General features: G+C 39.0%; 2 protein-coding genes across 12 annotated transcripts; both read left to right on the top strand.

The window, feature by feature from the left end:
* The first annotated feature begins 472 nt into the window (after nucleotides 1-472).
* LOC126236663 (myoneurin-like) lies at nucleotides 473-63,561 on the top strand. 3 transcript variants are annotated; one of them, XM_049946140.1, is made up of 4 exons: nucleotides 473-753; nucleotides 30,167-30,812; nucleotides 43,381-44,073; nucleotides 60,447-63,561. In XM_049946140.1, exons 2-4 carry the CDS (start codon nucleotides 30,186-30,188, stop codon nucleotides 60,693-60,695), a joined length of 1,569 nt encoding a protein of 522 aa, XP_049802097.1. In that variant the 5' UTR covers nucleotides 473-753; nucleotides 30,167-30,185; the 3' UTR covers nucleotides 60,696-63,561. The 3 variants fall into 3 exon arrangements, with proteins under 3 accessions (XP_049802097.1, XP_049802099.1, XP_049802098.1); XM_049946141.1 differs by lacking the exon at nucleotides 473-753 and adding an exon at nucleotides 20,625-20,758; XM_049946142.1 differs by lacking the exon at nucleotides 43,381-44,073.
* Nucleotides 63,562-73,643: 10,082 nt separating this feature from the next.
* Nucleotides 73,644-369,623, top strand: LOC126236662 (uncharacterized). 9 transcript variants are annotated; one of them, XM_049946136.1, is made up of 12 exons: nucleotides 73,707-73,727; nucleotides 90,798-90,887; nucleotides 107,523-107,619; nucleotides 150,500-150,598; nucleotides 165,693-165,832; nucleotides 201,158-201,209; nucleotides 204,132-204,272; nucleotides 218,186-218,425; nucleotides 241,545-241,898; nucleotides 311,114-311,209; nucleotides 331,016-331,173; nucleotides 365,333-369,623. In XM_049946136.1, the coding sequence occupies exons 5-12, from the start codon at nucleotides 165,710-165,712 to the stop codon at nucleotides 366,122-366,124; spliced, it is 1,956 nt and encodes a 651-aa protein (XP_049802093.1). In that variant the 5' UTR covers nucleotides 73,707-73,727; nucleotides 90,798-90,887; nucleotides 107,523-107,619; nucleotides 150,500-150,598; nucleotides 165,693-165,709; the 3' UTR covers nucleotides 366,125-369,623. The 9 variants fall into 9 exon arrangements, with proteins under 9 accessions (XP_049802088.1, XP_049802092.1, XP_049802093.1 ...); XM_049946135.1 differs by lacking the exon at nucleotides 90,798-90,887 and having other exon boundaries at nucleotides 73,655-73,727; XM_049946133.1 differs by lacking the exons at nucleotides 73,707-73,727; nucleotides 90,798-90,887; nucleotides 107,523-107,619 and adding exons at nucleotides 137,810-137,830; nucleotides 140,110-140,311.
* The last annotated feature ends 48,543 nt before the right edge of the window (nucleotides 369,624-418,166 follow it).

The following is a 418,166-nucleotide window of genomic DNA, read 5'->3' as shown; positions in this document are numbered from 1 at the left end:
TCTTTACATCCGTAGCGATGACAATACTGCAACATAGCTGTTACTAAAACTCAAACATGAAGAAACAGTATATAAAACAGGGCGAGTAGTATAATATTCAAGTTTCGCTATTACCACAAGTTGTAGACAAGCAGCGTCGTCCAAAAACCTCGAGATGAACCCGCTTTGATATTGAGAAGATGCGCAGTAGATTTTGCGTACTCCATAGCTATACATACTCTATTAACGTCACGGGCGTAGATGTCTGTGATTTACGTGGCTCATTTGTTGCACAAACACAGACGTGAAGTAGATACACCATAGATAACAGAGCATTTCCAACTCACAGACATGCATGTCTATGGTCAATTATGTCTTGTATGAAGCCCTCTATGACATCATTAATGTTAGCCAATCAGCAACTGCGATGCCTGCCTGCCCCAAAATCCATCTAATGAGATCACTGGATTTTTTACATCGTTGGCTCGTTAGAAAAAAATTGTTTCTGATCAATAATCTCGTCGTAAACAGTTAAGAAACACAAGTCGTGTATGTGTTGTTATAGATGTTTGAAGAATTGTGTGTGACGAAAATAAAACATACGTCCAATGAAACGTTCATTTTTTTCGTTTAGTAATTGAAGTAGTAAATATTAAACAACTCGCATCCATAAAATGTATTATTAGACCAACATGTGGAATATGTTGGCCAACACTCGAAATTAAAGTAGCGGAGACAGTGTGCAGCACGATGTAGTTCTTTTCTAGCTGAAAGGTACCAAAATATTGATCACTAACGCATTGTTTTGTATTGCCTAGGCCCGAGAATTCCGCAAAGCGAGGGGACTGCGAGTAATTCTGCTGATGCTAAGCTGTTTTTGTGGGGAAATTCTAGTGTCCGATTCCAGTTTGTATATACTTGTTACGCATTTTTTTTAAATATATAATATGAACTCGTGTAGAGTTTTTACGCTTCGTATAGTGATCAAATCAATGCAGTTTGGGAACTTGCTGTAGTGTGGTTTTGTAAATACACAACTATCAGTAACGTAGCATTTCAGCGGAAACCATTACCAATGCTGCGACGTTGAAGTTACTAATGAAAACACATTTTAGCCTATGTTTCCCTTTTGATATTCAAATGCAACATGCAGCTTTTGAACGTGATACGAGAAAAAGGTGTTTGAGAAAACTGCACAGACGCTTACTGTGGCTGGGAAACAAAACCCCTGACTGTGTTTTCTCATCACTAACATTTTCAGGTGCAGCACATGGCAGAATACCTACTTTACCCCAGTTCATAAATTTATTATATAGATTTTATTTTTCATAGATAATCCCAGCAATTTTTTGTGAATCTGTGGTACCTGGCGGCACAGTTTATATGTATGCTTCTTTTTGTATATTTATTAATCTATTCCTCTTGTTGCCAATCATGTATTTTGTAGCGTGGAGGAAAATATCCAGGACTAAACTATGTAATATTTTAGCTGACCGCCCATGCTATTAAATTCGCTGAACATTGTTTTCCATACTCTGCACTTTGTGTGGCCCATTGCTTCATGCAAGTCTTCCAAGTGAGTGCCATTCCAGTTCTTTTCATACCAAGTATGTTTGGTGTGCAACTGGTGATGCTAGAGAAGAGAGAAGGTTGTATCCAGTACTAGTATTTAGCCCCTCTCCAGTCAAACACCGTCTGGTGGGCTACAAATGTCCATTTCATGGCCATGATCTCAGATGGATGGCCAGTGACAGTGAGTGTCACATGCCTGCTCTCTTATAATATACAACATAAAGAGGTGTTATTGAATCCAGGACATTGTTGTGATGTTTCATGATCATGAATTTATTGCAGCTACTTCTTGTCTCCTTGCCAGGCAAATACTGGTAATTCCAATTCCTTCCTTCACTAAGAACCAAACCTCTGAGTCGAAGAGCACTACTGATTTGTGCATCAGTTAGTTATACGATGGAGGTTTGTCATTATGTCAACTACTACCATTACTGATATTCTTCTTATGTGATATCAGTCAGTGGTGGTCATTTTACTCAGTTTATGCTTCTAATCTGTGGAAATGAAAGTGTCTGCATAATTAATTGTATGCTTTGGTACTTAGTCTAACAAAAACAAGTTTTTATGTTTCAAGGAATAGACTTTTAGGATGTGCTCTTTTAATTTGGTTGCTGATTATCCTTGTAACATACTTTTTTGAACTGTCTCAACCTCTTGGGGCAGTCTGACCAAATAAGAATCCTAAAATGAGGTAGCCTACTGTAATAGTACTGGGGGATAAGTCACTTTAGGATTTTGTAAGTTTTCTCCATTGATAAATGCATGTTATATCCTAGTGGAATCCCATCACTGAATTGCCACTACTAAGTAGTTTCACTTGTGAAAATCAGTTTTGGTGTACACTGACATCATGTTGGGGAGTTGCACCTACTTGCCTGCATTCATTTTCATTTGACTGTTACATTTAAAGAGAGCTGCCAATTTAAATGATAGTCATTGTCTGCAAATTATTGTACATGGCCAATGAATGTGACAAGAAATAAGTGGCAGCCTTGCCACCAGATAAGAAGCTGCTGCATCCAGCAATGCCATTTTATATGGTAGTGGCAATTACTAGTAACATCCACTTCGTTATTTTCACATCAGAAGTGTAACTCGGTCCAGGACACCAAGATGTCAATTTTGTTATTGTTTCAACCAGATTTTGGGAAGTATGTACACTATATTGCTCAACAGACATTGTTCGAATATATACAGGAAGAAGCTACTACAGTTTGATAAACACTGGTCACATATGGTATAACTCCAACTTAATAATTATTTTTTCATCTTGAATGATAAATTTTTTGCAGAAAATATACATCCACATTACCAGTATATGTAAACCGGCAGTTATTGTTATTGTTAGCGGTAGCTACTGACATTAGTTCAATTTCAGAAAGTCATTATGGCATGAGAGATGCTGTAGTGAGGTATATTTTCAATTGTTAGTACGCATGCTCATCAGAGTAAGGAGTCTTCTGGCAGTGTGCACATAATTTTCATGCATGAATATAGAACTGTAATGATGTAACTGCAATCACTCTTCTGTGTATCGAAGCCAAGTCATGAATATATTCAGAAATCTTTGTAGGAATTCCAAAGTTCTTTGAAGGGCTCTTGGTATAATATTCAATAGGTGCTTGGTATTTTCAGAGTGCAAAACTGTAGAGTTAGTTTTAGCCAAGTCATCTTGATAGGCTAGTATGAAATTATCAAGAATATGTTAACATTTTTCTTTTTAATTTGTCATTCATGTATTTACAAACAGTTAATTAGCAATTGCTACTTAATTCATTTAGTTGTGCAGCAGGGTGTTGCTGTGCATTCTTTTCAGTTTCAAGCAGCATGGAACTTTGTAAATGTTCTGCTTACTAACGACTTGCAGACTTTTTAAAATTTGACCCAATCTACCATACTAGTTTTTGTAATGCAAAGGATAAGTAAAATTGAATATGTACAAACTCAGATTTCCATAGCAGTTGTTGGGTCATTCCAGTGTAATGGAATGGGACATTTGCATAACATTTTGACAAGTTTCATATTTCAAAATTAAATTTCTGTTGAAAGAACTCTCTCTCTCTCTCTCTCTCTCTCTCTCTCTCTCTCTCTCTGTGGCCATAAAGGGGCATCGACCTTAATTCCTGTCTCTTGACAGAATTACAATGTCACTGGCAAAACTCAAGTTTTTTATTGCTTCTCCTAGGACTTTAATTCCTACTCCAAGTTTTTCCTTTGTTTCCTTTGCTGTGTGCTCAAAATACAGATTGAATAACATCGGGGATAGGCTACAATCCTGTCTCACTCCCTTCTCAACCACTTAACTTATCTTCTAAGATAAGTCATAGAGTCAGTACTGCATTGCATGTGCCTACATTTCTACGGAATCCAAATTGATCTCCTCCGAGGTCAGCTTCTACCAGATTTTCGTGTTAGTATTTTGCATCCATGACTTATGACAGTGACAGTTCAGTAATTTTTGCACCTTTTAGCACCTGCTTTCTTTGGAATACGAATTATTATATTCTCCTTAAAGTATGAGGGTATTTTGCCTGTCTCATTCATCTTGCTCACCATATGGAAGAGTCTTGTCATGGCTGGCCCTCTCAACGCTATCAGTAGTAGTAATGGAATGTTGTCTACCCCCGGGGCGTTGTTTTGACTTGTCAAATTTTACACATAGTATCATATCTCCCATCTCATCTTCATGTGTGTCGTCTTTCATTTCCATAATAGTGCCCTCAATTACATTGCCCTGCTTTCACTTCTTTGCTTAGGACTGGTTTTCCATCTGAGCTCTTGATAATCATACAGGTGCTTCTCTTTTCTCCAAAAGTCTCTTTAATTTTCCTGTAGGCAGCATCACTCTTACCCCTAGTGATATATACTTCTATTTCTCCTCTAGCCATTCCTGCGTAGTCATTTTACATTTCCTGCTGATCTCATTTTTGAGATGTCTGTATTCCTTTTCGCCTGCTTCATTTACTACATTTTTATATTTTCTCCTATTCATCAGTTAAATTCAATATTTCTTGTGTTACCAAAGGATTTCTACTAGCCCTCGACTTTATCCTCTGCTGCCTTTACTATTTCATCTCTCCAAGCTACCCATTCTTCTTCTACTGCGTTCCTTTCCCATGTTCTTGTCAATCGTTCCCTAATGCTGCCTCTGAAACACTCTGCATCCTGTGGTTTTCCAATTTATCCAGGTCCCATCTCCTTAAATACTTACCTTTTTGGAGTTTCTTCAGTTTTAATCTACAGTTCATAACCAGTAAATTGTGGTCAGCGTCCACACCTGCCCCTGGAAATGTCTTACAATTTAAAATTTGGTTCCAAAATCTCTGTCTGACCATTATATAATCTAGCTGAAACCTTCTGATTTCTTCAGGCATTTTCCACATATATAGCCTTCTTTCATGATTCTCAAACCAAGTGTCAGCTGTGATCAAGTTATGCTCTGTGCAAAATTTTACCAGGTGGCTTCCTCTTTCATTCCTTACTCCCAGTCCATATTCACCTGCTACTTTCCCTTCTCTTACTTTTCCTATTGTCAGATTCCAGTCCTTAATGACTAAAGACTTTCATCCCCCTTAACTGTCTGAATAATTTCTTTTACCATATCATACATTTCTTCGATCTCTTCATCATCTGCGGAACTAATTGGCAAATAAACTTTTACTACTGTGGTAGACATGGGCTTTGTGTCTGTCTTGGCTACAATAATGCATTCGCTATGCTGATTTTAGCAGCTTATCTGCATTCCTATTTTTTTTTTATTCATTATAAAACCTACTCCTGCATTACCCATATTAGATTTTGTATTTATAAGCCTGTATTCGCCTGACCAGAAGCCTTGTTCCTCCTACCATCATGCTTCACTAATTCCCACTATATCTAACTTTAAACTATCCATTTCCATTTTTGAGTTTTATAGCCTACCTGCCCAAGGGATCTGACATTCCACACTCTGATCTGTGGAGTTTTGTTTCTCATGATAACAATATCCTCCCGAGTAGTCCTCGCCCAGAGATCCACATGGGGGACTATTTTACCTGTGGAATATTTTACTCAAGAGGGTGCCATACCATTTAATCATACTGTAAAGCTGCATGCCCTCGGGAAAAATTACACCTCTGGTTTCCCCTTGCTTTCAGCCATTGGCAATATCAGCACAGCAGTACTGTTTTGGTTGATGTTGCAAGGCCAGTTCAATCCATCATTCACATTGTTGCCCCTGCAACTACTGAAAAGGCTGCTGCCCCTCTTCAGGAGCCACACATTTGTGTGGCCTCTCAAATAGATACCCTTCTGTTGTTGTTGCACCTACGGTATGACTAACTGTGTCACTGAGGCACGCAAGCCTCCCCACCAGCGGCAAGGTACATCATTCACATGGCAGGAAGGGGAGGGGGCGATTACTGGCATACAGTATGACTTTGATTAGTATTTGTTTCTTATAAAACATAATTGCATTGAAAATAACATTACTGTTTTGTAAATAATATGAACTTCTAGATTTCGCTGTGATGGAATATGACAGTTAAGCATACATTTTTTCTCTGCATTAAATGGCATGTTTCGATTACAGCACAAGTAAATTTTATGAATTACTAATAGAAATCCTATAGAATTTATAAAAACACAAATACAGAAAATTAATCATACTATACCTAAGAAAACTTGCCTTCTGAAATTATTTCATTCTTATTAGCGGATATCCAGGTTTGCAGTCACTGTTTCAAGGTAGTTACTGTGTTCCCATGTATAGTTTTTATAATATAGGCTACCATGAACTCTGCTGCAACATGTTTACATACAATAATCAAGTAATTAAAAAAATACTTTTTATGTGGTTAGTTTCACTTTTTGTTGGATGGTACTGTTTCATGAATTATTTGTTTTGAATACTAAATTGAAACACCAATGGCAGAAGTAACCCTTTTCTTTTGAAGTTCATTGTCTACATGTGTACTCTGTAAACCACTATGAAGTAGATGACAGAAGGTACTTTCCATTGTACTGGTACCAGTTATTAGGACTTCTTCGTGTTGCTGTCATGTATGGAGTGTGGGAGGAATGATTACTTAAATGCTTGTGTGTGTACTGTAATTAGTCTAATCATATTTTTATGATCCCTGTGGAAGCAATATGAAGGGGAATGTAGTATATTCCTAGATTCCTTAGTTGTTGTAGCTAGCTGTTAGGATAGTTTACTACTGTATTCAGTACTCTGGTAGTTGAGGAGTACACATTGTTTGGCATTTCCATGATGCTCTGCCATGGATGACTTTATATCTGCCATTGACTACTATTTATTACAATTTATTACAATATCCATCATCATTTTCAAGTGGTGGAGCTTAAAACACAATAGTAGTCATTAGTAAAAAGACTACAGCTGTCTTTCAGCACCTGTAACCACTTAAAATGATTTAATGTTAAAATTGGAATAGAGGATATTGTAATAAATAGTACAGTCAATGGCTAATATGAAGTCATTTAAAAAATTATGCGAGACACAGAAAATACAGTCATGTAAACATGTGAGTATTAATGTAGCCCGTGTGTGTGTTCAATATTCTCTGTTACTCTTTTGCAATGAATCTCATTTGTAGCCTCATTGCATTTACCCTGTATCCTATTAGTACCATTTTATATTCCTACATATTTTTTGCACTCTGTAATAAGCAGTAAAGGTAACAGCAGACTGAGTATTAGACGCATTGGGTTGTAGAAAGCCTCATAAATAAGACTGAAAAATTTGCTAGCTGTTTGGCGTGTAAGGCTATGGTTCATTATATAATAGTGGCTCTTCTCTACAGCTCGAGCAGTAGAACTTATGTGTGAAGCTAGAGTTTACTGTTTTACACAATGAAAGTATTCTGTACCAATGCTTTTCTACCGTATTGACCATATTATGAGACACACCAGATATATATGTTTATTAATTTATTTTTCACTTCTGGTCAGCTTATTATCATTTTTTTAAGCTTCTGTTTCTACCTTTTATTCAGTAAAGGAAACACAGCGATGAGAAGCAGTATATTACCCATTGATTGAATTGAAATTCTCTGTTATATATCTCTGCAGCTTCAGTATAGTTTTTTTGCCCTTTCTCAAAGTAATCCACTTTTTTCACCCTCATTGAAAGAGAGAGACTTTTTCCCTCTTTCCCACTACCCCACAGTTTTTCTTATTTGAAGTCTGATGTGCAGTGCAACAGTTTAAATGTTTGCTTTGTCTGTATATATCGACCTAATAATGTCATATAGTTTCTGTAGCAACAGGTATTTAATATATGACTTGATGATGGTAAGTGGCTCACACACAAAAAGGTAATGCCTTTTCATATTACAAAACACTAATACAAGTTTTACCGAAACAACTGTACGAGGGATTAGGTGTCAGAGCTGCATGCTGTACCTAACTAATTAACTAGCCAGTAAGAATTCTGATGTAGCTGAATGTGAGTGTAGTTTACTGGCCCGTTCACTTGGAAGGTATAGGTTTGATTTCTGTATTTTCTGTAATGTTCTGGTACTTAATAGTTTTACATTGATAGAAACATCCACACACAGTTTTTGGTCAGACTTGAGTTGCTTTAATGATATAACTTCAAGAACTGGCTTCAGTTGTGCTGGGCTTAATTGTGTTTGTATCAGAAAGTGAAAAGGTATGACATACTTTTGCGTTCACCGTCTCTTTCTGAAAGAAGTTTCCCTGGCCCTAATGATTTTACCAGTACTTACATCCCGTTTTAGTCGACATTCTAATTGTAAACCTTATTGGATGTTATCTGTTAATAAGGAAAATAATATGGAAAATGTTGTGACTCGCCGATCTTTCAAAGTGCCGCCGCGCAGTTACGCGCGTCCTCTACATGCGGTGCTGTCTGCCAGCCATGCAGCAGCAGCGCCACCTAAGTGGCCAGCCAGCCAGCCAGCGGCCTCTAGCCTCGGACTCAGTTATGATTTGACTGTTAAGTGACACACGTCTTCCTCTGTTTACTTGATCTGTGACTTTCATGTATTGCGTCGTCCTTGAAATATATTTGTGCTACTTGAAGTTACAACAATTGGATCCCATCCTCGTTGCCAATTGTTGTAACTTCAAGTTGCAAATATATTTCAAGGACGACGCAATACATGAAAGTCACAGATCAAGTAAACAGAGTAAGACGTGTGTCACTTAACAGCCAAATCGTAACTGAGTCCGAGTCTAGCGGCCCCTGGCTGGCTGGCTGGCTGCTTAGGTGGTGCTGCTGCTGCATGGCTGGCAGACAGTGCCGCATGTAGAGGACGCGTGTAACTGCGCGGCGGCACTTTGAAAGATTGGCGAGTCACAACAGAAAACAGCTAAAATAATTTTTGAATTTTTCAGCTGGTTTGACAGAATTGTTTCCCAGAGGACTAAGTGGGTCTATGAAAGGGGCTGCATACACTATGCTTGATGTATAGATCACTACTGCCTTGTGGGCAGCTTTGCGTGTCTCTACACACATCTACTCTATACTCCGCAAACCATTGTCAAATGCGTGACAGAGGAAATGTCCCATTGTACCAGTTATTAGGTCTTTTTCCCATTCCACTCATTTACGGAGCACAGGAAGAACGATTGCCTAAATGTTTCTGTGTGCTCTGTTTTAAGTTTGTTTGAAACACTTTCAAAGTTTGTTTTCAAGGGATACTTTGCATCTATCTTTCAAGTGTCCTACACTTCATGTCTTTCAGTATCTTCATGGTTCTCTCTGATGGGTTAAACAAACCTGTGACCAATTGTGCTGCACATCTTTATATCCACACAATATCCCCTGTTCTGTTTCGTATGGGACCTACACAGTTGAGCATTTAAAAGTGGATACTGGGTTTGATGAATCAAGAGCTGCTATGTGAACAAAGAACATGACTTGATGTCATGAATCAGAAGGGTTTGGTGGAAAACATATGAGAGAAGCTCCACCCCTGTGATGTGGTGCACTCTTAGGGGATGCGGGAGCGTAAAGACAAAACAGTCATTACTGAGCAAGCCCTGAGTCACCTGCCACACTTGAGTTGAATTAGGCTTTTTCTGTGTGAATTTCAGTGGGGCTATATATACCATTCACTGATTTACATCTACATGACTAATCTGCAATTTACACTATTTACCTGGCAGTTTGTTCATCAAACCACATTCAGACTTGTTTCTGTACTGTTCCACTCTCGAACATTGCATGGGAAAAATGAACACTTTAATCTTTCTGTACAAGTTCTGATTTATTTTATTATAATCATTTCTCCCTCTGGAGGTTGGTATCAATTAAATATTTTTGCAGAGGAGAAAGTTGGTGATTGAAATTTAATGAAAATATTTCGCTAGAACAAAGAACGCCTTTGTTTTAATGATTGTCATCCCAACTCGCTTATCGTATCCATGACACTCTCTCCCTTATTTTGTGATAACAAAATGAGATGCCCTTCTTTGGACTTTTTCAATGATGTCTGTCATTCCTTTCAGGTAAGCATCCCATATTACACAACACATGATCAGAGGGCAGACAAGTGTAGTGTAGGCAGTCTCTTCATTACACCTGTTGCATCTTCTAAGTGGTCTATCAACAAAACGCAGTCTTTGTTGTGCCTATCCCACAACATTATCTATGTGATCGTACCAATTTTAATTGTTTGCAATTGTAATTACAGAGTATTAGTTTAATTGACAGCCTTTAGATTTGTGTGATTTATTATGTAACTGAAATTTAATGGATTCCTTGTAGTTCTCATGTGAGTGGCCTCATACTTTTGCTTATTTAGAGTCAATTGCCATTTTTACACCATGCAGATGTGCCTTTACTAAGTGCCTGTCATTTTACAGTTGGCTCTGATCTTTTAATGACTTTACTAGGTGGTAATGACAGCTCATCTGCAAACAATCTAATAGGGTTGCTCAGATTGTCTAATTTGTTTATATAGTCTAGGAGCAATGAAGCGGCTATAGCACTTCCTTGGGGAACACCAGATGACACTTCTGTTTTACTTGATGACTTTTCATTTATTACTGTGAACTGTGTCCTTTCTGACACTAAGTTGTGAATCCAGTTGCACAACTGAGACTGCCCTCTATAGGCTTGCAATTTGATTAGAAGTCTCTTGTGAGGAATGGTGTCTGAGAATGGTGTCATAAGCCGTCTGGAAATCTAGATTATGGAATCAGTTCGAGATCTCCTGTTGACAGCACACATTACTTCGTGTAAATACAGAGCTAGTTGTTTTTAACAAGAATGATATTTTCTGAATATGTGCTGACTGTGTCAATAGACCATTTTCTTCGACTTAATTCATTATGTTGGAACACAGTATATGTTCCAAAATTCTACTGCATGTAATGTCTGTTATATGTTTCTGCAATTCATTGGATTACTCCTATTTCCTTTTTTTAGAATTGGCGTGACCTGTGCAACTTTACAGTTTTTTTATGTATAAATCTTATTTGTGATTTGTATATGATTGGTCAGTATGGAATGATTGCATCAGCATACTCTGAAAGAGACCTAATTGGCATGCAATCTGGACTAGAAGACTTGCCTTTATTAAGTGATTTAAGCTGCTTTACTACACCAAAGGTATCTACTTAAAAGTTACTCATTTCATCACACAGATTCTAGTGATTGAGTTTAACTGCCAAGGAGCAGCTGCATTAAAACAGTAATAAAGGCTGAGTATTATGTCTTCATGGTTAAAATTTATTGATACTAAGAGAAAGTAATAATAACATAATACACATTGTGTATGTTACACATCTGCTCTGGTACTCCGTAAACCTCTGTATGGCATCTGATAGGAAGTACACATGTACCAGTATCCTTTTTTTTTCCATTTCCTGTACCTGTTATGGAATATGTGGTAGCAGAGTGTTTCTTAGTGAGCTATATGCCTGTATGGAAGTATAGTAATATGTTCCTTGACAGTGGGAATGTTAAGAGTAAATCTTTCTCTAATGCAAATCATCTTTCTACTTTTTGTAATCACCTTCCTTTTGAAATTCAAAACTATTTCAGCAAACAGCAGGCACCTCACACTCCACATAAATTGTTATGTAGTAGTAATCTCAGAAGAGTGTGTTTAAGGTAAATGTCTAATGTATGTGACATGTTGTTGATTGACATTAATGATCTCGTAGGGCAATAGAAAGTAAAGAAGTGATGGAAAAACCATGTTGAGAAAAGTGATAGTGGAACTGTAAAGTACAGCATTGTTCATATGCACAATTAATTCCCAATGCTACCAGAATACATCAAGAAGAGATGGAAAAACAATGTTGAGAAAAGTGATTGTGGAACTATGAAGTACAGCATAATTCAGGCACACAATTAGTTCCCAATGCTACCAGATTACATCACATAAGGATTTCTTAATCTTAAAGTACAATCCTACATTCCTAACTTCTTGCACAACTAGAAATACAAGTGTTGTTGCCATGTCACTTGGGTATGTAAAAGTATCTCAATTTGCTGCAAGTATGGTGAATCGTAAAATGAAGATGGGTTGGAATACTTATAACCTCTGCCTTTTCTTGACTATTTAGATAAATGTATAGTGTGTAGAAGAGACTTATAGTTCAATGCTGTAGAATGCAGAATACAAGAACTAAGAATTTCAAATTGACTGCAATATATATAGATGGAGAAGCACCAACAGTTGCTAATTTTCTCGTCTGCTGCTTCTGTTATCACAAAGTCAGCGTGCAAAATTGATCAGTACAGACAGATTCTACCAAAACCATTTCTCACCATGCTGACGCTGCTCAGTGAAAAGCTGGTGCAGAGCTAAGCAACCATTTGGCATTGAGGTTCTGTTATTAGAAAGAGCAGTCACCTGAAGGAAGCCACAAAAATTAATTGGTAGCAGGACTAGTTGGATACTATGCAATCAACAACTCAAGCTTGAACTTGTAGATAATGTAGGGCTTGGTAGGTCATGTGAAGTGATGCTAATGTATTCAAATCAAAATCTCTTAGCTAACTTACAACATTATCAGTATTGTTGCAGTGAAAGTTATTGCTCTATCATGAGGGATAGGAGGTTACAATGTTCAAGTGAAGACGAAGTCAGAGAGAACATCCCGGCAGGAATTTATATGTGTGAGGAGCTCACTAATACCTATTTTTTTAGGGCATGGGAGCCTCATAATGACAACAGTGACATTATATAGGCTGAAGCAATATATTACATTCGTCTTATCAACAGAACTAAATTGCACAAAATGTTTTGCACCTACCTCACGATTTACACAGTTTTTTTGTGTGTACTTTTTCAGTACCATTTTTGACTACTTCTGGTCACTATATACAGACTCCTGTGTAGTGATGGTAAAAGAAAACCCTTCATTGTCAATGTAATTCAGTAAAACATACTGTACCTCCAATTATGAATGGGACAATTTGGCTTGCATATACTGCTCAGTCTGACAACATGTCTCATAGGCTTAGTTCAAGTTTATACTGTGTGTACGTTGTCACTTGATGGTAAGAAGGATGTATTGATATGTGAAGCTGTTTACTGATTTGGTATATGTCACAGCAACATAATTTGAACATTCAGCTGCTTTCATCAGATGCAAAACATCGAAAATATGCCTTGTAGTGGTTGCCCACTGTCTAAGCCACCAGCCGATAATTGCTACCTACAGATTACGGCTGAGAGGTGCCTCAAGTAGCGTACAAAAGAACTGTGCACTCCAGTTCTGAAAGCCAGTGGGAGGGTTCTGTAGACGCATATGGTATGCAAGTCTTAAAACGATCAGTATGTCCTTAGGCATCCACTGTGAATAGCGGTACAAGCCCTCCAGCAGTATGGTGCATGAAAAAAGGATGAACAAAGGAACATTTGGAATGGATCCTGTATAGTGGCTTCAGGTTGTATTCGTTGACAAGTGTAGGATTTGTGTCACACTTGATCATTGTAGAAGTATGTGTGGATGGCCAGTGCAAGGGTTCATTTATATTTTAAGTTACTTCATTGTTATCTTCAGCTCAGAGTAGTCTGCAAACCCTCGATTGTTAAATATTCTTCTTATCTGTAGAACAACTTAATTTTTTCTAAAAACCAGAACTTGGCAATTATTATCTTTTGAGGCTTTAAATACAACGCATATAAGATGATGAATATCTTGTTATAGGAGACCTTCTGGGTAACAAATAAGAAGTGTTTTTTCAAAACACACACACACACACACACACACACACACACACACACACACACACACACACACACAGACTGGTGCAGAAGACTCTTTGCTGGCTTTGATTGATTTGCCTGTCAGGGCTCCAAAATCACCTTCAGTTCTCTTGGAACAGCATGGAGACCATGCGAAATACCTGATGCAAATAATAAAATACGTAAAATAGTACTTATCCCCTAATAAGTTTTCTTACATAAAATTAAAACTTTATGTTCTGAATGATTATTCCGGGTAACAAAAATACATAAATTCTACTGATAAAGCTTGTTCATTTATATTCAAAGGTAATATGAGATTTCACTTCCACTCAATGAAATTATTTATTTCTGAACTTTGGCTACAAAATATCTATCAGGAAAATCTTGTATGCTCATACCAGGTACCTGTAGTCTCATAGGTTCAAGAGAAATATGGACTTTGGTATTTTTGGCTGGTCTCCTATACAGTTGTGGAGAGTGTCTCATCGCTGTTGAGGGTAATTTGCGAGCAGTACAGTATAGAGACAGACAGGGCTGGTGGTCTGGTTACAAAGTGTGTGCATGGAAAACTGAAGCTTGTGAGGTCAAATCATGTTCAGACTGTGGAAAATTTCAGTCCACCTTTAACCTAGCCTTCATATGTCAGTGATTTGCCAGAAATGAGACATGGTTTGAATTTCACATTAAACTGTAGGTGCTGTTAACTCCATAGGAATACTGGGGCAAATTAGACGAGTATCAGGTGGCATTTAATTTAAAGACTTACAGCAAGCAATTGAGCCACTGTGATTATCATCATCATCGTCATTTTCTTCTTCTTCATGATCAAAATATCTTCCATCCAATTGTCTAGCCCTACAGTTAATGTTTTGATGTTGAGTTCATCTTTCAAGATGGCAATGGATGAGCATACTGTGCCCACCTCATGAACAACTTCCCCCAGGAGGGAGCAGTCAACTTAATGAAAACACCTGCATACGCAATTGACATGAAACTACGAGGGTAATCCCAAAAGTAAGGTCTCTTATTTTTTTATAATTACTTAGACCTGTTTATTTCTACAATGGTTTACATCAGTTTACAGCTTGAACATTCAGCTATTTTTCGACATAATCACCATTTCTGTCGATGCATTTTTTTAGACTCTGTTGCAGTTTTTATATGCCCATGTCATACCAGCTCGCTGCCATGCTGTTCTTCTTCCACCTCGTCATTGGAGCTGAATCGCGGGGACCACAATTAACGCTGACAGGTACTGTGAGACTCTGAAAAAACTCAAACGGGCAATTCAGAACCGGAGAAGAGGAATGTTGAGCAAAGGCGTACACATTCTCCATGACAACGCTCGCCCACACTTGGCTAGGAAAACCATTGCTCTCTTGGAACAGTTTCAGTGGAACATAATCACCCACCCACCCTATAGTCCTGACTTAGTACCCAGTGACTATCATCTGTTCCCTAGATTAAAAGAACATTTGGCAAGAAAGCGATTCAGCCCCGACAACTAGGTGAAAGAAGAGGTTCATAACTTTCTGAACAGCATGGTGGTGAGCTGGTGTGACATGGGCATACAAAAACGCCACAGTATCTACAAAAATGCATTGACAGAAATGATGATTATGACGCAAAATAGCTAGATGTTCAAGCTGTAAACTGATGTAAACCATTGAAGAAATAAACAGGTCTATGTACTTATAAAAAAATAGGAGACTTTACTTTTGGGATTACCCTTGTAATTGTGCATGCTTGGGACCAGCTGAAACATGCAGTGTGCTGTTGCATGTACCCTCCTCATCGACAGAATGACCTCAGTAGTGCAGCATCGAAGAATGGGCCATGTTTCAACAACAATGTGTTGATAATATTGTGAGCAGCATGCCAGGGGCAATCGAAACATGTTACGTGCATGTGGTGGAGCAATACTAGCCAACAGCACTTTTTATTTCACAGTTGTGCATTTTTGTAGAGACTGCATTAAGTTTGGTTATTGTTTTATTTTTATTTCACAGTAAAGTTATTTTTTTGGTTTCATAGGTAGGCTTATTCTTTCATTCGTTACTGTCCTTGAAGGTTTGCAAGTACACAGAGGCTACTTTTTTTAGCTGCTTAGTTAGCATTCAGTCTTCCATTGCAACAAAGGGACAATGAAACAAAGTTAGGATTTCATTTCCAACAGTGAAGAGGGGAATAACTGATATTTCTTCATGGCAGAGCTGGTGTCCCCTCTGTTTGACACTGTAAACAATGTACTTTCAAATTCATTACACTGTTTGAGACAAGGGTAACCTGCCTTGCTCTTTTAATATTTCGTGGATTAAAAAAAAAATTGGCTTCTCAAACCAGGTAAGAACCATAAATCACCAGCTAACCATTACAGTATTACTATTAGTTGCTGCTCAGAGGAGAACTAATGAATAATGTGCTTTCCAGTTTGAAAAGTCTCTTAGTTTCTTCCAGTATGGTTTCTGGAGAAATGTGAATCCTGATAAATAGCCCTACTGGAGGCAATTATGTAACAGGATTTGCTATGCAGACAGTACCTTTTAATTGTTTTATTCAGCATAAAGTTTATGATATTACAAAGAAGCCTAGAATCTTCAAACGTCTCAAAAAATATGTTCCCAGATGACCCTCTTCATACAGCTCTTTCTGTCTAAGCATTTTTTCCGGTTTTACAATGGGCATGTGCTGCCCACCAAATTCTGAGTGCTGTAGGTAGCTAAGTCTTATTGGCTGATTTTGTATTTGGCAATCCCAGGTTTTTTTAGCAGAACACTGGTACGTGCTACTCATCACCTGTAAACCATTAACTCTTTTGTGTGCTTGAATATTCACCATGTGTCATGGCGGTGGAACAGTGTGTGTCACAATGAATAGGAGCATGATTTAACCATCAAATTATATTGGCCTACCTCTTTTTTTATTTTTTCAAGTTGTATTACATGCTGATGGTAGTAGAATGCTGTTGTGGTACAGTTGTTAGCTGGCAGCCTTTGGGGCACCTGCTGCAGACCAGGTATAGAAGGCATATTCAAGTTCTGTCTAGTTTGATTATTACTATACATCCCTAGTTAATCGTGGGATTACTGTGGCATGTAATTCTACATATAATAAAAAAATCCAACAGGATCAGATCAAGGAGCAATAAACCCACTCAACAAAAAGGGCTTCCAATTACTCAAGGCAAGCTTCACCTCAGAAAAGAATGCTGATGAGTAGCTGGACGCATAACATGACTCAACTGTATTCTTAATTGTTAAGAAAAAGGAAGGTGGTTATGAAAATGTGTCACCTTGCTATAGCAAGGGCTGCAGTGTTCAACAAGTACATTAAAATATGTCAAGCTCTTGAGAAATGGCACACTGCTAGTAGAAACAGCCATTTCTAGCTGAACATGTAGAGAAAGGAAAAGTGTTTTGTGAGTACATGATTGTGACCAAATTGTACAACACCTTCAATTCTAGCAAGGGTGTCTTGTCATGGGAAGATTTAATGCATATATATTTTAAGGGAAATGTTGACATGAAGAGAAATAAAGCACATTGTGAAGTTAGTAAATGAATGGTGAGCTTGAAAAGATAACAATGTTTGTTCTGACGATAGTTCTCCAGGCAAGGTTCATTTGCCCTAAAGTGAGACCAGTTTTTCCTAATGGAATGCACTGGTCTCAAGTGTCGGTATTATGGACACAGTTTGCCATGGGCGTGCAATGTAGTAAAAAGTGACCAAGCTGCTCGTGAAGATAGTAATCCTTGTTCTGTTCCTCTGTTCTGTGTGAAGTACAAAGGTACCTGTACTTTTTCAACCCTTATTTGAGTGAAAACAAAATTCTGGAAATGAAAGTAACGAGGAGAATATCGTTTCCATAAACTACAGTAAAAAGTTTGACTCATGAACCATCAACCTTTGTAATGCCATTTGCTTCAGTGGCCAAAACAACAGTTTAGAAAAAGGTTTTTCAACACATCTACTACTAACTGAAGCTGCCACAAGCACCTGCACATGCAAGTACACTTGCAATGATGGAGTTGCCATGGATACAGATGATTGTGATGATGATGATTTGTGGCTGAGGGCACTAAAGAGCAAGGTCATCAGTGCCCTGCCATGGATACAGTTATTTTCCTCACATGACAAGCAAAGCTCACAGAAAAAGCTGCAAAGTCATCTATTGAGACAGAACTATCAAAATTGAGCAGTTTGTCCACAGTGATAGAAGTCATCTCCAGTGATGGGAGAAAGGCATAGTGAAGAGGTTGAGAACAAAAAGAAATAACTCAAAACCATCCGTCCATCCATCCATGCTGTTTGTGTAGTGAAGAACCCGATGAAGAGGAAACTACAAACAATATAGAAATTCAGAGCTGCTGAAGAGAACTAACAAGTCTCACCATAAGACACCAAACATTTCCACCCCTTCAAGATAAGGGGAAAGATTGAGCGAGACGATGTTGTGGATAGCACACTTAACTCACATTTGGAAGCATGGTTATTGTAATAGCCAGTCTGTACACTCCTGTAAAATTTTCTCTGCTTTAAAAACTCGGGCAAATGCAGGGATAATTCCTTCAAGAACACCAATTTTATTCTGCGCCCTTCTCCCAAGTGAAGCTGGTGCTGTGTGGTGTTAATACCTAATTTGTCATCCTCTTTAGGGGCAAAGGAAATAAAAACCTCACTGATAAGATGTCTGCTATGTTAAAGTGGAATTTAAAATGGTTCAGGATACATGTGGAAGAAGTCACCCTGATAGGATATGTCAGATCTTTGTGCTTGCATTTACGAGCAACAAATTTTACATTATCTGTAGCCCTGTGCTAAGGGGTTGTATACACTATAGGAAGGACAGCTGCAATGGAGAGAGAGCTGAAAGAGGAGGAGCCATCTTTGTATGTAATGTATACAGCTTGTCAACTCTAACCTACAAGTAGTTACTATCACAGCGTTTGTGCGTGCAGCATATAGTAATTGTTTGTTTCCTCTACCTGCCTCAGTATATCATATGACCAAGAGTCTCTCTAATATTTTTACAGAACTCTGCAGCCATTCCTCATTTCTCCACATGACATACTCTGTGGCTTTTCCACTATATGCATCTGGGGTTGAGTTGTTGAGCATCGCTTGGCTGGAGAAGAACAGTTCAGCTCTGCAGGGTTCCAGTGATTGATCTTTTGTTATGCTTTCCATGTTTTGTACAGTTTGCTCTGCGGTAAGTGGTCAGTGATCTACTCTCCAGCTACCATTTACTATCGGGACACCTCTACTAGACAGAGCAGTTCTTGAAAGACTGTCACCAGTGTGGCTGCTCAGCAATACAAACTGAATGCTGTATAGCCAGCTGGTGTATTTCAATGTAGAGATCATTCAGAAATGTGATATTGTCACCAGCATGGCAAAGTTTTCAAGACAACTATGATGACATCCTGTACCCTGCTGGAGTGAAAAGTGCTTCTCCACAATCAGGGACAGGCACTTGGCATTGTGGAGGCTCAAGTGCAGGCCATCATTTGAGAATCTCACAGTCTTCCTGGAAGTGAGAGCAAAATGCCTTCGTATTATAAAATGAAGCAAGAGGAGAATGTGCAGGAATTCCTGAATTCCATATCACATTCTAATAAGCCAACGATTGTATCAGAGACCATCAATTTCTGTTTATCTTTTATCGATTTCTGTTTATCTTATTGATATTGCTTAAGTTCTTTATGTATTCTGTAGTTACATTGATAACTGTCTCTTCTGTTAATTGGTTTGTGTATCACTCTCCATGTTTCATACCTCTTGATGTAGCCTTGTCTAGTACTAATTTTATTTTATTTTATTAATTTTGTTTATTAATAGAAACTGTTATGTAGGCATGCTATTCCTATTTTGTGTTAGAGGTTTTCCTGTCTACTCCATTGTTATTTATGTACTGTTCAATTTTTACTTTTTCATTGCATTACAACGACACTGTCAAAGATGTTACTTACTGTATGTTTCTACTTCAGTCTAGACGTGTTACTTCTCCTGCAGTGTTGTTTGCAAACATTGTAACTTCTTTGGTGATAATACTCAGTAAATGCCTGAAGATGGCCTTGTAAGCCGAAAACCGGTTAACAATAAAAGTAATATTGTAGAACAAAAGCAAACTGGTGCTTTTCATTTATTATAATGTTGTTCTACCAAGAACTGACAGAAGATTCTGTTAACCATCAAGAAGATTTTAGACGAAGGTACCTGGTGGAGAAATGAAAAGTTTCTTACTTTTAAATGTTAACTGGCAGTACTTGGAATTGAGTCTCCTGTAAATGAATTGTAGTCAGATAATTTTTATTTTGATACAAAGAATTCCGTATGAAACAATAGAAAGTCCAGAATGGAATAACAACAATACAAAAGTATACATTGATAATCACCACATAGAGCAGGCATTGAGTTTCAGACTGGCACAATGAAGAAGATTACCAAACATATAAGATTTCAGACAAAAAAGTCCTTATTGCAAAATAGAAAAAGAACATACACACAAGCACAACTTGCGCACGTGTGGCCATGTCTCCAGTTGTGTGGCCCAGAAAATTTTTCATTGTGCTTGTCTGCGACTCAGTGCCTCCTCCATGTGGTAAGTAGCAATCTATCCTTTTCATATTATTGTTAAAAAAATTCAGTACGATTTTTTTTCTAGCCCGATCCATTCCATGCCTTATCTTAATTTAGTCTTATCATATTCTGAAGAAGATGAGCAGTCACCAGAAGTGGTAACAGTTTTATTTTTTGTATCATTCTCAGTCAAAATTCATACTTATTTAATGACATAGCTACTCATTTCATTTGTTTTCATGAGTATAGTAATGTTTTTATATTCTGTTCTTGATTTTCCAGACAGGTAAGCTTGTCGAAATGTTGCAACTTTTTGATGAGCTTACCTGAATCGAAACTTAAGAAGTCAATATCAGACATGTATTTCTTTAGCTGAAAATGAGTATCACTTGATAAAATGAAAGGAAATTGGACAATATACTTTGCAGTCACATGGGCTGAGCTAAGTGGTGAGTAACGGAAAACAGATGCAGTGCTTCAATAGCCATGATAGAATGCTATGAAATCAGAGTGAGACATTCATGACGTATTTAAGTGAAGCCAAAGACCTGTTGATATACAACACTGGAAGTGTAAACAGAGCAGGATGAGGAGCATTCAGTGAATTCAAGAGTAAAAATCTTATCTACTGCTCTGATAAAAATTCCAAGGTATATTTAGTTTTACATAATTAGTAAAATGACAAAAATCATTTTTCCAATTGGTGTGAAAACAGAGGACAACAAAGAATGTAGAAGTACTTAAATCTGTCATCCCCATTTTTTTCGCTAAGAATGATCATACTATGGTTCCTCCTCCTGATTGTTAAATATATGCCAAAATCGAAATGACAGTTATTGAGTTCAATACTCTCAGCAGAGATGCTGAGTCACAGATAGGAACAACAAAAAGATTTTCACACTTAAAGCTTTCGGACAATGGCCTTTGTCAACAACACACACACACACACACACACACACACACAGCAGCACCAGTGCATGATGGGGGTGGTGACTGGCTGGGGGAAGGAGGAAGCTGGGGTGGGGAGGGGGAGGGATAGTATGGTGGGGATGATGGACAGTGAAGTGCTGCAGGTTCAGTGGTGGGCATTGGAGATGGGAGGGGGGGGGGGAGTAGCAGATAAGGAGAGAAATAAATAAAAATATTGTTTTATTTTATTTTTTTATTTATTTCTCTCCTCTTCCTCTACTTTCTACCCCGTCCCCACCTCTCCTCTGCCTGTCGCCCAACCTACAGCACTTCACTGTCTGCGATCCCCGCCATACTATCCCTCTCTCTCCCCACCCCAGCCTCCTCCTTTCCTCCACCCAATCGCCACTCCCCTCCCATCATGCACTGGTGCTGCTGCTCGCAGTGTGGTTTCAGTTGCCTGAGACTGTAGTCATGTGTGTGAGTTGCATTTGCGTGAGTGTGTGTGTGTGTGTGTGTGTGTGTGTGTGTGTATGTGTGTGTGCCTATTGTTGACAAAGGCCATTGGCTGAAAGCTTTAAGTGTGAAAATCTTTTTGTTGTGCCTATCTGCAACTCAGCATCTCCACTACATGGGGAGTAGCAACTTTCCTTCTCAGAATATTGTTACATTACATCCTGGATTTTCCATTGTTTGTTAGGTATTGAGTTCAGTGATTATGAAATGGTAACAACTAAAATTACCCAAGAGAGGAAAAGCCACTGTATCTAATAGGATACCTGTTTGGTTCAACATAGATTATTTGCAATAACTGGCTCTTTTTCTGGTATGTGTTTGTCATAGGTTACTGGAGGCACTCAAAGTTGTTAAAAAAAGTCACTGTCTGACTCTGTTATAGGATTCTGGAACACGTTTAATTCTAGCTTATTATGCCTTTTTGATGACCAAACATCTCCTCTGCAGTAAGCACCATTGTGGTAAAATTTATATTGCTTTGTTCATACATGAAAGTGGAGAGGCAAAATGTACTTAGCTCGGGTTGATGGCCTGTTACTTGGCGTGTGAAAGTGTGTAGTACTGTTCCACACTCTTGAGTAATAAACAAAATATTATCTTGTGGAACTTTTCTGAGATTTTTGTCTGGATTAAAAACCTCTTAGCAAATATAAATCAATGGATATGAAAGGAAGTTCATCAGTACTTGTGGTGGTGGTGGTGGTGGTGGTGGTGGGGGGGGGGGCTATTACTGGATAATTTTTGCATATACATTAAAATGGTAATGTGGGTAGCATCAAAAGTTCATAAAGGCTTCTTATAGATGATGCTGTTGTATATAGGAAAGCCACAACACCAATAATTTGAAGGGAAATGCAGGAAGACCTGCTAGAGTATTGTTGGCTGGTATGGGGTCGGAAAGTTGAATCTCAACATCAACAACTGAATTTATTGTTTGATTGTATGGATGTGTAATTCAGCCACAAAGAAGGCTTGTCATATCATCCTCATTCAGCCAATTTGGCAACTGCTTTACATTCTGGAACCCTAACCAGGTAATTCAGCAATATACTTCATCAAGGAATAATTTAGTAACAGCAAAAATATTAAATATTTCTGGCAGATTAAAACTGTGGCTGGACTGAAACTCAAACTCTGGACCTTTGTATTTTGTGGGCAAGTGCTGTGCTGACAGCTACCCGAGTGCGACTCATGACTGGTCCTCACTGTTTTAGTTCCGCATGTACCTTATCTCCTACGTTCCAGGCTTACAGGAGTTCTCTTGTTAATCTTGCAAGACTGGCACTCCTGGAACACAGGATACTGAGGAGACGTGGCTTAGCCAAAGTCTGGGAATGTTTCCACTATGATATATCAGTGCACATAATGCTGCAGAGTGAAAATCACATTCTGGAAACATGTCCAGCCTGTGGCTAAGCTATGTCTCCGCAATATCCTGTGTTCCAGAAGTGCCAGCCTTGCAAGTTTTCCAGGAGAGCTTCTGTGAAGTTTGGAAGGTAGGAGATGAGATACTGATGTAAGTAAAGGTGTGAGGATGGATCATGAGTTGTGTATGGGTAACTCAGTCAGTGAAGCACTTACCCCTGAAAGACAAAGGTCCAAAGTTTGAGTCTCAGTCTGGCACACAGTGCTAGGAAATTTCACACCAGCGCACACTCTGCTGCAGAGTGGAAATATGATTCTGTGAAAGTTTTGTGGATAGCCTCATCCAACTGCAGTGGTAAAAGCTATAGGAGAGGCATTATGTAACAGGGAGGGACATACCATTATAATTCAGAGAGCGTATGTCCCAAGAAGACAAGAAGAGACAAACAGCTAATTCCTTTCTTCCACATATATCTCTTGAAATGATGGTAAAATCAGGAGGCATAGAGGTCACATGGAGGTATAGACAATTGTTCCTCTTAGGCACAATTATCTAATGGAATAGGAAACAGACTGGTATATACCGAACAAGGTGGCACAGTGGTTAGCACACTGGACTCGCATCCGGGAGGACGATGGTTCAATCCCGCATCCGGCAATCCTGATTTAGGTTTTCCGTAATTTCCCTAAGTCGTTCCAGGCAAACGCCGGGATGGTTCCTTTGAAAGGGCATGGCCGACTTCCTTCCCCCGTCCTTCCCTAATCTGATGAGACCAATGACCTCGCAGTTTGGTTTCTTCCCCCAAACAACCCAACCCCCCAGACAGGTATGCAGAAAGTTATGGAAACTGCTATAAAGCTTAATTACATTCAGTGCTATCTGTTTAATTGTATGGAAGTTTCTTCTATACCAAATAATTTACCATTTGTACAACTGTGGGGATTACTGAGTGTGAACCCACTGAAATAAAAATGAACATTCCAAGAGACAGGTGTTGTTAAGTCTGATCTAAAAATGTTGCATGGCATTACAGAGGTCTTAAGATAGAGATGTGTACTGTAATTACTGAAATTAAACAATGATATTAGAAGAATTTTGTTTGGAAGAGCATAAGGGGTAGTCATATTTTTTAATCATCAACTAAAAAAGTAATTAAGTTTTTGTTTATTGGCAAGTATATGTCTGCAGCCCTGGTACACACTGAAATCTCTGTCCCACAGTATCATAACATGATATGCTGCCAGAACAGAGAGATGCAGCGTGCTAATAAAGTGAAGATGGGCTGTCTCATTTTAATATGGCTCCTCTAGTGTTGTGCTGTGGTACTGTGGTGCAGGGATTTCAGTGTGTACCAGGACTTCTGATATATACCTACACACACATGTGAAATTAATTACATAAATATTATTTTTTGTAGTGGTAATTAATCCTTTATGACTAGTCTTCTTACGAATGTGTCACTCATCGATCAAAGGTATGTGTCAGCTAGGAATGACTGTCAGCAGAAAGATAGTGCAAAAAGTATCAAATTTTTGCCATTTTCAGGGTGAGAGTGAATCTGTACCTGTGGAGTGATAATAACTGATCAAAAATACAGTTCCATTATTTGATAAAATAGGTTTTGATATTTCAGCAGACCACTGTTAAGTGACAAGAGTTGAAGACAGTAAGTTGGAACTGATCAGATATATGATGGATATGGCAATAACCTTCTACAAGTTTGCAGTTAGAAATGACCTACAGCTATGAGATGATAGATATACTCACAGTATAATGTGAAAAATACACTAATGTAATTGTTCATATTAAAACTGAAAATACATAAATGGGAACACCATTTCTAACCTGTACATAAGCCAAAGACAGATACTGAAATAGAGTGTGTACAAGGGCATGTTGAAAAGTAACGCTTAGAAATTTTTTATTCTGTTCTCAATATCAGTTGAGGTATTACATGTCGTGTATATTAATTTATTGACTTTCCCACTATGCTGACACAAGTTGCAATCCTCTGCTGTTAGAGAACTCCAAAGTGTAGGGTGTAACATGGTGATGTGTAACATAACTATGTCAGTGTATGAGAAACAGTTGGCTGTGATTGAGTTTCTGAAAGCATGAAATCGAAGAGTTCATCCACACATGGAGCACCCTCTCTTTTAGCATGACAGTGCCAGACCATCCACGAGTGCTGTTATTTCTGCAACAGTCTGACATCTTGGGTTCACTGTCATCAGTCATCGTCCGTACACTAGCAACTTGCCCCATTCAATTTTCATCTGTTTGTAAAACTTAAAGGGTGCCTTCGAGGACTTCACTTTGATACTGATGAATTGGTGCAATCAGAGGTAAGATTGTGGCTCCATCAATGAAGTCAAATGTTCTACCGTGATGGTATCAACAAGCTGTTCTCTTGTTGGGAGAAATGTGTTCGTTGCCAAGGTGACTATGTTGAGAAATAAACATGTATACATGAAGAATAAAGATGTAGAGCGTCAAGGAAGTTTGTTTTATTTAAAAAGCTTTAAGAGTTTTCACATAACAAATTCGGAGGCATTGCTTTTCAGCACACCCTTGTATTTAAAGCAACTGAGCATTAATCAGCTTCATAAATGGTGATTAAAAACGAATGTGAGAGGGGCCGGAATAGGACAATAAGTACTGAAATGTACTGCACATAAAGTGAGAAACTAATCCCAGGCTTAATAGAATTTTCATATTTTAGAATAAGTAAATACCCCAAAATTTTTTTCATAACATCTTCATTGGGGACTTTTAACCAGGCTGGAGCAAACATCTATTCTAAAGAAAAAAAGCACTTTGCAACAGATTCATTAAATACAGCTGATGTAGAAGAGTTTCAAATTGCAAGCTGCATTGTTCACTCCTTGTGGGCTTTAAATTATCTTGAATCTGTAAAACTTCATTCAGTTGACAAAAAACTGCTTTTACATTCACAGATATTTTTATGCTTATGTACAAGAGGTTACATCAGTTTCCTTGCTATTTGTCAAGCATACTTTATGGCTTTTTTCAACAACACACATCACCCATCATCATTTACAGGTGAGTGAATGAATAGCTTCAGAATATGTTTTGAGACCTCAAAAACCTGTAACCATCACACATAGAGGCATATATTACTTAGTTGTTGTGTGTCATCAAAAATTTATATTCTTATTTATTTATTTATGTATCATCTGATGACAACAACAAATATTAAGAAATACTTGTAGTTTGCAATTATACATTTATGAATTTAGGCACAAAGCTAATATGTTTAAATTGTGAAAATTAATAATTCAGTAATACTAAAAAAGTGGGGCTGTTAATTAAAACAGTCAATCAGAGTTCCACATCTATTGAGTGAATCCAATTGATAGCATTGGGAGCAGCATTAATAAAGACAGTAAACAGTCTGGGTTCTTTCTCAGAGAGCAGCCTCTGACAGTATGCCAGATGGTTTGTTGTTGGGTCCCACAATCGCAGGCTGGGGTCTCCATTTGCACATCATAGCATTGCACCTGGTGTGACTGGTTCTTATCCTGTTCAGTGTTGTCACTTCTCTTCTGATCAAACCCAGTAGACTGGCAGATCATGGATCTTGAACACCTTGATGTTGTTGTGTTGCCGCATTTCATATCTTGTATCACTCTTCTTTAAGGTCAAACTTCCTGTTGTTTCTTTCATAATGCCACAGTTTAGTGTGTGATATCAAGCAGCCTGGAGGAGGGTCATTTAAGACTGTATGAATCTGAAAGTCTTCCATTCTTCATTGGTTGCTTCTTGGTGTCACAATTCAGGTGGCGGAATGTTACTGATGGTCTGCAGCCAAGGGATTGGTGTGGATTTTAATATACCCATACTAATTTTCATTGATTCATTCACATGGATGTCTAGTTTCCTTGCATGAGAATTGTGTTGCTGTATTCAGCTACTGGGTATGCTAGTGACAAGGCTGCAGTCAAGACATTGGATATTTCAGCACCACAAGTTGTGTACCAGCTAGTTTCTTTATAATCTTATTTTGTGTCTTACAATGGGACCCTCCATGCTGTAAATCATGGATTTTGATGCGCTTCAAATATGTTGTAGGGGCACTGAGTACCTGGCTATCCGGTTTTTTAGCGATGGACCTTGGTTTTTGAGGAAGTCGATTTTGAAGTTCATTGCGTGCGTTGTATACCTGTAATATTACATATATTTTGAGTAAGTCAGCGTAGCGCAGAAGTAAGGGTTCGTGGCCACCGCTGTGGAGGTACCATGTTTGAATCCTGCTCGTGTACTTTTTTTTTACAAAATTGACCAAAATTTTTCAATTTTATTTCAAAGAATATCAACAAACAGTGGAAGGTGTGCAAAATTATAAAGATATGTTCAGTTATCAATTTTTTCAAATATTCATTCCGTTTGTGGTTTGCAGTTGGAGTTCCAAATGTTCGTACAACGGTCACTTCTTGTATTACCTGAAATCGATCTCCACCCATTATCGTCCCTCTCCCGTGAATACCGTTAGCCATAATGATAACCTCAGCTCCTAGGGTAATGAGGATGCGAGTTGCATTCCTTCAGGTTTGCCAGCATCAGCTGCTCGCAAAGCGTATCTAGTGCCGTGTGTTAGAAAAATTTTGTTAAATGGAAGAACCAAATGTTCCTGCAGTAGTGCAGCCAGCAGAAGATCTGCAAGTAGAGAAGTTGAACGAAGAATCAAAAGGCAAAATCACAAATGCATTAAATACACCAAAAATCTACTCCGCGATTTGAATCTCGTAACGAATACACTGCCTAGCGTGATCTCTGCCAATTCCGTTGCAATTGGCGATGAGATATGTATCGCAATACAGGATCTCTTGGCTGAAAGACAGATCATTATTGATTATGAATTGATAGATTTCAATGAAGAAGATGAATTGGGAGAATATGATGCGAACCACAAATGGAATGAATATTTGAAAAAATTAATAACTGAACATATCGTTATAATTTCGCAAACCTTACACTGTTTGTTGATATTCTTTGAAATAAAACTGAAAAATTTGGTTGATTTTTTGGGGCCGGGGGGGGGGGGGGGGGGGATGGGTACACAAGCAGGATTCGAACTCCATGCCTCCACAGCGGTAGCAACGAACCATTACCACTGTGCTACACTGACTTACTCGAAATGTAAGTAATCTTACAAATATACAACACGTGCAATGAACTTCAAAATCAATTTTCTCAAAAACTAAGGCCCGTTGCTAATAAACCGGATAGCCAGGGTAAGTGCCTCTACAACATATTTGAAGCACATCAAAATCCGTGGTTTACAGTATGGAGGGTCCCCTTGTTAGCTTCATCTTAAAGACAATAGTTCAATTTATTTATATTATGATTCTTCCTTTGATAAATGGATGAATTGTGTAATCCATCTTCTACCTTTACCATGCCATGTAATATTTTAGAAATGAAGAACTCAGTTCATATGTCACAATTTCAGTATAGAAACTTTTATTGTTCAAAGATGGTTGGTTTCAACAGTCTTATGCTGCCATCATCTGATATTATAGAACTTGTTTTAAAAGTTCCATGTTACATTACATGAAATCAAAGCACAGAAGGCACTCTGCAAATATACATATATTGATTAAAAAGAAAGACACGTTGGCAAAATGCACATAGTTGATAGTATCTGCTGTGTCATCCAAACAAGACACAGCCAGGGCAAAAGATGAAGCTGGCACTAATGACATAGAGACTCGCCACTTGCACGAGTTCTGCCAGCACCATGTGTGACACTGAGGATGAAGATATCAACTTCGCCTTGGCCAATTGCTGGCCGCATACAATCCACCAATGACAACAACAATGGACAGAAGCCTACTTGGAAGATAGAAGAGCAGCTCTTGTCCACTTGGCTGTAGATCATTGTCCAGAGCTGACCTAGACAGGGAATGTCGTTTAGTGGACTCTTAGAAGTGAACAGACAGTTGTAAATTGGATTTGCTGTGTACTGTGAGGTTTTCCTATGATTATTTGCACTTAGCCATTAACAGCCTTTTTGTGTTATATTACACACAGTGTTGTAGATTTCATTATTCGACAAGTCACAAAGACAAGTGAACCTTTTTTAACTCATTTGTGTGACTTTGTTAGTAATTTGTTGGAGTGTTGTAGAACATCCATTCTCCTATCCTGTTACCTGACCCTGGGGCATAGCTGTGTAATAGTGGGAGGGAGGAACTGCCTCAGCGGTGTACTGTACTAGAAGCCGTTTCATGATCTCACAAACTCGGCGTGCCGTAACAACAGTGGCAACTCGATCTCCACAGCAGTAGTGATGAGACTTTACAAAACTGGTGACGATGGTTTGCAAAAACATCCTCATACCATCCATGCATATTGGTATTGGACATGACTCTCCTAAGCTTTCCACACAGCACTTTGCTAAAATCATCCATCAGTGAGATAGTTAACTTTATAGTGGATCTGCCACCTCTGTGTTAACACTCCAGTTGTGCGACAAGCTTGAGAGAGTCATGTCCAACATGAATATAGTAGGATGGTATGAGAATGTTATCAACTATGTGTATTTTATCAAGTGTGTGTTTTTTATCAAGATATGTGTACATGTGGAGCACCTTTTGTGCTTCCATAAGATCAGATGATGGCACTATAAGACTGTTGAAATTAGTCATCTTGGAACAGTGAGAGTTTCTATACTGCAGTCAAAGCATACAAATTGTGCCCTTCATTTACAGCTGTACAGATTACCCCACAGCACAACATGAGGACTTAACATAATATTTTAGAAGTTACAGTCTGCCAACAAAAATTCTTGTTACAGTTTCCTTTTTAGTTCTTATTGTTGCAGTTTGGTGGTGATAGGTAAGATTTAAGACTTCATTGGAGTTGCTTATAATGCTATGAAGCATAGCAAAAACTTCCGGTTTTGATGGGAATAAGTTTAATCCAGGATTATCTACTTATACTTTTTATATGCGAGTGTCTTAAAATAAAAAAATTGCAATGTTTGTCACTTACATGCTTTTGGATTTCAGTGTAAATATAAAGCAGTTTCATTGTGTTACAGGTTTTGTTTCATATAAAGCATGGGCAGCAGTCACTTGCATGTAGTTTGGGACAATCATATCTCCAATTTGCAAACAGTTCTCTACGAATTCTACAATCGTCATAGCTTAGCTGACGTCACAATATCATGCAAGGATGGTTCTTTAAAAGCACACAAAATAATTTTATCTGCCTGCAGCCCGTACTTTGAGACTGTCTTTCAGGAAAATCCGTGTGAACATCCTGTTGTGATACTAAAAGAAATTTCATGTTATGAGATGCAAATATTACTTCAGCTTATGTACCGTGGGTCCACTGATGTTCTGGAAGAAGATATTTCTGATATCATACAAACAGCAAATGAACTTAAGGTAAAGGGATTTGTTCAAGCTGCAGTGAAGAATGTTACAGAAGACACAGACAGACTAGAAAACGATTCTGGAATGGACCAGCATAATTCATCTACCATGTTGCCCACTAATGATGATCATGAGTATCAGGATGAATCTGACTTACATGTTCTGAAAGACACAAGACAGAATGGAGAAAATTATGGTTTAGAGGATGATGTGGAAGGTATCAATGGGCTTGTGGACACAAATGACCAGGTTGACAACTCTACAAGTGAGGTGGATCAGGAAATAATGGTATCTTCACCATATTCAGTGGTAAGCTATTCTTATTTCTATTCTAGCTGAAAACATTTTGCTATATATGGTTTTTGATGCATACAGCAATGTCACCTGCAGAAAGTACACAGATGATTTGCAGAATTATTTTATTTGGCCAGCAGTTTAGTCAATAATTAACATCCAAGCTTTCTGTTTATAGGAATGAGAGAGAGAGAGAGAGAGAGAGCGGGGGGTGGGGGGCGGGGGGGGGGGTTGGGAGGGGAGGGGGGGGAGAGAGAGAGAGAGAGAGAGAGAGAGAGAGAGAGAGAGAGAGAGAGAGGAGGGGGGGTTAACTCTGGAATACCATCAACAATTTTAACTACACACAGTGTACATAGACCACTCATTTGAGTTAATATCAGGAAAAAATTCATTTATAATCTTCTTAGTGAAAAGGGTGAGGGGGAGTGGGATTAAAATAATAGAAAACAATCAGTGTTAGTGCCGAGTCAACATTTTTGCATTTCCTAGGCTGATTGGTGACAGTCCCAATGATATTTCTTCTAGAAGAATTTGGGTTATGATGGGAACAGAATGACATATAAAAAAAGAAGCATTTTTTTTAAAATTCTGTAGATTGAACTAGAGATCAACATGTTCTGCTACAGTTAACTTATGTTTCTTGCTAAAGGTTTAATTCATCCAAGAATTTATTTATTCTTGCTCCTGGATGGAAACTTAAAATGATCTTCACAACAGAGTTTTGTGCTGAGTTAATCTACATCTACAATGATAAACTACAAGTCACCGAACGGTTCATGGCGGAGGGTACCCTGTACCACCACTAGTCATTTCCTTTCCTGTTCCACTTGCAAACAGAGTGAAGGAAAAACGATTGTCTATATGCCTCTGTATGGGCCCTAATTTCTTGTATCTTATCTTTGTAGTCCTTATGCACAATGTATGTTGGCGGTAATAGAATCATTCAGTAGTCAATTTCAAATGCCAGTTCTATAAATTTTTTCCACAGTTTTTGTTGAAAAGAACATTGCCTTCCCTCTAGGGATTCCCATTTGAGTTCCTGAAGCATCTCCATAACACTTATGTGTTGTTCAAACCTATCGGCAACAAATCTAGCTGCCTGCTTTTGAATTGCTTCAATGTCTTCCTTCAAATCAACTTGGTATGGATCCCAAACACTTTAGCAGTACTCAAGAATAGGTTGCACTAGTGTCCCATATGTAGTCTCCTTTACAGGTGAACCACTCTTTCCTAAAACTCTCCCAATAAACCGAAATTGGCCATTCGCCTTCCCTACCACAGTTCTCACATGCTCATCCCATCTTATACTGATTTGCAATGTTATGCCCAGACATTTAAATGACTTTACTGTGTCAAGAAGGACACTAGTAATACTGTATCCAAACATGACAGGTTTGTTCTCCCTACTCATCTGTGTTAACTTACACCACATTTAGGGCTAGCTGCCATTCATCACACTAACTGGATATTTTATCTAAGACATCTTGTATATTACTACAGTCACTCAACTTTGACATCTTACCATACACATACAGCATCATCATAAAAAAAAAAAAAAACAGCAGATTGCTGCCCACCCTTTCCACCAAATCATTTATGTATATAGAGAACAACAATGATCCTATCACACTTCTCTTGGGCACTCCTGATGATACCCTTGTCTCTGATAAATACTTGCCACCGAGGACAACATACTGGGTTCTATTACTTAAGTCTTCGAGCTTCTCACATATCTGTGTATCTATTCCATATGCTTATACCTTTGTTAATAGCCTAATGGGGCACTGTGTCAAATGCTTTCTGGAAATCTAGAAATATGGAATCTGCCTGTTGCCCTTCATCCATAGTTCTCAATATATCATGTGAGAAAAGGGCAAGCTGAATTTTGCTTGAGTGATGCCTTCTAAAACCATGCTGATTTGTGTACATGAGCTTCTCAGTCTCAAGAAAGTTTATTATATTCAAACTGCGAATATGTTCAAGGATCCTGCAGCAAACAGAAGTCAGGGATATTCTGGTGAGTTGTAAGGGATTCTTATCCTAACAATGTTGTTTCCAGATATGAAGTCATTTGTGTAATAAATTTGTTTGAAATTGCTGCACTCATTCTAGTGTTGCTAAGGAACAAACATTCATTCTAATTTACATATACCATTTGGTTTCTTGGCACTGCCTTGTTACTTACTCATCACAGTCTTCAGTTAAATAGGAAAAGCAATAAAACCTCTCTACAACACAAAGTCAAACCAACTTTATTTACATGTTTCTAAAAACCACAAGACCAATACACAAATTATAGATTTAAATCTTACGCAAATGAACTACATTGCATATTGTTTGCCCAGAATGGTGCTGCTGTCTGTCAAGAAGTGGTCAGACTATAAGTCTAATATGCACTGACATTGTTGCCTGTGAATTTGGCAAAGGAAGCTTGTTCAGTTACTTTTTGGTGAAAATTTTTCTGATATTCAATTGTCAGATGTAAGATAAATTATTTATATTACTCTTGTTACCTCACTCATACATAAATTAATACTTTACTATCATATCAATGTTTAAACAATATGTTTTGGCTTGCAAATGTAGATTCTTGTCTCTTTTGGTTTGATAGTTTAGTCTATGAGTCACTTATGCTGATATGGTGTCTGACAGGGAAAATTGACACGGTGATTACACAATAAGAATTAGTTACTTCCACGTATCACACATAATACCACGTGTCAGATTGACTTCTAAACCCTTCCATATCAAAACTACCAACAGTAATTCTGTCCCTTTGTGATAATTTTGAATTGATTAATTTATATTATTTAAAACCATCTCTGTTGTTATATCTGGTCTAATATAAAAACTGACCGAAACCAGTTTGCTTCAGCCTTTGGTGGCACACCTAGAAAATATACAAAAATCAGAACAACAAATGGGGTATACTATTGTGATGGCATTGGCCACATTACTGCTCTAGGTAGGGAAAAGTGAGCACTATGTAAGCATTCAGAAAAAATGCATATAAGTTCCTATATCTTATTTTCTTTTTTGCTTAAAAATATTTGGTGTGATACCGCATAATAGGTAGATTCAAAATGTGTAAGTGGCAAGTTTCTATCAATAACCTTGATTCAGTGATAATGTCCCTTAGAGTGGCCACTTTACTTCACCTTCACCTGCAGAGTGTAAAGTAATATAAAAGTAATTCCCATAATTATCAGTATTGGTGGAATACTGCTAGTCATAATTTGATGTTATTACACTTTACAGAAGTGCCCACAGGGGCTGCTTTTTCCTTGTACTATATAATTTGACAAGTTGCAAATCCCTGAAGCTTCTCTGTTGCAATTGTATTTATGGAATATGTTATGTGAATAAATAAATGAATGATTATTAGAGTTGAATCTATAGTTTCTGAGACTACTTTGCTGATTGGCAGTGTTCTTCATAACATTCAAGTGCAAGTTTATTCAAACAGAAGGTGGTGCAGGTACTAAAGTCACAGATATTGTACCATATCAAGATTCTGGAGATGTTCCTTTGTGGTGCAACCTGAAACTATAATGTCATGTAGGTAGGTTACACAACAAGAAACACACTGTGTGAGCTGCTCCAAAAAAAGTTTGGAACAGGGCTGAAGCTCTCGAAGCCTCAGAAACCAACTGGTTGTACCAGTAGACACCAGTAGAGCATGTTAACTACAACTAACTCTCATGACTTTTCATTGAATGGAAGTTTTGACTATACCTCAGACAAATCCAGTTTAGACAAGTGCTATCCCCTAGCCATTTTGTCATCAGTTCTTCTGGATGCGGGATGTGGTATGTGTTGACCATAGATTGTGCATTAATAGTTACCTTGAAATTGCCACGTAGATGGAGCTTGCCAGTCAGTTTCTTGTAATCTCTAACAGTGTAGCTTGTTGGCTGGGCTATATAGGTTCAGTGAAATCCAAAGCAGTCAGCCTGTTGAGTTCTTCCTTGACTTGATCATGAAGTGCAAGTGGTACTGGCCTAGTCCTGAAGAAATGAGGTTGTGCTTTGGATTTGACAGTAATATACACTGTAACATCTGTGGACTTACTTAACCCAGGTAAAAAAAGTCCAGATATTCCTTGCACAGTTCATCCAATTCCTAATATGGCACAAGGTCAGTAACCAGGTTAATCGAACCAGCAACTGTGAGTCCCAATGTTGTAAAAACATCCAAGCCAAACAAAGTTTCTGTAAAAATACTTTTCACAAAAGGATGGACAGTTACTGGACCACCATCTTGTATACCATCTTCATTGTATACTGTCCAATAATAAAGATTTTTTTGTCTGTTATAATTGAAAGATGGAGCAAGGTAGGAGACAATGAAGGAGAGCAGAGGCACAGGTATATGTTACAATTAATAAGTGATCCTCCGTGCCCGTATCTACTTTTATTTATTTATTTATTCCTTCAAATCCTATATGTATAGAATATATACAAGGATATTGGACATGGTTAGGTATTTACAAGATAAAATACAGTTTGTATTGCAATCCTAAGGACTAGATATTGAAGTAATTTAGCACAGATTCATAAGTACAATGAACATTACAGGCAACATACAAAGTAGAATACTAATAATGCATCTTTATTTTTGTTGTTTGGCTTTTATATATTCTGTCAGACTGTAAAAGCAATGATCAATTAAATATGCCTTTACTTCAGCCTTAAAACTACAGAGTTTACCTATTGATTTAATATGTTTAGGTAGATTATTGAAAATATTTATCCCAGTATGTAGTGTGCCTTTTTGGCACAATGATGTTCTCACCTGTTTCATATGGAGTTCAGATTTTTGCCTTGTATTGTGCGCATGTATATCTTCATTTTTTAATAAGATATCTGGGTGTCTATTGATATATTGTTTGATGAAAACTGATGTTTCATATATAAAAATGCAAGGAAGAGGAAGAACTGACAGTTTTTTGAATATGGGTCTGCATGATTTCATATTGTTTACCTCTTCAATAATTCTTAGTATTCTCTTTTGCATCCTGAAAAGTTTAATATTTGTTGTTGTATTGCCCCAGAAGATTATGCCATATTTAATTACAGAATGCACATAGGAGTAGTATACATTTAACAGGGTGGCTTTCCTGCAACAAGTTTTTAAGATCCGTGTCATGTAACAGGTTTTGCTTAGTTTTCTTTGCAGATATTCAATGTGTACCTCCCATTTTATGTTGTTCTGGAGCCAGAGTCCCAGAAATTTAGTGCTGTCAACACTTTCAAGAACTCTGTCCCTAAGTTCTATTTCTATGTTCGGGTGGTGTCTTCCTTTTACATTATAGAAGTTCAGTGCTACTGTCTTTTCTTTGTTTATAATTAGCTTGCTGTAGCTGAACCACTGTTCTACACTGTTCATTGTTTGGATAGCGGAGTCTTTTTAGTTTTTCTTGTAACCATATGGGTGATTCATTAATATGCACATTGATGAACAGCTTTTAGAAACAGTAACAAGACTGTCACATGCAGGGATAATGATGTTCATGTCCTTAGATTGAGAGATTGAAACTGCAATCAGTCCTGACTGTGCTTGGCATACTGCCACATTGTGTCCTTCCTACAGTGGTGGCAAGAATACTGATACTTTGCGGAGCTGTTTGTCTGGAATGTGGAGTTTTGACATGCTGTACCACCATGATTTCCACTTCCAGAGCTGTACTGGAACATGAGTGCCTACCATTGTCTAAGTTGACAGCAGCCATGTCCATCCAGGAATCTGTCAGCCTGCTGGAAGGGTAATGTCATACAATTGCACAATAGAGAGGACTTCTTATAAATTGGTGTCTTCAAATTTCAGTGTCCATTGGTGGACCTCTTTATTGAGAGCTTATTGAATGATTGCATCCAGAATCATAGTATCAGCATAAGACTCCTTAGACTGGGCAGTAATGAAATGACTTGCAACTCTGCATCCCAAGTTTGATGTAATTGACAGGATTCCTTCCTGCATTGGTAAAATTCCCATGTCATGGAAATAACTTGGCTATGTTGGTGGTAATATGACATGAACAACTGACGCATTTCATTAAATGAAAAGTATGCAGGACACTGAAAAGTGGCTAACTTTCCTAGTAAGAGGTACATATGGGAAAAGATCCACAACAGGTAGAGTGCTTTAATGAAATCATCATCCATTACCTTGAAGGCCATGAAGTGTTGTAGTGGACATTTCTCGTGTGCCTCCCAACCCTCAATGGCCTCGTCATAGGTGGGGAAAGGTGGTGTGTAAGCTAGCAAGTGTTGAGGTCATGCTAACAGGCTGATCAAAACACTGTCTAACATGGCCACGTGCTCTTGATGCTGCATTTCCAGCTGTTGCTGCAGTAAGTTTTGAAGTGCTACCTACAAGGATGTGCATGTCAAGGTCATCACTTTGGCAAAAACCTTGTGACCATTCAACTGTACTCATTGCCATTTGTGTGGTAACTAAACCCACAAATAAGTACTCACAAGAATGAAAATCATGCTAACAAAAATTGTTTAAAGGTTCCATGCATATTCTGAGTGCAATGCCAGGTCGAATCTGATATTATATACTGAGAGTCCTGAGAGCAGGGTCAAGTGAACACACCTTAATAGAATGATCCCTGTGCCTGCGGTGTGTGCCGCCAAGGTGCCGGTATGGTCCGACTGTTACCACATTAATGAACTTCTCAAAAACATAAAAACAAATACTTAGGCCAAAATCTGTACAAACTCTTTAAAGTTATATTTACGACAACACTGCTCTTACTCCATTGAACAATATTTAACTGAAATGTAGTGTATATATGAGAATGACATGCAGTTTAAAGATGTAAGCTTAGAAAAGTAACTTTTGTAATGTATTGACTTTTCCATAGTCTTGTACATTAACTGCTTTTGTAAACAAATGAACAATAAAAATACAATACAGTACAATGCTGGCATGTTTCCAAAATCATAGATAAGGTTTCAAACAATACTGTGTCCATACGGTTTTTTTTCAAAAACAAATCATTGTTATGTGCAGATGTTTCACCTTAAAATATCTCACTGATACATTTTGTTTCACATGTTGCTGCCACAGTATTTTCTGTCATGTCCAGTCTCCCTTAGTGTGGATTTCATGATATGGCTTCTTGTTCTTATTTCTTCAAATAATTGTCAGTGTGTCATCTTCTTTTCTTTCTGATGTCTTTTCTTCCCTATTACAAGCAAATATCTTGTGAGTAAGTTAGCATTTTATGTTTGTAGTCTTGCTAGTCAGTCTTGTGCACCAACTGGATCAAATGTCATGTCTTGTCACTCACTGCTTCCTATGTCGTTGATATGTGTTCCATGATTTCTGTACTATTTGTCCTGTCTTTCTGTCTGGTTTTTGGTGTCTTGTTGTTTCCAAAATTAATTATCTTGCAAAAGCTGATTTCAATTCTAGGTAGCTTGTTATATCCTTGATAGTATGTTCATCTCAGCTAGTCCTTCTAAATAACTGGGTTATGCACTGGATTGTTTGGCTTTTTAGTCACATTTCTGGCAAAATGCCTTTAAAAGTAGGTAAACTGTTTTCTAAATGTAGATTCCTCGTGGAATAAATTTGTAAAATCAGCACTTGGTTAAATTATATTAGTTAGATATTTAGATTTATGCTTACAGTCCCATCACATGAGTGGCTGTAAACATTTTACATGATTCCTCAATCATATTTCATTCTTTATTAACCCCCTTCCTAATGACTGCCATTACTTCTATTTGTTTCTTAAATATGCTTTAAGTGTGGATTTTTTATTCTCACAGTGGTTCATTATATTTGGCATTATTCTATGTTGTCTTATGCCTAGATTTCTCTTTCTCTACTATTGTCATTTGCTCTTCCATTCTCACTTTCTGCTCTAGTTTAATCTGTTGTTGCCTCTTTCTATTCTGGTTATATGTTTTGTGATATGCGATTTTGCTTTTCTATTACTGGTTTGAGACCTCGTTTTACGTCTTTTGTCACTCGTGCCTGAATTATGTCATATTTTTCATTCTTTATCCACACCTTTATCAATTTTATGAGCTTTCCATGAATGTGAAATTGGTTTGATAGCATCTTCAATCCTGGTATTCTTGTCCATTACATTAATGCCCAGCAATCCTGATTGCTGCAATTCTAATTCGATTTTGATAGGACAATTTGTTTTTTTCCCCACTCTGTTCTTATTGTTATATCTCAACATTTCCACAACATTAGCTATAATTATCATCATAGATCCAAAAATATGGTTCATACAAACATCAGTAACTGCCCAAAAGGCAAAAAAACTGTTCTATGCCAAAGTGCACATACTTTTCATAATGGTTTGTTCTTTCTGTGTTAACTGCACTGGCTTCTATTTAGTCTACTAATTTTGTGGCATGATGATTTTTCTAATATGCTAATGTCAACTGTAACCTTCCAGTACTAATAATCTTATTTGATATTGTATCTCATATTACAGCATGTAGGCTCAATCACATAGTTTTATAACTCGGATTCTGACTTGTTATTACTAATACAATACAATCCAAATTGTCGTACACTATAACTGACACCTAGCACAGCCTCCATCCGAGAGCTTTTGTTAAAATTTTGCCTCTTTTCCTTTGCATTTTCTCACCATAAAGTAAGTTCATGGCATGTTGCACTTACAGTAGTTTTACTACTTATTTCTATATTCAAAGGAAACCATGCCGGAGACATCTTCCTTCTCTCTTCCTCCTCCCCCTTGTTTTCTATTTTGAATAATGGAAATGTACTCACATAGTCATACTACTAGGAAAGAAGCCTTATCTGTTATGGGCCACACCAGGTTGAAAATTAATGACTAATTGCTCCAAAACTGTGGAGCTGTTCCACAGTACCATTAAGTGCGATGCTTGGCGAAAATCTGGGTCATGGCAGGCAATGTTGAAAGTGCTTTAAACACGTGTGACTCAAACTGTTTTCTCTGTACCTTAGAGCTACACTGAAACAGACAATCCATTTGTGAAAGTGTGTCACGGACACAGATGCTGCTATTGCACCTTCCATTGGATAGGCCTCAGGCCAATGAGAGGAATGTCCAATCTCTGTCAGGCAGTAAAATATCTTTCGATGCTTTTAAAGGTCTATTGATGTCAATATGAACATGCTCAAGTCATTGACTAGGTGGAGTGAAAATACTGAGTGGAGACGGTAACATGTTGAGTTATTTTGTTGTCCTGATAAACTGCTAGAACCAAGAGGCAAGTGTCAGAGCTCCCTGGCTACCACATCTAGCCCATTGTCTCAAATCCTGCCTCTCACAAGTGGCATGAGTTTTGGAGTTGATGTTATGCCTAATCCTGGTGAAAACTAGTCCTATATCTCTGTCTCAACATACGTACAGGCAAGCAGAAGCTGTAACCTTGCCAGTATGTTCATGGAGAGATTTGAGGAGAAGTCATTACAGATGGCTAGATACAAACCATATGCTTTTTCAGGAATGTGGATGATACCTTTGTGATTTGGCCTCATGGTAGGGATAGGCTCACTGATTTTCTGGAACATCTAAACTCACGTCACTCAAATATGGAACTGGAAAAGGATGGCCAGTTGCCATTTCTGGATGTATTTGTCAAGTGGAGCACAGATGTTTCTTTTGGACACAGTGTGTATTGCAAATCGACACACACTGGTTTATACCTGCAAGCCAGCAGCTGTCACCACCCAGCACTGAAGAGTGGAGTTCTGAAGACATTGGTCCACTGGGCACACACCTTGTCAGACCCAGATAGTTTGCGAGTAAAAGTAGAACATGTACAGTCAGTGTTATTCAAAAATGGATGCACAGGCAAACAGATTCAGAAGACTCTTCAACCAGCCATGCTGCCACATGATCTAGAAGAAGAACAAGATGAGGCAAAGACACTGGCATACCTGCCCTATGTGGGATATATTTATGCCAAAATCAGCGGGATTCTCAGGAAGCATAACATCAAGTGTGTGTTCTGTCTACTTGCCAAAATAAGACGACTACTGAGAAATGTGAAAGATGATCTGGGACTATGAAAACCAGGAATTTATAATACCTTGCCAATGTAACATGTTTTACATTGGCCAAACAATAGGAAAGTGGACATTAGATGCAAAGAACATCAGATGCACACCTGATTAAGACAGGCACCTAAATCAGCCATTCCTTAGCACTGGCTGAAACTCAGTCATTCCATGAACTATGATGAAACAATGGTTCTGACATAGACCATCAGATACTGGGATAGTGTTATAAAAGCATCTATAGAGATAAATGTGATTAAGAAGACACTAGGTACTCAATAGAGGTTTGGATCCTGCTCTGGAGTTGCTGAAAACCCAAAGGGGACAGCAACAGAAAACTCAGTCATTCCATGAACTATGATGAAACAATGGTTCTGACATAGACCACCAGATACTGGGATAGTGTTATAAAAGCATCTATAGAGATAAAGGTGATTAAGAAGACACTAGGTACTCAATAGAGGTTTGGATCCTGCTCTGGAGTTGCTGAAAACCCAAAGGGGACAGCAACAGAACTCCACAAACAGAAGAACTGATGGCATGTACAGGAGGAATGAACCCCAGACAGAGCACCAGGTGCACTGCACAGAAGGTGGAATGTCGCAGGACACTTTTAGTGGGAGAGGACCATAAAGAGAACACTTAAAGCTGCACTGGACTATAGATGAAACACCAGCACACAGATGGGGTTGCTGGACCAAAGACATAACAGCAGCACTCGGCACGGTGCACCAGACCGAAGAGGAAATGCTGAAGAACATTTCTAGTGGGAGCAGGTTGCAGAGGGAATGCTTGGAACCACAATGGAACAAAAACTGAATGCCAATGTGCAAACAGGTGTATCGGACTGAAGAGGGAACAACCAAGGATGCTGCTAACAGTAGTAGATGGCAAACAGAATGCCTGGAACTGACCATGGTGGAGGGAGACCTTTGCACTGCTTCACATTTCCTATGCTTACACAAGTTATGTTTAACACATTAAAATTAGCATAGAGGATGCTGCTTTATAAAAAGTCATTATTTTATCACTTGTCTTAAAAAGATAATGTTAATCTTCCATTGATAATGTAATGTATACACAATGACATTGATATATATCTAAGAGTCTCGGTGATTAAAATTTGTAAAATTGTTTACACTGAACACTATTTGTCATGCAGCTTATGATAGTCTTCAGGCCTTGAATGTAGATAATCAGATAAAGGGCAGCTAACAAGGAAAGTTTTTAGTTTTCTTTTGAACGTGTAGTTATTGTCAATATTTTTTATGTTAACACAGTGGTTGTTGAAGAACTTTGCTCCAGAACACAGGAAGCCCCTCTGAATTCTAGATATTTGGGCTAAGTCTAAATGAAAATTATTTTATGTATTGTATCATGATTGTGTAAAACACAGTTCATCTGCAACTGATGGTTAGTATCAGCAACAAATAGCACTAAAGGGGAAATGTGCTAGGAAATGAGTTAAAATGTATTCTAACTATTCGTTTTTACAGAATAAATACTAATTTACTTTTGCTCCATTGCGTTAGAAAATAGTTCCATAAGACAACAGAAAGTGAAAGTTTGTAGAATGACCTAATGTTAATGTCTCCACGATAACACAATGAGAGATACTGTGTTGTAAATTTGTTAGTGGCAATACGCATTGCTGATCCCTTACTCACTGACACCAATCTGACATACGATGTAATGGTCCTCAGAGGTGCATGTAGAAAATACTTGACACACACACACACACATATATATATATATATATATAGAGGGAAACATTCCATGTGGGAAAAATATATCTAAAAACAAAGATGATGTGACTTACCGAACGAAAGCGCTGGCCTAAAAACAAAGATGATGTGACTTACCGAACGAAAGCGCTGGCAGGTCGATAGACACACAAACAAACACAAACACACACACAAAATTTAAGCTTTCGCAACAAACTGTTGCCTCATCGGGAAAGAGGGAAGGAGAGGGAAAGACGAAAGGATGTGGGTTTTAAGGGAGAGGGTAAGGAGTCATGTGACTTACCAAATGAAAGTGCTGGCAGGTCGATAGACACACAAACAAACACAAACATACACACAAAATTCTAGCTTTTGCAACCAACGGTTGCTTCGTCAGGAAAGAGGGGAGGAGAGGGAAAGACGAAAGGATGTGGGTTTTATGGGAGAGGGTAAGGAGTCATTCCAATCCCAGGAGTGGAAAGACTTACACACACATATCCATCCACACATATATGCTTCATTATCAAGTTTGTAGAAAAAGATTTGTGAATAATTAAGTGTCATGGTTGAGTAAACTGCTGAAAATAGGAAATTTGTATACATCAATGTAAAGTTAACCTTATTTCACCCAACAGGCTAACTGGTCCAGCCACAGAAACTTTTCATTAGTATCACATCTGAATTATCAGATACTCTCTCCTTCATATATGTGCTCCTATTGAAGAGTATTTATTTCCTTCCAGGTTTAGTTATACTGTTTGGAAATCTGCTGTTAGTTTTGCTTATTGTAACACATTAGTATCATTAATGGATGTGCATTTCATTCTTGACAGGCAGAACTGAAATGTAAATCCATGAAGCGCCATCGGAGGAAAAATGGTTTGATAACTCGCAGAAAGGCTGTAGAGGTTCAGGATTCTCTGTCACGGAGTTCAGAAGATGAAAAGATGCTTTGTGATAGACAAAGATCGAGACTGCCAAGCAAAAATGATGACTCTACATTAAATGCTTTAAATGATGTTGATACTCCATTGCAACCACAATCAAATTTTACCAATAAATCAGCTATGAAAGAATTGCGCTGTAAATCTGTTGATGACAAATTTATTCATACAATCCCTGAGATCCAAATAAAAGAAGAACAGCTAGGCGCAGTGGATTATAGTGTGGTGTCAACACACAGTGATACAAGGAATTATAAGGATACCTATAAGGTGAAACAGAGTGTTTGTGACAATCCTGTCAGTACCTATCTCTCATGCAGTGATATTTCTGATGTTACAACATTAATAAGGAGAAGTGAGATTGCAGCAAAGCCACATGAATGTGAATACTGTGGTTTATCATTCAGTCGTGCGTCTCACCTTGCCAGACATCGCCGTGTCCATACTGGAGAAAGACCATTTATTTGTGTTTTGTGCCAACGAAAGTTTACTCGTCAAGATAAACTTAGGCTGCATGTGATGAAATACCATGCTTTGGATATGAAAGATAGGAAATATCAGAGTTACATATTAACACAAAAGGTACTGAGCTCTATTTGTATAATTTTTGGACAAAACTATTTTGTGTACCCAAACAAGTGCATGTTTCTGAAGTTGCAAAATTAGAAATATTTAGGTATTTATGAAATTAACATGTAATCTTTTAATTGTCATTTGTTACTTTATTCAGGTTTATTTTGATACAGCAAATACTGTTATTTGTTACATTCATCTGAACACATAACTGTGACCACTCATATTCTAGGCCAAATACAAGATAAAATTTCTAATACACTGAACCAAACACATGCACATAATGTACTAAATGTAATATCCCATCTTGGTAAGCAGCAGTATGATCTGCTGAACAATTTGTTTGTTTTCTTTTAGTGATCCAGAGACACAGGTTAATGATTCAGAATACTTGTCATACCTCCTAAACACTAATATGAATACCAATTTTGGAAGTCTGAGTCAGTACTAAATATTACAAGTAATTTTGTGCTACAAGTTTTGATGTGGAAATAAAAAGTGAAGCTTTATTTTTATTTGGATGTCATCGAAGGCACATTTCTGTCATCCTCCTGCTGGTTGAACCTTACTGATCCAGAATCATGTATTCAACTTTTTATAGGAGGTTGCTGTGGTAGGTGTGCTTTATGGTAACAGCTTTTAGCTGGTGTTATTTGTTCTTTGCCTCTTGAAATATCCTACTTTAAATGATTAATTTACATAATGCAAACTGAAATACAGCAAAGAGAAAGAAAAGAAAATTCAAGCTTTATGTCCTGTCAACTGTGGCGGCATTAGGGGGGGAGCATAAGCTTTGACTGGGAAGGAAATTTGCTGTGTCCTTTTCAAAGGAACCATCATTGCATATGGCTAGGTGATTTAAGGAAATGACAGAAACCCAAATGTTGATGGCCAAACAGATATTTGACCCTCCTTTCTCCCATATGTGAATCTACTGCCATACCATTGCATCACTTAACTCAGTGAAACATAGTAGTCTTCTTTGTGTTGTTTATGAACCAAATTAGCATTAAGTGACTGAAAAATCCACCCCCCCCCCCCCCACACACACACACACAAATTCTGATGCAGTGTTTGTAACAAGATAACCTTTGTGATTTCTTAGCAAAGTATACTGAGTGAAAAAAAGAATTGCAACACCAAGGAGCAATTGGGTAACATAAAAAAGAATTAGTAAGTGTGTTTCTACATCTTGCAACACCAAGGAGCAATTGGGCAACATAAAAAAAATTAGTAAGTGTGTTTCTACATCTGAAAAATGATTTCTATTCCCATTTTGTGCCAGTGGTATAAGAGTGGCTCTGGCAGCACCACAATCAGAATGCCATTCAGGTTTGCTTTAAATACATGCTGTAATGGTCATAACCTTTGAGATTGTATGTGGTGAGCTGATGTTGGTCAACAGTGCCATTAAGGTGACAAAGACACCATTATCAACACCTCACAGGGTTTGAGTGAGGTTGTGTAGTTGGGCTATGAGAAGCTGGATGTTCCTTCTGCGATATTGCAGGAAGAGTTGGCAGGAATGTAGCCACTGTACATGATTTATATCAGTGGTGATCATTAGAATGTACAGTTGCAAGAAGACCATGCTCCAGACGGCCATCTGGTACTACCACGAGGGAATACCATTGTGTTTGGTGTATGGCTTCAGAGCATCGTACTGCATCTGCAGCAGCAATTTGAACAGCAGTTGACGCCACAGTGGTACAACGGTTACTTCAAGGACAACTCATAGCCAGATGCCCTGCAGTGTGCATTCCACTGATCCAAAACTATCGCCATTTGTGACTTCAATAGTGTCAAGCAAGAGCTCACTGGAGAGCACGGTGAAGGTCTGTTGTGTTTTCTGATGAAAGCTGATTCTGCCTTGGTGCCAGTGATGGCTGTGTGTTGGTTAAAAGAAGGGCAGCTGAGGGCCTGCAACCAACCTATCTGCATGCTAGACACACTGGACCTACACCTGGAATTATAGTCTGTGGTGCGATTTCATATGACAACAGGAATGCGTTTGATTATCACATGCACCCTGACTGGATATTTGTATATCAATATGGTGATTCAGCCTGATATGTTGTTGTTCATGAACAGTATTCGATGGATAATTTTTCAACAGGATAATGCTCATCCACATGTTGCTTTTGTAACCCAACATCCACTACAGAGTATCGACATGTTGAATGGGCCTGCTCAATCACCAGGTCTATCTTCAGTTGACCACATACGGGGCATCATCCGACAACAGCTCCAGCATCATCCACAAAACAAAATTAACTATCCTTATATTGACTGGCCAAGTGCAACAGGTATGGAGCTCCATACCACAGACTAACATCCAGCACCTGTACAACATAAAGCATGCACATCTTCATGCTTGAATTCAACATTCTGGCAGTTACACTGGTTATTAATTACATTTGAAATGGCTTATCTTGTGCATTCATTAACCTGTGTTCTTGCAATTTTAGTCACTTAAATATGATACCTAGACAAACATATTCCCAAAATTTCATTACTCTACATTAATTATTTTTTGGTGTTGCGATTTTTTTTCCATCTGTGTATTTCAGATTGATGTAAATAATGAGAGTAGTGAGTGACAGTATTTGTTGTACACCTTAAGATAAAAGGAAACCTTAATTCTGAATTTCTATAACTCTGTTGCAACTAGTTTTCTTTTTCTCGAGTCCTGCCTTATCAATCCAAGGATTACCTCAGAGTCAGTGCAGAGTGTTTCTGTGCCAATATCAAAGTTGATGGTCTTGCACCAGCAGTCTTGGTCCCTCAATTCCGACTGCAGTTCTAGTTAAGGTAATGTTACTACTATTGACAGAGTTAGTTAAATAGTCCTACAGCTGGGTATTTTCCTATGTGTTATCAGTACAGATTACACGTAAGGTACAACTATATGCTTAGTCACACTCGTTACAGAAAAGCTGAACTTGTGGACCCATATTGGTGTAGTGACACTGGCTGAGTCAAGAAGGGCTGAAATCCACATATGCCATCTAGTGGCAAAATGATGAGACACTAGCTCATCCCACCCTAGTCAAAATATCTCTATATATTGGGGAAAAATACACAGATCAGCCAGAACATTATGACCAGCTACTTAATAGCTGGTATGTCCACCTGTGGCATGGATAACAGTGGCAACGCATTGTGACGTGGAAGCAATGAGGCTTGGTAGGTCGCTGGAGGGAGTTCGCACCACATCTGCACACACAAGTCACCTAGTTTGCTTAAATTCCAGGGTGGGGAATAATGAGCTCTTATGTCGTGTTCAGTCACATCCCAGATGTGTTCAATCAGGTTCATATATGGGTAGTTGGGGGGGGGGGGGGCACCTCATTGATTGGAACTTGTCACTTTGTTCCTCAAACCACTCCATCACACTCCTGGCCTCATGACATAGCACATTATCTTATTGAAAAATTCCACTGCCATCGGGAAAAATGATCGTCATGAAGGGGTGTATGTGGTCTGCAACCAGTGTGCGATACTCCTTTGCCATTCTGGTGCCTCACACGAGCTCCACTGGACCTGTGGGTGCCAATGTGAATGTTCCCCAGAGCATAATGCAGCCGCCGCTAGCTTGCCTCCAAGCCACAGTACGGGTGTCGAGGAGCTGTTCTGATAAGTAAAGTTAAATTTGTGCATTGTGACTCTAGACGGGCAATTGAGCCTGACTAGCTGCTGTGTTAGTCTCTGCCAGTGGTATCATTGGATGCAGTGTGGTGGGATATATGGTCATCACAACACTCTAACGAGGTGTTGACAGGTTTCTTGACCTTGGAACTGCTACAACGTGCACGAGTAGCTCCTCAGTTGGGCTCATGAGGCTGAGTGGAACCTGTTACAGTCCTACAACCAAGGAAAAATTCTTGGCAGTATCAGAAATCGAACCTGCATCCCCCCACAGCAGTCCGCCACACTTAGCACTCATCCACAGAGGCAGGTTCCTCAGTTCCAATTGTGGCTACTTAATACCAAAGGGATCTCATAAGGTCTCTGTCACCAAGACAAAAATGCTTTTAATAAAACTTGTGTGATATGTAGGATATTCTCAAAGTGTCACAAACAGAATTTCAGAAGTACTCCAGTTATGAGTGCAACCTGTTACTGTCCTACAACCAAAGAAAAATTCTTGCCAGTATCAAAAATCGAACCTGGACCCCATGGCAGTCAGTCACACCTAGCACTCATATACAGAGGCAGCTTCCTCAGTTCCAACTGTGGCAACTTAATACCAAAGGAATCTCATAACATCTCTGTTACCAAGATAAAAATGGTTTTAATAATGCTTGTGTGATATCTAGGATATTCAGAATATCAAAAACATAATTTTAGAAGGTAACTGCATTTACTTCAGAGAGAGATTAGTTCCAGTTTGTGAGACAGCACTATGTGATGGGGCATCTTCTCTGTGCAAAAACTGTTGAGTATGACCTGCCATTTGGTGCTCCCTTGTTTCTCCTTCTTAACTGCTTAGTGAGGTAGATAAAAGATGCCTGTGGACATCTTAGTGGCGGCAGCTACCTCAATGAGTTCCCCAAGCTAAGATGTGAGAATTGTTTCCATGAAGACTGACCCTTGTAATGTGCCTCTTTAATGTTGCATATTGAATGACTTATCCTTAGACCAGATGTTAGTCATCCAATCTGCATCGAAGGACACATCCACGTATAAAAAGATGAAGTTGCACTTAGCTGATTACCTTCACGTTGGCTTTGTTGTCTTCTTTGAAGGTATGATAATTTCTGCAGGTTTATTTCCAGAAAGAAAATTATCTAATGAAATGATTGTGAAAATCAGGTAATTCTCAAAATACTAAATGAAATGAAGTGTCTGAACATTTAGACGTTTCTGTTCTGCAACATGTCACATTTTATAAAGGCACAGTTTAAAGAAATGAAACAAAAAATATGTCCACTTTCTGCAGCCTCAAAAAACAAGTCACTTTTATAAACATAGGCTTCCACGGCCATTTTCACATTCAATAAAAATTTTCTGGGTTTGTGACCGTATTGTCAATATATATAAAAATACTGACATTTTGGTCCCTGTTGTAAGCGACCTCCTTCAGGTTGCACCCTGAAGAAGGTCACTTGCTACAGGGACCGAAATGTTGGTAGTTTTATATATATTGACAATGCGGTCATGAACCCAGAAAATTTTTTATTGAACTCAATTTTATTTTACAACCACTTCCCACCAAATTTGTACACAAACAAGAAGAATCGAAATACTATGCAAAGCAAAGAGTTTAGACCTTTGTCAGAGACAATGGCTGGTACATACTTAGCAGAATTAATACACCTGAATTTAAAAAAAAAAAGTTATGCTATAACTTCAACATTATTTCAAATACATGTAATGTAAATATTTTGGCATTAAATAATTGATTTTTAAGGACACACTTTCTTAGATGAATTTTTCTGTACGTATACATAGATACAGACACCTGCTGGTATCACAGGTTTTTAATGTATCATTAGCTCGAATCCATTACACAGTGTTGTGCTCCCAGCTTGCTCCTAATCTGCATTGACTTCTACAGCTTCAAAATCCCAGAATTTTCAGTTGGCATCATCATATTTTGGCTATAAAGAAGCCAAATCGATGAGAATAACATAAGAGTCTTATTCTTTTTCTTGCCCCTTTGTCCAACATTGGTGCAGTGTCAGTGTGGTTATGAATGGATTTGGCATGGTTAGTTTAAGAGATGGCTTCATATCCTTCCTGACATCACTCCATTACCCCCCTCCCTCCCCCCTCCCACTCCTGGGATGGAATAAGTGCAACCCAACTGTCTGCATGCAATGTTATCCTTGTGAAAGTGAACAAATGTTTTCTAAATGTTTACAAATCATGTAACTGAAGTGGGGCATAGTTACCAGCCCAGTACTCACCTAGTAAGATGTGAGGAACTGCCTAAAAACCACATCCAGGCTGGCCAAAACACTGATCCTCATTGTTAACCCACCAGGCAGATTCATTCTGGGGCTGGTGCACCTCCGTGTCCCATAAATGGAGCTGCAACATGTACAGCTATGCAAGTGGTTAGATTAATGTAAGAGTGATTTGCTAAAAGCCCTAGGTGACTTTCTACTGAGTATCAAGAAGGATAATGAATGAGATATTGATTTGTAGAGGTATCATGAACTATTTTTCAATAACATGGTCAGCTCTTATAAGTGGCTCTTTGGAGAGGTCATTGTTTTATGTTGAGTCTGTGACTTGCTGCCATGATGCAGCATTTTGATGTTTTTGGGGATAGTTGGATGTGTGAAAAAGCAATGTATGCACTCAAAGGCAGTGACAGTTCAGTGACTGTTATTACATGCACTTCTTAGCAACAGCCATTGGACCAACAGAAGCCAAGAGTTAATCAGCTGTAATTTTAGACTGACAGTCAAGGCTTTGCTTATGTAAGTGAACCAAATCTTGACATCTAGAATACAGCATGTTTGAAATCATAAAATAGTGTCCCATCAGAAAACATTTCAGATGTAGAAATATGTGATATTGCTTCTCTGGCAGAAGCATTTCTTTCTGTCACCCTCTTAAACACTTAGGGAGCTGTTCAAGAACATTCATATACACCACTCAATGCTTTCTTGTTGCCCCAGGCCCAAACACCATGAACTATCGACAGTGTTTACTTTGTTACATACAAGCCATAACATGCACAGTCCAATTACTTTGTAATATGTTTATTTATTTATTTGTTAAGCATCCATTCATCAAATATATGATGTGGGATATAGCTTACTTTGTACGTTAGTACACAATTTTAAATACTGTTACGTAACAGTAAGAATGATTCAGTGACATAAATAATTTAAGCACATGATACAGTACAGTAAATAATTGAAATACAATGCATTAATAGACTAGTACAACCTAATATGTAGTACATTTAAAAACAAAGATGATGTGACTTACCATACAAAAGCGCTGGCAGGTCGATAGAAAAACAAACAAACACATACATACACACAAAATTCTAGCTTTCGCAACCAATGGTTGCTTCCCTCTTTCCTGACGAAGCAACCATTGGTTGCGAAAGCTAGAACTTTGTGTGTATGTATGTGTTTGTTTGTTTTTCTATCGACCTGCCAGCGCTTTCGTATGGTAAGTCACATCATCTTTGTTTTTAAATATATTTTTCCCACATGGAATGTCTCCCTATTATACTAATATGTAGTACAATAGATAACAAAAGCAGTTTGAGATACATAATATGAGAAAGGAAACGATTTAAATTTATGTCAACAGATATTCATTTACCAAAGGAAATTGTTTAAATTTATGTTAACAGGTATTCATTTATCATATAATAGCACCTGTCTTGTAAATATGTTTTCAAGGCCACTTTGAATTTTTATGTTCTTTTATTTTCTTGATGTTGTGAGGAAGTTTATTGTAAAGTTTTTTGCCAGTTTGCAGTGGTTCATTTTGCCTGAGAGTTGTGCTTGCATGTTTACTGTGGAAGTCTGATTTTTGCCTGATGCTGTGTGTGGACTGCTTGATTTGTACATACTAAGTGGTATTTAGTTTCTGAAATTTTCTTTATGTATGGAATTATCTCAAGAACGTGCAGGAATAGTAGTGTTAGTATCTGGAGTGCTTTAAAAAGGTATTTGCAAAAATTTATGGATGTGGCATTTTCAATTGTCCTCATGATCCTCTTCTGAGCTATGAAACAGCTTTTGCTTATTGGCGAATTTCCCATAAAAATCATCCCATATGGCAGTAGTGATACTGCCTGGGCATAATACACATTTTGTAGTGTTTCTTTTATTTACACCTAGCTAGTATTTTTATGCTATAGGATATTGTGCTAAGCTTCTTGCTGATGTATTTGATATATGTGTCCCACTTCATATTGTTCTGAGTCCATAATTCCAGAATTTTTTTGAGTTTACAGTTTCTAAGTTTTTGTGAAATAGATTTATGGTGGGGCTTAATGGATGTTTATAAGATTATTTGTAATGGACCATCTTGTAATGTGTGTGGTGCAATATTGTGCATAATATTGTAGTTCTGCAGCACTTTTGCCTTTTACCAATACATTTGCGTCATCTGCAAATTTTATATATTTTCTGGAATGGCTAGATGATTCTGTGCCATTGATAAATATTAAGAACAGCACTAGGCCCAAGATAGAACCTGGGGCACACCATACTTAATATTTTTCTTTTAGATTGTTAGGTGTACATAATGTTTTCATCCTGATACATGAGTTCAACTATCTGCTCTCTGCTTTTCAGGTATGATGTCACGCACTCATGTGCCAGGCCTCTCATTCCTACATACTCCAATTTTTCAAGTAGTAAGCTGTGGTTTATCGCATTAAAAGCTATTGTGAGGTCCAAAAATATTGCTGATTTGTGTTCTTTCTGTTCTATTGCATCAAGGCTTCGTTAACAAAGTGAAAAATGGCAGTTTCTGTTGATTTGAGTTTTTTTGAAGCCATGTTGAGTATTTGATACAAAATTATTTTTTTCTATGAATGAAATCAGTCTTTTGTAAAAAACTTCTTCCAGTATTTTAGAAAAACCAGACAACCAGAATATTGGTGTGTAGTTTTTTTCATTTGTCTTGTCTCCCTTCTTGAAAAGAGGTCTTACCTGGCCATTTTTAGTTTTTCTGGGAAAATACCACTACACAATAAAGAGTTGCAAAGACGAGTTATGGGCTTAGTCAGCACTGTTGCACATTCTCTTATATTTAAAAGAATGTGCAATGTAATCAGGAACATGGTCTGTACCTGAAGAAAATTTTGATTTTAATTCCGTTTTAATATTCATTATTTCCTTTTCATCTGTTGGATACAAAAAGATTGCTTTTTAATTTAAGTTAACTTTTTACCCATCTCTGTTTCCAGAAGCTGTTTTTTGCTGTTGTTCTATCAATGTGTTTGCTGTTTCTGTGAAATATACATTAAATGCATCAGCTACTCTGTGTGGGTCAGAAATTGTCTCCATTTTCAAGGAGATTAGTGTTACTGTGTCTTTCCTGTGTTTTGCCGTTTCTGTCCTAACAGTGGCCCACATTGCTTTCATTTTATTTGTAGCTTTTTCCATGCAGACATAATTTGTTAGCTTTTTTGACTTTCTGGTAACTTTATTTAGGATCTATTTGTCTCTTTTAAAATACGCATCAAATTTTGGAGTTGTTTTGGTTTGCTTGGCTATAGCAGCAAAATCTTTTTCCTTTTAGTGAAACTTTTTTGCCTGAAGTTGTACAACTACTTTTTGCATGTTTTCCCTGATTTTCTTTTTTCTGTTTGGGAAGCACAGTTCAAAGTAATGCTGGAAGGTGCTTAGGAATTTATCAAATTTTTCATTAGTTTTGCTACAGCTGTATACTTCCTCCATCTCTTTAGTTAAGCAGTTAATAAATGTATTTATGTTTTGTACACTGAAATTCCTAGCAGTGGTTACTAATGGTTGGTTGATTGATTGGGGGAGGGGACCAAACAGCGAGGTCATTGGTCTCATCAGAAGGATGGGGAAGGAAATCTACAATGTCCTGTCAATGGAACCATCCGGGCATTTGCTTGAAGTGAAGTGAATAAGCGAAATCATGGAAAACGTAAATCAGGATGGCTGGACATGGGTTTGAACCACCATCCTCCCAAATGTGAGTCCAGTGTGCTAACCACTGCACCACTTCGCTCGGTGGTTACTAATGTTTTGTTAGGATGTACAGGGTGATCTATTTTCACTTATATTATCTGTGCAATATGATCTCCAAAACCTGTGGTGAAACATTTTGCGTTACATTTTGTAAGAATACCAGTAAATATTTGGTCTATTGTTGTGGCTGAAGTGTTTGTCATACATGTTGCTGTTTCCATTGTAGATTTCAAGTTAAATGTTAAGAGGTGGTTCAATATGTCAGTTTGTTGTTTTGATTCTACAGAAAAATCAGTATTAAAATCACCACTAATAATCAGACTCTGCTCTTTTTTCATAATTTATGAAAGAGGTATTCTAAATTTTGTAGTAAAGTGTTTATGTCACTATTTTCATTTAACAGTTCAATACCTGATATTTCCATATCTCTTTCTCTCGTAATATCTTCCGGGAACTGAATGGGCACAAATTTGATATCACTTATAATGTAGATACAATTGCCACCACAACCTTTTGCTTTCCTGCAGAAACAACTACCTAGTGTGATGTCTGGAAGATATACTATTTTCAGTGTGTCTTTCTGCAGCCAGTGTTCAGTTATACACAGGACTGAAACATCTTTAAGTTCATTCTCTCGTAGTACTTGAAATTCATCAAGTTTATTTGTTAGGGACTGCACATTTTGGTGAAACACTACAAGGTCCTGAAATTTGGGGCCTACTTTCTTCTGCTGCTCCATTTTATGAATCTTGGATGAATGTGGTGCTGAGTTGGCATCCTCCTTCTTCTGATGTGCAGTAAAGTTCTCATACTTCATACCGGCTGTCTTCAATCTTCCACTGGGTTGCCAAGCAATGGGAGGTTCTTGTGTACAAATGATGGCATCTCTTTCTTCTTTTCTGGGAGTGAATGTCTGGAGGATTGTGGTTTCTTCTTCCTTGAGTCTGATTTTCTTAGCTGAGTGTTTTTCCGTAAAAAACACACACATTTTGTTTAGGTGTCCCTGTGTCTTCCTCCAATAGTTGATGCTGACGTTGGGGATATTTTCATTTCTTCTCCAGCAGCTAATTCTAATGTTAGTGGTGGTTTCATATCTTGTTTGGGTTTTATACAGGGTGTTACAAAAAGGTATGGCCAAACTTTCAGGAAACATTCCTCACACACAAAGAAAGAAAATATGTTATGTGGACATGTGTCCGGAAACGCTTACTTTCCATGTTGGAGCTCATTTTATTACTTCTCTTCAAATCACATTGATCATGGAATGGAAACACACAGCAACAGAACGTACCAGCGTGACTTCAAACACTTTGTTACAGGAAATGTTCAAAATGTCCTCCGTTAGCGAGGATACATGCATCCACCCTCCGTCGCATGGAATCCGTGATGCACTGATGCAGCCCTGGAGAATGGCATATTGTATCACAGCCGTCCACAATACGAGCACGAAGAGTCTCTACATTTGGTACCGGGGTTGCGTAGACAGGAGCTTTCAAATGCCCCCATAAATGAAAGTCAAGAGGGTTGAGGTCAGGAGAGTGTGGAGGTCATGGAATTGGTCCGCCTCTACCAATCCATCGGTCACCGAATCTGTTGTTGAGAAGCGTACGAACGCTTCGACAGAAATGTGCAGGAGCTCCAGGCATGAACTACATGTTGTGTCGTACTTGTAAAGGCACATGTTCTAGCAGCACAGGTAGAGTATCCCGTATGAAATCATGATAACGTGCTCCATTGAGCGTAGGTGGAAGAACATGGGGCCCAATCAAGACATCACCAACAATTCCTGCCCAAACGTTCACAGAAAATCTGTGTTGATGAAGTGATTGCACAATTGCGTGCGGATTCTCGTCAGCCCACACATGTTGATTGTGAAAATTTACAATTTGATCATGTTGGAGTACATACTGCCGAAACTAAAATGAACTCAAACATGGAAATTAAGCATTTCTGGACACATGTCCACATAACATCTTTTCTTTATTTGTGTGTGAGGAATGTTTCCTGAAAGTTTGGCCATACCTTTTTGTAACACCCTGTATATGCAGATTTCATTTGATTTATTGCACTTGGTTGTTGAAGTTTATCTTCTTCTGTGACTGGTTTTATCTGTGGTGGCTGGCTATAGTTAGACTTCGTTTCCGATTGTATATGTCTACACAGCTTTTCTCTTCCCTTCATCACCACACACAAACCGTGTTTTACATAATCACTTCATCTCAGGAGTGTGTTCACATTTACAGTGTTGACATGACTGTGCTTTAGAGTCTCATTTAGCAAACAATTGTTGATTTGATATAGTTTGTTGGTACAGTGTAACTCATCAAATTTGTATGGAATTTTACAGAGTATGACTTTAATACGTTCTGTTTTTTGTAACAGATCAGCAACGCTCTCTTTGAAGTCTTGAATCTTGTTTTTGATATCATTTGCTCCACCCATGGTGATCAAATAGTCATCTTTTTTGAAATTTGTGATCTTGCCTTTCACATTGTTCATGACTTCTCTAAATGGTGCATTTGGTTTTTTCAATGAAAACGTATGAGAGTTGGGCTGTATTTTTTTTGTTTAAGAGTCTCTCACAATGCCGCCTATGACTGTCTGCTAACAGAAGAATTTTCTGTTTCATACCTCCATTTGTCTTTTCCAATTTATTTTTTGTACTTGTACTTGTACTGCCCTCACCATCTGAGCTTTGTTGACTTTTCGAATTTTTATCAAATAGTCAACTTCTACAAACTGTAGATTTTCACTGCAGTGTTTACAGTTTTTGATTGCTATTTCATTCCTCGTTTTTTGTGTAACTTTGCACTGTTCATTGTATTCATTTTTGTGAATAACAAGTTCAAGTACACTAACTTTAGATTCCAGCATTTTGAGTTTCTTGAAAAGGCAACAGTTTTCTTGTTTAGGCACCCCTATAATTTCGTTTTTTCTTCAAATCTCATGCTGTAATTCCACAATGTTGTGTGATACACTTCTATTACTGATACAAGCCTGCTTTGTTTCCAATCTTGTAGCAATTTGACTTCTGTTTTTTAGTTCAAGTACACATGCATTGCAAGCACTTGCATCTTTTTGACACAACTTTTTGCACTTTACACACAAGATACTCCCATTTACACAGTCATTTTGAACACAATTTACTGACCATATTTTACTCGTCATTGTTTGCCATATCAGCATACTAGAAGCTGTATATAACAGGTTATAAAAAGAGACTATTTAGATGATGTATTTTAATACCCATTGACTATATATGGTCTAGCTGAATATGATTGGCAATAATGTGCAAAACTGGTTCAGCAATAAAGTTTGAGTAAATAAAAGAAAATAAATACATGCAGCTTAGGTTGACATTAAAATGTTAAAAATAACCTTTATCACATACACGTAAAAGCTGCACTGGATCCGAGCTTCAAAGTTCTTCATCATTCATATATAGTTAGCAATTGATGAAATGATATAAATTTTTAAATGAATATCCACATTTAGTGTATTGTGTGTTGTACACAGGCTTGAGAAATTTGTTGACACTGGTAACACAACTGAACTTTGAGTTTATGTCAACAAAGTAAATTAAGATGAAAGTCTTGGACAAGAATGTGGGACTTATTGTTATAATACTGAGCAAGTGTAATTATGATAATGACCACTATGTCAAAAAAGGCGTTAGTTATGCCCAAGTTTTAGTGACTTTTGAGGTATCTGCACCTCAAAAAATCTGGCCCAAAATCGATTGATAAGTTTAGAATGTTGTGTTAAACTAAAATTTATCATTTCAAACCACAATGAATATGAAGGGAAATAAGATGCCTGAAAAGACAAGTGCCAAAGTTCATGACTATACTGAGAGGTTGATGAGATTGGCATCTCCCTAGGGTAGAGGCACAGAGAGGGTACAAAACTTACTGAAAAAAAAGGTTTAAAAGTTAGACTGGTATGATTTGCTGTTGACTCTGATATATTACTTATGAAAATGAAATAATTAAATTTCAAAAGTAATGCAATACTACCTTAAAAGAAATAGCATTGCGTCATCTGTAGATTAGGGAAGTTATCACGGAAACGTATCCAATCTGGCATTTTGTCCTTGATCTGTACTCTTTTCTCTCTGTGTATAAATGAAATTTTGTCTGTATTGTAAATAATTTAAGAGTAAAGGTAACAACTCACTGAATAGTAGAGGCATTGAGTCTTTGACAGGCATGCAAGGCATCAGAGAAGACTGATAGCTTCACTAACTTTTGGATGATATCTTTTTTGAGCTAGAGTACCATACGCACACATACACATGAGCATGTGTGTGTGCATACACCCATCCAACCATGCACACCCACCCACCCACACCCACACCCACACCTACACCCACACTCACAATCACACACACACACCCATTCTTCTCCCACCCAATCACACTCACCCACCCACACATAGCCCCCCTCCTGCCCCCCCCCCCCTCTTCACACACACACACACACACACACACACACACACACACACACACAGAGAGAGAGAGAGAGAGAGAGAGAGAGGTGCATATACATTATGTCAGCCAAATACACAATGCTAGGATGGCAGTTTGGCAGGTAACCAGGTGTAAGGAGTGAAGAGAGGTACAAAATTGGATGGAAGGTCAGGGAAGTTGAGGAAAGTTGGCTGACAGTTTGGATGGAGGCAGCAGATGTATGTGATAGGAATGCAGGAGGTAGAGGCAGAAATTGCTCGAAATAGAAGTGTGACACAAGGGCACTTTAACCACTAGAAACATGCAGTGCATGATGATGATGATGATGATAATGATGATGGTGCTGTCAGTGAGTGGGTTAGGGTGAGATGACAGAACAGAGGAAGGGGACACTGAAAAGTGAGTGGCTCCACCCATACTTCTGCCCATGTCAAGTCCACTAACCATCATTACTATGTGCATTTTGACAGATGTCATCTGTTTCACACCAAAAAATCGCCCCCCATAAAGCCTTGCCACACCCATAGGCAACACATCTGTGATGATGAGAATTGCCTTGCTCAATATGTTGTAGGTCTCGCTAATTCCTTCACAGACAGGTACTATTCCTCAAATCTAGCCTATAAACTGATTTCTCACACCACATCTTCAAGCAGCCATAATCCTCCCTCCCCTTGGCAGAACCAGGTGCAAAGAAACACCCCTCATCACCCAATAACACCCTAGGATGTAACAGGCAAACCATATACTTTGCTATATTTTTATCTAGCAATGTGCTTGGAAATGAGAGACAGCCTACTCACCATCATTCCCACCCTTTCTAAAGATAGAGAGTGACTGAAGACATTGCTGAAGATGAGGAAGTTGTTGGAGTAGTTGTTGGCAATAAAGTGTTTCATAACAGTATTAACTATGCAAAGAATTATATTGAAGACACATTGCCAGTTCAGTGTTCTCTTGGGATAGTGTCTTATCCCAGAGATATCTCAACATAAATGTTCCCAGCTGGTAAATATCACTGACTCAGAGCCATATGTTTCAGATCCTTCCATGTTATGACTTTGACGAGTTAGTACTTAATTTTTCTTGTTTATTTAATTATTTCTCAAAAGTGAAAGATGGGCCATGTTTTGAATTGTTTCTACCTCACTTCAACAACTGTATAGTGATTCAGACATTCCTGTTCAGTTACTGTTTGGTGTCTGTCAGGAGGCACTTTGTTTTCTGAATCAGTCATGAAAGGAAGTATAATCAGGTTATAGCTCCCACCCAGAATATGCTGCAAAGACAGGAGAATTGTTTTTAGCATCTTTTATATGCTAGTTCTTATAGTGAAGAAACAGGCTTTCATTTCAGGGAAGCATGTTGTTCCAACTGTTCCTTGAACTTTTCAACAAACCATTCCTATCATGTATACAGGTCATTTATAATGACAACAACATACTTTTTAACTGTATCACAAGTACGCACCTTTTGTACTTCTTCATTTTTAACAGAACTCACTACTCACTACATGTTATGGATATTATATGTAGATCACTCAAGTTTCAGTGATACTTAGCCATGAGCAATAGAATTAGTAGTGATAAATTTGAATTTTTACCCTGATTTATAGACTGATGCACTACCTCTATTTCTGACAAATTCCCATTGCCCTATTTTCTAAACATCAGGAATTCTTCATGTCTTCACAGAAACTTAAGAAGTTACTCCAAGTAATGGAACAGGAAAAAGACCCCAATAACTGGTACACTGGGATGTACTCCCTGCCATGTACTTCACAGTGGTTTGCCGAGTATAGATGTAGATGCAGATGAAGTAATCAGGTGACTGTGTGATACTGTGTCGAATATGTTGGAGGAATCTAGGTAGATTAAATGGGAGCTAGATTTGAGGAGACACATTATGAGTGTAGAAAGGCGGTGATGTAACACACATCGATCTTCTTAGCACTTTCTGTGGTTTTTGGGAGCAGGATCTTTTCTTTTTGAAAGAAATCATTATGCTTGTATTTGAGTCCCTATTTACATCTTTTCCCTTTTCTGCCACTTGTTATAGGATTTATTTTCGTCATTTCATATTAATTTTTCCATCAGATTTTGTGACTTAGTGTACTTTTGGTATTACCATTTATCTATGATTTGTTGTTTCTTCTTTTGCTTGTTTGTTACCTTTATTTGTGTTTAGATTGTGAAAATGACTGTAGTAACATGAGTTACAGGTTTATTAGCACTTTCTGTGAAGACTGACACTGACTTATTTTTCAGGTTTCCAGTGGTGCAAATAATGCAGTAACAGAAGATGAACTGCGAGAAATAGGAAGGGGAGAGTCATCGCTTCCATTTGGAGATACCAGCTATTTATCATCACTTTCATTTGGACAGCAGAAACATACTGACTCAACAGTCAGTGCAGCAGAAACTTTAGACTCAAATACAGATGAACTGTTATATTCTGTAAGACAACTTGGGGAGTGTACTATCCAGGCAGTGACTAAACAGGAAGTTAATTCTTAATGCATACTGTACTCTGAACTTTTCATATATTAAATGTGAATGTGACAGTTAATACCAAAGATGATAGTGATAGTGAAAGATGTGATTTTCTTTTCTTTTGGCCATGGTTGATTTATTTTTTTAATTTTATTTGGCCTTTGGCAGTGTAACACTATTTAGGCATGTGGTTATGATTTGTCTTTATTTCCTGTATACTGCTTCATTGTTACTTTTGTGTGTGTGTGTGTGTGTGTGTGTGTGTGTGTGTGTGTGTGTGTGTGTGTGTGTGCCCTCTTTCCTTCTGCATGTGTCTGCTCTGTAATGCTTTTTCTATGAAGTATTGTGACAAGAGAAGGTATCAAAAACTAAAGGAAGTTAATGAAGGTTTTGCAGAAGATGTGTAATCAATACATACAGGAATGTAAACAGTTTGGCAATGTATGAAATATGGTGGTGGCTTTAAAAATGAAAAGTGATTCAGATAAGGAAAACATGGACACTCACAGGTGCCATCAGCCTAGTTGCATTGATGGACTTTTAGAGAGGAAGTCTGCTCACCATTAGAAAGTTAGCAATTTAAACAGTAGCCTAAGTGCTGTGACTGGTGAAACAGATGCCATTATTAGTAGTTTATTTTTATTGTGTGTTTTATAAATGTTGTGTTATGATATGTTTTCACATACTAAGCGTTGTTCTCATGCAGATTCAGTGATTATAAGTCATACAAGGATTACCCCTCCCCCACGCCCTTAAAAAATGAAAAAAAATAGGAACTAGTTTTTACAAGCTATATATTTCCAAATTGCTTACAAAACAACCTTCTCCCCTTCAAAATACTCCTCTCCATTACAACTAATACATTTGTCCCACCGATCCTTCCTCTGTCCGAAACATTTTTTGTAGTCATCTTTAGAAATGGCTGGCAGCTCCTCTCTGGTTTTTTCTTGACTTCTTCAGTGTTATCAAATTGGTGTTCTCCCATCCCCTTTTAATGTGTGGAAATAAGAAAAAGTCGCTCAGGGCCAGGAAAGGTGAGTAAGGTGTATATGGGGTCTTTTTTGGTGAACACTGTTGCACAATCTTCTTGAAACTTCCAAATAAAACATTTGGTGTTGATATGACCTGGGGGAACAAACTCTGAATGAACTATGCCCTTGTCATCAAAAAAGCAAATTGTTTTGATGTTTGATTTGACTTGACGACATTTTTTTGGATGGGGTGTCCATGACATCTTCCATTGGCTTTGACTGTTGCTTTATTTCTTGGTTGTAACCATAGCACCATGACTCATTATCAGTAATGACCTTTGACAGAAAGTCGTAATCAGTTTCAAGCTGTTGTTTCAAAGCATGACATGTTTCAACTCGACGTTTGTTTTGATTGCCAGTCAGAATCTAAGGAATGAACTTGGCAGCAACCTTTTTCATTCCCACATCTTCCATTAAAAAGTGCTGAACCGACCTCCAAAATAGCCCACTAATCTCTGACAGTTGGTCAATTGTCTGTCGATGGTCTGTGAGCACAGGCTCTTGAATTTTTTCCATATTTCTGGTGATTTGGGCAGTTGACAGACATCCAGAATGAGGTTTGTCATCAATCAACATGTTGCCATTTTTAAATTGAGCAACCACTTTTACACTTGAGTTTTCAGTAGCCTCATTATGGTAAGCTGTTTCCTACAATAAAACAGTTTCAGCAGCATTTTTACCAAGTAGAAAAAAAATTTTCACAGATGCAAGTTGTTCACTTAAACTTGCCATTATAAAAAATAAACAAGAATGAAACAGTGCTAGCAAAAACAATCACTGCAGGTGAACAGAACAAGCCAGGTTGACAACGCGGGGGCACTGAACTCGCAATGAGTTGCGCTATACACACGTAGTGGCAGAAGTACATATCACACAAGCTCCACTAGTCTGTGTTTTGGGTACCCCCAAGTATATCAAGAAACCCTTCTGGCCAGCACAGTTGGTTAATTTTTATCTATTACCAACCAGCATGGCCTTATCACTTCCTTCTTATATGGGTAGCCTAACGGGCACAAGTGAAGCAGGCAGTCTGTGTGTTGGATAATACAACTGTAAAACAGTGAGTCTGAACCACCTACCGGGAAATTGTACCTCTACAAATTGGTTTTATATCACTTGCATATTTGCATTTACATCATTTTAGCAGATGATGCTCTCTCAAAATTGTCATCTGTCAGCAGTTTTCAAGTAGGAGTAAAATTTTAGTTCTCCAGTTCATTATTTTATTTTGTCAAGAACCATTCTTCCTTTATTCCCTTCACTGATTTCATGTTACTCAGGTTATAAGAATAGTCTCATGTATTCAGACTGAAAAGTGTCCATGAAATTTCACAGTAACTGTACAAAACGGTCTGCATTGCATTTCTGATATAATCTTTGCTTCATCCAAATACTGTGCCTCTGCATCATAACATTAAAGTGAGACCTTTGCTGCCGGCCGGGGTGGCCGAGCGGTTGTAGGTGTTACAGCCTGGAACCGCGCGACTGCTACTGTCACAGGTTCGAATCCTGCCTTGGGCATGGATGTGTGTGATGTCCTTAGGTTAGTTAGGTTTAAGTAGTTCTAAGTTCTAGTGAACTGATGACCTCAGAGCCATTTGAACCATTTTTAAGACCTTTGCTATGACACAAAACTATTGTGCCTTGGAAAGCTTAGGTATTATGTCTGCTAAGGCATACTCTTTTCTTTCTTACTTGTAAGGAAACTATAATTTGTTAATATGCCATAGTTAAACATAACATAAACTGCAAATTGATATATTGTAACTTTTGAGAAAAATACTACTAATTTAGTATTGTCTATTCATTAGTGTTACTTCTTTATAAAAGATACTCATTTCTTTAAGGTATATAAAGGTTTGTCTCACTGTGTTTTAATGTTGAATTTTGTAAATTGTGGATTCCTTTCCTTGGTTTCTAGATGAATGTTTTACACTAATAAATTAATTGAGAAAGTATTTACAATCTGATTTTAATAGCCTATCAATACTTTCCTTGAGAGACATTGGTTTTGATTGGTACTCAGATTTATAATTTTTAATTACAATCATGTACATGCACATGTAAAATTTTGCACTTCAAAAATGACATAGCATCCTTTGACTATAATATCAGTGAGTCATTGTTGGAATCAGCCAACTCATACAAGTACTTGAGTGTAACACTTTGTAGGAATATTGGATTGTGGATTGTGGTTTATTCGTCTCATAACGTACATAATCTAAATAATTTGATTCAGGTACAGGAGACACTTCAAAATTTTGGTAGAGTTTTACCATATACGTACAACACCTGATTTTAACAAATGGTACCATAACAATAATACAATATAAAAATACATATACAATAAAAAATTAACAATTAATTACAACAACTGATTTTAACAAATGGTATCATAATAATAATACAATGTTGTTACACTTACAATAAAAGACTAACAATTAATTACCCCTTGCTCAAATTATCATGTCATCCTCTATGAATTCTTCTACTGAATAGTAGCATTTCTCCCACAAAATCTACTGTAGCCTTATTTTTAGACTCTCTGGCTTCATATTAAATATACTTCTGCCCATTAGCTTGTTATATATTGTCATCCCCATATACTGTGGAGTTCGTGTGTATAATTTCAAATGGTGTGTGGGTAACATAAAATAATTTTTATTTCTTGTGTTGTATGTGTGGTTAAAATGATTTTCCTCAAATAATTTTTGTCTGCTGTGTACAAAGATTATAATTTCATAAATGTATATGGAGGGAACTCTTAGGATTTGCAGGTTCCGAAATAATGGACGACAAGATTCTGTTTGCTGTGCACTACACATGTATCTTATAATTTTCTTTTGCAGTTTCAGTATTCGAGATACACTACTTGAATTTCCCCAGAAAATGATACCATACCTAATGACAGATTCAAAATAAATATGATATGCTATTTTTCGTGTACTCATGTCAGTAGAGTTTGCTAGTATTTGCATTGCAAATGCAAAGCTGCTTAGTTTATTTGATAGGAACTCACTATGTGTACTCCAGTTGAAGTTGTTGTCCACATTTAGTCCTAGGAATTTGACTGTGTTAACTTCTTTCATAGGATGATTGTGATGATGTATTTTAAGATCCACACATTTCAAATGTTTGGTTTTGAAATGTACCATAAGGTTTTTGAAATGTTCAGTTTTAAGCCATTTAACTGGAACCAGTTTTCTAGAGTACCCATTGTGCTCACAATGGAGCTCAGAATTTTTTCTGCATCATCTTCAATTAAAACAGGAGTGTCATCCACAAACGGAACTGACGGGGAATTTATATTTATGGGCAAGTCGTTTACATAGAATAGGAACAGGATTGGCCCTAAAATGGAGCCTTGAGGCACACCTTGTGATACTGTACTCCATTTAGAATAATAATTCACTGCATTTGATGTGACACTTACCCTTTGCTTTCTGTTGTGCAAGTATGATGTGAGTCATTTCAGAGCTTTGTCCTTAATCCCATATTTGTTTAATTTGTAGATAAGCAAGTCATGGTTCTCCGAGTCAAATGCGTGGAATGATCAAATGGTGAAATGGTATGATGAAATGGAATGATCACATGGGTTCAGTCGTGGGTAAAGCAGGTACTAGACTTCAGTTTATTGGTAGAATAGTGGGGAAGTGCAATCAGTCTACAAAGGAGATTACCTACAAATCACTTGTGCATCTGGTTGTGGAATATTGTTCAACTGTGTGGGATCCATACCAAATAGGACTAACAGGGGATACTAAACATATACAGAGAAGGGCAGCACAAATTGTCACAGGTTTGTTAAATCCATGGGAGAGTGTCACAGAGATACTGTTAAAGGAACTGAGCTGGAAGACTTTTGAAGATAGATGTAGACTATCCTGAGAAAATCTATTAACAAAGTTTCAGGAACTGGCTTTAAATGTTACTCCAGGAATATACTACAACCCCCTACATATTGCTCAGCTAGGGATTGTGAGGATAAAATTAGAATAATTACTGCATGCACAGAGGCATTCAGATAATCATTCATCTTGTGCTCTTTATGTGAATGGAACAACAAGAAACCCTAATATCTGGCACAATGGGGCATACCCTCTCCATGCATCTCATGGTGGTTTGCAGAGTATAGATGTTAGTTAGTTACATATTCCATTGATCAATGTCATGATAACCATTATGGTGTGGAACTGTGGAACATGTCAAGTGCATAAAAAGTGCACACATGAATCAAGTTTTTTTTTAAAAAAAAGCTTAAAATTTTTATTACCTGCCCCAGTCCCTTAAATGGCAGATTTATTTATTCCTATTCAAGAATTTATCTATGGTATAGAAGGAGTTGTCAAGGAGATATGATTTCAATTTGTTTTTGAAACTATTACTGCTGTCTGTGAGACATTTTATTTCATCTGATAATTTATCGAAAAGTTTTACAACAGCATATTTTACCTCTTTATGTGCCAAAGATAGGTTAAGTAGATGATAGTGTAAGTCTTTCTTTCTTCTGGTATTATAATCAGGAATGTCACTGTTGTCTTTAAACTGGTCCATGTTGTTTTGTCTTTAAACTCGTCCATGTTGTTGAGAGAACAAATTTCATTGCTGAGTAAATGTATTGTGAAGCTGTTATAAGAATTCCTAACCTTTTAAACAGCTGCCTACAAGATGTGTGACTATGAGCCCCACACATTATTCTAACCACTTTCTTTTGAGCAGCGAATACTTTTTGGCTAAGTGTTGAGTTACCCCAAAATATTATTCTGTATGACATCAGAGAGTGAAAGTGTGCAAAGAGTGTTAGCTTGCTAATTTCTGTAATCTCAAAATCAGCAATTATTCTGATTGCAAAAGTTGCTGAACCTAGTCGCATTAGAAGATCCAAAATATGAATTTTCCAATTAAGATTCTCGTGTATGCACACCAAAAAACTTAGTATGCTCTACTCGGGCTACTGACTTCTGTTGATGTGTTATATTTATTGAAGGAACTGTACTCCTACCAGTAGAAAACTGGATGTACTGTGTATCTTCAAACTTCAGAACAAGCCTATTCACAGAAAACCAATCAATAACTTTTCCAAAGACATTATTTGTATCATTTTCTATTGGAGTTACTTTTACTGGATTAATAATGATGCTTGTATCATCAGGAAACAGTGTCAGTTAGCTTCTTGTGTCAGATAAAAAAGGAGGTCATTCACATGCATCAAGAACAGAAGGGTACCCATGATCAAACCCTGTGGAACAACTAATGTAATTTCATCCCACTTAATCCATATAGAGAAACTTTTTGCTCCACAGAAAATTCCTATTGGTGACATTTTACTGTTTAAAGACTCTATTATGTGGGCAGTGAAATTGTATATTGCTGTTTCAGTAGAACAGCATTTTTGAAATACAAACTATGATCTACTGAGTGTCCTATTACTGTTGAGATGGTTAACCACTCTTGAGTAGATTACTTTCTCAAAAATTTTTGAAAATACTGTAAGCAAGGACACTGGCTGGTAGTTATTGACATCTGTGGTGTCTCCTTTTTTGTTGAGAGGCTTGGCAGTGACATATTTTAACCTGTCTGGGAAAATACCTTGAACTAGTGATGCACTACAGATGTGACTCAGGACATCAGTATAACTGCTCCACATTGTTTTAATACGTTGTTAGAGATATCATATACTCCAACAAACATTTATATTTCAAAGATTTAATGATTTTTCTTATTTCACCAGAGGTTCTTAGATGAAAATTAATCTGACAAGGATTTCTCAAAACTGACTCTTACATGTACTGGTTGACTTTTTCTTTTGAACTATCATCACCAATTTTTTAACATACACTTAAGAAATGGTTGTTAAATACATTAGCTACTTGTATACCTTGCTTAAGATGGTCTCATTCTCTTTAATATTTATGGTACCTATCCCAGCAGTTACTTTTCCTGTCTCTCTTCTAACGACATTCCATATTGATTTGATTATATTGCCTGAGTTGTTAATTTTGTCTCTGATATACATATATTTTGGTTTTGTTTTGTGCGAATGGCAACTCCTCCTTTATCCATGCTAGATCTGCAAGTGTAAGATGCTAAATTATAACCATATATATTGACACTTGCCATCCCCACAGTTATACGGTGTTCAGACAGACAAAGTATATCAATCTCATTCTTATTTTTGACAATGGAAAATCCAGGATGGAATGTAACAGTATTATGAAAAAGAAAGTTGCTACTCACCATACAGCGGAAAAGGTGAGTCGCAGGTAGGCACAACGAAAAAGACTGTCACAAATAAAGCTTTTGGCCATTGAGGCCTTCATCAACAGTAGACACAGACACACGAAACTGCAGTCTCAGGTAACCAAAACATGCTGTGAACAGCAGCAACTGTTCATGATGGGAGTAACGACTGGGTGGGGGTAAAGGAGGAGGCTGGGTTGGAGAGTGGAGGGGGGGACGGATAGTATAGTTGAGGGTGGTAGGGTGGTGGACAGTGAAGTGCTGCATGTTAGACAGAGGATGGTGGAGAGGTGGGGAGGGGAGGGGGGTGTAGCAGAAAAGGAGAGAAGTAAAAAGACTGATTGTGATGGTGGAATGACAGCTGTATAGTGAAAGGGAAAGGGCTGGATGGATGGTGACAGTGACTAATGAAGGTTGAGGCCAGGATGGTTATGGGAACATAGGATGTATTGCAGGGAAAGTTCCCACCTGCGCAACTCAAAATATCTGGTGTTGGTGGGAAGGATCCATATGGCACAGGCTGTGAAGCAGTCATTGAAATGAAGGCTGTCATGTCTGGCAGCATCTTCAGCAACAGGATGGTCCTCTTGTTTCTTGGCCACAGTTTGTCAGAGGCCATTCATATGAACAGACAGCTTGTTGGTTGTCATGCCCATGTAGAATGTAGCACAGTAGTTGCAACTTAGCCTATAGATCACATGACTGGTTTCACAGGTAGCCCTGCCTTTGATGGGATAGATGATGTTCGTGACCGGAGTGGAGTAGGTGGTGGTTGGGGGATGTATGGGACAGGTTTTGCATCTAGGTCTATTACAGGGGTATAAGCTATGTGGTAAGGGGTTGGGAGCAGGGGTTTTGTAAGGATGGACGAGTATATGGTATAGGTTTGGTGGATGCCAGAATACCACAGTGGGAGGGGTGGGAAGGATAGTTGGCAGGACATTTCTCATTTCAGGACATGGCAAAAGGTAGGTGAAACCATGGCGGAGAATGTAATCTGTTGCTCCAGCCCTGGGTGGTACTGAGTTGTGAGGGGAATGCTTCTCTGCGCCAGACTGTGGGACCTTGGGAGGTGTTGGGAGACTGGAAAGATAAGGCACGAGAGATTTGTTTTTGTACAAGGTTGGGAGGATAATTACGGTCTGCGAAGGCTTCAGTGAGACTTTCGGTATATTTCAAGAGGGGCCGCTCATCATTGCAGATGCAATGACCACAGGTGGCTAGGCTGTACAGAAGGGACTTCTTGGTTTGGAACAGATGTTAGCTGTTGAAGTGGGGGTATTGGTGGTGATTAGTAGGTTTGATATGGAAGGAGGTACTGATGTAGTCATCTTTTAGGTGTAGGTCAACATCTAGGATGGTGGCTTGTTGGGTTGAGTAGGACCAGGTGAAACAAATGGTGGAATGTTGACGGAGTGTCCTCATCTTTGATCTGTCCTCATCTTTGAGTGTCCTCATCTTTAGGATTCTGGGTTTTTAGGAAGGATTCCTGTAGATAGCCCATGAATAAGTTGGCATAGGATGGTGCCATGGGGGTGCGCAAAGCTGTACTCCGGATTTGTTTGTAGGTAATCCCTTCAAAGGAGAAGTAATTGTGGGTGAGGATATAGTTGGTATGGTGACTAGGAAGGAGGTTGTTGGTTTCGAATCTGTTGGGTGATGGGAAAGATAGTGCTCAGTAACAGTAAGTCCATGGGCATTAGGAATGTTAGCGTACAGGAAGGTGGCATCTATGGTAATGAGCAGGGCACCATGTGATGAAGGGACAGGAACTGTGGAGGGTCATTGGAGGAAATGGTTGTATCTATTATGTAGAAGGGTTGGTTCCGGGTAGCAGGTTGAAGGTGGTGTTCTACTAGAGCAGAGAGTCTCTCAGTGGGGGCACAGTAACTGGCCTTAATGGGGTGTCCTGCGTGGTTAGGTTTATGGACTTTTAAGAAGTATGTAGAAGGTAGGGGTGCGGGGAGTGGTAGGAGAGAGTAGAGAGATGGACACTGGGAGAGGTTCTGGGGTGGGCCTAAGGATTTCTGTCCAGAAATCCAGCAGGATATCAGGTCACTACTCAAAACATTCAGGAATTACACCCTATCTTCCTTGATGTTTGACAAGCTTATGGCAACATTGAATGTTCCATGTTATGAAAAATGTTAAGAGGAATTTGTCATCCCATCAAAATACATCCAAGTAATTGCAACTTGCTAATCTCTATCAACTTGGCAAGTTTGGTTCAGCAGCTAACTATCCCCACCACTGAATATTCGAAATGGTTTAAGCAAGGAGATCCATTGGTGCCAATAATATTCAACTTTATCTTTTAAAAAGTAAGCCATGACACTGACTGAATCATAGAAATTGAGCAGATGCAATCCTGGCATCCTGGCATTTGCTGGCAATCTTGTGATTGTAGGTGCCAGCCTTGATAAGTATATGCTGTTACTTCCCGATTTCTCCACAATGCGAAGAAAAATGAGCTGGTTGTGAATGATGATAAAAGTAAATATTTCATTGTATCACTCTGTCAGGTTCTCATTCCTTCCACTGTTGTTGGTGGGCATACCTTTGAACAAGTTTAAAAATTCAACTGCCTGGGATCCATACTGACAATAAAAGTGAAGTCACTAAATAAGTGCATCAACAAATAATGCTAACTGCAAATTCTTTAGCCTGAACAGTTTATTCAAGTCATGACTGATGTCACAGAAGAATAAGATCCAGCTGTAATTCATTAGACAAAAAATTGCAGGCAACTGGTATATTTTGTGATCTGTCAAAGGCATTTGACTGTGTAAATCACAATATCCTTTTAACTAAACTAGAATATTATAGTGTAACGGGAAATGCTGCAAAATGGTTCAAATCTTATATCTCTGGCAGGAAACAAAGGGTGTTATTAGGAAAGAGACATGTATCAAGCTATCAGGCATCATCCAACTGGGAACTAATTACATGTGGGGTCCCACAAGGTTCCATTTTGGGGCCCTTACTTTTTCTTGTGTATATCAATGACCTTTCATCAGTAACATTACCAGATGCCAAGTTTGTTTTGTTTGCCGATGATACAAACATTGCAATAAATAGCAAATCAAGTGTAGTCGTAGAAAGATCAGCCAATAAAATATTTGTGGACATTAATCACTGGTTCCTAGCCAATTCTTTGTCACTAAACTTTGAAAAAACACACTACATGCAGTTCAGAACTTGTAAGGGGTGTCCCAAGAGTATATGTCTAACATATGATGACAAGAAGATAGAAGAAGTGGACAGTGTTAAATTCTTGGGATTACAGCTTGATAATAAATTCAACTGGGAGGGGCACACCACAGAACTGCTGAAGCGTCTTAACAAATCTCTGTTTACAATGCGAATTTTGTCAGACATAGGGGATATAAAAATGAAAAAGCTGGCATACTATGCTTACTTTCATTCCATAATGTCATATGGGATTATTTTTTGGGGTAATTCATCAAGCCAAGCTAAAGTTTTCCGGGCACAAAAACGTGCAGTAAGAGTTATATGTGGTGTGAACTCAAGAACATCCTGCAGAAGCCTGTTTAGGGAACTAGGGATACTAACTACTGCTTCCCAATATATTTATTCCTTAATGAAATTTGTCATTAAAAATATATCACTTTTTCAAACCAACAGCTCAATTCATGGAATCAATACTAGAAATAAGAATAATCTTCACAAGGATTTAAAGTCACTTAGTCTTATAAATAAATAAAAAACTTTTTAATTTTAAATTCAGTGCATTAGTATTTGTAAAATGACTCTTAGTGTTCATTAAAAAATGACGATCATTCCACTTGGGACCTGTGGAATGGTACATTAGCTTACTTGTTTTAGTTGTAAATATTTGTCGTGTATTGTTGTTTTTCTGACATGTTCCACATCCTGGAGGACCTCCTCACTACGGATCAATTGGAATGAAAGTAAATCTAATCTGTACATGACACTAGTACGGCTGGTACTTTTATAAGGTTGTGAAATGTGGCCAACATCAATAACAACTGAAGAAGCAATCTGTGCCATTGAGAGGAAGGTACTTTGAAAGATCTATATACCCTTGTACGAATACATAGAAAGTAATTTGTGAATGAAGAACAAATGAAGACTTGTCCCAGCAGTTAGGAAAGCCACACTAGGGCACAAGAGACTACAGTGGTTTGGCACATCCTTTGAGCTGATAGATCACTCCTATACTGAGTCTTCCATTCTTAACATGCTGGAAAATGCCTGAGGGAACATCCAAGGACATGATGGAGGGATTGAGTATTAACAATCCATAAATAAGTGGAACTGGCAGCAGTGGAAGATGAAGCTAGAGTTCGGCAATTATGGATTACCACCTGCAGTAGGTATCTCCTTTGTTATGACTGACCACCCTTTTTTATTGTGCATTTTGTGATGTGTCCTTTCTGTATTATGTGTAGTGCACTGTTTTTTTTCCTTTTGTCCTGTATTTTTTTTGTTTTGTTTTTCTATGTAGGCCTAAGTGCAATAATTGATGATGATGATGATGATTGTGATTGTGATAATACCAGTGTATTCATAATAAAATTATCAATGCAGGAGAAATACATTGTAGGACTACAGTTGGTACAGAAGATATCATAGGGTCTTAACGTGTTGACAAAATTAAACTTATAGTATATTAGAATTTTATTTTGGCAAACCTCCATAACCTTGACTGAGTGTGTCATAACTTGCACCTACATCAAGACACAGTAGTACATACAAAGACAGCTAAGTGGTGGTCCTCTCAAGCAATTACAAGGTTTTGCTAAAACAACAGCATATCTTGAAAAATCACTGTATTTGAGTGACAATATTGTGGTTATAAAATTATAGCTTGTTATCTGCCCTATGTAGAGGTCTCTCTTTCTGGAAAAATATTCAGTACTTTAATCCCACATGTTATGTGTCCCTAGCCCCCTGCTTTCCTTTAATTTTACCCATACTTATTTCAGACAGTAGTTTTAACTATGAGTACACAAGATATGTGTCTTTCCAATAATAACTACTATCAGGTATTAGAAACTTTTAAAAATGACCCAAGTTTCAGTAATTAAAAGTATGACATGTTGTAATATGTCCATACAGAAGACAGCTCACATGGAAATTTTGCAATGTATTAGACATGAGTGACAAGCATGTACTATAGAAAAACAATTTGAAAGCATGTATTGATGTATTTTGAAATGAAAACGACAGAATAAACTAAAAAATAACACTAAATAAATTAACTAATTAAAATAGAAACAAAAATATTTTTGGAAGCTTGTTCTTTATGAGTGGAGTGCTTATTTGTAATTACAATAATCTATAAAAGTGTTATGCCCTGGCTGATTGTTTTTACTCATCTGATGCTTGATGTATTACATATCCATGATGATTATTTTTTGTCTCACACATGGAGTATATATGCAAAACAAACAGTGTATAACACTGTAGGTATATTAAATAGAAATTTTGTCCATTTTCTTTTGGTACATGGAGTTTTTCAGTTGATAGGCGGACAACTCAGACCTGAAGGACTTGCAATAGGAATGTAATTTCACTTACCTGTTTCTAAGAAATTTCTATTTATAAATCAGTAGAAAGCAGAAAACTTTAGTTTTTTGCTGAGAAAACAAATATTGAGGCAGTGATAAAATGAGATAAGATAACATTTCAGCAGTATTTCTGATAACTGTTATCTGCATATGTTTGTATATTTTGACAGATTATTTTATGCTAACAGTTTCTTAAAGGAGCTGCAGCAGTACTGTAGGATAATCTTATGGTAAGGAGCTCATTCCCCTCTACACTAAAATAAGTGCTACATGTAGATCCTTTGCCCGGCTACTGTTTCATTGTTTGCAGTTTTTGTGAAGTTGTCTCTTTCCAATTTATTTAAGCAAGTTAACTGTGAATTAAAACCAACATTATTCTTATTTTCCCATAATTTAACCACCAAAATGTATATTACTATGCAAAAGATGCGAAATTGACAACTGTTGCAGTTTCTTTTGTCTGCAAATATTTCTTTAAGAATAATATCTCTATCTGCTTCAAATTTTGGTATAACACAGAATTTAAATATATTCCCATTCCTCTTCAACTGTATGTTTGCATTGTGTGTTAATTAACTAATTATTTTAACTATATTTCTAATTATTTAACTGATATTTGAAAATTAGTGTGGATGTTTGCAGCGTGTTTACCTGAACACCTTTCACTTCTTCTCCAAATATTTATTTTTCATATTTCCTCTTTTTGAGTAACAACTGATGCAATCGTCAGGAGATAGTATGGAACTGACTTTGTTGCCCTGCTCCAAAGCACTCTCTGTGCATGAGAAGCACAACTATAGGTGGTCCTTTTTGTATATGATTTTTGCTGTAAGTAGTAAACTTATGTAAGTGTCAAGAAGAGACACAGATGAAAAACACTGCAAAGGAAAAATAAATGCTGGCTTTCAAGTGTAGATTTTTTTGTTTTCCAGTAAGTGTAAGGAAAGACATAACAGGAGCAAAACTGTTTCAACTTAAGAGACAAAACTTTTTGAGACCCAGAGCAAGGCCAGGCAGGCCAGGATGGGAATGGAGTAAAAATTTAGTTGTTTATTACTAGGTACAAAATCCTTATTCACTTGTTGCAAGGAATTATTTGAGTTTACAGTTCAGGATGTGATACCCTTTTTATGTTTATTTTATTTTTTTTAATTTTGTAATGTACAGATGCACTACCAATAGATAAATGTTTGTTTTAACCACAAGTCAAATGAAACGAATAGCCATACTGCATGAAACCATGGAAAATCCAGGATGGAGTAATGACAATATTGTGAAAAGGGTAGGCTGGTATTCACCTTATAGAGTAGATGGTGAGATGCAGATAGGCACAGAAAAAGATTGCTTTCGGCTGAAATCCTTCTTCTAAAGTAGAAAATACACACATTCACACAAACAGAACTCTCACACATATGACTACTGTCATTGGCTGCTGAAGCTGGATTGCACTATGCCAGAGGCCAGAGACAGTGATCATGTGTGTATGAGTTATGCTTCTGTAAATATGTGTGTGTCTTTTACTTTAGGCCTTTTGACTGAAAGCTTAAATGTATAGCAGTCCTTTTGTTGTGCCTGTCTGTGACTCAACATCTTCCTTATATGGTGACAGAATCTATCCTTTTTATAATATTAGGGATAATCTATATTTTTTTCCAAAATTGTTGATATTCCATTCTGGAGTTCCCATTGTTTGATTGCTTCTTTTTGTAATATTGTACTACAAGAAAATAATATAAGACTTGTGGTCTGAAATGTTTTAGGACAATAAAATTATGTCAGTTCTGGACAAACCTCCAGTGCACTGATCTATTGTTTCCATTCTGGCCAGTAGTTTTGTATATGGAGAAATAAAAAAAAAATGTGAAGCAAATGTTTGGGACAATTTTCTGAAAACTTTGAGATTAATAGAACCTTGAATGACAGTGGCACTATGCAGGCTTTCTTCTGTTCCATTCATCCTTCCTCCTGCCATGGTTATTTTGGATTTCTGATACAATCTATTCTTAGTTTATAGTTGTATCAGAAAAACTATTATATGATGTGTTGTGCAGGTTACATCAGTTTTAACCCTAGCTATTCCATTAGTAATTGGTGCACTAAGAAAAACTGTTGGATTACCTCGATAGAAACTGAAACTTCTTTAATTTTACTGCTGTGATCATTATGTGAGAAAGACGTATTTGGGATCAAGTAATATGGGTTCAAATTAATGATATGAATATAACAGAGGGAAAAATTCCACGTGGGAAAAATATATCTAAAAACAAAGATGATGTAACTTACCAAGCGAAAGTGTTGGTATGTTGATAGACACACAAACAAACACAAACACACACACAATTCAAGCTTTCGCAACCCACGGTTGCTTCATTAGGAAAGAGGGAAGGAGAGGGAAAGACGAGAGGATGTGGGTTTTAAGGGAGAGGGTAAGGAGTCATTCCAATCCCGGGAGCGGAAAGACTTACCTTAGGGGAAAAAAAGGACAGGTATACACTCGCACACACACACATATCCATCCGCACATATACAGACACAAGCAGAAATATCAAGTGCAAGTAATATGCATCATCAAATTTTAAGAATAAGCCTTCCTACTATGCACTGTGCTTTTCTTGTCAGATACCTTTCTGCACACAGTCAGACGATTGTATTTATTAAACAGCAAGAAGGCAGATGCTCACAGATAGTGACAAAATAACTCATTTTTGGAACCAGATATTCTTCCATCCAGAAATACAGACAAAAATGTAAGGAGATGTGAGAATAATGAAAAATTAAGTATAAAAGTCATTCAAGGCTATAAACAATGGGAGGAAAACCAATCTATGGTGGGGTGAAATTTTACTTCTCTCATTCTCTGGGTACTTTTAACTTATGCCTTCTCACTCTCATAAAATCATTGTCTACCATTCTATTTAGTTCTTCCCTCTTCCACTCTCTTAAAAATTTTGCAAATTGTCATACTGTTTTTTTCTTGACTGTGCCTTCTCTATCATTTGCTTCTTAGTTCTGATTGCCTTGCATCTGTTTTATTTTTGCAAATGTCATACATTAATTTTTGATCACCCTTCTTCCTGTCAAACTGGGGCTATGTTGTCCAAAAACTGTGGACAAATTACATGATTACTTCCACATCTACATCTGCATCTACTTCTATACTCTACAAACCACCATGAGGTGCATTGTACCAGTTATTAGGGTTTCTTCCTATTAGATTAATGTATGGAGTGTGGGAAGAATGATTGTTTGAATGCCCCTGTGCACGCAGTAATTATTCTAATCTTATCCTCACAATCCTTATGTGAGCAATGCATAGGAGTTGTAGTATATTGTTGTGTAATCGTTTAAAGCTGGCTCTTGAATCTTTGGTAATAGATTTTCTCAGGATAGTTTATGTCTATCTTCAAGAGTCTTCCAGCACAGTTCCTTCAATACCTGTATGATGCTATCCCATGGATTAAACAAACCTGTGACAATTCATGCTGCCCTTCTCTGTATATGTTCAATACACCATGTTAGTCCTATCTGTTTTGAGTCCCACACACTTGAGAAACATTCTACAGCCAGTTGCAAAAGTGATTTGTAAGCAATCTCCTTTGTAGACTGATTACAGTTCCCCAGTATTCTACCAATAAACCAATCAACCACGACTGAACCTATTCCATTTCATATCCCTACATAAAGTGCTACACCCAGGTATTTGTTTGAGTTGCCTGGTTACAACAGTGACTCATTGATATTATATCATAGGATACTACATTTTTCATTTTGTGAAGTTTTAAATTTCTGAACATTTAAAGAAAATTGCCAATCTCTGTACCACTTTAAAATCTTATTAAGATCTGATTGAATATTTATGCACCTTCTTTCAGACAGTACTTCATTATAGATAACTGCATCATCTCAAAAAAGCCTAATTTTACTATTAATATTGTCTGAAAGGTTATTGAATAAAACGTGAACAGCAAGGGTCCCAACACTCTTGCCTGGGGTACACCCAAAGTTACTTCTACATCTGATGATGACTCTCCATCCATGATAACATGTTGCATCTTCCTTACCAAAAAGTTGAAATCCAGTCACAAATTTCACTTGATGCCCCATATGATCATACTTTTGACAATAAGCATAGGTGTGGTATTGAGTCAAATGTTTTTTGGAAATCAAGAAATGCAGAATCTATGTGATTGCCTTGATCCAAAGCTTTCAGTATGTCATTTGAGAAAAGTGCAAGATAAGATTCACATGATCGATGTTTTCAAACTCTGTGCTGGCTGACATTGAGGAGGTCATTCTGTTCAAGATACCTCATTATGTTTGAGCTTAAAATATGTTCTAAGATTCTACAACAAATCGATGCCAAGTACACTCCTGGAAATTGAAATAAGAACACCGTGAATTCATTGTCCCAGGAAGGGGAAACTTTATTGACACATTCCTGGGGTCAGATACATCACATGATCACACTGACAGAACCACAGGCACATAGACACAGGCAACAGAGCATGCACAATGTCGGCACTAGTACAGTGTATATCCACCTTTCGCAGCAATGCAGGCTGCTATTCTCCCATGGAGACGATCGTAGAGATGCTGGATGTAGTCCTGTGGAACGGCTTGCCATGCCATTTCCACCTGGCGCCTCAGTTGGACCAGCGTTCGTGCTGGACGTGCAGACGGCGTGAGACGACGCTTCATCCAGTCCCAAACATGCTCAATGGGGGACAGATCCGGAGATGTTGCTGGCCAGGGTAGTTGACTTACACCTTCTAGAGCACGTTGGGTGGCACGGGATACATGCGGACGTGCATTGTCCTGTTGGAACAGCAAGTTCCCTTACCGGTCTAGGAATGGTAGAACGATGGGTTCGATGATGGTTTGGATGTACCGTGCACTATTCAGTGTCCCCTCGACGATCACCAGTGGTGTACGGCCAGTGTAGGAGATCGCTCCCCACACCATGATGCCGGGTGTTGGCCCTGTGTGCCTCGGTCGTATGCAGTCCTGATTGTGGCGCTCACCTGCACGGTGCCAAACACGCATACGACCATCATTGGCACCAAGGCAGAAGCGACTCTCATCGCTGAAGACGACACGTCTCCATTCGTCCCTCCATTCACGCCTGTCGCGACACCACTGGAGGCGGGCTGCACGATGTTGGGGCGTGAGCGGAAGACGGCCTAACGGTGTGCGGGACCGTAGCCCACCTTCATGGAGACGGTTGCGAATGGTCCTCGCCGATACCCCAGGAGCCACAGTGTCCCTAATTTGCTGGGAAGTGGCGGTGCGGTCCCCTACGGCACTGCGTAGGATCCTACGGTCTTGGCGTGCATCCGTGCGTCGCTGCGGTCCGGTCCCAGGTCGACGGGCACGTGCACCTTCCGCCGACCACTGGCGACAACATCGATGTACTGTGGAGACCTCACGCCCCATGTGTTGAGCAATTCGGCGGTACGTCCACCTGCCTCCCGCATGCCCACTATACGCCCTCGCTCAAAGTCCGTCAACTGCACATACGGTTCACGTCCACGCTGTCGCGGCATGCTACCAGTGTTAAAGACTGCGATGGAGCTCCGTATGCCACGGCAAACTGGCTGACACTGACGGCGGCGGTGCACAAATGCTGCGCAGCTAGCGCCATTCGACGGCCAACACCGCGGTTCCTGGTGTGTCCGCTGTGCCGTGCGTGTGATCATTGCTTGTACAGCCCTCTCGCAGTGTCCAGAGCAAGTATGGTGGGTCTGACACACCGGTGTCAATGTGTTCTTTTTTCCATTTCCAGGAGTGTATATTGGACAGTAGTTTTGCGGGTCACTTCTACTACCCTTCTAATAAATGAGTGCAATCTGTGCATTCTTCCAGAAAATGAGCACAGTTCTTCATTGTAGTTAGAAGAGGGGCTAACTCAGCCACAAATTCAGCGTAGTATCTGACAGGGATTCCATCTGGCTTTGTTCAATTTTAACGATTTCAGTTGTTTCTCAACACCATTGATACTAACACTTATTTCATTCATCTTTACAGTGGTACGAGGGTTTAATTGAGGCAATTCTCCAGTGCTTTTCTTTGTAAAGGAGCATTTAAAATGGAGTTAAAGATTTCAGCTTGTGCTTTGCTCCCTCTATTTCAGTTCCTGCCTCATTCACTAGGGACCATACACTAACTTTGGTGCCACTAAGAACCTTTACATACAACCAGAATTTCTTTGGGTTATGTAAAAGATCACTTGGCAATATTCTATTAAAGTAGTCATAGAAGGTATCATGCATTGCTCTCTTGACAGCCAAATGTGTACCTATCACCCTATGCTATGTTTTACACCTATTATGCCATAATCTCTGTTTCTTTAGAAGTTTCTCTACAGTAACTGCTTACCATGGAGGTTCCTTCCCATTGTGAACTGTTCTACTGGGTACATAGGTATCCAGTGTGTGTTCATTCTTTAAACTTGAGCCAGAGTTCCTCTACATGCTCCTGCCCTTTGCTGGAAGTTTCAAATTCCTAATTGAGAGATGCCACTACCGATTTTTTTATCTAGATTACTGAACATACATATCTTCCTGCTAGTTTTAGCTGTCCTTTGTACTTTGGTAATCATTGTTGCCACAACCCTATCATGACCACTGATACCGGTTTCAATGTGGACATCCTCAAAGAGGTCAGGTCTATTAGTTGTCATTAGATCCAATATATTTCCATCATGAGTGGGTTTCCAAACTATCTGTTCTAGGTAGTTTTCAGAGAAGGCTTTTAGTAAAGTTTCACAGAATGTCGTACGCCCACCACTAAAAAAACTGTAGTTTTCCCAGCTAGTTGTTGGATGTTTAAAGTCTCCACCAATGATTACTGTAAGATTAGGGAACTCACATATGAATGACCTGAGGATTTCTCTAAAGTTTTTGGTTACATCAGGAGATGAGTCCAGTGGACAATAGAAGAGTCAAGTAATCAATTTATGCCCACCCCTCATACTGAGTTTTGTCCAAACAATCTCACATGCAGCTTCAGTTACTGTCTTGGTGGATTGGAGTTTCTTGTATACTGTGACAAATATCCCACTTTCATTTCCCATTTGCCTGTCCTTTAGACATACAATTAAATTTTCCCCAAAACTCTCACTGCTACCAGTTTCAGGTTTCAACCAGCTTTCTGTACGTAGTATTATGTGAGCTTCACTGCTTTTCACGAGTGCTTCAAAGTGTTAGTTGCGTTTTGCATGTCCGAAGTTTTCGAAGTTCCAGCTTGTTCACAAGGAAGAAGTATTTCTGCTTGAAGCACTTTGTCGTGTTAGAGCTCAGAACATGTTCAGTGAATCTAAAACAAATGGATGTCAGCAATATTGCATGGTAGCTTAGTATACAACTTCTACCACCCTTCTTGTAGGTGAGTGTGAGCTGTTCTTTCTTTCAAACAACTGGCCCCAGCTTTTTGTTTGAGGGCTCTGTGGTATATTATAGTTACGACAGGGGCTAACTAAGCTGCAAATTGTGAATAGAATCTGACAGGGCTCTTGTCAGGCCCTGGGGCCAGCTAGTAAGTTAGTTATTTGATCCCTCTTGCCCTCCCCCCAGGGGCGCAGCATTCATTTGCTGCGTACGGGCTTGGCGACCCCGGGGTCCTGAGCTGGGGACTGGTCGGCGCCGCCCGTCTCCTGTCACCGTAACCCCCGGACATGCTTCAGCGACCACCGTATGGCGCGGCGGTGGAATGTTGTGTGCTGCGGGGAATGGTAATCTTGGCTTGACCGCCTGGATTGCGAGGAAGGCCGACCTCTATAAAAACCCCTCAATCTTCCGGTGTGCTCCGCGCCTATGAGATGCATGGCTGTTGAGGTGGAACAGTCGCAAGCGGGCAACCTCTGGGGCACCTGCCGCACCCCAGTTGTATAAGGCTTACTCAGGCACGCGGGGCTCTGTCTGAGCGGACCTTTAGTTCCCTAGCTGCTCGTGGGACGCACATGGCAGCCACGTATTTCCCTTCACCAAGTTCGCAATCAGTCAAGCGCATGAGGGAGGCTAGTCCTCCTGATATGCAGATAGAAAAGAGTAACGGGGCTCATGGAGTCATAAATGAGAATGTTTTCATCGTGATTAAGAGGAAGGAGGGCTCATTTGAAAAAGTGTCTCCTTTCTACATACATAAAGGTTTAGAAGGACTCGCAGGTACGCTGAAATCTATCAAACGCCTGAGGAATGGTACCCTGTTAGTTGAGACTACTAGGGCAAAGCAAGTGGAGCTGCTTCGAAAGTCAACCAAGTTAGGCGAGTATGATATTACTGTCGAGTTGCACAATTCCCTCAACTCCAGTAAAGGCGTTGTCACCTGCCGTGATTTAATGGATATCGATGTCGACGAGTTGAAACAAGAATGGGCAACACAGGGAATTGTAGACGTGGAACAAAGGACACGTAGGAATAATGGAGTTATTGAGAAATCTGCCACCTTCATTGTGACTTTCAATTCGCCTGTCTTAGCTGAATATGTTCTGGCTGGTTTCCTCCGACTTAGGGTTCGGCCTTATATACCTAACCCTATGCGCTGTTTCAAATGTCAGCGATTTGGCCATACGACAATGAGTTGTGGGGGTGAACCAACCTGCGGTATATGTGGCAAGGCAGCTCATGAAGCTGGGACCAACTGCACATCTCCAGCGCTGTGTATCAACTGCTCTGGGAGCCATCCCGTCTGGAGCAGAGACTGCCCCGTCTTTGCGGAAGAACGAAAAATTCAGGAGATCAAGGTGACAAAGAGGCTACCTTATGTGGAAGCCAAGAAAGAGTATAGGGCTACAAAACCCCCTGTCTTTGCCACATCCTATGCCTCCTTGGTGCACAACCGTGCGTCGCAAGTAGACGCTTCGGCGCAGACCATGTCCAGCGTCGCAGTATCCTCCACCAATACCTGTACCTGCGTTTGTACCTGCCAGAGCGCTCCCACTAACGATATAGCTATTCAGGCTGCTCCGCCTGCACCAACCGCTCCAGTGAAGCCTTCGAAGGCCCTCCAGAAACAGAGTGCCTCTCCACTTCCCCCATCCCCGACTTCCACAAAGAAAACGGGACCGGGGAAAGGGGCACGGCGTTTGACGTCACACCTGCCAAAGGCGCCATCGGATGTCGTCCTGGCATCCCTGACTGATGAGGAGGAAATCGTCATGGATTTTGATACCTCTTCCCCAGAACCTGGCAGCCCCTCTGCTGCCACTCGCTCTACAAGTGCCTCACTAGCGCGGCGCAAAGACAGGGGGAAATCTAAACCGAAACGCTGATATGGCTTCCATACTTCAGTGGAATCTGAATGGAGTCAGACCTTGCTTTGCAGAATTGCGGCTGTTAGTACAGGCAAACCCCTTTTGCATCTCCTTGCAAGAGACACATTTTAAAGAGACTGACACGCCTGTCCTTCCAGGATATCGCGTGTACAGGAAAGACGACCTGACTGGTAATAGGGCTCAGGGTCGGGTGGCCGTGTTCATTAAGGACACGTTCCACTCCTCACCCCTGACCTTAACCACAACGTTACAAGCGGTTGCAGCTCGGATCCTGGCCCAGGTTGATATCACAGTGTGCTCCCTGTATCTACCACCCGCTGAGCGCATTGACAGCGAAGCCCTCACACGGCTCATTGATAAGCTGCCCCGACCCTTTCTAATTTTAGGAGACTTTAATGCTCATAATGCATTATGGGGTTCCAACAAAACCTGCCCCAGAGGCCAGATGATTGAGCAGTTGATCAGGACTTCCGACATCATACTGCTGAACACAGGTCAGGCCACGTATTTTAGCACCGCTTCAGGTTCGTCTTCTGCCATAGACCTCTCTATTTGTTCGCCTGTGCTTGCGGACATTGTTCAGTGGGTCGTAGACGACGACCTTCATGGCAGCGACCATTTTCCTATCTGGCTTCATCTGCCAGTTGAAATGGGTCGTGTCGCACAGCCGCCGAAATGGTTGTTCCGGAAGGGAAACTGGACGCTCTACCGGCAGTTGGCTGTTTTTGAACGGTGTGAAGGCGTCCAGGATTGGGTGGATCACATTACGGCGGTGATGCACCATGCCGCTGATGTATCCATACCAAAGTCTAAGGGAACACCTGTGAGGCAGCCTGTCCCTTGGTGGAATAACGACTGTCGTACCGCCATCAGAGATAGACGGGCGGCTTTAAGAAGATTCCGTCGGTGCCCCACTGCTGCGCATCTGACAACTTTCCGGATAGCACGGGCGCGGGCGAGACATATCGTTAGGGAGAGTAAACGGAGGTCTTGGCGTGAGTTCCTGAACTCCATCAATAGGTCCACATCTTCAAGCAAAGTATGGGAAGCCATTAGGAGGATCTCAAGGCGATACTCTCGACCGCCAATAGCAGCTATACGTGAGCGGGGGTGTCTCCTAACATCTCCAAGAGACATCGCCCGGGCGTTGGCAGAATCTTTTCAAACTATTACGGCCGATTCTAGCCAGGACCCAGAATTTCTGCGCTATCGGGGTACACAGGAGAGGGCTGGTTTTGATTTCCGTTCAAAGAACGCTGAGGAATACAACCAGCCTTTCTCTTTGTGGGAGTTGGACTCTGCTCTGTCCGTATCTCGGGATACCACACCTGGTCCAGACCTGATCTCGTATAGCATGCTGCAGCAGTTGGATCTGCGGTCGAAGGAAGTCCTCCTTCAACTTTTTAATGAAATTTGGAAGACAGGCGACTTTCCTAGTTCGTGGAAAGAATCGATTTTAATTCCCCTTTTAAAACCAGGGAAGGATCGGACTGAACCCAGTAGCTACCGTAGCATTAGTCTCACGAGCTGCGTCGGAAAGACATTTGAGCGTATGGTCAATCGGCGCCTGGTGTGGGTTCTCGAATCCAGATCCTTACTTACCCGCTGCCAGTGTGGGTTCAGGAGGTATCATTCCACTCTCGATAACCTGCTCCTACTCGAAACAGCGATACAAGATGCTTTCCTACATAAGCAACACCTTATCGGGGTTTTCTTCGACCTGGAGAAGGCGTACGATACTACCTGGAGGCATACCATTTTGTGGCAGCTTTATGAGTGGGGTTTCCGTGGGCGTTTACCCACACTCATCCGATCCTTTCTGTCGGACAGATATTTTAAGTATAAGGTTGGGAATGTCCTGTCTGACCATTTTAAGCAGGAGAACGGTGTCCCTCAAGGAAGTGTCCTCAGTGTGACAGCTTTCGCAATTGCCATCAATAGTATTGCGTCCACAGTACGACGGCCCGTGCAGTGCTCCTTGTTTGTGGACGATTTCTCCATTTTCTGTGCGTCTTCCTCCCTCACAGCTGCTACACGACAATTACAGCTGACACTCGTGCGATTGGAGGAATGGTCTAAGACCACGGGCTTTAAATTCTCTTTGGAGAAGACCGTTTGTGTAGATTTTAACCGTTCCCGTTCTCTTTTTAATCTCCCTGTTTTAAAACTAGGAGACACTGTTCTCCCCTTTATGGGAAAAGTGAAATATCTCGGGCTTATTTTTGATGAGAAGCTCACATGGTTGCCACACTTAAAGGATCTAAAGGTCCGCTGTTTCAAGGCATTAAACGTCCTTAAATGCGTCAGTCATAGATCCTGGGGTGCTGACAGGGCACGTCTGCTCCAACTTTATAAGGCCTTTGTGCGACCTCGACTGGAATACGGATGTCAAGCTTATGGCTCTGCCAGACCTTCCTACCTCAAAATGTTGGACGTGATTCACCATGAAGGTATTAGGCTTTCAACGGGGGCTTATCGCACGAGTCCGGTTGCTAGTCTGTGTGTCGAGGCGGGAGAGCCTCCGCTGTCCATTCGGCGTCTTCTCCTCGTGGTACGGCACGCATACATGGCCAAGTCCACTCCTCTTTCATTGGCGTCCAACACTTTTTCCCAGCCGGCACTGGAACGTCTCTTCCGCCACCGTCCGAAGGCAACAAAGCCGTTTGGCATCCGTGCGAAGGAGAGTCTCGAGTTAGTACACCTGGAGGGCATTAAGGTACTCCACCAGGGATGGAGTAGGGGATCTCCCTGGCGACTACAAAGGCCAAGATTACTTCTTGATCTGGCTGCTTACAGGAAGTATTGTACCCCAGACCACCTTTTTAAAATTAAACTTACTGAGATTTTAGAACGCCATTCCGATTTTATTACTGTTTACACGGATGGGTCTAAACAGGGTGATTTTATGGGCTGCTCTGCTGTGTTTCCCGATACTGTCCATCGGATAGGGCTCCCAGAGCAGTTCTCAGTTTACTATGCAGAACTGTTTGCCATTCTGCAAGCATTACAGCATATGCGCCGACATCGTGGCACGAAATTCATCATCTGCTCCGATTCCCAAAGTGCTCTACACGCTCTTGAACAGATGTACCCAGCAGATCGGATGGTGCAAGAGGTGCAGGACGCACTCCTGCTCTTGCAACAGCAGGGTAAGGATGTAATTTTCTGCTGGGTTCCAGGGCACGTAGGGATTCCTGGCAATGAACTTGCAGATGCGGCTGCCAAGGAGGCTTGCTCCATCCCACCTCCTGCTCGCTGTTCCGTCCCCCTGCAGGCCATTACGTCTTTCGTGACTCGGAAGGTCATGCGTTGGTGGGAGGCTCAGTGGCTGGACGTGAGGGATAATAAGTTGCGAGCGGTGAAGGTTTCTGTCCGACCGTGGCTCACCTCCTTCCGCCACCGACGCGCTGAGGAAGTAGCCCTTACACGGCTTCGAATAGGAAATTGTCCTTTGACACATGGTTTTCTGTTACGTCGTGAGGAGCCACCAACGTGTCAGACATGTGGGACACAGCTGTCGATACGACATATTTTAACTGAGTGTGTTTTATATGCGGGTTTGAGGGACGATTTCCGTTTCCCACCAGACCTACCCTCTCTTTTAACTAATAATGAGGCGAGTGTTGCTAGAGTTTTACGTTTTTGTGTGATGTCTGGCCTTCTTCCCAAACTATTGGGATTGACGTCTTAATGTGCTGTCCCGTGGTTTGGTCACCCATTATTTGTAAGTGGTCACTCAGCCACCGTTAATTATTTTTCCCTGTTTGTACTGCTATTTTATTTTTAGTTTTATCTCCCTGTTTTGATGTGCTGTGTCCCATCTTGCACTTTGAACAATACCAATTCTCTCACAATTCGGCTCTGAATTGAACTTTTGGGAACGGGTGCTGATAACCTCGCTGTTGTGCGCCCTAAAACGCTAATAATAATCATCATCATCCTCTTGCCCTCCCTGAAAAGTGTGCATATGCACACTCGCGCACATGTGAAAACAACACACACAAACACACACACACTCTCTCTCTCTCTCTCTCTCTCTCTCTCTCTCTCTCTCTCTTCCTACTACACATTCAGAAATACTGTATTCTGTTTTTTGATTGTTGACAACAAACTTGTGTAATAAGAGTGGTTTTAGCAATTTCTCAATGCCATTGTTTTGCCATCTTTAATGTTAGTTCATTTGTCATTCATGGGTGTTTGGGCACTAAATTTGATTCCCCTGACAGCCCTAGTATATGACCAGAGTTTGTTCTGGTTTTGTGAGAAATATTTTGTATGTTGATAAGAGTCTGATAAGGTAGTCAATGAAGGATTCACACATTGTCCTTTTGAAAAACACATTTATTTAACATTTCTTTGTCTATAACTCTAAGCTTTGTTATAAAATTATTGTACAGTAGTCCCTGGTTTGCAGAGACTGGGTTCTTCCCATCACAAAGTGTTCTACAAGGTAATCTTATATATATCTTCAGTGCTTGGTCAGCTACAGTTCTGAACTTGAGCTAGAGTTCCTTTACATTCTCCTGTCTAGAGCTAAATTTTTCAGGCTCCTTCTTGAGATATGACACTACTGCCTCTTTATCTTGTTTACTCACATATAAATCTTCCTACTTGTTTTAGTTGCCCATAGAACTTTCACAGTAATTATTGCTGCAACTCCTTCATGGATACTGATACCAGTTTCCACTTGGACAGCATCAAAGAGGTCATTATGCTTGTTAACATTAGATCCATTATATTTCCATCATCAGTAGGACTTCAAAATATCTACTCTAAGCCATTTTCAGAGAAAGCTCTTAGAAATGTCTCACAGGGGGTCTGTTGTGTCCACCGGCTATAAAACTGTAGTTATATCATTAAATTATTTGATGACTGAAGTCTCATCTAATGATGACTGTATGACTAGGGAAGGTGTATTTTAGTTTGGATAAAGCTTTATCTAAATTTCTCATTTATATTTGGGGGTGAATGTGTGGTCAAAAGAAGGCTCCAGTTATAATAATTATAATTTTATTCTGACACTTGGTACTAAATCGTACCCAAATAATCTCATATGCACTTGCAGTTTCCATGTCAGTGGCTTTGAGTTTCTTGTCTGGTGTCAACCTCTATTTTTCCAGCCAAGCTGTTTCTTTGTCCCCACAGATCTCAGTAGTGACAGGACATTTCATTCTTTTTCCACACTTTGTGATGCTCGCAGCATACCAATTTCCTTAAGGCACATATTAATGTAGTGACATCCAGCTACATTTTAGCTCTTGAAGAACCAAATGTGAAAGATACATATGAAATGGTGTTCAAATTTCAGTCGGTGTGATTGCTTGAAGTAGAAATGTAGAGTTCCAAGGCATGTATGTCACCCTAAAACAGATTAATAACATTTGCAACTTCCATCTCTACATCCATACTCTGCAAATCACTGAGAAGCAAATGGCAGATAATGCTTTCAATAGTATCTGCTTTACTGGCAGCTGAGCCTGTGTGATCATTCCACATCTGATCCCTGCAAAATGTTGCACACAAGTATTACTACAGGACGACTCTGTGATGTTGCAAACTTTCAGTGTGATGTAGTTATCTATAATGAAGTCCTATCTGAAAAGTGATACACTAATATGCAGTCGATCTTGAAAAGATTTTTAACTGGTGTAAAGGTCGGCAACTGATTTCAGAAATGTAAAAATATTTCATCCACAAAACACAGAAATATATTACTGGTGTCCTATGACTACAATATCAGTGAGTCACAATTCAAATTAGTCAACAATGTAGGGTGATTTCATGATGATAGAGAAGGGTAAATGTATCAGTTTAAGGCAAGGGACAGTGGTCTAGTTGAAAGTTATAACCAAAGATCGTTCTCATTCCTCTGACAGCGGAATACATGTACCATTATTGTTGTTGCTAAGACTGTAGGGTAGGCAACTTTCAGAGGTGGTAGTAAAGATAAAAACAAGGAAAAAACATTTAGTAAACATGGGCTCTAAAACGCCTACCTTAACAGCTATGAGCAGTTGTTGATCTTTGTTACCATGAAACACATCTCTTCTACCAACAAAAGTGCCATAGCTCTTAAGGTATGCATTGTAGAGCCAATATTTACTAATTTTTTTTTATTTTGTGGTCCATACTACATCCACCAGAAATATGGAAACCAAAGAGCTCACAGCAGAAGAGATATGTTTCACAGTACTGAAGATGAATGAGTACTCATAGTTGTTAAGATATGTATTTTTGTCTTGTTTTGGTCTATACCACCAACTCTGAAAGTTGCTTACCCTACAAACTTAGCAACAACAGTACCAGTACACATATTATACTGTCAGAGGTATCAGAAAGATTTTCGCTTATACCTTTCAACTCTGTCATTTCACACCATGGTTCCTTGCCTCAAACTGATACATTTACCCTTCTCCTTCCTCATGAAACCACCCTATATGTCGACTAATTTAAATTGTGACTCACTGATATCATACTTGTAGAATACCAGTACTACACTACTGGCCATTAAAATTGCTACACCAAGAAGAAATGTAGATGATAAACGGGTATTCATTGGACAAATATATTATACTAGAACTGACATGTGATTACATTTTCACGCAATTTGGGTGCATAGATCCTGAGAAATCAGTACCCAGAACAACCACCACTGGCCGTAATAACGGCCTTGATACGCCTGGGCATTGAGCCAAACAGAGCTTGGATGGCGTGTACAGGTACAGCTGCTCATGAAGCTTCAACTCGATACCACAGTTCATCAAGAGTAGTGACTGGCATATTGCAACGAGCCAGTTGCTCAGCCACCATTGACCAGACATTTTCAATTGGTGAGAGATCTGGAGAATGTGCTGGCCAGGGCAGCAGTCTAACATTTTCTGTATCCAGAAAGTCCCGTACAGGACCTGCAACATGTGGTGGTGCATTATCCTGCTGTAATGTAGGGTTTTGCAGGGATCGAATGAAGGGTAGAGCCATGGGTCATAACACATCTGAAATGTAATGTCCACTCTTCAAAGTGCCGTCAATGCGAACAAGAGGTGACAGAGACGTGTAACCAATGGCACCCCATACCATCACGCCAGGTGATACGGCAGTATGGCGATGATGAATACATGCTTCCAATGTGCGTTCTCTGCGATGTCGCCAAAGACACATGTGACCATCATGATGCTGTAAACAGAACCTGGATTCATCCGAAAAAATGACGTTTTGCCATTTGTGCAACCAGGTTCGTCGTTGAGTACACCATTGCAGACGCTTCTGTCTGTGATGCAACGTCAAGGGTAACCACAGCCATGGTCTCCAAGCTGATAGTCCATGCTGCTGCAAACATTGTCAAACAGTTTGTGCAGATGGTTGTTGTCTTGCAAATGTTCCCATCTGTTGACTCAGGGATTGAGACGTGGCTGCACGATTCGTTACAGTCATGCGGATAAGACGCCTGTCATCTCGACTGCTAGTGATACGAGGCCATTGGGATCCAGCGTGGCGTTCTGTATTACCCTCCTGAACATACCAGTTCCATATTCTGCTAACTGTCATTGGATCTTGACCAATGCGAGCAGCAATGTCGCGATACGATAAAACGAAATCGCAATAGGCTACAATCCGACCTTTATCAAAGTCGGAAATGTGATGGTACACATTTCACCTCCTTACACGAGGCATCACAACAATGTTTCACCAGGCAATGCCAGTCAACTGCTGTTTGTGTATGAGAAATCGGCTGGAAACTTTCCTAATGTCAGCATGTTGTAGGTGTCGCTACCGGCACCAGTGTTGTGTGAATGCTCTGAAAAGCTGATCATTTGCATATCACAGCATCTTCTTCCTGTCAGTTAAATTTCGCATCTGTAGCACGTCATCTTCATGGTGTAGCAATTTAATGGCCAGTAGTGTACACTCCTGTGTTTTGTGAATTGCACAATTTTACTTACATTTATGAACATTTAAAACCAGTTGCCAATCTGTACACCACTTCGAAATCTTTTCACAATCATCTGAAAGTTAGTGCATCTTTTTTCAGATAGTACTTCATTAGAGATAACTACATCACCTGTCATACACACCTCCCTGGGGGTGCCTGAAGTTAATTACACAACTGTCCATGACCTAGGTAAGGTACCATACTGTATCTGCGCTACCAAGAGGTTCTTAGTCCATACACTAATTCCATTTTATACCCCACATGATCATACTTTCATTAATAAGTGTTGATGTACCACTAAGGCAAATGCTTTTTGGAAATTTAGAAAAAAATGTATCCATGTTGTTTCCCTGGGCCATAGCTTTTAAAATGCCATCTAATAAAAGTAAAAGTTGGGTTGTAGTTAACTGATGTTTCCCATTCAGTCATTCTGTTTAAGATACCCCATTATGCTTGAGCAAGGAATATGTTTTAAGATTCAACATCATTTTTACTCAAATGATAGTTTTGTGGATTGATTCTGCTACCCTTCTTGTAGACAGTTGTGAGCTGTGCTTTCTTCCAACTGCTGTGCTCAGTTTTCTGTTTATGGTATATTATGGTTAAAAGAGGGGCTGACTCGGCCACAAATTCTGTATAGAAACTGACAGGGATTCCACAGGGTTTGGAGCTTCATTAACTTTTCTCAAATCGGTGTGGCACAGGCCCTCACATAAAATAAATATCAATCAAAGTTCTCCGTTAAAACTTCTGGGCTGAGAGGCTATGGTTGATTTATATAAAATTGTTTCCTGATGTTTCATTTCTGACTGCATTTGACTTCCTCAGAGGTAAAGCAGCAAAAAATTGTTTTACAACATCATGTTATGGCAGGAGGGGATGTAGAATCTTTTAAACACTTACCGGTATATGACATAGATAGCACATTGTCATATTTTGGCAAGAGGTATGCGTCCACAGCAGTCAGAAACAAAACATTAGGAAATAGTTTAGTGTATTGACTACAGCCTGTCAGCCCAGAAATTTTAACTGAACTAAACACCAGCTGTGAAAACATACTTTGCATGAATAATCACAGTTATTGTGTACATTATTTCCATCAATACATTTGTAAATTTACATTAGCAAACTAAATGTTCAGATAATTCTTGGCACCCACCAACATGTTTTACATTATTTTCTAGGGTTCTATGATGCAAATTTTAGCCAAATATTTGTACTAAATAATTGAATTGACATTAAAATGAATAAATATACTGAAATGAAATGTGTTTACTCAAAGATTTGATTTCTACATTTTTGTGACTTACTATATGAAATGTTGCAGAGTTGTTAAACTGCTTTAAATGATCTTAAACAAAGATTAGTGTGTGGGCCTGTTAGAAACATAACTGCAAGTGTTGCTCAGCAAAATAAAAATATAGTGTATCAAATACTCAAGCAATCTCAAGTAACGCATAGTTCAACTGAAAAATATATTGCCTACTCCTACTTGAATCCATTAATGGGTATTTTGTTATGTAACTCTCCTATTTTGGCTGTCACATCTCGATACCCCTTCCTGCCTTATAATCTTATGCATATGAAAAATAAGAGAGATGATGCCAGCATCAAGATGTAACAGTTATGAAAGTTAAATGAATTGATCCTCTCATGTTAAAACTGAAAACCTGTGTTTGCGTGCATTATAAAAATTTGTCTTTAAAGAAGCGAAAATATTTTTTTGTATCAAAAGAATAATTTTCTTGAAAATATATATGTGATTTATAGACTAAATGTAATGATATTGAGAAAGTGAGATTCTTTATCTGAAATTTTACAACTTTTGAATCACATACGTCTATGCAAATCTGTATATTGAGCAAATATATTTTTGTAACTGATTTAAACTAATATATAAGTACAAAATTAATGGTCTTCACTAACTCTTTGCAGTACATGTATAAATATACGGTTTCCGCTTCTCTGAAATTTGTGGCTTCCTGGTGTCAGCATAACATTCTATTATTGATTTGTCATCATATCTAATTATGATAGTCTCATTACATTTGTCTTTTGTTCAAGTTATCAGCAGTTCCTATCAAAGTAACAGCCCTAATTAGCTCTGATACTCAGTTCTAGTACCCAATCATCACACATCAGAGGTAAAATAAATGTTCAGCTGGGCATCAGGCATCTTAGGTAAAATAAATGTTCAACTGGGTTAGAAAGCAGCAATAAGGAGAGAGGTGAAAGGACAGTGGGTTAATTGTTGGAACAGAAGGCTGTGTAGTGTTGGAATGGGAGCAGAGAAGGGAATAGGTTGGTGAAGGACAGTGACTAATGAGGGTTGAGGCTAGGGGGGTTAAGGGAACGAAGGATATATTGCAGGGAGAGTTCCCATGTGCACAATTCAGAAAAGCTCAAAAAACAATTCAGAAAGTCTTCAAAGACCAAAAATACCCACCCAATCTTATACAGAAACAGATCTCCCATGCCTTATCTCTCCTTATCTCTCGTGTCATCCACCACCTCCAAAATTCCCACCATCCAGCCACAAAGGAGCATTCCACTTGTGACTCAGTACCACCCAGGATAGAAACAACTGAATCACATTCTAAAAAAAATGGTTCAAATGGCTCTGAGCTCTATGGGACTCAACTGCTGTGGTCATCAGTCCCCTAGAACTTAGAACTACTTAAACCTAACTAACCTAAGGACATCACACACATCCATGCCCGAGGCAGGATTCGAACCTGCGACCGTAGCAGTCGTACGGTTCCGGACTGCACGCCTAGAACCGCGAGACCACCACGGCCGGCGAATCACATTCTACACCAGGGTTTTGGTTACCTCTTGTTGTGCCCTGAAATGAGGAATATCCTACCCACTGTCTTTCCCACACTTCCTGCAGTGGTATTCTGGCACCCACCAAACCTACACAATATCTTGTCCACGCATACTCTACCCCTGCTCCCAACCTCTTGCCTCATCGCTCACATCCCTGTAACAGGCTTATGAGGTGCTATCCAGAATTTTTGGGACTGGTGCTGCCATCTGTTGAAAACCTTACTTTTGAACTAATGGTCACCATCACCCTCGAAGTAGTTCCCATCCGCGTGTACACACCGGTCTCAGCGCTTCTGCTACTGGTCAAATGTTTTCTGGAAATCCCGTTCTTTGAGGGTGTTTATCACCACCAGCAATGCTTCTTGAATCCTCTCTAGAGTGTCAAACCAATGGCCTTTCAACTTGAGTTTCAATTTTGGGAATAGTTTAAAGTTGCAAGGTTCGAAATCTGGCGAGTGCGGTGGGTGAGGTACAACCGCCATGTTGTTTTTAGCCGAAAAGGTCCTGGTGAGTAAGAACATGTGACAGGGCGTGTTGTCGTGCTGCAGCAGCCAGTTCTCTTGACGCAAAAGTTCAGGCCATCGTCGCCGCACATTTTCACAGAGCTGTGACAAAAGTCACTGTAGTGCATGGAATTCACTGTTCGGTTGGGTGGGATGAGTTCTTTGTGCGCAATTCCCTTGGCATCAAAGAAATTGATGATCATGCTCCTCACCTTACTCGTCACCTGTCTTGCTTCTTTGGGTCTTGGAGAGCCCAGGCTCTTCCACTGGGCTGATTGTTGCTTTGTATCTGGGTCATAACCGTAAATCCAGCTCTCGTTGTGGTTGATAACCTGTGACAAGAAGGTTGGATCATAAGATGCGGTCTGATGAAGGTCCGTGCACACTTCAACATGCTGTGCCTTCTGATCAGCAGTCAAGATCCTTGGCACAAATTTTGCGGTGACACGATGCATGCCTAATTCATAAGTCAACATTCGTTGACATGTCCCATAACCAATACCCACTTCATCCGCAAGGTCTTGAATGGTTTGACATCAATCTACATGAACCAATTGTTGAAGTTTGGCAACAATGTCTGGCATTGTGTGACTAATGGGCCTTCCAGTGTGAGCATCATCTTTGACGTCTGTATGGCCAGCCCTGAACCGGGCATGCCACTCAAACACATGTGTATGGCCCATGCTCAGTCCCCCAAACACTTGTTGAATCACTGCAAGGGTCTCCGTAGCACTTTTCTTGAGATTCACACAGAATTTGATACACGCATGCTGTTCTGTTCACGGATCCATTGTAAAATTTCCACAAACCAAACACAGAGTATTATGAAAATCACTGTGGACACACAACATGATCTCCCACCTGAATGCCACTCCGCATACTGACTTATCAAATATGCAGCTCTCGCCACCTAGCGGTGCAAAGATCTACTACTACTACTTTCCAGATAGCAGCACCAGTCCCAAAAATTTTGGATACCACCTCATAGGTGCAAGACCTGTCCCATACTTCCTCCTACCGCCACCTATTCCAGTCCGATCGCAAACATCACCTACTCCATCAAAGGCAGGGCTACCTGTGAAAGTAGTCAAGAGATCAACAAGCTAAGCTGCAACCACAGTGCTGCATTCTATGCGGGCATGACAACCAAGCTGCCTGTCCACATGAATGGCTAACAGCAAACTGGCTAAGAAACAGCTGGCTCACCCAATTGCTGAGCATGCTGCTCAACACAACATTCTTCATTTTAATGACTGCTTCACAGCCTGTGCCATCTGGACTCTTCTTACCAACACCAGCTATTTTGAACTGCGCAAGTGGAAAATGGGAAGTCTCCCTGCAATATATCCTATCTTCCTGTAACCGTCGTGGCCTCAACCTTCATTAGTCACTATCCTTCACTCACCTATCCCCTTTCCTGCTCCCATTCCAGCACTACACATCCGTCTATTCCACCATTGCATAGACTTTCTTTTTACTTCTTTCCTTTCCACTCCCTTTTGAACCTCCACTCTCCCTTCCACCCACCCCCTGTCTAATCTCCTGACTGCAACTAACTGCCCTACCCTATCCATATCACATCGCTGTATGCCCCGATAAGTAGCACTTTACTGTCTTCCAACAAGGTAATACAAGACCACATACTGTGAGTGCTGTACTGACCTGTTTTGATGCTGAAGGTGTTTGTGTGTGTTCACTAACCAGAACGTTCGCAGATCTTTCACCTATTGAAAACATTTGGTTATGGTGTTGCTGATGGATTTGTAGACCAGCAGTTGCCTCCCAATCATTACATTTAATGGACTCTGGCACAGAGTTGAAGCTGGATGGGGTGATGTACCTGCACCTGTCAGCACTTCTCGATGCCCAGTTGGGTTACAGCCATTGTTGCTGCTAATGTGGAGCTCTGTGTTCTAAATTTCACATTCTGTATATATGTGAATCACCTATGAATTTAATAACATACACAATAAGTAAAATTTCAAAGAATGGAAACTCCAGGATGAAGTAATGACAAGATTATGAAAAAGAAAGGATGCTACTCACCAGATGTTGAGGCACAACAGAAGATGTTAAACAAATAAGTTTTTTGCCAAAAGACCTTAAGACCTTCTTCTGAATTAGACACAAGTAGCATTTTACTGTCATCCACCCTACCCTCCTATCCTGCCACCTCACTGCCCCAGCCTCCTTCTTACCCCCACCACCCAGACTGCTTCTTCCATTATACACAGCTTCTCGCAGCCCAGAATTGGCAGTCAGAGACAGTGGTCATGTGTTTATGAATTGTGCTTGTGTGAATGTGTGTAATTTAGAAGACCTTTTGGCCAAATGCTTAATTATCTAATGCCTTTTTGTTGTGCCTGTCTGTGACTTAACATCTCCACTACATGGTGAGTAGCAATCTATCCTTTTTATAATACTGCCACAAGTAAAATTTCATTATTTGTCATCCTTCTTAGTGTTGCAGTTTTAATGACCAGCTGTGTATACACCAGTTACAAGAGTGGACCAATATCGGTCCCTGTGGTACACATAAAGTGAATATTCCATATTATGAAGATACTGTTTATTGCATACACATCCTAGGTTTCTTAATGCAACATTCTGAATCCTTTAGATACATAGTAAGAAAACCAGTTGGAAACAAGATCTCTGATACCATTGTACAAGGGCATGCTGAAAAGTAATGCCCCCACATTTTTTGTGTGAAAACTCTTAAAGATTTTTAAATGAAGCAAATGTTATTAACAGTCTACATCTTTATTTTTTGCACCTACATATTTGTGACCCTCTGCTGTGCAACATGGTAATATGTAACTGTAACTATATCAATGCCTGAGAAACAGTGTGCTGTAATCAAGTTTCGAATTAAAAGAGTTTGTCCGTACATGGAGCACCCTCACCTTCAGCATAACAATGCCAGACCACACTTGAGGACTGCAACGGTCTGACACCCTGGGTTCACTGTCATTGATTCTTCATACAATCCTGACTTGGTCCCATCTGATTTTCATCTGTTTCAAAAACTTAAAGAATATCTTTGAAGACTTCAGTTTGGTAGCGATGAAGTGGTGCAAGCAGTGGTGAGGTTGTGGCTCAATCACTCTAAAGTGACAGTATCAACAAACTGGTCTCTTTTTGGGAAGTATGTTTGTTCTCAGAGTGACTACATTGAGAAATAAATATATAGACATGAAGAATAAAGATGGAGAATGTTATCAACATTTGTTTTATTTAAAAACCTTTGATAGTTTTCATATGATTCATAACTGATCTTCTCTGTGAGAAAACTGTGAGCTGCAGACTAAAGTGATTTTGATAAGTCATGGAATATACCAGTTGACAATATTTTGTCATTTAAATTTTATATAATATGATCTATGAATTCAAAAAAATGGCATTTTTTGGAGAGAGATCTGTTTGAAACTGACCGTTGTTTTGAGCAATGTGAGTTATGGTTCTGCATACACAATCCTGCCAGTACCTTCATGTGGGAGATAAGTTGTGAGATTGATCAGTGTTGTGTATGTGACTGAATACTATGCATATTTGTGAAGAACACAATTTTTAAACAGTGGAAAATCTAGGATGGAATGTAACAACACAATACAATTTTTGTAATTTACTTGGGATATTAACAACTCCATGAGAGTTTTTACTTTGACGGAGAATGGAGTAATTGTGGTTTATGTGTTGTGTGGCATTGCTTCTTGCCTGTAGTCTTTGATCTATTCATTGAACTGTCCACACCAACCTTCTGAGCTATTTTTTGGAAGTGATTATTAAATATGTTGGCTACCAAACTGCATTGTTGTAATATGAAATCAGTCCTGTTTCTCTCTTTGTCTTAATGATTTCATACAATTTCTTTTTCCTTGCAAATGATGTTTTGATTTCTTTTGTAATCTTAGTCTTTTCTGATATCTTAGTGATGCCATGTGCTGTTTTCTTGGGAAAGCAACTGTTAAAGATTGGTAGAAAATCATCTATACATACATGAAATCGGGAACTGATACATGTCACATTATACACATTCCTTTAGTCAGCTTCCCACAAGGGTGTTTTGACATTTTCTCTTGTCTCTTCATTAATTACTATAAACATCAGAAAGATTATTCATTACTGAATAAACATTTGTTATCATTGATTAAATGTAACATTTTAACACTGATGTGGATGTTTTTACATGCCTTCTGATTTCACCATGCAGAAGAGGCAACACTCTTGTCAAACTTTATCTTACCTATGGAGTATGTCTGTGTGTGTGTGTGTGTGTGGGGCAGGGGGGGGGGGAGGAACATTTTCTTCATCTTTTGAAGGCACTATCATGATTGTATATAGCATCTCAGCAGCTTGAGATGAGATGTTGTAATATAGAGCAGGTCTCCTCTTTACTTATCCCTTACTTTGTTCTCACCCTGTCTCAAGCTCAGCTGTATATTCTAAGCTTTAGCACAGGGAGATGTCCAAAGTTCAATCAGTTTGTGTTTGAAGTTTTCAGCAACATTAATCCTCTAAGCTCTGACACTTAACAAGTATACCACAGAATTCTTTCATACTTTCATTTTATTTATCTATTTATTTTTAACTCCATGTCTCCCTAGCATTCAGATTATCAGAGTAAATGGTCATAAGGCTTACAGTCAAAGTTATATGTAAATGTATGAACAGAAATTGAGGTCCAAGTGCTCAGATATTAAAACTGTAGTAATAATAGTAACACAAACAAATTATAGGTGGCAGTCAAGTCAAAACTGAGCACCCATCACAATGGGACAATGGAAAGGTTCCATTCAAAAGTATTTACCACATATGTTGAGATATTGATCCCACTGGGAGACGAGATGATCAATTCCTGTTTCATAGAAAGTGGTCAGCTACAAATATACCAACTCTTGCAATTTCTTGTATGACTGAAGCTGATGTCCACACATGTCTTTCTACATGTTGCCAAAGGTGTGCAAATCATATGGTGAAGGATCTGGGCTGTATGGAGGATGTTCCACTGTTTGCCAACCAGATCACTGAAGCATAGCCTTCAACTATGTTCGACGAACTCAATGAGCAGAGGGCCCCTGCAGTTGGACAAGAAGGCCATAATGACCTCACTAGAACTTGTGCGAGTAGCTCTGTTTTTTTTTTTTTTGTTGGGGTAGATGTGGGATATTTCCACTGATGACGTTGCCATTTGCCCTTGGGCTGTTGGATGGAATAATTCTGTTGCATGATAACATCTGCCCCCACACTGCCAACCAGACAAAGGCTACACATCAACGATTTGGTTGGGAAACAGTGCAATATCCTCCATACAGCCTGGATCTTTTCACCATGTGATTTTCAATTCTGATGTGGCCTGAAGAAAGAAAAGTATGGACATTGGTTTCAGTCAAATGAGAAAGTGCAAGAGTGGATGCGGTTGTGGGTCCATCAGTGACCAACCACATTCTCCTTTAACCAGGAATTGACTGTGATGTCTCCCAGTGGGATAAATGCCTGAACATGATTGGTGATAACTTTTGAATGTAGCCATTTTGTGGTCCTATTGTGGCGGATGTTTTGTTTACATTTGACTGCCCCTCGTATAAGACTTACATTCTAATAATTGTATTAAACTTTCTGTCTGTACGTGAGATATTATGCTACATACTAAGTTCATATAGCAGTGCTTAAAATTAAACACATTTCAAAAACATTCCTATGCAGAATGGAAAGCATGATCCAAGAGACAAAGTTTTAGCTGTTTTTTGAATTCAGCAGTTACTCAGTGATTGATATGAAATGAACTGAAAATTTAATGTGTATCTTTATGCTTGAATAATGTATTTCTTTCTGTACCATGCTCTGATTTTTTAAAATATCTTTGTGAAAGTCATGTTTACTTCTTCTATCATGATAAAGATATAACATGTTTATTTTGTAAATTGTATGATGCTTATTAAGAAATCACATAAGTGGAAAAAATGTACTCGAATGGCACGGTGAGGATACCCTGCTGTTTGAATAAATTTCTGCAAGAACATATTTCTGATGAGCATCTTCTGTGACAGAAAGACATTATTTGCTTCAGAATCAGTATTAGAATGTCATTGTCCCATGACATACATACATAAATCATAGATTTAAAGTACAGGAGACTAGCTAATATAGATAATGTACGGAGAGAGGAATACAAACAATATAGCGAAAGGCAGCTTGCTACTTACCATAAAGAAGACACATCAAGTTGCAGACAGGCACAATTAAAAGAAACTTACATAAAGCTGTCAGCCACAGCCTTCATCAATAAAAGAGGGATGCACACCATTCACATACACAACTAAGCACACCTCATGCACAAAAAGCCGCAAACTCCAGCACTTCTGGCCTGAGATGCTGCAGTTGGCGGTCTTGTGTGCATGAGAAGTGCTTGCTTGTGTGTATGAATGGTGTGTGTCTCTCTTTTACTGATGAAGGCTGTGGCCAAAAGCTTTATGTAGGTGTCTTTTAATTGTGCCTGTCTACAACTTAATGTCATATGGGATTATTTTTTGGGGTAATTCATCAAGCCAAGCTAAAGTTTTCCGGGCACAAAAACGTGCAGTGAGAGTTATATGTGGTGTGAACTCAAGAACATCCTGCAGAAGCCTGTTTAGGGAACTAGGGATACTAACTACTGCTTCCCAATATATTTATTCCTTAATGAAATTTGTCATTAAAAATATATCACTTTTTCAAATGAACAGCTCAATTCATGGAATCAATACTAGAAATAAGAATAATCTTCACAAGGATTTAAAGTCACTTAGTCTTGTACAAAAAGGTGTGCATTATTCAGGAACACACATTTTCAATAACTTGCCAGCAGCCATAAAAAGCTTAACAACCAATGAAATTCAGTTTAAGAGAAGCCTAAAGGATTTATTGGTGGCCAACTCCTTCTACTCCATTGATGAATTTCTTAGTAAAACCAACTGATTTGTATATAAGTACAACATAACTTCTGCACAATTTCAGTGCAGTAATGTGTTCATTGAAAATCTGTGTGTGTGTGTGTGTGTGTGTGTGTGTGTGTGTGTGTGTGTGTGTTAGTATAATCTAACTTCTGCACCATTTCAGTGCAGTAATGTGTTCATTGTAAATAAATATTACAGTAGTTGTATTACCTTATAAATAAATAAAAAACTTTTTTATTTTAAATTCAGTGCATTAGTATTTGTAAAATGACTCTTAGTGTTCATTAAAAAATGACGATCATTCCACTTGGGACCTGTGGAATGGTACATTAGCTTATTTGTTTTAGTTGTAAATATTTGTCATGTATTGTTGTTTTTCTGACATGTTCCACATCCTGGAGGACCTCCTCACTACGGATCAATTGGAATGAAAGTAAATCTAATGTAATCTAATCTAAACTTGTCATGTCTTCTTTATGGTAAGTAGCAATCTGCCTTTCCCTACATTGTTGATGTACGAGAGATACATACAGTGTGTCAAACAAAGAACAAAAACAATCCAATTTACAAAAATCATATAAAATTTGTTTATTATTCAACAAAGATAATTTCATAACCTTTTATAAATTTCATGAATGAATAATAACATTTTTGCACTTGGATGACACGTTATCTAATCTTTAGTAAACCTAGTTCCAGACTATGAAAGTTATTCATTTTTAATTTATTATAAATTTTCATAGCCATGTAATGAGGAGTTTGGGAGTAGACTTTTAGTCTATGTTAGTTAGTTAGTTACTTTTATGTTCCAGGGATCATTTTGCATGATAAGTCATCATGATGTGGAATGAGTCATTTTACATTCATATTGCAAATTAATTTGTACATCTATTTGTACTCTAAACATCACCATATAACTATTATTTTTCCCCCTGAAATAGAAAAAAAGAGATACAGATTGAGTTAGGAATTCCTACCCACCGCCTTTTATACATTACAAACACAGAAATTCTTCTATGGAATAGAAGGAGTTCTCAAGGAGAAACTTTTTCAGTTTATTTTCAAATTTTACCGTGCTGTCTTTTAGACATTTTATATCACTGGGTAAGTGGTCAAAAATTTTTGTTGCAGCATTGTGCACCCCTTTCTGTGCTAAAGACAACCTTAATGCTGAGTAATGAATGCCATTTTTTCTTCTAGTATTCTGATTATGTATCTCATTGTTCCTTTTGAACTATAGTGGATTATTTACAACAAACTTCATGAGGGAATAAATATACAGTGAAGCAGTAGTCAGAATGCCCAGCTCCTTAAACAGATGTCTACAAGATGATCGCAAGTGAGCACCACATATTATCCGTATAACATGTTTTTGATCAATGAAGGCCTTCTTTCTTAAAGATGAGTTACCCCAGGACATTATTCCATATGACATTACTGAATGAAAATAAACAAAATATGTCCACTTACTGATTTCTCTCTCCCCAAAATTTTTTATGATCCTAGTGCAAATGTGGCTGAACTAAGTTGTTGCAGGAGTTCCAAAATTTGTTTTTTCCTATTTAAATTCTCATCAATATGAACACCTAATAATTTTGTAGTTTCCACCCTATGATGTCATGTGACTAGGGCCTCCTGTCAGGTAGACCATTCGCCGGATGCAAGTCTTTTGATTTGACACCACTTCGGCGACTTGTGCATTGATGAGGATGAAATGATGATTAGGACAATACAACACCCAGTCCCTGAGCGGAGAAAATCTCCAACCCAGCCAGGAATCAAACCCGGGCCCTTAGGATTGACATTCTGTTGCGCTGACCACTCAGCAACTGGAGGCATATTATTTCATCACCATGTGTTACACTTATCACTGGTGCAGTACGCCTAGAGGTGCAGAACTGAATGTGATGTGGCTTTGTGAAATTCAGGGTGAGACCATTCTCAGAAAAACAGTCAATGATACTTCTGAGAACTTATTTCACCATTTCTGTATGTATACTGGGAGTGATTACAATACTGGTGTCATCCGCAAAAAGAACTAATTCCATTTGTTGTACATTAGATGTAGATCATTTAAATATATCAGAAACAGTAGTGGTTCTAACTTTGAGCCTTGGGGAACCCAATATGTGATTTCTCCCCAGTCAGAATTGTGTCCCTGCTTGCATTAAAAACAATGTTTTAGCAGCATCTTTAAAGTCAAAGACAGTTGCATGCATTGGAATTACATGGAATGATTTCATAGCCTTAGCTGATGGAATTCCTGAGGGAAGAACTGCTTGGCACAATGACCCGGCATCTTCTAGTGATGAATGTTTGAAACATTTGCTCAATGATTTGACACTTGGAACAAGTCTAAGGTACATTGAGCAGAGTGTCGTGAACACAATGGCACTGCAAAAAATGTGTTACATTTCCACTCTTCATATCCACAAAGACATTTCAAAAGTCATGCAATTGTAGAAAATGATGAGCATATCCAGTGCAGAAAAAGAAATATCTTATAATGACTTGGAAGTTCACACCTTGAGCTATCAATGGAATGAGTCACTTTCCTCTGACATAGTTGAAAGACTGAAATGTACAATAATAGTGCTGATTTGTAAAACTGGAAATAAGCATAAAATTTCCACTTACTGTCCCATTTCACAACTTCCAGATTTTCCTCCAGATTTGAAAAAAATGAGCTATTATGGAATATGTCTACAGTCCCATTTTCCAGACAGTGATTTTAGTTAGCTCTCATTTTTATTTATTTATTTTGCATCCTTAGATCATTTTTGGTAGTGCTATTGGATACATCAGGATATACTTGGATATGTTACAATGTATTTGGTAAGTGCATAAAAGCAATGATATATACAGTATTTTGAGACATTTCTAAAGATTTTAAGAGTTTACAACATACAAATAATATTACACATATCAGACAGAGTTAAAAAGAATACATACAGTTGTGCTTACTTACAGTGACAGAACAATGTCTTTATATTTGTTACATGGAGTCTGCAGAAGACTATTATTTAAGAATTTTGTGCTCTTGCATCTAAGAAACTCCTTTACACTGTTATGCTTCCATCTAAGAACTCATTTACACTGTGACAAGGAACTGAGACCAGATGGCCTTCTGGTTTTTGCTTGAAAACAGATACTGTTTTTTAAGTTTTTGATACTGTTTGGAAGTTTGAACACTTGTGGTAATTATCATTACATCTAGTACTGTGGTTATGTATAATTTTGTTCATCAAAACTGTAGAGTTTATTTCTAGGTATCTAATTGTTTCATATATATACAGAGCAGGCACTGTCAATATTTGCAGTTCTTTTAATTTATTTCTGCAGTACATTCTTGGGGACAGGTTCCCAATGTGCCTAATCACTTTCTTTCAGAGTTTAAGTAATGTGCTTATGTATATATTAGCTATACTACCCCATACAGGTATATAATAGAGATATGTGGATAACTTAGAGCATAATACATTTTTAGCAAAGTGTAATGATCAGTTTGTGACAATTTTCTCATGAGAAATATATTTGTGCTAATTGTTGAGCATCTTTTATCTATATGTGTCTTCTATGTCATGAGACTGTCCATCATCAATACCAGGAATTTGCTGCAATGAACTTTTGAAATGCTGGAATCATCAAGCATACTATCAAGATCATCTACTTTGACAGCCCTATTTGCTTGCATTCTCATGTAAGTTGTTTTATGTCCATTTATGAAAAGGGTGCACCCCCAAAATATTTGTATGCCCTATCTCTCTCAAAATGCTTATTGATAGACAAAGCCATATTTGACCTCAAAAATGATATTATTATGTCAGTTGCAACCAAATTGCACACTCAAACAACAGATAATCTCATTTATGGCTTAAAAATCACTGCAAGCAGTACTTTTACTCAATTTATGGAAAATTTAATTTTTTTCATTTAGAAACTTTAATGAGAATGATGATGTCCTCGAAAGCAGTATTCTTTGTATCATCTTCCTGTCTGTTTTCTACATTGGAGGAAAATATGATGTGCACAACAGCAATAAACAGCTTGTTCCCCCCAAAGGCTGGCAGTGTAGTCAGATCCGGATAAACGCCCATGTGGCATCCCCTGAGACTTTTGACAAGAAATATGGAGCGGCCACACCCATCTGCCATACCCACTTTCCTGTATTACACTAATAAAATGCACGCTAATGACTTGCAGCAAAATTCTCACTGTGTTTGTTATGAATGTGCATGACTGGATCTCATCGTTATTGCAAGGACTTGATGATAGATATTTTCTTACCTGCAGGAAAAAAAGGTGAATTTTTTATAGACATGTAAAAGACAATATGTTTGTGAAACTATCAGATTTCAGGTATAAGAAATAGTATAGAAATGAACATATTGCATATCTCCATAGAACAGAACTGAGTACCTATGCTTATTGTCAAAACTATGCTCATATGAGGCATCAACAGAAATTTGTGATTGGATTGAGGACTTTTTGGTAGAGAGGATGCAGCATGTTATCTTGAATAGAGAGTCATCGTCAGATAGAGAAGTAACTATGGGTGTACCCCAGGTAAGTGTGTTGGGACCCTTGCAGTTCATGTTGTAGACTAATGACCTTGTAGACAATATTAATAGTAACCTCAGACTTTATGCAGATGATGCAGTTATCTATAATGAAGTACTGTCTGAAAGAAGCTGAATAAATATTCAGTCAGCTCTTGATAAGATTTCAAAGTGGTGCAAAGACTGGCAACTTGCTTTAAGTTTTCAGAAATGTAAAATTTTGCTCTTCACAAAATGAAAAAAATGTAGAATCCTATGAGTATAATATCAGTGAGTCACTTTTGGAATTGCCCAACTCATACAAATCCATGGGTGTAACACTTGTAGGGATATGAAATGGGCTGATCGCATAGGCCCAGTCATGGGTAAAGCAGGTGGTAGGTAGACTTTGGTTTATTGGTAGAATACTGGGGAAGTGCAATCAGTCTACAAAGGAGATTGCTTAAAAATCACTCGTGCAATCTGCCCTAGAATGTTGCTCATGTATGTGGGACCTGTACCAAATAGGACTAACAGGAGATGTTGAATGTATACAGAGAATGGCAGCATGAATAGTCACAGTTTGTTTAATTCATGGGAGAGTGTTATGGAGATACTGAGGGAACTGAACTGGAAGACTCTTGAAGACAGATGTAAACTACCTTGACAAAGTCTATTATCAACTTCTTAGAAACCAGCTTTAAATGACAGCTCTCGGAATATACTACAATCCCCTATGTATTGCTCACATAGGAATTACAAGGGTAAGATTAGAGTAATTTCTGCACTCAGAGACATTCAAACAATCATTCGTCCTGCTATCCACACATGAATGGAATGGTAAGAACCCCTAAAAACTGGTACAAAAGGGCATATCTCTGCAATGCACCTCACAGTGGTTTGCAGAGTATAGATTTAGATGTAGAGTAAACTAATTATTCACCTTTAAACATGTTCACATGTAATCGGTGTTGTCATATGCAGTTTATATACATCTATAGTTACAATATGCTCCTTCTATGGCTCCATGTGGAATTAAGTTATAATTATGTTACAAGATGGCATTAACCATAGTTATTACTTTAGAATGTACCTTGTTATACAAGCTGACCATTTTTTTACAAATCTAATGTTCACAAATCTAATATAGGGTGCCATGGTAAATCATCATATCACATTAAAAACTTTGTAAACTATTACTAATTATAATTTCATATTGATACTTCGGATCAAAATTTCAAGTAATTTTTCAAATCTCTCACTGCATAAATTGCTTTACCTTTCATCCATTTGGTTATTATGTTTTTGAATTGGCTTGTCAGTTGCATGTCCATTTTTTGTTTTGTATTGCTGCATTGACATCCTAAGATCAAAGTTATCCAGGTTTTCTGTAGCGTATACTAGGCAACCATAAACATAAATACTTGGCACTGTCATAGAATTCATTTTCTCAAAGTAATATCTACATTATTCTCATGTTGTTAGTCCTACTATGCATCTGATAGTCTCTTTTTGATATTTAAGTACCTTCTTTGATCCAGGCCAGTTTCCCCATAACATAATTCCACATGTTAGATGGAAACTGAAGAAAGCAAAATATGCATACAGAAATTGTTTTACTAACATGGCTTCTTGGCTTTTGCAGCAGATAAATCACATATGAGCATCTGGTGCACAATTCAATTGTGGGGTATTGAAATTAAAAGTAGCCAGTCGAAGTGGCCGTGCGGTTAAAGGCGCTGCAGTCTGGAACCGCAAGACCGCTACGGTCGCAGGTTCGAATCCTGCCTCGGGCATGGATGTTTGTGATGTCCTTAGGTTAGTTAGGTTTAACTAGTTCTAAGTTCTAGGGGACTAATGACCTCAGCAGTTGAGTCCCATAGTGCTCAGAGCCATTTGAACCATTTTTTGAAATTAAAAGTGTTTTTTTTCCTGTTTGCTATTATTTATGTGTATTAGCCTGAAACCATGACATACACCTATCTATTGCTACTGCTACCTTCTGTTTAACTCATTCAGGTGGTATTCTGAGGAAGTAGCGTGATCTTGTACTGTCTGACAGTGATAAACAGAAAGAGTGTAAGAAAGGAGCCTTGTGACACACCTTTTCCAAGAGGTAAAGAATGTGATATTTTATTATTTACTAACACTAACTGTTTCCTATTGCTTAGGTATGACTGCAATAGGAGGACAGTGTTCTCCCCTATTCCATAATACTGTAGCTTTCATATTAGGATATTGTGGGACACTGTATCAAAGGCTTCCTTAGATCCAGCAGTATCAAACCGTTTAGTGACGTATCCACAAAACAGTTATATATATTTGTTATAATGTAGTCAACAACTGCTTTTGCAGTAGATAGGGAAGATCTAAAGCCATATTGCGCAGCACAGATTACATTACAATATTCAAAAGATTGGGTCACCTGCTGGTGCATCAATTATCCTATAAATTAACAGGAGAAGTGAAATGGGTTGATAAACCATTCATTGTGAATGTATGGCCTCATCTCTCTACTGTACATTTAAGCAGAGTTCTTGTAGATAATTAAATGTAAATTGCTTACTGTGGAACACTTTATTTAACCATTACACCCAGTTTCTTCCTTAATCATATAAATTCCATCTGGGGTCATGTGTGACACCAGCAATTTCTACATGTATAATGTTCTTAAAAAATGAATGTATTTTATTTATTTATTTGTTTTTATTTTATTGTTATGTCCTGTGTTTGTTGTAATAAAATAATTAATAAGTTGATAAACAAAATCACTTGATTATTACATGAAGTCCAGATATTTTTAGCTGCATACTTATATGAATCATGAAAAGAACTTTGCAGGAAACACTGTACCACAATGAAAGAAATCATGGAACAATTATAGGATATTACAGGGAACATTCACCACTTTCTCATTCTAGTGTTCATTTCAACTGCTCACAGTCCTAGTTCACAGAATGATCAGTATATTTATTACAAAGTATTTTTTCGATTAAATGATCATTACAAAGTCATCACAGTTATCACATATTTGATTTGTTTTCCTATATTTCTCATGTGGGCATGAGACACATCTAGATCTCTTCTTCCACATTCTCTTCTCTGTGAGAATTCTTGCTTCAGATCCTATCAAATGATGAAATCCACTTATGTTTATTGCATCTGTTATGGCCTTGGTTCTTTCCTGTGGGTTCTGTAACCTTGTTCTTATTTTGGGTTCTGCTATTTCATTAGCAAGATCTATTAGAAATTGTCTCCTTGCTCTGCTCTTTTTTCCATGTGTAGGGATTATGCTCATGTACACAATATGGGCACTGATGCCTGCCATATCTATCATGTGAGTAAAAAAAAACTTCAGGAGGCCATTCACTGTGCTTAGTTGAATACTGCCTTGCGATCATGTCAATGGTGTCTACTCCAGACTTTATGCTGTTGTAGAATAAAATAACCCTTGGCTTTTGCTGATAATTTGAACTGGTGTTGAATTTTTCATGCAGTGTAGACAGTAGAATGATGGCTTTATTTTTCCTTGGAACATATGATACCACCAGTGTATTTCTGGCAATCCAAAAGATACTGGAAAACTCTTCTCTAGCCCTGGATGGTAACATTTCTTCTGGCATTTCTCCATCTTGACCAAGTTCATAGCTAGTGAAAAAATTATCAGTCATGATATTTCTTCCACTGCCTCTCAAGTGATCTATCAAGTTGTTTACAACTCTATTGCCCTGCTGGGTCTCTCCAATGTTGCCTACAAGACCTGTGTACATTTGTGCATTTATTATGTACTGTGCCTCACAGGCTACAGGAGCCTCTATTTTGATAACATGTTCTCCTGGTTTTGATGGTGTATACACTTTGAAGCCACACCTTCCTCTAAACATGCACAAATGCTCATCCAATGTAGTATTAGTCCCTGGTATGTGTGTTGAAATACAAGTTTCAAGAAACATCTCAAATGTGGCTCATATAGACTCTTCTTTATTTTGTGAGGTTTCTTTTCTTGTGCTGCATGTATCTTTATCATCAATTTCAGACATGGTAGTAATCCCCAAATAAAGAGAGTTCATATTCAGGAGACCAAAACTCATGGAAGAGGCCTACCATTGTCTTTCTGTACACGGTACATGATCAGAATCCTGAGAAAAGCTGCCAATTCTGTGTCATCTATCTCTTGCCATATTTCAAGATAAGAATGTTTTGTCTTCAGCTCTTTTTCACAGTTATTGGTATTATCACATTAATTCTTCTCATCTCCACAGCAAAGAAGCATAACAACAAATCTTCTCTGATGTAATTATTTCTCTTATTCTTAGAAGCACTGAAGCACTCTGCTTAGGAATGTTTCTGGAACACGGTTTCTTACTTTTGGATGAATAGTACTGTATATTTCACCATTTTTACTGCAAGTGACATGTCTAAAATTTCAAACCCCTCAGACTTATTTTCAGTATTGGTAACATCATAGACTTCTTCCTGTATTTCAATGTGGTCACCCTATGCAGCACTCTTTGTAAATTCCTCATTTCTATTTCTGAATCTTCTACATATCATTTATTAGTAAAAATTCACCGTATCTAACAACAATTTTAGTTAGGAGAAAATACAGGTACTGAATGTAATCAACAATTTATTCTGCTCCCTGTTAATAAATTTGAATGCAATAGTCATGCCAACAAAAACAGCAGAATTGGTAAAATAAAATACACTAAGAAATAAAAATATTGTAATTCCTGTAAGGGATACTTTATGGCCCTAGTCTCATTAAATCTTGTGAGTGAACATAATTTCAGTATTTAGAATGCATTTATTCATGTACAGCATGTAACATGTTTCCAGAAGGGCATTTCTCTAATGTGAAGATTTTATAAATAGAATTATTTTTTATTTATTGAGAGTTTCCTCTATACAAGGCTTTTTCTCCAACATAACAAATACCTGGAAATTATTAAATGTGGTACATAAGATCTTAATTTATCCCATCAGGATGTCCCTCCAGGTCTTTTGGTCTTACATACCTTCTTCCTCTGTTCCAAGTTTTCTCATTGTTAATTGTACATTTTGGAGCAAGGGGGTCGTAGGGTGTCCTCTTCTCTTCTTTCTCTCCGTTTCCCATTCCAGGATCATTTTCAGAATTGTGGCTTCTTCCATTCTTCTTACATGCGAATACCATTGTAACTTCCTTCTATCCATCTTGTTATGTATTCCTTCTATTACTTCCATTTTCTTTATTATTTCATGATTTCTTACTTTTTCTTTTCTAGAAGTTCTTGCTGATCTTCTCCAGAAGTCCATTTCTACTGCTTGCAGTTTCTTTATGTGTTTCAGATTAGCAGTCCATGTCTCCTCCATTCTCTAGAAAACTATGCTCTCTCTTATCAATTTATATGTGATTTTTTTGGTTCAGTTTATTACAGTTTTGCTCCATAAGATTGAGTTGAGCATCCCAGTGACCTTCCTTCCACTGCTAATTTTCTCATTAATTTCTACCTCTGATTTTCTCCCCATCCCTAAAATGGGTCCTAAATAACAGAAAGTACTGACCTTCTTAATTTTCTTTGCCTCTATATACAAGGTGGTCCACTGATAGTGACCGGGCCAAATATCTCACGAAATAAGCACCAAACGAAAAAACTACAAAGAACAAAACTCATCTAGCTTGAAGGGGGAAACCAGATGGTGCTATGGTTGGCCCACTAGATGGTGCTGCCATAGGTCAAATGGATATTAATGGCGTTTTTTTAAAAACAGGAACCCCCATTTTTTATTACATAATCGTGTAGTATGTAAAGAAATATGAATGTTTTAGTTATACCACTTTTTCCGCTTTGTGATAGATGGTGCTGTAACAGTCACAAACGTATAAATACGTAGTATCATGTAACATTCCGCCAGTGCGGATGGTATTTGCTTCATGATACATTACCCGTGTTAAAATGGACCATTTACCAATTGCGGAGAAGGTTGATATCATGTTGATGTATGGCTGTTGTGATCAAAATGACCAACGGGTGTGTGCTACGTATGCTGCTCAGTATCCTGGATGACATCATCCAAGTATCCGGACGGTTCGCCAAATAGTTACGTTATTTAGGGAAACAGGAAGTGTTCAGCCACATGTGAAATGTCAACCACGACCAGCAACAAATGATGACGCCCAAGTAGGTGTTTTAGCTGCTGTTGCGGCTAATCCGCACATCAGTAGCAGACAAATTGTGCGAGAATCGTGAATCTCAAAAACATCGGTGTTGAGAATGCTACATCAACATCGATGGCACTCGTACCATATTTCTATGCACCAGGAATTGCATGGCGATGACTTTGAACATTGTGTGCAGTTCTGCCACTGGGCACAAGAGAAATTACGGGACGATGACAGATTTTTTGCACATGTTCTATTTAGTGACGAAGCGTCATTCACCAACAGCAGTAACGTAAACCGGCATAACTTGCACTATTGGGCAACGGAAAATCCATGATGGCTGCGACAAGTGGAACATCAGTGGGTGCAATGTATGCTGATGTCCTATGTAATGTTCTACTGGTGTTACTACAAGATGTTTCACAGTATGACAGAATGGCGATGTACTTCCAACATGATGAATGTCCAGCACATAGCTCGCATGCGTTTGAAGCGGTATTGAATAGCATATTTCATGACAGGTGGATTGGTCGTTGAAGCACCATACCATGGCCCACACATTTACTGGATCTGATATCCCCAGATTTCTTTCTGTGGGGAAAGTTGAAGGATATTTGCTATCGTGATCCACCGACAACACCTGACAACATGCATCAGTGCATTGTCATTGCATGTGCAAACATTACTGAAGGCGAACTACCCGCTGTTGAGAGGAATGTCGTTACATGTATTGCCAAATGCATTTAGGTTGATGGACATAATTTTGAGCATTTATTGCAGGTAATCACGCTGTAACAGCATGCGTTGTTGGAAATGATAAGTTCACAAAGATACATGTATCACATTGGAACAACCGAAATAATATGTTCAAACGTACCTACGTTCTGTATTTTAATTTAAAAAACCTACCTGTTACCAACTGTTCGTCTAAAATTATGAGCCATATGTTTGTGACTATTACAGTGCCATCAATCACAAAGCGAAAAAAGTGGTCCAACTAAAACATTCATATTTCTTTACATACTACACGAATATGTAATAAAAAATGGGGGTTCCTATTTTAAAAAAACGCAGCTGATATCCGTTTGACCTATGGCAGTGCCATCTAGCAGGCCAACCATAGCGCCATCTGGTTTCCCCCTTCAAGCTAGACGAGTTTCGTTCTTTGTAGTTTTTCGTTTGACGCTTATTTCAGGAGATATTTGGCCCAGTCACTATCAATGGACCACCCTGTATAAGTCATCTGCACCATTAGTGAGGTATTCTGTTTTCTGGTAATTAATTTTCAATCTCCAGTTTCTGTATTCCATTCCTAATTTGTTACATACATAGTGCGCACTCTCCCCATCTTGTGCTATAACTACTTGCTCATCAGCAAATAGTGGGTGATGTAAATTAACTCCGTCTTTATTTTCTAGTCCCATCCCATTGCATTTACGAGACCATGTCTTAAGATTGATGTCCATATAGATTTTAAGCAATGTTGGTGACATGGGACAGCCTGGTAACAGACCCTCGCTTGTTCTAAATTTCTGTGAAAGTGTACTACCGATTTTCACATGACATATGTTATCTTTATTTATTTCTTGTATTATTGTAACTGAATGACCCCTTATGTTTGCCATATGTAATGCTCTCCAGAGTAGTTTTCTCAGGGCAGTATCATATGCTTTATCTAAATCTATGAATATTAATTGTATGTTATTTGATTTTTCCGTATGTTTCTCTAAGATAGGTCGTAATGTGAAAATATTTAAATATTTAAATATTTAAAATTTATGTCCAGCTTATTTTTAATTATTTTCTCAAAAATTCTCATTAATGTGTTTCTAACACAATTTCCTCAATAGTTGGAGCAGCTTTTGCAATACCCTTTCTTAAATATAGTATTAATATAATCCATGTTCATTTCCTTGGGTACTGAATCTCCATGTATCATTTTATTGGATAACCATGTTATTATTTTCACAGTTTTGTTACCACCAACTTTTAAGAGCTCCAGATTCGTACTGCCTGGTCCAGGTGATTTACCATTTTTTTTCTGTTCTTAATACCTTACTCACCTCATTTTCTAAAACTTGGGTCTCCTCTCCTTCCTGTTCCTTTTCTTGCACTGTTCCGTTCTCCAGATACTCTTCTCTATTCCCATTTAATAATTTCTGGAAATATTCTTTTGGTGTTATCAGTCGAAGACTGATTTTGACTTCCATCTCTTGTCGAAGTCCTTTTAATACTGACTATGCTTCTTTCGCTCTCCCAAATCCTGGTTGTCATTGACATTGGAACATGTCCTTTCCCTTGTTTCATTCTTTTATTTTTTTATCACTTTATTCTTCTTTTTTTGTAGATTGTTCTTGTTACTTTTGATTTATCATTCAACTACTGGTTGAATGTGTTCCCCTTTTCTTTAACTGCCATCTCTATTTCCTCTGACCGCCATTCTGCTGTATGGCTATGGTTGTTTCCCCTTATGCCCAGCACCTCTGTTGCTATACTTATAATACTGGATTTTATGTATTCATATATTTTCTATGTACTTCCTTCAAATGATTCTTCGAATGTTTTTTTTTCCATTATGGCAGCAAAGAATGTTTGTATTCTTTCATTTTGTAGGCTGTCAATATTGAAGTGAGATTTTGGACTTTCTCAGCACAATTTGTTTTAATGCCATTAGAATCATTCTTTGATGGCGTATAACTCTTCTTTTGTACTAAATAATGGTCTGATCCACACTGGTCTCCTCTATAAGATCTAACATCAGCTGCCTTAAAACTGCTGGTCTGTCTAATGATAAAATAATCTATTATTGGACAAAGTTCTCTAGTTTTCTATTGCCAATTATATTTGTGAATATCCTTCTGTTTAAAAATGTGTTGGTGATCTTCAGATCAAACTGTTCACAAATTTCAATCAATCATTCTCCATTGTCATTATATTCTGTCTCTCCATGCTTCCCCACTGTCGGGACATGATTCTCTAATCCCTACTCCTCCACTCAAGCCCCCATGATACTCAGTTTCTTCCTCCTTGGGATGTTTTCTATAGTATCCCTAAGGATTGTCCAGAAAGTATCTTTCTCCTGGTCTCTTGTGTCATTTGTGGGTGCATACACACAAATAATTACAACTTTCCTGGCAAATACAATCATTTCTGCCACAATAACACGTTCATTAATAAATTTCCAATTTGTGATTCTCTTTTTCCATGCTTTATTTATCATAATGGAGACTCCTGCTATGGCTCTTACCACCTCGGACACCTCACTTCAGATATGTTCATAATTACCGTGTTCTTCTTCTTTGCATTTCCTCTTGGTCTCAGAGAGTACAACAACATCCATTTCGAATCTTCCAAATTCTGTCAGTAATATATTCAGTTTTGTGGAGATATCATGCACATCCAGCATCCAAATGTCATTTTCCTTTTTTCTTTGCCAGTTTGTCATCCAAGATTCCAGTTTTTCTGAGGCATATTATTAAGTTTTTTAGCATGTTAATTTTTTCACTGAGTGAGGAGCTGGCCCACTGCACAACTCCCAGCCTGGGGGACCAGATAATTTATTCTCAAGGTTTTCTTCCTTTAGACTTTGATAAGCCATTATCATGCTACAAGGCAACAGCCACAAGTTTTGTTCCACCATGGGTATTTTATTTCCCCGATACCCACCATATCTGGTGAGCATTCCCCTATCTGTCAACTGGGGAGGCACCCAATGGGAGACTAGCAATTCCACACAAGGTAAACAGAATTGAATACATTCATTAACTTTCCTATTAATGTTGGGTCAGAAATGTCTCCAAACAGGGTAGAAGTATTAAATGTAAGAAGGTGTTTGAGAGAGAGCAAGAATAACTTTGCAAAGATAAGCAGAAGTTTCTGAAGATGACTGATGCTGCCTTGCCTAATTACAGAACTGGGTGAGCATTTGTCTACAGCTATGTGGACATCACATGCTTGTCTACAGGCATACAGATAACATGCACTTGCATTCATTGTTGATAGGCTGTGAATTTACAGTGTTCACATGTATGGTGTTCTTCCACTACCACCAGAGTTGGGCAAAATTTATTTGAATGATGGAAAATGGAAATGAGCGTTTGGCGCCATTGGCCGGTAGGACCCTTACAGGGCAGGTCTGGCCACCTTGGTGTAGGTCTTATTACATTCGACGCCACATTGGGTGGCCTGCACACTGGATGGGGATGAAATGATGATGAAGACAACACAACACCCAGTCCCTGAGCAGAGAAAATCTCCGACCCAGCCGGGAATCGAACCCGGGCCCCTTAGGACCGCTGTCCGTCACACTGCCTATTTTTCTTTTTTTTTAATTGTTCTCATTTTGTTCTGGTTTGTTCAGTGCGGATGTCCGATGACACCTGTTCAAGGTCAGTGTTGAGTGGTTGACTCAGTTATTACAGAGGGCAGCTAACCATCTGATCGAACATGCTGAGCTACCGTGCTGGCATGAATCGAGCTGTAGTTTGTAGTTTCAGTGTGAACGCCACATGGGATCGAAGCATGGACCCCATGGGGGTTCCCAGCATGCTCCACATGTCCTAGGCTAGTGCAGAGAAATATGAAAATTCCAGTGCCAGCCAGGGATAGAACCTCGGCCTGGGGGGCCAATAGACCCAGCCGAGGTGCTGAAACACCCAGACCCTCTGACCACTAGATCACCGAGGGCTCCCAAATGCTACTCATTACATTTTTTTCCCCTGCATTGTTCGTTGTTTATGGTTGTAGCGGATGTCATGTGACCTCCCTTGAAGGTCATTGTTGATTGCTTCACTCAGTTCTTTTATTACAGAGACCAACCTGCTCTTTGACCGAACATGCTGAGCTACCGTGCTGGCGCGATTCAGATATTGAGGCAGATATTTGAATGATGAATAATGGATACAGATAAAATTATTATTCATTATTAGCAAATAAAAATATTTTTTCTAAACATTATTCATTTACACAAATAAAAATGTTTATTCATCATCAGCAAACAAAAGGAATTACAAAGGATAGGTACATTTGAAATCCATTTACATTTATTGCTTCAGTTATTCATCATTTATTAAACAAATATACATTTTGTTGTTCTTAAATTAGTTGTCAGAACTGTTATATTCAAACATCTCATCAGAAAGTTTGTTTGCTGTTTGAAGATTAATCATCTTCAAATAGGATACTTGTGTGTTATGTCTCCTAAAATTTTCTTTATTTCAGTATAATGATGTAAGACTTCCAAATCACAATGTTGTTTAGCAAAAACTGAGCAATCAATTCTGCTGTAGATATTGGCAGATAACTTCATTGTGATTCCATGTTAGCTCCACCTCCTGTAGCACATTCAAAATTAATTTACTTCCTACATTTTCTTTGATATATTTTTGGCTATTATATGACTTTAGTTTTTTGTAAGCCTCCTGTGGCCTTGGAGAGCAATACAGGTGAACTATTTGTTTGTAAATGCTGTAGTTATGGTTGGTGTAGAAAGATGAAAAAAGTTTACCAACATCTGCTGACACTTTTTGACAGCAAAGTTGGCAGTGAGCTGCAATATGAACTCTATTTTGTATTTAAAAAAAAATGTTGTCTCTTCCAAAAGTTTTCAGTCCCAAAACTTTGGGTAGACACATATTGGACTGAAGAACTATTGCATCTTCTAATGGAAAGCTTACTCAGAGTTAATCCTAAAATACTTTCAGATGACTTTGAACATCCAAAAGCATTCCACAAACATTTTATAAGACTTTAGATTTAGTCTGTTGATGCTAGCTATTAGCAACCACTGAGTTCTTAACTACAAACATAAATGGTTTGCATAATTATATCAATGAGACACCCATATGCAATAGTGTTAGCAAATTTGGTACAAATGAGAAAGGTTTTACAGATTAAAGAGTTTATGTTCATTGTATCCCCATATTTGGCTACTTAATGTTCTGCATGTTATCAAGAGCAGGGGGAAGTAATTGCAAATGCATAGTCAGTTGAACTGGTCTGCATCGGTAGTGCGCATTCGGGAGGACGACAGTTCAATCCCGCGTCCGGCCATCCTGATTTAGGTTTTCCGTGATTTCCCTAAATCACTTCAGGCAAATGCCGGGATGGTTCCTCTGAAAGGGCACGGCCGAATTCCTTCCTCATCCTTCCCTAATCCGATGAGACCGATGACCTCTCTGTCTGGTCTCCTTCCCCGAAACCAACCAACCAACCATCGGTAGTGTAACTGCTAAAATAGGCCATCCACCAAAGCTGGCAACACACAAATGGACTTCTGTGCCATACCAGAACAGTGGGCCAGTTCTGTGGATATTTTTGACAGATCTGGCCCGCCCATCTCAGGCGTCACCAATGTGTAGGTCTGGCTCATCAGGTCTTGTATCTCAGACCTGCCTGGAGGCTGGGTCTATTAGCTGGCTAGATATGAGGGGTTTTCTGTGATGAGCCAGGACTTTGGGCCAGGTCTGCAGATATTTTTGATGGATCTGTCCTGCTGATCTCAGGCCCATCTTTTCCCACTAACATGCAGTCCCTGTCTGTTGGATCTAGTCCCTTGGGTCTACTAGCAGACCACAGAAGAAGAGATTTCTGCAATTGGGAACAATTGTGGGCCAGGACCATGGACATTTTTGGTGCTTCTGGACTGCCAGTATCAAGCCCATCATTTTCTACTAATGGGCAGGCACCACCTATTGGATCTAGACTCTCAGATCCATCCGGAGGCAGGGTTTGTTCATGTGTGGAATAAATCAGCAGATTTTCATGATTTATCTGTAGACCCAGGACTGGGGGCATTTTCAACAGGCCAGAAGCTACAGGCAATGGATTTCAGAAGTTGTGACTGTGTCTAGCTGAAAGTATGTTGTACAGTGCAATACTCTTAGGGTTTATTATAGTATATTTTTGGAGTTTGAAACTCATTTATAATTTCCACAGGAAGTTGGTATGGCTGATAGTAGGATGAAAACTGTGTCAGTTGCTGGCAATATATATGCTCTCCACTCATATATTTCTTGAAAGAAAAGTTCCATAAATTGGATAAGAAAATCGGTTGCCAAAAGGCAACATTCCAGACATATGGAACTGGTTCAGAATCATGGGCATTCCTCTGAAAATTGTGGGAGTTTGATATGCTAAGATGATGGCACTCTTGATTCTTTGTAAAGTATTGGTGCATTAATTAATAATGCCTGTAAAATAATGAACATAACAAAAAACACAGTTATGGTTAGCACAATAATGAACATACTATAAGTAAATTAACTTTCACTCTCACCAGGAAATGCCATCTGCCTGCATGTTTTTGAGATTTCTCTCATTTGGCACTTTAGGCCTAGTTCTCCATCTAATCCCACAATGCTTTATGTAGCTATACATAATGCAAAGTGTTTCACATAGGCAAAAAACAACTGTGCCAAACAAGGGTCTACCTCAGAAATGTGCAAATAGACTTGATGTGAGTGAGAATTGGACATAAAATGCTGTAAGTAAAATCAACATATTTTGTAACAAACTGTTTTTATATACAGAAAACAGGCCAGATTGCAAATAGTTTCTTTACGTTCCACACATGATGTTTTATTTCAGTAAAACAAAATGCATTTGATGACAAAAATATACACTTTCTTGTAGTTGCAAAGATGGATTTAAAATACTTTCAATGATTATAAAGCAACTACAGACAATATGATCACAAATGAAGAATTTATTATATGACACTTTATTTCAAATTTTGTATATTTGATTTTATTACACTTTGTTCTACTGTTGGAATGCCATTCAGAAACGTTTCAACCATCTTTCTGTATGCCCTATTTTTACATACTTGTTCAAGTATGTTCATGTGCCAGTTTCCACGAATAAGTCTGTCTGCAGTACAGCTGTATAAGTTTTTCGATTTGGACATTGGTCCACCTCTTCATTATACTTGTAGTAACTAAAACTTGCTGTCTTCTAAAAACCACAGGAAAACTTACGGACTTTCTGAACATGGCCCATCACAGAAATCCACATGTGTGTGCCCAGCTAGGGGTGGGGGGGGGGTGGGGGGTGGGGGGTGAGATCATTGGTTCCAATAATTGCAGGCAACAGGCTGCAGTTCATGCCTCCATTTATGCACAGGCATGTCCTACTGATTTTGCAGAAAACATCAGAAACATACGTTGGCCATTGATAAAATCCTCTCATGTGTGACCAGCTTATGAAGTACTTTTATGTTGCATTTCTTACACTGCAATGCAAGTAATGCTGTGCTAAATCTGTAGATTGGTTGGAACAATAATTGCTTTATTAGGTGTGGTCATGTGCCTTTGATTTTTTCCTTCCTCTGAACTGACTTATACACTCAGTTAGAGGAGCACCTAAGACCAACACATACTCTTAAACTTGGTGGAACTTGATTTGATATTTTTCTCATTGTTAGAGGTCAAAAAAGTGACAAGTAACAGAAAAAGTCACAAGACCAACAGGGGCTTGTACCTCTAACCTTTAATGTTGTATTCTTCTTTGTAATCACATTTCTTTTATCAAACACTTTATTTAATGAAATTAACATTACACAAACACATTACAGAAACACTGAGCTACTGATTTCTATTTCTGCACAACACAATGCATTAATAAGTTGTTTATCCGACAGAAAGTGCAATGAGTCAAGGAAACAAATACTAGTAACAGAAAACAAAACTTCCTGGTAGGTTAAAGCTGTGTGCTGGACTGAGACTCAAACTTGGGGTCTTTGCCTTTCACAGGCAAGTGCTCTACTGACTAAGCGACCCAAGTATGACTCATGATGCATCCTCACAGCTTTACTTCCACCAGTACCTCATCTCCCGCTTTGCAAATTTCACAGGATCTGTCGTGTGAAATCTGCAGGGCTAGCACTCCTGGAAGAAGAGATACTGTGGGGATATGGCTTAACTGCAGCCTAGTGGAAGTTTCTAAAACATCCTCCATGCTGAGGCTAAGCCATGTCTCCACAATATCCTTTCTTGCAGGAGTTCTAGTCCTGCAAGTTTCATAACAGTCATTCATTATGAATTGCAGTGACTACCTGGTGGAAGGCTCCCACCAATTGTCTCACTCCTCCATCTAATAAACTCTGCCACAGTGATTTCCTCCCAGAAGTCCAACATAACTGCTAGTCCCTGCTTAAAGCCTTGGTCTCTTCCCAAAAATTCATTCAGTGGGAGCACCAACAACACCCCCAACCTTCTACCTGAAATCTAGACTCCCACATCAAAGATGCCAACCCCTTCCTTCACCAATTCTTTACTGTCCCCAACCCTTTACCTCCAGGATCCCTACTCAGCACTGTTAACATCCCTTCCCTATATGCTAAATTCCCTCATGCCCATGCTATTGCCACTTTTGAATGCTACATCTCCCAATGACCTTCACACTCTAGACCCACAGCCTCATTCCTCATACACCTTACTATCTATAACCCAACACACAACTGTTTCTCCCTTGAAGGGAAATTATTCAAACAAATCAGCAACACAGCTGTGGGGCCACGCAGGATTAGCCAAGCGGTCTAAGGCGCTGCAGTCATGGACTGTGCGGCTGGTCCCGGCAGAGGTTCGAGTCCTCCCTCGGCATGGGTGTATGTGTTTATCCTTAGGATAATTTAGGTTAACTAGTATGTAAGCTTAGGGACTGATGACCTTAGCAGTTAAGTCCCATAAGATTTCACACACATTTGAACAGCTGTGGGCACCCACATGGCAGTCTTTTGTGTCAACCTGTTTATGGGTCATCTACAGGAAACATTCTTGCCTCCTGAAACCCCAAAACACCTGTTCCAACACTGGTTCATTGATGATATTGTAATGATCTGGACTTAGGGCCAGTACACACTATTCGTATTCCATCACAACCTCAAATCCTTTTCTCCCATACATTTTACTTGGTCCTCCTCAACACAGCATATGACATTCCTGGATGTTGACCTCTTTCTCTCTGATGGTTCCATCCACACCTCTGTCCACATTAAACCCACCAACCACCAATCACACCTGCATTTTGACTGCTGCCATCCCTTCCACATCAAAAATTCCCTCCAATACAGACTGGCCACCAAGGTACAGTGTATCTCCAGTGTCAGGGGCTCCATTGCACAATATATTGACGGTCTTACAAAAGCCTTCACAGACAGGCACTATATCACAGGCCTAGTGCACAAACAGATTTCCTGTGCCATATCCCCACACATCTCAAATCCTCCCACCACCCCGAACAACTAGTTACAAAGGAGCGCCCCCTTCATCACCCAGTACCACCCCAGACTGGAACAACTGAACCACATCCTTAGTCAGGGCTTTGATTATCTATTACCATGCCCTGAAATGAGGTATCCAAAATCCCTCCTAAAGTGGTGTCACATCCCCAACTCTTTCTCCACAGCATGCTAGTCCATCCCTATGCTACTGCCAATCCCAACTCCTTGTAGCAGGGATCATATTCCTCTGGAAGACCAGGTGCAAGACCTGCCCAATACACTAACCGATACTTGCTATTACAGTCCTATCAGAGGCTGAACCACTTGCAAAAATTTTCATGTCATACACCAGATATGCTGCAATTATTGCTCACTTTTTATATATTGGTATGACTACCAACCAGCTGTGTGCCAGGATGAATAGCCACTGCCAAGCTATGGCCAAGTGCAAAGTGGTCCACCCTTCGGCACAATATGGAGCTGAACACAATGTGTTTGATTTGAATGGCTGCTTCCCTACCTGGGCCATCTGAACCCTCCATCTACCACCAGCATTTCTGAATTATGCAGGTGGGAGTTGTCCCTACAACATATTCTCCAATCCTAAAAGCATTCTCATCTAAATCTTTGGTAACTTACTGTCCCCACACCTTTGACCTAACTGTTTCCACCCTCTCTGTCCTGTCACCTCCACACAGTTCAGCTTGCCTCACTGTTATGTTCCTCTTCTCCTACCCTACCCTGCTATACCTCCCCTTTCTCTGTCCAACTACATATTGTTTCTCCCATTCCACAGATTTAAGTTGGATTCTGGCTGGAGACAGTGGTCATGCGTGTGTCAGGTGTACTTGGTTATGTGAATGTGTATGTGGTTTTTCCATTCTGAAGAAGGCTTTGGCCAAAAGCTTATACATAATAGTCTTTTCATTGTGCCTGACTGGAACTCAATGTGTCACCTTTACAGTGAGTAGCAATCAATATTCATAATATTGTTGATATTCCAATGTGGACTGTCCATTGCTTGTTACAAATTTAGATGAAGTCACAGAGAGTGGTTTCATTATGTAACACATTAATTTTGCAAAATATGTAAGTACTCAATGGTATGGGCAAATTGTGTATGAACATAGTGAAGCAAAGACATAAATACATTAATTAGTAGATAGATTAGTTGATAGAATAATTCAACAAATTTTAAATTGTGTTCATATTGCAGTATATACAATATGAGTTTTCGTAATCCACATTCAGGAAGTTGAAATAAAACTTTGAATAGTATAGTTTTGTATAAATTTTCAAGGATTAGTTACTGTATTTCTCATTTTACAATACAGTGCAAGAATACCCTCAGCATGGCTTGTTTTCTCATTATTAATAATGGGCTGGTATTCTTGTTTCTATGTGCAATTTATTTTCTTATAATTGTCTCATAGACATCCTGTCTCTTCAGTTAGCCTTGCAACCATGTCCTCCGTTCATGAACAGAAAGTGTCACCATCGAGTGTCCCACTTCTCACAGATTCCGTCAAGAATCTTGTGGATTAAACTATTAGCAATTCCCTGAAATGATGCATGGTCCTCATTAGAAACATGTCTAATCAGAGCACAAATAAAAATCAAAAGAAATATCTGTCTAACAGTCAGTGAGCAGTAGAATATGTGCTGTCACCTATTTGTAAAACTTGTTGAGCAAAGTGTGCTGTTGTTTCCTCTTTCAATAGTTCAACTCTCATATTTTTTGTTAGTCACAGTATTTGTATGTGAGGTCAGAGAGATGTGATTTTTTTAAGCATGCATTGATCTCGTCTGCTGGTGTTGTCTTGGGAATAACTGGAAATGTTTGTCAAAAATCTCCTTAGAGTATGCGTAGAGCTCCTCCCATCACTTCGGAGTGTCCTCGCAAGTCTTGTAATGTTCTGACCAAGGCATCATGTGATTTTTTTATGTGCCATTATGCATTCATCCCAGAAGATAATTTTAACTTGCTGTAGAAGTTCACCCCATCCAGGTACTCTTGAGATTTTACACCCTGGGAACTGTTCTTCTGCTACATTAAACAGTAGTTGTAGTAGTTGTAAGGCAGAATGGGCCTTCCACAAGTGTGGCTGCAGTGCTGGCTGATGCCAGTGCAAGTGTGATGTGTTGTTTAGCATGTATTTCTGCCAGCAATAGAGTTATTAGAAACATTTTCCTGGTTCTGTCTAGTGTGTCAAAGTAAATAATTCACCCATGCTGTTTTTGATCCGGTCCATGATAACATTGTAAATTTCCTTTTTATTGTAACAGGAGTGGTTTGTTGTGAGCAATGTATTGAAGTAGTCTGTTGATGTTGTAGCTTTTTTCCATTGTAATTTCAAGGTTTAGCATACTGATAGCATCTTTTCATGGTGCTTGCATCCCAACTTGTACAAGTTCTGATTGTTTACTTTTAATCATTTATTTTCTAGCTAAATGAGTGTTTAATTGAAGATGTCATAACTATATTTGATTATCAGTTCAGGATGTACTTGTCATATTTGGTACATTATGTCGTCACTCATACTCTCTTTGAAGGAGTCCCGTACTGTTTAGGATTTGATGGGTTACATATTGTTAGAATTACGGTGAATAAGTCTCTCATTTGTTCAACTAAGGCTGTGAGTGATGCTTCCTGTAGTGTTAATTCCCATAGGTAGTCGTTTTCCAGTAGTTCTAAACATTGGCATGCTTCTGTGTACATCTGGTATAGCAACCATCAACAGTGTTGAGATCTGTGAAACTTGATGGGTCCCCTTACTTTGTATAGCAAATTCTGGAGATAGAAACATTCAGCTTTGTTCAGATGTAAAGTGTACAAAATATGTACACTCAGCCTAGTGTGCCAGTTTTTGTGTTTCCTGGATGATCTTCTACTGGAATTCCTTGTTTTCATCCTTGAAAGATTTTTTTTGTGTTGTTCCATGTAAAATAGGCAGGGACGTCGACAAATAGTAATGTTTTCGTGAATGGATCCATTTGGAACAGTTGCTAAAAAGCTCTTAATGAAGTGTTTTGAGTTGGTTCACTTGCAGTCTTTCTGGTGGTATCTTTTGTGAAGTAAACTCTCTGTTCGTTGCCCAAATGTACTGCGCAGTTGGTTCGTGTTTGCTTAAGGGAAAACCAAAAATCCATCATTCAGCATCATTACTGTTAGTGTGTCTTTCCATTTTGACAAGAGAATCTTGTCATTTCTGTTTTGTTGTTCGCTGTCTTTGGCTATTTGAAATACTGCTATGTCACTACCTTTGTTCACATCCTTACAGACATATTTGATGGATTTCACTGAATTGCAGTTTCTAGATTTGTGTGTGCTTGAAATGTTTTGGAAAGTAGTGTGTTAGATGTTACTACCCATTGATTATCTATTTCCAGTTTGTTTCTGACTCATATTCATATTTTTGCTGTGAAGCCACCATGCTTGGATGATTGTATCCTGCGTTTGGGATAGCAATCAACTCTGGTTTGTGTGATGTCCAAGTATGGTTTTGGGTACTTTTTTTTGTACAGTTTCCATCACTCAGACATGCAAATTGGGGCATAGTGGCCCACATGATCTGTCAATAATTTTTTTCACTACTATGTCATACAGTTTTGGGTCTTCTTGTGGATTGGGAAATATCTGTGGGATGAAATCTATCATATGAGATTATGTGAGTGAGCCAGTCCTCATTTTTGCCATTCAGTTGTGTACATCCAGCATCTAACAGTTCCAAATTTGTGGCTTTTTGTGAATGTCATGTCAATGCATGGTGATTTTTTTCCACATCTTAGTTGCTCTTTGGTTTCTGGCCATGACGAATGAGTTGCATTTGAATGTTATGAAGAGGGCAGGCCATCCACATTTTCTTATATAGGTCATGACATCTTGAGTGTATTCATGTGTGTGTCTTGGACTTCCTATGTATGATGAGGGTAAGATTACAAGTGTTCCAATGTCATCAATGTTTCTGTCATTTATGATTGCATCTCGAAGATGGATGTATTCTTCCATGCATAGTTTTCTCTGATTCAGTCTCATGCTTCTACTTTTGCATACATATCTACCAGGAATTGTTGTGTGGCGTCGATAGGTCATATCAATCATGATTAACACCATCTTTGGACTCTTATTGCTCTGCCGAGCCTCCATGTTAGTTTTTAATTCTGTTCTGTATCTCAATCTGTGTACACGTTTATGACTAACTACAGAATATATCTCTATGTGGAATTTAATAGGGATAGTTATTGCATTTGACCTATAATTGTATCCTGTTCCCATACTGGTGACTGCGAAGTTTCTATGTCTTCTACGACTTCTGGGCTGGATGTTGTAAATCAACAGGTTATGCACACGTTGCCATGGCTACCTCACCCAATGCTTTGTTCGAAGATTTGGAGGCCCGACTATGACAACCAGGCCACTCCAATCCGTTGCCAACGGCTGGCTCTCCACTAATCAACAGTGATTCGCAATCTCCAACCAAGTTAACCTCAAACTTTGTTGTTCTACAATGGTCGAGTGCTACACCGTTAACTCAAACAATGGACTCAGGTTTCATGTCACTGGACTGTGCTCACCAACATGTGAAATGTGAAGTGGATAATTTTCAGAACTGTGTAACTACCAATCGATCGTGTAGTGTTCAAAGTGATCTACATTTGCACTCGTAGTTTGACTCTCAATGCGCCGCACTGTTGGTTACAGTCTTGATATGTGCAACGCCGCCATTTGTGCAAAATGCACACACTATCAACCGCTATCAACCTATTCTGGTTTTGCCTCACTCACAAACTAACGATGGACATTTTCATGCACCAAATTCCACTTGCTCACCCACCAGACCTGTTGCTCAGTTTTTCGACCACGTGGGCTCGAGCACACCTTATGGTGCTTTGCCTTCCAGGAATGTTCCGTAACAATGTGATTTTCAGCAAATTTCACCAGTAATTTATAGTCTGACCACACGGGGTGCGTTCCCGATGTGCACAGAAAACACACACTGTTGTCGTATGAAGTACTCACCCCCCCCCCCCCCCCCCCCATGCACAGGGGGCCGCGAGTCTAACCGTTCAGCTGCTCACCTCTCCCACAGTTCCACCTGTGTCTGCTACGCTGGCCTTCCACGTAATTTCCGAGGTGAACAATTTCAAATCTGTACATCTGGGACCACCACACGTGTTGTGCAACTGCTCGTTCCCACAGTACTGACCGTGCCAGCCGCGTTATGTTTTTGTGACACGTCAAGGATAATGCAACCCGCTGTTGCTTTGGATGTGCTCGCCAATAACACACTTATACCTATGGTGCCAGGCTGCAGTACAGCCCCTCCTACCATGGACAAGCAGGCCTTCCAAGATACACTGAAGCCGCCTTCGCCTGCCCCTCCCCCACGGCTGTCAGCCGAAGCTGCCCCCTTTATATGAGGACAACCCCGTATCATGATTTGCACTCATGGAGCATCTGTTCGAGTTACATCATGTGTCTGACGACAACTCTAAATTCCTATGTCTCATCACGCACCTCCATGATCACTCTGACTTAATTTGTGATCTACACCTCTCACCACTGCCTCCACCGAAGTACGAGTTCACAAGGAAAACAATATTGGACTGACTTGCCTGCTCACCACAAGAATTAATCATCAAGGTCTTGTACGAGGAGCACCTGGGGGACCGAACTTCATCACAACTCTGGCACCGCCTTCGATTACTTGTGAGTGAATGTAAGATGCCAGACGTTACTCTGTGGGTGGTATTGTCCACCAGTTTTCCTACTGACCTACAGATTCACCTGCTATTGCACTCCTTCGAGTCAATCACCTCTCATCTTCACATCGCAGAACAGCTGTATGCACTGCTATGACAACACCAACCAACACACCACTCACCCTTGGTTGGCACAACTGCTCCTGTTTACCGGCTGTCTGCGGGCAGAGGAAGAGCTCGCTCCACCTTCGCACCATCTACAGCACCTGGCAGTATCCACTTGCTCTCTCCTCCATCTGAGCGCTCAAGAATCGCCCACACACATACTTCACGGTATACATCCCGGAACAAATCAATGAGGACAAGCCTCCTCCACTGCTGCAGTCGCCACCACCACCACCACCACCACCACCACCACCACCACCACCACCACCACCAGATCTGGATCATCCATATTGTTGGTACCACAAGATTTTTGGCGATGATACCAAGAAGTGTTGATTACCTTTCCAGCACCCAGTTGGTGCACATCAACAGCGCAGAAAGATGCGTATATAGCTTCTTTTCTGTGTTTACTTCGTAGATTCTTACTTACATTGCGTGTGAGTTTCGTATAGGAGGTGTAATTTCGAGTGTTAGTTACTGTAATCGTAAATTCAGGCAGATTGTAGTGCAGCCATAAGGCATTTGTACAGGTTAGTTCATACATTCTTTGCGTGTTTCCCTTGCGTTATCTAGGCACGGACTCGTGTTTCAGTAACTGTTGTTCAACATCGATTAGAATGGATAGGGACTGTGATTGCTGTGTTCGGATGAGGGCTGAGTTGGCATCCCTTCACTCACAGCTGCAGGCGGCGCTGACTTCGGTTGCGCAGCTTGAGGCTGTTGCCAATGGGGACCACTGTGGGGAGCTGGACTTGGGTATCACGGGGATGTCAACCTCGTCCTGTCTGTCCCCAGATCGGTCTGCCGCTGTGGTTGTCCCAGTTGCTGCCCGCAGTGGGGCTGAGCCCTCGCCTGTGGTTGATTGGGAGATCGTTCCAAGGCATGGCAGGCAGCGAAAGACGTCTCCGGAGGCTGATCAGAAAGCCTCCCCAGTGCGTCTGACAAACAGGTTTCAGGTACTGTCTCTGGCTGAGCCAGATGCAGCTGCCTGCCCTGTTTCAGAGGATGATTCTCAGCCTTCAAGGTCCAGGCAATCGCAGAGGGTGGGCTTATTGGTAGTTGGGAGCTCCAATGTTAGGTGTGTGGTGGGGCCCCTTAGGGATATGGCAGCTAAGGAGGGGAAGAAATCCAATGTGCACTCCTTGTGCATTCCGGGTGGAGTCATTCCTGATGTGGAAAGGGTCCTTCCGGATGCCATGAAGAGCACAGGGTGCAGCCAGCTGCAGGTGGTGGCACATGTTGGCACTAATGACGTGTGTCACTTTGGATCTGAGGAAATTCTCTCTGGATTCCAGCAGCTATCTGATTTGGTGAAGGCTGCCGGTCTTCCTTGCTTGAAACTGGGTTTCCATCTGAGCTCTTGATATTCATGCAAGTGGTTCTCTTTTCTCCAAAGGTCTCTTTAATTTTGCTGTAGGCAGTATCTATCTTACCCCTAGTGAGATAAGCCTCTACATGCTTACATTTGTCCTCTAGCCATCCCTGCTTAGCCATTTTGCACTTCCTGTCGATCTCATTTTTGAGACGTTGTATTCCTTTTTGCCTGCTTCATTTACTGCATTTTTATATTTTCTCCTTTTATCACTTAAATTCAACATATCTTCTGTTACCCAAGGATTTCTATTAGCCCTCATCTTTTTACCTACTTGATCCTCTGCTGCCTTCACTACTTCATCTCTCAGAGCTACCCATTCTTCTTCTACTGTATTTCTTTCCTCCATTCTTGTCAATCGTTCCTTAATGCTCTCCCTGAAGTTCTCTACAACCTCTGGTTCTTCCAGTTTATCCAGGTCCCATCTCCTCAAATTCCCACCTTTTTGCAGTTTCTTCAGTTTTAATCTACAGTTCATAACCAATAGATTGTGGTCAGAGTCCACATCTGCCCCTGGAAATGTCTTGCAATTTAAAACCTGGTTCCTAAATCTCTGTCTTACCATTATATAATCTATCTGAAACCTGTCAGTATCTGCAGGCTTCTTCCATGTATACAACTTCTTTTATGATTCCTTAACCAAGTGTTAGCTATGATTAAGTTATGCTCTGTGCAAAATTCTACCAGTTGGCTTCCTCTTTCATTTCTTCTCCCCAAATCCATATTCACCTACTACGTTTCCTGCTCTCACTTTTCCTACTGTCAAATTCCAGTCACCCATGACTATCAAATTTTTGTCTCCCTTCACTATATGAATAATTTCTTTTATCTCATAATAAATTTCATCAACCTCTTTGTCATCTGTGGAGCTAGTTGGCATATAAACTTGTACTAGTGTGGTAGGTGTGGGCTTCATATCTATCTTGGCCACAATAATGCGTTCACTATGCTGTTTGTGGTAGCTTACCCGCATTCCTATTTTCCTATTCATTATTAAACCTACTCCTGCATTATTACCCCTATTTGATTTTGTATTTATAACCCTGTATTCACCTGACCAGAAGTCTTGTTCCTCCTGCCACCAAACTTCACTAAGTCCCGCTATAACTTTAACCTATCCATTTCTCTTTTTAAATTTTCTAACCTACCTGCCCGATTAAGGGATCTTACATTCCACGCTCCGATCCGTAGAACACCAGTTTCCTTTCTCCAGATAACAATATCTGCACAGTAATATACTTACAGGCTATGGCACTGAATAGAAGTTTACTGTTCCTCTCCTCATTTAAGTCACTGGCACATTATTTATTGCAACTGTGAAGCATATGACTTCTGATTTATCCTCCATAAATCAAAGTCTGCTTTGCTTAGAACAGATTGTGAAGTCTGAATACTTTTCTGGTGTCTGCTGTGATAAAACAGCATTTCCAGTAACGCTCTTAACTGTTTGTATTTTGTAGTTATATTTTTGGTATTGTGATATGTGTAAGCTGATGGACCCAGAACACACACCAACACAGCTTTACTTCGCTTTGTTGTGCTACTTAATTCAGTCTAATAAAATATTTTCATGGGATATTAAAGTGTGTTTTCAACTCTAAAATCAAAGCAAATGATTTCCATGCACCAGTATAGATTTTAATACTTTGTTGTAGTAAAAAAAAGCCATAAAATATGCCATATTTTGCTGAGACATGCCACACCTCTTGATGCCAGCTAAATAACTCATTTCCCAGGCAAATGATAGTAAAAAGGAGTGAGTTCACTATAGAAAGCTGAACTGCCAATGCTGGAACTAACCTGGTAACATGATGAGATACAGTCATGTTCCAGTTCAAAGCAGTATGCTTTGTTACCTCTCAGTGTCAGCTCAAAAAGTGGTCAGTGGAAATACCTTCATGGAAAATTGCGACAACTTGTTGTTAATGTCATTAATTTTACTGGTGATGAGAAGAAGAAAGGTGTGATGGTACCAATAGAGAAGGTGATGGAAGATTCAACCAAATGTTAACAAGCAAAAGTACCATCAAGTCAATGGTGTGCAAATTACAGAAAAAGCAACATGATGCTGAGTGGAGCAGAATTCAGATATCTGATTCAAAGGAGAATAAGCAAAATGCACACAATAAACATTTCATTGAAGTTATAGATAAATGTATTATTAGACAGCAATTTCTGTGATATTATGAACAATACAAAGAAGTACAATACTCACAGCTTTAATCACACGGAGCTGGACTTCTAGGCTAGTGAAGAAACTCGGAGGAAAAGTTTTCATTCTATGGGATTTGATTTTAAAGGTGCCAAAATGTAGGACAGTGGAATGTACCAATAATACACCTGCCATGATATGCAGGTATAATGCTTTTATTAGAACATGAAAAATACATTATGTACAACAAGCAACATGCACTAGGGCAAACTGCCTGTCTCTGTCACAGACATTCCACACTTCCATGTGGAACACTAGTCAGTGATCCTATTGTCATGGTGTCTACATACATACATACATACACCCTACACCCCCACCCCCCCTTCCCACACACAGGCACAGACTATGGAACACGGGAAGGTGTGTTGTGAAGTCAACCATGTTGAATGGTGAGCACTGCTGGCACTTGTGGATTGCTTTGCCTGAATATTGAATCCAGAAGATATGCTGTGAGATGTGGTGGGAGGCAATGGAGGTAGTGTGAGGTACTGAGAGCTGAAGGAGACTGCATCTGACATCGGTAGTGGTGAATTGTGTGGGCAGTGGTGGTAGCTTTGGTGAAGCTGTGACAGTGAGAGATGTGGACAGTTAGCCAGCAGGGTGATAGTGAGAGTAAGCTTGCCTGCTGGAGATGGCTGGAAGGACACAGCACCAGAATCTAATTGGTGGCAGGCAGAAGGTATGGGTGTGCTGGCTAGTGATCAGTGTAGACACAAAGTTCAGAACCACATGATTACCTACAAGCAAAAGCTCTGTGTCAGCCAGTTTTAGCACAACTTTGTCTGGTCGAAAGTTGTGGATGTTGACTGTAACAGTTGCTGGCTCACCAGGTCGTGAGCCTGGTGGGGGAGATTCGTTGTCCTGAAGAACATTTGTGTCATCCAAAGTGGAGAGGATCCATACAGGTGTCAGCCTTTTAATACTCGGAATGGCCCAATATATGGCAGCTGTGAGGCTAACTGTATGGCATCATTCCGAAGCATAACGTATGCACAGTTTGCAAGCTTCTTGTGAATGGATAGCTTTGAGGCTGTGTGTGCAGATGGTGGAGACATTAGTGAATTACAGTAGTTTGACATGTTGTACTAATGTGGGGAGATCTGTTGAGTCAGATGTAGAAGTCAGTTGAACAAATTCTGCTGGCAACATTCTCATTACAGAATATTTCTACAAGCAAGGAATGTAAGTCACCTTTAAACACAGTACAGACATCGAGGAGCACCCATGGAAGGGCCATGGCACATATCTGTCCCATGGTATGATGGCTGGAGATGCCACGAAAGTTACAGAGGGCAACGAAGAGTGAAGATTCAAAGTGATGAACCTGAGCAGTTCTGACGGTATCTGGTCAACTGTAATGGGATATCCATGCCACCATAAAACTCGAGCCATGTCATGATGTATGTGGCCGGCACAGCTTCCAATTAGCATGAAACATAATCAGTCAAAGAGAGTAGATACCTATGCCCCATTGACTCTGGCAGGGGTCCAATGAGATCCAAGTTTATGTGATGGAAGTCACTCATAATGACAGGCCAAACAAAGCAGTCGGTGACAAGTGAGATCATCAGTCAAACTTCCAGATGAGTGAGGTTGTGGAGATGATGAAAGACTGGCCATCCTATGTGGGGAGAGGTGGTTGAAACCTGTGCTGCGACACAGTGCAGAGAATGCTGGCATCCGAACCAGTAATTGATCGACGTTTAATATTGAAACTGGAAGAATTCCTGAAGACACAGAAATTGTTGGGTCTCATTCTTGTTCCTCGGACAGTCATCTGTATTTGTGAATGAGAGAGATCATGTGTATGTGTTAGAGCTAATTGGTGACAATGTTGTCCACTCAATGAAGAAGACAAAAGTCAGTGGAATACTGGGCAACAAGATTGAGATCACAAAAATGTGGTGGATTGATGTACCGCAGCTCTCAGTGGTTTGTGGTCAGTGTAGATGATGACATGATGATACACGATGTGCTTTCAGAAGTAGCACACAATGCTGTATATAGCAAGCGACTCTTGGTCAAATGCAGACCATTTTGTTTGAGAGCCTATAAGTTTCTTGGAGAAGAAACGGAGGTTTGTGCATGTTGCATGCTGCCTGTTGCTGGAGGACCACCCCATTGGCTGAATCACTCATGTCCATGGTGATGGTAAGCTAGAAGTAGGAACAGCCATTGTGAGACATTCCTTCAAGTGGTTGAACACTGTTTGCATCCCCACAATCCGGACAAATTTCCATTTCCCTTGTGTGTGTGGCCCTGCAAGGTCATTGGTCAGGGGTGCTCAAACCTGACAGTGTGTGTTAAGTGTTGATTATAGAAAGTGAGGATTCTGAGGAACCAGCAGTTGCAGCTGTTGAATGAGTTCAGTGTGATCTGGTGTTGATTTGATCTCAGTAGCATTGAGGGTGTGTCCAAGAAATGTTGCTTGTCGCTTCTGCAATTCCGTTTTTCCTCACTGATCATCACCCCTGCATCACAGAAGGCTGTGAGAATGAGTTCAAGGTGTTCATGGCTTTGAGAGTCGTTAGAGAAAATTAAGATATGGTAGAGGTACATGTAACAATAATTGCGCTTATGTCAATAAATTGTTGCTGCTTTTGAGCTGTGGTGTTTGGTCCATAGGACATGATAAGGATCTCAAATCAAACAGGCCATCGGATGTGATGATAGCAGTCTTGGTGACATTGTCTGTGTGCATGGGGATTTGATAATAGGCCTTATGTCAATCGATCAAACTAAACATGTTATCCCCCAAAGGGGAGAATGTGTGTGTCTTGGATGATCAGCATGATCTTGGTGAAGCCATCTTGAGTAGTGTGAGTCCTGTAAGCACCACAACTGTTTTTCATAGGGGCCAGCTTTATAGGAGAGGCCCAAGCACTGTCCGAAGGACAAATGATACTCGAGTGCAATAGTTTGTCTACCGCTACCTTAGCTGCATGGAAGAGAGCAGATACAAGATACCATACCTTGTGACAAATAGTGGACCTCAGGTCATATTGATGCAATGTGTCATACTGTTCCTGATACCACACTGACAGAGCCTAACCTGGAATGTTTCATGCGGGAGATTGGAATGCATTTTCTGAACTGGGCGGGATGACGAGCAAAGCATTGTACTAATCTGTGGTGTGTGTCACCACAGCAGGTCATGTGGTATGGTTTCATCTGGCCAGGACAAAGGGGTGTGGGCAAATATTGCGGCCATGGTCACATTGTCCAAGGTAACATGTGAAAGGCATCAGAGCTGCTCACAGACATACAGCAAAAAGCCCTGGGATGGACTGGTGTGTTGCATTGTGAAATAAGTCAGCCTGGTTGGGGTTGGTATAGAGATTAAATCTGTGGAAAACATCAACGATGAAGTAAGTCCAATGGCAGTGTAATTTGCTTGTGAGTCCTATGTTATGTACTAGTGTAGTTAGCTGCATGGTGCTGCAAACCAAGGGCTTCAGAGTGTGGTTTGAACATCTGTGAGGGCTCTGTGCACACATCTGGACCTGTGTTAGTAAGGAAGTACATGTTTGTAAATTGATCATGAATATATAGACATTCATCAGCGGATGTCAACATTATGGAGGAGAGGAAACTTGATGTTGTGCCTTAAGCCATCACGCCTACTGTGACCCACGTTTGTTGTTTGGGAGTGAGCAGGGCTGGCGGAAGGTGGTGGAACCAGCTGACATGGTAGTATCTGCTAACAGTGGGGTGCTGTGTGCATTCTGTGGTACAGCACTCGGTACGGGATCTGTGAGTCTGCTTTGTGTGAAATTGGGTGGTGCCAGGTTTGTTCAGCGTGTGTGCCAGCCAGTAGGGTGGCGGGAGCAGGACCGCTCACACTGATACACTGCCTGTGCTACATAACCATAAACAATCTGTCTGCTAAGGTGAGTTTCTTGTCCAACAATTTTCACCCCTCATGCGTGCTCACTGCTAGCTGTTGGTGAGGTGGTAGTTTGATGGTCTACAGCATCCAGAATGTCAAGTCTGGCATCAAAGCAGGCTTCACCAGGGAATGTAGTCGGTGACACCAGTGAGAAGGAGACTCCCCCTGGAAAATAGTTCATAGATCACTTGGCACATGTGTTGCTCTGGGGAGCGAGCAACCTGTTGTAGCAAGGCTGACTCACAGCATCGTACTTGTTACTACTGCAAGGGATGAGTATGGTGTCACTAATTAGTTCAGAATATTTGGCAGTACGGCAGATCAGCACAACAACCTTCGAATTGTCTTCCATTACGCCCAAAAAAGAAAAGACACACTCTACTGTTGCAAACTATAATGTCACTTGATTGAGACGGAAAAGCAGATGTTTGGGTTAAAGTGTAGATTGGCACTGTGCTGTAGTCTGATGACGTATGCCAAATAATAGGGTGTGACCGGTGCCGCCAACTGCTATGTGGTTGTAGCACCAAACATGGTGTTGACATTGCACAACTGTTGTGCTTATGAAGAGATTGCATCAGATGACAACAATCGTGAAGCGGTAAGTGCAGAAGATGTGGTTGTGCAATATCTGTCTGAACGAATACTGAATGCAGAGTACCACTGAATCTTGCCAGAGTAGATTCGAAGTATAAGTTCATTAATAATGGCTTCGTTGATGCCCACTGCTGTATTATGCTCACCATGTCTTGCGAATCACATATGCACTAGCATCCTAGTCAGTTCTTCACACTGTCTGCTGTTGAAGATAATGAGAACACTGAACGTGGATTATGAAAAAGGATAGGTAAAGCCGAGTGCGCCAGCTAACGAAACAGGTTTAATGTCCAATGGCTGCATTTTTAATATACAATATGGCATCTGTGGACAAAATTTCGCTATGTTCACAGTAGTCAGGGTCACCAATGTATAAAGTTTCCCTCGTATAGGACAAGGGAACGCACCAATACCAGTAATACACTGTATGCGGTACTAGAACATTAAGCAACACACTGTGTACACCTTGTAACACGTTCTAAAGTGAGCTACCTGTTCCAGTCACAGATAATTCCACGCTTAGCTAGTGACCCCTTTTTGTCACAGTGACCCCACAGATTTATTTACGAAAAATGTAGCATAGCAATTAAAGCATCCAGTAATTTATTTAGGTGAACCATGGATTCTTACAAACTACACTGTGAATAAACATTGCGAAGTGACCATGTATGAAGACTATTGACAAACAGGAGTGGCGGGTCAGCATTTCATTGTTGTGAATGCAGAATTTAATTTCGTGTTCTCTTCCTCACTATGCCTGCAACAGGAAAACAACCTGCTACGTACATGGAGATGTGAAGAGAAAAATAAAAACAATACGGAGCGACAAAGAAATTCCAACTCCTGCTTATTCTATACGCAGATCTATGAATGATGGCTGATCACGCAGCTCGAGATATGTACGGGGACTGCACTGTTTGCCGGTTTCAAGCGACGATTGCCGTACGCGCATACACGTGCTCTGACTAGAAAAAAGCGTGTTTACTGCAAATTATGATTCTCACTTGCCAGTGTGGAATTTGTTGCTTATCTCTACCATCGACCATGACAACTCGCAAGAAATGGAATAAAAATTCACTAAATAACTCGCTACGGTGCGTTTAATGCTCACGTTGGCACCAATTTTCTCAGCAGAGCTCTGAGAACAGTACTGAGCGCATATTGCCAACGCCACCTAGAAGGTGGCGTTTATATTGGTTGTCGGAGACTGCGCGACGTAAATGCGAGAACAGGCTTGACCCCAACTATAGTGAAAAAATCTTGCAAGGAAAGGTTCCCTTCCTAGTTCCGCCACGTAGATGCGAGAACAGGCTTGACCCCAACTATAGTGAAAAAATCTTGCAAGGAAAGGTTCCCTTCCTAGTTCCGCCACACATTTTCGACTAAATTCTATAGAACTGGTCTGGAATCTTGGAAAGAATAAGATCTGTAATTGTAATGCATAGAATATCTCGCTCACTAACCCGAAAAAAAAATAAAGGCTGGTGCTTCTGCTGTTAACAAATGTGTCACCCATCCTGAAGCAAGCCTTTCGACGTAAACCGTTACGTCGGCAATTCGCGCGTCAGTTTTGCTCCTTTTATATTCAAGTAGCTTTTCTGTTGGTTTCCCTAGGCAGAAGGAACCCCCTTCCAGATCTTTCCACCAGATAAAAAACTTACGCGGGTACTGGGAATTGAACCCAGGACCTTGACATTACTAGCCAAAAACTACAGTCGTTACACTACGACATCGTCAAGAAAAAGCGAGGTATTGTGATTATACATAAGAAGTACAATATGGATCAAGACCGTCACATACATAAAAATGGTATGTGATAAGTATTGGAGAAGAACTATTTTGACGGGCAAGGGAACTAAAAATATAACAAAATCACTCGGAATAGATTCAAGCAAAGGATCGGAATTATCATTCGCGACGAATCAATATTCACTGCTATGAAATCTACAGAACCAGAGAAGATAGGTTAGCTGTGGTTTTGACGGATACTGCCAGTTCCAGTGAAGACTCGTTAGCAGCTAAATTAAGGTATACTGTTAAGTACTGTTTCTGTTGTCTTAAATGGGCACCTCTTTCTGTGGCGCATACAGACATGTAGCGTGTGGCAATACTCCAACTTCTCAGATCACTGAAGTGTAATCTGTGATTATTAGAGATAAGAAATGCAGCGAATACCAGTCCGATCTCAGGGGTAGCATACGTTAGAAATCAAGTCGGCGCTTTTACATTAAGTGCTGTACTGGCCGTGCAAATGTATATTTAATTTAGTATGACGAGTAATAGTAACGCAGTAGTTGCTTCCTACTCGTCGACAGTGTTAAGGCCGCAGTAAACGATCAAACAATTTGTCAAATTTGGTCATGCTTGCCAAATATTTGACCGAATATGGTGGTGTTTGACTTGTTTGTCAATCATAGATCTTATGACGCGTTTGTGAGGAACTCCGATTGACGAGAAGTTTCACTAGATAGCGGACGTTGTCTGTGTCTTTGTTTCACCGTATATGTTTAGCGGAAATTTAATTTCATTAGAATTTATGTCATTGTATCGTGAGTTTCCGCAACTGTGGAAACTACGATCAAGTATAACTACAAAATGACACTGACAGTTACCAAAATTTATAGAAGTATCGCAGCTTTTCCAGCCATGTATCACGCAAGTAAAGGTTATAGAATAAAATCAGTATTTTACCCAAACAGTAACATACAAGCGGGAGTGGATTGGATAATGTGGGGAGCGGACCAAACAGTAAGGTAATCGGTCATGGGAGTGGAATGAAAATAAATCGAAATTTTACGGTTCTTCCACGGACGATGTGGGCTATATGTTCCCAAGTAGTATTTTAATGAACTCTCATTAGCGACCGAGTTGAAGAGAATAGATTTTCGTATGGTTGTGTCTTCTTTTTTCAATGTGAATGCTCAGTAACGCTAAACAAGTTAATAAGCGGTTCACTGTCCATCTGCAGAAAGTTGATGTAATCATCAGGTTCTGAGTGTAACTTTTCCATTAATAGGTTTTCAGTTGTATATTTCTCTCTTATTTTAAACCATTCGCTGGACCAACGTCGTATTTGCGTCGTCTTTTAAACACTGTGCCAGAGTCAATGTTGTTGTTGCGATCTTCAGTCCGAGGGCTGGATTGATACAGCTCTCTGTGCTACCAGACTGTGGTGCTACTAGAAATGCTTTATCTGCATTTGTAGCCATTCCCCACTAGTGCCCAAACATAGCATACACGAAAATCGTCTGCTTCCAAAGCAAGGTTAAATTGATAAGCATTCTTGCTATATGTACAGGCTTGTTTTGACACATCCGCAGCTAGGTAAGAGCGAACTTGAGAGACAAGTTTGCCCTTCCAGGACGGCCTTAACAAGTTTTAAATGTTGCTTTGTCCATTCAAAGAAAGTTGATGTAATCATTGGGTTCTGAGAGTAATATTTCCTTTGGCAGATTTCCGTGGGTAAATCTCACATTTTAATCAGTCGCTGGACAAGGGTCATGTTTTCTTCTTCAAACACAGTGCCAAAACCAATGCCAGGACTGCTTTGTCTGCATTTGTGACCGTTCTCACTACTGTCAAAATACTCATGAACACTAACAGCGTCTGTTTGAGAAGCTAAGCTGACAAACATTGATAGAACGTGGCTAGATAAGAGCGATTTTGTCAAACACGTTGGATCATTTACGGGGCCTTTAGGCTAATCGTGACGTAGAACGGAAGTTGAGTGCACGATCTTACCGTTTTAAAGTAGCACTGGCGGGACGAAAATGACCTATTGTGGGAATCAGATGGTCTCTAACGAAGCTGTGTTTTGTGAGACTGTGGAAGATGCGAGACGAAAAGTAAGGATGGAGAGTATAGGCCTACAGCTGCAAATCTTATCCAGAGGAGGAAGAGTGGTCTGAAAAGAGAACCATGTTATACTCCTCACTTCAGATGAAAAACATACATGGACCGTCCAATGCAAACAAAATGGGTGTATTGTTTATTCCACTACCACCACGAGAAAATGTATGTGGTCTGTTAAATGAGAAAAGGGCATTAGAGAAACGTTACTGTGAAATCCTTGTGAGCAGAAAGCGAACTTTAATGTGTATTGGTTATATGTATATGTATGGGGTGTAAATAATGTCGCCCAGTCACGAGATTATCAATCAAAACTTGTTTCTGACCATTAGTCAGTTTCACACATTCAATCGTGGACTGCTGAAGGTCTAGTTCCTATTGTTATTTCGATCTAAATATGACTCAAGCTCTGAAAATTACTACAAATTTAAGTAAATACCGCTTGTATCTGTTCATAGCTGTGCTGGAGTTACAGTCCCGAGTCACAGCAAAATAAGGTCGAGAAACAAGCAGCTAAATCACAATTTGAAGTGAGACATCTTGCCTCTTCAAACATGCCCAGGAGACTGACTCCAGTTAGCAGGAGAAGATGGTAGTCCTCTGTTATTGACAGTACGGGCAAGGGCTCCCATAGGATAGTTTGTAGGGGGGCCTAGACCTGTGAGTATGCAGTATTTTTAATATTTTGGAAGATGAATGACCAACTTGTAAGTAGCCATATAAAAAAAGTTTCAGTTCTGACTCTTAAAAACCTGCACAATAATGAATTATAAATCATTTCTTGAAAGAAAAACACCCGATTACACTATATGTTTTCCTTTCACTGGGATCTAGCCGTTTGGAGGGGGTGGGTTGCGGGAGGGACACGGCTTCCCCATGCCCACAGGTATGGCCACCCCTGAATAATGGGGTTTTCCCTTAGTTGCGATGAGCAACTGGTAAGATCATTCACCTGTCTTTTGAACAGCTTTCTATTTTTATGTGCTACTGGTATCATAAAACTTAAGAGATACCACAAGATGTGCACTGATGTTTTATTTAAAATGATATTTTATAATAAATTTTTGGGTGGATAGTTCATCCGCAGTTGTAATTAAAGTCAAAGCAATTTTCACACAGTGAGAGCCTTCGTTAATTGTGCCTTGAAAATGTACAGCTTTCAAAATAACACAAATGGTTTTAACCGTCTACATCTTTATTCTTCATGTCTACATATCTATTTCAATACATAGTCACCCTGATGATGAACATATTTCTCCCAATGAGAGATCAATTTGTTGGTACCGTCACTGGAGAATGTTTGACTTTGTTGGTGGAGCCCAACCTGCCCTCTGCTTGCAGTGCTTCATCATTGTCAAAATGAAGTCCTTGTAGGTGTTCTTTAAATTTTGGAAACAGGTTAAAGTTGGATGAGGCCAAGCATTGAAGGTATGGAGGATGATCGATGACAGTGAAACAAAGGCATTAGATCGTTAAAGATGTCTCATCACTCATGTGTGGTCTGCGATTGCCTTGCAGAAGGAGAGGGTGCTCAAGATGTGCATGAACTCTTCAAATTCGATACTTGATTACAGAGTGCTGTCTGTGACACACTGATGGTTATGTTACACATTCCATGTTACATGCTGCAGTTTGGAGCCCTTTGGTGGCAGATAGCTAGAGCAATGTGGTTGTGGCAGACACACGTCTATCTGATAGGCTACTCAGCATCTGGACATGACACCATGAGTGGCATTAGCAGTTGGCACAAAGGCTAACATTGTGGTACACATTTTTTCAAATGGAGCACAAATTACTAACCATACAAAAGAGCATGGCACACCAAATTAGAGAGTTCAGTGAGACAATTATTTTGATATAAATGGACTATGAAAGTGAAGTGCCAGTTTTTAAGTAGTTAATGAGTGGAAAAGAACCTGTAACAACTTTTTATTGTAACTGTAACAAGATTTATACTATACTAATACCATTACGGGTTTCTTTTATACTCATTAACTAACTAAATACTTCACTTCTTGAGTGACCTATATATCAAAGTAATCATATCATTGAACTCTTTAATTTGGTGTGTCATGTTCTGCTGTATACACGAAGAAAAAAGTTATAGAACATTAATAACTTCTGTTTTATTTGAAAACCTTTCAGAGTTTTCACATATAAAGTTCAGAGACATTATTGTTCAGCATTCCCTCATACAAGTGATACATCATCCTTATAGAAAATGAGCTGATCATTCTGCTGTTGTCATCGAAATTTGTGTAGCTGTGATGGAAATTAAATTACATGCAAAACTATGGAAAAAACCTAATTAGTTAATCAATAAATGTGTTCATATGTATGATGAAACAGAAACAAAATGTGTGTAGGTACACCATATGGTAGATATAAACTGTGTAAAGATGTATGATGTTATTGCATTTAAAAATGATAGACCTTGTTAATTAAGCAGTGTATATGAAGATTAACATTATGAAAAGAATAAATTGTTACTCACCGTATAGTGGAGATATTGAGTTGCAGATAGGCGCAACAAATATACTGTCAGACAAGTAAGCTTTCAGCCAAAAATGCCTTCATATGAATGAGACAACATACACATGCAAACCCTTGCAAACACAACTCAGATACACATGACCACAGTCTCTGGCTGCTGAGGCCAAACTGCCAGCAGCAGCGCATAATGGGAGAAGCAATTTGGGTGGTGGGGCTAAGGAGTATGGGATGAGGAGGGGGAGGGATAGCAGAGTAGGGGTGGGGGTGATAAAGTGCTGCTTGAGAGAGCATGCAGTAATGAGGTGGAGAGAGGGTAGGGCAGCTTGGCGCAGTTGGGAGATTACAAGGATGGTGGGGGATAGGGGGAAGGGCAGCAGAGAAGGAAAGAAGTAAAAAGACTGGCTGTGTTGGTGGAATAGAGGGCTGTGCAGTGATAGAGTGAGAACAGGGAAAGGAATAGGTGAGTGTACGACAATGACTAATGAAGGTTGAGGCCAGGAAGGTTGCTGTAACAAATGATGTATTACAGGGATAGTACTCACCTGCACAATTCAGAAAAGCCGGTGTTGGTAGTGAGGATCCAGATGGCAAAGGCTGTGGAGCAGTGATTAAAATAATGATTGTTGTGTTGGGCAATGTGCTCAGCAATTGGGTGGTCCAAATGTTTCTTGGCCACAGTTTGTCAGTGGCCATTCATGTGGGCAGACAGCCTGTTGGTTGTAGTGCCAATGTAAATCACAGCACAATGGTTGCTGGTTAGCTTGTAAGTCACATGACTGGATTCAAGGTAGCCCTGTTCTTGATGTGATAGGTGATGCTAGTGACCGTACCAGAGTAGTGGTGGTGGGAGGGTGTATGGGACAGGTCTTGCATCTAGGTGTGTTACAGGAACATGAGACATGAGGCATGGGATTGGGAGCAGGGATTGTGTAAGGATGGATGATGATATTGTGTAGGTTTGGTTGGTAGTGGAAAACCACTGTGGGAAGGATAAGGAGTGGGACATTCCTCATTACAGAGCATGACTAGAGGTAGTCAAACCCATGGCAGAGAATGTGACTGAGTTGCTCCAGTCCTGGGTTGTACTGAGTCACAAGAGGAAAGTTTGGGAGGGTAATAATGATCTGTGAAGGCCTCAAAGAGACTCTTGCCATATTTGGAGAGGGATCACTTGTCACTGCAGACATGGTGGCCACGGGTTGCTAATCTGTGTAGAAGGGGTTTCTTGATATGGAATGCATAGCAGCTGTCAAAGTGGAGGTGTTGCTGATGGTTGGTAGCTTTGATATGGATGGAGGTACCTTTGAGGTGAATCTCCACATCAAGGAAGTTGACTCATTGGGTTGAGGAGGAACAGGTGAAATGAATGGGGGAGAAGGTGTTGAGGCTCTGGAGGAATGTCGATAGGGTTTTCTCTCACTCAATCCAGATCATGAACATGTCATCAATGAATCTGACCAGGCGAGGGGTTTGGAATTCTATGTGGTTAGAAAGGATTCTTCTGTATGGCCCATAAATAGTTTGGCAGAGTATGGTGCCATGTGGGTGCCCATTGCCATACCCCAGATTTGTTTGTGGGTGATGCCTTCAAAGGAGAAGTAATATTTCCCCATACTTTATCCATTCTGTTCTGCTCCTGATTTTACCTATTTATTTTGGTGTATTTTCTCGAATTTTTTCGCATGTATTTCTATGTTATTTACGTATTTTTTTGCATTTTTATCCTCCACCGTGGATCCTCGCTCCTTCCATCTGCACCAGTACAGAGATGTTTCCTTATCCCCAGCCAAAACCCAGTCCATGTACTGTTCCTGCATTGTTGCTTGGCTCTTGAAATCCCCTCAAATGGCCTTATCACTAAATTACCCCTTTCCAGCTGTAACTCCTCCTTTCACAATGACCCCCATCTGTTAAGATTCTGCCAGTCCTTAACCCTCAGCAACATAGTCCTGCAAAAGCATGTCAATCAGGCCCAAACCTCATTACAATACCTCCTCTCCATCCATAAAATTCTGCTGCTATGTAATCCGTAATTCCTGGATCCTCTATCACACATGGTAACTCTTGCTCTCCAGAAACTAGAGCACCATGCACAACACCATGTCAAAAAACTCTCTAACCTGTTCACCTTCTACTCCCACATTGGACTATCACTATCCACCATCTCTACAACCTCCAAACCTGCCTACATCCCGCCAAAACCGACAAATCCTGCCTTGCAAACCTACTATAGTTATTCCAACCTCAAAAACTGCCTCCATACAGAATCCAGAGTCTAAGCAGACCAAGAACACAGTCATGAACCTTTCCTTCAAAAGCCTTAGCCCACAGAAGTATCAGTCCATTCCAAAGGCCTCACATTTTGTCCCACTCCCAAATTCAATCAAGCTGAACTTGTTGAAGACCTTCTCTCCTTCTCCCGATCAGTGCAATGGAAACGCCAATGCTACCAAACAGATTCAATCACAGCCCAATGTTGAACCCTGCACAACTCAGCTCACCCCTCTATCCATACAAGATCCACTCCCGCTGCCCCCAAATTACTCCTGTTGACTTTCCAGAGTTTCTTAACCTCGAACCTGGTCTCACCATCATTCCTCAAATCTCTCAACATGCAGGCTAACCTTACATTCACAGAAAGAACCACAATCCACCACCTAAAAAGGCTTATAAACGTACCTGCTGACAGAGGCTCCACAACTGTTGTTTTGAACCACAAGGATTACCTCGCAGAAGGACTCTACCAGCTCTCAGATTCATCCACCTACAAAACCTGTCACAGTAATCCCACTTCAGAAATCCAGCAGGAACTTCAGTCTCTTCTCAAATCCTTAGGCCCATCCTAGAACCTCTCCCTAGAGTCCATCTCTCTCCTCACCCCTACCACTCCCTCCACTCCTAATATCTATATGCTTCCTAAGTCCACAAACGCAACCACCCACGATGCCCCATTGTGGCTGGTTGCTTGCCTTCACCGAGAAAATCTCTGCTTTCATAGAGCAACAGCTTCAGCCTGTCACCTGCAAAAGATACCAATCATTTCATCCACTGACTCTGCACAGTTCCTGTTCCTTTATGACTTGGTGCTCTGCTTGTCACTGTTGATGCCATCTTCCTTTGGACTAACATTCCTAAAGACCATGGCTTTGGCACTATCGAACACTACCTTTCCCAATACCTGATAAATTCCAAACCTACCACCTCTTTCCTGGTTACTATGACCAACTGTATCCTCACCCACAAGTACTTCTCCTTTGAAGGCATCACCTACAAACAAATCCAGGTTACGGCAATGGGCACCCATATGGCATCATCCTGTGGCAGCCTATTCATGGGCCATCTAGAGGGATCGTTCCCAACCATCCAGAATCTGTAACCCCTCACCTGGTTCAGATTCATTGATGACATCTTTGCAATCTGGATCGAGGATGAGGACACTCTATCTGCATTCCTCTACAATCTCAACAACCTTCATAAATATGTATATACATAAACATACGTACATACACAGACACATACATTCTCACATATATACATTCTCCCTCCCTCCCTCCCCCATTTCTCTCTCTTTCTCTCTTCATAATTCAGAAAAACTGGTGTTTGAGGGAAGAATCGAGATGGCAAGCATTGTGAAGCAGCCATTGGATTCAAGCATGTTGTGCCATTGGATGGTCAACTTTGTTCTTGGCCACAATTTGCCTGTGGCCATTTGTTCTGATGGACAGCTGGCTGGTTGTCATGCTGACACAAAAAGCTGTACAGTGACTGCAGCAGGGTTGCTCCTCTCACAGGTGGCTGTGCCTCTGATGGGATAGGAAAAGCCTGCGACCAGACTGGAGTAGAAAGTGTTGGGAGAGTGAACTGTGCACATGTACCTCAGTCTTCCAGAAGGGTATGACCCCTGTGGCACGGGCTTGGGAATGGGAGTGGTATGCGGATCGACCAGAAAATTGTGTAGGTTGGATAGGCAGTGAAATACCACTTTAGGAGGGGTGGGAAAGATCTTGGATAGGATGACCCTGTTTGTGCGCCTGTCTATGACTCAGTTATATGATGATTTTTGCCTTTACTTCTGCCATTATTTGTTTTCGCCTGAGGGTTCCTATAATGTTTTTAATGTTATAATCTTCAGCATGACTATGTTAGTTTTTCAACTAACTTGTATTTGCAAGGAAATTTAACTTTTAATCCAAAATGACATTTACATACTAAATGGAGAGTTATAATATTGCCAGGTAAGTGGAATATGCAACACCCCTTAAGCCTAGAGTGGGCAAACGTATGTATAAAGTACGCCAACTGCAAATAAAATTGCTTTGCACCATTCCATTGTTGTTTCACAATTATGAGCCCATACCTATTCCTTCAACATTGTTTCAGCTAACACAGTGATAAAATGCGTCGTCATACATGGAGGTGGTCAGCAGTAATATAAAGAAAAGTAGGCTAGATGAGAAAAAATTGATGTTGTGTGCAAAAAAATGACCCAGAATACAAGCTAGCGGCACAAGCCCACAATAAGGCAATTATCTATAAGATAATTGGTAATCAAATAAGTGGTTGGCTGGCATCTGATACAACTGTGCTGTTTAATGTTTTGAATAGGCCGTTACTGTGGGGAACATCTGTCCTTGGCAACAAAATGGTATAAATGAAAGTTTGTTTCATTACTGTTTAGTTAAACAGTTCTTTATCGCATATTGTATTAGTTTATTTTATCATTGTGTAGTTAAACTAAGATTAAATGGTAATTTTGCTTATACATGTTTACCTTGGTAACATAAAGACAGCTATTCTTTACATGTGTACAAAATATGCTGTGCACCTACTAATGTTATGAAAAATGGCATGCTTGCTCAATGGCTGAACTTCTCTATAATGTGGCTGATTGGGTAAGAGTTGTGTTATAATGTACTGAATTTAGACAGTGTAGAAAATTTCTAATTTGTCTCTTTGTGTGACCAAATTGTAAATAGAAAAAGGGCAACCTGTCTTCCAAATGACTGATTTCATTGCTTCATTTTTAAAATGCTCCATCTGCTGGTTGTGATATCATGGATAATATGTTACTGTATTGGTCTTTTTATAAAGTAGCATTCACCATCAAAGAGAAAATAGACATGGCTAAGAACATGCCTAAAGAGGTCTGTCGTGAATTGTTTTAATGATTAGCTTTACAGATTCATCTGGTGTGCCAGGCAATCAGGACCATATCAAATGTTGGTGTATCAGTGTCATGGAGGTAAATTGACTAAGCCACAGTAGAAACATGTGTGAGCTATGGATATGGGTTTTGGATTGGGCACAATGCATAATGAGAATGTCCTTCAAGTACTTTGAAAGACCATATGTGGAGCCCCAATGTTGCTGATTATGGTACAAAGGAGTACACATTCTTTATGAGTTTGAGAATGCCTATGTGTTCTTTGAGGTACAAGTCCTTAAAGACATAACTTCCAGGTTGCCTCTTTCAGCAGATCAGGCACCTGAAAAACTGTCAACATTCTCTTAAAGACATTCTTGGTGAGATCTTACTTTGATGTGCCATTGATAGGGTTGGTTATAAAGTTTTTCATCTTTTCCATGTAGAGCTCTTTTGGTAGCAATATGGACTCATAGCACTGGTTTTCTGGAGGAATTATCATACATTGTCTTCCCTCAAATCTCTCAAGGCTGCCTCCTCTGTTTCTTGAGATGCTGCTCTTTGTCAGTTAAGCATACATGTATGAGTTTTTTAGCTGCTTTAGGAGAATGTCTAGCCACAGCTCGTGTGATTTTATTGCTGGGAACTGACAGGGAGTTGGTATGTGGTTCTTTGGTGGCTAAGTTGATGACCATCCCTGCGTGATTCTTTGAGTTGCCTGGTAGCCAGTATTCAAGAGATTTTTAAATTGTGGCTGTATTCTTGATGGACTTAGCTCTAGACCACACAGTGCTGTCCACCCACTCCCATGCACAGGGACTGAGTCTGCTGGCCAGGGTGCTTAATTCTGTCTGCTGTTGGTATTTTAATGTGTGTTACCGATGCAAAGATTGGTACAACTTGTTTACCACAGCACATCAGGAGAAAGGAGAGAGTATTAAGCAGTCATTATTTCTTGTGGTGTAATTCATCAAGTTTTTTCAGGATGTAGCACATGTCCTTTACACAGTTGTAGCAGATGTGAATCTTCAGTTTTTCTCACATTATATCATGAATATTTATAGCAATGAAGTTCTGAATTCTAAGTGGAATTTATATTGCAAACATAGGTTGGACAGTCATGACATTAGTTTCAAAGCTGTCATAAATGGTCAGCATATGCTTCTCGTGGAATTGCTTGAAGCTCCTTGGCCAATTGTTGTTGGATATCTACAATGTCTGCGAGGTGTAAGCCTTTCATGGCTAATTTAAGGTGAAGAAACAAAAATAAGTCTGCTGATGCCAAATCTGGAGAATAAGGAGGTTGTACAAGAACAGTCACATTGAGTGAGAAAGTAGACCACATGGATTGCACTGTGGGAATGAGTGTTTCCGTGGAGGAAATTCCACTGTACACTCCTGCTCAGATCCTGTCAAAACTACCAGATGCATTGCAACAGCCATTTAAAAAATCCCTCATAAGCTTCTGTGTTGATAGTTTGACTCCCAGGTAGAAATTCATGATGGATCAAGCCCTTTTCTCTCAAAAAATGTGATCAACATCATCTTAACCTTGGATTTTATCAGTCGACCTATTTTTTGGGGGGCAGGGAAGATGATGATCACCATGCAATTGACTGCTGCTTGGTCTCCAAATTGTATTGGTTGCATCAGGTCTCATCTCCTATAATGATGATATTCATAAACTGTAGATTACAGTCATGCATGTTGATGAAATCTCCAGATGTTTCCATTTGGGTTTGTTTCAGCTCATCTGTCAGCATGTGTGGTACAAACTGGGCACAAATATTCCACCTTTTTAGATGTTCCTGAACAATAGTGCTTGCACTGTATTTCCTTATCTTCAATTCTTCTGCTATCATTCTCAAAGATTGCTGCCCATCATCGACAAACATCCATCAAGTCTGTTCAATGCTGTCTGAGATTGTGCTTGTTGATTGTTGACCCAAATGTGGCTCATCTTCAACAACTTCTTTTCCATATCTAAAGTGTATAAACCACTCAGACACACACTTCTGCTCAAAGCATCGACACTGTACACTTGCACTAATATTTCATGAGTCTCCATCACCATTTTCCTTAACTTGAACCCAAAATCTGTGTCAATGTGTTGCTCCATTTTGCACTCCATTTTGCAGTGACCTTAGTAATTACAATGACTCCATTAGTGACGAAGCTACTGCTTTGCTTTGGTGATTTGCACACTTGCTGACATATCTCTCAATGGATGCCTCATCTTAACAAGTGCATTTTTTAACATATGGGACTATTCACCAAAGTTTTCAGATACATCTTGTTTAATGCCTAGTGAGGTTAGTATGGAGCTCAAATGTGAAATAATTTTGTTGAAGACAAGTGTTGAAGGTGGATTAAAAATGATAATTGAATGCTTTTATAGATCACCTCTAACATTGCTTCATTTACCTGTTCTAATACCTTTTGGTTATGACCAAATTTTAGCACTAGTCTTCTACCTTAGTGTATCTAAATTTGGACAAAGTGAAGAAGGAGTAGCTGAATTAATTGTACTTTGCTTTACGATGTCAAAGTTTTGACAGTAATCTCCCAGGCTGCTGCTTCTTCTTCATGTGCAAGCTTGTAACATGGGTCTGGTAGCAGGTTTATGTGACATTTGCCTTTAAATAAATAGTCTTGGCCATGATGTCATTTTCCACCAGATGGTTTAATTCCAGATTATGATGCACTTTTGCAATTGATTAGGATATTCACATATATTAGTGATGGCAACAGTTTTTAGTGTGATCATCAACACTTTAGCATCCCTGACAACCAACTGCGTCATCTGCACCATTATGTCAAAGACCTCGTAAAACCTCCTGGTTCAGGCTGGAGTTGTTACTCTGGTTTTAGTTTACACACTTTTGAAGCAGGTTAATACCATTACAAAATCTAGAAAAATGTGAAACACACAGATTGAGAATAATGGTCACAGTAACTATCGATATTTATTTGTGGGAATATGATGCTTATATCATGTTGACAACGGTATACTTAATTTTATTTCAGCATCTTTTTCCATTCCGATTGTCAAACAGGTGTTTTGTAGTTTTGTGCTTTACTGCGAATAGGTTACATCTGTTTTATGTTCTGTATAAGAATTTACAAGTAATAAAAGTAATTCTGTTGTGAACAATTTTGTGAACCACCTATGCTTTCGAATTCAAAATTACGATGCAATTTTCATATTTCAGATCTGGCTATTTTCTGGTTGGGATAGAACTGACCAAAACTAGGAAGCATTTCAGTGTCTCTGTCTCCTAAGTTTTCAGATGAGACATAAAGTTCCAAAGGTAATTTAATCAATAATGTAACATTTTACACAATTTGTAACTTTTATCTTTTGTTTTGTTATTGAAATTAACATGGCTATTTCCATGATTTATTGCTCAGAGGTTTGTTTACATGTAATATGCATTGTGTCTGTTACAGAATTTGTTTCTCAATAATTGTTTAGTTGCAAGTTTGGTTGTAAGCCTTCATTGAAGATAATAATCTGTAAAACCCATGTTATAGTTCTTGTATATAGAATTTATAGGGTGCTTACATATGTTACCTTTCGAAATATTGTGTAAAGGGTACTGTATCCATACTGGTATACAACTCCCTCGGGGAGAATAGTGGCATAACATTTCAGGGAAAACCTGAAGAAGCTTGGGTATAAATTTTCTGGTCATTTTATAGTATTAGGGTAAGATTTTAAACTTACCAGTGTAGACTGGGAGACTTGAGTGATTATGGCAGGTAGTAGTACTCTGTACTTCTACCTCGACTGACATCTCTGCCGAATCTCTTTGCCTTTACAAATGTCTGCTTGTGTCTGTGTATGTGTGGTTGGATATGGGTGAGGCAACTAATTTCAAGTTGCCGCCGCTCATACCTCACCTGTCTTTCAACATCTTTGCCTCTGTACTTCCGCCTCGACTGATATCTCTGCCCGAACTCTCTGCCTTTACAAATGTCTGCTCGTGTCTGTGTATGTGCGGATGGATATGTATGTGTGTGTGCGAGTGTATACCTGTCCTTATTTCCCCCAAGGTTAGTCTTTCCGCTCCCAGGATTTGAATGACTCCTTACCCTTTCCCTTAAAACTCACATCCTTTCATCTTTCCCTCTCCTTCCCTCTTTCCTGACGAAGCAACTGTTGGTTGCGAAAGCTAGAATTTTGTGTGTATGTTTGTGTTTGTTTATGTGTCTGTCGACCTGCCAGCACTTTCATTTGGTAAGTCATGTCATCTTTGTTTTTAGATATATTTTTCCTACGTGGAATGTTTCCCTCTATTATATGAATATATAAGAAGGAAACATTCCACGTGGTATATATATACAGGGTGATTCAAAAAGAATACCACAACTTTAGGAATTTAAAACTCTGCAACGACAAAAGGCAGAGCTAAGCACTATCTGTCAGCGAATCAAGGGAGCTATAAAGTTTCATTTAGTTGTACATTTGTTCACTTGAGGCGCTGTTGACTAGGCGTCAGCGTCACTTGATGCTAAGATGGCGACCGCTCAACAGAAAGCTTTTTGTGTTATTGAGTACGGCAGAAGTGAATCGACGACAGTTGTTCAGCGTGCATTTCGAACGAAGTATGGTGTTAAACCTCCTGATAGGTGGTGTATTAAACGTTGGTATAAACAGTTTACAGAGAATGGGTGTTTGTGCAAAGGGAAAAGTTCTGGACGGCCGAGAACTAGTGATGAAAATGTAGCACGCATCCAGCAAGCATTTGTTCGCAGCCCAGGAAAATCGACTCGCAGAGCTAGCAGAGAGCTGCAAATTCCACAATCAACTGTATGGAGAGTCCTACGAAAAAGGTTAGTTATGAAACCTTATCGTCTGAAATTGGTTCAAGCACTGTCTGCAACTGATAAGATTAAAAGAATCGATTTCTGTGATTTTATCCTTGCTCAAATGGAAACAGATGAATCTTTCGTTTCAAAGATTGTGTTTAGTGATGAAGCAACTTTCCACACTAACGGGAAAGTCAACCGTCACAATGTCTGTATATGGGGCACTGAGAATCCGCGGGAAACAACTCAGTATGAACGTGACTCGCATAAGGTGAACGTTTTCTGTGCCATTTCAGCCAATAAAGTTTTTGGTCCCTTTTTCTTCGAAGGTGCTACTGTAACTGGACTACAGTATCTGGAGATGTTAGAGAATTGGCTGTTCCCTCAGCTCGAACAAGAAGCACAACAATTCATATTTCAGCAGGATGGAGTGCCACCACATTGGCACTTATCTGTCCGTAACTACCTGAACGTCAACTACCCGAGGCGATGGATCGGCCGCCAGGCAGCCCGTGACAGAGCACTTCATCACTGGCCTCCAAGAAGCCCTGATCTTACCCCCTGCGATTTTTTCTTATGGGGGTATGTTAAGGATATGGTGTTTCGGCCACCTCTCCCAGCCACCATTGATGATTTGAAACGAGAAATAACAGCAGCTATCCAAACTGTTACGCCTGATATGCTACAGAGTGTGTGGAACGAGTTGGAGTATCGGGTTGATATTGCTCGAGTGTCTGGAGGGGGCCATATTGAACATCTCTGAACTTGTTTTTGAGTGAAAAAAAACCTTATTAAATACTCTTTGTAATGATGTATAACAGAAGGTTATATTATGTTTCTTTCATTAAATACACATTTTTAAAGTTGTGGTATTCTTTTTGAATCACCATATATATATATATATATATATATATATATATATATATATATATATATATATATATATATATAAAACAAAGATGATGTGACTTACCAAATGAAAGTGCTGGCAGGTCGACAGACACACAAACGAACACAAACATACACACAAAATTCAAGCTTTCGCAACAAACTGTTGCCTCATCAGGAAAGAGGGAAGGAGAGGGAAAGACGAAAGGATGTGGGTTTTAAGGGAGAGGGTAAGGAGTCATTTCAATCCCGGGAGCGGAAAGACTTACCTTAGGGGAAAAAAGGACGGGTATACACTCGCACACACACATATCCATCCACACATATACAGACACAAGCAGACATATTTAAAGACCAATTTTGTGTGCATGCCTGTGCCCGCCCGTGTGTCCGTCGACCCGCCAGCACCCCCATCCGGCAAGTCACATCATCTCCGTTTTTAGATATATAATGTAAATGTTTAGTGTCATTTATTCATCCATAACATGGCACACTTCTCTTTCACAAGCTAATAAAAGATTTTTGTGTAAAAATGTTGGTAACATAGTCTGAAGGTAGACAACATCTCACTGCAGAGGCTTTCATTTGACATTTGCACTGAAATTATATATATATATATATATAGAGGGAAACATTCCACGTAGGAAAAATATATCTAAAAACAAAGATGATGCGACTCACCAAATGAAAGTGCTGGCAGGTCGACAGACACACAAACGAACACAAACACACACACAAAATTCAAGCTTTCACAACAAACTGTTGCCTCATCATGTGTGGATGGATATGTGTGTGTGTGCGAGTGTATACCCGTCCTTTTTTCCCCCTAAGGTAAGTCTTTCCGCTCCCGGGATTGGAATGACTCCTTACCCTCTCCCTTAAACCCACATCCTTTCGTCTTTCCCTCTCCTTCCCTCTTTCCTGATGAGGCAACAGTTTGTTGCGAAAGCTTGAATTTTGTGTGTATGTTTGTGTTTGTTTGTGTGTCTATCGACGTGCCAGCGCTTTCGTTTGGTAAGTCACATCATCTTTGTTTTTAGATATATTTTTCCCACGTGGAATGTTTCCCACACATATATATATATATATATATATATATATATATATATATATATAGTTTCAGTGCAAATGTCAAATGAATTTAAGAATATATATATATACTCCTGGAAATGGAAAAAAGAACACATTGACACCGATGTGTCAGACCCACCATACTTGCTCCGGACACTGCGAGAGGGCTGTACAAGCAATGATCACACGCACAGCACAGCGGACACACCAGGAACCGCGGTGTTGGCCGTCGAATGGCGCTAGCTGCGCAGCATTTGTGCACCGCCGCCGTCAGTGTCAGCCAGTTTGCCGTGGCATACGGAGCTCCATCGCAGTCTTTAACACTGGTAGCATGCCGCGACAGCGTGGACGTGAACTGTATGTGCAGTTGACGGACTTTGAGCGAGGGCGTATAGTGGGCATGCGGGAGGCCGGGTGGACGTACCGCCGAATTGCTCAACACGTGGGGCGTGAGGTCTCCACAGTACATCGATGTTGTCGCCAGTGGTCGGCGGAAGGTGCACGTGCCCGTCGACCTGGGACCGGACCGCAGCGACGCACGGATGCACGCCAAGACCGTAGGATCCTACGCAGTGCCGTAGGGGACCGCACCGCCACTTCCCAGCAAATTAGGGACACTGTTGCTCCTGGGGAATCGGCGAGGACCATTCGCAACCGTCTCCATGAAGCTGGGCTACGGTCCCGCACACCGTTAGGCCGTCTTCCGCTCACACCCCAACATCGTGCAGCCCGCCTCCAGTGGTGTCGCGACAGGCGTGAATGGAGGGACGAATGGAGACGTGTCGTCTTCAGCGATGAGAGTCGCTTCTGCCTTGGTGCCAATGATGGTCGTATGCGTGTTTGGCGCCGTGCAGGTGAGCGCCACAATCAGGACTGCATACGACCGAGGCACACAGGGCCAACACCCGGCATCATGGTGTGGGGAGCGATCTCCTACACTGGCCGTACACCACTGGTGATCGTCGATGGGACACTGAATGGTGCACGGTACATCCAAACCGTCATCGAACCCATCGTTCTACCATTCCTAGACCGGCAAGGGAACGTGCTGTTCCAACAGGACAATGCACGTCCGCATGTATCCCGTGCCACCCAACGTGCTCTAGAAGGTGTAAGTCAACTACCCTGGTCAGCAAGATCTCCGGGTCTGTCCCCCATTGAGCATGTTTGGGACTGGATGAAGTGTCGTCTCACGCGGTCTGCACGTCCAGCACGAACACTGCTCCAACTGAGGCGCCAGGTGGAAATGGCATGGCAAGCCGTTCCACAGGACTACATCCAGCATCTCTACGATCGTCTCCATGGGAGAATAGCAACCTGCATTGCTGCGAAAGGTGGATATACACTGTACTAGTGCCGAAATTGTGCATGCTCTGTTGCCTGTGTCTATGTGCCTGTGGTTCTGTCAGTGTGATCATGTGATGTATCTGACCCCAGGAATGTGTCAATAAAGTTTCCCCTTCCTGGGACAATGAATTCACGGTGTTCTTATTTCAATTTCCAGGAATATATAAGAAACAAAGATGCCAGCACTTTCATTTGGTAAGTCACATCATCTTTGTTTTTGGATATATTTTTCCTACGTGGAATGTTTCCCTCTATTATAATTATATATATAAAATTATTAAATTCTTAAATTCTTACATTATGCTATAGTGAATTTGATTTTTGTTGTAACCATTGCTTGAGAATGCTGTTTTCAGGTGCTCTAGGTTGCCTATTAAGCTTTCAGAATCTAAGAGGGTATGAATACTGTGTAGCATTGTCTCTGTACTGGTCAGTGGTGACTATCACCATATAGAGACAGCTATGTATGAAAGGATTGGTGGTAAACATTTTGTCCCATGGTACTAACTGCTTCCTTCCAAGCCAATACCATGAAAAAATGGTAGCTTCCTTTCCATTATCACTTCTTTCATGAAAACAAAGTTGTGATGAGTTGAATTTATGTGTTGTAGGAAACCTTATAATTTGTCTTTCCCTTCCTTCCTTATGCTTAATATGAGTACTGGTTGCTAGAAGTCTCATTGGCAACAGCACTGATAACAGCAAACTTCATTCCTGTCCTTTTCTTCAGTACTTTGTAGAAATTATAGCTGACACCTTTTGTAATTTGATATATGTATTTCCATCATAGCCTTCTTCTAGTGCCTTCACTTTTTTCCGCACTGACTTACAATTCTATTGTTATTTTCAGGAGTCTCCCCTCCAATTCTTCAGAAGATGGCCAGTGATTTAGATTTTTCATTTTTAATAGTTTTCCATAAACTTCTCTTTTCTACTCTTTTAACACATTCCAGTGACCGTCCATAGAAATTACATGTGCGTTGTGTTTCCCTACCAGTCAGCACTCGAAGAATGTCCAAGTGTGGCTTTCCTTATAGTTACTTCACAATGCATTGCTTCTGAGCAGTTATGGCTTGAAGTTAGTTGCTCAGTCTTGTACTACTTCGGAGAGCCACTAGTGGACGTTGCTGCTTCCACGAGGTGCTACATGACTCGAAAAACATATTAACATGTAAGATCAGTTCCTGCACATTTGTTGTTGCAGTATGCTTCTTTGGTTGTGTTGTTTGCAAAAGTGTGCCATAAAGTGGGGGCAGGTTGAATTACGAAGAAATTCTGTGACTGCTTGAAAATCCAGTTTTGAGATTGGTGATGATGGTTTTAACATTGATGACCATATTTATGAAATTGATTGTAATCTGCTTTTTTCTTTTATCTTATAACCAGGAGTCACACAAAGAAGTTGAAAAGGTTTACAACTTCTGGAGAGATGTAACAGTCACTGTGGGCTGACTGGAATGTGTTGAGAACTCTATCATTCATCATCTTATCAGTTCATGTGATTTTCAGGATGTACTTGTAACATCACTTCTTAAAGGAATTCTGTCTTTTCCTTCCTCAGTCCCCAGATTTCAAGTTTCATGGCCACATGGCTCCACACTCCAAAAATATATTTTCAGAAGCCTTTTCCTCATTTTTGGGGCTGTTAATTTTTGTGCTTAATAGCTTCTTCTTTTTACTGAAGGCACTTTTTGCTTGGGCAGTTCTGCTTCTTACTTCTACTTTGATTCTTACGTCTCTAATGATCTTGCTTACTAAATATGTAAATGGACAGTGGTGTCTATTCTAAATGTACTACTTCATGTTGTACTGCGTTTTGTATCCTCCTAATCTTTATTTTAATATTTACTTCATTCATGTGTGATATTGGGAAGGGTGCAATAGAACTAGGTTATTTCTCCTGCATGAAACAATTTTGATTAAAAATATTTTGTTAAGATGATGAAGTTAGCTTCATTGGAGAAGAAAAACACATTGATTGATTGATGTTATTTGGCTAGGTTTCAAGCAGCAGCATTCACATGACCCTGGACTAATCAAAGGATCATCGATAATGAATGGGTAGATGTTTCTGTGATTGACAACCTGTGGTTGCTTTATGTATATCTTAGCAGTCTCTTCATGGTATTGTGATCTTCCACAGCAGTAATATTCAGAAATATATTTTGTAAGTAAGTGTGGTGAATGTTGAAAGAGTTTCATGTTTTGACATGCTTGCATCACACATCAGATGAACCCATGAAGCTCCTCATTGCAGCCACAGCATTGTTTGTGTTAGATTTTCATGAGGAATATATTTTGAAGCATTAGGTATTTTATTTTATTATTTTTTTTTTAGTTCCTGAGAAGAAAATGGCACTGAAAGAAACCAATAAGTAGGGAAGAACTGTTAAACAGCATAAAGTCATTAAAAAATAAATATTCAGCCAGAGTTGATGATGTGCCAGACTATATTATAAAAGTATCAGCTGAACAGTTACTCGCACCACTGCTAGATATATGCAATTCATCACTATCAAGTGGTATTTTCCCACAACAGTTAAAAACTGCAAAAGTTGTACCCCTTTACAAAAAGGGCGATCGGCAGCAGATGGTCAACTATAGGCCTGTGTCACTCCTATCAGGTTTTTCAAAAATCATTGAAAAACTAGTTCTGCTACAACTAACTGATTTCTTTAACCAAAAAAAAAAAAAAAAAAAAATGATTTCAGGGTGTCAGCATGGCTTCAGGCCTCAGTGCAGTACTGAAACAGCCACTTTTAGCCTCATAAATCGTATTTTAAATTCAGTGGATAATCACAAAAATGTTTCAGTCATTTTCCTGGATTTAACAAAAGCATTTGATCTAATAGACCATGAAATTCTCCTAAGAAAGTGAGAGTGGTATGGTGTAAGAGGCCTGCCACATGAGTGGCTGAAATCCTACCTAGAAAATCACTCTCAGATAATAGAGGTAAAACACATGGGAAAAAACGAACTCCAAGCTTATCAATCGAAACCTTCCACATTAACCCACAGTGTACCACAAGGCTCAATTTTAGGTCCCTTTCTCTTCTTAATTTTCATAAACGACTTCCCCCTACACGTTCAACACTCCGAACCACTGATATTTGCAGATGACTCAAGCATATTAATTGAAGGTGAAAATGAAATGGCTCTAAGTTTAAATGCTAAAGTCACAAGTGAAAATGTCACAGAGTGGTTTATAAGGAATAAATTACTGATAAACCCTCAAAAAACAGTTGCCTTACACTTCCATACACAACAAAATAAAAACCCATTAAAACCAAACATGTCCATTGATAACCAAAGAATTAACAGTGTCACTGAAACAAAATTTCTTGGCATCTACTTACAAGACAATCTTAAATGGAATTCCCACATCACCTCATTAAATTCTAAACTATCCAAAATGACTTATGCGATGAGGATTATTTGGAACAACACAAGTCCTAAAACAGTTAGAGTGGTGTATTATGCTTGCATACACTCCCTATTGAGATATAGCATCATATTCTGGGGAAATTCTCCTCATAGCATAACCACATTCCGGAAACAAAAAAAGATTGTGAGGATAATGAAAAATGCTAACAGCCGAAACTCGTGCAAACCATTCTTTAAAGAACTGGGGATTCTACCCCTACCATGTATCTATATACTAGAAGTTGTAATGTTCCTAAAAAAAGCATTCTAAAACATGGAAATGTATTTATTCAAAATAAATCTGTACGTGAACACAATACAAGGGCAGATAGTGACATACACAGACATCATTATTATACCACACTGTTCAAGAAAGGTGTATATCACTCAGGTTCACATTTGTTTAATAAGCTGCCAAGTAACCTAAAGGCTATAAACAAAATCCATAGCTTTAAAAAATCTGTAACATCATATCTCTTGGAAAACTGTTTTTACTCTGTAACACAGTATCTTGAAAAATAAGTTAATTTCGGTTGTAACAATATGAAAATGTAATGTAACAATATAGCAATATAAAAATGTAACAATTTATAAATGTAATGTATACAATCAATGTAACAGTATATTAATGTAATGTCATTTTGTCCAACATCTAAGGTATGGTATATTTACCTCAAAGATTCAGGACGTAAATAAATAAATAAATAAATAAATAAAATTGAATTGTGTCCTGTTTGTGGATACACAATCAATAATAAACACGTTCTAGAACACACTCTAGAACATATGATTACTATGGGACAGATACTTCGGGATTAGGTAGTGCAACTGTAGAAAAATAGAACATCGCTACCACATACCACATTGTAGGTTCATGTCACTGTAACAACAAGACACCTGTTGTTGCCTCTGGTAGCCAGACTCCTCAAATATGCTGCAGCTGTATGCTACATTTATTTTGTACACGAAAACAGAACGCGAAGTTTAAAGTAAAACGGCGTGGTGTACTTCCTACTAAATATTGTTGATGCATTTGTATGATGTACATACTTTCTTGAGCAAATAAATGTTAATGTTTAAAAGGAGATGCTGATTTGCAGACAGGCAGAACAAAAAGACTGTCAAACAAAGCTTTTGGCCAAATAGGCCTTCACCAGAATAGACAACACGCACACACACACACACACACACACACACACACACACACACACACACACACACACACATATGCAAACAAAACTCACACACAAATGACCACAGTCTCTGGCTGCCAAGGTGAGACTTGTTATTTGTGTGGGAGAGAGAGAGAGAGAGAGAGAGAGAGAGAGAGAGAGAGTGAGTATGTGTGTGTGTGTGTGTGTGTGTGTGTGTGTGTGTGTGTTGACTATGTTGACTATTATTCTTCTACCTCTCAACAGTGTAGAAAATTTACAATAGTACCTAGAATTAGCAGTGGCACCATATATTCCACATATTTGTACAACAGGCATGTTAGACTATAGTTATCTATGGTATAAGATGAATGGTTTCTCATAATATCCCATTCCCCATTCAGTATGGCATAACAGTCACTTTGTAGCATCTACGGTATGTACAAGTACATTATTGTTAAGACTGCTAATGTTGGCAGGGGCCTTACACAAAGTTCTCATGGCCCTAAGTAAATACAGAACAAGCAAACCCTTGTTTGTTGTGAACAAACTATATACTTTCATTTTCAACAAAACACTCTAAAACAATGTAAAAAGTACAAAAATAAAGAAAATACTGCACTTTAAAATTAGGCCTCAGAAACTAAAATGAAAACTGCCAGACATAACAATAGATCTGCAAAAATAAACATTAAATTGACAAAAAATAACAATGAAATTACATATAAATTAACACAATTTTTTGTGTTCTTAACAATGAGTAATTAAAAATTCTTTCTTTTGATCCATGAGGATGTCTTCCTGGGTATTGCTTTATAATGTTTTCCTGTAATGACAAAGTGTTGCCTGCCAGGAAAACGTATAGTAGCGCCTTTGTTCCCTGAAGTAAGCATTGATTTTGTGGAAAGTTCAGGTTTCTTAACTCTTTTGAAGAACTATATATAGGGGGCTGAAAGATATCTCAAATATTTGTTCTTGACCTTTAGTAAGTAGTCTTACAGGGATGACTGGCAATTCAAGATTTGGGTTTTTGTGATGCTCTCCAGTGAATCGAACAAACCAGTGACCATTCATGCCACCCTTCGTTGTATCTTCATACCCTTTCCACGAGCCAGCTAGGGTGTTTATGAACTGTTTGCCTCCATTTTCCTCTGTCTTGATACATTTCTTGTCTTAATATTGTTTCCTATTTTTCACCTCTAGTCTTCAGATCTTCCTTCATCTGATCCAGCCATATTTTTCTGATTTGTCCTATTGATATTTTTCCTGCATATTTCTATTCAAGTATTGCTTTGGTAGGCAGTTATCCTTCATCACCTTCAAATATCCAAACGACTTGAGCTGTGCAGTACTCAGTCCCTCTCCTATTGAAATATCCACTTGTATATTTCCTGTGATGTCTTCATTCCTAATTTCATCTCGTCTAGTCCTTTGCAAGGCTGATCACAGAAATTTCACTTTACATGTTTGCAACTTGCTCAAACCAGTCATGTTAATCACACTGCACTCCAAGCTATATGTTGTAACCAGCAGGAAATGTGCTTAAATGTGGACTGTTTGGTTCTCACCAGAACTCCCCTGCCACACACAAGATGTCTGCACTAGATAAAAGCATTTAGATCCCTTTATTAGTCTGATCTGTACTTCTAGTTTGGCAGCTCCATTCCTTGGTATTGTACTTCCCAGGTAATTGGAAGCTTCCTCACATTCAGTTCTCTCTCCATCTGGGCTGGTATCTTGCTGATAATCATTGCTATACTTTTGCTTTTGCTTATTGTCAGCTGGTACTCTTACTCATTCATCTAATCTCCCCTGTATCTCTAGTTCTATTTCTCCCTGCATAGCTACATCACCATAAATTTAATACATGTTGATGTTTATACATTTTTGTATATCTATACAGTAGTGGATTTCTAGGTTTTGAGTCTTCAACTTGGGAATTGGTAATTTCATATGATCCAAGATTGGCTAGTACATTTATCTCACTATAACCAGTTTTATTACAACATGACCACTGGTACCAGCATCATTGCACAACTGATGCAACAGATCCAACTTGAAACTTCCTTACAGATTAAAACTTTGTACCGGACCGAGACTCGAACTCGGGACTTTGCCTTTCGCGAGCAAGTGCTCTACCTACTGAGCTATCCAAGCACGACTCATGACCCACTTTCACAGCTTCAGTTGTGCCAGTACCTCGTTTCCTACCTTCCAAACCTCACAGAAGAGCTTCTGTGAGGTTTGGAAGGTTGGAGATGAAATACTGGCGGAATTGAAGCTTTGAAGGTGGGTCCTGAGTTGTGCTTGGGTAGCTCAGATGGTAGAGCACTTGCCCACGAAAGCCGAAGGTCCTGAGTTCAAGTCTCGGTCCGGCACACAGTTTTAATCTGTCAGAAAGTTTCATATCAGCACACACTCCGCTGCAGAGTGAAAATCTCATTCTAGATCCAACTTGTTTGACAAATCCCTGAAGGCCACAATTTGATGCCTTTCAAACCTCCTCATTTGGCTGTAGGAAGCATGAATACATCTCTGTGGCATGGTTGCCTGCTTGCTTAACATGTTTGCATCATACTGAGTCTTCTGTCTGTGAGTGTTCAGTATTAAAGGGTACACACAGATGGCACTGTGGTAGCTATGCCACTGTGCCTTCTGTTGGTGGATGCTGTTGAAACCACTGTCAGAACACTACTGTACCCTTGATGGCTTATGCTGTCATCAGTTCAAAATCAGTGTCATCTGTCCAGGTATACTAACATTTTTTCTGGCAAATATAGATGATCAAACAATGGATTGTCACAATGTTTGATCATCTATATTCTGTAGCACACTTGCTTTGAAGTTGAAGTCCTATATTCATGACTTGTAGTTTCTTCACTTGTTGTATATGGCATTTTGGAATTGTTGAAACTCTATATACACATCAAAGTGCTATTTCTTGTCCAGTGTCAGTCATTATTCCTCTCAGATGTGTCGGTATGTATTTCTGTTAAGTCATCATAGTATTTTTGCATGATTTTATCATGTAATATGCTTGCAAATGGTCCATATTTCACTCCTACTATATTTTCATTAACAAGTGTTTTCGTTGACCAGTGTATAAAGTTAATTTACCTTTATTTTGTGGCAACTTAATATTGTTCACTGGATTAATTGACGTCTGCCTATTGAAGTCTGTCATTATTTAATCAAATTCAGTACCAAACACAGCACCAGCCTTGCCTGTGCTGTGTGTTCTGCTGTAATGCATCCAGGCTAGTTCACCGAACTTCAGATGCTGCAAGTAGTTGCATATGTAATCTCAGGTTTCCTTAGCATGGCAGATTAACTGTGTGCTTCCATGTATTTTGACAACTTATTTTTTCCATTCTGTACACAATATTTTTATGACTCACCCAGACATCTTCTTCAAATGCTGCAAGTTCTGCTGTTATGTCTAACTGCTGCCAGAACTCTAGAGAGACTGTGAATTATTGTTGGTCTTGTGCCACTGTTTATAGCCATGTTTGATTTCTCACACTCTCTGTGTGTTTTGATGCTCTTTGTTTTTCAGAGCTCAGACTGATAATATGTGAAACAGTAATTCTCACAGTGTTTTTTGCTGTGGTGGATCTGATAGCTGGTGAAAGTTTAGTAAATTGAGTGCTGGACCCTAAATGTCATTTAAGTAGAAACCTCTGTCCCTGTTTACTAATTCACTGATGTCTTTATTTTGATAGACTCCTAATTATGCTGTCCCAGAAACTTGTCATTTGCATCATGATACTGATCTCATCGTATTTAATTTCATAATTATATTGATAGCAGTGCTCAGTGCCAGATGATTTATCTGACTGTTTTAGTCACATGTATCACTGATGTTTCTTGCATCTCTCCTTGACTGTTCCAAAGGACTGCCCCACATAAAGACATACCACATTCACAGGGAATGCAATAAACAAGCTGATTTTGGAGACCTAGATCATCTTTAAGATTACAAAGAATATTTTTGTCTTAGTCAAAGGGAGCGAAATACACTGGATGCTATGTTTCTGTAGGAGTCTGCCTATCTTCCTGGATGTAGGGCCAGCAGACAGTAGAAAAGTGGATTTTGTAGCTTTTCTTCTTCACTCACAGTCACAACTTCTTTCTCAGGTGTTTTGATTTTGATTTCATTACCCATTTAGTTTGATGATAGGCATGTTCTGACATCAACTTATTTCCTATTCAACAGAAAATATTATTAACAAACTGGTTGTGTGGCAATAGGTGTTCTGTTATCACCTTTTGTGGAGAAACTATACGTGAAACACTTTGAAGCAAAGGTATTAGAACCTGCCAAATGGAAGCCAATGTTTCTATTGCTATATGGACAGCATGGTTGTGGTGTGGCCACAGGGAGTGTTCCTGGAACATTTAAACTCTATCCATCACGAGGGAACTTGAAAAACAGAGCAACTACCTTTCCATAATGTGTTACTTAATAGAGCAGCAGACAGATCCCTGTGTCACAAAATGTATATAGAAAACCTACGCATAAAAATCTCTGTCTCCATGCCTTGAGGCATCACTACCCATCACAAAGAAACTCTAGGCTGTAGAGCTTGAACACTTTCAGACAAGGATAGCCTTGACAAAGAATAACAACACATACAAATAGAGTTCTGAAGGAATGGGTACTCAGATCATCAAACTGAATGGATGATGAAATCAAAATCAAGAATGTCTGGGAGAGAACCTGAGATTGAGACAGAGGAAGAGAAGGCAAAAATTGCTTATCTATCTTCTGCTGTCCCAATATCTGAAAATGCCAGCAGTCTCCTATGGAAATACAGCATCCAATGTATTTCACTCTTTTCAGCTGAGATAAAAAGTATTCTTTGCAATAGTAAAGGTGATCCGTATCTCTGAAAGCTGGGTGTGTATCACATTCATGTAAATGTGGCATGTCTTGTGTTGGGCACTCTATCAGGACAATTTAGGAGAGATGCAAGAAACATCAGTGACACACTTGACTAAAACAACCAAGCAAATAAGTTGTTGGCAAGCACTGTCTCGAATGTGATCATGAAACGAAATATGATGAGACCAGTATCGTGGCGCAAATGCCAATTTTCTGGTATAGCATAGTTAATGAATCAATTGAAATAAAGATGTCAGTAAACGTAGTGAATAGGGACATAGTTTTCAATTTAAATGACTCTTGGGGTCCGGCACAATTTATTAAAATCTCACTGGCCATCACATCCACCAGAGCAGGAAAATACAGAGAGCTTTTGTGTTTCATAGGCTATCAGCACAAGATCAGCAAAACAGAATACCCACACATCATTAAGCTGCATATGTTGTTTTACAGATACAGATAGTCATCAAACCCAGTTTATTACACTGGAACAATGAGAATGATAAAAAGGAAGGTGAGAATGTGGATGAATGATTAAAAATAAAGTATAATTTTTAGTACTTTGTTTGATTTTAGGAGTGTGCAATTCATGATCAGAATGAATTTATCACTCCAGAGCAAGTGTGGACTGTTTTGAAACTTTCAGGCAGATTAAAACTGTGTACTCGACCAGGAATCAAACTTGAACCTAGTCTTTCACAGAAAGCTAGTGTGGAGAACTGGGTTTGACACAGCCTAGGTTGAGATAACTTTTTCTGTTTTTACTGTAACAAGAAAATTTATTACTGTGTTTAACATTCATTGACTTCTCTTATATATATGTTCCAGGTATTCTCATTGGAAAGATGGAATGGAAATTCGTAGGAGCCTGTTTCTTTGTAATATGGATGGGTAAGACGAACAGTCTTGAGAGTAGAAGCAATTTATGTAGACCTCGACGCTCTTATACTTTAGACTGTGCTCATCAGGTACAGTGATATTTATATTTTGATTTGATTATCTGTTTATTATAAATACTGTGGAACTTTATAAAGTAACCTACAAATTACTATGGCAGGCCAAGTAAATTTTACTGAAAGCTGCACTACACTTTAGAATGACACATATGCATGACATTATTTTTCAACATATTCACCAATTGTCTTTAGACAATGGTCACAGTGGCCTACCAGTCATTCAGTTCCTCAAAAATAGAAATCTGCTCCTTGGTCTTGGAGCCATTTAAGAACTGTTGTATGAGTGTCCTCATTGTTGGAAAATCTCTTTCCTCCCTATAAAAATCCTCTCTTAATTTTCAGTATTGCAAATTTCAGTTTTAAATAACATTGTTTTGAAGTGTTAATCACTTTACGTGCAATAAAGGAAGACAATGTTTAAAAAAGAATCTTTACACATACTTTTAATCGTGTGCTGAACTTGCAAATTGTGTCAGCATGTAGGGGTTGTGATGGCTGCATAGTCTTAATAGAAATTATCAGAACCATACTTGTTGAACAGACAAGGCTGAAATTTTGTAACTTGTTTCCACTGGTAAATTATTTCATATTAATGTCACATGCCACAGAGTCAAAAGCACTGTTCATTTTCATAATATACCACAAAACATTTTGCGAACAAATGTACTGCATAGTGATACATGCCAAAGACCCTATCACACTGTTCTTGGTGATAGGCACAAAATGAGAGTGATGCTCATGTCGCCAAAAAACAGATAGTATATGGATTGCATTTTGCTCTAGAAGCTTCCAGACAGTTTGATAAATGAAATTAATAACTGGAATGTTTTGCTTTTTTATTTTTAACGGCCTTTACAAATGTCTGCTTGTGTCTGTGTATGTGCGGATGGATATGTGTGTGTGTGTGCACGAGTGTATACCTGTCCTTTTTTCCCAAAGGTAAGTCTTTCCGCTCCTGGGATTGGAATGACTCCTTACCCTCTCCCTTAAAACCCACATCCTTTCGTCTTTCCCTCTCCTTCCCTCTTTCCCGATGAAGCAACTGTTTGTTGCGAAAGCTTGAATTTCGTGTGTATGTTTGTGTTTGTTTGTGTGTCTATCGACTTGCCAGCACTTTCGTTCGGTAAGTCACATCATCTTTGTTTTTAGATGTAGTTTGAAATTAGGTGGATATAATTCACACATGCAGATTATTTTCAGTAATTGTGAATATGACAAACATTGACAGAGACATCAAAATAAAGTAAGTATCTTTAAAGTAACTGACTTTATTTTACATTCTTAATTTGATTTGATATTGATTGTTAAATCAAAAACATATAAATACATACATTTGTCTTGGACAGCATCAAATGACTTTACAAAGTAAAAATAAATTATGAGCTCATATTTTAAGTGCATTTCATAATATAAAATTGTAGCATGTGTGACTATTGACTTGAAGACGGAAATACACTGGTGTCAAAAATTAAAGCAACAAACCACTATTTCCCCCTTCCTGTGTCTAATTCACAATGTAATTGTACAAGCTGTTAACAGATGTCTGTACAATCATGTCCTGTGTGGAAGATGGCATTCTGGTCAACGGACAAACATGGCAGTGATCTCAGGTAGTTCCACATCCACAGTCACTGTGTCCACAGTCACAGACAGTGCAGTTTGGTACAGAGAAGATGCCTACCAGGCTCTCTGTGGTGGAGGGCCATGGGGAGAATGTAAGCAGGACAGATGCAAACTGATGTGACCCAAAGGCTTAATGTGAATCGTTCTGCTGCTTTTTGGATCTTGTGACAGTTTATAGAGGTTGAAACTGTATTCCAAAGACCAGGGCAGGACTCACCACATGTAACATCAGAAAGAGAGAACTGTTAATTGGCTATAAGGGCATGATGGTACTGTGTTAGTACTGCACGGAAACTGGCATCTGACCTCGTTACATCCACTGGATGCGTTGTAGCAAGGTAAACAGTGTACAGAAGGCTTTGGCAGAGTGGCCTTTATTGTAGGAGACCTGCTGTATGTGTACCTCTGAAGCGTCTTCAGAGAAGGGAATGTCTAGGGTGGAGCCGTCAATATGCCACCTGGACGGTCGAACAATGGGCCAATGTTCCTTTCCGGATTTGGTCTGGACAGTGATTCTCAACTGATTCACATCTGGAGGGAACATGGATCATGATTTTGGGACCCAACCATTGTGAAAAGAGACTTGTATTGAGGATGATGCCTTATGGTGTGGGCAGGGATTATGTTGACCACTCAAACAACTCTTTATAAAATTACACAGTTAAATCAGCAAGGTTTAAGTGCTGTCAGGTATCATGATGAGATCTTGCGACCACATGTACGATTGTTGTGAGATGCTGTGGGACCAGACTTTGTATTGGTGGACGATAATGTTCGACCTCATAGAGCACGCGTGATAGATATGTTCTTGGAAATGGAAGATATTGCACAAATGACCTGGCCTGCTCGCTCTCCTAATTTGAATCCCATAGAGCACGTCTGCATCATGTCAGCACGCACCAACCACTCTCCAATACTTGCGAGTAGTGTCGCAGGTAGAATGGGTGTTATTGCCTGAACATGGGGATTGATGACATCATTCACAGCATGCTCTGTGGTTTGTTGGGTCTGTATTGCTGCCAGAGGTGTCCACACCCCATACTGAGGGCATTATCAGTTGTCGGAATACCGCTACGGTCGCAGGTTCAAATCCTGCCTCAAGCATGGATGTGTGTGATGTCCTTAAGTTAGTTAGGTTTAAGTAGTTCGACGTTCTAGGGGACTGATGGCCTTAGAAGTTAAGTCCCATAGTGCTCAGAGCCATTTTGAACCAGTTGTCGGAATGTGCGTATAAAAGAACATTTTTGTCTACTATTATGCATGTTGCAGTTGTTTACATTCGTTTCTACTTTACTATCACCTGATTATACTGATTTTTGACAACATAAATGCAAACTTGCAAAATTTCAAATGTATATGAATCAAAGTTTCGCCCAAGTACTAACAAACTTCATAAACATGTAAAAACTATGAATTCGTTACTTTATAAATAAAAATAAGTTCAGACATGGCTAATAGTCAAGTTGTTGTTGTGGTCTTCAGTCCTGAGACTGGTTTGGTGCAGCTCTCCATGCTACTCTATCCTGTGCAAGCTTCTTCATCTCCCAGTACTTACTGCAACCTACATCCTTCTGAATTGCTTAGTGTATTCATCTCTTGGTCTCCCTCTACGATTTTTACCCTCCACACTGCCCTCCAATGCTAAATTTGTGATCCAAAAATAGTCAAATAGTATCATAGATTTCCATAATTAAAAGTAAATGCATCAAGTTTTTATTTATCACAAAATCCCCCTCACACAATGTTGCACATAAAATCTGTACAAGAAGTGTGACTTTGTGAATAGGCATGAAAACTAGTTCTTTTTAAAAAACAACTTAACTACACTCCAGGAAATGGAAAAAAGAACACATTGACACCGGTGTATCAGACCCACCATACTTGCTCCGGACACTGCGAGAGGGCTGTACAAGCAATGATCACACGCACGGCACAGCAGACACACCAGGAACCGCGGTGTTGGCCGTCGAATGGCGCTAGCTGCGCAGCATTTGTGCACCGCCGCCGTCAGTGTCAGCCAGTTTGCCGTGGCATACGGAGCTCCATCGCAGTCTTTAACACTGGTAGCATGCCGCGACAGCGTGGACGTGAACCGTATGTGCAGTTGACGGACTTTGAGCGAGGGCGTATAGTGGGCATGCAGGAGGCCGGGTGGACGTACCGCCGAATTGCTCAACACGTGGGGCGTGAGGTCTCCACAGTACATCGATGTTGTCGCCAGTGGTCGGCGGAAGGTGCACGTGCCCGTCGACCTGGGACCGGACCGCAGCGACGCACGGATGCACGCCAAGACCGTAGGATCCTACGCAGTGCCGTAGGGGACCGCACCGCCACTTCCCAGCAAATTAGGGACACTGTTGCTCCTGGGGTATCGGCGAGGACCATTCGCAACCGTCTCCATGAAGCTGGGCTACGGTCCCGCACACCGTTAGGCCGTCTTCCGCTCACGCCCCAACATCGTGCAGCCCGCCTCCAGTGGTGTCGCGACAGGCGTGAATGGAGGGACGAATGGAGACGTGTCGTCTTCAGCGATGAGAGTCTCTTCTGCCTTGGTGCCAATGATGGTCGTATGCGTGTTTGGCGCCGTGCAGGTGAGCGCCACAATCAGGACTGCATACGACCGAGGCACACAGGGCCAACACCCGGCATCATGGTGTGGGGAGCGATCTCCTACACTGGCCGTACACCACCGGTGATCGTCGATGGGACACTGAATGGTGCACGGTACATCCAAACCGTCATCGAACCCATCGTTCTACCATTCCTAGACCGGCAAGGGAACTTGCTGTTCCAACAGGACAATGCACGTCCGCATGTATCCCGTGCCACCCAACGTGCTCTAGAAGGTGTAAGTCAACTACCCTGGCCAGCAAGATCTCCGGATCTGTCCCCCATTGAGCATGTTTGGGACTGGATGAAGCGTCGTCTCACGCGGTCTGCACGTCCAGCACGAACGCTGGTCCAACTGAGGCGCCAGGTGGAAATGGCATGGCAAGCCGTTCCACAGGACTACATCCCGCATCTCTACGATCGTCTCCATGGGAGAATAGCAGCCTGCATTGCTGCGAAAGGTGGATATACACTGTACTAGTGCCGACATTGTTCATGCTCTGTTGCCTGTGTCTATGTGCCTGTGGTTCTGTCAGTGTGATCATGTGATGTATCTGACCCCAGGAATGTGTCAATAAAGTTTCCCCTTCCTGGGACAATGAATTCACGGTGTTCTTATTTCAATTTCCAGGAGTGTATTTGTGAACTTTCTGGATGGGATTTGAATGTGGAAAACCCTTTCGTCATGATAATGTAATGTGAGTGGAAATATTTGTCATTGAAATACCAATTTTGCTTGAAACATTAAGGAGATTTAAAGAAAAATTATGATTTTTTGAACAAATAGAGTTTTGCTGTAACTGTTGATTGATAAAATAACAATAAAAATAATCAGTTATTGACAATATAACGTAAATGGATGGATAAAAAGTATACTCACCAAGCAGCTGGAGGGGAACCCACACACAAAAGAGTTAATTTTTACAAGCTTTCAGAGCAAGTGGCTACTTCTGCCAGAAGCATTGAAGGGGAAAGAAGAGGGGTTAGAGATTAGATTAGATTAGATTAGTACTTGTGCCATAGATCATGAATACGACACTTCGTAATGATGTGGAACGTGTCAGGTTAATAAAAGGTGTCTATACAAGACATTACATTACACAAAATATTAGATGACACTCAATATTTTTAATTTTTTTTTGTGGTCGTTGGGAAATTACCCACTTACTATATTCAAAAATTCATCTAATGAGTAGAAGGAGTTGCCATTAAGAAATTCTTTTAATTTCCTTTTAAATGCTATATGGCTATTTGTCAGACTTTTGATGCTATTAGGTAACTGACCAAAGACTTTTGTGGCAGCATAATTTACCCCCTTCTGAGCTAAAGTTAGATTTAACCTTGAGTAGTGAAGATCATCCTTTCTCCTAGTGTTGTAGCCATGTACACTGCTATTACTTTTGAATTCGTTCGGATTGTTAACAACAAATTTCATAAGGGAATATATGTATTGTGAGGCTACAGTGAAGATTTCTAGCTCTTTAAATAAGTGTCTGCAGGACGATCTTGGATGAGCTCCAGCAGTTATTCTGATTACATGCTTTTGTGCAATGAACACTGTTTTACTCAATGATGAGCTACCCCAGAATATGATGCCATACGAAAGCAGGGAATGAAAATAAGTGTGGTAAGCTAATTTACTCAGATGTATATCACCAAAATTTGCAATGACCCTAATAGCATAAATAGATGAACTCAAATGTTTCATCAGATTCTGTGTGTTTTTTCCAGTTCAATCCCTCATCAATGCATACACCTAGAAATTTTGAATATTCTACCTTAGCTACCAATTTCTGATCAAAGTCTATATTTATTAATGGTGTCATTCCATTTACTGTATGGAACTGTATATACTGTGTTTTGTCAAAGTTTAATGAGAGCCCATTTGCAGAGAACCACTTATCGATTTTCTGAAAAACGTCATTTACAATTTCACCAGTTAATTCTTGACTGTTGGGTGTGATAGCTATACATGTATCATCGGCAAAAAGTACCAGCTTTGCATCTTCGTGAATATAGAATGGCAAGTCATTAATATATATTAAGAACATGAATGAAAAGGACTGGAGAGGCTTAGAGAAAGGTGTAAAGTTCAGAAGATTGGAAAATCTGAGAGCTTAAAGGTGGAAGAAAGGTAATATCCAAGACATTGTGCATGACTTAATAAGAGTGAAAAGCTAAATGCATTGTTCGTAACAGAGGTGGGAGGGGGGATAGTGAAAAATAGACAAGGCAGAAAATGAAAGAAGTAGAAAACTAAAATGGAGTGAAGAAAGGAGTAGTTCCTGTGAATAAATGATGGGATGGAAGGCATTAATGTAAATTAAGGGCAGGTGGGTGGCAAGAACCAAGGATATGTTGTAGTGCTAGTTCCCACCTGCGGAGTTCTGAGAAACTGGTGTCTGGGGAAAGAATACAGATGGCGTGTGTAGTGAAACAGGCACTGATGTCATGACTGCCATGCAACAGGATATTGTGTGTTGCTGTATACAGCCACTTCCTATGTCCATTCTTCCTGACTGAAACCATTGTTAGTGGCATACATAGTAAATGTCTCCTAAACACTGGAACGTATTGACTTACTTGAATCAGCAATGGAACTTGTGGATGTATGCTCAATTGCCAACATGGCATTAAATCCATATGTCCTTATTACAGCTTTACTCGCAATAACATTAGTATATTTACAGTTCATGAAATTCAAAATACCTTAACTAGCTCTAGACTTTATACCTTCAATATGCTTAAAATTATTATCCTCTGCACCATTACCATATTTCCATATTCAAGAGATACATTAAGTTCAAACCTAAATTTTTGCAACACTCTTTGGACCATAGTTGATCATATGAACAAGGCAATGAGAATGTCGACAGATACGGCTCGCCAAATGGCTATGGTTATATCTTCAGACAGTAACGAAATCTCAACACATGAGATGTGCGGATGAATCAGCTTAGGCAGAGGGTGTATATAGGTAACACACAACATCCTGTTACAGAGCATGCTGTTCAACATGGCAGTCATGACTGTGGTGCCTCTTTCACCACACGCGCCATCTGGATTCTTCACCCAGACACCAGTTTCTCGGAACTCTGCAGATGGGAATTAGCACTACAACATGTCCTTGGTTCTTGCTACCCACCTGGCCCTAATTTACATTAATTTGTTCCATTTTAGCATTTATTCACTGGAACTACTCCTTTCTTCACTCCGTTTTAGTTTTCTACATCTTTCATTTTCTGACTTGTTTATTTTTCATCCCCACCCCTCCCACCTCTGTTACATACAATGCACTTAGCTTTTCATTCTTATTAAGTCATGCACAATGTTTTGGTAGTAATCTCTGTCTTGGATATTACCTTGTCTTCCACCTTTAAGCTCTCAGATTTTCAATTCTCGTCTGGTGCAGTCCCCAATAATCAGGATTTCCTTCTCATCCCATTTGATAAGTCTCCCCTAACCCGGGCTCCTGGGTGAATTTTCTGAACTGTACTCCTTTCCCCACACCTCTCCACTCCTTTTACTTTACCCCTCTTCTTTCCCCTTCAGTGCTTCTGCCAGAAGGAGCCACTTGCTCTGAAAGCTTGTAAAAGTTAAAATCCTTTTGTGTTTGTGTTCCCGTGCCACCACTTCATGAGTAGATTTTTTTATCTATCCATTTCTAATATGTTGCTAAGCTTTGTACTAATTTGAAAGTTTTTCAAGTTATTCAGAGGCTACTAGTAATATTATCTGATAGGTAATTAATTCACAATATGAACAACAAAAGTTTATTATATTACGATGCAATGAGATTCTCAGGAAACTTTTATGGCAACTGACTCTGCCCATGGAAGCCTTTGCAATTATAACATCTACTGCCTGTTTCCAACTTTTTATTTAATCAGTTTTTCTGTTTCTTGCACTAGTTTGAAGAATAGGCATTTCCCAGAATTTTTCTTTATCACTGCTGTTCCCATAATCATTCCACATTAATCTTAAAAATTTTTCTCCTTTCCCTTCTAAATTGATGCTTAAATTTACCTGATCCAAATTTGCCCTATTTTCCTTTCCCAATCCTTCAATGACTAATGGTCGACAAGTAGTGGCACACAACAGCTGTTTCTCTGATACCGGGTGCTTATAATTAAAGGGCAGCTATTCACAGAGGTCCATTGTGTGATGTAATTATTGTATGGCACTGAAACTTGATAGACATGCTATTGCATTAATGTGGTACCCTTGTGTACTGGTAAACAAATTGGTTCCAGTTGTGGTCACCAGGTGCAAATCTGGAACTTTATATTGTCTGTATGATGGTATGACATCCATACCATAATTTGACAAGCCATAACATTAGAGAACAGAATGGGTATCAAGAAGAGAGAGACCATGTGCTGTTAATGAAACAGTGTTATATTAACAACAACAGTTATAGTGTTGCACTGAGAGAGTATCACTGACTGAAAGATCTGAGTAGAGACCTGATGTCATTAAATGGTTTAAAGAAGATGCTAATGAAATTCAAAAACATGAGTGGGCTTTGTGTGGTTTCTGGAGGAAGAAGGCATTATATCCCAATTTAAGTTATTGACATTGTTTCTGTTGTTGTAATGGACCATGCAGCACATGCCCCACGTAATGTTAGTGCTGGTGCAGTGTCATGACAATTGTCCATCCCATGGCCAGCAGTATGGTAAGTTGTGTGATCTGTTTTATAGCGATATTACAATATCCAGATAGCACAACAACTGAAACATGATCTGTAGCAACTTTCTTAATTTGCTCTTCAGTTTCTGGCATGGACTGAAATTGATGACCTGTGGCTGGGCAATATTCCGTGGAATGATGAGGTACATTTTACATTGCTGCATTTAGCAGTTAACCCAAACCTGCTCAATTTGGGGTACTGTTAAACTGCATATTGTGCATGAAAAGCTATTGCACTCACTGTATGTGACTTTGTGTTGTGGACTGACAAAAATCTTTATCCTCAGTCCATTTTTCTTTGAAGAGAATAAACCAAGAGGACCTATCAAGTATGCCATGACGTCTGCATGTTATCAAAACCTCCTTGTAACAGCATGTGATCCTTGCTGTGGAAGAGTGCAACTGTGTGGCTACCACTGTTTTTGCCGCAAGGGTGGTTAACACTTCATGTCACTCACACAGTGAAAGATCTGTTTAATGCAATCTTCCATGAACATTTTGCCTCCAGAGGTTTTCCATATGTATGGCCTGCAAGGTCACCTGACCTGAACCCATGCAACTTTTAGCTCTGGGGATATCTAAAAGAATGCATTTACTAGGGTCATGTCCAATGTCTACTTGATCCGGAGGCCAGATACAGTAACACATTGCTAAAATTTCACCTGAACTGCCGTGAGCAACTGTTGATCACATTGTTTTATGCATGCAACATTTTATCAACATCTCCGGTGCTCTTATTGAACAAATTGTGTAAGCTGTGGTTAATAATAAATTCAATATTATGCCTTTCTCTGTTGCTTGATCTTTTCTGCTCATGCCCAGGTCCTAATCCATCACGTATACTAACATTTCTATACATTTTTCTTGCATTCATAGTGCCAGATTTATATGTTGTGGCTAAAATTGAAACGAATTTTTTCCCAGCATAAATTGGTTCTGCATTGACACATTACAATATCTACCATGTTTTGATGCTATACAATAATTACAGCCCACACTGGACCTCTGGGAGTAGCTGCACTTTACTTATAACCACCCAGTACTTCCTCACTACCAATCTCATTCCCCACTACTACATTAACAGAAACCTCACCATCACTTAACTTCCATAGCTCATATACATTAACTTCAGTATAATCTTTATCTTTCATTTCACAGTCTTCAACATCATTTTCCTCATCACCATTAAAATTATCTTCATTAATTTAGTCATAACTGCTCTGAGCATCATCATTCTCAATTTGTTCTCCCTTAGCATCATATCAACAGGTTGTTGCAGCCCAGTACTGACATTCATCTAGTCACCTTCCTTCTCTTCAAATAATCTCCCCAGTTCAGAAGTATTATGTTCATTAATTCCTTCTTGTATATTTTGTACTCACTTTCTGCCCATGTATAAAATTAAGACAAAGTCTCAGTGTCAATCTTTCTTTCTCTTACATTTTTATGATCACATTTATTTTTTAAAGAATCAACCAAAACATTTTGTCAAACTTTAATTTATTCATATGGCAGGTCGATTGGTTGTTCTGTCCCATTTGCTGTTATTGAACTTCCCTCTTTTACTCCAGTTAAAATTAAGAGTCCTTTAATTACTTGATCTGTTTGCCCCAAAACTGTGGACCCTCATTGAGGCAATCTTAAGTTTTCATCTCTATATCCCCTATTATCTTGTCTCCAGTTTCGGTGCATTTGATTTCCCACATTATCTTATCCTCCCAGGGGGCTCGCTGCTCTTTGGCATGTTTGTGCTTGGCTACCACAGAGCCCCAGACTTTGCAGCATCTTTCCCCTCCTGTGCTGCATGTCTATCCTCTTGCTATTCTTTTTCCCCTCCCTTGGGCTACATATCTGGGATGTTTCTGGGAATGTGTTCTGCGTTCGCAGTAGCCAACATCAGAACTGTCTCGCCTTTTTTGTTCCTTTTTTCTTTCTTTGTACCCCTTTTCTTATCCTTCCTCTGCTTTGGTTTTTGAGGTTCTTCTTTCTCTTTTTCCTCCCTGTCCACTCCTGAAGGCTGGCCCATGTGTCTGATGCATAACAGGTGACTGGGTAACATGTAATTCCCAGTTCCGGGTTGACAGGTAGGGTTTGCACGTACCCCCTGGTACAAGCCAGGCTCAGGGAGAAGTGATGGCCTGAGCTGCTACCTTCCCAAATTGCAGATCTCATGGAGCAGGATCCTTCAACCTCTGCACCCTGTAGCAGTCAGTCTTTGAAGGCTGGCACTCAGCAACTGCTGAGGTGACACACCTTGATTTTTTCTCTCCTCACCTTTCTTTGTCATGATTCTCCTCCAGTGGAATGTTCGCAGCCTTTGATCCAACAAAGGGGACTTACGGCTGCTATTGGAATCGCTCTTGTTCTCTGCCTCCAGGAAACAAAATTGCATCCTCATGACCCCTTAAAGCTCTCACATATCTTTCCAATCAGCTTTGACCTTCCCCCCTGAGGACTGCATTCCATCTCATGGGGGAGCCACACTGCTCATCTCGGATGACATTCATAGTCAAACCATCTCCTTGACTACCCATCTTCAAGCTGTTGTAGTCCACATTTTCCTTCCTCTCTTCACCTTTTCACTTTGTACTGTTTACATCCCTCTGTCATTCGGTGTCACCAGGACAGACGTCCTCCAGCTGATTGGGCAACTCCCTCACCTCTTTCTGTTGCTCGCTGATTTTAATGCATACCATCCCCTTTGGGGCTCACCCAGATCCCATCAGAGAAGTGCCCTCTTGTCTGACCTTCTGAACCACCTTAACCTCATCTGACTTAACATGGGTGCACCCACTTTCCTTTCAGACTCCATGCACACCTATTCCCATTGGAACTTCTCCTTCTGCACTGTCCAGCTTGCCCCTCATCTCAAGAGCTCCATTCTCTCTGTCACGTACTCAAGTGACCATTTCCTGTGTGCTATCTGTTTGCTGACTCCTACCCCACCTATGTGCACATGCAAATGGCAGCCTTCCAAGGCCGACTGAAGGGTTTACTCCTCCCAGATGACCTTCGGTGAACAACATTTCCCCAGTTGGATGACAAGGTAGAATATCTTACAAATGTTATCCTTACTGCTGCAGAATTTTCCATTCCTCGCACTTCGTCTTTGCTGTACCATGTTCCGATCCTGTGATGGACTGAAGCATGCCACAATGCAGTTTGCACATGGGGACATGCTCTCTGCATTTTTAACCATCACCTTACAATGGCAGACTGCATTCGTTATTAGCAGTTGTGTGCACAGTGTTGTTGCATGCTTCAGGATAGCAAAAAAGCTAGCTGTATTTCATTTACTACTTCTTTTAATAGGTCCACTCCCTGTTCTGTCATCTACATCTACATCTACATTTATACTCCGCAAGCCACCCAACGGTGTGTGGCGGAGGGCACCCTACGTGCCACTGTCATTACCTCCCTTTCCTGTTCCAGTCGCGTATGGTTCGCGGGAAGAACGACTGTCTGAAAGCCTCCGTGCGCGCTCTAATCTCTCTAATTTTACATTCGTGATCTCCACGGGAGGTATAAGTAGGGGGAAGCAATATATTCGATACCTCATCCAGAAACGCACCCTCTCGAAACCTGGCGAGCAAGCTACACCGCGATGCAGAGCGCCTCTCTTGCAGAGTCTGCCACTTGAGTGTATTAAACATCTCCGTAACGCTATCACGGTTACCAAATAACCTTGTGACGAAACGCACCGCTCTTCTTTGGATCTTCTCTATCTCCTCCGTCAACCCGATCTGGTACGGATCCCACACTGATGAGCAATACTCAAGTATAGGTCGAACGAGTGTTTTGTAAGCCACCTCCTTTGTTGATGGACTACATTTTCTAAGCACTCTCCCAATGAATCTCAATCTGGTACCCGCCTTACCAACAATTAATTTTATATGATCATTCCACTTCAAATCGTTCCGCACGCATACTCCCAGATATTTTACAGAAGTAACTGCTACCAGTGTTTGTTCCGCTATCATATAATCATACAATAAAGGATCCTTCTTTCTGTGTATTCGCAATACATTACATTTGTCTATGTTAAGGGACAGTTGCCACTCCCTGCACCAAGTGCCTATCCGCTGCAGATCTTCCTGCATTTCACTACAATTTTCTAATGCTGCAACTTCTCTGTATACTACAGCATCATCCGCGAAAAGCCGCATGGAACTTCCGACACTATCTACTAGGTCATTTATATATATTGTGAAAAGCAATGGTCCCATAACACTCCCCTGTGGCACGCCAGAGGTTACTTTAACGTCTGTAGACGTCTCTCCATTGATAACAACATGCTGTGTTCTGTTTGCTAAAAACTCTTCAATCCAGCCACACAGCTGGTCTGATATTCCGTAGGCTCTTACTTTGTTTATCAGGCGACAGTGCGGAACTGTATCGAACGCCTTCCGGAAGTCAAGAAAAATAGCATCTACCTGGGAGCCGGTATCTAATATTTTCTGGGTCTCGTGAACAAATAAAGCGAGTTGGGTCTCACACGATCGCTGTTTCCGGAATCCATGTTGATTCCTACATAGTAGATTCTGGGTTTCCAAAAACGACATGATACTCGACCAAAAAACATGTTCTAAAATTCTACAACAGATCGACGTCAGAGATATAGGTCTATAGTTTTGCGCATCTGCTCGACGACCCTTCTTGAAGACTGGGACTACCTGTGCTCTTTTCCAGTCATTTGGAACCCTCTGTTCCTCTAGAGACTTGCAGTACACGGCTGTTAGAAGGGGGGCAAGTTCTTTCGTGTACTCTGTGTAGAGTCGAATTGGTATCCCGTCAGGTCCAGTGGACTTTCCTCTGTTGAGTGATTCCAGTTGCTTTTCTATTCCTTGGACACTTATTTTGATGTCAGCCATTTTTTCGTTTGTGCAAGGATTTAGAGAAGGAACTGCAGTGCGGTCTTCCTCTGTGAAACAGCTTTGGAAAAAGGTGTTTAGTATTTCAGCTTTACGCGTGTCATCCTCTGTTTCAATGCCATCATCATCCCGGAGTGTCTGGATATGCTGTTTCGAGCCACTTACTGATTTAATGTAAGACCAGAACTTCCTAGGATTTTCTGTCAAGTCGGTACATAGAATTTTACTTTCGAATTCATTGAACGCTTCACGCATAGCCCTCCTTACACTAACTTTGACATCGTTTAGCTTCTGTTTGTCTGAGAGGTTTTGGCTGCATTTAAACTTGGAGTGAAGCTCTCTTTGCTTTCGCAGTAGTTTCCGAACTTTGTTGTTGTACCACGGTGGGTTTTTCCCGTCCGTCACAGTTTTACTCGGCACGTACCTGTCTAAAACGCATTTTACAATTGCCTTGAACTTTTTCCATAAACACTCAACATTGTCAGTGTCGGAACAGAAATTTTCGTTTTGATCTGTTAGGTAGTCTGAAATCTGCCTTCTATTACTCTTGCTATACAGATAAACCTTCCTCCCTTTCTTTATATTCCTATTAACTTCCATATTCATGGATGCTGAAACGGCCTTATGATCACTGATTCCCTGTTCTGCACTCACAGAGTCGAAAAGTTCGGGTCTGTCTGTTATCAGTAGGTCCAAGATGTTATCTCCACGAGTCGGTTCTCTGTTTAATTGCTCGAGGTAATTTTCGGATAGTGCACTCAGTATAATGTCACTCGATGCTCTGTCCCTACCACCCGTCCTAAACATCTGAGTGTCCCAGTCTATATCTGGTAAATTGAAATCTCCACCTAAGACTATAACATGCTGAGAAAATTTATGTGAAATGTATTCCAAATTTTCTCTCAGTTGTTCTGCCACTAATGCTGCTGAGTCGGGAGGTCGGTAAAAGGAGCCAATTATGAACCTAGCTCGGTTGTTGAGTGTAACCTCCACCCATAATAATTCACAGGAACTATCCACTTCTACTTCACTACAGGATAAACTACTACTAACAGCAACGAACACCCCACCACCGGTTGCATGCAATCTATCCTTTCTAAACACCGTCTGTACCTTTGTAACAATTTCGGCAGAATTTATCTCTGGCTTCAGCCAGCTTTCTGTACCTATAACGATTTCAGCTTTGGTGCTTTCTATCAGCGCTTGAAGTTCCGGTACTTTACCAACGCAGCTTCGACAGTTGACAATTACAATACCGATTGCTGCTTGGTCCCCGTATGTCCTGACTTTGCCCCACACCCGTTGAGGCTGTTGCCCTTTCTGTACTTGCCCAAGGCCATCTAACCTAAAAAACCGCCCAGCCCACGCCACACAACCCCTGCTACCCGTGTAGCCACTTGTTGCATGTAGTGTACTCCTGACCTATCCAGCGGAACCCGAAACCCCACCACCCTATGGCGCAAGTCGAGGAATTTGCAGCCCACATGGTCGCAGAACCGTCTCAGCCTCTGATTCAGACCCTCCACTCGGCTCTGTACCAAAGGTCCGCAGTCAGTCCTGTCGACGATGCTGCAGATGGTGAGCTCTGCTTTCATCCCGCTAGCAAGACTGGCAGTCTTCACCAAATCAGATAGCTGCCGGAAGCCAGAGAGGATTTCCTCCGATCCATAGCGACACACATCATTGGTGCCGACATGAGCGACCACCTGCACATGGGTGCACCCTGTACCCTTCATGGCATCCTGAAGGACCCTTTCCACATCTGGAATGACTCCCCCCGGTATGCACACGGAGTGCACATTGGTTTTCTTCCCCTCTCTTGCTGCCATTTTCCTAAGGGGCCCCATTACGCGCCTGACGTTGGAGCTCCCAACTACCAGTAAGCCCACCCTCTGCGACCGCCCGGAACTTGCAGACTGAGGGGCAACCTCTGGAACAGGACAAGCAGCCATGTCAGGCCGAAGATCAGTATCAGCCTGAGACAGAGCCTGAAACCGGTTCGTCAGACAAACGGGAGAGGCCTTCCGTTCAGCCCTCCGGAATGTCTTTCACCCCCTACCACACCTTGAGACGACCTCCCACTCTACCACAGGTGAGGGATCAACCTCAATGTGGGCAATATCCCGGGCAACCACAGTCGTAGTCCGATCGGGGGATGCGTGGGACGAGCTGGCCGTCCCTGACAAACCCCCATCCGGACCCCCACAGTGATGCCCATTGGCAACAGCCTCAAGCTGTGTGACCGAAGCCAACACTGCCTGAAGCTGGGAGCGAAGGGATGCCAACTCAGCCTGCATCCGAACACAGCAGTTGCAGTCCCTATCCATGCTAAAAACTGTTGTGCAAAGAACTTCTGAACTAATCTACAGAGAGCGCAAACAAATCGACAAAATTTAAACGGTTATTAAAATACAAGATTGCCTAGTAAATGCAGTAATGCTGCTACTTGCGCACTGCTGACACTGCTCTGTGGCGGAAGGAGACTACGTGATTTTACACTATTCAGGTACTAAAACGCGATGCTACAACTCTCAAATACTATAATACGCCTGAAATTTATGAAAAACAATGCAAGTACCAAAAACACGCAAAGAAATTAAGAATTAAACTATGTAACAAATGAGTGAGCTAGGAGTATACGACTTGCTGCTGCAGCTGCTTATCCAACGGCGGTGGGAGCACACTGACTGTGACCAACCGACACTGGCCGTTCAAAACAAAATCAGAAGACAAATGACTACGCGAATTTACACTATTCAGGTACTAAAACGCGATGCTACAACTCTCAAATACTATAACACGCCCAAAATTTATGAATTAAACAATGCAAGTACCAAAAACACGCAAAGAAATTAAGAATTAAACTATGTAACAAATGAGTGAGCTAGGAGTATACGACTTGCTGCTGCAGCTGCTTATCCAACGGCGGCAGGGGCCGACCTCTGACAGCTCTCTGGGACTAAGGTCCATACCCCATCTGACCATAGCAGATGATGACATAGGAACCCTATTGCTACTTCCAACACCTTGGGCCACTATTTTGTGGAGATTTTGAGCTCCACACACTGTCACCCTGCCTTCCTCCATCAGAAACGAGCGGAGGAGACTCAGGCAATACCCTTTTTTTGTCAGAATTATGAGTGCTACAATACAGCCTTTACTATGAGGGAGCTGGACCATGCTCTTACTTCATCCTAATCCCTTGCCCCAGGGCCAGACAATGTTCACGTTCAGATATTGCAGAACCTTTCTCTTTCGGGCAAGCACTTTCTGCTTCATATGTACAATCGCATGTGGCCAGATGGCACATTTCCAAGACATTGGCATGAAGCCACTGTCATACCCATACATAAGCCTGGTATGGACAAACACCTTCCTTCTAGTTATCGCCTTGTTTCTCTCACCAGCTGTGTTTGCAAAGTGATGCAACATATGATTCATGTCTAGTAGGTACGGTGGCTTGAGTCTTGCAATTTACTAACCATTGTACAGTGTGGATTTTGAGCATGCCATTATGCAGTTGACCATCTCGCCACTTTTTCAATCCAAGTCATGAATTGTTTTCTGCAGAAATCCCAGAGTGTGGTCATATTTTTCAATTCAGAGAAAGCCTACAACACCTGATGGAGGACTGGTATCCTCTGCACTCTCTGGACATCGCCCTTCTGTAGCTGTGTGCCCCATTTCCTTCAGTAATTTTTAAAAGACCAAGTTTTTAAGGTATGTGTAGATTCTGCCTTGTTGGACACCTTTATCCAGGAAAACAGTGTTCCTCAGGGTTCTGTCCTGAGTATCGTCTTCTTTGCTATCACCATTAACCCTATAGTTGCCTGTCTCCCGCGTGGCATTTCCGGCTCCCTTCTCGTTGACGATTTTGCCATCTATTGAGTTCTCCACAGACTTTTCTCCATGAGTGGTGTCTTCAGCATTGTGTCAGTTGTCTTTACTCATGGAGTATCAACAATCACTTTCACTTTTCCACTGACAAAACCATTTGTATGAATTTCTGGTGGCACAATTAGTTTCTTCTTTACATCTTGGACCTGTTGTCTTCTGCTAGTTGAAACTATTAAATTCCTGGGGCTCATGCTGAATAGGAATCTTTTTTGGTCCTCCCAGGTGTCTTACCTGGCTGCCCACTGTACCTGGTTCCTCAATGCCGTATTTGTCCTCAGTAATACTCCCTGGAGAGCGGATTGGACTACCCTCCTCCACTTGTACTGGTCACTTGTCTGTTTGAAACTAGTCTAAAGGTGTTTCGTTTATGCATCTGCACATCTGTCCCTCTTATGCTGTCTCAATACTATCCACCATTGTGGCATCCATTTGGCCACTGGTGTCTTTTACACTAGCCCAGTTGAGAGTGTATGCAGAAGCTCTCGAACCACTGTCATACCACCGTGATTTTCTCATCAGCCATTACTTATGCCTAGCCACCCATCCTACACCTCCTTCTTTGATGACTCTTTTGATTGCCAGTAAGGGGCACATCCCTCTTCTCTATTACCTCCTGGAGTTTGCTTTCAGCTATTGCTCCAACAGCTTAACTTCATGCTGCCTGCCACTTTACCAGTGGGTGTAAACCTTTCACCATCTTGGATTCATGTGGCAGCCTGTGTCCAACTTGGCCTTCATTCTCTTTGTAACAATACTTTCTGAGCCTTGCTCTATCCCCATAATTTTCTCGACCTTCACATAGAACTTCATGGTAGTACCTTTGTCCACACTAATGGCTCTCGGACTGACCATGGTGCTGGGTGTGCCTTCATCACTGCCACCAACATTTTTTGGTATCAGCTTCCAGAACACTGCTCAGTATTTACTGCGGAGCTCTTTGCTCTGTATCAGGCCACACAGTACATCTGGAGACACAGGCTTTTCAGTTCTGTCATCTGTTCCGCCGACTCTCTCAGTATCCTTCAGCACATCTGTGTACTGTACACTGTCCATCTCTTAATGCAAGAGGTCCAGTCAGTAAAGCTGTCACTTGCTCACTACAATTTAGGAATTTTGCCCACAAGAATTTTACTCTTTCACATACTTCAGCTTGCAGTGTTCCCCCCCCCCCCCCCCCCCTTTTTTTTTTTGCGCCATTTCACTGCCTCACTGTGATGAATATATTGTCCATACCATAGCAGAACAACATCCACAGGAAACCAAGACATATACTCTCTTCTGACTATGTGTCATTCTTGTTGCACAATGTTCTTTGCATGGGATACCATGTGTAACTTACTTTCTGATGTCCATATGTAAATATCTTTCATTCAGAGAGAAGTGTTTCAATTAGTAGCATAGACATGGCATAACAGGAAAGTGGAATAGCCACAAGTGTCCGTGGAAGAGACATAGCTCAGGTGAAGGGCCTTAACCTTTTGGCCTGTAACAAGAAAACTTTCATTGTGCTTAGTAATTAACATATGACCAAATTTTTGTGATGTCAGATGGCAGTAAATCAGAAACCCTAAAATTATGATAATGTAATCAGTGATAGTTTGATAAGAAATCCTGTAAAATTGTTTGTGACGTAGCACATGATGAAAGATCAGACAATTTGATATGCCCTGGAGAGAGGTGGTTCAAATATTATCTGAATAGGAATGCTTTCTAGGCCATAAAAATAAATGAAAAGCTCTATGGAAAATGGCTGGAATTTAAATTCAGGAAGAGAGGAGGTTGGTTCAATATTTAAATGTTTAAATATTTTTGTAGTTTACTTCCAATAAAATTTTTAAAACCATTCCAATAAGCTTCAGTGACATAATATGATGATTGGATAATTCAGTTTACAATGAATCATTTAAATTGTACAGTTGTCCCGTAAGGTGTGCTGGAAGATGATAAGAACTAAAAGATTTCGAGAAAGCAATTAAAAATAAATAGTTCTGGGACCTGCATCACATGATAGGCCAAAGCGGGCAGGAGACAGACTGTCTTTAGAGTGCGGTAGTGCTGTAGTGATAGCCAGTTCTCAATTTATCCATCAGCTGATGGGGCAACAAGCAGCCAATATTAGCTCATCATTAATCTACGATTGGTAACACATCCCTACAGTATACCCCTTGTTCAAATTGAACTACAACCAAGATGATAAGATATAAATTAACTTAGTACTGAGTGTTTCTGTGCATGTTTATATAATCTTCCACAGACACACAGCTTAGTCTTCAGTTCAATAAAGCTTATGCTCACCCAAAAGCATACAAATATTCTATACTTTTGAAACTTAAATAAGTTTTCCTTGGATGTTCAGAGTATGGAGAGCACAGTGTAATTTTTGTAATCACTGACTAAAAGCAGTATTAAGCAAGTCTATTTTCTCTAATGTCTACTGCTAGAGTAAAGTTCAGTGCTACCATACATAAACTAAAATTTTTCTGTGATGTTTACTGAAAATACTGTGATACTGTGATCTTTCCATTTCCTGATTAAATCTTTATTTGTAATGCGGGCATTTAAGAAATTCAAGTTTTTGTTTGAAGGCTTTTACTTTTTTGGTGTAGAGTAAGATACTACATAGTATGGGCCATATTTCTCCAAGAGATTGTGAAATCAGTGCTCTCTAGGGAGACCAAAACATTCATCTGTTGTTGTCTCTAAGCTGTCTGTGGGAATTAGCTAGAAAGATTTTGAGTTAGAAGCAAATACCCAAGTTCATACACATTTTCTATAAGAGACCACATAAGGGAAAGATGAAATTATCATGAGCTTGAAATCAAAAGGCTTCATAGGAGCCATTGTCAAGAGATAATTTTCTCTTTAAAAGTGCAGGCTAGAGGAATATGGATGCCAGTACTTATTTACAAGAATAATTAGACACAACTTTATGCTATATTCTTTCAGATTAGCATGCTGTAGAGCTAAAAAGTGTGTTCTTACCAATAGATAATTTTATTAAATCATACACTTGAACTAAAGAAATTGTCAATGTTTCTTTGATTGCTCAGCATCTCAAATTGTTTAATATTTTACCGTATGTACTATGAGACATTGTAGCTGAAGATTTCTGTGGGCTTCTACATAGTAGCAGAGGTGCTATTTTAAATACTTTTGTTGTCAGAATTAATGATTTAATTTTATTTTATTTATATGCCTTGCATAAGACTACAACACTTACTATAATTGGATTTTTATGAAGTGACTAGTTTGCCAAAACTGATCCATATGATGTGCACTAACCACCAACAGAGCTTCCTCTTTGACAGCTGTCACTCATTCCATGTCAGAAAGTATCTTCCTTACAGCCTCACAATCCCTGATTCCCGCATCTACAGCAGAAATCAAGAATTGTCGAAGTATACTAGTAACCTTACTAGTCCTTTACTGACAGACATATCCTACATAGTTGATCTACCAAATCTCCTGTGCCATCTGCTCCTTTGATACCAGTAAATCTGTTAATCAACTACCAGATACCACTCTTCTGATCACTGAGAATCACCATGGCCTTGAAAAGCTCAACCACATCTGCCATCAGGGCTTTGACTACCTCACTTTGTGCTCTGAGATGAGGGTTATCCTACTCAAAATCCTACCAAGATCTCCCAGAGTAGTGTTCTGCCACCTATCCAACCTACAGAATATCGTTGCCCATCCCTATTCCAATTGTATTCCCAATCCTGCACCAGATGGGTCATTCCCTTGTGGCTTGCCAAGGTGCAAGACCTGTCCCATACACCCAGCCAACACCTCCCGCTGCTGTCAAATTACAGGCATTTCCTACCCAATAAAAGGCAGGATCACATGTTATGTAACTGCAATTACTCTACAGCATCCTATGCACACACGACAAGTAACTAACTATGTACTTGCAATGAATATCCACCACCAAACTGTGTCAAATTGCAAACTTAACCATTCAGTTGCCGAACATGCTGTACACCACAGTGCAAAAGACTTCAACAGCTGCATCACTAAGTATGCCATTTGGATACTCCCTTCCAGCACAAATTTCTCTGAACTATGCAGATGGCTATTGTGTCTCCAACAAATCCTACACTGTCACAATCCCCTTAGGCTAAATCACTGCTAACATGTTCCCACTGCCTTACCTTGCCTTTTCCCTTCCCTCTTTTATCTGTACCACACTTTCTCTGCCCATGTCATGCTCTGCTCTCTCCCACCACTCCTCCTTCTCTCCCTTCCCCCTTGTGGGCATTCTCCCTCTGTTTCCCTTCCTCTCTCCCCCCCTCCCTCTCTCCTGCCCCCTTTTTCAACCCCTCTCCCTTCTCTCTCTCCTCCCTTTCTCCCTTCTCATCTTTACCCATCTGTCTTCTTTCCCCCTGCCCTCCCATCTTTTCCCCTGTTTCCCCCCTCTCCCTCATCTCTTTTTGTTGCACCCTCTGTACTTTTTTTATATTGTTATATAACTGCAATATCATCTGTCCAAAGACCTGCCTCTTTCCCACCACCCCCTCCTTCCATCCTTCTCTACCATCCCCTCCCCCCCCCCCTCCTCCTTCCTCAGATCAGAAAACTGCTTTCAGTAATCAAGTATCAATAATTAATGTTGCTGTGGCTATGGGAGTGTAGATTTGAATGTCTGTGTGGTTGTGTATTTGAATGTATGTGCTGTTGCTGGAGACAAGCTGCTGCTGGAAAACTAGTGTGAATGCTGCTATTTGTTATATGTTACTATGCTCCACACATCGATCTGTTTTGGTGAGTGGTTGTCTTTCCATTGATTTACATACTGGGAAATATAAAACTAGACAACAATATACACTGGGTGATTGCCAAGATTTTTTAGTTTTGTGAGACGTAAGCTACATTTTAATATCAAGATACTATCTTCAGATGAAACTACCAGAGTACGGAATGAAGGAACTTGGTTGGATATACCATACACACTGTGTGAATAACCATTTTAAGTCTGTGCAAATGGTCCAAGAGTTTGAGCTAATTTTAAATGACTTACAGTACCTCATTTCATCACAAGGACACTGCCATTTGAAGTAATTTGTTGGCAGATAATAGGAGAACTATTGCTAGGATGGATACAATGGTTTCAACTGGAAGGTATTAATACTGCTGCAATGAATAGTGTAGTAAAGAGCAATCTATTGTATTCTGGGAGGAGCAAAATAAGATGCGTGGGGAAAAAGTCTTAATCTTCATGTAGAAGAACAAGTATAGTTGAATGTGCATCAGAGTATTAATAAAGAGGAAACACAAGTTTGGGGTTGCAGTAGTAGTTAACAGATTTTAATTTGTGTTTCCTTTGAAGAGAAATTTGGTTGCTGTCATAAGTAAGAGATTTACTACTTTCAGACATTTCTTATTGGCATAAATATAATTTAAGTGTAGTTGCATTATTTAATGTGTTAGCATTTGTTTAAATAAAGTGAAATGGTGCAAAAAGTGCACATTTCTTCTCATGTCAGCTTATATATTTCTGGACCCAGTATGACTCATGAGAAATGTTTGTAAACTGTCATATAATTTTTTATTTCACTAAATCTACTCTTTTCATGCGATGGAATATTGTGTTAAAGTTTTATAAAACCTATCAGCCAGGTGTGACAGATGTGGATGTTGTTATAGGTTAATTAAACTAGGAGTGTTTTCAGAATGTTATAAATTGTGGTCTCACTGGGCATGCAGTGGGGAGGATAATGAAATACTCAATGAGTATCTTCCATCGGACTGTAGATTATGTCAGAAAGATCAGAAAAACACAGGAGAGAAGGAAAACATTTATACCTTTCACAAAGAATTAGAAGGGTGGAGGAATGGAAACCTTGTTAACAAATTTGGAATTTAGTAAACCTTATACAGATAAAGATGAATGTATGTGCATGGTACAGAAAAACAGTGCTGGGAATCTTTCAGAAGAGTTGGGGTAAAGAGAGAGAAATTAGGAAAAGAAGAGTTCTGTTCTGGTGGCCATTTGAGAGATGTAGTCTGGCAGCTACAGGAAACATTAGGTTCAGGATACCAGGTGGTGAGTATTGTGAAACCTAGTGCTAATCTTAGGTACAGGAAACGTAGAAAAAATCTGTAGAGGTTTAACCAAAGATAATTTGGTATTCATATGTGGGGGAGCCAGAAACACTCAGGCTGGAAACCTCTATATCCACTTCCATAATCTGCAACCCACATGATGGTGTGTGGTGGAGCGTCTTCTGGTACCATTAATTGATCCTTCCTTCCCTGGTCCACTCATGAATGCCACATGGATTGAATGATTGTCTGTATTATCTCTAGTTTCCTGAATTCTTTTCTCATGTTCATTTCATGAGATGTATGTGGTAGAAAGTAATGTGTTGTCTGACTCTTCCTGGAAACTGCTCATTCAAAATTTCAGTAGTAATCCTCTCTGTGATGCACAATGCCTCTCTTGTAGCATCTGCCACTGAAGTCTGTTGTGCATTTCTGTAAGGCTCTTGCAGTGACTTAATAATCCCATGTTGAAATGCACTGCTTTTTGTTGGATCTTCTCTATATTTTCTAACATTCGTACCTGGTAAGAATCTCAGATTTCTAAACAGTACTCAAGAGTCAGTTGAAAAAGTGCCTTATAAGCCACTTCTTTAGTGGTTGAGTTACATTTGCTTAAGATTCTTCCTATGCATCTCAGGCTGTCATCTGCTTTTCCTACTATTTGTTTTATGTGGTCATTCCACTTAAGATCACTTTGGATGGTTACTCCTAGACATTTTACTTCATATATGGTTTCCAGCAATTTATCATCAGAAGTGTAATTGTGCAGTAGTGGATTTCCTTTACTATATGTCCACAATATCTTACATTTATTTATGTAGAGCATCAACTGCCAAAAACTGCAACATTCATCAGTCTTCTGTAGGTCATTTTTCAAATCAATACTGTCTACTGGGATTGCTACTTTCTTATGGACAACTGTATCATCTGCAAAGAATCTTAAAGAGCTTCCAACACTTTCTACTTGATCATTTATATACTTTGTAATTAGTAACAGTACTATCACACTTCCCTTTGGTATCCCAGAAATTCCCTTTACATCTGTAGACTTTGTTCCGTTAAGAGTGACATGCTGAGTTCTGTCTGCAAGGAAGTCCTGAATCCAGTCACAAATTGGTCTGATACTTTGTGAGCTCATTTTCTTCATTAGATGGCTGTGTGGAATGGTGTCAGATTCCTTCCTGAAGTGAAGGAACATGGCATGAATCTGAGTGCGGAGCAAGTTGAATTTCACAAAGCTCTGTATGCAAAATCCATGTTGATTTTTATAGAGGAGATTTTTGTCATCCAATTCTTGAGCATGAAACATGTTCCATAACTACAATAGATTGATGTCAATGATATAGGCCCATAATTGTGTGCATCTGTTCTATGATCTTTCTTATGTCAATGATATAATCCTATAATTATGTGCATCAGTCCTAAGACTTCTCGAAAATGGGAATGACGTGCTTTTTCCAAGTTGCCAGGTACATTTTATTTCTCCAGTGAACTATGGTAAACTGCTACTACAAGAGAAGCAAAGTTCTTTCACATAATCTTTGTAGAATCTTACAGTACTAGGGCTGCCCTGAAAAAAATGAGCAGCTACTGTTCACGCAAATGTAAGTTTTTTAAAAGGTTAGGTCATGCCATGACCAATCTTAGATTAACTCTCATGTGAAGTGAGTAAAAACATATGTGGGAATTCTCCTCAGAGTGGATATGAGACCTCATGTAGGTGCTGTTCCTGTGGGTGCTGTGAGGAGATTGGGATAACTCATTTGGCCCATGCCTGAATACAAGAGGTAATGACAAGTTATCAGATCTATCATAAAAAAGCATGAGGGGTTCTAAGAGCATACAAAGGCAAATCCCTGTGGTGATTGGGGCCAGGTGAGATGAACATTTTAGGTTAAATTAAAGATTCACACAAAAAGTATTAAAGGAAATTAAAGTTACAGTGACTCTCATTTCATCACATAAGAGCAGAGGGAATGAAATTGTTTCATCAGAATATTAGGCGTATAAAAAATAAATTAAATGAGTTGTTAGTTTCTTTGGAAGATAGTAGTTGGAAAGAAACTGATGTCACTTGTCTGTCTGAACATCATATAACCAATGGGGGTTCAATCTTGTAATAAATGGTTACAAATTAACTTCATTGATTGATAAAGTAGGAGTTTCACTTTCATAAAAAATGAATATAAATTCAAAAATATAGAAATCAGTAAATTTTCTATGGGATAATAATGGGCAGTGTAATCTTTTTTGTTGTTCTAAATCTTCACTTGGTAATTGGGAAATTTTCATGATGGAATTTGATGTTTTATTGTGCTGTCTTTAGAATGAAAGAACAGATTATTTGTTTGTGGCAACTTCATTGTAAATTTCTTAAAATAATCTCACAGAAAATGTACTTTAGATAGGTTCCTGGGCACCTGTGGTTTAGTCAACTATAAATTTCCTTTCATGAAAAATCAAGGAAGTAGTATGAAAGCTGGTTGATTTTATTCGAGGTGCTGTGGCATCTGTTATTCCTTGTGGCCACAAAACCCTATTTTTCAACAAATCTCTATTCAATGTGATGGCCTTAGACCAACTTACTGGGAGGGCCTCTATGTCTGCTTGATACCACTCTAATGGTCAATGCTGGTGCCAACACCTTGCTGCACCACTAATGTCCCCATCATCCATGTTCTGCTTCCCATCGAGTGCATCCTTCACTGGGGCAAACAGATGGAAGTCTGAAGGTGCAAGGTATGAGCTGTAGGGTGGACGAGGAAGAACAGTCCTATGAAGTTTTGTGAGTTCCTCTTCAGTGTGCAGACTTGTGTGGGGTCTTGCATTGTCAGGGAGAAGGAGAACTTCATTTGCATTTTTGTGATGACAGACATGTTGAAGTCATTTCTTCAATTTCTTGAGGGTAGCACAATGCCTTTCAAAGTTGATCACTGCACCATGAGGGAGGACATCATCCAAAATAACCCCTTCAGATTCCTAGAAGACCATCACCATGACTTTACTGGCTGAGGTTGCAGCTTTGAACTTTTTCTTTGGAGGAGAGGTAGTGTGACACAACCCCATGGATTACCATTTTGTTTCCAGTTCGAAATGGTGAACCCATTTTCATAACCTGTGATGATGTGTGACAAAAAATTGTCACAGTCAGCCTTGTAATGCACAAGCAATTTTGCACAGACGGTCCTTTCTTGCATTTTATGGTCTTCTGCTAGGCAGCAAGGAATGTAGTGGATACACACCTTTGAATACCCAGCTGGTGGACAAGTACATAAGCACCACCAACAGAGATGTACAGATGAGCCATGAAATGTTTAATTGTAATCAGTCGATCACCTCAAACGAGACTGTCCACACATTCCAACATTGCAGAAGTCACAGCTGTGCACAGCTGGCCAGCATCTGGGAGATCAGACAGGTTTGCTCAACCTGGTTGCAATGATGACAGACACTTCACTCAATGACTCACCATGGTTTTGTTCACTGACAGGCTCTGTAGACATTCTGCAAGCACCTATGAATATCTGTAATGCTCTGGTTTTCCTCAAAAAAAAAAAAAAAAAAAAAAAAAAAAAAAAAAAAAAAAAAACCACTCAATGACAGCTCTCTGCTTGGAATGAACCTTTGTTACAGACTCCATTTTGGAGGCTACATATAGCACCGTCACCTATTAGAGCTTCATGAGACTGTAGGAGCTGAAGTGGGAATATTGCATGATGTCTCACAACAAATTCTGCATTTTTTCAACTGAAATTGGCTGAGAAGAAAAATGTGTTGCATTACTTATTGAATGGCCGTTATACATTGGAAGATAATGTATTTGTACAAAAAGCAAAGTTAAACAATAACATGCTTACCTAGTTATAAATAGAATGACAGATCACGATATACTGTTAATCACATTACATAACTTCATTACAAGTACAGCCCAGAAACAGTGAGGATGATTAACGACAAACCAGTGGAAAGTTTTAAGGTAGGCTTAAAAATGTTCACTAGGGTGAATTGTAAAGTGTACCTAATGCCAATTGTAAATTCAACCTTTTTTTAAAAATAAGTTTGCAACCATTTTTGAAAGCATTTTTCTGAAGAGAGTAATTTCTATAGGTATTAAAGCATGTGTGAGATCAGAAAACGAAATGAAATCTATGTGAAATGTTGTTGAAAGATAGCCAGGAAAATAAGTCTTAGAAGATAACACTACATCTATTAAAGAAACTGAGCATTATCTTTTTATATACACTTATATAATAATTTGCTATTTTTTAGTATTTTAGACAATATTTTGTTTTCCTTTAGTCTGTGGCCTATTATTATAAAAGCCATGGTATTTTCGTTAGTAATAACACACCAGTTTCTCCCAGTTGTTTTAAAGCATTTTGTACATTTTGTTGTAGTACTTTAGCCATGTGGTGGACTTGTTCACTTTAGTGGACAGCACTTAACGTTGCTTCTTTGGCATTTTTAATCAATCCTGAGCTTGCACACTTCAGTGGGCAGCAGAAAGTGTTGCTTCTTTGGTGTTTTTAATCAATCCTGAGTTTGCAAATACACACAGGGTGCAGTGCTAGTAGGGAGTATCCACTGTAGCAGACTGCATGCATTTGCAGCCTCAGGATTGATGAAGAATGCCAAAGAAGTGACAATGTCAGGTGTCCACTGCAGTGGACAGCTGCATTATAGAGCTAAAGTTAGTGTCTTTATCAGTATTTCTCTGTAAACAACATAGATTCTTTTACGCACATGCGCGCACACACACACACACACACACACACACACACACACACACACACACACACACACACTTATTGTGTGGACAATCGCTTCTGCAATGTAGACCAGAGATTCAGGGACTTCTGATATTCCACCTGTGCAAGTACTTACTCTCACAAAGTTACTGCAGTCACTGTCCTACCCTGAATAAACATGTTGTTCCTTGGCTTTGTTCTCCACATGCAAATGAAAGAATAAAACTGTGCAATAGTTGTGCTGTTCTCTATAATAATTCGTTTTATAATTTTTCATTTGTAAGTATCATTTGTTGGTAAGAATGCACAGTGATACACACCACTCTTCCGGAGTGATATATAACACTGAGTTTTACAGCTGTTGCCAAATTCTCGATGATTTCATGGCATACTGTAAGCAAACCTAACAAAATCATACCTAGCAACTACACAGGTTGAATGGCAGAAACAAGTGTCACTTGGAAACTTTTCAAAATGCAATATTTCATAAATGACTCGCAATAGGATCTGCAAAGAACACCTCTGACATTCTAATTTACCCTACTTTTATTTTGTTAATGTTAATAGGCGTTGTTTCATTTAAAAAGTGTATGTTTGCACCAAAAATACACTTTATAAGTATTATTACAATCTGTTTTTGGCTAACAATATGAGATCCTATCAATCCATTGTGTGAAAACTGCACAGTAATACCGATTTCCATTTCCGTAATATCTGCGGTGCAATTCTTAGGTGACTCATCTTGCATATTTCTTCCACCTTTCAACTTTTCCTTCTTTGCTTAGTACTTGTTTGCATCTGAACTTTTGATTTATATACAGCTGCTTTTTCTTTCTCCAGAGGTCTCTTTAATTTTCCTATAGGTGGATATATTTTCCCCTAGTTATACATACTTCTGTAGCCTTGCATTTGTCCTCTAGCAATTTATGCTTGGTATCGCCATGTTACCTGTTTCATAATCTGCTGCCTTCACTACTTCATGTTTCAAAGCAGCTCGACTGTCTTCTGCTGTATTCCTTTTGACTGTATCAGTCAATTCTTGGCTAATGCTCCCTTTGAAACTCTCAACAACTTCTGGTTCCTTTGACTTAGCCAGGTCTAATCTCCAAATTTCGTTGCCTTTTTGCAGTTTCTTCAGTTTAATTGTAATTTATGCTCAGAGTTTACATTTGCTCTTGTAAATATTTTGCAATTTAAAACATGTGCCAAAATTGCTATGTTATCATTATAAACCATCCAGTGTCTCCTGGTCACTTCTCATATGCAGTCTTCTTCCATGATTCTCAAACCATATGTTTGTGTTGAGTATCTTATGCTTTGTGCAATATTCTACTAAGTGGACTCCTCTGGCATTCCTTTCCTAAAGCTTGTATCCTCCCACAATTTTTTGAAAGAATATATGGGATAAAGGAAATTATTCAGATAGGAAAATTCAGTTGAGATCTGCAACTAAAATACAATAATAGTAGTAACAGTAATTCAATAAGTACATTCTATGTTCTATTCATCTCTTCCTTTTACTGGTATTGAATTTTAGTCCCACAGCACAATATTCTATATTATATTCTTCTCTTCCTTTTACTGTTATTGAATTTTAGTCCCCCATCACAACTGAATTTTCCTATCTGAATAATTTGCTTTATCCCATACATTCCACGAATCCTTTCTTCATTCATGGGGCCTGTAGGCATAAGAATTTGCATTGCTGGTGTAGGTTTCTGCCTTGGCTGTTATAATGAATTCATTATACTGTTCATAGTAGCTTACACATATTCATGTTTTCTTATTCTTTGTTAGACCTACTCCTGCATTACTCCTGTCTGATTTTGTATTTATAACACTTTACTCACCTGATCAGAAGTCATGTTCATCCTACCACCAAACTTCATTAATTCCCACTATATCAAACTTCAACATATCAATTTCCATTTTCAAATTTTCTAATCTATTTACCAGATTAAGTGATCTAAAATTCCATGCTCTGATCTGTAGAATGATAGTTTTGTTACTCCTGATAGCTCTTGTCCAGAGACCCAAATGGGGGACTGTTAACCTCTGGAATATTTTTGCCAAGAAGATTCCATCATCATTTAACCACACAATAGAGCTACATGCACTTGCTTTCAGTCATTTATAGTATCAGCACAGCAAGGCACCTACAGTATGGCTAACTGTATCAGTGAGGTGCACAACCACCCCATTTTGGTAAAGTCTGTGGTTCGTGGGCAATACTTAATTTATTACTTATTAGTCGGATACACTTCCCTGTTCATTAACAAATTTTCATAATCTTGAAGAATTATTGAAACTGATAATTGGTGGTAGATATAACCATAAGATTTTAATGGTGAATAACCTGTCATTCAACAACATCTTTGCCTCTGCACTTCCGCCTCGATTGACATCTCTGCCCAAACTCTTTGTCTTTAAATATGTCTGCTTGTGTCTGTATATGTGTGGATGGATATGTGTGTGTGTGCGAGTGTATACCTGTCCTTTTTTCCCCCTAAGGTAAGTCTTTCCGCTCCCGGGATTGGAATGACTCCTTACCCTCTCCCTTAAAACCCACATCCTTTCGTCTTTCCCTCTCCTTCCCTCTTTCCTGATGAGGCAACAGTTTGTTGTGAAAGCTTGAATTTCGTGTGTTTGTTTGTGTTAGTTTGTGTGTCTATCGACCTGCCAGCACTTCGTTTGGTAAGTCACAGCACCTTTGTTTTTAGATATATTTTTCCCACATGGAATGTTTCCCTCTATTATATTCATGTCATTAATTTGAACCCAACAATTACGTTTGTTATTGTCACTGTTGCATTTCGAAATCTTTTCTGTCGTCTTATTTTCTATTTCTGTTTTTGCCAGTAGTTTCACTTTGTATTCACCTTCTCCTTTTTACCGTAATCCACTATACTATTTTATCCCGCCTATATATACTCAATAATACGTAACCCACTTCCATACCATAACCAACTACCGCTGCTATAAAATCCACCGTTTCTAGTTCACAAACAGTTCCTTTCACATATTAAACAACCATTTCGGCTAGTTCTAATAACTTTTGCTTTATTTCCATTTCCGTTTTTCCCACATCACTGATAATTTTTAGCCGCTTCCCCCAGGTTTTAACGTCATTACTTCTTCGTCAGACAATTGTTAGCTTCACTTTCATAATCGGCCACCACAAAACCACTCCTTTTAATACATTTATACGCAGTTTTTTTGAAATTTTCCCGAATTTCTCCATCCTTTAATGTGTTTTGGCGGCAACACAACCACCTAACCTTTGTGCACATCGTTGTCTACCAACCCAAGTCCAACATAGCCCAGCCGTAACTAACACCTTCTCGCCTTTTTTCACACCAGATCTCCAGTTACTTTCCAGTTCACCTTTATCTCTCCCCATATATTTTTATTTTCATTTTCATTTCAGCCTCATTTTACACTTTCCACCTTCTAATACCATGTCACCCTCACAACACCCCCACAACGACCTTATTAAGTTTTATTTACATTCCCTCCGCAAACATGCCTTCGCCCTAGCCAGATTACGCTCCCATATTCTATTTTCTCAGGCTTGTCTGACATTTGGCATTACCCCCAAAGGCCTCACACTTAAAGTTCCCATCTCTGGCTGCAACCTCTCTTTCCATCAGTCCCTATACCAGTTCCAAACTGAACAATCCATTGCCCTCACCCACGTAATCCTTCACCTACACATCAACTCAGCCAATGAACACACCCATCAACTCCTGTCCTTAATAAAAGCCCTCAATCTTTCCTCTCCCCCATCCACACTGGCTTTTTAGAGCATCCTCCTACAGGCCAACCGCAAATTAGAACAGCATGCCACCCTCCACCTCAAAAAAACTTTCCAATGTCCTGGTTTCCCACCTCCGGAAAGGCAACTCACTCACCCTTCACAACCTTTCCAGCAAACCTCAACCTCCTCTCATTGCACACAAACCCAGTCTCTCCCATCTACTCAATCTCCCACTTCCAGCTCCACTCCCTCCAAAACCTCAAAATTCCAATCAACACAATCTGGAACCACAACACCCTAATTCAGTAGTTAACCTTTCCTCCAAACCTCTCTCCCAATCCGAAACCTCTGTCCTATCCAAAGGCCTCACCTTCAGCCTCACTCCCAGATTCAACCAAACAGCCCTCGTCAAAGATTTACTGTCCTACACTCGTACTCTCTGCTGGAAATATCACTTTGCCATGAAGAAAAACGATCCTAATCCTACTCCTAATGGTACAACTCCCCAAGACACTATCCAAATTGAACCCTGCCTGGAACAGTTCCGTCCTCCATCACAGCGGGACCCACCTCCTCTTCCTCAAAATCACCCTCTCCAAACCTTCCAGGAATTTCTGACTTCCAGCCTTGCCTCTCAATCCTTCTTTAAAAACCTTAATCCTACTCCCAACATCACCACTGCTGAAGCCCAGGCTATCCATGATCTGAAGGCTGACCAATCCATCGTCATTCTTCCGGCGGACAAGGGTTCCACGACCGTGGTACTTGATCGTCGGGAGTATGTGGCTGAGGGACTGCGTCAGCTTTCAGACAACACCACATAAAAAGTATGCCAAGGTAGTCCCATTCCTGATGTCCAGGCGGAGCTTCAAGGAATCCTCAGAACCTTAGGCCCCCTGCAAAACCTTTCACCTGACTCTGTCAACCTCCTGACCCCACCAACACCCCGCACCCCTACCTTCTACCTTCTTCCCAAAATTCACAAACCCAATCATCCCGGCCGTCCCATTGTAGCTGGCTACCAAGCCCCCACAGAACGTATCTCTGCCTACGTAGATCAACACCTTCAAACCATTACATGCAGTCTCCCATCCTTCATCAAAGACACCAACCACTTTCTCAAACACCTGGAATCCCTACCCAGTCTGTTACCCCCGGAAACCATCCTTATAACCATTAATGCCACTTCCTTATACACAAATATTCCGCACATCCAGGGCCTCGCTGCGATGGAGCACTTCCTTTCACGCCGATCACCTGCCACCCTACCTAAAACCTCTTTCCTCATTATCTTAGCCAGCTTCATCCTGACCCACAACTTCTTTACTTTTGAAGGCCAGACATACCAACAATTAAAGGGAACAGCCATGGGTACCAGGATGGCCGCCTCGTACGCCAATCTATTCATGGGTCGCTTAGAGGAAGCCTTCTTGGTTACCCAGGCCTGCCAACCCAAAGTTTGGTACAGATTTATTGATGACATCTTCATGATCTGGACTCACAGTGAAGAAGAACTCCAGAATTTCCTCTCCAACCTCAACTCCTTTGGTTCCATCAGATTCACCTGGTCCTACTCCAAATCCCATGCCACTTTCCTTCACGTTGACCTCCATCTGTCCAATGGCCAGCTTCACATGTCCGTCCACATCAAACCCACCAACAAGCAACAGTACCTCCATTTTGACAGCCGCCACCCATTCCACATCAAACGGTCCCTTCCCTACAGCCTAGGTCTTCGTGGCAAACGAATCTGCTCCAGTCTGGAATCCCTGAACCATTACACCAACTTCCTGAAAACAGCTTTCGCATCCCGCAGCTACCCTCCCAACCTGGTACAGAAGCAAATAACCAGAGCCACTTCCTCATCTCCTCAAACCCAGAACCTCCCACAGAAGAACCCCAAAAGTACCCCACTTGTGACAGGATACTTTCCAGGACTGGACCAGACTCTGAATGTGGCTCTCCAGCAGGGATACGACTTCCTCAAATCCTGCCCTGAAATGAGATCCATCCTTCATGAAATCCTCCCCACTCCACCAAGAGTGTCTTTCCGCCGTCCACCTAACTTTCGTAACCTGTTAGTTCATCCCTATGAAATCCCCAAACCACCTTCCCTACCCTCTGGCTCCTACCCTTGTAACCGCCCCCGGTGTAAAACCTGTCCCATGCACCCTCCCACCCCCACCTACTCCAGTCCTGTAACCCGGAAGGTGTACACAATCAAAGGCAGAGCCACGTGTGAAAGCACCCACCTGATTTACCAGCTGACCTGCCTACACTGTGATGCATTCTATGTGGGAATGACCAGCAACAAACCGTCCATTCACATGAATGGACACAGGCAGACAGTGTTTGTTGGTAATGAGGATCACCCTGTGGCTAAACATGCCTTGGTGCGCGGCCAGTACATCTTGGCACAGTGTTACACCATCCGGGTTATCTGGATACTTCCCACTAACACCAGCCTGTCAGAACTCCGGAGATGGGAACTTGCCCTTCAGTATATCCTCTCTTCTCGTTATCCGCCAGGCCTCAATCTCCGCTAATTTCAATTTGTCGCCGCTCATACCTCACCTGTCTTTCAACAACATCTTTGCCTCTACTTCCGCCTCGACTGACATCTCTCTCCAAACTCTTTGCCTTTACAAATGTCTGCTTGTGTCTGTGTATGTGCGGATGGATATGTGTGTGTGTGCGACTGTATACCTGTCCTTTTTTCCCCCAAGGTAAGTCTTTCTGCTCCCGGGATTGGAATGACTCCTTACCCTCTCCCTTAAAACCCACATTCTTTCATCTTTCCCTCTCCTTTCCTCTTTCCCGATGAAGCAACAGTTTGTTGCGAAAGCTTGAATTTCGTGTGTATGTTTGTGTTCGTTTGTGTGTCTGTCGACCTGCCAGCACTTTCATTTGGTAAGTCACATCATCTTTGTTTTTAGATATATTTTTCCTACGTGGAATGTTTCCCTCCATTATATATATTTTGCCTTAATGTGACAGAATGTTATTATTATTATTATTATTATTATTATTAGATATAATTATGATAATTGAGTGTACTGTGTCATTTAATTACGAGGTCTGTCTTTTATTTCAGATGGGCGTAAGTCAAGGTGGATGCAGTGCTGTAATTGAAAGAAACAATACAGGTAAATAACAAATACTATGTTCTTGAAAAGCCTAGAGATTGTCAGAACAGAAAAAAACTGGATGAGGCTGATAGAATGAAAACTGGAGATAACCTGTCATTGTTTGTAATGTCATGTTGTAGGTAGTCATCTTTTGATCTAAATGTTTGCATGATGTGTTGAGTGAAAATAATCATAGTATGTGTAGTGGAGACACTGAGTGATATTTAGTCACATACTCAATAGCTGCAACATAGTAAAAACCTCATAAGTGCTTGCAGTTGTTCAGCACACCTAAAGATACAGACGCACACTCAACTATGTTGTTCAATTATTGAAGCTCAAAGTATGCAAGCTGAACTAGAATCTTCCAGTCCTTGTTTATATGCTTATTGAAGCTCACCACTTCAGCTATATAGTTAGTGGTTACCTTTACCTTTTGCATTTTAATACATGTAGGATTTCCAGCATCATGTAGGCTTAAATCTTGAGTTTCAGTACCTTCATTTTGTGTTTGAATATTTTAAAATAAATGCAGGTTGTTTGGTTGACTGGAAGTTGATTGATCACATCTTGCCTGCCTCACGCTTTTTATTTCTCCCTTAGATTAGACAATGAAATGCTTGAAGTAATTTATTTTTATTGGTAAAATAAAACAATAGAAATTCCAGGTTGAAATATCAACAATGTAGGAAAAGATAGAGTGCTATTACCATAAAGATGACACCTGAAGTTGTAGACAGGCCTAATTAAAAGACACTTACACATTAGCTTTCAGCCTTCATCAGAAAAAGAAAGAGAAACACACACCATTCATTCACACAAACAAGCACACCTTACCCACATATTATCGCCAACTCCAGCTGCTCGTACCAGAATTTATTGGTAAGTCATGTTTAAGATATAGACCTGTAAATAATACTGTGTGAGCAAAATAAATCTGTCCCAGAAAATATTTATAAGACTGTGAGAAATTGATACATGTTAATGAACAGGAGAACTGCCTGTCAGGGAAAATGCTGGAAATTGGATGCTGTCTTTTTTCTTTGCACATGCATTTTCTGCACAGTCTGCCCCAAGAACTTCACTGTGTCAATATGTTTGAGCGATTGAGAGGAGCAGACATGTTTTTTGACCAGTTAAGTTAACACAAAATGGCACTCACGATAAAACAGCACATGTTCATTGTCAGGTATTACACAAAACACAGTTACAGGAAATGTGTATGATACTGTATATGCAAGAGTTTAAGACTGGAAGTGTTTTGACAAAACCTCGAACACAAATATTAGTGGCAAAATGGTGTGAAATGGGCTTTGTAGTGAATAAAAGAATTTGAACACAAGATAACACTGTTCAAGTGCAGAAAATACTGGAACAAAATCTGATGGAATGCCAATGCCTTTTATCTATGCAAGTGGGAATTAAGAGATTTTCCTGTCAAAATATTATTAAAAAGGACCTGCTATTCTTAAAAATTTACTGTTGTGCATGAGTTAAGGCCTGCAGATGAACTTCCATCCATTTAACTATGCAAGTGGTTTCTGAGTGGAGCGGAATCAAGACTTTTGGATCCTCTGTTTCTCATTTTTCCAGATGAGGCCTGATTCAGCTTGTCAGGGTATATGAACTTACAGTATACGTGCCAATAAAAATCTCCAACAGTGTGTGTGTGTGTGTGTGTGTGTGTGTGTGTGTGTGTGTGTGTGTGTGTATAACAGACACACATACACAGAAGTGCCAAAAAAACTGGTATAGGCATGTGCATTCAAATACAGAAATTAGTAAACAGGCAGAATACTGTGCAGTGGTCTGCAATGACCATGTTAGACAACAAGTGTGTGTCGCAGTCGTTGCTGCTGCTACAATGGCAGGTTATCAAGATTTAAGTGAGTTTGAATGTGGTGTTATAGCCAGCGCATGAGTGATGGCACACAGTATCCCTGAGGTAGTGATGAAGTGGGGATTTTCCCATACGGCCATTTCACCATGTACCGTGAGTATCAGGAATCTGGTAAAACATCAAATCTCTGACATCGCTGTGCCCTTGATGACTGCATGACACAAAGCTTTATGCCTTGCCTGGGCCCGTCAATACCGGCAGTGGACTGTTGATGACTGGAAACATGTTGCCTGGTTGGAGGAGTCTCATTTCAAATTGTATCGAGTGGACGGATGTGTATGGGTATGGAGACAACCTCATGAATCCATGGACCCTGCATGTCAGCAGGGGACTGTTCAAGCAGGTTGAGGCTCTGTAATGGTGTGGGGTGTGTGCAGTTGGAGTGATACGGGACCCCTGATACATCTAGATATGACTCTAACAGATGACACATATGTAAGCATCCTGTACGATCACCTGCATCCATTCATGTCCTTTGTGCATTTCGATGGATTTGGGCAATTCCAGCAGGACAATGCAACACCCCACACATCAAGAATTGCTGCAGAGTGGCTTCAGAGACACTCTTCTGAGTTTAAACACTTCCACCGGCCACTAAACTCCCCAGACATGAACATCATTGAGTATATCTGGGATGCCTCGTAACGTGCTTTTCATAATAGATCTCCACCCCCTCATACTCTTATGAATTTATGGACAGCCCTGCAGGGTTCATGGTGTCAATTCCCTCCATTACTACTTCAGACGTTAGTTGAGTCCACGCCACGTTGCGTTGCGGCACTTCTGCATGCTCACGGGGGCCCTACATGATATTAGGCAGGTGTACCAGTTTGTTTGGCTCTTCAGAGTGTGTGTGTGTGTGTGTGTGTGTGTGTGTGTGTGTGTGTGTGTGTGTGTGTGCGCGCCTGTGTCACAACACAAAACTTAAAAGTTTATGTGAGTGCAACCATTATTTTGTTCTAAATTATTGAAAACTATATTTCCTTCTATAAAATGTAAATACAGAACTGAACATCAGTTCAACTAATGTTGTTTTGCAGCATGCTGGGATATGAGTTTTCCTTCATGGAACAGTCCACCCTTCAGTGGAAGACATTTCAAGCTAAAAACATACTGCTACAATAATGGTGCTTATCAACGGACAGGCCTTAATGCTACCATAAACTCTGGAAGTTGGACAGGTTTGTGCAATCTCATGTAGGGCATAACCATGACATTAAATTAATATTCTTTTATTATTAGGGTCTGAAGTGCTACTGACCTTTTTGATGCCTCATATATCTAAGGAATTTCTTATTGACTCCCCCTTCTGTGATTATTTGATGTGGTGAACAGTTATTGAATAAATGTAAATGGCACTGTAGAATTTACATTTCCATTCGTTTCCCATTTATTGACACAAAACTTGGTTCCAATGATCACCTTTATTGTAATATATCAACATCAATTTTCTGGATCAAACTTGCAAGCTATATTGATTATGAGTGGTCACACAAATTCAGTTGTGGGAAAGATTAACATAAGAAACATGCATCTTGACTGTTCAGTCATGACTTAGAACCATACTTACTAAATACTAACTGCAGACTGATTAAAACAAATAACATAGTGTCAGAACTGTTTGAATACTTGCCCACCACTGATTGTTGGTTTATGCGCAATACCTATATCTCAGATGAGGGGGGTATAAATATTAAAAAATATGAAAATATAGACCTGTTACATTTGGATATTAACAGAAAAGACAGCAAAAGTAAAACATACACACACAATGTAGATGGTGAATTTATCTTGATTAGCTATTAGCTGTAGAATCTGAAACTGGGAAAGTTATAGGCACTGTTGATACTTTTCTCGGGTATGCAGCTGGATAATGTAGTCATCTTGATACAATATTTCAACAGACAAACTGGCCACCATCTTCAGGTGAGTGTGCTGATGCACAGTCTTGCTGTTAATTCTTGTAAAACACAGTTCCAGCGAGATTATGCATCAGCATACTCATATGAAGATAGTGGCATGTTGGTCCATTGAAATACTGAGTCAAGATGACTACATTATCTGGCTGCATATCCCAGAAGAGTATGATGAGTTACTACACAGAAAGGTCTATTTAATCACATATAGGTGTTGTTTACCATGATGTAGAAATTTTAATGTCTACTGGGATTTACAAAGCCTTTAAAGAATAATGTAGAAAGGCAATTTCTATAATTTGAATATTTTATTAACTAACAAATTATTTTAGTGAAATTATTCATATTTGGAATCAGAGTAATGGCAGCTAAAAAACTATTAAAGTAGAATTTTGAGGTGGATACATTTTAAGTTTGGAACAGCCTGGAAAATGGAAATGTTGACTATGAATAACTTATGAAATACTGAATAACAACAATGGAAATTCTTGGATGGAACAATACATAAAATAAAGGAAAAGCAACCACTCACCTTTAGCAGACTTTTGTGTGAAGTGTAAGCACATTTAACAGTAAATGGTATTTACTAGCTTTCCAACTGTGGCTCTTTCTCCAGCAAAAGTACACACATTCATACACTCAAACATACACTGTCGCAGCAGCATAAATAAAAATTTTGCTGTTATATGTACACATGGTATATGTATTGCATTTGTAATGGACAAAAAATTATGTATTTAAGGATCAGAACTGTAGCAAGACGGAGTTATTTCAGCTTGCTGCATCTCCTTACCACACATTGGATTATATAGATAGATATTATAAATAGCTAGCTGGATAATCCAATTTTTTAAAAATCACAATAAATTTTTAGTTCAGTCAAATCATAACAAACCACAGGTTGTCACAAAACATTAAATATACAGAAATTTTGACCAGGTTACCACTGACCGTTACATATATCATACGTTTACATATTAGATATTGCAAGATATGGCAAGCTAATCATTGTCATGCAAAATGAAATTTTTTTAAAAATGTTAAAAAGTGCAGAATTATCAATTACAATTTTATGCATCCATATAATCTGTGTGTTGAACATTTAAGGACTTCTACATTTTTTTTTAAATTGTCAAAAACTTGGTATTTTATATGAAGCCACTTTTTTAAATTTTTTCATTAATTCTCCATTTCTACTATCCTTGTTACTAACTATACTTAGTTTAGTTTCCTTCTCTGAGTCCATTTCTTAGGTTGTCCCCCAGCATTTATATGTCCTTGGATTGAGTCCTTTTTGCTACCACAATTCAGTGTCTACTTCCTCAATGACATGGAAAAAACAAAGAGAAGAATTCTACATCTGTAAATATATATAAACCATGCTAATTATTTTCTGTTGCTTGATAGTTGTTCATATTATATAAAAACTTATCTTCAAAATGCAATTAATTAATCTTTTCATGTCATTTAATGCCTATTATATAAATTCAATATTAATGTCAGTCTACATTCTTTCAGTTCAGTTTCCCATATGATTTTATACCAATAAGTCTTAAATACTTTATAAGATACACATAGAGAGAATGAAAATACCCAAATTACAAGGAAGATTATGTTCATGGTGTACTATTATTCTGAAAGAGAATACATACTAGTAATTTCAGTGAAAGAAAATTAGTCACAAACCAAAATCATGCCGTTATAAATATTTACTTCTTTACATTATATTCATTTTATTCTCTTGATTTATCTACTGATCTCTCGTTCTGCCATGTCCTTGCTTCAATCTGATGTTTCTTAGCATATTTATCCAATACTTTTTTGTGAGGAGTTCGTTTTTAACTTGAACAGCCACTAAAATGTGAATGTGGACAGAGCATACATATTGAGGCTTTTCTTTTTCTAATGGGTACTAATCTGACTATTGTGCCAATGACCTAGTGTGTTAATTTGTTTTTGTGACAGCATACGTTGTTTACTCAGTTTTGCCAGTTTGTGTGATGCATAGTATATATTACTTTAAAAAATATCACTTTACTTTTACTTAATACAACCCCACATTCTTATACCTTCTGATTGTCTACTGACAAGGTACCTAACAAAACCCTAACATTAAAAATTACATACTATTCCTTCATATTCTTCAATTATTATTTTGTTAATTCTGATATGATAGTTCTCATATTACACTGTCTGTCAAAAAAGTGAGAAACCCGAAGGCCATGTACAGATGTCAATGTAACTTCAGTGGGTATGTAAATGATTAGAGTTGCAATTCTCCATGGCAGATAGAATGGGCCCCACATTGTATTAGTGCTGTTCATGTTTAGTGTTGTTACCATGCCTGGTGGGGTATGTGAGATACGTGAACAGCATCAGATGCTGAGTGATCACTGTGAAGGACACGGAGAAAATGTGTGTGCATTTGAGGTGTTTTCAGCATAGTTTGAGAGGGGCCTCAGTGTTGGTCTCTGTTTGACTGGAGTATTGAATTGTGTAGCTTCCAGATTTGTGGTGCATTTGGCTGTGACAGTGGTCTGAGTTTTCAGATTTTTGGTGCATTTGGCTGTGACAGTGGTCTGATGTTGGTCAGCATGCAAAATCAGGGCAAGTATACTCAAAAGGAAGAAAGGAAGGTTAGGGTTTAATGTTCTATCAACATCAAAGTCATTAAAGATGGAGCACAAGTTCAGAATGTTTGAAGGATAAAAAAAGTCAGCTGATCCCTTTCATAGGAACCATCCAAGCACTTGCTGGGGCAATTTAGGGAAATCAGGAGTAACCTGAATTTGGATGGACAGATGGGGATTTGAATTATTGTCCCCCAAAAATGAGTCCAGTAATCTAACCGCTGTGACACATTGCCTTGTGCAGGCATACCTGTCATTATTATTCTGGTCAACTATGTCTGAGCTGTACTAAGGATTACAGCCATATTGTGCACCAAGAACATCATAACACATTCACATCTACACCTGCCATGTGAGAACAAGTAATGGTCTCTTTACAAAATTCATTGTAACAACCTCCATTGGTTAGAGAGTAGTAGCAGCTGGACTGTGGAATTACCATTCCATGTGCAGGCTGCTGTTGACACCAAAACAAAAATAGCTGCTTTTGGAGTGGTGGTCTAACGTTTTTGACAACTAAGAGTGTGTGAAGTCTATGAGCAAACTTCTCACTTCTCTTATATGAGTGTACTTACTTGGTGTATACACCCGATCTTCTTCTCTGGATAACCAGCTTCTGGAATCTCTCTAAACTTCTTCTCTGAAGAATGATGCTAGTTACAGGAACCTTTAAGGCTCTCTCACCACTTGTGAAATAATTCGGTACTCGAAGAATACTTTTCAATAACTATTGGTATATTTGAGCTTCATAAGTACAGAGTTCACACTTTACACATAAACATTTAACTTCTCATAAGTAACTCGTATCGTCTCACATTAGAAACAGATTTAAGTCCATTTAGAAAAGAGTTGGCTTTACAACCATGTCTCTACTACAAACATATCGTAAAAATACGTCTTGCCTCCAGCAAGTCCAAGATAAGAGTTATTTTCACAATTCAGAATCTTAATTGTTCTTTTGTCACTAACAATAGTCACAATTACAAATAGCACTGAATAACACAGAAGGTCCTTGGTTCTTCTGTGTGCTCTCACTACGACTTCCATGGATCGCCTGCCAAGTACCTGTCGGTGCCGTTCAACCACCGCGTCGACGTTTTGCTCGCAACTGATTCACTTGCACACACAGACAGGTGACGCACAGTAGATAGGGTTTCTTTCTCCCACTCATGTCTAAAATATCATGTGTTTGAGATGGTGGAAGGCCAAGTGGTTCTAGAATTTACGCAGAAATTCTCGAAACACTGCATATCCCCCCCCCCCCCTTCAGATTGGACACACGATATTTTATACATAATCGTTATGTACATAACATCACTCACAACAACATTTCATATGATAGCAATATACTTTTCTCATACATGTTTCTACATACACCTTTCACTTCAACAACAATCTTTTTTTTCTCTAGAACAATCTTAGCTGAGCGTTCCTTTATTCTGTTCTTATTTCACCTTGACATCAAGACCTGAACATTTTTTGTGTTTTTAGTCATCTTTTATAATATTTAAGAATTGTGAGGACTCTTTCCTTATTTCCAATTGTAAACTTCAGGTGTTCATGACACTTGAGTATTCTATTATTTCTATCCTTTATACTACCTTTTCTTTAGTATGTACTAGCTTCATTATCAGTTGTAGTTTAGAGGAACTCTGGGCAAAATGAAAGTGTTCTTTTTGACACTCGTGAACTTACATAAAATGTAATAATGCTCATTGTACCTAGAATTCAAACTTTCCAGAATAATCTCTACAAAATTTTGTGACTTTTGTCATGAACTGTCCCTTTTTCCTAGGATCAGTAGCAATACCATGCTTGTGGGTTGACCTTATGAGAGCACTTCCTCTTTCTATTCTGGAAGGTATGCACCTTTATCAAACATTCCTGTTTTTTCAGGCCATTGGTCATCCTGTCTCCAAGTAGGTACGCCTGCCCTATGTTCTTAGCAAATGCTGGGTATGCCCCCTCATCCTGTCTGAGTTGGCCTCATGATTCATTACCCCAGTATATCATTTCTATGTATACTATAATTAAGTATTTTCTGGTAAAGTTACAAATCGTCTCTACACTCTGCATATACTTCTCAATACTTCATCTAATCCCTAGAGTCCTCCTATATTTATCAACTTCTATACTTCCAGTAGATGCCATGTCTGTATACACTATTCAGTAGATAAAATGTTTACTCAGGCTATTAGAGCCCCACTATGCTACAATTCGTCACTTTATCAGAGTATTTATTATACTGACTTTTCTTACATGACTACCACGACCAATTCCACTCTTGCCTGCATTCTTTTCCTTCGCTCACACCTCCTTCTCATATGTACACGATTTAGAATTGTCCTAGTTTTTTAGATACTTATGTATATGTATAAGTGATGTAGAACTGTCATAGTTTTCATATATATATATATGTGTGTGCACGTGCGTCTTCTTGTGTGTATGCGGATGTGTGTTCGTGGAAAAATAGATAGGTCCTCAAATGAGAGGTAGGAAAGGAAAAAAAAAAATAGGTGTGGTTGCTAAGATCGAAGAAGAGAAACAAGATAGCTCCAAGGACAGGAAACCCTACCCACCCCCCTTCCCTAGGATCCCTACCTCGCAGGTACTTGGGTGAGACACCAGAGGAGGTCTGGTGTTAAATCATCTCATACAGAATGGGCGTTCCCACCTTCACCCTTGAGGTCCCCGAAGGAAATCTTAGTGACCCTATGGAAACGGCAAATGGTGAAGAATCAGGCACACTTGTATGTGAGGGTTGTCAGAAAGGTGTGATGGGTGTTTTGTGTTAGCCATGATTTATCTGTTTGTGGTAAATCATGCTTTCATCTATATTACCCACCCATTTAAAACTTTATACAAACCCTCCCATCTACATCGCATCTTTTAAAAGGTATAAAAAATTCTATACAAAGTAGAAAATTATACACTACAGTATAACAGCTGTTCAGTTCATCACATTATGTTATATTTTTCACAAACATAATATTCTTATTCCATTTATTTCATCTAAATTTGTATTTGTTTTATTGTCATATCCAGTTTACCAAGTAAAGATTACAGGATAGTTTAAGATTTTGGAATAGAGTACAGTAAAGATTACAGGATGGTTTAAGATTTTAGAATAGACTACAGAATAGTTTAAGATTTTAAAGGAATTTGGTGTGGGAAAACTATATGGGAAGAAACGCCAAAAACAACTCTGGATCCGACGGTTGTCACTCCGCCCGTTAACTCAGAATGTTAACGTCCCTGGGGGGATTAGATGACTCCACCCGGATCCCATGGATCTGTATTAACTTCACTTGAGCAAGTGCAGACCAGTACTTCTCTTTAAAGTTCTTTTGAAATTCTCCCCACTGCAAATCAGTCACTACTTCACTAGTTAACACCACATTAGGTGAAGTTACTCTTTTTCTACTTGATCCTGTATAAGTTTGAATTCTCTCCAGAGTTTGCCTATGTCATTTCTGGTATCAGTAAGTTTGGGAGAAGCCATAGGCGACATGTTCCCAGATGTTATTCTCTTGGTGACTTTTCAGTCTATGATCCCTTCAAATTGTCCTTCCAAATTACTTACATTTATGATATCAGGGCTTGCTATTTTCTCTTTATAGCTTCTTTCTACATTATCCACTCATGTAGTTACAACTGTAATTTGTGATTGAATGACAGGAATTAACTCACTCTGCTTATCTACACTTTCTTTTAAAATACTCAGTCCCTACTTTACAGTACTAAATTTAACTTTACACACATTTTTGAAAGATCCTAATTTTTCACTGATTTCTGATTCTGAATTATTACATTTAATCGATCATTCTGTTTCTCACTAAAGTCAGTGAACAGTTGATTTGCATGAATATCCAATGAATTAGTTAATTCTTTCTTTAATTCTAAATTCAAATCCTCTACTTTACTATTCAAGGTGTCAAATTCAGTCTTTAAAGCATCCATGCCTTCGCTTAGATTATCAAATTCTTTGCTCTGTGAGTCGACTTTAACATTTAACAATCCTAAATCCATTGTTTGGACATTCAGTTGGGACTTCACCGAGTCTAGTTCTCTACTTAAAGTTGCACTCTGTGCATCTAGTTTAGAATTTAACTGCAGACTCTGAACATTTAAAGCTTCATTTAATTGAGCATTTACTGAGTCTAACTTAAGACTCCGGGTGTTCAAAGCTTCCCTCTGAGCATTTTAGTTAGAATGTAATGAGTCTGTCTTAAGATTCTGAGCTTTAATTAGATTTACTGATATACTACCAGTCAGGCACACCCTTCTTTAGTAATTCTTATAGCCATGACCGGTTCTGACATCTCTCTAACTTGCTGAACGTGATCCATAATTTTACAAGCTTTAGACCTTGTGAGCATTTAAAATTAACTTTAAGTATAGTAACTACATTAATAAAGTTCATTAAATGGTTTATACCACTTTGTATTAAAACAATAAAGTTCTGTTTTACACTCACATGGCATAGAATCTGGGCTGCATCAATGAGCGGATGTGTGATCAGCACTGGTGAACAGCAACTGGTGCCAATGACGCCAGTTGTTGGTTTCCACATAGGTGTTGGTGAGCGGAAGTGGAAGCAGGTCAACACCAGTGAACAGCAACTGGTGCCAGCGGCGTTGGATTTTGGTTTTAGTGTCTGTGTCCCCATGATACTTGTGACAGCTGTGTACTCTCTACACCAGATCGTCTTAATCATAGTGACCTCAGCATATATCTTCTTAAAGAAACACACTGGAATCTTCTTCACTATTTCTCAATTCAGATTTTTTTCTCTTTTGAATACTCAGTCATGTTCTGAAGTCTTGAAGCAAAATCTTTATCGCATTTGGTGTGCTTATTATGGCAACATACAACATACACCTTTCTTGTTTTTGGTCTTAAAATTCCTGTTTTTAAAGTCCTGTCATGGTTGCCACATTCTAACATTTTTGATGACTAAGAGTGTGTGAAGTGTATGTTCAAACTTCCCACTTCTCTTATACGAGTCAGCTTACTTGGTGTATACAGCCGATCTTCTTCTCTGGATAGCCAGCTTTTGGAATCTTTATAAACTTCTTCTCCGAAGAATGATGCTAGTTACAGGAACCTTAAATACTCTCTCACCACTTGCAAAATAATTCGGTACTCAAAGAATTCTTTTCTATAACTATTGATATATTTGAGCTTCATAAGATCAAAATTCACACTTCACACATAAACATTTAACTTCTCATAAGTAACTCGTATCGTCTCACATTAGAAACAGATTTAAGTCCATTTAGAAAAGAGTTGGCTTTACAACCATGTCTCTACTACAAACATATTGTAAAAATACGTCTTGCCCCCAGCAAGTCCAAGATATGAGTTATTTTCACAATTCAGAATCTTAATTGTTCTTTTGTCACTATCAATAGTCACATTTACAAACAGCACCGAATAACACAGAAAGTCCTTGGTTCTTCTGCGTGCTTTCACTATGAATTCCAAGGATTGCCTGACAAGTACTTGTTGGTGCCGTTCAACTGCTGTGTTGACCTTTTGCTCACAACTGATTTCACACCTGCACACACAGACAGGTGATGCGCAGTCGATAGGGTTCCTTTCTCACACTCACATCTAAAATATCATGTGTTCAAGATGGTGGAAGGCTGAGTGGTTCTAGAATTTACGCAGAAATTCTCAAACACTTTAGTGGCATGACAAAGAAGCATGAACTGCTGATGAATGGCATTGCATTATGTTCAGCAATAAGTCATGGTTCTGGACTGTTCTGCATAACCATCATCAAAAAGTATGGCAGTGACCTGAGGATAGTTCCCAGTCTTCCAACGTTTTGGAGATGCACAGTTTTGTTACTGCAGGCATCATGGTGTGGGGAGCCAAATATGATGACAGGTCACAGCTGGTAGTACTTGAAGGAACTCAGACAGCAAAAAAATCAGTACATCATGGATGTCTTGCATCATCATGTGTTACTTTTGATGTGATGGCTTATGCAACAGTATTGTGGGACTATTTTTCAAAAGGACAATGCATAACGACATGTGACACATGTCTCTATGAGCTGTCTGTGTAAAGTTAAGACATTCTTGTGACAGGCAAGAACTCCAGATCTGTCCCTGACATAACATACGTGGGACCACCTCAGATTTCAACACAGTTCTAGTGCCATTATCCAGGATATCAATGACAGTTAAGAATACAGTGAGGATAGAACAGCTTTATGACTCCCTTCCCAACAAGATAAGATCATGTGGCCAGGCCAGAGGGGGTGCAACATCATAATGATAAGTGGGCTCATACTACTAGGTTCTTTGTAAATGTGACTTAATTTCATAATCACTGAAATAACAGCATGTACCCGCTCAAACCATGAAGTTTCATTTCATACCCTCCTCCCCTCCTTTTGGGCATTGTAATAAATAATTCTCCTTCCACATTTCACCAAAATTCATAGTGCCTTTTCAGCTGTCCTTACAGCTTCAGCAGAACACACTATTATTAACTTTCACTCTTTCTTACAAAGACAGTGCATCTACTTTCAAAACATATCTTACTAGATACTGGCTATAACAGTGCAGTACTGCAAGATATCCATCACATTTTTCATTTACCTCACTCCTTTGTGAGTGCCGAAGCCCTACCAAAGAGGTGGTTCAGTTGCTCCATCATGAGTGCTACTGAGTCACAAGAGGAATATTCCTACTCCAGTCCTATTACAGGCGGCTCCTACTCCATCAAGACAGGGCCACCTGCGAAAGCAGCCATGTGATCTACCAAATAAGTTGCAACCACTGTGTTGCATTTTACAACAACTAACAGACTGTCTGTCTGTACAAATATCCAGTGCCAGAATGTGACCAAGAGAACGCTGGAACACTCAGTTGCTGAACATGGTGCCTCTGACATCAGGTACTATAGAGAGAGTAGAGGTAACTGATACTGGTCACGTGTGACATATGGTTTACATGCACAGTACTGAAGAGGCCACTTGGAATTGCACTTACGGCATGCAGGATGAGTGCAGCAGACCAATACAGTGAGGCTGGGAGCATGTGGAATTCTCAAATTCCACCTGCTGTTCAGACCTGATGTCATGTCTACCTGGCAGCACTCACAAAGAATTGTATAACATTGTACATGTTTGTGCACATGCAGCACAAACCATAGCACTTACACTAAAGCATGATGTACCATTTAAGGAGGCGAAAGAGACTATTCAGCAGATATGAAGATATACCATGAAAGTCAAACAGTGGAAAATCCAGGATGGAAAGGATAGTTGCTACTCACCGTATAGTGGAGATGCTGAGTTGCAGATAGGCACAACATAAAGACTGTCACAAAATAAGCTTTTGGCCAACAACACCTTTCTCAAAAATAGCTGACACACACACACACACACACACACACACACACACACACACATACACATGACTGCAATCTCCGGCAGCTGAAGCCACACTGTGAGCAGCAGCAGCAGCAGTGCATGATGGGAGAGGCAACTGGTTGGGGGTGAGGAGGAGGCTGGGGCAAAGAGGGGGAGGGATAGCAGGGTAGAGGTGGGGGATGGTGAAGTGCTACTGGAGAGAATGCAGGGATGAGGTGGAGAGAGGGAAGGACAGCTAGGTGCAGACAGGAGGTTAGATGGTGGGCTGGGGAGAGGTGGGGGGTGAGGAGGGATAGCAGGAAAGAAGTAAAAAGACTGGGTGCTTGGTGGAATAGAGGGCTGTGTAGTGCTGGAGTGGGAACAAGGAAGGGGTTGGATGGGTGATGACTAATGAAGGTTGAGGCCAGGAGGGTTACGGGAACGTAGGTTATACTGCAGGGAGGGCTCCCACTTGCACAACTCAGAAAAGCTGGTATTGGTGGGAAGTATCCATATGGCACAGAGTTTGAAGCAGTTGTTGAAATTAAGAATGTCGCGTTGGGCGGCATGCTCTGCACTAGCGTGGTCCAGTTGTTTCTTGGCCACAGCTTGTCGGTGGCCATTCATATGGACAGACAGCTTGTTGGTTGTCTTGCTCACATAGAATACAGCACAGTGATTACAGCTTAGCTTGTAGATTACATGACTGATTTCACAGGTGGCCCTGCCTTTGATGGGATAGGTGATGTTTGTGACCGGACTGGAGTAGGTGGTGTTGCAAGGATGTATGGGAAAAGTCTTGCGTCCACGTCTATTACAGGGATATGAGCCATGAGGTGAGGGACTGGAAGGAGATTGAGGATATAGTTGGTCACGGTGACATGGTGATGCCCGACAGATTCCAAACCAACAACCTCCTCCCTAGTTGCCATCTGGATTGAGGGTGAGGGCACCCTATCCACTTTCTTCCAGAATCTCAACTATTTTCCCCCATTTGCTTCACCTGGTCCTACACAACCCAACAAACCATCTTCCTATATGTTAAACTCTACCTCAAAGATGGCTATACCAGTATCTCTGTCCATATAAAACCTACTAACCACCAGCAATACCTCCACTTTGACAGCTGCCACCCGTTTCATACCAAGAAGTCTCTTCCTTCTCACCCTGACCTGTGGTTCCAGGTGATTTTCCCAAAACCTACCCCTTTTGCTAGACTTCTTCAGTCCTTTTCCTTCACCCTTCTTCCTTCCCCTTCAACCCTTCTGTGTGAAGGAGGAGCCACTGGCTCTGAAAACTTGCCAGTCACAACAGTCTTTTATGTGTGTGTTCTACTATCACTTGGTGAGTAGATTTTATAACTCACAGAAAGATACACAAAGCAAGAAAGTTAAACAACACACTGTAAAACAATTTTTACTTTGGTATAAAATGCCATCAGTAGGATAGACTTATAAAATAATATGCATAAGATATACAAACCCTGGTTTTTTAACTATAGTTGGTTGTTGACAATTCCAAGTGACAATTGTGTTAGGTGCGTGTGCTTGCTTTCCACTTGAAAAAACTATATACCCTACAAATTATGTCTCTCCCTTGCTTATGCAGAATGTATCACTTACCATCACCATCAGCAATAATAACTCGCAACAATAGGTGGCTGTCGAGCTTAGGCGTGTTCTGCGCAACTATGTCATGCATTCTCTGACAGCCAGTGAGCATTCAGGAGTGTTTTGAGCACTCTGTTCTGAATGCTGTAGCTAATGTGAGCATTAAATATGATTGTAGTGAATTGTTTAGTGAATTTTTATTCCATTTGTTGTGAGTTATTATTGCTGATGGTGATGGTAAGTGATACATTCTGCATAAGCAAGGGAGAGACATAATTTGTAGGATATATAGTTTTTTCAAGTGGAAAGCAAGCACATGCACCTAACAAAATTGTCACTTGGAATTGTCAACAATGCAGTCCTTGTCCGTGCCTCGGCATGCGCAAACTGCCATCATTCATGGATCTGACTATAGTGACATTTCATTTAGCAAGCAATCAGCGATTTTGCAGCACTCATATTAATTTGCAGTAATGCTGCATTGTTCCTGCACGACTTTATGTCACAATTACAACACCTGGTATTTCTTTTCAAAAATTGGTTATTTTCATTCAGTTATTAAATACCTGACAATACAAAGTATTTTTTGTTTTGTTTTTAATTTCTGATATGTTTATTTATTCAAACTTCCAGCATACTGGAACAGCTATGGGTTAACAACTTCTGTTAATCAGTACAACAAAAACCAGTCCAAAGTTACAAATTTCACTTTCACTCAGTGACTATTTTGGTCACAGGCCCCATTTACAAATCACCATAACACGGTCAAAAATGATATTTCTGAAAATACCAAAGTCAAGAACATTTTTGACATGGTTTTTGTGTGTTTTGAAATACCATTTTTGACTATGTTATGATGATTTGAAAATGAGTATGACCAGAACCCAGTCACCAAATGAATAAAAAAAGTAAAATTTGCAACTTTGGACTGATTTTCCATTGAACTGATGTTTGTTTTGGTTTGCTTTTAAGAATGATTTTTCTGTTGCAACAATTCTGTGTAAGTTTCATAAGTGAATCAGCCCTTCAGTAACATCAAAGTATATTTTTAACTTCTTTATTATTGACCAACGTCTCACTTGATGGTTTATGCATTTGTATAAAACTGATAATTATAAGTTATCATAAAGTATATCATCATAAACTACTATTTTGTTTTGTTAACATCTACAATATGTTATAATGTAAATTCAAAATATGAAATGAAGCTGACCCATATATTTCTGAATACAGACCATGATTAATTGATGTAGCATTTAATGATTATTTTATGAGCAATAACTTCATACAAGTAAAACATTGAGCAGCCCCTCTTCTCACTTTTGAAGTCCTAGCAAAATTTTAAACACAATAACTTTTTTAAATCAAATTACAGTAATTTGGAATTCATAAACAAATCCTGAAGTTTTTGTTCAGTGATATTATTAATTAAAATTATAAATCTATGCTGAGGACTGTATACTTTTTTAATTGTGTGAACAGTTGAGTACCAATAATTTCAATCTTTGTATTTTATAAGAGAAATACATTTGAATGAACTCAGTTTGCTTATCATATGTTTCTTTTCAGAAGCTGCCTTTAGATTCAAAATTGAGGGGAAGAATTATGTTTCCTGCATACAATTTATCCATAATGCTAGTATAAATGACAACTTTATGTTGTTTTATGACTGCATATGGCATGAAAATGATCTTTATGGAGAACAAATGAAAGTAGACTACTTCCTGAAAGACCAGAACAGAGATACTATGGAATTTGGAAGTTTCCACTTTATTCTTCCACAGTGTCACTTTAATGAGATTGGAGATCGTATGTATGATTTTATTTTACTTTTCATTTATTTTAAGTATGGTGGTTGGTTCTCCTATAAACATAGACAGTTAATCAGTTTTTGACAGGAGTATTTAAAATGGATGTAATGCTATGCATCACTGCTGAATTGGTATTAACAGCAAATAGAATGGAAGTGCTTACCAGCAACATGAAAAACTCATATTTATACCCAAGAAGGAGAGCACTAAACATTGCAACAGCAAGTGCTTTGTTGTTCTTTGAAGCACAGCACTGTCACATGATAAATTTCTAGCAATGTTTACACAGTGATCAGAACATTTATTCAACAATATACCATGCACACCAGTATTTTGTGACGTTTATTTACATTAGTTTGTGCATGAATCAACATTTTATCTAAATAAACCAAGAGCCGGTATAAATTCAGTGCTTTGGTCTTTTGTAGAAATCTGTGTTCTCTATGTAATTTTTTTAATATGTTACTTTAAAAATCTGGAACCACTAGATACAATAATTTTTTGTGGTCTAATGTGGGCAGACATGCACATTGAAGGTGGTGGTTGCTGGACACAATAATAAGGTGATGATTCTGGATGGTATGGACGCTCAACAGTATTTTTTTTATATATATATATATATATATATATATATATATATATATATATATATATATATATATATATATATAAACCCTACTGAACAGTATCTGAAATGAGAGAAATTAGATCATGGTTGATAAAAAGAAGTTCAGAAACAGAACATTTTCAGAAACACAATTGAGTATCACACATTTTCTGTGTTAAGAAAAAAGTCACTGCCCTCTGCATTCTTAACTGTTGAGGATTTTAGTAAAATAGGCTAGATGCATTGTTTGTTGAAGCAGGTGACTAACATGTGATGTGATTAGGCAGCTAAAGAAGTCACCTGGTTTAGACTGACACAGCTGCAACATTTCAGCTTCTGCCTTGGTTTGGTGGTCTTTGGTGTCAACATACGAGTGTCAGGTTCAAGAAATGGAAAACTGATCCATGACTAATTTTCACCTTTTCCACTATTACCTAAATTGTGATGGACTGGTATTCAAGTGCAAGGCCCTCTACTCCAATGCTATTGCTGGTTCTTCACATAGAGATGGTCTGATCTTTGTTCTTGATCAGTTGACTTGTCTGACCACACTGGAAGCATCTGCTGCCCCCCCCCCCCCCTCCCCACCAGCACCACAGACATGTGCCAACAAACAAACAAAAAAAATTAAGTAAACTATTTTTCAAGGTGATGATTAAAGCTTAACAATTATGCCTCATGTGAGTATGCATATTAAAACATCCTAGAGTGTGATGAGAGACTAAAAAAACATGTTCCATAGAGGTGTTTTAGTTACCTTTCTCTCTCTGGAACCATGATTTGCATAATTGGGTACTCAGTCTAAACATTTCATTTAGCATCTCTAGCATACATATTAGTTTTGCATATAGGCCCGTCAGTTCCTTATGAATGAGAAAGGGGAACACATGAACATTATGGAAATGCTAGATCGCTTCTCACCATATAGAAGAGGCGTTGAGTCATAGACAGGCACAATAATGAAAAAGACTGCTGAAATATTTTAGCTTGAGGACAAAGCCTTGCTTCTGCATTAGAAAACATACACATATGCCACAATCTCAGGGCACTAGAGCCTGATTGCCTTTTATTTTTTTATTTTTTTTATTGGGCAAACTTTCTGACAGTGTGGTAGGTTTGCAAGGCAGGGCTTAGCAACTAAGATGGTAGGTTTCATTGAGGCTTTTGTAGTAGGAGTAGTGATTAGTGGTAGTCAAAGGTGAGAGTTTAAGATGAACAAATTGGAGAGTTTTTGGAGGTAGCATTGTGCTTGCTGCTCTAGTTCCTGTAAAGCAATTGTTTCAGTCTGCTAGATGCAATGCAGAAATTTTGTATTGCAGAGTTGGATAATTAATAGATGAAGAGGATGTATTGTAAAGAGGTTTGGGCCTCATTTATATGATTTTGCAGGACTAGGTTGGTGAGGACTATGGACTGATGGAATTTGAAAAGGTAGATGTTATTGTGGAATGAGGGGTATCTGCTGGAAATGGATAATTTGATGATAAGGCCTTTTGTTGGTGTGGATTCCATGAGGTATGCAGAAATACAGGAACAGTATGTGAAACTGGTTTCCAGCTGGGACGGGGAAACTTTTCTATATCAGCACAAATGAAAGGAGCAAGGATCCATGGTGGAGGATACAAAAAGTATAAAAAAAACATGGAAAAAACACAAAAAGGGTGAAACAGTCATATAGTGGAAAAAGGTGAAACCTGAGGGAGTAAGACTTATAGTACAAGATGAAAATGAACTGAAATCAATGTGAAAAACAAGGGATCAAAGAGAAAAATAAATAAAAAAATGATAATATTGGGATGCAGGTCTGTGGGTGGATATGTGTGAAGAGAAGTGGCAGCATGTATAATTCTATTATATTATGTCAAGATGTGCGTGTTTGAATAAGGGAAGGTGGAGCAGGGGGAAGGGTGTGTTTACGTGGGGGATATAACGAAGTTTGTGTGGCCCAGGAAGGTACAGAAAAACATGCAAAAATTGTGAGGGTGAAGGGATGTAGCGTGATCAATTTGAAGCCCCAGGAATAGTTGTATCAACAGAAAGAATGTGGGACATGAGATGCTAACCAACAGTTGGTGTGGTCACATAGCCTTGTGTTGCGCATGGTTAAGATTGTTTATACTGGGTGGCATGGAAGTCAATTCATGTGCAGGTTGGAATGTGACAATCAAACATAGGAAAGAAGAGAAAGGAAAGGACAGACATTAAGTAAAGTAAAATGTTAGAGAATAATAACAAAGAGAAACTGCACTGGGTAGTGGGATGGATGGAAAGCTATTTGGCACATTTGATATTGAAACAAGATGTATCTGAAAATGTTAAGCATAGTACTTGTGGAGACAAAAAAAGTAACAGTAAATTTACTCCATCAAAATATCAGAGATTTAAAAAACAAAATTAATGAATTTCAGATCTGTTTAGATGAGTTACAGTCTACAAATCCTTTTGATATTATTTGTATTTCTGAACATCATTTAGGTAGTGAAATTGAAATGCTTAATATGGAAGGGTGTACCTTAGCTCCAAAGTATTGTAGAAAAGGGATGTAGAAAGGAGGAGTTGCCACTTACATTAGAAAGGGTCACAATTATAAAAACATTGACATTCTTAAATACTGCAGTGATCAGAATTTTTGAAACATGTGCCTAACAAGTAGAAACACACAAAATAAAAATAATTATAGTCACAATACACAGGGCTCCAACTGGTAATTTCCAGCTATTCGCTAAACAGCTTGATGCAGTATTAAATGTCTTGTTGTTGTTGTTGTGGTCTTCAGTCCTGAGATTGGTTTGATGCAGCTCTCCATGCTACTCTATCCTGTGCAAGCTTCTTCATCTCCCAGTACCTACTGCAACCTACATCCTTCTGAATCTGCTTAGTGTATTGATCTCTTGGTCTCCCTCTATGATTTTACCCTCCACGCTGCCCTCCAATGCTAAATTTGTGATCCCTTGATGCCTCAAAACATGTCCTACCAACCGATCCCTTCTTCTAGTCAAGTTGTGCCACAAACTTCTCTTCTCCCCAATCCTATTCAATACCTCCTCATTAGTTACGTGATCTACCCACCTTATCTTCAGCATTCTTCTGTAGCACCACATTTCGAAAGCTTCTATTCTCTTCTTGTCCAAACTGATTATCGTCCATGTTTCACTCCCATACATGGCTACACTCCATACAAATACTTTCAGAAACGACTTCCTGACACTTAAATCTATACTCGATGTTAACAAATTTCTCTTCTTCAGAAACGATTTCCTTGCCATTGCCAGTCTACATTTTATATCCTCTCTACTTCGACCATCAGCAGTTATTTTACTCCCTAAATAGCAAAACTCCTTTACTACTTTAAGTGTCTCATTTCCTAATCTAATCCCCTCAGCATCACCCGATTTAATTCGACTACATTCCATTATCCTCGTTTTGCTTTTGTTGATGTTCATCTTATATCCTCCTTTCAAGACACTGTCCATTCCATTCAACTGCTCTTCCAAGTCCTTTGCTGTCTGACAGAATTACAATGTCATCGGCGAACCTCAAAGTTTTTACTTCTTCTCCATGAATTTTAATACCTACTCCGAATTTTTCTTTTGTTTCCTTTACTGCTTGCTCAATATACAGATTGAATAACATCAGGGAGAGGCTACAACCCTGTCTCACTCCTTTCCCAACCACTGCTTCCCTTTCATGCCCCTTGACTCTTATAACTGCCATCTGGTTTCTGTACAAATTGTAAATAGCCTTTTGCTCCCTGTATTTTACCCCTGCCACCTTCAGAATTTGAAAGAGAGTATTCCAGTTAACGTTGTCAAAAGCTTTCTCTAAGTCTACAAATGCTAGAAACGTAGGTTTGCCTTTTCTTAATCTTTCTTCTAAGATAAGTCGTAAGGTTAGTATTGCCTCATGTGTTCCAACATTTCTACGGAATCCAAACTGATCTTCCCCGAGGTCCGCTTCTACCAGTTTTTCCATTCGTCTGTAAAGAATTCGCGTTAGTATTTTGCTTATTAAACTGATAGTTTGGTAATTTTCACATCTGTCAACACCTGCTTTCTTTGGTATTGGAATTATTATATTCTTCTTGAAGTCTGTGGGTATTTCGCCTGTCTCATACATCTTGCTCACCAGATGGTAGAGTTTTGTCATGACTGGCTCTCCCAAGGCCATCAGTAGTTCTAATGGAATGTTGTCTACTCCCGGGGCCTTGTTTCGACTCAGGTCTTTCAGTGCTCTGTCAAACTCTTCACGCAGTATCTTATCTCCCATTTCATCTTCATCTACATCCTCTTCCATTTCCATAATATTGTCCTCAAGTACATCGCACTTGTATAAACCCTCTATATACTCCTTCCAGCTTTCTGCCTTCCCTTCTTTGCTTAGAACTGGGTTGCCATCTGAGCTCTTGATATTCATACATGTGGTTTTCTTCTCTCCAAAGGTCTCTTTAATTTTCCTGTAGGCAGTATCTATCTTACCCCTAGTGAGACAAGCCTCTACATCCTTACATTTGTCCTCTAGCCATCCCTGCTTAGCCATTTTGCACTTTCTGTCGATCTCATTTTTGAGACGTTTGTATTCCCTTTTGCCTGCTTCATTTACTGCATTTTTATATTTTCTCCTTTCATCAATTAAATTCAATATTTCTTCTGTTACCCAAGGATTTCTATTGGCCCTCGTCTTTTTACCTACTTGATCGTCTGCTGCCTTCACTACTTCATCCCTCAGAGCTACCCATTCTTCTTCTACTGTATTTCTTTCCCCCATTCCTGTCAATTGTTCCCTTATGCTCTCCCTGAAACTCTCTACAACCTCTGGTTCTTTCAGTTTATCCAGGTCCCATCTCCTTAAATTCCCACCTTTTTGCAGTTTCTTCAGTTTCAATCTGCAGTTCATAACCAGTAGATTGTGGTCAGAATCCACATCTGCCCCTTGAAATGTCTTACAATTTAAAACCTGGTTCCTAAATCTCTGTCTTACCATTATATAATCTATCTGATACCTATTAGTATCTCCAGGATTCTTCCAGGTATACAACCTTCTTTTATGATTCTTGAACCAAGTGTTAGCTATGATTAAGTTATGCTCTGTGCAAAATTCTACAAGGCGGCTTCCTCTTTCATTTCTTCCCCCCAATCCATATTCACCTACTATGTTTCCTTCTCTCCCTTTTCCTACTGACGAATTCCAGTCACCCATGACTATTAAATTTTCGTCTCCCTTCACTACCTGAATAATTTCTTTTATCTCGTCATACATTTCATCAATTTCTTCATCATCTGCAGAGCTAGTTGGCATATAAACTTGTACTACTGTAGTAGGCATGGGCTTTGTGTCTATCTTGGCCACAATAATGCGTTCACTATGCTGTTTGTAGTAGCTAACCCGCACTCCTATTTTTTTATTCATTATTAAACCTACTCCTGCATTACCTCTATTTGATTTTGTATTTATAACCCTGTAATCACCTGACCAAAAGTCTTGTTCCTCCTGCCACCGAACTTCACTAATTCCCACTGTATCTAACTTTAACCTATACATTTCCCTTTTTAAATTTTCTAACCTACCTGCCCGATTAAGGGATCTGACATTCCACGCTCCGATCCGTAGAATGCCAGTTTTCTTTCTCCTGATAACGACGTCCTCTTGTTTAGTCCCCGCCCGGAGATCCGAATGGGGGACTATTTTACCTCCGGAATATTTTACCGAAGAGGACACCATCATCATTTAATCATACAGTAAAGCTGCATGTCCTTGGGAGAAATTACGGCTGTAGTTTCCCCCTGCTTTCAGCCGTTCACAGTACCAGCACAGCAAGGCCGTTTTGGTTAATGTTACAAGGCCACATCAGTCAATCATCCAGACTGTTGCCCCTGCAACTACTGAAAAGGCTGCTGCCCCTCTTCAGGAACTATTGATAACATTTTCATAGATACTACCACACTAGCAAATTGTAGTATAAATCCAATATTTAATGGCAGATCATGATGTCCAGTTTCTTACACTTAATATAGTGGGGTCTGATTCATCTAATAACAGGAAGGCGGAAACTATATGAATAATAAATGAAACCTGAATTGAAGGTATAAAAAACTGTTTGAGGAATACAGACTGGAAAGATGTATACAATTCACCTGCAGTAAATGAAAAATATAACTGTTTCTCTAATACAGTCATAGGTCACATTGAAAATTGCTGCCCTAAGAAAGTAATCAAAGCAAATAGAGTAAATGTTTCAAAACCTTGGATTACAAATGGAATAAAAGTATCTGGCAAAACAAAAAGAAGACTGTACTTAATGTCAAGGAAAAATGATGACTGCAGAGCTAAATCACATTACAAATTATATTGTAAAATTCTAAACAAAGTAATCAGAACCTCAAAATGTATTTATTTTCAAGAAAAAATAAATGCCTCTAATAACAAGATAAAAACTATATAGAACATAGTAAAAAGTGGAATAGGAAAAACTAATCAGGCAAACGAGGAAATTATGTTAAATGTAAATAATGAGTTGATTAGAGATACCCCCAAAATTGCAGACACTTTCAAAAACTTTTTCCTTTCAGTAGCAGACTACTTAGGTTTCCATAGTTCCTCAAAAGACAGCTTAAAATATTTTAAAAATACATTTCCGCAGAAGTCTGACAAAATTCAACTATATCCTACCTCACCGAAAGAGATTTTTAATATTATTAGATCTGTTAAAAACAAATGTTCCAGTGGTTATAATGAAATCAGCACTACCATAATTAAATGTTGCTCCTCAGAACTTTGTGACATACTGAGTTATTTATGTAGTGAATCCCTACACAGTGGTACTTTTTCACATAGGCTTAAAAATGCTATTGTCAAACCATTACAGAAAAAAGGAGACAAATCATCAGTGGAAAACTTCCATCCCATTTCATTATTGGCAATATTTTCAAAAGTGTTTGAAAGGGTTATGTATAATAGACTTTATAAAACTTAGTACAGAAAAATATTCTCATTCACCTTCAGTTTGGATTTCGGGAAGGATTGTCAACTGATGAAGCTATATTAACTTTTACAGATGATATATTAGAATCAATAAATCAGAAGTTATTACCACTTGGAATATACTGTGATCTGGCTAAAGCTTTTGATTGTGTTAAGTGTGATATCCTTATACAAAAGTTAAAATATTATGGGATAACAGGAGTAGCAGGCTCATGGTTCTCATCCTGTCTTTTTAATAGAAAACACTGTGTGTCTGTATCAGGCTTACCACATAACAATAGTCATTCAAAATATGAAACCATCAGACAAGGGGTTCCCCAGGGCTCTATTTTATGTCCCTTGTCGTTCTTATTATGTATTAATCAAATTCTATATGCAGTGTCACAAAAAGCAAATTTTGTCTTATTTGCAGATGATACAAGTATTGGTATAAAAACGGTATGCGTGATCTCACTGACCAATCAGCTAATGAAACATTTGTAAGTGTCAATGGGTGATTCACAGCAAATGGATTGTCACTGAATTTTGACAAGACCCAGTGCATACAGTTTAGTACCTCACAAAGAATACCTGACCATATAAGTATAATGCATTCAAACAATGAAATTAAACTGTAGATACTGTCAAATTTTTAGGGCTACAAACTGACCACAACCTAAATCGGAAAACTCACTTTCTAGACCTAATGAAACGCCTTAGTTCAGCTACATTTGCAGTATGCATGATAGCAGAAATAGGCGATTTAAAAATGAGGAAGTTAGTTTATTTGGCCTACTTTCATTCACTGAGTTATGGAATCTTCTTTTGGGGAAACTCCTCTCACAAAGAGAACATTTTCAAAATTCAAAAATAAGTCATTAGAATTATATCTGGTGTCAGTCCTAGATCATCATGCAGAGACCTCTTTAAGAAACTTGGTATTCTAACTTCTTCTTCTCAGTACATATACTCATTGATGTCCTTTGTCATTTCCAATATGTCTCTTTTTACACAAAATAGTGCAAAACATGATTATAATACCAGAACCAAAAACAATCTGTATAAGAACTATAAAAGCTTAACATTAGTACAAAAAGGAGTCAAATACATGGGTACTCATATATTCAATAACTTACCAGAGCATATCAAAGGTCTTGTAAGTGATAAAGATCGGTTTCAGAGTGAATTAAAGAACTTCCTGTTGGCCAATTCCTTCTGCTCCATCAATGAATATCTTCACAAGGATTATAGCTCATAACCCCCGGTCTGCATTAGAATTGTACAATATCCATAAATCTGAGTAAGGGGGGAAAAAACTAGCTTTGATTCTTTCCACATCCCTGGGACTCCTCTCCAAGGGATCCATGGAAAACGATAAATGTAATGTAATGCAAATGTCCGATGATGGCCTTGTAAGCTGAAAACTAGTTAACACAATGAATTGATACTGTAGAACAAATGCAAATTAGTGCTTTTCATTCATTATAATGTTGTTCTACCAAGAACTGATGGACAATTCAGTTAACATGATGTTAGATTAGATTAGATTAGATTTACTTTCATTCCAATTGATCCGTAGTGAGGAGGTCCTCCAGGATGTGGAACATGTCAGAAAAACAACAATACATGACAAATATTTACAATTAAAACAAATAAGCTAATGTACCATTCCACAGGTCCCAAGTGGAATGATCGTCATTTTTTAATGAACACTACATGACTGCAATAAAGGATTCAAATAAGAACAAGTAAATGCACTGAACCATTCTGAAGAACTGTCTGGTAATTTTGCAATGTTTTAGGAGAAACTGCTTTATAACTTCAGTAATTATAAAACCATATCTTCCCTTTCAGCAAGAGTCAATATGCCTGACATCTCCATAGATAACTTAAATAGCAAGTGTGCAAAAACCATCCAACCTAACTACAGCTGAAAAGTATTTTAGAATTAATTATGGGCATTAAATGTGTGAACCATAACATTATCAACATTATTTGTAATTTACAATAAATAATATTTGAAAGCAATGAAAAAGTATGCCTGCAGATGTAACTTTATCAAATCTGAAAAGCAACAAAATGGTTTCATTTACAATGAAATCATTTAAGCTTTTGGCAAAAAGGTCTTCTTCTTAAGCAGAAAACACACACACTTTCATGCAAGCACATATCACAGAAACACATGAATACTGTCTCTGGCCACCGGGGCTGGCCTGGGAGTGACTGTGGTTGATGGCAGAAGCAGGGGTAACAGGATCAGGGTGAGGGAGGGTGTAGTGTTGCTTCTGGGAGCATACAGGGATGTGGTGGGGGATGGGATAGGGTCGTTAGATACAGCAGGAGGTTTGACCTTTTTTTTTGGGGGGGGGGGGGCAGGGGTGGAAAAGGAGAGAAGTAGAGGACGAGAAAAAGGCTAGTGGATGCTCTGGTGGAATAGAAGGTTGTGTAGTGCTGGAGTGAAAGCAGGGAATGGGGTAGGTGTGTGGAGGACGGAATAGTGAAGGTTGAGACCAGGGGGATTACAGCAGACTTCCCACCTGTGCAGTTCAGAAAAGCTGGTGTTGGTAGGAAGGATCAAGATGGTGCAGGGACTGTGGAGAGTCAGTGGAGGAAATGGCTGATTTCTTTTATACATGAGGGTAGGTTACAAGTTATGAGCTGAAGGTTTTGGTCCATGAAAACAAAGCTTCTCTCAGTGGAGACACAATAACCAGCCACCTTGGGGTGCCCTGGACTTTACAAAACACTTATAATGTAGATGTGTGGGGAGTGGCAAGAGTGAGGAGAGAGATAGCCTCAGGGGAAAGGTCCTGGGCCTGGGAATTTGAGGAGAGACTAGATATCCTGTTGGATTTCTGGAGTGGGGTCACTGTGGCAGTGGACAAATCTGACAACTGGTGAAGTTCTTGTATGTCCACATCAACATCTATACTCTGCAAATCACCATGAGGTGCATGGCTGGGGTACATCCCATTGTCCCAGTTATTATGATTTCTTCCTGTTCCAATCTTGTATGGAGTGCGGGAATAATAATTGTTTGAATGTGTGCAGTAATTATTCTAATCTTACCCTCACAATCCCTATGTGAGTGATACATAGGGAGTTGTAGTATATTCCTAGAGTAATCATTTAAAGCTGGTTCTTGAAATTTTGTTAATAGACTTTCTCAGGGTAGTTTATGTCTATCTTCAAGAGTTTTCCAGTTCAGTTCCTTCATTATCTCTGTGGCACTCTCACAGGGATTAAACAAACCTGTGACTATTCATGCTGCCCTTCTCTGTATACATTCAGTATCCCCTGTTAGTTCTATCTGGTATGAGTCCCACACACTTGAACAATATTCTACAATGGGTCACATGAGTGATTTGTAAGCAATTTCCTTTTGCAGACTGATTGCACTCACTCAGTATTCTATCAATATATTGAAATCAACCACCTGCTTTTCCCACGACTGCATGTATGTGGTCATTCCATTTCATATCCCTACAAAGTGTTACACCCAGGTATTTGTATGAGTTGGTTGATTCCAGGAGGGACTCATTGATACTGTGGTCATCAGATACTACATTTTTTCGTTTTGTGAAGTGCAACATTTTACATTTCTGAACACTTAAAGTAAACTGCCAATCTCTGCACTACTTTGAAATCTTATCAAGATCTGACTGAATATTTATGCAGCTTCTTTCACACAGTACTTCATTGTAGATAACTGCATCATCTGCAAAAAGACTGATTTTACTATTAATATTATCCTCAAGGTCATTAATATACAACTTGAACAGCAGGTATCCCAACATACTTTCCTGAGGCATACCTGAAGGAAGCTTCTACATCTAACAATGACTCTCCATAAAAGATAACTTGCTGTCTCCTCCCTGCTAAAAAGTTCTCTGTTCTGTCACAAATTTAACTTGATACCCCATATGATCATATATTTGACAATAAGCGTAGGTGTGGTACTGAGCAAAATCAGGAAATACAGCATCTACTTGATTGCCCTGACCCAAAGCTTTTAGTATGTCATGTGAGAAAAGTGCAAATTGGGTTTCACATGGTCAATATTTTTGGAATCCATGCTGGTTGGCATGGAGGAGGTCACTCTCTTCAAGATACCTCATTATGTTTCAGCTCAAAATATGTTCTAAGATTCTACAACACATTGATGCAAAGATACTGGACAGTAGTTTTGTAGACCACTCCTAATACTCTTCTTGCAGGTGGGTGTGGCCTGTGCCTCTTTCCAAGAACTGGGAATGGTGTTTTGTTCAGGGGATCTACAATAAATTACAGTTAGAAGCAGGGCTAACTCAGCCACAGATTCAGTATAGAATATGCCAGGGATTCCATCAGGGTCTGGAGCTTAATTCAATTTTAATGATTTCAGCTGTTTTGCAACACCATGGAGTAATTCTCCTGGGTTTTCCTTTGCAAAGGAACATTTGAAAATAGAGTTAACCATATCAGCTTTTGCTTTGCTACCTTCAGTTCCAGTTCCTGTCTCATTCATTAGGATAAATGATAATTAATTGAAACCCTCAGCTGCTGACAGGTGTTGTTGATATACCTTGATGGGGAAAGCTGAAAATGTGTGCCCCGACTGGGGCTCAAACCTGGGATCTCCTGCTTACATGGCAGGCACTCTGTCCATCTGAGGCACCGAGGACACAGATGAATAGTGCAACTGCAGGGAAATATCCCTTGCATGCTTCCCGTGAGACCCACATTCCCAACTGTCCACAATCTATGTACATAATGTACCTAATAGATATTTGCCCAGCCACTCATTATGTGTGCACACTAAGGTGACGATTCTCGTAAGAGTTCGGGCAACCTGTGTGCATTCGCACAGACAAAAATCAATGGCTGGATAGCCTTTAACTATATATATGAAGATAGTAAATGTTCTTGAAAGAACGGATACCATTGATGAACATGCAGCTTCTCTAGAATAAATGATAATTAATTGAAACCCTGAGCTGCTGACAGGTGTTGTTGATATACCTCGATGGGGGCAGCAGGAGATCCTGGGTTTGAGTCCCGGTCGGGGCACATTTTCAGCTGTCCCCATCAAGGTATATCAACAACACCTGTCAGCAGCTGCAGGTTTCAATTAATTATCATTTATTCTAGAGAAGCTGCACAGTCATCAATGGTATCTGTTCTTTCGAGAACAGTTACTATCTTCATTCATTAGGAACTGGACACTAACTTTGGTGCCACCAACAGCCTTTACATATGACCAGAATTTCTTTGGGTTCTGTGAAAGATCACTTAACAATATTCTGCTACAATAGTCAATGAATTCACCACCCATTGCTCTCTTGACAGCCAAATGTGTTTCATTCAGCAGCTCTCTATCTATGGCACTATGATTTGTTTACACCTATTAAGCAGTAACTTCTGTTTCTTTAGAAGTTTCTTTACAGTGACTGTAAACCATGGAGGGTTGCTCCCATTACAAAGTGTTCTACTGGTTATGTATCTATCCTGTGCGTGGTCAACTATTCTTTTAAACTTGGGCCAAAGGTCCTCTACATGCTCCTGCCCAGTGCTGAAAGTTTCAAGTACTTCATTAAGATAATACCTGTGACTATTTAAATACAAGATGACAAGAAGAAATGACCCTTACTCCTCATTTTTTCATTTCACAGTTTTAACATAATTGCAATCTTGTATAAACACAACATAGCAAATATTCAACTGAAATTCAAGTCACTACTATAACATACTGTCAACCATAACAAAGCATAATCCCAATCCAAATTAAGTGGGCTTATCACTTTGTTTACAAACACGATCTATAAGAAAAACATAAGACGTGGAATGAAATTCAGGAACTAGTGAAAATTTTCATTGGGTACTCTAAATATAATTAAGGTCCTAGCACATGTGCAGTCATATAAATGTGAAATGCATCACATAATAGCTCATTCAGTACCAGTGCCCTATAAATAGAGAATAGATTTTCAGAAAGAGACAGCTTGGAAAGATGGGCAGAAAAGATCATGAATGGATGTTGCATAGAAATCGAAAGGTAAGAACATCGCTGTATTGCTCTGTGCCCTGTAAGAGGGTATGCCCTCCATGGGGCACGCAGAGGTGTATTGGTGCATGTCAGAGTATGGTGCAGCGAGTAAGTGTGCAGATGGCTCAAAGAACACATATTGATGACGTTATGAGGGGTAGAATACTAGGGCGACTGGAGGCTGGCCAGACACAGCAGGTCGTAACATGGGCCCTCCATGTGCCACAATGTGTGATCTCAAGATTATGGCAACGATTCCAGCAGACAGGAAATGTGTCCAGGCACTACAGTACAGGACGTCCACAGTGTACAGCACCACAAGAAGACCGATATCTCAACATCAGTGCCCACATACGGCCATGGAGTACTGCAGGTAGCCTTGCTCGGGACCCTGCCTCAGCCACTGGAACAGTTATCTCCAGACACATGGTCTACAGATGACTGAACAGACATGGTTTATTCACCTGGAGACCTGCAGAGTGCATTCCACTGACCCCTGGTCACAGGAGAGCCTGTAAAGCCTAGTGTCAAGAACACAGTACATGGTCATTGGAACAGTGGTCCTGGGTTATGTTCACTGACGAGTCCAGGTATAGTCTGAACAGTGATTCTTGCTGGGTTTTCATCTGGTGTGAACCAGGAACCAGATACCAACCCCTTATTGTCCTTGGAAGGGACCTGTATGGAGATCGTGGTTTGCTGGTGTGGGGTGGGATTATGATTGGTGCATGTACAGCCCTGTATGTCTTTGACAGAGGAACTGGTAACAGGACAGGTGTATCAGGATGTCATTGTGCACCAGTATGTCCACCTTGTCAGGGGTGCAGTGTGCCCCACCTTCCTCCTGATGGATGATAATGCACGGCCCCACCAAGCTGCCATCGTGGAGGAGTACCTTGAAACATAAGATATCAGGCAAATGGAGTGGCCTACCTGTTCTCCAGACCTAAACCCCATGGAGCACGTCTGGGATGCTCACGGTCGACGTATTGCTGCATGTCTTTAAACCGCTACAACACTTCAGGAGCTCTGACAGGCATAGGTTCAAGAATGGGAGGTTATACCCCAGCAGCTGCTCGAACACTCAGTCTATTGTGTGGCCTGTGTACGTGTGCATGGTGATCATTTCCCATATTGATGTCAGGGTGCATGCGCAGGAAACAGTAGCATTTTGAAGCATGTGTTTCAGGACGGTTTTCTCAACTTATCACCAATACCATGGACTTACAGATCTGTGTCGTGTGTGTTCCCTATGTGCCTATGCTATTAGTGCCAGTTGTGTGTAGTAGCATGTTGTGTGACACCACATTCTGCAATTATCCTTAATTTATGAGCATGAGTGTATATACCTCCTCATGAGCCCTAATTTCTCTTATCTTATATTTGTGGTCTTTAAGTAAAATTAATGGTGGTGGCAGTAGAATTGTTCTTTAATCAGCTGCAAATGCTGATTCTCTAAATTTTTCCAATAGCATTCCTCAAAAATAACACCGCCTTCCCTCCAGGGATTCCCATTTGAGATCCTGAAGCATCTCTGTCGAGCTTGCTTGTAGATTGAACGTACCAGTGACAAATCTAGCAGCTTGCCCTGAATTGCTTTGATGTCTTCCTTTACTCTGACCTGATGGGAATCTCAAACAGTTGACCAGTACTCAAGAATGGGTTGCACTGGTGTTCTTTATGTGGTCTCCTTTACAGGTGAATGACACTTTCCTAAAATTCTCCCAATAAACCAAAGTTGACCATTTGCCTTCCCTGTTTCAATCCTTGCATGCTCATTCCATTTCTTATCGCTTGGAAGCATTATGCCAAAATATTTAACCCTTTGGCTGCTGCAGCTGCACGTCCGGTTGGCCTTGAGATACCCAATACATTTATCTGTGCCAACAGCCATTTCTGTGGACTGCCGTCTGTGCCTAAGCTCTTCGTTGAGCCAGCTTTGCCCCGTGATGAGTATTTCTGTTTGGGTGGTTGTTTTCGGGAAAGGAGACCAGACAGCGAGGTCATCGGTCTCATCGGATTAGGGAAGGACGGGGAAGGAAGTCGGCCGTGCCCTTTGATAGGAACCATCCCGGCATTTGCCTGGAGCGATTTAGGGAAATCACGGAAAACCTAAATCAGGATGGCCGGACGCGGGATTGAACCGTCGTCCTCCCGAATGCGAGTCCAGTGTGCTAACCACTGCGCCACCTCGCTCGGTGAGTATTTCTGGAGTCAGTGTGAACACAGCTGTCTGGAAGTCTGAGTGTGATTGCCAATGTTACAAATAAACACAATGTATCTGGATACTTATTCTATAGCTTTGAATCTGGGGATGAATTGCTTGACAGATATGATATACACAGTGAAACTGCTTATGCTGTGAACATATAACTCCTCATGAAAGGCTTTCTTTCATTTGCAAATAGTTCGTGCAAATCATCATAAGGTCTCTGTACACATCTGAGTTTCATTTGACATACTGATACTTAATTATCAGCTTTTTGTACACACATTATGATATAAACACTGGAGAATCCATAATGATTAAACATTGATGTTCATTTGTACTTGCACAATAATTCAACAGCAAACAACTTTCAAGGGAAGCATCTGGATACCGAGACCCACTTTCAAAACTAATCACTATATTTTGATATGATTAATGCAATAAATTATACCCAGGGAAACTTCAAAACCAAAAAGCCAATGTTTCTGAATTCGTTTTATTCAGGACACAATTGTTGTTATACAGTAGAAATAAATGATGATGTATAACTATTATTTAAGAATTCCATAACGAACTACTAAAGCATCTACACTACCTAATTAAACATTACCTTCCATTCCTAATGACCTTTTGTGCCTCATGTGTGCAACTGACCATCATGTAATGAAGTTAATCTTCATATATTGTATAAAAGAAAAGTTCAGAAAAGTTGTCCAGAAAATTGGAAAATTCTGGAAATACTGAAAGAGCTTTTTTCTATGGGATGTTCATGATTTTCATTATTCATGATTGAAATGATCAATATGAATAATACTCCTTTTGTTTTGTTCATTATGGTCTTGGACTTGAAGCATCAGTCTGCATTTGTCAGCTCGGACTGGATGTTTTACATGTTCTTACATAAGGTGTTTGTCTGCACAGTAATTCATCTGGAGAGGCTCTTCAAGCTCAAATAATGTGTTTTTGTTTATTTATTTATTTTTTACAGTGTTATATTTCCCATCCTTCTTTCTCATTCAGGCTTCAGATCAGCAGTGGCAAAGTTAAAAATGTTTTTTTAAATTTTTGTACTTATTTTTCATTTTTTTTAATTTTTTAATTTTTAATTAATTTTTTCATAAGTAAGGGCTTAACTTCATCTTCCAGATGTAGCAACTTGGCTGTAAGTTCTTCTTTGTGTGGTATGTTTCCAAACATGGTACAACACACAAGAGTACATTGCATGTTTTGCATTCATTTTTCATTTCTTGCCACATATTCTGTTTTCAGCAGACTTCACATCTACATCATAGTCTACATTTCTTGGACTGGTCACTTGGAATGACATTCAGAAAGTGCCTTCCAGTAAATCGCAGAGGATTCTCGTCATCAGAGCATCTTCCTTTCCTATCTCTTCTACATTCTGTAGCAAATTTTTCCACAAGTTCTTGTACCAGATGTAAATGAAAATCTGCTAATGGTATCTTTCTCCCTCTTGTCAATGATCTGTAAAGAGCATGAGCATTCAAAACACAAGGGTCCACAATGCAGAAAAAAAGAACTTTTTGTATCATTTAACAGATTTATGCACAGATCCATCTGAGCTTAACAGCATGTCAGATTGTTCTACTGCATTCATACTTGCATTGTAGTCGACAACACATTGAAGCTTCATTACTTTCTCGCCAGTCTTCATGTCTGTCTTTCCCATGCCACACATATCTATAGTGTTACATCAACACTTCTCTCATGTCGCACCACTTGATTGCAAGCACTGTGTCAGTTGACATAAACTTAACTTGTCCTCACCTATTGCTACATACAGTATGCATGCTGCTGTTCTATGGTTGTCAAGCCAGAGGAACAAGTCTGGACCTGTATGCCAATTGTTCTCATTCACTGTATAGCTTCAATAGTGTTGTCATTATATCACCAGATTTCCTCAAATTATGGACTTCAATTTCTGTTGTTGTGCCTGTGTATACAATGAAATCCAAGATGTATCCAGTTTTACAGTTGGACAGCACAAATGTTTTGATTCCAAATCTACTTCGTTTCAAAGGAATGAATTGTTTAGAAGATAAGCAACCTTTGAACAATAATAGGCTTTCATCGACACAGAGCTTTTTGAATAGATTAAACACGATGTTGAATGCCACACAAACTGTATCAATTATTTTCCTAATTTTAAACAAACTGTCATCTCCACAAATGGCCGAGTTGTCACTAAAATGCAACATTCTCAAAAGTAACAATACGATCATGGGACATAGCTTTGCTGAAAGTTGGAGTGCTCAGAAGTACAGGGTAATTATAACTAAAGTTAAACTTTCAAACTGCTGTAGAAGTAAGACCACTGGTCACAATGACGTAAAATTGCAACAAAATATTATCGGAGATGGGGGAAAACATATGGTAGAAGAAAAATAATAGTGGTCTACTACAAATTACAAATGAATCATACAACAATGCCTTACGTATACATTTGACATTAAACAAACTGTACTACTCAGTGTGCATGGGTGTACAGGTGTGATACTGTTAGTTATTAAAGCTCATCCACCGTGGCAAGGTCATATCACATTGGATGGGAAAAATTGGTTTTTAATTGTCCTGAGGCCAAAAACTGCCTAAAAAACAACAATCACATCAGTTTTTAATTGTCCTGAGGCCAAAAACCACATTAACAGCATCGATCAAAATCAAATCTGATTATTAATTTCCATGTGACTGGTGCAAAACATATTCAATATGCTGTTCACCATTTTCTGCAACAAGTTGAAATCGAGAAACAGCATGTTCCACAGCTGATCGAAGTGTTTCAGGGGTCACATTGAGAACGTGTTATGCAATGCATGCCTTCAGTGCAGATAAGTTTGCAATCAGAACACTGAACACGTCTTTCAGATATCCACACAGCCATAAGTCACACAGATTAAGATCAAGTGATCTGTAGGGAAATGGAGGCTGATAATTCTAGCATTTCCAAAATGGCACAGCTGTTTAACTGGATTTGCAATGAATGGAGGTGTACCATCTTGCATAAAAATGATCCCATCCACACATCCATGCTGTTGGAGAGCTGGAATGATGTGGTTGTGCAAAAGACACTCATAGTGCTTACCAGTGATGGTACAGGTAACAGGATCAGAAGCACCTCTCTCTTCAAAACAATATGGCCCTATGATAAGTAATGCCATAAACCTGCACCTCACAGTGACCGTTTCAGGGTGAAGTGGTACTGGTTGATTTGCGTGTGAATTTTCTGTTGGCCATATTCGACAATTCTGTGTATTGACATATCCTGTCAGATGGAAGTGGGCTTCGTCTGTCCACAAAATCTTTCACGGCCAGTCATTGTCTATTTCCATGCAAGCAAGAAATTCTAAAGCAAAGGTGCCTCTTTTATTTATTTATTTAGCATCCAATAGATCACACATGTGATATAGGATTTGTCATTCGATTACACATAACACATAACAACACATACACATAATAAATTGACAAACATACACAAACAGCAAACAAATTACATACACATAGTACAAAAGTAGTGTACAAGAACTTATTACTCAAAAACTTAGTACCCAAAAAAACAATTTTAGATCATGAACTATGCCTTATACACAAAACGTGTTACGGATATACACAGAACGTATTACGGATATTTAACAGATTTTTCCTAAGTATTCCCAGAAACTTTGTGGTGCACACTTTTTCTATTTGTTTGCTATCTAGCATAAGGCACATATTTTCCCCTTGACACTTGCTTCCATATTGTATAAAGTTTGTTTTCTTTGTATTTAATGTCAGCTTATTTGAATAAAACCATGACTGTATGTATGAGAGCGTTTTCTCTGCTGTAGGACACAATGATTCTTTTATATCACTAATTATGATACTCGTGTCATCTGCAAATAGTAGAATTTTGGCTGAGCTGTCTGGAGCCTGTATATCATTGATATAAATTAGAAATAACAATGGGCCCAGAATGCTGCCCTGTGGAACACCTATTTCAATTTGTTTTGGTTCAGATATGAGTTTAAAATTATGAAGATTGTTGGATGACCTCAGCTCAACAACTTGTGACCTGTTTTGCAGATAAGATTCAAACCATTTTTTAACAGTACCCCTGATGCCTATTGCTTCAAGTTTCTCTAATAATATTACATGGTTCACAGTAGCGAAGGCTTTGGACAAATCTAGATTAATTCCAACAACATGTTTATTTGACTCCAAATTTCTTACTGTTTCTGTTGTGTAGTCCAGTATGGCTGTTTCTGTACTGTGCCCTGCTCAAAAGCCATGTTGACTGTTATTTATTAGTTTATGTTTTTCTAGATATTTTGTAACCCTGATTTTCATTAATTCCTCAAGTATTTTGGAGAAGGCTGGGAGGAGAGATATAGGTCGGTAATTTTCTATTTTATGTCTGTCACCATTTTTGTATAGAGGTATCACTTTGGAGATTTTAAGTTTGTCCGGAAATATCCCTTCACTAAGGGACAAGTTTGCTATGTGCACTATAGGTTTGACAACACATGGAGCAATTTCTTGCTGGCAGGTGAACAGGAAGCCACTCGTGCACATGTGTAATTTTGAATGGATAGCAAAAAAAGATGTTTCATAGGATTTTACACACCGTGCCCAAGTGTATGTCCCATGTTCGAGCAGTTCTCCGTGCACAACACGTTTGCACAACACCACTTGTTTCCTCCTGCATTGCTGTGGTCTCTGCTTCCACTGACATTGAGTCAATTTGTTTCCTCCCTCTACCAGGTTGCACACCAAAAGAACCTGTCTTTTGAAGTTCCCAAATCATTTTCTCCAGATCCACGGCAGTCATTGGACCTAAGCTTTTTTTTTTTTTTTTTCAAACCTTTCAGTGTCTGGAACTTCTGCAGAGCAACGTTTGCAAAGTCACCATTCTTGTAATACAGCTTTACAAGCAGAGCACAATCCTGCATTGAGACAGTCATGGCTATCGTCGCAGATGTGAAAGGAGGAAAAGCCGTGTACCTGGCATGTTTACAGCAACTTCACTGGGTCATGTGCATGACAGGTGTTTTCATTTATGTATTGTGACACATACAGCACCATCTACTGATCAATTTTCACACTGTAGTGTTGTAGAGTGTATCTGAGAAGTTGCAGTGAGCAGTGAAGTAGATCCCCCCCATGTGGAAAGTTTTTAGAGTTTGTTAGTGTGTTCCTGTAGCAGGTTACCAATACAGATTGATTTGCTGAGGATTTTATTCATCATCTCGTTTACGTTTATTGTCATGGAACGGAAACTCACAATGGTATTGGTCATGCTTATGGAATCATTTCTTTTTCAAGGTAGTTCTACACAGTATTGGTTTATCTAGGATTTTACTGTGGGCACTTCTATGGCTGTAAGCTGTTGATCGAGATGTATAACATAGCTTAAGTGACACAAGTAAAGGAACAATGACAATGCCTTATGGCAATGCAGACAGACTTATTCTTTGTCATCCAGGCACCTACAAGGTTTTCTCTTGAAAGTTCTCCTGATTATTAAATCAAATGAGACAGGAGATTATCAGGAAGAAATGAGCCATGTTATGTTTACAAAGAGATTTATAGAATCACTAAATAAAAGATCTGGGAAAATTATCATCAGTTATTCTAGATGATGCACCTTACCATTCAGTTTGTGAGGGTTCTCTCCTTCTTGATACAAGCTTCTTATTTGTTTCGGAGGGATCCCTACCTTCCACCAGATTTTTCCTGTGAAATGACTTAGTATTAGCACCATATGTGAGTGATGGTGGTGGTGGTGGTGGTTAGTGTTTAACGTCCCGTCGACAACGAGGTCATTAGAGATGGAGCGCAAGCTCGGGTTAGGGAAGGATTGGGAAGGAAATCGGCCGTGCCCTTTCAAAGGAACCATCCCAGCATTTGCCTAAAATGATTTAGGGAAATCACGGAAAACCTAAATCAGGATGGCTGGAGACGGGATTGAACCGTCGTCCTCCTGAATGCGAGTCCAGTGTGCTAACCACTGCGCCACCTCGCTCGGTTGTGAGTGATGGTAACAGTAATGTCAAATTATGAGTTATATACCTTTCTTGTTGGATGTGTTGAGTCAGTTTTTGGTAAATAACTTGACACTAATATTCTTAACTTCAATTTATTTGAAAGATAAATCAGTCACCACATAACCAGTCACCAATGGCCTCTGCCAGTATGCCTTTGTGTCTTTCAAGCAATCGGAATGTGATATTACATTATTAAATGCTCACTTGTCAGTTATAATTGCCTTTACTACTTGAAAATGACTTAACGTAATTTGTTACATTGGAACTTATCTAACTTTTTCATCCATATAAAGTAATGGCATAATGTAATACTTTTCCTGCTGAAAATTAGTGCATTTTACATTCCTCCTAATTTCACTTTTATATTATTTAATCTCGGCCAGGATCAGGCTTCAACAGTTGCCCAAATGTATATAGTGATTCATCATATAAGTAAAATTGTAAACAATTCAGTTTTTATACATAAACTAAACTTTGTATTGTGGATTTATGTCATGGAAACATTGAAGTATCCTATACATGGATATTTTTAGCTTATCATATACATGCATATTTTTGGCTTTCACCCTAAATTAGCACATTTATGAAAAATAATTTCAGAATAAAAAAATCTCATATTATCACTCAAAATATGTTATTAAAAAACACAAAACCACGTGGATAAGCTAAAATCCCAAAGAATGGAAATCCAGGATGGAATGTAACAATATTATGAAAAAGATTGTTACTACTCACCATAGTGGAGTTGTCCAGTTACTGATAGGCACAACAGAAAGAGTGTCACAAAATGAGCTTTCGGCCAACAAAGCCTTTGTCAAAAAAAGACAACAGACACACACACACACACACACACACACACACACACACACACACACACGAACACACACAATATGACCACAGTCTGTGGCAGCTGAAGCCAGAGTTGCATTTGCAAGTGTATGTGTGCGTGTGCGCGTGTGTGCGTGTGTGTGTGTGTGTGTGTGTTGTCTTTTTTCGACAAAGGCCTTGTTGGCCAAAAGCTCATTTTGTGACAGTCTTTATGTTGTGCGTATCTACAACTCAGCATCTCCGCTATATGGCGAGTAGCAACTACCCTTTTCATAATACTTTTAAAATCCCAAAGAGACCGTCTCCTAACTCTTTTGGAAAATAAGAAATATATGCATGTAACAATTACTTCACTAATCCATTGTACCAGATTCTACATTAAACTGTAGTTATGACTTACGTTTCAAAGTATTTTATTTTTCTTATGCTTTTTAATTTTTTTTGTTACAGATGTTTTAGATATTTCAAGACATCAAACTTTTATCTATGTTGATGAAAAAGCATCGTCATTTTCAACAGTCCATATCCAGAAAATGCCTGTGGATTACCAAGTCAGCTCTTACATTATAAAAAAATGTCACACTTGTCAAAGTAATTTAAACAAAACTGTTGAATGTTCAAACGCATACTGTACTACTGAAGAAAAAATCAAGACAGATATAAATGAGGAAGAGATTGTGTTAAAAGTACCAAATAGTAGAAATGAGACTTGCTTCTATGTCACTGTAGAAGCTGTTTGTCATAATTGCTCTACCAGTAACTGGTGTGTGGCTCGGTCTGTTTTGTTGATACCAAGCAAGACAGGTAAGTGTCAGTAGAAGATATGAAAGACAAAGGTGTAGAAGGCTGAGGCAAGAAATAAAATCATTAGTCAATATTATAAATTTTACAGCTGTGATTTTAAAATGTTAAATTAGTGAGAAATATGCTCAACATGAGCCAAATCCCTTGTGGCCTATGTATAACATAAAGAAATGTTTAATCATTAGTGATCATATTGAAATGTCAAATATTTTTTGAAGCGTAGACAGTGTTAGACTGATTGATTAAATTTCCAAAAGAAGTTTTTAGGCATAAGATAATGAACCTCCCATGAACCACGTACTTTGCCATTGGTGGGGAGACCTGCATGCCTCACTGATACAGATAGTCGTATGGTAAGTGCAACCACAATGGAGGGGTATCTGTTGAGATACCAGACAAACATCTGGTTCCTGAAGAGGGGGTACAGCCTGTTACAGGGGCAACAGTCAGATGATTAATTGATCTGGCTTTGTAGCATCAACGAAAACAACCTTGCTGTACTGGTGCTGTGAATGGCTGAAAGCAAGTAGAAATACATCCTTAATTTTTTCCAAGGGCATGCAGATGTGCTGTATGGTTAAATGATGATGATAGCATCCTTGTGGGTAAGATGTTCCAGAGCTAAAATAGTTCCCCATTCTGATCTCGGGCTGGGACTACTCAGGAGTATGTCATTATCAGGAGAAAGAAAACTGGAGTTTTGCAGATTGGAGTATGGAATGTCAGACCCCTTAATTGGGCAGGTAGGTTAGAAAATTTAAAGAGGGAAATGGATAGGTTAGAGTTGGATATAGTGGGTGTTAGTGGCAACAGGAACAGGACTTCTGGTCAGGTGACTACAGGGCTATAAATGCAAAATTAAATAGGGGTAATGCAGGAGTATGTTTAATAATGAATAAGAAAATAGGAACATTGATAAGCTACTACAAACAGCATAATGAATGGACTATTATAGTCAAGATAGACACAAAGCCCACATCCATTACAATAGTACAAGTTTATATGCTAGCTAGCTCCACAGATGATGAAGAGACTGGAGAAATGTATGATCAGATAAAAGAAATTATTCAGATAGTTTAGGGAGATGAAAATTTAATAGTCAAGGGGGACTAGAATTCAATAGTAGGAAAAGGAAGGAAATGAAAAATAGTAGATGAATATGGACTGGAGAAAAAGAACGAAACAGGGAACAGCCTGGTAGAATTTTGCACAGAGCATAATTTAATCATCACTAACACAGTTTAAGAATAATGAAAAAAAGTTGTATATGTGGAAGAGATAAGGAGACGCTGGCAGATTTCAGACTGATTATATAATGGTCAGACACAGATTTTGGAACCAGATTTTAAATCATAAGACATTTCGAGGCACAGATGTGGACTCTGATCACAATTTATTGGTAATGAACTGTAGATTAAAACTGAAGAGATTGCAAAAAGGTAGGAAATTAAAGAGATGAGACCTGGATAATCTGAAAGAACCAGAAGTTGGTGAGAGTTTCAGAGGGAGCATTAGGGATTGATTGACAAGAATGGGGGAAAGGAATATAGTAGAAGAAGTATGGGTAGCTTTGTGAGATGAAATAATGAAGGCAGCAAAGGATCAAGTAAGTAAGAAGATGAGGGTTAGTAGATATCCTTGGGTAACACAAGAGGTATTGAATTTAATTGATGAAAGAAGAAAATACAAAAAGGCGGTAAACGAATCAGGTGAAAGGGAATACAAACATCTAAAAAATGAGATTGATAGCAAGTGCAAAATAGCTAAGCAGGGGTGGCTAGAGGACAAATATAAGCACTTAGAATCATATATTAGCAGTGAAAAGACAGATACTGCCTACAGGTAAATTAAAGAGACCTTTGGAGAAAAGAGAACCTTCTCTATGAATATAAAGAGCTCAGGTGGAAAACAGAAAGCTGATAGGTGGTAGGAGTATATATAGGGTCTATACAAGGGAGCTGTACTTGAGGGTAATATTATAGAAATGGAAGAGAACGTAAATGAAGATGAGATAGGAGATATGATACTGCACAAAGAATTTGATAGAGTGCTGAAAGACCTAAGTTGAATCAAGGCTCCAGAAATAGACAACATTACCTTAGAAATAGCCTTGGGAGAGTAAGCCACGACAATATGTATGAGACAGGAGACAGGTGAAATACCCTCAGACCTCAAGAAGAATATAAGAATTCCAATTCCAAAAAGAATCAGATGCTGATGGGTGTGAATATTACCAAAATATCAGTTGTGACTGCAAAATACTAACATGAACTCTTTAGAGAATATTGGAAAAACTGGTAGAAGCCGACCTCGTGGAAGATCAGTTCAGATTCAGGTGAAATGTAGGAACATGCGAGGTAGTACTGATGCTATGACTTCTATTTAAAGTTAGGTAGAGGTAAGGCAAACCTGTGTGTGTAGCATTTGTAGACTTAGAAAAAGCTTTTCACAATGTTGAGTGGAATACTCTCTTTGAAATTCTGAGAGTAGTGGGGTAAAATACAGGAAGTGAAAGGCAATTTACAACTTTTATACAAACCAGATGGTAGTTAAAGCGTCAAGGGCATGAAAGGGAAGATGTGGTTGAGAAGGGAGTGAGACAGGGCTGTAGCCTATCCCCAATGTTATTCAATCTGTACATTGAGAAAGCAGTAAAGGAAGCAAAAGAAAAATTTGGAGTAGGAATAAAAGTCCAGGGAGCAGAAATAAAAACTTAAAGGTTTGTTGATGACATTGTAATTCTGTCAGAGACAGCAAAGGACTTGGAAGAGTAGCTGAACAGAGTTGACAGTATTTTGAAAGGAGGATGTAAGATGAACATCAGCAAAAGCAAAACAAGGATAATGGGATGTAGTTGAATTAAATTAGGAATTAGATTAGGAAACGACACATTTAAAGTAGTAGATGAGTTTTGCTGTTTGGGCAACAAAATGAACCAATAATGGCCAAAGTAGAGATGATATAAAATGTAGACTGGCAATGACAAGAAAAGCATTTCTAAATTTAACATCAAGTATACATTTACGTGCCAGGGAGTCTTTTCTGAAAGTATTTGTATGGAGTGTAGTCAAGTATGCAAGTGAACTATGGATGACAAACAGTTTCAACAAGAAGAGAATAGAAGCTTTTGAAATGTGGTGTTACAGAAGAATGCTGAAGGTTATTTGGGTAGATCATATAATTAATGAGGAAGTACTGAGTAGAATTGGGGAGACAAGGAATTTGTGGCGCAGCATGACCAACAGAAGAGATCGTTTGGTAGGACACATTCTGAGACACCAAGGGATCACAAATTTAGTGTTGGATGAAGGTGTGGCAGGTGGAAAGGGAGGGGGGGGGGGAATCATAGAGGGAGACAGAGATATGAATACAGTAAGCAGATTCAGAAAGACATGGGTGCAGTAATTATTCAGAGATTAAGAGGCTCACGCAGGGTAGAGTAGTGTAAAGAGATGCTTCAAACCTGTAATCAGGCTAAAGACCACAGCAACAACAAGGTAATAAAATGGGCTTTTGAGCTTTTAATCAACCTCAGTGTATATACTCCACAAGCTGTAGTGTAGTGCATGGCTGAGTGTGCTTCAAGCAATATTATCAATTTTCTGTCTGATTCCATTTGCTTATGAAGTAAGGGCATATGCTCTGTTTGTGCCCTAATATCTCTTACCTACATGAAGTATGTGATGGTGGCTACATGATAGTTGCAGGTTTCATGAAAACTAGGTCATCTTTCTTCCAAAGATTCTCAGTTAAGAGACATGAGCATTTCTGTTAGACTTTTATATTGGCCATGACATTCTGTTACAATCCTGGCAGTGTATCTCTGAATCTGTTTAATGTCTGTTGTCATGTCTACTTTGTAAGGACTCTAAACACTGGAATAATACTGTACAACTGCTTGCACTCGTGTGTTGTTGGCAGTTTCCTTTAAACATGCACAGCATTTTTGCAGACCCCTTCCAAAAATTTAAAGTTTTAAATATGTTTTCCCTATTACTGAATTAACATTATTGTCCTGTGTCATATAATTCAAGTATCTGGGAAATGCAGAACGTTGTGAATAAATAAAATAATTAGTGTCTTGCACAAGGTTTTTTGTGTGTGTGTGTGTGTGTGTAGGGGGTGGGGGAAGGTTCATGCTGACTGTTTCCTTTTCCCTAGAGACATCATAATGTTTGAACTTAGAATGCGTCTGGGGTCCTGTAACAGATAAATAATGGAGATATTGATCTGTAATACTGTACATACAATCTTTTACCATTTTGTAAATGTAAGTGACAAAGTGACCTGGTCTCTTTTTCAGTCACATGAGGCTATTAACTGCAGAGGAGATTCACAATAAATACAAGTTAGGAAAGGTGCTATTGCCATAGAACATTCAATGTAAAATTCAAGTTGTGGTCCATTTCCATACTCATCTATATAATCTTAATTGTTTTTCAATGCTAAGGTTGTTGAGTCTGTGCAGTGGTCAGATATTGGTTTGGTAAATATCCGCATAATATGTAAGTACATTTTAAATGCAGAATTTTCTGTCCGCTGCATTTATATTCAACTCCAGGTCCGCAAGAGATTGAATGGAACATTTGGATCTATTTATTGTCTTTAAGTATAACCACAATTTTTTATGTTTGATCTTTCACTAAGATCTTACTGCTGAAAATTATTATAGCCTTTCAGAATGGTCCTCATTATGAATATACTACTTGTTATTAAGTTTCCTCCATCACTTTCCTTGCTATCTCTTTTGTACCAAGATATTTGGAGTCTCTGTTTCTGGAACATTTTCCAGATGTTATCATTAAGCAAAGATGGATATTTTCCATCTTTTACAACTTTATTTGAAACATTTTTATCTATATTGTGGTTTATAATATATTTCAGCTTTAACACTGACTGTTCTGTGTTTATCAAATCTGTGCCAAATGTTCTCAATTTGTCTTTTAAGCAAGTTGATAGTGACTGTCTATTAGTTCCGCCAAATACAAATAATCTCCTATTTCTCTTGATGGCCTTTCTGCCGTTGGTGATCATAGCCCCCACAATATAATCATGGTCACCAACCTCTCTCTCATTGATGACACTCTTAAAAAGGTTAGTCTGTTTGTAACCAGAAGTTCTAAAAGATTTCCATTACATGTTGTCAGGCTAGTTGCTCAAAGCAGTTGTCAGATAACGTATTCAGTATAACATCAGAAGACTCTTTGTCCTTACCATAGATAAAGTGTACATAGTTTTCCCTCTCAATACTGTACAGGTAAACTTGTGGAGTTGCGGGTAAATAATCAAGATTGTCAGTGTTTCGTTATGTCATTATGCAAAGACACTTAAATTGTGTATGCATGCTTTACAACTACTTTTGCTGTTTACAAGAGCCTGAAAAACTATTTTTGCAGTCATCGAGAAAGTGATGGAGAACATACTAAACATAATTTCCAGTCTGAAAAGTCCACATTACTCTTTATGCCCACTGAAAGAAAATATTCCTGCTTGTTATTCACTCAGCAGGGTCAGGAACTATGACTATAAATAACAGTTTTAAGTTTTAACTGATTGATATATTCTGCATAAGTTCATACACATGCAAAATATAATAATATCCCTAATAATAATAATAATAATAATAATAATCCTTTCAGAAACAGCACTATTAACAGTTTAGAGGTGACTTCTACAGGAAGTTCCAAGTAAAATGGTTTATCACCCTGACTTCTAAGCATCAGAAATTAATTGCTCACCTTGAAAGTGGAAAAATAATCTTTTTACTTGCCATGCATCAGGGTGGTGTACAGTCCTCATGAGTTCACTTCCTACTTTTACCGAAAATGCTTTCGTGCCTCCCCAGACCTGTCATCTGAAGCACAGGGCACACAGACATTTGACTGACACAGACGGATTGATATCTCAATGCATTGCGTCTTTCCTTACTGCCTCTCTGGCTGTATTTATATAAGGGTGCAGTGAACCACCAAACGGAACATCTGCTATCAACCACCCTATGCACAAGTAGCAGGATCTAAATGCCCCCTTTCTCAGACATGTATTAATTAATAGCTCTATTGTTTAACAATTTACAATCTTCTTAATTTTTAAATAAAAAGAGTTAACTTTGCTTTAGCTACTGAAAAAGTTTTACTTCAATTGCATTTAAACATTGATGGCTAGAATTTTTAGAATGGAACCAACTGGAACATGACCTCTGAACTGCCTCTTTAAAATTCCTTGCAACCTTAGTTATTTACAATACAGTCTCGGAACTAGCTACATCTGTACTATAACATGAGTATAATCAAGTGGTGTAATTAGAACTTTCTGTTACAAATACAAATGGTACCTAAGCTATTATGAATAAGGACGTTTTTGTTCCTTTTTTTTTTTTTTTTTTTTTTGGTTAAGTAAATAACTTGATAACTAATAGAGGTAGCTTATTGGTGTCACACATATAAGGTTTTCACATGTAACTGAGGTTACATATGAATTTTCGTCTTTCTGAGCCTAATATTTAGTACCTCCAATTTTTTGTAAAACTGGCAATTTTGACTAAAATATTTCTCTGATCAACTTGAGACTTCTTACTTTTAGTTGTGACATACTTCTGCGTATTCTGACCAGTTTTTAGCTTTCTAGTTTTATTATTTAGCACAACTTTTTTCCCTTAAGATTGTATATTTTGTCTGACATATTTGTTTGATCTTTTGAGACTTTAAAATGTTATCATTAATATTTTTAAGCATACACTGATCAAGTTCAGAAAATAATATTGTACAGATAATTCTGTTTGAGAATTACTAATTATTTCAGAATAAAGGAGACAACTTGCTGAAAGGTGGAAGTGCTGCATCATTGATAGGTACACAAATGAAAGATACAGAACTTTGCTAGTTTTGGAATGAACTTCCTTTATCAAGCTTGTAGGAAATACATGCACACAAACACACACTCACTCACTCACTCACATGCACATGCCTTTCTCCCTACATTGTGCTCAGTTGTGTGTGTGTGTGTGTGTGTGTGTGTGTGTGTGTATGAGAGAGAGAGAGAGAGAGAGAGAGAGAGAGAGAGAGTGCATGCATGTTTCTCCCACAAGCTTGAAAAAGAAAGTTCATTCTGAAAGCTAGTGAAGCTGATGCAGCACTTCTGCCTTTCAATGAGTTGTCTCCTTTATTCCTAAATAATTCGAAGTTCAGAAAAGTGTTTTTAATTTTCACTTTCACTATTAGATTATGATGCAATTCTTTGTATGTTAAGCACAGGTGCATCATGATTATGTGGTGTAAAAGTACTTAACTGGTGTAAGCCCTGGCACATTTGCTTGCCTTTGTACCTCTTACAATGGTACAGCACTTGTGTCACTTCCTGGACCCTTATTTGTGTTGGTGAAAAAATTTACTTTTGAACAAAATAAAATATTAGAAACAAGTGACATTACTATAGTTGACCTTTTGATTTTAGCTAAATTTTACTTAATACTACACCCACAAAACTAACCATATATTTAAAACACACACAGAAAAACAAAATGTAGTGGATTTTTACAGATCATGTACCGTATATAAAATGGGCCAGAAACTTGAAATAAATTTTATGCTATTACAAAATTAAGTTTTTGATTTAGAATATTCAGTCCTTCCTGGAAGAGAAACACACAAAAACATTTCACTTTTTAGTGGTCACTCATTTAATCACAATTGTAGGAACTGTGGTGTGTGTTTTTACAAATCACTTTCATTAAAAAAAATTTAAGGCAGAGGTTGGGAAGTCACTATAGTTGGTATCCTTTTCAACACTGTTACAAAAAAGGGAAGGGGAAGGGTCATTATGGTTGGTGTTCTCACATCTTTCTCTATACAGCTTGTAGGTTGCCTTTCATGAAGCATCAGTATCCCTGAGAGGCTTCTTTCCTCAACTTCTATCTAAGGGAGGACAAATCATATTCCATATTCAATTTTCCTTCTATAATTTAAGTAAGTCATAAAGATTTTTTCTTTTTAAAAATTCATTATTTGGTAAACTACTATTAACCTCTAGAAAATGATTATTTGCAGTGCTGCTTCATAAAATCGTGATATTACTCTACCTCACTTATAACTAGTTACATCATTATTAAGCTTGAATCATGTACTTTGCAACTTTTTTAAAACCATAACTATTATGATATGAAAGTCAACATGGGTTTTCAAAATACTCCACTTTGAGCTAGTCTGCAATTTATGTCATAACTTTAGATGTTGTTACTTCACTTAGAAAATCGAATAACCTTTGTAAGCTCTATTCATACAGCTCGATTATCATATGGATTAGTATGCTAAAGAGATTGTTTGTTTGACAGCAGTTACTTTGGTTTGTCACACCCATAATTTAAAAAAAATGTTTTTATTATATGCTACCAATACTCTACAATCTGCATTTCTTAACACACTTTTTTTTATTTGTATTGTTGTCTATATTTATCTGTTAATTGACCATTTGCATTTCTCAGCCCTTTTTACGAGACTTGAGGGAATTATACAACAATTTTCCACCATGTTACATTAAATGTCAGCTTACTGACTTCATTACTCCTATTTTTCCCTATTTTCATTTATCCCAATATTTCACTTTCCAACATATTTCAATGCTTCTTTCTCTCTTTTACCTTCATTAGCCTGCTGGCCTCATTATTTACATGTTTTTTGGTGTGATCCTCACACCACTTTCACACACCTTCTTTAATTAATGTCAAAATGCTTTCGCTTGCCTTTATTGGCACCACATTATTAATCTCTCTTACTTACAGGCAACCTTACTTCCAACATGTATGTTATTAATTTATGCAGAGCTTATTCTTTCAAACTGTAGGAATTTTTAGCTTCAATTGCTTCTCTTAACACAAAGTATTTTGTTGTAACTAATCATTTTTTGTGGATATTATTTACTGTTCATTTACTTCAGCCTTAATTTTTATATCATTGGCACTCATAAATTACCCACTGTTATTTTAATGTTTAGAATTTACTTTTGCAAGTTACCTCTCATATTCTCTTCTAAGTCATCTTTTGGGTATTGCCATTTTTGGGAATCATTCTTACTTACTAGGAAGACATTACAAACAAATAGCATGTGTACAACATGGAGTCATATATCCCGTACTTACTACAGATAGGACAGAAGAGGAGAATGAAACTTGAAAGGGAAATAAAGTGTCATCCAGCCAGGACTGCACAGTATGCCAAACTGTGTATCTGCCATAGAGTGGCAGACTCCTTACAGAATTTAATTACTGTCAATTTTGAAAGCGTTCAGATCTCAATGTTTTGTAGACCTATTTCTTTCTTATTTTTGGGGTATTCCAATTGGTATGTGTTTCCATGAGTGTTATCTATTATCCTGAGTGGTCCTTGATAAACATGCATAAACTTCTTTGTTTTCACTGAAATTGTCTTAGATTTTTCTTTAGTTTTGACTAATACTAGTTCACCAGTGTTACAAATAGTCTTCTTCTGTCCAGGTCTCTTTTATGTGTGTTTGCCATAGCGCGTTGTTTCTTTTCATCTATAGAGCTCTGAGATAGAACTGGAAAATCAACCATGTTTGAAAAGATGTTTTGGGGGTTCCTGGTTAAACATTAGTTCACAAGGAGTGAAGCCTTTTGCATTATGTTTAAGGTTGTTGATGATTTCTTCAAAGTTGTTGATATTATCAGCCCAAGTCAAATGCTTTCTTGCATAATAAGTTCTACATAACCTATTTACTTCAAGCATAACCTCTTGCTCCTATTTCTCTGTGGAAAATATGCGGAGACTGTTATATGGCGAATTCCAGCCTTTTCTAGACATAATTTAAATTTTTCAGATACAAACTGTGGACCATTATCTGATAACAGACTCTTATTAGGCTTGCCAATCTTTACAAAATAGTCCTTCTCCAGCTTGTCCACCAGCATCTTGACATTATCTCTCTTTATTGGATATAGTTTGACATACTTGCTAAAACCATCAATCACCACAAAAACATGAGTAAATCCTAATCTAGATATTTATAGAGAACCAAAAAGATTGGCCGCACATAATTCCAGAAGTTTACTTGGTTATACGTTGTGCACATCTCCTTGCACTATTTACTGCACTTACCTTCTGACGTACAACACAGGATGCTACCCTTCTTGCTAGTGTACGATGCATGTTGTCAAAAATCATCTTCTCACTTAATTTAGTAATGCATTTCTTGGCTCCAGATGCACACAATCTATAAGCAAATCCAAATGTTGGGATGGAAAACATATCTTCCATTCTGATAAATCTAACTTCCTTCTTTGGAATAAAATTCCTTTATTGAGGCGATAGTACAATGCTACTTTTGGATAATTAGCGACTTCTAAAAGGCTTTTGACTAACCTCAACTGATCATCATCATTTTGCTCCTTTCTTAAGTTTTTTATTTACTTTCTTCAAAGCACTTTCTTCCTTGACCAGCCCATCTCATTCATATCTGCAAGCAGAATTTCTGATTTCCTGCATAACTGACCACTTCTTGATAGCCCATCTGCTACCAGATTGTTCTTGCCTTGTATGTCAAGGTCGAACTGCTGAAGGTACATAGCCCACCTCATTAGTCTCGGATGTCTCAATTTGCAAGTTTTTAAAAACATAAATGCCTTGTGATCATTAGGTATTATAATATTGTGACCTGACAAACAATGCTCAAGCTTTTGCATACCCAGCATGACAGCCAGTGCCTCTAATTCCAAAATTCCATAATTTTTCTCAGCAGGTTACAGTGAATGACTCGTGAATGTGATTGTTGTATGTTCCTCTTGGTCACATTCTGTTTCCATCTCAAACATCTTTACTGCAATCCCATAACCACTTGTGTTAACTGACATGCAAAAGGCTTTTGAAAAAATGTGGATGGTGTAATAGCAGATTACTCATCAAATAGTTCTTTAATTCTTCAAAAGCAGACTGGCACTCTTCAGTCCAAACTCATCGCATATTATTCTTCAACAACTGGAGTAGACAAGGTGCATTAAACATGTGATCTTTTACAAAACAGCAATAGGATCTGAATAAACTGAACATTAACCTGAGCTTATTTTTATACCTGGGTTCTTCAAACTTTTCAATGACTGATCATTTGGAAGGACCAGATAATATACCTTCCCTACTAATTTCATGGCCCAAGAATTTTATTTTGACTCTAAGATGCTCAGTCTTCTCTAACTTTAATTTCATATAAATTAATTTCATATTTCTATAGCTTCTAGCACTCTGTCTAGTAGACTGATATGTTCTTCCCATGTGGGAGCTGCCAACAGTATATCCTTATATATAAAATTCTTGTGTCACAGTGTTAGGTGCCATACTCCTCTGAAACAGCTCGATCAATTCTGATGAAACTTTATATGAATATTTGGTAGGTCTGAGAATTGGCCGTAATCTATTTTTCATACCCCTAAGTGATAAGGGTGGTCCAACCCAAAAATTTTTTCTTATTTTTTGGACAGAACTCTTTATTTTTATTTTTTTTTATCATGTGGCACTAAAAAATTTACACAACCCTAAATTTTCACCCTTCTACCACCAACCCCTATTTTTTAATAGCGATTTTACTAATTTAATAGTTTTCAACCCTGGTCGCTAAATGATCAATTATCACTTGATCAGTGGCTCGATCGATTCTGATGAAATTGTACACGTATATTCCATACGTCTGAGAATCGGTCATAATCTATTTTTCATACCTCTAAGTGATAAGGGTGGACCACACCAAAAATTTTTTCTTAATTTTTTGGACAGAACTTTTTATTTTAATTTTTTGTGATGTGGCATTAAAAAATACACACAACCCTAAATTTTCACTCTTCTACCACCAACCCCTATTTTTTAATAGCAATTTTAGTAATTTAATAGTTTTCAACCCTGGTTGATAACTGAGCAATGGCTCAATCGATTCTGATGAAATTTTACATGTGTATTCATTAGTCTGAGAATCAGTCATAATCTATTTTTCGTACCCCTAAGTGATAAGGGTGGTCCACCCCCAAAAAATTTTTTTTTTGACAGAAATTTTTATTTCTTTCTGATGCGGCATTACAAAATACACGCAACCCTAAATTGTCACCCTTCTACTACCAACCCCTATTTTTTAATAGCAGTTTTGGTAATTTAATAATTTTCAACCCTGGTCAATAACAAATCAATTATCACTTGATCAGTTATCTCCGCCAGGTGTCTGCCGGTGATAATCTTTCACTATTCGATAGATAGGTAATTGAAGAAAACGTACTAAAAGCAACGACTCAAATATCACTCTTTGAATCGACGTAACTAGATCGAGAAGTTTAACTAGGTAGCATGCATCATTCGCCAAACTGACATTTAGTCCTAGCGCACAAGCATCGATTTTTATCCTACGGAAATATATTGTATGATCAAATTCTTTTAGTGGACCAAAGAAGTTCCTGTGCTCTCCTTTGTTTCTCTAAAAGAATTTAATCATACAATATGTTTACATACGATAAAAATTGATGCGTATGTGCTTGGCCTTATTCATAATGATGGCGAACACGTTTCGACACGAAATTGCCACTAGGTTTGTATGTTCATGGACGAGCCGTGTATCAGCTGCAATTGTTAAATCCATGCGATCTACCATAGAAATGCTAGAACTAATAGTGGCTGATACTGCCAGACTTCCCCCAAGCCTTTTCCCACTCCGTACACAGTTTTTGGCCATTATTATTGTTTGTGTCACGAGCTCCCGCCAACAATGGCTATTGTGTTACATGTATAAGTTATGTTACACATATACATTATTCGTATAGACTAGAGATAATTTACATGGCAAAACAATGTTTGCTGGGTCAGCTATAACATATAAAGATTTTCAGAGACAGAACGAAGTTCACCGGGTATACATTGTGTTACACGTATACATTATTCGTATAGACTAGAGATAATTTATATGGCAAAGCAACATTTGCCTGGTCAGCTATAACATATAAAGATTTTCAGAGACAGAACGAAGTTCGCCGGGTGTAGCTAGTTGTCTACATAAATAGTCATCTGATCTAACAATTCCTGCCCCATGTGATCCGTCATTCTTACAAAGGCACACACAGAAATATTTAATCCAAATGGGAATAATTTATATTGGTAGCACACTTCTTCATCCAAAAAGCTGAATATTTACATTATTCTTTTGCCAGGGGCAAATTCCAGTACCCAGATGTTATGTCCATTGATGTAAGATACATAACTCCTCAGAATTTTTGTATGAGTTCATCCATATTTTGAGGACAGTCACTCTCTCATTACAATTTCATTTAGCCAGCATGTGTCCAGTATTAATCTGACACTTCTGCCATGCTTAGGCACAACAAGAGGATTATTATTCTCAATAATCACTTGGTCAATGACACACCATGCCAACATACATCGAATTTCTTTCTTAACAGCTTGCTTTCTTGTAATATGTATCTGATGAGGTTTCTTGAAAAATATCTGCCAGGCTTTTCATTCAAAGGCATTCATACCCTTTAAGTATCAAGTGAAATTTATGACTGGATTGAGGACTTTTTGGTAGAGAACATGCAACATATTATCTTGGATAGAGGGTCATTGTCGGATGTAGAATTAATTTCAGGTGTGCCCCAGGGAAGTGTGTTGCGAGCCTTGTTGTTCATGTTGTATATTAATTAATTAATTTATTTATTTATTTATTTATTCATCCGTAGACAACTTGTGTTGTATGGATGTCGTCAACTGTATACATGGTATGAGTATATACATAATAGTACTTCTGGTAGTACATATTTCTATGGTGAAACTTAATCGTTTGTACACAAAACAAATACAGACCAATCTTAGTTACAAATAAATATAAATTTACAAATGTATTCTTGCATGGATTACACAAAACAAATACATACTAGTCTTAATTAAAGATAAATATAAATTTACAAAGGTACTCTTGCATGAATTGAGGTGAACACATGTCATTTACAGTATTCTTTGACAGTATAGTAACATTTATCTGCTAAATAATTTTTTGCAGCTTTCCTAAAGGCATGTATTCCAGTTTCAGCTTTGATCTCCTCTGGAAGTCTATTATACATTTTTAATCCATTAAATAACAAACTATTTTGGGTTTTTGTTTTGTTTTTTCGTATGAGATGCAAATGGTGGCAGGATCTAGTCCAGTGTTGGTGTATAGATCTGTTCTGTGTGTACTGGTCAATGTGTTTCTTTATATATATCACAGTCTGAAAGATGTATTCACATGGTACTGTCAAGATTCCCATGGTTTTGAATATATCAGTACAGTGAGCTCTCTTGCTGCTTTTTGTTATTATTCGTACTGCCCTCTTTTGCAGCTTGAAAATTGCTTGTATGTTCTGCACATTTGTGCCCCAGAAGGTTATGCCATAGCTAATTATTGAATGTACATATGCAAAGTATGTCGTCTTAGCACATGAACTATTACATACTGACATAATTATCCTGAGTGCATAGCAAGCAGTAGCAATTTTCTTTTCTAGTGCTGCAATATGGTCAGTCCAGTTAAGCTGTGAGTCAACATGCATTCCTAGGAATTTTGTGTTTGTGACACAATCTATAAGTTCATCTTTAACTTTTAGGCCTATGCTATTATGTTTTTTATTTATGTGGAAATTAATACTGTTTGTTTTTTTAATATTGAGGGTTAATTTGTTGCTTACTACCCACTTGCATACATGATCGAGAGTTTCTTCAGCTTTGTCTCTCAATTTGTCTGGTGACTCGTCACTGATAAGGATGCTGCTATCATCTGCAAATAGTATTGCTTCCCCATATTTGACACTCTGGGGAAAATCATTGATATATATTAGGAAGAGTATTGGCCCTAACACACTCCCCTGAGGGACTCCCATGTTAATATGTTCTGGTTTGGAAATGTGTTTTGTCAATCTGCTGAACTTCGTTTGTGAGATCTCTACACACTGTACCCTATTTTCCAAGTACGATTGAAACCAATTATTTACTGTTCCCCTTATTCCTAGTGCCTCCATTTTGTTTAGTAGTATTTTGTGATCTACTGTGTCAAATGCTTTGCTAAGGTCAAGGAATATGCCTGTTACATGTTCACCTTCGTCAAGTGCTTCTAAGACAAAATTTGTGAAGTGGGCTACTGCTGAACCTGTGCTTCTTCCTGGCCTGAAACCAAACTGTTCTTTACACAGTAGGTTGTACTTGTTTAGGAAATCCATTAGTCTCTTTTTCATTATATTTTCTATTACCTTGGAAAAGGATGAGAGTAATGAGATGGGCCTATAGTTTTCTATATTTTCTGGATCGCCTTTCTTAAATAGAGGCAGGACTTTTGCACATTTTAAGTATTCTGGGAAGCAGCCTGCAGTGAAAGATTCATTTATGATGTGTGCCAAAGGATGTTGTATGCTGTCAATGCAGTCCTTCAGTAAGCACACTGGCACTTCATCTAAACCTGCTGATGTTTTATTCTTTAGATTCTTCACAACCATCCTTACTTCTTCTGTAGAAGTCGGTAACAGTAACATTGAGTTATCCATATAGTTCAATTTTTGTTCAGGCTGTTTTTTGACAAACTTTTGCTGTAGCTTGGTAGCAACACTGCTGAAGTACTCATTTACAGTATTTACTAGTGTATTTGGGTTATGTATAATAGCACCATTATGTTTAATTTGAATGTTTACTGTTTTTAATTTATTACTGTTTGTTTCCTGTTTGGTAACAGTCCAGGCTGCTTTAATTTTATTTTCTGCCTTTTCTATAATACTGTCATTGTGGGCTTTTTTTGCATCTCGTAATACTCTTCTGTATATTCTTTTATATGTGTGGTAGTAGTTTAGGAAACCAGGATCACTATGGTAGTTTTTTAACCTGTTCAGTTGTTTGAGTGTTGCAGAGGATTTCCTTATTCCTTTGGTCACCCAGGTATTTCTTTTGTGTGAGTGTACTGCAGTTTGCATCTTTGGGAATGCTTCATCAAATCTAAGTTTAAATAGTGACATGAATTTAGAAAATTTCTTATTTACACTAGTTTCAGCATACACTTCTTCCCAAGTTATACTGTTTATTTGCTTGGCAAATTCTGATCTGTTTGGTTTGGAGAAAACCCTTCTGTATGTGTATGTTTTAGTTGTATTGTCTATATTTATGTTTAATTTTAGGATTTGACAGGAGTGATCAGAAAGGCCAAGGTTATCTACAATAATTTCACAACTTTCTTTATCTATGTCTGTGATGATGTGATCAATTGTTGATGATGAGTTTTTGGTTATCCTCGTGGCTCTGTTAACTAATGGTGATAACTTATAACAGCGCAATATATTCAAGAATGAGTTACAGAATCTATCTGGGTTTTGTGTGTTTATATTTAAGTCTCCACAAATGAGAACCTTCCCTTTAGGATTCGAAGCCATGTCTAGAATCTGGATTAGTTTTGCAGTGAAAGTATCTATATCACCACTGGATGAACGGTAAATACATATTATAGTTAACCTTTGTGCCTCATCTGTCTTGCTTATCTCTATGGCTGATATTTCTATGTGTTTTTCCTCACTTACAGAATTAATATCATTTCTGATTTTATAGGCAATTCCTTGCTTAACATATATACATGATCCACCACCTCTAATGGTGGTTCTACTATAGTGACATGCTAGTATATATGAGTTTAAATTTATTAATGTTATTTCAGTTCATCTACACCAATGTTCAGTAATGCAAGTGACTGAACTGTTCAAAGTTTGTAGTTCCACTTCTAATTGTTGCACTTTGTTTCTGATAGATTGTATATTTTGATGAAAGACTGAGAAACGAGCACAGCTTACCTTGCCTGTATCTTTTGTTTGCATTTTGTTGACAGTGACTGATGCTTTGTGCCAGTTTGTCCCAGTTTTTTTCTCCTCTTGGTGCTGAACCATAAAAAATCCTGCTTTGGAGTGATGTACTTTCTTGTCCTCTGGCTCCTTCTGATGGGGTGTGGTTTAGCTGGTGGCTTCTCCATTGGTACTGTCGTTTCTGGTGCTACTGCTGTTGTTGGCTTTGCTGTTGTCTGTCCCACTGTTGCTGTGTCTCCTGTTCTTATTGTTAGTGGTGGTGGGGAAGGTTCTGCTGATGTCAGTTCTGCTGCTGACGAGATGACTGCCTTTGTTGATTTTACTTGTACTGTGGGATGTTCTATTACTGATAGTGGTATAACAGTTGTTTTTGTGTTGAAGGTGTTTTGAAGTAGTTTTAATTCCTTCATTATCATGTTCGCCAGATATTCTTTCCCAATACTGTTTAAGTGTAGTCCATGTTGTGTATGGAATCTACGACCTATATTATTTATATTAACACATTTAACATTTTTAAAACGTCTGCAGATTTTGGCAAACTGATAGTTGGCTTTTTGTATTTCTGTGTTTACACATGATTGGTTATCCAGATCGTGCCGATGTGGTGTATTCACTATTATCACATTTGTATGCGTGAGGTTCGTCAGACACTGTTTAAGATAACGTGTAGCATTTGCAGTTTCATTTTTATATATATCGTTTGAACCTCCGATGAGTATTACACAGTCTTTATCGTGTAGATTTTTAACCTCTCTAGATTCAGTCGTTTTTATTATTTCCGCTAGTGGGGCTCCCGGTTTTACTATGCTACACAAACTTTTATTAGTTTTCTCTTTAATTTTCTTTGCGAGTCCACGGCCATGACTATCTGAAAGCATGAGTATTTTATTATGCGAGATATCTGTTACAATGTTTTTCGTTTGAGTGTCTGTTTGTATCGGTATTTTGTGACGTACTTCAAGGTCATTTTGTACCAGTATTGTCTCATGAAGTTCATACGACACTTTATCGCTGTTTCGAGATTTTTTGATGTGTTTAGACTGTTCACTAGTGGTTTTAGGCCTACTATCTTGAATGCTTTTCTTCCCAAGCGACTCGTAACGGCTCGTTTTACCCTCGCTGTCTACAATTGCGAGTACTTCAAACGAGTTTTCATGCACGAAATTAACGTTGCGGTCATTGTTCACACGATTTAACACTTCTTGTTTGTTGTTTTTAAACGTAGCTTGGTTGTTTTTAAACGTAGCTTTGTTCCAGTTTTTGGAAGCAGGCGAAATGTTTTGCACCGAGTCCCGCGTGTAGCACGTACCTTGTTTTGATCGGAGATCATAATTTTCTTTCTTGAGCCATGAAATTTCTTTACGAAGCACTTCGACGATTTTCTGTAGGCTGATAATACGTTCATTTAATTTTGTTGTAACACCATTATCATTCACATAACGACTGTTTTTCACTACGGAGCTGTAATTTTCGCGCACAGGAATATTACGAACACTTGAATCTGTCGCCATATTGTCTAATGACCTTGCACACAATATTAATAGTAAAATCAGGCTTGTTGCAGCTGATGCATTTATCTATAATGAAGTACTATCTGAAAGAAGCTGTATAAATATTCAACCCGATCTTGATAAGATTTCAAAGTGGTGCAGAGATTGGCAACTTGCTTTGATGTTCAGAAATGTAGAAGTTCGCACTTCACAAACAAAGAAATGTAGTATTCCTATCACTATAATATCAATGAATCACTCTTGGAGTTGGCCAACTTGAACAAATACTTGGGTGTTACACTTTGTAAGGATATGAAATAGAATGATCATGTAGGTTTAGTCATGGCCAAAGTAGGTGGTAGACTGCAAGTAATTGGTAGAATACTGGGGAAGTGCAATAAATCTACAAAGCAGATTGCTTACAAATGACTTGTGTGTCCAGTTCTTGAATACTGCTCAAGTGTGTGAGACCTGTACCAGTTAGGGCTAATAGAAGATATTGAGTGTATACAGAGAATGGCAGCACAAATGGTCACGGGTTTGTTTAATTCATGAGAGAGCGTCGCAGAGATAATGAAGGAACTGAACTGGAAGACTCTTGAAGATAAATGTAAATTATTCTGAGAAAGTCTATCGACAAAGTTTCAAGAACCAGCTTTAAATGATTACTGCAAGAATATACTACAGTCCCTTATGTATCATTCACATAGGGATCATGACAATAAGGTTAGAATAATTACTGCAAGCACAGAGGCATTCAAACAATCAATTCTTCCTGCACTCCATACGTGAATGGAACAGGAAGAAACCCTAATGACTGGTGCAATGGGATGTACCCTCTGCCATGCACCTCATGGTGGTTTGCAGAGTATAGATGTAGATGTAGAACTTCACCAGGTATATTTGAGAATACATTGTGGTGAGTGGTTAACTCTTCCCTTAATTCTGCCCTGTTTTTATCAGAAGTTTGAATTGTTGACAGTATCTTAGCTCTGTTTCTTCCAGGATATAGTTCTCTTCTGCATTAGCATGCAGCACATTATTTCCAAATTTAGTATCTTCCTCTTTACTGTCAAAGACAATTCGCATGCTTCATTGGTTCTGCCCACATAATTTCCAATGAAAGACTCCATAATCACTCGAGAATCTGGTAAAGTTAACACTAAACAGCTCTGATCAAAGTAAATCTTTCTTTATATCTAAAAACAAAGATGATGTGACTTACCGAACGAAAGCACTGGCAGGTCGATAGACACACAAACAAACACAAACATACACACAAAATTCAAGCTTTCGCAACAAACTGTTGCCTCATCAGGAAAGAGGGAAGGAGAGGGAAAGACGAAAGGATGTGGGTTTTAAGGGAGAAGGTAAGGAGTCATTCCAATCCCGGGAGCGGAAAGACTTACCTTAGGGGGAAAAAAGGACAGGTATACACCCACACACACACACACATATCCATCCGCACATACACAGACACAAGCAGACATTTGTAAAGGCAAAGAGTTTGGGCAGAGATGTCAGTCAAGGCGGAAGTACAGAGGCAAAGATGTTGTTGAAAGACAGGTGAGGTATGAGCGGCGGTAAATTGAAATTAGCGGAGATTGAGGCCTGGCGGATAATGAGAAGAGAGGATATACTGAATGGCAAGTTCCCATCTCTGGACTTCTGTTTCTTTGATATTTCATTTAAAGGTCTTTACCATTCAACATTTTGAGACTTAACTGAGCACAATTAAACAAGGATGATCTATTATTGTGTTACCTATACTAGTTGGTATCAACGCTTCATGCTGTACTGGTCTAAACTTTTCCAGTAGTACCTATTATTCTTAAACCACTTACTTTCTGACAGTTAAGTCATTCTTATGAGGAATAGAATCAAGGAATGCTTGGTACAAAGCACTTGATTTGCTGCCACTATCAAGAAGACAACACAGTGTTACTTCTGAGATGTTAGTTTTTATAATAGGGTAAGTTATTCTAGTTTGAACAGGTCCTCATGAAAGTCTTCTAATAAATCTTTTTCAGCCTGTCTCCAACTAAAGTAATTTTGTTCATTTGCAAGTATGTTTATGCTTATATTCACAGGGTCATCAGCCTCTACATCTGCAGCTGCCTTTTGCAAACTGTCCACCAATTTTAAATTGAAGCACTTGATGAATTCCTCCAATTTTGTTTGCTGCGCATCAGCTAAATTATTCTCTTCCTCTCAGCAACTCCATCTCTGTGCAACATTGCTATCTATAATACTGTTTGCGCTTTTACAGTTTATGGAAGGTCAATACAGCTAATACATTCCCTGATCTCATTATTATTGCTACCACCTTCATCCAACAACTCCTCCTCCTCAGAATCTTGCAAAAATGACTCTACTTTCTCCACTAAAACTTTAGCCTTCAGATTACCATTATTGTCAAAGATGTAAGCCTTTACTTCATCTTCGAACTCATCTGACTTAAACCAGTCAATTTGTTATTCCCTATTATCTGTAATGTTTTCTTTCTCCTTCTGGTCCCATTTGTCTAATGTGTCCAGAATGCTGTGAACTAGATAGTGAGAGTGGTTTAGCACATTAATGTTATGTTCTGTTCCTGTTTCATCACCCCTGTCATCAGTTTGCTTGTGCTGACCAACTGTGGTCTATGTTTTTGTTACTGATTGTGTTACTGTTTCTTCCTGGTGAATGCCGGTTTCCTCATAGATGGGGTTTGGTTTCCCACACCTGCCTATTGTATGCATTCGGTTCAGAATCAGATTGGGTAGCATTCTGCTTTCCGTCTTGTATCAGTGGTACATTATTTATATTCCTACCTTCATCTTAATAGTTATTGTGGAAGCATGATGCTTGTTTACATCCTTTTCCTCTACAATGGCCTTCACTGTGATAATTAGACCATGTATTCTCATCTTCCATACTTCTAACATTCACATTCTACTGCTTCCACTCTGTCAGAAAAAATATTTTTCAACATCCTCACATACGAGGGCAGTTCAATAAGTAATGCAACACATTTTTTTACTGAAACAGGGGTTGTTTTATTCAGCATTGAAATACACCAGGTTATTCCCCAATCTTTTAGCTACACAACACTATTTTTCAACGTAATCTCCATTCAATGCTACGGCCTTACACCACCTTGAAATGAGGGCCTGAATGCCTGCACAGTACCATTCCACTGGTCGATGTAGGAGCCAACGTCGTACTGCATCAATAACTTCTTCATCATCCACGTAGTGCGTCCCACGGATTGCGTCCTTCATTGGGCCAAACATATGGAAATCCGACAGTGCGAGATCGGGGCTGTAGGGTGCATGAGGAAGAACAGTCCACTGAAGTTTTTTGAGCTCCTCTCGGGTGCGAAGACTTGTGTGAGGTCTTGCGTTGTCATGAAGAAGGAGAAGTTCGTTCTGATTTTTGTGCCTACGAACATGCTGAAGTCGTTTCTTCAATTTCTGAAGAGTAGCACAATACACTTCAGAGTTGATCGTTTGACCATGGGGAAGGACATCGAACAGAATAACCCCTTCAGCGTCCCAGAAGACTGTAACCATGACTTTACCGGCTGAGGGTATGGCTTTAAACTTTTTCTTGGTAGGGGAGTGGGTGTGGCGCCACTCCATTGATTGCTGTTTTGTTTCAGGTTCGAAGTGATGAACCCATGTTTCATCGCCTGTAACAATCTTTGACAAGAAATTGTCACCCTCAGCCACATGACGAGCAAGCAATTCCACACAGATGGTTCTCCTTTGCTCTTTATGGTGTTCGGTTAGACAACGAGGGACCCAGCGGGAACAAACCTTTGAATATCCCAACTGGTGAACAATTGTGACAGCACTACCAACAGAGATGCCAAGTTGAGCACTGAGTTGTTTGATGGTGATCCGTCGATCATCTCGAACGAGTGTGTTCGCACGCTCCGCTATTGCAGGAGTCACAGCTGTGTATGGCCGGCCCGCACGCGGGAGATCAGACAGTCTTGCTTGACCTTGCGGCGATGATGACACACGCTTTGCCCAACGACTCACCATGCTTTTGTCCACTGCCAGATCACCGTAGACATTCTGCAAGCGCCTATGAATATCTGAGATGCCCTGGTTTTCCGCCAAAAGAAACTCGATCACTGCCCGTTGTTTGCAACGCACATCCGTTACAGACGCCATTTTAACAGCTCCGTACAGCGCTGCCACCTGTCGGAAGTCAATGAAACTATACGAGACGAAGCGGGAATGTTTGAAAATATTCCACAAGAAATTTCTGGTTTTTTCAACCAAAATTGGCCGAGAAAACAAATGTGTTGCATTACTTATTGAACTGCCCTCGTAATTTCACACACTCAGATTTCACTTTCTTAATATCCTTCTGACAAGCATTTAATTTTTTAGTTACTTCCTCAAACCAATTAGAGCAAAGTTTGGATTCATTACCTATTCTTTCCAACAGTCTCCTTCCATAAGGTCAGCTGCATCTTTGAAATCTTTGCGAACTTCACCAATTTCACTTTTGAAAATGCTATGCAATTTAGTTAGCTGTAGCTGAGTTGCATATTATGGTAATTAGAATCAGTTTTATTGAAGTTATTCAGTTTTGAGTTCTTTTTGTCCCTTAGTTCATTATTACTAGATTCAACCGTATTTAAGTATTTACTACTGGATTGCATATTATTGTTCAGTTCTTTTTGATGTGATTCAAGCACAGAAAACAGTAACTGCATCCAATTTGGTGCCTCTACCTTGCTACTCAGCATTTCATCTGGTTTTAAAGGAGTTTCTAGCATTCCCTAACTTGGCTAAACTTCAGAAATATTGAACTCAGTTTCATCATATGATAATTCTATTAATTCTTTTTTTGTGTGACATCAACTTCAATTACATAATTGTAAGAAAATGGTTCTAAATTTGCAGTAACATTGAAATTTACTTCTGATTCTACTTTTGACATATCACCTTCAGATTTTGGATTTATTACTTTGACAGAACTACCCTCATTAATTTTAATTTCTGTTTCTGAGGATTCATCATCAGATACTGGTTCTGTCTTAACTTTCAAATCATCCTTATTATTAGATTCCATTTTTAATAGCTAGTACAAGCAGTTATCAAATACTATAAATATTCTCATCTTAACTTAATTGCTTGACCTGGGAAGTGATGCTGGCATGGTGTACCAGCAGATGTGCTGCGATACATTGTGATGTAATGCAGGAAGCAGCAGCAGCTATGATGGTGAGATGGCAGCAGGTATCACCTACAGCAGTAGCGCAGTGGGGCCTAGGCACCGATGAGCACATGCAGTAGCTTGGAGGTAACTTGCAGGACCACACAACTCTGTGATGATGCACATCTTCTTCTAACCTCAGCACCAGTGGTGTGGCTAACATTCACGTTTTAGTCCACACTCTTGAGCAAATCTTAAAACTCTTCTTGCACTGGTTTTGGCATGTTCCTTGTTGGTATCCTGTTAGTGCCAAACGAATCCACAGTTTTGTAGCGATCACTTCCACAGTTCAATCTCCTGGCTGATTAAAACCGTATGGGGAGCATCAGATAAATATCATAATTCTTTTTACTTTTGTTATACCAGGCACTTAAATTGTCTGCGCATGCTTACACCTACCTTTGCCATTTTCAAGAGCCTGCAAATTATTTTTGCAGTCAGCCAGGAGGTGATGGAGAATGTACTGAACATAATTTCCAGTCTGCAAGTCCACATTTCTCTTTGTACTCACTGAAGGAAAATGTTCCTATTTGCTATTTACTAAGCAGGATCAGGAACTATGACTATAGATGAAAGTTTTGAGTTCTAATTGATTCATATATTCTGTAAATGTTCACACACACAAAATATAATAATATTCCTAATAATAATAATAATAATAATAATAATAATAATAATAATGGAGGCCCGGGAACCCCGTGGAGGCCCGGGAAAAGAATAGGCCTCCGGTATGTTCTGCCAGTCGTAAAAGGCGATGAAAAGAACAAACCACTAATAGGGCTAACCACCCTTTTAGTGTGATTAGTTGGTTCAGGACAGAACTAAAGAAGCCTCGGACAAGCGCCGTCATGGTCGGGGACGACGCTTGAACCCTATGCCCGCCCACAATGGTAACGACACTGCTAGCCAACTGGAAAATGATTTAAATTCAAATAGAGGTGTTTTGCAGGATATGCTTCCTGCAACCACCCTAGAAGGAAAACAAAGACAGAGGATGAGATGGTCTGATTAAGTTAACCGAAACCTCATGTTCTGTTATTACCAAGCAACAAACCTAGGAACCAACACAACTGGATACAGATCACAAGTATACACAACATTTATTACCAGATACCCAGAATTAAAATTTTTAACAGAACAATGACTAGCTGATCAGATCCGTGTAATAATCAAAAATAACAGGATACCCAGTCAGAATCAGAAAACATCAAACAACAAGTACAACAAATACTGGAACAAAATAATGTGCAATCAGAAGAAGAAGAAAATACAGTAATGGACTCAAACATCCCAGAGCAAACAAACAAAGAACAACACACATCAATTAAACAATCAGAGGAAAACGAAATCTTAAGACAGCCACCAGAACAAGCACAAATAGAACACGAAGTGACACACATGTTAGTTATAGAAGAAAAATTTCAGCTGACATATATAGAATACAAAGACACAAATACAGACATTAGACCATTCTTGCATAGACCGCCAAATAACCCACAAGTCAAAACAACAATAAAAACTATCAACACAATCATACACAACAAAATAAATGAAAACACAACTATGGAAGAGTTACAACTACTGGTTTATATAGGAGCACTCACTACACTAAATATACACACCAGACAGAGATCAGAACCAACCAACACACAGAAGAAACCCACAAAACCAGCATGGCAACACAGGCCACAGATCAGAATAGAAAAACTGAGAAAAGACATCGGACAGCTAACACAATTTATAAGAAATGCAATGTCAGAAAAAAAAAAAAACGAAAAAGGTTATGTAAAATCTCACAACAAGAAGTGATAGAGCAATTAGATGAAAAGAAGCAGAAATTACAAGCATTGGCCAAACGACGTAGAAGATACAAAAAAAGTGAAAATAGAAGGAAACAAAACCAAACATTCAACACAAACCAAAAGAAATTTTACCAGACAATACATAACACACACATTAAAATAGACAATCCACCAAACATAACAGACATGGAACACTTCTGGAGCAACATATGGTCAAACCCGGTACAACATAACAGGCATGCACGGTGGATACAAGCAGAAACAGACACATACAAGATGATACCACAAATGCCTGAAGTGATAATTTTGCAACATGAAGTCACCCAAGCAATTAATTCTACTCACAATTGGAAAGCCCCTGGAAAAGATAAAATAGCAAATTTCTGGCTAAAGAAGTTCACCTCAACACATTCACATCTAACTAAATTATTTAACAGTTACACTGCAGACCCATACACATTCCCTGATACACTTACACAAGGAATAACTTATCTGAAACCTAAAGATCAAGTAGACACAGCAAACCCAGCTAGATATCGCCCCATAACATGCCTACCAACAATATACAAAATATTAACTTCAGTCATTACACAGAACTTAATGACACATACAACACAGAACAAAATTATAAATGAAGAACAAAAAGGCTGTTGCAAAGGAGCATGAGGATGTAAAGAGCAACTGATAATAGATGCAGAGGTGACATATCAAGCTAAAACTAAACAAAGGTCACTACACTACGCATACATTGATTACCAAAAAGCTTTTGGTAGTGTACCCCACTCATGGTTACTACAAACATTGGAAATAAACAAATTAGATCCTAAATTGATGCAGTTCCTAAACATAGTAATGAAAAATTGGAAAACCACACTTAATATCCAAACAAATTCAAATAATATCACATCACAGCCAATAGAGATTAAGCGTGGAATATACCAAGGAGATTCATTAAGTCCTTTCTGGTTTTGCCTTGCTCTGAACCCACTATCCAACATGCTAAATAATAGAAATTATGGATACTATATTACTGGAACATACCCACACAAAATCACACATTTGCTATACATGGATGATCTAAAACTACTGGCAGCAACAAATCAACAACTCAACCAATTACTAAAGATAACAGAAGTATTCAGCAATGATATAAATATGGCTTTTGGAACAGACAAATGTAAGAAAAATAGCATAGTCAAGGGAAAACACACTAAACAAGAAGATTACATATTGGATAACCACAGCGACTGCATAGAAGCAATGTAAAAAATAGATGCCTATAAATATCTAGGATACAGACAAAAAATAGGAATAGATAATACAAATATTAAAGAAGAACTAAAAGAAAAATATAGACAAAGACTAACAAAAATACTGAAAACAGAATTGACAGCAAGAAACAAGACAAAAGCTATAAATACTTATGCTATACCAATATCGACCTACTCATTTGGAGTAGTGAAATGGAGTAACACAGACCTAGAAGCACTCAATACACTTACACGATCACAATGCCACAAATATAGAATACATCACATACATTCAGCAACAGAAAGATTCACATTAAGCAGAAAGGAAGGAGGAAGGGGATTTATCTATATAAAAAACCTACATTATGGACAGATAGACAATTTAAGAAAATTATTAATAGAACGAGCAGAAACTAGCAAAATACACAAAGCAATCACTCATATAAATACATCGGCTACACCACTACAATTTCATAACCACCTCTACAACCCTTTAGATCACATAACATCAACAGATACGAAGAAAGTAAATTGGAAAAACACGGCAAGCACCCGTATCATCTAACACAGCCACACATCGATCAAGACGCATCCAACACATGGCTAAGAAAAGGCAATATATACTGTGAGACGGAAGGATTATGATTGCAATACAGGATCAAACAATAAACACCAGATATTACAGCAAGCATATTATTAAAGATCCCAATACCACAACAGATAAATGCAGACTTTGCAAACAACAAATAGAAACAGTAGATCACATCACAAGCGGATGTACAATACTAGCAAATACAGAATACCCCAGAAGACATGACAATATAGCAAAAATAATACATCAACAGCTTGCCTTACAACATAAACTTATAAAACAACACATTCCCACATACAAGTATGCACAACAAAATGTACTGGAGAATGATGAATACAAATTATACTGGAACAGAACCATTGTAACAGATAATACAACACTACATAACAAACCTGACATCATACTCACCAATAAAAAGAAGAAATTAACACAACTAATCGAAATATCCATACCCAATACAACAAATATACAAAAGAAAACAGGAGAAAAAATTGAAAAATACATCCAACTGGCTGAGGAAGTCAAGGACATGTGGCATCAGGATAAAGTTGACATTATACCAATTATACTATCAACTACAGGAGTCATACCACACAATATCCACCAGTACATCAATGCAATACAGCTACATCCAAACTTATATATACAACTACAGAAATCCGTAATTATTGATACGTGTTCAATCACCCGAAAGTTCCTAAATGCAATATAACATATACCGTACAGTTAAAAGGAAATCACGCTTGATCAAGGTCTGCGTCACTTTCCATTTTTGTCCAGACACAACTTCTGAGAAAAGAAAGAAATAATAATAATAATAATAATAATAATAATTATAATAATAATATCACTTTCAGAAACAGAACTATTAATAGTTCAGATGTGACTTCTACAGAAAGTTCCAAGTAAAATGGTCTATCACCCGGACTTCAAATCTTCTAAAGTTAATTGTTTACTTAAAAGTGAAAAAAATTATCACACCAATTGCCACACGGTTTTGTCAACATTACGGGTGGCACACAGACAGTAACTTCCATGAAATCTAAGCAATCCAGGATGGTTTACATTTCTCCTGAGTTCAGTTCCTACTTTTACTGAAAATGCTTTCATGTCTGCCCAGCTCTGCTCCTCCAAAGCACAGCACATGCAGGTGTTTGACTTTTGGTTTTTAATAAATGAACTGAAAACTAATACAGGTAGCTTATTGGTGTCACACATAGCAGGATTTTACATGTAACTTAGGTTAAATATGAATTTTCATATTTTTTAGTCTGATGTTTAGTGCCATCAGTTTTTTGTAAAAACACCATTTTTGACAAAAATGTTGCTCTGATCAACTTGAGACTTGCAACTTTGAATTGTGACATAGTTTTGCATATTCTGATCAGTTTTAGCTTTCTGGTTTTATAATTTAGTGCCACTTATTTTTTTCTTAATATCATATATTTTGCATGACATATTCATTCGATCAGTCTGAGACTTTAAAATGTTATTGTTAATATATCTAAGCATACACTGACAAAGTTTGGGAAAGTTATTTTTATTTTTAATTATGCCATTAGATTATGGTGCAATCCTTTGTATGTTAAGCACAGTTGGGTTATCATGACGTGGTGCTGGTAGTAGTGAACTGGGGTTAAGCCCCGGCACATTCGCTGCCTCTGTACTTCTTTCAATGATACAGCACTTGTTTCACCTCCAACTATTATCATATGCTTGGTGCATTTATATTCTATCTATTTTAAGCTATATTCAGACGACTCTCTAAACTGATATGTCCCAATTTGGCTATCTGTAGAAATTTCCAACTACTAAAGTATGTCCTCTGACGCTGGTTATACTGGCTTGTGTTAGTTCACAGTCACCCAGCTGGAACTACTGCTTCTACTTGTTGCCATGAACACACCAATATAGGGTAATCCATCTTTCCCAAAATCTTTTCCATGTGTTGCTGATAACTGTCTTGCTCTCCACTTTGGATATTAACAAACTCTCAGTTCCTAGTTTGATGTGGGGCAGGGGGGCAGGGAGGTTGACTACTTTCTTTGAGAGTTCTGTGAGTTTGTTGAAAATACACCATCATTTAAAAGAGTGGACTGATTTCCACTCTAAAGTGCATACTTGATCTATCCAAGATGACTTTACAAATTTTATTATGTGGCATAGTTCAAGAAATCAATAGGTGCTCTCATTATAGAACTGAAGGAGCCTGTGGTTTAGACTCTCCAATCAGCTGCAGACCAGATGGCTTTGATCACTTCTGTACTAAGGCTGCACATCAACAGCTATGCAGAGACATCATGAGTGAGGCTAGCTGTCTTCACCGCGTCCACCAGCCGCTAATACAGAACTGGAAAGGTCTCTGAACCTAGATGACAAATATCACAAATGCTGACACAAGTGACAATCTGCAGCTGATTGTAAAATGTACTGTGTATTGCTCCAGAGCACAATGCCTCACACTGAGTGCACGTTTGGGTCTTCTCTCTCCTATGACACTATTTTGCTAAAAGATTCCATCATGTGCCTAACAGTGAAGCTGCTTACATCTAACAAGCCCATCTTTCCCCACTGCATGTTCCCAGACCACGTCAGAGGAGAGAATACTGCACAAGCTGGAGAGGCAAGACCTCTTGGCTCCGTCTAGCTGTCAGTGTGAGAAATGCCTGACACCTGTTATCTAGTCATAGACAACATCCCTCATGAAACAGGTCCAGATCTGAACACATCTTGCTTGCCACCATCAGGTGACTGCTTGATGCTGGACTGGGTTCTCTGCAAACCATGACAGCAATGAGAGTAGCTTGCTACCTCTGTTGCACATCTGCAATTGGAGGCTGCGGTGCCATGCCATCCACAGCACCATTGGCTTTGGCTATGTCAGTCAGGTCAACAGTGGCCAACGCAGCTTCCAACTGTCCATGAACAAATGCCAACACCTTCATCACAGTCTTGCAGTGATCACAATTCTTGCAGATTCATACTTGAACTTAGATCTTTAAGGAGCAAACGAGTTAAGTCAAAGACTACGATGTGCTTACATAAAAACTAAACCAGGAGCAGTGCACAAACTTCAGACTTTAGGTGCTCAAGAATCGTTGTGCTTAGTGCTGTCGCCATAGGCTGTGAAGCACTACTGAGTGTTATTTTTTTATGCCGACTTGAATTGATTCAGTGGCATTAGTAATGGCATCCAAATACATTACTGTGTTACTGTGTCTAATATGCATGAGACTGTTTCTGGTAAATACAAAAACCAGTACATGTTGTAGTTGTTGTTGTGGTCTTCAGTCGTGAGACTGGTTTGATGCAGCTCTCCATGCTACTCAATCCTGTGCAAGCTTCTTCATCTCCCAGAACCTACTACAGCCTACATCCTTCTGAATCTGCTTCGTGTATTCATCTCTTGGTCTCCCTCTATGATTTTTACCCTCCACGCTGCCCTGCATTACTAAATTGGTGATCCCTTGATGCCTCAGAACATGTCCTACCAACCGATCCCTTCTTCTAGTCAAGTTGTGCCACAAACTCCTCTTCTCCCCAATTATATTCAATACCTCCTCATTAGTTATGTGATCTACCCATCTAATCTTCAGCATTCTTCTGTAGCACCACATTTTAAAAGCTTCTATTCTCTTCTTGTCTAAACTATGTATCATACATTTTTCACTTCCATACATGGCCACACTCCATACAGATACTTTCAGGAATGACTTCCTGACACTTAAATCAATACTCGATGTTAACAAATTTCTCTTCTTCAGAAACACTTTCCTTGCCATTGCCAGTCTACATTTTATATCCTCTCTACTTTGACCATCATCAGTTATTTTGCTCTCCAAATAGCAAAACTCCTTTATTACTTTAAGTGTCTCATTTCCTAATCTAATTCCCTAAGCATCACCCGACTTAATTCGACTACATTCCATTATCCTCATTTTGCTTTATACCCTCCTTTCAAGACACTGTCCATTCCATTCAACTGCTCTTCCAGGTCCTTTGCTGTCTCTGACAGAATTACAATGTCATCAGCAAACCTCAAAGTTTTTATTTCTTCTCCATGGATTTTAATACCTACTCCAAACTTTTCTTTCGTTTCCTTTATTGCTTGCTCATTATACAATACAGGAATTATCAAAAAAAAATCACTGCACTCACACACAACCTATTTACTGTTTATTTTCAAATGGAAACACGTAAGAAAAGCTAATCTAAATCCAGTGTACAAACCTGAGGCTCTAGCTGCTTAAAAATTGCTGTCCATCTAAAGCAGAGTACAGGAGCCGCCAAGCAACACATACTACATTCAAGCAACAATTACAACTTACCTGTGGCACTAAAATGAACAATAAGTTTGTTCCTGAGCATTGTGTAGAATTCCTACTGTTTCCTATCTTCATAAATGATGTTTATAGTGCTATGCCATATTTTAGCATGTGTGTCTTTGTATGCCTTCTAAAAACTCCTCACTTTTTCAAAGAAGGAGGTCTTTAAGGAGAGTGGTTGCCTATCCTCTCAATCATTATTTTCATTTCCTTTAAAACTTTTCATCATCATATGCTTAGCCAAGGCTTTTGATTGTGTGAATGTTGTATCATAGATCTTTTGTTATTTCTAATATGCACTTGAGCAAAGTGGTCATTTGTGTGTGTAGAAAGTTGGTCCAGCATTATCCCAGTGTAGGATAAAGTACAGTGAGTGCACCCCAACTAGTATATAACTTGGCATCTTTCACATGTGGCCCTACCTTGATTAGAACAAGAAATGCTAGTGACTAAATTGTACTGCGTCATAAGAGAGTATTTCGGGTATGTCTTGCTTCTGGGTCATCCACAGTGGGAAGACCAGCATCTTGCAGAACTGGGAACAGGGTTGACCTAAGGATGGACTAGGCGTTGCTGTGTAAATTGAGTAATTTTGCCATTTTCTAATTATCTAGATATTAGGTAAACAAGCTCACTTCACTGCCTATTGTATCTTTGTCCATTTTAATTTTCCTGTTTTTTAAGTTGATTTGTGTTAATATTTAAAATGGAATAGCTTAGTATTTTACCAGTTTGTATATTTCAGTAATTCCAGCATCTATAAACAGGTGTCACACACAAAAACTTAGTCAATGAAGATAAACATTGAACTCAAACACAATCTATCTTTCATCATGCAATTTTTAGTTAGTGGTGAACAAACATCCAATGAGAATAGATGCCATGTTATTAGTTTAGGTCTGCTATTCAAAGTGTACAGTCATTATGTCATTAGCCAGTTAGCACCAATCAATTAAAATGTGAAGTTAGTGTCTTAGTTCGTTACATGTAATGAAACAAGTGTACATTTTGTGTGACACTATGTTATTCAGAGTTTGCAATTTCTGTTGTAAAGTAACTATGTTCATTATACATATTACCACTTAAAAACTCTGCTAAGCCACTAATGGATTACTACTCTGCTAAGCCGCTAATGGATTACTTGAAGTGCAAGCATGTAATATGTTACTAATTAGAAGCTGATCATCATTGGCTTAAAGCAATAAATGTAAACAAAAGAGATGTTTACTTGACTGTGTTGTGATATTGAGTCTGTATTTACTCTCAACAAGCCTGTTAATTAGCTGATGAAGATTTCTGTAAGTGAACAGTGCAATGAGGCACAGTAACAGGTCACTAACTTTACACCCTGATTTCTCATTTTTTGTCTTTGTGGTCCTTACTCCAGGTACACACTGGTGACAATAGAATATCTGTGCACTTTATTGCAAATTCTGATTGTCTAATCGTTCTCAATGTAGTTTCTTGAAAAGAGTGTCACCTTCTCTCCAAGAATTTCCATTTTAGTTCATGGAGCATATCTGTAAGACTTGTGTGTTTATCAGACTTATCGATAACAAATATAACAGCATCCTATCAAATTGCTTCAATATCTTCCTTTAATCCAACATGGTGGGGATGTCAAATCCCAAGCAATACTCAAGAATGGATTACACAAGAGTTCGTATGCAGTCTCTTTCTAGATGATATGCATTTTGTGAGAATTTTCCCGATAAACTGAAGCCAATCATTCACATTCCCTACATGCTTGTCCCATTCCATACTGGTTTACAATGTTACACCTAGATATTTAGCAGAAGTGACTGTGTCAAGCAGCACACCATTAATACTGTATCTGAACATTATATGATTGTTTTTGTGCTCATCGGAATTTTTCCACAACTATAGCAAGCTGCCATTCATCACACCAAATAGAAACTCGATCCATTCATTCTGTATCCTCCTACTGTTTCCCATGCACTACAGCATCATCAGCAAAGAGTCGCAAATTGTTGCCCACCCCATCTGTCAGATAGCTTATATATATAGTAGAGAACAACAGCTGGTCTGTCACACTTCCCTGGGCCTCTCCTGGTGGTACCTTTGTGATGATGAACGATTGCCATCTATGACAACATACTGTTACGTATTAGTTGAAAAGTCTTTGAGTAACTCACATATCTGAGAACCTACTCCATATGCTGGAACCTTCATTAACAGTCTACAGTGTGGCACTGTGTCAAATACTTTCTGAAAATTGAAGAATATGAAGTATGCCTGTTGTCCTGCATCCATGATTTGTAGGATATTGCGTGAGATTGAGTTTCACATTCGTAATGCATTAGTCTGTGCTGATTTGTGGATAGAAACTTTTCTGCCTGAAGAAAATTTGTTATATTCAAACTCTGAATATGCTTGAGAATTTAACAGCAAAATAATGTTAAGGGTATTGCTTTGTACTTCTGTGGGTCTGTTATTTTACCCTTCTTACTCATATGGCTGCCACCCATGCTTCTTCCCAGTTGCTTGGGACTTTTCACTGGGCAACAAATTCATGACATGTGCAAAGTTAGTAAGGTATCAATAGAAAAGAGTACTCTCTGTAAAAACAAATTGAGATTCCATCTGGCACTGGATACTTATTTTTTATCAAAATCTTTCAGCTATTTTTCAACCCCAGGAATGTCTGTCTCTATATCGTTCATACAGTAGTTTGTGCGGCAGCCAAACAATACTATGTCTGTATGATCCTCCTGCATGAATTATTTTCTTTGAAAGTGAAATTTAAAACTAATCTTTTCTTTTGCCGTCTTGTATTGACTCACCAGATTCATCTGTGGGTGCCTGAATAGAAGCGTTCGAAACACTTAGCAATTTTAGGTAGGAGCAGATAATTCTAGGATTATTGGCAAGATCTTTCACAAATGTATGATAGTTGGAGTTGTATGCTTTGAGCACTGATCTTTTTATAGATGCACAAATTACTACTAATTTTTGCCTGTCAGCATTTCTGTGTTCAGTTTTGAACTGAGAGTGCAACAACCTGTGTATTCTCAGAATTTTCTTTGTACTGAACTAAATCACAGTGAGTCTTTTCTATCCTTAATCTATGTACTTGACACATACTTCTCCAGAGCATGATTGACAATCAATTTAAACTTTGCCCATAACTCCTCTATGTCTATCATATGCATTGAAACTAAATGATATTGCAATGTAATACACTGAGATTTGTATATTGAACTACCCAATTAAAGCTGATTGCTGAAGTTAATGGTGTAATGTAATTTCTTTACATAAACGTATATCTATAGTTATAGCTACATTTTCAACTCACATTAATCATTGTATGATAGTGACCAGAGTAATAATAAGTTTATAAAAGACTGTAACTTAATTGAATTATATTTAATGATGAAATAGATTGTTCATAATGTAAACAATTTTTAATTTGCTAGCCTTCAGTACATATTGCAACCATATTTTTGTATAAAATTATAAAGCATTAGTGTATTAGTGTTAAAGTTTCCATTATTGCAGTGGCTAAATTACCACTTTCTTTTTAATGGAATTAGCATATTTCAGTATTAATTGGCAAAGGAATTAACATTCCAAAATTCATCATAGAAAAACTATGCAAGACATAAAACAGTATTTTGGAGATATGATTTTGTTCTCATTTCATTTCATTTTTTATTGGTCCTTTTAATCATTTGTTGGGCAAAGTATACAATATGTTACTGGACAAATTGTGATTTACAATACACATTTTAAAATTATATAAGACTATTTACATTGATTTAGGCTTAATATTATCACAGCTGAAAATTTAGCTTTCATACATAATATTTAACACAAGTAATTCAATCAGTTTTTTTATGTAAAACTTTTGATTAACATTTTATTCATTCTTTTTTTAATATTTGGAAACAAATTTTTATGTTTAGGGATATTCATCTATACTATGACAACACTTTTGCAATAAATATTTATGGACAGCAGTTTTAAATTTTGAAGTAACTTTTAGCATTTTAATGTTATTAGGTAGCTTACTGTATAGTCTGTTTCCTGTTTGCAGTGCTTCATTCTGTTTTAGTGTTGTGCATGCGTGTTGAAAATAAAATATCCTGCTTTCTCCTTGTGTTATACAGATGGGTACCCTGGTTAGTTGATACAAGATTGTTACTATTTTATAAGATTTTCCTAACAATTATTATTACATGTAAGATACATAGATATGGTAGTGGAAGGATGTGAAGTTTATTAAATAAGGGCTTACATGAACTTCTTGAGGCAGTATTTTCTATGGCTCTTACAATTTTCTTTTGGCATATAAAACAACTTTTGGTGGCAGACGCATTTCCCCAAAAGATTATGCCATATCACAGTAAAGCTTCTGCCTGGGCAAAGTATACATTTGTGGCAACTGGTTTAAATGCTTCTTCTGTAAATATACATTACTGGCCATTAAAATTGCTACCCCAAGAAGAAATGCAGATGATAAACCGGTATTCATTGGACAAATATATTATACTAGAACTGACATGTGATTACATTTTCACTCAATTTGGGTGCATAGACCCTGAGAAATCAGTACCCAGAACAACCACCTATGGCCGTAATAATGGCCTTGATATGCCTGGGCATTGAGTCAAACAGCTTGGATGGCGTGTACAGGTACAGGTGCCCATGCAGTTTCAACACAATACCACATTTCATCAAGAGTAGTGACTGGCATATTGTGATTAGCCAATTGCTTGGCCACCATTGACCAGACATTTTCAATTGGTAAGAGATCTGGAGAATGTCCTGGCAAGGGCAGCAGTCAAACGTTTTCTGTATCCAGAAAGGCCTGTACAGGACCTGCAACATGCGGTCGTGCATTATCCTACTGAAATGTAGGGTTTCGCAGGGATCGAATGAAGGGTAGAGCCACGGGTCGTAACACATCTGAAATGTAACGTCCACTGTTCAAAGTGCCGTCAATGCGAACAAGAGGTGACAGAGACATGTAACCAATGGCACCTCATACCATCACGCCGGGTGATACGCCAGTATGGCGATGACGAATACACGCTTCCAATGTGCATTCACTGCGATGTTGCCAAACATGGATGCGACCATCAGGATGCTGTAAAGAGATCCTGGATTCATCCAAAAAAATGACGTTTTGCCATTCCTGCACCCGGGTTCGTTGTTGAGTACACCATTGCAGGCGCTCCTGTCTGTGATGCAGCATCAAGGGTAACAGCAGCCATGGTCTCCGCGCTGATAGTCCATGCTGCTGCAAACATCGTCGAACTGTTCTTGCAGATGGTTGTTGTCTTGCAAAGGTCCCCATCTGTTGACTCAGGGATCGAGACGTGGCTGCACGATCCATTACAGCCATGTGGATAAGATGCCTGTCATCTTGACTGCTAGTGATACGAGGCCATTGGGATCCAGCATGGCGTTCCGTATTTCCCTCCTGAACCCACCGATTCCATATTCTGCTAACAGTCATTGGATCTCGACCAACTTGAGCAGCAATGTCGTAATACAATAAACCACAATCGCGATAAGCTACAATGTGACCTTTATCAAAGTTGGAAACGTGTTGGTATGCATTTCTCCTCCTTACACGAGGCATCACAACTACTTTTCACCAGGCAACACTGGTCAACTGCTGTTTGTGTATGTGAAATCAGTTGGAAACTTTCCCCATGTCAGCATGTTGTAGGTGTCGCCACCAGCGCCAACCTTGTGTGAATGCTCTGAAAAGCTAATCATTTGCATATCACAGCATCTTCTTCCTATCAGTTAAATTTCGCATCTGCAGCACATCATCTTCATGGTGTAGCAATGTTAATGGCCAGTAGTGTATAAGTAGCATGTGGCATGCCATATGTGGTCAATGAAGACATTGTCGATACAGCACAGTGACTGCCTAACAGAAAAGTGGATTTCAGAGATGTTGAGGAAATGAATGAAAATCACAGATGGATTTGACACTGATATGTTTGCATGTTAATAACTAAATAGAAACTGACTGAAGCATTGTTCAGTACAACTATGTATAGAAGTGTGTAAGAATAACATTTGTAAACTGTTATTCTACATTACTTTATAGCAAGAAGCTACCAAATTAATTGATATGGAATTACAAAAACCAAAAGAGTAACATAATTTAATTGTGGATTGGATAACTGAGGAATTGACATTATTATGAGGACTACATTTTGAATGAGATATGTATTTCCATGGGGATTCACAACTCCCAGAAAAATTGTTAAAATATGAAATTTTATAGATCAAGTAATTAGCAAAATAACATGTATCTCTCATACAAGTGGGCATTTTTGCAATCAAAAAAATTAGGGCTACAAAACAAGTCAACTGGTGTTTGGAAATAATTTCCAGTTAAAATTATGTCATTCTAGAAGATGAGAAATTTGATTGTGACTACTGTTAGAAATTGGAAGTTTTTTGAAAAAGTAAGCTATTTGCTGAAAAGAGGAACCCAAGGGCTTTCTGATGATGTACATTGATTCAATCAAAGCCACATATTAGCTTACTCCAAATTCTGTCTACATGCATTTGTGTTGATCCTGAAATTATGGATATTTATTCTTAAAAATTATTTCTATCTATATCTACATATATACTCCACAATCAGCCATATGGTGTGTGGGAGAGAGTATCCCATACCGCTACTAGTCATTTCCTTTCCTTTTTCACTAAGTAAAAACGACTGTCTGTATGCCTCCTTATGAGCCCTAATTTCTCGTATCTTAGCCTTATGTGCAATGTACGAGGCGTGTTTTTTAAGTAACTACCATTTTGAAATTAAAAAAAAAGACATGCTAAGATATCTCAATAATTTTATTTTTACATGAAAGCCTGTACCTTAGTCTACGCACTGACACCATTACAGTCTGATTCTTTCTTATTTACATTGTGTACTGAATGTTTAAGATGCCTCCGATAATCGTGAGTCCCGCCGACTGTGAAGTTCGGGCTGTTATAAGATTTCTTAGTGCTAAAGGCCTAAAAGTGATCAATATTCATCGTGAGATCTGTGCAGTTTACAGAGAAAACATTATGAGTAATGGAATGGTATGAAAGTGGGTGAGAGCATTTAAAGATGGCCGCACAAATGTGCATGATGAACAATGGAGTGGGTGTCCTTTGGTTGTTAATGAAAGTTTGGTGCAGGAAGTGGACAATAAGGTGAGAGAAAACAGACGCTTTACAATTTCCTCCTTGCATGATGACTTTCCTAATGTTTCTCATAGGGATTTGTATGGCATTGTGACCGAGCACTTGAATTACCGAAAATTTTGCGCACATTGGGTACCGAAAATGTTGACAGATGTGCACAAAACCAAACGTTTAGACAGTGCATTGACTTTCCTTGAGCAGTACCACAATGATGGTTATGATTTCTTAAGTCAAAGTGTTATGGGCAATGAAACATGGTTGACCTACGTGACACAAGAATCAAAGCAATAGTCCATGGAAGTTGAGCAAGGGCATCATTTTGCTGCAAGACAATGCCCGTCCCCATGTGGCGAATCAGACCAAAGATCTCATCACATCTTTTCAATGGGAAACTCTGGATCATCCTCCGTACAACCCCGATCTTGCATCCAGTGAGTACCATCTGTTCCTGCAATTGAAGAAACACGTGGTCAGTCAGCGTCTTCAAGATGATGACGAAGTCAAAACAATGGTGATGCAGTGGTTAACAAGTCAGGCAGCAGACTTCTGTGAGGAGGGTATTCAAAAACTGGTACAATGTTATGACAAGTGCCTCAATATTGACGGAAATTATGTAGAAAAGTAGATTAAGGTATAGGCTTTCATGTAAAAATAAAATTATTGAGATATCTTAGCACATCTTTTTTAAAATTTCAAAACGGTACTTACTTAAAAAATACGCCTCGTATGTTGGATGTCAGCTACAAATACTGTTTCTCTAAATTTTCTCAGTAGTGTTCCTTGAAAAGAATGTCGCCTTCCCTCCGGGGATTCCCATTTGAGTTCCCAAAGCATCTCTGTAACACTTACATGTTGTTTGAACCTACCAGTAACAAATCTAGCAGCCCACCTCTGTATTGCCTCAGTGTCTTCCTTTAACCCAACACACTTGAGAAGTACTCAAGAATAGGTCACACTAGCATGTATGCAGTGTCCTTTACAGATGAACCAAACTTTCCTAGAATTCTACCAATAAACTGAAGTTGACCATTCACCTTCCCTACCATAATCCTCACATGCTCTTTCCATTTAATATCACTTTGCAACATTATGCTCATATATTTAAACAATATGACTGTGTCCAGCAGGACACTACTAATGGTGTATCTGAACATTATGGATTTGTTTTTCCTGCTCATCCATATTAATTTAAATTTTTCTACATTTAGAGCTATCTGCCAATCATCACAACTACTAGAGATATTGTCTAAGTAATGTTGTATCTTACTAGAGTCACTGAGCTTTGACACCTTAGTGTACTGGGTATACTAACTACTGCCTCTCAGTATATTTACTCCTTAATGAAATGTGTCCTAAATAATATATCTCTTTTTTCCAACAAACAGCTCAGTTCATACGTACAATACCAGGAACAAAAATGATCTGCACAAGGACTTAAAAGCACTTACTTTAGTTCAAAAAGGGGTCCACTACTCAGGAACACTCATCTTCAATAACTTGCCAGCAAACATAAAAAATTTAGTTACAAATAAAGAACAGTTTAAAAGGAGCCTGAAAGACTTACTAGTGGCCAACTCCTTCTACTCCATTGACGAATTTTTTAATAGAAACAAATCATGTATTGTATATATTCATACTGTTAGTATTGTTATTTCAGCTTTTTTTTGTAAAAAAAAAAAAGTGACATGTTCCACATCCACGAGGATCTCCTCAACACGGATCTATGGAACGAAAAACTAATCTAATCTAATCTGTACACTACATCATCATCAGCAAACAACTGCAGATTGTTGCCCACTATGTCCATTACATCATTTCTGTATATAGAGGATAATAGAAGTCCTGTCACATTTCCCTGGAGCACTCCTGGTGATACCCTTGCCTCTGATAAACAGTTGCTATCAAGGACAATATACTGGGATGTATAACTTAAGAAGACTTTGAGGCACACACATATCTGTGAACCTATTCTAGATGCTTGTACCCACTTAAACAGCCTGCAATGTGGCACCAAGTCAAATGCGGTCAAGAACTCTAAAAATATGGAATCTGCCTGTTGCACTTCATCTGTAGTTCTCAGTATATCACGTGAGAAAAGTGCAAACTGAGTTTTGCACAATCTTTGCTTTCTAAAACCATGCTGATTTGTGGACATAAGCTTCTCAGTCTCAAGAAAATTGATTATATTCAAACTGAGAATATGTTCAAGGATTATGCAGCAATCTGATGTTAGGGATATTCGTGTAATTTTGTGTGTCTGCTCTTTTGCCCTTCTTATACACAGGAGATACCTGCACTTTTTTCCAGTCACTTGGGACTTTGCCCTGGGTGAGAGATTCATGATAAATGGAAGGTAGGTAAGGTGCTAATGGCATAAAGTACTCTTTGCAAAACTGAATTGGGGTTCCTTTCAGACTAGGTGATTTATTTGTTTTCGACCCTTTCACTTGTTTCTCTGTGCCAGGGATGCTAATTACTATGCCATCCATATGGCAGTCTGGTCAATGGTCAAATGACCGTATTTGTATGAATCTCGTGAGTGGACTATTTCTTGAATGTGAAATTTAAAACTTGGACTTCCATTTCTCTGTGTTCAACTGCCACACCAAACTGGTCAATTAGTGACTGGATGGAAGCTTTAGACTGACTTAACGATTTTACGTAGGACCAGAATTTTCTCAGGATCTCTACCAGATCTTTTGATAACTTATGACGGTGTTAGTTTTATGATTCAGCATAGATATTTTCACAGACAGACAAATCTCTACTAACTTTTGTTTGTCATCATTTATGCATTCTCTTTTGAACTAAGAGCACAACAACTTCTGGTTTGTCAGCATTTTCTGAATCTTGTTATTAAATCATGGTCTTTTCTGTCCTAAATCCAATTACTAGACACATAATTCTCCAGACCACACTTTACAAATTGGTTAAACTTTGCCCATAATTAAGCTATAAGCATCAGTAATCATGAAATTGTCTTCTGGACAATAAAACTTTAAGATTCTCTGCATAAATAAGAAAATAGATAATTTATATAACAAATGTACGTCTGTTATTCATACAATAGGATCAAATAAAGAAAAAAAAAATAATGCTCCTGTCAGCAGTGGTACTAGAACAGTTGGGATGTGTCCACCTTGCTCCTGTGCATTACCTCACTTTTGGTTATGCAGATAAATACTGAAAAAAATTCAATTGAGTAAACCATTGTAAAAGAAACACCTACATACTACAGTCATCATCTTACACAGAAATTTTGAAATAAGGAAATATTATGAGATAAAGCATACAAATATTCTTTATAATATACATAGATTCAATAATGAATGTAAAGCTCATCAGCATTTTACAAAAAGTTTAGTAAAAATTAAAAAAAAAAAACACAAATTTCAGAATACAAATAAAAAAATTCGTGTATGGTTTTATAATTTTTAAATTTTTCATCATTTTTGTACAAACAATCTGAAATGACTCAGTTCATTCCTTGTTTGTTGTGGAGCTAAAACAATGAAGTTGACATTTTAATTATGTCTAGGTCCAGCTACCCAGGCAAGAGAGGAATGTTCAACAGCTGCAGCAGCACCAGCAGTTTGTGTCAGTACACAATGTTTAGTTTGTGACTTTTTTTCATGAGCCTCTGCCAAAAAGTGAATATGTGTTTTTATTTGATGGGCTAGTGTTTATTTAATTTAGAGCTTGCACATTTATTTCCTGCAGTAGCTTTTGTGTGAGATGAATCTGTTGTGTAGCTTCACACTGCAATTAGCACCACTGTAATTTGATTCACTTTGAAAGTGCAACTTTTGTAAACAGTACTATATTGGTCAGTATAAGTCCAGTTACCCAAATGAGGGGAAAATTCAGTAGCAGCACTGCCAACAGTTTGTGTTAGTACACTGCATTTACTTCAATTCAGTGCTTTTTTCACAAGCTTCTGCCAAGAAGTGAATATTATCTTTGTTTTTATCTGATTGGCTAGTGTTTATTTGCAAGGGGAGTTAACTCTTAATGCATCACTTTTTTCCGGGGAAGTTTTGTTTTCAAAATGTGGAATTTTTTGTGAAACATCATGGAATATTTCCACTTCAGTCCCTTTAGTTTCATGAAGTTCCATTAGGTGGAGGCACTATACACAGCTTTAAAAATTATGTCTGTAATGGAGGTCCATTCCAAGCAGAGAACTGTCATTGAATTTCTTTTGGTAGAAAACCAGAGCACTGCAGATATTCATAGGTGCTTGCAGAATGTCTATGGACACCTGGCAGTGAACAAAAACATGGTGAGTCTTGGGTGAGGCATCTCATCACAACAAGGTTGCATGAACCTACATGATCTTCCTCATGCCAACTGGCTGCATGCGGCTACGACACTCTCATTTGAGGTGATCACAAGCAAACACCATGCGTCTCAAGTGGACATCTCAATTAGTAGTGCTGACTTACTCATCCACCAGTTGGATTACTCAAAGATGTGTGCCTGCTGGGTTCCTCACTGCCTAACAGAAGATCATAAAGAGTAATCACGGACCATTTATATGGAGTTACTTGCATGTTACAAGGCTGATAGTGACAATTTTTGTTGAAAATCATCACAGCCAATGAAACATGGGTTTATCACTTTAAGTGCAGACAAAATGGCAATCCATAGAGTGGCACCACACTACCTCTCATTCAAAGAATTCAAAGCCGCAGCCTCAGCTGGTAAAGTCATGGTGACGGTCCTCTGAGACCTGAAGAGGTTATTCTGTTTATCTTCCTCTCTCATGGCACAATGATCAACTCTGAAGTGTACTGTGCTATGCTTAGGAAATTGAAGAAATGACTTCAGCGTGTTCATCACCATGAAAATGCGAATGAACTTCTCCTTTTACATGACAAAGCAAAGCCTCATGCAAGGAGTCTCATACAAGAGGTGCTTGCGAAACTTCACCAGACTGTTCTTCCTCATCCACTCTACAACTCTGGTATTGCAGTTTCTGATTCCCATTGGTTTGGCCCAAAGAAGGGTGCACTCCATGGGAAGCAGTACACATGTGATGAACAGGTTATTGCAACAGCAAGATGTTGAGTCTGCTGTCAACCATTAGAATGGTACCATGTAGGCAAATGGGCCCTCCCAGAAAGGTGGTACAAGGCTATCATATTGAATGAAGGTTATGTTAAAAATAGGGGTTTTTAGTTGAAAGGGTGAAAATTAAAATGGTGTATTGGAATCCTGAATGAAACCATCCTGCTTTTAGAAAAAAATGTGTTGCATTAATTATTAAATGCCCCTCATACGGTTAGAGCTTGCATATTTATCTCCTGCAGTAGCCTTCATGCACGCTGAGTTTGTTGTGAAAAATAACTACTGATACATCTGTTTTCAGTAGTTATATCTGTTTTAATAGTGTGCAGATTTTGTAACATGTAGCATGTAGTGAGAACTTCACAGAGCAAATTTTCCTATTTGTTTATTCTTTTCGTTTATACTTTGTAAACATCTCAACTTAAACAGTACCACTGTTTGGTAATTTTCTCTTTTTGGTGGTCTATCTGTTCTTTTCCAATTAGTTCTGACTGCTTTGTTTGTAGACTTTGATATTTTATATAGTTTTTACACCATACAGTATGCATAGCGGTTGTACTAGTTGTGTGTGGACACAAGGAGAATTGTCTGTAAAAGTCTGGAAGCTATGTTGGCCAGAGTCAACAGGCTTCATGCTACTGCCAAATGCTGCAGTGTCACGAGGGCACCAGTTATGACACCTGCAACACCTTTGGTACCATTGGAATCCCATGGTAACCCTCTGTCTCTGCATCTTTCGATATGCAACATCTGACTGGTCAGCCATTACATATGAGTGAGTGGTGGGTTTGCATGACTTTGGGCAGAGGGCAAAAGTGAGAACTGGCCATACTGCTGGTTCCTTAGCCTTAGCAACAGGTATGAGGTGCTACTAAGTGTTGATAACACTTCTCAGACAGTATGGGATGTCTCTCCTGTTGGGCCAGTGGCCGATTCTCCTGCCCATTCCAAACAAGCACAGAGGGCAGGTATGCTAGCCATTGGGAACTCCAATGTTAAACAGATAATGTAGCCCCTCAGAGAAGTAGCAAGTAAGTCAGGAAAGAATGCTAGTGTGCCAGGGGGTCTCACCCAAGATGTGGAGGAGGCTTTGATAGTAGTTATCAAATGCACTGGGTGCAATTGGCTGCAAATCATGTTTCATTTGGTACAAATGACACCTGTCACTTGGGTTCTGAGGCCATCCTGATTTCCTTTCGTTGGATGACTGATTTGGAGAAGGCAGCTAGCATTGCATGCAGGGAGGATGCTAAGCTCACTATTTGTAGCATTGTACTTGGAGTTGATCATGGTCTTCTAGTGTGGAGTAGAGTGGAATATCTAAACCAAAGGCTCAGATAATTCTGTGATTGTATTGGATGCAAGTTTCTTGACTTCTGCTATCTGGTGGAGAATTATAGGGTTCCCCTTAATGGGTGAGGCATACACTGCAAGCAGGAAGTGTAGCAGAGTATGTATGGCATGCACGTGGAGGTCTCTTAGGTTAGAGGAACTCCCTGCCCTTGTATTTAGTGATGAGTTGCCTGCCAAACTTGAAGATAAACCAGCACATTATTCTCAGAGAATGTTCATTCTTGCAGGTCAGAAATAGAGAGGTTGATATGTTATTAGTAAGCAGCAGCAGCATCCATGATAAGGTCCTAGAATAAGTATCATTTATTAAAGGAAATGATGCCCAGATAGTAATAGGAACAGGAAGATGATTGAAACCAGTACCAGATAGCAATTAAATTCAGATTGGTTAGACACCAAAGGTAGTGGCATATTTATTGGAGTAAAGAATTTGATAATACCTAGTGAGGTTGGCATGAATTCTGAATGTGAATTAATTTAGGTGAAGCTATATATTAAAGGTGGGTTGAAAATGGGACATTGATGTTTTTCTGGACAGCCTGCATTAGGAACTGTAGTGGCAGAGCCCTTCAGTGAGAACTTGCTGAATTTTGTGAATAAGTTTGCTGAACATTCTGTTGTTGTAGGTCAGCTATAGAATGGAGAGTCATGCAATCAAAACTGGTGCCAGAGACATGGATTTGTATTACATTATTCTGAATGTGTTATATGAAAGTTATTTCGAGCAGATAGTTACAGAAACAACTTATGAAAGTAATGTCTTAGACCTCCTAGCAACAAACACATTTGAACTTTAAACTCAGTTATTGTAGACGGGATTTCAGTAATCATAAGGCTGTGATAGTATCAGTGATCAAGGTTTTATGACTGTTAAGAAAGGTAGAAAATATTTTTTCTTAGCGAGAATGACAAAATGGAAATTACTAATAATCTGGGAAGTTAACAACAAATATTCAGTGCTGAGGATGAGGATGTAAAGCACAAATGAAAGATTGTTGTTCAGTATGCCTTAGATAAGTATGTTCTGAACAAGGCCTTAAAGAGAAGGGAAAGTCCCATGGTGGTTTAATAGCCATGTTAGTAAACTGCTACATAAATGAAGAGAGTTTCATTAGAGATTGAAGAGAAGTCAAAACCTAGCTGACAAACAAAAGCTGAATGAAGCACAAATGAATGTAAGGAGATGAGTCAGAGAAGCATTCAATGACTTTGAAAGGAAATTTTGCCAATCAATCTGACTAAAAAACCCTAGAGGTTTTGCTCTTACATAAAATCAAAATGGTTTGAAATCATCTATTCAGTCACTCAGTGACTATACTGGCATCAAAATGGAAAATGACAGAGAGAAGGCCAAAATACTGACTATAGTGGAAAATAATCTGGAACAAATGAAACATTCATAAGATTCTATCGAGATTGTACAAAGAAACTTGCTCCTCCTATAGTAACAGTTTATCATAGGTCACTGTGGCAACAAAGTGTATCTAGTGACTTTAAAAAAGTGCTGGTTATTTCCATTTTCATGAAGGGTCATAAGACTGACACACACAATTGTAGGCCTATATCACTGTTGTAAGTCTGCTGTAGGCTTATGGAACATGTTTTGTGCTCCTCTATAAAAATAAACGTTTGTGCCATAAACAAACACCTTGTGAATCAGCTCATTCTGTTCATTTATGAGATCCACAGCACAATAGACATTGACATTTGGGTTGGTGCCATATTTCTTGACTTCAGAAGGCATTTTATACTGTCCTGCAATGACAACAATAATAATAATAATAATAATAATAATAATAATTTCAAGATTTCCTTACAAAGAGAACTCAACATGTCACTCTTAAGAGAACAAAACTCACAGATGTGAAGGGGATTTCCAGAGTAAGTACCATAAGTAACTGTGATGGGTCCGTTACTGTTTAAAGCATATGTAAGTGATCTAGCAGAAAATGTCAAAAGCTTCATACAGCTGTTTGCAGATGATGCTGTTGACAATGTCAGGAGCCTGTAGTGATAACTGAATGGTGCAGGGACTTGCAATTGACCTTGAATGTAAATAAATCTAACATATTGCACACAGATAGGAGAAGAAATCCACTGTGGTACAATTATGCTTTTTATGACAAATTGCTGGAAACAATGTCTCCCTCAATGTATCTAGGAATAGCCATCTGGAGATGTATTAAATGGGATTACCACATAAAACAAATATTAGGACAAGCAGATACCATAGATTCATAGGAAGAATCTCAAGGAAATGTAACTCATCCATGACAGAAGTGGTGTACAACACATTTGTTAAACCAATTCTTCAGTACTGCTCATCAGTCTTAGCTGCTAGGACTCAGAAGAGAGAGAGAGAGAGAGAGAGAGAGAGAGAGAGAGAGAGAGAGAGAGACATCCAAAGAACAGTAGTGCACTTTATTTAGTCAATGTGAAGAGCATTCAGAGATGCTCATCAAACTCCATTAGCAGATATCACAAGAGAGCCATTGTGCATTACAGAGATGTTTACTTTTGATATTATGAGAGAGTGCATTCCAGGAAGAGTCAGATAATGTGTTACTTCCTCCTACATATGTTGAAAAATAACCACAGTGAGGAAATTTGAGAAATTAGAGCTAATGCAGAAGTTTACTGACAGTCTTTCATCCCATGAACTGTTGGTGAATGGCGAGAAGTACCCTCTGCCACACACCATCACGTGGCTTGCAGAGTATTGATGTAGTTGTAGATATGTCACACTCACTACAAAAGCGAGTTCCTTTTCAGAAATCCTCAACCACTGCCATGTGGTACCTCTTTGTAGATTGTCCTTTCTAGTTCTTCATGCACTGTTATTATATTACTCAGTGTCCATATTGCTGGGTACATGGGAAAACAGACAAATAAACATATATCAGCAACCAGTGTTTTAAATTTACAGTTCAGATGTGATAAATAGCAGTTCTTATCACAAACAGATAGTAATAAAACAATGAAAAATCCAGGATGGAATAATGACAATATTTTGAAAATGATAGATTGCTGCTCACCGTATAGTGGAAATGTTGAGTTGTAGACAGTGACAACAAAAAGAATACTAAATAATTAAGCTTTTGGCCATAAAGCCTTCTTCTGCATTAGACAACTTACACACACACAGTGACACAAAAACAGCACACACACACTCATGGCCACTATCTCTTGCAGGCATGCAGCCAGGATTTTGTCAAAAAGGGGGGGGGGGAGACGTAGGGATGATTTTGCTAAAGAGAACCTTAAAAAGACTCATGTTTTTCATTTATTCTGAAAATTTCCATGAAGAATTACAAACAGTTTTATTGAACAATGATCTAGGAGTTTTTGCAAAGCAGAGAAATAATCTCATTATTAGTTTTTCCATGTCTGGGTGATACTGTTGATGCTGCTACTGTTGTGTAGTTGATGAAATGCCACTCCAGTTGCTGTTTTTACAACTTTATTAAGTTCACATGACCAGTTTTGGCCATTGTCAAGTGTATGCTATAGAGAAGCAAAGTCAAATGAGGTCATTTGACATTGCTTCTCTACAGCATAACTTTCAGATAAACTTAATAATGGCCTAAATTAAAGGCCAAAACCAGTCTTGTGAACTTAATAAAGTTCTAGAAAATAAGCTGGTGTAGTGTTTTGTTAGTGAAATAATCTTGTTACTTAGAAATACTGTGTTTTCACAAAACACTAAAAAGCAGTTATGCTCCAATCTCCATTCTCCCTCCAAGGTCATTTTACACTCTTCTTCTGTCAGTCTGGATTTGAGCTGAGGAAGCAGTCAAGAATGGTTGAGTGTGAATTTTTTGGGACACTGTAATCATTACCGACAGTGTTGGAGTATGTAGCTGTGGTTTGGGGGAAAACCACTGACTTGCATAGCAGAGGGTGCAGAACCAATCTCTGAAACTGCTTTGCACCTCCCAAGGCTGTATTCAACTCATCTGCTGCACAGAGACACTGGAATTCCACTTTTGTAGTGCAGAAGCCAGCAGAGTGCCCATGTCTTGTATGAAAAGTGGGTCAATCCCACAATTGGCTCAACATGGAACTGGGCCACCAACCATGCCACAGGCCAACAAAATTTTGGCCTGACCTGCTATGAGAATAATTTTCTCTGCAGCAGCCTGAGGACAACTCACCTCCATATCATGAGAGGCCAGTTGTGCGCTGTATCTTTAAGGGAATTGGAATCTGACAGGAAAGTAATGAATTCAGAAGGGATGCCTGTGCCCTACAGTAAGGGACCAATCCCAGAATTTGCCTAAATTGAAAATGGCAAACCACACAAAACCATTTTCAAGGTTGCCAGCAGATGGGTACAAACCACCTTGCCTTCTGAATCCAGGGATTCCTAGCTCAGTGGCTCAGTGCACAGAGCCACCCCAGTCGGTGCAGAATTTGAAGAAAAAAAAAAAAAACAAACTGGTTGTTGTATATTGTTTTAAAGTAAAATAAAATGCATTACAAGAAAAGATGATATTCTGATATTGTATGTTCTATCTTTAATTGTGCATATTTGGTCATTTGCTAGTGCATGAATGCATGCATATTTTAAGAGTTAATTGTGCATGAAATTCCTGTCATCAGTTACTATAGTATTGAAACAGTGTAAATAGATTGTGGATGAAAGAAAGGGGGAGGGAGGGGGGGGGCAGACATGCAGAATGCAGTTGGCTCAGATGAACTCAAGCAGCCACTGAAAAAATCTTTTAGAAACAAATGAACTATAGACTGTGCTGTCATCACCTACCCTTTCCACTCTCCACAAACTGCACCCTATCATTTTATATCAGAAATGGTTTTCATAACTAAGTACCACCCTGATGACCAGATTGGGCAGTATTTTCCATTTGGGCTTCTAATGATAGAATGCTGAACAATTTCTTAAAAGAACTGCAGCTATTGCCATTTGGGCGATATTTTTGTTGATCAATGCAAGTTTTGGGTGACACAGACAAAACCAAGTGCATTTTAGGCACTGTTTTTAATTTAACATTATTTGTAATGATGACTCCAGTTATAATATTTAAACTGCCATTAATAGGTAATTAGTCTGTTATTGTGGTGTGTACATATTTTTAAGTTATGATAACGCTAGTGGATGAATCAAAATTGGTTTTCCTCTTCTTCCTTGTTACGAACTTATACATGATTAGAAACTATCACAATAGCACACAGAACAAAAACAATAAATGGTAACACCTAGATTGAATTAAACTGCAATTTAGAGCTGATCTGATTAACAAAACAATAACTGAGGGCAAGTATGGCTAACAGTGAACAATAAATGAGGGCAAGTATGGCTAACAATGTACAGTAGTTTGCCGGCCGCGGTGGTCTCGCGGTTCTAGGCGCGCAGTCCGGAACCGTGCGACTGCTACGGTCGCAGGTTCGAATCCTGCCTCGGGCATAGATGTTTGTGATGTCCTTAGGTTAGTTAGGTTTAAGTAGTTCTAAGATCTAGGGGACTAATGACCACAGCAGTTGAGTCCCATAGTGCTCAGAGCCAACCATTTTTTTGTACAGTAGTTTGTCTTGGCAGGGATGGGCAACAGCCAAGTCTGTTATTGATATACAGATATTTTGAATCTATTGTTGGCCTTTCATTGTAAGATTGAAAACAAATATATCTTTCAGTTTCACTAGACAGCAGCTAGTTTGAGTGTACTTTTATTTAGGTGAAAGGGGAGTTCAGATTCCTTTGGCTGCGTCCTTGTCTCTTGCTGCCAAACCCAGACTGTGAGCAAAAGTGCCTGATGGAAGAAGCAGTATGGATGGTGGGGGTAAGGAGGAGGCTAGGATGGGGAGAGATAGCAAGGTTGGGTAAAGTGCTTATTTATTTATTTCATCTTCAAACATGTTGCCTGCTAATGATGTTAATAGCTTGTATAAATTGATTAATACATAATGGTACAAATGATTGTAAAGGAAACAGTTAAATCAAACAATGGAAAATCCAGGATGGAATGTAACAATGTTGAGAAGGAAAGGTGCTACTCACCATATAGCAGAGACACTGAGTCGCGACAGGCACAATGAAAAGATTCACACAATTGTAGCTTTTGGCCATTAAGGCCTTTGTCAGCAATAGACACATATACACACATGCACACACTCAACCTCCAAACCTCCCCCACATCCCCTCATAGCTTACAAACCCTGTCTCGCAGACCTACTACACTTACCCCACCCTCCAAAACTCCCTCCCACCAGCACACACTACCCAGAACCTAAACAGACCCACAACACAGTCATGAACCTTTCCTCCAGAAGCCTTAGTCCCACAGAAATATCAGTCCTTTCCAAAGGCCTCACCTTTTGCCCCACTCCCAAATTCAATCATGCAGGACTAGTTAAAGACTTCTCCTTCTACTGGTCCCTACAGTGGAAACACTTTTTTTCCACCAACCCGACCAATCAGACTCAATCAAAGACCAATACTGAACCTTGCCTAACTCACTTCACTCCTCTATCCAACCATGATCCACCCCCACTGCCTCCAAACCACCCCCTGTTAACTTTCTAGAATTTCTTAACCTCGAACCTTGCTTCACCACCATAGAAAGAACTGCAGTCCACCATCTAAAAACTGATCCTGACTTTTCAATCCTACCTGCAGACAAAGGCTTCACCACCACTGTTTTGAACCACAAGGATTACATGGCAGAAGGACTCTGTCAGCTGTCAGATACTTCGACCTACAAACCTTGCCACAGTGACCCCATTCCAGTAATCCAGCAGGATCTTGTGTCACTGCTCAAATCCTCAGGCTCATACCAGAACCTCTCCCTGGAGCCCATCTCTCTACTTACTGCTATCACTCCATGCACTCCCACATTCTACATGCTTCCTAAAGTCCATAAACACAACCACCCAAGACACCCCATTGTGACCAGTTACTGTGCCCAATGAGAGAATCTCTGCTCTCGTAGACCAACACCTTCAATCTATTACCCGGGACTAATCCTCTTATATAAAAGATACCAAACATTTCCTCCACCGACTCTCCACAGTTCCTGTCCCTTTACCACATGGTGCCCTGCTCATCACTATTGATGCCACTTCTCTGTACATTCCTAATGCCCATGGCCTAACTGCTATCAAATACTACCTTTCCAGATGCCCTATGGATTTGAAACTGACAACCTTCTTCCTACTCGCCATGACCAACTATATCCTTACCCACGATTACTCCTTCTTTGAAGGCATTACCTACAAACCAATCCAGGGTTTGGCTGTGGGCACCCACAAGGCACCGCCCTATGCCAACCTATTCATGGGCCGTCTAGAGGAGTCCATACTACAAACCCAAAATCCTAAACCCCTCAACTGGTTCAGATTCGTTGATGCTATCTGGATTGAAGGTGAGGACATCCTATTCACATTCCTCCAGAACCTCAACAACTTCTCCCCCATTTGCTTCACCTGGTCTTACTCAACCCAACAAGCCACCTTCCTAGACGTTGACCTCCACCTCAGAGATGCTGCCACCCATTCCATACCAAGAAGTCCCTTCTGTACAGCCTAGCCACCTGTGGTCATTGCATCTGCAGTGATGAGCAGTCCCTCTCAAAATATACCAAGGGTCTCACTGAAGCCTTAACTGGCTGTAATTATCCTCCCAACCTTGTACAAAAACCAATCTCCCGTGCCTTATCTTTCCAATCTCCCCCCACCTCCCAAAGTCCCACAGTCAGGTCACAGAGGAGCATTCCCCTCGTAACTCAGTACCATCTGTGACTGGAGCAACTGAATTACATTCTCTGCCAGGGTTGTCATTACCTCTTGTCATGCCCTGAAATGAGAAATGTCCTGTCCACTATCCTTCCCACCCCTCCTACAGTAGTATTCCGCCGTCCACTGAACCTACACAATATACTTGTCCATCCTTACACAACCCCTGCTCCCAGTCCCTTAACTCATGGCTTATAACCCTGTAATAGACCTAGATGCAAGATCTGTCCCAGACATCCTCCTACCACCACCTACTCCAGTCCGGTCACTAACATCACCTATCCCATCAAAGGCGGGGCTACCTGTGAAACCAGTCATGTGATTTACATGCTAAGCTGCAACCACTGTTCTGCATTCTACGTAGGCATAAGAACCAACAAGCTGTCTGTCAGCATGAATTGCCACTGACTAACTGTGGCCAAAAAACAAGTGGACTATCATGTTGCTGAACACGCTGCCGAACATGATATGCCCTCATCTCAATGACTGCTTCACAGCCTGTGCCATATGGTTCCTAACCACCAACACCAACTTTTCTGAATTGTGCAGGTGGGAACTTTCCCTGCAATACATCCTACGTTCCCTTAACCCTCCTGGTCTCAACCTTCGTTAGTCACTGTCCTCCCCCATACAGCCCCCTCCCTGTTCCCATTCCAGCACTACACAGCTGTCATTTCACCGCCACACCCAGTATTTTATTTCTCTCCTTTCCACTACTTATTCCCCCCCCCCCCCCCCCCCCCGCCCACCCTCCCAACCATCTCTCCTGCCCTCCATCTAACCTACAGCACTTCACTATCTACTACCCCCTCCATACTATCCCTCCTGCTCCTTCCCCCAGCCTCCCCTTTACCCCCCCCCCCCCCTAGTCGCCACCCCCATCATGCATCCTGCACTGGTGCTGCTGCTCGCATTGTGATATCTGTTGTTCAGTTGCCTGAGACTGCAGACGTGTGTGCAAGTTGCATTTGTGTGAGTGTGTGTGTGCATTTGTGTATGTGTGTCTATTACTGACAAAGGTCTTAATGGCTGAAAACTATAATTGTGTGAATCTTTTTGTTGTGCCTATCACGACTCAACATCTCCGCTGTATGGTAAACAGATAAATCATGTAGAAGTGCATACAAACGTACAATGAGTATAAGTTAAAATTTTAGATCTTGCATTACACAGTCAAAACATTCCCTTATGGCAAGGAAGCTTTTTTTAAACCCATTTTGTAGAACATTTTCAAAGATCTTTTAACGAGGTAGTGTGGGCTTCTGGTAGCAATGCGTTGAACAGTTTTACTCCAAGGTATGCTGAGCTATTGTGAATCTTGTTTAGTCTTGTAAAGGCATGATCAATCTTTTCTTTGTGATGTGTATTGTAACAATGGAATGATTGCATCAATCTGTAGCTCTCTTGGTTTTCTTTCGTGTAGACTAGGTTGTTGTTGTTGTGGTCTTCAGTCCAGAGACTGGCTTGATGTAGCTCTCCATGCTACTCTATGCTGTGCAAGCTTCTTCATCTCCCATTACCTACTGCAACCTACATCCTTCTGAATCTGTTTAGTGTATTCATCTCTTGGTCTCCCTCTATGATTTTTACACTCCATGCTGCACCTCCAGTACTAAATTGGTGATCCCTTGATGCCTCAGAATATGCCCTACCAACCATCCCTTCTTCTAGTCAAGTTGTGCCACAAATTTCTCTTCTCTCCAATTCTATTCAGTGCCTCCTCATTAGTTATGTGATCTACCCATCTAATCTTCAGCATTCTTCTGTTGAACCACATTTTGAAAGCTTCTATTCTCTTCTTGTCTAAACTATTTATCACCCACTTTTCACTTCCATGCATGGCTACGCTACATACAAATACTTTCAGAAATGACTTCCTGACATTTAAATCTATACTTGCCAGTCTACATTTTATATCCTCTCTACTTTGACCATCATCAGTTATTTTGTTCCCCAAATAGCAAAACTCATTTACTACTTTAAGCATCTCATTGCCTAATCTAGTTTCCGCAGCATCACCCGGTTTAATTAGACTACATTCCATTATCCTCATTTTGCTTTTGTTGATGTTCATCTTATATCCTCCTTTCAAAACACTGTCCATTCCGTTGAGCTGCTCTTCCAGGTCCTTTGCTATCTCTAACAGAATTGCAATGTTGTCAGCAAACCTCAAAGTTTTTATTTCTTCTCCATGGATTTTATTTCCTACTCCGAATTTTTCTTTTGTTTCCTTCACTGCTTGCTCAATAAACAGATTGAATAGCATCGGGGATAGGCTACAACCCTATCTCATTCCCTTCCCAACCACTGCTTCCCTTTCATGCCCCTTGACTCATATAAATGCTGTCTGGTTTCTGTACAAATTGTAAATAGCCTGTCGCTCCCTGTATTTTACCCCTGCCACATTCAGAATTTGAAAGAGAGTATTCCAGTCAACATTGTCAAAAGCTTTCTCTAAGTCTGCAAATGCTAGAAATGTAGGTTTGCTTTTCCTTAATCTATTTTCTAAGATAAGTCATAGAGTCAGTATTGCCTCACATGTTCCAACATTTCTACAGAATCCAAACTGATCTTCCCCGAGGTCGGCTTTTACCAGTTTTTCCATTTGTCTGTAAAGAATTCTTGTTAGTATTTTGCAGCCGTGGCTTATTAAACTGATAGTTCGGTAATTTTCACATCTGTCAACACCTGCTTTCTTTGGGATTGGAATTATTATATTCTTCTTGGAATCTGAGGGTATTCCACCTGTATGATACATCTTGCCCACTAGATGGTAGAGTTTTGTTAGGTCTGGCTCTCCCAAGGCTGTCAGTAGTTCTAATGGAACTACTCTGTCAAACTCTTCACACAGTATCATATCTCATATTTTGTCTTCATCTACATTCTCTTCCATTTCTATAATATTGTCCTCAAGAACATCACCCTTGTATAGACCCCTCTATATACTCCTTCCACCTTTCTACTTTCCCTACTTTGCTTAGAACTGGGTTTCCATCTGAGCTCTTGATATTCATACAAGTGGTTCTATTTTCTCCAAAAGTCTCTTTAATTTTCCTGTAGTCAGTATCTATCTTGCCCCTAGTGATGTGTGGCTCTACATCCTTACATTTGTCCTCTAGCCATCCCTGCTTAGCCATTTTGCACTTCCTGTCAATCACATTTTTGAGACGTTTGTATTCCTTTTTGCCTGCTTCATTTACTGCATTTTTAGGCTTTCTCCTTTCATCAATTAAATTCAATATCTCTTCTGTTATCCAGTGATTTCTACTAGCCCTCATCCTTTTACCTTCTTGATCCTCTGCTGCCTTCACTATTTCATCTCTCAAAGCTACCCATTCTTCTTCTACTGTATTTCTTTCCCCTGTTCTTGTCAATTGTTCCCTAACCCTCTCTCTGAAACTCTGTACAACCTCTGGTTCTTTTAGTGTATCCAGGTCCCATCCTTTTAAATTCCCACCTTTTTGCAGTTTCTTCAGTTTTAATCTACAGTTCATAACCAGTAGATTGTGGTCAGATTCCACATCTGCCCCTCAAAATGTGTTACAATTTAAAACCTGGTTCCTAAATCTCTGTCTTACCATTATATAATCTATCTGAAACCTTCCATTGTCTCCAGACCTCTTCCATGTATACAACCTTCTTTCATGATTCTTCCATGCTTCTTCAGCGGCAGCAGCTTCTGCCCACTTGAATGACATTGCATGTTTGTTGTGTGATATGAATAACTTTTTTTTCTAAATGTTTATTAATGCCGGATTTATAGTTGTAATTTTGTTGAGTGGGGTGTCCCTTGTTACCAGCATTAATAAAGGAGTTGCTCATTTCATTGCTTGTTATACTGGCATTGTCAAAAACGCCTCTGTTAGTATTACCCAGTTCTGCTTTGATTATTCTCCAAGCAGCCTTGCATTTATTTTGTGGTTGCTGAATATAGTTATCATTTGCATTCACTTCTATTTTATAATTTCTGATCAGTACCTTTTCTTTAGTTAAAGGTACTGAAATGTATCTTCTTCACTGTTCTTTTATATGTTATAGAGTTTGATTACCTGTGTTCTTGACTTTTTGAGGTCAGGTGGAACCATCAATGTAAACTAATATGATTACTTTTGCTTGGTTTCCCTGTGTGTCCTTTTAATACTTTAGGGCAACACTAATTAACCACATTAGATACAAGATTAACAAAGCTACCAAAAGCTTCATCAACATTTGTAAATTGAGACATTAAGTTGGACCATTCATTATACACAGCTGTGATCTGAAACCATTGATATGAGAATCATTAAAAATTCTAACTTAGGTTTTTCACACTACTCTGTGGGATTTTTGGTCAGCAATTTTAACAATATCCCTTCATGATCTAGTAGATACAGGGTATTAAAAAGCCCTATTTCTTACACATTTCTTTCTGCATTTGTTATAACATTGTCCAGATATGTCTTTTAGGCTTTTTATTTGTGCAAGATGTTTTGTGTGACCTGAGGACATTAAGCAAGTATAAGCCCTTTGTTGTTGTGACCCTAATGTCAATGTTAATATCCCCAAAGATAAAATTTTTATGTTGATTGTATTTTTGCAAATGGGAGATTGTTCTGTCTAGTGCCTCTGTGATGACATCAGTATTGCTGTCAGGGGTATGGAGAACAGACACTATAATTAATTTGGGACCTGACAATAATCCAGAAGATGATACACTGCCAATGTAGAAATTACTGATGTCAAGATTAGTGTACTTTGCTGAAAGATCATTGCTGACATATTTTGAAGTATCTCCGTAGTTGTTCAGACTTCTACAAATACTTGATGCTAAACATGCTTGTGGGAGCATCAGGGATGAGAGAGGGTGTGGCAGCTAGTTGCAGTCGTGAGGTTAGATAATGGCAGGGAGGGGGGCTGAAAAGGAGAGAAGTAAAAAGACTGTGTGTGTCCATTGATGGAACATAAGGCTGTGTGGTGATGGAGTAGGAACAGGTAAGGGTATAGGAGGGTGAAGGACAGTGACTAACAAAGTTCCCAGATGTAGAATTCAGAAAAGCTGGTGTTGGTAGGAAGGATCCAGAAGACACAGGCTGTGAAGTAGTCATTGAAGTGAAAAATGTTGTGTTGAGCAGAATGCTCAACAACTGGGTGGTCCAGCTGTCTCATAGCCACAGTCTGTTGGTGACCGTTTATGTGGACAGGTAGCTTGCTGGTTGTCCTGCCTACATAATATGGAGCACAGTGGTTGCAGCTTAGTTTATAGATCACATGATTGATTTCACAGGTAGCCCTGCCTTTGATGGGATAGATGATGCTTGTGACTGGACTGCGAGTCGGTAGTGGTGACAGGATGTATGAGACAGGTCTACTATAGGGACATGAACCATGAGGCAAAGGGTTGGAAACAGGTTTGAGTAGAGATGGACAAGGATATTTTTAAATTTTGGTGGGCAGCAGAATATCACTGTGAGAGGGGTGGGAAGGATAGTGGGAAGGAGATTCCTCATTTCAGGACACAAAGTGAGGTAGTCGATACACTGGCGGAGAATGTGATTCAGTTGCTCCCATCCTGGGTGGTACTGAGTCACAAAGGAAATGCTCCTTTGTGGCTGGATGGTGGGATGTTGGGAGATGGTGTGTGACTGGAGAGATAAGGCACAGGAGATCTGTTTCTGCATGAGATTGGGAGGGTAATTTTGGTATGTGAAGACCTCAATGAGGTCCTTGGCAGACAACAAATCCAGTAACTCATATGTGAGGCTGAAACTAAGAGTGTCAAAACAAAAGCAGAAGTGCTTAACTCCATTTTAAAATATTCCATTACAAAGGAAAATCTAGGAGCCATTGAATAGATGAGTGAAATATTCTCAGTGGCGTTGAGGGCGTGAGGGGATCTTTATCAAATTATATATGAATTTTTGGTTGAGTTAGCCCCTGTTTTAACTATATGTACTGTAGATCTCTCAGACAGAGAATTGTGTCCAGTATTTGAAAGAAAGCTCAGGTCACACATGTCTGCAAAGAGGGTAGCAAATGTGATCCACAAACCTACTATCCAGTATCCTTGACATCCAACTCTAGAAGAGTTTTAGAACATATTCTGAACTCAAAGGTAATGATGTTTCTCAAGCAAAATAACCTCTTCCATGCTAACCGGTATGGGTTCCAAAAATATCAATGATGATCCAACTTGCACTTTTCTCACATGACGTCATGAATGTCATGGATCAAGGTGGTCAGGTAAATGGAGTATTTTTTGATTTCTGAAAAGCATTTGACTCAATACCACATTTCAGCTTATTATCAAAAGTACACTCATATTGGACATGAAGCAAAATTTTTGACAGAATTGAGGATGTTTTGGTAGGAACGATGAAATAACTTATCTTGGATTCAGAGTCATCAGCAGATGTAGAAATAACTTCAGTGGTGTCTCAGAGAAGTGTGGAAAGTTTCTTGAATACTTCCATGAGGACCTCAAACCGGAATTTGTTGCACCTACCCACATTGTATGTGTATTGTGGAGCATTGCTTAAGATTTGTAGAGCTTTGTTCGATATGACATACAGGTGGTGCAGATGTGTTTTAGCTGCATAATCCCAAGACTGGTGTAGAATATGTTATCATTGGTCTAATAATTGTCATGTACAAGGCCACTGACACCCTCCTATTCAGTGTACTTTGCTTGTTAAACATTGGATAGAGTTGTCTGAGCCGTGCATGTGCTTTGTTGGTGATCTGTTGTATGTGGCCCCCCCCCCCCCCCCACACACACAAGTGACTTTCTGGTCCAACCAGACACCTAAATTTCTCACAGAAATGTGTATGCTTGTAGTGTAATTTGTCTCTAGTTTCAGTGCTTGTGCAATTGTTTCAGTCTATATGTGAACAGAAATGCCTCACACAAGTGTGATGTTTAGTCTGACATGTCATTTCTCCAGCCACGGCTTGACACTTCTGAGTGCTGTCTATAGTCATGAATTAGTGTCTGATGGTCTCCAATTGTGTATTAGGATGATGGTGTGATCTGTGTAGATGGCTATCATCATGATATGTGTCACTAGGATACTGTTAATTTAGAGGTTAAACAATAGGGGCCTTAATATTCTACCTTGAAGTACTCTGACTTATATGCAATTTTGTCTTGGTCGTTTCTCTTGAATGTCAGTGTTGAAACTTCTGTTTGTGTGACACGAGAGTATGACACATAAGAGTCTTATGGAGAAACCATGTTTGTTGAGTTTGAAAATGAGTCCTTTGTGCTGGAAATAGTTGAAAGAGTTTTTGATGTCCAGGATCACAGCCCCTGTTGCCATGTTGATGCAGATATGAATTCCATTCAGGCTGGTTAGTATTAAGATCTCCAATGACGACTTGCAGTGGCAGTCTTGTGTAGCATGCTGATGTTACATATCTGAATGTCTCTTGGTGAGTTGTATAGTGCAATGTAGGCTCCATTGAACTTGATCCTGAGGGCTGTGGCCTCTAGCTTTTTGAGTTCAGGGAGGTCAATGCCCTGTGCTTAGTATCTTTGTGTGTAATACTTGCTATACTTTCTACTCTGTCACCTAGTCAGTCAGTATGATAGAACAGCATTTTTTTTAAACAAGAGATGGAGCCCATCCATGCCCACACCGGCATGATGGCCAACCATAACCAGACATATGGAAACATCGTAGCACCCACATCCTGTGACACCTCACTTTAGTGAAAACTAACTCTCACTTGTGGATTGTGAGGTGTTTGTGTCACACTGTGAGTTGCCAGGCAGGTCTTTTATGACCACTGGTCTTATGTGGCTGTGGGGTGTTATCAGGTTTTTGTGTTGGTGACATGATTCATATCTGTTGACACCTGTGACATATCTATTGTTAGGGGATGTGTTTTGTGTGTGTCAGTCTCACTGTCTCATTTGTGTGATTGATTTTGGCTGTCTTGTAGGTGTTGTTGTTGTGGTTCTGGGTGTGTTCCCCTTTTGCACAATTTGGAAGTTGGTGGTAATAATATATGCTCTACATCCACGGTGAAGATCGGATTTCGGAATTTAGTGAGCATACCGTTTTGTTTGATGTATCACTTCTCCCCCTCCTCTGTGGCTTGAGTTTCCATCATATGGGTGTGTCTGTCTTGTCCTCCAGCATGTTACAGTCCATATTCTCTGGTTATGAGCTGTTTCTTGTGTTGAACACAATACAAGTACTGTTTCATGTGTAGGTTGTATGGGTGATGTTGTTGCTGCTAGTGCTGTGGCATGTGTGATTTATTGGTGCTGAAGGTCCTCCTGCTCTGCGGCGTGCACAGGGCCCCAAAGGAGTCACTATACCTCACTGCTCATGGATCTGGTTTCGTAATGGATGCTGTTATTGGTTTCATGTTCTTGGTATTTTTGTGCCTCTATGCAATGATCACCATTCAAAGATAAGGGAAATAAGAGCTCGTACTGAGGCATTCAGACAGTCATTTTTCCCTTGCGCGATCTGCGACTGGAACAGAGGGGAGGGAAATATGATTTTGGCGTGAATTGTGCCCTCCGCCACACACACACTTGGTGGCTAGCCTCTATGCCTCCTTGTAGGTCATGCACCCCCTGTAGCTGGGCATGTGTGAGCCTCCACAGTTGATGCAAATGTGTGCACTGGTTTGCCTTCATTTGTGCTGCTGGACACAGTAGCTGCCATTGCATTTGTGGTAGTGTGGTGCCAAGCCATAGTGTAAGGCTGTATGTCCCAACTACTGGCAGTAGCGACACTGAAGGGGGACATTTATTGATTCAAATATTTCTACCTTTACAGTCACATTTACGAGACAATTTACCTTTAAAATGGTCATGAATTTAGCCATATAAGCCAACTCCACAGGGTTTTGCAAGTGATATGCGTGCATGGAACCCCATCATTTGGCTCACACTTTTGTGGTTCCAGCTAAGGTTTAGGAGTTTCTTTTTTATTGTCACATTTGATGTTTGTCTGTCAATAGCATTGCCTGCTTACAGCTGTGTCCAGAGTTGGTTTAAGGTCAGAGCAACACACTTGCTCTTGGGGTGCCAAGCTGAGAGGGACACCAGAGACACCATAACTGTAGTATTTCTATACAAGAAGATCGCACTTAATAGCAGCCACTGGGAGTGCTAAGCTCAGAGAGGTACCAGAGCAGCCCAAGTGCAAGATTTGTATACAGGGTAAATCACAATTAGTAGCTAAAACTGACATGTGCAGAAGTTTTTGAGGAAAGAGAAAGGGGAGAGGGGGCATCAAATGCTAAGTCACTTGTGTGCAAAAATGTTCTTCAACCAGCCCTGGCTGTGTCTTTGCTTCAGATGTTCTTTAAGGAAATTCAGTAATTTATTTAATATGCTCTTACTGGCACTCACAGTGTTCCCTTGATAGTTCAACGTGGTAAGTGAGGGGCTTGTGCCTATTCATGACTGTGTTGCTTAAGTGACTCCAATCGCCTTACTTTATCAAGAGTAGTGGAAACCCAGTCAGTTTTGTTAAGGGCTGCACATTGCGTGGAGTAGCTGTGTTCTGTGCTGCCGCTGAATGGTTGAAGTTGTCTCTTGCTGTTTAATCACTACTGATATGCTATTCTGGTGTTGGCAATGATGTTAAATTGTGAGTTGTTCCTAGGTCTGTGCTTGTGATTTACCTATTGACAGGATACATCGCAGTGACCCTGTTCCTGTTGTGCAAGATTTGTGAATGTGGGCACATTTAGTGCAATCTTTGTTGTCTCTGTCAAATGTAATTGTATTGGGTATCTTGCTCCTGCGTTCTTCACCCAGCTCTTGGCATTGGGAAGCAGGATATCAGTGTTAGGTGGGATCACCCATCACTTCTGCCCCTTGCACTTGTGCCTTGTGGATAGGTTATGGACTTCTGGGGGGGATTCACTGGGGTTTTTCTTTAGGGAGATAGCAATTTGTTTTGGGATATCATAGGTAAATTGTGTTTTTGTCCTACAAGAGTGATAGGCCCTAGTCCTAATGGTGCAAGAGAGAGAAACCTACAGTGTGTGGTGTGATCCGACATGAATAGGTCCCAGACACTGAAGTCCCCTATGAAAGAAAGAGAGGCTCCTGTTGTACAGTTGCAACCATCGTTGTGGATGCTGTGAGTTGAAGACTCTTCTCCGCTGAATTCTAGAAAAGCATCAGCAGATTTTTGACAATGTTATCTGCTGAGCTCTCAAGGAGCTGCCATAAACTTGCTGCTTTTTGCAGCACTGCTGCTTCTAATACTACCATTCCCTACATCCCATTCAAAAGCCATTATTACATAACTTAATTAGAATAAATGGCATTTTTTCAGATAGTGGAAACAGATTATAAATATGTAATTATATGTTTTGGGAACAACAGTGTAGAATAACAGCTCTGAAATGGCTGTTGCACTGAGTAGAAAAATTGTAATACCTTTTTTTCAATACATTTGTGGTTCCAAACATCATCTTCTTGTTCTATAGAAGGTGAGGTTAAGGTCCAGGTTTTTCAGCATAAGTGAAGATACTTATTCACATTTTTATGACATTGTGGTTTATTTCCCATTCACACATGGTGAATGATGGAAAACATGCATCAGTTTTTCTGCACATTGATAAGAAGAGTCTTTGTAAGTCTGCAGGCTTTTGTGACCATTGTCACTAAAGTTAAAATCCTCTGGGTTGTTAGGCCGCATCATATTTCTTTCTAAAATAATGAACGTTTTGACCCCTCTGCTGGTATCTTCTTGCCACTATTGCTAGAACACTGTCAGAGACCAGTGTCACATTATCTTATAAAGGGGAGTTTTCCTGCATTTGTGCTGGAGAAGTGGGAGTATTGGTCAAAATTCTTGTGGCTACCATTGCTGGCCATCATTGCAGGTTAATATTCCCATACTGATGCAGAAGATAGGGCATTATTGGCTAAACTCTTGTGGATACTAGTGGTGGCCCATCGTCATTGGATAGAAAGGCACTATTCCACACTTACACTGGAGAAGGGTTATTGGTTGAAATTCCTCTGACTGCTATTGGTTAGCCATCGTCATTGGCTAGATGCAAAATGAACAGAGCAAGAAGGAGGGAATGTGTACCCAAAATATTATTGTCCGCAGGGGTGACTTGCAGCACGTTGTTTATATTGCTCACACACCGTGGCCACACATTCACTTCCTTGATGGCAGGGAGCCATGATGCTGGAAGCCTATAGCCATCCTCTCTTTTGAAATTACTTGCATTCTTGGAAATTTCAACCTGCAGACATCTACATAAAATCAGAGAAAGCATTCACTCATGTATAGTAGGCATATGTCTGGTGCATGGAACACATAACAGGAAACAGTGTTTGCTAGGTTTTGCACTCTGACTCTTTTTTTCATAGAAAGTACACACAATGACATAGACACCCAGATACACACTATCGAAGTCACAGTGACACCGGTGTGATTATTGCTTATTGAGAGGTGTTACTTGTGCTGATGGATATGTGGAGGTTGGAATTTACTGACCTGCCTCTGCCTCATAAATTTGATGGAGTTTTTACTTTGCTACTCCTCCTGTTATTGTTGATGATTATGAATGATTATTAAATGTTGTACACAAAATTGCAGAATTTGGCTTGCAGTTCCTCTTCATATTTATCACCTTAGAGTTTGCTGTGATGAGTAGCCTTTTTTAAATTGTAGGATGTTTCTGTATATACACAGGTCAGTAAGCTACAAAAACTAGTACACCATTCAATAAATTCACAAATGGCAATAGTTAGCAGAATAACTATACAGGATGAAGACATGTTATTGAATTCGCAGATTGATACATATTAATGATATGCTTCAAATGTGAACATTATACATTCACAAATTTGTGCAAAGTGACATTGATTTGTTACGTGGATGCTAATGAACTGCAGATTTTTCCCAAAGAGGTTCACAAATAAAACATTATTAACCACACGATATTACTATGATGATTGCCGAGGTTTTGCTGTCTGGAAGGTGTATATAAAGACAGGTGTATGGATATTTTGTGAATGTGGTAATTATATTTTAGTTTAATACTAAAAGAGCCATATGTAGTAGTGATATCAAGTTATTGTCTCCAGCAATAATTTTGTTTAAGTTCATGACAGAAAAGTATTAACGTTCAAGGTACTATTGGATTGATACATTGCACACGTACACAGTGGATCACCTATTTTCATATAAATTTTCCAGATCCATAATTTCTATAATTTGGTAAAGTTCTTACTTAGTGGGTTATTTGGAAAAAACAATTGCTTTATCTGATTCAAGAAAATTAGAGTAACGAAAATATAATGTCAAGCAGGCATGCACTACAAATTAGAAACTGACTGTGTGAGGGGTGCACTCAAGGATTCTTTTAGATTGGGCAACTCTCCACTCCAAATAACAAAAGCTGTAGGAGACCCAGAAGTGTGAGTGTAAGATCCAAAAGCATGCCTTCCACAGGCAAGAGATTAAAATCGCAATAGTTAGCTACTAAAGCATTCACAACAAAGTTTCAGAATTTGAAGCACTCCTTAGAAGCAGTGAAGCTCACATATTACTAGGTACAGAAAACTGGTTGAAACCTGAAATTGATAGCACTGAGATTTCTGAGAAAAATTTAAGTGTACATCAAAATGTTGGGTTAATGGGAAATGGAGGTGGTGTATTCATTGCAGTAGACAAGAAATGTAAATTCAACTAGTTAGAAAGTGAAGCTGCATGTGAGATTGTTTGGGCAACACTCAGTGGGCAAAAAAAGGTAATTAGATCCTTCTGTCACCCACCAGACTCACCTCGTGATGTAACCAAAAACTTGAGAGGAAACCTCAGTTTGCTTATACAGAATGTCCCCAGTCATACTGTAACCACATATGAAGACTTTAATCATTCAACAATCAACTGGAAAAATTGCAGTTTTGTTAATTGTGGCTGTTACAAGACATCTTGTGTAGCATTACTAAATGCCTTCTCTAGCACAAATAGTTTGGAACCCCAATCATGATGGAAATACCTAGAGATAATGAGAACAATGAAACCTGACCTCTTTGAGGATGTCTCTATCACAACTGCTATCAATGACCAAGAGGAAGGTGTGGAAACAATGATTACCAAAGTACAAAGGGGAATTAAAACAAGTAGAAAGATATATATGTTCAGTAAACCAGATATAAAATCAGTAGTGTCACATCTCAATGAGGAACATGAAAGTTTCAGCACAGGGCAGGAGCATATAGGGGAACTGTGACTCAAGTTTAAAACAATAGTTGACCATGCACTGGACAGATATATACCTAGTAGAACAGTTCATAATGGTATGGAACCTCCATGGTATACTGTCATTGTAAAGAAACCACTAATGAAACTGGGACTCCTGCATAATGGGTGTAAAACAAAGCATATGGGTATAGATGGAGAGATGCTGTATGAAATTCATTTGGCTGTCAATAGGGCAGTGCATGAAGCCCTTAGACGAATTTCATTGAATGATCTTTCACGAAACACAAAGAAATCTGGTCATATGTAAGGCCTGTTAGTGGTGCCAAAATTAGTGTACAGTTACTCATGAATGAGACATGAACTGAAATTGAGGGTAGCAAAACAAAAGCTGAAATGCTTAACCCCATTTTAAAAGGTTTCTTTACAAAGTTAAAACCCAAGAAAACTGCTCCAATTTGATCCAAATACCACTGAAAATATGAGAGAAACAAGCATTAGTGTCAGTTGTGTTGAGAAACAACTGATTTCATTAAAATTGATAAAAGCTCCAGGGTTCAAGGGAATCACTATCAGATTCAATACTGAATTTGCAGCTGAGTTAGCCTTTTTTGTTTTTTTTTGTTTTTTGACTATAATCTGTTTTAGATCCCTCAAACAAAAGACTGTGCTCAGTAGTTGGAAGAAAGCAAAGGTCATCACCTGTTACAAGATGTGATGTACCAAATTACTATCCAATACCTTTGGCATAGATTTGTTATTCTTGTTAGAGCTTATCCTGAGCTCAAAGATAATGAGATATCTTGAACAAAATAACTTTGTCCATGTCGACCAGGATGAATTCTGAAAACTTCAGTCATGCATAACCCAACTTGCACTTTTTCCTGTGGCATACTGAAAGATTTAGATCAAGGCAGTCAGGTAGATGCAGTATTTTTTGATTTTGTACAAAGCATTTGACTCAGTACCACATCTACACTTATTACCAAAAGTACAATCATATGGGGTATGAAGCAAGATTTGAGACTGGATTGATGATTTTTTAATAGTGAGGATGCAGCACTTTATCTTGGATGGAGAGTCATTGTCAGATGTATAAATAACTTTGTGTGTGCCACAGAGAAGTGTGTTGGGACTCTTGCTGTTCATGTTGTACATTAATGACCTTGTGGACAATATTAATAGTAAACTCAGAAATTTTGCACTTCGTGCTGTTGTCCATAACAAAGTACTGTCTGAAAGAGCTGCATGCATATTCAGTCAGATTTTCACAAGATTTCAAAGTGGTGCAATGATTGGCAACTTGCTTTAACTGTTCAGAAATGCAAAACTTTGCACTTAACAAAATGAAAAAAAATGTTGTGTTCTATGGCTATAATATCAATGAGCCACAGATGGAGTTGGCCAACTCATACAAATATCTGGGTGTAAAATGGTGTCAGGGTATGACATGGAATGGTCACATAGGCTCAGTTGTGGGTAAAGGAGGTGTTAGTCTTCACAGCACACTTGCGAAATGCAATAAGTCCACGAAGGGAATTGCTTACAGATCACTCACGCGACACATTCTAGAATATTGATTAGGTGTGTGGGATGCATACCAAATAAGACTAGCATTGAACATAAACAGAACATGAACATTGAACATAAACAGAACATGAACATTGAACATAAACAGAGAAGTGCAGTATAGATGGCTACAAGTTTGTTTGATCATTGTTAGACTGTCACTGAGATGCTGAAGAAACTGAACTTGAAGACACTTGAAGACTCTTGAAGATAGACGTAAACTATCCTGAGAAAGCCTACTCACGAAGTTACAAGAACCAGCTATAACTGATGACTCTTAGGAATATACATCAACCGCTACATATCACAGCTGTAGGGATTGTAGGACAAGATTAGATTAATTACAGCATGCCATATGTGAATGGAACAGGAAGAAACCATAATAACTGGTAAAATGGGGCATGGTTTGTGCTGTGCATTTCACAGTGGTTTGCAGAGTATATATGTAGATGTAGAAATGACAAAACTTAAATTATGGAATTTTTGTGATTAGTGAGCTTTTGGAAAAGTTAGACTTGTTACTGTAAAGAAAATTATGGCTGTCCAACAAACTGTCAGTTCCCTCAGATTTACTGATTAGCACATTACTTTTACAGCAGCATGGCATTATAACAACTTCAGAAGTTTCAGATGTTTGTATTCCATTTTGGTGCTTTGTCTGTTGCAGTTTTGTATTTTCTGTTTTTGTCAGTTAGACTCAATATTTTCTGTGGTCTTCAAATATTTCTACTGTATCTAGTGTATCTGCCTATTTGATCCTCTGATGTCTTCACTATTTCATCTCTGACACTACCCATTCATCTCACATTATATTTGTTTCCCCTGTTTACACCAATTGTTGCCTAATTCTGCCTTTGAAACTCTCAATAACATATGCTTCTTTCAGTTTATACAGATTCAACTTCTTTAATATCCCACCTTTATGTGATTTATTCACTTTTAATATGCAGGTCATAACTAAAAAACTATGGTAAGAGTCCACATCTGCCTCCGGGAGTGTTTTAATGTTTAAAACATGGTCTATAAAATCTCTGTCTTATCATTATGTAAGAAGTCTGAAACCTTCTGGTGTCTCCTAGCCTCTCATAAATACACAACCTTTTTCATAGTTCTGAATGTAATGTATTAATCTACCGACCTGGTAACTGAGAGTAACTGGGTTCAATTTCTCCTTGACCTTGTAGATGGTTCTCCTCAAATGTTATATGTGAATGTTGGGATTACGTGTTGAGAGAGGCTGTAGCTGAACAATTTCCACATCCCTGTTTCACTGAGATAGTATTATGCTCTGTTACCAATGCCCTTAACATTACTGCAATATTAAATGACAACCTCCCTCTTACAATCTACTGTGTAGTGTGCAGTTTAGTTCTTTGTTATTGTCTAGAAACTGTACCATTTAAAAATGAAACAAATTAAGATGTTGTTTAAATTCAGGTGTGTTTCTATGGATAAAGTGCTAATATTTATTTATTCACACACTTAAACTGTTGTACAGTTGTAACTTGATTATTGAATTACAATAAGAATTAATAAATGAGCTTCAGTATTTATTGGAATGTGGTTCTTATTGTTTTGGTAATGAGCAACTTTTCTTGCAGGTCTCACAGCTCTTCCTTTCATTGTGGTTCCATTGTGTTTCTTAATTGTGTTGGCATTCTCATACATATATTGCACCACAAAGCACAGAACAGTGGGTATGTTGCTACTGAATTATATTTTTAGCATTTAATATTTTGTGATGTACCTGAGTTTGTTGCCCTAGACAGTAATGTAAAATGTACAATAGCTTAATAGATTTGTCACTTACTTGCTATTACATTTGCTGCACTCATATAGGATGACACAACAAATCTGTGTTATATGCAAATAATAGTGAATATGTACATGGTGGATTGTGAACTAGATCAGGTATAATAGCATAATGAGAAAATGTCTCATTATGAAATCAGGACTGTATAACTAATCAAGGCTTTGAATGAATAGGATTTTTGTGCATCAGTTTTTGAGGTTTCCAAAATATGCTCCTATTTAACATGATATGACTGAAAACCTACATAAGTGGCATGAGTGGGTATCACTAAGGACTACAGTTTGTTGGAAGGACTATAGGAGGTCGGTATTCAGCAGAAGATATCTTGATGATTGCATAATAAATGGAAAGTATTTAAAAAAGAAACCTGAAAGTTAATTTCAGATGTCTTAACAAATGCCTAATCATCCTGTTCCTTCTAGTTAGTATTTCCACATACTCTTTCCTCACTGTTTCTGCAGGCAACATCATCATTTCTTATCTTATCAGTCCATTTAAATTTGATGATACTTTTGTGATACCAACTCTTAAATACTTCTTCATCTCCAGTTTCCCAGTGATCAAGCTGCTGAGCTCCATATAGATGTTCTCAGAAATTTCCTTTTCAAGTTAAGGCTTATGGCCAATATTAGTATACTTCTTTTGGAAAAGAATGTTTCCGTTTCCTGTGATAGTCTGCTTCTTACATCCTGTATCAGTACTAACATGTGATTACTGGGTTGCACTCCAGCAGAAGTTAATTGAATTGCTCCAAATTGGTTTTATGATAAAATCTCAAATATCATACTCAGCACTACATTTAAATACTTTAATTGCTTTGCACAATTATTAATATTCATAGCAATACCAGGACCAGTCTCAGTTCTTACAAAAGTATAAGATAGGAATCACAGGTAGACACATACAGTAACCTCTAAATTAGTCTGACAGTGGCTATTCAATGTTAATTATAATGTTAATGTGGATTTCTCACTGTCGTGGTAACTGTAGATTATGGAGGTAGCATCACTTCCATATATGGTTGCCTTATTTAGTTTTCCTGATTTTGGCAGGTGAGAGAACAGCTGGATTCGCAATATGATTACAGGAATGATTGGAGTGGCCTTGACAATGGTACAACAAAGAGCTTTGTCCTACAAGTTATCTGTGCTACCTCTATGTGGCTGGGTTTAGCAAACTGCTGCCTCCTGTCAACTGCATTTGACATTAACAGATGCCATAAATCCTTGTATCTATTCTCTTAATATTTGCTGTATAAGTGGTGCTAGATCCTGGTACTCTTCTGTGACAGTCATCGGAATGACACTCAAAAGTATTTCTGTTTTTTTTTTCGTATGTCCTTTGCTGGTGCATTGCCACATTGTGCTGGTACCATTTAATGAAATCCTCTGTTATGGTGATACTTTCCAAAAGGAGTGCCTGATAGATCTTATCTGCCATACCGTTCATTAGGTGTCAAACACTGTCAGTTTCCATCATATTTTGATTTACTTTGTGACTATAACTTTGACACAGAAAGGGGAGAGGAGAAATATGCAGCTATAACACTCTTTGACACAATATCCTTTGTAATAATATTTGTGACGAATAACATAAATGTTTCCAGAATGAAATCTGCCAGGAAGTTTCAACATAAATGTTTCCAATTGTAGATCAAAAAGCTTTCTCCTTAACGATTCTTTATATGCCACAGAGGGGAGAGGGGTTCTTGTGTAGAGGTACGTAGCTATTATATACATATCCCCCCCCCCCCCCCCTGCACTTCCGCCTTGAAATTTGTCCCAGATCTGGGTTGCATAATCTGAACAAGAAGAAAATGTTGGCAAAACAGATATGTCATTCCACCTGTTCCGTAGAATGTTTTTATTTTGTCTTGGCCCTTGCCAATATTTGCCAAAAAATGCCTGATCTATATATCTGATTTACTGATGCTTTTGCATCCATTGAGACCTTGACAATGGAGACTGTAGGAGCAATGTACTGGTTTGTATTTGGGGTTTGCTCATTAACACAATAGGTTTTTGAACAGCCTTTCAGAGGGAAGGCATTGTCAATTTCAAGGATACCCACCAACCTATGTCATATAGAATCTAAAATCAAGTTTACTTACAAGTATAAGGTCATCAACTTCACATTGAAAGCTTGTTTATGAAGCACAAACAGTAGTACACACCAACTTGAACTACCTGCCTCAGCAAGGAGTGTGCCTATTTAAACATGTGTAAAATTTTTTTCACATGTGGAGAGTGAAATGAGATGACAGAATGACAGCGGATTTGTTCAGTTAACTTCTTTATTCCAGCTCTCAGCTGTAGTACGTCAGAAACAGCTTGGTGGAGATGTGCAGTTGCCTCTCATGCTAAACAATAAATATCCGCCATTACTGACACCGCAAAAAGAGGGGCTGAGTGTGGCATCACTCAAATGCTGCTGTCAACAATGCCTCTGGCTGCGTCTGTGATGAAAGCACAGCAGCACTGCTGGTGATACTATGGAGGTGAGCGGGCAGCTCCCTGCTCTTTTGACTCGGGGTAGGCTGTCCCATCCTGTGATCAAATAGTAGACCCCGTACTGCATTCTGGGATGTTGCTCCATGTGTCACAGGCTCATGGTGTACGTTGTGGTACTGAGACGATAATAATTTAGTACATGAATGGCTGAGTACTTACATGCTCCAGACTATCTTCATTTTGGGCTTCAGGCACGTGCTCTTAACACTTCCATCATGGCCCGTGAGGAAAGGTATCCATCTTTCCACTAGCATATTGCAGTGTTGGCTGTTGCTATACTGCACCCAGCTGGCTCCTTCACAGTACCTATCGGCTCTGTTTTGCTTAGCAATGCGTAACACTCCTGCCTGCCTGCGACTGACTCTGTTGCAACTCACTTCCACTCTTGCATATTGGTTTGACTGAATATGGTTGATAAGCTACATTGCCCTCCTTTTCAACAAGACCTGGTCCCTTATGTCAATCAAACTACATTATCCTTTATGTTAAAGTTTCTGGTAACTCACCCTTCTGGCCTTGGTTCATCTCTTAAGAAATATTCTGATAGTAGAATTCTGTAACCCTATCACTTAATTTTACATATTTCTACAGCACCCCTTGACCTGCTCCTTAACTCAAATACCATGGAACTTACTTCATTACTAGGCTTCTTGCACAATAACTTCTAGTTCTCTATTCCAAACTTACAAGATGTTATTCTTAATAATACACTTTGTGTGTTCATCTTCCTTCTGCTACTATGCTCAGCAGAACAAGTGCCACTGAGGTGGTTGGTATGACAATAGTCATTGTCATGTCTTCCAGTGCTGATTTTCCTGATATAAATTTACATGCGGCAATAAGGTTTCCATGGAGACTCGTCCCTCAGGCTGATTAAGAAGCATGTTTATAGACTACATAAATTCTGACTCTAGAGATTGATTTAAGCTGGTTAGGTTTTGCAGCAGATAGTGCTCCCATAGGCTCCTCTGGCTAATGCAAATTAGGCTACAAAATATTCAGGTGAGTTATCCTTGAAATTATGGTGGGCAGATGGAAAGTAGGCCGCATTATCTCACATGCTGTTCCATTTAATAACAGACTGCTCCTGTTTAATTCTAGTCTCTTTGCAGACATAAGCTTCCCCTGCTAGAAACAACTTGCCACTACTACAATCTTGTCAAAAGTAGTGTACAACTAATGGGCCTTGACCTGCTGAAAGTGAAATTCTGGCTTAATCACTTCTTTATTACATTCTCTTACCTCCTTTTGTCTCATTAGCAATTTCACTGTGCAGGAATCTTGCCCCTCTCTTATTTCCATATTCAGCAAACTGTTATTTGTCCTTGGTAGCATTTTTTGTAACTTTGCTCCTTTCATTTCTACATATCTTCCCTCGTCATTTACAATTAATAATAGTCATTGTTTCTACTCTTAGATATTTCTTCAATGTGCTTCACTTAACAGGATATGCATGAACTATGTAGCACTTGTGACATGCTTGTTTCCCCGCTACTGGTTTAGAAATGGAAATGGAAATTTTCACTCCATCACTTCTCACTGATACTGTGGCTACCTTAAAATAAAAAGATAAATTTTTGTGCTCAGGTTCTAAAACAAACTCCAACTCTGGCAGTAGATCTTTCTGTGCTTTCCTTAGACCATCTAAATAGCCTGCTGGATAGCCTCCTGTTGTTACTTTCCCTCATGCTTTCTAAACTCTATCTTCTACAGACTGCAACCATTTTGTCATTACTACTTTCCTATCTAAGACTTCTGCTTCAGGTTGTAGTGCCCTGATATTCTGATTAACTGCTTGTTCTGTAGCTCTGGTACACTGCATTACTTCTGCAGTCAGTTGTTGTAGTAGTCGCGTTTTATTTAATATGTCCTTCTCTAAATTTGCAATCTGCATAATGTGCCAATCACTCATGGCTTTGTTCCCTTTTGCCCACAAGTTAACATCTTCTATGGTGTCGTTCACCTTTTGAATGTCTTCCTCATTAGCAGTGCCAAATATTGTTTTCATAAACCTCCAGCGTTGATCCAAACTCTCTTCCTTTGCATATGTGTAATAACCCCCAGTACCTAGGTCACTTTAGTTTCTCATTTGCCCCATGTGTTATCTCACATACCCTGGCAGTTGCTTTGAGTATGCCATTCCTTTCCATTCCCTGATGGAATTTGTCGAATGCCTTTTCCAATCTTCTCACCTCATTATGCATCTGATATGCATTGAATACCACCTGTACCACCCAGGGATGACTGGTGGCCACTACATCTTCCTGCTTGGAGAACTGCACTCCTCGTTGCAGGTGCTGGCTCTGCAATGCTTCCACCCTGCTGGAGATCAGTAGCCCTCTATGAATCACATCATCTCGCCTTCTCTGCAACTCACCTAAGGACAGGAATACATACTACTTTCCTCCCCCGTAAATTCATTGCTGCTCCGCAGCGGCTTATATGAGGGCTCTTCAGAAAGTAGGGAACATTTTGGAACTAAAAAAAACCAAGTACAAGAAATGCATTTTATTATATACATCTGACTGACATACTACTTTTCCACATAGTCACCAAACACATTGAGGCAATTATCATAGTGGTGGACAAGATTTGAAATACCTTCATCATAAAATTCTGCTGCCTGAGACTTCAGCCAGTGAGTCATGCCCTCCTAGCTTTTGAGTGACAACTTCAAACAACAAAGTCCGTGAAACTTGTGGAAAAGAAAGCGAAAGTTCCGTTATTGTGAAGCAAATCATTTCATCAACTTTTGTGACAAGATTGTCAGTCACAATGCTCAGGCATCCACTCTTCTCTTCATCATGAACATTGGTTCAGCCGTTTTTAAACCGAATGCGCCATTTATGGATGGAACATTCACTAATTACATTGTTTCCATACACTTCGCACAGTTCAAGATAAATTTCTTTAGGTTTTAGGTTTTTTGCCAACAAAAATCCTATCACAGACTGCACCTCACAACTGGTGGCAGTATTTTTGATTGCAACGAACATTTTAAAAACAGTATTTTTGATTGCAACGAACATTTAAAAAAAAAAAAAAAAAAAAAAAAAAAAAAAAAAAAAAAAAAAAAAAAAAAAAAAAAGCAGACACGCAGAGATGTTCCTTCTGTCATGGATGGAAGCCGACCGAGCTGCCGAGCATGCACATACCAAAATATACGCGTTCGGCGCACACCTAGCGGCATCAGATGGAAACGTTCCCTACTTTCTGAATAGCTCTCATACTAATTACACTAAATCAATACCTAACCCAAAAAAAATATTAAATGACTATTTTCTAGGTCTTAATCCATATGTGTTCCTCATTACCATTTCATTCACAACTCCTTGTTCATCTTTTAATACCTTTCTCCTCACTCTCCCTTTCTGTTCTGCATTTCTATCTCTGGAATAACTCCCAGACTTTCTTGAAAAGGTTTCAACCACCCTACATGCACAATTGTTGTTCTTGTCAGCAGTTGAATCTTGACATTTATGGCAACATAGTCTTTGCCACATGTACAGGCAATGTAGTCTCTGCCACTTGGTATGACCCCTAATACTTTGCAAAAAACTTCTTTGCCTTTCCCTTTGGCATACTTGAAGTTGATAGCATCACCCACTGACCAATCTTATATTGGGGCATTCTTGCCGTATGACCTACTGCTTCTTTCTGTTTCTCCAGTGCTTATGTATTTGCTTTCTGTACTCTCTTCCAAATTTCTGTAATCACTCTGGCAAATTCCTTAACAGTCTCTCCAGTCTCCCCTTTCTTCACTTTCAATATGTTGAATGGTGGTGGCATTTTATGACCATATACTACTTCATAAGGTATTTTTTGCTGTTTTGAGTTGTAGGCGGAGACCACATATCTTCAAGCAGTCATTCCAATTGGTGTGATGAGAGTCAGTGTAATATTCAAGCATCTTCCCAATTGTACTAGGCACTCTTTTGTTCTTCCATTGGCTTGTGGATGGAGAGGACTCATCAACAACTTCTTCACATTCAGTAGCTTACACAATTTCTTGAATAGATCTGACATGAAGTTTGTTGCCTGGTCCATTATTATTGTTTCAGGCACTCCAAATTTCAACATCCAATTATTCACTAGTTCTTGTTCCACTGTTGCTGCCTGCTAGTTTGGCATCATGACCATCTCTATGTTTCTCAAAAATGATCTATGATTGTGAGTACATACTTATTCCTTGCAGGCATAGGGCCAACTTCTGAAAATCTTGGGATATGCTTATTATGTTACACTTTAAAACTCATATTTCCCCCCTATATAGTTGCAGTAAATGTAAATGATGTAAAATTAACTTAAAATATGTGATCAGTCACCTGAATAGGGAGAGACTGTTGTTTTGTTGATGAATTAATTAAAGGTTCCAGTTTCAGTTCCCTTGTGAGATTGGAATGAATGTTAACTGATGCTACATAATTTAACTGTTCTTGGTTCATGATGGCTCTGGTGTCCATTTTCAGTCTTTGAAGTTCAGAAAATGATTGTTTTGTGGTACACTTGGATACAGGTATCATTGAAAGAAGTTGCAATAATGTTACATATTCTGGTATCATGTCCTTCAGAGCTACACACTTGTCATCTTCTGCCCTACTCAAATATTGTACTACACTTTCAAAATTATCTAGTGTAACATTGTGCTGTTTTACCACAGCCAACGAAATATCTCTATGAAGAATCAGTTTTACACGGTCAAAATAGTCACCGTCAAAAGAAGTAATGTAACTAATATCTTCTTTGCCTGATAAAAACTGTTCTATTTTAACAAAATGTGCCATTGTCTTGGATGGAAATCTGTTTTATAGCTGCTTACTGTTTGATCCACTACATCAGAAACTAAAATTCACTGCTTTTCTTGAATATATGATAATTTATGCTTGTCACTACCTCCTAATTTTAATGACAATTTTCTAGGGTGTGAGACAGTGAGAGACTTAATTGCAATGCATCACACTTTTCTTTAGCATATTCCCAAAGTGATTAAAATGTATCTGTATTTCCAACTCCTTCTGTTGAAGACAAAACGGCATCTACAGAATTACAAGCAAGTGGCTTCTACAGAATTACAAGCAAGTGATATGAAACAGAGTTTCAAATTTTTGCAGACATTTTAGAAATCCTTTAGCTTCTGCACCAGAATCATTTCTTTCATCTTGCGTATCTCTAAAAAATTGCAAAAGAACTTCATAATTATTATCTATGCACAACAGAGACACAATACGCATGCACCATCTCATTGGACAGAATGGTCTTAAAACTTGAGCTGCTTCATTGTCATGAGAATATGAAAGCAATTGTTTAAGATTTTTGAATTTTCCAAGGCTCTTGGGTGAACCACAAATAAATGAAATCAAATCGCTGAGAATTGACAGAATATCTCTTAATCCTGAAATGCTATTAAATGGGTCCTAAACAACAAAATTTGGCGAATGAGCTAAGCAGTGAATGTAAATAGCCCTGGGTTCAGTTTCTTTTATCCTTGACAGTAACCCTTGCAGACAACTGCTAAGGTTTGTTGTGCCATCACAGCATTACCCATGAGAATTGTTCAGAGAAATAGGATACCTTAATAATATATTCTTAAGAGATTTAAACAGGATAACTGAATCAGTTATCGTGAGCTCATAAAAACCACAAGACAACTCATGAACAGCAAAATTTTGGTCAACAGTGTGATAACAAACAGACATCTGCTCTCTAATTGATGTATCAGGTGTCTCGTCCAACATTAATGCATATAAATCATATTCTTTTATTTGTTGCATCAGAATTCTCTGAAAAAGACATGCTTATCAATGTTATAATTTCATTAATTATGTCATGAGACATCAACCTGAAACTAGTCTAATCAAGCCATAGTTTCAGTTCAGGTATATCCTCAGAACATAATTTCAGAAGACTGCCAGATTCATCAACATGACTACATAAGGCCAATCCTTGGCAAACCAAGCACAATACTGAAGTAAACATTTTCCTTAAACAAACAGTATTGGAGTGCATTTCTTTTGTTTTAGAATGACTAAATTATGAAAGAATATTTACTCTATTTTTCATAGAAATATTTGTACTAACTTAACACATATGCAAATTACATTTTTCATGAGATTTGAATTGTTGTAGAGCAAGAGACCAGTTCTTAAAGCCATACTTAACAAATGCATTATAGGAATCTGTTGATGTATAAAAGCACTGTACTGAACAAGTCACTGAATATTGTGCAGGAGCAGTTGAATGTAATGATACTAAACTTCTAATTATAGATACCTGTATTTCCCTAACTCTGATTTCATAACATTTCCATTCAGACTAGAGAGAATTCTTGGTTCACTTTATAGAAAGTACCAAAAATTATCTGTATGTGGTGACTTCAGTATTAATTTCATGTGATTGTACAAGGAAAAAAATGTTGGAAGAGTTCCTAAATTCTTATCATCTGATGCAGACTGTGTACTTTCCAACCAGAAAGCAGGGGCACAGTATCACAATTATAGATCACATTTATGTTCATTCTTCCTTACTAGAGGGACATTGCTTGAGTTAAGGGGTAAATGTCCTTTCAGACCATAATGCATAAATTTTAACACTAAAAGGAGTTTGCACACACATACATGTTAAATATAATTACAAACTATTTACAACTGTTAATTCATTGGCAACAGTGACTTTTTTAACCCCCATTATAGAACAAGAGTGACAGGGTGCATAAAAATCTGATAACATAAATAATAACTGAAATGCTCTCCTCAACACATTTTCATGCTCTTTGAGAAAGGATTTCTATGAGATCATTTAAAACAGGATACTGCACTAACGGGCAACCTAGGTGTCTGAGTAATTGGATAAGGATATCAAGTAGAACAAAGAGGGAATAACCCAAACATTAGCAACAGTCACCATCAAGCTGGTATAGAACATTACAAGCAGTACTGTAAGTTGCTAAAAGCATCATGAAGAAGGCAAAAAATACATGATATACAGATAGGATAACTGATTCAAGGATAAAATTAAAACCATATGCTCAGTCATCAGCACAAGATCAAGAATAAAAAGTCAGTATGTAGAAAAAATGGGTCTGTCAGTGACAAGGTGGGTATATTCCCATTACTTAACAGTCACTTTCTGAATATAGCAGGAGAATTAAATAAAAAAACTTAGTTTTTACAAGGAATCTTACAACTCTCTCAGAAAATGTCTATCCAAGACCGCTATCTGATATACATCTCATTATACTGGCAATGGTGGTGGTGGTGGTGGTGGTGGTGGTGGTGGTGGTGGTGGTGGGGGGGGGGGGGAGGGGCGGAGCACTGAGTCAGTCAATAATTAAATCACTGAAGATAAAGGATTCTCATGGATCTGGCAGGCTACTAAAGCACTGAGCTGCATATGTTAGCCCTGATTTTGCCATGTTTGAAATTTTCCCTTTAGAAATGGTCAGTTTCCTGAACAAGTAAAGTACTCAGTACTGAAACCATTTCATAAAAAAAGGAGAAAGGGACAATAAAGACACTTTTAGACCTATTTCTATGCTATCAGTGTTTGAAAAACTTATTGAAAAGGCTACTATAAGGATAAGTGGTCTTTTCATTTCACATTATTGGCGTCAAATGTACAGTTTGGTTTTAGAAGTGGTTTAACAGTTTAAATTGTTATATTCTCTTTTCTCTGAGAAACACTGGATGGATTAAACAAAAAGTTGTGAACATTAGGCATCTTCTGAGACTTAACTAAGGTGTTTGACTGTTTTGATCAGAAAATGTTACTATAGGAGTTGGACCATTATGGAAAAGGAAGAGTAGCACACAACTGGTTCCTCTCATACTTAAAGAACAGACAGCTTAATGTCATTCTCCACAATAATGAGAATGGCTGTGAGGTAGCATCTGATTGGGGCAAGGTTAAGTGGGGGTTGCCTCAGGTATTATTATTGGCAGAACAATGTGTGTGTGTATGTGTGTGTGTGTGTGTATACAGAAAGTTCTGGTTGAGAATTATGAATTATTTAGGAATAAAGAAGATGACTCACCAAAAGGCAGAAGCACTGCATCATCAACAGCTACACGAACAAAAGGTACAGAGTTTTGCTAGCATTCGGAATAAACTTCCTTTTTCAAGATTTTTGGAAAAAAATGCACACATACACTCAGTCACTCACATGCACACACCTGTCTCCCTAGATTGCACTCAGTTGATGAGCTTTAAACATGTATAATTCTTGGTGGGTTTATGTTATGCCATGATCATAAACAAAGCACAAGGCCAGATGCTGCATATTGCTGGCATGGGCTTTAGTATCAGATGCTTTTCGCATGGCCAGTTCTGTGTGGCTCTCTCCCATGTTGCTGAAGCAAACAATATCTTCATTCATGTCCCCAATCATATTACTTCAAACATTGTTTACGTAGAAGCTCTGTAAGTCAAAAATAAATTCCATGTGTATGAAGTCTTGGGCACGTATATAAATAAATACTCAGGAAGTACTGGGTTTCTCAGCTAGTAGAAAATAAATGGATGTTAAATCACATTAAGTTTCAGTTTCTAACACACAATTCAGCTAAAACTGACACTGTGATTACACAGAATGGGTATATGATTAGCGAGCCTGAACAATTCAAACTCATCAAACTCATAAGTGTTCAGATAGATGGTAAGCTGTCATGGAAAGCTCATGTTCAGGGTTTAGTTCAAAAACTGAATGCTGCTATACTTACCATCAGAACTGTATCTGAAATAAGTGATAGCCCAATGCAAAAATTAGTCTACTTTGTTTATTTTCATTCACTTATGACATTAGGCACTATAGTCCGGAGTAACTCACAAACAGTATTATTGATTCTGAAATGGGTAGTTTGAGCAATATGTGGTGTAAATTCATGAACATCCTGCTGACCCCTGCACAACAGTCTGGGAATTCTGATATTGGCCTCTCAAGAAGAATAATAAGCAGCTTTCACTCACTTAATAGTAGGAAGAAATCCAATCTGTGTTTGGACCATATATCATTGACTCTTGTGGACAAAGGCACGTATTATTCTGCTGCACCCATTTTCAATAACCTAGGACAAAAATTTAAAAAATCTTAGCAGTAATACCCATTTTCAATAACCTAGCACAAGAATTTAAAAAATCTTAGCAGTAATCCTCAAACTTTCCACTCTAACTTGAAGAATTTCCTCATGCGTCACTCCTATTCTGTCAGAGAGCTACTGGAAAACATTTAAGGAAGTTCCTGTCATATGTTGTTGATTATGCTAATATATACTCAGCAGCTTGTCATCTGCACAGGACTCATACAAATTTTATGTACTGACTTGTTCCATGACCATGGAGATTAGCTCGCCTAATTGGTCCTATCGAACTAGAGGTATAAACAAATAAGTAAATACCAACATAGTGTACATCTCTACACTCAGTAAGATCACATAATGTGAACTCCATTATCTTAATTGTCTTGCCATTTTCTCTCTCCCCCCCCCCCCCCCCCCCCTCTTTTTTTTACTGTCTCCAATTCTCACAAGACTTGCTTCTCTGCATCTTTTCATCTAAACTAACTTACCACTGTCTCGTCATCCTAATTTACTTCCCCCTTATCTGCTCATCAACTGCCCTGCTAAATTTCTTTTATTTTGAATCTCTCTACATTTGTTCTTAATTGACTTTTCTTCTCTCTTATTTTTGTGTTATTTCTGTTTTTGGATGCACCAGTCGTGACATTTTTCTGCCTTTTCCCTCCTCATACAGTAGCTTGTATCACACAACATCTGAGTTTTCCAGACAACTTAAATTATTACAACTGTACCTCCAGTTGACTGTAACTCCAGAGTGACCAGACAGAGGCTGCACCACAGGATTGACACAAAACAGCATTTTCAGCATCCTGGGAATGCCATTCAGATTAAAAAATGCAACTGTAATATCTCAGAGAGTGTGGGATGGAGTGCTCAGAGGGTTAAAACCATGGCAATGCTTAGTGCATCTTGATGACATAATTGTCTGTGGGAGTGGCATGGAACAGTATATGCAGTGGTTAAGGAAAATATGCCTAAGGTTAAAGCACCAAAGTTAATATTGAGTACAAAGAAGTGTAATTTTGTGATGGAAGATGTAGCATACCTAGGTCGGGTTAAGACAGACCCCAAGATTAATTATAGCTGCATTTAAATTTCCTGTGCCAGAATCTGTAAGAGAGTTGCAATCATTCTTGGGACTCAGGAACTATTACCAGTGGTTTGTAAGAGGATTTGCAGATATTTCCAGACCAATGACACAATTGTTAAGAAAGGGTTCATGAGAGAGAAAGAGATGTTAAGCTTCATTTATGGAATCATATATTTCAAATGTTATCTGCACAATAAAAAGTTTAGAATAATAACAGATCATATGGCATTAAAACAATTATTGGGGTTAAAGGATTCTTTTACTAGGTTTATGCGATGGGCACAAAGACTAAGTGAAATTGCTTTTGAAGTCACACATAAACCTGAGCAGAGGTATGGAAATGCAGGTGGCTCAAGTAGAAAAGTAGCAGTATTGCATATTGGGGGTGATGAACACAAGGGATGGCAAACTGCTCAGAGAGTGGATGATGAATGTAACTAGTATTTTAAGCAGACACAGTTTTGTTTGCAGGATGGGTTGCTATGCACAGAAAGGAAACTGGGATCATTGGTAGTGGTACCAGTGAAACTAAGGAATAGAGTGCAACAAGAAGCTCATTATCACATATTAGTGGGTCATGAAGGTTGCAGATCTACCAATAGAAGAGTAGTAGAAAGGCATTGATAAAAGAGTAGGCAGACAGACGTAAACCTGTATGCGTGGAATTGCATACAATGCACACAGAAGGAAGAGTCATGTCAAACAAGGATACCACTGTAGAAGTTACCTGAAGCATTAGCAGCATTCAAATTTCTAGGGATTGATGTTTTAGGGCCGTTCAATAAAACTACTGCAGGCATAGGCACTTGCTACGAGTATGCTCAGTTGCTCAAGCAATCCCCAAAATTTGAGTGGGTTTGCACAGCATACCTCATTGAAAATTGCAGTATTCTTTTTTTCTTTATGTTACAGTTCTTTAAATATATGTATGTATATATGTACACATTTTCATCTTACCCAACTGGACTGGCACTATAAAGGTTTGCTTCTTGGCTGTAACTCACTCACTGCATTGATGGGTGGCTGGCTTTTGTAACACAGTTTTGTAAATAGGTTATCTTAAAACAAACAACTAATCAAATTCGTGTAGGAATTAAAATCCACCTTGACATATAAATTAAGTGACCATTTTCTAAAAAGTCGAAATATTAAGGGAATGTTGCTTGTTAAGTCAATAGTGTAAACAGAAGGAACTAACATTTAATTATTATTATTGCATTAAATAATTAGAAATGAAACTTGTTGGGAATGATATGATGAAAATGTTTATATTATGAAGTATGAATTTTATTTCTACTTTCTTTTGAGATAACATTTTGATTCAACCACATACATTACCAGTGACCTGACATACCTGCTGCAAAGAGTGCCCCATCCCTTATAGCTAAAAAATTCAGTAAATGGACAGCACTTACAATAACTTGGTGAAGTTCTTTGTGCTTTAATTGACAGCTCTGAAACAATCATGAAATGCGACAGTCAGCAAGAGATTTTTTCCTTGTGAAATGTTGGATAAGGTGCAACTTATACCGAATTTGAATTTCCAGACTTCAACAACCGAACAAACAATGAAGCAGTCAGAAGTCAGAACATGTAGATTGCTAGATGTTAGTTTGTGTTCTGTTTGATATGTGCTTGAAATTATATTATATCTTTAGTCTTGCATGTCAAAATTGCTAAAATGGATAAATATATAGTGAAATACAAAAGGACTTCGACTGGTAATCATGATGGTGATAGTGATATTGAATCGACAGCATTTAGCAGTAAAAGTGATCCATCTTTGGTAGTCTGTGACAATGAAATCCCTGTTACTATTTCTGGTAACTCCGCAAAAAATAATATCAGTACTGAAAATGGCAGCCTCAGAGGCAGAACTTTTCTAAAACATTGTGTAATAACAAAGATGATGTGGCTTACCATACGAAAGCGCTGGCAGGTCGATAGACACACAAACAAACACAATCATACAAAATTCTAGCTTTCGCAACCAACGGTTGCTTCATCAGGAAAGAGGGAAGGAGAGGGAAAGACGAAAGGATGTGGGTTTTAAGGGAGAGGGTAAGGAGTCATTCCAATCCCGGGAGCGGAAAGACTTACCTTAAGGGGAAAAAAGGACAGGTATACACTCGCACACACACCCATATCCAACCATACATACACAGACACAAAATATACATGTATTCAGTATGACAAAAAAGATGACAGAGTTTATTGTTTTGCTGTGTAGGTCTATGTGTGAAAACAAGATTGCCTTGAAAAACTGTTATTATTACTGGTACTATTATTCAAAAGAAATACTATTTTTCACATACAAGCACACTATGCAAAGAGGTCCTTGAAAAATAGCCAGCTAATCAGTATCTTGGTATAGGAAGTTTATGAATTGGCACATTATTTAAATGGTACTGTGATATACCAATAATGCCAGGGCCAACATATTTAAGTTCCTTAACCTTATCTCCAGTACCCTTATGAGTTGGAAATGTATGCTAATTCCTTCTGGATTTTGATGCCTGTCCTTTTTTGAAGACAGAGACTTCCCTTAAGCAAGGATACCTATCAGCTGACTTTAGTCGAAAAATATGCAGCTGTAATGCCAACTACTGTAGGAATTTTCCCCTGAGTGATCCCCCACATTCCCACTACACTATCAACAATAAACTATGCCAATGTCCTCTTCCCATACCTATTGAGTTACAAGCCGTGCCTAGTGGAATGCAAAATTCATTGATAGACTCAAATGGCACCACTGCAATGTGAGGCATACCTTTCACCATCAGTGCCTTCTCAAGACTCATGTTAATATGCCTAACAACAGTATTAAGATGAGGATGATCATGATGCTGAAACAGCCGGATGAGTTACACATTTCTGCCACCAATATGAGTAGCAGTCTTTTCCAGGGCAACTCCTGTGCCCTACTCCTTGTACCAGTTAAGACTATTCCCAGCTCCACCCACAATCACTATTTGATCCTCTTTTGTAAACTTCCTGCATGACTCCCATATGTTACCCATCATGTGAACCAACCCTACAGTAGGCTTTACAGTGCTGGTGACCTGGTACTCACTGTACAACATTTCCTGCAATTGCTGGCCTCACCACTCCCATGAGAACTATCTAACAGCAGAGTCTTCTCCTTTCTATTTGAATTTATATCTGACTTCTTAACTGTGGATATATGCTGCATGTTTCCTACACTTACAGCTGCAAGAGACTGCTCTGCACTAAACTGTAATGTTGGTCAAATACGTTGGTGATACACAAAATGAAATTGTCTGAATATGTCATTCTCTTAGCAGCCTTATAACCAACTGCCACTTCCCAATCCCAGTCCCTTTCTCCCCTTCTGATCCTATCTAGTTCCTAACTTGCATTTCCTGATCTTACACACTTCTGCTCCTCAATTTATTTATGTTTGCTGCATATCCTGCAATTCCAGTACAGGATCTCAACAGAATGCCCCTTGGATTCCTCACTCCATTCAGCTAAATAAAAATACTTTGCACAAATATCACATTATTACTACAGTAAAACAATTTTATAATCTAATGACAGTGATTACAAATTTTACTCTCTAGAAAGAATATAACTATTACTACTGAAGTGTTACTATTTGGTTGGTTGTGTGGTTACACTCCCTGCATGATCTGTCACACTGATGTGTGTGTGTTTGTTTTACCTCTTAAATAATTTCTGATCTCCTTTGTTGAAGTTTATTACTTTTATGATGATTTTACTGTGCAGTGCCACGGGGACATGCTGTCAGGCTTCTTCACCTTTTTATGATGTACAGGTGCTAAAAGAGAGCTTGAATCTATGCAAGCTACTGAATGACAAATGCAGTTCTGCGTGAGCTCTTCCATATTTACAACAAAATCTTAAACTTGATTACAATTTACAGCAAACAATTCTTTGATAATGAATAGTCTTCAGTAAGTCACAACATGTGCATGTAATGCTTGTAATATAGATCACTAAATCAGAAGTAACAATTCTCAGAACTGATTTTCAGCCATTCTGTCATTTTCATTCTTGCCATCCTCTTTTCCTCTGAGACTTCCAATACACCACCAAGCCATGAAGCCAAAGCACAAGCGAGCCACCACAGCATGTTGAGACATGCAATCCCCATTGTGCCTTGCCATGTCTGGAACAGGTGGCTTTTGCACCCCATCTGTACCCATTTTAAACCAAAGTATGTTTCCCACTTTCCAACTTAAAACTATCTAAAATATATTTTCAGTTACTGTGAACATCTATCGTCAGCCTAAGAGGATAAAGGTGTAACATGTATTTCGAAGAATACCATGTTACACTACACTAATCACACTACAACGCAACTACTAATGCTACTACTACAAAGACTTCACATGACTACTTGTCTAAAACAAAAATTTCAAGTGCCCACTGGTGCACTCAGCAAAACAGATTACTACACAGTGGGTGAAGTTTTCAAAAGTTTTATCTACAGCTATTTCACAAGAAACAGCAAGAAATATCATTTGAAAACCTCTAAGATAAATAACTGATTGCAACGCACTAAAAGATTTATCAGTACTTAGCTTTCAGATCTGCTCCAAGACTAACTGCTTGCCATGAGATGTAAACACATTCAGTTGAGAGACTTCAATGCAAAACATAAACACAAGGATAACCGACCATTCAAAACAGTAGCATCATAAGATGAAGATGAGTGTAAATCAACTAATAAATTACTTTTAGAACAAATATTATGACAAGCAATTGTTAAAAAAATGTATCTGGAACCCGAAGTACAAGTCAGAGGTGTAGATTCCTTTTAAAGTGATGTAGACAGCCTTTGAGGCATTTTCACTTCCACTATAAGTGTCTGATCTTAAGACTTCAGTTTGTCATTGCAGTAGCCTGAAAGATTTACAATAGTAAAGGCTAGAATATAGGATGGCAAACTACTGCAGTAATGTTATGAACAAATTCAGAGATGAAAGTCAGGACTTGTGTCAGTGTCTTGAGAAGACCAAAGAGTTCTTCTGTTTGGTTGTAGTCATGGTTAGCTTATACCAAGTCATTATTATTTTGCACATGATCTACTGTAGAGTGAAATATTCTTTCTGGATTTTAAGAAACAACAAATAACAATAAAATTCAAAGAGCACTTCTCATATTGAAACCAGTCACTGCAGAACAATATACCACAACAAAAGAGAATCAAAACTGCATAGAGGATATTTGAGGGCATTTCATAAACCTCTGATTGGCTATTAAATGTAAACAAGTAATTGTAGCTTTAAAGCATTTTGTGGTTGGAAAAGAAGACTCTGGAGGTCATGTTGTGCCAGTCAGCTGTCTGTTTTGTTTGACAGTGTGTAGCAGCAAGTGACTGAATTGGATAATATTATAGAGCCACCCACCAATTCTGAGATACTTTCTGCCATTCCCTTTCTGCAAGCAGTAGGAACCAATGCTATTGAGATTCATCATTAGTTGTGTTGTGTGTATGGGGATGGGGTTATGAGTGAGAAAGCGATGCAGAAAATTCAAGGCTGGTCACACCGATATGGCTGATGAAAGTAGTTGAGGAAGACATTCAGATGTGATTGATGAACACATTAAACAACTTGATGAAATTGTATGTGATATCAGTTTACAGTTTCTGAAATTTCTGAACATTTGTCTCAGATTTTGATAACAACACTCTTTAACATTATCACATAAAATTATGTTACTTTTAAGCCTTAAGCATGGTGTGTTCTGAAATTTCTAACTGATACGCACAAATCTGAAAGAATGGGTTCAGCTTTGACATTTCTTCAGCATTACTATTTAGAGGGGAAGGAATTTCTGAGTAGGGATGAGACAGAGGTGCAGTATCTGAACTCAGACTAAGGAACAGTTCAAACAGTGGATGCACTATCAGTCTCTCAGTATACTCAAGAAATTCAAGCAGACACTGTCAAACTGCAATATGTTGGTTACAGTTTTTTGAAATTGCAAAGGAAATCACAGGTTTATTGTTACTCTTACAAAACTTCAAAGGTGAATCCAAAATAAATAGTGTGTGATGATTACTGAATGAATCCTTCTCCTTCACAACAATGTATGGCCCCAAACTGCAAATTGAATGAAAGAAAACTCAGAATTTTTTACTGGAAAATTTTTCAACATCCTCCCTATAGCCCAAACATGGCGCCAAGTGACATAGATGTCTTCCCCAGGACAAAGGCCTGGCTTGCTGCTTAGTACTTCATGACCAACAGTGGCCTCATGGATGCTATCAATGACTGATTGAAGTGTTGGGCAACACCATTCTTTGATGGAGAAATAAAGAAGCCAGTGTTATGGTATGGTAGGTTTGTAACTATGAGGGGAAATTATGTCAACATGTGAGAAAAGATTGTAGATAAAAGAATTTATATATTTTTTTCTGTTTTTAATAGCCAGTTGGAAGTTAAGTTATGAATAGCCCTTGTAAGTGGGGAGGGTGGGGCAGGGGAGAAGGAGAGGGGGGGGGGGGAGGAAGCAGTGAAGCCCTGAGTTGACAAAGGAATAGAGACAGGGCATGATACTGAATTACAAACTCATTGGTAGTTTTCTTAAGATACAACAAACTTCATCAAATCTTGAATATGCTTATCATGACATGGGAAGAGTATGACAAATGATAAGATAATGAAGGAGGTGATAGATTCCATTTGGTAGAATGAAAGGGCAACCAAACTGATGAATATATGCATTAACCTTGACAACATGCTTATTGAAGAATGGATCAGAAACTCAAGAAAATTGTTAGGGCATGGAGGGCTGGAAGAAGATAAGACATGGAGCAGTTATGTATGTTACCTAAATCAAAACATAAACAATCTGTACACCTGCAAATGAACATTAAACTGGGAGAAAACTGAAAGCTGTTATAATTTTCCATGTTTGCTTAAGAGTCTTAATGGCTTTAGATACAAGTATCATAGCAATGATTTAGCATCAACAATTTCCTGTAGCTTTTTTCACAGATTAATATCTTTGTTTCAATTTTTTAGATGGTAACAGCTACAGGCGCCCAACAGTCCTCCTTGTCTACAACCCAGTGCATGATATGCATGTCCAAATAATTATGGGTGTTGTGAAACTTATGACTCACTGTTGTGGAATTGATGTGTTGTTTGCTGACACTGATATAGCAAAATCAAAAGAAAAGGTGAGTATCAAATGGAAATTAATACTAGATCTGTACATGTCATTTCTGTGATACATATGAATGTTCACAACTGAAAACAACTGTACCTTCAGTGTGACTGTAGAAGAATAGTTTTAATGATAACTGTCATTCTACATCACATGAGTTACTTAATGTTTTGTACCATCATTGCAGCTCCATTGCATTATTTGCAGTTAATTTGTTCATTAAAAAATTTAGAGTATTAAAAATATCAGTCAATCAAATTTTGCTTAATTTTCTAACTTCTTTTACCATGTATGCTATGGGTTCATCTTCTGGAGACATTTACGAATACCAAAGTATTCCTTGTTGTCTGGATAAGTGTGTAGAGTGTCTCAGGGAACTCATGTCATAGTCTTTTAAAGCAATCTGAGGTACTGACAACTGCTTCCAAGAATATATTGAATCATTTAGTTAGTGACAATGTTCATTACCAGATGCATGAAAGGTGCCATGATCACTACACGTGATAAAACATGAGAGCTATATTTCATCCTATAGGATCTTCTACACAATATCAAATGTTGAAAAAAATACTTCATTTAAAAATAATCTTTAAACACTTTTGGTTGCTAGTTCAATTTTTCATCAACTATTAGGAGGTAGACTATGCTACATAATTTTTTCCATGTTTCTCATTCCAGTAGCACATTTGTTAAGCTATTTGAAGCATGAATTTCACTGTGTGTAAATAAACCTCTGCTCTGCACATTAATACTTCAATAATGTTCTATTATTTGTCATTCCACTTTGTATCATACTCATAATAATGGAATTATGGAAACTATATTCAATATAGGACAAAATTCAGATACCTAAATGATAAACAGTAATGTGCTGAGAATCCAGTGTGGCTATATATAAGGTTAACAACTTGCTCTGACACATGTTACAAGGAAACAAGTGTACAAGGGTAGGGGCATATTAATTGTTGACAGTTTAAATGTACAGCAAACAACTTTCATTTATTTATTTACTCATGTATTTCATCTTGTAAGATTAGGGACGTCAAGTCCTTTATTATGTCTAACGAGACATCCTCAGTGAGTACCCATTGCAGTTTCTGTGGTACGTGAGCAGTATGTAATGATGATAGTAATAATAATAATAATAATAATAATAATAATAATAATAATTGTGACAAAATGTATAGTGATGTATGTATGTAATTTAAGAATATCAATCTTATTACCAGTAAGCAATTTCCTCATTACATTTTGTCAAATATGAGTAGCCACATGTAGTAGAAGTGAATGACGAACAGTACAGAAGGAATCAGTGTGAAGAAGAAATTGACTGGTCAGAAGAAGAGCAAGGAATATTAGGGTAACATGATCTCTCAGGTTTTCTTGGTGCAGTTCATTAGTAGTGCACTTCTGCATGTTCTGTAAAATTGTTGTTTCCATTTTACCAACAATATTGTGGTGGCAGATCCAGCTGTGCTCTACAGGTGCTGCGAGTATTGCTGTTGTATGTACTCACTGCCTGGAATCCTCCAGTCTGTGAGCTATTGTTGGTCTCACACCATTATTTATAGCTGAATTTGATTCCTGACACCTATTTTGCCCTTTGACGTTCTTTTATTTTTCAGATCTCATACTGATATTCTGTGTAACATTAATTCTCTCAGCATTTTCTATCTCTGGTGAATATGATGGCTGGCCAGCTTTTATACCTAACATCATTAAAGGTCTTAAAACATGAGCAGCAGTGCCACTACAGCTCTACTGCCTTCCTAAGGTACACAATGAAGCTATTCCTCTAAGACTCATAGTTAGTAATATTGGTGCACCTATATACCTGGAAAAATACCTGAAATAGGTTCTCAGGGTATATGTGGGGAAGTGCAAACACCACATCTGCTCCTCCACTGATTTTGTAAACTGCTGTAGTCAACTGCAGTCTGAGGATACAGATATTATGCTCAGTTTCAATGTAGTCTCCCTCTTTACAAGAGTTCAACTTTCTGATTCTTTGGAACTAACCTCAGAAAAATTTGACGACTGTGTAACAGAACACAATATATAGATCTATGGAACGAAAAACTAATCGAATCTTATCTCTAATCTAACATTTTATATGTGTTGTGACATCTACTTATTTACCATTTGACAAAAAATATTATGAACAAACTGATGGCATAGGATTGGGTAGTTAGTTATTGCATGTTGTGATGAACCTATTCATGAACTGCTTTGAAGCACTATAATCCGCCAAGTTGAAACCAATGTGTTTCTATTGGTACATAGATGACACGTAAAAAGTGTGGCCACATGGTGCAGAAAAGATTAAAGAGTTCCTGGAGCATTTAAATTCCACACATTTTAATATTAAATTCATGAAGGAAGTTGAAACAGAAGGCTAAGTATCCTTTGCTCAATGTGTTAGTTAAGAGAAGAACAGTAGGATCCTTCGGTCACAATGTATAGAAAAAACCTATACACATTGACCTCTGTCTCCATGTCTTGAGGCATCACCATCCATCACAAAAAAATTCAATACTAAAAACTCTGATGACAAAGAATTACAACACCTAAATATAGTGTTACGGAAGAATGGGTACTCAGATCATCAAACTGAATAGGTGAGGCAGTCAAAATCAAGAATGCCTGAGAGAAGGGTTGAAACTGAGACTGAGGAAGAGAATTCAAAAATTGATTATCTGCTTTCTGCTGGCCTAAAATCCAGCAAAATTGTAAATTGGTAGACTCCTACAGACACATGGCATCCATTGTATTTCACCCCCTTCAGATAAGACAAAAAGTATTCTGTATAGTGTTAAAGATGATCTATGTCTCCAAAAACTGGTTGTGTATTGCATTCCATGTGAATGGGCACATCTTACGTTTGCAGACTATCAGAACAGTCAAGCAGAGATGCAAGGAATGTCAAAGACATATTCAGCCAAGTAAATTAGATGTCACCAAACACTGCCTTGTAATAGTCATGAAGTATGATGAGACCAATACTGCAGTGCAAATGCAAGCTTCTGGTACAGCATAATTAAGGAGTCTGTCAAAATAAAGAAAATAAATAGGGATGGAGGTTTCAATTTAAATTTATTAAAATCTTGGCAAACACATCCACTATAGTTGGAAAACACTGAATGAATTTACATTTCACATAATATCAGTACGAGCTCTTAAAAACAAAAGAGCAACAAAGGGTGTAGTGTGTATCAGAAATCAAGCTGAGCTATAAATAGTGGAGTAAGATCAATAGTCTCATTGGAATCCAGACAGTGAGTACACATAACAACAAAACTCACAGTACCTGAAAAAGATGGGTAGGTCACTTATCAAAATATTGAGCATGAAATGGAAACAACCATCTTGAAGAACAAAGGGAAGCATGCCAGGAATATTAGGGTAAAATTAGCAGAAAGATGGAAAGAAGAAAATAGAAAGCAATGAGAAAAGTATAGTGAGGGAAGCTATACCAATTATTAAAAAAATGAAGCTTTAATCTTCTCTTGAATGCAGATAGGTTCTGGATAAGACACAGGTTACAGGATAATTTGTTCCACAGGTGTGTGGCTGAAAAGGAGAAGGAAATGGAGAAAGAGTTAGTGTTATGCAAAGGTGCAGCCAAGATGCTAGATGTATTTTATCTTTTATTGTACTTATAGTATGATGACAGAAGTCTGATGTATTAGAAGAGGTTTTGAACACACCAATGACTAGGAAACTGATGAAGGAAATAGAGCATTTGAAAATCATGCCATCTACCAATTAACATCCATCCAACTGAGCATAGGAAGGTCTGATATAATCCACAGATATCTTATGTGAGCATTCATTTCCGGATGGTGCCATGTGGAGTTTTCCTTATCAGTGCCATGTCGAACTATATGACAGTGGTAAATACTAAGCAAGACTAAAAACTGGACATATTTTTCTTAATGTTTGTATTTTATGAAGATAGGAGAGAGATTTTCTTTTACCTGCATAAATTTGTCCATTCCAGTTTAGATGCTCATCCAAGATTACTCCTGTTTCTTGAAATGTTTACTGGCTACCATTGACAAGAATAGAAGGGCCTTACACAAAAATATTGACTAATCAACTTTTGATGAGATGTGAGGATGACCTGTGACTTCTTAGGGTTTAGTTCAAGACCCATGGTTTGTACTTTTCATAGAGAAAGATTGCGATTCACACTTGATCGAGCGGCAGTAATTTTCTTAGTGCTGGTGCTTGTGTACAATTGGATACCACCAGCACTTGAGTAGTTAAGAGAGTAAAGCACTCATGAAATATTGATATAGAATTAGAAAAGCAGTGGTCCAGAGTTTGAACTTTTAGCAATTCCAGTGACCACAGTTAGTGGGTTAGATTCATTTTCCATGGATCATTTTGCACGATAAATCATAAAGACGTTTTCTTGTGATGAGTTCTCTGACCGACAGATGACTCTTTGACATCTCCTTTTGAGGTACCTGTCAAAATATAGTATTGCACTGTTTGAGAAATTAAGTTGTTTCATTTTAATAAGTAATATGTCAAATTGAGCACATCAAATGCCTTCCTGAGGTTAATCAGTGTTAAAATTATAAATTATGACTTTACATCTGTCAAAGACATTTTTGATGTCAGTCACTTTGATTATGCAGGTGCCACACTGTGGTGTTTTCAAAGCCTGATTAGTATTTTTCATGGATGTTATAAGTTTTAAGGTAATCTCTCAGCTATTCATGAACAGTTTACTCCAAGGCTGGTAGTGTTTCTGAGTTATTGGCTGAATCAAGCTTTGCTTCCACTCAGTAGGAGGTGTACCACTAATAGGACAGAGAATGAAGATGTTTGTTAGAACTGACATACGGTAATAATGTAAAACAATGTTTTTAATCATGTGTGTGCTTACTCCATATTTAACTAGTACCTCCAAAGGGATTCTCACATGGTTGCTTTCTATACTTTGTGTGTAGAAACATATTTTACAGAAAATATATCTTTTTAGATGATATTATTTTGCAATTGATATTTTATCACAACTTGAGAATTGACTGCTGTTGAGAAAAAAATAATTTAATTCAGCTGCAGGGGCTTGGGTGTTGCCTTTTCTATCCTGAAGGGAAATGACCTTAGGGAAATGGCAACAAGGGATGGGAAGGATTATCTGATATGTGTACACAGGGGCTTCATTCAAAATATCGAATAGACTGTGCAGGCACTGATTGAGGAAAAGAGGTGCAACCTGCTACAGATTAAGGTATATGTTGGAAAACAAGATGCCTGTCATATCTAATCTGAAGTCCAACTTGGATCATTCCAATGACTGGCAAAGAGAATTGAGAAGATCAGCACATTCGTGGAATTTCAGTGAAGCTCACAATCTACTCAATTGTCCCCAGAACTGATTGTGGCTCATTGGTTCTGAGTTAAATGGAAAGTTAGAACCAGAGACATCAAAAGTTCTGTGACAAATTAGGCAATGAATTTCGTGAATGGAATAACAGAGGAGAAAATTGTAAAGTCCCCCTAAATTGGCCGTGGTTGCACAACACATCAGAGACTGCTACCTGAGGAGCTGACTGTGTGTGGAGTGCACAGAAGGGTTTCTTAGATTTGAGCACTCTCTGTCTGATCCAGAGCATGACAGTTGCAGGAGACTCTGAAATATCAGTGTAAGACCAAAAGAAATGCCCCCCCCCCCCCACACACACACACGCACTCACATAAAAGAGACTATCATAATCCTTGTCATCAGCTACCAAAGCAGTTGCAACAAAGATCCAGACTTTGAAGCACCTGTAAAAAGCAGTGAAGCTGGCTAAAACTGAGAATTAACAGAAGTGACATTTTTGGTTTAAATATGAGTGCATATTGAAAGGGTAGGATAGTGGAAAACGGGTATGATGTATTTGTTGCAGTGGACAGGAAAAACAAATACACCAAGACAGAAACTGAAGCTGCTTGCAAGATAATTTGGGCCAGATTCAGTATTGAGGGTGGGCAAAAACTTACAATTCAGTTCTCTCATAGATCACTAAACACACTCACAGCGGTAACAAGAAACCTTAGAAAAAATCTCAGCTTGCTAGTACATAATTTCCCCAATCATATTGCTGTCGTTGAAGGAGACTTTAAGCTCCAACAGTTGATTGGGCCAATAAGATTTTTGTAAGTGATGAGTGTGACAAGATATTCTGCAATATAAAATGATACACTCTCTCTGAACACTATTTAGAGCACAATGTTCAGGAGCCCACCCATGGAAGAAATATATTACATCTTTATTATTATTATTATTTTGAGCTTTTCCTCATTACAGAGGCTTATCTCCAACATAATAATTTACTTGGAAATTACAATACAACAATAAACGTTCTTAAACTATATTCTCTAAATATTTCTCCAGGTGTTTCGATCTTGTGTGTCTTCTTCCTCTGCGCCCATTCTCCTCATTGTATGCTGTACATTTTGGAGCCAGGTGGTCATAGGTCGTCTTCTTCTTCTCCCCTCCGGTTCCCACTCCAGTATCAATTTTGGTATTCTGGTTTTCTCCATTCATTGTACATGCCCGTACCACTGTAATTTCTTTCTATCCATTACATCATATATTCTTTCTTTTATTTCCATTCTCCTTATTACTTCGGTGTTCCTTATCTTTTCTTTCCTGGAGATTCTTGCCGATCTTCTCTAAAAGTCCATCTCTAGAGCTTGTAATTTTTTAATGTGCTTCATGTTAATTGTCCAGGTCTCCGTTCCATACAGAACCACACTCTCTAATATGGATTTGTATATTAATTTTTTAGTTATGCTCATTACATTCCTGCTCCATAAGACTGAGTTAAGCATCCCAATGACCCTACGTCCTCTACTAATTCTTTTATTGATTTCTGACTCTGATTTTCCCTCGATTTCTAAAATGGATCCCAAATAACAGAAAGTGTTTATCTTTTTGATTTTCTTTCCTTCAATGTATAGCTCATCTGAATTATTAGTCAAGTATTCTGTTTTTTGGTAATTAATCTTCAAACCCCAAGTTTTGTTTGCTACTGCTAGTTGATTGCACATATAGTTAGCATCCTTCCCGTCTTGTGCTACGACTACTTGATCATCAGCAAATAATAAATGATGTAGGTAAACTCCATCTCTTATTTCTAATCCCATACTATTACATTTATGAGACCATGTTCTAAGGCTAATATCTATATAGATTTTAAATAATGATGGTGACATGGGACAGCCCTGTAAAAGGCCTTTGCTTGTTCTAAATTTCTGTGAAAGTTTATTACCAACTTTCACTTGGCAAATGTTATCTTTATACATCTGTTGTATTATTTTAATCAAGGAAGGGTTTATGTTTGCCACATGTAGTGCTCTCCAAAGTAATTTTCTTGGAACAGTGTCATACGCTTTTTCTAGAGCTATGAAAATTAATCCTGTATTTTTTGATTTTTCCTTATGTTTCTCCAAAATATGTCGTAATGTGAAAATATGGTCTACACATGATCTCCCAGCCGTGAATCCACATTGTTCTTCTTGGTTCTAAAATTTTTTTCCAGTTTGTTTTTAATTACTTTCACGAAAATTCTCATTAATGTGTTTGTAACACAAATTCCTTGATAGTTTGAACAAATTTTGTGATCCCCTTTCTTAAATATTGTATTAATGTAACCTAGCTTCATCTCGTTGGGTATTGAATCTCCATGTATCATTTTGTTGAAGAGCTGTGTTATCAGTTTCACAATTTTGTCACCACCATATTTCAGACACTCCAGATTGATATTGCCTGGTCCCGGTGATTTACCATTCTTTCCTGTTCTCAATGCCTGAAGTACTTCACTTTCTAAAATCTGGATCTCATCATCTTCATGTCCTTTATCTTCCCCTGTTCCTTCTTCTAGATATTCTTCTCTGTCCTCATTTAATAATTTTTGGAAATACTCTTCCCATTCCTTTTGTGTTTTCAGTTGGAGATTAGTTTTGCTTTTCGTATCCTGTTGAAGCCCTTTCAATACTGACCATGCTTCTTTTGCTCTCCCAAATCCTAATTTGCTATTCACCTTGGCACATGTTCTTTCCCATGCTTCATTTTTTGCCATCCTTATTTTTTTCATAACTTTATTCTTCTTTTCCTTGTATATTGATCTTGTTTCTTCTGATTTATCATTCAACCACTGAAGGAACGCATTTCGTTTTTCCCTAACGAGGACCTCTAGTTCCTCTGACCACCACTCTGCTGCACGGTTGTGGTTGCTATCTTCTTTACCCAACACCTCTGTTGCTATGATTTTCACATTAGCTTTTATATAATCATATCCACAAATAAACTTGAACTCTTTGTAATGCTCACATTGCAAGTTGTATTATTGACCATGATTCAGTTGTAGCAGCAGTGACTAGAAAAATAAAAAGAACAACTAAACCAAGGGGAAAGATTTACAAGTTCAGTAAACTAGATAAAAAGATAGTAATATCAAGTCCCATAGTGTAGTTTAAAAGACAGCTCTGGGTAAGAGCATGTAGAGAAACTCAATTCAAATTTAGAAGAATAGTTGACCAAGCTCTGGATAAATGTGTACCTTATAAAATGGTTAACAATTGGAGAGATCCTCCTGTATACAGTTTTCATAAATAAAATCCTAAAGATAAAGTGACTAGTCCACAAGCGGCATAAAACAATGCATAGGGATATGATGCTATATGTTTGTCTGTCAGATGGACAATGTGTGAAGCCTTAAGTGACTAGTGGAGCAGAATCTTACAAAAAGAGCTCTAACAAAACCCAAAGAATGTGCAGTTATATGTTAAGGTGGTCCAGAATGAGACACTCATAGATGACACAAGAAATAAAACTGAGGGCAGCAAAACAAACATTGTAATACGGAACTCCATTTATGTGTTCCTTTACAAAAGGAAATCTAGAAATACTGCCCCAGTTTAATTCTTGAATCTTTGCAAAATGAGTTATATACAGAGTAAACTCTAAATCCACTGACAAAATGTCAGAGATTGTTTGGTATAGTTTTTGAGCTTTTGGTGATATGGGACCTGTGGTCTCCAGTGGCTTATGGAGGAGTAATTGCATTTTGTTTGCTGGAGTAATTGCATTGCATTTGATTTCTTACCTCCATCTCCAGTGTTTCACATAGAAACAGTAACTGTGATGAAGTATCATATAGTCTACACTTATGGACTTCTTTCCCTGCATCCACCATGTACAGGTGTTTCTTGAAATTCCTATGGCCACTCATTCAACCTGCCATGAGTTTAATCTGCCTCCTCTTCAAGCTCAGGATTATAAAAGTTCTCTTTAATCATGGTTGCATCATTAATTAGCTTTTCACATTTATGTTTTGGGCTTTTAGTCCAAAGTTCTGTTTGCTGCCTCCCAATCTGTCTACATAATTTAGATTTTACTATTACCTTAACAATGATTTGGACAGCAGGTTCTGGTCCAACAAATACACTACACACAATGAGAGTTTCACTCTGCAGCGGAGTGTGTGCTGATATGAAACTTCCTGGCAGATTGAAACTGTGTGCTGGACTGAGACTCGAACTCGGGACCTTTGCCTTTCGCGGGCAAGTGCTCTACCAACTGAGCTATCCAAGCACGACTCATGCCCCATCCTCACAGCTTTACTTCAGCCAGTGCCTCGTCTCCTACCTGAAAACTTTACAGACGCTCTCCTGCGAACAGTTTCAAATACACTATAGTCATTCTCCTTGCCCTAGCAGGTCCATCTCTCATTCATTGCCACTAATTCCTGTGTTACTAGAGATCCATATCACATTTACCCTGTTGCTTTCCCCTAGCCGCACAAGGATTTCACAGCACTCTGTGATGATCATTGAACTCATTACAGGTGTAACAGAAATTTCAGAACTGCTTGGCTGTCTGAATTGTTGCGGTGAGATCATTCATAGGAAAAATAAGGTACAAGATATTTCCAGTCAGAATAGTGTCATCACACAGTCCTTGGTACTGGAATCTCAGTCCACCAGAACATACACATATAAGGTAAGCTCACAGACTACCATACAACTGAGTGTTACTTACAGGAAACTAGAAATTCTTGGCATGGCCAGACATTATTGCAAACATTGTACAAGCTTAACAAGGCAACTTCACATCAACCATATGCTTTCGTAAGAGGTTACAGTTATAATGCAACTTCAACATATCTGTCAAATTCATAGATGGCAAAGGTAATCATACAACTGTCCAACATGCAAAGCATATTGCTGTATAGAACCAGAGGACAGAATGTACGATCAAGTCTGCAACACAGTTTAAATTACTCTGTCAGGACATGATCTGTAAATGGTAACTAGGAAATTTTGATGCACTCACACCAAGACACAGTACCTGTTTCAATCAGAAGCATATATGGGTTAATTCCGTGTTTCAGACTTGAGTAAACAGATTGTAGTCACTGCAGGCTGCACCTCCTCCAGCCTCCACACTGCTGCAGGCTCAGTGTATGTGAGTGGCCAATAAACATTGTTGTTAGTTGCATCAAATATTTTCCTAAGTATTTTTCATTGTACTTTTTCTAGTTGTCTGATACGTGTATGCCCTAGGATTAGTGTGGCCTCTGCTGCGTATAGTATCTCGGGGAGCTCCACCATTTCGTAGTGGCATAATTTGGCTTTTTGTGAGATAGACTTCTTGATGTAATGATGCCACACTACTTTGTATGCCTTGTCCAGTTTAGTTTTTCTTTCTTCATTTGAGTCTCTGTTATGTCCACTCGTTTGCAGTGTTTCACCAAGGTATTTGAAGTTTGCCATTTTGTAAATCATGCCGTACTTTGTGTTCAGAGATGAGAGTTTCTCTGTGCTCATAAACTGTGTCTTTTTGTAAGGAATCTGTAGTCCTGTTTTGGAAGCAATTTTGTGTAGTTTTTCAATAGCATCTTTTGTTTCATTTATACCTTTTGTGACAATTGCCAAATTGTCTGCCAAAGCCAGGCATTTAATCTGTAGGTTTCCTAAGCTTATACCCTGTTGTGATGTTTCCCATTCTTTTATTACCTTATATAACACTAGATTGAAAAGGAGAGGTGAGAGGCCGTTGCGAATTTCAAAGGGCTCTGATAGTTCCCCACAGAACTTTACTTTGGAGGTCATATTGGTCAAGGTTTGGTCTATGATAGTCCATGTTTTGTTGTCTACTTTGTATTCTGCTAGAATTTTGAAGAGAGTTTTCCAGTCGATAGAGTCATAGGCCTTTCTGAAGTTGACAAAGGTAATGATCAGGTTCTGTTTGTGTTGTAAAATCATTTTTGGGTTCCAATTTGTTCCACACAAGACCGCCCTTTACGGAAACCTGCTTGCTATTCCCCAATAAAGTGGTCAGTCTGGCATTCTAGTCTGTTTATTAAAGCTTTATAGAGGGTCTTGTATGTGACCGGTAGTAGAGATATTCCTCTGTAGTTGTTCAGGTCAGTCTTGTCACCTTTTATGTGTAGTGGGTGTATCAGGTCAGTTTTCCAGTCACCAGGAATTTTCATGGTCTTCCAGATATCTTCCAAGATCCTGTGGATGTCTTTGGTGAGTTCTGGGTCTTGTAACTTCCAGATTTCCATGATGATGCCATCTTCTCCTGGTGCTCTATGATTCTTGAGTGACTTGATTTCTTTAACTTCTTCTAGAGTTGGAGTTTCACTATCTGGATTGTACGTGCTTGTTTCTGTCATCATTTCTTCCATAGGGGGGTCTGTGTTGAGGAGTTTTTCAAAGTACTTGCCAGAATGTCACAATTGTTTTTGGTATTGGTTTCTATGGTTCCATCCGGTCTTCTGAAGCACAAGTTGGGTGGTTGATATTCAGTCATATTTTCTCTGAATGCTCTGTAGAAGTTTCTTGTATTGTTCTTCGTGAAGTCCGATTTGATCTCCGTCAGTCGCCGTTTATCATACTGTCGTTTTTCACTGCGAATGATTTTGCTCGATTGTTTCTGTGTTTTCAGGAAGTTCATACAATTCTCTTGGGATTTATGGCTACTAAATTTTTTCCATGCACTGATTCATTGGTCAATAGCTTGGTCACATGTGTGGTTTCACCAACGGTTTTTCCTTGTACGCTATGCTTGTGCTAGTTTCATGGCCTATCAGATTCTTACTGAAAGTTGTGTCCAGTCTGTCATTTTCTCCATTTTGATTTTGTCTAATATTTATGTCTGGTTTAAAGTAAAGTATTCTGGATCTGGTCTAACAATTTTGTTCTTCTGGAGCTTTTTATTGGGAAAAAGACGAATCCTGATCTGTTGTAGGTGGTGGTCTGAGTTGAAGTAGCCTTTATGTGTGTCTATGTTCAAAATTTCTTTTTGTGAGTCTTTCTGGACTATTACATGGTCGATTTATAGTTCATGCTTTCTGCTGGGGAATTTTCATGTGGTAAGTTCCCGTGTTGGTTTCTTGAATTTTGTTGACATAATGCCGAGTTCGTGGGTTTTGAAAAAGTCTATCAGGTGTTTTCCATTTTTGTTTGTGTCCTTGTGTGGAGTATGTTTTCCTGTGGTACATCTTTTCTTTTCTGAGTTTACCGTTGAAGTCTCCCAGTATTATTCTGACTCTATGTGCAGGAGTTTTCCTGATAGTTTCTTCCATTGTTGTCCAGAAGTCATCAATTTCGTCTGCGTTTGTCCTGTTGTAGTCATTAGTCGGTGCATGTGCATTGATTATTGTGTAGGATTTGTTGGCTGATTTCACTGTGATGGTGCTGATTCTTTCGTTTGGTGATGAAAAGTTGATTATGCTGTCCGTGATGGACTTGTATACTGCAAATCCTGTGCGAAAAAGCCATAGGTTTTTCAGTTGTCTCGATGGTTTTCCTTTGTATATTCTAAAGTTCTCCATGTTGAAATGGTCTTCATCTGTGAATCATGTTTCTTGCAGTGCACATATTTTGATTTGAAATTTTTTGAGAGTATCTGTGAGTTGTTTAATCTTTCCTGTCTTCATCAGTGTGTTCACATTGAGTGTGCCGATGTAGTGTTTGCATTTGGTCATGAGGGAGTTTGAGATGCTCCAATTCTACTCATGATGTCTGTGAGCCCCTGAAATCCAATGCTCATGACGGTCCCAGTCTATTGACTGGGGCCCGGGGTAATGAGATTTTTCTTGTTGTACCATCATGATGTTTAGTAGTTAGATATATGACATGCTGCCAAGTACAACCTGACTTTCCAGATCAGGAGGTTGGTTGAGGCTGCCACTGACATGTGGAGCAGATGCCTTATTATTATTGTTGTTGTTGTTGTTGTTGATGATGGAAATGTGGAAACATGATGTCCATTACTATTAGGAAAAAAGAGTAATTCTTAAATGAGTGTTACACAATTAGCAGTGTCAATATGAGTCACGCAGAACAAAAGCTGTAAGAGACGTGATGCATGTTAGGTGGAACAGCCTGCTGTGACTAATGACAAGTTTATACTGTATGTGCTGTTCACCAGACACTGACTAGCTGGTAATGGAGTAATGCACCTGTGACAGACTCCATGTACATCCATACACATATCGTAGTTTCTTCTTCTGTAATCCTAAAACAGTGTGGCAGATGTATGACATGCACAAACGACGAATATGTGAATATGGTTCTAGTCCTCGGTGCATTTGATAACTGGGCTGGTGTTTCTGCTCACGATTTTTCTGCTAGCTATTCTGGTTGACATCATCCAGATAAAAATGTGTTTCATCATCCTTCACCTTCAAGAGACAGGTCCTCTTCTTCCACCATTGCATGACGGAGGTCCTCCACAGACTCGCCGTACTCCAGCTTCTGAGGAAGCTATTCTGGAAGTCGTACACAAAGAACCCAGCAGAGTACATTTATCATAGCAATGCAGCTTGGTGTCTCACAACACATGGTCGTTGATGTGCTGTGTGAGCATGGGCTGCACTCCTATCATTTTTCTTTAACACAACACCTGCATCCTGTAGATGTTGTCTGTGGATGCAATTTGGTGAATGGTTCCAGCAACAATAGTAAGCCAACCACAACTTCATAAACAGTACAATATAGTCAGAAGAAGCAGCACTGACTTGTGACAGTGTCTTCAGTGTGCACAGTGCCCACCATTGATGTGACATTAACCCGCACTTCACCCACAACTGTGAAGTTCACTTTGGCATTAACCTCTGGGGTGGAAATTGGGAGATGGGAATTTGGGTCCCTGCTCATTGCCTGACCGGTTGACTGATTGTGCATTCCACTCAAGCTGTTTGCCCAATGCACTAGAAGATGTACAACTTCATGTTTGGCAGAGGTTCTTCCAACATGATGGTGCACCTCCACACTTTGGAATTAATGTGTGACAGTATTTAGACAGAACATTTCCAGGAAAATGGCTTGGATGGGGTGGTCCAGTTGTATGGCCTCCTCGTTCATCTGACCTAAATCACCTGGATTTCTTCCTGTGTGTTCTACTTCACTGACACGTGGAAGAACTGACAATGCATGTTTGTGCTGCTCTTGTACAGGGTGTTTCAAAAATGACCGGTATATTTGAAACGCCAATACAAACTAAACGAGCAGCGATAGAAATACACCGTTTGTTGCAATATGCTTGGGACAACAGTACATTTTCAGGCAGACAAACTTTCGAAATTACAGTAGTTACAATTGTCAACAACAGAAGGCGCTGCGGTCTGGGAAACTCTATAGTACGATATTTTCCACATATCCACCATGCATAGCAATAATATGGCGTAGTCTCTGAATGAAATTACCCGAAACCTTTGACAACGTGTCTGGCGGAATGGCTTCACATGCAGATGAGATGTACTGCTTCAGCTGTTCAATTGTTTCTGGATTCTGGCGGTACACCTGGTCTTTCAAGTGTCCCCACAGAAAGAAGTCACAGGGGTTCATGTCTGGCTAATAGGGAGGCCAATCCACGCCGCCTCCTGTATGTTTCGGATAGCCCAAAGCAATCACACGATCATCGAAATATTCATTCAGGAAATTAAAGACGTCGGCCGTGCGATGTGGCCGGGCACCATCTTGCATAAACCATGAGGTGTTTGCAGTGTCGTCTAAGGCAGTTTCTACCGCCACAAATTCATGAAGAATGTCCAGATAGCGTGATGCAGTAATCATTTCGGATCTGAAAAATGGGCCAATGATTCCTTTGGAAGAAATGGCGGCCCAGACCAGTACTTTTTGAGGATGCAGGGACGCTGTGACTGCAACATGGGGCTTTTCGGTTCCCCATATGCGCCAGTTCTGTTTATTGACGAAGCCGTCCAGGTAAAAATAAGCTTTGTCAGTAAACCAAATGCTGCCCACATGCATATCGCCGTCATCAATCCTGTGCACTATATCGTTAGCGAATGTCTCTCGTGCAGCAATGGTAGCGGCGCTGAGGGGTTGCCGTGTTTGAATTTTGTATGGATAGAGGTGTAAACTCTGGCACATGAGACGATACGTGGACGTTGGCGTCATTTGGACCGCAGCTGCAACACGGCGAACGGAAACCCGAGGCCGCTGTTGGATCACCTGCTGCACTAGCTGCGCGTTGCCCTCTGTGGTTGCCGTACGCGGTCACCCTACCTTTCCAGCACGTTCATCCGTCACGTTCCCAGTCCGTTGAAATTTTTCAAACAGATCCTTTATTGTATCGCTTTTCGGTCTTTGGTTACATTAAACCTCCGTTGAAAACTTCGTCTTGTTGCAACAACACTGTGTTCTAGGCGGTGGAATTCCAACACCAGAAAAATCCTCTGTTCTAAGGAATAAACCATGTTGTCCACAGCACACTTGCACATTGTGAACAGCACACGCTTACAGCAGAAAGACGACGTACAGAATGGCGCACCCACAGACTGCGTTGTCTTCTATATGTTTCACATCACTTGCAGCGCCATCTGTTGTTGAAAATTGTAACTACTGTAATTTCGAAAGTTTGTCCGCCTGAAAATGTACTGTTGTCCCAAGCATATTGCAACAAACGGTGTATTTCTATCGCTGCTCGTTTAGTTTTTATTGCCGTTTCAAATATACCGGTCATTTTTGAAACACCCTGTATCTGTGGATGCAGCCATGTTGCGATGAGTCCAGAGCTGTATGATCCAGCAGACTGCACAATGTTTTGACATGCAGTAGGGGTTGCTTTGGGCATCTGCTCTGAGGACAACGTATTCATTTGTAAATGTCATGTGGTCATTAATATGGAAATTATTATTGTCACTGGTTGCTAGTGTGTGTTATATGTGAGCAGACATACCACATGTAGTATAAGTAACTAGTAGATGTTAAGTTATTTAACTGTGCAGTCATCTTTGGCATCTCCAAACTTATATTGTTTTTGTAGCTATTCTGTCCTACGACAGGTCATTAGTTTCAACTGTCTATTTCTGACTTGCCTGATCACATTTTCATTATCTTCAGCATTACAAAACACTGCACTATATAAATGTCAGATACAGGTGGCTTGATAAATGGTATATACTAAAGGATTATATGGCAGAATGAACCTGAAAAATAAAATCAAGTATGCCATGACCCAGAGTCAAACACTCAACCTCCTACATGGTCACCCAAAACGCTATCCATTGCACCAACTGCACAGTGCTGCTGCAATTTGCTAACAGAGATAGTTACCATTACCATGTATGTGATTACAGTGTTGCCAAATTGTCTGTCTTTAACATCCATTTACCACCAGAAATATGTGCAGGATGAAATTTTATGAGAGACATATTTGTATTGCTAGTATGTGAGGAATCACCCTGTGAAGTCCGAGTGCATGGAATTCTCTTCATCCTGTATACTTTAAAACTAATGCAATTAAAAAAAGAAGAAAATCTAATTGCAATACAAGGGTAATCATGAAATTGCTAAACATATCCTGTGTGCCCAACTCAATTTTGAAAAAAATTGTTTTACTAAAATGAAGTACATTTTTATTAAAGCTAGGAAACATCTACGTCTACATCTACATCTTCATCTATACTTTGCAAACCACTGTGAGTTGCGTGGCAGAGGGTATATCCCATTGTACCAGTTATTAGGGTTTCTTGCTGTTCCATTCACATATGGAGTGCAGGAAGAATGATTGTTTGAATGTCTCTGTGTGAGCAGTAATTATTATAATCTTATCCACACAATCCCTGAGCAAGTGATATGTAGAGGGTTGTAGTACATCCCTAGAGTAATCACTTAAAGCTGGTTATTGAAACTTTGTTAACAGAGTTTCTTGGGATAGTTTACATCTGTCTTCAAGAGTCTACCATTTCAGTTCCTTTGGTATCTCTGTGACACTCTCCCATTGATTAAACAAACCTGTGATCATTCATGCTGCACTTCTCTGTATACATTCAGTATCCCCTATTAGTCCTATCTGGTATGGGCCTCATAGACTTGATCAGTATTCTAGGATGGGTCACATGAGTGATTTGTGTGAAATCTCTTTTATAGACTGATTGCACTTCGTCAGTGTTCTACCAATAAACTGAAGTCTATCACTTGCTTTATCCATGAGTGAACCTATGTGATCATTCCATTTCATATCTCTACAAAGTGTTAACTCCAGGTTTGTATGAGTTGGCCGATTCCAACAGTGACTCATCGGTATTGTTGTAATAGGATACTATGTTTTTTTCATTTTGTGATGTGCACAGTTTTACATTTCTGAATGTTCAGAGCAAGTTGCCAATCTCTGCACCATTTTGAAATCTTATCAAGATCTGACTGAATATTTACGCGTCTCCTCTCAGATAATACTTCAATATAGATAACTGCATCATCTGCAAAAGCCTCATTTTACTATTAATACTGTCTCCAAGATCATTAATATACAACATGAACAGCAAGGGTCCCAACACACTTCCCTGGGGCATACTCGAAGTTACCTCTACATCTGACATTGACTCTCCATCCGAGATAACAAGCTGTGTCCTTGCTACCAAAAAGTCCTCAATCTAGTCATAAATTTCACTTGATACCCTATATGACCATACCTTTGACAACGAGCGTAGGTATAGCGCTGAGACATTTGCTTTTTAGAAATCAAGAAACAATGCATCTACCTGGTTGCCTTGATCCAAAGCATTCAGCATGTCAAGTGAAAAAAGTGTAAGTTAGGTTTCACATGATTGATGTGCTATTGGCTTTGAGGAAGTCATTCTGTTCAAGATATCTCATTATGTTTGAGCTCAGAATATGTTCTAAGATTTTACAACAAAACGATGTCGAGGATATTGCATGGTAGTTTTGTGAATTACTTCTGCTACCCTTCTTGCAGATGACCTGTGCCTTTTTCCAAGAATTGGCGCCAGTTTTTTGTTTGAGGGATGTATGATAGATTATAGTGAGAACAGAGGCTAACTCAGCTGCAAATTCATTTTAGAATCTGACAGGGATTCCATCAGAACCTGGAGCTTTCTTCAGTTTTAATGATTTCAATTATTTATCAACACCATTGACACTAATACTTATTTCATTCAGTTTTTCAGTGGTACAAGGATTAAATTGGGGCAGTTCTCATGGGTTTTCATTTGTAAAGGAACATTTGAAAACTGGGTTAAACATTTCAGCTTTTACTTTGCTGCCCTCAATTTCAGTTACTGTCTCATTCACTAGGGACTGGACACTAACTTTGCTCCCTCTTTATGACCAGAATTTTTTGGGGATTTTTGTGAAATGGCATTTGACAGTATTCTGCTATGGCAGTCATTGAAGGCATTATGCGTTGCTCTCTTGACAGCCAAATGAATTTCTTTCAGCATCTCCCTATCTATAGCCCTATGCTCTGTTTTACACCTATTATATAGTACTCTCTGCTTCCTTTGAAGTTTCCGTACAGTGACTGTATATCATGGAGTATACCTCCCATTATGAACTGTTCTACTGGGTGCATACCTATCAGTGCATGGTCAACTGTTTTCTTAAACTTGAGGCAGAGTTCCTCTACATGCTCCTGACCTATGCTGAAAGTTTCAAGTTCTTCATTGAGATATGATGTTACAGATTTTTTATCTAGTCTGCTAAAGATGTATATCTTTCTGCTTGTTTCAGTTCTCCTTTGTACTTTGGTAATCATTGTTGCACAACCGTGTCATGGTCACTGACACCAGTTTCGATGTGGGGATCCTCAAAGAGGTCAGGTCCATTTGTTGACATTAGATCCAATATATTTCTACCATGAACAGGGTTCTTAACTATCTGTTCAAGATAGTTTCCAGAGAAAGCATTAATAAAGTTTCAGAGGATATCTTATTATGCCCACGACTAACAGAATTGTAATTTTCCCAATTAATTGTTGGATGATTTAAAGCCTTCACCAATGGTTATAGTGTGATTGGGGAACTTACATTCAAGTGAACTGAAGTTTTCTCTGAAGTTTTTGGTTACATCAGGAGATGAGACTGGTGGGGGATAGAAGGATCCAATTATCATTTTATACCCACCCCTGGTGCCCCATTTAGGGGGATCCTTCAGCTATTCTCAAACCTTATGGCACAAGCCCACAAAGTCACAGTCTAGCTTGTCACAGAACTTTCAAAGTCTCTGGTTCAGTCTTTCTACTCAACTCATATCCAAACGCCCATGATCAGTTCTGGAGACAATTCTGCAAATTATGAGCTTCGTTGAAACTCCGTGATCAAGGCTGGTCTTCTGAACCTTCTCTGCCAGTCACTGGAATGACACAAGAATGACCTCAGACCCCAGATGACAGGCACCATTTGTTCCAGTGTGTGCCACAATCTGCAGTTGGTTGCAGTTTGTTCCCTTATTGATTGCTGGAATAACCTCTTCAACATGTCAAATGAGGCCCCCAGGCATACACACTGAGTGCACCTGGTGCACTTTTCTGTCATTTCCCTAAGAGATACCATCATTTATCATATGTTTAAACTGCCAATGATTAATAGACCGCTAAAAACACTTGAAGTGAGTCCCACTGGGTAAGTTTCAGTTTAACTGGAAGACAACACCACAGACTTGTTTGTTCGGGGGATCGGTACAACACCCTGAGTCCTCCCTGGTCCCTGTCCACCTTGTACAGGACACCTAGATCAACGATTGGCGTGCCTCTCACAGTCAAGAGGACAGGAATGACTGACCCTGTACTTCCTGCAGAGGAGACAGGATCCATGGCAGAGGATAGTACATTAGATATCTCCATATAGGTATCACAGGTACATGACTCTCAGGAGCTCTTAGAACACACTGATTTGCAGGAGCTGTCAGTCGTTTGACAGTAGTCAGGGTGATTTAAAGCTGCTTATGAAAGTCAACCAATTCATCCCAACTAGGAATGTTGTAACTGTGCCCTCTCATAATGTTTTGTGATTCCTGGCTGGATGAGGAGAGGGTGGTATGATAGGTGGGTGGCCGGTTTCCTCTCACTACAACCACTACAACACAAAATGCACATGTGGTTAAAATACACTTCATTACGGGAACCAGATGGTGTACTTAACTTCAGTGATGTCCAATCTGAAGTTCTGTGGTTAACAGCAATCAAATAACCTCTACTAATTCTTGAATCTTGTCCGTGTCCATATCACAACTGCATACAATGACTAACATTTCCTCACAGCTAGCTAAGGTGCAAGGTGATGACTATCACTGTGGAAAACTAGAGCACTATTCAGATGCAATGCAGACTGAGTCCTGAAGTGGCATACTGAGATACTGAGTTTAAGATATTGAGATATTAAGACAGCTCGGTTGGCAGTGGCAGCCTATATGCATGCGGCCCAGGGTGTTATCGGCATGTAGCCTGGGGACATGTCTTGGTCTTCTCTTGTCATAGATATGCTTAGTTTAGTGCCTGTTATACAATTTTTCTTATTGCTGACTAGTATGCTGGTGAAGGTGTACACCAGCACGTTCTTCCCCCTCAAAATGCTGCACTGTTGTGATGTACTGGAGATGTGAATGACAATGGCTGGGCGGGGGGAGGGAGGGGAGGCAGGAAGCTGGATGTAGTGATGAGCTGGGAGCCGTACTTGTGGAGGATGGTGTACTCCTGGCTGTACCCCGCCATCTGGCTTGTGAGAGCAGAGGAGCATCCTCCCAAAAACACTGCTCAGGATACACGTTCAGTCCTGAGGGCATCTCCTGGGACAATGACAACAATGGCACATGCAGGTCCATTGATTCAGGTAGTAGCAACAGCAGAGATGAGGGTACGACAGCCACTGACTTGCTCTGCGGTGCCATGATGGCACCAGTGCACGGCTGCGAAGGATGGGTGGTCCCTAGAGGTTCTGAATCTGAGGAAGAAGAGCAGCAGAATCATGTGGCAAACAACAAATGCAAATTTGATTCTGGTGATGGTACTACGAACCATCAGGACCTGCAGTTAGATACATATTTGTGCCAATGTGTTTCTGGATCTCTCCCCATTCCCATCACTGACGTTGGCCAAAAACCCTATAGAGAGCGTGGTGCAAAGTGATACTTGTGGACCATCGGCAATGCTGGATGCCATGGTGGGTGCAGCAAGTGAGGCAGCCTTTGATGACAGTGGCCATGTAGAAGGTCCACCAGTGATGGTCCGTCACACGAGTGCGAGTGATAGGAGGTGAGAAAGAGTTGCAGTGCCTGTTCCCTTGTGTGAAAGAGGTGAAGCTTACCACCTGTTGTTTAAAAGTGTGTACGAAGCGTTCTGCTTCTCCATTGGACTGAGGTGAAACAGAGCACTTGTTAGATGATGAAAGCCATTTCGTTCACAAAACTGTTAAAAGTAATTGATGTGAACTGAGGTCTGTTTCCATAACAATAACTTCAGGCAATCCTTCAAATCCAAAAAATTGAGAACAACACTTGCTTAATGCTATGTGATATAATAGAGTTCATAGGCAGTGCAAATGGAAACTTGCTAAAAGAGTCTACCACTATGAGCAAACGAGTGTTCCAAAATGGTCCTGCAAAGTCTATGTGCACGTGTTGCCATGGGAATTGAGTCTTAAGCCAAGCTGAGAATGTCTGTGGTGGAGCAGATTGGTTTTCTGTGCATGCGCGACACCATGACATCATCTGTTCAGTGTACGTGTCCATGCCTTGCCAACTGTTTAGTGTGAACAGTTCCCCAGTGTCCTTGGTGAAGCAGCTGTAACACATCCTTTTGCAACATTGTGAGAATGAGCACATGTGATTGTCCACTGTCAAGAGTGTACTAAGAGCACACCTTGTTGTACTGAAAGGTTATGCCGATGAGCGAAGTATCGGCACACTACTGAGTTCTGAATACTGTTCAATGACCGAGGCCAAGACATGTGAATGTAGTGTAACAGAATCTTCAGATTAGGGTCCCCTTCCATGCCCTATGCAATTTTTCTGCAATTCAGTGGAAAAGATTGCAGCAATTCAGAGGCCTCCATGTCAATCTGGCAACAAGATGCATCAGAGGAATCAAAATCAGAGTCGGGGCTGATCAGAAACAATGCTGTGTTATAGATCTGTACACAAGTTCGTACTGATACTGGGGGAGAAGCAAAGCCCACTGTTGCAATTCTTGAGCAATATGTGAAGGAACTGGCTTTGATGGGTGAAACAAGGACTGCAAAGGCTTGTAATCTGTCACTAAATAGAACTTGTGACCATACAGATAATGATGGAATTTTGTCGCACGATATACAATAACAGGAGTTTCTTTTTCAGTTTGTGAATAATTGCAATGAGTTTTAGTTAACAACTTTGAGGCAAAAGCAACATATATGTCTTTCACACCAATTCAGTGCAAAAACACAGCACTGATTCCATAAGAGCAAGCATCTACTTGAAAAATCACTGGTTTGGCAGGATCAAAATGTACTAAACATCTGTCACTGAGCAAGGCATTTTTCAGTTTCTGAAATGCATTGTGACACACTTTGGTCCACACAAAAGGCAAATTTTTCTGATGTAAGTGTTGCAATGGAGCCATGATATGTGAAGCATTCATAATGAAAGGTAAGTAGTATGCCAACTTGCCTAGCACTCACTGACTGCAGTTCAGATACATTGTGAGGAACAGCCACGTCATGAATTGCAAGCAAATGAGATTTGAGGGTAGTACTCACCCTGTCTGTTGATCACATGCCCTAAGTATTGTAGTTCTGTCTGAATAAAGTAACGCTTTTCGAGATGACATTTGAGTCCTGCATTTGACAACACTCAGAAAAGAGTACGCAAATTGGCAATGTACTCCTCTGGCGTATGACCTGGGATGACAATATTGTCCAGGTAGTTCGAACAGAACAGCACTTGAGTAGTCAGCTGTACCAAGTAACATAAAAAATGGTGGGTGTGAAGGCACTGCCGAAGAGCAAACGCAAATACTTGAACAGGTCTAAGTGCGTCTTAATAACAAACACTTTCTGTGAGTCTTTATCTAGTGGTACCTGCAAATAAGCATCATGCAAATCTGTCTTAGAAAAGTAATGGCCTGCACCAAGCCTGTCCATAAGTTCCTCAGGGTGAGGCAATGGATAAGTGTCAATTATTGACTGTGGATTGACTGTAGTTTTGCCAAGTCAATGCGAATTTGATCAGAAGGCTTGGGCATCAAAACCGATGGACTTGCCCAGTCATAGCTTGTGATGGAGCAATCACACAATTGTATTGCAATTCTTTTAATTCACTGGGTACTTTGTCTTGTAAAGCAATGGGAATGGGCTGAGCCTGTAAAAACTTAAGCTGTGTATTGTCTTTCAGGGTAACGTGCACTACAAAATTATTAGCATTTCCAAGTCCATGAGAAAAGAGTTCAGGAAATTCCTTAAACAATCTAGCTGCACTTTCTTTTGGATTAAAAGCACTCACTGAGAATACATTGTCTTCGATGCGGCCAAACAAGTCAAATGAATCTAAGCCAAAAATGGTTTCACTGTCTCTTGATTGCAACACAGTAAATTTCACTGCCCTACTGTGAGATTTGCAAGTGGCGTGCAAACTACACTGTCCAAGTACTGGGATTTCCTGTCTGTTGTATGCAGTGAGGTGCGTGCTAGATTTTGATAGGTGAGGGGAACCTAACTGTTTGTATGTGGCATGATTAAGCAAAGCTACAGAAGCACATGTGTCCACTTGGAAGTCAACACGATGGCCAAAAACTTGTAATGTTACAAGTAGTTTGTTGGAATGGCATCGCACTCCACTGGGGTGAGATGAGGGCACAACCTTACTTGGATTACTGCTAGAAACTGTAGTTGGTTTTGAAAACACTGCACACACAGAATAAGCATGAGACCTGTTGTTGTGAGAGTGGGCAGAATTGGCATTCTTTTGCCATTGCAAGCAAACTGCCTGGACATGACCTTTCTTTTCACATGAATAATGTCATGTTGCATGACAAGGAATCTTGCCACTTATAGTGAGCAAAACAGTGATGACAAGACTTCACTAGATTTACAGGCCTGGCTGCTTGTTTACTAGGCTGTCTGCGCATCTGTGTGTGTGTGCTCCTTCTGGCAGCTGAATAGGGCAGTCGCAGGTGAGATGCGACTCGAGCCGACAAATCAGGACCTGATCAAATGTATTGGCAGCTGTGGCACTGGAATCAATTTATTCTAATATTTGCAACACTTGATGTAGCAAAGGATCTGAGTACTTGAGAATCTGTTCCCTAATTCTGCTGTCAGGGACATTGTATGTGATCACATCACGGATCATCGTGTCACTTTAAAAGTTGCTACAACCACATTTGAATTTACACTTCAAAAATAGTGGGACAATGTAATCAGTATACTACTGATGGTACATCTCTTCCAGCTTTTTCTTAAGGCAAAACATCTGTCTGCCATTACCTGAATCTGTTGTTCGTAATACTGACTTAATGCACTCACTACTTCATCATAGGGGAGTGTGTCTGGATATAATGTAGGGAAGAGCCTTTGAATTAAGCAAAACACAGGGGTTCCTGCAATAGACAGGAAATAATGAGATTTCACAGTACCTTGAATTCAATGGACTTGACAGTGGGTCTGGAGCTGGATGAGATATTCAAGATGTTCCTCTTCTTTTTCACTGAAATGCTGAAATGGTGGGATGTTGTTTGGTGGCACTTGTTGAATCGGTTGGTTGGATGGTTGGGCAGCTAACACAGCTTGTGCAGCAAGCAATTGCTGTACAGTAGACAGCAATGTGGTGATCTGCTGGTTCTGAAACTGAAAAATCTGATTTATTTCCAGAGCAGGGGGCAATGTAGCCATTCTAATGCCAACAAATTACAGCAAAATATGAAAAGACAAATAGAAAAGCAATGTGAAAAGCCTTTAAAAATAGTAATAGATTAGTTCTGCAGCTCCCCTCCTTTAATACATGCAACAAAAGAACAAATGAGCAAATAGAATCAGTGTAACAACAGTTCTCCTGCAGCAACCTCGAACATATGAAAAGCAACAAAACTTGTTGATCAGACTCATTGCCATTTGTTGTGGTTGTGCTCTCGTGTAATGTTTTGCGGCTCCTGGCAGGAAGGGGAGAGGGTGCTGTTATAGGTGGGTGGTCAGTTTCCTCACATTACAGCACAAGATGCACATGTGGTTAAAATACACTTTATTACAGGAACCAAATGAAGTACTTAACTTCCATAATGTCCAATCTGAAGTTCTGTGGTTAACAGCAATCGAATAACATGTACTAATTCTTGAATCTTGTCCATGTCCATATCACAACTATATACAGTGGCTAACATTCCCTAAGGTGTGAGGTGATGACTATCACTGTGGGAGACAAGAGCACAATGTGACGTATTGAGATGTAACGCAAACTGAGTGTCGATGTGACATACTTAGGTACTGAGATTGTTATTGACAGCTCGGTCAGTGGCGGTGGCCTATAGGCAATGCTGCCCAGGGGACATTATCAGCATGTGGCCTGAGGGCATGTTTGGTCTTCTCCTGTCATAGGCATGTTTAGTTCAGCGCCTGGTTTACAATGTTTCGTAGTGCTGACCGGTGTGCTGGCGAAGGCATGCTCCAGCACAAGGAACATGCAAGGAACAATTTATATTCTGTATTTTATGAATAATCCACTAAAATGTAATATGTATTGTTATAATTACATATCTGACTATTTTTATTCTGAATGAGACTGCTTTATAATGAATTCCATACATTATATAATGTAATTTTATTTTATAATTTATTCACTGTTGTTTAATGTACTGTTATGTATCAATATTATTTTTAATTCTTTAAATTCTGTTTTTAACAATTAGAACATTGTAGCAAAACCTATATAAAGCCCATATGGAGCCACTGTTGTATGCTCAGTTTTGCTTGAAGTATTCATGCAGCACCAGTGCCAATCAGTTAACATGTAATCAGTTCCAAATGGCACACGCTGTGCCAACTTTGTACAGTTGTACTCTGAAATAAACAAAACTTAAGCTCAAAACAAAGTGTGGCATGAATTAATGAGGCCATTACAATAAACTTGGTCAGTATTTGTACCTCCATGATGAAGATTTATTCTTGTTTTCTACAGCAACTGTAAAAGAGTTCAAAGTCTCCAACATGAAGGTCAGGAAGAGGGGTGGGGGAAAAATTCACCTGGGACCCTCAGCAACTCTTCATAGACAAGCTGGGCCATAGAAAAACTGATACCCTCTTTTTACAGGAGTGTGAAGGTCTTAAAGAACCATAGTTAAGGTGTGAGGCCAAGAAACATAATGGCAAGTCAAGGCCACCTTTAAAGTTTGGTGAAGGTGCCCTACTATCCCATTACTGGTGAGGTGGTAGCTCATAGTACCAATGTGACCACACTCACACACATGCATAATCTTGTCAAACAAAAGGCAACCAAATTGACTACCTTTGTCAGTACCAATAATCTGGGGGGTGCCAAATCATGAAACCAAGAAGTAAGCAGGGTCTGGGCAATGGAGGGAGCAGAAATGTTTGTGACCAGAAAAGCCTCAGGCACCTTACGAATCTGTTATTGTCACTAGGTAGCAGAAACCATAAGAGGGGGGGAAGGAGGCCGACAATATCCAAGTGGATGTGTGAAAATCTTCCTGAAGGGGAAAGCAAAGAAGAGAGAGGAACAGAAACATGGCAAGCAGTTTTTGAAGACTGACATTTGTGACAACCACTGCCAACAATCCCTTTGCAGCACAGCCTAGATGACCTTATCAGCCACTAATTTAGTGCTATCCATGATACTTGGGTGAGACAAGTTGTGAAAAATGTAAAAAATGTAGCGGTGCCATTTATCCAGAATAAGGGGGTGAGCATTTTTGCAACCGTACCTTTCTGTGAGTACCTTGTAGAGAGAGGAGTTCAAGACCAAAATCAGTTGATTATGGATCCTGGTGACATTGACGAAGGGAGGGATCTGGATCTTGATCAACAGCCAAGGCATCCCAGTCCAGTCAATAGCTGCAATCAATGCAATAGTTGGTGGTGACGTTGTCCTGGCCAGAGATGTGTCAGATGTCATTGGTAAATTGTGCAATGAAATCTGCCTGCTGACACTGACACAGGGAGCTGAACTGTATGACTTAGTGCATCATTGATGTAAGAGGCTTGTGATTCATGAACACAGTAAAAAAAGTGTCCCTCAAGCCACACCCGGAAATGCTTGATGGCCAAGTAGATAGCTGATAGCTCCATATCAAAAGCACTCCAACATTGCTGTTGTGGTGACAGACCTTTTGAGAAAAATACCAGAGGTTGCCAGGAAGATTAAACACATTGCTGCAAAACATGGCAATCTGGCTTGTGTCAACCATTGTGAAGTCCACAGGATGTGTTGTTTGCCTGATGAGTTTTTGCTAGTTAGTAAGAGGTTAATAAGATTTTGAAGGGCGTCCAAGTGAGGCAAATGATGTTTGTAGGACATACTGGAGACCTTTGAAGATGGGTGACAGCTACATAATGTCATTCACCTTTTCAGGCAGCAGCATAATACCAGCATGTGAGACCGTGTATCCAAGAAACTGAACCTGTTGTCTGGCAAATGTGTATTTCTCTATATTTATTACAAAACTGAAATTCTGTAACCTCTTGAACACTTGATGAAAATGTTGGTGGTGCTCATCATGGCACTTCAAGTAGATCAAAATATCATCCATACAGCAAAAGGTGAACAGCAACCCATGGAGGACCTCATACATAAAGTGCTGCCAAGTTTGTGTGGCATTATGTAAACCAAAAGACATAGTGTTGTGTTCAAAAAGTCTGAATGATGTTGTAATTGGTAGTTTTATGTTTGTCCTACTTGGCCATTGGACTCTGAAAAAAAACTTTGGTGGAGTTGGCAACACTGAGGACACATGTCAACCACATTGCTGTTGAACCAGCTCTGTTTGTCACAGGGTATCCACCCAGGATGGTACGGGCATTTAACCCTCTGTAATCACCACACAAATGCCAGGAACTATTCCTCTTTTTTTACCATGTATAGTGGCAAACTCCATGCACTGTGAGATTGAACCACGAAACCATTGGAAAGAATCTTATTAAATTCTGACTGACCTGAAGGCAGATTATTTGGAGCAGGCATCTTGGCTTTGCAGTGACAAGATGACAAGGGTAGTGGGAATGAAATGTTTAGTTAAATGGCAGCAGTTACACCTAGCCAAGTCTGGGTCTGTAAGCACCAGAAATTCCCAAAGCAACCAGAGGCCAAGGTCATTGTCAACTATCACACTGTTGGCTAGAAGAGAGGGTGTATCAGCAACACACTTGTCTCATGTAGGGGCCATACAGTAGAGGTCATGTAGCTGTTTGGAGGCCACTCTCAGTTGTTTGGAAATGGTGGAGATCAGCCAATGCAATGAAGCATTTGCCTTATGCAACAGCATGATGGAACTCTGTTCCTCCTTGCAGAGAGCTTGGACCTCCAAGATTTGTGCTGTCATCAACTGACAACTCCCCTGTAACCCAGTAACAGCGGTGGAAACATTTGTACAAGCAGTAGCAATAGCATCAGCTTTGTGTCCAAGTTCATCTATTGGAAAGATCTGTGAAGGCTAATAAAATAGCCCTACATGCAGAAGTAAACAATGGAGCCATAACAGTTGAGAGATTGTTCTGACAGTAGGACCTGTCCAGCCAGCACACACAGTGAATGGAGGACTTGGGAGGGAGAACCACTGACATTTGCCTTACCATCAATGATCTTACGCATCTGTGATTCTGGCAGCAGCACAAAATGACACAAACTTGTTTCCTTTAGAACTGCAAAAGACTTTTGATGGAATATGTATGCTAGTTGTCCACTAACACTTAAGTCAAATTATGCAGTAACTATTGTGAATTGTTCCATACCCAACATAATGCCGTGGAAACAGAAGATGGCTTCCACTTCCATTAACAACAATTAAGCACTTGTAGGCCAAAAGGAGTAATCTTGATGTTCCTATTGGCAATGTGATTTCTGTTGCTTGCAGCCATTGCAGATGTTATAGTAGAATCTTGCTGTTGAGTCTGAGTTTCTTCTTTTACAGAAGAGAAGTTGGTGGAAGCCATGTTGCGAACGGTTTGTAGCTATACACTTGTATAAAATACTCTTACAGTTCTGGGTCACCATTGTGGGAAATTTATGATTTCCTCTTCAATAAAAGGATGTACAATGGATGTGATGAACTGTACACTTTATTCTTACAACTAATACACATTAACTGAACACATATATAGACTCCACAGAGCAACACAAACATAGAACCAAACTTGACTGTCAAAGAACAAAGGTACAAAGATAACACACACTTTACAGAAGATCCTATAAATTCAATGCTCACATAGTTTTGCTTACATTTTTCTTATTGTCTGAAGACGCCACAATATATGTAATTCATGTTCTTGAAATCCATATTGAAGGGGACCTCAGGGATGCAGAACATGTCATATAAACAAGAAATACATACTTAAAAGGAAGAGATGTTGAAACAACCAGATCGGATAATTCCACTTGCTCTAACATAAATACTATTTTTTTTCTTTACGTTTTTCTTATCTAATCCAAAAACCATATTTGCATGAAATCTTAAAATTCTGTTACATGATTTATATTTTGGTCATTAACGTCCAAAGAGTAATTCACATTTGATTGATTATAATGTTTTAAATATTCTGTATATAAATATTTTTCTTGAGGAAATCTTCAAAATTTAATATACTGGAACAGTAAAATCATGTGCACTTATAAAACCTGACTCCACTAATAAATGTTTTTTCAAGACTGACATACCTCAGCATAAATCCTTGTTTTTCTTCTTGTTAAAAATATTTTATCTTCCTTCAATGTTCGGTAGTTCAGGAAATATTACTCTTCACAAATATTGTGATCTGAAGTAACAAAGATTTTTGGAATTTAAAATGTAGACCTTTAAAAATCCATTACTGTCATTTTGTATTCCTGATTTCTGTATACACAAAATATTTGGTATTACTGAGAAAACATGATGAGTTTTGCATACCTAAAAATTTACTTCTAAAAATAGCAGTAGTTTAATGGACACAAAGCCAAAAATGAAACACAATAACTTCATTGCCAAATATAAATTAGTTTTGCAAACAATTCCTGTCTTTTGCAAAAACCTGTATTTCAACATTATGTAAAAATTTTCTTCACAAATCTTTAAATGGACATTCGGTATAGTACCACAATCAGACATTGGTAAGCCACCTTTGATGTGTCAACAACCAGCAATAATCATCATTAACCATTTATTTAACATCAGTCACTGGCAAGCTATAGCTATGTTCAACCAGATTTTGCCAAACACCTAGTAATTTTGTTTTATTAATCAGAATACAAGTAGTTTTGGAACAGTCATTTGACTCTAGTATAATCAGGTTACATTCCATGGAGACTATGTGAGTTACTGATCTCATTTTGAAGAAAAATGGTCATTATTTCTGTGTTTGAGAGAAAAAATGTACATTGGTTGCAGTTTATACATTGAAAATGTCACCTTGGTTATTGAAAATTTTATTTCACAAATGAACTACAGAGAAAACATTTTGCATGAGGCACTTAAAAACAATAACTTTACAACATGCAAATCTTCCTTCCTTTGATCCTAACTGAACTGGTCCTCAAGCATGTGGAATAAGTAAAAAAACTTGAAATATAATTCATTTAAAAGTTAACATCAAACTTTTCACAAACATATAAATGTGTGTATACTATAACAACAAAAAAATTAATTATTGATGAAATGATGTGTCTGTTATGTGCGGATGGATATGTGTGTGTGTGCGAGTGTATACCTGTCCCTTTTTCCCCCCAAGGTAAGTCTTTCCACTCCCGGGATTGGAATGACTCCTTACCCTCTCCCTTAAAACCCATATCCTTTCATCTTTCCCTCTCCTTCCCTCTTTCCTGATGAAGCAACCGTGGGTTGCGAAAGCTCGAAACTTGTGTGTGTGTTTGTGTTTGTTATTGTTTCTATCATCGTACCAATGCTTTCGTTTGGCAAGTTACAGAATCTTTGTTTTTAGATATATTTTTCCCACGTGGGATGTTTCCCTCTATTATATTCAAATTATTTAATTGGATAGATGAAAAATCTGCTCACCAAGCAGCGGCAGAACACACACATAATAGACTGTTGTGGTTGGCAAGCTTTTGGAGCCAGGGCTCCTTCTTCAGGCAAAAGGGTTGAAGGGGAAGGAAGAAGGGTGAAGGAAAAGGACTGGAGAGGTCTAGGAAAAGGGGTAGATTTTGGGAAAGTCACCCAGTACCGCAGGTCAGGGGAGACTTACCATATGGGATGAGAAGGAAAGACTGATAGTTGGGGACTGCATCAGATGAGATTTGAAAAACTGAGAGCTTAAAGGTGGAAGACAGGGTGATATACAAGACAGAGATTACTACTAAAACATCGTGCACAAGTTAATCAGAGTGAGAAGCTAACTGCATTGTAAATAAGGGAGGTGGGAGGGGGCAATGAAAAATAGACGGGAAAGACAATGGAAGAAGTAGAAAACTAAAAGGGAGTGAAGCAAAGAGTAGTTACAGTGAAGAAAAGTTGAGACAGAAGAAATTAACGTAAATTAAGGGCAGGTGGGTGGCGAGAACAAAGGACATGTTGTAGTGCTAGTTCTCAGCTGCAAAGTTCTGAGAAACTGGATATTGCTAGTTACCAGTATATACCCTCTGCCTATGTCCATTCATCATAATTGAGGGTATTGGCAGTGGGTATATACTGTCAACTCGCAATATCCTGTTGCAGAGCATGCTCTACAACAAGACATTCGTGACCTCGGCATCTGTTTCAGCACATACGCCATCTGGATTCTTCCCCCAGACACGAGTTTCACAGAAGTTTGCAGGTGGGAATTAGCACTACAACATATCCTTGGTTCTCACCATCCACCTGGCCTTACTTTACGTTAATTTCTAAAATTTCAGCATTTTTTCACTGTAACTACTCTTTTCTTCACTCTGTTTTAGTTTTTTATATCTTTCATTGTCTTTCCTGTTTATTTTTCACCACCCCCTCCCATCTCCCTTATGTACAATTCAGTTAGCATCTCACTCTTATTAACTCTTGAATGATGTTTTAGTAGTAATCTCTGTCTTGCATATTACCCTGTCTTCAATCTTTAAGCTCTCACGTTTTCAAATCTCATCTGACACAGCCCCCAACAATCAGTCTTTCCTTCTCATTCTCTATGGTAAGTCTTCTCTGACCTGTGGGTCTGGGTGACTTTTGCAAAATCTACCCCTTTTCCTAGACCTCTCCAGTCCTTTTCTTTCACCCTTCTTCCTTCCCCTTCAACCCTTCTGCCTGAAGAAGAAGCCACTGGCTCCAAAAGCTTGCCAATCATAACAGTCTTTTATGTGTGTGTTCTGCCGCTGCTTGGTGAGTAGATTTTTTTATCTATTCAATTAATTATGTATATACTATATTGCACTACATAATGCTTAGGTTGTTGTAGCCATGTATTGTCTAGTTGTAGTCTCAAGAATTTACACCATCAATTTCCTTTATCTGCTTATCATTATATTTAAGTCATAAACTGGGAAGAAGCTTATTAGAGATATGAAGTGCATATAATGTATATTTCTAAATATTAGCTACAATGAGTAAGATGGAAGCTGCTTACTAATATCCTTGAAAATTTAATTAACATGTTTTTTAAAACTAAACGTTTTGTGCTATTTATCTGCTTCATCTGCAAACAGAACACAGTTAGCACATGGCAGTGTTATTGACTGAAAGGTCTTTATTTCACACAAGAAGAAGTAAGTATCCTAAGATGGAACCTTGTGGAATAGCAGATATAATTAGTCCCCAATAGGATGCTCTAATAGCATACTACAGTGAATTTTCCTAGTGACACAGTTGTTTCCTGTTAGTGAGAATGTTTTGAACAATTGAATGGCATTTCCTATCATACTATAGTATTTTAATCAACTTCAAAGCATTTAATGACTTATGCAGTCAAACTCCTTTGACAGACCACATAAAATAGTACTAGATTGTAATTAATTATCTAATGAATTAAGTTCATTCTTGCTGTATATATTTTCAGCATCAGAACCCTGTAGGAATCCAAATTATACTTTTACAAAATTTTTGAGGATGCATACATAATTGAACTTGGCAGAAGTTTGATGATGTTCTTTTATCTCTTTTATTATATAGGAACTTGATTTTGGCATGTTTCAGCCAAATGGGAAGCATTATAGTGATGAGCTATGAGTTACATAAATAACTTAATATCTCACTAAATCCAGAAGAACAGTTTTTATTTTCCTTTGTTGATATTTTGTCTTATCCACTAGACATTTTTCACTATTTATAGATTTTGTGCTGGACATTACTTCTTCTGCTGCAGAAATAGTCACTTTCATGTTACTGAAGCTATGTGTAATGACTGCTCTAAATCATTTTATGGCAGAATTAACTGAGCCTGAAAACTCCATTTTTTCAATACTAGTAACAGGTAAAAAATGCGTGTTATAAAGTTTTACAGCACACAGCACAACTGTTACCAATGTATCATTTTAAAGCTATGTACTACTCCTGTTCTCTGACTCTATCAGTGTCCTCTCTCATTGTATCCCATATTGCCTTTTTTTTGTTGCCTGGTGTATGTAATATTTTTGCTTGTAGTGCATTTGTTTTTTTGTCTGTGTTACATTCTTCAATATTTTCCAGTATACCTTGAAACAACACATAGAATCTACACTACTGATGTTTCTAATTGTGATTTAATTGATTAAAAATGTTTTGACAATGGTGCTGACCAATCTCAAGTTGCTGTTGTACTCTGTTTCAGAATCCATTGGTTTGGTACAACAGGGCAGTTTCAGAGGTGGACTACATTGCAGTTGTTTCTGCACTGTCATCTCTAAGTAAAAGCTGTTCTACTTATAACAATATTTTTCAAATTGGTATGACAGTTGTAGAGGAAACAATAAAGAAAAGCCCTTCAGCTGTTAAATTTTTTAATATTAGTTTTCCATATAATTTGAAAAATGATGTCCCAATTAAAACAAAGTGTCATGAAAATTTCCATTTGATGAAACAGTTTGATGATATGGTTATATATGTACACAAAAGTGTGAGTGGTGTAAGAGGACAACCTTTAAAATTAAAAGTGCCTAAAAGAGTGAATAGATGGACAGGATACAAGTCTCTTCCAGATTATTTAGAGCTGTGTAAGAACATTGAGACCATGAAGAAATTAATTGCACAAGAAGAAAGTGTTAGCTTAATTAATACAGAGGATAATTTTGTTATGAGTGCTTTTCTTGAGAGAACAGTACCTGTTCATAATATTGCTGAACATATTAGTAATATCACAGAGAGATCAGTTTCTGCTCCTGCCCATAATATTGCTGAACATATTAGCAATATAACAGATGTTCCTGTGAAAGAATCAAGAAGTCATTTAGATCAAGAATACCAGAGCTTGCAAGAACTACTTCAAAGAAATGAACACAGTACCCATTCCTCAAGAGAAACTGTTGATGGAGATTCTAAGCATCTTATAAATACACATGCTTTCTCAAGAGATGCTTTTGTTACTTCTGTAGATAAATTTCTTGACCTGGATGGATTACTGTAAACTCCCATAACCCACAATCCATTCCATTTAAGGCCAGTACAATACCAAAGAAATGTTTCTCAAATTTAATGTTCACCATGTAGCTTAGATTCATGCTAATTTCTTATTGTACATATCCTGATCCCACATGTGGTTACTTCCACATTGTAGTGTTGCATGTAGATTCTGCATAGCTTTTAAAGAAAATTAATTTATATTTGTGTCCAATTGTGTCTCCTTTCATCTTCATTAATACAAAAGAGGAAGCCTGAATATTGTTTGCCACTAATAACAATCTCTATTTCGTCATTGTTTCATACTCATCAGCCATAGACTTTCTGGTTATACTTAGATATCCAGTAGGCAATGTAAGATTTTATTAATGTCTCATGTGAATTATATCAACTATAGTTTTGAAATTACTGTCAAATGCATGTTTCAAAGAGATTTTTAAATTTAAAAAATACAAATCTTTGAATTGTGATGGCATTTCTCCTATTTTTCAGTTCATTTTTACTCTGTTATGGTTTTGGACTTTATTCTTAAATGGTTTGAATTTTTGCATTATTTTTATTTATTTATTTTGCTCAGTTTGTTCAGTCACAATATCACACTAAAAATATAAACAAATTTTGTCTCAAATAAGTAACAGTTCAAACAAAGCACACCGCATGCAAAACTTTAAGCACCACATACACATACAGAACTCTCCAACTTGAACAAATTTCTGTTAACAGCATTTTTTAAAAAGTATATAAAATATATTTTGCACCAATAGTAGAGTGATATAGTCACAGAAGCAATGTGTTTTACTGGCTAAATGATAAAAATAAAGTAGTAATTGTATTAACTTGTTGTTAAATGAGTTTCTAGATGGAATATGGGAAAACATCAGCAAACTGGAGTCTGTTAGAATTAGCTTTACATTGGTAGGGTAACATGATTTTAGCAGTTTGAGGTTAAAAAGTAATTTTTATGTATGTGGTTTATTCTTAAACAAGGAAGCACATGATTTAAATTTTCCAATGAACTATTGTCACAACCAGGAAACCTGATGCTGTTTATGTTCAACTCATGAAGGTGAACCAAAAAAATGCCGTGATTGCATTGCATACTGATTATTGATATTATGATATTCCTAGTGCATCTATAGATCTGAGCTCTCTACATACTTGTTACTGTACATCTGTTTTGGCATTTTGTATATGTTTTGTTCTTTATTATATTAAGAAAATTGTGGCATGAGAGTGTTATGTGAATAATGTTATTGTTTATGGCTGTTTGCTTGGCAAGATTATCAATTTTCTTGTCAAGTTCTTTACTATAGTGACCTTTTACCACAGGAAGTTTATTATTACATCTCTCCTATAATATTTTTCTAGTTTTTGAGCAATATTTATGGTGTAAACAGCAGAAGTGTTGTTTCATTTATGGTTCTGAAAAGCGAATTGTATGCAATAGTAATTTCTTATGCATATGTGTTTTTTGGGTACAAATTTCTTTCGCTGCAGCTGTAAATGCTGTAGTATACTTGTAAACAGATTGTGGAAATATATATTTTTCTTGTTTTACAGGTGTAGTACAACTGTTGTAGATTACCAGTGGAATGCTCCCAATTTCTGTTTTATCATTGAAGGTGGCATAATTTGAACTGATATTGGGTTTCTAGGTATTATGTTCATTCATATAATTAACTGGAAGTAGTTTCAGAGAGTTTATATACTGTTGATCAAATACTGACACTAGTTTAATCAAAGAGAAAATATTTTCATGCTATATACTATCATATATCATGGGGTATTTGTGTCCTGCACTAAATATGTAATAGCTTAGTGCAGTTTTATCACTTATAATGTCCTAAAAACATCTACCTGCTAGTATTAGTTTCTTTATATGCAGTGGTTTTTCTTTGACATCCACCAGCAGAGCATTTCCTGTGGTAAATCTCAAAGCTCCCACAAGTGTGTGTGTAATCAAACTGTAATATATCCAGTTTTTCCAAAACATTTTGGTTTTTACTGTAGCATAAGTACTATAATGCAGAGTACATCCATGTTACGTTTGGAGCTTATTACTGAGATGTAAAATATTATAATTTGGGGGTGTTTACCAAAGTCAAATTATTGATTCAATAAATTGCTGATTTTATTACAATTATTTATAAGTTTAAAAATATAAGGGATCTATCTCAATTGAGAGCCAAATATCACTCCCAGCAGATGAAAGTGAAATATTGTACATAATATGTCATCTCCAATCAACATATGACTTTGGGCACTAGTAAATGATTTGTCAAATACAACTGCTGTGGGTTTTATTGCTGGTATATTCAGACCAATATCCAAGAAGAGTTTGTGATGGGATGATTATATTAGCTATGATACATGTTGTTGTAGATCTGTGTGAGGTGCAACAAATTGTAGATAAGTTGATATATGAACAGTAATCAGTACAAGAACAGTAGACTACAGAAAAGTGGAGGGTTAGTGTTAGTATGTCACAGTAGGTGTTGATAGCTTGCACTGATCATTTGTGATGATCACTTCCACAGATGGTGATACAGAGAACAGTGAAACAAATGTAGTTCCATGTGGCTGGTCATGACATAGTTCAAAATAAAGTTCAGAATACAGTGAAATTATTGTAAATTCCATACCGAGATAGTCATAATTGCAAAACAGAAACAAGCAGGGTCAGGCACTGAAAAACCATTTAGTACATAGATAAAATATCATGTACCAAATGAGAGAGTCACTGATGGGCAACCAGTCATTGTTTTCATCAGTGGTGCAGTGGTATTGTGTCAGTGCCCATGCGCACCTCACATGCTGACTGCACTTTTCATGGAACTGTGCCTTTACTTAATGGCTATACAGCCAGAGGTTCTTAAATTGGGTGACTGTAATGATACTTGGGTTCAGCAGAGAATCTGAACAACTATTGGATGAAAAGGACCAGTTACACGTCATCATGATCAGTAAGTTTGGGTACTGGTGCTGGCACTATGAGCATAGTGCTAGCTGATCATATGTGTTTGGAGTGCTGTCTGATCCTGCCTGCAAGGGAGCAGGTGTCAGTAGTAGTCAAGAGGGGAGGAATAGTCTTACCTCAGTTGGTAGTTCATAATTTTGTCAACAGAGCACCACTGTCTTTTTCGAGCTGAATAGGGGGTTGTGACTAGAGCCTGAAGTGACTTATGGAGTGAAGATTTTTTCACCTCTATTGGCTCCCATCTTTGCACACTGTTGACCTCCAGCTTGTAATGCAACTGGTCAGAGCCTTATTTTCACTAGAACTGGAACAAACAACACGTGCAAACAACTAGAGTACTCCGTGCAAATAACTAGAGTACTCGACACATACAAATACTCAGAGTATCCAATACTCTAAGATGACTAGATCACACTATACACAGACATTTCCCTGCAATTATAAAAATATTTACTTCTTATTTTTCTAGTAAAGAGACCATAAAAATACATGGTCAGCAAGTATCACAACTAACTATGCGTTTTCTAAGTTTTGGAAAGATATTTAAATTAATAATTATTATTGTTATAATCATTATTTCTGTGATTTATTTTCAGTAATAGTTTGAGAACATTAAGAAATTAAACATATATAAATTCCTATGGATGTAAAAATCTATGTAAGATTGCTGTGCTGACAATTTCGTATCTCTGTCTTCTTGACTTAACATGTTTTGGTGCATGTTTATAGTATTGGTCTGGAGTCTATTCTATTGTGTTGTATGTTGAAGTTGGAGTGTGTGCTTGATAGGAGAGTGTTGTGGTTGTTGTTGACAACTATTTGTAATTTTGTCAGTATGGAAACATAAAAATGTTACATTTTATGCACCCAGTGTTCTCATCTCGGAGACAAAAACCTGGATCATTCTGCATAGATGAAAATCATTCTTACAATGAGCCACATTGTTGAGTAAAATATAATTTATTACTGCATGACTTTCTTTCATACAGGTTTATTAGTTGCTCTATGCTAGTGTATCAGATGCCAAAAAAATATATGTAAAAAAAAAGATGATGTGACTTACCAAACGAAAGCGCTGGCAGGTCGATAGACACACAAACAAACACAAACATACACACAAAATTCTAGCTTTCGCAACCAACGGTTGCTTCATCAGGAAAGAGGGAAGGAGAGGGAAAGACGAAAGGATGTGGGTTTTAAGGGAGAGGGTAAGGAGTTATTCCAATCCCGGGAGTGGAAAGACTTACCTTAGGGGGAAAAAGGACAGGTATACACTCGCACACACACACATATCCATCCGCACCTACACGATATGTCTGCTTGTGTCTGTATATGTGTGGATGGATATGTGTGTGTGTGCGAGTGTATACCTGTCCTTTTTTCCCCCTAAGGTAAGTCTTTCCGCTCCTGGGACTGGAATGACTCCTTACCCTCTCCCTTAAAACCCACATCCTTTCGTCTTTCCCTCTCCTTCCCTCTTTCCTGACGAGGCAACCGTTGGTTGCGAAAGCTAGAATTTTGTGTGTATGTTTGTGTTTGTATGTGTGTCTATCGACCTGCCAGCGCTTTCGTTTGGTAAGTCATATCATCTTTGTTTTTACATATATTTTTCCCACGTGGAATTTTTTCCTCTATTATATTCATATCATTAATTAGATGCCAAAAAATGTACTTAATATGATATTTTTCAAATTTGAAAATTTTAACAGTTATTCACAATAACAGGGAGGGGGTCATATGGGTACTCTCTCCAAGGTGTTTACAGATCAAGAAAGAGAAATTATTCCATGGGAAGCAAAGCCAATGATATTGCTGTGGATGGATTGATGCTAAATATAAAAATTAGTTGTAGGTGACAGTAATACAATGAACAACAGTCAACCTCTGCACTGGACTCTTGAGTGCTTGGACACATCAAGATAATACAGTGATTTATTTATGTCATGTGGAAGTATAGGAACAATGACAGTCGCCAAACTCAGATCTGATGCAGCAATGGATGGATGTGAGAATTTAACAGAGTTGTGAGACCTTACCAAAACAGTTAGATGAGATTTAGAAGATGGCGTTGATAGATCAGTGCTGTAAGACATCAATATCCACAAAAAAACCTGTGCACAACATTTCAGCATGTAAGGAATGTGAAAAATGTGTTCAGAAGGGCGTCATTTGTCTGAAATGTAACTTCTTGCATGAAAGATGTGCAAAAGTTAATTTAAAATTTATTAATGACGATTTTTTTGTGGTTGTGTAATGACTATGAATGTGAAAAAAAGTTGGAACTGATGAAACGTGTGAGCTCAAAAAACAAAACCATTAAGCAATTAAATAGTGATATGGAAACTCTCAGAAACGAAACTGCATTATTAAAAGAAGAAAATGTGAAACTTTCAAGAGAGAAGAAAACATACTCTGAAGTTGTTAAATGTAGGACTACAAGTGAAATTCATGAATAAAATGAGAAATTCTGTTGTGAAAAATGATCGTATACTAAACCCTATAAACAAAATATTAACCATTCTCTGATGATGACGCAAAATGCGAAAAATAATCCTACGAATGCTGAAAATGAAGAAAAAAACGACTCAAAACGTGTGAAACTATCAAAGATATACAAATGGAAAAATTAAAGAAACATAAAGAGAACCACTAATTATGAAGAGAAGCAGTGTATCGAAAACAAATTTCTGTTACTTGGCGATTCTCTTATGAAACGAATCAAAGTCCCGAAGTGTAAAATCAATGTTCGACATGGAATTGGGCTACATCAGATGACTAAACACCTGAAAAACAATTTCAGTACCAACAAAAAGTAAAGGAAGGTGAAACAACAGCCAGAACCAAAATAAATAAAGATGTTTTTGTGCATGTGGGGATGGATTCTCTTCGCAGCTGCAGTGAAAGTGAGCTAATTAACAAACCAAGAAACATAATCAGAACAACCAAAAATACGTATTCTGGATCCAAGTGGAATTTTACTCAAAAGATCAGTGAGTGATAGCTACATAGACAGGATAAATAACTGGGTGTGAAATCTGTGTGATACTTTAGGGACTGTATTTATAGATCTTAATAAGTTTGTTACCAAAAAGTGTCTAGGACAATGTTCATCTGAATAGATTAGGCACCAAAACTTTCAGTAAAGTGTAGGCTGATGTGTGTGCTTATATAAGAAACATGAGAGACTGACTTTTACTAAAGGGGGTGATAATTTATAAGTAAGACTAAAAAATATTAGATGTATTTCCGTCAGTAAAACAGATCATCTAATGGTACTAGAAAAAAATGAAAAACAGAAGTCAGAAATACAATGCAGGCTTTCACGATCAGCATTGTCTTTACTTAAAACTTCTGGGCTGATAGGCCTTGGTCGATATATAAGACTCTCCCCTGATGTTTCGTCTCCAACTGCGGGAGACATCCTCTGAGGTAAAGCACCGAACTGCAAAGAGAACTCGAGGAAGCGGTGATTATATAGGCACTGTCCATCACATGGTATTGACTATGAGACTGTCTCTGGTAATGCCAACATTCTTGACTGAAAGTAATTGATTGTCATGCTTGTGGTGCAACCCTGACATCCAAATTTTATACATTTTAGCACCTTAATCTTTCCTGTTAAAATTATTATGGTGTTTATCAATCTAGATAGCCTCTCTATACAAGCACACATAATAATGCTAGGTTTTAGATATGATGCCCGTCTTGCTGAATTTTATTTCGTGATCACCTTCCTGGTAAACATGTTCTGCTATGGATGATTTATCTGTGTGACCTAGGCGGCAATTCCTCTATGTTCAACAAGATGGGTGTTCACACTTCTCTTTGTGGTACCAAAATAAACCTGTCCACAACTACAAGGAATTTTATATACCGCCATTGTAGCCAAAGGGTGTCGTGCATCTTTTGCCAATCTTAAATATTCTTCTATTTTCCTGGCAGGTCTGAAAATAGACTCCACCCCCTACTTGCTTAACACTTTTCCAATGCGATCTGTGACCTGACTAATGAATGGAAGAAAAACCGTGCCTTTGGGCGATTGTTCGTCATTGCTCCTGATTCTCTGCCTAGAGTGAAGTGCTCGATTTATATGCTTGCTAGAATAGCCATTCTTCATGAAAGATGACTGTAGACGTTCTGTCTCATCTTTTAAATAAACAGGTTCACAAATTTTGTACACTCTGCCTGCCAGGGTTTTCATTACACCTCTTTTTTGTCTAGGATGGTGGTGGAGTCTTTAAGCAGATAACAATCAGTATGTGTGGCCTTTCTATACACCTTACGGCCAAACATTCCGTCCTGTCATTTAATCACAAACACATCCAGGAAATTCAATTGCCCATCACTCTTTGTCTCTATAGTAAATAGGATTTTTGAATTAATGCTGTATAAATGTATCAGGAAGGCATCCAACTCATCTGCTCCATGTGTCCATACTACAAACGTGTCATCAATTTAGCGATACCATCTGGCTGGTCTCTTAGTGGCAGTGTGTAACGCCCATTGTTCAAAAGCCTCCATAAACAAGTTAGCCACAGTAGGACTAAGAGGACTACCCATAGCCACACCATCAATCTGTTTGTAAAAGTCACTATTGTATTGAAAGTAGGTTGTGGTGAGGCAGGATCAGAATAATGCCACAATACTGGTAGGAAAAATATCCACTATGCATAAGATAGCTTTTTATATATGAAGTCTTCATGGGTTGTCAGCCAAGTAGCATCATCGTCTCATAGCAACGTTTCAATGAAATGCATCTCCAGCTTCATATATGAAATTTGCTGAGAAAACCTGCACTCTCATATAAGATAGCTTTGTTTTCCGGAGTCATGGTAAATAATGACACAGTATCAAAACTGATGAGGATATCATCCGGGCCCATGCTCATTTCCTGTAACTTGTCAATGAAATGAGCTGAATTTTTAATATGACTATCCATCCTACCAACATGAGGTTACAGCAATGGGGCAAGGTGTTTAGCTAACTCATGTGTTGGTCCATCTATTTTCAGACCCACCAGGAAAATAAAAGAATATTTAAGATCGGCAAAAGATGCATGACACCCTTTGGCTACACTGGTGGTATATAAAATTCCTTGTGGTTGTGGACAGGTTTATATTGGTACCACAAAGAGAAGTGTGAACAACTGTCTTGTTGAACATAAGAGGAATTGCCGCATGGGTCACATGGATAAATCAGCAATAGCAGATCATGTTTACCAGGAAGGTGATCATGAAATAAAATTCAGTGAGATGAGCGTCATATCTAAAACCTCACATTATTAAGCACAAATGTATAGATAGGCTATCAAGATTGATAAACACCATGATAATTTTAACAGGAAAAACGAAGATGTTAAACTGGATAAAATTTGGATTTCAGCATTGCATTGCAAACGTGATGGTCGATTACTTTCAGTCGAGAATAGTGGCATTACCAGAGACAGTCTCATAGCTGACACCACATGATGGACAGTGGTGCCCTCTGTACTGCCTATGTAATCACTGCTTCCTCAAGTTCTCATATCAGTCTGCCGCTTTACCTTGGAGGATGTCTCCCGCAGTCGGAGACAAAATGTCAGGGGAGAGTTTTATAATAATAAATGAAAAGCACCAGTTTGCTTTTGTTCTACAATATTATTTTTATTGCTAACCGGTTTTCGGCTTACAAGGCCATCTTCAGACATTTGTAGAACAAAAGCAAACTGGTGCTTTTCATTTATTATTATAATGTTGTTCTACCAAGAACCGACGGAAGATTCTGTTAATATGAGAGTTTTATACATTGACCACAGACTATCAGCCCAGAAGTTTTAAGTGAAGAAGTCAGAAAGCAAAGCAAAGGTAAGTGCTCAACCTAGTAATCCAGAAAAAAATGGTTCATAATTATATGCTGTTCCATCAGAATGTTCAGTCTGTGTGCAATAAATTAATAGAATTGGAAATAATGCTTCAAATGAATTAAATGACACTTCTGTGCTATGTCTTAATGAGCACTGGTTAAGAGAGGATATATTACAAACTATAAACATAACAAACTATGAATTGGGAGACTACACTTGTAAAAAGCAACTTCAATGTCGTGGAAACTGCATCTTTGTCAGAAAAGGAATAGCTTACAAAAATACGGAACAACTAAAGACACTAAATAGGGAAAGGATTTTGAGATATCATCCATAGAATTACCATTACACAAAAAACTGTAGTATGCCTTTACAGATCTCCTGATGAAGACATAAAAAACTTTCTTCAACATATGGAAAAAAACGTTAATTCTAACTTTAAAAAATAAACAAACACTCCTCATATGCGGTGATTTCAGTATAGACTTTAGCAAACCTCATAAAATAAGAACATAACTGTTGAATCTCTTAGTTCCTTACAACATGAAAATCACAATACATTCCCCAACATGAGGAACCTGCTCTACAAAATCCACAATAGACTAAATAATAATTAACCATAATCAACAACATTACAAAGCAGAAATAATAAACACTGGACTTGGAGACCACTATGGACGAACCATAAGTTTCAATATTGAATGAGACATATGAGACCAGATCTTACAAACATCAGAACATTTAAATATTTAGAAATCATTTAAAGAAAGAATCATGGGAACAAATTTATGCTGCTGGAAATATATCTGACAAATTTAATATCTTTATGGATGCAATTAAATATCATTTTGATGTAGCATTTACATTTAAAATTAGGACATCAAAAATCACTCACACAAACAAATGGATTACTACAGGTATCAGAAAATCATGTGCAGAGAAAGAACTCTGCTACGAAGTTACAAAATCATGACACAGAACACCAGAATTTGATAGGTATTCTATAAACTATAAAATAAGTCTGAGGAACATAATAAAAAGTGCCAAAATGATGGGAAATGACAGATACATAAGAAATGCATCCAATAAAATGAAAGCTGTTTGGAATATTGTATAGAAAGAAACAGGAAGTAACAAAACAAAAACTAATAATATACAGTTGAATGAAAATTCTCACGCTATTTGCAAACCAAAGAAGGTAGCTAATACATTTCACAATTATTTAGTAAATGTGGCAGAAAAATTTATCAAGCAAAAGGTCACCTATAAACATCCCTTACAAATAACATCAAAAACTGAATAGATAGAAAACACAATATTTCTCATACCAACTAATACACGAGAAGTGCAGCAATAAATCAAGCTTCTAAAATCAAAACATTCATCAAGAGTAGATAACATACCAGATTGTGATGTAAAAAAATCTGTGGGCTTAATTTCTGAACCACTGATGTATCTTGTAAATGTGTCCTACTCATCTGGCAGCTTGCCAACATGTTTAAAAATAGCTTAAGTGAAACCACTACACAAAAAAGGAAGTCAGGAAGAGGTGTCAAACTACAGACCAGTTTCTCTACTGTCTGTGTTTTCAAAAATTCTTGAGAAACTCTTTTATAAAAGACTGTCAAATCTCATAAATGAATATAATACACTAATGGCATTTCAGCATGGTTTTAGCAGAAATCACTCTACTGAAACAGCATTTTTTTCTTTTCTGTGTGAAACTCTACAGGCCCTAGATAGGCAGGAACATACCGCAAGCATATTCTTAGGCTTGTTGAAAGCATTTGATACCATCAGTCATGATAAATTACTAGGTAAGATTCAGAACTGGGGTATTAGGGGAGCAGCGCATATCTGGATTAAATCATACCTCCATGAAAGAAAACAGCTCATAGAGATAACACATGAAGTACACGGAACAGTCAAACCTCACCAGTCAGATCTATTAATGGTGAAACATGGAGTTCTCCAAGATTCCATATTGGGTCCAATTCTCATCTTACTATATGTAAACAGTTTACATACAAACAGTAAAAACAGTAAGCTATATCAATTTGCAGATGACACCAGCATGTTAATTACAGGAAGTAGCAAAGAAAACTTTGTAAATGACATTAAGACCAACACAGGGAAGATAGTACAATACTTTGATGCAAAGAGTTTGATTATAAATCTTGAAAAAACTGTTGAAATGAACATTTTCACCACCCAGAATAGGACACCACCAAATCCTCCTGCAGAAATAAGTGGACAAAAAATTGAGAAAACAGGAAGTACAAAATTTCTCGGTATATAGATTCAACAAAACATGAAATGGGATACACATGTGGACTATGTGAACAAAAAACTGAGCAAAACATGTTTGGCAATGAGAGTAATAAGAAACTGTATATCACATGATAATCTCAGGACCATATATTTTGCTTGTGTTCATTCAACATTCAAATATGGTGCAGTGTTTTGGGAAAATTGAGGAGCTAGTCAGGAATAGTTTAGATTGCAGAAAAAGATTATTAGATTAATGGAAGGGTTAGATCAAAGATCATCATGCAAGCCACTATTTACAAAAAATAAAATATTACTACTTCCAAGTATTTATATACTTGATAATGTAATTATTATAAAAGAAAAACAGTGACAGTCTGAGAAGCACCCATGATGAATCTGTACAGAGCTACCACACAAGACAAATAAAGATGTACATGTACAAAAGACAAACACAGCACTATGACAGAAAGGCATACTCCACCCTGGCATCAAATTGTACAATGCGCTACACAAATCCACAAAAATAATAATGGACTTAAACAAGTTCTAACCAACTGTGAAGGATTATTTGGTCGAACTCTGCTTCTATACAGTAAGGGAATACCTAGAAAAACAAAATTGCATCACTGATTAAGATTACTGTTATAAAATGTGGAGAGTAAGAAAATATTGTCTAATTTTATCTTTTGTTAAAATGATATCTGAAAAAAAGAAAAAATCAAGGAATGTGTATAGTAACTAATGAATGGTCAATATCTTTTGTACACTCTACTGTTGATGATTCAAAGGACCAAAAATAAAATAAAATAAAAATAAGAAAAAGAAATAATAATAAAAAATAAAATAAATAAAATAAAACACATTATGTTTAAACCAGTTAGTTAGTTTCATGTTCCATGAGTCATTTGCATGATAAATTGTAATGATGTGCAAATGTGTCATTCTATATTCACATCTCCAAGTAATTTGTAAATATGGCAATATGCTAAACATTTATAAGTATTTTTTTTCTCCCCTACAGAATAGGAGTTGTCAAAGAGAAACTTTTTCAGTTTGTTTTCAAATTTTACTTTATTGGGAAGGAAGTGTTGAGTGCTATTGACAAGGGATTTCAGATTGATTCTGTACTTCTGTATTTCTGGAAGGCTTTTGACACTGTACCACACAAACGGCTTGTAGTAAAATTGCGTGCTTATGGAATATCATCTCATTTATGTGACTGGATTCATGCTTTCCTGTCAGAGAGGTCACAGTTCTTAGTAACCGAGAAAAAGACACCGAGAAAACAGAAGTGATTACTGGTGTTATAGGCACTTTGCTGTTGCTTATCTATATAAACGATTTTGGAGACGATCTGAGCAGTTGTCTTAGGTTGCTTGCAGATGATGCTGTCATTTACCAACTAATAAAGTCAGCAAACGATAAAAAAAATGCAGAATGATTTAGAAAAGATATCTGTATGGTGCAAAAATTGGCAATTAATCCTAAATAACAAAAAGTGTGCGGTCATCCACATGAGTGCTAAAAGGAATGCACTAAACTTTGGTTACATGATAATCAGTCAAATCTAATGGCCATTAATTCAACTAAATACTTTGGAATTACAATTACAAACAACTTAAATTGGAAGGAACACATAAAAAATGATGTGAGGAAGGCTAACCAGAAACTGCATTTTATTGGCAGGACACTTTGAAAATGTAACAGATATACTAAGGAGACTACCTACACAATGCTTGTCCATCCTCTTTTAGAATACTGCTGCATGGTGTGGGATCCTTGCCAGATAGGTTTGACAGAGTACATCGAAAAAGTTCAAAGAAGGGCAGCATGTTTTGTATTATCGCAAAATATGGGAGAGAGTGTAACTGAAATGATACAGGATTTGGGGTGGACATAATTAAAACAAAGGTGTTTTTTGTTGCTGCGGATTCTTCTCACGAAATTCCAGTCACCAACTTTCTCCTCCAAATGCGAAAATATTTTGTTGACACTGACCTACATAGGGAGAAACTATCACCATGATAAAATAAGGGAAATCAGAGCTCGTACAGAAAGATATAGGTGTTTGCTCTTCCCGCTTGCCATTCAAGATTGTAATATTAGAGAAATGAGAAGGCGGTTCAATGAACCATCTGCCAGGCACTTAAATGTGATTTGCAGAGTATCCATGTAGATGTAGATGTAGATATTGCATGTCAGACGTTTTATATCACTGGATAGGTTATCGAAAATTTTAATTGCCACATTGTGCACCCCTTTTTGTACTAAAGACAACCTTAATGTGGAGTAATGGATGTCAATTTTCCTTCTGGTTTTATGTACATTGTTGTTCCTTTTGAATTGCAGTGGATTATTTACCACAATTGTCATGAGTGAATAAATATACTGAGAAGCAGTGATCAGACTGCCCAGTCATATTAAACAGATGTCTAAGAAATGATCATGGGTGAGAACTACATATTATTCTTACAAAACATTTTTGAGCAATGAACACTTATTTCTTAAAGATGAGTTACCCCAGAACATTGTTTCATTCATTATTATCAACTGAGCATCCATTTAGAACACTCATACAACACAGTACATAAAGAAAACTTTACGCTTGCCTCATATTGCTTAAATTTCAGTGCTCAAACTATTTAGTAATTACTGATGAAAACTCGCAACACAACAAAAGGGTGTGATGTGATGAATATGAACATAAATATATTAAAAAGCAAATTACATGATTTTCTAATTGGGAGGTGCTATTACTCTGTGGAAGATTTCATGAAGAATGAAGTGATACTTTGACCTGGATCCCTAAAATGGAATAAAAATTTGTGATAGTTATAGTGGTTGTAAATATTATAAATAGTGTAAATTTTACAAATTTTAAATAAATAAATTCTTCACAAAGTAATATTGTAAGTGACACAAAATTTCAAGTAAGTAGGTTGTAATCCTGACATGTCTACTGTACATCAGACATATGTTCTGAAGTGCTGTACGTTATGAGATGAATAAAACACATTTCACATAGGATTTCATAGAAAATTTCTTCTCCAAGCTGTACTGAATGCACCACACTTTTTGAAGTTATTAAAAGCAAACATATCTTGAAGTTGAAATGGACATTGCACAGAGGAGTTTAACGCTATAAAGGAAAATTTAGAAAATTCACCTATACTATTTCACCCACACATCACATTACCATTCCACCTATCAGCAGATACATCCAGCTACAGTCTGGGATGGTCCTTATTTCAAGAAAATGTTGTGAAACAGACATTAGGGGACAGTCCAATAGATTTCACCAGTAGAATGCTCACAAACCATGAAAGGAATTGTACCATCACAGAGAAAGAAGCGTTATTTCTAGTGTGGGCTTTCAGGAAGTTTAAATACTTATTAGTGGGCAATGAAACTATAGTACATAGTGACCTTAATGCAATAATATTTCTGATAAAAAGCAAACTTTTACGCAGTAGACTCACCAGATGGGCTCTCTTTTTGCAGGAATTTAAGTTTTCCATTAGGCATGTGAAAGGGAAAGACAACATAGATCCTGATGCCTTATCGAGAGTAGCTGTTGGTTTACAATCAAACAAGGATGTAAAGGAAAGAGGAACATTTGCTATAAATTACTTGAAAATTAATAAATATGAAAAAGATATTCGGTGTAATTGCATAGAAAAAAATCTGCTCACCAAGCGGTGGCAGAACACATACATAAAAGAAAGTTGTAATTATGCACACTTTCAGAGCCAGTGGCTCCTTCTTCCAACAGAAGGGTTGAAGAAGTAGGAAGAGGGGTGAAGGAAAAGGACTGGAGAGGTTTAAGAAAAGTCACTCAGAATTGTGGGTCTGGGGAGACTTACTGGACAGAGAAGGAGAGACTGATTTTTGGGGACTGCACTGGACTAGATTTGAAAACCTGAGAGCATAAATGTGGATGACAGATTAATATGCAAGACAGAGATTACTGCTAAAATTATCATGGATAAGTTAAGTAAAATTTTCCTTCACCCCTCTTCCTACTTCTTCAACCCTTCTGTTGGAAGAAGGAGCCACTGGCTCTGAAAGTGTGCATAATTACAACTTTCTTTTATGTATGTGTTCTGCCACCGCTTGGTGAGCAGATTTTTTTCTATGCAATTACACCGAATATCTTTTTCATATTTATTAATTTTCAAGTAATTTATAGCAAATGTTCCTCTTTCCTTTACATCCTTGTTTGATTGTAAACCAACAGCTACTCCAATTTAGTATTGGAGGGCAGCGTGGAGGGTAAAAATCGTAGGGGGAGACCAAGAGATGAATACACTAAGCAGATTCAGAAGGATGTAGGTTGCAGTAGGTACTGGGAGATGAAGAAGCTTGCACAGGATAGAGTAGCATGGAGAGCTGCATCAAACCAGTCACAGGACTGAAGACCACAACAACAACAAGTTAACGAAAGTGAAAAGCTAAGTGCATTGTACATTGTACATATCAGAGATGGCGAAAAATAGACAGGTCAGAAAATGAAAGATTTAGAAAACTAAAACAGAGTGAAGAAAAGAGTAGGTACTGTGAATAAATGCTGACATGGAAGAAATTAACATAAATGAGGGCCAGGTGGGTGGTGAGAACCAAGGACATGTTGTAGTGCTAGTTCCCACCAATGGAGTTCTGAGAAACTGGTGTCTGGAGGAAGAATCCAGATGGCGCATTTGGTGAAACAGGTACTGAGGTCATGACTACCATGTTGTAGAGCTTGCTCTGCAACAGGACATTGTGTGTTGCCAGTATACACCCTCTGCCTATGCCCATTCGTCCTAACTGATAAACTGGTGGTGGTCATGCCAGTGTAAAAGGCTGAACAGTTTTTACAGAACAGCTGGTTTATGACGTTTTTTTCCACAGGTGGTTCTTCCTTTGAAAGTATATGTTTTGCCAGTTACAGGGTTGCTAGAGGAGGGTGCATAGGGCAAGTCACACAGCAGGGATGCTCACAGAGATAGGAGCCACAGGGTATGGAAATGGTTGTGGAAGGAGCACAGAGTCTGCGAAGGATATTGCTGTGATTGGGAGGGTGACGAAAAGCTATTATAGGTGGGATGGGAAAAATCTCATAGAAAATGTATCTCAATTTCAGGCATGATATTAGGAAATAATGGCTTTGATTATGATTTTTGGAGGGATCAGTAGTACCAGGAGTGTATGAGATAACCCAGGAAATCTGCTTTTGAACTAGGCTGTTGGGGTAATTATGTCCAATGAAGACTGAGGAAAGAGTGGTGATGTGTTACTGTAAACAGTCTGCATCCGAACAAATACATTTGCCTTGAATGTCAAGGCTGTATGGGAGGGAACATTTGACATGGAAAGGATGGCAAGTGTCAAAACGTAAGTAATATTGTTTGTTAGTAAGTTTAATGTGGACAGAAGTGTGTTACTGGCCTTCAGTGGGTACGAGATCAACATCAAGGAAAGAGGCATGGGATTAGGAATAGGACCATGTGAAATTTAATTGGAAGAAGGTATTTAGATATTCCAGGGATTTTAACATGTCAGCCTCACCATGAGTCCATATGGAAAAGAAATTAAAGTGCGGAGTTGAATCTTAACAACGCTACAGCAGCAAGATAGTGGTTTAAATAGACACATTCAAAATGTACAACAAAACAACTCAGATCAGGATGAAAATTGGAAGATACATGAAGAAATTTTGTTTCATAAGAACAATACTATGCATTCCTAAATACAATATAGAATTACCTACTTTGTGTGTAAACTTAGGTTATGCACACTTTGGATGTAAGAAATGTATCATGCGTATGAAAACGTACTGCAGCTTTATAACAGGTAAAGAAAATATTATGTTCCTGTGAGATATGCCAAAAGGTAAAAATAAATACTTCAGGTGTACACACATTGCTGTGTACTATTATTCCAGGAGATATTTGGGAGTTGGTAGCAATGGATTTCTGTGTCCCAGTGCCTAAGGGCCGTGAGGAATGGGATTCATCCTGGTCATTTGTAAGTGTTGCTCTAAGTTAATGAAGTTGTACCCTCTAAGAAAAGCTACAACAACAGCATAGTAAATGAGATCATTGTTTTAAACAAGTTGGAAAAACCTAAAAACCTGTTACTGGACAATGGGAGCCAGTTTACATCCAATAAATTCAAGAAGTTTTTGACATGTGAGAATACAAATCATATTTTGATTTCACTCTACCATCCACAAAGTAATCCATCAGAAAGTGTTATACATTAAGTGGGATTTTTGTACATTAATTGGAACATTTGTTCTGAACTTACTGCTCGACTGAACACTCCAAGTGGACAGAATAATCCATCAGAAAGGGTTATATGGTAACTGGGTCTGTTGGTCTGAACTTAATGTGCAACTGAACACTCAAAGTGGACAGAATTAGTAAGTGTATTGGAATTAGAATTCAATGAATTGTCACATTCAGCCTCTAAGATGTCACCAGTAGAGGTAATAGGACAACAAGTAGATGGGGAACCCTTCTTGAATTGGGTTAAGTGGCCAGAAGAAAACTCTGCCCTCCAGTCGATGTCAACAAAAACTATTAAAGAAGAGATGACTAGAGAAGCTGAAAATGGTAAAAGGGATGGGCAAAAGACACCCCTATATCATAGAGCATGGGAGACGCAGTCTTTGTTAAAAAGTTGCAAGAGAAGTGAGAAATGTGGAAAGACAATGAGCAAGTTTTTAGTATAAATTGACTCAACAATCAGCAAAGAAAAGTGTATATATAATACCCAGGATTTATGATCATTCATAAGAAATTAAAGAATGATTAAGTAACAGTCCATTTCTTTTCAGAATTGTAAGGTGTAACAAGCTTATTAGGCACTTTATAACTAATTAATTAATTAATTAATTAATTCAGAAATAGTATCTAGTTAGTTTAGCAGGATTGATATAATGATGGTAACCCACTGATTATATCAGAGGTAAGGCTAATGTATGCTAATACTGTTATGGTATTAATGAAATGGTGTGAGTTTTAGGTGCCCTCACTGAGTGGCAGCAAGAGGAAGGTGATTATGTTATAAGTATTGATGTTGAGAATGTTAGGACTGAACTCAACATGAGGTAATAAGTTTGGCAGTGAACCCATCAAGAAAACAAAAAAAAAAAAATTGTTTTTGTTCCCTATGATGGTTTCCACACCAGTAAAGGTATATTGATGCATATATAGAGTGAGTGAAGTAGCACCTCTAAAATGAGAAGTCTGTTCTCGATTATGAAGTTGTTATGCATGCTTTAGGTATGCCAAGGGTGAACAATATATTGAAAGAGGTGTAGAATGTCTACATTAATATTAATACTGACAACATTGTGATGAGCAGAAACTAAACCTTCCTCAGTTTGTCCACTTATAACCATGTTATGAGTTGCTAAATATCATTTCTGACTTAGAGAAGTTTTATCAGGAATGGGTTATGAGAAATTAACATTCACATGACATAAATTGTTTATGATATGTTATTCCCTTTTGTATATGACTTTTTATTTGGTTTTGGGAGTGATTATACTGGATTTTAAAATGGAAACTAAGCTTCATAAGGACGTACCAAGAAGTGTTATGCGAGTCTTTGGATGCAAATACAAACTGAGATCCTTGGGTTCTAATATTTGTTTAATGAGCTTGCTAATGATAATTACCACAGCTGCTGTACTAAGTGACTGATGTATTTTAAGTGATACATTGACTGATCAACTTAAGGTTGTACAGGTACAAACGTTTCAGACCACAACTACAGATGTTTATTACTCCTGTAACATGTAAAAATGTAAAACAAATAAATAAAAGGTTGACTTATCATCTCTGAAGACAAGGAGGAGTTCAAGGTCTTCATAACTTGATTTATTGTTTCACAATATTCTAAAAGTATTTCTCTTTTATATAAGTTGGTTTGTTTTCTTTTTTACTTCCTTTCCTGCTTTTTCATTTATTAGGGGTGACATATTTAAGAATACAAGGTCTCCCTTACATATGTTGATTTTATATCCATGTTGTGTAGCTTCAAATAAATGAACAAGTAGAATGAGTTGATAAGTAGAATGTTTCTTGTTAAGGAGATAATTAACTTAATTTTGTTGTTAGAATTGTTTCATTTTCATATTCTACGGTTGCTGTATTCTTCTCTGAGGTGTTCCTTTTGAGTTGTGTGTCACAAACAGCAGGCAGGCAGGCTGTGACATCATTGAAAGTAGCATCATAGAGACCCCAGGCTGCTCACAGCTCCCAAGGAATGCTGAAGACCGAAACTCAGATGTCATTTCTTGTTATGTCTCACTTATTGACTTAATAACATTGTCATGTAACAATGGCAACTCCAGGTAGGAATATCAGCAACATAGGAGAAGATCAATTTCTAATTACCATAAAGAAGACATGTTAAGTTGCAGACAGGCATAATTAAAAGACACTTACATAAAGCTTTCACCCACAGTGTTCATCTGCAAAAGAGAAACACAAACCATTCATGCACACAAGCAAGCATACCTCATGCACACATGAATGCCCATTCCAGCATCTCAGACCAGAATGCAGCATCACGTGGGATACAAGCAGCAATCTGGAGCCGGTGGGGAAGTAGAAGGGATAGTAGTGTGTGAGTGGGGAGAGACAAACGCTGTCTGGCAGTGTACAGACACAGTATCAGGAGGTTGTGGGGCAGGGAAGTGGAGAAGAAAGGAGAGGAGCAGGGAAACATGTGTGGGTGCTTGGTGGCAGACAATAATGGGGAGGAGGCAATAGAACAGAGGGGGTGGTAACTGTTGGGTGGAGGGTGTGGGAACAGTATGTTACCACAGGTTAAGGTCAGGATAATAATGATAGTGTGTTGTAAGGATAACTCCCATCTGCACATTTCAGAAAATTTGGTGGGGTGGGGGGATGATCCAGATGGCATGGGTGGTGAAGCAGCCTTTGAGATCAGGCATGTTATGTTCAGCTGCATGTTGTGCCACAGGGTGGTTTACTTTCCTCTTGGCCACAGTTTGGAGGTGGTCATTCATCCTGGTGGACAGCTGGTTGATAGTCATAGCAATAAAAAAATCTGTACAATGATTGCAGCAGAGCTGGTAAATGACATGGCTGCTTTCACAGGTGGCTCCAGCCCCTGATGCAGTAGGATAAACCTATGACAGGACTGGAATAGATAGTACTGGGTGGGTGGATTGGGCAGGTCTTGCACCCAGGTCTTCCACGCAGATATGATCCTTGTGGCAAGGGGTTGGGATTGGGAGTGCCATAGGGATGGACTAGGATGTTGTGAAGGTTGGATGGGCAATGGAACACCACTTCAGGAGTGGTGGGAAGTATCTCAGGCAGGATGTGTCTCATTTCAGGGCATGATGATAGGTAATCAAAGCCCTGGTGAAGAATGCAGTTCAATTATTCTAGTCTGGGGTCATACTGGTGCTGAAGGGGACACTCTTTGTTGCTGGTTCTTGGTTGCAGTGGGAGGATTAGATTATTGTGTAATTACTTCGCACTGTGAATTGTCATGACTGTGGTTAACTTTGACAATAATGTACTGTTATAATAACAACCAAATACAGCAATAGACAGTGTTAATTAGTGGAAGCATACATTTATTGTATAATTCCCTTTAGTTGTGGTGTGTCATGGTGTGTCTGCTCAGCTTGGAAGACACTGTGTTATCCTAGTTGGATTGTGTTGCCATTTTACATAGCATTTCAGTCTGTAACTATAATGGTAATTATTCTTATGCCACACTAAACAATTACTAATTATCTTATTGAAGTTAGATCTACTGCTCTATGACTGAACAGTAAGAACTATGAGTTATTGCAATATGTTGCTATTCATTTATCTGTATTTATAGAAATTTATGAGGCTGGACCTGGCCATAATCAGTGACTTTCAGTTGTATAAAAGTGGTACTAAAAGTTAATGAAATTAAACTCTTTATACTGTGTGGACTACGTTATTGAAGCTGTCCTTCCACCAATGGTTTTCAGCAAGTTTCAAAGATCTAGAAAAGAAGCACCAGCTACTTAATGTAACTAAGCAGCTAAAGTGAATTAGTTACAAGGTAACAGCAAACAATAAATGAAAGAAACAATCATGAGTATGAAACAATGACAGCACAGTATGTCATTTTTTTAATGATGCACTGATTGGCACTTTTATAAAGGAAAAATTTAATTTTGTATATAATTAAATAGGTAAAGTGATATTGAATACTTTACAACATTTTGCCATTTTCTGTTCTTTGGGGATTTATACTGTATTGTTAAATGAAGGTATATTTGTGTTATGGAACTGTAGTTTGCTATGCAAGCTATAAATTTTAAATTTTTTCCAGTTCTGGGGAACTGAAACAATTGTTGTGGAATGTTGTAATACTATTTTATGTAGTGTATATTTTGCTTCTGTGTCTGAGTGATATCCATTTTTGCTGGTTTTGCATTACACTATTATGAAACATTGTGTTAAGTTTCGTGCACTTCCCTACTGTATAAATGCATTTTCCTAGTAATATAAACATAGTGACATTTTGCACTGAATTTTTTTAATTTTGCTGTACTTTTTGACAGATATTATATTAATATGCATGTAGTACGCATTTTATTGTGAGGAGCTTGCTTAATGTTTTTCAGTTTCCACTATTTGCAAAATTACTATTTAAATGTCTGAGGCCAAGGACTGTGAAGTTCACAAATGTAAATATAATCATTTTACAATATAGAACTTGAAAATGTCCAGTTTTAAAGTTAGAACACTACTGAGCAAGTATACAAATCATGTCTTAGTAAAAGGTACAAATGTTTCACGTAATTAGCCATTTCAGTATTTATGTAATTTTTTCTGTTCAGCTAAAATTATTTAAGACCCATTATTTTTGTGTCAGAATTTTGCCTCCATTTTCATGTGAGGTGGATGCTTGGGTGAGATACACCAAACAACACCTTATAATCAGGAGTTCATTTATTCACCTCTTCACACAAGTAAGGCTTACACAGAACTGGATGGCCGAACTACACAAAGATAATGTTTCGCTCAGTTCAAAGATGATGCTCAGATCAATACTGGTGTCGATCTCATTGGTGCCTCATAGCCCCCCCCCCTCCACCCCCCACCCCCCCACACTAAGGAGTACTTCTAAGAGGCTGGGGCTGGGGGGAGGCTGACTGTGGTGTCAGCAGGGGTGGTCCACGGGAGCCAGACCATGGTCAGCTCGGTAGATATCGTGAAGGAAGGTCCGGCCACCGAACCTGGATGTCGTTGAAGTGCACCGGGCATCGTACTGGGCATGCTGGTTGTGCGGCGACAGGTAGGCTGGAGGTTTGTGGGAGGAATGGAGCGACGACAACTATGTCTCTGGTGGGCGTGGCAAACACACGAAGCATGTGCAGGTCGACGTTGGGCGAGAAGGGAACACACTTCACCAGGTGGCAGGGAATGGCGGAGGTTGTGTCATGAGCACCAGGTGAAGGGAAACACATGACGGACAGTGTGTCATTGTGTAGTATTATAGAGATGTTGTGGATTATGTCCGGGGGGACAGGCACAAACACCTCAAGCAAGGGCACGTTCAAGATTGGGGGGGGGCATGAGAAACCTCGACAGGGTGAGGCAGGTGACAGGGGAGAGGTCAAAGGGACCGGAGAAGGGCCCAGCGGTGAGGGCGTGATCATAGGTAAGCCCGACGTGGGGAGCATGTGATCACTCGACGGAGTGCGTGAGACCAGAGTAGAGGGCGAGGTTGGAAAAGAGCTCGACAATTGGAGCTGGAAGTCACTCGACTGAGTGAGTAAGTCCGACATGGAGGGAGGGGTCGGAGCGTCGTGAGCCATGACAGTGAGTGGCATGGTCGTGACCTGAAAGGGGGTGGAAGTGGGCTCAACATGAGCAGGCTTAAGTTGGTATGGGCCAGTATATGGGGGTTGGCGGGGAGCATGGACAGTGTCATCTCAGAGCATGACATACTCGCAATTGTTCAGAGATTTCGGGACGTGAACCTTAGGGCAGGAATGGCTGGTGGGCGGAGGGATGTGGAGGTTGATGAAGTGGCGTCTAACGCGGTCCATGAAGGAAGGTAAGTCAAACTGAGGGAGAGAAGCAGAAGGGCTCACAAGTTCGCCAGGGACAACAATGTTCTGGCCGTATACGAACTCGGCTATTGTGTCCTTGAGGTCTTCCTTATAGATCACACGAATGCCGAGTAGCACAAGGCGAAGGGCCTCCGTCCAAAGAGAGTCGTGGCATCGAAGAGCCGCCTTGAAAGTGCAGTGCCAGCACTCAACTAGCCCGTTACTTTGTGGGTGATATGTTGTGGTATAGATGCGCTGGATGCCGCAAATGTTACAAATCTCATTGAACAGGGCTGACTCAAATTGTCTGCCCTGGTCAGTCGTGATGATAGCTGGACATCCGAAATGCGATACCCATGACTAGATGAAAGCTTGAGCAACAGTTTCTGCCGTGATATTGGGGAGGGGGACAGCCTCGACTCAGCGAGTTGTTCGGTCGATGGAGGAGAGAGCATAACAAAAGTCGTTAGAGGGGGGGGGGGGGGGGGGGAGAGGGCCGACAATGTCAATATGAATATTCTGGAAACACCCAGGAGGGATCGAAAAGGCGCCGAGGGGGGGTGAAGTGTGCTTGTGTACTTTGCAGCATTGGCATGCGACACAGGAACGTGCCCCTTGCTGGCAATCCTTGTTGACATTTCTCCACACAAAGCGCTTCGCTACAAGGTGGGCGGACACACGAACACCGGGGTGGGCTAAATTATGCAGTGCATTGAAGACAGCTCGACGGAGCATGGTTGGGATGAGGGGGCGTAATGTGCCCGTAATGTCGTTGCACCAGATCTCACCAGAAATGCCAGGGAAGGTAGCGCGGACGAAGTGTAGTGAAGAGGTAGAGTCTGAAATCAGGTTTTGTGTGTCCTCATCAGCGAGTTGGAGGTTAGGGAGTTCAGAGAGGTCTAATAACAAATGAGCGGCATCGACTCATGAAAGGAAATCAACAACTATATTGTCAGCACCCTTTATATGTCTGACATCGGTGGTGAACTGAGATATGAAGTCCATGTATCTGAAACGGCGAGGAGGCGGGTCAGCTGGCAGGTTTGAAATGGCTGCAGCCAGGGGTTTGTGGTATGTTAAAACATAGAAAGGGTGTCCCTCAACGTCAGTCTTAAAATGCTTGATCACTTTGTAGACCGCGAGCAACTCCCTGTCAAATGCGGAATATTTCTGTTGTGCATTGGTGAGCTTGCGCAAGAAGAACTGCAGAGGCAAAGTTTGGCCGTTGACTGTCTGGCTAAGGACAGCACTGATGGCAGCGTCGCTCACATCTGTGGTGATGAAAAGCTGCGCTTTGGGATGAGGATGCGTGATGGTGCAGGCCTCGGCAAGAAGATTTTTGAGGTCAGTGAAAGAGTTAGTCATAGCCAAGATCCAGAAGTCTTGGTGCCTGCCAAGGCATCCATCAGTGGAGCCTGAATCTCCACAGCCCGAGGTAGATGACAGTGATAATAATTAACCGTCCTTAGAAAGCGCTGGAGCACTTTGAATGACGAAGGTCTGGGTAGGTTTAGTATTGTTTGTACTTTGTCAGGGGGTGGTGAAATGCCGTCGGCAGAGACCCAAAAACCAAGAAAAGTGACAGCAGGTTGATGTAACTGCAATTTGTCTTGGTTGGTCTCGATGCATGCTGCCGCGAGAGTGTCCATAACAGTTTGCGCATGTCAAATGTTGTCCTCGACGGAGGAGCTGAACACAAGAATGTCATCTACATCTACATCTACATCTACATTTATACTCCGCAAGCCACCCAACGGTGTGTGGCAGAGGGCACTTTACGTGCCACTGTCATTACCTCCCTTTCCTGTTCCAGTCGCGTATGGTTCGCGGGAAGAACGACTGTCTGAAAGCCTCCGTGCGCACTCGAATCTCTCTAATTTTACATTCGTGATCTCCTCGGGAGGTATAAGTAGGGGGAAGCAATATATTCGATACCTCATCCAGAAATGCACCCTCTCGAAACCTGGCGAGCAAGCTACACCGCGATGCAGAGCGTCTCTCTTGCAGAATCTGCCACTTGAGTATGTTAAACATCTCCGTAACGCTATCACGGTTACCAAATAACCCTGTGACAAAACGCGCCGCTCTTCTTTGGATCTTCTCTATCTCCTCCACCAACCCGATCTGGTACGGATCCCACACTGATGAGCAATACTCAAGTATAGGTCGAACGAGTGTTTTGTAAGCCACCTCCTTTGTTGATGGACTACATTTTCTAAGGACTCTCCCAATGAATCTCAACCTGGTACCCGCCTTACCAACAATTAATTTTATATGATCATTCCACTTCAAATCGTTCCGCACGCATACTCCCAGATATTTTACAGAAGTAACTGCTACCAGTGTTTGTTCCGCTGTCATATTATCATACAATAAAGGATCCTTCTTTCTATGTATTCGCAATACATTACATTTGTCTATGTTAAGGGTCAGTTGCCACTCCCTGCACCAAGTGCCTATCTGCTGCAGATCTTCCTGCATTTCGCTACAATTTTCTAATGCTGCAACTTCTCTGTATACTACAGCATCATCCGCGAAAAGCCGCATGGGACTTCCGACACTATCTACTAGGTCATTTATATATATTGTGAAAAGCAATGGTCCCATAACACTCCCCTGTGGCACGCCAGAGGTTACTTTAACGTCTGTAGACGTCTCTCCATTGATAGCAACATGCTGTGTTCTGTTTGCTAAAAACTCTTCAATGCAGCCACACAGCTGGTCTGATATTCCGTAGGCTCTTACTTTGTTTATCAGGCGACAGTGCGGAACTGTATCGAACGCCTTCCGGAAGTCAAGAAAAATAGCATCTACCTGGGAGCCTGTATCTAATATTTTCTGGGTCTCATGAACAAATAAAGTGAGTTGGGTCTCACACGATCGCTGTTTCCGGAATCCATGTTGATTCCTACATAGTAGATTCTGGTTTTCCAAAAACGACATGATACTCGAGCAAAAAACATGTTCTAAAATTCTACAACAGATCGACGTCAGAGATATAGGTCTATAGTTTTGCGCATCTGCTCGACGACCCTTCTTGAAGACTGGGACTACCTGTGCTCTTTTCCAATCATTTGGAACCTTCCGTTCCTCTAGAGACTTGCTGTACACGGCTGTTAGAAGGGGGGCAAGTTCTTTCGCGTACTCTGTGTAGAATTGAATTGGTATCCCATCAGGTCCAGTGGACTTTCCTCTGTTGAGTGGTTCCAGTTGCTTTTCTATTCCTTGGACACTTATTTCGATGTCAGCCATTTTTTCGTTTGTGCAAGGATTTAGAGAAGGAACTGCAGTGTGGTCTTCCTCTGTGAAACAGCTTTGGAAAAAGGTGTTTAGTATTTCAGCTTTATGCGTGTCATCCTCTGTTTCAATGCCATCATCATCCCGGAGTGTCTGGATATGCTGTTTCGAGCCACTTACTGATTTAACGTAAGACCAGAACTTCCTAGGATTTTCTGTCAAGTCGGTACATAGAATTTTACTTTTGAATTCACTGAACGCTTCACGCATAGCCCTCCTTACGCTAACTTTGACATCGTTTAGCTTCTGTTTGTCTGAGAGGTTTTGGCTGCGTTTAAACTTGGAGTGAAGCTCTCTTTGCTTTCGCAGTAGTTTCCTAACTTTGTTGTTGTACCACGGTGGGTTTTTCCTGTTCCTCACAGTTTTACTTGGCACGTACCTGTCTAAAACGCATTTTACGATTGCCTTGAACTTTTTCCATAAACACTCAACATTGTCAGTGTCGGAACAGAAATTTTCATTTTGATCTGTTAGGTAGTCTGAAATCTGCCTCCTATTACTGTTGCAAAACAGATAAACCTTCCTCCCTTCTTTGATATTCCTATTTACTTCAAAATTCATGGATGCTGCAATGGCCTTATGATCACTGATTCCCTGTTCTGTACATACAGAGTCGAAAAGTTCGGGTCTGTTTGTTATCAGTAGGTCCAAGATGTTATCTCCACGAGTCGGTTCTCTGTTTAATTGCTCGAGGTAATTTTCGGATTTCAAGATATGCAAAGCAGAATTCTAGTCCAAATAGCACTTTGTTGATGAAGCGTTGCCAGGTCTGGGTTGCGTTTTTCAGACCTAAGGGCATGAATCAAAACTGAAATAACCTGATTGAGGTGGTGATTGCTGTCTTCTCGATGTCTTCAGGAGCCATGGGGATCTGGTGGTAGGCCCATTTGCAATCAATGACAGAGAACGTAGTTGCACCTGCGAGGGAACTGGTAAAGTCAGCAATGTTGGGTATGGGGTAGGTGTCCATAATTGTTCATGCGTTTAGTCAACGGTAGTCTCCACACATGGGCCAGGACCCGTCTTTCTTGGGTGTCATATGAATGGGCGTAGACCAGCTGCTGGCAGAGGGTTTGATAACGCCAGAGCTTAGAAGTTCAGAAATCTGCTTTTTAAGGTTGGAGAGGTGCTCGGGACAACGTCGATGTGGTTTACTGGAGATCGGGGGCCTGGTGTGAGGCGAAGCTTGTGAACTGTGCCATTCATGATGACGGAAATGTTGCCGGCAGCACGGGAGTTGGGTTGTTTACAATGTGAGGTGGGCGGGGCAGGTGAGACGAAGTCGTCGTGTTCCGAGCCACTGTGCGGATCCGATGGAATCCGAGGCGGCAAAGTGTCCCAGGAGTCAATGTAACAAGATGGCCGCTGGCCTGAAGCAGTGGCACCGTGGTCGGTTGAGCTTGGTAGAGCTCGTGAAGTGTTAGTGAGTCCACTGCCCGAGGGCATGGCCTGTGGCAGCACGATTGCGGGCAAAGCGCTAGGCACGAGTGCACTGTTTGTGTTGTCAGTGGTGGTCGCACGGCAGCGCACAGGAGCCAAAGTTGCATAGTTTGAGGTGCTGTCTGCGAGGGGAGGGGTAGGAGCTGTCAGTACGGGAACACATGACGCTCATCGCGGATGCGCACTCGTGTCCAGCCGAGTGTCAAATGCTGCCGTGTTAGGGGGGTGTGGTCCTGTGGAACTGTCAGCACACGTTATGGTAGACTTGATAGCACAGTTGATAGGGGTAGTGGGAGGTAAGCACATGGAGGCTCGATTGCTGGGACTACAAGCAGATTCGGCACACTTACTGACTTTGCTCTGTCCTTGCTGCAGTGTCTGTAATGCCTTTCCTGTGTCGGATAGCTGGAGCTGAGTTTTGTGGAGCCAGAGGGAGAGCTCAAAATTTTCCTTGCGTAAGTGAGTGACGTTTTCAAGCCTGACAAGGTACTTGTGCGTTGTTTCTTGTAACGTCGTCGACAGAACCGAGTATGTACAGATGAGATGAACCCGGACTGATGTGTCACGGGGGGGTTTGCTCGACAGAGCACAGGGGAAGTTAGTTTTGGATGGGTGATGGAACACGGTGTTTCCCACTAGGTCCAGTGAAAGTTTGTGGTGTCGCAAGAAGTCAATACATAGTATAGGTTCCTCAATATTGCACACTAAAAAAGTCCACTCGAGTTTGCAGTCTGCAGAGAGTGAGACGACGTGGGAGGTTGAACCTGAGCATTGTAGTTTAGTAAAATTCACATCTTGCAGTGAAGTATGATGAGGGCAGATGTTCGATGACACTGAGGACGTAGGCAGCAGCGAAACATCGGCGCCTGTGTCCACTAGGAAAAAGTATCCTGACGAAATGTCCTTAATATAAAGTGGTCCATAATTATCCGATTGTTCCCGGACAGAATGGAGCACTTGGAGGTGCCTTGCATGTTGTGTGCAGGAGGCGGCACCTGGACCTACCTGCGATTTGCGTTTGGGAAGCAGCAGGGTGGTCTGCAGTTCCGTGCTGCCTCACCAAACCGTGTGTGGAAGTAACAGTACGGGTAGTGCGGCTGCATTTCCTGCGGAAAGTTCTTTGCCAGAGGCGGTAGGTGAGGTTCGGTGGCCGCTGCCAGTTCTGTTGCAGGAGGGGGTGTGACTGAGGGTGGAGTCAGTGACGTCCCAGCTGTTTGTATACTGCGTCCCGGAGCGAGCGGAACAGTCGGTACAATGCGGCCCCAGCCGCGTCCGGCCGCGGGACGAGGAGCCTGATCCTGAGACTTGCCAGGAAGGCAGTGGCTGGTGAAATAGAACAGTGATGAATCATGCAGTTTGTCAGCAATTGTCATTTGTTGCTCGACAGGTTCAGGAGACCTCTGAGCCAGAGAAAAGTGGATGTGGGGAGGTAGGTTATCTGTCCAGATGGCAAGGAGAGCTGTGTCAGAGAGTAGATCGTCGCTGACCAGGGCCCGTAGCCATCTCCAAAGTTGTGAAGGTTTGTCATTGTCTTGTTGCTCGATGTGGAGCACTTGCTGTATTGCTCTCACAGTTGAGCGCGCAAGCCGATGTAGAACTGTTTTTTTGGCTAGAGTGTACTGGGTAGCCGAGTCTGGGCATTGACCAGGTCAGCAATCGAGTCCTCCTGGTCGTGCAGGTGGGTGAAAAGGCACAGAAATCTGGTTGATTCGTCGAGTTTGTAATGGTCGAACTCTTCGTCCACAATTTTGAACCAGGTTGTTGCCCTGTCGGGATTGAACGACGGCAGCATCGGTAAGTGTTGTAGAACGTTCGGAAGAACAGGGTGAGTTGAATTCATCGGGGCGCTGCCTGAAACGAGCTGTCGTTGCTGCAGTATTCCAGGAGAGTGTGTCTCCAGGGTATGTGGCGACGATCGCTGGTCGGGTGGCAGTGTGAAGGTGATGCATTGTGGTTGAGCGTGATCCGTTGCGCCGTGGTGGAAGGCCGACGCAGGTGGGTGTGTTTGGATTGACGTGTCATGGAAGACCGATGCGGATGAGGCACTGAGATGTGCTGAGAATGGGAGCAGAAGGTCGACTGGAACCGGCACGAGGGCGACAGGTGAGAAAAAGTTAAAAGTTTGAAAACGCATGCCAGTCCACGGAAAACTCGACATGCGATTAGAGTCGGAGGCACCTGTGTTGCAGGAAGGCTGTGGAGGTGCAGGTTGTCCAGAAGCACAGTGAGGAAAATGATGCTGAATGTTGGGCAGAATGTGTGAATGTTCACTGTTCATAGACACTTCACTCAAAACAGTGTGGGGGTAAGATGAATGACGTGGCACAAAACACTGAGGCGTAGCAGTACGACGGAGATGGAGGTCAGGCACAGATAACAAGCCATTGTTCCTGTTGCAGGCTGAGGTATTGAAGCAGGAAGGCATGTGCTGATGCTGAACCGAGGCAGGCGCGTGCGTGGTCGGATGCTGAGGAGGTTGACCTGTGAACAACGCAGTTCCGGCCATGTGGCAGGAATCTGTGTGGTACTGCACGGATTGCGGCGTGGCAGACCATTGTCCTGGTGGTGGTAGGTTATCCAATGAAGCATTTGTAGAAATTGGCATTGATCCCGCACTGCGTGGAGATCCGTAAGAGGTAACTGCACTGTCGACGAGGGAGGGCACATGTGGCGGAAACAAAGGCGTCTGATAGTCGGAGTCATGCACACTCCTAACCTCACTTATTGTTTCAGGCATGAAAACGTCTGGCAAAATCAGCATAATCGACGAGTGTGAGGCATCATGTTGCAGTCCTGGCAGGTGTACATCACCCGCAACACGATGCATATTGATCACAATATCCGGTGTTGGACGTTGGACCGAAGCCATTGTTCGAATGTTGTGTTGATGTAATACACATGAAAATAACTGACGCGGAGGCCGCGGACACAGTAAAATGGTGAAAACAGAAGACGTTACAACTCGGGGTCACCAGTGAAGTGGTTGCTCGGGTGAGATACACCAAACAACACCTTATAATCAGGAGTTCATTTATTCACCTCTTCACACAAGTAAGGCTTATGCAGAATTGGATGGTGGAACTACACAAAGATAATGTTTTGCTCAGTTCAAAGATGATGCTCAGATCGATACTGGTGTCGATCTCATCGGCGCAACACATGCTTACAAAATTATTGGTGGGCTACTGCAATAGAACTGGTCAACGGTCCAGTTTTCGGCATGGACTGGAGTACTTGATACACACAAATAATTGGAGTACTCAATACACACAAATACTCAAAGTATCCATTACATTTATGCAACTAGATCTCTCTATATACTGCAATTTTTCTGAAATTATAAAGATATTGCTTCTTTTTTTGGTGAACAGATCATAAAATATTATTCACATTCTATTACAAAAGTTTATCATCAGAAAATATCACAAATTTTAGTAATTACAATTCTCTAAATTTTGGAAATTTATTTAAATTAATTATTATATTTGTCATTATTGCTATTTCTATAATTTATTCTTTGCACTATTTTGAAAGTATTTGTAAAAGAAATAACTATCCAGATATAAATTTGTCTGGATGTAAAAGTTGATACTTTGTAAGATTTCTGTGCTGTGAGTTTTTGTATCTCTGATCTACACGAGTAAGAAATTTTGGCATGTGTTTGGAGTAGCAGTCTGGAGCCTTTTCTGTCCTGCCATAAATTGAGTTTGGAGAATGTACTTAATGGAAGAGTGTTGTGGTTGTTGTTCGTGAACATCTCTAATTTCATCATTGTGGAAACATAAAAATATTACTTTTCAGTGATGCAGTGTGCCTATCTCAAAGGCAAACCGCCTTTCTGATGAGTAAAATGTAAAATGTAATCAGATATTTATTCATTGCAGTAAACTATATTTGAAGTTGCTGTAAATGTGGACTTAATTTGATATTTTTCCAATTTGAATATTTTAATAGTTTTTGTTTTGCTTTGCAATAAAAGAGGGAGAGTCATTACAGCATGTCACCAGAGGAGAGAGTGAACCTCATAATGATAGTGGAAGATGGGCTGGTGGGTGGGTTCATTAAGGTAATATTGGCATCTCAGAGCCCAATTCATCTGTGGCCAAAGCTTACTTCAATTTTGGATCAGTTTCTCATCAGTTCACTCATTTATTACCCCTTAATGCTGATGAAGTTACTTTACATCCAGCCAAAATGATCATCAACATTCGGGGCCCCGTGTAATGATACTAACTGCAGCAGTCTAGAAAAATTGATGTGTACTGTTTGCCAGTGCTCAAGATGGGGCCAGGGGTTGAAATGTTATGCCATGGGTGCCTGGTTCTGGGTACTGGCCTGGCCTGGCAGTTCTGGAATGTATGCTCTATGACAGCATCAGCACTGGGCCAGTAAAAATGACACTGTGCTAGTCCCTTCACTCTGCACATCCTCAAGTGTCTTTGCTGTATTTTATCTTTGGAACTGTTTAACGTTAGTGTAATCTATTCTAAATGTCTCTGGTGCTCACTGCTGCATATATGCCACATGTATGATGCATCCACATAGTAGGTTCATGTGCGCAGGTGGGTGGGTATTTTAATATATTTATGATACATATAGAATCCCTTTGATCAAGCAGGCATCCAAAACATCAATACATACCAGGGATGTCATAACTTTGCTCGTTCTGTAGAGGAGATAGGCAGAAAAGTTGGAAACATGATGATCAAAATTCTAACCATTGCAAATAGGCATTTTCAGCTTCCCTTGAAAACAATCAGAGCAAACCATCAATCAATACTAGTACCAGTCTAGGATATAGTGTAAAAATTTGGGGGATTGTATCTAGTGAAGCCAGCCTCATTGGTGAGAAGAATTCAACAAGGTGTGTTACTAAGGTTAATGGGCCCCTACTGCATTATCCTGAATCTTGCATTGTTAGAATATGCCAACTGAACTTGAATACTGGGAAAAGGGGGCCCCCTTTATCAGTTAGAGAAAGGCAATCAAATGTAAGCATAAAGGATACTTGGAACTGAGGCCAATACAAAAATGTTAATAAAAGAACACATTTTACAACTGTGGTAAAATGTATGGGACACTTCAGGCACAGGCAGGAGAACATACAAATTTCTTCCTAACATCAGGGAGATACTGAAAATGAGATTTATTAACCAGTCTAGTGGACCGATACACTACCTGACTGGTGATGGCCTGTATGCTACGTGTATTTTCAAAATCAAAAGACAGGTGAATGATAGTTGCATCTGGGCTGCGTAAGCACTCCAAAGCACATACTGTGGGAACATACACTTTATGAAGATGCAGTAGGTAATGGTCGTTTGGCATTAAGAATGTAAGATCCAAAAGCAGCACTGAGGAACGAGTCAACCTGATGCTTCTCGAATGCTACTGCAGCCTCAGTATCCAGGAAGGCCAATGAAAACTCATGAGGCATTCAACCACACATCAACATGCTACCATCCTGGCTAGACAACATACTTGAGAGAAGACAACTAAGGTTGGTGGCTGCTGAATGAAGTGGTTTCTCAAGAATTGCATTTTATTGGTGCAAGTGATCACAAAAGCATGTATTAGAAGATGCAACAGTCAATTGTGGAATTGTTTGTTGTAGTGGACATAATACTAATGTGCTGCCCTATGCTCAAGGAATCGAAAAGACAATGGCTGTTGACTGGGTTAATATGTGGACAGATCCAGTAGAGGGAACAGCAGAAACAACCATCTGCAGTTTAAATGCACCAAAATAGAAGAAGAAAAACAAAACAGATTCTGTAGTGCTAACAGTAGTATTAGTAGATGGTTAACTGGTTAAGGTTTTGCTTTGTAGTTTTGCAGTAGCATAAGTAGTTGTAGTATTATCATTTTTGTAGTATGGGATGGGAGATCTGGACAGCGTATGGTATGAAATTTGCAAAATAATTACTTTACTTAAGCACTGTATTAGGGTATTTGAGAATGATAAATTGTTACTTAAATCCACATGGTGCTGCATGATTGTTAGCTCATTTTTACTCAACATGTGCTCTAGGTACTTTATGCTCAGTTAAAAAAAAGTAATGTTATTGAGCCAGTCATTCAGAGTATGGACTATAAACTGCTCAAATAGCAATATTATGAAAAGGATAGACTGCTACTCACCATATCACAGAGATGCTGATTTGTAGATAGGCACAACAAAAATACTATCAAACAAGTAAGCTTTCCGCCAAAAAGGCTTTCATCAGAATTAGACAACACACACACACACACACACACACACACACACACACTTGACCAAAGTCTCTGGCTGCCAAGGCCAGACTTAGGAGAACAATTGGGGTGATGATGATGCGGGGGGAGGAGTGGGATAGGGGTAGGGGTGGGGGATGGTAGAATGCAGCTTTTGGGACTGTACATAGATGAGTTGGAGAAAAGGTAGGGCAGCTAGGTGCAGTCAGGAGGTCATACAGACAATGGGGAAGTGGAAACAAAGAGAAGTAAAATGACTGTGGGTGTGTAGTGTTGGAATGGGAACAGGGAAGGGGAGAGGTGAGTAAAGGACAATGGCTAATGAAGGTTGAGGCCAATAAGGTTATGGGAACATAGGAGATATTGCAAGGAGAGTTCCTACCTGTCAGTTCAGAATCAATGAAAACCACCGATCTATATTAGCATCACTCTAGAATATGGTGTAAACATTTGGGGTCATAGATTGCAGCCATTGTAGGCAGCCTCATTAGTGAGAAGAGTTCAACACCCTTCTTACCAGCTTTTGTGAAATACACAGGTGGAAACTCTCCCTGCAATATGTCCTATGTTCCCATAACCCTCCTGGCCTCAAACTACATTAGTCATTGTCCTCTACCTATCTATCTCCTTCTCTTCCCTGTTCCCATTCCAGCTCTACATAGCCATCTATTCCACCAACACAACGTCAGTCTTTTTACAGCTCTCCTTTTCCATTGCCCCTCCTCCCTCCTTCTACAATCCTGATTGCACATAGCTTCCCTACCCTCTCTCCACCACATCTCTGTACACTCCCACAAGAAGCACTTTACCATCCCCTACTCCTACCCTGCTATCCCTTCCCACCACAGATTGTTGATCCCACCATGCGCTGCTGCTCACAGTCTGGCCTTGACAGGCAGTGACTGTGGTCATGTGTGTGTGAGTTGCTTTTGCGTTAGTGTGTGTGTGTGTGTGTGTGTGTGTGTGTGTGTGTGTGTGTGTGTGTATGTATGTTTTGACTAATTCCAGTGGAGGCCTTTTCGGTGGAAAACTTACTTATTTGACAATCTTTTCACTCTGCCTATCTGCAACTCAGCATCAGCACTATATGTTGACTAGCAATCTATCCTGTATTTTCCATTGTTTGCTCAAATAACAGAGTTTGGAGGTGTTGCTGCGACTTAGCACCTATTTCAGTTATATCATCTAAATATCAAAATATTATTTGTCCCCTGGAAACATCACATAATGCCATGTAACACTGCTCCACCCTTGATAAAGCTCTCAATTTGATGAGGAAATGAGTATATAATTTTATTCAGATATGTCTGGACACAATTCTTTGTTTGCAAAACATCGCAAAACCATCCCCAGCTTGAAATACATCTTCAGTGCACTGTGGATTAAATTATTGGACCATTAGTCCACTTCATGCTGTATATGTAAAAAATTCCATTGACTTACAGGTGTAGTTTGTCAAGGATGGGACAGACAGTCAGCCAAGTTTTTGTAGTAGGAACCATTGTCAAGAACATAGCCAAAAAGGAGGTCCAGGAGGGTCTGGACACTGGACACAATCATTTTTATGAAATTACATGTCACCTATTTGCTGTGTAGTGAAACTGAAAGATATTTTGATTTTTAAGGATACAAAAAAAGGGCTTCGTATGGAGCTAGTCAAGAATGCCCTCTTTAGAGGTAAATTATCAATACATCGATAGCACTATCAGTTATCACCCATTCATATCTTAGCCAAGACCAACTATGGCACATTGTTGGCTTCACTAGAGCTCATTTGCTGTTTTGTTGACTAGTTCAGTTATTACTGGCTGGAGTTTATTGCTTTTTTCCTGTGTGCTGCCGTGATAATTTCTAATTACAGCTAGTTTTTTAATGAGAAAGTAGAGAAAAACCAATTTTGATTCCTCCACAAGGGTTTCTTAAAAAATAAAATTAAAAAATGCTACCTGATTCAGCTTATCTCTAGTGTGCAATTCCATTTTGCAATGAAGCTATTTAACAATGTAAAAGGCTAGTGCATCACTCCCAGTCACTGTACACACACTATACACACATTGTTCCATACTATAATACTACACAAACTATCAGCTAACATAAGGACCATAGCAATGATGTTTTTGTGTACCACAACTTCCCATTTAGTAGCCTGAGAAACTGAGTCAGCATGTCTCTACAGTGAGATGCTGAGCTCAGAAAGATGATAAGGGGCTAGTATTATACATTAAATAGATTTGGAAGTAAGGTTTCTCTAGAGGCTTGCAGAGATGATTGAGAAGACCAGCATTCATCATAGAGTTTCAATGAGCTCACAATCTGCGCATTTTTCCTGGAAATGATGGGGTACTCTGGTTCTGCGTTGAAGAGAAAGCTTGAACTAGACATTTTTGAAGGTTCTATGAGAAGCATAATTTAATGTCCTGTGTTGTGTTTGCTGGTAGGAGGAAGACTTTGTTCTACTGAGGGCCTTACTCTCCATTTTAGATGACAGCGAAACAATGGACAACAATTGTTAACATTTTGTATGGCATCAGGGCTCCTGCACTGTTTAATTGGTTGAAGGTTTCAGTGTGTGTTTTTAGGGGCTGGCTTAAGCTTTTAATTCCATGAACAAATGGCCTTCTTACAGACTTCCACTGTTTTATTAAATTTTTTAACATGTGACAATGGTACGACTAGAACTATTGGAACTTATATGTGATATTTTCTATTGCTGTGGCTGTCATTATATGACCTTTGCTTTTTGTTTTAACAACAGTGCTCCTCATTAACCAGTACAGCAGTCTTGGGAAAGGATGCAGGTGACCAAGCTGTTTCATGCCCAACAGTTTTAAATACATCCCTGTATCTACGACAAGCTAGCCTGTTGCTTCCTGGACTATTTGTTTGATAATTGCGGAGCCCTCCTAAATGGGTTAGAGGTGTTTACACATCAGAGGCTGTAGCCCACATAGCTGAATGTATGGAGTGCACACAAGGACTTTTTTTAGCTTAGATACCTCTCCAAACATTTCAGATAATTATAGCAGTAGGAGACCTTGAAGTATTATGGTAAGATTCCAAGAAATGGTCCCCACAAATGAAATGATTAAAATACTAGTTATCAACTGCTGAAGCATTCACAACAAAGTCTCAGAGTTTTAAGTGCTCTTAAAAAGCAATGGGTCTCATATAATATTAAGGTTAAAAACAAAACTGACAACAGTGAGATCTTTGGGGTAAATCTTAGTGTGAATTGAAAGCAAGAGCTAATCAAAAATGGACATCATGTAATTCTCATAGTAGACAAGAAACTGTAATCCACTGATATAGAAACTGAAACCCTATGTCAGACTGAAACTTCCTGGCAGATTAAAACTGTGTGCCGGACCGCAACTCGAACTTGGGACCTTGCCTTTCGCGGGCAAGCGCTCTACCACTGAGCTACCCAAGCACAACTCACGCCCCGTCCTCACAGCTGTACTTCTGCCAGTACCTCGCCTCCTACCTTCCAAACTTCGAGTCTCAGTTCGGCACACAGTTTTAATCTGGCAGGAAGTTTCATATCAGCGTACACTCCGCTGCAGAGTGAAAATCTCATCCTATGTCAGACTGTTTGGACCAGACTTAGTATGAAGGGTGGGCATAAACTTGTAATTGCTTCATTCAGCCAACAGATTAAATCCCTGATGTAACTGAAAACCTTAGAGAAAACCTCAGCCCACTCGCAGATCGTGCCTAAGCCATGTCTCTGCAATACCATTTCGTCCAGGAATGCTAGTCCTGAAAAACAGAACTTCTGTGAAGTTTGGAAGATAGGAGATGAGGTAACGGCAGATGTACAGCTGTGAGGACAGGTTGTGAGTTGCGCTTGGGTAGCTCAGTCAGTAGAGTGTTTGCCCACAAAAGGCCCTGAGACTGAGTCTTTGTCTGGCGCACAGTTTTAACCTGGCAGGTAGTTTTGTATCAGCACACACTCTACTACAGAACAAAAATTTAATGCTTGAAACATCCCACAGGATGTGGCTAAGTTATGTCTCCATACTATCCTTCCCCCAAGGAGTAGTAGTTCTTCAGTGTTTTCAGGAGAAATTCTGTGTAGGTTGAAAGGTGGCCGATGAGGTACTGGTGGAAATCAGGCTGCAAGGATGGGTTGTAAGCCATGCTTGGGTAGCTCAGTCAGTAGAGAATGTGCCCACAAAAGGCAAAAGTCCTGAGTTCAAGTCTTGGTCCAGCACACAGTTTTAACCTTCCAGGAAGTTTCATATCAGTGCACACTCTGCTCCAGAATAAAAATTTAATTCTGGAAACATGAAACATCTCCAAGTAATGGCTAAGCCGTCTCCCTAATATCCTTTCATCGTCTTCTGTGAAGTTTGGAAGAGGATGAGGTACTGGTGGAAGTAAAGCTGTGTGGATGGGTTGTGTGTTGGGCTTGCATAGCTCAGACAGTAGAGCACTTGTCTGTGAAAGACTACGGTCCTGAATTCAATTCTCAGTCCAGCACACAGTTTTAATCTACTAGAAGGTTTCATACTGGTGCATACTCTGCTGCATAGTGAAAATTTAGTTCTGGAAACATCCTCCAGGCTGTGACTAAGCCATGTTCTCTGCAATACTCTTTCTTCCAGGAGTGCTAGTCCTGTAAATTTTGCAGGAGAAGATCTGTGATGGTTAAAAGATGGGATATGAGGTACTGATCGAAGTAAGGCTGTGAAGAAGAGTCATGAGTCAAGCTTGTGTAGTTCAGTCAGTACAGCATTTCTTTTAAAAGGCAAAGGTTCGAAGGTAGAGCACTTATCTGTAAAAGACTAAGGTCCTGAATTCAAGTCTCAGTCCAGCAAACAGTTTTAATCTTCCAGAAAGTTTCACATCAGTGCACACTCTGCTACAGAGTGAAAAAATTATTCTGAGAACATCCCCCAAGCTCTGTCTAAGCCATTGTTCTGCAATATCCTTTCCTCCAGAAGTGCTAGACCAGCACATTTCACAGGAGAACTGTGAAGTTTGAAAAGTAGGAGATAACGTACTGCTTGCTTAGTGACAGATGTTTCACTGCCAGGCCAGAGTAGGAACATGGTGTTAGGCATAAATATCAGCTGTGTCCACTAGTGGTCACACAACAGTCAGTGTGTTAAGAATAGCACTCCAAAAATTGCTTTTTTGATTGCAAATTTTCTCTGAAATTAAACATCATATCTTTCATGGCTTTAGAAGAAATATATTATTTGAATTACAGGGAAGACAATATGGAGTCAAGCCACCTATTTTGTTACTCTTGTACTTGATTTCATAATTCAGATAAACAGTCCAAAATTTTGTTTATTCAAATGATAAAAAGAAAAGGAAGCTTGTAGTTTTGAACTCTGCAACTTCATACCACTGCTCCACACTTCTAACCATTATGCCAAGAGAAGTAGATGTAAGAGTAATTGCTCATGAAGGGTGATTTTATGGCTTTAATCTTCATTCCAGAATCTGCAAAGCTATAACTTCAAGTTTAAAAACAAGAAGATAAGTGAATGTAGTAAAAGAATTGTAGATAAAACTGGTGTTTCATTCTTAGTTACCTCTCATTAGTTAAATCTGAATTGGAGATAGTGAGCCCCTATAAGGTGCATTCTCAATGTTTTATAGCATCTGTGTCTCATTTTTGCTGACATTTAGCTGTTACTGCAACAATCAATCATCCAGTCAGTTCTACAGGGTGAGTCTCTAACTATTGCCACCAAGAATAACTCTGAAAGTATGATAGGAGCTGGAAAGGTTGTGGGACAAATGATGCATGGGTTTTTTGTTGCTAGGTGGGGTCACTTCAGAGATGTGAAGGTCAACTTTGTTTTTTTAAATGGTATGCTGTGGTTTGGTACTTCTTTTCTGATAGCAGCTATAGAGATGAATCCAATGATGTGTAACAGTAAGCTCTTTGAAGGTCAATGAAGGTCACAAAGGTGGCATGCACGTCCATTAACACAATCTGTTTGAAGTGATGATCATTGGTACCAATGCAGTGCTGCAATCTTCTTATCATGGCTTGAGTGGTATTCCTAATCACATGAGCACTTATCGAAGTACATCTTCTGACAATTCTCTCTCGCATATCTTCAGGTGTAGTTGGACTGTCTTTATGAACAATGTCTTTTACGAATCCCAACAATAAAAAATTCAGAGGTGTCAAGTCTGGTGAATGAGCTGGCCACGACACATCTCCTCCATGTCCAATCCAACGATTTGGGAATTGTCTCCGCAACTAATTTCTAGCAATCAGCGAAAAATGTGCCGGACACCCATCTTGTTGATATCACATTCTGTTCCTTGTTCCTAAAGGTATTTCTTCCAATAACAGACCTAATGTTTCTTGCAGGAATGAGGTGTACTTCCTGCCATTAAGATTTCCTTCAATGAAATAGGGGCCTATAATTCTGTCCTCCAGAATCCCACACCATACATTCACCGACCATGGTCTTTGGTGTGCAACTTGCCGCAGCCAATATGGATTTTCAGTTGCCCAATAATGCATGTTATGCAAATTAACATTTTCATGGTTCATGTATGCAGCCTCATCAGTAAATAAAACCAAATTAATAAATGTGCCATCCCTCTCAATCTGAACTTGAGCCCCGCGGCAGAATTCAATGCGATGCATACAATTCGTACCAGTTAATTCTTGGTGGAGACTGATGTGGTAAGGGTGATATTTATGGTGATCCAGAACATGAACAACACTACTCTGGCTCATGCCAGATTCCCTTCCGATCTGATGCGAACTAACAGAAGGATCTTGAACCACAGTGGCAAGAGTACCAATTTCCGTTTCCTCATTAGTAACTTTCCTTTGCTAGAGATGTTTCCAGTGCATTAAATATCCAGTTGTTCTCAAGTTATCATACACATATTTAAATGTATGATGTGTAGGGTGAATACGTTGAGGATATCTTTCACTGTATAAGTCTCTAGCTCTCACTGAATTACATTGGCATTCTCCATAAATGAGAAGCATATCGACTTTTTCTTTGAAGGAATACATCATTCACATTCACTTGATTTGATGATACTAGTCTTACCATTGCTATTAGTGTTGTATTGTGAAACCATTGAATGGTATTTACATGTCAATGGCATGTTAGATGGATAGGCCGTATTCGGCGAATATTTATTATTTGCATGATACATGAGAGAGAATTGTCAGAACATGTGCTTCGATAAGTGCCGAAGTGATAATACCACTCAATACAGATTGCAGCACTGCATTGATACCAATGGTCATCACTCTGAAGGCCTTCTGTAAATGGATGTTCTTGCCATCTTTCTGACCTTTGTTGACCTTTAAAGACCTTGCTGTTACACATCACTGAATTCATCTTAATAGCCACTATTAGAAAATAAGTGCCAAACTATAGCATCCCATTTAAAAAAATAAAGTTGATCTTCATATCTCCTTCCCCATGAACCATGGACCTTACCGTTGGTGGGGAGGCTTGCGTGCTTCAGCGATACAGATAGCCGTACCGTAGATGCAACCACAACGGAGGGGTATCTGTTGAGAGGTCAGACAAACATGTGGTTCCTGAAGAGGGGCACCAGCCTTTTCAGTAGTTGCAGGGGCAACAGTCTGGATGATTGACAGATCTGGCCTTGTAACACTAACCAAAATGGCCTTGCTGTGCTGGTACAGTGAACAGCTGAAAGCAAGGGGAAACTACAGCCGTAATTTTTCCCAAGGGCATGCAGCTATACTGAATGGTTACTGTACTTTACTGTATGGTTAAATGATGATGGCGTCCTCTTGGGTAAAATAGTCCCCCATTCAGATCTGCGGGCGGGGACTACTCAGGAGGATGTTGTTATCAGGAGAAAGAAAACTGACGTTCTATGGATCAGAGCATGGAATGTCAGATCCCTTAATCAGGCACGTAGGTTAGAAAATTTAAAAAGGGAAATGGATAGGTTAAAATTACATATAGTGGGAATTAGTAAAGTTCGGTGGCAGGAGGAACAAGACTTTTGGTCAGGTGAATACAGGGTTATAAATACAAAATCAAACAGGAAAGGGAAGAGAAGGAAACGTAGAAGGTGAATATGGAATTTGATTAAAGAATGAAAGAGGAAGCCGCCTGGTAGCATTTTGCACAGAGCATCGAAGAAGCCTGGAGATACTGGAAGGTCTCAGATAGATTATATAATGGTAAGACAGAGATTCAGGAATGAGGTTTTAAACTTTAAGACATTTCCAGGGGCAGATGTGGACTCTGACCACAATCTACGAGTATCCTTGATGTTATTCAATCTGTATATTGAGCAAGCAGTAAAGGAAACAAAAGAAAAATTCAGATTAGGAAATAAAATCCATGGAGAAGAAATAAAAACTTTGAGGTTTGCCAATTACTTTGTAATTCTGTCAAAGACAGCAAAGGACCTGGAGGAGCAGCTGAACGGAATGGACAGTCTCTTGAAAGGAGGATATAAGATGAACATCAACAAAAGCAAAACAAGGATAATGGAATGTAGTCAAATTAAATTGGGTGATGCTAAGGGAATTAGATTAGGAAATGAGAGGCTTAAAGTAGTAAAGGACTTTTGCTATTTGTGGAGTAATATAACTGATGATAGTTGAAGTAGAGAGGATATAAAATGTAGACTGTCAATGGCAAGGAAAGCATTTCTGAAGAAGAGAAATTTATTAACATCAAGTATAGATTTAAGTGTCAGGAAGTCATTTCTGAAAGTATTTGTATGGAGTGTAGCCATGTATGGAAGTGAAACGTGTGCAATAAATAGTTTAGACAAGAAGAGAATAGGAGCTTTTGAAATGTGGTGCTACAAAAGAATGCTTTAGATTAGGTGGGTAGATCACATAACTAATGAGGAGGTATTGAATAGAATTGGAGAGAAGAGAAATTTGTGGCACAACCTGACTAGGAGAAGGGATCAGTTGGTGGGGCACATTCTGAGGCATCAAGGGATCACCAATTTAGTGCTGGAGGGCAGCGTGGAGTATAATAACCATAGAGGGAGACCAAAAGATGAATACACTAAACAGATTCAGAAGGATGTAGGTTGCAGTAGGTACTGGGAAATGAAGAAGCTTGCAGAGGATAGAGTAGCATGGAGAGCTGTATCAAACCAGTCTCAGGTCTGAAGACCACAACAACAACAACTTCATATCTCTGACATGATCCCACCTAGCGAGGAAAAAACCAACATCTTATTGTGGCCCCTGTTGTCCCACCCAACATTTGTCCCACAAACTTTTCAACTACTATCATTCTTCAGCTTATTCTAGGTGGCAATAGTTTGTGACTCAACCTATATAGTATGTACCATATCCCCTCGACGAGCACTTTTTGCCAGCCAGTCAAGTAAACAATCCTTAGCACATGGGGCATAGGTGAATACAGAGTGAGCACCAGATATCTTGCATTTTCTTAATCAATGACCTGCTGCCTTTGTCTGGTGTCACACCTTGGCCCAGTTTTTCTACTGCTATTTCCAGATTGTCTGATTCACTGCATTTTTGTCTACAATGGCACAATGTTTTTTGCTGTTGAGTATGCAATAACGAAAGAGGAGCATCTGTTAGAAACTAAATCAGTATGGTGTATGTATGATGTAAATAAAAACTTTGCATATGTGAAAAAATGCAAAAGGTATGCCCACACTGAAATCAATCATCCCAAGTGACAAACTGGACATGAGACACATTTAAATGGAGACAAATTAAGATGAGATAGCATGGATAATGAAACAATAGATATTCTCTTCTGTTCAGTTAGCAATGGAAGAGGCTGAGCCAAAACAGTATGATATCAGGAAGGATACAGAGCTACAGGTGTCATCAAACTGGGTACCTGTATGAAAGAAATTTTAAAAGACTATAATTATAGTAATTAGGTGCTGCAGAATCAATGCACAGTATTTTCAGTGGTGCAAATGGCATATATAAAAACAAGCTTATTGAAGCAGTGCAAACACTGAAGACTGTCTTCAACAGAATACAAGATCAAAACTCACAAGCATGACCTAATGGAATGGTCTTGTGTAAAAAACAAAATCCAGAATGGCAACAGGGTTCACCAAAACAATGTTTTCTTTCTTGAAACAATTGATTTGGAAACAATGTGCTACAGAAAATATAAAAAGCATTTAAACAAGATGCAAATCCTGGTTACGTAAAAAAAAACCTTGATGAATTAATGAAAACTATTTACATAAACAGTGAAATAAATCATCCAATTCCACTGGAAGGAACAGAAGGTTCAGACAGAAGATGCTCCACTCAAAAATGCAACCAACAACTTACAATTTAAGATAAGCCTGCCCTGCTAAATGTAGATGCCACAGAAGCAACAGCTGCAAATGAAGCAGCTTTAATAACAGTGGCAGAAGTGGAGTCCATGTCAGCATCACTAGCTACAACAACAGCAGTAACAACAAGGAATGTAAACTGAATAGCAACAGAAGATCCAGGATGCGGTGAAGTGGACAAAAGGAGAAGAATGGTGGTGATGGAGCAGCATCATTATTACAAATAGGGCAGAAATCAACAGCTACAGCAGCAGTAACATTAGCAGCAGCAAAAGTAGAACTAGCATATAGCAGTGTGAGTACGAGGACAGTGCCTCCTTCATACTTAAAGGATTTTTAATGGAAGGAAGGAAGGAAGAAGAAGTGCCCCAAATAAGGAACTTTACCTGTGTAACAGTATTTCACCAGGATGTTCAGTTAATAGGAAAGAGTGTGCAACTATTAGAAACTGAAATGGAAGCCACAGATAGCTAGTTTGTCAGTGTTACTAAACACTGGTGCAAAGGAACTGGAATTGAATAAACAGTTATACTTTCTTATAAATTAACTTGTTACTATAGCAGAACTTTAATGGAGGGTGTAGGCTCATGTATTTATATTAAAAGAGGACTTCAGTTCATAGTTAGAAATGATATTATTTCTTTGAGTGAAGAAAAACATTTTGAACTCTCAGTAGTAGTGTTAAAAGAACAAAATACACTTAAAAAACTGTTTATACTGTACTTATATAGGTACTATAATGGTGACATTAAAACATTTTTCATTAAGTTAATACAAGTGCTGGACAAGATATGTAATCTTAAAAGATATATTATTATTTATGAAGGTTTAAATATTAACACGATGAAAGTGGATGAAATCAACAACAGATTTTTGAATATCCTGTGCACTTATGCCATCTAACAATGGGTAACAAATGCTGCAAGATTAACCAAACACTCATCCTCAATTATTGATCATATTCTAACAGACATCAACCATAAATGTTGTATGGTAGCTGTTAAAAACCTTAGATTATCAGACCATTTTGGTAAAACTGCAGAACTTAAATATCTACAAAGAAACAAAAAAAAGTGATTAGCTAGAGAAGGGTGTTTTCAGAATCAAAAAAGTGCAAATTTGCAATGCAGATGACCAGCCAGACATGGCCAGTAGTATATTCAGGAAAATATGTAAATGAAAAATTCAACAAATTCATGAAGCAAAATCAAACAATGGAAACTCCTGATAGTAATGTATCTATTCAAAAAGTAACATTTGAGGAGGCATTGTCTAGTACATTCTGTTGAGGAATCTAGTTGAAAGAACTGGGTAACAAAAGGTATTGGAAAAACCCCCAAAAACTTTCGACCATCTAAGTTATATTAAAGAAAACAAGAGTAATACAGCCTGCCTACAGTTCTTTCTCAAATACAAAAAGACATACAGGAAACTGCTGCTGGAAGCAAAAAGAATACAAAATGATAAGACCATGCAATACTCAAACAATAAAAGTAAAACCATATGCAATATAGTAAAACAAGAAACTGGCAACACGAAGTCAAAGCAGATGAACATAAAAAATAAAAAATAAACATCTACATCCACAGCTATACATTGCAAACCACTGTGAGATGCATGGCAGAGGGTATGTCCCATTATACCAATTATTAGGGGTTCTTCTTGTTCCATTCACGTATGGAGTGCGGGAAGAATGATTGTTTTATTGCCTCAATGTGTGCAGTAATTATTCCAATCTCATCCTCACAATCCCTGTGTGAGTGATGCGTAGGAGGTTCTAGTATAATCCTCGAGTAATCATTTAAAGCCAGTTCTTGATACTTTGTTAGTAGACTTTCTTGGGATAGTTCACATGTCTGTTCGAGAGTCTTCTAGTTCATTCCTTCAGTATCTCAGTGACACTCTCCCAAGGATTAAACAAACTTGTGACCATCCATGCTGCCCTTTTCTGTATACATTCAGCATCCCCTGTTAGTCCTATCTGGTACAGGTCCCACACACTTGAGCATTATTCTAGAATTGGTTGCAATGAGTGATTTGTAAGTGATCTCCTTTGTAGATTGTTTGCACTACCCCAGTATTCTACCAACAAAACTGATGTCTGTAACCTGATTTACCCATGATTGAACATATGTGATCATTATATTTAATACCCACACAGTGTTATACCCAGGTATTCACATGAGTTGGCCAATTCCAACACTGATTCACTGATATTATAGTCAAAGGATACTAGGTTTTTTTTTCATTTTGTGAGATACACAATTTTACACTTTTGAATGTTTAAAACAATTTGCCAATCTCCGCACCACTTCAAAATCTTATCAAGGTGTGACTATGGAGCTTCTTTCAGATAGTACTTCATTATAGATAACCACATCATCTCCAAAAAGCCTGATTTTACTATTAATATTGTCTGCAGCATCATTAATATAAAACATGAACAACAAAGGTCACAACATGCTTCCCTGGGGTACACACGTAGTTACTTCTACATCTGATTATGACTCTCCGTATGAGATAACATGCTATGTCCTCCTTACCAAAAAATTCTCAATCCAACCACATATTTCACATGGTACCCCTTATGATCATACTTTTGACAATAAGCATAGGTGTGATACTGAGGGAAATGTTTTTCAGAAATAAAAAAATACTGCATCATGTGAGAAAAGTGAGAACTGGGTTTCATGTGACCGATGTTTTCGAAATCCATGGTGGCTCGCATTCAGAAGGTCATTCCATTCAAGATACCTCATGTTCTAAGATTCCACAGAAAATTGATGTCAAGGATGAAACTTCCTGGCAGATTGAAACTGTGTGCGAGCCCGAGACTCAAACTTGGGACCTTATATCCTATCTTCTGGGAGTGATAGTTGTACAAGTTTTACAGGAGAGCTTCTCTGAAATTTGGAAGGTAGGAGATGAGGTACTGGTGGAATTGGAGCTATGGGGACAGGTCGTGAGTCATGCTTGGATAGTTAAGCTGGTAGAGCACTTGCCTATGAAAGGCAAAGCTCCCGAGTTCGAGTCTCAGTCCGGCACACAGTTTTAATCCTCCAGGAAGTTTCATATCAGTGTACATTCCACGGCAGAGTGAAAATTTCATTCTCATGTTAAGGATATTGGACAGTAGCCTCAGTTTCAGTTCCTGTCTCATTCGATAGGGACTGGACACTAACTTTGGTGCCATTAACAGCCTTTACATACAACCAGAATTTCTTTGAGTTCTGTGAAAGATCACTTGACAATATTCTGCTATGCTAGGCACCGAAGGCATCATGCATCGCTCTCTTGACAGCCAAATGTGTTTCATTTAGCTTCTCTCTATCTATAGAAGATTGTGGTAGCAAATTAAGTAGACATGAAGTAAAGGAAATTTATAGCTGTATGCTTTGTTGTACATGTATTAAGCAGTAATCTCTGTTTCTGTAGGAGTTTCTTTACAGTGACTATGTACCATGGAGGTTCCCTCCCATTATGAACTGTTCTACTGGGCACATATCTATCCAGTGCATGGTCAACTATTCTTTTAAACTTGAACCATAGTTCCTCTACATCTCCACCCCTGTGTTGAAAGTTTCAAGTTCCTCATTCAGATATGACATTACTGATTTTTTAACCAGCCTGCTGAACATATATATCTTTCTGCTTGTTTCAGTTGTCCTTTGTACTTTGGTAATCATTGTTGCCACAACCGTGTCATGGTCACTGATACTAGTTTTGATGCGGACATCCTCAAAGAGGTCAGGTCCATTTGATGCCATTAGATCCAATATCTTTCCATCATGAGTAGTGTTCCTAACGATCTGTTCTAGGTAGTTCTCAGAAAAGGGATTTAGTAAAGTTTCAGAGGATGTCTTATCACGCCCACCACTAACAAAACTGTAATGTCCCCTACTAATTGTTGGATGTTTAAAGTTTCCACCAATGAGTACAGTATGACTGGGAAACTTGTGTACAAGTGAACTGAGGTTTTCTCTAAAATTTTCAGTTACTTCAGGAGATGAATCTGGTGGGTGATAGGAGGATCCAATCATGAGGGTGGTTTGAAAAGTTCCCAGAATCAGCGCTATTGCAATGAACTGTTCATGTGATATTCATTGGACTGTTGCCTGTAAACACATGCCACGTCAGATGGAGAGCTGTGGCAGTGACATGGCTCTGTTGTTGTTCATGCGTAGCGATCTGCAAAGACGGAAAAAATCGAGATTTGAGCAGTGATTAAGTACTTCATAAAGAAAGGTATGAAAGCAAAGGACATTCATGCCGATTCCCAGAATATACTGGTGGACTCTGCTCCTTCATATTCAACTGTTGCCAAGTGAACAAATGAATTTAAATTTGGTCAGGAGAGCTTAGATGATGATCTGTGTGGTGGTCGGCCAAGATGTGTCACTACTCCGGAAATCATTACAAAAGTGCACAAAATGGTTATGAAGAATCACCAATTGAAAGGGCGTGAAATTTCTCATGCTTGCAAGATGTAATCTGAAAGGTTATATCACATTTTAATTGAAGAATTATAAATGAAAAAATTATCTGCAAGACAGGTGCCAAGACTCTTGACGCTGGATTGAAAACGCATGGGAATGGACATATCGGAACGATGTTTGGCCCATTTTAGGAGAAACGAACAAGAATTTTTGCGCCAGTTTGTGACCATAGATAAAACTTGTGTGTATTACTATATCCCAGAGACAAAACAACAGCCAAATCAGTGGAAACATGCTGATTCTCTGCCAGCAAAGAAAGTAAAGACAGTTTCTTTGGCAGGAAAGGTCATGGCATCAGTGTTCTGGGAAGCAAAGGGGATTCTGTTTGTAGATTACCTCCACACTGGGCACACAACTACTGGAGAATACTATGCTAACCTCCTGGACAAATTGCTACAAATGATACACCAAAAAAGACCAGGTTTAGCAAGGAAGAAAGTCATATTCCACCAAGACAATGTGTGCCCACGCACATGTGCCATTGGCATGGCAAAATTACATGAACTAAGGTGTGAATTGTTGCCACACCTGCCTTATTCACCTGACGTGGCTCTGTAAGATTTACATCTCTTCCAAAAACTAAAAATTTTTCTTGGTGGATGAAGATTCACTTCAAATGAAGAAATGATAACCAGAGGTGACTACTATTTTGCAGGCATGGAGGAAACTCATTTTCAAGATGGGATCAAGGCACTGGGACATCATTGGACCAAGTGCATTAATCTACAAGGACACTACACTGAAAAATAAAATAAAAACAGTGATGTAAGTACTTTTTTTCTATTCCATTCCAAGAACTTTTCAAACCACTCCATATTATTCTGTCCCCATCCCTGATATTGAATCTTGCCTAGATAATCTCACATGCAGCCTCAGTTTCTACCTCAGTGGATCTGAGTTTTCTAATTTTGCCTATCCTTTTGATATACACTTAAATTTTCACCATAAATCTCACTGCTATCAACTTCAGGTTTCAGCGAGCTTTCTGTACATAGTATTATGGGAGCTTCACTGCTTTTCACGATTGCTTCAAACTGTGACACTTTGTTGTGAATGCTTCAGCAGTTAATCATTAGGATTTTAGTACTATCACCTGTCGGAGGCATTTCTTTCAATCTTACGCTGACACTTCTGGGTTTCCTACAGCTATCGTTATCTGTATTGGATGGAGTGTTGTCTAATGTAAAAAAAAACCTTGTGTGCACTCTGTAAACAGTCAGCTACCTGAGTAGCAGCCTCTGATGTGTAGTGCACACCTGATCCATTTAGGGGGACCCTACAGTTCTCAAGCCTATGGCGCAGCCCAGGAAGTTGCAGGTTAGCTTTTCACAGAACTTTTGAAGTCTCTGGTTCAGTCCTTCCACATGTCTCAGAACCAAAGGGCCACAATCAGTTCTGGGGACAATGCTGCAAATTGTGAGCTTCGTTGAAACTTCATGTGGAAGCTATCTCTGCCAGTCGCTGGAATGACCCAAGGGTGATTTCTGAGCCCAAATGACAGGCATAATTTGTTCTAGTGTGTGCCACAGTCTGCAGTTGGTTGCATGCTGTTCCCTCAATGGCTGCTGGAATAGTCTTTTCAACATGTTGAATGAGCCCTGAAGGCATACACACTGAGTGCACCTGGTGTCCTTTTCTGCTCCTTGCTGCCATTTTCCTAATGGTACCATCATTTTCCATGTGTTTGAACAGTCAACAATTCATAAACTACTTTTTTGCATTTGTCTCCTCCTGAGACCGAACAAAGAAAGTTTCCCCAAAACAGGTGAACTGAGTCTCACTGGCTCATTTTCAATTTTGGTAAAAGACAGCACCTCAGACTTGTTGGTTAGAGGGCTCAGTACAACACCCTGAAGCCTCCCCAGTCCTTGTCCACCCTGTACAGGACACCTTAGATCTACCATTGACGCACTCCTCACAGTCAAGAGGACGATTGATGACAGATGTTGTACTCTCTTGAGAGGAGACAGGTTCTGTAGGAGAAGATAGTAACTGAGATACCTCTGGTTAGGCATCACAAGAACATGACTCTTGGGAGCTCTTTGAACACACCAATTCATAGCAGTTGCTAATAATTTGACAATAGTGAGGGCAATTTCCAACTGCTTAGGAATATCAATGAACTCATCCTGTGTTCAAGAGGCAGTAAACAAATAACTTTAAATTAAGCCGTCTGATTATCTTTTAACCTGTTGAGCTAAAAAGTTATAGATAGTTTAATAGGTAACATTTAGGATCTGGCCAACTTTGTAAACAGCTACCTTAGTAATATAGCTACCAGACTGTAAGAAAGCTTCTTAAAATGCAATATACACCTACAAATAACTATGTACCTTACAAAATGCTTCTGCTTCACACCACTGGGGAGGAAACCAGTAGGATTATGCATATATTTGAGAGTAAAATGTCCACAGGTCTAGATGAAGTTCCAATGTGTCTACCAAAAGACTGCAGTAGCAGCATAAAAGTTCCCATAACAGATATTATAAATGAGTCAATCTTATCAGGTTACTTCCCTGATTGCTTAAAGCATGCAAAAATTCTTCACTTTCATAAAAAAGTGATAATGAAAATATAAGGAATTACAGACCATTTTCATTACTGTTTTTGCAAGTGGCTCAAATTATATAGTGATACACATTTCAGATCAAGAACATTTGAACACTGGAGCCCCTTAAGGGAGCATGAACAGAGCAAAAGACTCAAACCACTATGTTTTACCAAGGAGTCAAGATATATAATTAACTGCCAAAAGAGATCAAAAACATATAGGAACTCTATAAATTTAAAACATATCTTAAAGAATGTTTGCTAAAAAATAGTTTTTACCCCATTGAAGAGTTCATATAACATAAAATTATTACAAACAAATAATCAGGTTGACCACTTATAAAGAAGACAAAGAGGATGGAGTAAGCTTTAAGCAACATTGCATGCAGCCTGAGACCCATGTATATTGTCAGAAGAGTCTTATGATGATTCATTTCTCTTGTTTGAAGCAGGCTCTTTCTGCCTTATGTAATTCAGTGATAACAGTAAGAATACTGTGTAATTTGGACAATGTCTGTATCTTTTTCCATGTACATAATGACGACATGAATGAAATACTTCCTTAATGGAACCTTACTATTGAGAATACTTAAA

Source organism: Schistocerca nitens, chromosome 2 (genome assembly GCF_023898315.1).
Source record: "Schistocerca nitens isolate TAMUIC-IGC-003100 chromosome 2, iqSchNite1.1, whole genome shotgun sequence".
Taxonomy (NCBI): domain Eukaryota; kingdom Metazoa; phylum Arthropoda; class Insecta; order Orthoptera; family Acrididae; genus Schistocerca; species Schistocerca nitens.
Note: the sequence above shows the minus strand (reverse complement) of the source record. Positions and strands in the feature narration are given on the sequence as shown.

What these genes read in the sequence shown, in the direction of transcription:
- LOC126236663 (XM_049946140.1), top strand. Translation starts at nt 30,186, where the DNA reads ATGGGCAGCAGTCACTTGCATGTAGTTTGGGACAATCATATCTCCAAT. An exon ending in TATCTTCACCATATTCAGTG is followed by an intron (nt 30,813 to 43,380) that starts GTAAGCTATTCT and finishes CATTCTTGACAG; the next exon opens with GCAGAACTGAAATGTAAATC. An exon ending in GTTACATATTAACACAAAAG is followed by an intron (nt 44,074 to 60,446) that starts GTACTGAGCTCT and finishes CTTATTTTTCAG; the next exon opens with GTTTCCAGTGGTGCAAATAA.
- LOC126236662 (XM_049946130.1), top strand. An exon ending in AATTGAAAGAAACAATACAG is followed by an intron (nt 201,210 to 204,131) that starts GTAAATAACAAA and finishes GTTGTTTTGCAG; the next exon opens with CATGCTGGGATATGAGTTTT. An exon ending in CTTTAATGAGATTGGAGATC is followed by an intron (nt 218,426 to 241,544) that starts GTATGTATGATT and finishes TTTTTGTTACAG; the next exon opens with ATGTTTTAGATATTTCAAGA.